This window comes from Oryzias latipes, chromosome 19 (genome assembly GCF_002234675.1).
Source record: "Oryzias latipes chromosome 19, ASM223467v1".
Classification (NCBI taxonomy): domain Eukaryota; kingdom Metazoa; phylum Chordata; class Actinopteri; order Beloniformes; family Adrianichthyidae; genus Oryzias; species Oryzias latipes.
The window spans coordinates 10443895-11020610 of record NC_019877.2 but is presented as its reverse complement, the minus strand read 5'-3'; the positions used below and the strand labels follow the sequence as shown (position 1 = coordinate 11020610).

Below are 576716 nucleotides of genomic sequence, written 5' to 3'. Positions count from 1 at the left end.
GACCAAACAGCAGCTATTTTAAATCATATTTTTAAACATATTGCTGCTTAATATGTTATTGCATCATTATTTCCCAGAATATGCTGTCAAAGATAACAAAAAATTAGTTTTGAGGCAAAGTTTAAAATCTGAATAAGGAAAAACTACATAAAAATTTCAAAAACATTTTACTGAATATGTTGGGGCACAAAGATTTTAGAAGCTATAAGTGAATTCCAACAGCAAGTGAACGACCTCTAGCCCTAAAGTGTGTCAAACACATTAGCCAAAGAAATGAATTTTGTGTAACTAATAATCGTTTGACAGTTTTGGTTTCCAAAATAACAATTCACAGAGAGTTTCAAATTATGAAGATTGGTGCCAGGCCAGACCTCAGAGCCAACATTCTTCATTGACCTGTGTCAACCAAACAGGATTTATTTGATTTGGATATGAACCAGTTTCTTACCACGCAAAGGGAAAGTGCCAGTAAATGAGCAGACTGTAGGTGAATCATCACCTTTCAACCTTTTAGGCATAAAATTCAGCTTTACTTTGTGCAATGGAATATAGATGGAGGGTGAATAAGTCATGTGGGGTCCCCCGATTCATGATGTCATCTAGAAGATTGTAGAGATGTGAGAAAACTCTGGTTATGCCTGTTGTGTCTGCACTACTTATTAACATTGCTTTAACTGAAACCAACATGAAAAGAGCTCCAGTGAATCATTCTGGTGCATAAACAGAATGTGTCACGTCGAAACGTAGAAAGACTGATCAAATTTTGATTTGATGATACATTTACTAAATTTGGGAGTTCCAATCCTCATGAAATAACATTTAAATGTTAGTCACTATATCAAAAAAGCTGCATAAAATGTTTAGAAAGCAGCTGCTTCAAAAGTTTGAAACTGTTTAAATGCAGGAATCAGTTCTTGAGAAAATTAGAAAAGCTAATACTGCATGAGGCTAGGCTCAGAATATTTTACATTCAACTCAAAGAAAAATGTGAAAGACCTTTTTTTGGGAAAAAACAAGATGATTTCGACATATTTTAGACACCGACTGATGGCAGAAATAAAGAGGAACAGGCGCTGATAGAATTGCAGGTATACTAAAAATATTGTGAATTTTATTTGAGAATAGGACACAATTGAAATTCAAAACATTCAGACCGAAAACCCTTTGACCCCTGGCTTTATAAATCCTACACAGATTATGGTGCTGCTTTCTTGGCTCGTAGTTCTTCTTTTATCCAACTTTGGATTCCATTAGGCAAAAAAATTGGCAGGTATTTCTTTCTTTTTTCCACAAAATTCAAATTTTTACTAGCTCAGAATTGCTTTGTGGCACTCGGCTTAAACTGTGAAGGAATGCAAGTCATAAGGCGTTACGTCATATCCTGATCCAACAAATCTGATCTTATTTTACACAAATATGCAAGGTTGTCTGCCACAGTTTGGTATTCTGGAGTATTACGATCAAACAATTTATTTCAGAAAAACAAAAAAATAAATACATTTTAAAAAAAAAGCATTCCACAAACCAGAAAATAAACACACACACAAACAGGAACACTGATGCTCATGAAATTTCAAAAGGAGATTCACCTTTGGACGATATCAAAGGGGAAGCCAGACCCTGTCTAGGAAATCACCACGGCAACAGCTCTGATGACCCAAAAGCTAAAAGAAAAAACAAATGCAGCTCTGCTACAATTCACTCACTACACCCACTACAGTACATCACCATGCATGGGTGGCATGTTGTGTGTTTTGCCCAACATGGCCTCAACTGGAGTTATTGGTAGAAAAAATTATAGAGGGAGGGAAACTGTTGGGAAGAAAAAACCCACTGGTGATATAAAAATTCAAGAAAAGCCAAAATGGTGTGAAATGTAGAGGCAATAATGACATTTTCTATAACTTCAAGCTTCAAACAATTTTGGCACCTTTTGTTAAAAAACCCCATCAAGTCCAATGAAATTTAGCAAATTCAGATCTAACAGTTTAAATCTGGTAACTTTGTTTATTAAGCAACAGTTAGAGAAAAACGCTTTGACTTTTCACCATATTTGTTGCAGAAAACAAGTCATGAAAGAGAAAAAAGAGAAAAAGGTCTGGCATCTCTCACTTTTCAGTCATGTGCTATTTCAGTAAAGCCAACAACTTTTGGAAAAAAAAGAGAATAAATGTACAGATCTATTTCTTTTTCCAATGCTCAGGTGCTTAAAGTACACCTTCTTGTTTTTTAAAGTATTAAAAACTCGATGTAAACTGTAATAAAGGCAGTAGTCCATCCTCTTTGCTGAAAACGTGGGTAGTCTACATCAGTCCTTCACTACGTGTTGTCTATTGTTAAGGACTGAGTAATACTTTAAAAAAGTGATGGGCTACATGACCAATCTTGCATGGAAAATGCACACCAAAGTGGCAAAACAGCAAGGAACAAAGCTGACTATCAAAATACATCTACTTCAAACCTGAAACATACATGCAAGACCTTGGCCTGGATGAACGGTGCACATCAAAGTCAAGAGCTTAGCAGAGCATGTTTTTTTTTTATATGTATATATATCTTGAACAATTTGTTTAGTTACAGCTACAAAGAAACCCCAAAACAAGCAAAATGTGGTCAAGGCCTTCGTGAAGCTGCTTGGTATCCTCAGATGAATAAACTCATAGCTGTCGAAGGACTATTTATTTCTCTTGGTTGTTCTGACTTGGACCTCGCATCTCGTCTGTAATCCTAGCCACTGCGGTGGCTCCCGTCTCCGGTGCGCTGAACGCGAGCCAGGACCAACTCGCGGGACACCCGCTTGCAGTCCTTGGCCAGGCCCAGGAAGCACATGAGGTCGATGAAGCATGTCGTGAGGTTCAGCTGGCAGCCAAACTCGCTGGTGGCATAGTCGTAGGGGAAGGTGTGGTGATAGTTGTGATATCCCTCACCTGTGAGGCACAGGAAACGGGGGGAAAAAACAGTCAATGGAACATCAACATATCTGTTCATATGACTGGTGTGCCTCATAAAGCCTGCTCATACAGCTGTCGTGGACTTACTGTCTTGTAACTGAACACATTGCTAGTCCGCCTCCAAGCCTCTCCCCACATGCAGGCTCCGCCCCGTCTGCCTCCCCCCTGCACTTACCTTCATCCAGCTCCTAACCAGCTCCCTGTAGGATATATGCTGCACTCCACGCACCCCTGAAGCCGAAAGCGCCTCATTTTTTTTAACCTCCGCACGTCCCCACACAAACTTGGAAAAATAACTGCCTCCAGGTTAGACTCGCCGCTTTGCTAGTGACGATACAAGCTCATTAACAGACATGCAAACAGGAGGACGGTGAATTTTTTTCCCACCTGAACTGGTTGCATAAAATATTGAATTGCTTTATTTTCCTTTAATTTTTTTTCTAGAACACAAACTGCATTTGTGTTTTACCAAACAACAAACACACAAGGAAAAGACAAGCAGATCCAACATATGCAAACAAACGGCTGCATGTAGAGTAACTAGGCAGGAACCATCAACCTTAAAGTAGGCAAACAACGGAAGAGAAAGAGGTTCATCTGAAACCAACTGCAAAGCTTGTGCTACAGTTTTTCATGGAACTATGGATTAAACGGCGACAAAACAATACATTTTGTAATAGAACCCCCCCCCCAAAAAAAAAAACAACAACCCACAATTTAAAATATAAAATGACAGGAAGGTTTAGCAGAAAAGGCAAGATTCTCAATGAAAATAGTTTAGAAAATCCTACTTAACACAAGTTATTCATGTTTCAATGGGCTGAACTATATTTCAACTAAATTTTTGACTAGTCGGCTTATTATAAAACCTTTTCCTGCTTAACCTTTAATAGTCTCTGAACTGGGTTTGGCAATCACATCAATTGGCAGCAATAAAGTAAGAGTGACGCAGACTCTATAACTTTTAATATTAGTATAGTTTCATTTAAAATTTAACACGAAGGTTTCAAATTAAAGTTTTAGTTTTGAAATTTTGAAATGCGATGCGATGAATGAAAAATATCCTGGAAGATTGTTTAGTGGAGGTTTGTCTGTTTTTTTTTTTTTTTTTTTTTTTAACATTTTATACATAGTTTTGTTTTTGGATTTATATATTTCTTTTTTGTCCCTACATTTTTCAACTTTGTCATGAAACCTTAAACAGTTTGGTGGGAATTTGTGAGTAAAAAAATGACAAAGTTTACTACTCAGAATTAAAAAAAATTGAATATAGAATCCCGATTGTTTTAGAATGATTGTGTAATATAGTATTGTTGTAATTAAAAATATTCAGATCAAACTCACAAAAAGGCCCCGGACTCCTAAGGTTTCAAAAATCGGACACATTCCCTGCACTTTGTGTGCGGCACCTGCTCCACATTCAAACTGGTCATGTTTTGGCTCGTGTGGCTGATTCCACTGAGATAATTCTTTATGTAAATGTGAGATCACCGCTATTCCAACGGACACGCTCAGATAACTCCAGGAGTTCTGTGGATAAACCTGCACCAACACGCAGGCGTGTTACCTCGAGCTATTCTCAAGTTTCCTTCCTTGTTCATTCTAATAACCTTGAAGTTTGAGAATTTTATCTTGTTAAAGCATCCCAAGTATTTCCAAATACGAGGTTGACTTATTTCACATCCATCCGTCGTTCTGTGCTACGCAGTTGTAGGTCAAACTGGATTATTATCATATTCAAATTTACCAGAAGCTTTGATGTGTTTGCCTATAAATAAATGAACATGGCAGACAAATAAAATCGTACATTCTGTTCTATCAAAGTTGGAGGTTGCGTTTGTTCTTCATACCTATGGCGCTGAAAGTGACAAACTTGTTCTCTCGGGGGTTGATGTTCTGGTCGTAGGGCTTGTTTCCCCACATGTGGGCTGCGCTGTTGACCAGCCAAGTGGCGTTGAGCACCATGGTGTACCTCAGCAGGACTGGGACGAAGTACGCCGCCCACAGGGACTCCCCCCACAGGTACCACGGTACGAACATCGGAATGAAGAAGCACACGAGCAGCACGGAGAGCTTATAATACCTGTTGAGGCGACAGAGAACAGCAATGGATAGAAATAGGAATTTAGTGTGTCATAAAAATCTGCTTTCCACATGAGAAAATGTTCTTCCTGCAACGTTCCTTTTCATGTAACACTTGTCAATGAGTCCCACCTATGTTAGTCTGAACACGCATATGACCTTGTTGAACCAGAATGACTAATATGAGCTGAACTGGAGACGCTGTGCTATTAGGTTTAAGTGTTTTTTCTTCCTTTGACCTTTCATTGTTCACTGTTTAAAACACTGGCACACCTTCCTGCAAGCTTCAACTCAGTTTATGTCAATCTTCACAAAACTAGGTTAAAAATTCAGAATTTAAAGGAAATGAGCTTCTTACCTCCTCTGAAACATTACCACTTTGTCAGACAGCAAGTCTCTGAGCTCCAGCTTCCTGCCTTTTTCTATGACATCTGGATGTTTGCGCACCAGCAGCCAGCCAATGTGGGCAAAGAAGAAGCCCCGTTTGGCGTTGTGGGGGTCGGCGTCTGTCTCTGAGTATTTGTGGTGAACTCTGTGGTCTCGAGCCCATTCAAAAATGTCATTCTGCAGGTGGAAGGGAAGACAAGCTCTTCAGACGAGATTGCGCTTCATTCAGGCCTGTCAACGAATTCACTTCCTGTCTGCGCTATTTCAGGCAAAGAGAACTACAGCAAACTGTGCCAAGCGTAATGACAAACGGGGCCTGCAAGTCAAAACTTTTACTTTCATGGTTAGTTAGTCATCACTTCAAATAAAGCAATCCTGTAACAAAAACATCCTTTATTTCCATTGTGTCATATTATAAAGCATATTAGGAAATGTAGATGCAATTTTGAATGGATTTTTGCATTATTGTCACAATTTCTTTTATTGAATCTGTTTGACTCATCGTCTTTGCATACCTGAAATGCCATGGAGTTTGCAAAACCCAGAAAGATCCTCAGGGGTAAGGAAGCCTTGTAGGATCTGTGACTCCACAGGCGGTGAGCCCCCGCCGTGATTCCCAGAGCACTTATGAAAAAACAAAGCACAGCTGTGGACAGAAATGAGTCCAACCATCAGCAAGAAATAATAATACAATGTTATGAAATGTGAACTAACTAGGTAAAAAATGAAGTAACTGTCACATCTAAGACTGCACAAAATTTTATAAAAAAAAACGTGCAATTATTCAAAAATGATCGTTTTGTCTTTTTACATAACTTGTGCATCATCATATATCTGTTTGCTCTCCTGTGTGCATGGTGCACAGAATAAAGATCAGTTTGGGTGATGTAACATCAAACCCTCTACTAGTGATCTATGAGAAAGCCCTCAGAGAAGTCTAGAAGGATCACGCCCACTCCACAAAAGCGAGCCTGATGTAACTGTTGATTCGATTTCCTCTCAAAGACAGCGCGTGTTTCAGGCGCGCGCCTGTTTTGTATTTTTCCACTTACACCAAAGCAAGGTCAGCGGGGAAACTGAGGGGATGAGGAGGATCCCGTACGTGGCTCCTATGTGCAACAGAGTCATCAGAATGACATTTCTCCACACGATCATCCTGCGAGGTTTGGGGCCCTCTTTCTCCTTGTAAGCGTTGTCAAACACGTCTTCTCTGGTCTGCTCTGAACAAACATCCCCGTTGCTCGAATTGTGCTGCTTTAGCTCCAATGCATCCGCCTCCGTCATTGTGTCTGTGGAACAGGCTCAGGAGATGCTTAAAAACAAAAATAAAAGAAAGAAAAATCAGTCCATTTCTAGAAAAAAGGCCCCGCGCGCAGCCAGTTATTATATGGTGGTCTAGCCCGGCGAATGCTAGTTAGCTAGGGCGTCAAAAATGATGGAAAAAAAGGATGTTAAAACAAGGATGTTTAACCGACATTCGTTGCGTTGCATAACGACTCGGTGGAGGAAACAAAAGATTTGTAAATTGCTCACCAAAGTCGAGGTTTTAAAAAGATTCTGGCTCCTCAACGAAGACGATGCCGGTGTTTTGACCTAAAATTACAGTAACCTAGAAATGGGCATCGATGGTTAGCAGTGCAGCGTACGCATCAATGAAAAACTGAGCTCGAGACGAGTCTGACCAATCAGCGCTCGGATGCCTCCTGAAACTCTGGCTCTGATTGGCTGGTTTTTCATCTGCTGTTCACCTTGTGTTCTCTCTGCCAGACAGATGTGGCTCTCTTAGGAAGTAGTTGTTATACATAAATATGTGTTGGTTAGAATCAGATCAAAAAATAAATGTGCAAATTTGATCACACACTCGTGGAATACTGCGTGCCAGCAGGGCAATGCAAAACGAACAGCGGAACTTGAATAGTTCCTTAAATCCATAGAGAATCCCCCACCCACAGAAAAAGTGGTTCATTCTGTTATGAAAAACACATTTAGGTTCAGGGTTTCAGCTTTTCTGATGACAGCCAAACTTGATTTTATATGTATTTGAAGTCTATTTTTTATTTTTTTAAATTACATGCAAATTTAATCAGTATTTTTTTCTGTTCTGAACTTTAAGTTTGCTTTAAAAAAAGTAATATCATAAAAGAGTTTAAAATTAAAAGGGTTAAATTGTAACACATGATCTTCTTTTTTTCTTTTTCAACTTATTTTAAAAAACATAGAGTTTTGGTGTTTTTAACATGTTCTTGTTACAGTTTTATCATGAAGGAGGACATACATAAAATAATTTGAGCGTAAAACTGTGTTTCTAAGTATTCCTTTATTCAAATCATGATGGATAAGAAGCAAGATACAAATACTCCATTTGAGAAAGCTCTCAGTTGTGATGCATCCACTTGCATACAAATAGATCAATGCACGTCTTTGTTTTTCTCGTTTGAGCAGGCGTGTGGTTCAAAACCGTGCAGCTCCAATATTGCTTGGCATGTTTTGTTGCATCACTACTGTTAGGCTGGTTTTGTGAGGAGGTGGAAAGTAGCGGGAGAGAGTGTTAACAGATAAATGATGGGATATCACCAGAGGGTTACTTCCATGCCAACAGACCAGCCCACAACTCAGAGCCAAATTTCTGATGAGTATGTCATGGAAAATGAAACCGATTTTTGGGAATTTGACTAAAGATTGCATTATCCTTATTAAAAGACCACTGGGAACACAATAGATCAAGGAATGATTGGAATTGGACTTTACACTCCATATGTAACAAACTCTTTAGCCCTTGTGCTATCTTAGATGACCCCACCCTTCCATTGACGTGTTCTCCCTACCATGACAAAGGTGGATAAAGGTGGAAAGATTTCATGTAATCCATGGACACCAGTGAAGATCACAAATCATTGAAGAAAAAAGGTTCAGCGCACTGTCTAGTGGGTCTAGATGACCCAACTCCCAATGTTAAAGTGCCTTGGATAGCACAAGGGTTACAGACCCAATTCAATCATCTTTTAATCTGTTGTAAAAGCGTTCCCAGTGGTCTTTTAATTATGTCTATGAAGTTTTTAGCCAAAATAAAAACTTGTGTCGTTTTCTGGAACATAGTTTCTGCAGATCGGCAGTAGTTTATTGAAAATTAATTCCTCTGAGTCGTCGACGTGGCTGTTGATGCAACGCAACTTTTGCCGAGAGCTCCAAACAGGGAACTAGTGGGCTGCCCAGCGTATTTTCGACATCACAAATACAAAATTTTTCAAGCAGCATTTTTCACCTGCTCCAGATTCACAATTTGAATAAAGAAATACTTGGAAATGTAATTTGGAGCTCAATTTTCTTTAAAAATGTCTTCTATTATAAGAAAAATAAAACTAGAACATGTTAAAAACACCAAAAACACTATTTTTATCGAAGTGGGTCTTTAATAGACGGAACAGCAATCATGCACAAAGTTTTAACTTCAACATTATAGCAGATGTCCCAGTGTTTTTGACCTTGTCTGTTTTCTCTCAGTTTTATGCAGGAACTGGCCTATCTGTTTTGTCCTAAAATAAATTTTAATGTGTGGCCATGTTTTCTCCTTGTCTGTTTCTTACCTGTCTCTTTGTCTTTTAACACATGTTCCAGTGATTTGACTCTTGTCAAACTTGTCTCTTATTGCTGCAGTTACTACTTCCTTTTTTTTTTTTTTTTTTTTTACTAATTACAGATGTTTGAATTTCTGTGTTTTCTTCTAAAGTTTTTTAAACTTTCCTTTATTGTCCTTTAAGTTATTTGCTTTATTGCAGCATTTTTTGTTAATTTCAATGTATTTGCTTTGTCACACACAAGTAACTGGTGGAACTAGACAGCCACTTTTATTGAATCTGGATTTTCAGGAGGTTTCTTTCTATTCTTTCATTCAGTTTTTATTTCTCAGTGTAATGATTTCTGGCTTTGAATTTAGGTGTGTTCTGTCAGGCACCTACATAGACTATTATTCTCTTACGAACAGGACAGGACAATTTTGTTGAATTGAGATCATTTTGGCTAAAATATATTTTTTAAATTATTTAATTGTGACAATGCTGGTTAGTATAGCTTAGACTTAATACTCGTTTTTTTTTTTTGTTAAAAATTAACTATATGTTGCATTTTCAGACACATCAGGTGATAAAATGGCGCTTTAGAAATAACTGAATTGAACACTATATCCAAAACAGCATATTTACTGCCATCTAGCGTAGACAGGGGGCATTATCCGGGGATGCCGTGGTCATGTTGTGCCGTCGGGGCAACGCTGCTTCCAAAGAAAAGGGAAAGGAGCTTCTAAACAGAAAGTCGTACTCTCAGATACTTTTAAACCTTTCAGATTGACGGATCAGCATCGACTGATAACTCCCGAGTCAGTTGCAGCTCTATGCTGCGATGGAAGTCAATAGGGATGAAGCGGAGCGCTGCATTGACATCGCGGCGGCGGCGTTAAAAAGCCAGCAGCCAGAAAAAGCGCAGAAGTACCTGGAAAAGGCTCAGAGACTCTTCCCGACCAAGACAGCCAAAAGTAAGTTGAAATAACCGCGCTGCAGGAAAAGCAGACTGCGGCTGCAGCATCATCATCATCATCATCATCACCCGCAGCATCACCTGCATCCCAGAGGAGCTGCGCACTTTGGCAGGGCCTCTGATAGCATGCCAGCTAGCTGGCTCAGTTTTAGGGCTTTCCTGCATTGTAAACGAAGCGCATTCATTGAATTATACATGGACTTCATTTTTTAGGCCATTTCATATGGAAAGATAAATATTTTAATGAGCCAACAACAAGATGAAGGGTTATCCTAAGCCCCAAAACTCTATCTTCTTCATTGAAAAACACACACACTACACAGCTTAAAAACAGAGAAAAATTAGCACACAAATACAATAAAAACTGACCTCTGTGTGCTGTCAAAGCCAATTAATGAAACACATCATGTAAGAGACACTAATTTAGCTGTGTACACTCACAGAAAAATCAATAAAATGCTCTGTATCAGATAAAATAAAGCTGTAGACAATAATCTTTATGCTTGTTTTTCCTTTGGAATGGTATTGTTAAATGGATTTTTGCTCAAGTATTGATGTTTGCATGCAATGTTTCACCAGTGAAAATCTGCATGCTCATACACTGGTGTGTTATTGCCAGTCTAGCATAAAAAAGCTTGTAAATACATCAAACAAAATATATAGAATAAAGTTTATACATATTAATTTATATTTTACATTCTTAAAATTACAATTAGACGTTCGTCTGTTAGAGATTTCATGCTGTTCCCACCATCAAACCCTATGAAATTTTAAATACATTGTAAGCTCATAACTGGAGTACAAAGAGGTTTTTAAAATATGAATCTTCCTCCTGTGCTTGTCTGGATTTGGGTGTCAGTTCTGGGATTGTGTTTTGTTCTGTGTTGTACGCTTTCGGCTTGCTCCGGGGATAATGAATATTTTTCAGATACTGATATTTTAGCAGGGAAATGTTTAAGACTGATTGTATTTTTAACATGTGAAAACTTGAGGATGAAAATATCTGAATTTCTATAAGTATTGCAATCTGGAAGCCAAACCAAGCAAAAACAACAATTGATTACAACCTTTTTAACCGTCTTTGCAAATTTTTCTCACTTGTGGACCCTATTCTAAATTAGTAATCTCTTTTTTTCATTTTTTTTTTCAAATCAGCACTGTTGGATTTGATAGCAAAGAATGGATTTAGTCCCAGACAAGCCAACCACTCAGATCTCAGAGAGGACTCAGATCCTCGATGTAGGCGGAGCTCTGCTGAAGATGCCAGACCCGAAGAAAAGCCTGCAGGAGCCTCACAAGCCTACACAGAAGATCAGCTGAATGCAGTGAGGAGGTAAGTAACATATTTTGACTGCTTTTAAACACCATTCAAAGCTTGACATACCATATTATTTCTCTCGCTTCCAGGATAAAACGATGCAGAGACTTTTATGAGATTCTCGGGGTCCAGAAAGATGCTACAGAGGACGAGCTCAAGAGATCCTACAGAAAACTTGCTCTGAGATTTCACCCAGATAAAAACTACGCCCCAGGAGCGACGGAGGCATTTAAAGGTAAAATGATGATAGATGTTCCAACTGAAGGGAAGTAGGTGTGGATCCTGACAATGACACCTTGGTTTTTAACTTCCCACAGCTATCGGGAATGCCTTTGCTGTCCTGAGTAACACTGAAAAAAGACGGCAGTACAACCAGTGTGGAGAAGAGGGGAAATTTCCTACCACCAATGGCCCAGGAAGTGGAAACTTTGAGCCTGACATTTCACCCGAGGACCTCTTCAACATGTTTTTTGGAGGAGGTTTTCCCTCAAGTGAGTGTGATAAAGTGTGTGCACAACCCACTGTGAGTTATGATTTATCTGTGAGATGATTCTATAACGATCCAGGTAATGCTCACGTGTACACTAACGGACGAATGCGCAGTCAAAGGCGGGAGAGAAGAGAGCGACCCCGAGATGTGAGTTGCAAGTGCAGTGGATGCAGTTTGTCTTTTGACCAGCAGGGTGCAGCACATGTGAATATTCACCAGCTGAGATTTTTGCTTGATTATTTTGTTTTGTTTACATGTTGCTTTCTTTGGCAGGGAGGTCTTGCACTGTTTGTTCAGGTTATGCCCATCCTCATCCTGGTCATTGTGTCAGCTCTGACTCAGATAATGGTCAGCAACCCCTCCTACAGCCTCAGCTTTAGGCCGTGAGTAAAGTTGTGAGCGTCCAGCAAATAACACAATAAACGGTTGTTCTGGAGAAAAGAGATTATCATCACATTACATAAACCTCAACATGCAACTTAAGTTTATGGCCAGCTGCGTTATTTTTTATGCAATTGATAATATAATAGAGACTGTGTTTGGGTAGATTAAGAGATAAACCGATATGAAACATTAGTTCTAAATAAGCACCAATCTTCCCTGTGATTGTTTCAAGTTTCTGACTGATCTACTTGTTAATTCTGAGTTCATTTCTAGTCCAACTGTGGGCAGCGAGTCACGTTACAGAGATAGGAGGTTGCAGAACTGTTATCACAGTGTTCAGTCTCATCTGTACACATTGTCTTATCTCAGGTCGGCGGGGTACACACACAAGAGATTAACCGAGAACCTCAAGGTGCCATACTATGTGGGAGACCAGTTTCCCAAAGAGTTTAGTGGTGCGAATCTGAAAAACCTGGAGCGGACAGTGGAGGATGAATTCATAGGAAACCTCCGCAACAACTGCTGGAAGGAGAAACAACAGAGTATGCCATGTCATGCCCCCCCACACACACACCTCCATCAGACAGCAAATTTGCTCATTTTAGAGTCAATCTCTCATCAGGGTATTTCTAACATATATTTTCATGAACTGTTTTTATTGCAGAAGAAAGTATGCTATACAGAGCGCGCTATTTTGGTGACACTGAGCTTTACCAAAGAGCGCAGAGGGCTCGAACCCCAAGCTGTGCCAAGCTGTCTGAGATCTCAGCCTCCATGCACTGACGGCAAGTTCTACACAACACAGTTACACACCGCAAAAACACACCCATTACAAAGAAGTCATTACATCTTTACACCTTGACATTTTTCTTTAAAACAGCTAAATAATTTGCCAAATGGTGGAAGGAAAAATGGCAAGAATTCTCATTTTAAGAAAACAATTCTAGTCAATTAGACATGTTTTCTGTTTCCTATTAAAAAACTTCTCATTATGATTTTTTTAGTTTGCAAGACCGAAGATAAGACGATTTTTCTTGCACAATTTTATTTTATTTCATTCAAACAATGTCTTTTTTCCCCCTTCAGGTTTGTAAAATAATCAGAAAAGGTAAACATTTGCAGTAAGTGCATCAGCTTTAACAAAACAGAGGCTGAAGACCACCAACCAAGAAACAAGCAACGCAATCCTCCATCTCTACAGATTTTTTCCCAAAATAACAAACTATGAAATAGACTTTGTTATAAAATAAAATTTGAAAAAGCCATTTCTTTGCAGGATGTGGGTATTGATAATCTGCAAGCATCAGTTTTACCATGAGAATAAAAAGACTCCTTGATGTATTTGCAGAAAACCCATGCAAACCCATAATGACGTTTTAAATATACTTAGCCATGCAGATAACACTGATGTAGCAGTTCTGTTAAGACAGAACACATCAACCGCTTCATCCATATATTCATGCAGTTAGACCAGCAGAGAAAAACCATCTCGCCTGACTCTAAATGCATTTTCTAACTATGCAGGAATATTGATCACTCATGTCTTGGCTTTGTTGCTTACTTGAACATGTGAGATGTGTCTTTTCCCCCAGTGTTTGTGACATAGACATAAAAAAAACCTCACTTTGCTTCCTTTAATAGTGTAACTTCACGTCACACTAGACACCAGGAAGGTGAGACGTACCTACCCACCAAGTGGGACAACAGCAGGGAGTGGCTTTGGTGCGTAATGACAGATAGATCTCATCTCAGCTGAAAGTTCTCTCTGATGAATAGATTTACCAAGCTCAAAAACACAATGATGTTTTCCACCATGACTGTTGACTTGTGTAAAATAAACGCTTGAACGTGTTGAATGTGGCTCATTGCTGTGAACAGAACAAGCACTCAAGCCGGGACAAAAGCTCAGTCAGCACATTTGGCACGCAGTGTGCAGAGAGGCTGAGGCCGGGAACCCAACACATGGCAGTGTGCACGTTCACATTTTGGGAGGAGGCGTGCAACATGTGCTGGGTAGCAAGCACGCCGTCACATTCTTTCACTATAAATATGCTCAGCTGTTCCTTTTTTTTTTTTTTATTCCTGCAGCTCGTTTTTTTTCTTTTTACTCTTTTATTGAACATTTTTGTCTTATTTGTTTAAATGAAACTATCTTAAAAGTTTCAAAATCTTGGTAAAACTTGCATTTACATTTACATTTGCATTGATCCCGCATTAAGTGGAGTTAAGTGAAGCACCCTAAAAAATTTCACATTTCACTGTCACCCTAACAGTGAAATGTTCTTTTAAATATAAAATCTGTTTTGTTTTGTAAAACTTTGCTAAAATGTAAACATTTTAAACTCACAAAGAAAAATTGACTGAACGTATTACCTTTAAGTTTCTAATCAGTGACTCTAAAACTAAAATATTGAGTTTTACATTTAACCCTTGTGCTATCTTAGATGACCCCGCCCTTACATTGAAGTGTTATTCCTACCATGACAAAGGTGGTTAAAGGTGGAAAGATTTCATGTAATCCGTGGACACCAGTGAAGATCACAAGTCATTGAAGAAAAAAGGTTCCCAACTCCCAAAGTTAAAGTGCCTAGGATAGCATAAGGGTTACAAGCACCATTTTTGTCTTAAAAGTCGTATGAAGTTTATTAAGATCACATATCCCCTTAATAGGATTTAAGTATTAAGCAAAATGCAACATTTTTTTTAGCTTCAAGTAGATTTTTAAATTATTTTAAGTTCTATGCTCTTTTTAAATTATTTAATAATATAAATAATGGATTGGATTTATCTCCGCTTTTCCAGACGCTCAAAGTGCTTTCATTGTGTCCACTATCCATTCACTCTTCATACTTGGTGATGGTAGAGGCGTGGCTGCCAGTTTGCACCTACGGTCCCTCTGACCATCACTGGGATCATTCACACACATTCATGCTGGTAGGCAGTAGCGTTAAGGGTATTGCCCAAAGGCCTTCACTGGGTGATGTTAATTGCTCGCCATTGATATGGCAACTGCCCCCAGTAGGATTGTTGATCAAACCCTGGATTCCTGCATGGCAGCCTTTCACCTTACCAAGCTAACTTTTATTTATCCATGCAAGACAAATTAGGTACAATATTCTTAACTGTGGCCTAGCCATAGGAAATACCTTCTGAGAAAGGGAGTCACATGAAACAGACAAAAAAAAAACTCAGAAATAGGCCTTAAAAAAAACTGCATTAAAGCAGAATTTTCTTTAAAATTATCAAAACAGCTTTTAAAAGGCTGCTTTTTAAGTTAAGTGTCCAACTGGAGCTTTTTTTTTGTTAAAGAGTCGTTTCTGGGTGCAGATTTAGAAAATATTACCACTTAGTTGTAGATAAAATGTAATTAAACAGAAATAGTATTGATCATTGATGTGATCTTAATGCCTTTTTCAAGGTTACAATTACGGCACAATTCTCAAAAGTTGTCTTTTTCACTTTTCAGTTCATGTAAAATGGCAGAGAAGCTATAAAAAATTAAAACCAGTCTTTAAAAAAAACCAAAATAATTTATTTGCAATAATGAACATACAAAACAGTGAAATGGTATGAATGTTTATATATCAAATAAAATTCAAAGAAGGATAGGTCCAAAGATAAAAAAGAAAAACAAAAAACTGACGATATCCAAGTGGAGGCTTACACGTTTGCAAGCTTTAGCTCAAATCTTCTCAAACTTCGGAAATATGTACATTTCATGAGTTGCGGTACAATTCGTCTTCAATGCTTAACACAATACAGCTAGCTGCCTTTTCTTTGTTTCAGTAGAAACGTAGATGCATTTATATAGTTCAAATGCTGATGTCCCAAATCTATTTTATGGTTACAGTTTTGAGCAAGTGCTGCACGAAGACATCCAAGTACCAGAAACTTCAGCTACTTTACAGCAGGAACAAAAGGCTACATCAGAACAAAGTGCGTCTTTATACTTCTGGAGGCATAATCTTAAAAAGGCCCTTCTTTGAGCTTTCATTGTAAGCTCGTATTATTATTTTTTTAATGAGTCTGTCATTTCTTAGCATTCCTCAATGAGCAGGTCTTCAGAACAGTACAGTTTCTTTTTGATCACGCGGAAACCAGTACCAAGTTTGAGTGCTTGCCGGACTGCTGGAGTGGAAGTAGATCTGGAGCTAAAAAGTCCTTGGATTTTTGGCCACAGGCCACCCGACTCCAGCCTCAACACCAAAGTCAGCTGAAAAGTGGGGACGAGGCAGGGGTCTACCGAAAGCTGCGCCATGCTCTCACAAACGTCCCCTTGCTCCACACAAAGGTCAATGAGAGCCCCTCTCAATCCGCAGGGCTCGCTGGCAGCCAGATGGAGGAGCTCCTGTCCGATGTGCTCCAGCAGCTTCTCAGGGATGAGCAGTTTGGTGCACCTCAGAGCACAATCCGAGTCTTTGGCTTCTCTGAGGCTCGATGCAATGAGGTCCACCACTTCCTTCAGGATGGTTTCCTCCAGTGGGTCAAAGAACAGGTCGTCGTTGTACGGACACAGGTCACTGGAGGTATCAGAGCCTGGAGAACAGGTGCAGAGGGTTAAAACCTGAAACGTGCACACAGATAAAAGCACCATCTGATATGAGGATTGCTCACCAGATTCTGAGAGGTCACTTCTGCTGCCATTGTTGGACCCTGACGTGATACTGCTGCTGTTTGCGTTGAAATCTGTTAACCTGTGGACCAGCTTGCCCCAGGAGAGTCTCCTCGGACTGCTGTCCACTGGGGACGGAGGGGAGCTGCCCATGTCTGTGGGTGCAAAGACTTCTGGCATGGTTGCAGTATTCAACAGCTGCTAAAGGGTCTGTTTTGTCCATGAGAGAAAAGGGGGAGGGGACAAAGAAGGGATATGTTAAAACCCTAAATCAACAACATACTACAATAAAACAAAAGAATATCATACATTTGAAGCAATGTTCTTAATGTCTAAACAGGTATTTAGGCAAATGCGAAAGTTTGCATAAACGAAGTCTTATATACTCAGCAACTATGAACTTGCTGCTGTTTTGCTAGTCAAATTAGCAAAAAAAAAAAAAAAGAACTACGACAAAAACACACATTTTCAATAATACTTACAATTTATGCGAATGTAAACGCGTCCAGCTTCGTTTTCCCGAGGTTTTAGATTACAAATCGGATGGTTATTGTCTGCAAAGAATCTCTGGAAACTTCTAGCGTCAACACCTCCGTCCTTGCTCTAACCAGCTGCCAATCGCCGCAGTCTGGCCCGCAACAATGTTTAAATACGGCTCAGAAAGCCACGCCTCTTGCTGTGCAGCCAGCCAATCAAAAAAGGAGGCACGGCATCTGAGACTGTATCTTGCCTGGTAACATGCCAGCAGAGAGGACAGACAAACAGGAGGGGGAGGAGGGATTTGGGCTGATGAATGGCAGAGCCCAATGTAATGGAAATGTACAGAGACTTATATAGGATTGCAAGCATCATATTATGTTTTTATTTTTATTTTTTCTCACACCTTCCATTTATATATTATATGATGTTGATCTGTTTTATGCGCATACTATTATAAAGGCAAAGAATAAAGTCCATCTAGGCTAGACTCAGCTGGTTTAGTGTTGCAGTGTACATTACGTCACCTGTTTTTGTCAACCATTACATCAGTTTTTTTTTTTTTGTCTGACTCACAGGGATGAAAAACACAGAAAAGCTGCATAATATACGTATAATGCTACAGCAAGCTTAAAAATCTCCAAAAATGGGTTGAATATATCACAAAAAATGAATGCATCTGGCAAAAAAACATCAGAAAAACATCATTTTCAGCTCCACAAAAAAATAGTTACTAAAATGTGCAGAGAAATGTAACTTTTTTTGTAAAGAATGATTAAATGTAAGGTTTTTATTACCCATAAGCTTTTGTGTTTTACAGTGAGAGCATGCACAATAGTCCAACAACAACAATTTTCAGAATTAAAATTGCAAACAGTGCAATAAAAAGGTTACTTGCTGTTGTATTATGGAATTTAGGAATATTGTAAAAATTAGAATTAAAATTAGAATTGAGGCCCAAATATCAACACTGTAAAAATAAAGGCAAGACATACAGAAGATACCACATTGAATTAAAATACAAGGATAACACAAATCATAAGTTTGAGTGACTGAAGTTTTTCTTTGGAGCCAGTGTTAAAGGCATTGAGTTAAAAAAACCAAAAACTTTTTTGAAAAGCTGCCAGACATACAGTATGGGACACAGCTGCACGTGTGTAGGCGTGAGATGTGATGCGCTTTGTCAAAGAGGAACAGAAAGTCAAAGCACACCAAAGTACAGTGTGTTCTGCGGGCTGTGTTTTTAATTTGTTCATACTATAAAATTTTGGATAAACAAACTTTTTAGCCATTAAGGACAAATAAGGATTAAAAAATAACAAAAACTTAAAGCAAGAACTTGCTACATGGATTCTTAGAAAGTATGCTCTGCAGGAATGTTTTGAAGCAAACTTTTGGCACAGGAAATTAAACTCCCTGCTGGAGGCGTGTCCTGCAAAGTCCTGGGCTGTCCTCAAACATCAGCACCCAGAACAGTACATTCTGTGCGTTCTCAACCTTCGTCGGATTGAAAACAACCCATTACTGAGGAAAACACTAATCTGCATGTTTCTCCAGCGCAGAAAGCAAGACACAAACAACTGCAATAAGAACGTCACATATCAGTGAAGCATGAAAATAAAATCAAGATAAAAACAAACACCAAGTGTTGCCAGGAAGGTCCAACTTTATTTAAATGTTCTCTTTTTTTTTTTTTTTTTTGCTAAAATGGAGATTGGGAGAAAAACATGACATGTGAATTGTATAGCAACTATAATGGTAAATTATATTTTATGATAGAATTTATGGGCGAACATATTACTCATTTTTAACAATGAAGGAAATAACAGATTGTAATTTTGATTCACATAGGTTTAACTGCTGTAAAATGTACAATGGCAAAAGTTAAAAAAAAAAAAATTATAATGAAACTTTTATTAAGTTTTACAGGGGAAAAACACAAACAAGGGATATATCCCGTACAAAGTGAAATATCAAACATCTTTATTGTAATTTATTTGGCTGATTTAATCGCCTCGTTTTCCTTAAGACGGCGTGAATCCAAGTAGCTGCTCTATTGGTTTGTACCGCCACTCGTCAGCTTCCAGCTCCTCCACCAAGCCTGCAAGTTTCTCCATTCTGGACACTTGTTGGTCTGAAAATACATTTACTAATTATTTAATTTGAATTCAGAAATGTAAATGGGAGCTAGCAAAAGAAAAAACAAAACTAAAGATGACAAAAAATAGAAATATATACCTCTAAACAGAGATATATGAAACGTAGGATAAGTTATGAACTGATTGGAAAATATAAACACATGTATGCATCCACATATTCATGTAAATAATTATAATTACTCCTAATCAGAAAGAGATACATTAGCACTTATACATACAGTACATGAAACATTTAAACCCCTAAATATTAAGTTTATCAAAAGGAGTTCAATAAATTGCTTGAAAAAGAGTGGGAGGAATTAAACCAATTCCTATCTCTTTTATCCTTTACTTCAGTTTTTATTTGTTATTTTAAAATTAATCATTATCCGGTTTATCTCTAATCTTTACCATCACAAATGCAGCTCATTAAATTAAATATTTTTTTAAAAAAATATGAATAAAATCAATTGAGAAAGATGCAGTGCACAATAATTACACAAGAATGTCAAGCATTATTTCAGAAATCATTATGATATATTACTAGAAATAATATATTACCTTGCTTATGTTGGGGGGGGGGGGGTCAAAATGTAATTTAACTTCTTACCATGTTTAACTTGTTTCAAAGTAGAGGCAACTTGGTAGCTGAATACAGACTCGCATAAAAATCTGTCAGAGCCATCTGAAAGAATCAACAGTAAATTATGGAGTATTAATGGATGGTTTGTCAGAAAGTGTGAGCAAAAGACATTAAAATTAGAAATGTACCAGTAAACCTTGATCCCTTTATTTTTTCTTCTTACCTTCCATCATTTCTCCTGCACCTTTGGGATATGTGTATAAGACTTTCCTCGGAGGGATGAGCTCTGATGCACTGAATCCAGAGCCAGTGACCGAGCTACCGCTAACACCACCCGCAGAAGACGATGAAGAGGACGCAGCCATGTATTCGAGGGGCTAATAAAGAACACAAATAACATTTTGTAGGTCATATTTTCAGCACAAAATACATTGCAAGTGCGGTTAAAGAGAATACAGTTTACAAATTTAAATACGTAGCATGTCTTGTCAAAATATATGTGCAAAAAAGGTCTTGTCAATAAAGTTTGTTGAGTTTTATTGATGTAAATTGACTGAACGCATCCTCTCTGATAAAACAAAATATGACTAGCTAAAGGCTAACATGCTAAATTTAGTGTAAATAATATTCACTCGGAATTACGATTGTTATAAACAAATTCGCACTAAATTAAACATTTATAAAAGTAGTTCTTACCGTCTAAATCCCAAATAACTCTCACAAGATGTTTTGTTTGAAGGTACTAGTTTACGACGAAAAACTGTTCTTTACAACAGAAAGGGGGAAAATGCACTAGCGTAAAGTTCACAGTAGCTGGAACAGATTGTGAATCTCAACTGTCAGCTGACCGTCGTTCCAGATGTGTTAGAAATCTAGTAAGAAAGTCCGTAAATTGCTCATAACTGTCGTAACCTGGTCGTAAAGCAATAGAAATGATACCACAGCGTTCACTGCCGTAAAAATAATCTTTAGTTATCCGCTTGCATAAAACTTTAGCACTTGCTAACCGAAATGTCCGTCATGGATGTTTTACGCCCAGCTCTTATTAATATAAATGGAAGAATATATCGTAGAAATACAGTAAAAGAAGAGCATTATGAGGAAGAAGAAGATTTCTCTTTCATTGAAACGCCAGGTATGCTTAGCTCTGTCAACAACAGACGTGATAAAAATCAGCTCTGTCAACAGACGTGATATATCAAAAATGAGCTAATATATATTTTAATAAACCTTTTCAGAGCGGGAGGAACTTCTTGATGATGAAACATGTGACAGCTATAACATTGAACAAACAGAGAAAGGATACCGCTGTGTTTTTGATGTCCCTAGTGCTCTTTATAAGTGAGTCAGTTACAAAATGCAGATGTACAGTAAATGTTTTTATTAATATTTTGGTAAACGACTCTTCAATGCACTTTTATTGCCTTTATCGTTTTTTTCCTTAATAGATACATCATTGGGAAAAAAGGAGAAACCCGCAGACGTCTGGAGTTTGACACTAAAACGTCCATAAGCATCCCTAAACAAGGAGTGGAAGGACAGATCGGTGAGGATTTAAATGAAAAAGTGTCTGTCTACTCTGATGTTTAAGGACCGCAGACATGACCTTACATAACCCTGATCTCCCTACAGTGATCACAGGGTCCCAAAAATCTGCAGTGTCATCAGCAGTTACTCGAGTCGAGCTTCTTGTGGAAAGTTTCCGGAAGAAACAACCTTTTACTCACTTTCTTTCGTTCCCTCTGAATGATCCTAAAATTCAAGAGGGATTTCTCAGATTTAAAGATGAGGTGCTGCTGCAGTGCTCTCAGGTATGTTTATAGACATGCACACATCCACCGTTTGGACATTATAACACATTACTTTCTGATTTACAGGATTATGGAGTTGAGGAAAGCATTTTTCAAAACCCTGCAAAGCTTCATCTAACTATTGGCACCCTGACTTTGCTAAATGACATGGAAGTGCAGAAAGCATGCGCATACCTGCAAGAGTGTGGAAGTTTTATCAGGTATGGGTCAAAATTTTGTTGTCTGGTGATGTGTGATGAGATTGTTTTAAATTGTGTACCTTGCATGCCGTGATTCCCATTCCCGGCTAATTTTCAGGAAATATCTGGGAAATGTATTTTTCTTCAAAAGTTAAGGGTGTGTGTTGTTTCTTTTCTTTAGGGACATCGCAGAAGGAAAGCCTCTGTTGCTGGAAGTGACTGGTATAGAGTATATGAATGATGATCCAGCCATGGTGGACGTTTTGTATGCCAAAGTCAATGTGAAAGGTGGATCTGACAGGTAAAGAGATCTGAGAACAGAGTGCAAATTTCTAGGCCGGGGATTTTAAATATTATTGTTTTTATTTATTTACTTTTTCTCCCTGTAGGTTGCAAACGATCGCAGACCGGCTTGTGGAGCATTTCGCCTCTTCGGGGCTGATGGTGCGAGAGTGGGACAGAGTGAAGCTGCACGGCACTGTGATGAACACCCTGTTTAGAAAAGACTCCGCAGGTCAGCCAATCAAGTCACCTCACTTGACAGTGTGAACAGTGCAGCTGCATATAGGAGACCTGCTGTTACCACGGTGTCAGCTGCTTGGCCTACTTTTGCTCACAAATAAGTTCTTATTACCTTTTGACTTGGATTAGCACTGCAGTGACCATAAAACTAAAAGGGAAACAATGTAAACAACTGGTTTTGGCAGAGTGGAATCAGGGAGGCGGCCTTCTGCTTGGCCTCAGTGTTGTTGACACGAACAAGTACAAGTTGTGTGTTTTCTAAATACCCTGACAATGGCTTTATTCATTTTGGTAATGGCTGCCGTCCAGCTGCATTGCTCAAATTGTCATCGGTTTGACCAGCAACACAGTACAAGTGTGGTTGTGGTCACTGTTGAAAAAAGTCTCACTCCGATCATATTTTGGGTTAGCTCCTGATTGCATTTGATTTGGCGGTGAGAATTATGGCGCAGATCAACCCCACCCCATCTTTCCGTCACCCATAACTGAGCTATTTGTTTACGCTCTCTCTCTCCTGCTAGCTTAAGGCCCCTCACAGCCCACAACATATAGTGGAGGCATCCAAATGGAGCGAAGCGGGGCGTTTTGGCCCGTTTTTTATTATCTGTGTAACAAATCTGCTCTTTTTCAAACAGGATTTGAATAAAGAAATACTCAGAAATGTATATTTATGCTTAATTTTCTTTATATTTGTCCTACATCTTCAGAAAAATGCAACAAGAACATGTTAAAAACACTATTTTCATCAAAGTCTTGTTTTTCATGCACCTGTTTCAGTAGATCAGTTAATGTGCTAATTAACCTTGACTCATAGTACTTTTGTCTTTGAACTGAAGCTGCTTTATTGGCTCGTAAAGATATCACCTTTTTTGTGCCACAATGTTCAGTATTTCTGTTGTTTTTCCAGTCAAAGGAACGGGAGGAGCAGGAAGACTGACCACGACTGAAAGAGAGGCTTTCGATGCGAGAAACATACTAAAGGTTAGAGGAAGCTCAATTTTAATACCAGGAATTTACATTTTTCTCATCGCATCCAAAAATGTGCCTAAAAAAAATGACATTTGGGACATAAAGTTTTATTGTAAGGATACAATTAGGAGATAATCTAGATTTATATGACTTTATGTTTGTGCAGTCAAGGACAGAATGTTCCAAGGAACTTCTAAAACACTCACCAGTTAGTTTATTATTCAATAAAACTTTACAAGGCCCCACTTTCATGCAACAGCAATAAAAAATGTTGAGTCTTTTTGGGAAAAATATATTTGAAAATTGTAGGAGCATGATTCTTTTCAAGACCTGCTGAAGTCCAAAGATCACATAAACTTAATGCTTTTCTAAAACTCTCATAAGGAAGTAATATTACAACAATAAGACACGTCTTGACTTGAAATGAAAGGCTGTACTGCCACGGTGCACAATTGTATCTATCAACTGTATACTTCAATACTATGTTATATAAAGTTGAGTATTTTGTTAAAAATTCTAGTCAAAAGTGCAGGTTTTTTAAAACTTTACGGTGAAAGAAGAAAGAATAATACAGTGTTTGCATAGAAGGCAATTCTGCTTTTGTTCTTTTGTGTCCCAAACGGCTATTGTGACTGAATTTTCTTTTTTTAAAGTTATCTTCTTGAAGGTCTATTCTCATAAAAGAAATACTGCTGCAAACAGAAGTGGGCCTGTGAATTCTTGAGGGATCTTTTCAAAATAAGAGAGCAACATTCTAAAACGCTTTTAAGAGTAAAAGGTGAAGATGGAACCATCATGCTTTAGAGTTGTCTGAGTTTTACACTGCTGTGGTACAGGAAATTATTTGTTTGTATGTTAGGAAATATTGCAAAGAAATGTGTAGTTTAGTTTTGCTGGGAATTTCTAACAGACACAAGACTAAATTGATCTTAAACCTTTTAAAATACACAAAATCCTCCTCAGATTATTTAACAATCTGGGTAAATGATCAAGCTTTGATTCCAACATGCAAAATATTATTGAGGTGGAGGAATTTGCTGTAAATTTACTGATCAAAGTGGGATTTTGGGCTGACTGACTGCAATGTTTTTTTGTTTTTATTTCATTTAACAAATCTGTTAAATCTTTCATTCAAAGTTTTGCAAAGGATTATTATTATTTAATGTCACTTTTTGTTTGATCGTCTCTACATATACAAGTACATGCACAGTAACACATTTATATTGATTTCATTTAACTGTATTTGACACTTTTTTGTTGTTGCAAACTTTGACCATCTTTCCGATTCACATCATAAACTCTGTTTCCAAATCAGTTCTAAAATCACTGTTAAATGTTAAAATCCTTACGATCTGCCTGTGAGCCACAGCACCTTATTGATGAGGACGTAATCATGAATTTGCTTGTTTTAGTGTTTTGTTGTACTCAGCTGTTCTGGTTATTTATGAATCGTCTTTTACCTAATTAATGCTGACATTTTAATTCTTTAATAAAAAAAAACATGGTAGTAATTTTAGAAATTGTTATACTAGTTTAAAAATATGCCAGTATTGACAGCTATAAAAGGAAAAATAGTGAAATTACCGTAGATGTTTTGACTGTTTTATTGTTGCTTCTACATTTTGATAGTAAACATAGAAAAAAGTCTGCCTATTTTTACCCGGTTTTATGATATCTGTGAGAAAGTTTTATAGAATCAAGCAGACCTCCTGACCCTTTAAATGATCTTTTTTCTGTTTTTCTCCCCAGAAATATGGTGCTTATAGTTTTGGACAGTTTGAGCTGAACACCGTCCAACTGTCGCAGAGATATTCAACAGACTGCACGGGATACTACACAGCTGCAGGGAGCATCAGCTTCTCTTGAAGCGCAGTCTGACTGAACATATTTAAGAGAAAAAGATGCCTTTGTGGAAAGGACCCAGCTGGAAATCATTTTTCGAGGAATCCGCTGTTGAATCTCTGGAAAGTTTGTCCTGTAGATGGCAGTAAAGAGTTTGGTTTCTTCTCATGGAAATGACTTTTCTTCTATAAAGGTTTCAATCACATTTGTTCCCTTTGAGAGTTTGATGCAAAGAACTTTTGATTTTTAACAATAAAAATTCACTGGAAAAACCGTCTGAACTTTTGATTGAAGATGCTTTGAGCCTTGAGGGCTTTTTTGTTTGCTAACGTAGTCTTCAGGGAGTTGACTCGCTTGAAGTTGTGCGACTAAAACTGAGTTAAAGCAAATATCAAAAAGCGCACGCAGAAAATAAATTCAAAAGAAAAGCAAATAAAAAGATGGAAAATGCATTGAAGGCCTTCATGCTGTCAAACTCATAAATACTGTTGTCTTTTTTTGGAGGGAAAAAGGAATTTTATTAGGGTTTTCTCTTATTTTTACTTCAAACTTACCTTTCGATGTGTTTTTTAAATTAACTTTATATTGAATGACAATGGAAATGTGTGCCCTACTATAAACAATATTTATTTTTTGTCAAATACTACACTCTTTTTAAAGCAAGGAGATAAACTTTTAAAGGAAAACGACTTTCTCTCAGTAATTATTAACTGTAAATGCACAAAAACCCAACAAATTGTTTAAAAAAATGAATTTTTGAAGAAACCTGGTCTGGAAGTCAGAACTGATTGAAGGATCCATCTCCCACCTCGTCATGGAAGAAGTCAGTGCTGAAGAGTGTGTTTAATAATTTAGTCCTCCCTGCACCACCTCACCTGACAGATTTAGCAGCAGAAAAAGCTGTCGGCCTTTAACCTTTTTAAACATTTGTTAAGCAGCATTTTACAACAAAGCTGAAACACGGCGAGGTCACACAAATTTAATGACGTTCTTGCATCACCAGATCCTGAAAACCTTTATTTTACATTTCTGTCTGGTGAACGGTTTAACACGTCACTGACACTTTTGATCCCCGTCTTTTATTCCCAGTGCTCCTAAAATATAAACAGCAATGCGGCGGATGTAAAGACAGAGCCCAGATGTTGACGCTTTGTTGTTGGACTTTATCTCCCCGTCACTGGGGAAGCTTTTGCAGAAGGTGGATCCTGCAGCCTAAAGGTTACACAGATAAGAAGTGATTTTCTGGGCTGTGCTGCTGACCATCGTAGAAGTGATGTGATTTGCGCTCATTTTTAATTTACCAGGTATCATTAATCCTGAAAAACTGGTTTTGTTTTACATGCATCAATATTTAGCAGAGTTTTTTAGTATGCAGACCAACAGCTCAAGCTAACAGATGCTTTATGTCATAACATCCCTAAATGCAGAAGCCCTCCTTAGTACTGATAACAGCTGGAAGATCACACATCCTCATCAGAAACACAAGACCGCTGCTATCAGGAAATGGTTTCATGATTGATTGTTATGCTGCATTACAGATGCATTTTCATTTGATATAAAAAGCCCATTTAGCCTTTTTTCAAGTCATTTTTACTTATAAAGCAGGGCTTTATCCCTGTACTCTTGAGATAAAAGGCAAAGAAAATACAAATCATCCTTTGGATTGTTAAAGTTCAGAGTTTTAACTCAGATGAGTATGAAGTCATTGTGATTTGGGTGGCATTCAGTAGGCATCCAAACAGAGTGGTCTGTCTTTACACCAAAACAAAAATGTTAAATTGCAGGTAAATGAGTTTAAACAGTTTTCAAACTTTGTAGAATAGTTTTTTTTCCATATATAAGTCAAGAGCAACTGTATAAAAAATTGCAATTAAGAAGAGGCGGGAGAGACTGAAGAGCAAAATGCACAAACATCAGATTGCACGTCTAAAAAAACAGCGATACAGTATGTCCTAAGGACTGACTGACATAAGCTGTTCTATTTCCACTGAGAAATAAAGATGAAAACCAAAAAAATGAAATTTCAAACTTTTATTGTGAAGTGCTGAGTCAAGCAGGATTTCTGTGTAACATGTCCAAATGCACAAACTTTGCTTTACACTTGTCATCTTGTCAGTTTGAAAAAAAACCTAAAAAAAGTCACACAATTCCCATTTTCAATAGTTTGCAGCAGAAACCCTTTACAAGTTATTTAAAACAGACCTATTACCTACTTAACTAAACAATAGATTTCAAATGTTTTTATTCTTGTTTTTTTTCAAATTGAACCATGAAAATGAAGAAGATGTTGTTTATCAGAATGTATTCCCCTGTTTGTTAATAAATAGTTCAATGTGCAACACTTTTAATTCCTTCCACTAAGCTGCTATAGCTCCTTAAATTGCTTCATTTAAGTTGGTAATTAATTGAAATTGATTGTTTGAGTCGAACACTTGACTGCATTTTCCCGTGGACCAAAACTTCCATTCATCCATCTTCCAAACCCACTTCATCTCTTTCAGGGTTTCTGGAGCCCATCCTATACTGTCAAGCAAAAGTGAGGTACATTGAATCGTAGGACCAAAACCTGAAAAGGTTTATATTCTTTTTTCAATAAATTGGTGCTATTGTTTTTGTCTCAAGACAAATTTGTGTTTAGATTTACCTTGTGAGGGGGTATAATAATGAAAAGAGTAAGTATTTAGGTTTAAAAGAACAAGTAATTCTTTGACTCTTTTCCTGCAAACAACAAAATTATGAAATGCTTTCTGAAAGGGTTTTGCATATTTGGCCTTGGTTAGCAAGAAAGGAAGTGGCTACAAATCCTGTTCATTTTTTAGTCTGGTTAGTTGCCATGTTTTTAAGGTTAACTCTTTCAACAAAGCTCCCTGTTTCACCAAACCAGTTGTCTCTTCAGTTATTTATTTTCGGCCTTTCTGAACCTGAAATCTACATGTTATTAGGTCATATTAAAGCCTTGAAATGTACATTAATCCCGTTATTTCCAGTGTTAACCTCCTCATCTCTTAACAGAAAATATTTGGTCTTGTTTGTGTGGATTTGCTTGCGCTCTGTCTTTTCCTTCGTGATGCATCTCTCCTCTAATTAGTCATCTCTGTGCTTCCTGCAGTGTGAAACTCCAAACTAGACTCCTGAGGATTGAAAGTAAATTTGCACAACTTTTCAAGCAGTTTGAAAATAAAACAAATCTCTGCTTACCATGGATGTGAATTCTGATTTCTTAATTCAACGACAGCAGAGGAGCTTAAATCGTTTTTTTTTATCTGCATGGGGTTTTTGTCTTGCATCACTGTCCACACAAAAGTGACCTAAACTTTACATTGAAATAATGTGCAACATTAAAAACACCTGTTTTCTTCCTATTTTTGCTTGATATTATTCCAATGTCTGCGCTTTTAGATGCAGGTTTTTGTCCTAAAACTATTTCAGTCAAGTACTTCTCTCTTTTTCGTAGGTTTGTTGCTTTTTTGCAAACTTTTGTGGACCACAGTGACAAAAACAATCATTCAGGGATAGCAAAAAAAAAGCCCTTGAATAGATAAACCAGCATGGTTTTTACACATAAGAGGGCAAAACAAGGTTTTATGATTTATCACCTGCAGCTGCACCACAGAGACACTTTATTCTCATCTAAAAGGAATGGAAAAGTGTGAGTAACTCAGCTTCAAATGTATAGTATATCCAATAAATTGATTTTCAAAAAGCTATTATTTTTGGCATTGGTTGTAATGGTGTGCATTGTCCTTGTAAAGACAGTGGATGTTTGAATATTCATGAGATATGTGTAAAAATATATCAGGACTTATTTATCATAAAAATAGGTTTTATCAGCCACAAGCCAAACAAATATAATTGAACCTCCTCTTTTGTACCATAATGTACATTTTAAAATTGGAAACAGATAAACAGATACTGTTATATAATTAGCAGAGTTTATAAAAGCCCCTTAGCTTACACAATCAGTAAATGAAGCTTGAATTTATGCCAATCTTTCAGAAAAAAGTATTGTTTTACACTTACTTGTGACATTCTCTCTTATGGGTCACATTGTCAGAGTAATAACTGTTTTGAAACGTTTCAAAATTAAAGCTTTTTAGTGGAAAATAATCTTTGATGTCTGCTCTTTTAATGTGGTGAACATGATTGATTTGCATGCTGAATGTATTAAATAACATGCATAAAATCTATTTGAAACCCTAATTACTTTTAAAGGTCACCTCAAATCATGAAAAAAAAGGGAGGGGGGGGCTCAACACACCTATGAAATATGTAAGACAATATGTAATATGTAAGACAAAAAAAGTGTTTAATTTGTTTCAATTTTCTTTCTCAAAAGGGTTCTTTCAGCACGTTGTTTGTGTGTGTGTGTGTGTGTGTGTGTGTGTGGTGGGGGTGGGGGGGGCATAAAAAGCAGCAGTTGTTGAGGATTCACCCAGGCGCTTGTCCCCGCTCTGATCTGTCACATGTAGTTTTAAAATCAGCCTTGATTAGCAACAAAGGGAGAGGATTTAAAATGTCTTGTGTTTGTTTTCAGCACAAAGACAGGTGATCCCTTCAGGAGCTTTTTAAATATTCAGCGTGCTGAGTGAGGAGGCTTCCTGCATCTGCCCTCACCTGCAGAAGCAAACACACAGACGTGTTTGGACAGCAAGATGAGACTGGAAACTCAAAGTTTACCTCGTTTGATTCATCTTTGCTTGTTTACATGTTTTACTATTATGTGTGATTGTAAAATTCCCTCCACACATGAAAAAAAATATTATTTGTAGATTTTCAAAATTTGATAGGAATTTATGTTTGGGGAAATCACAGTGTGGCCATGATTGATGTGTAGATGAACAGATTCAACCCAATGAGTGTCTTCATTTCCTGGGGCAAATCTTTGAAAAATATTTGCGAGTTGAATATGTGTCAGATGTCAGAACTCTGTCTCCCCCTCTGGTCACCAGTGGGAACCATCTCCAGAGTTCTAAACACACTACATCTCCCAGCAACCCCAGCACACACTTCCTGGATGCCACACACATGACTCTCATTTCACCCCATCAGTCACAGCATTCCTAAACACTGTACTGAGCCTCACTCTGTGCGAAGTATGGTTTGTGCCACTCTGTTTTCATTACCGAGTGTTGAGTTGGATCTGATGTTCTGCTTTCCTGACCCTGTTTCTGACTTAGTTTGCCCTGACTCTTGCCTGGATCCTGACTACCCCAGTCTCTTCTCTGATGCTCCCATGCTTGTTATTGACCCTTGCTGCTGGATGAAAGCTCCAAAATAGATCAGAAAATGTGTCTTCTTCATACTTCTTTCATTTTAGGAGGAAAGAATAGCCAAAAAGTTAGTTGGGTGCAAAACTGAGAATGTAATGTGTGTCATCTCCCTCTACATTGGCAATTTACATTCAAAAATACATTAACAGTGGGGTAAAAAAAATGTTTTGTTTTTTAATTTTGTTTAATGGTTAAAAAAAAGGCTTTAAGCTCCTACAAACAAATTCTGTCCCTCACTGACCTGTTTCAAAGAGCTGCCGAATGACACCAGGAACAAGATTGTACACCTGAACAAGACTGGGATGAACCAATCTACGATAAGCAAATACAGTAGCTTGGTTAGAAAAAAGTCAGCCGTTGGAGCAATTATTACAATATGGAAGACATTCAAGATCACTGACAATCTTCCACCTGAGGCTCCAACCAAGATCTCAACTGGTGGACCATAAATGATCTTCAATATGGTGAGGAAACAGCCCAGAACCACATGGGGGAATTGGTCGATGACCTGATAAGAGTTGGGACCTGTCAGAACAAGTGATCTGAATTAAGGAAAAGATAAATGGGGCCACGTATGGTGGGATTTTAGACAAAAACCTCCTTCCAGCTTGACGATCATCCCAAACATATTGCCAGAACAACAAAAGAGAAGCAAATATCATTTGAAGGTTCTGGAGTGGGCTGGCCAGTCACTTGACTTCAATCCAATGGAGATTCTGTGAAAGGAGCTGAAAGTCTGTGTTCTCCAGCAAGGGGCCCAAAACATTACAGCTCTTGAGAAGATCTAGATGGAAGAATGGACCAAAATAGCAGCTACAGGGTGTGCAAACCTGGTAAGGACAAACAGGAAACATTTCCCCCTAAGACATTGCCAGTTATATTACAAATTATGGTGAACTTTTATTATTTACGAAATGCCTACTTTTTTTTGCCTCATTATGCAAAATAATCATACAGTAAAATTTCTTGGATTCTGTTTTTCTTTTTTTTTACATTCTCTCTCAATTGAAGTTTATAAAGAATCGATAAACTTTAAAGTGAAAATACTTGCAAAATTAGTAAATACTTTTCTAGATAGGATATTAAGGAGAACTTTTACAAATGTCATTCTTCAATTGAAATTAAATATTTAGGTTTACATTTAGAATTTAAACCAGCATCCTAACCACTTTTATTTTATGTTTTGTCTAATAAAAATGAAAAAGTGTGCTTAATAAAGTATCAAATAAAATAATAACCCAATAACTGGCTGAACTTTTACATTCAGCCAGTTACAGCCAGTTTACATCCTCCTCTTTTTGTGCATCTGCCTGCAGTGCAGCACAGTAGCTTCCCTGTTGGCCAAGCAGCAGCAAAGAGCTGTCACACCACTCTCCACTAACTTTACACTCATAATTGTGGTTTGACCCAGTTTGAATCCCTATGAATCAAATCTGTACACATTTACGGTCAATTCTTCTTTCAGCTGCATTTCACAAGAGAAACCATATTAAATGTCTCCCAGTATGGTTTGTTTACTGCTGCACTTTCAGATGTACTACAGATGGGGTTTTGCATCTAGAAATATGCTTACAGGCTTTGCAGAGTGTCATTCATGGACTCTTCACAGTGTTCTAATCCAAATAGGATTTTATTGCAAAGAAAAAGGAGGGGGGCTTGTCTTTGATATCTGCGCATTCACAATTTCTTTTGATAGTTATTTTGATCGGAACATGAAGTATTTTTAATTTAAAATAGACAAAACACTTTTTTTTTCTTTTTTCTACTCTTAAATTTAATCAAAATTATTTGTCTTTGTTTGAAAGAAAGTAAATTATCTTTATTTGTAATGTGTATTTAAATAAAAATGGTTTCATCAGTAATGGCCTTCAAAGTTCCAGTTCTACCTATTGATTAACTTAAAGATCACTATTGAACAAACCTTTATGAAAGGATTTCTTTGTCAGTTTGTTTAAATGAGGAAAAAGGCCAATATTTTCATGTTTATATAGTTAAGATGAGCCTTCACATGTTCAACATTGTCTAAAATTCACATAATTCTTCCCCCGCCACCACTCCTGTCTTGTAAACTGATTATACACGCTGAGCGACTGATGTGTTTTATCAATATGTGTGAAAGAGGAGGCAGAGGATCAGACGCGAGGTAATCGCTTTACTTTAAAGCCACTCTTCCACAGCTTTGAGCTGATCCATCAGGGATAAGAAGTGCTATTAAAAAATAAAAGCGGCTGTGTATTTGTATGCACAGAATAACAAACTTTTCTCTGTCGGCCAAGTCTGTGATAATTAATTTTATGGCGTGCGCGCAGGAGAACAAAGGCTTGCCTTACAGGAACTGTGTTCAAAGAGGCCTATAATGGTTGATCAATAAAAGCATTGCATGTTTCAGACTACTGATAAAAATATGTTAAGGAAACAAAACCATTGCTTTGTTGAAGACAGGATTGAGAATTTCTTTTCTAAAGTTTTTAAGACAGAACAGGAAAACTAAAGTTAATTAAAGCTGTGAGCGGCGTTGTATGGCAGGCGCTACTCATGACAAATTCATGAAAATAATACGTTTTACAAAATGATGGTTATCTCCATAGTAACTATTTTATTTTTTGGTCACCTGTGGGTGATGAACACATCGGTGCAATTTTAAAAAATATCTGCCAAATTAAACCTTTGAATTTCCTTAGCAACAGAGGTTTTCTATTAACCACGTCCACATTCCCAATACGTTCATATTGTATGTCATCGTTCTGTTTAGCTTGAACCAACGACTAATTTATTAATATCCTGGAAAAAATGTGCAAGCTACAAGTAGAAAGCAACTTTTGCGAGTTTGCCATGCTAAAGCCGTTTAAAACCTACAAACTTTAAAACCATTTTTTTTTTCAAACTGGGTTCCAAATGCTGCTTGAGAAGTCATGAGGCAATACATCAAAAGCCCCTAGAGAGATTTAAAATTTGTAGCTGGTACTAAAGGTAATATTTTTTGGATTATCCAAAATGGCGTCCTCTTCCTGAGGTCAAAGGTCAACAAAACTTTGATTATGATTTGGTTGTAGACTTAGGCTGTGGGCATATACATATACATATGTATTTAAAATTTTGAAAAGATCGTTCAAGAAAAGGTGTTTTTATTTTTTTTCTTCTCATATGATGCAAAAATTGCAAAAATGTAAAAACTGCCAAATTTCACACGTTGCCACAAAATGGCCAACAAGCCGTAGGTCCTTTGGCCATCCCATAAAAGGTTCAAAACCTCCTTTGAATATTCCCGAGACATTTGTTTTGATTTTTCAATAGAACTTTTTTTTTTAAAAGCCTGACAATGATTGGAACATTTTTAGTGTTGACGTCACAAAAAGCTCCAGTGTGGCCGTGGCTCTGCCTAGAAACAAATCTACCCATTTTTGAGAGACTGGACATTTTGTCCGGCATGGTGAGCTACTTTTTTTTTGCTCCATTAAGTTTAAAAAAAGAAAACCCTTATGTTTTAAAGGCGTTACTGTCAGGCAGCATTCTGTTTCTGCTTCATCTACACCTCAGCAGGATATTTTTCCTTTTTTTCTCTGCTTCTCTAATATTCGTACAGAGTGTTGTTTTGTCCCAAGTTGTTCCCAGTGTTTTGGAACTTTTACGGAATGATCAATTACTTTAAATATAAACTACTTTGTAATTATATGCCGTCTAAATGCACAGTTTTTTTTATGGTGAAAAATAAAAATCTGATATTCTGCCTGCAGTCGGATACAGAACGATTCAAAATCACAGCCATTGCTCTGCAGTTCATTCGTGAACGTGGCTTCATTGTTATTCCCCACCACGAAGGCTGAGCAGCAAAATGATCACAGCTGCTGACGGAGCTGTCTCATCCAGCATTTATAATCCTGAGTGTTTAGTATTAATTTTTAAAAAAAGGCAAAGCTTTCACAGAGTGCTGCTGCAGTCATAAGGTAGTTCCAAAAATTTTAGAGTTATTGGTAAAGTAATAAACCAATAATATACAGAAGCAGAACAATTCACAAGCTTTAGTCCTTATGATTGATTTTGAAGGCATGCAACAACTTCAGATTTCTAGTTTTAGTTCTAAAGGCAATGTCACACAGCCATTCCGTACATTTTGCGCATAAATTGGTCATACATGAATATACATGTGAAAATTGAGACACGTTGTTGCCTTTGAGTGAAATTTTTACAGATGCATCTTCATCACTTTATCACTTTAAAACCATGGAAGATGAATAAACCACGCAAAGAACATGTAAATCAACGTAGAACGTGAACCGTGCGTGATTATTGCCCTTTTTATGTGCAATTCATTAGTGATTTGTGTGACAGTTGCATAATTTGAACGTGATATGATCACCGATATGAGACTTAACCATTGGTGGTACATGTCTGTGAAACTACATGGAACAGTAGTGGAAAGTCTCAATTATGCAGATGCATCTCGCAAGAGTCACGCACAATGAACTGTTTGAATCCCAACCAACCAAAAATTTAGAACAGCTCAAAACCGAATTCACCTACAGACCTGTCAGTCAAAACCCTCGACGGAGATCCCCGCACATCGACAAACGCAAGAAAAATTTAAGAGTCATGTATGCCACCTATCACAAAGGATGAAAATTTCATATGCGAAAAAGCTGCAAAATGTATGTAGCAGCTGTGTGAAACGGTCTTAATATTTTATATTTTAACCTCTTCAATGTGAGCCGACGCCGTATTTTTTTTTTCCACCTTGTCCTTGCCCCTTCTTTCTGCAGCTCTCAGGAAAAACCTACAACTGCTACATCGAGGGTTTCTGATGTTGGTGTCAGGGTAAGTTTGGCCAACAAAGCAGCCTCATGAAATGTGATCCTGGCCCAGACTGCTCAGGCCGGTCGGTATCGACAACCTTCTACTTAAATGAATCTGAGCAGGCTGTAGGATGAGGTTTGTCTTTAATGGGGATGAAGGGTACGGTGTAGCTAGGATAACACACGTACGGACATAAAATGATGTGCTGCTGCAGAAAAAGAATTGGCTATAAATTCAGCGAATAAAAGTCAGCTCATCATGAATTTTTAATGTGTTCATTCATATTATGCATCCTTATATCTTATTTTTTATGCAATAAATGTTCAGAGAAATGAAACATTGTTCTCTATTGTCATCAAAGACTTGAAATTCACCAGGCTTTTGTCCTGCTGGTGGAAAAAGTGGAGGAGAAAAGTTACACTTTCCAAAATCTCACCTGTTCTCATGCTTGTGTGACTCCACCACTACATAAACTATTGGCTTTCAGGAAATGATGGAATTACAAGAAATAACAGCTTGAAAGAAGCATATTTATTTCCAGTGGTCTTTTAGTTATAACTATGCCATTTTAGGGCAAGATAAGAAAAACTGTTGTTTTCTAGGACATCTGCAGAGCGGCAGTAGTTCATACAAAATTCACCTCTGAGCTATGGACCGCTGGTACGGATTTAGTCCACCCTCACTTCCCGACATCCATCTCGTAGCTATCCAACCAGAAAGTTTTGAGCCAGATGTTAGCTCAGACCAGAAAAACAAAGGTGCACATGGATCTAGTCTTTAAGTGGATGCATCAATATGGTGCAGAGCTTGTGGCCTGCCGTAGTAGCTTTTTCAAACAACACTTTGCTCCTGATTCACCATGATTTAAATAAAGAAATACTCAGAAACACAATTTTAAGTTGTTTTTTTTTTTAATATATGTCATCCATCATCAGAAAAATGCCCCAAGAGCATGTTAAAAACACCAAAAACATAATTTCTGTAATCCTTTTCAAATACTACATGTAAATGAGAGAAATTTAAGATAAATGCGGCAAAAAAGTTACCAAAGGACCAACAGCTAAGCCAAGTTGAGGATTGGGTTTTCTACTCTATTGTATCTTTTATACCCACTATTTCCCTTTTGGGCTCACAGAGTTGCTGGAGCCTGACCTGGCTACTGTTGGACGAAGGCGTGGTACACCCTGGATAGGTCTGTTCAAGATCTCCTTATGCACTTTAATATTATGACCTGCAGAAACCATATAAAAAATTATTTGTAAAAATAAAATAAAAAGATGATTATTCTCAATTCACATGAAAATGTGTTTTTTTCACATTTAAGTTGGGCATAAAATGTAATATGGAAAAAGAAATGGATCAATACATTTTTAAATATTTGGCAGCTAAAATAATAGCTTTGTAATACTTACATTCATTTATTTGTATTTTTCTGTTTATTTCATAAAGATAAATGAGATGTTCCTATTGCCTTTTGTTTTGAAGTTAAAATACTTTTAAAATGAGCTTTTTCCCTCCAGTTTTAATAACTGACAGCTGCATGAAGCAAAGTGAAAACCTGCAATGATGAGGATTAGTTTGACACCTCGGATGAGCTGCTCTCACATCCCTCCTCTCCCTGTGTCCCTAATGAAGAAATTAAGAATGAGTTTGAGCTCATTTTAAGCTAAATTAAATTCCATTTGCCTCTTGGGAGTCTTACCAGTTGCAAGAGCACTTTGTGCATCATTTCTTTATGGAATGAATTGAGCTGCAGGATTTTTCCTGACTTGGTTTGGTCTCTGGTTTGAGCTGTGTTGCACACATCAGCCCCTAGGTCTAAATATTTGCCAGAAAATGTGATTTCTCCTAAAATCTCTTACTACAATGAATAAAATCTGACTAATCAGAAGTCTATTGACAAAAATCTGTTCCACTTGGATGATTTATCTGCAGTGTGAAAGGACTTTTAATGAGTAGTGGTGGTGGGACTGAAATAAATCTAACGGATTAGTGTAGGATCTAATCTCTCCTTTAACTTTCCCTCCTCTCTGCCTCTCCTCCCTCCCTCCCAGACTCTTTCTCTCCTCCTCCTCCTCCTCTCTCCGTGCTTGTCCTCCTCCTCTGCCTCTCCTTCCATTCAGTCCGTGGAGGCAGCAGCAACCGTATTGCATGTGGATCAGTGGCTGGAGGAGGACAGAAGGCATCCCAAACCATACCCGGTCCCCCCCCTCCACCTCCTGAGCAGCATGGTCGGCTTGAGAACAGCAGCTTGCCTTTCTCTGCTGCTGAGCGTCTCTCTCCAGGTGGACGTCAAAAGTGGGAAAGAGGCAGGACGAGCCGGGAATTTTATGGAAGACGAGCAATGGCTGTCAACCGTCTCCCGGTACAGCCGTAAGAACAAACACTGGAACCGTTTCAGAGACGTGAGTGCAGCTTTTTCTCCTTTTTTTTATTCCTATCCTGTGGAGAAAACTGCTGTTTTTGCACAGGTATTTATCCAAGATATGTTTAGTTCTAATGAATTTCATTACTCTGTGAATTTATTAACTTATAAAACAACACTTTTTTGTTCATGCAATTTGCTTGAATTATTAAAAAAAATAGATAAAGGACACATTGAAAACACATGAAGACCCCCGTTTGGGACATAAACACAGTAAGATGAGTACTACATTGTTTTTATAACCCAAAGTGTCATTTTTGATGTTATTTTGTCACTATAGCCTGATTATTTTTAGTTTTATTACACCATAAAATGCTGAAAATTTCATCCAGTCAATCCATTTACTCTCCAATAAGTGGCTGATAAAGATTACAATTCTATAAAACAATTTAAGGAAATGTTTCTTAAGTCCCACAAACAATGTCCTCAAACCTTTTCTCTAGGCATGCAGATCACCTTATGACTGCGTTTTACAGAATCAGCTCAACTAGAGATTAATTTCATTTAGCTGTGGTGCGTAATGGCTGTCTTGTTTTGGCTGTCTGGGACTGAGGTGTCACTTATTGTTTTTTTCTTTTTTTTGCTTGTGTGTGTTTTATTGAGTGTCTGGTTTGGACCTGGCCAAAATAAATAAAAGTAGGATCTGAGCTTAATGAATCTCAAAGGGCCCCTGCTTCTCCTTCTACCAATCTTAAATATGGCAATAAAAGAACTATAACTACTCCTAAAAATTGAACATTCAGTTGATGCCATTGGGCTGAGAGATTTAAGTGTCTGCACATGATGATCTGGAGGAAGAGCAGAGGACTTTTCTCCTGCTGCTAAAGGACAGAAGATGGTGTGAATCTGGATGTTAAAGATCTATCCAGAGGAGTTGTCCAACGAGGTTCAGATCCAAATTTCTACTTTGACAACTGTTGGATCCCACTGCTGGGGAAAATATCACCCCAGTGAAATGGTATTTATCAGTGTCAGCCACAGAGAAGCTTCAGTGCCTTTTCTGATCTTTGTCTTTATGCAGGGGTTTGCACGATAGCCCTGGCTGGACCCCAGGAGAATTTGTAATAGAATCACAAATTTGTGCTGTCATGTCATTTTAAATATTCTCCACCGTGGTGTTTGCGGCTGTTTTCCTCACCTGTCTGTTTGGATCAGAGTTTGACTGACAGACAGGTTGAACGGAGTGGCATGAGGGCTCTTTGTGGGACTTAATGGGACATTTTATCCTACAGTGCACTAGGCTTGTTTATAGTTTGGATTTTATGGCTTAGAGAATTGTAACCCTACTTTTACTATTAAGATCAAGACTCAACACATTTTGCTAGTTTTTTAGGATCATTTAAATGAATTTATTTATTTGGCCATGTGACCAAATGTCTTCAGCTAGAGTTGGTGTTGAATAGAAAAAAACTCAGTTTGTGAAAAACAAATTCCTGCAGCATTTCCTGTAAATTTTATTTCGAAAAGAATAGTTATTTTTGTCTGAATCTCATCATTTTCAGACCTTGACTTTGACATCTTGAGAGGTTTGGCTGTTTACCGACATGAATAAATAATTGCATGTTTTACACATTTGCATGTGTTGAACCTCTGCTGAGGCTAAATGCTGATGTATAATCAATGACAGGCCCCATAGTACACTGGAGGGCCTGGGTTGAGGAAGCTGGTAGAATGACATCATCTGAGATTCTGAAACCAGACTCTCCACTGGTCTCTTGCTGCTACTACAACTTCTGTCCATATAAATTCTGAACAGAATTGCTGGCAAAGAGTATCCCTGCTGGAGTCCAACATAAACTGGGAACATAATTGATTTACTGCCAGTGAAGCAAACCTTGATCCTGCTCTGCTTGCACAAAGAGGTCCCAAAGGCCCTGAACCCTAAATTCCCAGAGCAACTTCCAGAACATAACAAAGGACATGATCAAAACATGTTTTCCAAAAATCAAATCTTAGCTTTTGCAGAAAGGTTGCCGTTGTGGGGTTTGATAGTTATAAGGACCAGAATGAAATGCCATTTTTTTTGCTCATTTCATTTAACCCTATCCTCCATCTAACCCTATCATCTAACTCTATCCTCTACATCTTTCTTGTGAACCTTTGAACCATGAACCTTCTCTTTGGTCTTCCTCTAGACTTCTGGCAGCTTCAACCACAGCATCCTTTTACCAACATCCTCAGTATCCCTCCTCTAAATGAGTCAAAATCATTTCAGTCTGCCTCCTTGTATTTATCTCCAAATACCTAACATGAAATGTTCCTCTAATAGACTCAATTCTGATCATCTTCGCTCCCAAAGAGAACCTCAACATCTAAATCTCTACCACCTCCAGCTCTGCCTCCTGTCCCGTTCTCAGAACAGGGCTGCTCTCACCATAGTCTTCTACACCTTTCCTTTCGTTCTTGCAGATGACAATCTTTAATCACACCTGAAAGCTTCCCTCAGATGTTCATACCTGCTTGCACACATCTCTTAACCAACTCTCTGTTGCCCTGGACTGTTGAGCCTAAGTACTTAGAGGACCATTCCGATGAAAATCATGTTTTTGGTGTTTCCTGTGGCATTTTTCTCATGATGGAGGACATATATAAAGAAAATTACGCTTAGAATTGCATTACTGAATGTTATTTTAGTCAAATCGTTGTGAATCCGGAGCAGGCGAAAAAATACTGTTGGTGCTAAAGCTAGCGAGTCATAAGCTCCCTTTCTCCACTCCGTTCTGATGGATCCACTTGTCTAGATCCATGTACCTCTTCATTGTCCTTGTCCGAGCTGGCCTCTAACTCAAAACTGTATGGCTGGATAGCTCCAATGTTGCATTTCTGTTGCACTGGAAATGTTAGGTTGAGGCCGTTAGAGGCTGTAATTTTTACATAGCGTGTAAGCAATGGGATGAAGGGAAGTGTGGGCAGGCTCACACCGTGCCAACGGGCCCACCCACAACTCAGAAGTGATTTTCTCATGAACTCCTGCCGCTCTGCGGAAACGAAGTCCTAGAAAACAACAAAGGTTTTTTTTATTTTGGCTGAAAACGGTTATGGTTAAAATGGTTAAAAAGACCCCTGGGAAGGTTTTGAAAATAGATCAAAAGGTGGTTGCAGTGGGACTTTAAGTTCTAAGTTTTAAACCTTTAGGGGACACGGGGTTACCACTGTTAGGTAAAGGTGGGCTACACCCTGAATGGTTCACAATGTGTCTGTAATCAGTTGATGTAAACACAAGTTTTTTTATTTTCAAGAAATTTGACAAATGTAGTATTTGGTTAAAATTTAATCAAATATTTACAAACAGACGAAGGTCACATTTAAACCCCAGTTCCTGCAGCTACTTATTACTGAAAACCCACAGGTTAGCTCGAAATAGAACAATTCTCTGGGATACACCAGCTGAAAAAAACATTGATTTTGCTTTTATGAACTGTGTTTTCAGTTTGAAACTAAGATTTAAAAAGAAAAGGGAGTGGAATAAAGGAATGCTAAGGGAATGCTGAAAGGAAGAACAAAGACGTGTCAATAACAACCCAGACAGCTAACAAGCTCCAATTTGACAGACGTCAGCACTGAAGCGTCAATCACCACACCTTTAAAAATGTCCAGATGTCACTGTTTGCACTTGTTTTTGCATGCCACCACAAAGCACGACAGCATGCTCAAAAGATGAAGCAGATGAACCAATTGCATCGCGGGAAAGCAACTCAACATCATTTTCTCCTCAATGTGAATTCTGCTTTGCATCATGGTGGCTGGGTGGGTGCGCTCAGCGGGAGTGCAGGCCATCACTTTGTGTGAACAACACTACGCTGTTCATTGGCAGCCAGAGACTCTTACCTCTCTGAACACTGCAGATAGGGACCTCATTAAGAAGCCTTGCAGCCTTTATGCCAACCACAGAGGATTGGTGAAGGATCACACCTGCTCTACTTCAGTAGTGTTTCTAATGAAGCACAGTTGCTATGAGAGCTATTTTCTAGGTGATTTTTTTTATGTTAAAATCAGGTTTTTGTTAGTGTCATTAATTACTAAGACAATCGGAAACATTTCCTTAAACTTTACCCAGGATGCTTAAGAATCTGATCAATCAAAGCAGTTTTTTTTTCAAGTTTTCAAGAAGTTCTTCAGAAGTGCATCAAAAAATATTTAATTAAACAAGCTTAAGTTTTTTTTCTAAGAGTAATCAAAATAAGGCACTTTCACCATGTTGTTTTCAACTTGTCTTTACTCTTGAGTCAGGGCCAGATCTACAGTCCCCCATTTGCCATTGTTGAATAACATTTTTGTGAGTCTGATGTTTATGGTTTTCGTCATGGGCTTTCTCCTCTTTGTGATGTAACACATTTTCCTCAGAAGACAAATCAAGACCTTTCAATAATGCAAATTCAGTGTTTTAAAGCTAATCTGTGGAGCAGAAGGAGTCTGGTGTCCTTGCAAAACACTGCATCACTAAAAGCTCACACTTGTGTGACAGCACACATATGCTCAGTATGGTCACGCATGACCTTATGTGTATTTTTAAATAATTACAGCCGTTTTTATTGCAACATTTTATCTGTTTTTGCCTTCAAAGCAGTCAATAATAAACGAAAATAACCATAAACCACCTCTTCACAGTGAATATGCAATTTCAATCTTTCATAATTTTAGGTTTCATATCAGGATGCGGCAAATAACTGAGCTGAGAAAAGGTGATTCTCCAAGAAAAAAACTGTGGATGTGTATTGATTACTGTAGTGCAGCAATTTTTTCATGCAGTGCTGCCTGAAGTTTGGGAAAGCTGAATGAGATGTTTTACATTCTTATAAAAAAATAATATGTTTGAACTTTCAAAAAGACTCCTTGTGTATGTCACCTTATTGTGAAAGCATATTTTTGTCTTGTGCTTCTCTGTGGATTGATTTTGTCTTATATAATTGAATTCAATCAAGCAGAAATTTAGTTCAAATAACTGACAATACACTGAAGAGTGGGTAAACAAGAATTTACATGAAAGCAGTGCAAACCAGAAAAGTGTAAATTATATTTGAACTGAAGTCAGTTTCAATCGCCGCTGATCAAAAAATTTGTATTGATTTACAATTTGCTTTTCTTACAACACTGACAACAAACAATTATTTGCTTTTTGTCTTGCAATTAGTAAATATAAAATAGTTCAGATATTTCAAGTCATGCTTTGCTTTTAACAATTTTTAGTAAAGTTGTCAGTTGATTTTCTTAAATTCACCTTCAGTTTTCTATTAAGGTTCAGTTTTAGAGCTTGATTTGTCTAAAATTAATTACAAAAGAGGCATCAGATGAAAAAAATTTGTTATTTTTAATGAGGCATCTTAAACACTCTACACAGCCAGTGCCTCAAATCTAAAAAGTTTCTATTTATTTTGTGAGTGTATAACAAACAATGCACATTTAGAAATAAATATACTTTTTAAAGTTTGTGTTTGGATGCAATAAAGATTGTAGCTTTTTAGCCAAAAAGAATGTTTTTGACAGCTCCTGACTACAAGAAAAAAATATCCAGGTAAAAACTGTTTTAAAACCACCAAAGACTACATTCCCAGAGCCCACCCTTTCCCATTTATGTCCTCTGTAGATGCAAAAAGGAGTTAATTCCGTTGTCTGCAGTGGTTGGGAGATGTTCAGTTTTAGAAATGTCCTCTACAGAGGACAAATTTGCATTAGTGGTAGTCAGGAGATTAGATGAAATCATCACACAAAAAGCTGCCTTGCAGAAGCTATTTTCCGGACTTCTGTGTCTGTATACCTGCAGTTCCACTCTAACAAACAAATACATTTTTAATTTGCAGTCTCTAACTGTGAATGGCTTATGAGGGCTATTGACCCTTACAGCCACATTCCTACTAAGTGAAAGCTTGACAAATGCCAAAATAGGGTTCATTCCACATTTCAGGGAAAGTGATGCTGCTGCATCCTGACATTGAGCTATTTTAACTCACAGAAACACTGCCAGCAGTGCATTTTTCTGCTCCCATCATCAGCTTCAGCCATTCATTATGCTCCCACAGGATTTATGTTCAGGTGCTAACTGCCAGTGTAATAACCTATATGAGAAGTTACAGTAAGAAAGCAGAGTGCGACTGCAGAAATCTGATAATGAGGCTTTTCACCAGTTCACTGCCTCAATGAAATCCTTCTGGAAAACAGTCACCGCTAAATGAGACAGTTCTTACTTTGACTGTGAATTCAAAGGATGAAAAAAAAATGCATTTTGGGGGAATTTTTGCATGCTTGCTAATGATGTTGAAATAGAATTGTTGACTGTAGGTGAACAATGGGGATGTTTGCTTCACAGCAGGCTGCCCATATGTGATTCACAGCAGAGAGGAAAAGCTGTCCAACATAACGGTGATGGGTGCTTTATTGAAATTTAGTGTCGTTCCGCCTATAAAAAAAACATTTAATCGATTTCCTGTGAAAAATACAGTCAAAACGTCCACATGTGATTCACTATTTCGCTCCACACACTCATTACCCAAACGAGTAAAACCTCAAACCTTGTTTCATCTTCCCAGGGAACAAGGAAACTGCTTCCTACGTTATAAGACAGCAGATTTAGATTAATAGATTTCCTAATAGAGTGTCTCCTCCATTAGTGTACTGGTAACGCACACACAACCCAAGCAGTGAGGGCCTGAATTCCATCTTTTTCACTTGTTAACTTCTCTATGAGTTGCTGAAATGTCGAATCGAATAATTAGCTATTCAGAGGTTCTTCTCTTGGCTGTATTGTTCATGCATTATTTATAGTGGCATCTGCCTGAGAGGCTTCAGTTACTGATGAAGCTGCTCTGTGCCTTACTGGAGGCAATTTTGCCTTCATATCCGTTTTGACTATTTGACAGCAACTGAAACAAAAACAAAAAGTGCATCTATTACCAAACAATTATTTTTATTTGGTGCCCCTATTGGTAGATAAAACAAAAAAAATCTACAGACAGAAGGTCACTAAAGACACTAATAACTGAAATAAGTAATAAATTAAAATTGACTCAAAAAAAGCTATCAGATAGTCAGATGAAACTCTTGAGTTGCTGTCCAATCGGATATAAAAGAAAACAATCAAAAGAAACTAGATCAAAACTATGCTACTATTTACTCATTTAATTACTTTAAAGTATCACTCCGATCAGCTTTTGAGATATATTAAAGGTGTTCCCAGTGGTCTTTTAATTATGATAGTGCAGTTTTTAGCCCAAATCAAAAAATCTGTCTGTCACAAAACGGGCAGACGGCTGGTTCTAATTGCAGCAGGTTGTATTAGCACAGCCAAAAGTCCACAAAGCTAAATCAGGGTCAGCCAGGCAGAGGTAAAAAACGAGCATCAGATCATCAGAGATCCAGGCGGTAGGAAAACAGAGTCAGAGACAAAACGGGGTCAGGAATTCAGAAGATCAGGTCAGGATGTAATGGAGGCAGAGAGGCACAAACAAGACTTCGCACTGAGTGAGACTCAGTACAGAGCTTTAGTAGATTGTGATTGATTTGGCAAATGAGAGACAGGTGTACAGCGCTGGGGTTGCTGGAAAATGTAGTGCATCTAGTACTCTGGAGAAGGCTCCCGCCGGTGACCTGAGTGGGAGACAAAGCTCTGGATTTTGTAGAACATATTGTTTCTGCAGAACGGTGGTAGTTAATTAATTGGCGGTGGAATGCGTTGGTGCGGAGCAGGAAGCTTGTGCCCTGGCCAGCATATTTTTTTATTTTCATTTTTTCAACAAATACAATCTTTTTCAAACTGCACTTCTTCGTCTGCTCCCAATTCCCAATGATTTGAATTAAAAACAAAAACAGAAATGCAAATTTGAGCTTAATTTCTTTATTGTATGTCCCCCATCATCAGAAGAACATCAAGAATATAATTTTTATCACAAGGGGACTTTAATTGAAAGAAAGAACTGAATGAAAAGCAGTGAAGGGACATTATATTACATTTCCTTTTGCCGTATATCAAAATAAAACTGAATGTAAAGCTAAAATCTTTTAGCCTAAACAATATTTAATAAAATTACTTGTAAAGAGTTAAAATCATGAGTAAAGCTTTTTTTTAAAAAAAAGGTTTTATTAATATTTTGCTGTACAATAATTATATGGAATATCTATTTAAGTGTAATGAATCTGCTTTGACCTTACAGTCTGGTTGAACATTTTTTTTTTTTTTTTTTAGCAGAATTGTTTCTAAATATACAGTATATTGAGTTCTGTCTCAGGTGGTATATTTTTTAAATGTGCGGCCAGGGTCATCAAAATTACTTTAGCTGGTCTTGCAGCTGCATTCCTTCTTCTGAGCAACAAGAGAAATAGTTCAGAGAAAAAAAGTCAGCTTCAAGCAGGGGCTGATAAATGATTTGCTGGAGGCCACAATTTACTTACTGTTATAACAGCAAGACAGGTAGGTACTCCACAATTAGGTCAGGCAGCTACAAAAACGACGGACGTGCTCCTGCCTGAGGAGAAACAGCCTCGTTTTACCGTCATCTGTATGTTTTATATTCCCATTCTGCCCTGGAGTTATATTTGAAGAACCAGGATGAGCTGAGCTTTTTTTTTTTTTCCACGAGGAAGGTGTCAGGGTCGTGTATGGAAAAGACTCTTGTCCCATTTATGTGAAGCTATGTGTGGTATGTCACCATTACATTTGCCTTTTATGTTTCATGTGTTGAAAATAGTTTTTTTTGTGGAGCTGGCAGGACTTTACACACCACAAAGCCACATTGAAACGACCTTAATCAGGCAGACCTCATCACAGAAAAGACACCGTAAAGCTAAACTGCTAAATAGCAATTTTCTCAGCTGAAAGAACTTGCCAGAATCTCATTTAAACATTATGTCCTTCCTAAACTGTGCTGCTGCTGTAAAAAAAAAGAAAAGAAAAAAAGGCTCCCTTCATTGCAGATTAGCATTATCAGCTGCCACAACAACTCAATTTGTCGTTGATGCCTTGTTGGACATGAGGAATTATGATTAAATAAGCCTGCCAGGGTGTTTACCTTATGTGTCATTTGGATCCCTAGGATGGTTACGTTCTATCACCATCTCACAGTTGTTGAAAGCATTCGGTGGACGTACCATTGGAGCAAAATTGCATTATATAATACAGTTATGTGATAGGGGACCACACTCTCGTGAGAAAACAGATTCTTTAAACAATTGCACATTTTCTCAATTAAAGAAGAGCTTTTGTGTATTTGGAGCTAATTTCAAGAGTTGACAATCTGCCTGTCACCATTCGTTTTTGCAAAATAAAACATTTCTCTTTGATAAATAGCAAAGATGGAAGCTTTTTATCTGTAAAGAAGCATATTCCAAAATGTGTACTCAAGTCAATGCATTTTACTTTAAGATAGTAGAGAGGAAGTAGAAAATGGTCATCCAAATATATTATTTGAGTTGGAGATAAAAAATAGCAAGTGCTACTGAAGTACAAAGACAGTTAAATTATCTGCTACATTGACTTGAGGTTTAGAAATAAGGCGAATAAAAACATTTCAGTTATTGCACAAATTCTGGTATTTTCAGATATGGTGAAAAAAAAATGTAAATGAAAATAAAGTTTTTTTATAGTACTTTTGGCAGCAATTATCTAAAACAAAAAGGGGATAGAAAATCTTAGATATTTGAAGTAATTTACTAAGATTTAAATCTTTTTTTTTTAAAATAGCTCAAAATTTCTTCTCTTTACATTTAATGAGGATTTTTTAAATAAGTAAATTTTTCACTCTGCCAAATGTTACCGTTGCTCTAAAACCATTAAAGACTGCTAAATTATTTTTTGTTGCTGAGATTTTAAAACTCCTTCACTCAGCAACATCTTGAAATTTTGCATGTTAGACAATAAGAAATCTTCTTACTGCAGATTCATTTAATTCATTTTCATTGCAGGACTGATATGCACCAACCTTACTGTGCAAAGGTGCAGTAAAACCACTCTAATGGGTCCAATTTGTACAAAAAGTTTCTAAAGTAAATATATATTTGACCGACAAAGCAAAAACTCACTGTGGCTTGGAGGGACAAGGAACGAGGAACGAGGACGCTAAGACATGAGGATGTGAACACCATGACACAAGCTAATGGACCAGCACAAGAGGAAGGGAGAGACAAGACTCAAATTCAGGCAGGGGAGACAAGACACAGGTGAACATGAACAGGACAGATTGGGACAAAGGAAGTAAAACTCAAAAAACATGACAAGACAGGAAACCTTTCAAAATAAAACAGGAAACAGAACCAAACACTGGCAGAAGTCACAGAAGTTACAGTTGTTATTTGTAGAATATTATAACCCTGTTATAATTCAATTACTATAAATATTTCACAGCTACTCTTATAAATTAATATTTGAACGTCCACAAAAACATAAAGTGTCTTTTTCTAAACATGAAATTGGACGATAAGTTTTGGAAAGAATCTTTTAATGTTGAAGACTCTTGTTTTAAGAGATCAATTCTCCATTTAAAAAGTGTTTCTTGACTCTGTTTTGATATGGAATTTTACCCCGAGTATTTTGGTTGTATCAGCACCAAAAATACACAGAGAAAGACACGCTTTCTTCTATTTACAGAAGCTTATAGCTTTTTTTGTTTGTGTTTGCAGATCAATACTGATGATTCTAGTTCTTACAAAAAGAAAACTGCAGGCTGGCCATATGCTTCTGCTCGTCTCATTATAGGATTTTCTGAAATCATATGCCGAAGCAGCATTGCTCAGCACTGCAAAGATAGCCCAGCAAAAGCTCCGAGCTCCCTCGGGGCATCTGTGTGGATCTCAGCCTAAAGGTTTGCCTCTTTGTTTTGCAAACAGGGTGAGGGAGTGATAAGATGCTGCAGACACTCGGCCGTTCCATAGTTCTGCTTGGCTCAGCCATGGGGATCTAGCAGCCTTCATTTTATGCACTTGCTCCAGCTTCCTCCTCTCCAATTACTGCATCTTTCGGAGCATGGAATGCCTTCATTTAGCAATAGACTCCAAAGTTTGGATAAATGAGCCTGGTCCTCCTTTGATGGATTACTTCTTGATTTGAGATCATAGCTAATAGCTTCCAAGGATTTTACCATCCAACAAAGAAACAAACAGAATCCTGGACGTGACATTAGAAAAAAAATAAAAATAAATAAGAGTTCCATCTGACTAATAATTTGTGGCTCCAAATGAGTATTATGTTTAAACTAATTAGCATGTCTTATTCACGAATTAGCATTTTGTCAGCATTATTTGGATACAAAATAGTGTTTCGTGGGCACAAATGTGCAATTTGGGAGCACAAATTTGAATTTTGTGTGCACAGTAGTGTTATAGTCTTATCAATTCCTACAAATAATTTTTGACAACAATACACTAATTTGTGCTCAAAAGAAACTAATTTGTGTGCAAAAAAAAAAGCTCATTTGTGCCCATGCAATACTTATTCATGCCCACAAAATCCTAATCTGTGTGCACAAAATGACATTGTGTGTGGAGCATGCTAATTTGTGTGCGCTAAATGCAAATTTTTGTGCAAAAAAGCCAATTGGTGCACACAAAATGCTAAATTGTGAGCACAAAATACTAATTTTTGAATAATCTGTGTGTAAATACAATTTTATTTGTGCGGTATGCTAATTTGTGTGCGTGAAATGCTAATTTGTGTGTACAAAATGCTATTGTGTAAGTATAGCATGCTAATTTGTGTGCTTGAAAAACTCATTTGTGTGCACAAAAGGCTAATTTATGTGCACAAAATCCTAATTTGTTTTGCACAGAGCGTTGAATTGTGCACACATAATCAAAATCTTTACCAACAAAATATTACATTTAAAATGTGAAATGTTTATTTGTGAAATTGTTAATTTGAGAAAACATTTTTTTTATGTCATGTCCAGAGCTCTGTCCAAACTAATGAAAAAAAATATGTCAACTTTTATGTAATGAAATTTCAAGTTGGAAGTCTATTTCATATAACCTTGAGCTTGTTTTTTAACAAAGAAAATGTCACCTCAAATTGCTTTAATTGAGTACTTTTGTCTGCAAAAGCTGAACTCCTCAGTCAGCTTGATTGCTTCTGCATTTCAGCAGTGTGCAAGTGTTTCAGATGGATGCACAATTCACAGCTGGCTACTTCATGGTTTAGAAGAAGAGATGTGTCGCCTAATGCACAGATTGCACTCCTTCCTGTGCTGCAGTGCGGGCAGGCGTCTTACCTTGTGAAACATAATGCGTTCTCTGCTTCTAGGCCCTCCAGCACTCGAGCTCAGATGATCAATTGGATCCAGCTCCATGTTGCTCAGCTGCAACTTAATCCCGTAATGCTGTGGTATTTGTTGCAATCGAAAAAAAGCACATTACTCTTTTCGGATTTCTTGTTTTTCCTTTTTGTGTGTTGAAAAACCCAATTTTGCCATGCTTCAGTCACAGTGTCTTTTATAATATGAAGAAAACTGCTGGTGCAGATGTGACATAGCTGTAGACAGGCAGATATTAGGTGTTGTGCTGGAACATTGTAGGTGTCCCTCTGTCATTTTCAGGAACAGCATGATACAAACAGAACGGGACATTACTTCCACCACTTAAGCCCCGGCACGCCAAATCAAGCCTCCATAATGACGGAGCAAAAGCAAGACGCACCCCTGCTGCTCCATGGTGACTACAGAGAGTCAGAGGGTGGCATGTAGATTAAAGACGGCCCCTTCCTGTGTGCCCTTTCACAGTAATTTGAAATATACAAGGATGTGTAGCTAAATCAGTTTCATTAATCAGGAAAAGCACATTACTGTGCACACGATGGGCGAGGCAGTGAAGAAATGCCCTGCAAGTCAGATAGGCAGACACACATCAGTGATATGCTAGGCCAACACTGCCCAAGCAGTGGAGCAAAGCAGTTCTTTCATTAAAGACGTGACCCAGATCACCAGCACATCCATCACCATGTGTTTATCTAGTCACCGGCTGAGTGAATGATTTCATGAAGCTGGATAAATGACAAGTGGAGGAGATGCAAAACGTTCTGATCGCCATTTGACCTAAACAGAAACCCTGCCGCTTATGTTCTCACTGCAAATATCATCTTCGGAAAATCAATAAGGAATATTGCAGAGGCTGAAGAAAGCTGTTATTGCCCAGAGAGTGAGGGATTTCATCAGACAGGTTTCTCCAACCTAAATTCTTGTGTGGTATGTTTTACATCATGATGCGTCTGTTGATGGTAGTTCATGACATGCCTTTTTAATTTTTATTTTATTTATTTATTTACTTTTTGAGCAGAAAAGTGGAACTTTGCAATAAAATAGATTAAAAAAGGATTTTGTGACAAAATTCCCATTGTAAAAAGTTATAACAGATGCCACTAAACACACAAAAAATTGATTTTATAGCACCTAATAATTAAACAATATATATTATATTTTGTTTAAATCCTTGAACAAATTATTAACATTTTTCAAGATCTCAATACATTTTGTTTTAAATCACTGCATAGCATTTAGTGTCACTTATAATTCTTAACTTTGATAGAAATTGCTGATTCTTTTTTTAAGAAACCAAATGTCAAAACTTTGTTGCCAAAAAATAACACTGGAACGTGACACATTACAGCTGCGATCCACAATAAGGACATATTGTTAATGGCACAGCATCCAAATCTGAACAGTAAGTTCATGTCATGTCTAAATGTTGACAATAGCTTAAGAATAGTTTAAGGCTGTATTCACCTACTATTCTTTGACATGCTTTGACATATCGAAACTCTTTACGTGAGTTAAGGATCTTTACGATCAACGTGAATTAGCTGATTAGCAGAGAAAAGAGGCTTTGCGCTGGTATGCAACACATTAAAGCAGGTTATTACAGATATGCAACACATTACTGATATAAAGTGCTGTATACCGGCACAAAGCTGCATTTTCTCAGCAACAGCTGATTAGCGTTGATTGCATTAAGGGTTGAAAAGTGACAGAAGTCAAAGGAATGTAAACATTGGAGCTGCAACTCTGGTGTAAAAGAGTTAACAGTGTTACAAATCTGAATACTTCTGTTAATATCAACTTTGAAAGAAACAAAATGATTATTGGTGACTGTGTTATGTTAAGCTCATCTTGGATACCACAACTTTCTTTTTTACCAGAGGCTGTAACAGTTACCACATTAAAAAGTTTTAATGAGCTGCTATTCTGATAACTTGTGGAATTTCCACTTCTGATTTATGATATCTGGGTGCCAACTTGTCTGCAGCCAGATCCCCCTCAATTATTTTTCCCTAGATTAGTCTTATGGTGGTTTTAAGTGCCCACCTGACCCTTGATCTGCTTGAAAACAAGGTTTTTGAATATCTCCCAGATAAATGATACGTTATATTAAACCAGGGATCTATTGTACATTATTTGTCCAGGGGGAGAAAAAACAGCTCACAAGGTGAAGCTGATTTAACAACAATGTCACTCCTGGTTTGTTCCTCCTACACCCTCATCAACACCTTCAGTATGCAAAATTTCCCATGGATTTTATCAACTTTTTCACACATCTTCCCTCAGTAAGGTGGTAGATCGCTGCCTTGCGCATCAAAAAACAATTATGTTCTTACGTTTTTAATGGCATTTGATCAAACTACTTTTTGCAACATTACTGGCTAAATGGCATCCCAACAGTGCACATATTTCAAAGAAAACGACAAGCTTTAAGTGGTTTAGGAGCCCCCCTGCTGTTGTCATGCTGAGCTGGAAATTCTGCTATAAACCCTGGAGATGGCGCGTGGGACCCTGGGTGGCAGTATACATGTCTTCTTTGGGGCTTACAGCTTTCGTGGCCTCCTGCAGACTAAGTCCAAGCGAAGGGAGGTAGATCCATCTCAGAAGTGGGGAACCTGGCTCTGTGACAAACGATGTCAGCCTGATGCTACAATCTGGGCATATTTGTGTTTGTGAACGTGCTTTTAGTGTTTACCCTGCACTGTTGCTATCAGATACTGGCACATGTACCTACAGTTGGAAGATGCTTGGTGCAAAATGTCAAGTGTTACAAATCTTGCTCTGGGCTTTTTCTTTCTCTGTTCTATTCCGATATAAGGAAGACTTGGTGTCATATAATTTCGGTGTAGGTACCAAAACTGTTTGGCCTGCAGTAAGTGTTTGGGGGCCTGACACTAATGATGACGTCACACTCCGGTAACCCCACTTGGACAAACTACGTAGCGTCAAGATCTGCTCGGGTGCTACATATTTTCATTTCACATTTCCTTATGTAAACTAAAGTTCTTTTCCTTATAAGTTGTGTCTGTCATTATTCTTTGTAATGTTTATAGAGAGATTTTGTCACAACCCACTTTGTAAAAACATCTGTGGCTGTTAGAATGAACCAGCGGCTCCAGACAACAGAATCATATCTCTGAGCAAAGCAGCCGGACTCGTACCTTCGTGTTGCAGGCAGGGGAGGGTACTCTGTTACGCTCTGCAAACACGAAGGGTGCTCTGTTAATCTGCGTGAGTGAGCTGCCAGACTCAGGAGAACCGTGTCTCCCGGGAGATTTGTATCTCCAAGCAGAGAAGCGGCTTTGGGATGGTGTGTGCGCTAGTAGAGGCAGCTTTTGAATGAACAGTCCTGAGAAACCGTGCAAACAATCATGGGAATTTGTGTTTCCAGTCGTGTCCAGAAAAAATAAAGGCTGATGTTATTCCAGTTTAAGTTAAACTGCGGCTAAATGTTGTTAGCACGTATAAACCTAAGCTTTACCCTTCTTCCAGGACAGTTCGGCCAATAATAAAGCACTGGCCGCAAGGATTTAAAAAAGTATAAGTAAACATGCACTTAATAATAATAATAATGATAATAAAACTCCATTTAGAAGATCATTTCACTCTATGTTGGAGCTTGTTTTTTATACAGCGGAACTCTCAATTTCTTTTTCTATGGTCGTATCGTAATTTATCCAGACCAATCACTATCTTTCACATCATCAGACCAACGTACAACCAATCAAATAGTGTGAGGTCATCATTAGTCGAAGGGGCCTCGAACACTTATTGCAGGCCGAACAGTTTGGGTACCTTCACCGGGCAGCAACAAACAGTAATTATTATTATCTTCCATGAATTAAAAACCCATACATCACCACCAAATCAGAGTCCCTGACTGGTCAAAGTTCAACTGGTTTAACTTTCAACATGCATTCAATGGCCTCGAGTTTTGTACGAAGAGCCCAATATTGGAAGTGGTTACTTTTCGTGTGTTTCCTTGCCCAGGGTGAACACAGCATAACACAGAGGAGCAGCGTGGGGGAAAACAGTCAAAGCATCTGCATAGCTCGATTAGCCTACCAGCTTTATTTTACACTGGCTACCCTTGCGCCCTCATTGACAAATGGCAGAAGAGGTCCAGAGGACCACCAGTATAAATATTCAATCCCTGATCCTTTGCTTAGCTCTCCTCTACGACGTGCTACAAACTCTTGCAGCCTCACGAGGAGTCAGAGGGAAAGCATTGATTCTTGACCTTGTTGAAGGACTGAATGCCGCCTCAGCTCAGTGTCCTTCATGCTATACAGCTGCTGGGAGCAGATTAGCGGTCTGGCATTTAGGATGTCCTGCTGGGCTCCTGTTGTTCTTGGCAACATTCCGGGTAATTCCTAGATATCCAGTATACAAGTGATGAAGGACGAAGGATGACGATCTTTAATGATGAGCAAATATTTTCAGGTGCAGAGCAAACCCAAAGGTTCAATTATTCAGCTTTCAATTGAAAGTTCAGGCAAACAGCAGGATTTTGCTTCACGAGGACATTTCCACAACTCTAGGGAAAAATGTTTACTGCAACGGGAAAGCTGAAGTGACTCCATTATAAATTCTTTCCAGAGCTTTTTCGGCTCCGTCTTTAGACAGATTTATTTATTATTTGCTCATAAAGATGCTGGCACCGCACTGTTAAGTACGCAGGTGTGGCTGTTTGTAAAAGTATATTTTCGTGTGTATAGATGTTGAAATAAACCATGCAGCGCCATAATTCTCTCAAACACACCGGGGCCACTAAATATCCAAACACAAAGGGAGAGGCTGAGGTGGGTATTGATGTGCACGGCCTTTGGACAAAAGCCAGGACGATGAAATGGAATGAAAGGGATGCAGTCATCCCCTTGTTAACTCAAGGTTGCTCTTTACAGACGCTATATCTTTCAGTGTTGTCGATACGCCGCTTAGTAAATGTTATTTGTGCAGCAGTTGAAATAAAAACATCCAGATCACATCTGCCTGCTGACTTTTGAGGACTGCCAACGTTCTTCCCTTTGTTCCTCCAAGAGGGATGCGGCACGTCATGGCTCATTCGCCGCCTCTGAATTGGCAGGAGACTGTTGTTTGGCATGTAAACACAGCCAAGAGAATTGGCCTTTGGTGTTTAGGGAGCCTTGCCAGCTCGCAGAAGCTGTAGCTGATCATCCTCTGTTAATAGGCGGTCATAATCAACTGTGAATGTCTGGCGTTGTCCCTCAAGGTGAGCGACACTTCGGCGTATCTTTTAAGGGCTGACAGTTTCACTGCAATAAGTGCAATAAGCCAGTTCCCTTTGTGCATGCTGGACTGTAGCACTAATAAATCTGTTTCTGTTGTACCTAACTGCTAGTTTCTCTCTTTCTTTTCAATGCTGCTTGTCTTTGCCACAGGAAGTTGAGGTTAGTGTTGCCCTTGTGATTTTGTACATTTTTGTCACCTGTCTAAAGAAGCAGTGTTTAACACAAAAAACTGTACACATTACAGAGCCACTGCTGTGTAACTGCACTGAGAAACAAAGAAAGATATGATGAAATAGTAAGAAATATGACTTTTAATTAAAAGGGTTTTTAAGCCGAAACTCCTAAAGCCATTGTAGAAAAAGGAGGGTAAAGGCATCTTCTTACTCCGAACAGTATGTAAGCTGCCTGCGGCGGAACTTGTTCGGCTTGACTTGAGAGCTCAGTCTTCGTATCCCCTCGGCAGAAAAAAATTCTGAGCTTAGCTGATCAAACCTTATCCTACGGCTGCTCGCTGCCGAGCAGCAACTGCTCTTTAGTTGATTCTTTCTGATACCGAAACCGAGAGAAGTGGGTCAGAGCCTATATGGCTTTTTATTGTTTCACTGCCACACCTCTAGAAATGCTAATAAAAAGTCAGTGTTAGTGTGCAAACATGCCCTCTGGATCAGAGCAAAAGTGAAGATGAATGCAAACTCATGCACTTTTGCTTGTTGCTTTATGTAAGAAGCATCTTCACTAACAGCAAAGAAGAGTTTGACAGTTCATATTTGCAAAACAATCATAAATCAATGTCTTTATGGTTTCTTGCTGGTAGATATTTCCATTTTTGGGGCATTTGAGATTTGCACAAAAACGTCACCTCATATTTGAGTGTATTAGTGCTTAGATAAAGTACTACAAAACGACAGCAGCCATTTCTCTGCAGTGTTTTCAGCTGTCTGCATTCACGTGCACAAAGCAATATCATTTATGCCACAGTCCGGGGACTCTGAAGCCAAAGTCACCTCCAAAACAAATCCTTTAGTGGGGAGCAGATGATTTCTAAACTGTCCTCTGGCTGATGGATGACTGTGACTTTCACTGTGGGAGTTCATTTAGTGGCTGCGAGTTCAATTCAAAATAGAAAAACAAATACCCGATGTGACTAGAAAAGGGGGAAAGTATGAAACAGTTGCTAATCACAGCTAAAAAAAAAAAAAAAAAGAAGGAAAAATAGGTTTCTGTGATCCTCAGCAGAAGAGAATGAGTCATCTAGAGTTCTGATTAAATATGGGAAATTCTCAGAAATACAGTTTTAAGCATAAGTTTCTTAACATGTCCTCTGTGATCAGAAAAATTCCACAAAAACATGTTAAAAAACAAACTACCAAAATAAAAATAAAAATAATACTAATAATATAAAAAAACAATATTTTTCAATGGATGCAAATAAGTCATTGTAAGCTGTAAATGGCTTAAGCCCCGCCCACAACCACTACTAAAATTCAGTCAAAAACGGTCGGGGTGTGAAAAGATGAGGAAGAATAGCGTCAACCTTAGATTTCAAACTAAGATAATTATGTGTTTTTAATAATTTCTCAAATTCTACCAATATGGAGATTAAAAAAAGTAAGTGTCTACATACATTGCAGCTACTTAATATAATTTCTGAATGACTGCATTTTTGAGACATAACTGCGACAACATACAGTAAAAAGAAATTACATTAGTCATATTGAAATCAGCCTTTGTCTACTTTTTAAAGGGCTGTATAGAAATAGTTTGGGTCTTACATCAATGTGAGAACAGAATATTTGTATCTATTGTCGGAATATGTATAATAAACATTTGTGTTTAAATTTTACTTTTGCCTTTTTTGATTATGTTAATTGTAAATTTAAATGTTTGTGAAAATGCATCATTTTTGTTTTTTTCTGTATGTGAATTAATCAAATCAATGAAAATATTTTATTTTCCAGGATGACTACATCAGAACTACAGAGGAAAGCTTGGGCTTTGATGAAAGTAAGTCCTCGGATTTTGCTGTGTTTGAGGGGTGGGAACTTTTAGATAAATGCAAGCACAATGTTACAAAGTCGAACAAAAAAAGCATCCAACATGTAACAGAAATCCTAAGAATGGTTTTGCTGTCCGAGGTCCTTCAGCCTGTGTTGAAGGACCTCGGACACTGTTGTCTGAGGTGTCAGAGCTCGTGAAGGGTGAGAACACAACTGTGAATCAGGGAAATTGGGTGAACCTTCACAAAGATTCATTAGTTTGAAAAGCCTGCAACTGTAATTGCCTTTGTTGCTGAGAGCTTAACCCAGCACTCGTGCTAGGCGTCATTTTCCTCCACAGGGGTTCGATTCCATACCTGAGGGAAAAAAAATCATTTGCAAAAAGAAGCATTGAGACTTATTTCATAATATTTCAGGTAAATGCCTTTTTTAGTGTTTTTTAAAGTGCAGATCAGATAGATACCCAAAGATGGCTAACATAAAATTTGCAAGATACATGGTTTTTTTTTTAAAGAAACTTGTACAAGCACGCAAACTGAATCTGTTATGCCTAACTGCTGATTTCTACAAGCATATTTGGTGTAGATTACCACTTAAATACATTTTATTCACCACTCACATGTGGGTTTTTGTTTTTTACATGGTTTCTCCAAGTTATTTTGCTGACAAAAGAGAAAATGTCTTTTTTTTTCTATCAAGAAAAAAGGTAAATATCCCTTATAAAAAATTCCTATATGGGTCATTCCATGAAAGTGTGCCCACTTGGACATGATAAATTTGTCATTTTTTATCAAAATGTTTCCCATCTCAGGCATTATTTTGATTTTGTAAATTTTCATTATTTCTAGTTGTGGTTGAAGTAAATTTTCAACCCTGTTATGTACACTATGGAATGTCCATGATTATAATTAAATTTATTTATTAAATAAATTATTTTTAAATAATTCACATGTCCCCTGTTCTAATTAAATCATTTAAAAAATGAAAATGTTTCTCTAAAATCTTAAAATGTAACTAACAGGCGAAATTCACTGTGGTCATTTTCATGAAATAACCAATTTATTGGAAGGTTTGCAATCCAAAATACAGACTTTATGATAGTTCTCATAGTTTTAGAAAAAGTCAACAAACAATTATGTATTATTATTATTTTTCTTAATAAATATTATCTGACAATTGTTGTGTTACAGGGTGAAAACAGGCATAAACATTGAACATGGTTGAACATGGTGATGGGGTTGAAGGGACAAAGACAGATTTTCTTGTAATTCCATACTCTAAAATTCAATGCTAGGACTTTCTAGGAGCATTTTCATTTCATAACCACAGCAACATTATGTAAATTGAAGTTTAATGGAGTTCATAAAAATAATAATCGAGAACAACTAAAACAGCATATGAACATAAGGAAGTACCTTTTCTGCACTTTTTATTTTTTTTCCTCATTAGTGTTTGTTTGGTTCCTGTGGTCATTCTACTCCCATCCTCTCTTAGATGCATATCCATTGATTTTTCTTTTACCGATTCAGAAAAACCTGCTGGATCTCTTCCTTTCAAAAAGAAGACTGTCATGACTTTTAATTTTATTGCTTGAGAATCCAAGTGAGTCACTTGTAAATTTCTGCAAAATGTATTTTTTTAAATTATTTTTCCTGTTATGACTTTGGCAATCAGCTGCTATTCTTTGTCTTTGGTAGCTTTTTTGTATTTATTTCTAATTTCTTGAGTAACTCATGTTAAAGTAAGGTTTTTTTTGTTTGGGGATTGATGATGCAATTTGAAGTTAGCCTTTTTACTTTTGAATGTGGTGAATTAGAATACATTAAACATTGGCATATTTTTTGTATTTCTCTTTAGATTTTCTTTCTTTTTCAAGTCTATCTTGTAGTTCAGCTACATTTCAGCTATTTCAGTTTTTTATTTGATAAAAAGTTTGAAATATCCAATTAATTTCATTCCACTTCATGATTGCGTTGCACTTGTTGATTCTTCACAAAAAATTAGTTTTACATCTTTATGTTTGCAGCCTGAAATGTGGCACAAGGTTGAAAAGTTCAAGGGGGCAGCATACTTTCGCAAGTCACTGTATTTGCCTCTTGAGTTTATGTTTTGTATTAAATTTCTAACAACACACATATTAAAATCTCAACCCTGTAACATTAAAAAGTTACGAGGTTGAGAGTAATGGGGTTGAGAATTGTGAGCAAAATGGCCACTGTTTCATATATTAAGCGCTAAGAAGAGGGCGCATAACATCCATAAAGTTCAGAATTCAATCGTTTATTTAAATAACAAAAAACATTTTTAGCAAGTATTCTATAATTTACGGAGATGAGTCACTGCGCTTGACCATATCAACCTCACCAAATAAATGATGGAAAATACAAAAAGGCTGGAACTTCCCTGCTTCCTCTGGGGCTCCAAGTTCCAAAAGTCTCCACTGTTGTCACTTCCTGGTGTATATGCAATCATGGATCATATAATTTTTTATATAAGAGGTGGAATGGTTGTGTGTTAAGGAGTTACTCAGGGACAAAACTAAAACTACTTTAAGTAACAACTTAATATTAATATTGAACAATAAAATCTTTGCTATAAAAGGGTAACAAAAAAATTTAGATTTATATAAAAATTGACTTTTTATTATAAAATTGGTTGCTATTTGCAATATAAACTTTCATTGAGGTCAAGAGGGACATGACAAAATTAATGGTGTATGTTGGAAAACAAATATTTCTAATTAAAAGACATAATTTAATTATTTTTTAAAGAAGTATAACAATTTGTATTTCATTCTATATATTAAGCTTTTTGAATATAAAGCTTGACGACCAATTATATTAAATACAGTTGAAGTAAGAGAGGGACACATATTGTTACATTTTCGTGGAATGACTCATATAACTCAGGAAAATGGTGCATGTTTTCTATTTGCACGGTTTTTATGATTAAATATGAACATGTATGCTGAGGGTTTCTTTGTGGTAACCTGGTTCCGCCTCCGCCATCTCATTCATGATGTCAGAGTTTTCAGAACAGCTGCTCTGTTTGGCTTGGACACCTTCTGCCCGTCAGTCAGCCCGGTGATAATTTACCAGCTGTTTCTCTTTAGTTTTTGACCTGTGCAGCTTTCCAAAAGGGTTTGAAAAATCCCCGAGCTGGGGGTGAAATGGCATCAATGAAGCCTGTTAAATAGCATTACTCTGAGAAACACAATACAAGCTTATTTTTAAGACAACAAATAGCTGAGACAGCAACAAAAAGAAAATGAACATTTGAAAAGCAAATCAGGAGACACAAAAAGTTTAAGGTGTACAATAGAAAATCCATTATAAAGTGAATATAAGGTTTAAAATAAAATAAAAAACATTTTACTTTTTAACATTCTTTTTTTTTATTCAAAATTGTGCATTGAAACCAGACCATCTGTTACACAATTGAAATGAATCATAAAGTGTATCGTGAAGTTCCTACTGCATACCCTTAAGTCTACATTTAAAGAGTCATACTGTTCTAAATTTAAGAAGGATTCATATTAATTTTTTTAAATACACGAATCGTAAATGGAACCATCTTAAAGCCGTTCCATAGTGGATCCTCTTATACTATACTTAGATTGTTTTCATGGTTATCTCGATTAAAGAATTGTGCTTTAGCTGCAGCTATTAGCACACTTTTTGAAACATGGGGCTAATCAAGTGCAGGTTCGTTCATTTGTTTTCCGGATCCATCTAAACCTGTGCTATTCAAACATATTGTAGCCAATTAGAGAGTTTTTGTGAAGGTATCCTGGCTTCACAGGGGGCGTGCCTGAGGTCGAGTGTTACCACACATTCCTACTGCTTTAGAGCAGAACACAAGAAAAGAAGTGATCTGTGCTCACAGCTGCAGGAATCACTAATGAAATCTCCTTAAAAATGCCTGGCTTGCCGCAGTGTGGGCGACGTTCATTTGAGCTGCATTGATTTCATCCCCAACACAAAAAAAAAAAATCCCTCTGGGGCTAATTGTGCAGACTTGATCGGAAATTTGACAAGACAGCAAAGAGTCCAGATAAACGGAGCTTTTAACTGTAGTTAGAACAAAAGACCCAACAGCAGACTACAAACACTTCATGTGAGTTTTTAACAAGATGAGTGAGACATCAGCTCATTTCTGCAGTTTGAAAACCCCTCCTGACTTGACTCAGAGCAGACGGCAGCCCACCTCTGTTTTTATGGACCCATTCAATTGTATTAGTCATTTAGATACCTTCTCTTTTGGTTTAATTTAGTCAATATGATTTTTAAGACAGTGATTAAACTTTCATGTGCACGGCTTTCAGAAATCCTATATGACAAGTGTTGCTTTAAAGATCCAGTCTGAACCATTTTTTGAGATGTTTTTAAATAGTTTCCAGTGATCTTTTAATTAAGATTACGTGGTTTTTAGTTAAAATGGAAAAAAAAAAAACTGTGCCGCTTTTTGACACATAGTTTCTGCAAAGCAGCAAGAGTTTATTCAAAACTCACCTCTGAGTTGTAGATGGGACTGATGGCGCAGAGTAAGCCTGCCTCCATATGCCAACATCCATCTGTTTACATGCTCTCCTGCTAGCTTACAGCCCCTCACACATCCAACCTAACATTACTGGCGCAACAAAAATGGTGAGCAATATTGGAGCTATTCAGCCGGACAGTTTTGAGCCGGATGCAAACTCTAACAAGGACAACAAAGACGTGCAATGATCTAGTCATTTACAAGCACAATTTTAAGGGTAAATTTAGTTATTTATGTCCTCCATCATCAGAAAAAAGCCACAAGATGATATTAATAACACCAAAAACATTGAAGTTCAATGAAAACTTTGCACGCTTTATCTATGATTTTTTTTTTTTTTTTGGTCATACATAACAGTTTATGTTTAAAAATGCGCCATGAGGTGATTCTTTTGTCAAACGCCAAAAAAAATCTTAGCTGGTCGTTTGCAGAAGTGTACACCCACCTTATCTTAAAAGAATTAAACTCTGACTCTACATAAGAAACCATGTTTCCATGGTAATCTGAAGCACAGAGAAGTAAAATTGTTTGACTTAAGAAAGCAAACAAGAATGTCTGCAGGATCAAGAAAAACATCTCATTATTTTGTTTTGTTAGATTAAGCAGATGATTATCACCCTTTTTTTTATCACCAGTCGACCTTTTATGTTTTCTAATTTCTTCAAACCAACACTTTAAAGCTTTTTTCTTCAAACTGCTAAAAGCACAGCAGATTTGGAAAACCCAAAACACTTCAGGCAACGTGAAAATGACCTATCTCTTCATCATATCTAAAATTTGAAGCAAAAATCTACTCTGTGCACACAAGTACAAGCATCACAGCGGCTGTCTGCAAATTGGAAAGTTGATTGTTGTTAGTTAAAATCTCCTCAGGTAAGACACTGAGCTTTCCTTGTTTTGATAACCGTTAGTTTGTAAAAAAAGGATAAATTAACCCTTGCTATCTTAGATGACCCCACCCTCACATTGACGTGTTCTCCCTACCATGACAAAGGTGGATAAAGGTGGAAAGAGTTCATGTAATCCATGGACACCAGTGAAGATCACAAATCATTGAAGAAAAATTGTTCAGAGCTCTGTCCAGTGGGTCTAGATGACCCAACTCCCAATGTTAAAGTGCCTAGGATAGCACAAGGGTTAAAAGAGTGCTGCATTGAAAGAAAAAGAGCTGTTAAAATGAGGGAAATAAATGGTCAAAGACTCACAAATGGACATTTGCAAAAAGTCCAAATAGTTGGGACACACCTTAATAGGAGAAAGTAATTCTCCATCTGTGATCTGCAGTGACAGTCATGTCTGGGTCCCTTTGAAGACCCACCTGGATGATAATCGCGTTTTTAACATTTTTCTTGTGCCATTTTTTCTGATGATTGAGGACAGATATAATGAAAATTAAGATTAAAATTGTATTTCTGAGCATTTCTTTATTCAAGCCATCGTGAATCAGGAGCAGATGAAAAAATGCTGTTTGAAAAAGATCATATTTGGGGCGTAGAAAATGCAAACTCCCCGCTCTGCTCCATTCTGATGCATCTACTTGTAGAGGAGTAGATCCACATACGTCTTTGTTTTCCTCGTCTGACACTGATAGCTCCAATTATGCTCACCATAGTCCTTATTTAAATTAGAAAACATTTTGACCAGCTGAACCATTTGATGCTGAGAAAAATAATTCAATCAATAAATAATATTAAATGTAAATTGATCTGAAACATAAACACAGCAGCACCAATATAGTTAACGTTTTTAGTCTGAAGAAATAGGTAAAAAACATTTTGCTGATTTCTTTTCTAAATGATTGATTATTTATTTATGATCTCAAAAAGTGCAGCTGTTTTCTGCATTACCTGCTGTTTTTATGTCAAATACTGACACCAACTAAACGACAGGCAGACAGAGAATACATTTATGGAAAATAAAGACACGTCATCAAAATGTCTACAATAGTTCATAGAAAATGACATTTTTAGCATGAGCCGAGTCATCTAAAGGCACGTGATGATCCTGGTGTTGCGCAATCTAGCGCTCCCCGTTCGCTGTTCCACGTCGCAGCCCGAGCCCACTAGCCCTCCCCTTTCCCACTCACACACGCAGCTGCGTGTAACAAGAGACGGGAGCAGCTGCAGCGATGGCAGTTCACAGTTTCAGGCTGTTATAAACTCTGTGATAGAACAGATAATAAGAAATCAATAGTGGCGCAAATTTATTTTCCAAGCACTGAGCCGCTGTCACCACCGCCCCCCCCGCTAAATTTGCGCCCCGGGCAATTGCCCGTATTACCTGTGCCTAAAACCGCTACTACTGCACGCCCCCCTGGCATCGCATCGCTCCCCCCCTATTTGAGAAGCACTGCATTAGATCAAGATATAGTCTTTGCTACTAAAGTAATAAAATACACAGACCAATTGCAAAACAACCCAAAAAACAAAAGGTTTACCCCAAAACAAAACGAATTACAGTAACAAAAAAAAGTTTGTCAAACATGACAAAGTTGATCATTTCATTTTTTTCTATCTTTCTTTTTCCAGATTAGTCTGTTTTTATAACTAATCATCAACAGTATTTTTCTGGACACAATAAGAAAAAACAAAGTACCGTAATTTCCGGACTATAAGTCGCTACTTTTTTCCTGCGATTACAGCCCTGCGGCTCATTCAGTGACGCGGCTAATTTACGGATTTAATTGGCGGCCGCCATGTACGTACTTTCGGACTCAGTGAATGGTTTGTATTTTTTATCTAATACCAAGCACAAGTTATTTGTTTTTCAACACACTAAACAGCCAAACAGCATGGACCTCACTTCAGGTCTTAGACACTTCACTCATGGTTCAACAAAACGAAACACGCATGCCCGGCCGCATCCCAGAATCCTTTGGTGCCATTAGACCCAATGTGCACGTGATCGCCGCTACAATATTATGAAGCTTTCAAGTTAAAAGCAATCGTTAAAAGCAGCGTGAAAAAATCCACCATCACCAACGGGTTTGGAAAAGCCAGTCAGCTGCGTGACAGAGAGAACAGCGCATGCTCAGGAGTGAATTTACCTCTGAGTCATAGTGACTCGGCTGGCTGCACGTAAATATGTGGGAATAACATCAGCTTTTTTTTGTCGGGACACGACTGGAAACACAAATTGACGTGGTCGTGTTAACGGTTTCTAAGGACTGAGCGGAATTTTGCATTGAGAAGCTCACAGCCTCCGTGTGAGCTGGAGACATGTTCTCCTGCTGCTCATCACATAGAGCTGCGGGGCCGATGGCAGTCTGATGGCTCCCACATGTAACAACGCATCCGCCCCTCATCCACAAAACGTATAGTATTAAGTCCGATTGCTCTGCACAGACACGATTTGCTCCTCCCTGGAGCCGCCCTGGCCAGAGGTGTCGGAGAAGCGTCCGCGGCGCAACAGTGTTTGTTATGTGGACGCACGCGCCGCGCTGAGGCGCTGGTATCGCGCTGAGGCGCGGTTTTCAGTCGCCGCTGCTTTATTTTACCGGTGTGTTTTTTTAACCAGCCCTGTTACTCCCATAACGCTGCCGCGACACAAGCGGAAGGAGAGCTGTTCCCGTTCACCCCTCCATGCACTGCTGATACTTGCTCATTCTTAAACACGTACAACAGTGTGGCGAGCCGGACGTTGGCCCTGCCTTTAGCCCCTAAGACTCATGGGAAATGGGGGATCGCGGATGTAAATTTCCTCATCATAACTGAGGGATGTAATGTTGAATATATGGTTACTGTTTGTAATTTTATGTATGATACTTAGATTGTCAATAAGTAAAAAATAAATAAAAAATAAGATAAAAATAAAAAATAAAAACCATAACTGAGGAACTTGTGAACAGAATAGAGGTCCATGCTGTTTGGCAGATGTAGGTGTACTCAAATACATGATCTTGAGGCAAGGCTAACTCCTCCCACAATGTGGTAATAAGTCACATTTACTTTAGCAGTCAGGATTTAATAGGTCAGGCTTACCATGTTGCCTAATACATGCGGCTTTTACTCTGACGTGACTTGTGTATTTGTAAAAGCAGTTAAACACGTGAAAATGGGTAGGTGCGGCTTGTAATTGTGTGCGCTTTGTAGTCTGGAATTTACGGTAGTTTTCTTTAAGTAATTATTCAAGAATGTCATACTGAACTTCAATGTCTTGAAAGGATCATAAGGAAGTCCAAAAAGTAGAAAACTGTTGGGCAGTAACCTTAGATAATTGACAGTTTAGATAATCTAAATGGTCGATTATAGTTAGTTCGTAAAAAAAAGCTCTTTTAAATGGCATTTTTTCATCTGCTCCTGATTCACTACGATTTGAACCAAGATTAACTCAGAAATACAATTTTAATTTTCTTTATATATGTCCTCCATCTTGAGAAAAATGCTACAAAAATGTGTTAAAAACACTATTGCTCTTTAATAAATAAACAGAATTTTCACAAAAATCGCTTTTGACCTGAACAGGCCAAAACTTGCAGCATGAAGGTATAAAATGGTGACAGAATTCACCAGAAACTATGACCCCAGACACTGACTGGGACTAATTACCTGAAACAGGAGCAGCTGTGCTGATTACTTATTGAAACCTGGTGTGCACAGGAAGCTGAAGAACAGGAGCAATGGAGCAAAACCTAATATACTTTCAAAATATCAAAACAATTCAGGAAAATCAAACATAATATGCCTATCCTCACATTTAAATCATGTTTGACGTTTTTCAAACATAGCAACTAAAGAAGTTTAGAGGTTACAAATTAATTTATATCAAATAGTAAGAAATGTATCTGTATTTTCTGTGTTTTTTCTGTGCACAAACATGTCAATTTGTGTGAGTTAATGCTCATAAGGCAGATAAACGGGTCTGTTATTCAAGGCACGCAGACGGCAGAGAACCTCTCCTGTTGCAGCTAAATTATAAAATATATATATGTTTAAATTGCTGTAATTATTTAGTGTTTCAATATTTTATACAAGTGTCTGCAAGTTCCTAGCTTCACTTCTACTTTCACTGCTGTAGAATGTGACAACACAATTTCATCAGCCTACAGCCAAAAGGCTTGCATTGCTACTTGCTGTTCAGAAATGGGGTACATCCTGCAGGATTACCTCATGAGACTTACGGTGAACAGAAAGGAAGTTTCATTAAAGTACATTTGAGAAAATCCATCATTGTTTTCTGCAAAACTCTTGGCCTAAGTCTAGATCTCAGCACTCCTGACTTACCTGCAAATTTTAAAATGTTTCCTATTTTTAGAAAACTTTATTTTTTTAGTAAATTTGAGAAGACCTTGATCATTGTTGTAACTGAAGAAGTCCTGACAAAAAATGGGAATAATTGAAACATTTTTCTTCAAGAAGCAAATGATCCATCTGCACCAGCAGTCACCATATAGTAAATGAAACATTATGATACCAGGACTCATAAATGATCCACTGTCTCCTTGAAAGTCTACTATCCCTTCCTGAAGTTTTCAGGCTGCAGGGTTTGCTTGATCTTGTTGTCGGCCACCGCCATGTTTGACTCCAAAGCAGCTGTTTGGAGCTGACTCGGGATTTCACGGCTTAAATTTCTGCCGCCGCCTGCCACTCACTCTTAAAATTATCTCGAGCCTTGGAGTTTTCTCCAGCGAGCCGGCAAATAGACTGGCGAGGTGCAACATCCTCTCTTCGATTGACTGCATTGACCGTTGGCTATAGAGGGTGGAGGACAGCAAGCTATTTCCATCTCAGTTCGTCAGTGAGAATAGAGCCCGGTATTGAACCGTTCAGCTGGGGATGCAGCTGAAGGAGGGAACGCAGGAGACAAAGATGGAGAGTGTCTCTGTGTGTGAAAGAAGCGGGGTGCTGGGGAAAGAGTGAGAAGTTGACATGAAGGAAGTGAGACGAAAAGGAGATGCTCAGTCAGTGCTGTCAGGTTCTCTCGCAGTCAGAGACAGCCGTTGAAGGCTGCAGGCAGTGCTGTAGATGATGGGCTGCCTCATTCATGACAGCTATGTGTCAAAGTTGTTTTTTTTTTTGGTTTTTTTTGCATTGCAGACAACAAAATCAATTTATCAATTTTCGCACCCTGTCAAGGTTATTTCTCTCACTGTGAAGCTTATGAGGCCTTTCCATCTACTCGCTTAGAAGATTATTCTGTTGCATTGTGGTCATCAGTGCAAAGAATGTACGACAAAAAAGGCAGATTTTCTGTTTCTATGTAATCACCATCCATCTGTAGAGCATGTCTTCTCAAAGTTGCCAGAATGTCTGTTTGTCTGCTGACATAGAGATTTAAGGCTAAAACATGTATGTCCCAGTCAGATTGACAAATCTGCATTTCTGCCCTTGTCCTTTTGTGTTCACAGGCGTCGACACCACCAAAGACCCGTGCCAGAATGTGAAATGCAGCCAGCACAAGGTGTGCGTCGCCCAGGGCTACCAGAGGGCCATGTGTGTCAGTCGGAAAAAACTGGAGCACAGGTCGGAGAGGCTTTATTCCTACAATCGGAGTGTGGTTTACGTTAAGTTTGTGGAGGAGGATTTCAGATTGGACTTTTTTGTAATGATTTGAGAAGAAAAGATGTGTCAAGGATGACAACACATAACTTTATGATGTATTTATGAAGCTCTGGAATAGGGCAGTTTACTTGGTCTATTTACTAAATTTGGAAACACTCAAAGATTCAAATTAAAAACAAAAAAGTGTTTTACTTTATTTTGCCATGAGATCGAAACTTCTGGAGGGCAGCATTTGGATCGCATCATGCAGCAAAAGAAGGAATGCTACTGGCAAACAATAATCCATCAAATTTATGGGGCTTTTTAATGGTGGAACAATGTCTGCTCTGGAAAAAAGTCAAAAGATGCATAGAAATGCATCTTGTTTGACACTGTCATGTCTAAAGTGACTCGGGAATGAGCTAAAGATGTGTCAAAGAGGCTTTTAGTTTAGTTTTATATCGAATATGTTTTAATTCTGCATGGAAAACGAAAATGTAATTACTATTACATTTATTGCCTCACCAAACAAGCTATTGCGTCTTAAAGACTCAGTCCCATCATCTTTTGATCAATGCTAAAAGTGATCCCATGATCATGCTGTTTTAGCCAAAAGAAATAACCTGTTGGTGCAGAGCAACTCCGCCCTCATTTCACGTCACTTATCTGTTTACGTGTTCTCCTGAGGCTTATGACCCCTCACACCCCCCAAACTAATATTATTGGTGCAATACATGCAATTTTAAGCTTATTTTCCTATATAAACTCCCTCTATCAACAGAAAAATACCCAAGAACATGTTAAAAACACAAAAAAAATCAATTTTCTGGGTCTTTAAACCTTCCAAATGATCATGTTATAAACATCATTCTGAACATGTTGAAAATACATTATTTTCTCAACAATTAAGAAAACAACTGAGACCTCCATATTTTGGCAAATTTGAGGTACCACAAACACTGGAATCTAATGCTTCACTTTAAATAAATAAAAAGTTCTTTACTTTTATTTTGCGATTCATAATGAAAAGCATTTATCTACCCCTGTACTCGTTTATTCCACTTTGACAGAAAAGCAAATGAGCACGGTTGCGGTCTGAAAAGAATTAATGGAGTGAATTATTACTACCTGCAAAGTCTATCTGTGGCGACAGGCGTTTATCTTTCCCTATAAAGTGCCTCATTTACAGAGTCACTCCAAATAGATGAGAGAAACCACGTCCAGCGGCGGGGTAATAAGCAGCCACGCTAAGCCACCTTTGAATCATTAAACAGTCTGTTTGCAAAAAAGAAAAAGAATAGTTATGAGCATCAAAATATGGAAGCATTGGGTGTCTCAGACAGTTGAGCTAAAAAAAAAACAACAGTTTTCAGCTACTGCCTAAAGCTTGTAAACTTTGTATTTGACCCCAGAAAGCTGGATAATATTTGCCAAATTTTTCATAAACCTTAGATTTCAGAAGCTTCGAATATTGCTTTGCAGTGTACTAAAAGACAATTGGGTTTTAAGTCTGTGCCTACATCTCATTCTGATTCTATTACATAAATACATAGGGTTTCTAAGGCATCAGTGTTTCTGGTTAATCCCTTCTTTTTTTTTTGGCAAAGAGGGACCTGTCGGATCTATTTTTACGTTTAATGCCCAAGAACTCCTGAGAGACGTGCCCAGGAACACAAATTAATGAAGTGTATTTGCTGAAGTTTCAGGCTCAGCTGTGAAATTACAGAGCAGCGTAAATTCATTTTGGTCATCCAATCCCCCAGCTGCGGGAAAGTGGTGGAAATGGAGGAAGATTGGGAGCAATTAGTGGATTTACAAGCCCACACACTAAATTCTTACGTGCCTAGAAATGATTTTCATAGCAAAAAATTCAAAATGATAAGTCATCCTGGTTAGCCATGTTTAGGTGCCATGTCAGCACTTAAATGTGCACTATCAGAAGCATTTGTGGAGGAAAAAGTAATCTATAGCAGTTTTATCCATGGTACAATATTTCAGAGAGCTATTTTTCTTTGTTTTTCTTCTTAAATTTAACTTTTTTTTTCATCTTGTGCAGAATCAAACAATCAGAGCAGCTGGAACGGCATGAAAGCAACTGTGCGCCTTGTGCTGAGGCTGCTTCCTCTCCTGTATGTGGCTCTGATGGACACAACTATGCTTCACAGGTAACCAAAGAAAAAACTTCTTTCATCTTCTTTCGTCAGGTTACTGAAATGTTTCACCTCAAAACGAAAACCAAAAAAAAAAACCCAACAGAGTGGACAAGTCATTTCAAATAATGAGAGGGGGCCAATCAAGTACTGTTTCATGCTGCGTTGACACGGATGCAGGCGCAGCAGGGCGGCGCAGTTCATCACCGCTCACTGGAGGACAAGTGCCACTGCTTGGAGCAGCGCTGTGATTAATGACGAACGTTGTTTCCAACTGCATCACTGTTGACCAATCCATATTCAGGGTTCTTATTGATTTATATACAGTTTTTAATTTTGACCTTGCACGAGGAGACAGTGGGATATGACAGCTCAGTCTGGCTGCCTTTCTCTAAGTGCACTGTTTCATCTGAATGGGTAATCTTTCTCCCACGGTCACCCTCATAAATACTTTAGCTGCCTTGCTTGTCCTCTCTTACAGTGCAAGTTGGAGCTGCAAGCTTGCCTCACGGGCAAAGACCTGAGCATCATGTGCACCGGATTCTGCCCCTGCGTGACGTCCTCCCTTTCAAATTCTGACACGAAACGAGGCAAGTTTAGGTTTTGGTAGTCAACCTATCCGTTATCATATCATCATCCCTTTAATGAGTCCAGCTTTTCCAAAAAAACAAACAAAAGAAAAGCTGCAGGACATGATTCCGGTTTAGAACTAATCCAGTCAATGCCTGTTGGGATCAATGCTGACCTTTTGCAGAGATTATTGTTGGCTGAATGTCCCTATGTGGTTAACTGCTCTTTCAATCGTGTAGTAATTAATTATTTAAAGTGTACACCATCTATCAATGGAGCAAAACACTATTGATTGTTTGTGCTTTTGGGAATACAAAAATGTCAACTGACAAAATATTTCTCTTGTTTTTCATCTGCAGTTGTTATTTAATTTATTTGGAGCTTTTTTAATTCCTTAAAGTCCCATTCTGATCGTTGTTTGATCTATTTTTAATGCATTCCCAGTGATTTTTTCATTATGATTTTTTTTCGTTTTTAGCCCCCAAAAAAGTGTTGTTTTCTAGAACATAGTTTCTAGAGAGCCACAACCTCGCCCCTATTCCCCTCCCCATTGCTGAGAGCTCTCTGTTTACGTGCTCTCCTGCTAGTTTACAACACCTCACACTCCCAACCTGACATTACCGGTGCAACAAAAATGGTGAGTAATATTGGAGCTTCCAAGGCGTACAGTTTAGAGCCAGATACCAGCTCAGGCGGGTAAAACAAAGACGTACATGGATGTAGTCGTCTACAAGTGGATGCATCAGAATGGAGTAGAGCAGAGAGCTTGTGCCCCACCCACCATATTTTCTATGTCACAAATTTAATCTTTTTCAAACTGCATTTTTTCATCTGCTCCCAATTCACAATAATTTGAATACAGAAAAATTCTAGAAATGCAATTTTAGCTTAACTTTCTTTGTATATGTTGTCCATCATCAGAAAAACGCCACAAAAACACACAAAAAACATAATTTTCACTGGCGTGGTTCTTTAAATTTAAAATTGATCTAATCCTTTCTTTAATTTTCCTAAATGAGTCAGGACTTCTTCATGAAAAAGTAGGTCTGAAACTGAAATTAGCAGTGAGTTGTTTTCTGCCTTTAGTGGAATAGAGTCATGTTTGTGTCAAGTGTCCAGTGGCAGAATTGTTCAGCCGTGGAATCTCCTGTTCCAGCTGAGAGCTGCACCGGCCAGGACCTGGCAGACCTGGGTGACCGCCTGAGAGACTGGTTCCAACTCCTTCATGGAAACGCAAAGCAGAATAAGTCTGGCCAACCCGGAACCGGCACTGTTTCTGGTGGGAAAACAAGTCTCTGCACTTTTTGACCTCACAACAATCTCTTTATATCAGCTGTTTACATAAGAAATACTGGACAGATAATAATTGTGTGACTTTTACTGATAGTGCTGGAGAGGAGCCTCATCGCGAGCTGCAAGGACTCCATTGGCTGGATGTTTTCAAAGCTGGACACCAACAGTGACCTGTATCTAGACCAAGCCGAGCTGGCTGCTATTAACCTGGAAAAATACGAAGTCTGCATCCGACCCTTCTTCCACTCGTGTGACAGCTACAAGGACGGAAAGGTCTCCACAGCCGAGTGGTGCCTCTGCTTCTGGAGAGAAAGTGAGTGAAGGGATTTCCACTGAAAGTGCAGCATCTATTTTGAGTTAGAAGTCTTAATGGATGAGATAAAAGCACGACTACATCAGAAAGAATTGCAAAGGGGGATGCACTGGCATTAACCTCCTCCACTTGCTACTCCAAGAGCAGAACAAAATAATTTTATATTCAGCAAATACGAACATACATTTTTTTTTAAGTAGCAAAAACTGCTTTATGTAGTTGAGATTCAAACAAAATGTGACCATATAATGGACCCAGCTGAATTAAGATGTAAATTATTTATGTTCTTGAAAGCAAAATTGGCCAAAAAATAGTTTACTTTTACTCCTCCTGAAACTGTATTTGTATGTCCCTGATAGTAAACGTTATGTAAATCAAGTACTTTTTATCCATCACATTCTGATTTTGCAGGTTTATATAGTTAAAGTCTTGTATTTGCAAAAGACTACAAAATAAAGCAGATCTTATCTCTTCAGCTCTTACATGTCTTTGCAAATGAAAACAACTTCCTCCTACAATGCAGGCTTTGACTAAACTCATTTTATGTCCTTGACTTGAATGTAGGACGGGTTTGCAAATCAATTTCTGTCTACTAATTCTCCAAGGAAGAAGCCACGAATTGATTTGTGCAGCTGTCAAAACAGCTTTCTCCGGGTGTTTTTTGCGGCTCCAGAGCACCGCTGGAGGATCTTTTCTCCCTCTGCTAGGATTTTGTTTTTTTATAGCTGAATATTTAAAACAAAATTTATAACAGGTTGATTATTATTTAACAAAGACTGAAATAAACGTCAATGAATTGATCCCAAATGCGGAGAGAAATAGCTTATTTGTGGATCTACAATCTTCATTTTCTGTTTCATTATTTATTGTAATTAAGCGTTTCCATGGAAACACCTACATATGTGCTGTATCTGCACCATTTGACCTTTACCAAATAAATACAGGATGAGTTTGTAGGTAACCCCATTTGATCACTGCATTGATCCAGAGTTTAACCTGCACACAATAGATCAAAGTGACTAGTTCATCAATGCTTTGTCAAATGAGGAAGAAGTAAACAAAACTGCTTATTTCTGCTAATTTTGTTTATGTCTCAAGATATGTCTATGAAGATCCACAATTCATTTGAAAAGATATATTACCTTTAGGTTCAATAAAAAGTCTTTTGTTTTTATTCTGTGTTCTCCAAAGATGCTTCTCATTTCCTTCTCAGACTTCCTCCATGTCCTTTCATCTCAGCTCTCAATCAATCACACACCATGGCGATGAAACAGAAGACTTTTTAAACAGATCAATATGAGCAAAAAGTATAATTATGACGAGTACTGATTGAGATAAAGTTTGAGGGAGCACTTTTGTCCGTCATCACTTTTTTTTTTTTTGCTTTGATTCCCGCAGAGCCGCCGTGCCTCGCTGAGCTGGAGAGGATCCAAGTGCAGGAGGCGGCCAAGAAGAAGCCCGGTGAATACTCTTTTTTATTTATTTTTTTGTTTTTGTTTACATCGCCTGACGTTTGCAATGCATTTATAAATGCTACACGTACCAATCAAAAGCTCTTTCAGAGCATAACTCATCTCTTTTTTGTAGCTCTGATTCTTTTCAAAGCCGTGTCAGGCTGTATATACGGGTGTGTCAACCTTTTACTCCCTTTCCAGGTTGATCTTTTCCAACAAAGTCCCTGGAAATTCAGAGAAGAAACCTGGGGGGGCTCATTAAAGAAATCAGACTCAAAGTGAGGGGTTAAAGAGGGCTTTTCTTCCATCCCTGAGGCTCACTAATCTGACCTCTTGTGTTTTCTCTGTGGGTGGGTGTGAGGGTTATTGAAGTTCTGAAGTTTTTGACAAAAGTGTCCTTGAGGAAGGAACGTGTTATTTTTGCACCGCTGGGAAATCCTCCGCATTAACTTCCTGTATGAAAACACATCCCCCAACAGGATTTCAAATTCACAATGTTTTTTATGCCCAAAAGTTATGAAATTCTTGCTTATCTCAGGCCTCAGCATGAGGCACAACCACACCGTGTTGGTGAAAGAAGCATATTTGAGTCTGAGCGTTTTTGCAGGGATCTACATCCCCAGCTGCGATGAGGACGGCTACTATAGAAAAGTGCAGTGCGACCAGAGCCGAGGGGAGTGCTGGTGTGTCGACCAGCACGGTGGAGAGATTATGGGCTCTAGAATCCACGGCAACCCCGACTGTGGTAAGAAGATGGCCTTGCGGCGCTCAAAATGGCTTGCATCGAAGAGCTGAGCAGCAAAAAAAAAAAAATGCAAGACGCTGCTCCATTTTCCTCTCAAACTGTTTAGAAAAAAGACCTTCACTTGGTGTTTCAGTCTTTATTCGTTAAATAAATAAGTCGTCTTTTATCCTCTTTTAATGTTCGTGTTTGTAAAAAAAAAAGGACCCAAGGCTTCAACAAAAGAGGCAATCATTCTCCCACAATGCACTTACTTAATGTGCCGGTGGTGTCAAATTTGCAGTCTGGCCCTTTGCTCCGTTACTTAAAGACTTCAGTGGGAAGTAAATTTGCATAATGAAAGATTAGTGGCCAGTTTGACAGGCCAGAAAGAAGGAATGACACTCTGCCTGAACTCCAGCAGTATCGACCAATCAGTGCATACTGAAAAAGAAAAACATTTTGAATAAAAAGTGACAAGAATTGCTTTGGAAAAGCTTTTTATGCTAAAATGTCACTGGTCTACCTTCGTTTATTTATTAATCTATGACTCATTTTTAAGAAAGAACTATAAAACCTGATATTTCTAAAGGTGATTTGACATTTACATTCTATTTATCTCATGGGTTTGAATGAATAATTTAAAAACGTGTGTCTGCTCTAAGTATTGTGAGCCTCATCCAACAAGTCTTTACACTTTAACATTTACAAACTTGTAAATCATTTAACTATGTATTTTTGAAGCTCACTGCTTTCTGTCTCGCAGCAGAAAATTCTCAAAAAAATTGTTTATTTTCCAAAGTCTGTTTGTCAGAATAGGGACTTTTTTTTCTTTACACCTTTGAGTCAGCTATTTTTTGTAAAAATCACAAGTAAGAAAAATAGAAAGAAAGATTTATTTAGCTTTTTCTTGGTGATAATATGTTTATTTGTACCTTCAGATGAAGTGGCTGGATATTCTGGGGATTTTGGGAGCGGAGTCGGATGGGAGGATGAAGAGGAGAAGGAGGCAGAAGACATTGGGGAGGAGGCCGAGGAGGAAGAGGAGGAGGAAGTTGATGCAGACGATGGAGGATACATCTGGTAGAACTAGTATGAGAGCAAGCTGCCTTGGAAATTATTGGCTCTTTTCATAAGGAAAAAACCGTTTTAGGAGTCAGATTGCGACAGGATCAGGAGCTCCTGTGGTCTCGGCATTGAGATGATGCCCTTATTTTGTTTGTTTCTTACTTTCTTTGTCGGCTGTTTATCGCTTTATTTAATTGTCTGTTTCTAAAGGAATAAAATGTGTGTTTTTATGCGAAGAAAAGACAAAAACATCCGAGGTTTGCACCAAGATAGCTTCAATTCATTCAAATTTCTACCTTGTCTTTTCACAATTCATCCATATGGAGATTACGAGTAATTTTGTGTTTTACCATGATGCTTTGTAGTGGGATTTCCATTCAAATGAACAGTTTGACACTTTTCCTGATGGGATTATAATTTATTTTAGGGGCGACAGATTCAGCCCCGTTTGGGGTTAAATATGGGATGAAGACATTCAGATTAAAAACAGATGTTGAAATGCTGTGAATGATGCTTCAACCTGGATGGTTCAACTCTTTGAACCGTTTGAAACCTGAATTTTCTGCTTTCTTCAAAGTCTTTGCTGCCTCTCTGTGGCCGCTGGGGTCAACACTCTTTGATAAGTTACAAATATTCTAATTGATTTGAGCAAATAAGCATTTTGGCTAAAATGTCAAACTGTTTTTAAAGCAAATCAGTGCATTTCACACCATGTATGTAAATATCATTTGGTGTAAAAAGAACTGCAAAGTCAGCAAAGGTTATTTTAAAAAGTTCAAAGTTCTGCTTTTAGGGTCCAGGTTCACCACAGCTCACAGCAGATTGGTTTCTGGTAACTTAAGAGGAAGTGCGTGCAAACTCTGTCCTTTCACATTAAAAGTCGCAACCCGTTGCTTATTCTGAAACCTTATCAAGAATGTGCCACAAGTTTTCATTTTTGAGTTAGAAACTGTAACTGTACTATGTGTTTATTATTACTTGAAGTTTTGTGTACTTGAATTTACTGGGGATTTTATTTTCCAAAAAAATATTGTTTCCAAGTCTTTACTCATGCTATTGATAGGCCAAATGTTTGTTTCTAGTATTGCATGTTAGTAAGAATGTACTTCTATGCTGAGCACTTTACTAATAAAGGCGTTGCAGCCAAATTACATGTTTATTCATTCAATTTTTGTTATATTTTGATAACATTTGCAGAGTTTTGGAGATAAAAGAAAGCAGGTCTGAGCATTCCTGTTCCTTATGCTAAAGACATTTAGAATCCATAATATATATTTATATGATGTATTTGCCAAAATAATGAAAAATTAGGATTCAATTGTAGAAGCTTTTCTTAGCAGTGCATTAAAAAAGCGTACTTGTTGTTGAGCATCTCAAAAGACTAAAATTAGATGTTATCATACTAAATCACGTTTTTTTTCTTGCCTCAGACTTATCAATTACTTTACAAAAAATACTTTTTGGATATTTGTAGCTTGAGATAAAACATCAAAACTGAATATTTTATTTTCTAAACTCTTGTTTCATTTTTACAAAAAGACTTCAAATTAATGTCCCATTAAAAAAACGTTTTTATTTATTTATTTTTGACTGAAATGAATGAAACACAGCAACTACATTACAGACAGGTTTTATTAGACTTGCTTTGTTTTAGCTGCACCAAACTTGATCAATCCTTTATACACAATAAAATATATACTACTTTAGCAAATATTGCAGAAAACTTGAACGAAAAAGGAACATCAAATACTACAGTGCATCTTAATAAATATACTCTCGTATAAAAACAGCACAATAAGCTTCTCTCTGATATAAATATAACCCTGCACATAAACCTACAAACAAATGGTACCCTGTTAATACAAAAGTAAAAAAAAAACACAAAAGAAATATACAAATGTTGCATATTTTTCTTGTATTTCTTTCCATTGCAAGTTATAATTTAAGCAGGTTATCTTAAATATGTGTATATTTTTATGCATAAACCCTGAAAAAAAACACTTAGTCCATTTATTTTGAACTTCTGCTTATGTTTAAAAGTGCACTCTCCCATCTCTTTAGATGATCAAAAAGTACATTAGCAGCTTGAACATCTTGTTTGTGCTGGAAAGCAGACCTACTAAAAGAGTATTCCTGTGTTATATCTACTCACATCTCCTGTTTAAAAAGAGATGTTCAAATATGCAACGAGATGTGACAGGTTCTTGTTTTGGAAAAGTCTAACGAGACGGATTGAATAAGAATGACATATATTTTTATGGTTCTCACAACAGTGGAGATGTCTGTTACAGCACAGCTGGCCATTCTAGTTTATTGCTTCCTGACATTTTAAATGCCAGTCATAATTTCAGCTTTTATGATTGGGTGAAACGGGGACGCTCGCACAGACAGCAGAATCGGCAGGAACGACTCATCCTTCAAATCCGCAATGAACACCTCAAAGTCAAAAATAATTAGGACGTGTTCCAAATGCATTTGAAGGTAGCTGCCTGCATCAAAGGAGCTCCGCATGTTCCGAACACAATGGGGCCAAAGATTTCATACCTCAAGACACATAAATCAATGTACCTGTGCTTTTGTTTGAAATTTAGATATTTTTAATGAGAATTAAATTTGATGTCAATTTGGCTTTTTCCTCACTAAGTGTTATTTCAATTTCTTATCGAGTAAATAACAAACATGTTTGGCTTGTTTGCCTAAAAGGCAGTCTGTTTATTAATCATTTGAATCAACTAAAGTTAGTTCATCATCATCGCTAGTTATTCGACATTCGTATTTTATTTATTTATAACATAGCAGTCTTAATTAGAAGTTAAATTAACATTAATTCACTCAGTCCTTACATGTCAGCTCTAATTAGCTAATAAATCTATACTTTTCTGCAACAAAGCCCAGTTCCTCATTCATCCAAAAAGCGTTTATGATTAGCTAAAAATACGCCGTTCTTTTTTGTTGTTTTTTTCACTTTAATAACACTTTTAGGTAACTGTTTTCACAATTTGCAACAATTGTCCCTAAAACCTGCTCAGGTTTACAATCTTTGTTGTGGTTCTTTGTAAAGCTCTTTAGCTGAGCGTCTCCGTGTCAGTCAATGTACTGCGATAACCACCTGAACCCTTCCCCGTAGCCCTGCCTTTTCAGCACGCTGCACATGAACACCTCCAGCGGGCGAGCATTCAGATCCTTCCTGGGGATGTTTCCCTGTTGATAAAAAAGAGAAGATTTAAGAAGAAAAAAACTACGTATCCTGCCATATGTCTGTGATCCTGACATGCTGACCTTTCCAGTGACTTGACCATCCAGAGCAAATGCTCCTCTCAGTCCTCCCTCACTGATGGCCTCTGGACGGTCAATTTTATTGCCCAACACTAGGACAGGAACATCCTCGATGGTCTCATCTCCAAGAAGAGCCTAAAAAATAAACACATTTTAGGTCTATTTAATAGTTCAGACATTTGAATGTTATATTTCATCTTACATCTAGCTCAACTTTTGATTCTGGAAGTCGATCGTGATCCGCACAATCCACAAGAAAGACCACTCCATTCACTGCAGGCAGGTAGTTTTTCCAAACTCTCCGAGCTGCAAACAAATAAAAATGAAACAGTTTTTTGGGTCACAGCTTAAGAATAAATGATCAGTTTTTCATTAGATGTCACTTCCAACTTAATTAAAGCCAAATAACATAAATGTGTTGGGTTCTGCATGATAGGTTTGGGGCTTTTTGCATCTTTAGCAACCTCACCATGTTTTCAATATTACATATCCAAATCCACAATCCTAAAAGAATACATTTTTTACTCTGTAGTTATCATTTTAAGGAAATGTTTAGAGTAAAATTAAAAGCAGAACGGCATGAAAACTACACCTCAATGAGTTCACCTACAGCAATTCCTTCTGCCATTAAAAATATGGAGCAATGACGGAGCATATAACATGTTTTTCTCACATTGTGCTACCCCACTCAGCTCACGTTCACTACTCTCAAGGTCGACCTGCGTTTCAAATCTCAGTATGAAAGGTTTTGATCTCTCAGCAGCCATCACCTGTAATTTATGTGAAAAAAGCATAAAGGGGCCTTTAGAGACACCTTGTGGCAGCATCAGATCTTTGATCTCAAGATTTGTTTGCTGTCAAGATGTCAGAACGCCTGCACAAAGACTACTAAATCAGCTATGAAGTTTGAATTGTTATGCTTTAATGCCCTACATTTGACAATTAGTGTATAAAAATACATGAACACTTTTTTTATGTTGAGACTGAAAGAATTTGGCTCAAAATGAAGTAAGGAGGTGGGTTCAAAACATTTAGTCTTGTCATTTCTGTTCTAAATAACATTTTTTAAAATTTCAGTTGTGTAAGTTGCTTAAAGTTAAAGTTTTTTCTGGAGCGTATAATTTTGTCTTCACCTGTGAAGACAAATCTCACCTTGTACATGTCCACCCAGGTCAAACGTGGTAAATGTCATTCCACCGATTGTCAATTCCTCAGACGCTTTGAGAAAAGAAAAATAAATCATAGAAGACTTTTAAATGCCTCTCAAGTGCGAGAAAGGCTAGGAACATGGGATTTAGCAAAAAATAACATGATCCCTACTATACTATCCCCTAACAGGTTGGACTAACACCTACAGGTTGGACAAACATAATGCTAGAGACAAAATAATCTAAAATTTAGCACCAACAAAAGAAGACATTTGTTACAAAAACCTGTTACCAGTCTAAGCAAAATATATTTTTAGGAGTGTGTGAGCAGTGTGTGTGATTTTTCTTTATAAAAGTGTTATGACAAAAATGGGAACCCTGATATACAACAGGGGGGGATCACAGATAATTCAAAGTTATTACTTGGATGCAGAGTTGGAACATGCTGGCCAAGTCGGTCATCTTTGAGCATGTGCAATAGAGTTGTTTTACCCGCATTGTCCAGACCAAGAAACACCAGCTTCCCGCTCTTTTTGTAGAGCCCTGAAGGAAGTCAGAAAAGAGAAAAGTCTACTTTTAAAAATATATGTGATTTGTGTTTTTTTTTGTATTTTCTTCCCACTTGAACATTGTTTATTTGATTGTTTTATTTAGCTCAAAAATTACTCACCTAAGAATTGTAAAACACTACTAAATCCCCTGTAGATCCAGTCAAAAATAAATGACATGTTGTCAGTTTCTGCCTGAAACAAGACAAGCAGCTCATCACAACTCATACTATTATAATAAAACATAATTTATTCACAGAAAAACATCCTAGGAAATCCTTTGATTGATTTCATTCACAGTTAGTAAGTACATATTCAAAATATAAGATCTTTAAGGATTATTCTGTAACTTTTGTAGACTATTTAAAATACAAAAGTGTCTTAATTAAATATTCAGCTACAATAACAGCAGTCCCTTCCTTTTTTTCCTTCCAGTTTCCATTAGCTCAGCTGGTTCAGGTATTGGGAAGGTCGGATTAATTTCCTTTTCCTGGCACATCTGAGAAATAATTCACTATGTTTGCTAGTTTGAAAAGTTCAAAACACTGACATTAAAACAGGTAAAATAACAGAGTGTTAACTTTACATCCTGTGTGCAGCTTTTTCCTTTAGATGTTTATAAGACTAACCAGCTATATTAATAAGCAGACGCGTCTGCAGGCTATATGCGAGAAAGCAATGGCTATATGGCAAGCTAGCATTGGCATTTTAGCTTGTGTTAAACATCTAACCTCGTTAAGAAATCATTCCAGAGTGAGACAACATACTGGTTGATAACCAGTCTGTTTACTCGGTAATATGAGGTGTTAGTAGTGGAAAATGTCGTTAGAAGAATTCCTCCTGTTTCGCTCACTTACCTACAGCCTTCTCGGTGGTGTCAATGATCTCCTAGGAAACACACGTCTTCTTCTTCTTTGTGCTTCAAACTGGAGCGTCTTTCGGGTGACCAGTGAGTAGCAGCGCCCCCCTCCGGTAAACTCCGGTAAAGTTTAAGCGCCTTAATCATTTCATCCTTCTCAGACATTTTGAGTTTTATCCTATGATTTAAAAAAGCAAAAACGAATTTTTAACAACTAAATTTTAAGAATTTTCTGATTTTTTTTGTTTTTAGCTTTGAATTATTATACACTTGACAGAAATAATTATCCCCATCTTTTGCAGTAAACACGTTTGTCATGAAAAATTAGTGATTCAACCAGAAATTTAAACTACAAGTAATGTAATATCGAGGCTACTGCAGCTAATAAGGAAATTCAAACCTACAGAAACACGTTGTAGAATAGACTGTTTTTTTTCTGTAAGGATTTTGTTGCTTTCAGTTAACAATGATTGACCTTTTGACCCTTCCCTAATGCTTTTCTGCATCAACCTGCAGACACACCCCTGTAGCTCACATTGTACTTCAGAAAAAAACAATTACAAGCAGATCCTGCTTCTGCAGCAGGGTTCGAACACAATTGATCCACAAAGGGAGAAGTCCTAAGAGTCGTAGTTAGCCCCTTGAGAGAACAAAAAGGAGATTTGTATCACTCGGGGCCACTCTGTGTCTTTTTCTTAAGAGGTCCAGTGACTAATGGAAAGCTAATTCTCTGTATAACCAAAACTGCTGAGTTTGAAGCTTTCATAAAATACTGTTAATCTTTGAAATTGTTGTTTCTTTTTTTTTAGCTTAATCTTCTTCTGAATAAAAGACTTCTGCACGAGAGACATTGTGGGCTTCTTCTTTGGCTATTTTATATTTAAATTAAATAAATCTCATAAGAAATGAAAACGGTCAAAAGTTCTAATTTATTGATTTAATTCAAGCAACAAAAATGAAGCAAAGAATTAATGAAAAAAGTACATGGATGTATACAATCTATTTAAGATGTAACCATATTAGTAGTTTTTAAATAGCAGTTAATTTATAAATGATTGATCTTTTTAATGGCCAAAAGCTAACTGTGTAATCTATAAAACATCTTTGGGGTTAATTATATATTTATTTTATTTGAACAAAGCTAGAAATGTGCAATAATGCCACTTTTTTTAATTTTTTAAGTTGGTTTGGAATCCTTTGATGGAATATATGGAAATGCATTTTACAAATGTAAATTCACTATGAATTTCACATTTCAGGCTTGCAATTTGAAAATGATTTTTGCAATTTTGAATTCAATAGAAAAATATATGTTAAACTTAGATTTAAAAAAAAGTAACATTTCTAATAAAAACTAAATCAATTGTATGAAATTGCCATGGGCTTTTGTTACCACAATTTTAATGAAAATACACTTTGCAATTTATAATTCATCGTTAAAAAAATTGACATTTCATTTATTTGTTTGTTTTAAATTCAACCTAAAGTTCCCCCCATCTGTAAAGCATTTTCATTTACAGTTAGAAACTGTGTAGAAAATAACTTAACAAAGGTTTGTATAAAATAAAGACAACAGACAGCTCAGACGTGTGTCATTCGTTTTTAATGCTGTATTTGCTATGCTTGTTAACAAGTCCAATAAGAAGCCATAATGCAGACGACTGCTATCCCGTGATCTTCATGTTTCATCATGAGTGAGTGTTTGGAACCTTACTATTCATAGTAAAACCATTTGTCAACTGGGGAAAAAAAAGAAAAATCATTCATGAAGGATTTGGAATAAAAACATTGCAGGTATAGACATTAGTTTGATTAAATTTCAAAAACACTCACCTGAACTTGGAACAGGATCTTCAGGTCCAGAATCACATGTCTGTGGAAATCACATCAACGATTGCTGTGTCACTATTTTTAAACTGATCAAATGAATCAGAAAATCCAATGGACTTACAGATTTAACTACAGACTCTGCTTCCTCAGAAGAGCAGCGAAATGGGCTGTTTGAGACTCCAGTGTTCATGCTGATTGGACACAATGACAAAAAAAGGCTATCACACATCCTCTTCTTATATGAATAAATGACTGTCTACCAAACTTTGATCAATCTTTGCAGAACATTGTAGTTGTAAAAACCACTTTTAAAAACATTCATTAAATGCGCTACAGCAGGACTGGTTTTCCTGCTGCTCACCAGTTTAACTCGCCAGCGCTGGTTTGCTTAGAAATCAGTGCTTTCCAAAACTCATGTGTACTCTTCACTGTATTTATGGCAAAATCCTGTGAAAAAAAAAGGTTTTTGTACATTATATTTACAAAGAATTACAATTTTGTGTTAATAAAAGACTAAAAAATATATTTTGAGCTTTTATTTTGGTACTGCTTTACAATACCCTGTCTTTGAACTCCCCATTAAAAGCAAACTGGTTTTCAGGTTTTCCATCTGGAACTTTGTATCTTCTGAACCAATCAACAGTTGCCTCCAGATACCCCGGCTTCAGTCGCCTCACATCATCAATATCTGCAAACAAACGTCATCGAGAAAATCTGCATTTCAGATCGTTTGGGTAACCATGACATCACAAGCAAATGCGTATTTCAGGCTGCACCTACTGTGAAACTCTCCGGCTTCAGGGTCCTCAGTATTGATCACAATGACCTTCCAGTCTGTTTCCCCCTCATCAATGAGAGCCAGAGTCCCCAACACTTTCACCTTGATGATTTCTCCTCGAGAGCACACCTGAAAATAGCATTCTGGACTCTAAAAACAGACTCCAGCTGCGCGATCTGAAGATCCTCGTGTTTTCACACCTTGTTTCCTATGTCACAAATATCAATGGGATCATTGTCTCCAACACATCCTGTATCACTGTCCTGGTGGTGGGGGTCCTCCCACGTCTGTTTTAAAAGAAAATAACAAAAGGTTTCATCAAAAAGATGAACCAGACAGGTCTTCTGTTGTCACAACTTTTATTGGAAACGAGGCTTCCCTGTGGAATCGCTCCATAATTCCAAATATAACCTTTATGGGGAAACACATTGGCCACATAACGAAGGTTTTCCTTCTTCACATCTTGTTTCAGTGGATTGAGAGGGTCTTTGGTGCCAATCTGTGAGATTTGAACACACAAAAGCTGCTAACAGTTACCTGGATTTAAGCTACATTTTGTTGAAAAGTACATGTCATGCAAACTGTAATAAAGTCATAAGCTATAACAAAAGTAAATATGTAAAAGTGTACCTCCATCTTTGCATTTGTCCATCTCGGAACTTCCACAACAGCGTGGAAAATATTCTGCGAAAAAATAGAGTTGGTAAACTTTTTGAATTGTGGTTTTGAAGCCATCTGAACTATTTATTCAATTTTTCTAGTAAAATGATCTGATTCATTTTACAAAATTATACATAGAAAAACAATATTGAAAAAAACAGAAAATGATACAGATAAATAGAATATTATTAATTGACAACTAGTAAGTTTAGATGATGAGATTGTTTTTCATAGTCTGTGTTTTAAAGTTTTGTTTCATTTTTTTTTTTTTTATTATAAGTGATGGAGTTAATGTTCCAATTTCAGCCTAATTATGCTTCATAGTGGGAGTACATGGGATAAAATAATAACCACGACTGATTTTTGACAATAAAAAGCCAAACACAGAAGAAGAAAAAAAGGATGCTTCATGCTTATAAAGGGAAATTGGAAATCAACTAAAGATCTCCAATTGATACAAAATAGTTGAAAAGTACCTCAAGGGGAAATTAAATTAAACCTGTAATGCAATCATGTTTAAAAGAAGATGCTCACCTCTGATTCATTTGCATAGATGGGTATGTCATGAAAAGGTGAGATGTATTTTCCCTCTGAGTTTTCTATAACAAAAGTTGACACTTAAGCCCTTTTTACTAATAAAAAGTATGACATTTTCTTAATAAAGCTCTGACTCTTGTCTACACAGAACTGAGAACCTACAAGTCTTTCAAACAACTATAATAAAATGCGCATTTCAATAAAATCAAAATTTTTTGCATTAAAAAAACAGTTGATTCAAAATTGTGTGCTTACTGAAAAACACCCTGTACTCCTTGGTGTTCGGCCTGCCCCTCTCCTCAACGGAAAAGCTCATGTTGATTTGAGTCTCTGCCTCTGTAGTGTGAGCACGATTTCACCAAGAATAAGAGCCTCTGGGGCCGGGCGGGGGGATAAGACGCCACTGAGGCAGATGAGCAGTCATGCGCAGTGTTCAAGCAGAGGGTGACAGCCTGACTGTGCCAGCAGGGCTGCAGAAGCCGAGGTGCTGGATTGCAGGGCCAAACTGACAGCAATCCCTCCTGTTTGGTTTCTGAACTCAGATCTCATCTTTATGTCGGCCTCTGGAGCCCACCACCCTTTTGCAGTGCAAGACAAGGAATAGTAATCAGTGTCTGATCCATGAATGCTGCAGTGGTCCTACGTTTCTGACACCTTCTGTCCTGTAAGCTGCGACTCTGGGGAGACAGATGGAGCAGGCTGGAGGCAGCTGTAAACCAATTAACAAGGCAGGATTAGCAGGATTAGAAGACGTGACTTCTAACTCCTTTAGGGTCACCGCAACAGTACAACTTTGATTTTTAAATCTCTTTTTGACTACTTCTATTTTTTTTTTAAAAAGGCCAATTATTTTGCATTTATACATTTTTGTTGTCTCATAATTTGGATTATTTGTGCACTTTTTGGGGTGTCTGATACTACACCTACACACACACACACACACAAGTTTAGCTATTTCACTTGTATAAATCAAACATGATGCAATCCAGGAATTTTGAGTGTTAAACCAACTAATAAATAAAATATTACTTTTTTTTATTGTGGGAATACTGCACCAATTTAATGACACTATGCTTAGGATTTTAATTGTGCCAAAATGCTGTATCAGTCAGAATAAAATGTGATTTGAAAAAGCTCCTTATAAATCAAATCCAAATGTGTTTAAGGAGTTTTGGATGGTTTGTAGAAAAACAGAAAGGCTAAAGGAATTCAATTTTCTACAAAGTTCTGTTTTTAGGCGCGTTTTATGCATATGCACAGATTATGGTGCAAGAATTAGGATTACGGAACATTTCAGATATCCTATAGAACATAAATACTCATGCTGGACTGCCATAATGTAGCTGACAAGTGTAATCCGTGAAAGTATTTCTTTTTTGAGATTGAGATTTTTGCTTTTGTTGCTCTGAAAATGCTTTTAACCCTTTAATACAAAATGTGTTTTTAAAGACAAAAAAATTTACAAACCATGTGCTTTATGAATCATATTATCACTGTAAAGGGGCAATCTCAATTTTCTATAATTGCCTTTAGCCTCAGCTATTGCTTTTTGAGGTAATAAAAACCCCAAGTAAGATCCTGATTTGATCATCTGCTTCATAATTTTCATAACTATGAACTGTCTAAATAAATTCTTATTCTCTGTTTCTTTGTACTACGGTACATTTGAATGTTAAATACATTATTTTTGTGTCTTCGCAGTAAAAACTTCACCAGCTAAACGGCTTCCTCTTCTACTTTCCTGAGATCTTTTTCAACCCTGATACAGAGGCTAAATAAGACAAAAGGTTAAAAAAAAAGAAAGAAAGTCTGGAAAAATTTCAAAACTGTTTATTTGTGATGTGAAAAATCAAAGTAATAAATAAGGCAGGAAAACTCAAAGCATTTGAAAGCCCGGTTATGAACACAGAGAGAAATTGTATCCTAAATGATAAAAAAAAGGCATCTGGATGGAGTTTTTCCATCATCAGAAATTCCTGTTTCTCCCCATTCAAGTTTGTATCCCATCACCGAGCCGCCACTTTAAAGTTTACAGCTTCAGTAGTTAAAGCCACAACCAGTTCAGAATAATATATTGATCACACTTGCATAGAGTCTAAGGCTCATTTGCTGACAAAACATCAAATTTGTGGGGAGACTGCAGAGCAGTTTGAGTGCTGGAGCTCAGAGGGTTTGACCTCACGTTCAGCCACTTCAGCGCCGCCATGTCGGACAGTTTCTCCACGGGTATCTCTGTTGAGAAAAGCAAGAGAAAAGAGAAAAACTGGTTATTTTGGGAACGTCACTGTTCACAACAGGACAGATTAAGGCGTTTTTACCGGCGATGCGGTTTCCCTCCAGGTTGATCCTCTCCAGGGTGGCTATTTCTGTAAGCTTATCAGGGAAGGCTGAGAAGCTGTTATTAGCCAGATTGACGGCAGTCAAATGCTGCAGTTCTGCAATGTTGTCGGGGAGCTTGGTGAGGACATTTCCTTGTAGATCAACCTCTTGAAAGCAAATAAAACCCGAGAGAAGTGAACATCTTTGTCAACAACATACATAAGTTTGCTTTAAGTCAACTATTTGGCATATTTTTCTACCTTTGAGCTGAGTGAAAGTTGAGAAAAACTTGCTGGAAATGGCCTTCATCTCATTGTTAGCCAATGAAATGACGTGAATGTTGTCACTGACTCCCCTCAGGAGCTGGAACACACCCTCAGGGAAAGAAGTGAGCTGGCAGTTCGACAGGTCTGCACAGAAGAATTGCACAAATTTGACATTATAAAAGCATTAATGCAGCGGGAAAATGATGAAAACCCAAAAGTAATACAGGCTGGGGAATTACAGCAGCACAGATTTCTTTTGTCCCTCTGTCGCCATCTGCTGGTACAGTTTTAGATAACGTCAGATTATCTATCAAGATGCTCTAAAACAGTAAAAATAGCAAACCTTTCTTTTTTTACTTACCCAGACTATCTTTGTCCCCCTCCATCACTGCATAAATTCTTTGGACCACATTTGCTACTGCCTCTGCCATCTTTGATCAGTGTTTGTTTCTATATTGGAAGAAGCAAACCACTGCATGTCAACAGTAAACACGTACATGATCAAATCTGTAGTTGCATGCAATCTCTTTGTTTTTTATAGCTTTTCAGTATAAACCACACAGTCCATGACTGTATCTGTGTTTTGAATCATGACTTAAAACATAATTAAGACTCAGGGGAGGAGAGTACCTGGTGGGTCATCTCGAATAAGGAAACAGCTGAAGACACTTGGAATGAAGAATTTCAGGCCAGAACTAATTGAAAGTGAAAGTGAAGGTGGCAAAGGCCAAAAAAAGACCACCGTAGAAACAAAGAAGGTAAATGAGGATCTGTACAGGTTGGCAAAGCAGATGGGAGGATGTGCAGCAGGTTAGAGTGATCAAGAACAGAGATGAAAAAGTGTGGACAAGTTTCACAAGTGTGATGGACAGATGGAAGCAGAATTTGAAGAGCAGATAAAGGACAAAAAATGTTAGAAAGCACAGAGGACAAGAGGTAGCTGTTGTACAGCGGGAAGTAACAAAGATCAGTGAAGATGAAGTGAGGAAGACAGAAGAAGATGAAGAGTGGAAAGGGAATTTGTCCTGATAACACACTGTGGAGGGATGGAAGTGTTTAGGAGAGGTAGCAGTAGAGGTTTGGACTCAGAGGATTGAGTGTCTGTCTGAGGATGACAGAGAAATGAGGGAGAAGCATTCTGGTTCTCATTTTTGGGAAAAAGACATGAAGAGTTATGTAAACTACAGATGAATAAGCTGATTAATAACTCAATGAAGTTTTGGGGAAAAGTACTGGAAGCCAGGTTGAAGACAGAAGTGAACATTTGTGAGCAGCAGTAGGGTTGAACCACAGATCCAAAATTTGCTTTGATGATGCTGGAAAGGACAGAAAACCCCAGAAGGAGCTGCATTGTGTCTTTATAGAACCAGAGAATGTAAGACAGGATACAGAGAGGAGAGCTGTGGTTTGGATGAGCAAGTCTGGAGTAGCAGAGAAGTAGATTAGAGTTGTTGAGGACATGTATGGGAGCTGGAAGATAGTGGTGAGATGTTATGTAGGTGTGACTGAGGATTTTAAGGTGGAGATGGGACTGCACAAAAAATCAACATTGAGGCTCTTTTTGTGAGGCTAGACAGTTATCTCAGACCAGGTGTCTCCAACCATGTTCATCGAGAACTACTGCCGTGCTTGTTTTGCAGCTAACCTCGCTTTAGTTCAATTCCTGTTTAGCTGGATTGAGAGAGCCTAGTTTTGGATTAACTGCACACACTTCATCCTGATGACTAATTACTGAACTGAGAACTGTTATAAGATAAAAAAAAGTCTACATATTGTTTCATTTTTCATACCTAAATTTATGATTTAAAAAGTCGTAATTTTACATGGAGAAATACAGGATTTTTTTTAAATAAAGTTGTACATTTACAAAAAAAGTCGATTCAGCGAGATTCTTGAGGAGTGTAATGTCCATCTGGTTTTTCAGAATTGTCTGCAACGTAAGTGAAACAGGTAAAGTTTGCTGTCTTTGTTGAAATATTTCACAAGCTAAATGTAACATTTTATTTTCAAAAATGGACAACTTTTTCTTGTAAAATTGTGACATTCTGAAGCCTAGGATAACACTTTTTTCTTGCAAATTGTTGATTTTTTCCCCCCATAACTGTAGGTCAAATTTCTTATAAAACTTTCAACTATTTCTTATAATTTTAGAACTCTATTCTCATATATTGATTGTTTTTTTTTTTTTTGTCTTTTAAGGGTGGCCCTTATACCCTGTGGTAAGAACTAGAGACAGGTGTGCCTTAGAAGAACTAAAGGTGCAGGTTAAATTTACCCAACCAAGCTACAACAGAACAGAAAGACATTGGCTCTGTGAGGAAAGAAAGAAAAATGACCAACCACACTTATTAAGAAAGCAAAAATTAAAACTGAAGTGTTTGGATGTAAAGCCTAAAAAGGAAATTTGGCTCCTTAATTTAAGTTTAAATGGGTTTGCTGCTTTTAAGACATTTACTATTTCAATGATTAATCAACTGTAATGCATACGTTACTATCATTGTAACTACAGTAATGTATAAAAGTGACGTATTGAGTAGTAATTAAGTTGCTAAAGTGTTGTAACTAGAAGCTTTCGGTTTTTTGAATGGTTAAACATGCTTAAAAGTATGTTAATGATTTTTAAAACAGTATAAAAAAAGGGCGATGAGCTGTCGTACAACCAATAAAAATCGTATAATCATTTATATTTAAAAAAAAAAAAAAAAAAAAAAAAAAAGTTCAAGTTTTCATTAAGCCACGTGAAGCAGAAACTTACCCCAACCGGTGCCTCGCAGCTGTCAGGGTTAGCTTCACCGGTATGGGATCTTACAAGCTAGCATTACACGGCTGTGTTTTTTTCTCCCTTTGTATAACTTTATTGCAACATGACAAAAATCAAAACAGGAAAGTCTATAGTAATTTAAAACATTGCCATTTTAAGCGAAATTAAAACTTGTAGCATGTAAGGCAAATATGAATATGGTTATAAAAATATAAAATAAAAAGGAAAAACTTTGCAGTGCTCATTGTTCGAGTATAAACTAAATTTAGCCTTATGCAGCACGTGCTAACAGTTGCTAGCCGGCTAATAGAAGTAGATGAATGGATGATGTCACTTATGTGCTGACGCGGTGCGCAGTGGGAGTTTATAAATGGCTATGGTTTTAACAGGATAAAAATAACTTTTAAAAAAAAGTTGTACGTGAATCTAAAACACTACATAAGGCAAGAATTAACATTACCCAATTTCCAACAATTTATTTGTATTTTTATTCATCTCAAACATCAGTTGTTTTTTATTTTATATTTTTCTACTGAATTTGAACTGAATGTTTTTCATTTATACAGACACATCACAAACATCCCAGATGAAATGAAGGATAACTATTTTTTCTTTGCAAAATATGCAACTTAAAAGTTAAAAGCGATCCAAATAATCTCTGAAAATATTTGATTTACTCATTTACCCCACTGCATATAATTTTGAATAAATTAAAACAAATAATGTGTTGATTTGTAGCTACAATCTAATGTTTATTTTGTTTAACTCTGGAATAAGAAGGTAAATATTGTCTTACCTTTGAATTAGATTTGTATCCAGTTCGCTCACTGTGAAATTTCTGTAAAATTCCTGTGTAGTCTGTTTTTTCAAAAGACTAGAATACAATAAACTCACTGGCCTCAAAAGACTAGAGTTTAGTTTGCCATTGTTACACCTGCCACTTTACAGTAAGTGCTGGATCCCTACTTCTATTCAGTGGTGTAATTTCAATGTGGAAGCTGTGAGCAACTGCAACACTGGAAAAATCTCTTTTGGTATTCAGCTACTTTGTAAATCACAGTTTTAGAAATACCAGCTAAGCATCGGTTTAGTTAAAACATATATTGTTTGTGAATATGAAATATAAAATTTAACAGCCAAATATGAAGTGTGACAAAAACAAGTATTTGGCTGATTGTACTTTTTTCCACTTAAAAATGTTCTAAAATGGTAATCATAGTTAGACCTTCACTGTGAAGGAGAATGCAAAAAAAGAATTCAGGAAAGCACATTTTATGATTTTTAAATAAATATTTGTAAAATGGTGCAGAAAATTGGTATTTGGTCAACAATAAATGTTAAATCATGCATTGTGAATTCTTGCTTTCAGTTATATCTATGATGAACGTTACAGACTTCTCTCATCTTTTCATACACACACACACACACACACTCTGAGAATGTGTTACCAATAGATCGTGTGGCATAAGAAAACCACACATTCAAATAGACATAAATAATTTTTTATTTACAATAAATACACATTAGTTCCCAGTGACAAATTTTGCATTACACAATAGAATAGTGCTGAAATATTCAAGAACATTGCAATTTCCTTTGTACCTATATCTTGGTGAGGGACAGCAAACTAACCCTGCATTTATTGTGACAGTAGCTAAATTTTAGATTGTATTTCAGCAAATCTCATACCAACATTGGTCTTCCTATTAACCAGAACCAATAATAAAGTGTCTGCATGTGGATCAGATGCAAATTAATAGTGCACACTGACAAACATCAAAGAGCTTTTTTTTTCTGGTTAAGTGTCTTTTTTTTTGGCCCTGTTATTCCGAAATCGTTTATCTTCTTTCAGTATGGCTACCTGCCTGTGCCTAAATGGTGCTCCATAACACCGACATTTGTCGCTGTGGTCACTGGCAGCCACATTCGTCCACGATCATGTCTTCATGATGACGAAGAAGCATTTCTCCATTCTCATAGTACAGCATACTGAGGGGGCTCATTTTGGTGGGGGCGCAGCATGCCGCTGCCACGCGCTCTGGATGATAATGCTTCAAAAGACTCTGGAAAGAGACAAAAAAAGATATAGTTACTTTAGAATTTCATACACACATTTAATAAAGATAATTTCTTTGTAAAATATTTAATTCGATTTTTTTTTTAGCAACCAATGATATTTATTACATTTTAGAGACCAACATAAAAAAAACAATGTGAAAGTTGTTAGTGTAAGTTTACTTTGTGCTTTTTATTCTTACAAGAAGTGTAGCGTTAATGCTAAAAGAGCCATTTGGTCCTGTGTTTTACTTACCAAAATATATATATTTTACTAATTTTTCTGGCCACAAAGCACATTTATTTGTAAAGTTAAAAAAAAATACACAAATTGAAGTATAACAGTCTTATATTACTAATTTGACAACAGCACATTCTAGTTCCTTTCAAAATAAAATGCATCCTGTGTCAAATAAAATCCTGCTGCAGTAGATTTGCAAGTATACTTTAAGAATTTTGTCTCTGAACAGCAGTATGGTAAGAATATAATTTTAAACGTATTCTAATAATAAACTACCCTGAGAATAGATCAAACCTTTGACCATCATTTTGCGTAGTTGCCTGACACTTTTTTTTGAGGAATGGTAAAGCTCTCAATGTCTCTTGATTAATTGTTATGTCAGCAGTTGTTAAAAAAAACATAAATCAAATTAGTTTAAAAAACTAAAAAGAAAAAAACGTAACTATCAAATTTATTATTTATTCAAATCCTTAGCATTTTTCTTCAAAGTCAAAGAGCCACAATGAAGGTATAGAAGAGCTACAGGTTGCAGACCCCGGGGTTTGGGTAAAGTAATACTAAAAAAATTTCTAAGGTTTTTGGCAATTTTTTATTTTCATTTGACCAAGTCCTCATCTCTCTCTTTGAGAATTACTATTATGTTGTAGTTTTTGGTTCATTTTCTTATTTTTTAGTGTCTAATATAAGTCATAATATTTAAACTGCATTTGGATTTCTAAAATTTCCTGAAAATGCATTTTTATTTTATTACAGTTAATTTTGGAAATATGTTCTGCCTGTTAATAGCAAGTCACTGAGAGTGTTTTCCATCTGATGTAAGTTCTGAAAAAAAGTAAGATGGATCCACAAACGTTTACCTGCATGTAAGCATGATTGGTTGGATTTAGGTCTTCTCCTAATGGACCAGGGCAGGAGCCTTCACAGCGGAAGGCGTTGTATTTTTTAGGAAAGATGATCCAAGAACCCCATCCAATTTGAATAAAGTCGACGTACAGGTCCACTCTGCGACAGAGAGATTTTTCTCCCCCTCTCCTGAACACATGCGAGATTGCTGTTTGTTCTCTGTGTCCTCGCTTGCTCCGACGCCTCTTCAGGCCTTGGACCCTTTTGATTTCAGCGGGGGACAAAAACTTGGATTGTTCAGCTGTGTGGAGCAGGCTCGCTTTGGCCTTTGAGTTCCCATCAGACCCCGTGTGTGAGAAGACAACCAGCAAGGCCTGGTCACTCTTGAGGAGCTCCTTTCTTGCGCTTGCAACATAAACCGGCCGATCCAGAACAGGCGATCCTCTTTTTTTCTTCTCCTCCTTCCTCCGTCTGGAGACACGTTTGGGTCGGTCACCAGTTCTGGAATTCCCCCTGAGCCAGCCCAGCAGAGGATTGGTGATGTTGAACACCTTCCAGCTGTGTGATGAAGTAACTAGGGACGATTGAGAGAGCACCCCCACCAGCTGCTTCCTCTGGTGATGCACCTCCACTGTGATGTTGGAGGCATTCATGGCCAGAGGAACTTTGATTCTCAGCTCCGCTGCCTGGATGTGGATGTCAGTGAGCAAGGCACGAAGGTCAAAAGTTGCCACCCAGCGTCCACGTCTGTATTTCAGATCTGATGTGTGAAAACAGAAGTATTTGATCAGCTGAAATTGCTGGACATTACATTATTATGAAATGTGTATATGTACACATATTGACCAAAATAGAGAGGGGAAAAAAAATAGATATTATTCTAAATGACTAACTTGCTTTTTTGTGGTTTTCCTTACCAAATCTGGTTACTTCCTGCTTTTCCATTTAGGAAAAGTCCTTTTCACAGTCAGAACAGCACATTCAAGAAGGACAAAGTTTTGAAACAGTTTCTATGTAATCTGTTGCTCACTTATGTTGGCAATAATTAAAATACCCTGAATATTAGGGTTATAACAATTAATCAACTTAATAATTGACTGACATTCCTATGTTGTTAATCGGAAGGACCTATTCTATTATAAAAATGCTTCAAAATGAAAAAGGAAACCTAGTATGCCAACATTGGAACATCTTGGATTGAGACATAGTAGGCTTATTTTACTATGGTGTAAAAACGACCAAATGCCATCACAGAGGACAACACACATGTGATGGCAGCAAAAAATGATCAATCCATCATTACAGTCCTATGTGTGTAAACAATTAAGATTTTCAAAGATCCCGTGACCCCTAAAGGGACAAAACGGCTTAGAAGATGAATGAATGAGACCATGCAGTTTGGTTCCACAGTGACAACAGTGAGATTAACTTTATGAAACTAAAATGTGAATGGATTTGACATGAAATCTTGTTTTTTTTGTACACATATTTGATTTTTACTTGATTATTTTACCAGAAATTCAAGGAATATATAAACTTCACCTGAACTTTTCAGCACCCAGATATTAATCTCTAAATCACACTATTTTGGCTAAAGATGTCCTGGATTAATATTTGGTCAAAAAATTCAAAATAAACCAATATCAAGTATGAATCGTATCTGATATAAATTAAATCATTAAAATGAACTGTTACATCCCTACTTAATATAATTTGGTTTTAGTGGAATGTTACAATCTCGAATATTTGTTTGTCTTTTTTATTGCATTTCTATAGTGCCTTATCAAACAACATTGGTGGGGAGTTGGGCCTGTTTAAATAAATCAACTTTAATCCGGTCAGGTCATGCAACCTGATGCTCACCCTAAATAATGAGGTGTGGCTCAAATTAATCTGCGGGATTAAAGTGCTTGCAGCATCTAAACTTTGTGTTGGATAATTGAGTTTGGCTCTTGATTAAAAGTGCAAACCGCCACCATCATTAATCCACTCAGGTAAAAAAAAAATCCCGAAACTAATCATCATTCATGCATCCACGCAGGTCCTGGCTCCTGCATATCCTTGCTCCAAACAAATAACACTTTGCAGAGATGTGAAATGAGCACGCCTGCCTGCGCACTCCACTTGTGCCACCTTTCAATCCCGAGCTCTAATCTAATCAGACCAAGTGTGAAAAAAGAACTAAGGAGAAGTTGTTGATTTGACCCAAGAGATTTGTATAAGGGATGTCTGGCGAGGTACCTAATCAACATCACCCATTGGGGGGGTTGCTTTGAGAATTAGAAAGAAACCCGTCCTTTTCACACGCTGATCCTTGCATGGTTATTGGCTCTTGTGCGGGATGTGGATTGAACGTCTCTGAGGTCGTCTGGCGCGCAGTGACAGGGCGACACTTGAGCAACAAGGACAACAACATACCAGAAGAGCTGACTCCGATTCTAGCTTCACTTAAAATGAAATCCTGCTTGGTTGACACCAAAATATATGTATATAAGTAGAAACCCAGATCTTACTTTTTGCCACCAGGCTCTTCACTGTGTCTGCGCGCTTGCGCTCCAAATTATCCAAAGGCCTGGATAGATTTGACTTGAAGTTCCTGTAGAGATTGATCATGTACGTTGGCAGGTGATATCCCACCGATCTGTCCAGGGCTAAGGAGCGTTCCGCCGACTTCATGAAAAATCCACTGGAGTCCGGAGTCCCGTGAGCCAGCAGCGCCAGCAGCGACGCAATGGCCAGCGCTCTCAGTGCGCGCATCATCTCAGCCCGTTCATGGCAAATTCTTCTCCCCGTGAGATTAGGGCTGTCTTATATAGCCTCACCCACCCACCTTTATGTTTAACGGGTGGTTGAGAACATTAAAGGAAATTGACGTACGTCTTCAAGAGCTGCAACATGACAGCTCATCGTCTATTCGGGTGCTAATGGGGAGGGCTGGATGCGTGTTTGCGCCAGGCGCAACGTTGTGTTTGCACAATGTTTCTGTCGCTTCTGCAGCTATGGTCCCCATCAGAACATGAAAAGTGGTTTCTTAATAGTCTGATTTACCAGTACTGAAATGCTAAAATGGAGAAAGAGGACGAAAATCCACCAATTGGCCCCTAATGAAGCAGACAGTTACCAAAACAAAACAGATGTCTAAACTAATAAATTTAAAGCAAAATACCTATTAACACAGCATCCGTTAGTTTAGCTCAGGACAAAAAAATAAATAAAAAAAAGATGAACATTCACAATTCAAACATTTATCACACGTTTAAATAAGCTTTTCAGCGGTAATTGGCTTTTATAAGAAAGGCTGTAATGGATGAGCACTCAAGCCCCAATAGCTGACTAATTTTCTTTACAACTGCTGTTCATCAATTTACTTTCCATTTGCCATCACATTGGAGGGATAATTGTTTTTGAGTCAAAATAATTAAAAAAATAATAATTTAATAAAAATACTAACATACTAACAAATCTGCAAATACAGCAATGTCACTCGCGTCATTACTCACTTACAAATCAATTAAAGATTATTTTTTTCTCAAAATGGAATGAATAACAAACATATTCATTTTTGACACCTCTAAACATGAAAGGATAGAAGATTTTTCTTTCTTTTTTATATATATAAATATCTTTTATATATTTTTTACACACACACACACACACATATATATATATATATATATATATATATATATAATGTACGGGCTTCCATTAGATGAATCTACGATCGTTTTTATTTATACTACTAATAAAACATCTGACATTATTTTTATACACTGATGGGGAAAAGTTATTATTGATACTTATTTTTAGTGAAAAACTAGTTCTAAAGTGTCTCACTACAAAAGGGGTTTTAAAACGATTTGTTGTATTTTGATGGGTACTAGCATCTATTGAGGCGAATGCGTGCGCATGCGCCGTTGTCCACACTGAGCTAAACCGTTTTCCTCGTAAATTTCAGGAGAAAATTTCAGGAGATACATTTTCAGGAGGGATACATCCGCGCCGGGGACTGTACCACACACCTACTCAAACCAAAAGCTCGGCGCATCAGCTGTATCTGTCGATTTAGTCTGTTTGAGCCTCGGAAAACAACATGCTTCCTCAAGACTTCTTTTCGTCAAGCGTCTGCTGAATGGTGAGTCGTTTCAAAGTTTACAGCTCTTGGTAAACGAATCACTCTAGCAGACAACCTAGCGCTTTCTGACCCCAAGAAAATGTCCTTTTTTAGCGTCATAGCTTTTATCTATCTTGGGGTTTTCTTTCCCCCACGGGGGAAACGTTTTCTGTTAAACATTTAGAGTATTTTAGGGGCTGATGGGAGTTTAGCATGTGCTCGCCACATTGACTGCATCTTTTGCTGTAGCGCCCACCAGAATCCAGCTATAAATCAAGTTAGCTTTAGCCAAAACTTCACATGTTAATTAGCAAATGTGGGAAAATCAACGTGAATAATATGTTTTATCCCCCCCACCTTTTTACCACCACAGCTTGTAATCTCATAGTCATCTAAAGTCTGAAATTTATCTTAAAAAAAAAAGTACAAACAAACAGTCAAACAAATCATTCGATAAACCTGCACGCATCCAAAATAACCTAAAATGAATCAGATTGCAGCTAAACAGTTTTTTTTGTCTTGTCATTAGGTTAAATCACTTGCAGGAGTATTTGGGGGCCATTAAAAAAAAAGAGACTGCTTTAATGAAATGTGACACTTCAAGTGTGAGAGGTCTCTGGGCATGTAAGTCAAAAGCAAAAGACACTCTTTGATGTATTGTTCTGGAGCTCTGGCTTTTTTGTCTCATTTGGGTCCGTCCAGCTGGGACCGGCCTCCTCTGGGCAGATCAGTTTACCTAGAAACCAGCTCTCGTCAAATGGGGGTCTAGATCACACTTAGGGGTATTATCACAATTAATCAGGAGCAAGGACACAAAACACCTCTTGTGAATAAGTAACCAGATTAAAAAAATAATAATAATTAAGTGAAAGAGTTGAAAAGAAGTGCATTTCGAAATCATTTGTCATGAGATGCTGTCTAAGTCCCATGTTTATGATGGGATGCTTGAGACGTGCAGAGGTATTTGTTAAAACTGCTGACAATGATCCTGTTTTCATTAAGAAATTTGGAAGAAAATGTAAAAATTGCTGAAAGTCATCACATTTGACCATGTTGGGGTGCAAATGCCTATATTAAATAGACATATATAGTTGAATGCAAGGTGAAGTTGAGGTCAATCCAAAATCCTTTCAGCAAGGTTACTGCTTTAAATTTCAGTTATTTAGTTAAATTTGTTTGTTCTTGGTAAAACTTTGATCAATTTTCTTTCTCTTTTTTTAATGAAAGAGAGGGAAGTTGTAACTGTTATAGCTATAACTTCAGGGTTTATTCTTCCCTTTTGAAGGATGAAATGACAAATAAAAAAAAAACAATCGTTCAAAAGTTCTGATCTGCTCTCCCAAAGTGCAGTAACTCATTTCTACCACTAGGTGTCTCATTTGACCATTTAACATTAGATCAAATGCCAAATATTTTGAAAAAATATCTTTTTTTCGCTTTTGGATTAGCATTCGTTGCCATTTTTGCATAAAGGATTATTAACAGACGACAACTTTTAAATATGCGGTCATAGTTAAAGATTGCAAGATAACAGTTTTGGCACTCTTCTGTTTCTAGACGTTTAACAAACTGGCTTTCATGGGTAAGACAGATGTCAGACCCTAGAGAGGATTTGGACAAGATAAGTGATATGAACCACATGCTTTTTTTTCCCACTCGGATGTGAGGCAGGGTAGGATGTTTTACCTAATGTGTGTCAGAACTTCCTCTTCTTCAATTTCTTCCGCAGAATTAAGTGAAGCCGTCAGGATGTGTATTAAATATTATGTCTTTTAAAGAGGCTATACTTCACCTAAATTCCTCATCCTTGAAGCAGACCTGCACGTCTTGATATCGTTCGGTTTCCTGTAAATCTTCTTGATCCCCGACTGAGTCGTTTATGTTTGGAGGTTTTCAGGCCGCGGGAGGGTTTCAGTCCCACGCCTGTGATGTTGCAATAGCTTCAGTCTTGGCCTGCGCCGCTGCAGGAAGGAACAGGTGTGGCAGCTGCAGATTATTATTTTTTTCATCCATATCTTGAAAATTGCTCTCGCCAACAAGCTCCATGTGAACAGAGATGGTTGATTACGCATTCTTATGTGGAAGAAATTTCCCCTCGACCAGCCAGCGTGTTGGAGAACTACCCTATACGTTTGTTTAGCCACCTGCAGTCCTCGCTTTAACTTAAGCGTGGTTACAGGAATCATGTTTGTTTGGTGGAATTGTCTTTTTTTTTTTTTTCTGGTCAAGCCTTCTGCCGCTCAACCCCAAGCCTAAATCCAAGTATTTGCCCAGCTGTAAGCCTGTTTGCCTTCAACATGGCATGTGTTAACTGCTAATGAATGGACTAATTAAAGCATTGTGGTTAATTAGGCCTGCGTGATGCCTCCTGGCAGGCTCACATGTCGGTGAGTGCTGCAGCTGAGACACCAAATCCTTTAAAATCCAAATTTTCTGATGTGTTTCATGCAGCTGCTAAAAGGTTTGCTGTACGGGTAAAAGGTGCTGCCAGGAGGCTCCGATTAGCGATTGGATCCTCTTGATGATGAGTATGCCTCTCAGGGTCCGCCTCCACATCCTTTTTACACACACGTACATTCACATGCATTTCTGAGCAGCTTTGTACCTCACGCATTCAAAAAAAAAAAAAGTAAGAAAGCCGTCAAGGGAAGATGCCTTCAGACTCTCTGCATCTCTGACGGAGAGCCTTCTGAGTGTCTGCCTTTCTCAGCGAAGGACGCTGCCGCTGAGCTGCTTTCTCAGGACGTGCTGGTCCGGACTGCCGCCTGCGGTCGTTCGATCAACAGTCTGCGACAGATCGCCTCACAGATCAGACAGGCATCCCAGGGAGGATGTGTGCCTGACACCGTTTGGCTGCAGCAGGGATGCCGCTTTAGTGGTTTCTTCCACACGTGTGCATCCTTCAGAAGGGGGGCTGGAAACTGAATGCCAGGTACCGGAGTTACTCTCCTCTTCTTCTGTGGTGTGATACTTTAGCAATTACATTTTGCTATTTTAGACCAAATCCTAAACAAATTAATACATTTTTGTTCAATATTTGCATAGAAACATGCAGCCTTTTAGATTCTTCTGTCTTGAAAGGGGTGTTTACTTGGCCGGAATATTACCAACTACAAAAAAACGTGGCTAAGTTTGAATTTGTTTGAACTCACAAAAGTTTAAAAGAAGTGGACGGTGATTAAAATCTTGTAAAAAAAACAAAACAAATCAGGGTGTAATCTGTTAAAGGAGGAGGATTTTTGATGGGTGTAACCGATCAAAGACCTGTCAGTTGGCTTGGTGGAGCTGACTGTGGTTGCATGTTGCGGTTTAAAAAAAAATAAAAATAAAAAAACAGAAAAAATCCTGAATGTCTCATTGCAGACACAAAATCATAGAGGCATTCAAGTTCTGTAGATCTGGGTTGAACTAAATTACAGGCAGAGTTTCCAAAATAGACTTGCGTAGGGCTTTTTGCAGCTTAGTGTCAGGCTGCAGTGAAACCAAGAATGCAGGATGAAGGGTATGCATGTATGTTGTGTAGTTGTACTGACATACTTTGGTTTTTTTAATGTCTCAAGCAGGATGCTTTGCACTCACTTAAGGTTTGCTGTGCAAGATTATAGTTGCGCAAGATTATAGTTGCATGTTTGCAGGTTTAAATACTGTGTTTTGAGGGGGGGAAAAAAACTCCCCTTTTCTCCTGAAGAATTTCTTTGAGAAGAAACTTACAATGTAGCACAATATTACAATGAATGATACGGTACAGTTTGAAAGAAAACAAAATGAAAAAAAAATAATAATAACAAGGAAGCGGTGAGCTCATTTCCATTCAGAACTTGACTTTTAGTGCAGGAACTAACAATGTCCTGTGGAATCACGGCTGTTTGCAACCTTTGACCTCATTGATGAGATATGTGTTCAGCTGCAGGGCGGAAACTTCAGAACTTCAGAGAGAACATCTGAGCACTTCCTGTTTAGGTGTTTCCTCTTGCTTGTTGCAGGGTTATAAATGTTTGGTTTATTTGGGCTTTTATTGTGAAATCAGGTTTACATTTGGTTGTAAATAAAAGCAGTCCAGTGCAGATTAATCTAGTGATTGAAAAATGCATAACACAACCTGAAGATTTGGGAAAATTGTGCAAACATTGTCAGACAGAATGAGTTGCCGCCATGGCGACCATTGAAGTCCTTGAATTGGTTAGGCAGAGTAAACAAAACGAGCGGAATGCAGAACCATTTGCGGGTTCTGCAGCCACGCTTTGTGGCGCTCCTCACCACCGTGATGGAGGAAGTTGTGTTGAAAGATCCCCCTCTGTGCTCTCCACCGATGCCCACCTCGCTGGAACCCCTGCACCTCTTGTGAATGAAGAGCGCTCCGCATCCTTCCTCGGGCCACCAACAGACGCATCCTGCAGCTGCGAGCTCCTTCCTTCCTGCTCGCAGACGCTTTTGTCTGAAGGACGCCGCTGCTGCAAAGTCGGGACACCGGCAGAATTTAAATGGGGCAGGCCTGAATGGAGCAATCGCTGGTTGGCTGGCACGAGGGTTTGGTTTCCATGGTTTTACTCCTGACTGAGCTGTCTCTGAATTTAAGTATTTGTGCCATTTTGGAGAAACTTTCCTTACCTGTTCTCAGACTTGTAAACAAAGGTAATAATAAAGGCGATGTTTGAGTTCCTGGATGGAATCTTGGAGTTTACTGTCTGCTAAACAGCCACTGTGATGCCCAGATTGGCTCTTGTGGAGGATGTTTGTGACCCAGAGCTATTTCTACTTAGGCCCCCGCCTTGCTGCCTGCCCGCTAGACCAGGTTTGTCCATTGGTGAGTGTTTGTTGATGAGGGCCATGCTCTGGGTGTAGCTCGGCCCCGCAGCACAGCTGACAAGATGCAAGGTAGGGAAGAGGGACCTCTGGGGCTCCAGTTTAAGGCTTCTGTACATTCTTCAGGGGGTTAACAATGTCACATTTTCTCAGGAGGCCTATAAAACGGAAGCTTCAGGAAGTATCAAGCTGCCTGTTTTCTAAATAGCTACAAGCGATAACTTACAGGAAGCTCTTGTGGATGACGGTCATATTTAGATTGTCCTGATGATGTTTTGGTATCTTCTGCTCAACTCTTTAATTTCCTTTAAAAAAGGAGAGGATAATAAAGTTTTATTTTGTAAAAATAAATGGGAAGAAAGTTAAAAGATGGGCATTTTTTTCATACTTAAGTTTGTTTGTAGTTCAGAAATTTCATTTTTCTTTTAATTAAATCTTTTTAATTATAGAGATATTTAAAAACTTGCTTTTTTGAATGTTTTTTTTTGTAAAATGTTGCCAGATTTAGAGACTTAATCTGCATCTTTGCGTGGAAAAATGTCTTTATCACTAAATGTGATGACATTTTTTGCTGCTTAGTTAATTATTATTACACTTTAGCATCTCTTGGACCGCCCTAACTGTCATCTGTGTCAAAAAGTTGTCCCTGTGAAAAAGAGCTGAAGTGTAGCCATCTGGATAGCAGATGTACTCCTGCTTCCCCCCTCGGTTTCAGTTGATTCTCTGCACGAATCCACTTCCTAACGGCGAGAGAGCAAAGCGGAGGTGATCCCCGCTGGAAAAAAAAGTCAGTGCCAAACTGCCGGGCTCTCCCAGCTACCGAGAGGGGGCGTTCCCTGTCGTTTGGGGGCGGGTAACGACATTTCCAGAGGGGGCAATTTCTCTTTGGATTGTGATACCAAATTCTCACACTTTCTGTCGGGAGCATGGCAGAAAAGAAGCAGCAAAGGAAAGGATCTGGACATGCAGATCACTCCCTGTTTCATTCGTAAGACTGCACTTTTTAGTGGATTATTCCTTTTTTTTGGAAGGGTTTTGTTGTTTTTCTTCTTGTGGTGGCCTGGTGATGACAGAAATAGGTTTAGGCGACTGGAGGAAAGTATTATTAAACTTCCTTTTATGGACATTTGGTAGAGATTGGATTTTATTGTGTATTTTTTCCCTCTCTATTACAACAATGTCTGCTATCTAGGCTCCGAAACTATTTTAAAGAAAACTTAACTTTTTTCTAATTTAATGGAGACAAAACAACAGTTCTGGGTGCTATCATTTTTACCGTCTAAAGTAGAAAGTTTTTCAGAGTACGAGGTTTTATCTTCCCACTCACCTCTAGACGCAACAACAGGGAGAGTGTCTGTGACTCATCCGCCACTTCTCTCCGCACAATGAGAGTCCAATCTGTTCAAGGCTGCGGATCACATGGAGGGGCTTTGAGCTGAGATGGAAAAAAAAAAAAGGGTGCTGCCATTCGACTGAGCTTCTTGACACCAAGTGGAACCTCATAACGGATTAATCCTTTCATCCTCGCACGGATGTCACTTTGGAATTGTGGACCCGAGTCTTCAGATTGCCCTTCACAGTGCAGTAGTTTCCAAAGCAACGACATGTTGGAATTCTGCAGAGCTTTTAATGGACGCTTCATGTTTTTAAAGGGTTACTCTAGACCAGGGGTGTCAAACATCGGCATAGCAGCTGTCCTCAAAGGGCCAGATATTACCAATACATGTGACTAAATGTAATGAAAACAAATTTAACTACTCCTTAATTTTAAATAACTCATTATTTATCTACTTAACTTTCTTTATAACTTTCTAAAGTGACAATTACAGTTGCATAGAAAACAAATGTTTGCTTGTTACTTTAGCATAAAGCCTTTTAAATTTGATTCAGTCAGGTTAGGTTATAGGGACAGTGTTTAAGTCCTAATGTATAGTCGCCCAATCCGATATTTCAAGTCTGATACCCCCTAGATATGAATAAATACACACCAATTTTTATTTTTTATTCTAAGAAATGAAAAACTTTTATGCTCTCGCGGGCCACAAAAAATGACACGGAGTCTTGAGTTTGACACATGTGATGTAGACCTTCTATTCGCTCTTTTTTTTTTTTTTTTTAAATGATTCAATAAAACAACACGGCCAAATTAATCTATAATCTTTAAGCAATGCATTAACAACTCAACATACATAAGAAAAAATAACTGATGCTTATAGTTTGAGAAAAAGCTTGAGTCAACAGGAAAAACCTGTTCTGTTGGGGTCACAAACATTTACAGCATAACAGTAGCACGCAAAAAGAAAGAATCAGCACTATTTATTCAAAATAACAATTTCCACTTAGTTTCATGAAAGATATTGATCATGCTTTTTAGGTATAAAAATCGTATAAGCCGTTAGTTAACTCCTTATTAGAGTATTCCTGTTTCCAAAAAGTGCTCAAATGATTACAGAAATAAAATTTCAAAAACACATGTGCTCCCCTTTGGGTTTAACTTTAACAAAGTTGTAATTTATTGATATTTCTATCTAAATTAACCCCAAAAGGGAATAAAAAAAATGGTAGAAGATGAGTAAATGAATAATTTAAGCTTAAAACTGTATTTCTGGTCTTTCTTTATTTAAATTGAGATGAACCGAGAGAAGATGAAAAAATGCCATTTGATAAAAGCTCTCAGTTGTGACGTAGAAAGCTAAATGGGCGGGCCGATGACTTCCTGCTCCGCTCCATTCTGATGCATCTACTTGCAGATAAACAGATTCATGTTTCTTTGTTTTCTGGCTCCAAACCTTTACGGTTGGATAGCTAGGATATTTCGCCATTTTTGTTTCACCGCTACTGTTAGCTTTTAGGTTATAAGGCGCTGTGGGTTAGCAGGAGAGAGTGTAAACAAATAGATGATGGGAATCGAGCGCAGTCTTAATTCCACCTAACAGTCCATCCCCTAAACTCAGACGGAAATTTCTGATAATCTCCTGTCGCGCTCTAGAAACGTGATCCTAGAAAACAACAAATGTTTTGATTTTGGCTTAAAACAGCATCATCTTAATTAAAAGACCACTAGGAATGCTTTAACAATTGATCAAATTATTATTGGATTGGGACTTTAAAGACTAAACAAACATAAATGAAAAAATGAGGAGAAAAGTCAGGCTTCAAGGTACTTTTTTATTGTTAAAATGTTTTTTTGTGGTGTAATTTTTGGGGTAAACAACATCAAAGAAGATTACAATGTTATAAAAATGTTTTTTATAATAACTTTTAAGGTTTTTAGTACAGAATTTCTAGAATCTTGGATGCAGTTTGGCAAAAATATTCTTTTTACTTAAAGCCTTCACATTGTTTTAAATAATTGCAAACAAACTTCTCATTTTTTTTAGTCTTCCAAGGAAAAAAAAAGAAGTGAAATCAGTGTTTTTTAGCAGTTTAAAAGGCTTTTTTAAATCTGGCCTGTTCTAGGTGTTTGTGTTGACCGTATTTGCGGCCTGTTGGGTGTCATTCACAGCAGCTTGTGGAGCATGGGTACAACTGCGAGTGCCGCACAACAGCCCGTTTCTGTAGCGTCGCCCATCGAGAGAGTTCACGGTAACGGCATGGCCGACATCAAGCAGTCCGTCGGCACGAGCCCCTTCCAGACGGTCAGCATCCACAACAGCAAGGCCAAGTCTATTATCACCAACAAGGTTGCACCCGTCGTCATCACGTAAGTCCCTCCTTGAATCCGCGTCCTCACGGTTGGGTGTTAACCCCCCCACAGGCTCCTGCTGGACTTCTGGATTCTGTTATCGCCCCGTTAGCTAATCTTGCCTAAATGAGTAAATGAATGGTTAACCTGCCTGTATTTCGTCTGGTTTTCAGATACAACTGCAGGCAGGAATTTCAGATTCACGATGAAATCCTCAAGGCTAACTACAAAGTGGGACGGATATCAGACTCTATGCCCGAGCACTACCTAGTGCAGGTAAGGCACCAGCCCCCTTTTACGCCTTAACCTTTCCCGGGACATGTTAAATGGCAGAGTGGCGTATTGGAGCATTGTCATGCGGCGTTTTCTGGTTAGAGCCAGCCATTGAAGCAGGACTGTTGTCACCCTCCCACGACCCCTTTGATCTGCCGTCACCTCAGTTCTGGTAGTTCAAGCACGCCGTATTTGTCAGGGTTAACCCACAGCTTCTGTTGACACACAAGGGCCGGTGCAGCTCGCGTTACACAGGGGCACGCTGGTGGCCGTTTTTTCTTTTTGTTTTGGCCACAACTGTTTTCACAAAGATAAGTCAAGCTGGTTTGTTGGGTCTTATGAAAAAATGGATTTTTACTTACCAAGGGATTTTGCTGTCCTGAGTTTGTTCAGTAAAAAAATCCCTAATTAGTCAGTTGAATGGTTTCTTCCTTTAATGTCATGCTACTTCAATTAAAGGTGGCCTATTAGCTTTTGGAACTCCATTCATTGACTAAAACCTTATAATTTGGGATTTTTGTGACTTGAGTGGCCTAATCCACCTTCCAAATCCCTCTCAAATCCTAGTTTTTACCAGTTAGCTGTGGTCCTGTGTTCATCAAACTGATTTATCCAAGTGATCACTGGAACTATACAGACTTTTTAGTGGAAAATGCACAAATAAGGCCTAAAGGGCCATAATAACAAACCGTATTTTCTTGTTGCCTGTCACAAGCTACTTGAAAAAGGTGGGAAGATTTGTAAGCGAGGAGTTAAGTCTGCTTTTGACCCTTTTTTAAAAATATATAATAATTAGCAGCAAATTAGAATAAACAAGCAAGGAAAGATTTGTTAAATGTTTGTATTTTAGCAGTTTTAAGTTTAACAGTAAGAAAAAAACATTTTCTGTGCTTCAAGTCTTGTTTTTCAGGTCAGTTAGCATATATATATTTTTTTTTCTTTTTGTGCATTTGTTTTTCTGTCTATCCTCAGTTTCTAAAGCAGCTCTGCTTCTCAGAGCAAGTTCTCAGGGTCACAGTTGAAAACATGGGAGATAGAGGCGGCACAGCAGAGATTGAAGCTGTTGAGACAACAGAATAACCAGACTGTAGTTGTGATGTTTGCAAACAGGGAGAGGAGAATCAGGTTAAAGGTGCGGAAGTACAAAACTAAATAAAGGATAAGAAGAAAAAACAATAAAATGTGTTTAAAAAGAGGCAGTTCCAGTGTGAAGATGTTTTTTTTTTCCTTGGCAAAGTTTAAAAACAGCTTCAATTTTGCACGTTGTCTTTGTTGTTTGGATTAATTTATAGAATACATTATATGTGTGACTAATTTAAATAATTGAAATTAATTCGAAAAAAAACCCAGAAGTGCTGACGATTCCAAGTAGATCAATGACGACGTTTGATAAATACTGTACTTGCCCAGATAACGTCCAGCTCCCGCCTTTTCCATTTTTGGACTTCACGTTTGCCATCCACAGACGATTTACATTTTTGTTCTCTGCATTTGTAAATGTCGGAATAAACCCAAGCTCAAACCTAACAAACCTGCGCTCGCAGGGGGAGTTCTTCTTGGTCCTGGATGTGTACAAAAAGGCAGATGTTCTAAACACAACTGAGAGCTGTGGGGCGCCCAACTTCCGCCAAGCCAAGGGGTCATACCCGCTGTACGGGATGGGTCAGCCCAGCCAAAACGGATTCAAGCAAGTTCTCCAGAGGCTGCAGGCACAAGGACAAGAGGTTCTTTTTTTTCCTCTTTTTTTATACATTTCAGGCTGCTAGAATTATTTTCTATTTTTTGTTGTCCGGTTAGGAAAATCTGCATGCTAAGGGTTGTCAGTAAATATTTAAATGGTCAGATTTTCTGTTGCCGTGTGGCTGGAACAGGTCAAGCAAATGGATGGTTATATGTACCAGTGGAAAATGCATGTCTAAAAAAATATCTCACTGTAATTGAAATAAAATTGGCAAAAATTATAGCTCAGCCTTCCTTAACCTCATGCATCATGTTTCCGATGATGGATTGTTTCCAGTTAGACTTGAAAGTGGTGCAACTGTGAACTCCTCTGCAAATCTTTGATTCGATGCCCGTCTTGCTGTGCAAACAGGAGATTATCTTCATCTGTGTAAGAGAGGAGCCAGTGGTGTTCCTCCACAAAGACAGCGACTTTGTGCCGTACACTCCCCGGAGGAAGGAAAATCTGCACGAGAACCTTCACGGGCTCGAACGGGAGGAGATGGTCGAACACCTGGAGCTCAAAATTAGAAACGAGGTGTCAAAGCACAGTCTGAAAGCGATGTCTTCCAACCACAAATCAGCTTTTTAGCCTGTCGTTTATGACACTTCATTCCACAGCTCCATGACTTTGCCAAGCTCAACGACAACGTCTTCTACATCTACAACGACATTGAGTTTTTTAGCGACGAGCCGCAGAAGATATCCATCACGTGTGAGGAGGACATCCACGTGACGGAGGAGGTCTACAAGAGGCCGATGTTCACCATGCCGGCCTACAGGTTGTTTGCTCTTGTTAGCTCCACAGCTCACACTTCAGCTCAGACGAAGCAGCATGTGGGCTGTCTGTCGCAGAGCATGCAGGGAGGGTTATAAATAGTGTTAGTTGTTTGCAAAGAGGCTAAATACCCTGCCGTTCCCCCCCCACCCCTTTTTTTTTTTAAAGCAGTCTGTAAAAACCTGCATCCCGCTGATTCATTGACATATTTTCCCCACGAGTCTCTGAGAAGAATATTGAATCTTGATGTTTTACACTAAAAAAAAAGGGTTTAGTCGTTGAGACAACATAGGTGACAAGTTGAATTCTGGGTAACAGTCTGATGTATTGCAGATACTACAGACTACCATTACCAACGGAAGGAGCACCTTTAGAAGAAGACTTTGATGCGTTTGTGAACATACTCAGGGTAAGAGCACGTAAAAATACCACGCCTGACATTTACCTGTTAAATCTTCTTTTATTTTTTTTTTAGAGATGCAGTTTCCTTGTAAGGATTTAGAAAACCCTGTAGGACAGAAACATTGCAGACCTTCTGGACTTTCTCAGTGAGGTAGCGAGAAGGTCAAACCCGCTTTTGTTTAATCCAGCTTTAAATCCGTCTTCCCTTTGCCATCAATCTCTAATAAAAATGATGTTTAGAGAAAAGAGAGATCTCGGAGACACTTTATGTCCGCTCCTCAGTCATCTGCCTTTGTCTGTTTTCCATCCTGCCCTTCACTCACACAGGATGTTCCCCTTCATCTTGTTTTGTCCTTTTTTGGACTGACTCGGAGCAGCCGGTCCAGTTCCCTGTGGTCGGAAAGTGGTTCAAGTTTTTTCTTTTGATTTTTTTTCTTTTTTTTTTAAACCAGTGTATCATAGTCTCAGTGCCATGCTCTTTTTTTGTGTCTTAGTTTTTGTAAATCTTACCAAGACAATTAAGTCATCTCCACATATTTGTCACACTGTCGCAATAAAAACTGATTTAAAGTTGTATCTTTTGTCTAACTGAAAATACGTGATCAGAGATCCTGGGATGCGTTGTGCTTCTCAGGAGAGCCCCAGCTTGGGTTTGGGCCACAACGGATCCCAGAAGCTGCCTGCCCTGCTGTTCAGCTGCCAGGTGGGGGTCGGCCGCACCAACCTGGCCCTGATCCTGGGCACACTAGTCATGAACCGCCTCAAGAGAGATTCCCAGCGATCACAGTACGACACCAGCATCCAAATGTCTGAATAGGTAGTACACTTTCTTTCATTTTTAACACAATTTTTGTGTGTGTTTAGGGTGGAAGAAACAGCTGCTGTAGAGCCCAGGCCGATGTTTCATGTCATCCAGTCTCTGATCAACAAGTTGCCTAATGGGCAGCAGGTTATGGAAGAGGTAAAGCAGTTTCTGTCGAATGAACACTAAATCTACAACAGTTAGTCAATACGACATTAAAGAACCGCTGTATTTGTTTTTCATTTCTGCAAAAATACAGAATTATACCAAAGAAGAGGATTTCTCCTTCCCTTTGTGAAATGTAACAGTTGACAAATATTTTTTCCTGTCAGAAAAAGATATTGTGTTTTTAATGCATTGCAACATGGTCAAAGAGTAAACCACGCTGAACCAATTTTGTCATTAAAAACTGTAAAAACGGGAAATTTAATCTTATAAAAACTCTCAACAACATTTGTTTTGATTTCCTTTTGGGTTCTGAATAAGTAAACTCAAAATAATTTGATGAAAGGATATTCTTTTCAGATAATATAAATTAGGTTCTAATTGTTGTCACTGTTTACTAAGTTGAGCTTTTTGTTTTTTACTTTCATTTTTATCAGGTCGATCATGCAATTAGCCTGTGTTCTGAAATGCACAACATAAAAGAAGCAATATATGAGAACAAGAGTAAGCTGGAAGGAATCAAAGATCAAATTCAGGTCAGAAATGTTTTTATTCTTTCTGTTTTGAACTTATTAAAATTTGTTTTAGCTTCATTTCTCAGACAGCAGCTTAGACCACAAACATCTAATAAACTCCAGTAGTCTTTTTGTTTCTTGATGTATTTATGCTTCACAGATGTTTTTAATAGACTTGTAGTGTATTTTTTCTTTCCTCACAGGGAAACCGTACCAAAGACTATTTTCTCAGCAGAACCATGCAGAGCTTGGAGCGTTACTTCTATCTAATTGTGTTCAATGCATACCTTCACGAACAGGTGAAGCTCTTTTTTTGTTTTTGAAATGTGAGACGTGACGTCTGAGTGTGACCCGGTGGCGTTGTGTTTTGCAGTATCCCCTCGCCTTCGTGTCCAACTTCAGTCAGTGGATGTGCTGCCACCCGTGGCTGTACAGGCTGCTGGCCTGCATGGATCTGTCCGAGCTGTCGGCTCCTGCTGAGCTGGTCACCAGCGGAGCCCGTGTCCTGGTGAGGCAATCTGCATTTACCTTTGTGTTTTATCTTTTTACCTACGATTTTCCTTAAAATTTAAAAACTTGCCCCCAAACCAGCTTTGGACTGGTCATTTTGTACCAGGCTGTTGAGGAAAACAAAATACAAAAATCTCTTATTATTATTATTATTTAAGTCTTCAAGCACTTTTTTTTGGACGCCTTTTGGTTTCATTAGTCACTGGGCTTTTCTTCCGGGCCATGGTTGGCTCGCCTTTTGCAAAAAACGTGTGAAGGATTATGTTTTTAGAGGAGGGGTACAAACATGGGAGGCGAAGTGAGTTTTGACATTTTATAAATGTGGTTTTATAGAAAGGTCTTATAATTAATGTAATTTTAAAATGCATAGTGTTACTTATAGTTACTGAGCCAATTTGGTTACATGTTTGAAGCTTAGAGAACTTGAATTCCATTGATTTTTGTCACATTCCTGCCAGTAACCCAAACTTCACAGCAATCATGAGTTTTCATTTCGTCCATTACCTCAATGTCTCCTGTTATGCTCACAGCAAGAAGGCCCCCGGTTCAAGTCCTGGCTGGGGACCTGAAGCGGGGGAGGTCAGAACACTGTTCTGAAACAGAACACCAATAGGGGACCTTATTCTAATTGTCCCTAGGTGTGACTGTGAGTGTGCATGGGTGTGTGATTTGTGGCCCTGAGACAGACCGGCGACCTGTCCAGGATGTCCCCTGCCGTCGCCCACGAGTGGCCGGGATAGTCTCTGGCCAGCCCCGCGACCCCGAAATGGACAAAACGGGGTTTAGAAGATGAATGAAAAAAACAAAGACGAATAAGTTTATTGTTGAGTTTTGAAAAAAGGTTTGGAGATTTTCATGCAAAAGACAACAAATATGGAAATCTATTACTTTTAGGTGCTTTTACAAATGAAAAAGCTTCTGTGAGAGTTTTATTTGGACTTTTAAAGATTGTGACTACATGTATAAGATAATCATTGAGGCTTATATGTTTTGAGATTTTTAACAGTGTGTTCTGACCTCCGTTTTCATTTTATTTTCATTCCAGCTTGATGATAACACTGCATAAGCTCGGCTATTTTTTGAAAAAATTCTAAATACCTTCTTATTTATTCCTGTCAGTCATGTACTTGTTCATAGTTTGTCTTTTTACCTTTGTCGATTTTTCTGCATCAGAATGCATACGTGTTGAAATATGTGTAGATGTCAAGACTAAACACTTTCTTGAGTGTTAATTGTAGAAAATGTTGCACATAATTGTTTTGCCTAGGTGATTTTCAGTCTCAGGTTTACATATCACTCCATAACACCTCAGTCATTTGCATTTCTATTTAAGCTCGACTTGCTCGTCACTCCAACCCACAGCACCTCTTGAACGCGCATCTGTTTCCTAACATATCTGCCATGTGACCTGATGAATTTCTGACGAACTGCTTCGTCTGAGCAGGTCGCTGATGAGTACCTGGCTCCTGACGTGCTCAGCACGGTCAAAGAGATGAAGGCGGTCAACTTCAGACGAGTTCCCAAGATGCCTGTTTATGGAGTGGCTCAGCCGACATCAGAGGTGGAGCACGCTCATATCCTTCTAATCAGCACTGATCCTCCTACCTATCTGTGGGGCTTAAATCCCTGCATGATTTAATTTCCATCACTAAAATGCAGAGAATAGGATTATTTAGCAGCACGTTTCACATTAATCACTGTTTTGGCCTCCGTGTGGACTTGCTGCTTTTTGATTTGATCACCTTTATAGGCAACTGGAGCGGTTCTGGCTCATCTGACAGATGGAAAGAGGAAGCACAGTCACATTTTGTGGGTTAACCTGCAGAATGAGTTGGTGTTGGAAGGCAATGGACAGATATTTGTTCCAAGGGAACCTTCATCTCTGGATCAGCATATCTCCATCCCAACCTGTGACCCGCAGTTGCTTAGGGTAAAGAAATTCTGCTGTTTTTAGCTTGTTAAGGTTGTAAGATATTGTACACACAGTGCATATTTAAAGTCTAAAGTCCACGTGAATCCCCTCCTGGCTGGCAGAAATTGGAAACATCGTTGAAGGAGGAGATTTTGAAGGCTCAGAAGTGGCTGGAAGTGGTGCTGGAGCAGGAGAAGCAGATGAAGATGTTGAAGAGCTGCCAGACAGTTCAAGAGATTTTCAACCAGCACAAAAGCTCCCACCAGGGCCTCGTATACAGACGCATCCCTCTACCTGACTGCAGTGCACCCACAGAGGAGGTAATGACTGAAGGGAGGAGAAAACTCCTTTCTCAACATTGGACCATGAGCCCTCCCTAGTGGTGAAGACAGTTACTGCTATTCTTTTGGTTATTAGCTTTACAGTTTGTAGTATTTTTTTTCTATTATTATTTATTTGTTTCTTTACATGCATTTTATTTTTATTTTAAAAAAATGTTATATTTTGTATATATGTTCTAAATTTAGTTTTTGTTTATTTAAATGTGTTTGCTATAATATTCCTACAGCCCTGATGTCAGCTGTTATTCAGTAAAATGATTGATTATAATTAGGCATAAATGTTCATTTGATTGTAATGTTTAAGAAATTATATTTAACTCCTTCCTGTCTATGTTTTTTATTCTCAGGATTTTGATAAGCTCCTGGACGCCATGAAGAGTGCTTTGGCCGAGGACTCACACTCGGCTTTTGTTTTCAGCTGCTCCAATGGCAAAGGGAGAACCACCACTGCTATGGTCGTTGCTGTTTTGACTCTCTGGCACTTTAATGTAAGCTACTTTCTTAAGTATTCTTAGATAAAGTCAGAAGATGACTTGCTGAAAGGTTTTTTTTTTTGGTTTCGTTTTAAAGGGCTTTCCGGAATTTCCAGAGGACGAGATTGTGAGTGTCCCTGATGCCAAATACACAAAAGGAGAGTTTGAGGTTTGTGCACCCAAGTAATGTCTTTTCCAAACTTTAATATATGTGAAAACACAATAAAGCATTAAACATTTATAAATAGGATTTTGACAATCCTGGGAGTCTTTTGTTTTGTTTTTTTAATTAATTTATTCTTGACTTTTAAACCTGCAGTTTATGAGTGTTTTGTGGAGTAAAGGTTGATATGGAGCAATGTGACTGTTGCTTGTCTGATTGGGTGACTTCCTTCCTGTGAAGTTTCATTATGAGTGATACAGTTCAGTCACATTCAGTGTGGGTACAGGATTCACCTACTGTGTCAATAAATATTAGGATTTAGACATTATACATGTTTCTGGGAATGGAAACTGTAAACATATCTGGCATGTGAAGTGATTCTTATCTGGTTCTCTTTTTTTTTTTTTTCCGTTCCACGATCTGCTTTCATCTTTTATCAATACTTCTCTTCCTATCATTTATGTTTTTCCGTCATTTCAAGATAGGGAGGCGGCTTTTCTTCAAAACAAATTGGAAATAATTTGGTGATATTTACTAATTTCACTTTGACATGATCAACCAAAAAATGGTGAGGGGGGGGGGGGTGTCTTCTATTGATTGTTCTTCTAAGCATAGACCTGATTGTCTTCCTTTTGGAGTATCTGCTGTAAAGGAAAGTAGACTGACAGGAACATCTACAGATAGCAGTAGTTGGTTTCAATCAATGATGGGTTTTTTTTGCGGTTTGTAAGGTAAAAGATGAAGCAACGAGTCACAAGATATACAAACCCTTACTTAACCAGAGTGGTTGAAAACCCACCAGAAAGTGTAGGATGCAGCATTTGAGGCCAGTAATCAAACTAAGGCTAAATCTGAAACTAGCAGAAGCAAAGGGATGGTCTGTGCCCTGCTGTTGGCTGTCATGAGCATTGAAAAGAACAAAACTACAACCAGGAGTTCATGGCTTGTAGCTAAGTAGTTAAAAAAAAAGTGAATGGGCTGTTCAGGCTTTTTAAAGATTTTCAATCAGTCAGAAAACTACAATCAATGCTCCCCAGCCTTTTACACAAAAAGCAATAAATGCACTTAAGCTGCTATTTTGAAATAAAATGATAAAATTGTAACTTAACTCTATTAAAAACATTTTAGACACAACATTTTGGTATTAGCATAAGTTATATATCTGGTTTGAACATAGACTTAAGGTATTTGCGTATATTTTCTTATTTTATTTAAGAGTGTGTGACCGCCGCCTTTTTAAGCTTTATATAAATGCCAGAACAGTATATTGACTGATGCACTTTAGCTCAAGCTTCAATCATCACAAGGAAAAACACATCACATTACACCTTCTGTGTCCGTTTATAAAGAAAAGAAACACACGTTGTAATTTTAAAGTAGTAAACGCACATCTCTTCTGAAGACAAACATCTTGTGTTTTTCTCTGAGAGCAGAAAATTAAGATAAATACTTTTTTTTTGTGCCAATTTCTTTTCTTTTGTCCTCACAGTAGCCTGACATGTTTGGAAAGGAATTTTTCAGAGGCAGTCCTTTATTCGCAAAGTATTTCTTTTCTAACTACACAGTCACAGCTTGTGATAGAAAAGCCCAGGCGTGCTCAGTCAGACTGTTGCAGTTATGTTTTTGTGAGTCCGAGTTGTGACTGCGTCCTCAGCAGTACAATGCCGCTGTTGGAGTTTCTGGGCTGGTCGCCACGGAAACCTTGTTAGCCTTCAGTTCACGTTTTCATCCTCAGTGGTTTACCTGCTGGTAAAAACAGTTTTGACGGAGAGTTTTGAGGCATTCCTGTGGAGGAAAAATCTGGTCAGATTTTTTTCAAGAGATGTTAGAGGTGTTAAATGGAGCTTAAAGTTGATGTTATAAAAAAAAAAAAAATAAGGATATTTTTTTCCTGTGTCGTGCAGTTTAAAACGCAGCCAAACGGAAACAGACTCAGGGGAATGACAGTGTTCTGAGATAAAGACTCAAAGTCTTAATAACTTAGTACCATAAAGTTAAATTAAATCAGATCAAGCAGGCATTGGTGTCCTAATTCCGCATTAGATAAATCAGTCACATTATAGCTACGAGCTGACTGTATAAACTGGATTAACGTCATCTGCACTGGCCGATAGATACATCTTCTAATTGTGGTAGGTCAGCTCTGCAGAACGTGCAAGCTGAGCTGACACAGATTTGCACCAACCATTTAATTAGGTCAGAATAGACAGGCGGAAGGAAGTGAGGTTAAGGGAATTCTGCAAACAGGAAGTTGTCAGACTGCAGATCTGGGGAAAGATACAACAACAGTTTTGGAGTGATTGCAACTTCATATTCTGGAGCAGAAGAAATTTGGAGCCAACTCTATGCATCTAGTTGCTAAACTAAACCACTGTTAGGATAAAAGGTCAACGTGAAAACTTTAAAAGCTAATGATCACTGTGGATTAGACCAAAAAAAAAAAACAAAGTTCGAGAAGGCAACATTTCACCTTTTACTTTTGCCTAATCGTTTCAAGAGTAGTTGTGAGTCCTCTCTGCCCCCCTTTCCCCTCCCTGTTGCCGAGAGCTCTTTATTTACATGCTCTCCTGCTAGCTTATAGCCCCTCTCACCCCCAACCTAACATTAGCGGTGCAACAAAAATGGTGAGCAATTTTGGAGCTATCCAGACGTACGTGGATCTAGTGGTCTACAAGTGGATTCATCAGAATGGAGCAGAGCAGGGAGCTTGTGGCACGCCCATTGCCTTTTCTATATCATAATTATGGACCAACTCCATATTTCAGTCTAAGAACACACAATTTGACTATTAAAGTAGAGTAACTAGTGGACAGTTGGTGTAACTTATCAAATTTAGTTTTTCAAATAATAAAAAAAAAAAAGGCTTCCCATTTAGATTTGAATCCTGTATTTATAACCAGAGCGTGTGGTTTCTGCTGCTTCCACCTTGCAGGTTGTGATGCAGTTGGTCCGCCTGTTACCTGATGGGTACAGGATGAAGAGAGAAGTGGACTTGGCCCTGGATTCTGTCAGTGAGACCATGACACCCATGCACTACCATCTGCGAGAGATCATTATCTGCACCTACAGACAGGTACCTACCGCACACGTCCCTTCACTGCTCATTAGTCTCTAGACGGAGGACATCATTTTCAATAAAATCTCTCCTAACAAGTGAGAGGTGGGTTGTAATATAGATTTCAACTCACTCTAACATAAAATGTGGAGATGAGAAATGGGTCAAGGGAAAGCATCTAGACGATACGTGTTGAGAAAACTAACTCTGAGTGATTAATTAAGTTGAACGAGGTGACATTGAGATGAATGTTTTGAGTACATAGTTTATAAAATGGTTACGAAAAAGCGGCTTTATGTTGAGCTGCATCATATTTTGTTTATTTCTGAAGGTCACAGTATGCCAGAAAATGCTGTATTTACTATTGAATACGTTTATTTAATGAAAAGATAGACATTAAGGGGATTTAGGTGCAATTTCACACAAAGCCTATAGAGGGCCTCAAGAGCCAGTTTTTGTTACAGCTAGAGAAGTTATGTTGAAGAAAAACATCTAAAGGGATCCACTGTTTGGTGGCTTTACATCAAAGTGTCAAGAAAAGTAATTTTTTGAAGCTGTGACCTCTAAATAAACAATTATTTTTCAAAAATAGAGAAGAAAAATTCTAAACAAAAAAAAGTAATTTTTTTACATTTTCACAAATATCTTTAAATAAAGACTTTTTTAGTCCAAAGCAGCCCAATACGGTTACTACAGCAGGACAGCTTGGGTATAAAAATGAGTTCCCGCCTCTCTTTTTAAAAGGTCTTCCAGCTGCTTTGGGTATGTATGTGATTTAAAATGCATCAAGAGAACAAAAGCAGATTGTGGTGGGTTTTTAAGGCTGTGCGCTCGGCCTTCGTTGGACTACAACTCTGTTTTAGTCATTTGTAATGCAGACTAATCGGGGTGCCTCTGTGCACCGTCAGCTGTTCCCAGCACACTGGAGGCACCCGGTCCTTTCTCCACTGGATCAATGGGTCTCATTGTCTCACAAACTGTGTTTTTTTTCTTAAAGTATAGTCTCTCTCTGGCTGTCACTCTGTGATGACAGGTTTAACGCAAACTCAATCAGCTGGGTACTTTGAAAGATAATTGGATTTAAGCTTTAAATACTGATGGTTTGATGTAAACAGAAAGGAAAATGCTAAGTTTAACAAATTAACTTGCTTACATTTCTAGCACTGCAGGGAAAAGATGACCTAATAGTAACTGCTGCTCCAACCTGCTGGTTTCTAAACCAAAACATATAAAGACTAAGACTGGCAAAAAAAAAAAAAAGTTGGCCCGCTATAAATGGTTCCTCACTGGAAAATATGTTTTAAGTTGCAACTTCCTGCTAGCAAACATGGGTTTGCTTTAAAAAAAATCAAATTGTGCCATTAATTCATATCATTTTGCTTATCATTCTTGCTGTATTTAGTGGAAATGACAGCCAAAAGTAAAGAAGTGTTCCCCCGACCCACTTTAAATCTGGCTGATGTGTTTGATCTGTTGCATAGAAGTCAGTTCTGGCCCACTGGATGTGCTGTCTGAACCAGCAGACCAGGTGATAAACAGTGTCAGATGTTTGGAGAACTGGCAAGCAGCAACCGACTAAAGAAATGGGGAAAAATGTTATCCTCCACTTCTCATGTGGTTGGAAAATATGTGTATGTTTTTGGGAAGGGGTGGGGGGGCGTCTTGCCTGTTACCAAATAGCCATGACCCATCGCTGCTGATATCCAACATTTGCTTCAGTCTGATTTCAAATTTTCCTTTTTTTCTGTCTAGCTGTTTCTTGTTTCCCCCCTTCACTTCCTTCAAAATCACTGGAGGCTTCGAAGTAGAAAATGGCTTTGAGCCACCTTCACCTGAATGTTTTATGCTCAACTTCACGTCTCAGATGAGCACAACAGAACTAGAAATGCTTGACAGTTAAGTAGATAATCTGAGTTCCCATATCTGATATTGTACGTCCCACGTCTTCAGAGTGATTTGGTTTCCAGTCCATCTTCTACCTTGAAATTTGCAGCTTTTTTTGTTCAGTCTTTCACCTTCTGTACCCAGCATGCTTGCTGGTTCCTTTCCATTAAAGAGGCTTCAAAGTGCACAAAGTTAGTTGGAGATGAATGGGGATCAGAGGCTTCAACCAAGAGGCTGAAAACCAAACCATAATCCAGTGGTTCATCGAGTAGTTTCTGAAAAAATAGGGATGCTTTTCCACTCAGGTGATGAGAAACCCAAACATTGACTGTGAGAGAGCCACAAATCCTTCCCTCCTGTGTGTGTGTGTGTGTGTGCGCCCAGAGAAAGGCGCTCATGGTTTGGACGGGGCAGTGGAAAAATATTTCCAGAGAGTGAAGAATGCTGCGAGCAGGTTTTCTTGAGAAAAGCTGGAGAAAGTCTATCAGAATGAAGACGGGAAAAAAAACAAATGAAGTTCTGCTCTCCTGGGTTCATTGAGGTTAAGGAGACAACTGCCGTACTGACAGCAGGATTCATTTTTACTAAGGAGCTTGAACAGGGAATTAGAAAAAAAAAAACACAATTGGGGGGAAAAAAAGTGGCGGAATGGGAAAGTTTGGCGTATTTTCCTGTATATTTCTTACTTATTTGCAAAACGTTTTGTCTAGTTATGGAAAGTTATCTGCTTGCTAACAGTCACCACTTGGATAAAGAATGATCTCACCTTAGCTATTGAATCATCAACTTGTTTGTCCTTTTTAAAAGCCCTTTTTAAAGGAGCTCTTTCTTTTTTGTAGTGTTTTTTTAGTGGACAACCTTGTATTTCTCTGCTCTCAGTGGGTGTAAACAGAGATGCTATGTTTTTGTGCAACCCTGTGTACATAAATAAAACATTTAGTTTCAGTTTTTCTTCGTCTTTTGCATTGATGGAGGGTTTTGTTGTTGTTGGGCTTTTGTTAGTGCAGTTAATTGAAATAGGAAGACAAAAAATTGAAATAGAATAAGGGTTTGGGGAAGCAAGGTGGACATCAGGATTCAGATTGGTGCAAAACTAATTAGGCAACAAATGAAGGATAAAATTCCTTTTTCACATTTATTCTACATAACCATGGTAACAAGTACCCTCAATGTAAATTCAGAACAAACAGATTATTTTTATTAATTTTTTACAGCATAATTAGCTGGAGATTTTCCATTAATTTTGTCCCTCCTGGAAATGTAATCATCGCTTAATTTTTTTCTTAATAATGAATGAGTGTAAGTAAAAGTTGGATTGATGAATAAAATGAAAATAAAGTACCGTACTTGATTGCCTGGCTTGATCAGTGCTGGTCAATGTCAGATATGGTTAACCTTTTAACACCGGAATAGTTGTAGGTGACACCTAAATAACACACGCTCTATGACATACCAGAAATCTTTGACCATTTACGCGATCATCGTAAATCAGCTGATTCTGACTTGGAGAAAAGCGGCTTTTCATGTTGGGTTTTGCACCGATATGCAACACATTACTAAGGTAAAGTGCCTTACTTCCGACTTCAACAAAATTTAGTCAATTCAGTCGCAATTTTTCCCGCAATATGCAGGCCGCCATGGTGAAGCCAGATGTTGTCAGTAAGCACGGATTTGTCCAAGTTGATCTGAGTCAACATTTATATGGTAACCACTCTCGCCAATCAGGAGTGAGCCTGTTGAAAGGCCACACCCCTACCACCAGAAAGCGGGCTTGAAAGAATCTGTCAATCAGTTTGGAAGAATCTGATTTGATAGTTCATTGTGAGACCACAGACTTTTATTGAGTCGTCTGATTGGCCAATTTATACTTTGAGTAACTCGCACTACAGTAAAAATATGAAAAAACATTAGGATCAGCAAGAACATGTTAAAAAATGCTGTAGAGTAAGAATGTTTACGCTGACAATTAGAATGACTCAATAATAGCTTTTAATTTCCCAATAGAAAGCTATGGTATTTTGGCTTCTTGTAGTCAACGGGTACTTCCTGTTTGGAACGCCAGGGGAGAGGGGTCACCCAGTTCAGTTCTCAACAGTTTCATGTTGGCGCATGGCTGTTTTTCTCTGCTTCAGAATCCACTGGAATTACTATAAACTGTAAAACAATGGATGGATCGAGGTGTGACGTCACCCATAGAAAATGCCTGAACTCCGGCTCTTGCCAAATGAGGCAAAATTCCTCACCATTGCTTTCTGATATGGTCGCTGGGCAATGATGCTTCCTACTTGGGAACACGAGAAAGGAGGGGTTGAGCTGTCCATTGTTTTTACAGTCAATGAAAATTACGTTAATGAAGTACGTTAGTGAACGCTAAAGCTTTGGTGTAAAAGGGTTCATTACAATATTTACACAATTTTTTGTATTGTTTTGCCAGATCTTTAAGTGTGTGTGTGCTTCATACATTATAGTTCTTTAAATGTATCCACTCTATACCTCTGAGGCCATCAACCAGCTTTATCTTCTTTTCAATGTGGTGTTTTCTCTTTAAAGTTTATGGTGTTGAACTGATTTCATTCTTTCACACACCACTGAACTTGTCTTTTTTTGTGTTTGGCTGCTGAAGAAGTTCAAAGTACCATTGATCCGACCCTTATACTTTTCCCTTATAGAGGGATATTTTTATGTATTTTAAAGTTTGATCATTTTTACTTCTTAGAATTTTTTTATCAAAAAATTGGTTTAAAGAGCAAGTCTGTGAACTGGAAAAGTTTGACTTATTTGTTTTTTGATACATCTGATATTTGACTAAACTGAATCTAAATCTAAACTAAATCTCTTAAAATCATCTTTAGTGTTGACACATTTTGATTTTTTGTTATAAAAATCTTATGCTTACAAAATCCTACAAGCTATTCTATTTCATATGCATTTTTTGAAGTACCCTCTTAAAAATATCAGATGTCTAATCTCTAATAATCATGTGGTGTTTCATGGTTGTAGGAGGTGTGTTAGATGTTGGAGCAGCTGGCCTTTTGATTAAACCCAAATGTGTTGTATTCAAGGGATGAAAGAACATGTACCGTAGTTAAATTTTAGTGACGATAAAAGCAACATTATTATATAAAATAAGTCAATTTCTTCCAGATGTATTTAGAACATTTTTTGACACGAAAAAGCCGTCAAGGTTGCGATATAATAATGGTTTTCAACTAAAGGTGGTATGTACACATTTTAAAGAGTTGTTTTCCCCCCCAGTTCATTAAAGTGCAGTTTTATGGAACACCTCATGAAATGCACATCATTGAACTGTAATATATATAAAAAAAAAAAATAGAAAAAAACAAAACATTTTTAGATATTTGTTAAAGAGCAACTGTAAAACTTAGACAATTGTGTAATAGCTACATGCTTAGACTAAAACATGTGTCTAACACAACAGATCTCATTTAAAACTAGAGATTAAAACTAAAACTAGAGATTATTAAATGAAGTTGCTGTGTCAAATACAGTGTGATAATTGGTTAATTTCATTGAAATTGGTTCAAATCACAACATCCTGAAATATTTGTTTAAACTCTCAAAGTTCAAACCTTTGCATAAAAATGAGTCTAGTATTACAGAATGAAAACAAAAATCTGATGGCAATCAAATATTAATGTAGATTTTGTACATTGAACGCATTCTGTGCAGGAGACATGGCACGGAGGAGGAGGTTGATTGACAATGATCTTCAGCCAATCAGGACGCAGAACACAAACCAGCATAGATTACTGCCAGGAGAAGTCTTTTCAAAGCTAAACACACATTTCATACTCATTATTTGCTGTTTTAAACTGCTGTTTTTTTTACATATTTGGTATTGTCGTACATTTCATGGAAGAGTTCATCTTCATAAAGATTCTTTTATTTTGTAGTGGAATTTTAATAGTGTTTTAGGTTATTATTACAGTTCTCATTATGCTCAAAACAAGCAGCAGCTTGTTAAAACCAGAATCCTATAATGCAAATTGGTTGAACCTATTTAGCTTTCCCCCATCTATTATTAAGCATAATTAAAGATCTCAAATGCACAATAAGTTCGTTAAAACGGTTTTTGAAAATCCTGTCATTTTGCACCACTCTGTTGGATTGTACCAGCACAGTCCCTTCAAAAAGCTTCTTTAAAGGATAAAGGAGGATAACTAGTATGTTTTTAGTCATTATCATGTCCAGTTCAGTCCATTTATTTTTCTTGGTGAACTGAAGCAGACTGCCCTTTACCTACAGCCTCTATCATATCCATGTGAGATAACTTCCTGCTCTATGCAAAAACACCAAAAATAGCAGCTTCCAAATCCATGAGGAACTTCAGAAGTCATTTTCCCAGTAGCATGGTATCTTTTAGGTGCTGTTAAGCCCCAGATCACTTCCCAGGCTTTCTGCTCTCACTCAATAAATCCAGAACCCAATCACGTCCCTGACGTGTCTCTCCAATGCCAACTATGTGGGTTATGTAGAATCCGTGACATGGTTGGAGTTGCTTTAGTGTTTGCGCATACACAATGCCACTTTTGGGAAACCATTTATCATTTGTAAAGGCAGTTGTAGAACAGGTGATGGTGCTAATAATAGGTTTGCTTAAATTCATTCTTAAGTTTGGTGTCATTTAAAAACTTACCAGTACTTTCTCTCAACAGTAGCAGTTCTCAACTGTTAAAATCTTTCTCTTGCTGTTCCTGGAAATCCTTTTAAAATTTTCTGGTTTTTGATGCGAGATCTTCTTTTCATTCTAGGCATCATCAATTATTTCCTGGATTTGACATAAATCCTACCAAAAAACTCCCTTTTTCTTTCCTAAAAAAACATTTTTTAACTCCTTTTTTTTCCATTAAAGTTTGTCTATAAATACTTTTATAGTACTACAAAAACACTTGATTTCATTGCAGCAGCTTCTGAAACTTTTGAATTACACAAATTCTAATCAACACGACACATTTTGCGAAAGATTTGCATTTTAAAGATGATTATTGAATAGAAATTGAAAGGAAAAAAGCGTAAAATTCGTAAGATCTCTGTCTAAGCACGCAACTCAGTCTTGCAGCCTGGTAGTATATCTCCAAGTCATCAATTATAAGCCAAAATATCAATTTCTTGGTCAAACAATGAGCATCATAATGCATTATAGGATTCTGGTATCACGTTAACTACCCATGGTGGTCTGGGAATGATTTTCCTTCCAGATACTGTAGAAATCCTTCCTAAGAAGACATATTAAGAGGATGTGACACCAGCTGAGATGTTAACCACATGGAAAATATAAGATCTTTAGGAACCACACGGTCAAAGAACTCCAAATTAAGAACATTTACAAAAGAAAAAAAAAGTATCCCAACTTTTTTGGTCATCAGATGACTTCCCAGCCGTTTTGGAGCCACATCTGTTTTAACTTCTCGCTGCCTTCTGGACAGACGACTGTCCAAGTAAGTGGTGTTGGTTCATGTCCGACATGGCTTGTAGCTCTGAGTGAAAACACTTAGTTTTTGCCATTGTGGTTGGTGAAAATGTTTCCCAGAGCCAAAGTGCTTGACCATGCTTTACTGTGGTTAGCGAACGACCCGACCTTGACAGCTTTGTGGCTCCCTAGAAATAACGACCGCTGCCGTTGACATTCACTGTTTGTTGTCAGCCAGGATTTACACACACTGTTCTGCGTGGTCCAGACTACAAATTTCCAAAGAAGAAGTTATTGAAATATTAAATGTCTGGTTGCTTTCTGCTTACCAAGTGTTTTACTACCTTGGGATGGCATGCACTTCATATTAAAGTTTGCTCGCTAAATAATTGATTCTGAGTCTTTTTATGCCCTCTTGCCATGCTTGTACATACTAATGATAGTTGATGATAATCTACAAAGTCCTCTGGTTTTTTTAAAGAAGAAAAGGGATTCACTCTTTCGTTTTTGAAATTAAAGGCAAGCAAACAATGCAATGCATTTGGATATATGACCGCATAAGAGACACTTTTGTTTTTGTATTTCATGCTTAAGGGAATAAACATGTACATAAGTTATTTTTTTCAACATATGTGATGCATAGGGCTTCATTTTCCAATTTAAAATCAAAAGCATAAAAGGCTCATATTTAATGTTGAAATCTCTTTCGAAGTGTTTTGGATTTAGAAACCTCAAATCAAATTATTGCTCCAAATTATAAAGTGCTATATATAATTGTCTTTTATTTTGACGTTCGAGTTATTCAAAGGGCAAATTTTGTGTCATTCACAATAACATAGTGTAGGTGGAAAAACATGACATAGTTATTAGCATGTACAAAGCAAGCATAGAAGCAGAAGTCTTTTGATCTGACAAATCACAAGCCAGGGGAAAGAAAATCATTATTTTCCCCTCATAACTACAATGTTCAGCTAAAACTATTCTGTGGGGATGAATGTTTTCGGAATAAATGCTTATTTTTTTTGTAACTTATATGGGGAATAATTCAAATCTGACAGTATGGTATAGTAACTTATTTATTAATTGGTTAATCAGATGTTTGTTTTCTTTAAATCCAGTATTTTGTTTCATATACGTAACATTTTTGCTGCCATTATTTGCTATATTAGCTAAAGTAGGAACATAATATGAAATATCCAAAGAGAAGGCAGAACTTCTTCTGTTTCCTGTAAACAGACATAACATTTTTACATTACCTCCACTTCTACTTCTGTGTCTTTATGACTAGAAAAAAAGGCATTTGAACACAAACTTGTGTCTTGAAAAAGACAAAACAAAAACATCAATGATATATGATATTTCTTTCTTTTTAGTTTACTGGAACACCTAATTTCTTTGTTTTCCTGGATTATAGGTACTTTTGTTTAAGCTTTTACTGCTTTATGTTTATTGTAGAAAGCAGCAGATTGTGTTAATGGGTTGTCTGAAATATAATTGCGTAGTTTTAAACTGCACATAAATGAAGTTTACTTTGTCACACAAGCATATATTTTTAATTTATAATTCAAAATTGATTTCAGAAACAATCCTTTAGATACTTTTTCAGACTGAAGAAAATAGCTCGAAAGAATTGAAAATGCATTGAAATCTAGGTGAGATAATTGTCTAACAATGAGGTATTTGTGGGTCGCCTGTTCACCTTAGACGAGCTGAAGTTTGGTTTAGGATTTTAGTGGGAGGTGTTTGTGCAGTTTGGAATGAATAGCTGCTTGTGAGAACTCCTGTGGGCAGGCCACTATAGGCTGGCCTTTTTACCTTTACCACCCCATCAACTTGTAATTGGCCCCATATGTCAAACAGACGGACCTTTCCTTAGTGTGTTCTCCTCGCTTTAACACCCACCTCACATGATCTATCCAATAGTTTGACCTAATTAACTTTGGTTTGTTTTAAACCATTTCACATCACGTTTGTGCTCCCATCACCATCATTTTTTTCTTTTATTCTCCAATTCCTCCAATAAAAAGTTGTTTTTCACTGAAATAAGAGATAAAAACGTTTTCAGAGATTTTGTCATATTTGTCATGTTATTCGCAGACTATTTGAAGAAGTCTTTAAGGGAATTTTGACAGCAGAAGGTCCTTTTTTAATACCACCATCTGGTTGAATGGCTGTCATTTAGACTGAATGGATGTCAGTATCACAGGACCTTTTGTTAAATTTCAGGGTAATGCAGTTCCAGGTACTACTCTAAGAAAGCATGTCAAAGTATACATAAGCTCTACATTTCACTCCTGCTTTTAAAAAGGCAAAAGATTGAAGTAAACCTCTGCTGGAGTTCCTATTTATTAGTTTTAGCTCTGTGCTGACGCACAAAATGCAGCTGCTGTATAATCGGAACTAACAAATCCTTGTAAAAAATTTTAGGATTCTATGAACGAGCTTAAAGAAATATTACGCTAATTGTTGGCTGCTTTTTATATTTAATGACCCAAATGTGGAGGAACTGGAGTGGTGTCAAGTGTTTGTGCTCATTTCCTGTGTGCATGTTATTTATTTATTTTTTGGCATGTTTTCTGCCTGACAGCATTTTTAATACTTATTTGCGACGTATTTAGATGTGGTAACAGATGATGCGTAGCTGTATTTAAGTGAGTTTAATGACTGCGTAACCACATGCTGTCATGCTCAGTGTCCTTGCGGTGTTTTAAGGGGAACCATCTGTTTTTTGCCGCTCTGGTTTTCTTACGTTTAATCACAAACAAGAGAAACTCGCCTTAACTTGCACAGGAAAAAACAAAAAAGAAAACAATAAAAGTCTTAAAATCCAATATGCTGGAAGACATCATCATAAATTTAGTTCCTGCTTCACATCACAATCTAGACTTAACATCACTAAGGTATGGAATTAAATTTAAAAATGACCTTAATGTTTAACAATTTGTTAAATCAAGTTGCATTTTTTATTTTATTTCTTACAACAAAAATGTCCTTTAATTCTGTTTTATGGACCCACTTTAATTATCTTTTGATTTATTGTTTAAGCGTTCCCAGTGGTCTTTTAATTTTGATTATGCCATTTTGAGCTGAAATTTAAAAAAAAAAAAATACCTTTGTCGTTTTCTACGGCATAGTTTCTGCAAAACGGCAGCAGGTCATGACAGATTGGCCTCTGACTTGTGGGGAGGACTGTTGATGCAGTGTAAGCCTGACCACACTTCCCATCATCACTCTCTCCCACTAGCTTACAGCCCCTCACAACCCCAACCTAACATTAATGCAACAAAGATGGCGTGAAATATTGGAGCTATCCAGCCGTACAGTTTCAAAACAGATGCCAACTGGGACGAGGAATACAAAGACGTACGTGGATATAGGCATCTACAAGTTGATTGTAGTTTGATTAAAGTTGATTGTAGTTTCGACGTCACATCTCCAAGCTTTTTCAAATGACATTTTTTTTGTCGGCTTCTGATTAACAACCATTTGAAAAAAATATACACAGAAATACAATTTTCCTTCTATATGTTCTCCATCGTGATAAAAATGCCACAAGATTATGTTAAACACATAAAAAACACAATATTAATTGAAGTGGGCCCTTAAATAATATTTGGAGCTTCAGATTTACCTTTTCCTTTAAAGACGACATTTCTTTTACTTTAAATACAAGTTCCCATGCAAATCCTAGCTTTTATTGACCATTAAGGTTTCACAGATGGTGTTTGAGTGGTCAAAAAATGCCAAAAATGGGGTTTTCTTTTTCATATAATAGTAAAAAATACAGACATATTATATAATGTAATAATTACATTCATTTGGGAAAAACACAAACAAAATTATCCCTGCGTTAAATAATTTTTAGTTCTGTTGCTGTTTGTATTTTGCAAGGTTTAATAGTAAAATTACCCCAGTCTACATAGAACATCCTAATGTTTATGGAGTTATTAAAAAGTATTTTGTCAAATCTGAAAAAATCTGGCAGAAATCTTATTTTTATTGGGTTTGAAGAGAATAATCATTTAATCAACATCAATCAATTTTTTATCAATATCTGATGCAATTTGTGAATATAAATACACTTTTTTCTTTCTCTTTTTTTGTGACTTTAACATACTGACACATGTATGACACAATTTGTTTCAAACAAATTGTTCCAACTCGAACTCTGGCATTATAATAAGTAGTAAATACTTTTCTGAGAGGCCGGGGAAGCCTTTTCCAGTCACCCATTTAACAGGAAACCGTGTCTGCTTTCATGAGCATTTGTGCAGTGATAAAATTTCTTAACCACTGTCACATTGTCCTTGCATAAAGGTCTGCTCTACCAATTCCTACCATTCCTGAGCTCCCAAAAAATAGTATCTGTGAGGCCAGTCTCCCCTCTTGGTCGATGCTGAGAGGAACATGGGGGTTCATTAGCTCAGCAGCAGGCCGAGCTACAGTTTCTTATTCATAAAGGAAAAGTGAAATGATTCATGTATTGCATTTTTTTCCTTTTTTTTTTTTTTTTGCTTGCAAGTAAAAAACAACAACATTTTTTCATTGTTCAAGTTGAGTCATTGAGCTCCCTGTTTTCAGTAAAGTAAAAGTGTAGTTTTTCTTTTCGATAGAGCGTTCATAACTATGTGGAGAATTCTCTGAAGCTTAAAGAAGAGTAATCCATCTCACTGACATTTTCCAGAGGAATGTCCAAAAGTGCACACGAGGTTGCCTAACTTTACAGATGGTTCACGCCACGCATATGGCAGCAGACAGGCAGATGGGAGCCACTGATTTAGAGCCCAAAAGATCGCCAAGGTGTGAATTATGTCATCTTTTGCTCTCTTTCATGTGTTACTGAGTACACTTTAGCTAGGTTAGTGGCTTTGCGTACATAGCTGCCAAGTTTACGACAGAAGTTAAGGTGGAGACTTGTGGGGGTGTAGGGTACACAGGGTGAACAGGGTGCCCACTAGTACCTGTCTTTCTAATGTTTTCTCCCTGGAAGGACTAAATAGAAGCACATTTTTGTTTAGCCCACATACAAATGAGGACACAATTGTGCATATTATATATGTATATATATATATATATATATATATATATATATATATACATACACACACAACATCCTCTGGGTTTTTACTACAGTAGCCATAATGCTCTGATAAGCCATCAAACAGACTTAGTGATATTCGTAGTTAACCAAAGTTATGCTAAAACATTTTGAAAGATGTTGGAATGCAATGTTTCACATGAATTCAGTTTGACATCACACATGACACGCACCGGATTATAGGTTGATTCTTGAGAAACATTAAAGGGTTTGAGGCCCATTTAAATTATGGTAATTTTAAAATCATTTTACGAGAAGAGGTCTTTAGTAGTACTGTCTGTTTTACTGTGCTTGACATGCCAACGAATTATTGGAAATGGTTTAGTCCAATGCAAAACATTTTTTTAATAAAGTTAATTCATCTATGATAATCTTATGATTTCTTTTATCTTTTATTTAATTTCCTCCTCTTTGGAGATGACACTGTGTTATTCCTGTAAGATCACTGTTTTTATGTTATGGATGAATAACAACAGAATTATAGGAGTACCTCTGGTACTTACACTGTTATTCTGTTTTGTTTTTTTTTAAACTAAAAAAAGGATTTTCACAGAAACAAACGTGTATGCAGTGTGTTAATTTAATACTAGGGTGTTTAACGTCTTAGACAAGATAAAGAACTATTGTGGTTACTATTGTAGGTTAGATGACAGTTTTGCTTGTATTAGACGGAGACATAAACTCAAAGGCAAAGCAAACGTTTAGTGACAAATCAAATGTGTAAAATATCCAAGAGTTAACACGTTGATATTTATTATGTTTAAAGAAAAGTGAGACTTTAGCTCCAAAATAGAATTTGCCTCAATCTGAAATGCTGAAATGGTCCGTTCTCACTCAACAAATACGACAAAATAGACAAAAACATTTTTTTAATGAAAATCTCACTCCAGCATGTTAAAGTAAGTCTTCTATACAAAGATCTGATTAATAAAATGCTACGTAGTCCTGAGAAGCTGTGTAAAATCATCAGAAGTTCAAAACCATCACAAAGCCCTCTTCTCTTTCGCTAACACAAAGCTCCACTGCTCCTAGCGTGTCTGTGCCTCTTAGCAGCCGGACTCACGGAGAAAGCACTGACGTCATCGCCCCGCCTCCTCGCTGGAAATGCTTATTCGAATTGAATAATGCGACAATGTTTGCAGGGCGGATGTTAAAATGAAAATACAATCCCTTCTTTTCATTTTTGTTTTAATTATGACACAGAATAAGCAGTGTTGGAAAAAGAAAATGAAAAAGCATTTTGGTGGATTGCTTTTTCATTTTAATTTTGAGTCAAAAAATGCAGCTTCATTTTGAAAATGAAAAATCATTTCTGGTTTTGACTTTTATTTGTAATTATGCTACAGAATCGCTTCCATATTTATATACTAAGCTTTTTATTCTCTTTTTTTTACTTTGAGAAGAATAGTGGCAAAGTTCCCTAATGAATTTGATGTTTTGTGCTCTGTATCATTTTCTCCCTTGATTATCATCAGTTAAATCTGTTTTTTAAATTTATTTTAGAAAAACTATTCATGTGGATTTTGAAGAGCATACTTTGTACTAAATATAATTGACCAACAATGCACGCTGAATAACGTTATAGTTTCTTAATGTAAACAAGTTTATTCTGCAGCTAGTAAATTGAAATAACATTATTTATCCTTTTTTTTTTCTCTCTCTTCAGATCAAGAATGAGAAGGCAGAGAAAGAGTGTCAGCAGCTGTTGCTGAAAAGCCTGCAGTACCTGGAGCGCTACATTTACCTCATCCTCTACAACACATACCTGCATTTAGAGAAGAAGAACTCGTGGCAGCGCTCCTTCACTGCCTGGATGGAACAGGTACAGCAGGGGTGTCAAACTCAATTTCTCAGGGGGCCAAAACAGGCTAAAGGTCATGGGCCGAACAGGAAAAATTTTATTGAACACACTAAAACTAAACATTTAACACTTAACTTTTTTTTTTTACATAATGAATTAAAATTAGACTGAAAATATTATTCCAGAAAAAATCAACTTAAACCTTAAATAACTTTTCTCTCCATAAAAATATATCCTGTCAAAAATATACAAGTTAGAAATAAAGTGAACGTTAAAAGAAGCAAACATTGACATTTCTTTATTATTGTCATTTAATAAAAAAAAATTAACTTCAAATTAAAATATACCCAAAGATTTTTTTCCCACAAAAAATATATTCTGTCAAAATTGCACAAATTAAAAATATAAATGCGCTGCATAAAAAAACAAACAAAACCTGGATATATGAATAAAATTTGTGCTTTTCAGCAGTAAATCAAATTCTGTTTTCTTTGCTTTTGTGTCATTTTATCAGAGCTGGACGCAGGCATCATTTTTTGTCAACAACTTGGTTTGTGTTTGATGTGAGGTCCTGTGTTGTGGAAATTCTCAGGATGGACTGCAAGTGCTCATCAGTGAGACAACACCTGTCTGCTGTTTTGTTAGTCCTCATCACTGAGAAGAGCTTCATACACAGAAATGTGTGACCAAACATGCACAAAGTTGGAGCCGCGTGTAGACGGAGCCGGGGCATTTCTGCAGGAATGGAGTGAATAAACTGTGCGGCCCTGCAGTGTCGTACTTTGCCTCTAGTATGCCAAAACACTGCAGCTCCATCAATCAGCTCCATCTGAATCTGCACAGGTGCAGTTTCCACATCGACAGTAAATGGGTTACAAAGCAACTAAAAATTCATTATTTGTTCTTCAAAGTTACCAAAGCGGCGTGCAAACTCAGCTTCTCAGCAAAGTGCCGACAGGTTGATGTTCGTCTCATAGTGCCGTCTTAGAGTATATTCTTTAATTAAAGCCACATTCGCTCCACAAATGGGACATGCGGGTTTACCTGTAATATTCTTGTTCCAATCGGTTTTGAAAGGCTCCGTTTTCAGAATCAACTTTTTCTCTTGGGCATCATCCTGGGGGCTAGTGGAAATGTTTACCAGGGCAGCTGAAGCGCTGCATTATGGGATCTGTAAGGTGATTCACTAGATTACCAGGGCCATTAATTACAATAATGTAAAATGATCTCGTGGACCGGATAAAATTACCCAGCAGGCCTTAACTTTTACACTTTTGCGGTACAGGAACACAACCCACATTCAATCCGATTCATCTCCCCTATAGTGTTTATGAGCACTAAAAGTTTATTTCGAGCAGATTTCTGAAAAAAAAAATATCAATATCAACAGTAATTACTATCATGCGTTTTTGTTTTTAACTTTGGGATTCATTCATAAACCATCTTAAGCATCTGTACTTTATTTGGAAATATCTGAAACATGAAGAGTACACCAAAAATCAGTTTGGTTACGAATCTGTAAAAAAACAAAACAAAAAAAACCTGTCTGCTTTTTGCTTCGTTTACATTTTTCAGTTATTGCTGGAGAAGTGCAACCTTCCTGCATAGAATGTTTGGAGAAAAATATCTGCCCTCTTTGTTCTTATTGAAGTGGATTAAACTCTGAATTCCAAATTCTAAAGGAACAATTGCTATGAAAACAATTGTCACAGAAGTATGTGCAGTCATTCAGGACACATTCCCTCCGTTATGAATACCAAATAAATGTGGTGCATCAGAGTGACTCTAATGGCCCAGTTATGCCGTGAGAAAATAGACTCGGGCACCAGCGACAAGAACACACAGCTGTAAACAATGCAAACAGACTGGTGGTAAAGGAGGAGAAAAAAAGACAGAATTAAGACACACAAGCAAATGTTTCTACTTATTTAAATAGTGTTTGATTTGGCCTTTAAATGATATGTCATTTTCTTTTAGCACATTTCCATAACACAGCTGCAACTGCAGTCCTTTTCTCCTGAACTTTCTTTTTGGAAAAAAGGCCACATCGTGATTTTTTAAACCATATCCAGTTCTGTTAACCCCTAACTTATAGCACTATGAACTCACAATACGGATGCATGTACCACCTTCAGTGGTTCCATATGATTCAAACGTATATTTTTAGCCAACAGGTTTATTTCTTTTTTTTTTACATTTTGTGGCATTAATTTATTCAAATATATGTAGACAGTTGACAGCAGAATTATTAGTTAGAAGCTTTAAATTTAGTGTAAGGCCAAGCAGGCAGGAGTTTGAACTTGCTGAAGTGATGTTTGGAATTCCTTTTTTCCTTGATCGCTTTGCAGAATACATTACCACTACATGGTTCACTGTGAGAATTGAAATGTACTGAACTAAATCCTTAGAGCTTCTTTTTGATTAGTGGCTGTGTGTTGTGGTTGGATTACACAGACAAATAAGCTCTGTTTGTTTATGTAGAAACAATTGCAAGACTTTCAGCGGTTCTTTAATCAGAGGATGAGTTAAAAATTGGATGATTTAATTCTTAAAACTACTTCAAAATTAAAAATTTAAGAGTGGGATCTTGTCTTCCACCAAAGGAAACACAGCAGTAAAGATGCGGCCTCTGACCAAGGCTTTTGTGTTTTTTGTACCCTATTTGGAAAGAAAATAAAGGTTTCCTCAAATTAGCTAAAATGAAACTAGATTTAACTACATTAGCTTATTATGAATAACATAATTTGTTCTTGGCACTTGTTAAGCTACGTTCACACCAACCCAATTCGTCTGTCGTTCAGGTTCAATGTGAAATCGATTATAGTAGGAGGCAGATGTCCTTAAAGTGGAGGAGCAGAAGTTTTCATTCACAGCAAATCCACATTGGCACCTCCGGTTTTCCTGCCTCCCTTCACACTGAGCTCCTTCCCTTTTTTGGGCTCAACTTAATTGGCTGACCACGCCCAGGAAGGAAGGAAACCACTTTAACCAAACAATAAAAACAGACAACTAAAGATAGAAATGTCTTGGAAACTATAAATTTAAAGTCCTGTAAACAAAGACAGACATGAATAAACAACTGCGTATCAATAAAATTGGACGTTCATCCAAATTTTTGCCATTCAGCAAGTTGTTTCCACTTTGTTTCCAAATACCAAAACTTTGGCGAAGCTTTGGATTGTCAATTAATCAGAAAATCAATGTTGGTGAGTGACGTGACGATGAACAGTGGTTAGAGTCTAAAAATGCAGGACAGGCTGATTGTTACCTTGCACTTATCCTGCATTTTTTTATGGTTTTCGTATCCCTGTGCTCTGAAAATACATAGTTGTGTGGGGAAGGGCATCCGGCTGTCAAACCACCCGTGTGAATCAGTAAAAGCTGATTTGCTGTGGCGACCCCTAACGGGATAAACCGAAAGGTGAACAACTACAACAAGAATTAAAAGGTCCCCTACTTTTAATTTTGTATTTTGCTTTTTGTTCATATTCGGGACAGGAAGTTTCAAACAGAGAGATGCAAGTACTCTGAATGATCTTGTGAACCCAGATATGGCGACATGCTTGCCAGTGTCTTTGTGAAGATCTTCAAAATAAATAAACATAGTTTATCAGTGTAATCCATAATTTAGCAATGAGCCTGTTAGCAGTAGCTCCTCCCACTCGCGTCTGGAGCGTCAGATTTATGAACACAGTTTTGGGCAAGTGTCTTGCAGCGTATTTGATGGTTGAATCACGTTTGTTGTGAATGCAGATTTTATGTTAGTGGTTTACTTTGTCCAGCATTAAAACAGCTAGATTTTATGAGCTCCACTCTATTTATAAGTAGGCAAAGTTACTTAAGTGGCCATTAACCTCAGGATTACATTCCAGAAATATCTAATCTCAAATATTCTGTTACTGATAAATATCTGAGCTTATGGAGAGATGAAGCCGCAGTATCTGTTGTCATGTGTACTCTGTTTAAAGAAAAGAGAAATATTTAAATGACCTGAAAGACCATACCAGCATGTGATGTTTTAAGTGGCCCACTTGCAGCATGAAATGGCTTAGGCTCATTGTTCAAGCCAAGCCACCCCGAGGGCCCAATCACTAGCATATCACCAGTGACCGTGGAGGGATCGTTAATGACAAACTACGGCGCCACAGGCAGCATTTTGGGGTCATCCCCACCACTGCTTATGTTATTATGGCCACAGTTACACAACCTGTCAGTTGTGAGTGGTACAGTCTGTCCTGCATTCTACATGGTCTGTTTGGATGTGTCTGTAGATCAGTTTGGTTAGTATTGCCACTAGGAGCTGGAGCACACTGTTCCTCGTCCTGCTGGGATGCAGCTTTTGCCAGCTGGTATGCATTTAGGCACAGTGTGTGATCCTCATGTTGAAGCTACTGCATGTTTTCAATTTTCAAGCATTCCAAGAACTACACTGTGATATCTCTTTAATGAAAGTTATGAGCTTTTCGTGGAACATGTACCATGTTCCATGCATGTAACATATAGTCGGCGGTGTCATTGGTCTGAGGTACACAGAAGCGTGAGATCAGAGCAGGAACATCAGAAGAGCCACTGGAAGTGAAATCTGTGTTTGCTAATCCAAAATGCTTGGCTTTTGCACAATGGAAGGATTTGTGTACAGTGCATGCCACGGATGCCTGCAGGAGAGAACCCCTATCAGTCACTCCAGCTGTTTTGATGTGTGCTACAGAGGCCTTCCTGTGCCCCTCTAATGGTATGGTATGTTCAGCCCTTGAAATAGTCTATTAAGGGAAAAAAAAACCACTAACAACCAAATGGGTAGGAGCTGTTGGGCAATTCCAACATCGTTTCAGCAACTTTGCCAACAGCCAGAAACATACAGACCACAAGGCAGAAACTTCAAGGCCAAATTTTTTAATACACTTTGTCAAAGATTGATTTTTTTTTAAGTCTTTGATCAAATCAGGTTGCAGAAAAAGTTAACGCATCCATGGCATTTCATGGCTGCGATTAATTGAACGAGCGCAAAGATAACCGAGTTTATTCAGGAACTGAGTGAGCAAACCTTAATACTACGCAAGCGCAATGCTGTTGTTGATCTAATGTTGATCTATTTTGCTTCATTACGTGAGCTTTACCTCCTTTGGGTCTGTCATTTGGAGACCTGGGAAGATGATGGGGGGTGGGGGCAGAAATCAAAAGTTAAGTAAGACACCTATGTAACTAACAAACAAACAGATATAACTATGTATAAATATACAAACATTAAAAAATAATGACAAACGAAACAAAATGGAAAAAAACAAAAATTTGAAAATTAAGCAGTAAAGCGAAGATCCATTTTAAACGACATGGGTGAGATGCTGCTCCATTGTTAGCATTTGTTAACCATGCTAATACAGGCTTCCTGTACTTTGAGTTGCGTAGTAGCTTATCTTTGCACTCGTTCAATTAATGGCAGCCATGAAATGCCACACGTTTCAATAGTATTCCAAATAAATGCAGATTTTCTTTTTCTTTGCTTTTGGTCCCATTTCTAATCCGCAATTTAGAAGAAAAATAAAAAAAAACTTTCAATTCAAAAAGGTTTTTTTTGCCTGTAAAAATACAAGAAATCAGTTCATTGACTGAATGAATTATCACTACATTGTCTTACTGAAGATTCATTTGATTTTCACTATTTGGTTATTTTTAAACCATCCCTATTATTGGGTTAATTAAAAGTAACTGTCTTGTTCACATATAGTTTTCCAGTGATTTTTCTGTAACTCATAAATTAGGTGAAGAACATCTTCCATGGGAGGAAGTGCTTCTACGTAGCACCGTTGTCATAATAACACCTGAGCTATTGGGACTTTATGAAAAATAATTATCACTTTGCCCTTGGATGCTGGGAAATGGCAGCCCATGTTACTTTCTTCAAATATAGAAGTACTTAGTAATTAACAAGAGAACAAAGATGTGTACGCAGTCATTTTACACCTACACAGGGCCATTGTGTCAGCACTGGATGATGGGAGTTTGTGACAGTTCCAGTTGACATCTTTGTTTGGAAGCGTAGCTTCTTTGTCTATTTTTGAAGAATTGAAACTCATGTTTCGAGAAGTTGTTTTTTTTAAATCACCTGAAATCAATCCTAACTAATTTTTTCGTCATTTTGGTAAAGACGGCAAACAAAAGCATTTATTCAACATTTCTCTATCACTAGCGTTCCCTATCACGATAACATTCCCTATCACTAGCGCTTTGTAAAATAAACTTTAAAAACTGTACAGTGTTTACAAAGTGTATCTATTTTAAGTCCAAAAATTATTTTTTCACATTCTAACAAAAGTTCACAAATCCTGCTTGCATATGGTAACGTAAAAGTTAACTAACTTTAAATATTTAAAATAAATATATTGTTTTGTTTACAAAGCTTGTATAGCCTCCTTAGGGTGAATAATAATGTCAAAGTCATTGATGGAAAACAAATTAAAAGCATCAAAAACACTTTTCTTTGTACATTAGTAAGTTCATCATACATGGTGGAAACTTTCTGGAAAAATAGGTTTTATACTTGATCGAGAAAAAAAAAGTTTACACGCTTTATTTGAATAAAAAGGTGTTAGTTTCACCTATCGATGATCACTGGCGTGGATACTGGATACTACCTGGACATCCACTGCCCCTCATGGCGGTGTTCAGCGTTATTAATGTTTATTGCAGCATACACACATATCATAAGTAAGTTTGGGATGCAGTAGGTGAAAATCTCTTGCATTTATGCTCTGCACAGAACACATTGTCAAAGGCCAATTTTTTGATACTTGATATGCAAAAAGGTTTTGTATAAAGATGGAATTTAAACCCCCTGCATGCATCCGAACTTGAACACTCTTGTTCAGGTCTCTCAAACATAAATCTGTCTGTTACTTAGACAGCTGCAGTGTTGGAAGGAACTCATTACAAAAATAAAAGTGTCTACTTTTTTCAAAGCCTGACTCATTTTAATGGACTAAACTGATGATTTGTGCTCATTTTTGCTTTAACTCTACCAAGAAGAAGCATTTATAGTTGATAGTATAGTAGATATTGTTACTCTATATTTACTCTCTTTCATACGCGCATGTCTCAGAGGAGGCACAATCACTGAATAATGCTACTGCACCATCAGTTAATCTGTTTCCATGAAAAAGCGTAGAAGTGAGGCATGCATTCAGGCTTTCCAGGAACATATATTCAAAAGTACATCCTGACTGGTTGTAATGAGCTGCTGTTGAACAGAAAGCAGACGTTTCTACATTAATAATTCCTTCAGCTAACTGGAAGGAATAAAGATTTAGAAAATATTCAACGAAGCCACAACTTCCACGCTACCTGATACCCCATTAAAATGTATGATTTTCCATTGTCAGCAAGTAGATAATCCAGACCACATCTGCGGGGGCTGTTTATTTCCGTGCAGTGCTGGCCATCTAGGCTATAATCACTGTCAGTGAAAGGAATATCTCGATATCATTGCCCCGGTTCATTGTTTTTTTCCTGCACGGCCTCCTCAACTTGTAACCTGACAGCTCATTCTTTAATGTGTTCGGGGTTCACTCTTTAAGGATTTTCTCACATCGCACACAACTCTTCATTTGTACCTTTCACACATTAGCATGCAGAGGTGGGTCCCTGCTAATGAAGATGTCTTCAAGCCTATCTATCGACTTCCAATGAAGGCCTGCTGGGTGAAGAGCGGTTACATTGGCAGTGTCCTACTCTTCGTTACCTTCATGAAGTCATTAGCCGGCCGTCCCTGGCTGGACTCATTTCTTTGGTGATTACAAATGCCCCTCTGTTTCACTTGCTTGGTGACTTGTCCTTCATGCAGTGGTTGAACATTGAACCTTCATCCACAGGATTAATTGCGCACGCCGTGGCTTTTCTAACGAGCCGATCATTTTTTTCTCTTCAGTGGAAGTCTGTGTCAGTCGGTTTAGCCTGGATTTGTTTGTAGTACTTGGCTTAATGCCAGATGTTTCTGGTTCTCCATGAGGTTTCCCAAATACTTTTTAAGGGTGGACGGTGTTTAACTTTCACGGTAGATCATGACTCAGCACAACCTCTATGTTCATATGAACACTAAAGCAGAAAAAGTGGGGATCATCACCAATTGGTTATAATAGTTAAGTTGTTCGTACTTTTAGTCATTCCCTTGAAATGTGTTGCATGGAATAAGCAATAGAGTATGAATCAATTATGCTTATATAGAAAGAGAGGCTGGAAAGGTGGTCCGAAAGGAGCGTTTGATCATTCCCAACTCCTTGCCAACCTGCGATTAATCGTTGCACCCCTATTTTATAGTCTCGTGTTAGCTCCCTCTCCACCTTAACCATCAACCAAGAGAACTTCTTTCTATTGTGGGGTTTTGCATTAATCTTCATTGTAGCCCTGCTCATGGAATATATGAAATGTATTTAAACTATAAAACCATTCATCCACTTTCTGAACCGGTGGTTAGTGTTCTTGCCTCACCGAGAAAAGGCTCTGGCTCAAATCCCGGCTAGTACCTTTCTGTCCGGAGCTTTCTCCCAAAGTCCAAAAACATGCTTCATAAATTAGTTACTCTAAATTTCCCCTAGGTGTGACCCTGGAACAGAATGGTGACCTGTTCAGGGTGTACCCCGCCTTCACCCATTAGTAGCTGGGTTGCCTCCAACAGCTCTGTGACCCCAAAGGGGATTCAATGGGTTCTGAAGATTGATGAATGGAGGAGCTTTGATCCCTTATGGGGTTACTGGGTGGCTGGAGCCTATCCCGACTATGAGCTAAGATAGCTGTTATTATATGCCATGCCATTGAAGATCTAAATACATTTTGCCGTTGTCCACTTAATGTCATGGTCTCACAAGTAAGACAAATTGGACTTTTGAGATAACCTTCATACGAACAGCATTAGACCATAATGTGAAAACTAGGGATGCAACAATACACTTTCTTCATGATTCTGTTAAAATCCCAATTTTTGAACGCTTTTGTTTGTGATGATTTTTTATTTGTATATTGCAAAATGATGACAAAAAGGGCAAATAAGTTGATATTTATTTGCCAATAAGGGAGTAACATGACAAAAAACCTTTCAATTGGCTTATACTAAGCCTGCTGTAATAAAATAAAACAATTAATTATAATTTCTTCTTAAATTTAACCCAACATGTGTTTGAAACTTTCATCATAAACATACTGAAGCAGTAGGGATGCAATGATTTACTTTTCTCATGAATAATTCAACGGCATAGCGAACGTTTTGGATTTAAGCCAAGAATTGTAGCATCCCTTTGAAAATGCACTAAAGTTGTTCAGTAAAAATGAATTTCCATCATGGATCGGAAATATCAAACCAGTGTGGACTGAAGCTAAAAAAAAAGGATAGATTTTATTGCTTAATAGCAGTAAAATAAAATGTGATTTTTCTCATGGAAAAACAGATTCCATATGAATGTAATTCAATCTGGTTGGTATAAGTTACTGAAGAAACAAGAGTTCAGTGAAAAATGGTGGCTGAGACCTGCTTTATGGCTTCAATGTGGCACATTTGCATCACTTCCACGCATTGCTGTATGTAATAAAAACAAATTTTAGATCAAAAATCTAAATTTGAAATAAAAATAGATTCATCAACATCTTAAAATATAAGTATTCAGCCCAAGATTACAGCGAATTACACATTTTATATATGCTTTTTTTTTCTTTATTTTTGCGTTGGTCGCCTTATTGATACAAAAAAGAGCTTTTGAAAATGTGTTTGGAAAAAGAAAGGGTTATTTATTTGACTCTTCTGCGGCCTGCTTTCACCCGAAAACTCCGCCCCTCTTCCATGTCTGTTTTCTTAAACTTTTAAAGTTTGGCATAATAACCCACTTTTACAAATAACAAGTGGTTTCTCTAAAACTACTTGAAAATGAGCAGTCAAGCCTCAACAGCTTAATGGGATCCCTGCAGGGGATGAAAATGGAAATGCACGCGGCTATTTTATTTAATGAGCTTCACGTTATTTCAGAGACGAAGAAAGGGAAGGAGTTATGTGAAGAGTTTTTATGCCAATGCTTTAGTGAAGTTCCAATAGTGGAATTTCATACAAGCCCCAATACAAAACTGATTATTGCTTTTGGATGCTTTGATTGGCTGTCTCTTAATTCTGTTACTAAGGTGAAAACCAGCTAACTTATCTTTAAACCTTCACAATAAAACACGCCTGCTCCTTAAGTTTTTGTGCGTTTTCTCTAAAACAACTCCAGATATTTTATTATTTTTCAATTCAGAATTGAAACACTTTCCTGAACATGGAAATCAGATTTTTTTTCACAGTAATTTCCAACTCCATATTGTTCCTCAGAAGCATGTGAGAAAGCATTGGATTTCTGCAGAGTATGTGTGGTCATCGCAAAGAGAAGGAGAAAAGGCCCGGCTGGCTATGCTGCCCTGTCATTAACATTGTGTTTGTGTTTTCTGTGGTAGGTGGCTGCCAGAGCGGGAGTTTATGACATCCTCAACCAGCTGGGCTTCTCTGAGTTTGAAGACCCCAGGGACTCGCCACTGGCCCGGCTGCGCTGCCGCTGGCAACAGCAAAACGTTCACTCACTTCCTTTTCGGGGGGAGTTTGTCTGAAACGAGGATCGCTGCCGTTCCGCTGACACAGTACTGTGCTGTTCAGAAGAAAAGAAATGTCAATAGCCTTAACATTCTGTTTATGTTTACCCCCTCTGTGTCCTAACATCTGTGTTTTCTAACTCTCACCTTCTGCCAGACTCAGGGGTCATGCTGTTTTCACATCTTTGCGATAACATTTTTCGCCTTTTCTACAACTTCAGTCTTTTTTTTTTTGTAAATCCCGCTTTCTTATTGGTGAAAAAACCTTTGTTATTCTAAGTTTGAAGGTAAAAACTTCCAGCTTTTGCAACCCCAAAGCTGATCTTTTACCTCGTAGCTGTTGAAAAGTTCCCATGTACAAAGCTTTTATTTAAGTATTAATGCATCCATGAGGTTTGTAAAGCTTAAGGATGCTTTTCTGAGCAGTGTTTCAGGAGACGCTGTTACATTTGGCTTTATTTCGTTTCCAGCACACTTCCATTCCCCGTCTGTTCTCCTACAATTAATGATACGTGCAGGGACGTAGGTACTAACGTGTCCAGAATTTTTGTTGTTGAATTTTGTCTCTTTTGTTTCTTCTTGAGATTGAAGTGTTAATTTTAGCAGTTTTTGTATTATTCAAATAAAAAAAAGGAAAAAATCAAGGCAATGCTAAATATGCATCGTGATTCTACCTGATGCTCATTTGTCGTTCGATCTTTTAAAAAAAAAAAAAAAAACTCTTATTTCTGTTGGGTCAGCTCTCAGAGGCCTTTTCTATCCCTAAGTGTTTCTGTTGGAACATTTCCAATGCTCTAATTTTTGTTAGATTATAAAAAAAAAAAGCAGGATTAGCATGTTATGGAAGTACTTTTCAGAGAGTTTTGCTCTCCGGAAATAAATGTCCCACAATTTTTCAGGCTTTACTTATATTCTTTCAGAAAAGTCACTAAAAGGGAGCAAAAGCAAAGTCTATTCGCTTGATTATACTGTAAAATAAATTCTAAGATCTCCTCTCAAACAGTTATACATAAACCCTTGGTAGAAAAAGTAAAGGGATTATTTCATATTTTGATGATTTTGAAGAGAAAAACATGTCCGCCTGTACATCTATCAGTTATTGTTAGATATGTAAAGACTTTTTACTTTTCAGTATTTTGAAAGCCCAAGCTTGTTTTGTTACTTACCTGCATTTATTGGAATGTAACTTGACTTGAATGTGCATTTTAGGAACAATCCTGCCTTTAAAGTGACAAGAAGAGGTGAGCTATATTTGTATGACTTGAGTGTATTTTTTAACTATGCTCTTTTTAGTTCAAAACTCTTGAGGCATTTTGTTGTATTCACTCCCATGTGCCTTTTTTTTATTAATTTGAGACAAAAATACCTGATTTAACCAACTTTCTACCTTTGCTATCAGCACTTTTTTTATTTCACAAAGAGGAAAAAATAAAACATCTTTGTTGAGGACTTGGTGTGTTTAAAGGGTTCACTTACTGAAGAATTTCTGCCGTTTTATTGAAGTTTCCGATTCTGCTGCGGAGCCAAGTGATTGTCTCTTCCCTCCTCTGCTTCCTTTCTTGTCCCGCCTTATCTCGGCATCATCTCCGTGCGGCAGATACGCCCCGCTAACATCCCTCTCGTGTTTCACCGCGGCCTCTTTTGTCTGGTGTCGGCGTGGACCTCGGAGTGGAGCGGGTTATGAGCATCGAGCAGCATACATTTACACAACACAGATGATTCATTGTTGGGCTTAAAACTGAACATATTCCATACACGGTAATAAAGAGCTTAGGCAGATCAAAAGACTAATCTGAGTTGCCTTTTGATGTGGACAGGTAAGGTCTTAATTAAAAAAAAAAAAAGAGGAATTATCTCCACACTCAAGAATGGAGAACTATGCGAGGATTAAAAGGCACCGGCCGGCACATCTCTGAAGCTCTCTTGGCTTCCCCGGCCTGCTTTGAAAGTCTCATATCGCAGATCACTTCCCGTCTTGTAAGTGCATAGCAGGCTTATCTTTGGGAGCACGGAAGTTGTTAGGAGTTTTATCACACCACAGCCTGTCCTGGATTATTGTAACCAAGTGAGTCAGTTGCCAGCGGTTCGTTTCTCCCACTCCTTTCCAGTTTTCATCTTCCAGTTGTATGATTTCATTTTCCTGCTTTGGATCCAAATTGGATCAGTTCACATTAACACTTTTCCACTGCGCTGTCTCCTCACAGGCAGACAGTAATTGGTTAAAACAACATGCGGATATGGAGAGGGGCTATTCAGTTGCAGCATGTGGCCAACTTGACTCCGGGTCAAGATAAGCCCAGGACATGAGGACCATGCTTGGATGATATAGCGGCTCCTTGCCTTTGAAATCCCTTCCGAATTCATTGAGATACTCCCCAATGTGAAACTCAAGCTAGTGGTTCTGAAGGATCCAGAGATTATGGCGCACAAAGAGCCGCATTGAGAGGTGAGCGGCAAGAGAGGATGTAATGAACTTCATGTGGAAAGCTTCCCGCCGCAGATGAGAGAGCTGCTCTGAACAGGATGCATGGTACCGGAGCGCCGTCCTCTTTGATTGTTCTTGTGTGGATGAAGGCGGCATGACAAACACCTCATAGTCTCAAGTGGGTTGTCAGCCCCCTGTGGTGGTGGTGGTGGTGGGGGGGGGGGGGGGGTTGATTAGTGACCAAATTTAGGTTTGCAAGTCCGGTTTGCCACAGTAATGTTCAAACATCAGTTTTTTGTCCGTTCTTGGATTAAACTTATGAACAAAACTGCACCTTTTACTTTCAAGTTGGAAAAAAAATGGTCTAAAAAATCACGAATTTCTCAACTTGTAGGATATTTTTCAAAGCATTATAACCCAAATGTATTTAAAGAACAGAAAAATAAAAAAAAAGAAGTGAAGGCATTAAGTGCAAAATGTAAAATCTATTTATTAAAAGAAACTCAGTAAGCTTTTAAGGGACTATATCATGAAATGTCCACTTTTTGAGCTTTTAAGTGTATTATATTAAGTGGGGCCATGAATCAACATACATGTTTTTAAAAAATTGACAGATATTTTGTTTTGAAAGATTTGCAGGCCCAGGATTTCAAACTAAGAGCATTGTTTAGACACACATAAACACTGCATGAGCTGCTCAAGTGGACTCTATCTAAGCAAGTCAAGTAAAACGGATCCGCTTCTACTAAAGCCTCAGATCCTTTTCATCCTAGAGCTCTTCTTCCTTTAAGCGGCCAAGCAGACCGACAGCTGCTTTGCATCTTCCTGCCTTCAAATATGTAAAGTCACATGTTTTTCCTCAGCATATTGGTTCGGCGAAACCACATTACAGCACACGCTGAGGCATCCGTGCTTTACTGTAACTGAAAAAAAGGAATCAGTTTGAATCTGTACGGTATTTCAACAGATCTTTTTAGACAAAAGCATGCACACTTAACTCATCACATATCTAAAGAGGGTTTCTTTAGATGGGATTATTTTGTTGTTGCAGAACTTCAGGTCTGGTGTGTTCTAGTGCTGGAAATTGTTCTTGTCTTTAGATGTAACCACAGACTGAGTGCAGCTATTCATTGCTAAAGGAGAAAAAAAACTCTTTCTTAAATCCTGTGCCATATTGTGGAATGTCTTCCTGGCTTTAGGAGGCATACAGAAACTCCGAACAGTATGGATGGAAAAACAGAATAAAGTTTCTCACAAGGCAGTTAATGGTTTCCATCTCTTAATGCTGTGGTTAGTTTCCACTGCCTATTAATGCACGGCTGTGGATCACCATCCAGTCCTCTCAACGCTGCCCTGGGGGGATGACTCCACAAAAACCCACACCTGCTGTAGATTCTGCATCCTGGGAACCTTGAGCTAATTAGCCACACAGACCAGCACAGCACTCTTATTGGGGGCCCCAGACCCACACAGCCCAGACACACTCTAGGAACTGAAGAAGGGAAAATATAGCCACCTTCTTTCTCAGAAAGCACCTGAACGTCAAAACTCATTTTAACTCCTTCTCTAACATTGCGAAAGAATCCAAAGAGGTTCAGTCTCAGCCTGGTCATGGTTGACTAAATCTGGACTCCAGCAGTGCCCGAAAAAACCACGGCTGTCCGATCAGACATCCAAAATTGTAACAGGCTGTTTCTCCTCTAAAGAAATCTACAATAGAGTTTTTCCTCAACTTCCACTGATGGTTTGTTTTCTTTCTGCATTGAACACATGCTCACAGTGACATCTGCAGGATTACCCCAGATTGTAAAAACCTTGAATGCAAAAAATAAATTGGGTCATTACATAATTAATTATTGTCTTTATTTACACAAGACAACTATGCAATTAGATCAAATTTGATAGTTTTTACTTTGAATTAAATTAGTGTTTAAAGACACACCAACACTTTACAGTTTACACCATAACTAAAATATGAGGTGACCAAAAAATGTGTCTTCATGTGACAAAAAATGCTATTCTAAAATATTACAACTCTTAATTTAATGCAAGAAAGAAAAGTTTTGATATTTTTATTTTGAATCAGACAAAAGAAATCTGATACAAATCTATAATTTTGATGCATTTTCCTCAATTCTTCTTGTGTTTTGACAGGGGATAGCAGTATAACATTGTCCCAGGGTTCATTGTTTTTTTTTCCTGATTTATGGCCATGTGATCACTAACATGTGTTCAGGGGTTAATGTAAACAAGCTGCTAACCGCTTTAGGAGTTTTTTCTCTTTTTCTTTTCTGGGTTTGTTCCTTTTTTACGCACCGCAAATGTAAATTTAAATAATTTTAAGTAGTAAAATACTTATATTTTATTTAGCTCAAAACTCTTTGATTTAAAGGGATACGTTTAAAAAATAAAAAATTAAGGAGGTTGCCTGTGGTTGTTTTAGCAGTTGAGCGTTCCGCAGCCAGCGGTGCGTAATTGTGCGTGAATGGCAGATGTTCCAACACCGGGACACTCTGTCTCCACACACTTTATCTGCACCTTTAGGGATTTGATTTCTTCCCCCAGAGAAGGCGCGCGTCAACTTGGTCCCTTGCTTTACTACTGCAAGTTATTTGAGGAAGGAAACAAGAAAAAGGGGAGGAAAAAAAGGCGCAACTACTCCAAACCGTCTTTTTTTTTCTTTTTTTTTTTACCGTGGAGTTGTCGTCATCCGCACCCCAGATACCCCCACCCCCTCCCCACCACCCTCCCACTTAGCTCCCTAAATGGATGGGGCAGTCTTGGTTTGTGCAGTTCAGCGCAGGCCAAACGACTGGAGGAACTTGTGAACGTCCGTCACTTTTCTGGCGTTCACCGCGCAGAAATGCCGGGCTGCTTCGCTGCTGAGGCTCAGCTTTAAGGACTTTTCTCCTGCTTTTGTGCACTCCCACCCCCTTCTTTTCTTTTCTTTCTTTTTCTTTTTCTTTTCTTTTCTTTTCTTTTCAGGAGGACCGACTCTTAGCTATTGAAAAAAAAGGAGAACTTAAACGCATTTGCAGCTGTCACGCTCAACTTTTTCCACTATGGATTGTATGTATTTACTGATGTACTTTTCAGTCAGTCAAGTACTTTTGGAGCATATTTCTGCTGCAGAAACACAAGGTGAGTAATGCATATATGCATTTTTTTATATAAACATTTTCTGTGAATTTTGTAGAAAAAGACTCCAGAAGTGACTACAAACAGATTTGACCATTTAAATTAATTTAGATTAATCTGCTGTTTTATTATCAAATCTTTTCTTAATGAATAGATTTTATTTGAGCATCTTGTCTTAGAAGTTTTCGGCTTTAAAACCTAGTTTGACGTGGGCTTGTGAATGCTTTTCTCACTTTGTCCCCTCAGAAAAAGTCTCTGGAAAGTTAAGAGAGTATGGTCTTATTGTGCCGTTCAGCACAGACTCCCACGGCCGGTACATTTCTCACGTGGTCTCTGCTGGAAGTGGAAGTAAAAGTTCCGATGCTGCCTCTAGCCTTGGCAGCATCAGCAGCAGCAGCAGAAGAAGAAGAAGGGTGGCTCGTGGTGCCCCTGAGATGCCCTCGGCCACCTCTCCTGCAGCTCAGCACCTGTTTTTCAATGTCACAGTTTTTGGGAAGGAGCTTCACCTTCGCCTCAAAGCCAACAGGAGGCTGGTGGCCCCGGGGGCTTTTGTGGAGTGGCAAGAAGACTTTAAGGAGAAAAGCAAGGAGCATATCAGTGGAGACTGTGTCTTCACTGGAGATGTGACAGACATGCCGGAGGCCTCTGTGGCCATCAGCAATTGTGATGGGCTGGTAAGTCACACATAAAAAAGAAAGGAGAAGCATAAACATTCATTGATCGTATTGCTGTTCCTTCACATTCAGAACATCTCTGCAAATTTTTGGTCTTAACATCTTCTTAAGATTTCAAATACATCATAAGATAACAAAAAACTCAGCCAGGTGCTAAAACACAAACTGAGATTGAACTCTGTCAAATCTGAAACTTTAAAAAACTTCTTCATTTTTATTTTGAATTTGCTTTTTTTGGAACTTTTTTATTTCTGGACACAGGTCACAGCAGCTTCATCTGAAATTGACACATTGCTGCTGCTTAAGAATTAGTCAGATGCAAGCACCAGCATCCTTATTGGAATCCAACTTGGGTCTTGCAGCTGGTACTGCAGTCTTTCTCATTCTTAACTCGCTATATATCAGACTTTGAGACATAATGTCAAAGAGAAGCTGCATGACTGACCTCCTGTGGATAGCATAATCGATGACATTTTTAGAGCCGGTAGACAAAATAAAACAGCATTTTCAGCAGTCGATGTCTGAACCACAACAACATCCAGGCCGCAGTATTATCCATCACAGCTGCAGATGTGTGTGCAATCTGCTGCCGCGTGCTGAACAATCAATAGAGATCACCGAGTGTCCTGATTCACAATGGGAATGGCACCGTTCCTCCTCTTCTTGTTAGTAAATCTGTGGGTTCAACACGGACAAAACAGCCACTGTCCTTTGAATTCAGATATTCCAAAGCAAAACTACTTCACTTTGAGATTGTGTTTTTTAATAGAAACTTGTTTCGTTCTAATAATAATTAAGGAACCAAATAAAATTAAAGACAGAAAATAATTAAAAAACTAAAGTTAAAAAAGTTAAAGCTAAAATTCTACAAATAAATATAAGATAGAGCTCAAAGACAAAAAAAAATGCTTGCTTTAATTTGAATAAGAAGTCTAATCTTTATTTCCACTTCAGTGCTTACAATTTGCATATTTTTGGAGCTCAATCGAGCAGCAGAGCTATATTACTCATCTAATTTTTAAACTCATTTTGTCTGTAATCTTTGTAAGTTTCCGCTTCATTGAACCAATGTGCTTCAGTCAAACCACCCGGATAATGTAGGTTCCATATGCTGGGTTGTTGTTGAGCCATTTATTCTGTCTCTTCCTCGCTGCAGTATCAGCTGGTGATTATTGCATGAGATGGGTAAATATCAGCAGAGCAGATACAGCTCTGGGTTTACTTTCTCTGGACCTTTTGTTAGAAGATTGCACCGCTCTCTGAGAGGTTCGGTCTTTGTTTACCATAGTTTAGTTTTAAAGGCCTTTATTTAGTTGTTTGTGACTTTAAAAACTGCATAAAGACAAACAAAGATGATTAAATCAACTAAATTTCAACTAAATAGTCTAGATTTTGATGTTGAAATCTAGATATTGATATGTTTATATTGAAACATTTTAGAAATTAACCTTAAGGGCACCTTGGGACTCACAATTTTGAATAATGTGATTCGTGTCACCATCCAGTCAGCTTTACTGTTCAGTAAGAAATAGGAGTTCAGGAAGCACCAATCAGCACGATGAAAAGCAGCTTTACTTTTTGTCTGGCTGCATTGTGTTCCTGCCTGATCACCACCAATCAATAGGCCCTTCTGCTGCGATACCCTCATGCTTTGTCGTCATGACACCTGCTGTTCAGCTGTGATTGGGCAGAAGAAAGAGAGTGGAACTGCTGATGGTAGTCTGCAGTTTTTCCAAAGCACTTTTGAGTTGTTTTGGAATGACGTCATAACCTGCCCGGATCTGGAGGATATTCTCCGATAGTTATGTACAATATTGACCAAAATTGCTATTTCCAGCGGTTGAATTCAGGTGTTTTTTATCCCTACTAAAGCCAAATGTTTGTGAAGATCCTGTGAGTGGGTCTATGAACACTTGTGAAAAAATAGATTGCATCCAGGAGCTCACTGAGGTCCAATTTGGTGTCATATTAAAAGGCTACCAGTGCAGCAAGGCGAGGTTTTAAAATGTTTCCACTATAAAATATTTCACACACAACTGTGAGTGGATGCTGAGGCTCAAAGCGTGTGAGGTTACCAAATTTCTCCAGTCCATTAATAGGCAAGGCAAGGCAAGGCAAGTTTATTTGTATAGCACAATTCGTACACAAAGTAATTCAAGGTGCTTCACAAAACAGAAAAGTGCATTAAAATCACAATACATCATAGAAATAATCAACATAAAATTTACTTTAAAAGAAAAGGAAGAAAAAAAAAAGATTTAAAAAGAAAGGAAGGAAAGAAAGGTGCAGATAGGACCTTTCAGTCATATACACGGCTAAACAGAAATGTTTTAAGTCTAGATTTGAACATGAACACAGAAGAGGCCTGTCTTACGCCTTCAGGGAGGCTGTTCCAGATTTTAGCTGCAGAATATTGAAACGCTGATTCCCCTTGTTTAGTTCTGACTCTGGGAATCAACAGGAGGCCGGTCCCTGAGGTCCTCAGAGTACGAGATGGTTCATATGGCACTAACATGTCAGAGATGTACTTTGGTGCGTGGCCATGGAGAGACTTGTACACAAGCAGAGCTGCTTTGAAGTCTATTCTTTGAGGTACAGGGAGCCAGTGCAAAGACCTGAGCACAGGACTAATGTGATCATACTTCCTGGTTTTGGTCAGGACTCGAGCAGCAGCATTCTGGATGTACTGAAGCTGTTTTACAGCTCGTTTGGACAGGCCGGTGAGCAGGCCGTTACAGTAGTCTAACCTACTGGAGACAAATGCATGGATAAGTATCTCCAGGTCTCGCTTTGAGATTATGTTTTTGATTTTGGCAATGTTTTTCAGGTGGTAAAATGCCGCTGATGTTACTGACTTGATATGGCTGTTAAAGTTCAGGTCAGAGTCCATGATTACCCCTAGATTTCTGACTTGATTTGAGGGTTTGAGAGACAGAGAATGAAGGTAGCTGCTGACAATTTCTCTTTGTTTCTGTGGGCCAAAAACAATAACTTCGGTCTTGTCTGAGTTTAGCTGGAGAAAGTTGTTCTGCATCCACGCGCTGATCTGTTGGAGGCAGTGGTTGAGAGAATCCACTGGCCCATATTCACCTGTTGTCAGTGACACATAGATCTGAGTATCATCTGCATAGTTGTGATAAGATATGTTATTACTGCGTATTAACTGCCCTAGTGGCAGCATGTAGAGGTTGAACAGAAGGGGTCCCAGGATCGATCCCTGGGGCACACCACAATTCAAGCCCATGTAGTCTGAGACACAACTCCCAATTTCAACAAAATATTTCCTGTCTTCCAGATAAGACTTGAGCCAACTTAGGGCAGATCCAGAGATGCCAACCCAGTCTTGGAGTCTGTGCAAAAGGATCCCATGATCAACAGTATCAAAGGCAGCGCTCAGGTCTAGCAGGATTAAGACAGAGACTTTTCCATCATCAGTGTTCAGGCGGATGTCATTGGTTACCTTGATAAGAGCAGTTTCTGTGCTATGATGGGGTCTAAAACCTGACTGGAAAACATCAAACGAATTGTTTAATAAGAGAAAGTCAGTGAGCTGTTAGTAGACAACTTTTTCAAGGACTTTTCCTAAAAATGGCAGATTAGAGATAGGTCTGTAATTATTCAGTACAGTGGGATCAAGACCGCTCTTTTTCAGGAGGGGTTTAATGACTGCAGTTTTTAAGGCCTCTGGAAATATTCCAGATTGAAGAGACATGTTAACTATTTGAATAATTGATGGCAACACACTGTTTAAGACAGACTTTAGAAATCTAGTGGGTAACACATCAAGGCAGCATGTAGACGAGCTCAGACGGGTGATGGTCTCTTGGACAGTTTGGTCAGTGACAGGTATAAAGTGAGTCAGCTTAGAGTGAGTAGGTGGCCGTTCGATAGTTATATGTGTTGTGGAGTTGATGGCTTTTTTAATGCCCTGAACCTTGTCATTGAAAAATACAGCAAACTCATTACATTTAGGTGTACAAACCAATTCTATTGGTAGCTGGGTTGGGGGGTTAGTTAATCTGTTAACTGTTGTGAACAGGATACGAGAGTTGCTGCTGCAACTTCCAATTATTTCAGAGAAGTACCTTTCCCTTGTTCTGCATAAGATCTGGTTATAAGCGTACAACTCCGCCTTATATATTCCATAATGAACCTGGAGTTTTGACTTGCGCCACTTTCGCTCGGCTCTGCGGCACTGTTGTTTCTGTGCCCTGACTAGATCATCATTCCTCCAGGGAGCTTTCTGTCTATGTTTTCTCAGTTGAACTTTCATAGGGGCAATGGCATCCAGAACATTCAAGATGCTAGAAGTAACAGAATTCAGCATTTCATCAACATTGGCACCAGAGACGTTTTCAGGGTTTATCATTTCTACAAACTGTGCCCTAGTGCTCTCATTTATTTGTCTCCTTTGGACAACTGCAGGGCCAGGCGGTGGTTTGGGAGCAACAGACAGGTCAAAGAATACACAGAAATGATCAGAGAGGGCGACATCAACCACACTGACATTGTAAATAGTAACCCCCCTTGTGATGAGCAGGTCCAGAGTGTGCCCTCTGCTGTGGGTGGGGCAACTCACATGCTGAATTAGACCAAAGGTTTCAAGGACAGCATTGAGCTCTTTTGCATTTCTGTCATTGACATTATCAACATGAACATTAAAATCACCTGTAATGACTAGACCATCAAAGTCTGTGCACACAACTGAGAGCATTTCAGTGAAATCATCAATAAAACTTTGGCTGTGCTGAGGAGGTTTGTACATAACTATGCAGAGTAAGGGAGGAGTTTGTTTTAACTCAATCTTAAAGGACACATACTCAAATGATGAAAACACACCAAATGATAGTCTGCGGGTTGCAATATTATCTCTAAACAGTGCAGAAACGCCTCCACCCTTTTTATTTTCTCGTATTTCCGATTCATGTTTGTAGTTGGGGGGAGTTGATTCGACTAGAACTATGTTTCCTGTGTTTTTGTCAAGCCATGTTTCAGTTAAAAACATAAAATCAAGATTAAAAGAAGAGATAAGATTATTGATTAAAAATGATTTGTTGCATAAAGATCTGACATTGAGTGCAGCAAGTTTGAGATTAGTTTCCTTGGGACTGGTCAAAACCTTCTTGCAAGGGATGTGAACTAGATTTCTTTGATTGGACAGTCTAACTGCCCTTTTTTGCATTCTACGTGGTGCAACTACAGGTATATCACCAGAAGGAAGCTGTTCATCACAGGGCCCCAGTTTGACATAACCTTTCCTAGGACACTGGGGGCCCGTTTCATCCTAGCTCCGGGGAATAGCACGTCTAGAGGCGCGCAGGAGAGGTTGAGTTGAGGGTAGTTTGGGTGATGGACCGGGAGGAGTGGGAGCTGGACGGGATTTGGGTGAACGACGGAGGGGGCGTGTTGGAGGGGGTTTGGATGAAGGCCGTGTTGGAGGGACTTTGGGTGAAGGATGAGGAGGGGGCGCTGGAGGGGTAGGAGAGCTCCTGTGTGGTGTGAGGCTCACAGGTGTTAGGGGAGCCATCTTAATTCCTGACTTGATGAGGCTATCAAAATGGCTAGGTAGGGCCATGGGTGAAAGTGGGGGGGACGAAAAGGAAAGTGAGTCTTCACTGGGAGTAGACGTAGCAGGGGGCGCCCACAGCTGGTCAGATGGTGGAATTTCTGGGGCCAAATCTGGTGGTTGTTGTTGTGGTTCTGCAGCTGGGTCCTTAGCTGGCGGTAGTTGTTGTGGTGCTGGTGCAGGTGAGTCCTTAGATGGAGGTGGTTGCTGTAATGCTGGTGGAGCTGAGTCCTTAGGTGGAGGTGGTTGTGGTGCTGGTGCTGCCGGATCCAAGTCATTGACCGGTGTTGGTGGAGGTAGTTGTTGTTGCCGTTGTGCTGTGGTTCCTGGGACACTGGCTCGGTCCTTCCTTACTGCCTTTTCAGGGCCTTGGCCTCTATGCCCCAGAGCGTGGAGGAGGTTCTTCACTAACTCTCTTGCTCCACCTCTGTTCAGGTGTGGGCCTCTTCCCATGAAAAGGTCCTTTCGCTTCCAGAATGTATTGAAGTTCTCAATGTAATGCAATCCTCTGGAAGCACACTCTCTGGAGAGCCAATTGTTCAGCTGAAACAGACGGCTGAACTTGAGTGACACCCCATCGATGTTAGGAAGAGGTCCGCTGATGAATGCTTCAACCTCTACTTTGTCAATCTCTTCAAATAACTTGATGAAGTCTTTTTTCAAACGTTCGGACTGTTCTTTTCTGATATCGACAGCACCTACATGGATGATTATTCGTTTAACTCCTTGGTACAAGACTTTAGATAAGAGTCCTGTAATCACTGGAACAGTAGAACTTGGGCAACATAAAGTTTGCATTCTTCTGTGGCTGACTCCACTGATAGCGCCATCTCCAAGCAGCAGCGTATCTCTGACCTTGACGTTTGGCACAGATTTTCTTTCTGCCTGAGCTTTGTTTCCAACATTATGACTCCTTCTCTGTGGTCCAATTTCACTGTGTTCTTCAATATCACATTGTGTTAGGGGTAAAAATCTGTTTGTGAGCTTTATTTCGGATGTTCTGTCATCTTTACGCTTTGGCTTAACACAGAGTTCCTCCGCACAAAGTTTTGGAAAGGACACAACATCACTCAGGTCTATGTCACTGTTATTCTTCTCGTTTGTGGTAAGAGTGGGCTTCTTACCACCCGATGTTACTGGAAGGGTCTTGTGAAGTCCATTTTCAGTTTCCAAAGTAAATATCCGTGTTTGTAGCTCTTTTATTTCTTGTTGGTAGATCCGACAGCGTTCACAGTGGGAGTTTGTTTTTCTTCCTCTTCCGGACATGTCGCTGGCTTGTCAAAAATATTGATTTGTATAGGTAGAAGTCACAAAAAAGGATGACCAGTCTGATATTCCAGGATGTGTGGAAGAAGTAAAATGATTAAAAATGATTAATTAAATGATTAAAAAGCAAATAAAGCAGGAAGCAGCAGGAGCAGGGAAAAAAGCGTCTGCACTCTTTTGCAGGGGGAGGAGCAATACAGACCTTCAACTTCATGTGACCTTCAGATTAAGTGGAGAACAGTATGTGGAGAGCTTCATGGTACAGGATTCCATCGTCAAGCAGCTGCTTTTGAGCCGTGCATCACCAAATGGTGCAAAGTTCTGGGAAGCACGTCTGCACTAGAAGTGACCAATCACAAGTCTCCATTTGGCAATTTGATAGACAAAAGAAAGGAACACCTGCCTGACTGCATTGTGCCAAGTTTGAAGTTTGGTAGAGGGAGGATTATGGTGTGGGGTTGTTGGTGAACGTATTTCAGCATAACAAGATTTTTAATTATTCCATACTCCCAACTTCCTCCAAACAGTTTGACGATAGCTCCTTCTTGTTCCAATATGATGGCACACCGGAACGCAAAGCTCAGTCCACAAAGACCCCTTTCAACTTTCATTTAATAGAACAGCTTTGAGATTGAATTTCATTCAAAATCAATGTCTGAACTCACAAATGCTCCCCTTAAACAACACTGAAGCTCCATTCACATCCTCATCGACTAGTATTTAGGTAGCCACTTTCAATGAAAAGTCTATGTAAACGCATATCAACCCAAATTTCAGGCTTCCGCATTCAGAACGCTCGCGTTCACACATCAAGTGTTTAAGTTCGATTGTGGGCTCTATATACAATATAGGCGTTCACTGATCATGCATTCTACCGGTTGAATGTTGCTGCTACTTAGGGACTCAGATTTGGTAGTGGCATGCAGGTGGCATCCTTCTTAAAACACAAAACTACAACCATTGTAAGAATTATCATGAAGGACAAATCAATTCTTGTACTTTTTCGCATCAAGCCTCATTCCACTGTAGGTGGCCGACGACATGCGCTTTTAAACAGAAGATAAAGCCTCCCTCCGTCCCGCAAGCTGGTTGTCCGCTGTGTGAACATCACTGGCTCGATGCACGTTCATGTAACCACGTAAAGCGCGTTCTTGAACGAGCCACATGCGGCTGGTGTGTAGGCACCTTAAGCTTTGTGATAAAACTGCAAGAGCTGAAGCTGTCCTAGTTGTAAAGGGGGTGAGGAGGTCATATAACAAAAGGGCTTCCACTCATATTCCCCTTCTTACTCCCCTTTTAATCTGTCTTTTTGATGTTGCTCAAACTAAAATTGCATCTTTGCTCTCTTTCATTGTGCACTCGCACTGACGCAAAAACCGCATAATAACTGGGAAAATGAGCTAGGGTTGTCTGGTTTTTGTTGTTGCTGTTGCAGCAACCGTAAATGCTGTGGGGACAATGCTTTGCTGTGTTCTTCGATAACAGTATAATTTTCTGACAGACGCCTGTGTGCTCTTCAGTAAGTCAAGACTACAGATGACGCACTGACCTCATAGCACAGTGGTGCATTCACCTGCAGACATGATCCGAGAAAAGGTTTTTATGCCTCTGTGTGAGCGGCTGTGAGCTCCTGTAACCGTAACAAGTGAGAGATGACTGACAGAAAATTCTCCTGCTGGGGGAAAAAAAAATGCAGTATTTTATGCCTGCAAAGTCAAAAATCTGCTTTCTTTTGTGAAGAAACGAATCCTATAAGTCGTGCAATTAAAGGATTGTGGTGGAAGCTCAGTCATTATCCATAATGGGACTCACGGTTGTCCCAAAATGATTTAATGAAGCTAATTTTTCATAGGATTTATGGCACAGTTTAATTCCTGTTGGAAAGCTATAAGTTGTATTTAGCGAAAAAGGCTGTGCTCAAACCTGATAATGTTTGGCAGTGGTAATCATTGTCTCTCCTTGAGTTGCAGCATTTCTGCAGAAAGTCCCTACAGATGACACATTGAGGGATTTTCATATAATTTGCAGTGTGCAGCCTCCCTTAACTTTAGCGGGACATAAGTAAAGCCCTATATTCCAATCATTCAGAGAAAATCAAATTAATTTGGTTTGCATGCCTTTAATTTGAGTGGATGTTTTAAGACGGGGATGATCAAAACTGGTGCGGTGAAAATATTTTAGGGGCCAACTTTTCTGACTGACAAGCTTTGAACTTTTTTAAAAACATTAAATAAAAATGATCTAATATTCATGTTATTGCAATGGCATGCTTTTCATTTCTTCACATGGAAAACAAGTCTAACTACGTTTTTACCAAAATTACTGTCAAATTGTCAGTTTGTTGCACCATTTCTCAGTTAGTCTGTCGTAGCTGGCATGTCTTGTCTTGAATTGAACTCTTTGAAAACAGCCACAGTCTCTTGGCATATTATGCAGACACAGCGGTTTTGAATTTGACAGGAAAAAAAAGCGGTGACACTCACTGTCAACTTTTCTTTTTCACAGAAGGGTCGCACAACAGTGTTGCCACAGCTTAAAACGTAATCGCAAACGCAGTTTTTGGAAGATTCTGGGGGCCACATATTATTGATTTGATGAAAGGAGCCTGCGGGGCTGTGGAAATTTGGTCCATGGGCCGGACTTTGGACATGCATGTTTTGGGACAATTTTATTTTCTAAAATAAAAACAATAAAAAAATCAATTTTTTGTAAGTTTCCACTATGTGATATAGTGTAACAACCAAAGAGGAAATGTTGGTATCAACTGCAGATGTCTTTGTTGAGCCTCTGTTTTTAGTCATTTAAGCTTTTGATGACAGTTTTGATATTTATTGATGTTACGGAAAAGCACTTTGGAGAAGTAGACAACATTTCAAGCCTCAAGGTTACAGAAGCAGAGAAGTATTTCAATTGTGTCTGTCTTTTGAGGTATCCTCTTAAAGATTTTTCACATTAGCTCATTTTTTGGCACAGTTATTCGTCTTTATTTCCTGCCAGTTTTCCTTTTGTTTGTGGTGATTCTCCTGGATTTGGTCCAGGAGATTTCAGGTGACTTCACCCTTCAAGGTTGCAGTCAGACTGTCAGAAATATCACCGATGTGTTTCCTTCCTTCCACGCCAACATAAACATTATCCTGTCTGTGCATGCAGGACTGTTCGGGGAGCTTCTGAATGTGCACAGGCAGGCTATCATATCTGCTTGATGTGGAGGACACAGAGATGATCGTGTCTGATGAAAGCAGCAAGACAAAATGATAAAAAAAAAAAAATTACGAGACAGGAGCATCCAGGTCCCAAAGTGAGGGTTGGATCTTTGAAGTGCACAACTTCAGAAGTGTCTTAATGAGATCTGATACAAAATAAAAGCTCAAAAGATTGGGAAGATGTAGGATGAAAGTTCCTTTTTTGTATTGAAATGCTACGTGATAAGCGTGCCCTCCACCTCCGAAGATGATTTATAATGAAAGATCTTGCAAACTTGCTCCCCTCAAATGTGCCCGAAGCAGCAATATGTCATTTATATGTCATGACATGTTTTCCATGCTTTCTGTAAAACTGAATTTTTTCCAGACCTGTGTGATCAGCTGAAGCTTCAAAGAAAGTGAGAGCAGATCAACACAAGCCCTCAGATCATCTTTGATTGCTTCATAATTAGCATCAGTGATTTCCTCCTCTGATTGTGACCCCTTCTAGATGACAGCAGCTGTGAGCTCTTGACAATCTTGAGCTATTGTTGTGGAGCAATGAGTGATAGCTAGGATTACACCGCTGCTCATGTGTTGGGAATTAGCCCAGATGACTGGCCGATTGAATTACACGTCCAATGGAAACACAAATGCCAGATAACCGCAGCGCTGTAGAGCGCGCAACTATTTCTGTGTCCAGGGCTTAAAGCGGAATGGAGACACCTAGCAACTGTCAAAAGTTGGCTTGCTGGCTTAATTCATTTATGGAGGGAGAGGAGTTGGAAAACATAAATTGTTCTATTCATAAATGTTTGCAGGATGGAGTTAATCCCAGTCCAGTATCCTTGGGGTTTCAGTTGTTTGCTTGCACAGCAGTGAAAACATTAAGTTATGTTAGTGGAGGGCTTTTGTCGTAGCCAGTAAAGTGATTTATTTTCGTCCTTTTTGTAGCTTGTGCAGTAAATCTGTCAGAAGATGAAGTTACTTACATGCACCCTGAACCTGCATCTTCTAACCACTATTTTGTACTTGCATGGATGTGCCTATCTCTGTTTTATCTACATTCACACCTTACCTTTGCATTGACAGTTTTTTAAAAGTCACTTCTATACATATAACCCTCTTGACACAAAGGTGAGGGATGGTCATAGCTTCTTGAGCGTATTTTCTGTCATGTTTGGTAGTCGGTGATAGTTAAAGGATCATCAAAAAGTTTTTTAGCAATTATAGAAATATAAAAGCGTGATTTGTTTAGACACTATAAAGTATTGTAGACCGCTTAAATGAAATACCTTTGGTTTTTGACTAAAGAATTGTGTTTTTGTTCTCATTAGAACTGACGTCCACAAACTTTTAGCTCTTGTAAACAAAAATATTTGATTATTGGTTGATTGATTGTTTGATTGATTGATTTCACTTGAAAAGGCGAGAAAAAGCATGTGGGCTCTGCAGCACAGAAAACTGGCAGTGTTTCTAACGAGATGACTTTTATGTTCCAGCATGCAAATCAGCAGAGTACAAAAAAAAAAAGATGTATGATAAATGTAACAGTTTACTTAATTTTACAAAGGATGTTTTAACATTTAGTTGTTGAAAACATATTTATATGTCATAGTTTGTTTAGTGTCATCTTTTTTATTTCATAAGTCCATGTTTTAATTTTCTTCTGTTAAGTGTTTAGTTTTTATTGCCAGATTCTGTTACTATGTAGTCTAGTAAATGTACTTCCTGTACATCTTGCTTTACATTAATTTGCACACCAGAGTCTCTATAATTTGGGCTTGTAACAATACATCACCTTGTTTTTTGTTGTTGTTTTTTTTTTTTTTATTCTTTAAACTCTTTCTGGCCCCTGATGTCAATCTTTTTTAACAGCTACATGTTTTGAACTTTCTGTAAAAAAAAAAGTTTTGTTTTTTTTATTTAGATTTTGCTATATCATGTAGTGAAGTTGAAATTGAAGTTTACTTTTTTCTTAAGTATATTTGAGTACAAGTAAAGCAAGCCTGCTACAGACCATGTACATGTAATGTAGGAAGAATGCTGTACGGTATGCTGAGTAAATATTTTTTTCAGACTATATTGGAACATTGTTCACACTTGTTTACACTAGTACATGTACATAAAAAGTAAATTTCAAGTATGTTGCCTCATTTTTAGTAAAGACCAAAGACTTTTTTTTTCACTGAACGGTACAGGCTGATTGGTTTGGAATGGTCTGGGTACCTCATATGAGCGTTTCCACTCTAAGTTGGACCTAACAAGAGCAACAATGGCGGTCGTCCAGCAGGTTGTTTTTTTTACGTTTGGGTTTTGCTACTTTACTTTACAAAGAATTTAATTTTGTTTGAGAGAAGGGGACGGGCAGTGAGGACGAATGCAGCTGCTTTTTGGAGCTTTCTTTTGTCGTAATGACCTTCAGCCAATCAATGGGTTTCAACATTAGCTACCTCCTAACCAGTCCATTCCATTTTTTTATGGACCTACAACCAACGGGGAACCAAAAATGGTATGGTTCAGTCTGGCTTAATGGGTGTGTTTTAGAATGGAAAAGCTCAAAATGCCGGACTGGATCAGACCACACCGCTTAGTGGTAACGAGGCTTATGTATACTTCTAGTACACTTAAACAGACTCATTTTTTCCAATAGACTTGTGCATTAGCTCCCTGTAAATAGCGTTAGCTTCCCGCTAATATGTGCGCCTAGTGTCATTATCATCATGTTAGCCAACTTCTTTACAATTTTCGAAAAGTCTTTAGGAAAGTACATGCACCGTTACTATTACTCTGAGCCCAACCATAAGTCAAGGACGGATATTAATACACCATTATGATGCCAATATACAGAAAGCTAATTAGTCTTTTTGTTATCTTTTGAGATGAGGCTCATTACTTTCTTCTACATTCACCCAAAACATGGAATGAAAAGTTGAATGTCTTTATGTCAAAGTTGGTGTAGTTAGTTTCTGGATAAAAAAAAATACCTTTGTCTAGTGGTGAGCAGCAGCAAGTCAGTGATTTCATGTGCATTTGATTTGTATGGCGTTTCATCTCTGCCATAAAATGAAAGGGCGTAAAGACAACTGAGCGGGCGTATTCAGGAACTGAGTGAGCGAACCTTACAACCGCGCAGGCGCAATTCTAACCGAGCGACCCCGCGTTTTACAAATGCACGCCTGCAATCCTAACTGAGCCGTGATCCCGCGCTGTAGATTCTCCTTCTATAAAAGTATAAAAGTCTTACATTTTCTCCAAAACGTACAGTGCGGCCCTAATGTGTTGTTGTGTGACTTTGGTAAAGAGGACCTAGGAGAGAACAGGATGAGAATGTTAAGGAGAGGTGAGGACGTGAAAGGACCCCCCCCCCTCTAGTACAAAGGTGCAGATATGTGCTTAATGCAGAACAACTTTGGAAACCCTGGAAATGCAAAGAGACACTATTACGAAGTTAAGTTAGAAAGTTAGAAAGATCTTCACAGATTCGAACTTCCCCCCTCAATAACTCTTCTGATAAACGGTCAAATGTGTCAGCAAGAATCTCAATCATTTTGTATTAACACAGAGAGTGAACTATAAATGCATTTCTAAAGAAAAAAGATATTTTTTTTCTCCTTTTCATCAGAATTGTTCGCTTCAAGCTGTGAATGCAGACATGCAGTGAGCTGGCTGCAATGAAAAGCTGTCCATTCTCCGCTCCTTTTACTGGGACGCAGCGCCGGGCGAGTTACGCCACACTTTTGGACTGTAGGACTTTAAGCTGGGGCTGACGCGTCTGCTTTCACTGTTCTTTAGAGCCGCACGGCAACCAGACGGACTCTGACGATGACGAAAGGGAAGCCGGTCGTGTTTGATAGAAATGTAGCCCGGCTTCATTTCAGATACAGAAGATAAGGACTTTGATGGATTTTTGGATGCTGATTGATGACTGAATAAAATAAAAAATAAATCACAACCAACTCAGTTTTGCGCTCGCTGCCTTTTTAAAACGCATAGCAGAATGCATGTTTTACAGGTATGTTTTAACGTTAAATACAGAAAAAAACCCACCCATAACTGAAACTGTGCCGTTTAATCCAGTGCTGTTGTGTTGTAAGGAGCGGAGTGTGTTATTGGAAATAATATGGCTTTGATTGCGTGTTTGTGTGTGTATGTCATGGCAGGTCAGTGCGTGGTGTGGCTCTTTGACCATCACAGTTAGAAATTTCGGCTCTTTGTGTCAAACTTGTTCGCCATCCCTGTTTGTGTCAGAGGCTTTAATAGAAAAAAAAAACGTTGGATGTAACATGGATTAAACCGTTAACCAACAACCCAAGACCAAAGTAAGAAAGTGCAGCGGGTTTTTCTTGCTGTAAGTTTATCACATGTGAAAATCACTGCATTTGTTACCGTTTTAATCCACGTTACAGCCGTTCTTTTGTATTAAAGCCTCTAAATGAAAGTCCCGCCCCGCTGCTTCGCCGGATAAGACATGCAAATTTCAGCCAATCAGATCCACCAGAAAGGTTATTGCCCCCAAGTGACAAAATGCTCCCTTAACACTTAGTGCAAATCCTGGTGAGGGCGCGAAGGAGAATTGACCGGCGGGATCATGGCTCATTTAGGATTGCAGGCGTGCAGTTGTAAAATACGGGGTCGCTCAGTTAGAATTGCGCCTGCGCGGTTGTAAGGTACGCTCGCTCAGTTCCTGAATACGCCCGCTCAGTTGTCTTAATTTAGATTTGTTGTTTCCCTTTTTTACAAAGACATTCTTTAGCTGTTAAAATCAGGAAGTCCAATGAAAAATCTCCAGTGAAGGGAATCCATAACATGGTCCTTGACTGATGTGCTGTGATTTAAGGAGTTTTGTTGTTTCCATTTGCAAATTTTCCTACAAATGTGTATTACCTGTAAAGACAACTTATCTCTTCTTTACTATCCAACATATTATAACCATACTTCAAGACTTTATCAATTCTGTAAGGTCAGCATTTTGTGGATCTCATTCATAATCTTTTTTTTATTATGCACACGTAGAAGTGTGTCAGTAAAGCAGAATTTTCTGTTTATGGTCCTCATCTTGATCTACAGCTACGCATGATCTTTGAGGCTTGGTATAGTGAGATGTGGAAGCTGATGAAAAGGAATCAAGTCGTAATCCCCAACTCCCATAACCTGCCTCCTACAATTATTCTGCGATGGCTGCACCACTGAGCCATGCCGCAATATCTTGCCCACCGAGCTATTTGTTTTGTCAACTTCAGATTCCGCCTGTATTTCACTTCATTTCTCTCATCGCTCGAAGGTTGACATTTATGAAAGTAACATCAGTAACGTCGTGGAAAGAGTACACACTATGACCTCACTTGTGATTGTGGATTTCCAACTCTTTGGGTGTCCTCTTTAAATCAACAAAGTTTGTTTCTGGAGCCAAATTATGTGTTTGTAAAAAATCTTTCACAAATTATAGGCTGAGCTGCAGGAATGAAGGAAAGACTCTTTGATTTTTTTCTGCATTTGTCTTAGCCTGCAGCAGTTTTTCCACTTTTTGATTGTGTGTGTGTGTGTGTCATGCACTATAAAGGATGTCTCCATCAGATTATCTCAGCAGCTGATGTAAGAAGACCACCATGAATGCATCTGTTCCCATAGATTGTACAGTGAATGTTATTTATGAAAGAGGCATTTTCAGAAGGGGGTATTAGTGGGCTCAGGCAGGGTGGTCTCACTCTAATTGATCTGATCAATGTCCACACACCTTGCGGTTGTGAACATTCATGGAATAAACCTGATGAGAAACCCCCTCCATTCTTATCTAGACCTGGTTCTCTGTTATATAAAAAAAGGGCCCCCACATCCTGGCTTTTCACTTCAGACTATTTTCTTTATCAAGTTTGTTGAGAAAATTTAATGTCTTTTTTTTTTTACTTTCTGTTTGGATTTAACTTGTGTCTGTAATAACGGCACAGCATAGCAAAAGTAAAACAAAGGAAATGCATCTTTTTAAAGTATTTTATAAAGTTTAGTCAATTGTATTATGGTGCATGACAGAAAACTATGAGTTCTTCTACTGACCCACTTTGCTGTGGTCCAGATTTTGCAGCACTGTTTACATATATGTTAACTCTATATTTATGGACGTTTCAGATGCTGCTCCTCTTAGCCCTTCTAGCTCCACTCTGCACCCTCTGCTGAAGTCGGCGAATGCTTTGGAGCATGTCTTACTTGGCATTTCCTGTACAAATTCTTTCACTTTACTTTGCCCCTACTATAACATGGCCAGCTGTGAGTTCATGGGGTTTGTGTTGTTAAAGTAGAAAGGGGGTCTCAGCATGACGAGGCATTTTATTTTCTGTTATGCAATACGCTCTATTTTCTGCTCCGTATTGAGATTTCATGAGCAGATGTAAGTGCCTCCATCCTTGCCAAAAATGTGCTGCCTTTGTCATGAAAATAGACTGGATTGTTACCTTTTCCTTCACCCTTGCACCCACTTTTAGGATGTGAATGAAGAGGCAGGTTGGAGCCCCAAGCCAAGAACGTGTTAGAAAACGATGCAGAAAGAGCTGCTGAGTGGTAAATATTCAATGCCAGAAGAAGAGAAAGGTTCTATTCTCCAGCAAAAAGCTGTGTTGTTCCCACTGAATCGATTGTCATGTCATGTGCGCTGCATCTGTGTTGGGCTGAAAGCATTTGCTGCCAAATTGTGACTCAATACTGTCCCAGAACACATTCTGTGCAGACAGTGATGCAGCACTGAAGCTAACATGATAACATGGGATCAATAGTGTTGCATAAACGTTGGATCACGTGACGACTTTTCTGCTCCATGTGACTCTTTGTGTAGAGGTCACAAACAATGTCTAATTAGTCCAAATTGTTTTACTTCCTCTCCTCCACAACCCTCTTTTGTGCAGCCAAACCAAAATTGTTTAATCTTTTCAGTTTTCCCACAAAACTAAGTGAATAAAATACATCAGTTTAAACTAGTTGTGTGTGTTTGATCCAGGAAAGTGACTGATTGCTTTTATAAAGTCCCACTCTTATCGTTATTTTAAAAGTGCTTCCAGTGGTCTTTTAATTATGATTATGCCGTTTCTAGTATATCCAGAAAAACTGTTGTTTTACATGGATCTATTTGTATGCAAGTGGATTCATTAGGATAGAGTGGGGCAGGGAGCTTGTGACCCACCAATTGTACAACTCAAGCTTTTTTAAATGCCATTTTCTTCATCTGCTCCCGATTTAAAACAATATGAAAGAAGAAATACTCAGAATTTTTGTGCTTAATTTTGTCTATATATGTGTCCTCCATCATAAAAGAAAAATGCCACTAGAACACTTTAAAAACACAAAAAATATATTTTTTTTTAATTGGACTGGGGGCTCTCTCTGGCCCCCTAGGGGCTAAACAATCTGTTGGGGAATAAAGCAAATGGATGATAAGACACAGATCGAGATAGTTTTCTTATACAGCTCAGGCAAAATCCACTAGATTTTATTAATTAAGTGTAATGCAGTCAAAGAAAAAGTCGCTCTTTTGCTGATTTTGTTCTTTCACAACTGAGCTTGTTACTGACAATCAACCATCAAGGAAAAATCCTTGCAACTTAATCCTGTATGTCAAAATAAAGTCGACCTCTCCTCCACAGATAGCACAAATGTACTGCCTTTTGTGACTTTTCTCTGGTATATATAGTTTTCATATAATGAAAGGAGCCCAATACCATCTGCTGTCTGTAAATGGGTGGAAGTGGGCATCAAAAATGTTGTGATTGCTGAGAGAACTACAAAAAAAACAAAAAAAAGTGTGCACTTTACAAAAATAACAAGCAAACTTCAACGCTGATCCAAGCTTCCGTACCATTTGCTGACTTTCATTACAGCCCAAGTGTTTTTTTTGGAATTTATACTAAGATTCAGATAGATAAGAACAGAAAATATTTTTTCGTGTGCAATGTTTGCAGCTTCAAAGCAACTTAAGAGAAAGTTAAAAGGGTCTCAAAATGAGTCTGCCTGCCTCCTCACACACATCCTGCTCTGTACTGAACCATCCGACTGATCAGATGCTCCATAATTACAGACTGTGTAGGAATGACCTTCATTCGAAGGCTGACTTTAATGCTTTTTCTTGTTTTTTGGTCACAGGCAGGCCTGATTCGGACTGATAAAGGGGAGTTTTTCATTGAACCCCTTGAGAAGGGCCAACAGGATGTGGAATCGAAGGGGCGAGTTCATGTGGTTTACCGCAGGTCGGCCATCAAGGCCGGCCAGCAGAAGAGCGACTTCCACAACGAAGGTGGGCAGGTGACGTCAGCAGGAACAAAAAAGGTTTTAGTGCTGTAATTACATGCAGGCTGGAGGACGGAAAACATGAGCGAGTGTGCAGCTGTGCGACAGAGAAGCAACAGCGGGGACTGAGGTGGTGCTCACAGATCACACAAAACATAAGAGAACAAAACTGCTAAGAAAGTTTAATTTAAAAGCAAACTGTTTAGCAGTGACAGACTCAAAATTTGACGATTGTCTTCACAACAACACAAAACAGTTAAGTTGAGGAGCTCAGACATTTTAGGTTGGGGGGCATGGAAACAAGTCTAACTAATAAACACCACAATATAACAAATTTATTTAAAAATTAATAAATAACAAACAACAATAACTTACCCTGCGACAGACTGGCGACCTGTCCAGGGTGCCCCCTGCTTTCACCCACAAGTGGCCGGGATAGGCTCCAGCAGCCCCACGACTCCGAAAGGGAATAAATGGAAGAAGATGAATGAATGAACAATAACTTAAGGTGAAGCTAAAAGGCTTCAGGGTGAACCAAGGCCAAAATGACAAACAAAACCCCACCTAACTGAAATCTGTTTTCTTACTTGTACTAAAAGAAAAGGGCAAACAAAGACAAACACTAACCTCCCTGGACTAACATAAACGAAAAAGAAAATGGCAGTTCACCCCTACAGCTTCACTTAAATAAAACTACACTTAACAAAAGACTAAACAGAGTGGGCATGGACACAAAACGTAAAAAAGTACAACTAAGTGCAACACACAACAAAACAGGCGGAGAACTACAAAACAAAATGAAGAAGCGGGCCAAGCTGCATTGGAGACCGGTTGCAGCAAAGCTGCCTTCTCACAGGCTGGAGGTCCAAATGGTGTTTTTGAGGGCTGCCTCCATCAGCTCTGGTTCAATGGGAGCCACACCTTTAACACCACACCTGCAAACAATCAGAGACAAGCAGACAGAAAGATCTTCAAAAACACAGAGCTCCCACTCTGATATAGAAAATACACCACACACAGAACAAACAAAACCAAATACGGATACAGCTGTGACATAGATGAACAACACAAACAAGACCCTCTGGCTGTCCTGCATCAAATTGGAGAAACATAAAGAAAAATTTCAAAAGAAAAGAAAATAACAATCAAAATGTATCTAAAGAAGCGAATAAACCAATAATATGATTGCTATAATGAAGAGCGTAGCTCATGGTTAAATGTAATCTAAGGAAGTGGGTCCAAACCCATACCATGTTGTGGTTCTGTTCTGCCTATGCAGCTACTGCCTCTTCAGTCACACACCACTGAGCACATTATAAGCCATGAAGACATCAACTTGTTGAAGGACTCTTAAAAATGTGGGGGATCCAAGTAACTTGAAAGGCCACCCCCTCCATCAATGGAGTCTCAGTCCCTCTTATAACAAAGTGTGATTTGATAAATCCTGAAATCACACCAAGCTAAAAGCCCTTATCAACTGAGGAGGCTTATCTTCATCTTTGGACCGTGAAGAGTTATTTTCAGTTGTTTGACGGTGAAAACACTTTTAAAAAGGGATTTGTTTAAGTTAGAGGAATATATTTTTATCACTTATTGCTGAGATTTTTTCCTTGAACTGTTTCCTGTTTTAAAAAAATAAAAGCCCACCGTTAATGTAAATTACAAACAAGGAGTGTTTTATTGTTTTAAAATATTCTGTTTGACTTAAACATTTGTACAGAATCTTAAAGCAATGATGACAATTGATTGATTGATTGATTGATTGATTGATTGATTGATTCATTGATTCATTGATTGGTTGATTTATTGATTGATTTCAAGCATTGAAGTCAGAGGACTAAAGAATTCACACAGATTTATCAAACTCATTACAGAAATGACGAAATGCATAGAAAAAAAATAACTGAATCACATTTGCTTCATTAAATATAGTGATCATTAACTAAAGACATGCTGAGCTTGTTTTATTCCTTTAAAAAGAGGGGGAAGATGCGAGCTTATATATTCCCACCCCTACTGAGTTCATTCATTCTATTGTTTTACATAGTTTTCATAATCCGGTTTTGATCAGTTACAAAATCCAGTTGTTATTAATGATTTATTATCTTTAGAAAACATTGGTGACAAGTGGCTTGATTTGTTTAGTTAGTTCTTGGTGGTTGGTGGGGGTCTTCTTGTGGGGTTGAGGTCCGGCGTTTGAGGCCAAGTGTTCCCATTGTGGCCCTGGTTGCTCTGGTTGGGGAACCCTGCTTTTCACCCTCGGGGGGGCATGTCATGCTTGCCCCCCTACAGCCTGGCGCCTCTAGCTCGGGGAGGGTTTGGAGGACAGGGTTTTGACGTGTTATTATTCCTCTTTACTCTAACATCTCACAGTAGGGAAGAGGGGAAGAGGAGGAGGGGGGAAGGCAAGAATTGAAAGAAAGCATATGAGTAGCAAATTAATTAATATTCAATCAATATTAACTAATGTGAATAAACAATTGAATTTAAAGGGGAAAAGGAAAAACAAGAAACAACCCCCTCCCCTGCATTTTATTTGTCTAAAAACATATATGGACCATTGGTGAAAGTAATCACCAATTTTAAAAGGACCTCTTTTTAACACATACACCACAGATTTTTCACCGTCATGCACATTTCACACATGAAGGGCCTTTTGGAGAGAGTGTTTGGGTGATCGGATGCCGCTGTTGGAGGACGGAAGCGTCTGCTTTGCTCCATTCCACCAATTTTAACTGCACCCCTTAGAACACACTCGGACACATCAAGACCTGGGTTGGCCAGTGCGGGGGGTGGCTAGGGTGTCTGGGGGCACTCTATACTGCAGAGCTGGCGGCTCACTTAGACCCTAAGGTCTAAGGTGGGAGGACCGTGTTCTCAAGGTGTGGGCGGGGTTCCCTGCATCAGCGCACCAGGCTACCCCAAACATTTTTCATCACTGCTTATAGCAACTGGAGCCCTGTCCTCTTGTTTGCCATCCTCGGGCTCTGTCGGGGGTTCCCCCCCGGTCATTGGTGTCCCGACCTCTTCCCCCTGTCGGTCGGGTAGTTGGGGGTGCAGTGTGGGCCGGTCATGGGTGGCTGTAGCCCGCTCCTGAGGGTGGGGGTTGCGGGAATCAGGACCGCCAGGCAGTCTCTTGCCTCTCGTGAGCTTGGGTCTGAGCCTGGGACACCTGTGGGGTTCCCATGGGGGGGGGGGTCTAGTACGCTAAAAGGAGTTTATATTAATGTACTCAAAGAGTAACAAATGAACCTGATTGTAAAAGCAAAACATGTCCATCATATAGGCACTCAGCTGCAATCTGTGTGGTCATTTTAGGACAATAAAAAAGAAATTCCGTGTAGTGCCCCATCACGTTCCCAAATATCTGCTGTCACAATCAATAGCAGTGAACACAATAACAGTAAATATAACAAGAACCCAACAGATGGGATTAACCCAGCTTTATTGTAACTTAAATAAAAGGAAACCCAGATCCTAAAAAAAATTGTTGTATTGAAACCACACAAAACTAAGAAGAAAAGGAAAAAAATGGTGGTGCCACAAGCAACACACTAACTAGCAGGCAACAAAGCAAAAGCAAAGACTGTAAATACAACGTGGACGAAACAAAACACGGGGGCAAAGAACAAGAATTGGACGTATCTGGAAAAAAAGAGTGACTAAACACAACAGACATAGACTAATAAATAATAATAATAATGATCTATCCTGTAGTTACTTTTTCTTAAGCAGGACCACAGACCTTCAAAATGAAACAAAACAAAATGAAAACCCAGGAAACCTGCCACAATGCATAACAAAAAAAATAAAAAAATTTGAAACTAAATCAGGAAACCAAAGCACCAAAGATAAATTTTCTTCAATCATAACTTATGTCAGTTCTGTTCCACCCATTACATCAGCGCATGTTCATGATTATGAACCTGTATATGCCCTTTGATCACACAGGCATTATCCAATTGTCTGCATTGTATTGTTGATATGCTTTGTAAATGATAAAAATTATGTTTGCAAAACTAGAATTGAAATTAGAAATCAAACACATTTAAAAATTCTGACAAAAGTTAACCGAGAAACCTGATTCCTAAAAAAAATACCATGCATTTTTTGTCAAGTTTAGCACAAATACATCCCTTTTTTGGAAACTCTAAAAAGAAGGTACACACTCCTGCAGCAGATAAACTGGTGCTCTTCATGTCTTGCAGTGGCAGACGTTGGAATCGCAGATCTTCCCGCCGCTCTAGATCTTGTGGAACACAAACTATCTGAGTCAGAGCGGAAGAGGAGACACGCAAAGAAAGACGACTACAACATCGAAGTGCTGCTGGCTGTGGATGACTCCGTTGTGCGCTTTCATGGAAAGGAGCATGTGCAAAATTACGTTCTCACCCTTATGAACATAGTAAGTGGATTTTGTTTTGGATTATATGCCAAGTTATTTCAGTGTCCCCTCTTTTCAATATTTTTGTAATTTAAAAAATGTAGATTAAATTACTTTTGTTATGGAAATTTTGTCTAAGGGGAGAATCCAGGATTTAGATAATGAACAATTGTGCAAAACTTTTAAGTCAGAACATGTTTGGTATTGGAATGATTGCATCATTATTGAGTCATCGTAAAAGCAAAGGGGTTGGGAGTGTGATGATAAGAGCTTGTTGGTGCACAAAACAAAAAGAGGTGCTGAGGTGAAATATAGAGGATAAGGTTTACAAATAGGATCGTGAATAATTGAGAGCTGTTACAAAGCACTCACAGAAAGTGACTCGGAGCCAGAGAAAATTTGGCGAAGATGAAAGAATCCCTCAAGAGAATAGTCCCATACAAAACCAAACAAGAGTTTCTAAGGAACAAAAAGAGGAAGACTTTGCTTGCTTTGCTGCATGACCCAATCTCCCAGCAATAATCTGATGAGAGGATTGCTTTAAAAGGATGACAGAAGAAGAAACACATCCAATACCGGTATATTCCTCAGAGGGGAGACATATAATATGCTTTATTTGAAATCTAAAAAAAAAATGCTTCTTATTGTAACATATTTAAATATTTGTTTTTTCAGTCTGGCATACCTGCATTTCTTAAAACCTTTTGCAATCTGGTTTGTTTTCCCCTTTCAGATTAGGTAAATTTGTGCATAGAAGCTATTTTGTGTGCACTTTTTGGCATTAGATGATCTAAATCTGTGGTTCAAGATCAAAATGTACAAGCTTATTTTGAACATTTCCATTTCCATTTTTCTATGGTATTTGTGGTAAGAAATGCTTTGATGGCAGAAACTTGGTTTAGCAATAAAACTTAAGGCAAGAAGAAAAACATGAACTAAAACGGGACAAACGAAGAGTCTGCACAAGCTTTGAAAAACAAAAGGAAGAAGTGGATCTTGAAATGACTCACTAAAAAACCCAGAACTTGAACTAAACTTGAACCTGATGTGTCAATGACTGAATGGAACTTAAATCTGAAAACATAACATGACTGAACAACTAAGGACTAATCCAAGAAATTTAAAGTTATAAGTTTTACAGTTTTACTTCAAAGTTAATAGTTAATGCTTCTGGAGCATAAAACGAAAATCTTTTCTTCAGAAACTCAGGTTAATCTGACCTTCTTAAAGTGATTTTTGAACTTCTTGTTGCTAGTTTGGTCACCAAAAAATTAAATTATTTGTAGTGTCACTGTCTGTATTGTATTCTTGCAGATGGTCCCAGGCTGCAGAAGGCCTACGTGAATTTTATTTTGAAAAGACAAATAAAAATGAAATTCACAGATGTGCACTCATTTAAGTAAACATGGCAACAACATGAAAACCATAACATGCCACATTAATAAACCAAATTTTCATGTTTGATCACTAATGAGGCTAATTGAGCACAATTATGGGGGAACACAGTGTCATCATTTTGACATAAAATAAAAAAAAAAAAAGAACAAGCAGATCAGTCATGATCACCTCATTCAGATGAAAGCTTAGATCAGCTCGTGTCACAAAACAGGCAGATGGCTGGTTCTAATTGCAGCAGGTTTTATTAGCTCTGCTTGTCCACAAAGCTTAATCAGAGTCAGGCATGCAGGTGTCAATACCGAGCATGGGAGCACCAGAGAAGAGACCGGGATAGTCAAGATCCAGACGAGATTCAGGGCAGGCAAACAGAGTCAGAACAGGGTCAGGAAATCAGAAGATCTGGTCTGGATCATATGCTCAATAATGCAGGCAGCATGGCACAAACAATACTTTGCACTGAGTGAGGTTCAGTGCAAGGTGTACTGGAAGTGATTGCAAATAGAAGTCAGGTGTGTGGCTTCTAGGAAGGGTTGCTGGGAGATGTGGTGTATTTAGAACTCTTCCTGTCGATGACCGGAGGTGGAGACAGAGCTCTGACTTCTGACAACAGAGTGTATTAAAAAACAGAGACAAAAGTTAAACTTCCTTATTTAGTTTACATTTTTTTAAAAAATTCACAGAATATTCAAGTTAAATTCGTGTTTTTATTGGAACTTATGGACTTCTGTTACTGTTTTTCTTTCTGGTACCAATAATCACGTACAAAAACCCACAAATTTTGCTGTTTATCTTACACATGAAGCAAACATTTTAGAAATTTAAAAGAAAAAATTCCACGAACAAGTTTCACTTTGAGGTCAAAATATCACAACAAATGATCACCGTTTTACTGAAGAGCCCCACTTTATTTTTAAGGAGCTGGCCACTAGGAGAAACACAAAAGCTAGACTGTGCCTAATTATGACACTCCCTCCTCATTACAGCAGATCATAAGAGAAAACAATCAGGATCTGCTTTGTCTAATTTTCTGTCTTGGGGCTCAAAAAAATGCCAGTGTTGATGCACAACAGAAGTATTTATTTTTCTCTTTTGTTGCTATTTGACATCAGCCCTTGTTGCAGTTTCTTTTGCAGAAAAAACAATCTCAGCTCATTCATTATGGGTTCCACCAGCTCCTACCACCATAATCTACTTATTGGAAGCAAATCCCTCCAAGTCAGATTTTCAGAGGGAGCTGGTTTCACTCTGTAACAGTTACCATTTGGACCCTTCATGACAGCCTGATAAGCTCCACTAGACCAAGTTAAAAGTTGACTGGAAGCTGTGTTGGGCAGTCATTGCCAAGCTTTTGCAAACACCTTACAGCATGTGTGTGTTTATATTTTATTTTTTTGCAGAAAAAAATGAGAGAGTTTCTTCACATTTTAATTGTTCTCCGATAGATTTTTCCTATGGTTTGAAAACCGAACTCTCTGGAAAGACCTAAAAATCCTTAAAAAGTTGTGTTCACAAACTCCTGTAGATACTTGATACAATCTTAGGAGAAACGTTTAAACAAATGAGGTTCAAAACTCTTTAGCTGCACTCGTAAGCCAAAGGCTTGCTGTGTCTGGAAGAGCCCTGCCCGCTTAAATCCCTCTGAATCCCTGCTCTGTGGCTGCAGAATGCGTAGTACCACCTGGAGAAATTCTCCCTGAGGGATTGATTACTGTCTGCTCAAAGCCAAGGTGACTGACTGCTTAGGACCCGGCTGCACAATGACGTTGTTGTTTGACCGTGGATCAGGTTTGGTCCCTGTTGATGTGACACTGGGCACATGCCAAGGACACCAAGTGCCTCAAGGCCTCAGCTGTTAGTCTCATTTTCAACCACAATTGAAATGCTCTATGTGCTCCTCCTGGTTTTGTATTCATCCCAGAGTGTCTAAACTCTCCAGAAACATTTTTTTGGTCAAAACCCAAAAGCATGTGAACTCTAAACCCCATCACTGCTCATTGATTCACAATTTTATATTAATGTTTGATGGAAATCCTGAATTTTTGACAGGTTTTCTAGTATGGACTCATGGATAAGGATCAACTTTCCTTGGAGAAATTCAATTAAAATATGTTGATCTTAGAATTATGCAGGTTTTTAAAATGTTTTTATTGACGTGAGTAGTTGATTTAAATATTAATTTAAATACCTTGGTGGGTCAGAAAGTAAATGTTTTGTTCAAGAATCCTTTTTACATGCACATGACTGTTTTTGTCTTACATTTTTGGCTTAAGTGTTCATTTGTTTGTTCTTGGCCTAACGTTTGTTGTACTTTATTTTGTGAACACGTTGATATTAATTGAGGACACACGAAAACTAAGTTAAGATTGTTTAATTTCAGAACTAACAGCTGTAGCAAAACAAATATATGGCTGCTTGACTTTAAGCCAAGATCAAAACAAGACACATTTTCATCAGAAAACACGAGTTACAGACATTTCACTTAATGATAAACCACAAAGTTCGACCCTTTTAAGGTCACATAAACTCTATGTTATACTTTGGTACAATTCTGAAGACTTGCATTTTTTTCCCTTTTTTGTCAATGTTATCTTGAATTTTTAAATGATCAAATCATCTAGAAATCGGTTTTTCTTTTGGTGCAAAAAGGAGTTCACAAGTAGTTTGATGACAGAGTTGGAAGAATTGGCAGCTCAAGCTTCACTGATCATCAAATCTCTTTAATCTCGCTATTCATAGTCTTAAAAAAATATAGAAGAAAAAAGTCTGTCTTATGTTTTGACATTTTTGTTGAAAACACAACATATTTCTTTTAAAAACTACATTTTACAAATATGTATATTGTTTAATTAAATCTCTTCAAAGATCAAGTTTTAATGGTCAGAAATCTATTAAATTTTTTGTCTTACATGTAAGACAAATTAAATGCCTACTATTTAAACCTTACACAAACATATTTAAATGCTTAGAATGAAATGATAAATTAAAAAGAAAATTCAGGACCAGAGCTAAGATTTTTTTTAAATAAACCTTTAAATAGTTTTTAAAAATATTAAGAATGGACCTGTTCTCTTTCACAAAAACAAGTATTTACTTGAAAGATGACTCAATAACCCCAGAGATTTTGTTTTCTATGCAAACTGACTGGCGCTCACTGTAATAGAATCTCTTTTTGAGAAAATCTGTGACTCAAAAAGTGGAAAGACATGTTTTCCTTCTATTAAATCACATATGTTTATTTATCTCTTTACAGTTAATTATTACCGGTAATTTATAATTCCCAAAAAATGTGATTTTACAGACTTTAAGATCTTTTCACCACAGAATGTTTCTTTTAAATCAATTACAGTTGTTGTTCTTACTGTCCTTCAAATTTAAAATAAAGAGAAAAAAAAATTAATCAAAAGGCTTTGATTTTTTCTCTCTCTTTATTTTAAAAAGTATTTTAATGTATTTACTGTCTGGTATTTAGTCAGTTCTCAGCAAGACCAGAGAACAACCTGTACTAGATGTTTGATCTATTGATTACCAAATACCACCTTAAATTATTTTGGTGAAAGCAAAAATCTAAATTCTTGTTAAAATTCTTGTCCAGGTTCTACTCAAGCTAGTACGGACTCCAGTGACCCCAGTGACCCTGTACAGGAAAATAATGAAAATTATTGTGGATGGATATTTGAACAGATGGCATCCTTAAATGCTGTTAAAAAGCCAAAATAATATTGTATAATGGATTAACAGGGATATGAGTTGTAAGTTTCTCATCTCTCCTTGCTTATTGGCTTGTTTTTGTTGGTGTGACACACCACCATGCAAGACTTACAAAAATGGAAACAAAAAGAGATTCTATTTATGCATTTGATTCCAGCTGTCAGTAGGTAAAACATTTGCTCCTAAAGGATTACAGTTGACTGTGAATCTACCTCTTCAAGCTGTGAGCTTAGTGGTATTAAAATGCCTTTTGAAGGATGTAGTTGCTCTGACAAACTGATATAATAGGATTTGTTGAAAGCTCATTTTTGCTCATTTTTATGTCAGCTCAGCAGAGACCACATAAGAAAAAGTGCAGATTCATTTGCTCTAATTTGACTAGATAAAAATGGAAAAAGTTGATGATTTTTCTGCTTTTTCTATTCCATCCACAAGCAATTATCAAATGCAAGGTTTAGTGTCTGTTCGGCTCTTAAGTACTAACTTGCTGCCAGCAGATGAAAATAAGAAAATACTCATGTGGAAATTGAGCTTGAGGCTTGTACATGATCCTAGCTTGGGCAGGTGTTATGTTTCCACACACCACCGCTGTCAAAGAAACTCGAATAGCTATGAAATCATTTCTGGGTCAGGCTTGATGCCATTACATAACACCTTTGGTTTCATTGGCTGATTTCCAATCTGTTAAGAGATTTCAAGTTCCCTTCCAGAAATAGGGGGAAAATTTTTACCCGCTAAAGGCAGCTTGATCATTAAAATGAGAAACTGACCTCAACAAAATGCATTTATGATGACTTTTACTTTTAGAAATGATGGAAATAGATTGACTTTAGATTACATTTATAGTCAAAAGTAACATTTGTATAGTTTAGTGACATTTATTGAGTCAAACTTAAACAAACTTCCTGTCTCGGACCTAGTCTAAAATTTAAACATCCTAAATTGTTAAAGCTGATGCAACAGTTTCTGCAAATTTTATTATGTGCATCTATTGGCGCTCAATGTTCAGTCCTTCTAATTGGATTTAAGATTTTTTTTAAAAACAACGTTTTTTGGGGTGTCATTCTTTCAGTCATTGGCAGGGTATTTAGAAGAAAAAAACGTTTTTTCCAAACAAAAGACCATTGCATTTTTATTTGTTGATCAGAAAACTCAAATACAATATGAATTTTTAAAAAAAGCTTAAAAATGTTGTTTTTTTCAAATGTTAAGCCAAAACAAGGACATCAAAACATTTAAAATCATGTTGGGATAAAATTCTTCAGATTGTGGTTTTATTGAAGTATTTAAACTTCTATGATCACTAAAAAAATAACTATTTTAGTGTTTCTTTTTGGCTTAGTAAGTTGCTTAGCAAAAAAAATAATTTCTGGAAATAAAAAAAATTCCGTCTAGGCAGAAAAACACCTCTTTCTTATTAAATTTAGAAGACAAAAAGCAGCTGATGACAGATGAGCTTAATCCAAACCCTATAGAATGACAGAACACACCACGAATGTTAAAATTTCAAAAGAATAATTGTAAAAGAAAAAATACTTCACATTACAGTATAACGATTTATTTAGTGTTTATTGGTATAATCATGCCTTTCATCACTTTCTGAGTATTTTTTAGCGTACAGTGAACAAGAATGCAAAGACCTCTTTTTTTTACAGAACTGAATAGTCATGAAGGGTTTGTGTTCAGTGTGTTTTAGTCTTTTCTGACAAAAAAACAAGCTTTTAGTCTCAAAGTAGAGATTACTAGATAGAAAAACATTCATTTTTTATGTCTTTCCATGTGAGGCTTTATTTTTTTTTATAAAAGCCACAATTTAGTTAATTTTAATCATTGTATGTCAGTCCTCATTTACCTGTGAACGGTCTTTTATCAATTGCCTTGGAAACCACAAAGCTGCGAGAGAACTTTTTCAACCTCTGATATTATTTTGTAACCCTGTGTGTTCAATTTCCTGCCCACACTCATTTAGATTGTGGCTTAAGTATAAAAAAACTGTTTGCTTTTCCCTTCCACAACTGTCGGCCAGTGTGAATTAACATTCTCTCATAGAACAGCTCTGTGCTCTGCTCAAAACTAAATTTAAATTAAAAAATTAGTTTTACGTTTTCAAAATTGTAATTTCTTTCTTTCAGGTTGATGAAATTTACCACGACGAATCCTTGGGAACCAACATTAACATCGTTCTTGTTCGTATGATAATGGTTGGGTACAGGCAGGTGAGTTGATTCCATCAACAGCGTTTAATCTTTTTGATATTCAAAAAAATAAATGTGGGTTGTAAGGATTTTAAGTTGAAATAAGTATTCTTTTTTATTTTATTTGGTGCTCTGAAATTCAGAAATTAGATTATTTTCATGCACAAACTCTGTTTACCTAAACAGATTCTGCTAATGTTTTTGAGTTCATGCATCATATCCAAAAGATAAACTATTACACGATGTATCACTTCCTGTTCTGAGTTATTATAGAAATGTATGAGGGAAAAATGTATGAATTTATTGTAATTTATGTTCATGGAATCGGGTTTATAGAAGTTAAATTGTCAAATTAACTAACTAAATTTACCAACATGACTGAAATCTGAAGATCACAACTAGTTAGAAACACATATTTGACAAAAACATGTGCAAAAATGTAAATTATGGGATTGTAACTCCTAAAATATAAGTAAGGCTATGTCCGAATTCCCTCCCTGACTAACTGAGAAAAGAAAATCAGAAAATTACATTGTCTGATTTTTACAGGATTTATTTGTAGATTATGTTGGAAACTAAGTATCCAAAGAACAGCATACTTACTGTAAAGCATGGTGGTGGATACATCATGCTTTGGGGTTATTTATCAGCAAAAGGACCAAAATGACTAATCTGTGTAAAGGAAAGAACGAATGGGACCATGTATTATCAGATTTTGAGTGAAGACCTTCCATCAGCAAGGGCATTGATGATGAAACATAGGTGGTTCTTTCAGCATGACAACAATCCCAAACACACTGCCCCGGTAACCAAGGAGTGGCTTTGTGAGGAACATTTCAAGCTTCTGGAGTGGCCTCGGCAGTCTCCAGATCTCAATCCCATAGAAAATCTTAGGAGGGAGTTGAAAGTCTGTGTTGCCCAGCAACAGCCCTAAAACATCACCTCTCTAGAGGAGATCTGCATGGAGGAATGGGCCAAAATGCCAGTAACAGTTTGTGAAAACCTTGTGAAGACTTACAGAAAAGGTTTGACTGCTGTCATTGCCAACAAAGTATTGAGTTGAACTTTTGTTATTGACCAAATACTTATTTTCCACCATAATTTACAATTAAACTCTTTAAAATCAGACAATGTGATTCTCTGGATTTTTTTGTCATTCTTTTGTTTTATAGTCAAGGTATGTCAATGAAGAAAATTACAGGCCTCTCTCGTCCTTTTAAGTGGAAAACTTGCACAATTGGTTGCCGACTAAATACGTTTTTGCCCCACTGTATGAATCCATATTGTTCTAATGATGAAAATGTTTGGTTCTCTCAAACTTTTTCAAAAACCTTAAAAATAATGTTGTTGTTTTTTGTCAGTGGAGGTTCAAAAAAAACTGAAATAAGATTATAAATAATGCAAGGGATTAAGTGAGGCAGGAGTATTATTTTGTTTTTGCAGTACCAGTCAGACAAGCCGAAATGGGTTTTTATGTGTCATCATCCTCACACGCTCGGAGGAAATAGAGAGATAGATTTCAAGCCCCCGCTGTTTTTTTTCTGCGGGGCTCACACATGCTGAATGGAAGGAAGTAGGGCTGTTTCTTTTCCCACACGACTTTACTGTCCTCTGGGCTTTCAAGACAAGCTGGATGCATCTTTTTATCCAGAAACTGAGGAGATAGTTTCACTGTTTCAAGATGTGATCTGTAACCATTTTCCACTTAAATACCTTCTTGCAAGGAGGAAAGAGATTTTAGCTTTTCTTTTGGCTAAAACATAATTTTTACTCACAACAGTGGTCAAAGTAAAAAATACCTACATGTCAGGAAGGAACATAATTCAGCACAAGAGTCAGACATGCTAATTTATTTATGAAAAGGACTTTATTCAAACAGAAATGTCCACTCTTAAATTTGGTCTACCTCTGTGTGTTTTACCTGAAGTTTTGGAGTTTTTGTCTTCTGCTTTCCATAAAAACATGGAAACATTTCACCAAAATGTGAACAAAAAGCAAGCTGGTGGCAAACAATCGTGAAAAAAAAACACTTAGTAGATGATGATAAATAAATAGTTATACGTTTTATTAAATAATTTTGTTTAGGAAATGATTTGCTAATAGAAAATAAAAAAAAGTAGGTATAACCTTATTTTAGGTTTTCTACCGTTACCTAAACTTTACACACGAAAAACTTCTTAGTAAAAAAATAACCCAAGTGGGTTTTCTTTTACCCAATTCCAAGTTTAAAAAGATACTAATTTATTCCTGGTTTATTTTGATTATGGACAGAAAAAAACATACATTGGGTTGAAATTGACCCAAAAAAAGGATTGCTCCAAAAAGTAACCCAAAAATATATTGAATAGCCCATAAATAACCCAAGTGTTTTAGAAGTGTAGGTTTTTTATTGAATGTCTCTTTTTCGTGCACCTAATTAAAATAATATTTTTTTGTTACCAAATTTGGTTTAGCACCAGGGAACTTTCAAAAATAAGAGATTAAAAAAGACTCAAAAATTATGCTTTAAGTCTATTTGTTTCTTTATTTACATTTCCTACAACGGATGTGACCGTATCTATATGTTTTATAAATACAAATTTCTGCTCAGAGTTTTTGATCTTGTATTGTCGCGTAGTCGATCAGCCTGATTGAGCGTGGCAACCCATCTCGCAGCCTGGAGCAGGTGTGTCGTTGGGCCAACACACAGCAGCGCCACAACCCCGATCACGCCGAGTACCACGACCACGCCATCTTCCTCACAAGGCAAGATTTTGGTCCCGCAGGTATGCAAGGTACTGTATTCTTCTCGATCGAGGCCTGTGCAGACTGAATGCTGATAACTGCTTCCATTCACAAAGGGGGTTTGGCTTTAAGTCTTCCTCAGGTAAGGTTGATGGAAACTTTCAAAATGGGGGCTGCAACCGAGAACGTGGTTTTATTGAACGCAGCCCCTCTTTGAAATGATCAATGCTTTCCAAAACCTTATTAACTTAATGCCACCCTACAAAAATATGAAAGATTAGACAAATTGATGAAGCTGAGGATAGTTTTTGGCATGTAGAAAAAAGCAAAAAAACATTTTCACCGATTAAAGCATATAAAAAGTCAGTATTTCATGTTGGACATATATCTGTCCTTAAAGTCCCACTTCAATTATCTTTTGATCTATTGTAAAAGCAAATAAATGGCGAGCAATATTGGAGCTATCAAAAAAAAAGATGTACATAGATCTAGTCGTCTGCAATTGGATGCATCAGAATGGACCGGAGAAGGGAGCTTGTGGCCCGCTGATAGCAGCTTCTACGTCACCATTACTACGTTTTTGTCTGTTTCAGATTCACAACAGTTTGAATAAACAAATACTAAAAAATAACATTTTAAGCTTAATTTTCTTCATATACATCTTCCATCATGACAATAATGTCTCAACATGTTAAAACAGCAAAAACACTATTTTCATTATAATGGGTCTTGAATGTTTTTATGTGCTTCTCAGCTGTCTCTTTCCTGTTCATTCCAGCACTAGAAGTGCACAGTCAAACTCCCAGACAGACTGAGTCCAGAAATGAACAAACCCTCTTTGTTCTCAGACTCCATATCTTGCATTTACCTGTGTATATTTTTAGCTTTTTAAAGCACACGTGCAATGTTTAAACGAAAGCCCGGGGGCTACCTGCTTTGCTTGTCCCACCCACAGGGTGTTACCATAGCTGCATACGTGTTGTGTTCATAACAAGCCTTGTCTCTATGGCACTTTGCACTTTGTCGGTCTAAACCCTGCTCTCTGTTTCAAGGTCATGGAAAGACATCACACTTTCACGTTAGCTTTTAGCTGTGAGATGATAGATTCTAAATCCAAACATAGGTTTGGTGATGATATTAGTTTATAGTGGAAAGATTTCAGGGCCAAAATCTTTTAGCCCTCAGCAGTAAACTGTACTGCCGCTGTTTACATGTGCTTGAATGTGCAGAAACATCAAACAAGGCTTCCTGGGAATCTGCATTCACAGGAATTCCTCTTATTGACTTGTCGGATAAGGGGAATGCTCCACTGTCGCTGTTGTGTTTTGCTATTCCACCTGCAGTTATCAACACTCATCTAGATGAAAAAAAAGTGTTTTTTTTTTAAACTCAGGTACATACAAAGTAGTAAACATACAAAAACACTAAAGTAAATAATTTTTTCAGCACTAGCTAAATAACCGCCCGTGCACACACTCTATTTGAGCTGTCTGTCTGCTGCATTCTCTGCTATTTACCTGCATGCCAAAAAAGGTCTTCTAATGATCAAAAAGCATGAAAGTAATCTGGAAAAAAAACAAAAAAACAAATGACACATAGCTAAATGGCTGCACACCTCTTGATCGAGTTAAGTGTTTAGTTTGTGCTTGGCATAAAAGTTTGTTTCCTTGACGCACTGTTATGCCAGCTGGGGGTCTGCTGAGTAAAAACGAGGATGAAAAGGCTTTGAAACTGCTTTCAGACTCTTTCTGATGTGCCTGAACTGAAGCCTCTGGGTCCTTCACTTTTAACTAATAAAACCTTGTTTGCTGCTAATGAGTGTTAAAGTTTTGCTTACAAAAAAATGTCTGATATAGATCTGAGAAGTTCAGAAAAAAACTGAATTCAGATGGAAAAAAAACAACTTTACCAATAAAAGTAATTACAGCACTTATTACCTATTCCTATTTAATCTTTCCAGGGACCTTAAGAGTGATGCTGTCTGACTATAAACTAATCAGACAGAGCAATAAAAGTGCCTAAATAGTCTTCACAGTGAAATTTTCAGCCATACTCCAGAAATAGTCTGATAAGCAGTGATCAGCATATGAAAAGGCCCATAAGGAAGTCATGTTGGCGTCTTGTGGATTTCCTTTTATAGCATTGGCTTTGCACCTTATTAGAAAGTCCTCACTCTGTGTCCTGATTGTAAGGGCTGTATGCTCTTTTTCTGTTGCCCAGGTTACGCTCCAGTGACGGGGATGTGCCACCCGCTGCGGAGCTGTACCTTAAACCACGAGGACGGCTTTTCTTCTGCCTTCGTTGTCGCACATGAAACTGGCCATGTGTGAGTAACACTAAGTCTTACAAGCCCTTATTTAATGAGATGGTAAGCTCACGTAAGTGAGCATTTTATTGATTTATATTTTCTTCATCGGTTTAAAGCTTCATTTTTGACCCAAATGTAGGGGGGGGAGGTAAAAAGCTTATATTATATATAAAGGTCTGTTGGTTATATAAAAATCTGTTGATTTCTGCTGAGACAAAACTATTTATATAAAAAAGCAACAAGGTTGTAAACTATTAAGTCACTGTATCTGATCTATAGGCTTTTTTGGTCAACCTTTTTATCAATATATTCCAAAAATATTCAGATCAGAATTATTAAAAACCCACTCCAATCATCTCTGTTTAATGTAAAAGCGTTCCCAGTGGCCTTTTCATTTTGACTATGCAGATTTATAGTGTTGCTTTATAGAACAAAGTTTCTGCAGAGCAGAAGTAGTTATAAAAAATTTGCCTCTGAACTCTGGGTGGGACCGTTGGCGGAGAGCAACCCCGCTCCCCTTCCCCTCGCCGAAGTGTGTGGGGCCATCCAGTGTATTTTCTGCATCACATGTGCGCTCATTTTCCAACAGCATTTTTTCATCTGCTCCTAATTCACCACAATTTGATAGAAATACTCACAAATGTAATAAGTTTATGATGAATGTTTTTAATATATGACCTCCCTCACCATAAAAATGCCACAACAACATATTAAAAACATCTAAAACACAATTTCTATCGGAATGGGTCTAATATAATTTAACAGAACAACTTGCCATGTTCACCCCCAGAGGTTTTAAATATTCCTCCACAGAACCTCACTATTTTGCTTAATTAACATACATTTTAAGGGAAAAAAAATTACATTCTTGCACAGTTTTTTATTTTTAAAACAAGCCTGCTCAGTGATCTTTTTACCACTTTGACAAAATACTTGTGGATAAACTGACTGAGGTGTCCAAGGATGCTCAATTTCCATTCTCATTACATTTTAATTGACAGGTAGCTTTCTAACTCTGATCCCAACTCTCTGACTGGGCACTTTGTGAATCTGAAGCAGCCGGTTGTCTCACAATAATAAATGCTGTAATGTTTGTCTGCCCCATTACTATTCCAACAGGTTGATTTAATAACGCTGATTTCTTTCCAAGTAGTGTTTTTGCTCTGTAATTATTTCCCACTAGCCTCTGAACATCCGGGCAGTCAGTTTTAATTCATAAGGTATATTTCTTGTTCTGAGCCAAACCTGGTTTCCCAGTCCTCTAAGATGTTGTTTTGAGCCCCCTGTAGTTAGCATTTCAGCCACATTGTTGTAATAATTGCAAACCTGCAGGAGCAGATCATTTCTTTTCCATATCTGCAATCAGCTTCTATTAACAGCCGAGGTCTGCGCTGGAGCATTTTGTCCACACAGTTGCATAAATTCCTCTCGCCACAAAGGCCAGAAAGATTTAAATACTTAATTATTACAACAAAAAGAAGTGATTGGGTGTTTTATAACTAGTGCTGATGAACTTCAGTGCTATGCAGAGAAAGAGATATAAACAAACAGGTTTTGAATAGTATTATATCAACTAAAAAAGCTCAATAATCTGTATTTTGCATAAAAAATTATCACCCAGAACCTAAAATGGTTTCCGTTTTTTTACCTGGTGCATAGGTGGATTTGTTGTAGCTGGTACTACACTAACACTCTAACACTAATGTTTTTTTTTCTGTATCTGCACAAGCTTTTGCGTCTTATTGAATCCCTTTTGATGTTGCCTTTCACTTCTACTTTTTTTTTATATTTTTAGCCTGGGAATGGAGCATGATGGGCAAGGGAACCGTTGTGCAGATGAGACCAGCATGGGCAGCATCATGGCCCCCCTGGTACAGGCAGCCTTCCACCGCTACCACTGGTCGCGCTGCAGTAAGCAGGAGCTCAACAGATACATCCAGTAGGTTTCCGCCTAGAAACCTTTCTCAGTTCGTGAAAGTTGTTTCTATATAAAGAGAAAAGATGTTTGCTGAGATTTTTCCCACTTATTCCTCCATGTTTCCTCAGTTCTTACGACTGCCTGCTGGACGATCCATTTGAACACAAGTGGCCCAAGCTTCCTGAGCTCCCTGGAATCAATTACTCTATGGATGAGCAGTGCCGCTTTGATTTTGGGGTCGGTTATAAAATGTGCACTGCTGTAAGTCCAACACAAATTAAAAACATGGTCCCAGCATTGATGAATTTGTTTATATATTTGCTGCCAGCCCAAAATAATTACCCACGAATGACAGGATTCTCTAGTGTGAAGGAAATTCACACTGATTTTATTATGGCCCGCAGCAGTCATAGACTGCAAGGACCATATTGTAACTGGTACGAGGGTCGAACACTCAAAAAGTCCAAAACGTCAAAAAAACGCGTCAAAACGCCAAAAAATGGGGTCAAAAGTCGCCCAAAGCACAAAACGACACGACAATTGTGTAACACAATAAAAATACACACACACACGCACAACACCAACGCACAAACGTCAAAATTGTAGTCGCAAAAATGACGACAAAAAACCAAAAAAGCCCCAAAAAGCCCTCAAAGAACGGGTTTAAAGCCAAAAAGACATGCCCAGCCTATAGTAAAAGACAGGCCGCATTGAAATACATAGGCCAGCTGACTGCAAAAACTTCTATATTGTTTCTGCTTCGTTTCATTATTATTATTATTATTATTATTATTCTTCTTGCACACTAACGGCGTCTTTGAGCTTAATTTTGACCCCCGCCACATACCCGAAAACTCACCAAAATTGGCACACATCTGGGATAAATTGAAAATGAATTTTCGGCAAAGAGAACGTCACCCCCCCGAAGTCGATGACATCACGGCGAGCGATCCCGTAAAAAAAATGAATGGGCCGAAAATCGCTTATGGGGCCAAAAAAAAATATTTTGAAATACAGTTACGAAACCAAAACACGCGTGTTGGAGATATCCCAAAGAAGTTATGAAATCATTATGGGATGGCCACACGACCTACGGCTTGGCGGCCATTTTGTGGCGAACTCAGAGAAATGGCGATTTTCGTGTTTTTTCACAATATGGGAAAACGACACTTTTGTTCAAGCGATTTTCACGAAATTGCACACACATGCCACAATCACGATTCTACAACTACCAAAGAAGTTTTGTTGACCTTTGACCTTGGCAAGGGGCGGCCATCTTGAATTTTCATAAAAAAGCACCTTTAGTAACGGATACAAACGAAAACTCGTCCTAGGGATTTTTATCAATCTTTTTGAAACTTCTCGGGCATCAATGGCAAGCTACTGTGGACAAAATGTTGGAATAAGAAGTTGTAGAATTTGAAACGCGTGCGCGTGGCGAATTCGCAACCGTCGCCATTTTAGCTAGCTCGCACATATTTTATCGGAATAGCCTGAAACTGAAATATGCGATACCCTGGCCCACACTGAACAAAATGATGTCACATACGACAAAATCCATAAAGGAATGCGGCCGTGGTAAACAAAAAACGATCGCAAAAAAAAGTGCTGACTCGGCAAAAAAAATTTATTTCGGATTTTATTTTTAAGAATCGGCTAACGAAACCCAGATAACTTTGTCGGGTATATCCAAAGAAAGTTTTGAAATCATTACGTGATGGCGTCACGACCTACGGTTTGGCGGCCATTTTGTGCCAAAATATGCCATTTTGAGTTTTTCGCGTTTTTACACAATATGGAAAAATGAACTTTTTTTCGAGCGATTTTCACGAAATTTGACGCGCATGTCCCTAGCGTAAGTCTACAATCACCTCTGGAGTTTCGTCGACCTTTGACCTCGGGAAAAGGCGGCCATCTTGAATTATCTATAAAAAACACCTTTACCACCAGATTCAAACGTAAACTTGTCGTTGGAATTTTCAGCGATCGTCTCGAAACTTTTTGGGCATCAATGGCAAGCTACTGTGGAAAAAATGTTGGAATTAGAAGTTGTAGATTTTGAACGGCGTACGCGTAGCAAGCTAGCAAAGTGGCGCACTGTTATAACTCCCATGCATTTCAATACTAAACAGTGAAAATTTAATGCATGCATTAATGCCTGAAACAGAATACATTGAAAAACACTGGATATGGACATATAAGGAATGTGGGCGTGGTTAGCATAAAACCACTGTTGCTAAGGACAAAAAAAAATTTACTTTTACGGATTTGTCCAAAACTGACGTCAATCTGTTCGTCCTCTCGAGGGGACCAAAACATAAAATGGTTGCTATGGAGATAAAATTAACAAAAAAGCCGCCATTTTGGAAAAAGGTTTTTTTTTTACCAACATATGACATATAGCTCTCATCAATGGAGGAATGTGTTTTTCTGAGTCAGTTGATGATGCTGATCGCTATGCTAGCACTTTTAGCTATGTTAGCATAGCTAGCATAGTTAGCATAATTAGCATTTCAGGTAATGTGTTTTTCTGAGTCAGTTAATGATGCTGATCGCTATGCTAGCACTTTTAGCCACATTAGCATAGCTAGCATAGTTAGCATAATTAGCATTTTAGGTAATGTATTTTTCTGAGTCAGTTGATGGTGCTGATCACAATGCTAGCACTTTTAGCCACATTAGCATAGCTAGCATAGTTAGCATAATTAGCATTTTAAGTAATGTGTTTTTCTGAGTCAGTTGATGATGCTGATCGCAATGCTAGCACTTTTAGCCAAATTAGCATAGCTAGCATAGTTAGCATAATTAGCATATGCCGTTTTGACTAACCATTATCAAAAGTGGGCAGTGAGGGCGGTGAGGGCGGTGGTGCGTAGAGTTGGGCGTGGAAGGCGGGTTGCGTCTGCGGGCCATACAACGCCGCTTGCGGCTTTAATATTTAAATGCTTCTTGTTGAAACCAAAAAGATGAATTCTGCTTTCTCCTCAGTTTCGAACATATGACCCTTGTAAGCAGTTGTGGTGCAGCCACCCGGACAACCAGTATTTCTGCAAAACCAAAAAAGGTCCACCTGTAGACGGGACGGACTGTGCACCTGGGAAGGTAGAATTTATGAACACAGAATTCCCACACCACTTCGACCACTAGTACTTTTCTTCTAGTTGTTCAATGCTGACGTTTCTGTCCCTTTGTATTTGCAGTGGTGTTTTAAAGGTCATTGCATCTGGAGGTCCAGCCAAGAGCCTCAGGGTCACGATGGGAGCTGGAGCTCATGGTCCAAGTTTGGGTCGTGCTCCAGGACGTGTGGGGGTGGGATCCGGTCCCGCAGCAGACAATGCAACAATCCTCCGTGAGTGTTTTCTCACCAGAAAGACTCACTTCAAAGAAAACCAACCTTATTTCTTTGGCAGCAAATTATGAATCAAAATTCCCACTGAAGACAGTAAGAATTCTTAAAAAGGTATAGCAAAACCTTGATTTGAAACAACTGTAGACTTCGTTTTGACTAAAACAACCTCAGTGTAGTTGTGTATTGTGAAAAGTGCCACTGGACATAAAACTTGTTTTTTTCCAGTTTTTTGATCCCTTTATAGCTGCTGCTAATCTATCCCATTTGTTCATCAGTAAAATAGTCCATAATTTCAACAAATTAGGATTAAATAAATTTATAAAAGAAATTCAAGACAGTTTGTTCAGCATCGTCATAAAAATCAGAGTGAATCTTCTTATCTTTTCTTAACAGACGGTTAGATTTCTTGTTCCCTGAGAACAATATGTTTTATATGGAATATAAAACATATTGTATATTATATGTTTTACAGGAATAGCAAATTTAAATCATTTTTTAGATTCGTGCACACTATTTAAAGAAGACATTGTGTGTCATACTCAAACCTGTGACAGAAAACTAAGACCCTCTAATTAAAGTTAAGAGATCTTGCTGTGATTACTCAAGCACTTTTGATATTTTGGCTATTTATTTAAATTAGGAACAAACACGTTTTTTATGTTAGTGCCTTTATTTGTCTTAATTTATCTTAATTTACGTAAGATTGTCATCTATAAGGCGTTTCTCTTTGTTTTTTTTGATTGATTATAAACAAAACAGAGAAGGAGAAAATTTGTCATTTGTCACTTTTGTGATTAACAGTTTTCATGCATTTAATGACAGAAGATTAATATTTAGATGCATACAGTACAGACCAAATGTTTGGACACACCTTCTAATTAGTTTGAATGAGTATACTCATGTCGTATACTGTACTGTACATGACATATTTTTGATTAAACTATTACTATTTATTATTTGTATCAAATATAAAGAGCTTGAAAAACTGAAAACAATTCTCTTTCTAAATTCTGATGTACTCATTTATTTGATGTCACTCTTAAATGTGTCATAGCTCCACCATTTGTGCAATATTTAAATGTTGTTTCCTTTTCTCTAAACTTTTTTGGAAAGATAATTTTTTGCTTGTGACAATACAGCATATGCACTTATCTGTCTTTTTGTAATTCCTCAGGCCGGCCTATGGGGGCCGAGACTGCCCCGGCTCTGCTTTTGACTACCAGATGTGCAACACAGAAGAGTGCGCTGGCGCTTACGAGGACTTCCGTGCTCAACAGTGCATCCAGAGAAGCAACAAATACCACAAAAATATGAAGCACACCTGGCTGCCGTATGAGGACCCAGATGGTAAGTCGGCTCTCTGACTTTCATTCATTGCAATAAAAGCAATAGTTTTAGCAGGAGATACTGTTTTCCATGAACATTTAAATTTAGGTAGGTGCTCATCTGGACGCTGAAACTTAAATGTTTTTTACAGACCTAAATATGTGTTGTTTTTCTGCTTTCTCAGACTCCCGTAAATGCGAGTTGAGCTGCATTTCTAAAGAAACAGAAGAAATCGTATTCATGAACCAGGTTGTGCATGATGGGACACGGTGCAGCTACTCTGACCCATACAGTGTGTGCGCTCGAGGGGAGTGTCTGGTTAGTCATTTCTGAAGTCTCCCACACATAAACTACTCATAACAACATACATATTATTTTCTATCAGTTGTTGTTGCCTTGGACATAAGGTTTTGTCATCACTTGTTGCTGGACGGGCTATTGATGTTTTGATTGTGCTGTTATGTCTCTGTGCCGCACTGACGCGTATCATCTGTGAAACTGTGTCGCTGTCCGTGGATGTTCTGTCCCCAGCCCTGACATCACTCTCTCCTCTCCACAATCTTAGTCTGCGTAGAAGTCGCGTGATGCTTCGCTGGGATCTGACTGTCTGCCTGTGTTCTTCCCCCTCTGCAGCATGTAGGCTGCGATAAGGAGGTGGGCTCCTACAAAGAAGAGGACAAATGCGGGGTGTGTGAAGGGGACAACTCCCACTGCCGCACTGTGAAGCTGACGCTGACCAAAACTCCCAAAAAAAATGGTAAATGTCGCCCTGAAACAGCCGAAATCAGTTGCGTCTTTTGAAACTCATAAAAGATGTCTGCGGTGTCCTGCTGTGTTGGACCTGAACCTTTCTGTGTTTTTATAGGAATGCTGAAAATGTTTGACATCCCAATAGGAGCCCGGCACATTGTCATTGAGGAAAATGAGACTTCCTCTCATATTATTGGTGAGAGTTTTTAACATTCTTTGCCTGTTTTTGAAAAAATGTCATACTTTCTGAAGAATTTATGCGTATTCTAATTCCTCTAATTATCAAAGGGGTTATAAAAAAGCAATTTAAAGTAGGTTAACCCTCTGACACCCATTGATCCAAATATGTATCAAACCACTTTGTCTCTAAAATTACCTTTTTTTAGCATCTACATGAAAGTTAAACACAAATGAATTTTTTTCATAGCTAGAAATAATTTCAAGCGTCAAGGGGTAAAATATGTTTTGAGTGCATTTCGTCCTTAAAGCTGCAAGCAATAAGATCTGTATCAGTCTATACATTTAAGATAAAATAATTATTCATCTTACTAAAAGGAGTGATGAAAAACATTAAGATATGCCACAGTAGTTTGCTAAGATTGGAAACGCATAATGAGTTATTTGCTGGGAATTTTAATGTTAAAAATTCAGGATTATTTTTTGTTTTTTTTAAAAACCACAGACTGATTTTATCTAGTATAAAGTCAATTTTTAAGCCTTTCTTGATTAAACATGTTACTTAAATTAAATTAAATTAAATTAAATTAAATTAAATTAAATTAAATTAAATTAAATTAAATTAAATTAAATTAAATTAAATTAAATTAAATTAAATTAAATTAAATGTATGGTTATTTGTGAAGTGACAAACTAAAACCAAGATTGTTTCAAGTAAATAAAAAATCCCTTAATTTGAGTTTCAGATGAATAAAAATAACCTCTTATTTTCATCTATTTACTCCTTTTTTCTCATTATTGACAGCTGTGAAGAACCAAGTCAGCGGCAACTTCATACTGAATGAAAAAAGCGAAGATGCAAAGTTAAAGACGTTCATCAAAAATGGTTTACAGTGGGAGTATTCCAGCGATGGCGACAGGGAAACACTGAAAACAAGCGGTCCTCTGCATGACGGCATCGTGGTGCTGGTATGTTAAAGGTCGCAGCAGTACAGAAGCCTTTCATGAGTCCCCTCAAACCTTTTCACGAATTTGTCTAATTGCAGGTTATTCCAATGGAAGAAGAAGTGAAAATTAGCTTGACCTATAAGTACATAATACACGAAGACCTGCTGCCTCTTATTACCAACAACAATGTTCTTCTTTCTGAACTGGACACGTATGAATGGGCCCTGAAGAGCTGGTCTCAGTGCTCCAAACCATGTGGGGGAGGTCAGTGTGGAAAGGAAGCAATCCCCCTTTTTGTCTCTTGTTTGACCCAGTTAATACAAATATATATTTTTTATTTTGCTTCACAGTGTTCCCCCGCCTATTCGTGTTTCAATATTTGCGGTTTCACATATTCTCAGGTTGTTGTTTTTTTCGCGTGACTCCTCCGGTTCATATTTCAAAAGCTCAGACAACTCAAAGCGCTTGTATGAGACTTTTGGGTTCGAGGAAGGTACTGCGGGAATTTCTAAAAAACCGGGGCAGAGATGAAGAGCACGCTGGTGTTCTACTGGGAGAAGCGTTGATCAAATCGCGCTGCAGGACCTTTCGGTACAGTCTGTTACTCTAAATTGAAAAAAAAACCTTTGTGCTGAGCAATGTTCTTTAATACATGTTTTACAAAGCATCTGAAATATTTCAGAAGGGTTTTTGATGAGTAAGGATCGGTGATGGACATTCTTCGGCTGCGGGGGGTGGTAGGTGGTTCTTTGTATACACGGATTCTTCGTATTCGCGCGGGGGGGTACTGTATTTGTTGACATATTCCTACAATTGTGAGGTTTAAATCAAAATGACTTATATTAGGTTTAGTTTCTTTGATTTCCAAAAACATCAAACAGAATCCATGTTCTGAGAACTTGAGAACTTGAGACATTAATTAAATGGCTTGTTCACATTTTAACAGCATTACAAATGACAAAGAAATGACAATTAATGTGAATGGGCTCTCAATCATTATCATGACTTTATGAATAGGATGATTTTTGTTCTTATTTGCTTTAGTGGCAGAAGCTTTTGATTCTTGATTAGTCTTTGTCATCAACCAAATAAGGAACAATCCTTATTTTATTTTGAAGTACAATTTTTTTTGCAGATAAATTGAATTCATTATCCTGCTAATAGGAATTTCTCCACAAATATCAAATAATTTCTTTGAGTTTGTCAAGTTAGTGGAGGCTATTATTGTAACTTTTGATGCATCACTTTCATTTTTCTGTGTCTCTTTTGTGACTGACATTGAATAAAATCAGTACCAGCATCAGTTCTGAGACTGTAGAGGTGTTCAGTTTAGCACCACAAAGTTTCTCTGTGACCAGAAAGTAAAAAATTTCTAAAAATGTTCCAGTCCCTTAGATATTTTTTTCACCATCAATTTCAACCTTTTGCTTCTACTATCCAAACAAAATTTAATCAACCACAACTGAGAGTCAATGAGCATCCGCCTCTGTGAAAACTGTTGCCATGGTCACCTGAAAGTATCTCAAAAGTTGAAAGAGTGCTTTATCCATTTTGGTTTTTGTCAGAAAATTGAAATTTGCTACAAAATGCTTCAGCTTTTTTCATACAAGAAAACTTTTTTAATCTAAAAAAACATGTCTGTTTAGCTAAAAGGTAAAATAACTTTTGTAAAAATGTCTTTTTCAGGAATACAGTATACAAAGTATGGATGCAGGAGGAAGAGTGACGGCCGTTTGGTGCATCGCAACTTTTGTGAAAGCAGCAAAAAGCCTAAACCAATCCGCAAACGGTGTAACATGCTGGAGTGCAGTCAGCCAAAGTAAGGGAGTTCTAGCCCTGGACTAGCCGAGATAGATTTTTTGCCATTTTAAGGTACTCGGCAGTGTAGGTGTGCCAGTGAAGTCACAATAAAGAGCTGAATGTGCTGACAGGTGGGTGATGGAGGACTGGAGCCCCTGCAGTAAGAGCTGCGGGAAACTTGGCTACCAGACCAGAGTGGTGCAGTGCATGCAGGCTCTCCACAACGGCACCAGCAGGCCAATCCACAGCAAACACTGTCCCACCAATCGACCTGAAACGAGGCGAGTCTGCAACCACACCGCATGCCCTGCGCAGTGGCGGACGGGGGCGTGGTCTCAGGTAAACTAGAAGCTGCATGTTTCTTTTCTTTATTACCTTACATCACTTTTATCCTTTGAAATTAAATCTGCCAGGTTGCGTTACAGATTATTTTAAAAGGCAACTCTGCCTTTAAACTAATGATCTCATAATGTGGATCATCCTCATTTTATATTCTGGTAGGAAATTTTAAAATAACTATTTCATATTTAGACTATATGTATTAAACTAGGTTTCTGTGGGAATAAACAGAGTTCAATATCTATGAAATGATATATGCCTAGTAACAGAGCGGGCAATTAATACATCGAAACGTTGGCTTTGTTGTTCCTAAAGTTTTTTGGTTTTATGTTTTTAAGTGTTTCTTTAAACAAATATATGAAAAGCAAAATGTAAATAAAAACAACATATTGAATTTATTTAATCTTTGTTAAAACATGTTTTTGTTTTTTATTCACATCTCGAGTTTTTTTAAGGTAAAAGTGCACTTTTAACAGGAAATAGAATTATCGGATTCGAAATTGGTTAATTATCAGGTTAAAAAATACACCTGGAATTATTATTTTTTCTTTATCAATGCCAGAATTTTTTTGTTCTGTTTTTGTTCAGATTTATAATTTTTTTAAGTTGAAGCCTAATTTTTGTTTAATATTTTATTAGTGTACCTGAAACAGGAAGTAGAATTATGGGATTTAATATTGGTTAATTATCAGGTTAAAAAAGTACAAAACTGATTTGATAGAAAGCTTTGAATTTCAGGCTCGTTCAGATTTAAACTTCTTGAAATGGCAGGATATCTGTTAGCCAAATGAGAAGATTATTATTCTGACGTTCAAAGTCATTAGGCAGTCTGTGCCGGTCATAATAATGTTAAATTATATGAACATTTTCTGGCATTTAATCAAATTATTTAAACTGGAACTAAACTTCACTGATACACCCCTTGAGTTTATGGCACCAGTACTAGTCTACATCAAGATCCTGGAAGTGGTAAAAGCTGAAGGTGTAACCTGTGTGTGTCTTTGGTGGCAGTGCTCAGTGAGCTGCGGTGAGGGGATTCAGCAAAGGCAGGTGGTGTGCAAAACCAGCGACAACACCGTGGGGGAATGTGAAGGCGAGAAGCCGGAAACTGTCCTTATTTGCAAACTGAGTCCCTGTCCAGGTGAGACTTAAAAAAAAGAAAAGAAAAAAGAAACCTGTAGGCCACATATCATCAAAGTTTGGGGAAAATTGCTCTTACACAGAAACAAAAAAATGAACACAATGTTTTGTGCAGAGATAAAAGTCGTTCCAACTGTGTTCCTCACATCAGGACTTTGCTATTATTTTTGGACTTTGTATTTTTATCAAAGAGTCAAACACGACATGTTGTTTTGAACTCAAGATGGACAAACAACAAGATATACTTAATTGGTTAGAGGGATGTGCAGTGACAGTGGGCGCAGAAGTTCCTATCTAAGGGTAAAGACTCCATTCTTTGAAACATAAAGAAGTTTTTAAAAGGTAAAATACTTTGAAAGTGTGTCTAAAAGCATCGTTTGACTTTTCAGATCTAGAATATACATTTATTTTAATGTGCTTTTTTATACTTTTTTTAAGATTACATAGAGAGCAACAACAAAAGTGACTAACATCTAAAAGTTGAGGACGTTTTAGTTGAATAGCACAGGTAAATAACATTACTGCTTGGATTTACAGCCGATAAAAAGTACACAGAAAGGTGATTGTAGTCTGTTGTCCTTTCATCTGTGCTCATCCGGAGCTACAATTATTCAAAGTGGTTGACTGAGTCACAAGGTAAAATGGGCCCTGAGTGGCATGCGTGGAAATATCTGCTGCAATCACTGCAGATGAGCTGATTACTCAGGGAAATTTAACAAATGCTAGTCATTTTTATTTGCTCTGACCCTTCTTTTTTAATATTTTTTTTTGAAAACTCGAAGTTAAGCTGCAACTACCCGAGCTGCTCGTTTCTGTATTTCTCAGTATTTTGGGTAGATTTCATACCTTAAGCTGATTTTTATATCCTGGGGCATTGTGTAAATAAAAACATGGCCTTCGACATGGCTGTGAATGCATAGACAACACAAAGACGAAGTTTTTGCTTCACAGTCTGTATGCTCTGCTCTCTTCAGCTGGAAACAGATCTATTCTCTGTGGAGAAAAACATTTCTGCTCCTGTTTGCTTTCATGGAAACCCAACCAGTCATGTTCCTCAGCACTGATCAGAACTTTTTCATGTAGAACTTCTTTAAGGAAGCTCTTTTATTTTTTTTTCATTTCCAAATCATGTCTATTTGGGTTGTTATTCCAAGAATTACTCAAACTTTGGAGGGTCTGGTCAGTTGTTTGCACACTCCTCTTCTCATGGTTTAGTGACCTGGAACATCCATCAGCAAACATCCAGTGAAGGTTCTGTGTCCAAATGGTGTTTTGTCTGCAGTTTTTGAAATTATTCTTCTCTAAGATCCTCCTGAATGCTGTTGTGTAAAATAAACAACCCCAAAATAATCCTAATGAATAGTTTTCTAAAAAGTGATGGATATATATTCATTTATTTAGAGGGTTGATAGAGTAGAGCTGTGCTATTGATTGAAATATTAACAATTTTACAAACAAATATCTATGTTTCATCATGGGTTAGAGTGAAACGTGTCCGCCATGTTTTTAAACTTAAACTTAACGATTGGTTCAACCACAAAATGCATATTTTCTCTCGGTTAATAGCTCTTTTTTATTCATTTTTTTGTATTTTTTTGCTTTATGTGTCTTGAAGAAGCTTTTGACATAAACAATGTTGGACATTCATAGATATCTGAATAGACCACTAAAACACACGCCAAAGATGCATGATGTGAGACGCTAGATGGCCCATGGTTTGAATTTGGTGATGATGAATTTAGTGGCAGATTATTCATTCTAACCTTTATTGTTATCCTTTTTTCACTAATTTGCAGAAGCAAGTGAGTAAATTTAGTTCCAGTGTTTTGGCAAATATAAAAAATTGTAATAATTTCTCCAATATTTTTTCTTGTTAAATTTGCTGAAAGTTCCAAGTTCCTCTGTTGAATTGATCACCTAAAACATTTCAAGTCCATCATTTCAGGATTTGTAGGGACTGTTTTAGGTCAACTGCCAATGCTTGACTCAGCTCTAGGCTCTGATGAGGACATAAAAAAGCACAAAAAACAAGAATTTTCACTGAAGGATTTACCACTTTCCTGTTTGAGTAGTATAGATGTGGCTTTTAGGGTTTTTGGCCTCACCGTTCTGATGTAAAACCTTGAAATATGTGGGATTAGTATTTTTAATTTTTCCTACTCCCAATGTCGCGTCCATAAATTGAAGAGCCACGTGGTTCCGATTTAATTTTGTGTTCTGACTCATTCTTTTTCTTCAAATTGCCCTTAATTTTCAATAGGATCTGGAAGTGAAAATCTTTTTTTGTTTGTTTTTTTTGCATCGATGACTTCCTGCAGATTTGGTTATGCTGCCTCCTGTGCAAACAGATGAATAAAAACAATTTTAGCTGTTTTCTTGTACAGCCAATTAGTAGAAATTGATTTTTTTCCTGAAAGAAAATCAGAATGTTGCTCTGGTCATACATGAATTTGTGAGGTTTTTTTGTTGTTTTTTGCCAGTGCCTGACTTTGGATTATTTTTCCGCCTAATTTATTGTTTTCTATTTAGGGTTACCCCTCTCATCTCCCTCATCCCAAATGACAGAAAATGCTACGATGAATGGGGAAGCTGTATACCAAATGGTTCCCAAAAATCCAGTTGACAAAATGTCTAGTAAGCTGATCTTTTTTTTTTGTAAATCAATTTATTGAATCAATACTCTGGTTCTAAAAGTGTTTGATCTCCTCCTCTCTGTGACCTCCAGATGAGCCTTGTCTAGGAGACAAATCCATTTTCTGTCAGATGGAAGTTCTTGCTCGCTACTGCTCCATCCCTGGATATTACAAACTTTGCTGTGAGTCGTGCAGTCGGAAGGAAGGTCTCCCCACAAATGCACTCGACCTCCATAAACCTGAGGTTTTCCCAACCCAGAACCCTTCTAAAACCGCAGACGCTGCTGCTCGGACCTCACCACCAACAGATGCTGCTTTGCTCCAGACTCCTGCAGACGTCTCTGACAGGGAGCCTCCACTACCTCCAGGCCCGCCACTTCCCACAGCAGATGCCAGTGGAGGTCAAAATAGCACTTTAAGCCCAGATGCTGTCAGGTCAAGAAGGGACAACTTAGGATCTGAGAGGGATTCAGGTCACAGAACCCTGTCGGCTCGGAAATGAGCAGCGAGCAATTTTTGAACAAACCTTCTGCTCAGTTTCAGATTCACTCAAAGTTTTGCTGCGATGTTTTGTTTTTCATGTCAGTGAATTCAAACCAGCCCTGCAATGGTTACCTCATAAAAAAAACACACAAACCGCAGAGTGAGGTTTGTGTGCTTCACCTGCACACCGGTCCTCACACACAACATGAGTGGAATAAAAAGTTGTCATAACAAGGTGCTGTAAACTTAACCGACTACAAGAAGTGCTCAAAATGTGATGACTGCATTAGTATATTCATTTTTTTCTCTGTGTACAGTTGTGTAAACCTTTTTTTCCAAGTGCATTAGAACTACTATGAATGGTTTGCGTACAGAGGTGCATGTGCCAGCTATGGACTCTAAAGTGTGCCTCCAGTCTGATTATGAGAACAGGAAAGAAATGGCTGCATATTTGTGTTCAATTAAAATGCAATAACTTAATTAAAATTAGTTCTAAAATAAGATCCTCTTCATATAGGCACTTTTTGATATTAGAAACAAATTAACTAACAAGATAAAAAAGGGATGTTTTACATTTTAATTGCTCACAGCTCTGTTTTTCATTATAATTTTAAAGTTGTTTTCAAAATAAAGTGTCTCTAACCACAATGAATCATTCAAATTAAAGTGTCTCTAACCACAGTGAATCGTTTAAAAATATATTTGCATTTGCAATAGAGCGATTGAAGTCTGAACAAAATTAAATGTTATTTTTTCACAATTTTCCCCTCTGATTATGACTTTTTTAAACACCATATGCAGCTTTTTAGATTAATTCCTTCTTTGTGCATGTGGGCGATGTAGAAACAAGGGAATCACAGTGAAGCTGCTTCTAAAATGTTTGCCCTGTTGGACTTAAAACCAGCAGATGCCTGTTATTTCTCAGCAATTAATTGCAGAAGAAAAGATGCCTGGAAACGACATAATGTAAATTTATTACAAAAACGTCACTTTTTTGGCCTCACTCGCTGAAACAAAGAAAAAAGCGTCTGATGAGTCATCGATTCATTTTAGGATTATCAGACATTTCTGTCTGTGTAGCTGAAGCCTTTTTCGGAAAGCAGCTAGTTTTCTGCGTCCTTTTATTTAAAAAAAAAATAAAAGGAGATCACCAAAACTGCTTTTATCGTTTAAAATAATTCACTTGAATGAAGTGTGTTTGTTAAAAATGTTTCTGGTGGCACACTCCAGACTTCATGGCTATCACTCCCGACTGGAAGCTTTGTAGCTTCTCAGTCTCCGGTGCTCTTGTTTTTTTTTTGTTTTGTTTTTTGGTTCAGATTGACCACACATGATTATCCTCATTAATGTTTAAAAAAAAGAAAAAAAGAAAATAGGTTATAATTTTTTACAGTACTGTAGTACAAACTCTGCCAGTTGTTGTCAAAGTCTGTAACTTAGTGCTTTAAAGACCCACTCCGATCATCTTTTGATCTATTTTGAAAGCATTCCCAGCGGTCTTTTTATTATGATTATGCCAATTTTTAGCACCAAAAAAAAGTTGTTTTTATGGAACATAGTTTTTGCAGAGTGGCAGAGGTTCATCAGAAAGTTGTCTCTGAGTCATGGGAACCCCTTTTCCCTCCCTGTTGATGAGAGCTCTCTGTTTACACCCTCTCCCCCAACGTAACATTACATGTGCAACAAAAATGGCGAGCAATACTGGAACGATGCAACCGTACAGTTTTAAGCCAGATGCCAGCTCAGACGAGGAATTTAAAGACGTACATGGATATTTTTCCAACATCATTTTTTTTTTATCTGCACCTGATTTGAATAAAGATAAACTCAGAAATGCAAGTTTAATCTTAATTTTCTATACATTTGTCCTCTGTCAGCAGAAAATTCTACAAGAACATGTTCAAAACACAATTTTCACCGGAGTGGGTCTTTTAGGGCTAAGATTTCAGAGAGAATACTTATATTAGTACAGTTTTCAGGTAGGAATGTATATAGTGTAAATTTCAGTTCATAAACGTTTCGCGAATTGGAAAATCGGAGCAATGCTGTAAGTCTGCAGGTTGTCTACATCTGTTTCTGCTTTTTGCAGATTATACCACCATGTTCATTGTATAGATCTTGTACATACATACCTAAATGAAAGCTTTAAATGTTAATATTTATTGAATTTTTAAGTGAACAACGTAAAAAAAAAATCTAAAAGAACAAAAGTTTTTGCTATTTCACTAAATTTTTCTTTGTTTTTTTTTTGTTTTGTTTTTTCAATGGACTTCTTAGAAGAAGGAGAGGAACATATTGTTGTAAAGTCATAACTACTTTCCTAAATAAAAATCACAAATTTACCTTTTGACATAAAATTTCAGATTTTTTAATTTATTTTTAACTGTTGTATCCTGTTGTGTGAAGTGGAAATAAATTAGTCAGGAGAAGCACATTCAAACAATTTATTAATTCTTTAAAGTGTTTTGGAGGTCGCTATTTGTCAAGAGACAAGCGTTCACTTTTGAGCAGGATGTATGGATGAGGTTTAAGTGGCACATTGTGTTTTTTATTCCTATTGTAAACCAGCTTCCTTTTGCCAGGCTGGGACTGGTGTCTGCCAATAACCCTAGGCTGCGTGTTTTCTTTTTTCCTCAGCAGAGTTTTGTCTTGTAGAGCAGTTAGTCTGTCACCGTTCCCTCGTCTCCGTCTTGAGAAGCGACGAGGGAGCTGTTGGGTGAAGGCTGTCATGCAGACTCATGCATCTCCCACCGAGGCGTCTGCGGAGATGTCTCGTGAAATCCAGCTGTGCTCGGGGCAAAGCCTGATTGACAATGGACTTAGGCAGCCAGCCCTGAAAACAATGGTAGTTTTGTTAGACCTGAAATTTTTTTTTAGCAAAAGTAGTGCTACACCGTAATATAGCTGCACAGATTTTCTTTAGATACTTCAACATGCAAACTTATAGTCTCCACTAAGTTAAAAAAAATAAAATGAAGTCACTTATACAGATAAAAGTTAAGTTTTTGCTCCTTGGGGGTTTAATAAACCTATTTATATACCTGATGTCATTATATACTATGATGATCTATCAATGATATATATTTTTTTTTTAATTGTAAGAGTTTAGTTCACAGACAACAGTCCTTTTTTTGTTTTTTTTAAGAAGAAATAAAAAAACTGTGAAGTCAAAAAGCTTAACATGTACCCAGAATGCATTGTGGTTTTATTCACAGATACATATTCAAAACCCACAGTGACCTTGATTTTTGTCACTTCTGATTCCTTATCCCACTTGGATTAGCATTATTGTCTGTGATAACTCATTTGTATCTTGTTCCCTATCCCTAAAGATGAGCTTTTAACATAATTATGAGGTTGGGGAATCTAGCACTTGGTTATTATTTAAAAAAAAAAAAAGGCTGAATAAAAGCATGCATTTACCTTTACGTCCATGTTAAGAAGCCACGTGAAGCGGCTTTTTGTCTTGTCCTCATCAAGAGCTTGAAGGACGATGCATGTTGGGCCATCCTCAGCTCTGCGGACAAAGACACCTTTGTTGTGAAATGTTCTGCAGAATTTAAAACTATATGAAAATTATACTATTGTATGTTCACATTTACATTTTTCCCTCTCAAATTTAAATATATTTCATTAAAAGTGATTTAAAAAATGTATACCAGTAATTTGTTTTGTAATAGTTCTTTTTTTTTTTCTTTTACAAAAAATTAATTTTTTTTTATTACTTATCTTTTTGTCAGTTTTGGTTTGACTTTTTTTTGTCATATTTTGTCATCATTTTTTTTTTTATCAGCAATTAACCACCAGGCTGATTAATTTAAGTAAAATCCATAAATCGAAATAAAATAAATACTTCAAAACTTTCTTTCTTTCTGTACTTTCTAGCAAACAGTGCCTACTCTCCAATATTATCCATTATTATTATTATTAAATATCCGGTCAAAACAAAGTCACAGAAGGTTGGTTTTGTTTTGTTGTCATGTCTTCACCTGCTTGACTGAGATTAACTTTCTGCTCAATCGCGTGATGACTATAACGAGTCAGCTCCGGCTATTTAAGCACTTGAAGATTAATGACTTGTGCAGTTCGCCTCTCCAGAGCTGCCAGCTCAGCCCGTGATGCTCACCTCACAAAGCCCGCCTGCGGTGGGAATGACTCCAGCTGAATGGCTGCTCCTCCAAGATAAACACGGGATTTTTGTTTACAGCTGTGCCTGACACTCACAAAATCCCTCTGTCCAATTAGATTTCCAGCTGACCCAGCTGAAACCTCGTGGGTCACGATTGTTTCTGGTCCAACGTGTTTTAGGACCTGTATACCACCAAAAAAAAGAAAAACCAGAGGACACAGTTTTATTTTCAAAAACGCAGAATAAAACTGAAAAAAGTAAAAAAAAGGCAGTTTTGAAGGGACTTCAATCAGTCAATACTTTACATCTGCATCTTTAAAAATACTTTACGCTTATTTGTAAAGATGCAGAAGGGCATCGAAAGGCTGTAAATAAATTGTAAAATCAGCTATACTGACTAAGGATCTAATAAATTTGTTGAAAGGTAATCTCCTCACCTCAATGTGCTGTATACTTGGGTTCCACTGGGGCATTTCCTGAACCCTAGCGTACAGAATATCATAGAGTTCATCCACAGTGGCCTCCAAGACTGCCTCCATCCTGAAGACCTTTCCAGCTCCTGGAATCACTTTGCTGTAGATCACATCTCCGTTGCTCTGAAGAAACAAACTCATTCTATTATAGTGTTAATTCAGAGGACACAGTGTGGGGCAGAGATGGTACCTCTGTCATCTCGACCTTCCATCCGTCTTTGTCCTCCAACATGCTGAGAGCTTTTCTCATGGCCTCTCGTCCGTGTTGTTCATAATACAGCTGGTTTCCAGACTTGGCTGCAGGCTGCACGTCTTCTTGTTCCACTTCTGCAATCAAGTCATGCTAGTGAAAACTCATGCAATGTAAACGCAATTAATGCATCACATTTGAGTTTTTTACCATTATAATTTAGAGCAACATGCGTTCTTAAGTGTTGTTGGATTTGTCCCCACTGCTGCAGCTGTGTGATCTCCTGGCCTATCACTGCCACAGCTCTGCGTTGGAGTCCTGCAGTCGCAGAAGAAAAAGAAAAATCTCAGCATTCCGTCCCTGCTTTAAATACCAAGCGAGGTCCATTCTAGGATGAAGGCTTTACCTGCCATGCTCCTCATGTGAGGGTAGGAGATCCCGCAGCAAAGCTTCACAACAGCGCGCAGCATGTCGTCTCTGGCAGTCACAGCAAAGAATCAGAGGTTGTTTCAGTCTTTATACGCCTCCTCAAGGATACCGCAGAAAGATAAGAGTCAGAGGAGAAGATAGGATTCGCTCCGACTTCTGTCTGAAGGACAATTTTGACAAGATCTTTATGAAGTGAAATGACAATTTTTAATTCAAGGCAAATCTTTACAAAAGAACGGCGGCAGCTGAACGTCAAGTCAGTTCAAATCAACACTCTGATGTTGCTCAGCTGGTAGACAGTTTGGACCGTGTACAAAGGTCCAGGCCTTGATGCTGCAGCATCGCGTCCATCTGTTGCCTCTTGCAGGATATCACTTCTTTCTCTGTGCACCAATTTCACACACACTGTTATCATGTAAGGGCAAAAAAAATCTCTAATAACCTTGAGTTTCAAAGAACGTTCTGGAGACCAGAATAAGATTTGACAAATCTCAGCAGGGTTTTTTTTTTTTTGGTTTATTTTGAAAACGGTGATTTTTTAGTTTGAACATTTTAAACTGTTTCAGAAATTGTAAAAGTATATTTCCACAAATGTTAAAAATGTTGGATTTAAAAATATTCAATGCATATTTTGTGTGATATGGAGGAATATTGAATGTTCTTTCACTTTGAAAACAAACTAAAGTTTCTGTGTTGCTGCAGAAAGAAGTTTGTGCTGTTATAAGTACTCAAACTGGATTGAAAATAGTTCTTAGGAAAAATAAAAAAATGCACTTGTTTAGACATAAACCCCTCAAAGAAACTTGTTGACTGTTCAAACATTACAAAACGTTTTGTTAAATACCTTTCTTTTTTTGATTTTAGATTTGTTTACAGGATGAAGTGAAATTGCAGTCTCAGGGTAAAAAAATAAAGAAAGGAGCTGAATGATCTTCTTAGGTTCAATTAATTTTTTTAAATAAAAAGTTTACAAGGCTAAATCTCAATGTTTTGTCAACCTAAGCAAGTCAAATAGGATAAATACAGACAATGATGTCAGGAGCTGATGGGGTAGAACCCAAAAAGGAGTTGACCTTCCTTGATGGCATGAACTAATATTTTAATAAACAACTCAAAAAGGGACAAAATCATAAAAACTATTTTAGGAACAAAAGGGGTCACAACGTGATCCTGATTAACTTAATTGATGGCACTGTGGATAATTATCCACCTGAACTTTGTGTGGCTGATTAAGAGAAAAACAAAAACCTAGAAATTAACTTTAGATCCAAGAAATTGTGAATGAAATGAAGAAAACAAAGGCCACCATCCTCACATGTGACCCAGACAACTAAAAGAGGAGTTGGAAGCTAAAAGGACATGAAGAATAACATAAGCTATTATTATTTTTATTTAGAAGGTGTATTTGTGCCTCTATTCCGACTTAACATGTCACACTTTAAGGATGTCTTTTTCAAACATAGTAATTCATAGTATTAGTCATTTATTTGTTGTCTGTAATAAATCTCTAATTTGCCTGAAAAATAGTTGTAAAGGTTTCTCATTGGTTCACACATACACATGATGAAATCTACTATGAAAAAAAAACTTTTTTTGCCCTGTACATATTAGCAAATGAGCTATAAATGGGTGGTTGTGGTACTTTAAGCAAACCACTTTGCTCCATTTTATTAATGTAATAAAAAATTGAGTATTTGCTCTTTTAAAAATGACAAATAAAACTGTTCATTCATGTGAGCACTAAATACTAAATTTAGTTTTATTAAATATACGTTTCTTCACATTGGACACACTGTTTCACCCCTATCTTGTCTGAAAACAGCTTCATTCTTGGATTTTTCTTTCTGTTTCTTTTTATATACATACATATCCATTCAATCCTTGACACCCTGCTGTTGGTTAAACTAACTTTTTTGACAACCTTGCCAAAAAAAAGAAGTGAATCTTTGTCTTCTTGTTGGTTTCGGTGTTAGCTCTGTTGTCTCATCGCCAAACGTGTCTGGCTGGCTGTTTGACTGGCTATCCCAAATCCAAGGGTGAGTTGAGCGTGTGAGGTTGTACAATCCATGCACATGGCCCGGTGTTGGACATGCCATCCCTTTGCCCAGGGACAGCTGGGATAGATTACAGCAACTCCACTGTCCCTGGCTGGGAATATCAAGTGTAGAAAGTGAACTACAAAGTGTAAATTATTGAGTGTGATTATAGCATAATAAATTGTAAACTTCACACAAGATGCTTGTTTTTTTTTAACATTTATTTTATTGAAGTCTTATAACTGAACAAACGTTTTTGGATGTTTGCTAATAGAGAAAGCTGTCATTCAACCTGTTGCTATTGGTGCTATTCACATTATTGGATTAGAAAAGTGACACTTTGTTGTTTCATATAATAATGGGCAGAATTTGTCCGATTCTGATCTTCATACTAAATAAGCATGAGTTCCTCTTATTTACTTCTGAAATTTACCCAAAACTGTTTTTTTAATAGAATAAACTATCAGTCTATCCATCCTCAAAGTCCCTTTCAAAGCCGAAGGGCTGCTGGAGCCCATCCCAGCTACTGTTGGGCGAGGGCAGGGTACACCCTAGTTTTTGGCGGGTCCAAACGCTCACACAGAGGCAATTTAAGATATGAATTAAGCTATGAAGTATGTTTTTAGTGTGTGGCAGGAATCTGGATTGAAGAAAACCCACGTATGCAGGGGGAGAACATGCAAACTCCACAAAGAAAGATCTATGCCGGGACTCAAACCTTCTCACAATGAGGCAAAAGGCGAACCACTCCACCCCTGTGCTGCCCTGAATAAAGCATATTGTACATCATCTGCTTTCTTGGAAGGGATCATATTTGAAATGATGCTTCCTGTGCAATAATCCATGTTTATTTCACCTGTGGAATGCCGGACTTTGGATGATGTAACATGTCTTTCTTATTATATCCACCACACATTTGTGATGGTTTTCTATCTTGAATATTCCAGTTTGGATGAGAAGGGTTCTGTTTCTCCATCTTGTGTTTTTTCTTTAGATCAAAGGTTGTAGATCCTATTCTTGTAGAGGCGTTGACAAAATGGTCAATGACTGTGCGGAAAAGTGTAGGATCAAGGTGCTCCCCTCCATCTTCTCTTAAAAAACCTTTAAATAAAGTTCTGAACTTTATCATTTTACCATCCAAGGTGGTTTGGATGATATTTTCTCAGTTAGATGTCATGAGCTTGTCCAAAAGGGTTGAAGCTGTTCTGGCAAACCTTGGAATTGAAAGTAAGACTTTTCTCAGCTGGAATAGATGTCTGAATGAAAGAGTTTGATGGTCTCTAAAGACTGAGATGACTTTTCCGACTAACAGAAATTAAATGTCATTTTAGTTGAATCCCTGATACGTGAACCTGGGAGACTGAAAAACCCCTTTGAGGACAAATGTCACCTTGACAATACGCAGTGGACAATAGAGAAAGGCCAAACATGTTTCTTTAAACATTGTCTGAGCTCAGTCAAATGGACGCATAAAGGAACTGAAGAAATGTAATCTTATTCTGTTTTGACGTGAAATAATGTTGAGTTTCATGACATCTATGTACATGATACTGAAAGTTTTATGCATGAAAATTCATCTAAACCAAAATGGACAAAGGAATAGGCTTCACTTATGCTCTTAAATCTAGCTCTTAAGTGTGGAGGGCTGGACATGCACTCCGTAAACAGGAGACTAGTTATCCTGCAGTGTAAAATAAGCACATACTGTAAGTCAAAAGCCTTTGAAAATGTTTTCTACACACTTGATTTTAAACAAGCAGCACAGGGAGAAATTGCTCATCACAAACATTTTTAAGACAGGTTTTCCACTGTTATTGTAGTGGCAGAGGAATTGCTGATTCTAGCAGTGACGGCCAACACCGATCTCTTGTTTTGTTTTTATCTGGCTGCAAACAATAAAAAGGATAAGAAGTTCAATGAAAGCTCAGACTGTACGTATTTTGTTTTGACTTTATCCTGGAACAGTGAGCCAATGACTTGGGCGGCACATCAAGAAACTGGAACTGCTGAGCTGCATTCCATTCATTTCTCTGAATTCAGTTCGACCCATATTTAGAATCTGTGTATTCTTTTTCCCCTTTTTTTATTGCACTTATCCAGTGTTTATATGAAATTTGCTTCCTGTCATCCTGCCATTACAGGTACTTAAACCTGTGTTTGTATTTAGTTATGTCCTCTGTAATTATTTGTTCAGATTGTCTAATTTATATTAGAAGTAAATTATAGTTTATATTATAGTTATGTTATTAATTATTATTACAGTATGTCCATAATTATAGAAGTCAATTACATATAAATATGTATATAAAAGAAGTTAGACAATAGACAATCCACACTAATACACCCGCAGTATACATATAGATTACTAGATCATTATGGATTACTACATCTCCTGAGGTGGCGTAGTTACAAACTGGGAGGTAAAGAAATTACTTTATGCAGGATTTTTTTCAACAAAAAAGTCAGGGACAGCGTTTCAAACACCTTTTACCAAGGACTCCAATCTATCCATTGCACAGGTCCTTGCCACAAGCCATTAATGCCCTCCCAACTGACTCATTCTAAACCATTTCCAAGGGATACTGTTTTCACTTTCACCTTGTTGATGGATCTACAAAAAGCCAGTCGGCAGTGGGGAAAATAAGGGAAAAAATGAAGATGTTTTTTCCCAAGGTTTACTTTGAAAACACATTTAAGTTCTTCAGGTTCACTACTGTACATTTAAGGGGAAAGGATTTGCTGTTTTTCTTCTCAAAGTGTGATCTCAAGTTTTGTGAGGCTCCACCTGACTCTTTTGTGTTGCATGTATAGCCTGTGTGGGTGTGTAGGGGAGGTATACAAGTGGAGATGATAAAAACATTTGGTAAAATGCCCAGTGCCGCCCAAAGGAGCAGTGCTGATAGAGCACAAGGAAACGGCTGCCTCTTATCACCCGCAGTCAACAGGTGTCCTTGCCAGAAAGATTCGTGACGTCAATGATGAACTTCACCTGCCGAACTCCAAACTGTCAGGGAACAGACTCAGTTCTTAAAAAGCAAGATGACCCCTGACCTCTTGGTAATGCTCACTGACCTTCATTGTGACTTGTGTTATCTGTCTGGCTTTTTTTCTTCTAATGCTTTGCATTTTCCATCCCCAATGAATCAAGCAAATCAGATTTTTTCTCAGAAAATCAAAAAAACAAAACTAAGTTTCATGTCCATGATAATATAACTTTGTACTATACATTTTACATTAAAATCCAGAGCCTAACTTCAAATAAAAAATTTAAAAAGAGGTTGAGGAAATAGCACTTTTAAAACTATTGTGGGGGAATTTACAGCGATGGTCATCCTGCTCTCATTTTTTTGCAGGCTTTGGTACACGTGTGCAGTCAGGATGACTCAAAAGTAACCCCATGCTTTTAGGTCAGATGAGTCATCCTGACTTTTTTTCCTGCTCTGAAGTAATTGGTGACGCAACACCGTTGTACTGTATTTAGGTAACCACCAGCAGCCAGAACCATATCCACAAAATGTGTGGGCAATTTCCATTAATTCACCAAACCATCCTTTAACATATCGATCATTTCCAGGGTAGTGGGGTTATGGAAGACAAGAAGAAACGTATTTAGCTCATTTTTTTTATTTCTCTTTTTTTTAAATCCTCACTTTGTTTAAATCAAAAAAACATGTTTTTGATTTTTGTCAGATTTTGTTTAAATAGGCAGTTTGAGTCTTTTGGATGTTAAAGACAAATATCTGAATAGTCAGGGTTCAGAATTGAAATCCTCTTTTTATCTATTTCTCATGAAAACCAGAAAAACATGTGTTTTGTTGTAAAGGAAGAACACACTCTGGAGGGATGATGTGTCAGCATAAAATAAAATCTCACTTTTTAAATATTTCTTACAACAGTTTTAGAAGATTATTTTTTATACAATGTAATGGTATAGTCCCCATATCCACCATGCTGGTATCATGTGTGGAGTCGCCCACACTAACATGGGTTTCAATGTTGTTGCTCCTGGCAATGGATGGTGCAGGCTGGAGTAATTCCTTCACTTTAAAGTCCATGTGGATTCACACAGCATTAATCGTAGCCTGGATGCTATTGGAGGACTGTTTTATCTGGTCTGGGACTCTGATTCTTTGCTATCTGAGTCCGGCTGCAGCTTTCCACTGATGACAACATGAGCAAGCAATGGAGGCTGAAGAACTCTGAGTACAGTATGTTGAATCTTGGCTCATCTGTTGACAGCTCTGTCTGTCTCTCAGGTTTACACACACTAAGCACATCCAAGAAAAACAATTGCATCCTGTGCCAGTTACAGTACAGTAGCATCTATCAGCATAAGATCAGTCAGTTTTCTGTAGGTTCTATATCAAGTATTGTTATATAATGTCTTGTAAGGGCAAGATTAGCCTTATGACTCCTGTCTGCTGTCATCAACTCTTATCATAATATGAATTTATCTTCCTGAGGACCACAAACTCTGCTTCTCATTAATCCCTATTTAGCCCTACAGATCTAAACTGCAAGCTTTCCTCTCCCAATTCCAGTTTATTTATGATTCAAACAGGACCTCAGGGTAGTTTTTTTTGTATTTTTTCATCTTTAAAGAGATTTTGCACCACAAATTTAACTTACACTTACAACATAGCTAAAAATGATCAAATTAGCAAATAATGATTTCGCTGATCACTCCTTTTTTCGCCCAGAATGATAAGATGATATTTAATTTATATTGTAGTACTCTACAAAAATTACACAACAAGATGTTGCACCTTGTTGTGTAATTTTTGACTCACGTGTCCGATTTGGAAAAATGTAAGCTTAGTTATCTCAAAAACCATCTATCTTATAATGCCCTCCAAGGTTAATTTTTTATAGTTAAAGTCCCATCAGTTATCTCTGCATTTGATCCATCTTCTGGGGGAATGGTGAGCTGCGGTCAGGATCTATGTTGACTATTGAGCAAGAAGGCATTGAATTCTATTTGTAACCCTTGTGCTATCCTAGGAACTTTAACATTGGGAGTTGGGTCATCTAGACCCACTAGACAGTGCGCTAAACCTTTTTTCTTCAATGATTTGTGATCTTCACTGGTGTCCATGGATTACATGAAATCTTTCCACCTTTATCCACCTTTGTCATGGTAGGAATAACACCTCAATGTAAGGGTGGGGTCATCTAAGATAGCACAAGGATTAAAGTCTTTCAAATGACTGAAATATGGCTTTGGACCTGCAACAGAGAATCCATCACAGAGTCACTGATATGGTTTTTATCTGGATCTGGAAATTATATAGTTTTACCATTAACAGAAAATTAGGAAAGCACTTTTGTTTTGTGGTGAATGATAAACTAAATGTGCTGATAAACAGGATTTAAATAAATTGGCTGAGTGCATGTGTTGAATGGATTGAATAAAATAAAAACAATCAGGGCGATGCTCTTTTATTATTAAATGCACACAAAAAATTAAAACCCAGTTTCTCTGGAGAAAGAGACTGACCCAATTTCCTCAGAGGGGTTTGTTTGCTGCTGTTGGATCCAAAGTAGTTTCTGTTTCTGTGCTGCTCCCATACAAGACACATCAGAACGCTTGAGGATGCCCTATTGAAAAAAGCTCTAATAAAATATTCCCATTTGCTGCTGCTCTGTCATCTCAGTGCAACAAACATCTCTTTGTAGGCAGACCTGTGATGTATAGAAACTGGACTGTTCTCCACAACAATATTCAGTTGCATTTGAAGCAGTTGTTACCTATGGTGTTCAATTCAATTGTGTCAGCTTGCTTTCATTTATTTATGAACACATCATCTCGCAGAACACATTTTGACCCTGAAGTAGCGGTCTTTTATTAACTGTGGTCGCTATGGTGCCGTCCCTTTGCGGGCCCACGCACTGCAAAAACAGCCCCCTTAAAAGAAATTGACAATTCTTAAAATACAAAATTTAAAAAATAAGAAAACAAATCTGCCAATGGGGTAAGAAAATAAAATGGTCTTGCCAAGATAGTATTTTAAAAAGGGACATATTTACTTAAACTGAGATAATTTTGCTATTGAAAAACTTTCATAATGAGAACATTTTTCTTTCAAAACAAGAAAATTAAAAAACTTTTCTTGAAACAAGGGTCTTCTTCCTTTCTTAAGAAGTACTGGTGAGGGTGTGAATCATGCTTGGGCACTAATGGTAAAAAGAGGTTTATGAGTGGAGCCTTCGATAAGACGACCAATTACCCCCGTGATTGGACCAGCACAACCCAGTGTTGTGCTGAGAGTAGGCTCTAATTAGCACAAAAGTCATTTATAAGTCACGTGACACGTAATGAGATGCAACCACCAATTGTGCAAGTTCTCCCAATTAAAAAGATGATAGAGGCCTGTAATTTTCTTCATAGGTAAACCCCAACTCTGAGATACAAAATGAGAAAAAAATATCCAGTGAATTACATTGTGTGATTTTTAAAGAGTTCATTTGTAAATAATGGTGGAAAATATGTATTTGGTCAATAACAAAAGTTCAACTCAATACTTTATTATAAACCCTTTGTCGGCAATGACAGCAGTCAAACGTGTTCTGTAAGTCTTCACAAGGTTTTCACAAACTGTTGCTAGTATTTTGGCCCATTCCTCAATGCAGATCTCCTCTAGAGCAGTGATGTTTTAGGGCTGTTACTGGGCAACACAGACTTTCAACTCCCTCCAAAGATTTTATTTTTTTTTTCTATTCAATTTTAAAAGAATTGTTTACTTATTTCGTTAATTTCTATTCTGCTACATAATGAGATTTAAATATTACGCCGAATTTCTGACCATGACCACCCGCTCCCGCAACGTCTGTGTTACACTCCCGCCCGCTCCCGCAATATGTATGTCCACTCTCGCCCGAACCCGCAAAACTTTAAAGAATTTATTCCTGCACAATAATAGAGATGGATTGATTTGTGTCTTCTTCCGTCCCGCAGGAAAAAAAACACACATATTTGAGATTCATGGGGTGGTTTGTTTCTTTTCCCTGGGCTGCATGTGAAAAAAAAAAAAAAAAAAAAGACAAAATATACAATACATTAAAATAAAATTTCGTTTTTATCAAAAACTTTGCACATAAAAATAGACTGCTTTGCAAAAAAAATATACATAATATGATAAACTAGGCTACATGAAAAACAGCAGTTTTACAATTTATAATTATTAGCCAAATGTCACAGTTATTCTGTTTGAAAAATACAAATAAGAATAAAAACATTCAAACTTAGGCAGCCTGCTCCATAACACTGGCATCATCACGCCTCTTGACCTAATTAACAAATGGCAACGAGGGGCTATGCTCAAAAAACAACACTAATAAATAACATAAAATAAATGAATTTAACTAATGAATCGTTTTGCAATATGGCTGTGGAGGAAGAGAATTCTGCTGATCGACTGCGGTCCCAATCCCGTTCGTCTCTCTTCCAAAATGCGCCCACAGACACTAAAGGTCCGCTCTGAAGGCGCACTGGATGCTGGGATACTATAGATGAAACGTGCAAACTTTGATAGCGCTGGGAAGCGCTCTTTGTTGAACTTCCACCATTGAAGCACACTGTCTGGGTCTGGGTTATCAGAGAGCCTGGAGCTGAGATATTCAGCCATTTCATCATCGATCGGCTTTGGCACTGAAGCAACGGACGCATCGTCTTCCCAGTCTGCGAATCGGTCTGTTCTTTACTTTTTGGCTGGTGGCTCATCCTCTGCTGTGGCTGGGCCCAGGTGAAACTGCATCTTCTGAATAATTTTTTGCGCCTTTGGATAGGATTTGATTTACAGTATATAAAAATTAATATTGATATATTAAAAAATTTTAAATGGCTCATTAGATTTTTTATTTATTCATTGTCCTTTATCTCTGTTTCTTTTTTTTTGTTACTGCTTTTCACTTATTCTTTTGTAATTGCACTGTGTTTTGTTTATGTCTGTAATAGGTTACATATAGTCTACCTTTAACCACTTCATCTTTTTCATCTGGGGGCAGAATCCGTGGCAATCGCATTTTAGGAGTCAGGAGCATTGAAATTCAGTACATCTTGTGGAGAGGTAATGCAGATGTGTCACTGGTACCCATAAGTTCTTCCAGATGTGAGGTACACACATTGGCGACTCCAGAGAGCAAGGGCTCAAGCATTGCTGCTTAGCAGTGTTCGATGAGTTTCACGGACCACGGCAGTGGAAGTGATGCGCTGGGAGTGGAGTTGTCGGACTCTATTCGCAGCTTCCTTGAACAACTTAGGGCAGTGTTTTTCAACCAGTGTGCCGCTGGGAGATGGTCAGGTGTGCTGTGGGAAATTGCCCTCATTAGCTGATGTAAAAACGGATATCAGCTCTTTGTTCATCAGAACAGGCCCTGATAAAACACAGATTAGTTACGAATATGAAAGATCGTAAAATACTTTTTTCTTTTTGTTTATTTGATTTTGTTAGAGACATTTTGATAAGAATGACGGTACCGCGATTTAACCATACCTTCAGCCGTTTTCGGAAAAGTCCAGGCCCTTTAATTGTCTCCACCAATCATTCTTGGACACTTAATCATACGTCATCAGTCTGACCAATCAGAAGTGGTTAAAGTCTTCACATCCTTGTTCTGATTCTGTTCATAAAGTCGCTCAGTTCTAACAAAAATACCAGCTAAAGCCCGTCTTTAGTGGTGAAGCTTTCTGCGGGATCCAGTGTCAGACCGTGGAACAAGTGAACAAAACCGTGAAGCTCAGAGAATCGAGTCTATCTGCGTTTGGCGGCCGTTTGCACTACATCTCCCATGATGCATTGGGTTAAAGTGACAGTGTCTCAGTGCACAATGAATCTTCGTTGTTAAACGTCTTGAAACCACAACGAACACACATCAAACATTTTTCAAATCTTCTAACTTAACTTTTATTACATCTTTTACAAAAAACAGCTGCAACTTCCAGCTTTTTCTGCCACAATTATCAGAAAAATGCATGTGAGATTGCGGAGGGGCTGTAGATCAATACAGACTATGAGTTTCTTTTCTTTTTTTTTTTTTTTTTTGGATGCTGGTGAGCAGTTTGTCAAAGTTAAAGTGTGCCGTGACTCAAAAAATATTTAAAAACACTGACTTAAGGAACGCAACTACTGTTTTTAAAGTGTTTGCATTGATCTGCGCAATTCTTTCACACTGGTTATTTCTAAGCAGTATTTTGGAGATCTCCTCATGCTGTTGCATGGAATCTAGCATTTCATAATTTGAATTCCATCTTGTCTCGATGGATTGCTTGAGGGATGTTTTTAAGCTGTTTTGAAGACCTGAATGTTTGAAATACTTCACCAGTTTTTTTGCACTGGTCAACAGTTCAGACTGCTCAGTACTTTCAGCCAACACGTCTGGTGCAAATGCACTTGATAGGGTGACGTTCAGGATGTGCGCGTTGCAGTTCAGCCTGGTGTATCCACGCAGGGCAGCGACTATGTTGGCTCCACGGTCAGTGACAAACACAACATGGCCAGATACAAGTGATGCATCTATTCCACATTCACAGAGTTTCTGGAACAGCAGGCTCCTGATATTCTCGCCAGTCTTTGACACACCACTCTCAAAGGGAGCAGCGAATAACATCCTGGAAACAAGGTCAAAGTTGTTATTTGTATAATGGATGGTGCCGGATATGAAGGAAGTTTTATGATAATCCTCCATCCATATATTAGTTGTGATGGCACATCCATATGTATCAATGACAGGCTTTATCTCCTCTGCCACTGACGCCTGCAATACTTGGGCTCGCCCCTCGACATGTCTGGATACAGTGGTTGGATGAGGTAAAACATCTTTAACATCAAATTTACCATATTTGGTGGCGACATAAACAAAGTTTTGCGATATAACAACAAAACCTTTCCCGGGGACTAAGTCATATGGCCTTGTGTCTAGACAGCACATTTCCACACATTTATCTGTAGTTTCTTGTTTAATGTGTGTAGGGAGAGGTTTATCCTTGAAAAGCAGCTTACTTTGACCAGGTAGAACAGAGCAGGTGTGTCGCCTCAACCCAGACCTGCCGGATTTGTGCCCATTGTAGATGAGTATTTTTGCACATTTGTCACAATGAACAAAGTCCAGCTCCTTTCCATCTTTTTATCACAAACAATTGAGAAACTTCTCCAAATGTCAGACTTTCCTTGCTTAGCTTTTGTGCAGTAAATACCCTCGTTTGAGGTTCTTTTCTACATCATCTATTGACATCTTCTCCATCATGTCGCTGGGCATCGTCCCTATCCCGCTGTGTTTTTTTAAGCCGCCCATTCCCGCCTGCAGCAAAATTCAAACCGCCCGCTCCCGCGAGATTTGCGTTGGGTCCCGTGGGACCCGGCGGGACTCAATCCCAATGCAGCCCTTTACACAGTGTTCAAACGGATGCTGTTCTGATCAAAACCTTTATACTTTGTATGAACACTAGAGGGCGCAAAGTTGTTGTTCCATGGTGTTGTCATTCATAGATGTTTTGTTGTTTTAGGGCTGTTGCCAATAAAGTTAGACAGAGGAGCATCGCGGTTATTTTACCGTGTGCTGCAACTTTGATAGATGTCCACACTCATCAAAATTTGTGTCGTACATACTTTACAAATAGGTTAAAACCCAGAAGAAGGAAAAAGAAGAAGAAGAACCGAGAAGGAAGAAATGGAACAAAGATTAACCTTACAGTGGCGTAGTGTGTTACTGATGGTAGCCTTTGTTACTACTTTGGTCCCAGCTCTTTGCAGGTCATTCACTAGGTCCCTCGGGTGGTTCTGAGATTTTTGCTCACCGTTCTTGGGATCATTATGACCCCACAGGCTGAGATCTTGCGGGGAGCCCCAGATTGAGGGAGATTATAAGTGAATTTATATGTCTTACAATTTCTAATAATTGCTGCCACAGTTGATTTCTTCGCACCAAGCTGCTTACCTATTGCAGATTCAGTCTTCCCAGCAGATCCACAATTATGTTTCTGGTGTCCTTAGACCGCTCTTTGGTCTTGGATGTAGTGGAGTTTGAAGTGTGACTGTTTGAGGCTGTGGACAGGTGTCTCTTACATAGATAATCAATTCAAACAGGTGCCATTAATACAGTTTTAAGTTACAGGTCAGTGAACCAGAAATCTCATTTGTTTGTCGGGGACCAAATACTTCCACCATAATTTTCAAATAAATTCTTTAAAAAACCAGACGATGTGGTTTTCTGGTTTTTTTTTCTCATTTTGTCTCTCATAGTTGAGGTATACTTATGATGAAAATTACAGGCCTCTCTCATCTCTTTAAGTGGAAGAACGTGCACAATTGGTGGCTGACAAAATACCTTTTAATAACACTCTGTGTTCCTTTGACAAAATGTCACTGTTCTTCCTCTATCTTAACAATGGGAAGGCATTCTTAGGCCAGTTAATAGAGATGAGTGCTCTGGCATTTAGGTTGCCTGATAACACACTGCTTATGACGCACATCTGTGATTTCAAGGCTTATTGTAACTCCACAGTTTTTGTTTTTATTTTACATTTTTTTTACCACTAATATTGGTTTCATTCCTGTTTGCATTTGTGCTCTTTGTGAGACAGCAGGTCCACTTTAATTTATTCTTCTTTCTGTTCATCAGGTGGCTAAGTGGTGGGCAGCTGACATTGCCTCACTTAGCATTTTGTGTCTCAGTCATTTCAAATAAAATAGACATGACAAAACATCTGCCTGCCAACTAAAGCATGTGTAAGTGCAATTATTCGAAAAGCAAAAAAAGTCTTAGACTGAATTCTTTTTCAAATTACAAATGTTTAACATTTTTCAAACAATTTTTCTGAAACACACTTCAGTCAAAAGAAACATGTGAATTTAATACCTACATCTCTAAGCTTGCCTAAAGACTAAAGGTTTATTTAGATGAAATACTGAAAAGGTTTTTAAAACGCAAGATCAACTGTATAACAAAGTCAAACAATTTAATTATTGTCCTGTGGAAAACGTGTTGGATAGTTTAGAAATTAAAAATTTATATCTCTGCAACAAAATGAGACAAATAGCATTATTAACTATGTGCTTATACATAAATCTTTATTAAGTCATGATAGTATTTAGGCTTCAGTAAGTTTACTACACCTATTCACAAATGTTTGTACTTAATGTTTTTATTTTATTTATTATTCTCTGGTTTTCATGTTTTTTCAAGGTCACACCTGAATGGCTGTCTTCAGAGTGACACTTTTAGTTGCATCCTGATTTAAAAAAACATATAAATTAAAAAAAATGCTTAAATGTGGGGTTGTTGTAAACTTTAATGTTTTTGTTTTCCATCCATGTAGGACACGTTTCTCCATCTACTGGTCTTTGTTCCTTTTCATCACTGTCTCACCTGTCTGTAGTACGTTCTTGCACCATTTGTTTTTATGATGTTTTTCTTTAAGAACAAATAAGTAAGCTGGTTGTGGCAGACAATACGTCAAAATATTAAAAACTGCTGCCCTCTCGAAGGCAACAAAATTTCTCACATCTTCAAACCGCAGGGTAAACCCCAGGAAGCGGCAGGACCTGATGGAGTTCCTGGGAAGGTTCTGCTGGCCTGCGCCGTCCAGCTCTCCCAGGTCTTCACAAAGATTTTTAACCTGTCGCTAGCTCAGGCTTTCATCCCTGCTTGCCTGAAGTCATCCATCATCATTACAATACCCAAAAAGTCATCCACAGCCTGCCTCACGGACTACCATCCAGTTGCACTCACCCCTGTCATCACCAAGTTCTGGAACGGCTGCTCCTAGGACACATCAAAGACTGCCTTCTTCCAACCTTCGCCCCCCACCAGTTTGCTTACAAAGCGAACAGATCAACGGAGGATGCCATATCCATCACCCTCCACACTGCGCTGAGCCACCTGGAACACAGAGACACCCACGCCAGGGTGCTCTTTGTGGACTATAGCTCAGCCTTTAACACAATCATTCCTGACTTTCTGGTCAGTAAACTGTCTGACCTAGGACTCCACCCACTCACCTGTTCCTGGATCAAAGACTTCCTCACAAACAGGCCACAGACAGTCAAACTAGGACCCTACTTCTCCTCCACCTGGATGCTGAGCACAGGCTCCCCACAGGGATGTGTGCTGAGTCCTCTGCTGTACACACTGTACACAGCAGACTGCAGACCAGCCCACACCAGCAACACCATAGTGAAGTTTGCAGACAACACTACTGCAGTGGGGCTGATTTCTGGGGGTGGTGAGACGGCCTACAGAGATGAAGTCCTTAAACTGGTGGTGTCAGGCTAATAACCTCCTCCTGAACACCACCAAGACCAAGGAGATCATCCTGGACTTCAAGAAGAACAGAGCAGATCCACCCCACACTCTACATCAACGAGAACTGAGTGGAGAGGGTCCACAGCGTCACCCCCTCTGAGCACCACCATCTCGGCTGACCTCACATGGTCTAACAACACCATGGCTGTCATCAGGAAGGCACAGCAGCGCCTGTACTTCCTGAGAAGGCTCAGGAAGAACAAGGTGAGCCAGGAGCTGCTGGTAACCTTCTACCGCTCAACCATCCAGAGCATCCTGTCCTACTGCATCACAGTGTGGTTCTCCCACTGCGCTGACGCAGAACAGCAGAGCACTCTCCCCTCACTGAAGGACATCTAGCAGTCACGCTGCCTCAGCAGGGTGACCAACATCCCCACTGACTCCACCCATCCTGCTTTCCCTCTGTTTGATTTGCTGCCCTCTGGAAGGAGGTACAGGTCCATCAGAACCAGGACGAACAGACTAAGGAACAGCTTTTTTCCACAGGCAATCACCACACAGAATACACACACTTCCACCAACTACACCCCACTCTGACTTTTTACAAATTCTAAATTACTGACTACTACACGTGTGCTGTAACTGACTTCTGTGCAATAACCGGGTCTCTGTGCAATAACACACAGTAGCTACTATGCTGCGCTCATGGCAACCCAACTCATTCCATTCTATTTTTTCATACGTATTTAATATTCAATTGTTTCTGTACATATTGTACATTTTTGTTTAGACATGTGAGTTACAGTATTTTCATTTTTTATTTTATTTTATTTTATTCACCACTCCTGCTGCAATTTCATTGTATCACCATGTACAATGACAATAAAAAGGATTCTGATTTTTCAATGTAGTGAGTGATTACTTTTTCTTTGCCTCAGTTGTCTTGCCTTTGCCAACTTTGCAGAGACAAGAAAGAAAAATGTGTTGGTACAATTAAAAGTTAAAAGGGCCAGCGGCCTCAGAAGACAATGTTTTTCTTACTTAATAGGCCTTCCTTCCATGTACTGCTCATGCTTTCTGGAGCTCATTATCTTAAACGTGGTTTTGTTTCATCATAACCTACTTTTCTTTGATCTTTTAGACACTTTATCTCTGTGAAGTCAAACGCAGTCGCTGCATTATTTAACCCTTGTGCTATCCTCTGCACTTTAACGTTGGGAGTTGGGTCATCTAGACCCACTAGACAGTGCTCTGAACCTTTTTTCTTCAATGATTTGTGAACCTCACTGGTGTCCATGGATTACACGAAATCTTTCCACCTTTATCCACCTTTGTCATGGTAGGAATGTAACCGGGACAGCCTTTATCTTATTTTATAATAGCACAAAATCTGTTCAAGGGTTACCATACCTGAGGGATCTCCAACAAACTACTGCATTACACTACTAGTCATAGCCCCTCCTTCCTTTCTTCTTCTTCTTCTACTTCTTTTGACTCCCCTATATATTCCAAAGGCTACTGTTCCCCACCCCCTTTTGTATGACCTCCTGTCAGAGAGGTGGGTGCCATCATCCTAAAATCATTTTATAATCCCAATACATCCTATTGTTTATTGCCCTTTTGGGTTTAATTTTTATTTGTATAACTACAGCAATGTTTGTTTCTAACTTGTGATGTGATGATTAAAAGGGATTGATGGTTCAGGAGAGATATTTTGGGGATTCACTGTTAAAGCTTAAATGTCGATTTGTTTTGTTTGTATAGGAACTGGAGTGGGCAGGATCACACAGTGTATTGTTTTCTGTTTGTTTTATTACCAGGTATGTATGAGAAAAATGTGAGTGTAAAATGTGTTACAGAGCCTGTATAAGGTTTTAAGCTAGCATGCCGCGTGCGGCATAGCCCCCTTTTGTATGACCTCCTGTCAGAGAGGAACTGGAGTGGGCAGGATCACACAGTGTATTGTTTTCTGTTTGTTTTATTACCAGAATAAAGGGAGGCTTCTCTCCAAGAGGTAACACTGTGTCACACCATATATTAACCAGCACAACGCAGAAAGCGACCGGTTACAGGAATAACACGTCAATGTAAGGGTGGGGTCATCTAAGATAGTACAAGGGTTAAACTTTGCTTTGTGCTAGTCTAAACTAGGACAAGTACTGTCCTACTCCTACAAAGACATAAACATGTGCCCTTGTTTATTTACATCTAAACCAAACCATATAAGGTGCATCTTGCATTAGTGAAGAACTTGACACGGGGGGAGTACAAACAACACAGACTGATAGTCTCAGAAACTGTGAAAATTGTTGAATTTACTTGCACAGCAAATTAAGTGAAATGCCAGAAAGAAAGTGGCTAGGCACATGTACTAGCCAGTACATAGTCATGTAGTCGCATACTTTTCAAAATATGTGCAGCCAGTGCTAAACTTTTTTTCGGACCCAGAGGAAGAGTTAAGTTTAAGATTACAGGTTACGGTTAAGCTGCGTTCACACCGAACGCGACTGCAAGCCTTCAAACTTAGTCAGAGTGAGAACACAATTGCGGAGAACACATTTAGGACTTTAACTATAATTTTAATTTTAAACGCGTGGGACCAACAACAAAATCCAGCCTTGGACACACTTTGAATACTTGAGGAATACAATCGAGCAATGTGCCATCTTCTCTTCTCCCACACCTGAACTTGTGCACGCTGAATGGGGCAGATCTGGGAGCTTGTGCAACGCGCATGAGTTACTGGACCGTTGTGACATCACAACAGCTCAATACATACAATTGAATTTGACTGACAGCGACTTAAAAAGAGAAATACTCATAAATGCAAAAATGAAATTACTTTTTCATTACATTTATTCTCTTTAATGAGAAAAATGCCACAAGTAAATGTCAAAAACTCAAAAAACATGATTTTCATCGGAGGGGGACTTGTACTTTCAAGTCGAGCAGTGCTAAATCTTTTCCACAATGTCAACCCACACTGAAAGGAATAAAAAACACAGGATGGGTTGTGAGAAAGTCGAGTAAGCACATCGTAAAAATAACTGACATTTCAAAATAAAGCACATTATATGTGGATGTGCACAAGGATTGACATCTGCTGTCTGAAATCTCTGTTTGGCTGCATATTGTTTCTCAAAAACATTACAGAAGCTGCTTTTGAATGTTGCAAAAGTTGCCTGACTAGGTTCCTTACATTAATTTGACTGTAATGTCATCAATACATGAAAATTATTAAACAAAAAAGAAAGGAAATGTCATGATTTTCAGGCGAGACAGACCCAGACGCTGGAACTCAGAATGATCAGACAGGTAAGTGACTTGGTAAGTGAGTTTTAATCACAGGAGGGGTTGATGAGAGTAATCCATTGACAGGAGGGAATCCAGACGTGGCTCGTGGCCAGGCTGGAGGGATCACTGCGGCTGGAGTGCTCCGAGCTCGGTTCAGGACGGCAGGTGAGTGACGGCAGACTTCCACACAGGTGACCTTCGTTGGGTAAATCCGTTAGGAGTTAACGAACTGGCGTCGATGAATGGGCTGGATCTCCTTAAGTGTAGGCAGGTTGATGAGATGAAGTGGTCACAGCTGGTGGAAGTCAGGAGCAGAGCTGAGGGGGCGGGGCTGACCGAGGCACCGTGACAGTACCCCCCCCCCTAACGACCGCCTCTGGGCGGTCGAGGCCGACGGTCCGGGTGGGCGCGGTAGAAATCGGAAATGAGGGAATGGTCCAAAATGAGGGAACGGGAGATCCAAGACCGTTCCTCAGGACCATAACCCTCCCAATCCACCAAGAACTGATAGCCGCGCCCCCGGCGCCGGACGTCCAAAACGCGGCTGACGGTATACGCCGGAGCGTCGTCGATGAGCCGGGCGGGTGGTGGGGAAGCGGAAGGCGGGCACAAATCACTGTCCACAACAGGCTTGATCTGGTAAACGTGAAAGGATGGATGAACCTTGAGAGCTGCCGGAAGATGAAGACGGACACATGAGGGATTGACGATGCGATCAATGGTGAATGGTCCAATGTAACGGGGAGCCAGCTTGCGTGACGTGGCCTGGATCGGGATGTTTTTAGACGACAACCATACTCTCTGGCCTGGTTGGTAAGCGGGACCAGCCACCCTGTGGCGGTTGGCAGTACGGCAGTTATTGTCCTTGGAGCGACGGAGAGCCTCTTGGGTTTGGCGCCATATGCGCTGGCAACGTTGGAGGTGGTCTTGAACAGATGGCACGGTGAGGTCTAATTCATGGGATGGAAACAGAGGAGGCAGATAACCAAGTGACGCTTCAAAGGGGGACACACCTGTGGCAGAGGAGGGATGCGTGTTGTGGGCGTACTCGATCCAGACCAAGTATGTAGACCAGTCAGAGGTGTTCTGGGCGGCTAGGCAGCGGAGGGCAGCTTCCAGCTCCTGATTGGCCCGTTCTGCTTGACCGTTCGATTGGGGATGGTACCCAGATGTTAGGCTGACGGTGGCACCTAGGGCAGAACAAAAGGCCTTCCAGACTTGTGAGATAAATTGGGGTCCGCGGTCGGACACAATGTCAGCTGGGATGCCGTGATGTCTGAAGACGTGGTTTACCAGAACCTCTGCTGTTTCAGAGGCTGTGGGCAACTGAGGGAGAGGTATGAAATGGACAAACTTGGAGAATCGGTCAATTACGGTGAGGATGATAGAGTTACCCTGAGACATGGGAAGGCCCGTGACGAAATCGATGGAGATATGAGACCAGGGACGGTTAGGCGTGGGAAGAGGCTGCAATAACCCCGCAGGTGGAGAGTTAGAGGTTTTGGAGCGTGCGCAGGTGGTACAGGCGGCGATGTACTCTCTGACGTCCTTGTTCATGGAGGGCCAGAAAAAGCGCCTCCGTATAAGATGGAGAGTACGGGTGACTCCTCCATGACAGGCGATGCGAGAGGTATGGGCCCAGGTGATTACTGCAGATCTGACAGATGTGGGGACATAAAGAGTGCCGTTAGGAGGAGTGGGGTGATCAGGTTCCTCACCTTGCGCCTGAATAACTCTGGTTTCGATGTCCCAGGTCAGATTGCCAATGATGCAGGTATCAGGGAGAATGCTGGTGGTCGTCTTGGACTGTTCAGTGTCACAGAATTGGCGTGAGAGGGCGTCCGGTTTGATATTTCTGCTGCCGGGTCTGTAAGTGATGGAGAAGTTAAACCGGTCAAAAAACAAACACCAGCGGGCTTGGCGGGAGTTGAGTCGTTTGGCAGAGCGCAGGTATTCCAGATTTTTATGGTCAGTCCAGACTATGAAAGGTTGAGCCGCTCCCTCCAGCCAATGACGCCACTCTTCGAGAGCCAGTTTTATTGCCAGGAGCTCCCGGTTGCCCACATCATAGTTGCGTTCTGCGGGTGATAATTTTTTTGAAAAAAAGGCACAAGGTTTAAGCTTTCCTGATGACTCCTCTCGTTGGGACAAAACGGCCCCTACACCGGAGTCGGAGGCGTCAACCTCCACCACAAATTGCCTGGAAACGTCCGGTTGAATGAGGATTGGGGCTGAGACAAACAGTTTCTTCAGGGTGCTGAAAGTAGCTTGAGCCGTGGTATCCCAGAGAAACGGTTTTGAAGTTGATGTGAGACGAGTGAGGGGCGCAGCAATTGAACTGTAATTCCTAATAAATCGACGGTAGAAATTGGCGAAGCCAAGGAATTGCTGGAGCTTTTTGCGTGACGAGGGAGGTTCCCATTGGGAAACGGCAGTTATCTTGGCAGGGTCTGGACGAATACTGCCAGCTTCAAAAATGTACCCGAGGAAAGGAATGCTGGTAGAGTGGAACTGGCATTTTTCGGCCTTTACGAATAGCTGATTTTCGGCTAACCTCTGAAGGACTAGACGCACATGGTTCTGATGGTTCTTGGGATCTTTGGAGTAAATCAAGATGTCATCCAGGTACACGAATACAAACTGATTCAAAAAATCTCTGAGTACGTCGTTGACCAAGCGTTGAAAGGTGGCAGGTGCGTTGGTTAGACCAAACGGCATAACCTGATATTCGAAGTGTCCTAACGGAGTGTTAAACGCGGTTTTCTATTCATCTCCTTCTCTCATTCGCACGAGGTGGTAGGCATTACGAAGGTCGAGTTTTGAGAATATGCGTGCTTCCTGAATGGAATCAAAAACCGAGCTGATGAGAGGGAGAGAATATTTATCTTTAATTGTTATCTGGTTCAGTTCACGGAAATCTATACAGGGTCTGAGTGATTTGTCTTTCTTCTCGACGAAGAAAAACCCGGCCCCGGCTGGGGAAGAGGAAGGACGAATGTGACCCCGAGCTAGGGCTTCCTGAATGTAAAGCTCCATAGCTTTCTTTTCGGGGCCCGAAAGGTTAAACAATCTTCCCTTGGGAAGGGTGGCGCCCTCGAGAAGATTGATGGCACAATCATAAGGTCTGTGAGGTGGTAAGGAGGAAGCCTTCGATTTACTGAACACGACTTTTAAATCATGGTAACAATCCGGAATATTAGAAAGATCAATATTTTCGGGTTCACAGCTCAAGGGCGTGGAAACGGAGGATAACGCAGATTGGAGACAGTGACCCATGCAAAAGTCACTCCACCCCATGATATTACCACGGCTCCAATCAAGATGGGGATTATGGAGTCTAAGCCACGAGAACCCCAAAACGACAGGAGTCTGGGGTGTGCGAGTGACAAAAAACTGAATGAACTCGCGGTGGTTCCCGGAGGTAACAAGCAAAACAGGTTTGGTACGGTGTGAAATAACGGACAAATGCTGTCCCCCTAAACCAGCAGCATGGACAGGAGATGGGAGTTGTTCGGTGGGTAAAGTTAAACGATCAACGATACTCTGATCGATTAGACTCTGTTCAGCGCCAGAGTCGACCAGCGCCTGAAAGTCCAAAATTCTGGATTGATGACATAACTTGACCGGGACAAACAAAAAATCCTTAAGCGAAGCGGAACGGTCCCCCCGCGGCCGGTCTCTTAGCGGAGGGGTTCTGGAGTCTAAACGACGGGAGCATCGGTTAATCTGATGGTCTGTTTCACCACAATAGAAACACGCACCTTCGTTGCGACGTCTTAGCCACTCCTCGGCTGTGATTTTTGAATGCCCGATATCACATTACGTTCCTGTAGCCTGATATCGGAACGTAAGGCGGCAGCAGCTAATTCCTCAAAAGTGTTAGCTTCCGGCTGGGTACATAGATGATCTTTGATGGCTTCATTGAGGGACTGGTAAAAAACCCCTCGGAGCGCTGGGTCAGACCACCCAGCCTCCACAGCCAGGATGCGGAAGTCAATGATATGCTCGCTAACGGAGCGGTTACGTTGTCGGAGTGTAAGAAGTTTGCGTGCTGCTTCGTCTTGCTTACGGGGCTGATCAAACACCAATTTGAATTCATCTATGAATCGTTCAAAAGGTAGGTGGGATATAGGATTGGCGGATAGGAAAGCCTGAGCCCATTTGGCGCTTTACTGCGAAGTGAATTGATGATTAGCGTGATCTTACTGTGATCGGAAAGGTAGTATCGTGGTGCTTGCTGAAAAAGTAACTGGCATTGAAGGAGAAACCCTCCGCAGGCTTCCGTGTCGCCGTGGAAAGGTTCCGGTTGGAGACGGAAGTTCTCAGGTGTCATGACGGCAGCGGAAGAAAGGTTGTTGCCGGATGTTGCGGCCGGAACTGTAGGAGCAGGAATGGAAGCTTGACTGGTGATTTCTGATAATGTTTGCGACATACCATACAGACGCCGAAAAAAGTCTTGTTGAGCCGAAGCGATTTGGGATAGAGCGTCAGCTTGGCGTCCCAGGAAGATTCCTTGTTGGCTCACGGCGTGGCGCAGATCATCTGAGTCAGCTGGGTCTGGATTTTGGCCAGTTCGTTCTGTCATGATTTTCAGGCGAGACAGACCCAGACGCTGGAACTCAGAATGATCAGACAGGTAAGTGACTTGGTAAGTGAGTTTTAATCACAGGAGGGGTTGATGAGAGTAATTCATTGACAGGAGGGAATCCAGACGTGGCTCGTGGCCAGGCTGGAGGGATCACTGCGGCTGGAGTGCTCCGAGCTCGGTTCAGGACGGCAGGTGAGTGACGGCAGACTTCCACACAGGTGACCTTCGTTGGGTAAATCCGTTAGGAGTTAACGAACTGGCGTCGATGAATGGGCTGGATCTCCTTAAGTGTAGGCAGGTTGATGAGATGAAGTGGTCACAGCTGGTGGAAGTCAGGAGCAGAGCTGAGGGGGCGGGGCTGACCGAGGCACCGTGACAGGAAAGAGTCATGCCCTAGACAGAATAACCACACTAAAATAATCCATTAAAGCAGCTAACGCTATTAAAATAAAATGATATAGAAATATGTTATATATAACATAATATATTATATTATATTATAATTTATATATTTATATAAATTATATAGAAATATAAATAGAACAAAAAATAATAAAATATTTAATTCATTGTGGAAAATGTTTGTTTTCTGTGTTTTGATATTTGTGTTTTTATGACTTTTTCTTTAAATCTACGATGAAGATTCAAGTCAGCTGTAAAGAAACGTGTTTAATATTTCTCATAAACGAAATCCTGAAAATTTTTCATCCACCCAGTTGAATCTGTTAAAAGAAACTGCCGTTGAAGAATAAACCAATGAGGACAAATTTACAGAGGGAAAAACAGATTTCACAAAAGACCTTAGAACTCGTGATTCTTTCCTGTGTCTGAATCAATTGAATCTTTGTTAGAATGGACCATCTGAAGGGCAGAGCTGCCAGTCATTTCACAGACACGCGTGTGAGAGTTAATGGAAAAAAAATACCATAATAAAAGGGTCAAAAGATCTTCTACAGTGATTAGATCTGATACTTTATCTGGATCCTCAATGCCGACAGATTACCTTAAATTCTTAACACATGCACAAGTTTGTAATGCTTTTAACAGAAAAAGCCCCACTGGTCCCTGTAACACCTTAAAAGTGACAAAATAAATACAAATTTGCTTGAAATTAAATCAACATTTTTATCAATAAAAAAAAAAATTAAATGAAACACTAGCCTTAATAATGGATTTATATTTAAACAAACCTAGAAACCGTCCTTCATAATGGAATCATGCATCATATAAATACAGAGAAAACAAACAGGCAGTGTAATTTTTACACTTCTTTATAAATGAGCTTCAAGCACATTACATCATTAATTGTTATCACAGAGAGAGTGCGAGCGAGAGCAAGAGCGAGAAAATAGTAAACTAATGAAAACAAATTAACAAAATCATTTGACTTTGCCAAATTAAAAAGACACCAAACTGAAATACAATGATGCCAATGTTGAAATTTCTGTGTTTAATTGGGACCAAAGACTTTAGTTTGAGTGTCATGATTTGCAAGAACCGAGACAGACCCAAAGGCTGGAACCCGGAAGGAAACACAGGAGATTGAAAGGTAAATTAGAAGATTTATTTTCCAGGACGCAGATCCAATGACAAAGATGACGGCTGGAGCAGCAGGTGATATTAACCAGGTTGTGAATATTTCCTTTAAGCAAGGCATAGGAAAAATTAGCGAGAAGCAAAACTTCATGAGCGAGACCATGAGCGACCAGACTATGCACCATAGAGGAGCATCAAACTGGCGATGAATGCTAGGACTGGATCTCCCCATGAAGGCTGAAGGGTTGATGAGTTGAGTGATCACAGCTGGGAATCCTCAGGAGCAGAACAGAGAGGGGAGGAGGAGAAGAGCTGCCAGAGGTACCATTAAGTTCTGATTGAAAATGTTGCAGTTAGATACCTTTTTGTTGGAGTACATGAAGTGCTTTTGTAGCTCTTTTTTTATATCCTAAGGCTTTTTAGTAATAAAGCCATCAATTAAGTCAGGGCGATTAAAGCCCAGGGTCAGAAAAGTAATGAGAACACTTCTGTGTGTCATCGTCAGCCTGCTCTGACGTGTCTGCTAAATTTGTGATGATTTTGAGCAAATTAAAGGTGTCTTTGAAAAGAAAGATGATGTGAAGAACCAGCATGTAATAGATTCTGACAGAAGAACAATGAATGGTTTTCATTTTGTATTCAGCTTTTGTGTAACATCTGACCAATTTGAGGTTTAATCTCCTTGTGTTGTGGCTCTTATGTGATTTTAAGATTGTGCTCAAAGCTAAAATTAGAACTATGATTGACAGTTGTGTTTCAAAACCTTTGAGTTATGAAGCCCAAAAGTCATTACATCATATAAATAAATATAATCAAATTGAAACATATCTAATAGGTAAGATTAGAACAAATACATTTTCTTAAAAAAGGATAAAACATTTTTTACAGTGCCTGTTGTATTTAGAAACATTTTTGTGCAAAAATTCACATTAACAACCAAAAAAAAAACCTGCTTTCATTCAATGTTCTCACCACATGCAGCTCCGTGAGGGAGGAAATGGATTCTCATGACCCTTTTATTGTGGGCCAAAATGAGTAAAACATTATTTTAATCCAAATGAAAGACGGCAGTGTGAGAACAGAGTGGATGCAGCCACCAGAAAAACTGACTACCCAGCTGTTAGTTACACTCTAAAAGTCTCTACTTCTCTGCTCACCTTGAACATGACTCATTCTTCAGTGGTGGGCTAAGGAAGAACGGGTCCCACCAAAAAATGAACTTTCTTTTGTTGATATCTTGCTAAATTGACTGAATGGTATAGTTATTTGACAGTGGATTCTTCTTACTCTGCCTATTAATCTTAAATGTTTCAGTTTTAAATTTTTCCAACTAAGTAATAGGAATTTGTCCGTCCTGTAGGTCCAACAGAGTTCCACCTATGTTTTCTGATGGTCAAATGTTGTTGCATGACAGAAATTCTCCAAAAAAAGAAAACCAGAAAGCTCTTCTTGGCTTGTTCTTTCTGAGATCACTGAAACAGAGCTCTTTGAAGCAGCACAATATATAATTTGGCTCAAATCTTGTGGCGTCAAAACCTTTGTGGTTTGTGTTGCTAAGAAACTTGATGACGACATCTGTAGAGGGACAAAATATGTTACCGGTTCCTTTTCTTCTGGATTTGTTTAATACAAAAGAACTACCGTTTACAGAGTTTTGTGCTGTAAAGAAGCAATTTCCTAAAAGCTAAAAAAATACATTTATTTACTCTAACCAGTGCATGTAAATTAGCAACATATCATGTAAAAGTAGAAATGTGCAAACAAAATGTAAACTTGATTATTTATAATGATTTAATAATAATAATAATAACAATACATTTTATTTATTAGGCGCCTTTCTGAGCACTCAAGTTTGACGTTCAACATATACCTGTATACAGTATATAAAATCCAATAAGCAGTTAAAAGAACAATAATTTAAATACATACACATTAAAATAAATATAAATAAAACATGAAAAAGTTATTGTTACAAAAGGCCATTTGGAAGAGCTGAGTTTTTATTTTTTGATTTGAAATGTGGGAGTATGTCAGTGTTACGAAGGTCAGGGGGGAGTGAGTTCCAAAAGCCGAGGAGCAGAGCAACTGAATACCCTGCTCCCCATAGTGACAAGGCGGGCAGAGGGGACAGAAAACTGGATAGAGGAGGTGGAGCAGAGAGAGCGAGCAGGTGTGGCAATATGAAGGAGGTCAGAGAGAGAAAGGCTTTGAATGTGTAGAGCAAGATTTTGTATTGAACGCAATATAAGATGGGGAGCCAGTGAAGCTGTTGAAGGATAGGTGTGATGTGGTTGATGGAGGGTGTGAGTGTAATGATACAAGCAGCTGAATTCTAAACCAGTTGAAGTTTATGGAGAGCTTTTTTGTGGGAGACCAAACAGAAGAGAGCGACAGTAGTCCAGGCAGGAAGTGGACTGAGGAGTGAGGGAGGGTAGGAGACATTGTATGTTGCGTAGATGGAAGTGGGCAGAGCAGGTGATGTTGTTTACGTGAGAAGTAAAAGAGAGACTACTGTCGAAGATGACACCCAAACTCTTTACCTGAGGGGAGGGAGAGATGGTGGAGCCGTCAATGGAGAGAGAGAAGTGATTGATCTTGCTCAGGGTGGATTTGGTGCCTATCAGAAAAGTTCAGTGTTATTGCTATTGAGTTTTCAAAAGTTTGAGGTGAACCAGGATTTGACTTCATTGATGCAGTCAACCAGCGCTAATGTGTGTGGAGTGTGGAGTTGGGTTGGCTGGAGAGATAGAGCTAGGGCTTTTTAGATCTTTTTAGAGCCTTATAGAGCTTTTTTTAAAGATGGGAGTGACAGCAGCAGTTTTCAGAACAGAGGGAACAATTCCAGAGGTGAGGGAAGCATGGTGTAAGAGACGGAATGGAAGGTAGAAATGGAGCACAGCAGGGGGTAAGTTGCTAATAGATAAGGTGGCTTTTGGGGTGAAAATGAAGCCAAGGTGTTGCAGAAATCAGTTGAATAGAGATGTGATGGAAGGGATTCAGGAGGTTTGCTGATGTTAAAGAGAAGAGAGAAACGAAAAGACAGAAAAGAATTTTCTTTATTTGAATTGATTAGATTGGAGTAGTAGGGGGATTTTGTTTTGCAGTGGAGAATGTGCTGTGTGCACATATCTTTGTTAATAGTTAGTCTGGTTTTGGTGTAGAGTCTTTCAAGTTGGCAATCTTTTGCTTTTAACCCTTGTGCCATCCCATGACCCCACCCTTACATTGACGTATTATCCTTACCATGACAAAGCTGGATAAAGGTAAAGAGGATTTTATGTAATCTATAGACACCAGTGAAGATCACAAATCAGTGAAGAAAAAAGTTTCAGTTGTGGAGTCTGGCTGACCCAACTCCCAATGTTAGAGTACCTAGGATAGCACAAGGGTTACCTGTCTCAGAGTGGAGGTGTACAAGGGTGCAGTATAGGTGAATGAGACAGATCTGGATTTGAGTGGAGCAAGTGTGTTGAGGATGTGGTGCAGGTGTGTGTTGTAGTGTGAAACAAGCTGATCAGGAGATGTAAAACTGTTTGAATTTGGAAGTTTACTTATCTGGGTAGATAAAATCTCCAGGTTGATATCCTTAACTTTACGGAAAGTAATATTCCTTGAAGGGTTGTGTTTGGAAAGAAATAAATTAACATTAAATGTAACAAGCATATGGTCAGAAAACAGGATAAAGTTTGATTTAAAGTCCACTTACTTCTCCACTTACTTGAGCAACAAATTAAGTCTAGATTGGAGCTTAAAGTTTATCCTTGCTGCGGTCCAACCTCCACCTTGAACTCCTCTGTAACACCTGCAGCACATTTCACCACTGTTTTCCCTCTCATACAAGTACTGAAGAAGTCCAATGTTCCATTGCAGACTTCCTCATGCAAACCACAGCTCCTGTCTGTATCCTGTCAGACTTTGTCTAGATCTACAAAAACACAAAGCAGCTCCTTCTGACCTCCTAAGTTCTCCCCAGAAGCATCATCAAAGCAAATGTTACATGTGGGGTTTTTTTTCTTTTAGCATGAAACTATACTTCTGCTCACAAACGCTCACTTCTCAACTTCCACTACTCTTTAACCATAACTTCATTGTGTGACTCATAAGATTTATTCGCTTTAGTTTCCACCTGTAACCTAAAAAGGGAGCAGCTGGAAGATGGAGAAGACCATCCTTTGAATGTGTCTGTTTACAAAAATTGTTTATGTTTATGATGAGACTAATTAAAAAGGACTGAGCTGAGCCCTGTAATTATTGTGAGTTTATTACAAATGAAAACATTCTTATTTCCAAAAACTAAAAAGGCATAATTTTATAATTTTTATTTAATATATCAACATACAAGAAAAAAGAAAAAAACAGAAGTGTGACAGAAACCAGCAAACAAGCATTTTCTTTGCTGTGAACACACACATCTGTTCCATTATGTCTCAATTGAATTCCTGTTTGTGGGTTATAGTGAAAAATAACCCTCAGCAACACAAAGTTGTCTCACAGCAGTGTGAAATGAAAGGAGGCGGAGAAAAAGGATGTGGAGGAAATCCGGCACCCAAATTCAGAAAACAAATTTGGCTAATCCGATTTTCTTTCAGCCACTTTTAAAATTATACATAATTTCATTTTCATATTGAGCTCTGTACAAACAGGCACACATGTGTGCACTGTACAAATAGCAATAGATGTTTTAAATTTTGAGGAGCCTTACCAACGGAAAATTTTATATATAAAGTGCAAAAAGACAATTTATACAGACGTATCAGATACTCGAGTAAAGACAATACAACAAGGACATTGTGAATTACTTGTGTCTGCTTTCTTTAAGGTCACCTTCCATTCTATAACGTTCTGCTTAAAGGCAAGGCAAGTACCATGTTTTTCCATTTTTGAATTCATTCATTTTACTGAAGGTTTACTTACATAAACTGGAATAATTATTATCTAACATAATGTGTTTGCAAAGGCTAATATCCTCATCCCATTTTGGTTGTTCTTTTCTCTGCAAAAATAGTTCACTGCTGTCTCTCTAGAAAAAATGAAAGGCATATTATATTGAAAACCGATTCATAAAAAGAGCACTTTCTCATTATAAAATAAAAAGCTTTAGAGGATTCTTTTGGTAATCGGACAGAAATGTGGCATGCTACTCTAGACCTTTTACACGAAAGGTGGTTGTTGAATTACTTTTTGCCAACCGTGTGTGTGTTTTAAAATTTAAGATATTTTATATGGCATTTTATTGCTGCCATTAATTGAATGAGCGCAAAGACAACTGAGCGGGTGTATTCAGGAACTGAGTGAGCGAACCTTACAACCAACCCCACAGGCACAATTCTAACTGAGCGAACCCGTATTTTACTACTGCACGGCAGCAAGCTAAGCGGTGATCCTGCGCGCTCACTTCCCCTTTGCGGCCAGTGTTAAGGGGGCGTTTTTGTCACTTGGGGGGCGGAAACCTTTCTGGTTGATCTGATTGGCCAAAATTTGCATGTCAAATCCGGCGGGGCGGGACTTTCATTTTTTAGAGCAGGGGGTTAACAGGCGGCTCTTGAGCTGCATGCAGTGCTGATTGATGACTGAAAAAATGAATCACAACCAACTCAGTTTTGCTCCCGCTGCCTTTTCAAAGCACACACCAGAATGCATGTTTTAAAGGTATGTTTTAACGTTAAATACAGAAAAAAAACACACCCATGAAACTGAAACTGTGCCTTTTAATCCAGTCATGTTGTATTGTAAGGAGAGGAGTGTGTTATGGGAAATAATATGGCTTTGATTGCGTGTTTGTGTGTGTATGTCTTGGCAGGTCAGTGCGTGGTGTGGTTCTTTGTGTCAAACTTGTTCGCCACCCCTGTTTGTGTCAGAGGCTTTAATAGAAAAAAAAACGTTGGATGTAACATGGATTAAAACGTTAACCAACGACCCAAGACCAAAGTAAGAAAGTGCAGGGGTTTTTTCTTGCTGTAAGTTTTTCTCGTGAAAATCACTGCATTTTTTACCATTTTAATCCACATTACATCCGGTGTTCTTTTCTATTAAAGCCTCTAAAAGGAAGTCCCGCCCCGCTGCCTCGCCGGATTTGACATGCAAATTTCGGCCAATCAGGTCAATCAGAACGGTTACCGCCCCCAAGTGACAAACACACCCCTGTACACCGCCCCCCAAGTAACAAAAACGCCCTCTTAACGTGGTGGGCAATTCCAGCGAGCGTGCAAAAGGGGAAGTGAGCGCGCAGGATCACCACTCAGCTAGGATTGCAGGCTTGCAGTTGTAAAATACGGGGTCGCTCAGTTAGAATTGTGCCTGTGCGGTTGTAAGGTTCGCTCACTCAGTTGCTGAATACGCCCGCCCATTTGCCTTTGCGCTTGTTCAATTTACGGCAGCGATGAAACGCCATAATTTTATATTTGCCTGTTTAACATTAATTTTGTTCCAGTAAAAGAGACTGCCATCAACATTTTTCTTCTATTTTATCTTTTTTTTTTTCTATGTCTACGATACTACCCAACCTCCCCTCCAACCACAGATACGTACATACCTCAATTGAAGGAAACCTGGTTTAAAAATATTCTTTTCAGTATAATGGTAAATATGTTTGCTTTTTTTCTCTTTAATCCATTCTAAAGTTTTAATGGGCATTACAAAAACGTGTTAACTGACATTTTTTTTGCATAAAAACTCGTGCCCTAGGCCTGCAAGTTGCTGTAGTGGTTAGCACTCCCACCTCAAGCTATGAACACACCAGGCATCAAGAACGCGCTAAATGAGGATTCTTGAACACACATTTAGCCCATGGTATGCACATTAAACAAGCAGGGAGAGGCTTTTTTTTCATTTTCTACTGTTTATTAGCGCATGTTCACCACCTATAGACTGAAGAGGCTTGTGAAATGTCAAAGCGGTGCAAATCTCTTTGATCTTGCTCCAGGCTTATTCCATCACAGCTTCTGTTATGATGTATGAAAGACTTGGTGTGATACAAATCCTGCCGGGCACAAACTACAATTATTAAATTTGTCCTCCATGGTCAATTTTCAAACAGGTCCAGTAACCTGTTCAGCCTTTGCCCTACAGCAGTTGGGACAGGCTCCAGCAACCTTGTGACCCCCAAAAGTGAGTAAACAGATTTGGAAGATGGACGGATGGAATATCAGACCTCACAATTTCACAAATTAATTCTGTTTATAATTCATTTTGTTATCAGTTTTTATGGTTTCTATATATTGGAATCAGCCCTTGAAAAATCACGTAAGCTATAATATTGATGCTTTGTATCAAAGATCATTGAATGGTGTAAACTTATACTAAATCCTAGTGTCAATACTAATATTCCTATTACTGAAACAATTTAATAAATTTTGAAATCCAATAGCTCAAAGCCAAATTATCCTTCTGATTTGTGTGAGACGTTTGTGAACATGCTTTTTTTTCTACAGATAGTCTATAGATTTCTAAGTAGCTTCGTCGTGAAGGCATTTATCTGTGAATGCCTCCTTTCACAGCTCTGAGAGCTCTTTATGATGAATCTGCTTTTTCAAAATTAAAGTGACTGCAAAAAAACACGGTTTCCCACTCAGTGTCACCTCATTTGTGCTGCTGCTTCCATTTTCCACAGTGGTCTTTGCCTTAGTTTGTTCATTTTCAACGAATTTATTTCATTCAATCTATTCATATTTCTTGAATCACCTGAAACTTTTATGGTAATAAATCACACATGTCTAATGGAACTCTAGATTTTTCTCAGTAAGGAAAAATAAATATGGTTTGAGTTGAGTGTTATCATTTCCAAAAGAAGCTCAGTACAGGTTCGGGGGTGAGGACTCAGTGGTATTGTGTCAAGTAAATTGCTAATTTACAGTTTCCAACTCTGCGCTCACCCCCATCAATTTTAGATTTACAATGGAAATGTGACGGGATTTCAGAAATATCTTGTTGTCATCACATCTTCCCATCAGTATGCCCAAAAGAGGAAAAAAAAGACAAGTTATAGTCTACCAGAAAGAGCTTTAATTGACTTTTTTCAGTGAAAACAAAAAGCATAAAGGAGGGATGATGGGTAGTAGAGTTGAACTTACTCCGTTCTAACAGTCCCCACAACTTTGAGGCAAATTTCTAATGAACTACTACCTCTCTGCTAAAGCTATGTATGTTAGAAAATAACAAAGGTTTTTTTTTTTTTTTCATTGTTTTGGCTAAAAACGGCATAGTCATTCATTACATGGAAGATTTCTAAAATATATCAAAATCGTAATGGGACTCTAAACACAGTTTTATTACCAACTGTTACGTTCACAAACGTACAGGTCTAGGGCGGAGGTGTACGTAACATAAACACACACAATGAGGAACTTTTAAAGATTTTATTGAACTTGGAGAAGGGGAGGTAGGGACTAAGGTTGGGCCAAAGGAATGAAATTAATAGAACAAAATCCAGCCTGGCTATCAAAGCGCTAAAACTAAAACAGGAAAACAAAAGACTCTCTGCCTTATCTATAAAGTGGTGATAAAACATACAAGGGGTGGCACCAACCAACTTACCTAGTGTGTCTAACAGAAAGCAAGCTGCATGAGGTGTACAGGGTACCCCGTCTTACCTGTCCACAAACCTCCCACAATCTCCAACACAGCAAACTCAAAACATTCATCTGGTTGTGATCCAGAAAGAGCTTCCTTCTCCAGTGATTCACAGGAGCTTGTATGCAGGGCTGGTGGCTCTCTGGGCCTGATTGTGCAGCTGGTCAGGTCTCCACCAGGTGTCTTCACTCAGCTCTTTAAGCACATGCAGAGGAAGGAAACAATAGAAAGACATGAAAAACCCCTGCATGTAACATCAACAGATGTTTGTTCTTAGTTCTTTATTTACGTATTTGGAGAATAAAATGCATTGACGTAAGATCTGACAACTGCATTTAGTCATGTTTTTCTGATACAGCAAATACTGCAGGGCCTAATGCTCAATTCCAATTTCTTTTTAAATTCAATTTTTTTGCTGTTCACATTTCCAATTAAATGCAAACTTTTGTGATCTCCTGTGTGAAATGACCCAGAAGTGACCCGCAAGCAGATAATAGCACTCAACGGTGAACGACGTAACTCGTTGTTTGCGGAAGTAGCTAACGTTAACAATGGATGTCAACAACAGTGTTGTCAACAGCGGAGCTCTTTTGGCATTATTACATTTATTTTCTCAAAGGAGCCAGCACAATTACAATTTTCTCATTTTAAGAAGGCATTGGAGCCAGGATCGTCTGTACCCACAGGGGATGTGGATGTGCTGGGGCCGCGCGAGAGTGTGTAAGAGAGAGGAGTGAGCGCATGAGGGAGTGAGAGGGGGCAGCGGAAGTGTGTTTGGGGCACACCTTCATGTTGTGTGTTATGGAGGAAGGAGAACGATAATAAAAGAAGGCTTCCCCCAGAAGAACTGCTAATGAAACTTTATTAACCTGCCCTGGAGAATCTGAAGGTACGAATGTGGAAGTGAACCCGAAGGAAGTTCCGCCTTCAGCCCTGAAGAAGGTCTCCCCGGCGCTTCTGACCACAATCGGAAAGGAAAAAAAGTAATCGCGGGAAAGGTTCAACACCACGCTTGTCCATTTCACTGGAAATTTTTTAAAATACCAACCGGTTGCAATAAGAGCACTCGAGTTTGGCCTGAATGGAGCTGTCACCCCAAATATGAATCAAATCGGTGACCTCGCTTCCTATCCACTGACTGGTCTCAGAGTCATCAACTGCCATGGTTGATGTTAATGTTTTCGTTCCCGCCTACTTCAACGCAGAATTATGACGTTGTAGTGTATCAATACTCGGGTCGGATACACGTTGCCTGGCTGTTCAGAAGGAGGTCGCATTTGAAAAGATCGGATACGTATCGGATTCAGGACCACATACCCAAGTGGCCTGGGTCGCATTTGAAAAGATCGGATCTGTGTCGTTCAGACAGGCATGAAAGGATCAGATACAGGTCGCATAGGGGCAAAAAAGTCAGAATTGGGTCGTTTCAGCCTACAGTGTGAACATAGCCTAAGCAACTTCTTTCAGCATTTCTCTTTTTTCTCACAAGGTTGGTGAAGAATCAGATGGAGTTGTTGTGTCTTTGGAGTGTCAATGAGCAGTTCTGACCTCGGAAGTGCCTTGTTTCATGTGCGAGAGTTGAGCTCCAGATCTCTTCTTAACTATTAAATTCAAGTCTTTGATCTCCTTCGTCGACTGCAGATGTATTTGTTCTCACCCCAACACAGACACATGCCTGTTGTGACTTTTATTCATAGAAGTGCTTCATAACCCAAAAAATGTGTTAGCATGTTTAATAAAAGATTCAACTTTTAAGCTGATGTACTTACTAAATTTGAATGAATAAAAAAAGATCAGCAGAAAAATTGCACTATTATTAATCAAGTATTGTTTGATTTTGCAGTTTCCAGCCAAATGTTAAAAAACCTCCATTGTTTTATGGAACATAGTTTCAGCAGAGAGGCAGTAGTTCATTAGAAATTCACCTCTGAGATGTGTTGTGCATGCAATGCCTCTACACCTGCAATTCCACACATGGCCAAAAACGAAACACATTTTCTCACATGAAAAAATCAACTACATTCAAACTAACAATAAAACTATTTTGCCGTTCACTAAATTAATCTTAAATATCCAGATGAAAAGCCTCTGGGCTGCCATTTTTGGAAGTGACACCCTGCCCTGTGGCTAAATGCAGCTTCAGCTGGAGTATAACCCTTGTGCTATCACTTTAACATTTGGAGTTGGGTCATCTAGACCCACTAGACAGTGCTCTGAACCTTTTTTCTTCAATGATTTGTGATCTTCACTGGTGTCCTTAGATTACATGAAATCTTTCCACCTTTATCCACCTTTGTCATGGTAGGAATAACACGTCAAGGTAAGGGTGGGGTCATCTAAGATAGCACAATGGTTAAACAGCTGCCTGCTTCCTGAATATCAATTTCTCCCAGCAAAGAATACATGGTCTGCAAGTGTTTACAGGAAAGACAGGCATGTGCAGAAACTTATTTCAACACCTTCTCAACAATAAAATAAAACTTATAATGTAGGATAATGTCCCAAATGGCACATTTTTGCTTGAGGAATATTAGTTTTCTGGCAAAAATGCAGTAGCCTCTAAAAGTCCCTGTAGTAAATTCTCTGAAAACAGCATAAATTTAGTCAACAACATTTAACCACACAGTTCTTTATAGCCACAAAAATCCTGGACTCTACAGTCAACACAAACAGGATAAAAAGATGTAACACATTACAGTACTCCATTTGTCTTACTTTAACATCAATATTGTGCTTTCAACCGTATTTTTTGGCTATTTCTTTTTTCTTGCTTTGATTTTTCTTTACAGGAAAAAAGAAGAACGAATTTTATAACCATGTACTGTTCAACAAAGCCCAAACGTGTCTTGATTTTTCCATGTAACTTATAACATAAAAACAGAAAGACACCCATATCGATTTCACACAATATTAAATCTGGCATCTGGCTTTTGTCACAACCCAACATCCTTGCAGCTTGTTGGCTTCCAAAAATGACTGATACTGTGCAAAAGTGACTATTATTTCTGCTGGAAGTAAATGATGATTTGCCTGCATTGTTTGGCAACTCAAAGCCTTTTTTCTTTGTGTCCGTTGAGCTGTTTTTTTTTCCCATTACAATGATTACTAATTAAAAGTAGGGACACTCAAGATCATGTGCTCCCAGCATTTACACTCTTCCATTGAGGCTCTTTATCTATAAAATTAGAGTCTTATCTATCAAATCTGAAACCAAGCCAGTCTTTTGAAAATACAAACTAATTCTCTTTCTTCTCCTTCAATGCAAAAGTCATTCTGACTGGAAAGGGCAAGGGGCTTAAATAAAAAAAATGTAAACAGCAAATGCTAAAATCTAAAAAACAATTTTACAATTCAACGTTTTACTTTATAAATGTTCGATTTTTCCTTTGAAACAAAGTTAAAGTTAAACAACACAAAATATATATGACAGTGTACACACACAAAAAAACTAACAACAATGTTTAACTTAATCATAGTAAATGTTTGAAAATACTAAGTCTCTCAGCTTTTTGAAGCTGTTCAGGTTTCTTCAATTAGTAATGATCTGCCATGTTTTGGAGAAGATTCTCTTAGTTCTCAGTTTGGTTCTTGAGCCGATTCTAAATCAAATAAAAGTGAAATGGTTTAGATTTTGCTTCTTTTCCTGCTGTCATTTATTTCACACTTTTGTGTGGATCCCCCCAGCAGAGCGCAAACTCATTAACGTCTAGCTAATAGAAAAAAAAGTAAGAGTGAATAAATTTAGAAAAAGAAACCACTGCGTCAGGTGTACCATTGACTTAATATTGAAATCGGACGCCTCTGCCACAAAGGGCGTTCGGTGTGAACGCAGCTTAACCTTAACCTGTAATCCTAAACTTAACCCTTCCGCTGGGTTGGTGCAGCCAAAAAAAGCTCAGCACTGGCCGCACCCATTAAGAAAATTATGCCCGAATAGTCCCTTTCTTTATGACAGAGACGAGGTCCTCAGCCAAGGACTGGATCATGGACAAGCCAACTGGAATCTGGAATCACTCCTGCTTCCCGGAAACAATCTTGCTGCTGCATTCTGAACAAGCTGAAGACTTTTAAATGAACTTTTAGGGCACGCTGTTGAAAAAAAGAGTTACCGTAATCCAGCCTAGACGTAACAAATAAATGGATGAGTTTTTCAGCATCACTAAACTATGAAGACAGCTCTGCCTTAGCGTAGTTGGACAGCCCAGCACAGTTAGCCCTAGTAATATGCCAGTCTTTCTTTATTCTTTCATCATGGATGCTTGAATGTCAGACTAAGGGTCCTCAAGATTCTTTCCACTCCTGGACACTTGTTGAGATTAGCTGCACCTCCTACAGCATATCTGCTAAAGTAACATTTTATAGTCAACTTGGTCATTTCAGTAGCTGTAGACTCTCACTGTTCTGCTTGTGTTACACACTTTTTATGTAAACCAGTACTTCTTTTGATGGGTATCAAATTAAAATGTTAGAAATTGATTGAATAAATAAATATTGCAATAGCATGCCTTATTTTAGCCTTTGAAATTGGAATAAATATATCTCAAGAAAAAGTAAATGGTTGAAAAAATGAAAGATTTAATCATAAACAAACAAAATTTTCACATATGTTTGATTTTGCTGCTCAGACAAATAAGGAGCCGCACAGTGACGCCCTCTGGTCACAAATAAAACAGCTTGACTCAGTCTTTGTCACAGCTTTAAGAATGTTTCTTGTGTCTTTGCTTTTGAGGGGGAAAAAATTTGCGAAATGTTAATTATTTCGCCCAAAAGCTCATTTTAGATTGCTATATTTTTTACAATACATGTCATTACAAAACAAAAAATGCATGGTTTTATAAAAATGTTTTGTTTGCATGTGAAGCAAAATATTACACAGACACAGCATGGTCCACTGTTTACTGTGTGCTAGTACATTAATCCAAAGACAGAAACTTGTTTTTAGAGTGTAGGTTATTGACGGTTCATACCTCCAGGCCATTTTACTTATTTAAAACTCTTTATGCAAAATTATTTATTCAAACTGTTTTCCCCCCAAAGTCAAACAAAAGTCAAAATTTTATGTTTTCTTCCAAAAAAGACTGACTTTATGTTTAAAATGACGTAAATGTAAAAAAATACATTGCTACAAATGAATGCACTGTTTGACACTATAGCAAAATGATCACACACATTATGAGATATTTATTTGATCACTCTGTAAGGAGATTTTACGTGGTTTACATTAGTTTTTAAATGTCTTAAAGGTCTGAGCCATCTCCATCTTTCAGATGTTCTTTTCATTTGCAGACCCCAAAAAACTCTCAGGTTCTCAAGTGCTGGTTTACTTACAAATCCCACTGAAAGAACCAGAACCCATTAGGGCTGCATTTCAGTCTATGTTCCTCAGCTGTTGATGGACACCAGAGCACCTGAGAGCTCTTTTCACCCTTGTGCTATCTTAGATGACCCCATCCTTGAATCGATGTGTTCTCCCTACCATGACAAAGGTGGATAAAGGTGGAAAGATTTCTTGTAATCCATGGACACCAGTGAAGAACACAAATCATTGAAGAAAAAAGGTTTAGCGCACTCTTTAGTGGGTCTAGATGACCCAACTCCCAATGTTAAAGTGCCTAGGATAGCACAAGGGTTACATGTCTTTCTTATATAGCTTTTCACCAATTTTGAAAGAAGTTTTATTTATTATTAAAAATGTTAATCTTTTGTCTTAGTGGTATTTTTAAGCTTGAATATCTTCCTTTAGGTTTTTGTTGTTAAGTTCTATCTCGTTTAGTATTTATTTATTATTTTTTCATTATGTATTACAATTTTGATTGTTCATATAACCCAGTAACTGTGTGTTTTTCTTACAAAATATTTTAATTTAAGAAATTTTAAATTATTAAGACTCGTTTTTACCATATGAAGTATTTCTGTAGATTTTTAGCATCTCTTGAATTGTTTTTATTTATTTTTAAACTTTATTTCCAGTGTTTCCTTGCTCTCTGTTAGTTTGAATGAAATCTGCAGGACATCATTTCAATTCATTAAACTTAATTTCAACTGTTTGTCTTTCAAATTAAATGCTAGGTTTTATTTTCACTTTGTGTGTCTGTTTTTTAAGCCCATCCAGCACTATGTGTTGCAAATGCTCTCATAAAACTCACAATTTAATCTTTTTGTTAAACATATTGAAACTAAAAGTGAACCTTCCTTTTGTTATACACATTCCTCCTCCTCTCCAGCATTTTTTTTTCACAAAAAAAGGTTTCTATGGAAACAAAACTAGAATAGACACTGATGCCAACACGGTCAATGAAAAAAGGAACATAGTGATTTATTTAAAGAGACTGAATAAGTACCATTATCAGGAGGTAGATTAATTTAGATTTGTCTATTATGGATCTTTGCTCAATTTGACTTTTACTTTCTTGTTTTTCTATTGTCTTTTCATTCATTCATGAAATGTATGTAATGTCACATAAATTCAATTGAGCAAAGTATTATGGAGGGAATTCTAACCCACTAATTCTGTGTTTTTACCTTTTTTCAGCCAAATTTCAAGGCACGCCGCAAACTGAATTAAAATTAAATGAAAAAAACAAAACAACTCTTCCGTCTAAACAGTCATTCTTATCAATATTTTGAATAAGAATCAAATGAACACAAAAAAATGTATTTTGTGATCTTTCTTTTTCTAAATCTGGGACTGTTTGGTTGAACTGATAGTCTGGAAATGGCAAATGTTTTTCAAAGCAATTAGGTGAAATTGATTAATTTCCCACGGCACATCTAACGATCTCTCAGGGCACGCTAGTGTACCGCGACACCCTAGTGCACTACTGCACTAACTACTACATTAAACAAACAAACTATGAATCAGAGCAATCTAGTCTCACCCTATTAGTCATGCCATTAAGTGAACTTTTATGAAGCATGGAGGTTCAGTCTTGCAGCTTTGGCACCTTTTTTTTCACATTTTATCTTGTGATGTTTAAGTTGAAGATTCATGTTTTATAAACATTAATATGAAAAAAACGTATTTTCTGCTCAATACCATTTGAGCTGCAGAATACTCATATTGCAATAATAAAAACTATTAACCATCATGCTTTAGGGTTATTGTGTCGTGGTGCCTCTGGCAGCTCTCCTCCCTCTCCCCTCTCTGCTCTGTTCCTGAGGACTCCCAGCTAGAGGGCTGCATTGGGATTGGGTCCCGCCGGGTCCCGCGGGACCCAACCCAAATCTCGCGGGATTGGGCGGTTTGAATTGTGCTGCGGGCGGGAGCGGGCGGCAACAAAAAAACCCGCGGGATCAGTGCTGCCATGAATATCTCATGAATATATATTAGTGGACTACGTTAGGCTGTGCGGCTGTTGGATTCGTATGTACTGAAGCTCCGTGAAGGCACCATGTAAAGACGCCCAATGGCCTCTGTCATTTAACCTGTTGTTGGGGGTGCGCCCCGCCTCTTACTAAAAGCGCGCTTCAGGCCGTCTGTCTGCGCGCACACACGTACACTTTTAACCGAACAGGATTTGTAAAAATATATTTAATAATTAAGTTGCACATTACACAAAAGAGGAATGCATGAAAAGATGAGGCTGGAGGAGGGACATGAATCTCTTTAATAATATCAAAATACGTGTTTTTTTCCTGCGGGACGGGAGACGACACAAAATCAATGTATCTCTATGACTGTGCGGGAATAAATTCTATGAGTTTTGCGGGTGCGGGCGGGAGTAGACATACATATTGCGGGAGCGGGCGGGAGTGTAACGCATACGTTGCGGGAGCGGGCGGGATTGGTCAGAAATTCAGAGGGGCGCAGGCGGGAGCGGGATGAAGAAAATAGTCCCGCGCAGGGCTCTACTCCCAGCTGTTTCCACTCAACTCATCTACCTGCAGCATTCTTAAGGAGATCCACATCCAGCATTCAACGCCAGTTCGTTGCTCCTCCATGGTGCTTAGTCTGGTCCCTCATGTTCTCGCTGTTGAAATATTACCCTCAAGTAATTATTTTTCAACGCCTTGTTTTCAGGAGGAAACCTCCACGAGTGTTAACCTGGGATTGCCTCCTGAACTATCGGTCCTCCTCAAGCTCACCACGTTTCCCGTTCACGCCAGCTCACCACGTTTCCCGTTCACGCCAGCTCACCACGTTTCCCGTTCACGCCAGCTCACCACGTTTCCCGTTCACGCCAGCTCACCACGTTTCCTGTTCACACCAACCCTCCTACTCAGCCACCACAGAATACCTCCAGCCACGCCACGACTTCAAGCCAAGATTCCCGTTACTCATCCTACTACTCACCTGCTGTCCACGGCTGAGATCCTCATCATCAGATAAACATACTGCAAAAAAAATTATCTAACTTACCTCAAACTCTCCTGTTTTATTTCCGGGTTCCAGAACCTGGGTGTGCCTCGAGTCCTCAAAATCATGAGATATTGGTTAAATTTGCATGGTCATTTTGAACTGCTTCAAATATTTAAAGCTTTTTTTATCAGAAAAGCTAAACACTGGCTTGGCCATCTTAGCTTTGCCATTTAGTTTTATTTGTGGATTATTATTTTTTTTTCCAGTGATCTGAATTTGTGTTGGTAAAGTATAAATAACTAATCTTAAGTAAAGAACCAGAGGATATATGTATAACATAAAAAATGAATAGTTAAATACAGCAAAATAGAGTTGGGTTTATCATCTCTCTCCCTTTAGAGCAATTAATTCAACTCCTTTAGACAAATTTAATATTTAATGGTTTCAATGTGTCGTGTTCTGTGTGCATAAGAACTTTAGTAAGTGTTGTTGAATTATTCACATGTGTATGTTGTTGTATGTATAAATATTTTATAATCAATTCTTATTATTCTTAGTTTGGTAAAAATATATTTCTGGTTTTTTTGTTTTTGTTTTGATTGCTTGAAATAAAGCATTTGCAAATACAAATCCAGAAGATGGAAAATGTTAATCTACACAAAAGTTGACAGTTTTATGTTGACTTTAACATAAACATGTTTCCTAATATACATTCACGCCACCCTCCTACTCAGCCACCACAGAATACCTCTAGCCAACAGTTTTATGTTGACTTTAACATAAACATGTTTCCTAATATACATTTAAAAATGTAGATGGTTTCAAACATGACTTTCTGGCACATGAGGTTCACCCGCTGAATGACATGCAGACTTTCAAGTGTTTATAACAGAGAAGGAAACTACTGTTTTTACAAAGCACCCTGGTGCAGCTGCAGATCTGGTGTGGAGCTATGAGGGTGATAAAATGCTGCTTTGACCTTAAGACAGGGGCTGTTGTGCACATCCACTCAGATAAAAGGCTAGAAAGTTTCAGAAGTGAACACACGGCTGTGCTAAGAAACAAGGTGTGCATGAAGCATGGCAGTTTTCTACCCTGGAAAGGAAGATTGAATCAACAAGCAATTATTAGTGCGTCCTTTTTCATAAAGTAATTGAATGTGAGTAGTCAGAATGTATAGGTGGAAGTGCTCTCGCACACACACTGAAATGCTCACAGGGCTGACTCATCCAGCTGAACAAAAAAAAACAACATTTTCACATCTCAAAAGAGAAGAGTGCTTTATAACGACGTTGTCAAGCAGAAAATAAGCAAATACATCACTTTGCAGTCGTTTGCAATGTACATATTACAGTCCTGGTACATCATATGTATTTAGAAATATTGCTTTTTACGCACATTTTAAGGGGTTTCCATTGTTTTACGCATTTTTTACAACTAAAATCTGGATGGAAGTAGGCTGTGCTGGATTCTCACCAAGCCTCCCCAGCCCCTGACCCTCCAAACGCATCCTCACTCACTCACTCACTCACTCACTCACTCACTCACTCACTCACTCACTCACTCACTCACTCACTCACTCACTCACTCACTCACTCACTCACTCACTCACTCACTCACTCACTCACTCACTCACTCAGAAGCAACAGAGGTTTTGCAGGAAGAAGCTGCAACAGTCGTCGCGGAGTCTCCAAGGACGCAGCGCAACATCCAGATTTTCCGCGCAACTCACCGGGAGTGTGTGAACACATGTAGACGGCGGGGAGGATGGCAGCCGCCTCCACCGACTCGGGACAGGGCTCCTCCAAAATCACCCCCGAAGTGCTCCAGGAGATGCTCCAGTACTACAACCTGAGCCGTCAGGAGTTCATCAATACCTACAACATCCAGCCGCTCGTCTACGTCCCCGAGCTGCCGCGCAGCGCCAAGATCACCTTCGTGATCATGTACGTGCTGATCTTCGTCCTGGCTCTGGCTGGAAACACTTTGGTCATCTATATAGTAGTGAAAAAACGCGCCATCCAGACAGCAACGGATATTTTCATCTGCTCTCTGGCAGTCAGCGACCTGCTCATCACTTTCTTCTGCATCCCTTTCACTTTGTTGCAGAATATCTCTTCAGAGTGGTTTGGAGGTGAGTTTGACTGTAAACAGAAAACTGCTCACTTTTTATTGTGTCACTTCTAAACATCTTGTGAATTAAAAATAACATTCATGTATGCCTGTAAAAAATAAACAAATAAAAATTCCAGCTCACTTTTTCAGGATGATGTGACGACCAAACAGAACATCAATGAGGGTTTTATTCCAGCTGGAGGATGAATCAGGCGCTCGAAGGTGCTGAAAGCACACTCGCAGCCCTGACGTACAATTTCATATGAGAAAAAAAAAAAACATCTGTAACACCTGTGACTTTTTAAACAACCAAGTCCTGGAGACTTCAATGTAAAACACATGTAGGGAGGTTTAAAAGGGGCAAAAAAAAATAATAGTTAAGTAACCTGATGCACTGTGTTTAACAATAATTTAATTTTCACACTTTTACATAATTATTCCCCCAAAAACCACATTAAAGTTAAATTGAAGTTCAAGAATTTCTGAGTTAGAATAACTCATGAAATAAAAGTCAGTTTTTAACCTCATAGTTCGGTTAAAAACATTCCAAACTATTGCTGAAAATAAGGAGATCAAAAGCTGTGGACCTTTAGGAATGTGAGCATTTGAATATTATTGGATGTTTTATGTAGTATTATTTATGCCACCACGTTGGACGTTTGGGTTAAAAATATGATATGCAGTCAGCTGAAGTATAAATTTAGAAATTTAAAGTACCATCAAAGAAAAATTCTAGACTATTATGAATGTAACTGACCATGTCAAACACACAGTGTGATCTTGAATTATTTCCCTTCATAATGGAGGCTTTGGCAGTTAGTGGACCCACAGCTCTCACACACCTGAAGAGCAGCAGCCCTCAGCTCTCATTGAGATCATAACGACTCCATCACATGCAGCTCGAGCTGCTATGACGCTTCTGCTTCATTATGCTAACTACGTGGAGTTACCGGGCCGTGTAATCACAGAGGGTTGCTCTGTCACTTCAGTTATTTCCCCTCTGAAAAGTCCTAAAGAGCTTGCCCTTGATTTGTTGCTTTGATCTAAATATAGCAGGAGAATGAACCTGAACGCTCACGCACACCTTGCTCCCTGTGAGAAGTCCATTGAAGAAGCTTTGCTTTCCTTCCAGGGGTTCTTGTTTGCAAGACTGTGCCCTTCGTGCAGACGACAGCCATCGTGACCGGCATCCTCACTATGACCTGCATTGCTATTGAGAGATACCAGGGCATTGTTTTCCCACTGAAAATGAGGCGACAGTACTCTTCCAAAAGAGCATACAAGGTTCTAGGTATGCTGTGCTTAAACATGCATGTTTTTGATACTTGAATACAACACAAAAATTAAAGTGTTTGGTAAAGTCTAGTAAACATACATTTTGGTCAAAGAAATGTGAGGAAGGTAATGAACAACATGTAAATATACAATAGCTGTATGTACGTAATGCCATTGTATCTATGAAAGGTATTGAAATTGTTTTGTGTCGTTTTAAATAACTTGCTATTTTTTGATACACTACAAGCATCATACTAGCTGTCCAACATAGTGGCGTTAGTGTGATGGTGCAGAACCTGAATGATTTTAGATAATGACAATGGGTTGTTTCATAAATGTGTACCATGTCAGTGAGTCCTAAGGAAAAATGTCCATCCATTTGTTTATGACCACAAACCCCAGCACACTTTGGTAAAAGTTTACCTCTGAAGGGCTTAACCCTTATGCTATCTTATGGGGTCCAGATGACCCTTGCATTGATGTGTTATCCCTACCATGACAAAGGTGGATAAAGGTGTAAAAAAAAAGATTCAGCGCACTGTCTTTTGGGGTCCAGATGACCCCACTCCCAATGTTAGAGTGCCTTGGATAGCACAAGGGATCAAAAGAATCAGGAAATAGGAAAAACTTGGAGTTTTTAAGAAGGTTTGTTGAAGTTTGGTCTTAAATGTGTCCAAACCTCGGTGGGATGACCCAAAAGTGTCCTTAAATTTAAAATGAAAACGCCAAAGATAATTATCCAGTTTCAAATATTCACATCCAAAATATTACATTATGTGGGGCCAGGCAGATCTGAACACAATTGTTTTCTTTATTTTTTGCTAATAACTTATAAACAACACTTCATTTAGTCACAGGGTGTCAATATTAAAATTTGCTTGACAAATGTATAATTATACTACAACAGCACTTTAGGGATTAATCTATGGGCTGGATTCAGAGCAGAAGTTTTACACTGAAAAGGCTTTTGTATGATCCGTCTGCCTGTGTCTCACAGGACTTGTATGGATCGCCTCTGTGGTTGTGGGTTCTCCAATGCTTTTTGTGCAGCAGCTGCAGGTAAGACACATGTTAATTACACAACCACTGTCTATTATTTCTTCTTTATTGTTGTTTGCAAAACTTAATAGAAAGCGTCACTGTAAATGTCAAGACCAATCACTGCTCACATTTGGTTCAAGACCAGATTTGTCAAAATGCATGAGAACTGGTGTGTTTTAAAAGTAGTTAAATGTAGAGAGAGGCATCTATTGATTTAGCCTGGCACTTCGACTTGACAGGAGTTGAAGATACAAATGTTCACAGTGCTTCAGCTGGACTCTCCAGAGATGTTTGAGCTCTCAGTAATAAGCTGATATTTTCACCGTATTGAAAATATGTCCCTAAAGGGCCTCACTTTATTACCAATAACTACTCTGAGCCACTGAGGGATGAGATTGGAGCAAATATAACCGTCAAAATATATTTTACTAAAAAGAAAATGGTTTTCGCTATTTCACTTACTTAAATAGTTTAGTACTTTTCTGGGTATGTACAGTCTAGTCTAAGGTTTATTTCTTTTCTTGCTGGGTTCTACGTTATGCAGCTTGGTGTTGGTTTAATGTTTCCACATATCGTCCCACTGACCAGCAAACATAAAATTATAGCGTAATAAGTCTGTAATCAGTAGTGCAGCAGATGACAATTAAGTCTTTCAGAGAGTTGGCTCCGATTTAGAAACTGTGTTACACTGTAAAAACGAATCTAAAAAACATAGAAAGACCTTTAGTTCAATAAAAATTGTCTTATTTTCTGTTCTACAAGAAACATAATCTTAGTTTGAGAAAACATGTCTTGGCATCTAGATTTTTTCTTTTCTTTTTTATTTTTTTACTTGAAAAAAATCTGCCAATGGGATACAAATTTTTTACTTATTTTTAATGGGCCTGTTTTTGCAGTGCAAAGATCCTCTAAGATTTTAAATCAAAAGCAGAATTGTTGGAATTAGATCTTTATACTTAAAGAAAAAATTGCAGATGAGAGATACCAGACAGGTAATAAAGACTTTCATTTTAGGATTATATATATATATTAGGCCTGCACAATATACCGCAAATGTATCGTTATCGCGACATCAAGCTGTGCAATATGCATACCGCAAAAGACGGCGAAAATCGCAATAAATGGTTACCTTAAATGTGCTAAAACAAACCCATGGCAGCTTGAAATATTGAACAAATGAAATAAATCCCTTTATGCATTTAACCAATCGGAAGGACCCGTTTACGTTGTTGATCAATCAGATAAGCCCTTTTATGTTTGTTGTTTGCCTCCTACGTCGACAAGGGTCATTTGGAGTATAATTTTTAAACTGTTGCAATGAAATGAGAATGATGTTTTTGGTTGTTTTGCTATTTGTTTATAAACCGCAACTTACACCGTTATCGCATTATTAATCAACAATATCGCATATCGCGAGTTTTCCTCATATCGTGCAGCCCTAATATATATATATATATATATATATATATATATATATATATATATATATATATATATATAAACCCTCCAAAAATCTAATCTTAGGTTTTATTATTGTTGAAAAGTTTGACAACTGGCTTGATTTATAAGATTGATTTTGTTAATTTTGCTGGCCATAGCTCACAAAAGTAAAGAGTCACTATTTGAACAAAAAAGTAAAAATTAAGAAGCATAAAAAACAATTTTTAAGCAATCTGAGACAGATAAAAATTAGATAATTGATGCTGTTTTGCTAAATTTCATATTCGTCTATTTTTACTGGTTATATTACACATATAAATATATGGATTAGGGGCAATTGAAAATAGCAACATCTCAGTTAAAGTCAGTGTTGTTATCATATGATTAATCTTTGGTTTCACAGTTGGAACTCAAAAGTTGCTTGAAAAAAAGAGCAATATAAATGAAAATACAAAAACAAATGACTTTTTCTTTTTACCACAATGGTGCTTTAATGGAGTTACTAACTTAATTCTCCATTTCTATTAGAACGGAAACCAAAAGGTGAAAAATAGTTTACAAGGTTCAAAAATAACTGTGAGGGAATTTGATGCACAGATGACATTTTTTTAATAAGCAGTTGCCAAGGTAAATTAATTTCATCCCTCAGATTTCATACATCCTTTCTGCCAATAATATAAATGTCTTCCTTCTAATCTGATGCCCCCCCAGCTATATTAACCCTTGTGCTATCTTAGATGAACCCACCCTTACATTGACGTGTTCTTCCTACCATGAAAAAAGTGGATAAAGGTGGAAAGATTTCATGTAATCCATGGACAACAGTGAAGATCACAAATCACTGAAGAAAAAAGGTTCAGCGCACTGTCTTTAACTCCCAATGTTAAAGTGCCTAGGACAGCACAAGGGTTACAGCTTATAGAAATCCACCTTTGGGCTGACAATTTTTTTATTTTTACCAGACCCATTTGCAATTTTTAAACAATTGATGTGCTTCTTTGGTTCCTGCAAACCAAAAATCCTTTTTTTCTCCCTCCCTGCAGGTCAAGTATGACTTCCTGTACGATCACTACCACGTGTGCTGTCAGGAGAGCTGGAGCTCGTTGACCTACAGGCAGGCGTACACCACCTTCATCATGGTGGCACTTTTCCTGCTCCCTTTGACAGCAATGCTCTTCCTCTACACCCGCATTGGAATCGAGCTGTGGATCCGCAAGAGGGTTGGTGACGCTTCGGTTCTCAATACCATGAACCACAGGGAGATCGGCAAAATTTCAAGGTGGGTATGACTGCAGGAACACACTCTTGTCAATCATGATCAAAATGGAATTATTATTGGCCACAAAAAACACAAATATGCAGAAAATTTATTTAAAAAAAGGAACAATCTGATATTTATTTAATAAATGGTTTACTTTTGTTTAACACAGACCAGAATATGGTTATTAGTTTGTTCGCTGATCAGCATTAGTCCATTTTGAAAACTAGTCAAGAACTTAAGAAAATAAAAGTGTATAACAGAAGATAGATTTTGATAAATCAGAATGTTCTTTGAGTTCATACTGCGTTTGCCTGCAGAGGGAATGATTGCTCAACATGTGCAGGGCGTCACATTGTTAAAATATGGAGTCTGGGGTGAGTCCGTGTACTGTAAATATCATTGCTGGATCAGTTGGAAACAGAATTGGGTGGAAAAACTGTAATGTCCCTGATCAATACAGCCTCAACCATCGTTTGTCTGCTGCTTCCTCAAGATTTAGGGAAGCCATTTTCCCCTCAGGGATAAAATACGTCCTCGATTTACATTTAGAAGGAATTACATCTTTTTGAATAGTTTCGGTTCCTTGTCCTGGAATAGAAAGATTTATTATTTTCATTTCCATGAGAGAAATAAGTACTTGAACCCTCTTGTCAGAAAGACTTAGTACTTTGTGGAAAAACCCTTACTATCAAGCACAGAGGTCAGATGTCTCTTGTAGTTGATGATCAGGTTTCTGCACATATCAGGAGGAATTTTGGTCCACTCTTCTTTCCATATGACTTCTAAATTATTCAGATTTGGTGGCTGTCACTTGGCAACTCTCAGCTTCAGTTCTCCCTATAGGTTTTCTATAAGATTGAGGTCCAAAAACTGGCTGCTTCTTCTTCAGTCAGTCCTTGGTTGTCTTGGCTGTATGTTTTGGGTCCTTATTCTGTTAGAAGACCCATCCACCACCCATTTTAAGCCTCCTGATGGAGGGAAAGAGGTTCCCTTTCAGGATTTGATGGTACACGACTCCACCGAAACAAAAACAAAAGAAAAACAAAGCACAATGCATCCACCTCCATGCTTGACAGCGAGGACGGTGCTCGTCATAGGCAGCATTTTTCGGTCACAAAACATGACGGGTTGAGTTGATGCCAAAGAGCTCAATGTTGATCTCATCTGACCACAACTCCTTCTCCCAATCCCTCTCTACATCATGAAGGAGTTCAATGGCAAACGTTAGGCAGTCCTAAGCAGTGGTTCTTTGCGAGCTCTGGAAGATGTTGAACCATTACGGCATAATGTATCACCAATGGCTTTCTTGGTGACTGTGGTCCCAGTTGCTTACACATCATCAACTAACTCTTAGGGCCTATACCTCACTGTTCCCATGATGATGGAAACCCCATCAGGTGAGACCTTTTTTGGAGCCCCAGACCTATGGGTGGAAATAATTCTTGTATTTTGGCGTTAACATTTGTCACCTTAACCCCCAGCTTCTTGCTGATGCTTTTGTAGTACGTTCCTGTCTCATGCAGGTCTACAATCTTCTCCCTTAAATCCACTGAAAGCTCTTTAGTCTTTCCCATGTTGGAGAGTCTGACGGATTCTGTGGACAGGTGTCTTTTCTATGGATGATCAGTCCAAACAGGTGGCAGGTTAATTCAGAGAGTCTGACTGATCTGTGTGAACCAGAGCTCTTAATAGTTACAAAGGGATCACATTATTTTTTCATTCTGTGAAATTCGAATAAATTTCTACGATTATTTGTAATCAATGTCAGGATTTCCTTTGTGATTTTCTCACTGTTCAAATAAACGTACCATTGGAATGACAGACTGTCAATTTATATTTAGGTGGAAAAACCAACAAAATCAGCATGGAATCCAATACTTATCTCTTCCATTGTATCCATACAATCAGCACTTACCTGAAAATCTTGACTCTCTGGCATCTAACTAATCTATTTGTCTTTTAAGATTTTATTTTATTTTTTAAAGATGACTTTCTTTTCAGAATAATAGATGTTTAGTTCTGAAGATTCTGTAAGAAAGTACAGATCATGAATTATTTCATTTAGTGTTCAAGCAAATCAAATCAGTTTTATATCATCATACCCAAAGAACAATGTAGCGTCTTAATAAAAATGATTTTTTGTTTTTAAGTTTGCTACCATATATCACTATAACTGGAGCATATGAAAAAAACAGTTTCCAATCAATGTTAGCTGATGATTTAAAAAAGTGTTTTCTTTCAGACTGACATATTTTGTCTGTTTGTGTTTTGACCTGACCAGTGGCAGAACTAGAACTAGAAGGGGTGGGAGGGGGGCAGAAGACTTTGGAAGAGTGGCAAATGAGCAGCAGAGTGGAAGGCCATTACAAATGAAAGGATCAAAAATGTGTGTTTCAAACAGTTTTACCATTGTTATTAATACTAAAACAATTGTTCTTTTAGCTGATGTGCTATTACTAATGTGAAAGAATATTTAAAAAAAAATGTGTACAAATTCTTTAAAAATATTCAAATATTTAATTTCGAAATATTATTTTCTTGTTTTTGCAATGCCTAAAGAAGCTTGTAGTAATGATTTATTAATATTTTTCAATAATTATGGGGGGGGTAATCTTAATGACCTGACCCCTCATTTGATGTGTTTTGGTCAGTAACAGCTGAGACAAGCAAAAGAAAGGAAGCTTCTATCCTCACTTTTTATTTACTTTACTGTTCAGATTTCTGCGCTATATTTTTTTTTTTCTGAGAAAAAAAGAGTGGAAATTTGCCCCACATATTGCCTCAGCATCTGTTTGTAGTATGCAGTAGCAACACCGTTTTTAAGTGGTGATTGAGAGTGTGGTTGCTAAGGCCTTCACTCGCTGCTGCAGCTCTCACCCAGTCTTAAAAGAAAAGTGTCGTCCTTTGGGAGATCTGCTGCGACTTTTTTTTCTGTTGCCGAGACTGATATGCATCCCATCAGTCACTTTATGATGGTGACTCATTTTTCTTGTTTTTCTCCAAAAGGAAAAAGAAAAGAGCCGTTAAAATGATGGTGACCATTGTTCTGCTTTTCACCATCTGCTGGGCACCATTCCACACGGTTCACATGCTGTTTGAGTACAGTAGGTGCTTCTTTTTGTTTTCCACTCATGTTCTTAGGAGGTGTATCTGTGGAAGTTTAACTCCCTTCTTTTGGTGTGGAAATGTCCAGATGACTTGGAGAAGAAATACGACGGAGTCACTCTCAACATGATCATTGCCATCGTTCAGGCGGTGGGGTTTTTCAACAGCTTCAACAACCCCATTGTGTACGCCTTCATGAACGAGAACTTTAAGAAGACCTGCGTCTCCACTCTCTCCCGCTGCATCCGAAAATCCAACCAGCAGAGAGGCGCGACAGTGGCGCCGCGGCTGAGCGTGCAGTTCATCAAACCCCAGAGCAGAGAGGCCTTCCTGAACCCAGATGAGGGGAACTCCTCGGAGCAGGCCTCTGCGGAGAAAGGCGCCTCCAGCTCGCTGCACAGAGAACGCTCCCTGGAAGTGATCGGAGAGAAGATCTCCACCGTCCAAACGGAAATCCCTGCCAACAGCTCGTCTCAAGTCAAATGAGAGATGACCAGATCTGAGGCTTTGGAACCCTCACCTCCTGCTGTTTCCTGTTGCCTGCTGGGATATGAAGCCAGCAGCTGCAAGTCTTATAAATGGGACTGAAGGAAAAGGAGAAATAAAAAAATAAAAATCAATCTGACAGGATTTCTTCGTGGATGTTTTTGCATGACAGTGTGGAGCTTGTGAAGGAATATTGTACGGAGGCGTTCTTACCGTCAACACTTTGGAAACTAACAAGAAAGTGGGGGAAAAAGACAACAATTTTTTGCGGTATACTTGACATTTGGAAAACAGACATTTTTTGCTTTTGACTGTTTTTAAATTTATTCAATCCTGAATTCAATAAAACTCATTTTTATTTTTGATCAACAAACTTTTTTGCACTAAAGATTGCGGAAAAGTTGATTTAAAAAAATCTCTTTAGTAATGAAATAGTGTTCTCTGACTAAAGAGCATGCGTTTATGTTTACAAAGTAAAAAAAAACAAGATTTCTGTATTTTGGATTGCATGTAGTCTTGTTTCTGCAAACGGGTGCTTATCAGTCATTTTCCGACCAAGCATAATATTTCCTCCCTCCCCCCCAGGCTTTAAAAACTCCTCAAACTGTGAGGTGCATCAGCTGCATGTGAACATACAATGTGTTTTCACAGCGAAAAATTGGATTTCATTTGTGACTTGAGCTATCATTGCAATTATTTTATCTGGTTTGACTGTGAGGAATGTATTTATTTTGTGATTTTTGGTTTGGCTGCTCTCTGTTTACACCAGCTGCCCTTGACTCCTTGCTTGTGATCCATTCAAGCTGCTGTAATCGATCAAAGGATGCACCAACTTTCCATCTACCCCTCTAGAATCCAAAAAAAAAACAACTACTGACTTCTCATCTCAGCAAGCCTGTGGATGGAAAAAGGTTTTGGGACACCTGGGATTGGTACTTACAGAGGCTAAAATTGGACCCAGCATGTGGTTGGAGTTTAAATCTGCCTTCAATTATCTGCTTCTGAATCAAATCAGTGCAAATGTCTGTAATTTGTCACCGTTCTGCTGTGTGGAGATGGAATCTGCATAAAATTTGCATACATACCGAGTCATGATGAATGTATTTGTCACAACATTGAATCGGGGCGAGACGGTTTCACATCAGAAGTGAAGCAACGTGAGCAAACAGGATTAAAAGAAGACCAAAAAACATTTTTAGATTGTAAAGGTGTTAACAACAAAAAATTGGAGAAACATATTTTTGTAATGTCTAAAAAAGATTTGCGTAATTTCACTTTTTACTTTTAATAATGTGTTGAACTTCAATCTGGTAAATACGTCATCCTGGTTTTTCTTTTTATCTTGTAATAAAGTGGTGGCTCCTTTTTTCGGCTGCTTTAGCTGAGTAATTTTCTTTTAAATCAGTGTTTTACCTCAAATGTATTCATTCTCTGATGAAAGAAAAGAGTAAAATAGTAGCTAGCATTCCTAAGATAGTTATACATTAAAAATCAAACAAATTAAAAAAGCATTTTTCATGAAGCTTAAAACCATGAAATGTGATTTTTTTTAATCTACTTAAAATATGGATGTTTAAAAGCAAATAGTGAGTTTTCTAAGTTATCTGAGAAATACTTTAAACTTTGTTTTCTGAGATAAAAGAGGGAGTCTAAAACATTTCAATTTTTAAAATGACCAAAAGTAAAAAAATCTTACATACATAGAAAAGCTTTGACCTTAAAGTTCACAACAGAAGTGATATCAAGACCAAAAACAATTGTTTCTCCATAGAAAACTGTTTTTTTCCTGCAACATACATAACTGATTTTAGTTCCATCACCTACTGTACTTGATTTTGTTAGATTGCCTCTATCGGGTGACACCAAGATGTATTCTTAGATTATATCTACTGGATTTTTGCTACAAAGCAATTTTTTTCTAGAAAGCGTTCACAAAAAAAAGACACATGTTGTCTTTTAGTTGTGTGAGCTCATCTCATTTTTAAAAATACTTTCTGTTTACAATTTCTAAAAGATTCAACATATATTTGAATATTATTGAAAATTGATTAAACTTTTTTTCTTTCTTGAAAAAGGCAGATCATAAAAAATTGATCAGCAAAGGTTTTAAGCAGTTCTTGGATTTACTTAGTGTCAAGTAACAGGAAATGTCACTTTTGAAATAATTATATATTTTAGACAAATTCGGTAAAGCAGATCAATCTGAAAACTGCACAACATTATGCTTCAGCTTAATTAAACAGAGTATTTAGGAAATAAACTTTAATCTCAATTTATGTTTTCCAAAAAGAACAGTAAACAACAGTTTTAACATTTATTGGTGTTCACTTTATTAATAACAATATGTACATTAGATTATTAAATGAAATTCTGAAAGACAAACTTCAATGAAAAACTTCAAGGTTTTGACAAACTGATCCTCAAGATGCTGGAAAACTGTAGAGAAACAAACAAAAGCATCAAAAACTGAGCTCCAAACAGGAGCTCCACTGTCTTCATGATGATCATGCCAACTCGGAGTTTCGTAGCGTTACACTTCCGTTTATCTGATGTTCTAAAAGCTAATGGAAGAAACTGTCAAGTTAAAAGCAAAACAAAGATGAGGCGAATAAACCTACAATTTCCAAATTCTCTTATTTTGAAACTAAATGATAACAAACATGCTTTGATAAATAAAAAGAAGTCATCTCGCTAAAAAAAAAAAAGATTCAAAGCAGGCACTTCATGGGACACTCAGACAAACTAAACTCTTCAGACATCAGCTTTTTTTCCCATGATGCTATGTGAACAGAGGTATATGGAAGTCCTTATGGTCAAACAGAAGTGGCCTTGTGACTGGAGTGGGATCCTTGTCAGCTTTGTGCAGCAGCTTGAAGAGTCCTGTTCCAATGTTCATTGGGATTCCCATGATGATGCACTCAGACACTCCTGAAGATCAACAACATACAGGTCATAAAGTGGTAGGTTTGCAAGGTTTTAACCAGAAGAAGCAGAACTTTACCGCAGACAGAGTCCTTCTGTCCAAAGTAGGCAGCATCAAACAGATGGTCGGCGGTTTTCTCAAAGGAGGCCAGCATGAGGACGCTCTCCTTCATCTTAGCCAATCCAAATCTGGTAATTCCTAAAATTTCCCCCTTTATGGACAAGGAAATACAGTGTTTACATATATCCAAACACAACACAAGGAAATTCAAGCATGTAATGGGGATAATAATAAGGATCTCATTAAGGATTGTACCTTATAAGACATCAAATCTGCGAGAAGCATGACGTGCCGCCGGTCGATGCTCATTCCATGGTTTACCATGGTATACTGAATCTCATTGATGATAGTGGATCGCGCAGCCTCAATGCCTAAAGTCTTCTCCACCTGGTTTATTTCACAGAGAAATTGTGATCAACTCCAACAGCTTAAGTTTTCCAAGTTCTGTTTCTAGGCTGAAGACCCACTCGGATCATCTTTTGAGCTGGTTTCAAAGCGTTCCCTGTGCTCTTTTCATTATGATTATGCAGTTTTTAGCCAAAATAATGAAAAACTTGTGTCGTTTTACAGGATATAATTTCTGCAGAGCATCAGTCGTTCATTAGAAATTTGCTTCTGGGTTGTTCTGTTGGCATGAAGCGACCCCATCCCCCATCAACTCCAATTTGCTGAGAGCTCTGTGTTTACAGGCTCTCCTGCTAGTTTACATGGAGCTCATGGCCTGCCCAGCGTATTTTCTACATCACAATAAAGCTCTTTTCCAATTTTCACAATTAAATAAAAAAAAAAATTAAAAAAATGCAGAAATGCCATTTTGAGTCTAATTTTCTACACATGTCATCAGAAAAATGCCACTAAAACACGTTAAAAACTACATTTTCATCAAACTGGGTCTTTAAACTAAAAGTGAGCTTCTGATGTTTTTTTGAGGCTTTATGAGAGTGAAAAAATGTCTTTAAATAATAATAGAGCTTATTGTTTTGGCCTTTATAAAGACATTACCCTGTGACACCGTGAAGCATGTCACTTCGATTTAAAAATGTTAGGTCAAGCACCGGACATTCAGCTTTTAAAATGCAGATCAGAAACCTTTGTTTTAACATATAACCAAAGCAAAGACTCATTACCTCGTATGTGTTGTTTGAAGTAGTCCTGCTTCCATTCACTCCATGAGTGGCCATGACAGCTCTCATGTTGTCCCCTTCTACCAGGAGTTTGTATTTGTTCTTTCCACTCTGTTCGTCGATGTGAATGACCGCTCGGGCGACCTCGGGTATTCCTTGAACCACAACCTTCGCCGCAGGAGGAAGAAACAACCAAACTTACACACAAGGACACTAATGAGCAGTTCAATTAAAGTTGAGCTATGATCCCGCTCTAGTCAGGTCATTTATCAGAGATCGCTCAACACTCCTCCTCTCTCTGGAAGAAAAGCAGCCCATAGTTCATCCATGTTTACTGATCCCATGAGGATTTCTAATATTGTCTTGATTAAAAATATTCTGAAAAAGCTGTTTTGATCCATTCGTTCCAATTTTACTGAAGAAAATCTCAGTCAGGCTTCAGACAACATCACAGCACTAATGAGATGGCACTTTATAGTGCTGAACTCAGGAAAAATATGGAGGAAAAAAGCTGGAAGTCTTAAGTATAGCCCACAGTTGGGTCAGATCTTATTTTGAAGGAGATCGTACATCTGATAGAACCTCAACGTCATGTGGAGCTCCTCAGGGTTTGATTCTTCAACCTCTGATTTTAACCCTCTGGGTCAGATTATGGTTTGGACTACAGCAACAGACATTAGTTTACTTAAAAAAAAAACTGTTAGAAAGCTGCAGCTCATTTATTCTGAACACTGCTGTCAATTTTAACCAGAATCAGGAGAGTTCAAATCACTTCTTAGAATTGTGGAAAGGTCTTGGACCAAGAGAAAAAAACAAAAAAAAACAGCTTTCCCTATAATCTTGCAGCCTCAAAACATTACATTTGTCTGTGAACAACCTTCTGGCAGCAGTAGGTGCCTCTTCTGAGGAAAGCAAAGCTCTTCAAATTCCACTGAACACCAGCCACTTATCTCTACAGGTCAGATAGGCGAGATGTTAAAATAAGTCCAGCTTCTGAGAACAGATGGACAAAACCCAGGATATATCGATTGCTCTCCTTTATTTACATTTTCCAAAGGTCAGCTGGCCTTTGCACAGACTCATTACTCTGAGAATCGCGAGTTCTTACAAGAAAAGCTAATAAAGTCAGTGGCTGAACAGACGAGTGAAGTTCCCCCTCACCTTAGGAAGATCTTCTTTTAACGACTGCAGCACATAGTACATGGAGCTTTTGTTGTTTTCCCGTGGCGAGACGCAAACCACCGCCTCGCCGTGCACAGCAATGTCTCCGGGCTTGACGCGCAGCTTGGACATGCAGATGGAATAACGCACCGTTTCGGCATTCACCTGGAAGACATGAGCTCTGATCAATAACCCAGCGGTGAAGATGATAAGCATTAGGTGTGTGCTGCACTGTGCTGAAACACAAATGACTAAAGATGAATAATGGAAGAACAAAATCGATAATATGTGTTGTCTTAGGCTTTGGCAAATAAAGTGATTTTTACTCCCATTATAAACAAAATCTGTGACACCTCCATCTATTTAGTAGATCGTTATATCTATAAGTTAGTGGTATTTTCTTTTTTTTTTTGTGAACAAGCCGTTGGGGTTAAAAAGGGGTTATACCTCCAATCTTAGCAGTCGTATCCTCTCTAGAGACAATTTCACCAGGATGAAGCAGTCATCTGGAAGGAAAACTTCTTCAATGTATTCGGAAATCTGTAAAGGGCAAATTCTAAAATTAGTTTTCCACTTGTTCACAACCTTCCGTCTTTTTCTTAAATGAAAATCACATTTTTTATTTTTTTTTAAAGGGACAAAGAACGTTTGGACTACTTCTCCGAGAAGAGTTTTCTCAATCCTCCCTTTCACCAGCCTTGCAAAGTCAGCGTCGTCTTCAACATCCAATTGAGCAGTGATTATAGGGGTGCTACGTGGGGGGAGCAGAGGAAAAAGATTGAAAACAAACTTGTCACTCTGACCCCATCGGTCAAGCAAAGCTCATTCAGATAAATGCTCCCGTTTGTCTTCTGGACCCCAAACTCTATAAAAAGGTCATTGAGGAAAACGTTATAGGTCGTATCAGAAATATCCAGGAGAAAATGTTTTAGAGAAAATATATTTCAGATGTAAGAATTTAAATCTAGCTCCTCCTGGATGAATTCATTTATAAAGTTTATGCAAAACTGTTTGGTCAGATCTGTTTGCAGATGAAGGAAACAAACATTACAAACCTGATGTTCTTGGAAGCGTTGATGATCTCTTTGATGCGAGGCACCCCCAGAGTGATGTTCATCGACGCCACGCCGGCAAAGTGAAAGGTTTTCAGGGTCATCTGAGTGCCGGGCTCCCCGATGCTCTGAGCACACAGAGCCCCCACTGCTGAGCCCGGCTCCATCTGGGCTCTACGAGACCAGATGACACGTAAACCAAGTCATCTTCGGGTTCAACAGAATGTCACATTGAAGCAGAAAAACAAAAAAAAAAATCAGCCAGGGATTAAAGATTGTAGAAAAAAAGTATAAATCCATTAAGAAGGATTTGATTTACTGTCATAAAAAAAATAATATTTTCATAAAAACAACCTTTACAGCATCATTAAAGATAATATTGAAACAATAAATACTGGAATTTGCATCAAAGAAAACAACAGATGTAAATAAGATACAGAAAAGTATTCATTCAAACACGAATTGTGTAAGTTCTGTTACTGATTATAGACTTTGGTCCCAGCTCTCTGCAGGACATTCACTAGGTCCCCACACATGTGGTTCTGGGATCGCTTGCTGTTCTTGTGATCATTTTGTCCCTCACAGAGCTGATCTTCAATTCTCCAGGGTGAGATCCTGCATGGAGCCCCAGGTGGAGGGAGATTATCAGTGGTCTTGGAAGTATTTTTTCCCCCTAATAATTGCTCCCACAGTTTATTTCTTCACACAACGCTGTCTTCCCAGCCTGGTGCAGGTCTGGTGTCCTTTGACAGCTCGTTCGACGTGGCCATGCTGGGTGTGGACAGCAGGATTTTATACAGATAACCAGTTCAAATAGAAGCCATTAATACTGGTAATAAGTGGAGAATTGAAGATCAGCTCTGTGAGGGACAAAATTCTTGTTGTAGATGGCCAAATACTTACTTTATTTCAATGAAAATCAAACAATGTGATCTGCTGGATTATTTCCCCCCATTCTGTCTCTCACAGTTGAAGCGTATCTACACCTCCATCATCTTTTTAGTGCACAAATTTGCGGCTGACTAAAACTTTTTGCCCATCTGTATTTAGAGTCCACATAAGATGTTTGTCTTACACTAAAACTAAGTAGTTCTAGGAAAAAAACTCCATATTGATACAGTAAAAACATCACTGAAAGCATAGTTTAAGTTTCTGAAAAGTTTTACAGGCTTCCTCTGATGCGACAGCTCCACAGGGAGAAGATAAATGCACGAGTTTGTGTGTTAAACATTCACAGCACCTCATGTACTTGTCTCTGCAGGTTTCAAGAAACTTCTCCAGCTGTGTCGGTGTGATCCGGTCCAGCTGATACAGAACCTTAGGCTGCGATTCAAAGCACAAAAAAGAACAGCATAATTTCAGCCGCGATTTCTCCATAATCATCAAAGGCTCTAAAAATAAAATATAGCTTTACCTCGCTTGTTCCATTATCGTTGATGCCGTACTTGTCTCTGGTCTTCTTGATTCTTTCTGACATGCTCCTAATGAATTTTTTGATCTCCTACAATTAAAGGAAGAGAATAAATCTGAGTTCAGAACAAAAATAAGTGACTGCACACTGTTTGAGCTCAATACACGACCATGCAATGCAAAAAAAGGAGGGGGGGGGGGCAAATCAGCTATTTTTTTTTGGCTTCAAAGTGCATTGGTATTAGCCGCAGTCTTTAATAAAACAGATGTTATGGGGTTCATCACAACCAGTTGCTTTCTGATCAACTGTTTGTCTATTTAAACGGTTGCTGGCACGCCATTCGGGGTTCTGTGGGCATGCTCACTCGGTCACCGTACCTCCAGGTACTTCTCTGAGCCAGTTTCTGTTAACTCCTTCCCAGCAGAGGAGAAAATCACATGTTTGATTTAGAAAAAGAAGAAGAAAAAAAAGCACCCAATACCTGCAAGACAATATCTACTATACATTTACAACAAGCTACCTTCTGAAGGACAGATACTAACCAGCAGCTGTTTATGAGTTCATAAAAAAACGTTTTATTCATTCCCCCACAATCACGGTTTTAAAAAATCCCTGTTTTTTTCAAAGCATGAATCAAAAAGAGGAGGAGCGGGCTTCCTTTGTGTCAGATCAGAGGCAAATTTCTAATAAACTGCTGCTCCGCAGAAACAATCTTCTATAAAATGACACAGTTTTTTTTTATTTTGGCTAGAAGTGGCATAATGATAATTCAAAGACCACTAGAACCACTTTAAAAATAGATCAATAGATGATCGGAGTCAGACTTTTTCAGTTTTCTAGCATTAAAAAAAAAAAAAACTGAATTCTCAATAATTTTCAATCAAATGGGCAAAACTGTTTTTAGGGAATACATTACATTTACATTCCTTCTTTCCAAAACTGGAGTTAAAATACCGGTAGAAGAATTCTAGAAAGGAATGGTCTCAGTTTAAAATAAAAATGTAATGATGTGCAGGGAGGTAATTCAAATTTAAAGATAAAAAAAATTACATTTCTGTTAAACAAAGCTGCAAAAACACACAAAAAATTTACATTTCTGTTAAACAAAGCTACAAAAACACACAAAAAATTTACATTTTAAATGTATATATATACACATATATATATTTACAAAAGCATAAAATAAACACATTTGTTCAACTTAAATAAAAAAAATAGCTACATCTGTATTAATAAAACGCTGAAGCAAGACAGAGAAATAAGAATGCAAAATCAAAGCTTTACAACAGAAGACAGACTCCTGCAGGGATTTTAAAACAATTACAACAATTTAAAAAATTGAAGAAACCAACAAAGGTTTGATCTCCTCACAGAGTTTCTACTGTTGCTTTCACCAATAAAGTCATTTATCCTGTTTTTCAAAGTGAATTTTTTCCTAAAACAGTTAAAAGTAGCAGAATTATTTCCAAGGCGCTTATAAAAAGTTCTGGAATAAAACAAACAATGGCGTGAACCCTGACGATTGTGGTCACATAAAGTAAATCAGAAAACTGGAAATCTTCCTCAAACTGAATCCAAATGTAGATTAAAGACTGTCAGATGTGAACATCCCAGCAGGACGAGTGATGGAAGTTACCTCCAAGAAGCTGTCTCTGCAGCACATGAAGTCGGCTCTTTTCATGATGGCGTCTGAGGTGAGGACCAGCTTGTTTTGACTGAGCGCGGGCTCATCCGGGCACGTGTAGACCGCCTGGAAGAGCCAGACACAAACAATTTAATGCAGAGCTAAAGGAAAGCTAACCATGAAAAAAAATCAACATCCTTTTGAAATTTACGAAAGGAAGGTCAGAACTGGTAAGTATTAGTGTCCATTCATTTTCTATTAAATAATCCTCCTGCTGTATTGAGCTGCCTTGTCTTTTTTTTGATGATTCATTCCCTTTCTGCAATGCAATCACATCCAATGGAAACACTTGTCAATCACAGCCTGTTTACTTTTGAGTACTGTAATAAAGAGGCTGTTATTAAGCCTCTGGATGTATAATTAGCTCTTAGCTCACAACCTCACAAGATACTTGTACATTTTTCTCAGACAATTGAAATGTCTTTTTCACAACTTTGGGAAAATCATCCAACAGAAAAAAAAGAAAGAAAAGGGTTTGCTTTTTTATGTTAAAAAAAGCCCAATGAAGGCAAAAATTAAGATTACCGGTAGATAGAAAAACCTTTTTGGGCCTCAATGCATCTCGTAATGCATTTAAAATAAACACAACAAATCAGCAGCTAGAGTTTGGTTAAATGTTGTAATACAGAGATGAGCGTTTCTTGAGATAATGTTGCCCAGGATGTGACCAAGTGGCCAAACAGACCGTCAAATGCAATCATTTCCTCTCCACTAGTTCTGAGGAAAGAATGGAGGATTTACTTTTATTGTGACTTGAATCCTAAAACTTTTGTGGAAAAAAAGGGTGAATATTAACCAGTTCACAGTCTCAACAGGGAAGGGCTTGCAGTCTAGCCGTGTTACTAGTTACTGCATCATGTTTCAGTTGGCCATCTGATTTGACTTCCATTACAGATGGAGATTTAATAGAAGAGAAGCACAGGTATTCATCTCACTGCTTCAATTTAAGTTTTCATATTCCACTCTGTGAAGATAACAAAGGGGTCAAACATGACGGAAAAACTAAGAAAAGGGCAAAAGTGAAACAAAAACAGGGAGAGAGAAGATTAAAAGCTGCATTTTTCACAATATAAAGTTCCAAAAAATGTCTATTTTTTTCTAAATATTGTGGCTGGAAGGTTACTTTTAATATCAAAATATAGTTCTTCCTTTTAACTTTGCTGAGTAATTAAAGTTGTAATTTAAACAACCTAAGTCGGAACTAGGGCTGCACGATGTGATGAAAACTTGCGATATTAATGATCAATATTGCGATGACGACAGACCTTGCCATACATGAACAAATAGCGAAACAACCAAAAACCTCATTTCCATTTCACTGCAACAGTTTAATTCAAATAAGAGTCACCATAACTTAAATTATACTCCACATGACCTTCGTCTACATAGGAGGCGAACATCTAACATCAAAAGGCTCCATCCGATTGGTCAAATCCATAAATGGATTTATTTGATTCATTAACTACTTCAAGCTGCCATCAGATTGTTTTAGCCCATTAAAAGTGATCATTTTTGCCGTCTTTTGCACTATGCGTATTGCACAGCCGGATATCGCGATAACGATAAATTTGCGATTGTTTTGTGTATTGTGCATGCCTAGTCGGAACTGATAAAACGGAAAAAAAAATGTTTAAAAAATGGCAGCTTCAGGTCCAACTCACCCGAATGTTGTCCAGTACTCTCTTGAACTCCAGCGGCTCGTCTTTTCCCTCCATGGCAGCCGGGTCGAGACCATCGCCGCCGTATATGAACTGGATGATGTCACCCATTGAGCTGCGCACCGTCAGGTCATACTGCGAGCACAAATCTTCTAGGGACTTCACCAGACGCCTCTGTCCAAAGATACAAAGGGATACAACAGGAAAACACAATAAATGCCTCCATTTCAGACAGGAATCCCAATTTGGGATTTTATTCACAAGAAGCCCCAAAATGTTTCTTTGTGTTGCTGGTAAAGACGCTCCAACAGATAATTAAAAAAAACGCTCATTATCTCACATATTTACTGAAAGGAGCAACATCCAGCACTACATGGGATTTGTTTTTCACTTTTACTGTGCCACAAATACCGGTACATTTTTGTTTTGCTGAAGCTTCTTCGTTCTGTTTTGACTCATGCAGCTGTTTGTCTGCAGTGCGATGGACTGATGCCATGACTGCAGTGCTGGCTGTAATACTGTGGCAGCTGGAAGGTCTGTCCAGCAATAAAGCAGATACAAGACAAGAGACATTATTGCCTCACATTGTTTAAATTTTACAGTTAAAAATCTTGACATTACCCAGCCCTCTTGTCCTGCTGTTTTAAATATACCCCCAAGAGCTTTTAAATGCTCTTTTCATCCAGCAGTGATGTGCAAAATGACCTTCAAGATGCTGCAGAGACATATGGAGTATGTTCTTTCTAGCAGTTTGACATCTGCATAGCAACAGGGGTAGATTGTGGGGAGAGGGGCATTACCTGCATGTATCCGGTCTCTGCCGTTTTCACAGCAGTATCCACCAGACCCTCTCGGCCCGCCATGGTGTGGAAGAAGAACTCAGTGGGAGTCAGACCGGAATAGAAACTATCAGCCACAAAGCCTTTGGCAGCAGGCAGCTGGTGAGAAATTATAATTGAGATAACTATGCATTCAATTCAGTTTGAAAAGTGTTTTAGGCCATTTCTGCTCTGCAGTTTAGCCTAATTTCCCTTTTATTGGAGTTGAAGAAACTGCATTATAAATAGAGGCAAGATGGAGGCAGAAAAGCATCACTCACTAATGAAAATAATGGGGTACCAACGCTCTGAGAAACATTTCCTTTAACCATCATAAAAGGCTAATTCAGTGCCAGCAATCAATAAAAAAAAAAAACGATACATTCCCACTTTGTACCGTAGTTAGAAGAGATTAAAATGGATTTTGTTCTTACTTTGGAGTGTTTCTCAAAGTGAGGCAGAGAACGGTTCTCAAAGCCGTCGGGGACTCGAGAGCCACTTATGGCCTGCTGGCCCACACAGGCAATCATCTGAGAAATGTTAATAAAGGAACCTGAAAGTAAACAGACAAAGATAGAGAACACATGCAAATGATGCAAACATGGAAAAGCAATTATTGATAAGAGAGTGCAGGTTAAACTATAAAGTAGTATAGTATAGCTATATGAACATTCGTGTAAATGGAGCATCACTCACTCTTTTAAATTTGGACTGACTTTCCTTTTATTGATGCCTTAAAGCATCAACAGTGGAACTTCATAAGTTTCTCTTTGGAAAATCCTTTATGCAGGTAATTTACATAGTTTAGACAAATTGGTTCTACTTCAGATCAAGGTTCACCCCAGCTTTAACTTAAGGTTAAGCAATTATAAAACAAATTAGAGCGGGTTGAAGTTCCAGCCTTTCAGATTCATGCTATCCTTCTAAAAAATGGAAAATCCGCCATTTTTAGTTCAGGATGGAAAAAAGTACTTTTCTTTTTTTTCCCAGCAATGCTGTTGTTGATTCAGACTTACCTTTGGATCCACAAAGAGCCATAATAAGTGGACTGTTGCTCTTGTCAAGCTCCCTGAGGCAGGCACTGCCTGCTCGGTCTCTGATGACGGAAAGCTCCCTCAAGATGAGAGCCTGTCAAAAGACAAATGCAGACCAAGACACAAACATCAAGTTCTGCTCTGCAGGGGTAAAGCACCCTAAGAAGAAAAACTGCAGTAGAAAACCATTGTAATTCAGTCTGATTTCTTTCCAATAACTCTAAAAAGATGCACAGTTAAAAAAAGGTACATAAATGAATAAAAAAGGTGAAGACACAATGCTTTCTCATCAAAGGTTTTGCAAAGTAATAATGAGCAATTATGAGTGAGTTGTCAAAGTCAAATAAAGAGTTGGCAAAACATTTATAAATTGCGCAAGCCGAGGGCCAGTCTGGTTAAATGTTTATCAAACCGGCAAACAAAAATAAATTCTGAAAATCTCGAGTTTTCACTTTTTATCCAAAACTTTTGATAGTGCTTTCTAATGACAACCTTTCCCAACAGATGACAACAACATAAAAAAAGAAAGGAAAAAAGTGATAAATTCATTATTATTATTGTTAGTATTAGGCTATGTTTGCCATTTTAATACACTAGTTGAAACTGGAATTGACAAGACAGTTTGTCACTAAAAACAACATTACACATTAAAAAGCATTTATTTTGCTTAAGCTCTTTCTAAAGTTTTTCAGGATTTGCTTTTAACAAAAAGCATTTTATACAGGACAACAACAGCAAAAGTTTAATCTCTTGTAGGAAAAATCTAAATAACCTGTAGCAGCAAAAAAGATTTTTCTGCTCTGATAGATGCCCTCTTGCCTGAGAAACTTGATGTCTCATTTTGGATTCAAACTCATTAAAATTTGGCTTTTAGCTGAGGGGAATCCTCAAGACTGAATGAAGATGTTCATTATTCAGAACAACTCCTGTGTGATCGTTTGTTTATGTACATTTAAGAGGCGAGGACTCCTGCTTGCGGTCTCTCAAACGGCTTTTAATGGCCAAACACATTAGCAGGGCATTGTGGGATTTGTAGTGAATTAGCAGCTCACATGGGGCAGCTCAAAGGCCTGATTGGCAGAGAGTGGAAAAAGCTGCAACACCAACCTCCAGCGTCTCCTCTGCTGAGCAGCCTGGCTGCTGCTGTAATTTGCCCGTCTGCAAAGCTTCGATGTATTCATCACACTTCTTGTAGCCGTCATCGAGCAGGTCCTGTTTGGCCTTCAGCAGACCGTGGCCTGGAGTCACATCGCCGATTCCAATGGAGAATCCTCTGTTTGCTGAGAGTTAGGAGTTTAACAAAATAAAATAAAGAAAGATTACCTAGTGTATTATACATTTCTATTTTATTTCTAGTAATAATAATAAAGATGATTTTTGTTTTGATTGAATGTTACAAAAATGAATCCTAGAATCCAATGTTCTTTACCAGTTTTCTCATTTTAACACACAAAATAACATTCAAAACTCTGTTAACATGCAATCTTGTCTTTTTTTTACCAACCAGTTCGTTTTATAACAAGGAAATGACTGAATCTGCAGTTACTATTGTGTCAAAACGTTTATTTAAACCACATGGCTGGAAAACTGTCCCAAAAGTTCTCAAACAAAGAGATTGATGAAATGTTTTAAACCTAATTTTTTTAAAGAAACTTTGCATTCCAAAGTACCTACAGAGATACACTGGAGCAAGCCTCGCCAGGCGCGACATGGCGTTTGCGGCCTCCAGCTGTCCCCAGTCCCTCAGCAAGATGTAGAAAATGTTGTTCTTGGAGCCTGAACCCAAGGTGCCTTTGTCCATGCTGCCACACATCAGCTCACTGTTGTGAATCACCACAACTGAGAAAACAAGGACACTGTTAGAATGCAAAGCCCAGGAAGAATCAATAAACTATACCGAGTCATCCTTCACCTCTGGAACCCCAATAAACACAAAAAGAATCAATGTGGAATTAGGATCTGGAAAAATCTTCTTTTCTTTTCTATGTATTGGAGAAGACGTATACAGAAACTAAGATAAATGAAGAATCTGTGAAAACTTTTATTTTAGGATAATAAACCCATTTTTTGTCATTTCTGCAAATATGCCTCCTTTTATATTGTAAAGGTAAAAAAATTACAGCAAAAATCGACAAGATGACAGTTCCCACCAAGTCTTTGTACTAACCTGAATGCTAGCTGCATGAAATTGTACTTTTCTAAATATCTTCTGTCAAAAACTGGTCCATTAGTAGAGATTCTCAGTTTGAACCTACTATAGGTCGTGTCCCAACCTGACAGAACAGTTTTTGTGTTGAACTGTCCCCCCATTGGAAAGGTCTTTTCTTAGGATGAACCTGGTGGGATGTCTGCCTCAAAAAAGATTGGCAGTTGGTTCTAATGCTTAAAGACGAATATCCAAAGGTTATTTATTAAAAGAGAGGAAAAACACAATTGTAGGGAGGACAAAAAATTCTCACACATAAAGCACGTAGAAAGAAAATAAGATTTTGTGTTTCAATTTGTGGAGTAAAATTGTGGAACAGAACCAGTAAATGCTTGAATCAATGTCCAAAGATAAAAGAATTTCAGTATAAATACAGAAATATGATCATTTGGTGGGTGTACTGGGTTTAGTTAAGAAAGTAAGGACTTAAGGTAAAGGGGGTGAGAGTTTATAAGATTTTTCTTCTTCTTCTCACCCCCTTTTGGACTTTTGTTGTTTATATAACTCTGTCTTGTCTTGTTGTATATAATTTTCTTCTTTTATTTTGTTATTCTACACTTGTTTTCACTTGAACATGCTTCCTCACTGCAGAGTAATGACTCCTTTCCATCTGTTTGTGTGCTCGTGAGATTCATTTTTCTTCTTAAACCTAAGAAAAGACATGCCTGAATGCCTCACACGTTCAAAAACGAATTGTTTAGATGAGAATCAACTGTAGTTTAGGCAAAATGAAGTATTCGTTGCTTTTTTGTTGTACTTTTAAAGTATATTAATAAGAACTGTTTCTGTCATCATTTATTAGAATTCCTGAAGTCACTTTACAGATACATTTTCTATTCAATCTCTCTATTTCTTCAAACCATCTGCATGATGGTCTCCTAGCTATGATCTCTTTCAGCTTTTGAATGTACCCACATGTAAACATCTTCACAGTTGCCATGGTTACCAATCAAAAGCAAAGCTGGAAAAAAATCCTAAATTACAGCCAAACCACTTTTAGCCGACCATCAATAAGAACCAGCACAGAAATGTGTCCTAAATTAGGAGTTTTAACGGCAACGGGAGAAAACATAAAAGGTAAGAACACTAGAGGTATTGCAGAAGCTGCAGCTCAAGCATCCATTAAATATATTATACTAAAAATATAATGACTTCTTTCAGTTTTTACAAAAACAAATTGTCCAGTTTCCCTTTTATTCTTTACTTTTTATGTTAAAAGCTTGCAAAAAAACACCCATTAAGCATGATGGAACATTTTCAGCATTTCTTGTGTCCAAAATGGTATAAAACTGTCAACACAGACACTTTTTAAGTTGCAAAGATAACTTTTAATAGATAAATCATCAATTCATTTGTGTGAGAAGCTTTATTTTTAACAAAGCAAAAAAGATGTCAATTAGTTAAACTAAAGGCACCCTTTTGTTGAAAACTACAGAGATTTTATGACTAAAGCAGATGTGAATTAAATAACATTTAATTCAATGGATGAAATTGTGTTGTAGAGAACAGTTTGAACCACCAGAATCCTCTTTTCAAAGTTGCTTTCAAAGATGACCCCTTAATTAAGATTGGACGATCAAATGAGATTATGCATTTAAAGGATTTAGGCTAACCTGCATCCCAAACAGACTAATGAGAATATCGTGGAAGTGTATTTACTTCTAGAAATCCTCTTTTTGTGATATTTCTGTGTTGAAATCCCAATTTATGTCAAACTAAACAGATAAATACATGAAATAAATTAAAGAGTAAGTCTATATTCTATAAAGGATCATTTTTGAATGGAAATCTGGAACTGAATACACTTTTCCATGGTATTGTAATTTTTTGGAAAGGCGATCCCTTCACAGCAGAGACTTACATGAGTCGTTGTAACACAGATCCTCTCCCTTCCCACAGTACTGTTTGCCTTTTGTCCGCAGGTTGGCCTTCACTGGACAATCCTTACTTGGCCTCAGGATCATACTGAAGATCTGTTTGCCCGTCCACAGAGCCATCGGCTGTTGGATTCATAGCACAACATAAGCTTCACCTTGATTTGAATTTTTCCTACATGAATAATAGGGCTAAGTTTAAATAATGACTACCTTTAGAATCGCTGGGTGAGGTAAAGAGATTCTGACTTTTTCATCTTTGCCCACAAGGATTGATGCCACAATCTGGCAGGCTTTTGATCGATCAAAGAAGGTGTCCTTCAACGTCAACAGGTAAGCACCTTAAGGAATGAAACATGCAGTTTAGAAAAGGACCTCCCTTCATGCAAAGGTTGCTAAAGGGCTCCATCATCAGGTGGAACATTTGAACTTAGAAAAAACGTGAAAATAAATATTATTTAAAAGATTGTTCTCATTTTAGATAATTAAAAACATGGAAGAAAATATGGCCTCACTAACCTGTCAAAAAGTCCTGAATAGCAGCAATGAGAGGTTCGCCGTTTCTGGGAGTGACAAGATTAGCTTTGGTCTAAAAGACATAAGAACTACTTTAAGTGAAACTGTAACAACAGCTTTTAATTTGGTTTTTGATCCGACATTTGTGGAGCAAAAAGCTTGGAACTGGTGATGATACAAACCCCCATCAGGATCAGGGCCTCTGCTTTGGCTTCTTCCGTTTGAGGAAGATGGAGATTCATTTCATCTCCGTCAAAATCAGCATTGTAGGGAGTACAAACGCACTCGTTGAAGCGAAACGTTCTGTGTGGTTTGACTCTGGCCTGTGACATGGAAAAGAAACCCACTTTAAATAGTTGGGGAAATGAGACTAAAAGATTAGCAATAATAGAATTTAGAGAGTTGCTTTTTTAGATTCTATGTATAATTAAAAGTAAGATAAATATAGTATTTATGTAGTCAAGAAGCAAACTTACTATGTGGGCCATGATGCTAAGTTTGTGCAAAGATGGCTGCCGATTGAAGAGGACGACGTCTCCATCTATCATGTGTCTCTCCACAATGTCACCAAACCTCAACTCCTGAGCTATTTTTTCCCGGTTTCCATATTTCAAGAACCTAGAGAACCGATTTGTCTTCAAACTGTAACACTGACAATAGTTTGGCTATAAATGAGGAGCAGCAAACCTCACCGTTTAATCTGATTGCGGCGGTTCTGGATAAAGTTGGCTCCGGGGTGAACATCGGGGCCGTTCCGCACCAGCTTTCTCATCAGTTCCAGGTTGGCTTTGTTTACCTGAAGACAGCGTTGACATGAAACACCGTCTGCAGCAGAAGAAAGTCTGCCGGATTCTCTGTGCAAGTCTGCTTTACCATCTCTGGATACGTCAGGATTTTAGCCACGTGGACGGGAACGGCCACTTCATCGATCCTCAGGTTGGGGTCCGGAGAAATAACCGTTCTTCCTGAGAAGTCCACTCTTTTCCCTGAGAGGTTTCCTCTGAATCGGCCTGAGTCGTCACAATTTTAAAAAATGGTCAGTTTCAAACTCTTTCAGTATATTAACAAGACATGCAAAGTTTTTTTTTCATACAGTTAACTTTTAGTTCTAGATTTTGATACTTCAACAAAAAAATGAATATTAATCAAGGATTGAACTTTTTTTTATAAAATGTTTCACACAGTGATAATATGTCCATATAAATCACCATAAACCAACTTTACAAAAGTGTTTAGTCAGTAACTAAATAAAATAGAGGCTTGTTTATGTCTATTGCTTATTTAAACCAATAAAAACTGAAAAAAAGAGAAGAAAAAAAACAAAAAAAAGGGGAAATTCTATTCTAATTTCCCCAAAAATATGTCATTAAAAATAAATAATTCTTAAATATTCAAAGCTAAATCAACTAAAACAAACAAAAAAAAAGTCTAAAAATATATTGTTTGACTTGATCACTGATCCAATTCACCTTGCTTTCCCTTGAGTCTTTGCACAAAACCTCTTGTCCATTTTTTCGGTGCCATATTGAGCGGGATGCCGGAAAGTTCACTGTTTATGTAAAGTGCACATTGCAGCTGGAGGAAGTCCCAGTCCTCCATGATCATCTGGGTTTTTGCTCCACTCATGCGATGCTAAATGACAAAAGGTGTTAAAGTAAATAGAAAAACGGTTTTACGATCATTTAAATATTGCCATTTCAGTTTAAGGTCATTGAAAAAAAACGTTATAAAATATAACATTAGCGAGTTTGAAAAACACCAACCTTTTTGATGACATCGTTGAGGAAGATGATCTCCGTCAGCTTCATGGTGAGGTCATCTTCATTGGTGCCCGACTTCAGGTCGCTGACCACAGACGGTCGGATGCAGAGAGGAGGAACGAGGAGGCGGGTGATGATGAGGTCTGCGGGTTTGCCTGCTTCCGGGTTCATCAGCAGCAGAGGGATGTCTTCATCCGGAATCCTCCTGAACAGGTTCAGGACCACCAGGGGATTCAGGTTTTCCTGGAAGAAGATTTTATATATATTATTAAAAGAGGCAAAACGCTGAGCTGTGAATCAGAAAAATCCGCTTACCTGTGCTCGGTTCAACAGCGGTTCGATCAGTTTGTTGTGTTCGATGGCTGTATCGAAGGACTGCATGAACTCTGACACAAATGGATCCACCACTTTCTTGGTCGTTTTATATTTTTCGTGAATGATCTTTAACAGGCCACACTTTTTTACAGTTCCTTTAAAAAAAAAATGTAAAAAGACATTTTCTTTTTTTTTTTGTTTTCAGGAAAAACCTGAACTTGAAGTGAATATCTGTTTACCATTAAAAGCAGAACAATTCAGACAAACTGTCCTTTTGCGGCATTTTTCGGAAATCTTCTTTTTCAAGCCTCGCTTCTGGAGATAAGCCAGGTTGGGCCGTTTCAAGAGATCCAGAAACTGGAGTTTTTCCTCTTTGGTCAGCATTATGCTGGAGCAGGTTTTGCAAATCATCTAAAAAGAAACATCAAAGCAATAAGGAAATCACATCCAAAATACCTAGAATAGTAAGGACCATAAAGGGTATAGCTATGATAGGAAATTATCACAACTGTGTAAGAAAAGCTACTAAAAAGGCGTGCAAAAATTAAAGTCTCCTTAACAATATTTGTTTGTGAAAGCATACTTGCCTGTAGTATTCCTATAACAGCTTTGAAGTAGCCAACATGAAAACAAGGCAGTTCTAGGTCCAAATACCCATAATGCCCCAAACAATCTGCCAGATTCTTCCCACAAGTCAAACATGGTCGGTCTTTCTCACTTGTTCCCTGCAGGAAACAGGAAGTAAAAGGTATGTTAACACGGAAATCATGTTTCTTCTGAACGTTTTTGTTTTTCCTAAAACTTTATTGTAAATACCAGGAACAGTAAAAAAGTATTACTATATTTTATTGTATTAACATACAGTTTGATGTTAGGAACAAATTTCAAGACATTTTAAACGTTGATGTTTTTTATAAAACTTATGACTCAATATAAAGTCTGATCTCCGCTAAAAATAAAGACAAATTTGGGATTTTGATTAAAAAAAATTACATTTATAAGTGTAAAATGTTGCATTATGTTGACAAAAGCCAGAACATGTATGCTTCCAGTGTAAAGAATAGGAAAGTGTCAATTTGTAACAAAAGAAATCACAGAAAACTTGGCCAAAAGATTGAGAAAAGAGGCAAAGCCTAAACAAATGATGAACTTTTTCTGGTGAAAATTGACAAAAGGTGCACATTTTGTTAATATTGGGTTTATATATTCTTAAATACGTTTCGAAATTTATGTACATTTTAGTGTATTTCAACCTATTGGAAATAAAATAGCAATTAGGTAAAAGCCAGATTGCTTCTCAAGATCTACATATTGTTTTCAGTAATGAATAAAATGTGGCAAAGTTGCAATCTTTTTCTGGAAAAGTGCTCTTTAAACCAGGCTTTTACTACAGTGAAGGAGAAAGTGTAAAAGTGGAAAGAGGGTCTAAGGGCTGGGTGTTTTGCTCAGCTTAGTCTGTTTAGTTTAGTTTAACTAATTAACCTTAACCTTAATAGCTATTGTATTTTACACCTGCTTTTATGTTTTGCACAATTAGTGAAGCCTGTTGAGGCAAATGTGTTGGAATATTGGGTTATATAAATACTTGAATTGAAATTGTTCTTCTGAACCTGAACTGTATATTTCTGAAATGAATGGCTGTGATGTTTTTCCTTTTGTCCTACCATGCGGTGATCCAGTACTCCATGGGGCAGTGGGGTGTGTTTGGTGTCCTGGCTGTACAGATTCTTGCTGACCACCTGGATGTGGGCCTGCTGCCGCATCTGCTCAGCAGATTTCATCCCAAAGCAGATGTGGCTTCTGCAAAGGAGAAGGAATACGCATATGCTTCAACCCAACTCTTTATTAAAATTAAATAAATATAGTATGTGGACTATCACCACAAAGCAAATGGATCACAGAATACACACGGATGTCACCATCATGGGTTCTTAAGGGTAACAAACCTCAACAACATTGCTGTAGGTTATTTGTTAATTTTATAAAAGCCTTCTTCTGCCTATTGATTTTTATCCACAAGCAAATTAAATGATTAACACAAGCTGAATTTGGTGAAATCATGTGACAACTCTACTTTAAACTTCAACGACTTCTATTGACAATATCTAAAAGAAATAAAACATTAAAATACTGCAGATCAATGACATACTAGTAGTCTGGTAACAAGGCGGCACATAAAAACCTTTTTAATAAATAACTACCTCATTGTAATTTAGCAATAATTGCAGCTAAAAGAAGAAAACATGGAAGCTAACAAACTCGCAAAAATACTCACATTTTTTTAGCCACGTCTGTCTCTCGGAATTGCTCCTTCACCATTTTTGCAGCGTTTACACAATCAAACAAGTGTATACAACTATTATTAATTATTGTGATTTCTTCGGAACAGCTAACTGTCACTTTACTCTTCCATGTTGTGGAAATGCCATCAGATCCAACATGCAACCATCATGCAAAGCGTCGGCAGCGTGTTGGTTCCGGTTGGTTCCTGCCGCTGCTTTCAAGGATCAAATATAAAATCAGGAATTTAGGATGCAACTCTCTGTCCAACTGAATTTCTTGTACCATATTGGGGTATGTTTCGTATAAATTTAACTTTATAATATAATCTATAAAATACGCAAATAGAAAAACACCAAGTAGCAATACGTACAAACGAAAAAAACCTCCAAGTATATTATAAAATCAACAAAAAAATTTGTTGATGATCTTTCGTATTATAGCACGCTGCAATAAAGTTTTAGCCTCGTTAAATTTGAATACAAGTTAAATATTTTTCAGCTTTGCCCTATATATATGTCTATCACCCCGTGACCCAGAAAGGGGATCAGAAAATGTATGGATGATATACGTCATATATATTTCTGTTGTTTTGCCGTGAATTGTTTTATTCAAATAAAAAAAAGCTGATTTTTCATATAGTCCTTGAAAGCACCGTAGCTACCAGCTCAGCCAAAGAGAGCAAAATTGAAGCTCAGACTCTGGCCAACTAAAGTGAGTGCTGACACCTAGCGGCTAAAATATCACATTGCAGCTGAGGTATGAACGGTTTATATGGGATGATGTCCCTATTTTCTCATCTTAACAGAAGAATTTTTCAAATATCAGGAGTGAATCTTGCCTTTGCAATTGAGGTGAACACCCAGGTACTTGAAACTTTCAACCATGTGGATGTCAGTTCCCTGGGTGTTCACCAGTATGAGGGCCACCGTTCTTCGTCTTCGGAGGTCTGTCACCATCTCTTTGGTCTTGCTAATATTTAAGCACAGGTGACTGCTCTCACACCAGCTCATAAAGGTTCTGATGGTTGACCGGTACTCCACATCATCTCCTTCAGACACACGCAGACCACAATGGCTAAGTCATCTGAGTACTTCTAAAGTTGACAGCTGGTGGTTTTATGTGAAAATCTGACATGCTGAGAGTGAAGAAAAAACGGTGAGAGCACAGTTCTGTGGCGGGTCCAGTGCTGCAGAATACCACCTCAGACACACAGTTGTGCAGACGCATGTACTGTGGACGGTTAGTGGACCATCCACTCCTGCTCCCTCCAGATTCCCCCGCAGCAGTCCTGGCCGGATGGTGTTGAAGATGCTGGAGAAGTCAAAAAACACATCTCTTGTCCTGCTGGTATCCATGTGAGTCAGTGTCCAGTGCAGCAGATAGATGTCAGCGTCACCCACCCGGATGTTTGCCTTGTAGGTGAACTTCAGCAGGTCAGTCGCCCTTCATCACAGAGTGGAGGTGCATGAGGATGGGCCTGTCCATGGTCCTCATCAGGTGGGAGGTCAAGGCGACGGGTCTGTTATGGTTCTGTTGCTTTGTTTGTGTGATCTTGGGGTTCTGAACCACACAGGAGGTCTTCCACAGGACTGCGACTTACTCTTGGCTGAGGCCCAAGTTAAAGAAGTGCCTCAGGACATGACAGAGCTGGTCTGCATAAATAAAATCAGTATAATTAATTGCATATGTGTATATACATAATAATGTAAAAATACGTTTTCTTTTTAAAGTTTCTCCATTTGATATGTATCATTTTCATCTAAAGAGAATAATTACATGCGTTAGTTGTTGCTTACTTGTTGTTTTGCATATTAACCACTAGATGGCGGCAAATGCATTTCCTAAGCTGAGAAAGCCGGGGTGGGAGAGACCAAACAAACCTGCAGTTCTGAACTACCTGCATTGTTTCATTCATAGGCATTAAAGCGCTGATGGGGACTGATGATGACTTCCTGAGGTGATCCTTCTTCATGCTTGCACTGATTAATTCTCCCATCAGGTAATAACCGCTGAGTGTGAAAGTTGCCCAAATAAGCCGACTTTTCATTAAAAATTCTGCAACCACTATAATTGAGCTTTAATTGAACCTCTAATATGATATGTAGCATGTAAAATGAATCTGAAGAGACTACTGTTCCACCAAAGTCCTCTGCTTTTGTGTAGACACCATGACTTAATGATAAAGGCCACTGATGTTTCCATCTGTACAAACAAATGTAAAGGGCCTGTGGAGAGATCCTCAATGCCTCTCCAGGGACCTCTGTGCGCAGTGCCTTTGAGCATGAGGTGCTGCTTAGAGATCCCCTTTCAAAGTGCCTCCTGAGCATATCTGTGTACTAAATTGTTTGTAAAATTGTTTTTCAAGTACAGTATTAAAATATTATGAGCAGAAATACTGTGTTCCCAAGGGAGGAATTGATTATGTCTACTAAAAAATGTATCTCAGTGTAGTACTGAATATATTATGCTGTACTTCCTCAACTATATAGTCATAGAAAAAAAAATATGGCCGGCAAGGCAAGATTTTTCTCTTTTGCTACCAATTGTTTTTATTCAGTAAGACATAATAATAAAGGCAAATATTAGATCATTAGTGTGGAATCTCACAGGTTTTTAATGCGTACAACGGACTGGCTCTTAATACTTCATCTGCAGCCCTCTGTAAGATCAATCATTCTGTCCCCACAGGATAAATCTAGTGCACATCACTTTGTGTAACCAACGCAAGATTGGAAACAAACTATTCAGTTGGTAAGTGGAAACAGATTCCTCAGCATTTTGCATTGAAATAGTTTTCTTGACCCTATATAACCGTTTGCATTGTATCTGATACGCGCATTTCTGAGACCCCTATCCCATTAGCATGATCCAAAATTTCCTCAAAAACCAATTAAATTTAACTTGGTCTGTGTTTTCTGCCCTGTTGTTCATCATTATTCCACTAGAGGCAGTAGAAGGGCATTTCCACCTCATCTCAAAATCTTTAAAAAAAAAACAAAACTTTTTGACGGAAGATTTTTCTAATTTTCAGAATTTTATGTTTAGAATAACCCAACTATTGTTATGCATTTTTTAGTGGCTATTTGCTGTATTTAAACAATGCAACATTTGTTGATAATTAATAAAATATAATACAGTCACACCATGTTAAAATATGTATTCAGACTGGAAAAATCAGATGGTCTAGACCCAGGACCCTTAATTTGGTCTGGATTGAGTCCTGAACGTTTCGTTCCAGTCTAAAGCTTGTACACAAGATCTCTTCATTCATTGGTCAGGAATTATGAGGGCGGGGCAAAGCAACTAGAGGCAGAAATTATGGAAGTTTATTCAAACTTTATATTTAGCTCACAAGTTTTGAAAGTCTGTATCAACGTCAGGCTCAACTCTTTACTCGCTTCTTTTTGTCCAGTGGAGTCATGCTGCTGGGCGGTTACTGGCAAGAAGACGGCCAAGAAGGTATGCTGCTAAATGTTTATGACATATGGGTATGGGTTGCCAGGAAAACAGTGAGAAGCAATGTTTACCATGTTAAAAATTGTTTTGATGAGTCAGAATTCATCTGATCACATTTCACTGAGCTGCAGTGTCTCATGGTTGTGGTCTTACGGCATTGTTTTAAGAGAATTCTGTTAAGGAAGCTGCAAGGTAGCTTTTAGGATGGCGTCACAGCAGCACCTGTCAGGCACAGAAAAGCGTGTAAGCTATGGAAGCATATCTGTCTCATAATTCAACACCGCTCATTCTATGACTTGATTAAAATGATAAATAAAATGGCATTTGATATTTCATTTTCATAAAGTTCTCTAGTAAATGTGTACCAAAATTCAATTAGAAATATCTAATAAGACAATTAAAATCAGAAATGCCTTTTCATTTTCACAGTGAAACTCCCTCAATTGACTCAAGAACAAAATTAAAACTCAATCCTCCAAAATGCTTTTTAATTTTTTTTATTTTCGAGTCAATGAACCCTGTTTTATTGTGAAAATGAAAAAGCCCTTGCAGTATTAACTTTAATTTTGAATCATGATACAGATATGCTTCCATAGTAAGAAGCGTTTTCAGTAGTGTTAAAATAAAAGTCCTAACAAATAAACAGCTGGACCCCTTTGTCTGTTTGACAGCACGACAACTGTTGCTTTATATTTGTGCGCGGCTCATCTGTATTCCTACTCTGTTTACGTCGCCTTTGGTTCAGTTGCTTCGCTCCGAGGACGGATTGTATTTAGACTGAGGAATCTCAGAGCGAACCGAAGCTCAGTCCGACTGGAAACTAACCGAGACCACCTCAAAAGGTTGGTCCGAGAGCGGTTCCTGGTCCCTGAGTGTATATAGACTGAAAATCATTGCAAGAACGCACTAAATCACCAAATTACCCCCAATAGATCATTATTGATACTATCTATATTTCATTAGTGAATGATATTGAAAAACTTTTTTGTAGATTTTATCAAATGGTTTAAAAAGATCTTAATTTACAAAAAAAATTGAATTTGAGGTCAATTTTTGGATGCAGTGGCCTTTTCGGGGTTACCCCCATGACGCTTATTGATGCACATTTTTATTAAACACTTCTGTTCTAAATTAACTTTAATCAAGCATGTACATAAAGCCATTAAGCAAAGACATCAGTGAATTTCTTTTACACAACTGGAAAATATTCAAGGGGTTAAAATTATTATAGTTATTTGGTTCGCCATCCCTCCAGGAAGTTGGAATAAATATTAAGTTATAATTTTGAATAATTTATCTTTTTTTCCTGTTTGTATTTAGCTGCAATGACACATAATATGGAAAAAAAAATTGAAATAACTTTTTGTATTTTTTTTAATAAACAATAGCTACAAATGTAATGTAAACCTGTTTGTTTGACATTTGACCAGTTCAAGGGGTCTGTTTACCCATCATGCACTTGGCGGCATGCAAAACCCGCTTGTAGATCAATGTAGACACCGTCTTTGCGTAATTTGCACGAGTAATTACTGTTCTTCATTTACAAAGCCACCCAGGGTTCATAATGGGGCTGCAAAACATTGACCCGGGACAATTGATTGATCCCTTCCTCCTTCAAAACATTGCCCCCGCTAATGACCGCGTAATGAAAAAAGTCGCCTTCAGTCTCCTTATCCAGTTTGGCTGATCTTTCCCCACCACCACCTCCACCATGCTTTCTGCAATAGTGTCAAGTCCTTGCTTAGAGCCCCTAAACTTCCCCACCCACAGCTCATCCTGTGTGTGCCTGCATGCATGTTGTGTGTGCTCTTCAGTAATCAGCCACACAGACTCGCCTTTGGTGGCTGGAGAATGATTCCATATTCCACTGGGTAATTTATGCAGAACTAATTCTCTACAGGAATGGAAGGGCTGGGAGGGAGGCACAACCAAGGGAGCAAAACAGAAATGCAGGGAAGGAAGAAATCTGTGGTGAAATAATTATCCCTGGTGTCACTGTAGCAACATTCTGCGAAGCCGCTGTCAATAAAATATTGAGCTACACAATCTATTTCAATTTTGCCTCAAAAAGATGCTGCAAAAGGGTCAGGCGGCAGCAGCAGGAAGGAGGAGACCCGTGCACGCACACACAGACTCATTTCTGTCGAACTCCCCACTCAGAGGTAGCTGGCGACGTGTGCTGCTTACAGACTGACTGGGAAGCACAACGTTGCCTGTAGTCATTTAACTTGTCAAAACAGCATGGCTCCATGTCTCCTCGCATTTGAATTAAGCAGGTTTGAATGAATGAAAATAAAATGAAAGAGGATGAGAGGAAAAACTGAAACGAGGGGGGGGGGGGCTTCCCCGGAGAACCATTGGTATCACAGTATAGATTATGATAGTTTATGATAGACGGCTCTGTAATAAGAGCCCTGTGTCAGGGTGCATTTCTGACAGTTTCTATAAATATGTAATTATTGCTGGGGACTGGGATGCAGATGGGCTTCATTGTGTTTGTCCCACAGCATGTATTGATCAACATAATGTACACACAACTGTGTACTGTTGGATTTACAAGCTGGTCCTGACTGATCAGTACACTGCTCTGTCACCATCATTGGTGATTGGTTACCCTGTCAGCACCTGGAATAATTTGTCATGGTCTAGTTCAGCTGGTTAAGCAGGTTGGCCAATGCTCGAAGGATCAGCGGTTTGATCCCCTCTCCCTTCAGCCAACTGTCGTGTCCATGGGCAAGACACTTCACACTCCCTGCCACTCGTGCGTGAACGCGAATGAATTTCCTAGTGATGGTCATTGGGGTGCTTACTGGCAGCCCCGCCTCTGTCAGAATGCCCCACGCCACATCAGTAACTTACCATCACCATCAGTATGAATGAGGAGTGAATGAATAATGGATACACATTGTAAGCACTCAGAGATAAATCCAATCTGTGATCATTAAATGTTTACGTTTCTGCCATCACGACCAGTCTCCTGGATCTAGCAGGAGCAATTTGCTGCAGCGGCTGGATTTTTTTGCTACATCATCCACATCGTGCTATGCCATGTCAGATGGGGTTTTCCTGCAGACATTTTCAAGTCACATCACGGCAGATCAATGGTTCTGTCTTCTAGAGAGGAATTACCCGTGCCAGACCATGTGTCCTTTTCCTGAGGAGGGTCGCCAGGGCCGCTCTTCTTCATATTTTCTCTTCCCATAGATGTTTACCGGTCCTTCCCCTTGGTCGTGTACCCTGTCCTGAGGAGGATCACCAGGACAGCTCTTCTTCATGTTTCCTGTTCCCGTGGATGGTTGTTGGTCCTTCCCGTTGGTTGTGTTCCCTGTCATGAGGAGGCTCGCTGAGACTCCTCCCCTTCAAGTTTCTGGTCTCTGGAGAGAGTCATCAGGACGATCTTCCTTCCACCTGTTTCTGAGGAGGGGCTCGCCACTTTAACCCCTCATCTCCTTTGGGCTGCAGGAACCTGAGCATTTGTCTGGTTTTACTTCTGTTCTATTGCTCCTCTGCGTCTCCTCCTCCCAAGTGAGGTATTCTGTTAGAGCATCTGTAATCTGCCCTTTTGGGGAGGGGCACTGTGAGAATTGTGCACTTTGATTTGAAGTTTTGGAGACATTGACTCGGTTTGTGTAATGTTCATTTTAAGTTTTTCCTCCTGTCAGTCACTCCAGGTTCAGGTTGATAAACTACTGCTTTCTTAACTTAGTTAACTATCCTCAGGTAATCTAAGTTTGAACTTTTTCTTTCTCCCTGGGTTTTGTCATGTTCAGGTTTATTAAACATTTAAGTTTCTGCCACCATGCCTGGTCTCCTTCATTTTGAGTTCTACACCTCCAATTCCTGAAACACTTCATGGCTGTTTGCAGATATGTAAAACAAAGAGGGTTTAACAAGGCGGCCTGAAGAAAAAGTAAAAGAGTGACAGAGTTAGAGACCGAGAGTGGAAGTTTCATCTCACATCTTGATGAGTTTGCTCCGACTACAGACCCCAGATGGGGCCTGATGATGGGAGAGATAAAGGAAAGAGAACAAGGTAAGGATGGACGAGAAAAAGCAAAAATGATAGGATGAAGGAGTGGAAAATATATTAATGAAGGATGAACAGATGAAGAAGGCAAACACAAGTTAAAAGGACGTTTGGCTGAAGAGTATGGGTATAGGATTAAGTGAAGGGAGATGATGAGGAAATCAGGAGAGCATGTGCAGAAATTAATGAGGTAAGGATGACATATTTGAAGACGGATTTAAAGGAAAACTGAGGGCATGTGGGTGGGGTCAAAGGTCAGTGTTTTATTGTTTTACAGAGTTTAAATAGTCCAGTTTGGTGTTTAAAGATTTTAATCTCATAATGAGGGATGCCCCCCTCAAACTTTAATTTTTACACTATGGATATCCATAAAAAACATTCAAAGAAAACACTTTAACCGGTTTTAAAGAGTCTTTATTGTTTCAGGCACATATTTGTCCTCTTTATAAAAGTTGAAGCCCTGTCTGTGTTTGTGAATCCAAATGTTCTGTTGGGAAACATTGATGCAAAGAAGCGTCAGTCAAGCAGCTTCAGTAACAGTTTTGCCTGAATGCAAGAGCTTCTGTTAGACCTGCACTAGACATTTGTGTGAGGTAGGATGAAATGTCCTTGATGCAACATTCTGTCCAGACGCACCAACCTCAGTGAACTCAAGCTTCAGCCTGAAACTTTATCTTTGACGTTTATCACTCGGTTGTCACCACATTAATCACCTTCACAGCCTTTGTTGCAAAAATGGAGAAGTACTCAGAACATTTGGGATGTCCTCAAGGTTTCCTATCATGCATACGCGAATGAATTTCCTAGTGATGGTCATAGGGGTGCTTACTGGCAGCCACGCCTCTGTCAGAATGCCCCACGCCACATCAGTAACGTACCATCACCATCAGTATGAATGAGGAGTGAATGAATAATGGATACACATTGTAAGCACTCAGAGATAAATCCAATTTGTAATTATTAAATGTTTACGTTTCTGTCATCACGACTGGTCTTCTGGATCTAGCAGGAGCAATTTGGTGCAGCGGCTGGATTTTTTTTTGCCACATCATCCACATCATGCCATGCCATGTCAGATGGGGTTTTCCTGCAGACATTTTCAAGTCACGTCACGCCAGATCTATGGTTCTGTCTTCTGGAGAGGGATTACCGGTGCCACACCATGTGTCCTGAGGACAGGTTACACGTCAATCATGCAGATTTATGATTGAGTCATGATTTATATAATGCCATATAAAAAGAGATAAATAAAACATGAAAAATTGTATTATATGTTGTAATGATGAGATAGAACATGCTATGGAGGAAAATCCTGGATTCAAATCACACCATGTAACTGAGATTTTATTTAGAGTCTTAGATTTTTCCCATTTACAAGTTTAGTTTTCTGTTTGTAAGCCCCATAGCCTCTTTAAATCAAGAGTAAATTTGCTTTTTTAACGTTCTATACGTGTTTTAGGTTTTCATTTTCTGTTTCATTTTTATATTTTTCTGCATTCTGCTTGATTTTCTTTTTAACCAATGTCTAAAATTTAAGGAGATAAAAAATAGTCACTGAGATTAATGATTTAAATAGTTAAACCAATCATATACCATCTGACAAATCTGTTTAATTATACATACTGTATTCTGTTAGGGGTCTTTTGTGTGTGTTCTGCAACAGAATCTTTAACCTTGATGTTCTTTGACAGTCAATAATGGTAATGACTGAAAACAAACATGAGGAAGCTTCAAAAACCTCAGCCTGACAGGCTGAGATGTTGGTCCAGATGTTTCTTTTTGAATCTGTTCTAAAACTGAATTTGCGACCACAGGTGACCATCCAATCAGGCTTAGTATTGTTAACAACAAAAGCACTGTTGGCTTGAGCTATTTCCTATAAACTCTGCTAAAAGCAGAATTGTAGCAGAATACTGGTTTACAAGTTGGTTCACAGTTTCTGTGAAAGTTTAAAAATGCATCAGGATTCACTGCATCAGGCACAAGTCCAGACAGCAGAGGATGATAGCTTCTCCCTCTGGACATCCCTGAGCTCTGCTCACAGACATCTCATTATTTTGCATCTTCGTCACTCTTATTAAAGCCATACATCTCAACTCGAGGCCAAAGCCCATTGACGTGGTGGAATACATGCATGTCAAAGCATTATACATGTGAGGAAAGTGCTCTGTCCTCCATTCGGGAGAGCCATGTGTAAAATGAATAATTTATCCAAATGAATTATAATACCTGTATCTTCTCACAGGGTTTGCTTTGAGTGACATACCTGCTCACATTTTACTTTTTCACAGGGATCCTTGCACAAACTACAGACCTCTGCAGCTGGATTTGCATAGAAGTACCTTGCAATGTGGTTAAATTGGAGCAATTAGGATTCTTGACAGAGCCTCCCCTCTAGATGCTCCGACTGCGTCTGCAGCGGAGTTGAATGAAGGAGCGTGGCCTTGTTCTGTCTTGCTGCTGTCTTCTTGGCCCGCCTGAAGGGGAAACAGCGCAGACTTGAGCCTCCAGAAACAGTCTGGTCTTCCCTTCTCCACCAAACCTTTCATGCTGTCATCCACCTCACAATCGGTTGCAACTTTAGCTAAAAACCCGAGAGCGCCGAGCTCTCTAGGAGTAGGTTAACAACATAATCAAACACTGTGTGATTAGTGGTTAACAAATGCGTGGGGTCACATTGTGCAGTTGTTTGAAACAGGTGATGGAGTCCTTTCTGTTGAAATCTGGCTCGCTGGTGCATGTGGGAGGTGTTTGACACAAACAAGGCTTCCAGCTTGCAGAAACAGGAACAGATGGCGCTGGAAAATGAGGCACCTCTCAGAAGCATTGAAACCTCCTCAAACGACCCTCCCCACACTTCTCCCTTTTCTCTTCTACATGTACTCTTTTTTTTTTCTTTCTTTTTTTACCCCTTCTGTTCTCTCTGTAAGCGATTTTTTTTTTTAGCCGAGTTTACTCACATTTACATTTAGCAGACATTTTTCTGCATAGCAGCTTACAAAACATAAGAAAGCTCTGCGGGGGCAAGTTATAGAAAACAATATAAAAAAGTCAGACGAATCCCTCCTGTTAGAACATTTGTCAACAAATCTTTAACAGCGTTCTTTTAACTCGTACAAAAAAAAACGAAGAACGATGAGATGTGGAATAAACCTTATTCTGGGAACATTTCCTACATTTGGTCATCTGCCAATTTGAGTTTTTCTTCACCTGGACGGAGCCAGCAGATGGCAAGGCTGGGCCTGGAAAAAAGAAAAAGACACATTTCTTCACCTGGATTCACAAGCTGTTAACTGCAACGCTATAATCCAACACATGTGACGAGTGGAAATGAAGGAATGTCAGGAGATATGTTTGTTGTTATGGCAATAGTCCAGTAATGCTGCAAGTCTTAGGAAAAGAGCTTAAGCCCTATGTATCTAGATTTACAACTATAATAAATGTACGTTTTGGCATTTAAAGAAAACCCCAAAGTATGATTGTGTTCTATTGATAGTCTTTTAGCTTTATGTTGTCCATCAACTGATAACCTTCACAGGTTGATATTTTACACCTATCATTTATGCATAAGGATCTTCCTTTTTTCCAAGATTTTCCTGTCTCCCCATTGCCACCCCAAATATAACTTCCTTGATCCTCCTTAGATATGTTGGAGGATTAGTCAGTAATGAAGTAATGAAGTCAGAACTTGTTGTTTGTGCTCTTTATCCTATTTGTGGAAGATGTTGTCGTGTCGAGATTTTTCAAGTCTAGAATCACAGTCTATTCATTCAAGTTCCACTCTGATCATCTTTTGATCTGTTTTAAAAGCGTTCCCAGTGGTTTTTAATATGATTATGCTGCTTTAGCTATATATATATGTATATGTATATAAATAAAACTATTGTTTGACAGTTTCTGGAGAGTGGCAAAAGTTTCTACATCACAAAGTAGCTCTTAAATCACAACGATTCGAATAAAGAAATACACAGAATTGCTAAATTTCCTTAATAAATTTTTTCCATTATCCGAAAAATGTCACAACATTGTAAAAACACCCAAAACACAATTTTCATCGGGCTGAGTCTTTAAATCAGATGTACAAAAGCACCACTTACAAATTTTCATATCAAAGATAAGATGTGCTCTTATGCAATTTCCTTACTAATTTGCCATCTCAAGGTTTGTTCCAGTTCTGTCTCTTTTTTTTAAACTGTAGCCTTAATTTTTACAAGACATTGTTTAAAAATGGCACTTTCTACTCTTAAACACATATATAAAGATCCAGAAGGATTATAGTAACAAGCTAATATAAATAAAGAAAATTCACCAATATAGTGTAAAAGTGTAATAGTGTGTTGATGAAGGACAGTGTATCGCTCATTATAAATTATTTGCTGTAATCAATTGGAGTCAAACATTATGGATCCAAAACAAATAACAACAAGTGAACAAAAGCTGCATGGTATGCTAAAGAAATGTTAGGTAAAACAGAGTTTTAAAAGGTGGAAGGATCATTCAGCAGAAGAAAATATGAGACAAAAGCAGTTTTCTTCATGGCCTGCCCTGTTTTTGGCTTTGTTCGGCAGACAGGGGTTGTATTTAATTCCAGTCGTGTTTTCTGCACCTCCTGAGCTCCTGTCTCCTGGAGCAATCTTTCTGAAAAATGCATGCATAACATCCTGTGAAAATAGCTTTCTGCAGGGACTCCTCTATAAAGCGCCTCTGTATCAAATGTTACTGTCATTCTCCACCAGGTCGGGCTGATAGCAAAACCTTTGCACGATGCAGAATTTTAGATTTCAGCATTGAGTGAGCGTTTGCATATGTCAATGTGCATAAATGCAAAAATATCTTCTTCATTCCTTTATTGTATGCATTTCTATTTGCTGTTATGATGTAATTAGTTGATTAACATTACATTAAACCTCATTTTAAATTATAAATATTTTATGACTAAAGTAAGTGGATTAATTAGCTGACAATGAGCTTCAATGTCAAAAAATGTTTTTCGTTTTAGTCAAAATTTGTTTAATTTCTTTTAGGAAGTATTGCAAAAAAGTAATATTTTACCAACCTTCCTTGTTTTGATCTCATGTCACCACATGTTTTTCTGATGAACTGAGGTCTTCATTGTTTGCATCTGGTTTGCATTCTATTCTTGTGAGTTTTTTGCCTTTAAAAATGTTGTACTATCCCATGCTTTAATTAAATCATTTAATATTTTTAATAATATATTGTTATAAAATATATGGAAACGTTTTTTGACTGCTCAAAAAGACAATTAAAGCCATAGAGGAAGGTTATTTTTTTGGAAGTCATTCCCCGTTTCAGGCAGGAGTGTGAGATTCCATTGTCTAGCTGTGATTACCTAGCCCTCAGCCATGAGGTTCATGATTTGAATCATTTGTGTTCAAGAGGAAACACAATGGGCCTCTGTACCAAAGAAAGAAGCAATTCTCAAAAGAGCATCCAGCCATGGTTAAACATTCTATCAGGTAGTCTCCATGCTACATTCTAAATATTTAAATATGTTTGAGAGGAACCAGCTAATGCAGGAATTTAACTGTGGTTAAACGAGCAGTTGTTTTGACAGGATGGGAAGTGTTTCGTCTTGCTCTGTGTCATCCAATCAAAGGGTTTTTAGGAGCCAGAGTTAACATTAATCACGTCAGGCTGCTCCACTTTCCAGATTTCCATAAAGTCTGTAAATAAAAACTCCCACCTGTTTTGATGATGAAGACTGGAGGAAAACATACAGCCTCACATCTATATGAGTAAATGTGTCTGCTGATTGTGGGATAGAGGGAGCAACAGCTAAACGGTGCTCTTCTTTCCCTTGTAATGGGAAGCTTTAAATGCATTTTTTAAAAGGTGTTTAAGAGTTTTTCACACTCCAAGCTTCTATTCATCCGCCGAAGCTTTATGGATCGGATGCCACCACTTGACTCAGTTGTAGTCTTCCTGTCTCCCGCCTACCCAGCGGGCCCTTTTTGTCACTGTAGTCTCAGAAAAGATCTGCTCAACTAGACAAGGCCTGCATCTCGTCCTTTCTGCTTCCTCCTACTCAGCCCCCTGAATGGAGTTCTCCTCACTCCTTCACTACAGCCAAAACTATTGACCTGATGAAAACGGCAGTGGTGATACCGTTACTCAAAAAAACTAATTTAGACCCTTCAGTTTTTAATAACTACAGACCTGTGTCCAACTTGCCATTTTTAAGTAAGGTTTTATAAACTTGTTTTTATTCAGCTAAATGAGTTTCTCTTACAAAACAACATTTTTGAGATAAACCAGTCTGGTTTTAGAACGAACCACAGCACAGAGACAGCCTTGTTAAAAATCGTTAATGATGTTAGATGTGCCTTGGATTCAGGTCAGATCTCAGTACTAGTTCTGTTAGATCTAAGTGCAGCTTTTGATACTGTTGATCACCTGATCCTTGTAAACAGACTTAAAAGTCTTGGTCTTTCAGGGACTGTTCTCAAGTGGTTCGATTCTTATTTAATGGAGAGAAACTTTATGGTAAGCATGGACACACACTTTTCTGGGGTCCATGAAATTAATTGTGGTGTGCCTCAAGGTTCCATCCTTGGCCCTTTGCTTTTTAACATTTACATGCTTCCTCTGGGGAATGTCATCAGGAGCCACAACATCAGTTTTCATAGCTATGCTGATGATACCCAGCTGTACATAGCTATGTCTCCTGATGACACAAGACCAATAGAAGCACTTTTTAACTGTATATTAGATGTGAAATTATGGATGGCAAATAAGTTTCTGCAGCTCAACCAGGAGAAAACTGAAATTTTAGTTATTGGTCCTGAAGCCAAGAGGGAGAAACAGTTTCTGAAGCTGCAGCAACTTTCATTAAGTCATTCAGAAACAGTCAGAAACCTGGGTGTTATTTTTGACTCTAAGCTAACTTTTATCCCCCATATAAAACAGGTGGTTAAAACTGGTTTTTATCATCTCAAAAATCTGGCTAGAGTCCGCCCACTGCTCTCTCTTGCGAATATGGAGATGCTAATGCATGCTTTTATCATGAGTAAAGTTGATTATTGTAACGCCCTGCTCGCCGGTCTTCCAAAAACCAACATTAGGAACCTTCAGCTTCTCCAGAACTCTGCTGCACGAGTTCTTACAAAGACCAGGAGGCGAGCTCACATCACCCCAATTTTGAAATCCCTGCATTGGCTCCCCATATGCTTCAGGATTGATTTTAAGATACTTTTAACAGTTTTTAAATGTCTTAACGGTCTTGCGCCTTCTTATTTATCAGATATTTTAGTAAGATATGAACCCTCGCGGAGCCTGAGATCCTCTGGCACTGGTCTGTTGACCATTCCAACTGTAAAAACTAAAACCTATGGAGAGGCTGCATTTCAGCACTATGGCCCCCGTTTGTGGAACAGTCTGCCGGAGTACCTGAGAGCTGCAGAGAGCATTAATGCTTTTAAGAAAAGGCTTAAGACCCATCTTTTTAACCTGGCTTTTAGCTAATTTTTTACTACTTTTATTTATTTATTTATTCAGTTATTTATTTATATGTACTTTTTATTTTTATTTTATTTATTTATCTATCCATTTTATCTTGTTTTATGAACTTGAACCTGATTTTTAACGCAGTATTTTAATTAACTTTTTTTTAATGTTTTATTGTTTTTATCAATATGTTTACTTGTTTATTCTCATTTTTATTCATTTTTATTTCCGGTGCTTCCTCAGCTGGAACCTCTCCCTCTGGGTCGGCTGCTGTTCAGCCACTGCGGCTCTAGATGGGGACCTGCATCACCGCTTAGCTGTGGTGGAGCGGTCCCCGCCTGTGATGCTGTATTTGGCTGTCTATGCGGCTGTTCACGGAGGGGGAGGTTCCAATTATTAGCGTTTCCAGCATCCTGTTTTTGTGCTCAGCCTATTTCTCATTGTCCTTGCCATCACTTAAGGGGTGGGAGGTGTGAAAGGAGTGGGGGGCTAGGTACGGGGAGGGGGGCCCTATTTATTTATTTTTATTTTATTTATTTTTTACGGAGCCCGTGTCCTGACATTAAGATATAAAAATATATCTTGTTCCCACAGATTAATATCTTGTTCCCACAGGTTATTATGTCGTTCCCACAAGATACTATTCCGTTCCCACAAGATACTATTGCGTTCCCTCAAAATACTATTCCGTTCCCTCAAAATGATTAACTCGTGCGAACTCAATAATTATGTCGTTCGAACGCAATAATCAATCCGAACGCAGTAATTATTCACGTCATAAGTCATACACGCTGATATGCTCTCTGTACGCCGGCAAAACTAAGCCGCTTTCAGCGGTAACTTCCCTGTCTCTGTGACCCATATTCGTTCAAAAAAGGAACATGAAAAACAAAAATGATCACTTTAATACTGTCTCAATGAATATAAGAAAAATATCAAAAGAATTATGATAACTAGGCTGCTTTGTCATACGATAGCTCCTGCTAGGCTACTACTAGCGCCACCGCAGAGCTCTTTGATGTATTCCGGCATTTGGGCAACTGGCTGGTCTGTTGTCAGACAGCTGATATTGTAGTTTAGGGTGGAATACGAATAATAATATTCAGGACTTGTCTTTTATTAACTTTAGCAGTCAGTTGCTTTACATTCGAATGCTATAAGGATACATGCTAACTGACTAGCCGATCATTGATCCTGTTATTAATTTACGTCATAGATTTACAGCAGATACCTTCACATTTCTGTCTGTGTGTGTCTCATTACATTGCATTGAAGACACGGAGGATGTTTAGAGAACAGATTTATTTATTTTTAAAAGCACAGAGGCATCCATCGTATTCACGTTCACATCATGATCATCTGGTACGCCCTCCGGTCATGTTGCTGCAAAAGCCGCTTCCTGCCTCTACTTCCGTGTCTCTGTGAGCATTCAATAGGGGTAAAAATAAAAGCAAGAATGGTCGATCTGTTAATTGTCTCGATGAAAATCTGAAAAATATCATATTAAGCTGGCTGCTTCGCCTAAAGCACTTACCTTTAGCTTGTAGCATAACAACAAAAGCAGTGCGTCACGTTTCCCAGAATGCTTTGCTGCCAATCACTGGCCAATCATTGGTCTTGTTGTTAGACCTTGGTCACAGGGACACGGTGATTGGCCAATGATCATAATTCTTTTGATATTTTTCTTATATTCATTGAGACAGTGTTAAAGTTATCATTTTTGTTTTTCATGTTCCTTTTTTGAATATGTGTCACAGAGACACGGAAGTTACCGCTGAAAGCGGCTTAGTTTTGCCGGCGTACAGAGAGCATATCCGCGTGTATGATTTATGACGTGAATAATTACTGCGTTCGAACGGATTAATTATTGCGTTCGAACGACATAATTATTGCGTTCGCACGAGTTAATCATTTCGAGGGAACGGAATAGTATTTTGAGGGAACGCAATAGTATCTTGTGGGAACGGAATAGTATCTTGTGGGAACGGAATAGTATTTCATGCGAACGACATAATAACCTGTGGGAACAAGATATTAATCTGTGGGAACAAGATATATTTTTATATCTTAATGTCAGGACACGGGCTCCGTAATTTTTAATTCGTCAATACTTGTTTTTATATTTTGTTGTGTTTTAATGTAAAGCACTTTGTGTTATATTTTATATGAAAAGTGCTTTATAAATAAAGTTTGATTTGATTTGATTTGATTTGATGTAAAGGAGCCTGACTGCAAAGAGGCTGCTGTGCAGAATGTTGACTGTGATCAAAGACCCACTCCAATGGAAATCGTGTTGTGGGTGTTTTTGACATGTACTTCTGGCATTTTTTTCATGATGGAGGGCATGTATAAAGAAAATTAAGATTAAAATAGTGTTTCTGAGAATTTATTTATTCAAATCGTTGGGGCAGATGAAAAAAATGCAGTTGTCGCAGTCACGTAGGAGCTACCATCGGTGGGGCACAAGCTTCCTGCTCAGCTCCATTCCGATATATCCACCTGCAGACAAAGAGATCCATGAAAGTCTTTGTTTCCCTTGTCTGTACGGCAGGATAGCTCCGATATGGCTCTCCATTTTTGTTGCACTGGTTTGTTGGGTTGTAAGGGGCTGTAAGCTAGTGGGAGAGACTGTAAACAGATGGGTGATGGGAAATGGGAGCAGACTTATTTAATCTCTTACTTAAATGAACCATACCCCCCCCCCTCCACACACACACACACACATATTTGTAGATGCACCCGCGACCACCAATCCCATCATGCTATTTCCCACCCCCATCCCCCTGAGGAATAAGAAGGGATTATGTCAAAGCAATTCAATTGTATGAGTGGTGGTAATGAACTGCTCCTTTTATCTATTCAGTTATGTTTTAAGTGCTATTTTGATGCTGTTATCTGTTAATATTAATCAAATGTGCAAGAAATCCAGGGGTAATTTTCTTTTATGACAGCCTAATTAGTGAAAGTTTTGGATTTTTCAGTTTAATTATTGTCACATCTTGTCCATATACATATATCTTTAGTCTGAAAGTAACAAAGTCAACCTTTATTTAAAGTTTTTTGTTCTTTTTAGGTCAGTGGTTCACAGTCCATTTCATGATCTGTTGCCTCTGCTGTGGCTAAATTGCCCAGAAGGCAGGTGCCATTAGAGCAGTTTGTTTGCAAGGTAAGCAGCTATGAGAAGTGACAGCAGTAGAATTACTAATGCACTTTGGCTGTCATTTCTCTCCGAAAACCCCTGCAGGGAGGGACTGATTAAACTGATATTCAACCCTCTGCATGTTGTGGGCCCAAGCTTCATTAGCATCGGGTTTAAATGACACACAGAGAGGGCTGGCATTAGTTTTGTAGTCAGCAGTTAGACACTATGCTGTAACTAATTTTCTAATTATAATGGGTGGCTATTACAATGTAGCATATTTATGACTCAAAGCGCAATATTAATAGAGCATGCGTGCCTGGAAATTAGGGGGAAATGTGTGAGAAAAGAGGTTGCATTTCACACAGTGGTGGTTCACAGGAAGTGTCATTCCCCATTAAGAGGGATCCAAGTTACAGGAAGCCTTGAGCTCTGATGCACAAATAAAAATAGGATTCTGTCAGAGCGGACTAATTTCCATTCAGTCTAGGTGAAAGAAAGGTCAAAATAAGCTCCTGTCACACCAGGGAAGTCAGCTAGCATCTCAAAAAATCATGTTTGCCTTTATGTCAAAGAACTTCACGGGAATTAGCAGTGAGAGTTTCACTTGGTAATTTTCAGATTTACATCTGCAAGTAAAAATCTACAACAGTTCAACATTTTATACAGTAGCCTACAGGGGAAAAAATGCTGTTTTGCTAATGAAAAAAATCAGCGCGCTTGTTGCGAACATTTTTTATTTTGGACACAATAGCAATTTTAAAATGCAGAACCTTTACTTCATAAACTAGAGATATTTCATATTGTTGCTAAAACGCAACAATAAATGTGCCTTCTGGGGGAAACACTGTAACCCTACATAACCATTTGTATCACAATTGATACACACATTTCTGAGACTTCCATCTCATTAACATATTCCAAATTTTCTTGAAAGGCCAGTGCAGTGCTTGGACATAAAGGCAAGCATGATTTTTTGAGATGCTAGCTACCTTTCTTTCACCTAGACTGAACTAGTTTTCTGCCCTGTAGTGCATCATCTTTCCACTAGGAGCAGTATATGGTCTTTTTCTGCTTATTTTAAATTGGCTGCCCCATTTCAAAATCTTAATTCCAAAAAATGTGAATATTTTGTAATTTCTTTGATTTTTCTGGCCTTTAAAGCGTTGAATCCTACATTCATACACCAATGTTATTTGCATCATCACTGTGATTAAGACATTTTTTACACTGTACAGGCGATCAATAGAGATTCACAAAGAACAAGATTAATATGTATGCTTTTGTATGCAGTATAGTGGAATCCATTTGCTTGATTGTTATAATCTTATTTTATTTTAGGAAAAAAATGTATTTTCCATGACTCTTATTAGTGAATTCCAGCTTCACAAAATGAGTGTATTATAAAAAATGTAATATTGATACAAATTTGCCCCCCAACTTGAACCATGTTACATAGAGTAATCATTACAAACAAAAATCATTCCTTACAAATCCCATTTTGATCCAAATACCTTTTATTCTGGAGACACAGTGGTACATGCCAGCTGTCCATCAAAAATTCCTCGATTGACCACAAATATGGCTTGACCCACCTCATTCCCTTGTCCTTACAATGAAAAAATGATATTTCAGAGGGATTTATTAAAGATTTACCTTACTTATTCCATAAGAGCTTCCTCCATGATTTTAAATTTTAAACATACATGAAAAAAATCAATTTCTAAACGGTAATTTGCACCTTTCATCATATTGCAAGGAAGCAAGGTTTATTCATTTTAAGAAAATGGTTCACAGTGTTTTATTTATAAAGAAACTTCTCCTGCAACAGCATCCATAAAAAAAGGGAAATAAAACACATTTATTGCTCCCACCTGCATTAACCATGTATTAATATCACAAAACCGTGGTAAAGGCAGCAGTTAGCGCTGTGCAAATATTTAAAGTCACTGCTAAAGACATCATCACTTCTGCAAATAAATGAATTGAATTCTGCTTATAGCCTCCCCCCTGCTTCCATCTTACCTAAATGGATATTTGATCCCCTGGGAACACCTAGCGCTTTGCAGCCTGTGCCGGCTTCCTGGTGGCGCTTCCCCATCTCTCTAAGAAACAAGCACTGACTTTGAAGTCTGTGGAGCTGATGATAAATATGCTAATGTGTCTGGAGGTGACTCGACGTAGCAGATAACGCTGTGAGGGGAAAGTGCCACCCATCGTTTAATATATGGAGAGAAGGAGCATGAGGCAGACAGAATAGATGAGGAGGGAGTGTATTCTGCTGTTAAACCTTAACAAGGATAAACAATGAAAGGAAAACTGTTTGTTTGTGTACGATTCTAGAAATTGATCCATTGATATACAATTGTCATGAGCAAAAACAGGAAAAAAAACATCTTCTTCTGTTTGTGATATATTAGCCACTCTTGTTTTTATAAATCTATGATTTCCTTACACACCATACATGAGATGAAGGGATTTTATTCATTTAGCTTTAATCAGCAACATCTCCATTAAATGTTACATATTGTTACATAAATAAGATTCTCTTTGTTTGATCAAATCAACCAGCTTGGAACTAATGTTGGTTCTCAACCGTTTGAGATAAAACTAATTGTTTACTTTCTGACAGTAAACTTTTACACCTTTAAAGACCCACTCCTATGAAAATCGTGTTTTTGGTGTGTTTTTTTGTCTCACAATGGAGGAGGACATTAACTTAAAAACAGCATTTCTGATTGTTTCTTCATTCAAATCGCTGTGCATCAGGAGCAGTCCCAAAACTGTACAAATCACAATCGGCAGTCCACGAGGTCCCTGGTGCACTCCATTCTGATGCATCTTGTAGACCACTAGATCCATGTACGTGCTCATTTTTAGAGCTTCGTCAGACCTGGCATCTGGATCAAAACTGTACGGCTGGCTAGCTCCAATATTGCTCGCCACTTTTCTTGCACTGGTGATGTTTGATGGGGGGTGTGAGGGGCTGTAAGCAGGCAGGAGAGCACGCAAACAGATGGATGATGGGAAGAGGACGGACTTACTCTGCGCCAATGGTCCCGCCCATAACTCAGAGGTCAATTTCTGCCACTCTATGGAAACTATGCAGAAAACAACCGTTTTTTTTGTTTTTTACAAATGGCATATTCATAATTTAAAGACCACTGGGAACACTTACAATCGATCAGAAGATGATCGGATTGGAACTTTAATAAATAATTATCAAACTTATCAAAATTAATTAATAGGAAACCAAATGCTTGACTTGATAAAAACAAAATTTTAAAGGGAAGGAAAAGGAATACATATTTGACTTGTATTGCATCTAAAGTCACGAAAGTGTGTCATCAGTTCTCAAATTGCCATTAAATATTTATGAGTGTGTGTGAACTGGATTGAAAAGGATGCATATTTTAAAATAGACAACTCTCTCCAGAACCGGAAGCTTAAAAAAGGAACAAGTGCCTGTTAATGGAATTCTGCGGTTTCTGGATTGTATGCCTCTGGCCCTTTTTTTGCTATGCTGTGTGCTCTTACTGCTGTTTACCTCTTTGACGGAGGCTTTCGACTGCAAATAAATGCAAACCGCCTCTCTGTGACTGTAAAGCAGAGCACGGCAAGCTGCTGTCTCTCAGTCAGAACGCACATTTGATACCCTGAAGGTGACAGCAGCAGATTTTTTTTGAAGGTCTCAACAGCAGCAACAAGGATTGTCAGCATTTCTGCTCATGACTCAGATATCAGAGCAACTGATGTATACTTTAAAGACCCACTTTGAATGATGAAAATCATGTTCTTGGTGTTTTTAACCTGCTTTTGTGGAATTTTTCTGATGATGGAGGAGATTTTTAAAGAAAATTAAGCTCAGAATTGTATTTCCGAGTGTTTTTTTATTCAGATTGTTGTGAATCGTGGCAGAGTCGAAAATGCTATTGGAAAAAGCTTGTAAGTGCGACGTAGTAGCTACAACGGCAAGCGACAAGCTCCCTGCACCACTCCATTGTAATGCATCTACTTGTGTCTTTTTTTTCCTCGTCTGAGCTGGTATCTGTCTCAAAACTGTACAGCTGGATAGCTCCAATATTGATTGTCATATTTGTTGCACTAGTAGTGTTAGGTTGTGGTTTTAAGGGGCCATAAGCTAGCAAGAGAGAGAGTAAACAGATTGGATGAAGAGAAGGGGGAGGTACCATCCAAAACTAAGTTGAATTCTAATGAACTATTGCTGTTCTGCAGAAACTATGTCTTAGAAAACGACATAGGTTCTTCATGATTGGAGTGAAACTTTAAATATGGAAAAATGGATGAATACTCAACGTTAGGTGCCTATTTATATTTTGTGATAATCAAATAAAAGTTTGTGCTAGATCGGATATCTTAAACTTTATTTTATTTGCTTTAGATCTCATCTGCTTGTACCCTAAGGTGTTTGATTTTCATCCCTCAAGGACAGCCTCCACTCTAGTGTATGTGGACGATCTGTAGGTGTCACTGTGGACGTATAGCTTCGAGGTGTAGCACTCACACTTATAGAAATCCCCGTCTTCACCCAGCCCCCTTGTAGAAACCGGCGTAAGTCAGATGTTCAGAATGCACGGAGCATTGTCTGCTTGGATGTTCGATGGGCTGGCAGCAAAAGGTGACATCTGGTGACTAATGTGCTCAGATGTGAATGCTGGTCCCTCCGTTTTCTGGGCAGCAGCTGCTCTGCAAAGGCATAAATGAGACAGGGGGAGCGCGACAGAGACAGCCAGGGAGAGACTGGGGGAGAGGAGGTGGTCGCCGCACCGAGGTGGGGGGCAGGGGCTAGGGTTTGAGCAGGGTGTTTGGAGATGGTGCGCGCCTTCCCCCTGCCAGCCGTCTCACTCTGAAGGGGGTGCATTTCGGGGGTATGTCATGGGAAAATCAATGACTTTCTGTCTGATTTTCCAGGACATGAAACACGTCCCCCCCAATCACTCCCTGCTGCCTTCCGAGTCTGTCACAAGGAGACCACACAGATCAGAAAAGGGGCTTGTTTTCATCGGCTTTGTTTGCTTTAGTCAGGTGCCTCATAGATGGTGTCAGTGGACAGTGGAGTCACAGCTTCCCTCTGAATGCAGCGTATCCTAAGTCTTGCTTTGCAGACGCCGTGGCTGGTGGGCAGGCCCTCAATGACTAGTCCAAACAAAAAGCCAGATTACTTGCACCTGTTCTCTACCTGCAGTCTCCAGCCACGGGACATGGTGGGCTTCCAAGTTTATTGAGGACCATCTGTCACTATTCTGCTGCCAAATAATTCAATTAAATGGAATGGAATTCTCCATGAGCATTTTCCTTAAATTTTGAGAAAATCTGCACTGAAAGAAGTTTGATTACGGTAATTGTAAAATCTGACAACTTGTAGTAAAACAAATGTAACGTTTCGATGTGTGCAGCTCATAATGCAGACATATATTTGCATGAATATTAATTCAAAGGGGTTTATTGTCATATGCACAGCAAGGAAACAGGTTTTCCTGCACAATGAGATGCTTAATATATTAGTTCCTGTGAATTAACATTAATTCTTTGTTTTGAACAATACAATTTATTTTGCTTTTTCAGAAAGCGGTAGTTTATGTTTCTTTTATGCTGTGATAGTAGTGATGCTCTAACAGTGCAATGATATTGATCTGGATAAAATATAACAACAAGTGGTGGTTTGACTACCTATTTTATCCAGTTTCAATCATTTTTTGGTTTTATGTCCTTTTTGCAAAATAACATATTATTAAGGGGTCTCCTTGAGATCCAATTTCTTTATGAGACTCAAAATCCAACATTAAAACATTAAAAACAGGAATGAACACAACAATGACTTGTTGAGATTTGCATCAACATCAAGTATACCCCTCCAGGGACATCACTGTGAGTAATCAGGAGATGTCCCCTTAGTGCCCTACTCGCCAATTTTAACTGCACCCCCCTTAGTACACACACCCCTCCCCCTTCAATATATACATTCAAACATAAACACACACACATGCACACAAACACCCTCTCAAGCACCCATACACGCACACACATTTTACAAGGAAGGTGGGACCTGGGTCCATCTGTCCCCTACCCCTTCCCTGGTGGGGGGTGTGGGCCCCTTGGCGATGGCGGCCGTGTCCCTTGGGTGCCGGCTCCCTGGGCCCGGCGGTGCTCTCTCCGTGCGGTGGGGGGGTTCATATTACACCAGAGCCGGGGGTGTTCGTGTCCCTGGGGGGTGGGTCCTGGTCCTTGCCCCTGTGCGCTGGGCCCCGCCAAACTTCCAACATGGCCGAGCCTGGTCGGGCCATATTTATAACACCCCTTGTGGGCCGCCCTTTTTTCCCCGGGGTTCCCCCCTCCTGGGCGGGGGCGGCGGGCCCCTGCCTTGCTCCTACCTGGACCAACCGTGGGCCGGGTGGGTGGCTGCCTGGAGTGCGGAGCGGGTCTCCCTTGGGGGGTCCTGGCTCGTACCTGGGGTCGGGGCGGGGGGATGCCCGGAACTCCTGGGTGGTGGTGGGGTGCTCGTCTGGGGCTGTGGGCGTCCCTCTCCGGTGGGGCCCTGCGTTGGGCTCTTCCGGCGCGGCGGGGGGCTGCTTTCCTGGCTGGGCTGGGGCGGCGCTCTCTTTCCCTCTGCGCCTCCCTGCTCTCTGGCTCTGGGGGCCTCGCGGCGGTCCTGCTGGCCCTGGCCTGGGTGGCGGTCTTGGTCGCCCGGGGGGCGGTTGTTCCCTGCCTGTTCCCATGTGGCGTTGGGGGAATTCCGGCTGCCGCTGCTGCTGCGGCGGGGGTGTGGGTGTGGGGGTGGCTGGGCGCTCCTCCTCCTTCTTTCCACATTCCACCACCCATTTTAGAAGAACATAAACACTCACCTGAGCACAGGTGTTGGCTCACCTTTGCACTAATAGTTTGCATGATTGAATGAATGAAAGATTTCACACTAGTTGGTTTAAAGGCATAGGTATGCGTTCGTGAACACTATCTGTTTTGTGTGCATGTTGACATGTGGACATTTTTGCGGCTAGCAGGTGTGTTGATATTATTTTAGTGTGTGTGAACAGGCCCCGCCCTTTTTGTACTACATTTGAACCGTACCGTAACGATAAACAACCAGTAAGTCTGTCTGCTCTATACTGCTTCATGGTCTTACCCCCTTTCCCCTCCGATTATCACCCTCCTACCCCCCCCCCCTCTCTCTAACGTCCCTCTCTCTTCTTCCCCTCTTTCCTTTTCCGTCCGGTCCAACACCAAAGATTTTCAAACATGATTGAAATTAATAAAGTTTGGCCTCAATTACAAAAGGGGTTTATTCAGACATACCTTTGGTTTGTCTGAAGATGAATAACCCCTCTTGTTAAAATAAAATATGTCCAACACAAGAGGCCCTCAGCTCTCATCTGTTTGCCTAGCTGTTGGACAGGACAAGTTAAAAAAAAAAAAAAAAAAAAAAGTATACCCCTCCATACTCACAGACACACTCAGTTGTCATAAACGATAAAAAAAGAAAAAAAAGCTACTTTTAAAAGTACTAAGTTAATTAATTTTACTGAAACTGGCAGTCATGATGTGAATAACTGAAACAGACACAATCAGTTTAAATTGTGTGTTGCTTTCAGCTCTTTTTGTTTGTTTGTTTTGTGCTTCACCTGTTTTAGAGGACAGGTTGCCATGGAGTTGCAATAACTGACTCTTAACACTGAAAGCCTTCTACAGGCAGTGGGTGTTTGGTCAATTTTGCCAGGATTTCAACCCTAAAAATGTGCAGCACTGAAAGGAGCTTTTGTCCAAACTCACCTTGATGTGTTTAGCTACTCAGGGGCAAGGCAGGCTGCATACGGGGAAGAAAACTGTTGTAAATACAAACCAGAAAATTAGTGAAAAACAAACTTTTTAAAAATCTGCAAAGATTTAATACATTTCTACAATCCTGTTTGTGCAACTTTGTTAACCCAGAGGCCACCTCTTAACCCCTAAACTCTAAAAGTCCTTAAGAGTATTCAACCTTATAGAAAATGTCCATATAGCTATAAAATGGTCAAGATGGACCATAGCAGTCCCACTTTTTAATGTGGCCAATTAATAATTGTAACCATAATCCATAATTCCATAATCTCACCAGACTGGTTTGTACCCTGTACAGTTAGCAGAAGATCACACAGAATCTGGGTGAATCAACACCAGCAAACATGTGTTCATTTGTTCATAAGGGCTCGCTCCTTCTTAGCTGACACTTGAGCTGCACTTAAAGGCGATGTGGGCTGCTTGTGATTAGGGCTGCTTAAGGTTTGATGAACAAGAAGTGCATATGCATCCCAGAATGAATGCTAATGAACCGCATTCCTCTGAGTTTCTGGTGGAAACCAACCATGGCTTTTGGGAGAAGGTGGGGAGAAATGTCAGGGATTCAAATATTCTTAGGAACTCTTCCATTTACGCTTAACTCAAATTGAGCTATGTGTATGTGTGTATATATATATATATATATATATATATATATATATATATATAATCAAGTGTTCCTACACCCCTTAGCAAAAAAATCAGAGAAACAACAAGAATTGTGTAAAGTTGCTCATTTAACTTAAATTAAAATATATATTCATTTTTTAAAGGAAGTGACTACTCACATGTAATTACTAAAATAAGTGCGACCAGTGCCAAATTTTTTTCTTGGCCGCACTTATTTTGAAAGCTGAAAAGTATGCAGCTGAAATAACCGCACCTAAACTATTTGCTGTGGCACTTGGTAACCATTCCTGCTTTTGCAACTACCACTTCAAATACGATTAACAACATTTAGCCTTGAATGCACTTAAAAAGTCAATGCAGCAATGTGCTCCAACATGAATTTCCATCAGTTTTTGTGCTTGGTTGCACTGAAATGTGTGCCAATAACATCAGGAGTTTTTCAAATCTGAACATTTTCATGTCCTACAATGTTTTTCACAATAGTTTGACCCATGTTTATTCACAAATGCTGTGTCAATAGTTGGTGAGATATCACATTTGAACAATTTGTGTTCAACAGTGATAGTATGGTTTTGTTGGTTACAGATGAAGAGTTTGCGTTACAGGCAAATAACCCTTATCAATCTAAATGAACCACTTTTCCAATGACTCATAATGAATTAAAACAGGTTTATTATCACCACTGAAAAATACATTGTTACACTACAACTACTGTAGTTATTGTAATAATTAATTGGTCAGACTGCATTTTTTTCCACTCTCAGAGGACATTTTATAATGCCCTACTCAAGTATAAAAGCACTCTAAGAACCTGATCTTTTACAAAATGCCCATATCATCATTCTATTCAGTAGAAAAAGCGGTAAGCATGTACTGATTGCGAAGTCACTAACATTTATGTTGCTAACAAAAATGGTAAAAGGTTGTTCCTTTGCGCTCTGCCTCACTCGTTTTTGAAAATTCCTTTTTTTCCTTTTGGTGCAGAAGAGGGAAGAGACCAGCCAAATCTCTATTAGCGGATTGGGATTTTCTCCCATGTGTCACGGTGAGTGTAATTGCAATGTCACACTTCAAGGGCTTCATGTGGGTGGATGGGAGGTCTACCAAAAGAAAAAAGACTGTAGTCAAAATACCAATTAATGAAGGCCCAAAGAAATATGACCTGAGCTGCTTCAAGTCTGTACCTGCCACTGACCCGGGCTGTAGATTGAAATTGTATCCCATCATCCCTTGGTTGTGGGTCAGTGCTCAGTGTCAGAGCGTGTAGATTATGCCTCCCTCTCCCTGATCCTGGCACCTGCCCTTAAGCTCACACCCTGGAGTTCATCCTGTTCTTGCTATGTGATGAGAAACTCTTTCACATCAGAAATTCCTTATAACATCATCATTTTCATCTGAGCAGACGTTAAGCAAACCACTAATCCTGAGGCTGCTATATTAGGTCAGTCTTCCTGTTGTTGTGGGTGAAGGTGGAGCAAGCACTTGGGCTGCTTTAGTTTTCAAGTATTGGACTATCAAACCACACAAATAAGCACTAAGGGACAATTTTTCCAAAATTTTAGTTGACATCAAAATACTTATGCCAGAATGTTATCAAAAAAAATTGCATGTGTTTCTTGTTTGTCAAATGTTTATGGACCAAATGAAGTGGATTGGATGTACTTTTATTGAAAAGAAAGCTACAATAAACAACAGTGCAACAAATCTTGGTAAATATTCTGTTTTTGGTAAGAAATTGTGCAAAGAAAACCCCAAAGCAGCTTAGTTGGCTTACAAGCCAGTATGATCACACCTTTCATACTGACTTTAGTGGAGAGCTTCCAGTTGATAGATATTACTGAATTAACATATGTGTGGGCTTTACACCATAAAAAATGAATATTGCTAGATTTCTGTACTCCACTGTTGTGTGACTGCACAAAGCTCTTTCTTTTAAAAACAAGTTGCTGCATATTCTCAATTATATCCAGAGACGGGGCAACTTTGTTGTAGCATCTTTCAAGCTGACCTCAGGTCAGTTTATAGGCCAAGATACTCATACAGATAAATAATGTATTGTCTACAGTAGAGTGGGATAGGCACAGAGGTAAAAACATAAGGAACACCCTCTGTCTTATACATAGTTCATGGATCAACAGTGGGTTTTCCTCAACTAATTCAACAACAACTTTACTTACAAAACGAGTTTAGAGTGTTTTTTGTGACCAAAAATTGCTTTTTAACAGAAAACTTCACAATCATAGTCATTTTGTTTTTTTAACTTTGAAGTGAAAGAATTCCCAGAAGGCTTAGGGGCCTACTCAAAGCAAATCTGTACTGAACTGTTAAAAAACTGGGTTGAGGATTGATAGCTTGTGCTATAGTTGCCTTAAAAATACTTTTTTATCGGTATCTAAACAGTGGTTGGCACTATACCTTTTGTCAGCTCCAAGACATAGCGGCTCGCCTATGTCATCATCAAGCGACTGTTTTGTTTGCGGTCTTTTTCACAACGATTTCAGTAGATGCTCAACTCAAGCTTGAGATCAGAAAGACCTCTTTGTCATCATCTTTGTTTGTTTTGTTGATGCAGTGTAAAAGCTGCTACAGCCATGCCTGTGCATAGGAATAACAGATCGGAGAATAAAAGTCTGAATGTAATTTGTTTTTAGTCATGTCATAAGAACTCTGTCATGTACCGTGATCACTCCACTACTGTAACGTCTCCAGGTCCGAGGAATGGAGCAACTGCAGACCTCTGCTTGCAAGTCAAGCTTCCACTCTTGAGAACGCAGACAGATGAGAACATGGAACCAGAGAGAAGAAGAATCAAATCTAAAGAGAAGAGGAGTCACAGAAATCTGATCATACTCTAATCTTTCCACAGTGCAATAATGACCCACTTTATGATTTTAATCAGTAAAATGCTTTTACACTGACTTTTTTTTTTTAATATTTTGGGTTTTAATGAGTAGATTCAGTTTTGACATAATGCCAAAGTTACCTTAGGGTCTTCGATGTGGACTCACACACTCTCCTGTTATCAAAAGGCTGTACGAAAACCATTTAAGTCTCTTTAAATTGGCAGATGTCGAAAAAAGAGACTGACACTATAGGAGCAGGGGTGGGTGGTAAAACTTCCACTGTAGCTCAGAACATCTGTTAAAGTTTAAGACATGAGATGGGTGGCAAAACGGTTCTGCGGAGTAACATTCTGGGCTGAGGGTGCTCTAAATTCACTCACTGACAGCACATCCTGAAAATTCTGTTTAACACTGTTAACACAAGCTCTAAATTTTCATTATCTTTGATTTTATGTTAAATGCAAATAGTTTTTGCATGTAGCAACATGCAACAGACAAGCAGAATATGCTTACACAGGTTCATAGAAATATTTTCATTTCCATTTTTTCCCAAAATTAAAAAAGCCTGCCTTGGCTTTGAGATGAGTTAAATATTTCATAGCACCACCGGCTGACCTCAGGTCATTTGTAGTCAAGGCCAAGATACTCAGACAAGATAAACGAGGCATTGTCATCAGCCACATCTGCACACAACACAAAGAGACCTCTGAATTACTGTGAGGAGCCTTTGTGAAGAACAGACTTTTCATTGTAGGCAAACGATGAAGATTACCCTTGATTGAATGATTCACTGTGGCTGCAGACTGTCCAAGTGTGTGGGATGAGAACCGGCGCTATCTTTGCTCTTCTCTTCACCTCTGCCCATTTCTCACTTTTCACTATTTATGAAGCACTGCAGTGTCTGTGGCAGTTCAGGGCTGTGCTGCAGCCTATGGGGAGCCTTCCTCAATCCCAACAAAACCATACCTTTCCTACACAAAGGCGGCTGAAATGACTTATGCAGAAAGAGATTAGGCAGAACGGGATACATTTTACCAACCTCTCCTCCGAAGACAAATGACTACAAACACTCAACCCGTGCGTGCAGCATACATTCAGACATGAATACAGAGCACAGCGACTCCCAGAGTCTTTGTTTTCTCACCAGTCAGTAAAGCTCTGCAGCCAAGAGACAAATCGCTGCGCTGCGATAGAACTACAGTGAAGGATGAAAGTGCATCGAGAAAGGCAAACAAGCATCCTATTACAACCGCCACTTAGCAGCAAACACATCTATTAAAGCAAGTGAGCAAAGCTTGAGGTGAGCCGGCACACACAAGCTGCTTTTCAGGGCTACGAGATTAAGAACGGAGTGTGCCGGGAATTTTGACAAGAAAGAGGAAGGAGAAAACAGAAGGGCCTCCTTCTTTCCACATGAGAAGGGGGTCAGTGGTGAAGCAAAGGGAAGTAGTGAACCTCTTGTAGCTGAGACGAGAAACAGAATCTTTTTTACTACACACATTGAGATGACATCACCTCCACAAAGCAAGGCTGTTTAGCTCATCAGTTGCAATGCAGAACAGTGATTAATGGAGATTTAACTCACTGACCTCATAATAGCATCTTCTTGCTTCTCTGTTTGTGTGCCACTGCAACTCCGTTTCCACCCACTGCTTCATCCCCAGGGTTGCACCTTACTGTAGTCATGAGTGATATGATGGTTCACAGACAAAAACTCATAATTCCCACTGTTTCTTACCCACAATAATTACCGTGGTGCAAACTCTGACTGCCGTTGTCATGGTAATTCCCTTTCAGGGGTTATAGTGTCACTTGGGCTCCAGCAACTGAGAGAATGAGGTGATGAGAGGAAGTTTGGATTAAAAAGAAAGGTTGAAATAGACAGGCATGCACAACTCATTATGCGCCAACATATTTTTTGTCTCATCGTGTTGCGTGGCATGTACTATTGGCAGTTTACCTTGACTTGAAATGATCTGACCACAGTGCTGCTTCACGTCAATGCCAGAAAATGAATTTGATGTGGGCGAGCGGGGATAAGTGATCATTTAGAGCAGAGCTGAGCGCCAAGAGGTCCCAGAGCAGAAACCTGCTCCCTGCCATTTATCCACTGCATTCAATGGATATGTTGGGTTCAAGGAAGGGTCAGGGAAACATGGGAGACACACATGTCAAACAATACATAATGGAAGAGAAAAAGAGGATGATAAAACGTGTTTCATCATTTGGCAAACAGATATCCCTGAAATAGAAAAAAAAGAAAAGCTTTGTGGATTGAAGCATTCGATCATCATTACGGAACAACAAGAGGCCCCTCTGACAGTTGGAACAGACTTAATGCTGAAATGAGGATGGCTCAGTTTCTCCAGGGTCCTCAGTTTTGGCAAATCCTTGTTTGAGTGCGTATGCATGTGTGTTGTGGTTGTCACAGTGCCCTTCAGAAACCAAGACACCAAAGCTAACATGACTTTCTTTGTTCTTTCAGAAATTTCCTTGCAACATTTTATCTACTCATCTCAAACTCATTTTTCGTCAAAGATCCACTCCAATAAAAATTGTGTTTTGGGTGTTTTTAACATGTTCTTGTGGCATTTTTCTCATGATGGAGTAGAAAATGTAAAAGAAAATTAAGCTTTAAAATTGCATTTCTGAATATTTCTTTGTTCAAATCGTTGTGAACCAGGAAAAGACTGAGCAATCCACAAGCTTCCTGCTGCACTCCATTCTGGAGCATCCTCTTGCAGATGATTGGACCCATGTACGTCTTTGTTCTTTTCATCTGAGCTGACATCTGGCTCCATAGCTCCAATGTTGCTCGCTTTAACCAGTAATGTTATGTCGAGGGTGTGAGGCGCTTTAAGCTGGGGGAGAGCATGTAAACAGATAGGTGACAGGAAGTGTGGACGGGCTTATTCCGTGCCAATAAAGGTCAATAACTCAGAGGTGAATTTTGATGAACTACTGCTGTTCTGCAGAAACGATGTCCTAGAAAAAACAACTGTTTAAAAGAAAAAAATTTACTTAAAAACAGCATAATCATACTTAAAAGACCACTGGAAACCCTTTTGAAAATAGATCAAAAGGTTTTCGGAATGAAACTTCCAACTTGCTATGGTTTTATTTTAAATTTTCCTTGTTAGCCATATCCAACCGTCCAAGTCTTTCAACTAGATCTTGAAAAAGCGTTGTTAAAATAAAAGCCCTGCAACAACAATAAACTACATCTCACGTCATTCCAACTGGTTTTTGAACCAATTAGGCAGCAAAAACGTTTTAGAAATTCAATGAAAATACACTGCTCATTCAGCTCATTCATGTTGAACATGTGAACATTCAAAGAGCTACAGTTTGACAAAGAAAGTGTGTTATTTAGATGTCCCCAGCGACAGCTCAGGTGATAACAGGTTAAAAGAGAACTGAAGCCAAGTCAGTTCACCAAGTGACCACTAAGGACGTTGTCACACAGCTAGTCAATCCCTGTTTAGTCAAAAATAAATGTCTTAATTTGTCAGCAGAAAATAATGTTCTTAGCATTGAGTTTCAAAATTATCAAAATTGATCAAAACGTATTTTATCTCTGCAACCCCAGAGTAGTACAAAAAAATCCAGATGTTAAGTTTTGCAACAGCATTTGACTCCTGCTCCTCTTGCTGCCTTTATAATTTTCAGGTTAACTCCAAGCAGTATGAGAAACGGCAACACCGAGGAGCAAACATCCTTAAGTTACACTTTGATGGACATAGTGGTCCATTTCTGCCATTGACTTAAAATGTGACCCCATGCTCATTTTTTGCACGTCTTATTAGCACTCACCAAACACTACACTGCGCAGGTTGCACAGTTGCTGCATACTGTCCATACTGTGCCTACAGACAATTTAATGGAAATAGGATGAACTGCTCCTTCAATTTGTTTAGATCAAAGCTAAAAGCATGGAAGGAGAGCAACATTTAGCATTCGCTTTAAACAAACCCAGTCCTTTTTAAAGCATTTTATTGTTGGGAAACCTTATTTCAGGCATGTGATTCCAAAAGCAACGGCAACCATTGGAAGCCAGGTATCCTCAGTCCCTATACCTGACTCCAACCTTCAGTGGCAGAAAATCCATACACTCTTAAAAAGGAGGACTCACATCAGATTATAGATATATGAAATCCATCTTGTTTCTGAACTCTGTCCTTTGTAGGAAGCAGATCAATGGAAAAGCTACTGTTTAAGCTGTCTATAGCGACAAGCAAAAATCATTATTAAAAAAAAAGCCTCTTGGAGATACTTGTAAGGCTAAACATGGTGCTGCAAAACAGGAGGAAGTCAACAAAGAGAGTTTTAGCTCATAAACACATCCTCAAACAAACCACACAACTACTGAAATGTTGCAAAACTCCACATCTGTTCTATCAAAGCAACAAAAAGAAGTTAATTTTTTTTGCATTGCTATCTATAATTATGGAAGCATATCTCTGTTTTTTATAAGAATTCATAGATCATCATAAACTTAATATTCTTCTTTACATTTTCTCTAAATAGTATTATTGTTAAAGAAAATGAATTATTGTTAAAACTTGACATAATTTAACAACTTATGGCTAAAATAATTAAATTAACCTTGTCAAAATATATGTTGCAAAAATGTTTTACAAAAAATGATGAATAACCTCATCCGTTTAGATTAGCAAGTGTTAACAGATGGTAAAAAAAATAAAATAAAGTAAAGCTGTGGATCATTATAAGCTGGAAAATCAGAATAAAAAATCATGTTAAGTAATTCAGGTTGCTTGTGCTGGAATGCCTTTCCATTTTTCTTGTGAATATTTTTTTTTTTTTTAACTTGTCCTGTCCAACAGCTAGGCAGGCAGATGAGAGCTGAGGGCCTCTTGTGTTGGACATATTTTACTTTAACAAGAGGGGTTATTAATCTTCAGACAAACCAAAGGTATGACTGAATAAACCCCTTTTGTAATTGAGGCCAAACTTTATTAATTTCAACCATGTTTGAAAATCTTTGGTGTTGGACCGGACGGAAAAGGAAAGAAAGAAAGAAGAGAGAGGGATGTTAGAGAGGGGGGGGGGTGATAGTGAGAGGGGGGGTAAGACCATGAAGCAGCATAGAGCAGACAGGTTTACTGGTTGTTTATCGTTACGGTACAGTTCAAATGTAGTACAAAAAGGGCGGGGCCTGTCCACACACACTCAAATGTTATCAACACACCTGCTAGCTGCAAAAATGTCCACCTGTCAACATGCACACAAAACAGATAGTGTTCACAAACGCATACCTATGCCTTTAAACCAACTAGTGTGAAATCTTTCATTCATTCAATCATACAAACTATTAGTGCAAAGGTGAGCTAACACCTGTGTTCAGGTGAGTGTTTATGTTCTTCTAAAATGTGTAACACTCTTCAATTTCTCAAATGGATGGATGGTGGAATGTGAAAAGAAGGAGGAGGAGCGCCTAGCCACCCCCACACCCAGACCCCCGCCGCAGCAACAGCGGCAGCCGGAATCCCCCCAACGCCACACGGGAACAGGCAGGGAACAACCGCCCCCCGGGCGACCAAGACCGCCACCCAGGCCAGGGCCAGCAGGACCGCCGCGAGGCCCCCAGAGCCAGAGAGCAGGGAGGCGCGGAGGGAAAGAGAGCGCCGCCCCAGCCCAACCAGGAAAGCAGCCCCCCCCGCCGCGCCGGGAGAGCCCAACGCAGGGCCCCACCGGAGAAGGATGCCCACAGCCCCAGACGAGCACCCAACCACCACCCAGGAGTTCCGGGCATCCCCCCGCCCCAACCCCAGGTACGAGCCAGGACCCCCCAAGGGAGACCCGCTCCGCACTCCAGGCAGCCACCCACCCGGCCCACAGTTGGTCCAGGGAGGAGCAAGGCAGGGGCCCGCCGCCCCCGCCCAGGAGGGGGGAACCCCGGGGAAAAAAGGGGGCCCACAAGGGGTGTTGTAAATATGGCCCGACCAGGCTCGGCCACTGTTGGAAGTTTGGCGGGGCCCAGCGCTCAGGGGCAAGGACCAGGACCCACCCCCCAGGGACACGAACACCCCCGGCTCAGGTGTAATGTGAACCCCCCACCGTGCGGAGAGAGCACCGTCGTGAATCTTGTGAATATTTTCAATTGTTTTGCTTACAGGTGGTGCTGGGTGCATTAAAACCCTATGTTTTGGTGAATAAACTGAACATTTCTATGAACATTTTTACCTGTTAAGAATGTCGGTATGAATAAACGCAGCGCTCCATTTCATCCTCCTGACGGGGACATTTTTACTCCTGTTGCAAATGGCAAATTCTTAGCTGCAGATGCCACATCGCTATATATTTATAAGTTGAGCAAACCTATTTTTAAGTAAGGTTTCCAACTTTTACACATCACAAAACCCTATTTTACTTTCATCTCTTTTGTAGTTTCTTTGATTTATACAGAAGGTTTTAGTTCTTGTTCAAATTATACACAGTTACTTTTTAAAATTTTGTTTAGGCTTAGAGTTTATTTACCAGCCTTTACATAATCAGGTTGTTTTTCTATATTCCATAGAAGCTTTTCTTTTGAGTACATTTGCTTTAAAGTTTTTTTCAGACTGTACAGGCTTGCAAAGAGTAATAAAATGGCTCTTTTTAAGTGCCTCTGATTATCAAGTCATCTGAATAGGAAGTGTTTAGTGAACTATCTTGTAAATAGGAGAGATAACCCAGCTCTCAGCAACATGACACAGCTGTTTTTTTCTCTCCTTTTGTCTCTAATTTTTGTCCACAATCCCAAAAAAGTAGAAAAAGTATTGGTAAAGCTGATCAACAAAACATGTCAACTCTTCTATAGGTCAAAGTGGTTCTCACAGTGACACTAGGGCAGGAGGTGGCATATTTCATTGACTTACAACTAATTTTTATCCTATTAGATTATGTTTAAACACTATAATTTTAGTAGACCTCTAGGAATCCAGGACTCTACAAATTGTCAGTAAAACCAAAATATTCACAAAGTAAAGTTTCTGTTTAAAAAAACAATAAAAAGTGGTAAAACAGTTTCATGTGTGGCAGCGCAGATGTTGAGAAATGGTTAGAAGTATCAGGAAATGCTTATTAGCCTATAAACCTTAAATATTTTTATTTAATTATTTTTAAAAATGCTTTAGCACTTAGGCAATGCATGTTACATCAGATATGGCTCCTTATCTGATGATACATAATTGTGGAACATCAAATCCCTATAATTACCGAACCAAGCAGTAATGTTAGCTGTCATATTATCGCTTTCTATATAAACTGTCCAGACGATATATTTTTAAAGATAATATCAAATCCACAAATTGTACTGTTTTTATAGAAATCTACCATCTTGGGAGGCCATTAAAGCATTTTCCTCCTCCGTTCTGTACTGTTTACCTGATAGTGAAGCTGCCCTTGACCTTGATGCTGAAAGCCTGATAAGAAAAAAAAAAAGGAAGAAATTGTGTTTTTGTTTCAGTGCTGGCTGAAAGTATGAATGTCTAGCAAAAAAAAAAAAAAAAGCCAATTAATGGAAAAATTTAACATTTTTGCGGACGTTTGGATATTACATATTTTTATTGTTATCATAAAAATAAAGCCAGACACTTTCCTTCCAGGCACTTTGTCCATATCTTCTGCATGAAAGTGTGCGGTATGGTCTTCCGTGGTTTTCTCTTTTAACTTGTCCAGTACCCTGTTTGTGTGACTTGTTGCCCAGCAACCCCTGCCAAACACACCTGTAGATCAAGGAAGCTGTAAAGCAACAGAAGTAGATGTTATCATAAAAAGGATGTCCATACAAGCGTAAGTGGCGTTTGCACAGATTCTACTGAGGCCTAACAGCTCGTTGCAGCCTTCCTGTCATAAATCTCTCAATCTTTTTAGCTTGATCTGTGCAGCGCTGTCATCCTGCAACAGATGCAATCCATTTCTGCAATGATTTCCAACAAATGTACAAATTGATGTATTTAGTTTGAAACAAACCACTTTGTCTTCTGAACTTCAGTTACTGCTCCTCACAGAAGCAGCAGCTTTTAGGGTCAGCTGAAACAGACAGGACCATCTATCTCTCAGCAAAAAAGGGGAGATCTCCACTTTAGACAAGGCAAATTGTTTTTCTTTTCAACTTAATGCGTTAAAGGACCAAATAATTTTTCAGAGGAGGTTCACATCATTGTTATGAGGCTAATGGAAAAGGTCTTGTTCCACTATTAATCGTGAAGAAGGCCTGCAGTGAGTTTACAGGCCAGGCACAAAATGAGACACAAAGAAGCGCATGGAGGATAAAGAACATCAAAAATAGAGCATTTGTATCTTTTGCAGCTTAGTGACTCGTGTCAGAACATGACTGCAACATTTTACTTTGAATTATTTCAAACTTTCAATCAGGTGTATCCGTAGCATTGAGGAAATTATTGTACAAGGAATTTACTAAGCTCCTCTGAGGAAAAAGATCTTCTAAAAATCAACCTGACCTTAGGAAACAGGTGACATTTTGCAGTTTGGAAGCTGAAACCTATCCTCAATGATAAAGACAGGCTCATACTTAAATGTCACAGAGCCCGACAGACTTGCTTTTATATTATTTAGAAACTACTATCACACTGACATGCAGTTTTTCACTACTGCTTCCAAAAATGTGCCATCAAATTTTGGCTAAGCCTCATGATGTCTTGGTAACATTTTAATTTAATAGTAAGTAAATAGTTACCACAGTATGTATTTATGATAAGAGGCTTTTCAATTTGACTTCAAGTTATGGGAGAACAATGAGGCCAGAAACACTGAGTTTACCTCCTGCCAGCTTATTTCTCAAAGGGAAAAAATTAAGTTTTAAAACCTTTAAATTGTGCCCATACATTTTCCTTTGAGAATAAAAATGTCAAGGTGGGATATATCTCTAATTTACTGCTGTGAGCTCAGCCTGCTAAACAGAGATTGAATAAATTAGACATAATCCACACAAACAATTAAAATGCAAGACTGACATAATGGAGGCTCAGTGTTGCAGAGACAAAAAATGATCAATAGTGTCTCATAATCACAACATATCGGTTTGTAATTAAGGAAAAGAAAAAGCAATATGTCTAACTCTTTTTAAAGATCCTCTATGTTCAAATTACAACATCAGATCATTTTATTGATCAAAAGAGGGAGCAACAAGTCAATTCAGTATAAAGGTCCAATTTACAAATAAGTCCTGCACAAAGATTGCAGGAAAAACCTTCACATCAGAAAAATCTACATATCTGGAATGATTACAACATAACAGATCTTTCTGATATCTTATATGTTTTGCCAATAATAGTTAGGCAACCAACAAGTTCCGCTAAGACCCAAAACCCTGAAAACCATAGAAGCATAGAAGCAAAAATAACGTGTGTGTCAACGGCTGACTTCACAAAAATTATATTTAAGGTAAATTAATAATTTCCCAATTGACATAATGATGAACAGAGATGTTGGGAATCCAAGCCAGGGAAGGAATGGGAGAATGCAGGAGTATTAACATAAAACAAAGGAGTTATTTGTGTCCTGACTTAAAATTATTGTAAAAATCCAGTTAAAAATAACAGAAACAATGATTTCTAAAAGCTTAATGATTAAGAGGGTGATGCTTATCGATGTCTCACTCTGATTCTTTTTCTAAAGAAGCGATAAACTGTTAGGGTGGTATTAATTTCACACCAGTGTCGCAGGGATTTTGTTATTCCTCTCACTGCACAGAAGCAAAGGAAACATGTTGTCAACCCTTCGCCTCTTTCTCTCCGTGCACTGTGAGCTGCTGTCTCTCCCACTTCTTCGTTGCCCATGGCCTGAGGGAACAGTTGGCTTTCTGAATACTCTTCCCCTCCTTTGTGAGCTCACATTGATTGGCTCCCTGCTCCCCCAAAAGCAAAGCAGCATGGGGCGCCAGCAGTCAGCTTTCTGCTGGTGCTGCTAAACATAAAGTCTGAGGGAAAAAATAGTAATTTAGCATATTTTTGGCATCATTACGACCTATTAATGTGCATTTCTTCTATTCTGGTCTGTTTTTTATGCTGTAATGAGTATCAAATGTGTTGAGCTCCTCTCCCTCATGTCTCCCAGTCAGAAGCAGTGGAATCATCAAATTGCAGAGACCTGTATTTTTGTCCTATAATTGGCCCGCTGTTCACCTCCATTAATTGTATGCCTGTTTTTTTTTTAAACCAGACTCCACCACACCCCCAAGAACTTGTTTTGTTTTTTGCTCAAAGATGATGAAGGACCGAGTTCACGTGGCAACTTTGTTGAAATGAATTTCCCAATTCAAGTTTAGCAAAAGAAACAAACGTGCCAACACATTTTTTGGAATTAGTGATACAAAGATAAATCACTCAGCATTAGCTGTCAAACCCAGGCGAGGATGTGGACTTGGAGCCTACTTTGACTGGAGGAAAGCCAGTGGATGGTTGGCTGCGGAGGATGTGGGCTGGTCTCTGGAGCATAGCGGTTGTTCATTCATAAACCAGGTGGGAACTTTAAATTAAAACAGACGTCTCCTTGCTCCTCACTCCTGCAAAGTTCACACTGTGCCTCTTTCCCCCTCTTAAGCTGTCAAAGAATGCGAGTAAAAAAATTCAAATTCTTTCAGAAAAGACCAAGGACAGACAGAGAGTAGCACTAATGAGGAGAAATCAACAGTTATAGTTGATCAAAACAAAAAAAATAATTAAAACACAAAAAAAAGTTAACAATTTGTTATTTTTTAATTTACATTCAAGTATAAAAATCTTTGTTAGCAAGGTTGTTTTAAGCTATGAACACATGACATGAGACGTTAAGCATTTAGTGTTCACACTGGACTGTCGCTACCAGATACTAGCGCTTGTCTGCCACCTACAGTTGGAAGCAGTGGCGGTTCTACACTAACTTACTCCCTGGGCGAGTAACCCCACCAGCGCCCCCCCCCCCTCCCCCCCCGCACACATACAAAATTTGACAACATCCTGCTGTGTTCCCTATCTTCTATTTAGCCATTTTACACAAAAAATGCATGAATTTTCTAGACTCGTATTACAGGGGGGTCAAACTCAGTCACACAGGGGCCTAAGTTAAAAACACGCTTAAGGTTTTGGGCCGAAGAAGATAAATGTTTACTGAACACACTAAAGCTAAACTTTTAAACCTTTTAAACTGAACTTTTTGAACATAAATATGAATAAAAACAGGAACACAAGTTAAACCTTAAATAACTTGTAATATTTTGTTCTCCATATAAATATATTCTGTCAAAATTATACAAATATGAACATGCTGCAGGACAAAAAACAAAGAAAGCCTGGAAATATTAATAAGAAATTATATATCAAATAATTCCATTTTTTTTGCTCTTTCATCATTTTTTAGAGCATTTTTTTTAGAGCTGGACTCCTGCTTCATTTTTAGCAATAATTTCTTAATGTGTGACGTCCTGTGTGTCTTTGTGAAACATATCAGAGGGATTAGATCTAAAAAATAAAACTTATTGTGATTAATATGTTTAGGTCTTATAAAACATTAAAGACTAAATCTTAGAACTCATCAGTGGGATTACTCCAAAAATATTTGGCATTTCCCTAAATTTGTGCAACACCAACAGCAGAAATCCTCCAAAAAAACTCAATCCTAAAAAAATGGTCTGATCTCATCCCCCCCCTCCCCCTCCCCTTCCCTCTGACACACGCGGCTCCGTCTCTATGACGGGAGGCGCAGCTGCGGCCCAGAGTTGATTGTCAGATAGAAAAAGACTCCCAATCACCTGTTAGTGTGATTCAGCCACCGGCGAGTTGCGCTCCCCTCTCGAGTTTTTTGACTTATGTTCCAAAGACTACCGCAAAGAGGTGTGGCCGCAAGCGTCTTGCAGCAGAGGGCGGTGGTCACGTGCGCATCGGGTATGCTGTGTCGGAGCAAAGAATTGTGGGAAATAATCTCCATTGCCTGCTTTTTTCGAAATTGGGTTGAGCACGGGTGTTTGTTCTGCCTAATTCCTTTTCATGTGCCTGTTTTACGTTGTTTCACTCTGAGGTATTCTTTTTTTTTTTTTTTTTTTGCACCATAAGTGTGAAGAGCAAATAGGAGGAAGACATTCTTAAGAGTCTGATGTGTCAAACTAAATGCACTAAGTGTCGGCTGCTGAAACAATTTCAAATTAAAAGCTCCAAGCTTCCTCTTTGAATATAGTATGTAGCACATTATGTGTAACGCCTCAGGCACTGCAAATGCCGCCCCCTATTAAGTGCCGCCCTGGGCGACCGCCCACATCGCCCATATCAAAAACCGCCACTGGTTGGAAGAGGCCTGGTGCGAGATGTCGAAGCTGCGCAAATCTTTCTCCAGGCTTTTTCTTTCACAGCTCTATTCCGATACACGAAAGACTTGGGCCATGTCTGAATTCCTCTCAATCCCTAACTACAGAAAACGATATAGTGCGGGACTATTTAGTACTCACTACTGTTATTTTTTTAATGTCCAGTATGACGACTTATTGATATGAGTGTTTTATGACTTCTATTTACGGGTACACAGTGTTCAAATGATGGAAACATTGATGGTTTATAAAAAAATAAATTTAAATTCATTAGTTCGCAAAAAATGTTCAAACGCAATTCATTGTGGTCTATATTTGCCAATCTAGTGCTCATCTATAAACCTTGTTTTTTCGCAGAGATTTCTGGAAAATTTCTAGGGCTCAATTTTGGAATTGTAGATTTGGACAGCACTACAAAATATCGAACTCAATATATAGTGCACTATGTAGTGAGTAGTAAAGAAAGTTGGATACACCCTCTATGTCATATAATTCTGACCTGGCACAAACCACAACTGTTAATCTCTCCTCCATGATCAAATTTCCAACCAGTTTCAAACCGTGAATTAAAGCGCACACCATCCACACGTCAATACCAAGACTGAGGCTCCTTCAATAGTCACTACATAGTGCACTATTTAGTGCGTTCACCATTTTGTAGTGCTGTCCGAATCTACGATTCCAGATTCAAGTGCCCAAGAAATTTCCCAGAAGTCTCTGCGAAAAACCAGTGTGCATCAATGCTCACTAGATTGGCGAATATAGTTGCATTTGGAGAATTTTTGCAAAGAAAATGTATTTTTTAAATAAAATATCAATATTTTTATTTTCAGAACACAGTGGATTCATAAATGGTCGTTGCAAAACGCTCATATCAATGAGATTTTAACTTTATGAAATCGATGATGTCATATTCGCCGTATTAAAAAAAAAAAAAAGTATTAAGCATGGTGTCCGAATTGCTTTTAAAATCCAGGGCACTAGATAGTCCCGCACCATATAGTTTTTTAGTCGTTAGGGAGTAGGGTGGGAATTCGGATATAATGTACGTCTTTGATTGGTCAAAGTACCACCTGGTTTGACTTTCAAAGTGTGTTCAATGGCCGTTGTTCTTTGTATATAGAGCCAGAAAACGGTCGTAGAAACGCTTTTCATTGAAAGTGGTTTCTTGAGGATGCGTTGCAGAGGGCAGTGTGAACGTAGCTTCGGAGAAAACCACTTGAAATGAGGGAATGGTAAACATATGTGGACTAAAATAAACTTGACTTTCCGGAAGAAGTGCAGTCTCACTGCATTTCAAAAACATTACAAGAATGAAGTGATAATAGACTGACAAAACACATTTTCCTTTTACTTTAATTTGTCATGCTTTCCAAACTCAGATCAGCTTTGACCTGATTAAGCCCAAACCTGTATAACACATAAAAACAAATGTGAGGAGGCAAAGAATAAGTAAATAAACGAAGATCATTTGCAGCTGACTTTCACACATTTTCATTCATTAGCTGTGTTTACTACATAATTAAACACAATTAAAGCATGTTGGGCTGCTTGAAGTTATCGCTTTTCCCTAATAAGTCCTTTTTGCCATGGTAAAATAAAAAAATTAGACAGTTTACACAAGCTTTTCTCTGATCCAATCTTCACTTAAAGACATAATAGTGCTTTCATACAGTAGCTGTTAACTATTAAATTAAACAAAGCTGAAGAAGGCTGAACTGAGACACAAACAAATTTCCTCCCTTAAAAATAAGGATGATAAAATAGACAAGATATCTTTTAAAAATCCCTAGTGAATTTGTATTTGTCTAGGAGCTTTAATTCACACAAGTTAATTGTGAAGATGTTAGCAAACAGACTCACAACATCCGGTGGTTAGTCATAAAGAAGGTTACTTCCTTTGCAAATAATTGTTAAACATATCTCTTGACACCGTGTTTGACTGGGTCTTCTTGACCCACTCGTCATACAGAAAATTCCACCTTTTTGTCAGTGGATCATCATTTCTGTCCACAGCAGGGGTGCATCACAGAAACCCAGCCTCAGGAAGAAAGGCTATTTGATTTTTGAGTTACGGGTCCGATGGGCCTTTTTTTATTTAAAAAACTGCCAAAAACGGCTCATAAATAAGTTTAAATGACCAACACCGTGAGTTTTTATCAGTATGTATGTAGTCAAAGTTTCCGACTTTCATGAGAGATTTCAAATGAATGAACCTTCAAGTTAACAGCACACATGAAGCCTCACGTTGCAGCACTCTTGCAATTTGACATTTGACAAGTTATTTTTAAAGACCCCTCCAAGTAAAAAATAAAATCCGTTAGTATGATTAAAGAAGTGCGGTATGGCTGAAGAACCCATCCAGCTTAAAGGAAATGGAGAAGTTTGGCCTTTAGGAATAGGTCAAAATTCCAGAGGCCAGAAGTGACAAGCTCAAAAAGACATACTCCTTATACTTACATGGAAAAAAAAAGATTATTCTTTAGTTTTAGTAAATTTGAAATTTATTTTTGTTACATTTTTTTACCTTATTGTTTCAAAAGGTGATCAGTTAAAATCAAAAAGTTGCTTTTAAATTAGATGTATGTAGAAAACAGGGTAAAACGGCTTGTTGGCATAAAATCCATTTTAGATTATTTGATCAGAAACAATCAGGTGTGAAAAATCCAACTCTGTGGTCAATGTTTAATTAATAGCAGCATTTAAAGACCCACTCCATGGAAAATTGTGTTTAGGGTGTTTTTAACATGTTCTTGTAGTGTTTTTCTCATGATGGAGGACATTTATAAAGAAAATTAAGATTAAACTCTGTATCTGAGTATTTCTTTATTCAAATCGCGGTGAATCAGGAGCAGTTGTTACGTACAAACTACAATTGGGGGGCTATAAGCCCTCTCCTCCGCTCCATTCTGATGCATCCACTTGCAGACAAACACATCCATGTCCGTCTTCGTTTTCCTCGTCCGAGCTGGTATCTGGCTCAAAACTATATGGCTAAATAGCTTTGATACTGCTCGCCATATTTGTTGTACCGCTAACGACAGGTTGGGGTTATGAGGGGTTGTAAAGTAGCGCCAGAGAGTGTAAACAAAGAGATGGTGGGCTTACTCCACGCCAACAGTCCTGTCTGACTCAGAGGCGAATTTCTGTTGAATTACTGCCATTCTGCAGGAACTATGTCCTAAAATTATTGCTTTTTACCCCCATTTTGCATAAAAATCGTAATCATTATTTAAGGATCACTGGGAGCACTTTTACAATAGATTAAAAAATGATTGGAGTGGGACTTTAAACTAATCTGGCACGCTTTAAAAAAAAAAGTAATTTTCACAACAGTTCCACATGTTTTTGGTGCTGACATCAGAAGAGTAATGCATAATTTTCCAAACCTTTAATCATTAATAGCTTCAAAGATGTGGAGGCACTTTGTGTTCATCAGAAGAACATCTGTTCCTGTCATTCCTGTGCTTTCTGAGTGCAGACTGTCATCACACATTTTTTTTTTTTTGAGTTGGTGGAATGATCCACTAAAGTCATCGGAGCCTAAAACAACTTGCACAATCCCCCCACTTTGTCCCATTTACAGAATGCTCTTCAGAACACTTGTGCGTCTTGATTCTTGTAATCTATTAACTGCAAGCCTCCACTGTTTTGTGTCTCTTTCTTAACACTTGTAATATTTTCACCCTATAAAATCAATGATGGCACATTTAAACTACAGTGAAAATGATTGTTTGTGGTAAAATGCTTGTCCAGTTTTACAGTTTCCTTTTTGTAAACAACACTACAATTAGTACTAATGCTTGTTGGTAATCTTTCAATGTAGGAAAGCTCAGATGCAACTGCAACAAGTTTTTGCACTTTTATTGCCATTGACTCTGGCTTTGGTCTACCAGGTTTTGCAAACTAGGTGCATTATGTGGTACCTTTAAGAGCTGGGCTCTGCAACAGTCTTTGGGTATCTGCTCCAAAACAGTCCCTTGGGATGTTTGACTGATCTGAATAGGGTCTGTATGATGACACAACTTCAACCGAGTGTTTGCAAACGGTTAGTAGTTTGGGGAGTAAGCTGAATGCCAAATTCCATATAACTGATGACGTCAAAGTATGGAAATCCCAAGAAGGCGACACCCTGAGGAGGCCAGACCCTTTTAGCACTTAAGTCCCATTCTTTTACCTAATCCATTAACACCAGAGATGTCGCTGGCAATACCTAAGAAACCCCTCACTCTTTGACATATACCGTAATTTTTCAATCATTTATGCGATCAACTTGAATCAGCTGATTCTGACTCAGATAAAAGCGACTTTTCATATTAGCGGCATATTACTAATGTAAAGTGTTGCGTGATGACGCAAAGTCGCTTTTCTCCGCGACAGCATCCGATTTGGATTGATTGCCTAAGCACTTCACTACTGTTAAGTGTTGCATAAATTGACTTTATATGAGAAACGTACTGAGTGAACGTGAAACCACCACAAGACTTCTGATTCTGTTAGACATTTTTTCACGATACAGAAACCGGCATGTTGGAACCAGACGACGCCAGTAAGCAGTGCTTGGTCTAAGTCCGTTTGAGTCAACACTTGAGTCAACGTTTCAAATGTTCGACCCGAGACAACTTTTAATGAGGCACCTGGCTGCCCAGTTTATAACTTGAGTAACTTGCAATAAAGAAAAAAGAAAAAAAATAGCATTGGCAAGAACTTGTTTATAAAAAGGTAGCAAAGCAAGAATGTTTTTTTATTTTTAATTAATGACAGAGTAATAGCTGTTTATCTCAATAGTATATGGGAAAGTATATGGGATTTGGTTAATTGGAGCCAGCAGATATTTAGAACGTGAGACGGAGGAGTCATTCTTTCCAGTTCTCATACAATGGTTACATTTTACTGCAAGGCTACTTTTCTCCGCTTCAGAATCTGCTGTAATTATGTTAATTGCATAAACCAGGGGTCCCCAAATCCAGGCTTCGAGGGCCGGTATCCTGCTGGTTTTTCAGAAACCCTACCTTATTTGCTGCTGATTCCTTTGATCAGGTGTGTTTAGCCAAAAAGGAGCTTCAATGGCAAGTTGGTTGCAAACATGAAGGACATTGGCCCCCGAGGCCTGGATTTGGGGACCCCTGGCATAAACAGTTATTTTCATCAGAGGAGTTAAAGCTCACAAGTTAAAGATTTAAGCTGATTTAAAGTCAAAATTTGCTGTACAAGTCCCCAATTTTCTATTTCTGAGTGTTAGCAAATCCACAAAAAAACCCAATGTTGCAGTTCTTCAAAAGGCCATTGGAGGCAGATTACACAATCCAGATTGATTCCAATGTTAAAGAGGCCAATTTACACCAAAAAAACCATTTAAAGTCAATGTGATTTATTTTCTATTAACAACAGCTGTGTGCGTTCGTTTGTGTTAGTGTGTATGTGTGTACGTGTGTGTGGGGTGGGGGGGGGTGTTAATCAATTTCTGCTGTTTGACAATGGCAGAAAAGAATTGGATAATTGTTCAGGGGTGTAACCCACATACTTAACTTTGCTGCTCATTTCTCAAATGCTCGTTCCTTACAAATGCGGAACCACTGGAAATTGGAAATAATTCTTTATAATTTTCTACATTAAAATGGTTGAAATGTAAAAAATTTAAACACAATTTTTTTTTGTAAACTGGAAAAGCTTTGCAAAATAGTTTGTTAAATTTCATTCAATGACTCTTTAATAATTAAACTACATCAAATTATCACTTTGGTTTTGTTGCCAAAGGTATTTGAAAACTGTCTCTTTCCCTGCTAATGTGTTCCTTTCATGCTGCACCTCGCAACACTCACATACTTAACAGGAGGAACTTTTATTGCAATTAACAGCTCAATAAAAGTTTATGGGGCTCTGGCATCATGGAATCAACTCTCCTTTTGTATCCTGTTGTGAATCAATTTCCAAAAAATTTTCTAATCTCTGCTAGAGGGAATCATTTGCATTGGCTAATTTGCAGAGCTTGGGACAGTCGGTTCTTCCTGCCACCTTTTAGCAGGACAAATGGCGTCTATTGTCCCGGTCCATCCCTCCCTCTAAGTTTAGACAGCTGGGGTGGGTGTACAGGGAGGGGGAGGACTCCAGACACACTGACATGCGTGTATCGTGTGATCACTTCTAATAAAAGCGCCTCTGAGTGGGTTAACTCCACGCTGACCCCAATACCAACTTCGAAAGAGTCGATCGAGGCAGAAACAGACCGACGGGTTTCTAACTTCTGACATGACTGCTTACAAGCAGGTCATGGAGAGCAGAGGCTGCAGGTCAGCGCGCGCGCGAGTGAGCGCGTGGAGTCTGGATGCTGCTTGGCACAGTCTTGGCTTCTTGACGTCAGCGCTCAGCCCAGCCTGCTGCTGCTGCTGCTGCTGCCGCTGCTCTCAAACATGTCTTTGTTATTCAGAGCTCTCCATCAGAGAGCGGCGAGCCGCAAAACACGGAGGGTGGAGTCGGGCGCGAGGAGGAGCGCGCGAGTGCGCTCATAGGAATACGTCATTACACTCCCAACAGTTATTATTACACCTTTAACCTAATTTTTTGAGTAAAAAATGCTGACAGTAGTTTAAGGCACCAAGTAATTATATTGTTTATTAATTTATTATGCAAGCTAATATATAAAATATTACATTACCTTTAATTTTTTCGTTTTATTTTGTGTTTATCTCATAAAACGTGAACTTAATGCGGTCACTTTGACTCCAGATGCAGATAGCAGTTAAGCTAAGCGGCACAACTTGAGCGCGCGGGAGACGCTACAGAAAATAAAAAACGTGGAATCCGCGACACATTTTGTCGGCAGCCACCAAGCAACGGGTCCCTTCGGCAGTAGAATAGCCAATGTAATTTGACACTTCAACTTACTGCGCTCTCTCTGAGTCTATTCAGTTACTCACCCGCTGACGCTGAAGCCATTCTCAGTGAGAGGGGGGACGGTATTCGGGACCGACTATTACCGAGGACTTTCTCCGCTTGCTTACCCGGTGAGTAGCTGCAAACTTAGCCTTGCTTGGTGTCTCCCTCGGCTGTCGCGGCTTCGCCAGCCCAGGCTGCCGTTTGGGGAAGGTTTTGTTTCCACTCTGGCTCAGATTGTTACTCAACAATAGAAGGACCGCTTGAAGTGACACCGCGGAGCACGGCGATAGTAAGCCGTTTTAGTGACCAGTCCGCCGTCGGGGCTGTGGAGCCGGCTTGCGCGTGTCGGTGGAGGAGCAGGTGCTGCGGTGATCTCCATAACGCGTCGGGGGGCTCGGTCGGAGGCGACATTGTTGCAGCCTTGCTTGCATCTGTGAATGAACCGTGCACGCGTGTGCGTGGAAAGCTCTTCACCTTTTTGGTGGTGCGAGAAGAAAAGCACATGGCTTTGCTGTTAAAACCAAGTGCTGCTGCTGCTGCTGCTGCAGGGAGAACGATGGAGAAGACAGCGGTCACTGCAGTGCAAGGAGCATTTTCTAGATGTCACAAGCAGGACTCCAAACTTTGACAGAAAAATGCACCAACTGCTGTCAGATTGCAAAAGCCTTCATCTCAGTGGCTGGTGTTATCTTGCTGCTGGAGTGGAGGTCATTGCTGTTTCACAGATTTTCAAAAAAGTATTTTACAAGTTGACTCCTTAAATTCCTGCTGTCTGGAAATGGAAGCAGTTGGATCACTGTTTGATGGGCTCTTAAATGAAAGTGTAATCACTTTTTTTTGCTGTTCAGGAAGCTTACAAAGCTAATATAAATTATTCTACCTCATAATTAAAAATATGTGTAAAAACGAGGTGGGGAAAGTGTTTTCCTTTTTGTTTTTTAGAGATCAGGAGAGGTCTTTGTGTTCAAAAAAGTTCCCTCTCCTTTAAGATGCTGCAGCTTGTCCTCTATTCCATCCAGCTGTTTGGATCTCATGTAAAACAGCTGTGGCAAAATCAGCTGCACTGGTTTGTTTTTATCCCTGTTTCCCTGTTGTTTTAAAAAAAACCATCCTGGTGTCTTGACGGTTTTCTGCTCCAAGCTCAAAAGCATTTAATGACAGATGATTAAATAAAGTGCAATGGCAACGTAAACTGTGCCTCTGATGGGATTTATTAAGGATTCAGTGTAGTGTTGTGGGGGCTGAGGAGAGGGGATTCTCTGCCCCCCCCCTGTCTCCCCACCTCTGTGGGGCCCCAGGTTGGGCTCCTGAATAAGCATGGGACAGACCCCACCAGGCTGACCTTCTTCTATTCAAGTTGAGGATGTCGAAACACCAGCCGGCAAACAAAAGACACATTGAAACGGCGATCCGCATCCCAACACGTGTGTCTGGGTTGCTGCAAAGTAGACCATTGATTAACTCCCACTTTCCCACCAAAAAGCAACAGCACCCGACACAGTGTGAGCATGGACAAAACAGTGGCTTTTGACACCACGTTAGTTAAGAAACAAAAATAATTAATAGATAAATACTTAAAATGAAAAAGCAAATCTTTTGCTTGTTTTCCTCCTAAAGAAAACTTCCTTCTCTCCTTCTGTCTGTGTGTGGTTCTGCGGACTGATGATGGCAACACGTTGTCGCTGCAAGGGTGGAGATTTTCTGCCTTCTCTGTTCCGCCTACCTGATGTGGGGGGAGAAAGTACAGGCGGAAGCTGGAAATGGCTGTGCCACATGGGAAATTATTCAACTCTCAGATCAGAGAGGACACACAAGAGGCCTCATTACCTCCTGAAGCACTGCTGGCCAGCCTGCGAGGAAACCCAGAGCTGGTGTGTCCAAAGTATCTGCTGGAAATATCGTCTACTTGACGCCGCTTTGTCTCAAAATACTACACGGCACAAGTTTACACTCTGGAAGTTTACAGATAAACAGTTTTTGTGAATCACAAGGACTATGCTGTAAATGCACATGTGTTGAAGTGAGCAGGGCTTGGAGATGTTTTCTAATGGTTCTAATTCAGCTGGAGAATTCCACTTTTGGTGAGCAGCTCCTGAGGTTCTGTTAGGGGCTCTAACAGGAAAAAAAAATGCCCTTCCTTCTTGGTCAGAGGCTGTGGGAGGTTGTGTGTAGGTTTTACTCAAGGTCCTTTTTGTGTTGTCTTTGCCTCATGGAATAAATTCTTGGAATGAATCACTCTGCTGGTGCGGCTATTTTGAATGCGCACAGGGCGAACTCGCAGAAAGTGTGTCAATGTGCAACTGGAGCAGTCAAATCACAAGAAATCCTATAACATTCGGCTTTAAAACAATCTGCATTTGATGTTACTTTCAAGAAACTGCGTGAAGGGTTATTAAACAAGCTAGGCTGTCTGCAGTTCGATTGATTGCTTATTTGTGTGATGTACAACTTATTTGGGAGATGGTGGACTTCAAATATTTTCTCAGACTATACCAACATATCAACCAATGGAACAAAAAGGGGAATAAAGTTTTGTATTGAAGTGCAGTTAGTAAATTAATCAAATTGAAATCATTAATTGTGATCAGACCTGCAGGCAAAAAAAGGCTTAAATCCCTTCTTTAATCTTTACGTTTATTCAATCTGGAAGCATATTATATTATTGTGTAGTAAAAGTTATTAAAAAAAGAGCAAATTAACAATTAAAAACCAAATTTTAGTTAAATTCAGGGACCAGTTCTCATTTTATTTTGAGTTTTATTTACATACTAGCATAAACCTTGTTTAAATAAGGAACGTGGGAAAAATACAGTGTGAAAAAAGTTTATTTTTAAGAAAAGTTAAGCTTCACCACAGAAACAAAATCCTCATGTAAAGTTTTGATGGAAAATTGAAATCAAATGCTAATGCTATGAAGTCTAGTGAGTTTGGACTTATTTTTTTATTTTTTATCTCTGACTCGTCATTACTGAAAAAAATGATTAAAATAAGCATTTTAATTCATTCATTCATCTTCTTCTTCCGTTTGTCCCTTCCGGGGTCACGGGGCTGCTGGAGCCTATCCTGGCCACTTAGGGGGGAAGGCATGGGACACCCTGGACAGGTCGCCAGTCTGTCACAGGGTCACACATATCACACACCCATGCACTCTCACATTCACACCTATGGCATTTTGGAGTGACCAATTAACCTATGAAGCATGTTTTTGGACGGTGGGAGGAAGCATTTTAATTAATTAATTTATTTTTAATTATACCTTCCAACATAAATAGAGCATAATATTGGGAATTTATATTGAACTTGAGAAGCCATAATGTCAAACATTTAGCAAAAAATGTTTTCAATCAAATTTTTTTGTAGCTCTTCATCATTTTATTTGGAATGCTTAGCTTATCTCTCCTCATCTACAGTACGTTTCTCTGTATTCCTCATGAGTGTGTCTGGAATCATTTGTGACCCCCCCGTGTCACTGAGCGGCACTAACGTGTATGGAGCAGACGTCCACCAAGTGGAATTTTTACAGTGGAGAGAATGGTCAGATTGTACCTGTAAGCCTCGCTGTTGACTGTTAACACGAGGCGTCTATTTTCAAAACACAGCTCAGGGAAAGGGAATCTGAGTGTGTTTGCTTTCCTGCAGGAGGGAGATTCAGATCCGAGCGAGGGATGGGAGAGGTGCTGGGAGTGACGCCAGACCACACATCATTTAATCATGTTAGAGTGTGCAACCACTTTGTGCATATTTCTGGTTGCATTGGTGATCAGAGTTGTTGTTGTACAGCCTGTACTCGCAGACAGAGAGAGCGCCGAGCTGTGCGGGGTTAGGAGAGGAAACGTCTTTGGGATTTGTGAAATTCTTTCGTGCTTCATGAGCAAAATATGTTGCTTGAAGTTTGATATTTGTTGCTGATCAACATTTAAGACCACTTAAATGCTGAGCCACAGGATTAAATGACCATTGTGAATATTGGTATTGGATTTCAGCATGTTCGTTTGGCTTAATCCCATGGTTGAGTCGCCTGCTAAATACCCAGCGTGTTATTTTTGCTCTTTTTAGGGAGTCCCTGTCTGCATAATCTCACTTAATCTAATCTATCCCTCTTTATAATAGACTGGGAATTTCATTTCTATACCAAACAGAGCAGTGTGCCGGTTGCGTTCCAAAAGCACTCTGGTAAAGCTCTTGTGAAAACGCAAGTGACCTCTGCGCCCCTTGTTAGCCTGAACAATGGGCCTGCCTCCACTCACAGCTGCAGGCGTGCTGGAGGGAAGCTTTTTTTAAGAATATAAGCATGCATTTCTTTATTGAAAAGGTTAAATGCTGCACATTTGTTTTTACTGTAAGCACAGCAAGTAGAGCAAAATGTAGGAGATGTGTGTGTTATTAATAACTGTGTTATAATCCTGGATTTTTAAAGGGGTTTTCTGAATGAACTAAACCGTCATATTTCAGAAAGGAAGCTAACTAACTGTTTTTCCGCGGTGACAGGGACGCATTTTAACGAAATGGTGCAGGACAGTAGAACTGCAGATGTGTTAACAGTTGAGTTGAGGGGTGTGCAGACTTCACACTAGTGGACTGGCTCTTATAGTGCATGCTGGTTATATTGGCTGCACTTCAGAGGTTTTAGATAGTTAGGGGTCTTGTAACTTATCTACAATGTGATAGTTATGGCTACAGGAAATCTCCATTTTAAAGTTTAGGTTGCAGGATTTAACATGACATAATGCTTTGGTTGTGTGCTTTTTGTATGTATAGTTTGTTTCTCTTTAAACCTACGCTCATATTCTTGTGGCCGTTACACTCAAACATTTTTTGGCTTAGTGGTTAGACCACATTTTTCTCACAGAGTCAGAAAGCTTTTTCACTTCAGCTTTATTTAAAACTGTAAAGAGGGTTTTTAAAACTCGAAGGCTTTCAGTGTTGTTAGTTGTGGAATCAGCGGTTACGCTTACATACTTCAGTTTTGCTTCGTTTTAGCTGGAAGTGGTGGATCTTTTAGGTTTTCATAGCTGATTAAAAATAAGAGATGATGAGATGTTTAGAGAAGTAGATAATGTGGCTTGAAAGGATTTCTAATGGTTAAGAAAGATAAGGAGGTAAAGAGTCAAAAAGGAACTTTTGACCATAAATCCTACTTCAGAAATCATCAGTTGATAGATTTGTTAGAAAAAGGGGAGTTGGTATTCTTTTCTTTCAAGTATTGAAGCAAAAGAGTAAAGCGTTCAGTGATTCTGCAGTGTTTATGTTTGCAAATTACTTCCATTTACACAGAATTTAAATCAGAGTGCAGCATAGTGAAACTAAAAAGGTGACACATGCATTTACCAGCTGAGAGACTTCAACATGCAGGAAAAAAATAACCAAAAGCAAAAAAAAAATACAACAACAATAAAATAACAAGCTGCAGTACTAATTGTGAATAAAAAATGTCTAATTCATCAAGTTTTTAGAATTGTAGATGATTTTATTGTGGTTTTAGCCTGATTATAACTGGAGACGCATCTCCCTGTCGCAATTCAAAATAATCGAAAGGATAAAGATTGTCTTAGAAAAACCAAATGGGATGTTCTGTAGGATATGAGGGTCCATATGTCATGGTTCTGAGGTTTTACTTAGTCAAATTCTGCATAATTCCCCCTCCCTAATGTCTCAAAGAAAAAAAGGAGACTTTATTCCACCTTTACTTTTCCATTCCATGCCAGCAGCTTGAAAGTGTTCCATCAATATGTGAAATACAAGAAAAGGAAATTCCCAACCTACTTTTGACATTTCCTCACCTGTAATACAAGAGATGGAGACTTTCCAAGACCTTTCCTCTTCTTTTGCTTTTGTACTTTTATTCAAAAAAGTCTATGCTTTACAAAAGTCTTTTTTCATGAAAGCGTTGGAGGAAAATGATGCCTAAAGACACCTTCAATGCAGTAAGGTCACGAACTTGTGGTGACCTTCAGATTGATAGACTTCCGCCCTTGAGCAACAGCGGCCCCTGTTCCGCTTTGCATAGTCATGTTGTAGTTTTGGATCAAACGCTTGTTGTTGCTTCTTGTGGCTAAATACTAACTGTTGAAGTTTCCCAGGAACTGAACACCTTCAGGGGCCCTTTTCTTGTCAGCTCTCACACCGCCAAAACTGTTGCAACACCTGATATGGTGGATGCTTCAGTGTCTGTTGACCTTGCATGAAATAAAGGTTGGACATTGATCCTGGGTGCATTAGCTCGAAATTCCAAAACCATTTTTATTTTACAAGTTTCTTCTCCCCAACAATTGAGCGTCGTTTTAAAAATTGGTTAAATCGATGAATTCCTTTGGCATCTGTTTGGTGAAGTTCACGCGCCCCTATTATCTACCTGGGCGGATTGGCTGGTAATTTGACCAAATTTCACAACTTCTCTGACCTTTCTCTCCCACCACTTGTGTTTTAAAAGTCTTTACCAGTGATAGAGCAGCCAGTTCTCACCAATACCTTGTGTGTCGGCTTACGCTGCACCCTCATTCTAACACAGTGGCCTTGTGTGGTCAGTTACCCAGGTGCAAGGCGTGCATCACACACCAGTGCTGATGCACGGACGTGACAGCTGCTGAGAGTGAAGGACGACCATAAGAGAAAGTCTCTGCCCTGGATGAGGTGGGAAACATTAACCCTTTCACTCCAAAGTGATGTATTTTGGGTCAGAGATGGCATGCGCTTTGTGGCTGTCCCTCCATAATAGCTGTCAGTCTTGCATGAAAGCACATAAATCTTTTGGTTAGGAAATGACTGACTGAAGGACTGGAACTGAGTTATTTTGGACAAGTTTTTTGGATTGTATAACCCCTTTCATTAACCTAACAAGATAACGCCAATTAATGGGTTAAGTATGTAAAGCACTTAAACAACACATAAGGGTAAGTAAGGGTGAGGTAAGGGTGAAGTAGTTAAGATGCAGGGGTGCGATATGGATTTTTCATCTTTTTCCAGCCCCCCGAAACCTGCGCAAGGATCTATCTGTTAATGCTGTTCAAGTGATAAGTGTGCACTCCATGCTTGGAAATTAGCAAATTAGACAATCAGTGTAGTTTGTGTGGGTATCCTACAGGCATCCAATGGGGACTGTTGTATCACCTTCACAATAAGTGACCATTACGCACACCCTAATGGCTGGAGTGTGGCAAAAGGGCATCGCACAACAGCATCTCTCGTAAGTCGTAAGTGCATGTAACTTAGATTATCTTTACAAATACTTGACAATACACTTACCGCATGCTTGACACTCGTACAATCCATTTTCATGATGTCCCTAAAGGTGGCAGCATAAGCCGCAAGGGAACTGCAAGACTCAACTGGGCTCACCTAAAGATGTGGGCACACCTGTCTATGACCCTCCACAGGCCCAAACAACCCAAAAACCCGCAGCATCTGTATGGGTCAACCCGTGTACGAGTGCATGTGACTAAGGCATTACCCGTCATTTCTGAATATTTGCTGCTTTAGGTTTTCTAGCAAAACTTTTAACTCTGTTGCTGTCGATATGATAGTGTCACCTGATCTACACCATTTTTGGAGCTGAGTTTGGGATGTCTGCTTGAATGACCACCATGTACTCGGAAAAACAAGGTCGGGAAGCCCGTCCGTTGTGGCTAAAATGTGGCAGGAAGCAATCCTCACAACTCATGGGTTAGGGCAGGGGTCGGGAACCTATGGCTCGCGAGCCATATATGGCTCTTTTGATGGTCACATGTGGCTCGCAGACAAATCTTTAATTATACTTTTTTTTTTTTCATTAGACCAGTCCTTCTCGGGCGCGATGCGATGCCAGAGGCGCGCAGTAGTAGCAGTGCTTAGACAGAAAAATCTGCGCCAGCGCTATCAGTTACTATTATCTATTATTTCACAGAGTTTGTACCAGCTGGAAACCTGTGAATTGCCATGCCTAAAACTACGCGCTCCCGTCTCTGAGAAAGAGCGCGCAGATGCGGGGACGGGATGTGTGAGGGAGAAAGCAGAGGGTGGGGGGTTGTGGGGACAGGCAGCATGTGAACCGCGCAGGGATTGTAAAAACGTAAAACCCGCTGCCCGTCACTCACTGCAGCGTGTGAGTGTGTGTTTGGCTCCCCGTCTGCATGTGAGCAGTCTTTGTCACATCTACAGAACATTCAGACCTAAGATCACGTTTAAAGTCTCAACGCCTGCGTGAAGCAGAATCTCACCACGTATCAACCAGACTCGACCATCAGCAAAACTACCACGAAAAATACTCATCATTTATTAGCAATAGCATAACAATGTTATTAAAAAGAATCCACAGACTTATTGTACTTTAAAAATGTTGAAATTACATCAAATGCACACATTCATTTGTATATTTAGTTTTAAACAAATTGTCGCGGACTGAGTTGGATGGCTGTTGGGCCGCGTTAAAAGTTCTGGAGTTCATTGAACGCGTCAAGCAGAGATCTGATTGGCCCTCAGTTCTGTCGCTCAGCCTGTTGTTAGGTAGTTTGGACCAATGGGGTTCAGCTATGGGCCGAATAAGGGAAATGGGAGGGCTGGAGCGGGAGCAGGTGAATATAAAGTTGGGAGACGCGCTCTCGTCTCGGCGGGAGAGATTCAGGAGTTGCTGAATTAATTGAAGGGCGTTTGTTGCGGTCTGCAGTAATCGGAATAAAGAACTTTAAAAGAGGTTAAGTCTCCATGCCTCAGTGTGGGGAAGGGACACTACATTATTGTATGGCTCTTTCGAAATTACATTTCAAAATATGTGGCATTTATGGCTCTCTTGGCCAAAAAGGTTCCCGACCCCTGGGTTAGGGGATCCTATGTAATTTACATGCACCGTAAAACTGATGAAATTAAAAACTCGACTTGAAATAACTCATCTGTAAACATGTCCAGTATGTTTCATCGTGTCGCTCTTCCGGTGGCCCGCAGGCCATCCTGCTCTTCGGGACACGACTAGTTACCCCGCCAAGACTCAAAAAAAACCCCGCCAATGATAATCATGGAATTCACAAAAGCAAAAAGTGATGATAATCTTCTTCTAGTGCCGTGTAGATGCAAGCACTCATTTGGACACGGAGAAACTCACTTCTATTTATAGGTGTGGATTGCATAAGCTTTTTTCTAACAGCAAGGTGTTCTTCACTTTCTCAGTATCAAACAGAGAAAAGCTGTAACTGACCGGATTAGTTTTATACGCATGTTGCACCCCTGCTTTTTTCTTGGCATGGGTGTGTGGCCCAACGAGTCTGGAGCTTACAAAAATGTTGACTGCAGACGCTATTTTTGACCATCTGCTCTAAAAGGAGGGCATGTTTGAGTCACAGACGCTGTGGTGTGAGGCTGTGCCTGGCATGTGGTGGGGGGAAGATGGCTCACCCGAGGGCCCTGCATCCTCTGTGTCACCATGGGTGTGCACTGTTTTTTTTAACTAATGCAGTTACATTAATAAGGATCACAAAGGAAGAAAAGGAAAGCTGTGAGAAGATATTGACTTCAGGTGCAAAGATTGTCAAGGACACTACATTTGAATATAACAATAAGAAAATTCATTGGATGTTATACCTTCCGGAATATGAAAAAGTGAAATTTTCAGAATTTCTACAATTTTGTCTTTTGAAATCTTTTTATATCATAACTCAAAGAGAGGTTACACTTTAAGATAACACCTTTGTGTCTCTTCTTTGTTGCATGTGTGTGAGACTGTGTGTATCTTATTTGTGAGTTAGGAATGTGAAACCTAATCTGGGGTGACTACAAGTTAAGGAGGAGGGGGCAAACGGAGGTCCTTTTGAAGAATTAGTCTTATGTGGAGCCAATTCTCACAGAATTTACAACTCCCTTTCTTGGGCTCTGAACGCGGCAGTAACACTTCTCTGAGAAATACCTTTCTGACTGTTTAAGCATGGTGTCGTTGTTGTTTTATTGTTTGTTTCCTTTATTCTTTCAATTCAACTTTTTCACAGTCTCTGTACTCATAAATCTTTATAACTCCTTTGTTCTTTATTCTTAACACATAAAAAAGTCAATTTAGTCAAACCATTTCATCTCCTTCAGTCATATAAATATAGCTCATGGACTATTCGCCCACCACTGGTGACAGTAGGGAATAAAAATTCCTATAAACTTTTTTTCTTCAAATTTAGTTTTCCCTTTAAAGACCCACTCAAATCATCTTTTGATCTATTTCAAAAGCGATCACAATGGCCCTTTAACTACGATTGTGCTGTTTTTAATCAAAATTTAAAAAAAAACCTGTGTCATCTTCTAGGACATAGTTTCTCCAGATCATCAGTAGTTCATTAGAAATTGAGATGTGGGCGGGACAGCTGGAGCGGAGCAGCCCCGCCCCACCATCTCCTCCTCGTTGCTGAAAGCTCTCTGTTTACACACTCTCCCACTACCTTGAAGGCCCTCACACCCCCAAACTAACATTACCGGTTCAAGAAAAAATGCGAGCAATATTTGAGTTATCCAGCCGTACAGTTTCAGGCCAGGTGCCGACTCGGACGAGGACAACAAAGACGTACAAGCATGCATCAGAATGGAGCGGAGCTGGGAGCTTTGTGGCTCGCCCCATGTATTTTCTATATCACACTATTATTCTCAATCGGAATTTTTTTGTCTGCTCCTGAGTCACAGTGATTTGAATAAATACAAACTTAGAAAGAATATTTTAAGCTTAAGCTTATACGTCCGCCAACTTGACAAAAATGCCACAAGACCATGTTAAAAACACTGATTCATATTAAAAAACAGGAACATTTTGAATGTCTTACACTATGTTTCTAGGTTTACATATTATTTTATAAAATGTTAATTTATTCTCAAATATGAATCAGTAGCCCACAATTCTTCATTATGTATGAATTTCACAGCATGTCAGTTATTATTTATAGTTGTGGAGCTCACAGGGGGTTGTTAACACCAGGAAGGTTGCTGTTGTTTTTTTTAACCAAAAAAGAAACATTGTAGATTTGTTAGCAGTGTAAAAACGTGTGTTTTTGCAAATAAAAACACATTTTCTACGGTTACAACACTGTTCATGTTGAAAGTGAAGCTCAAAACAGATGAAGGGACAGTTCAGGGAAGATCAGGGATGTTTCTTTTTGTTCATTTATTTCTGAAGTATTCTGGAACTTTTAAGCTCAAAAAATGGGAGCTATATATTTAGGTTTACTTGACTTTCTTCTTAATAACTTTTGATTTTTCTTTTCCAGTAACTGTAAAAAACAAACTTACTCTCCTCAATAATAAACATTTTGAAATTAAGGCCATAATTAGATCAAACTGATGTTAAAAATCAAATCAGAAAAAGTTCACCCCTTTAGGCTACATATCCTGTTTTGCATTTGTGTCCACTTCCTTTGGATAAAAAAGACGGAGACAATCATGGAAAATCAATTTATATTATGTCTCTTTCAATCTGTCAAAGGGAATTTGTTCAATAATTTGAATAGATTGAAAGATATGGAAGTATATTTTTATAGTTTTTGAGTTAAATATGTATGTCTTCTTTTTGTTGTTATATTTTCTATGGGAGGAGAAGGAAAAATGTCACCGATGTTGGATTATTTCTTTTGAAAGAGCGTTCCTTTGTGCCTTCAAAGCGCTTATTCAGGTTTTGTTTTCCTGTTTGTCTGAGATTCAAATGCAGAGTTGAGAGTTGACGAAAAGTCCTTTTTTTAAGCAGAAAAAAGGAGGGAAGGAGCCTCTATCAGCTGCTCGGTGCTGAAGCAGGAAACACCGGCGAGCATGATGAAAGACTAATTACTTCTGCGTGCTTCTCATACACTGGATGTCCAAACTCGGATCGTGATGGACTGCACACTTTGCTTCAAGCAGCACTTTGGCGACACAATATTTTTCATAAATAGCCTAATGATTAATTCAGACCCCTATTCATTAGTGAGTGGCACGAATCGTTACTCCCAAATCACTAAAAAGATTAGTTCAGAATGAATGAACGTTTCCATGCCGATTGCTCTGCTCTCGCACAACAACCGTTCTTGGTTTCATCTGCATTTCCTCCTCTTGTGAGTTTCCAGCAGTTAAATCAACTCCTGCTGCCTTGTTGTTGTGCATGCCGCTTAGAGCGCTGCGGCTGCATGCAGGGTCACATGTCTGAGGCTCATTTGTCTAAGAAATTGCTTGTTTGGAGAGGCCCTGAATGTTGCATCCCTTGATTTGTATGTGAATAACATCTACTCAAATATAGCCTCACAAATTTTCCTAATGGTCCCTGCAGCAAAATCTTGTTGAAGTGGTGTTCATGCAGCTCTCTCTTTACCTAAAGACCTAAATGTTTGATTTTATAGATGCTTAAACTTGTCTTGTATTTTTATTTGACACGTCAGGAGTTTTGGAAAGGAAAGTATGAATTATTTGTAGTATTATTTTTGGCTTCGATTGTGCCTCAGAGGGATTCTGAGCCATCAGTTTTTTTAATATTTTAATCCGCTTCCACTGTTTGCATTGTCATGTTAATGCATCAATGTGAAAAACAAGGGTGTAGAGGAGGTGAGCCTGATAGCAGCTGTGGATTTTTCTACACTTTGCTGAACTCCCAAAGCTTCTGTTTTAATATTTAGCTGCTGTCAGTTAAAATCAAAAAGTTCCTCACTTTCTCTAAAGCTCTCAGAAAGAGAACGGGAAGCTGCTTCATGGGTGAAAGCCCTTGCACATGAATATTTAATGGTTGCATTTTAAACAGAGTCATAAAATCCAAGAGGATGTGGCTGAAAGGAGAGCGGCGAGGAGTGTGCAAATTCGGCTACATTGTTTCTTCATAGTCTGAGACCGGTGCCTGAAAGTCGTGTAACTCTTGTCTGGCTGTACAGTGCATCAAGTATGTGTCGGCTAATTTAAAGCCCCGGCCGCGTCTGGCGGCTTGTTGCGGCCTGTTTTTTGCTGGGTAAGCTCCTTGTTCTACAGCGGGATGAAGAAATCTTGGACCTGCAGGGGCCAAATTGGGAGTGTTTCATTCTGACACTTCTTCAATGCACTCAGGAAAATGGGTTTGAAACCCCTTAATCCATTTGGCCACTTGACCAGATCCAGAGGTAGTAACATCTCTTCAACACCCATCGCTTTCAGTTTAATAAACTGGAGCCAGAAAGAAAAAAAAAAAAGATCCAATTTTCAGGTCCTTAATATGTTGCCTTTCTCTCATTCTTATGCATTTTTAAAATTCTGAGCCGAGACAGACCCACAGCAGACAGACAGCGAGCTGATTGTTGAGTTTGATAAAGCTCAGAGTTTCTGCACAGCCCTGTTATTTTCTTGCTTGTAAGCTGTACTTCACAGATGTAATCATTCGTCATCCGATATTGAATCAAGTTAAATGGACTCATGAATGGCAATCACTTAACTCAGCTCTGCCATAATGTTTAATATAGCTTTGTGGAAAAGGTCAGATGGAGTCCCAGCTGCAAAGATAATTCAGCTGTCTTTTTAGAACTTTTTAAAGCTCCAGCAAAGAAAAAAATGAATCAGCATGTGGGCAAACTGGGTGTACAGTTCCTAATAGCGCTAGCAGCTACTGTTTATGTTTCCTGTGCTTTGGAAATCTTTAATGCAGTGTTTGAAAGTGTGTTTGTGGTTGGCAGCTTGCAGATAATCCACAGTGGATGCCCTTAAGGGAAACACAATAAAAGGTTTTCCCCTTGGAAAGGTCCAAAGGGCAGTTGTCCACTCCGCACAGTAACAATGGAGTGCTTGTGCAAACAGAGCCCAAGCAAGTTTGGTGAACTGGCTTATCAGGAGCCGGTGTTCACTGAGCAGTGGCAGTCGTTAAAAAAAAAGAAATGGGGTGGGTGGTAATAAGTGGTCGTAATAGTTGGTTGCATGTTCATGCTTGTTTTTGTGTGCCATCAAGCTGGATGTGCTCAAGCTTTTACAATAATTTGCTCATCGTAGCATTTTCCAGTAACATTATTTAACAGTAATGTGATGTTAAATCTTAAATAACCAACAGTGGCATTGCCAAATAAGGAGTTTACTGGGAGAGTTGATCAGAATCCTATAAGATTATAAAAATGTTCTTCAATAAGAGACATTTGCTGCTTTTTCAATTTATTCCCTTAAAGACTGGTTATTGCTGCCAAATGATCTAAATTCAATATAAAGCCAATGTTTTTGGTCAGGAAACAGTTATCACCTTTAAATTGAAATATTACAAATTATAAATCAATATTATAATATTATAAATCAAAGGCATGAATTCTGAAGAAAAAAAAGCCACATTTGGGATAGAAGAGTAAATAAATGAATGTAGTTGGTGAATTGGTATTTATTAATTAAAGGAAGTTCGATTTTTTCAATTGTAGGTCATGGTGTGTCATAAGGGGTTTCACATTTTGGGATAAAAAAGCTTTGCCAATGCATCTTCTTGTCTCATTTGCTACAGTCAACCACCAATGAGAAAATGAAGATCTGGCATCACCGACAACCAACAGCTGGGGTTATGTAAAAAAACTGCAGTGCTTTCATATTTTTTACCAAAAACAGACAATTGGAGGAAAAAAAAGGTTTTTTGACCAAACAGTTGCATTTATCCAAGGTTGAAATAATTTACCAATGTTGTCGTGCACTTAAAAAAAGTAAAGCATTGTTGTTGCGTCATGCTGAAAACTCATGTATGAAAAACCATTTTTAAAGAAACCATTTTTCAAATGTCTGCCTGCTAATTAGAGGAGCTTTGGGGGTTGTTTTCTACTGAAATATTTTGATTTTTAATTAAGTCTAAAGGCTTCGGAAATGGCTTTAGGTTATTTAAAATTCCCTGTCATTCTCCAAGAAGGGTGATACAAGTCTTTGACAAGTTTTTGAGTCACCTTGTACATTTGAATGATCCTGAAAAGCAAGCCAGTGGAAATTTCCTTTCGCTCCTTTGCCTGGAATAATCCAGAAAGGATGTTAAATGGCTCTAACCAGTCAGGCCTACAGGATAAGACCGGTGACAACTATCGCTGTGTCAATATTTACATTACTTTGCCTATCATAGTAATACATTTACTAATGTCTTGTGTTTTGGTGCATGTGACACAGAATGGATGTCGCGCAGAGACACAACAGTGATTTTTCAGATGCTGTTTGTGGGAGTCAGATGTTTTATTTGCGTCTGTTGGAGGCGCAGGAGGAATGCTCACAGAGTTTATTCTCTTGCAAGATAGTCTGGAGCACTTACGTTGCATTTCCTTTGGGATGCAACACTTTGGGGGGGGGGGGGAGGAAGTCTCAAGGTGCCTGCGCTAAAGCTTTAGATGTGACTGAGTTTGGTAAATATTTAGAGAGCAAACATTTTGATACCAGCAGGGATTATAGTTGGGGGAAACATGTTTTTTTTTTTTTTCTTAGAAAGGAAAAATCAGCTAAATTCAAGGCAGGATACTATTAATATAGATGTTTGTTTGTTTATTTTCCATCTGATTTTGGAGGTTGCTTTTACACTACGCTCCATTCTCATTGTTCGGAAAGCATCCGCTTCATCAGTGGGATATGTTCCCGCCCACAAACAGCCAGCATATTTGCTCTGCTGCTTCACCTTGTTGGCTTTATAGCGAGAAGGTGCCAAGGGTGGATGTAGAACATGTCAAGTGCTATCTGGCTCATTTACTTGGCCGCTGAATATTCATGGGCCTTTATGCTGATGACACCCTTCAGGCAGCTGTGCAGACAGCAAGCAGCAGTCATCGGACAAGCTTCAACATTTGACATGCAACCCCGTCCTCCCAGAAATCTCCATCATGTTACATATTTAGAGGATTCAAAGTAAGTTGGCCATTTTTCCTTGTAGTTGGCCACCTCTTTCTGTTTGCGCTGCATGCATGAGGAGCTGCGCTCTTTCCGGCTTTGGGGTGCACTGGGATGAGTCTTCGTAGACTCCCCGCGAAGAGGAGGAAGGAGGAGACAGCTCCGGCCCCTGTGTGTGTGTGTTGCAGTCATGCCCATTTACTCTCCCCGACACCTTCGGGGGACGTGGTCTGACCTCTGCCGGGATCTCGCCCCCTCTTTGCTCTCACTCATGCGTTTCCTCTCCGCTCCGAGAAAACCGCACTAAATTGTTTGTGCTCCACCAGAACTTGCAGGTGGGTCCTGTTGCAGCGTTGCAGCTTGTCTGTGCTGCTGCGAGGGCAAGGTCTGCCTCTGCATGGCAGCAGAGAATAAACCTGTTGTATCATAAAAAATGCAAAAAATTACCAATGGATCCATTCCAGACTAAAACGCACTATAAAGTTAGCTCCAATGAAAATTGTTTTTAACATGTTCTTGTGGCATTTTTCCCATGATGGACATATAAAAAGAAACTTAAGCTCAGAATTGTGTTTCTGAGTATTTCATTTTTTTCAAATCGTTGTGAATCAGGAGCAGACGAAAAAATGCCTGTGGAAAAAGCTCGTGGGTGTGGCATCTAACTGACAACGGCAGGCCACAAGCTTAGTGCTTCACTCCATTCTGATGCATCCGCTTGCAGAAAAATAGATCCACGTACACCATCTGGCTCAAAACTGTACGGCTGGATAGCTCCGGAATTGCTCCCCAGTTCTGTTGCACTGCTAATGATAGGTTGGGGCTGTGAGGGGCTGTAAACTAGTGGGAGAGCGGATAAACAAATGAACTATGGGAAACTGAGGCAGGCTAACTCCGCAGCAACTGTCCCGCCCACACAGAGATGAAATTCAAATGAACTAACCAGTGTACGGAAACAATGTCCCTGAAACAACAGTTTTTCTGATTTTGCCTAAAAATGGCATAATTATAAGTAAAAGACCTCTGGGAACCCTTTGAAAAAAAGATCAAAAGATAATTGGAGTGGGACTTTAATATTTCCGAATCGTTAAAATGAGCTTTGAGCAAAGTTTTTAGGAAATATGAAGGCCTTTTTTTAATAAATAAATAACAGTAATTCCATTAAGCAGTCTTGCACTCATATTTCTAAGAAAACAAACAAACATGTTTTTACTAAGTTTAATTCAAAAAGAAAATTCTTTCAAGCTGGTCATGTCAGAAAAGACTTCATGAGTCTTCAGAATGCAGCCTAAACACTTCCAACTCTGAGGGTGGGAAATTTCAAAAGTACTTCTAGGTTTATTGTACACTTTGGCACCAAGTTCTTAAGAGCTTGCCTAGTGAATTGTAGATGTTTCATCACACCTGTCAGACACTCCATCAGTCTGGGCTTTTGTATCTTTAGAGTTCAGGTTGATGCATTTTTCTTTTTCTCATTAGCAGTTTGGTGTGTTGTCATGCTTTGGTTGTGGGCTGTCTTTAATGAGAACAATTCTCTTACTTGAGGCTTAAGAATGTTGGGGTTGGTGGTAATTGAAAGTAAATGTACTCAAGTACTTTGCAGATTAAAATTAAAGTGAGGAAACAGCCTGCAGGCGATTGATACACAAGCATCTGGCTTCAGTGCAGCAGATTTCATCTCCTGTCATCTCACCGTTGATTAGTATTGATTGAACAGACGGAATTGGCCTCTTGAGTGGAAGTTGCATCAAATAATCCCTTTTTCTTCCCTCCAAATCCATTGTAAGGGCTGGAGGATTATTGCATCAGTGGCTTTCTAGGCACAAAACTGTAAGTTGAAACATTTCCTGCAGGCATTAAAAGAGAAGGCTTTTTTTTGTTTCAGTGTTTTGCCTGTTAATGAGAGCAGGGGGGAGCTGGACTACTAAATGTATGTGTGTGACAAACATGGCCAAGGGGGTGCCAAGTGTTGGCCTACCTCCTTTTCAGAGTGAAGTGTTCAAAAGGGAGGGAAAAAAAGGCGCTGTACCTGTGGTTTGTATAGACATGACTCTTTTCCCCAGACAAAACGTGGAAATCTTGGAAGGTTCCCCCTGCTGTGCGCGGATGACACGGTCTGCTGTGCTTCTGCTGCAGCCGTTGCCGTTTGGCTTTCGATGTTGGGCAGCTTGAGAGCAATGATGAAATGGAAAAGTTCCAGCACAGTGAACACTTGCACACATACAGTAATTGAACGCCGCCACTGCAGAACTCTGCACATTATGCTTTGATTTTCATTCCACAAAGACATTAACGCGAAAGTTTGATTATGTTTGCTGATGTTTGTGCGGCAGCACAGCAAAATGAGATCTTGTTCAGTCAGAGTGCGAGGTGGGAAAGGACGAGACAGCTTTTTTCTGTCCCTTACATTCCTAATGGAACGAACTCTGTAGCATTTTCTCAATCAAAAACATTGTTATTGTTTATAAAACAGAGGCACTCATGGACCAGTCATTAAATATAGACGCTGGTGTGCTGTTGGTAATTTATAAGAGTGTAGTGTCATGATTGAAAGATTCCAGATCGCTTGAATCCCCCACATGCGCGCTCGTTTTGGGAGCTGCTGTTTCCGGGTCATGGTTGCCGTGTTTAATTAAAGTAAGACCTTAGCTTGGCGGGCCTTTAGCCTCTTTAAATCTGATTTGACACCAGAGAATGGAACGGTGTTCAATGCAGAAAAAAAAAAGAAAGAGATGAATGATTGATAAGAGAGGCAAAGCTGCTACAAATCCCTGTCTGAGGACATTAATAATACAGAGAACTTTAAGTGCCTTTGTTGTGTGGGCAGTGCTTTTTAGTCCTTTTTATTATTTTTGAAATATGACTGCTTTAAATTTGTCATTACTGTCTATTTACAAATGCATTTTTTCCTCCAGTAATTTTAGGATGATGGACAAACCTACACTATAAAAACCTCAAAGCATCCATACCTTTTCTAAATACTATTCTTGGAAGACTTACAGTATTCTTCTGCAGTCTATCACTGCAACGTGAAATAAAGTATTAGCAGCTTGTTATGTAGTTTTTAACCTGGTCAAGATTACAACAGCTGCAAAGCAACTCTGCAAGATCTGACTACTGATCTGCCCTGACCGTGGATCACTATAGAGACTCAAAGATTCAAAGTACTCCCTATATGTTAAACAGCGAGTTTGTTGGGATAGCCTGAAACTGCGCGTTGTGGCGGGACGACTGTAACTTCAAATGGGCTTAGTGTTGCGCAGCTGCGCTGCTTCTGCGATGACGACAGAGATCAGATTTCTCTGTAGTTAATGATTACTCTGTGACTGTAGTGCAGTGAAAGCCAAAGCTGGTAAAACAGTTACATGGGCTGCAGGAACTGCATTTTCAGCTGCTTCCCTAGACTCTTGTTATATTTTAAACAACTCAAGCACATTTACTGCTTTAAGAAAACTTGCTGTATGAAGACTAGGTGTGTGAATATTTCACTCTCATATGATTCAAAAGGCATCTCACTACATGCTTCCATACATAAAGATTCAACTAACTTTGTGGTGATACTGTCCAATTCTTTTACCTAAATGGATACAATCTTGATATTTATTATTCATTTGCCATATAAAGCTATAATTTCAAATGCCTTTAATGAGATAAACTTTTTTTTTTCTTACTGGCACTTTTTATTTTAAGCAACAAAAGCAAAAACGTCTTTGAGGTAACAACTTCAAACATAAAAACGTGGCATTTTGGGTCTTTTAGACAGTTTTTTTCTTTGCGGTTAAAAAAAGTGTGTCGTATTACAACACACATCCCTCGCAGTGGTTAACTTTCAGCTACTTGTACTGTGTACTACTACCGCTTTTTTTTTGCATAAGTTAACCATACTCAGATACGAAACACAGAAGAAGTGGCACCACACCAGACTTGGCAATATTGTTCCAAAGCGACACAGAGGATGAAGAATTCAACAGATTTGGTGATCTATAGTGCTACAAAGAGTTTAGTTGACTTGTTAGCATGTTCTTTCTATGAGACACTTATGCAATACTCCAATATTTCATGAAGTTGAAAAAGCATCAATGTTTTAGGTTAGCAAAGCGTCCTGTCTATTATTGTTATTTATTTCAGTAATATGATTTGCCTTTCAAGATTAGTCGTCTGTTCTTGGTCCCATATTTTGTTAAATAAATTTTTCCCAAAACTCCGATTTATACTCTAGTGCAACTTTTATATGATTTTTTTTTTTCTTTATTATAGTGGGGTTTTTTTGGCGTCCATAGCGACTTGTAGTCAGTAAATTTGGTAAGTAACCAGTCTTGGTTGAAGTAACGTTGTGATTAGACGTCTTTTTGTTTGCATCGAATATACATAAAAATGCAAAGGCAGCAGAGGACTGACAACAGGACTGACAATGTTTTCTAGAAATCAATTATTTACTTGACACTCAATTTTATATTTTTTTGCAAATACAATCCCCCCAGTGCTCAATTGATTTTTTGATATATATCGGTATGTTTTACATCCCTAATGAAGATCGTACTTGAAATCTTCAGCTTTACAGTTTTATATTTCATTGGCATCCAAGTGGATTTTCAACATGAATACTTGCTTTTGTTTGCATCCATTTTAAAAGGTGTGTCCTTTTCTTTTGTTTGGGGTCATGGAAATGTTTCGATGGAAAGTGCTGACACGTCCTTGTGAAGATTTATTTTGCCCACACTCTTCTGTTGAGTTGGTTCTTTTTAACTCTTGTGCTCAGCGTGGTGATCAAAGTTTGACTGCTCACTTTTGACTCATGAGTGCCAGAGGTGTCACGACACATGAAAGATGTTAGAAGAGGAAAAGGAAGGAGGAGAGGCTTTTTGGCAGCGTTGTTGCGGTGTAAAAATGCAACAAAGATCCTGCTGCTATGTGTCTCTCTGTCAGGCTCCATGTCATCCTGCCATTGTTCGGGCCAGGAGTTAGCACAGACGTCCATTGTTTCACGCTGAAATCCGCAGTTACAGCCTGTTCTGCCCAATATCTCTGCCCCTCATGTTTGAAAAATAGTGTCATCTTTTTGCAGTGATAAGAGCTTCTGCTGTCTCCCAGTGAGGTGGAGCTTTTACAGCATCCAATTCTTTTAAACCCGGTGTGCTGTCATTTCTAAGGAGGAGTAGAAGATGCCTGCCTCTACATTGGAGGTGTCTCCCCTCCCACTCCAAATGTTACCAGCTCTTGATAGTAAAGGAAGACGTGCCTCAAAGTGGATTAAAGCAATGCCTCTCTGCTCCCCCTCTAAACAGAGCAACATGGTGACAAGGTCCCAGTCACAAGGGTGGTTGTCTTTGAAGGAGTAAAGTGGTGGAGGAGGTTCCTGGCTCGTTGGAAAGCATTTTTTCCTTTAAACTCATCCTGACATTTGTTTTCAAAACACCTATTATCTGGCTTTATGTTAAAGGGCAGAGAAAATCTGTGCAGTGGGATTTCTATTGTGCCGGTGCGTTGGTGCAGGGTGACTCCACTCATATATTTCTGCCTGTTTCTTTCATGCGGTTTTACTTTGTAAGGTCTAACTTGACACTTTCCCTGCCTGCTCCGTCTCCTCAGCCTGCCAAGGCTTTACCTCCAATTCAATGACATCTCAGCAAGACTCCCAAGCAGGTACAGAAAGTAACCTTTAGGTTAGGCATTAAAGGAATAGGTTTTCTTAGTAAGACATCATGGTTATTTTCTAGAATGCTGAGTGAAATAAATGTGTTTGACTGTTAACAAAAACTGACATCATCCATAGAAATGCATTACTTCCAGCTCGAACGTAATTAAGTCAATTCTGTGGCCGTTGTTTTGCAATATGGATGCCGCCATGTTGGAACCAGATGACATCAGTGAGCAGTGATGTGTCAAAGTTGGTCTGAGTCATCATTTCTATGGCAACCACCCTCACCAATCAAGAGGGAGATTGTTGAAAGTCCACTCCCCTTCCACTCGAAAACTGGTTCACGAGAATCTGTCAATCAGACGTTCGACATGAGACCACATACTTTCATTGATGCGTCTCATTGGTCGGTATATAACTGGAGAAACTGGCTCTACAGAAAAAAATAATAAAAAAGTTAGGATTGGTAAGAACATGTTTTTTTTGACAAATACAATGAGTAATAGCTGTTTATTTCTCAGTAGAAGTTTATGAGATTTTAGTTTCTTGGAGTCAGCGAGTACTTCCTATTTAGAATGGGTGTGAGTGGGTTAGGGTTAGGGTTAGGGTTAGTCCAGTTCTCATACACAGTCAATGCTCAATCCACAACAGAGTTTGGGCTTTCACACCTGTCAAAAAGGGGAGCAACTAAGGAGTAACGCATCCTTTTATTTAAAAAAAAAGCTATGTAAAAAGACTTATGTGGTCAGTTTGACTCTACAAAACTTTTAGTGGAAAATTTGAACCTGACACAGTTGAAGTTTTTGTTCTCAACTTTCAGCTTTTGCTGTGCTTGTGCTGATTCCTGGAGGTTTTGAACTCTAAATTCCATACACCGTTGGCTTCACTATGACTCACAAAAGGCGTCAAATGAGAGTCACCTGTCTGTGGTGAGCCCCAGAAAACAAAATCTGTCTTTTCCTTAGGCGGACAGTCACTTGAGCTATTAGGACTAATGGTAGCAGCCTGCGATAAGCACAGTTAGCTGATTTCATGACCCAAGCGGCCTGAGTGGAGCGATCATTTCCACTTGTGTGTTTTTCTGCTGATGCGTTTAATTTTCATCCTGTCCAGTGCTGTGACAAGAGAGAAACCAAAGAGTGTCAGCAGTAGAGCAAGATAGAAATAAAGTGATGGAGCCTTGAGTGAAGTATCGATCAGTTCAGCCCAGTGGGGGTAAGCAGTACAGCTGCTGGGTGTAATTTGTGTCATATCACTCAAAAAATAGCCTTGAAGGGTTAATTCATTGGACAAAAACTAATTTCTGTTGACTCAAAGTGCTGTTTTTCATCGATAGCTATATGAAAAATCAGAAGGAATCCAGACACGCATAGCTTAGATATAAATAAAAAGACTGATTAATTTTATTTTGTACATTTAAGGGAACTTAGCGTTTTCTTTTCAAAGATCTGGTAACAGTGAAATCTTATTGTGGACTTCCTGTTGAAAAGAACACTCCTTAATAACTAAAGTGTTTCAAGGAATTCACAAGTTTCATCCTTTTCATCCTTTTCTGGGTCTTCCTGTTATGATCAGAACTCTGACTCATCAAGCCTCATGCTCCCCCAGAGGACTTTTGGACTTACATTGTCACCTTAGTTCCATTTTCTGTGACCACAACACAAGGCCCCATTTACACTGCATGGTTCAAGTGACCCAATTCCAATTTTTTTCGTCTCATGTTGCACAGATCGGATATGACCGGTGAACGTGTAAGCAGGAAAAAAGCGTATGGTTTCCGATTTTCTCAGATCGGATACAGGCCTCATTCATATGTGGAAATAAATCGGATACGAATCGGATACGTGCATTTGCGTGTGCCATGTAAGCAGACAAATCGTATATTCCCCAGTAAATGCGAGTCGAATGTCAGTGAGGTCAACTCAGGACACCACCGACTGAGATCGCATGACTTATTATTTGCTGTTCAAGGACAGCCTCAGGCTTCAGACCGTAGTCAGAAACTGCTGTTATTTCCGGTCCGGTCCCGGTCGGGACGCAAACGGTAACTAATCAAGCGGGACACCGTTGCTCTGGAACAGGCTAGAAGCCATTTATTTCTTTGCTTGGATCAAACTGTTAGTACAGCACAATGTCTGCAAACACTTCAAAACTCAGAAAAGAGCCCATAATTCATGCTTAACGTTTGCCGTTTGGACAATCTTTTAAATGTGCTTTTATTACTGTTATGATTATTATTAAGGGCCTGCTCGCTCATAATTTTTTAAATCCGTACGGTCAGTGTTCAGGTCCCCGGAAGGCGGAAATGCTGCTACGTAGTCCTCACAACGTCTACGTTTGATAGTTTCAGCATTGTATAGTGTAAATGCAAAAATCGGATACGGGTCACTTTTAAAAGATGATGTAAGCGGGTCCTCAAAAAAATCAGATATAGTCAGACCTGCAGTGCAAATGCAGCCATGGTTGTCATAACAAAAGGTGATAGGAAAAGAACATTTTAAGTAATGGTTGTCTCTGTTTTTTAACTGTTATGGTATTAATAGCTTAAATGTACAGTTTTAAGAGCTTGAAATTTGTCCAAAATTAAAATGTGTTCTGAATCTGATCATAACACAAATTTTAACTGAAATTGTCCCCCCCCCCCCCCCCCCCTATATTATTGGCTAAGAGAATTAACGTAAAGGGTTCTGATCATCCTACCTTTTCAACACTGCTTTTTCTCAAGCCACACTACCTTTCAGCTCCCAATTTCTTGGAGATCACTGGAGAATACCATTGCAGCACATGTGCTCGTCTTTCCCCATCTCAGTCTCTGTATTCCGAGTGGCCCACCTAATGCCTCGTAATGGTTGACCATTATTTACGCAGGGAATAAACAAAGAGAAGCAAGGAATTGATGCATTAAGAGTGTCGAGCCGGAGGAGCTGCTGGAAGTGGCCTCCTCTTCATGCCTCTCCAGAAGAGCACGGCTAATGGAAATGGGGCTCATTAAGACACCTTATACTGCGACGCGCCCGAGATCATGACGAATTGCTAATTGATTGTCGTTACCATTCTCGCAATGAGATGCTCTGCCTGTTTCACATTTGTTATGAACAGCTTTGTTTTCTTCCACCGTCGTCTTCGCCTCATTATTGATCATTTTCTTTCTATTTGCCTGTTTTGCCTTGAGACTCCGCCAGAGCTGAGTCATCATAATGCTGTTATACCTGCTCAGCAGCAGCAATCATAACCATGTGTACAATTTAGCTTAAAATCTGTAATTTGTGCTCTTATTGGGCGATGGAGGGATTTTTAATATCAGTTTCCCCAGCTCTCAAATGAAGTACCGGTATGTGAAGTGCCAGAGAAAGTACAGGGCACATGGAGAAGATGTGCTGCAACCACCATGGTCATGGTTGGCTGGCATGAGGAGGCTGGAAAATCCTTCCGCTTTCCTCTGGAACAAGCAGACTCTGGCCTTTAATCATTTTCCCCCTCCCAGGAGTAATGCACTCTCTTTATACTGCCTGGAATCCACTGTGTATACTTCTGAAACCACCCTCTCTGCTTGAACATTTCTCTTTTTTTTTTGTTAATCTGAACCAGAGGAGGAAATAATAATGGAAGGAGATGAAGAACTGTTCTGAAAATGCAAATGTGGGGCAGTGTCTTTGGACTTATTGGCTCATTACGCCACACTTCTCTGTTAGAGGCTGAAGAAACTGCCTTCTCTATCATTTAGGTAACACCCAGGCTGGTGAAACAAACAGCCAGATGACCAAACACGAAGCCCCTATGCTGCACAATTCAGAACCAGCTTTGCAGATGAAGCCGGACGGCGGTCTGTGGTCTGTGCTTTGGCGCTCTGCCAGCCTACACCTCTGTCTCCATCTCCCATGTGGGAGTCGCGGGCACTTTCTCGTTCTGATGGGGAAATACTAGAAACAAACAGAGAAAAAAAAAACACAAGCACCCTCTTGGGCGGCACTTGCTCTTCTAAAACAAATTATGCTATAGAGAGAGGAGTGGAAGGAGAAGCAATATTGAAACCATCAATTCAAGCAGCACTCATGAGCATGGGCTCCCCTGTTGGAGCAGGAAGACTGAGTAATTTAAAACAAGACCCCAGTTTTATGTAATTTGGGTTTTCTCTTTGTGATTTGGGCCACCATTTAGTAAGAGTAAATTAAATAACCATCACTTCCAGCATGAGTTATTATTACCAAATTGGGGGGGAAAAAAAGTACTAAGGTTTGGTTACATTTTTGTGCTCGATTCAACTGCCTGCAGTACAAACAAGGAGTACATGAGGAAAAGTTACCCACTGAATTATATGAATTTGCATGATTGAAAATCCATAATTGGTGGGCGCTGTGATGCTGATCTGGCAGCTTTCTGCTTGTGTTCAACTGTATGTCTGTGCGCTGGCATGCCTTCCTGTGGTGCGTGTGTGACGCTCAATATACTGTAATTACAACAGCAGTGGTTAACTAGGTGCCTGCATTGGTGTTAATCAGTGCAGACGGAAGATTGGAAGAGCTAACTGAGCTGCTGTCTCATGTCCTCTAAGTGCAGCACGGTGAAAACAATTCTCTGTAAACCCATAATAACCTCCACAGCACTGCAGTGATGTGCTTGAAGTGACAGCGTGCGACTGTCTAATGCATTTTCTCCATACGGACATCCGCATCTGCAGACATGAAGTGATTTTCGCTGCACAACTGTTGTATTATTTACTATGAGCCTGGAGTGTTTTATCGCTGTTGGAATTCACTGCAATAAGCTTTCTCCATTTCTACTGTTAAGACTTCATCTCAGTCATTTTTTCCTGATGCCTTTTTGTGAAGCACGTGTGTGTTTAAAGTCTGTCAACGCCAGGAAGCAGTCATAAGTAAGTTTAATTTTACAGTAGTGACAGGTAAATTAAAAAATCCTTCTATTAGGTGAATGGGAGATGACACATTTATTCAAAGACCCACTGTGATGAAAATGGTTTTCTCTTTACATGTTCGTCCTATAGTCGAGCCTCAGATACAACAGTGCGCTTTACATCCTTGTTGTGGAACAGTGGACCAGCTCTCCACCCTCTGTAGGGTGCTGGAGGGTCGTGGGAGTTCGCCCATCCAGTCCATATGTGTTTTGTGGATTTGGAGAAACCGCGTGTGTGTATTTTACTTTATGCTTCTAAATCCTATCAACACCCCGAAACAGTTCTAGCTAGGTTTGATCATAAAGTAGCACTCTTTGAACATAAAGAAACACAAAAAATGTGAACGGGAGGTAAAAAGAAAATGTTGTGTTAATTTTTAGCCTGTAGTTATTGCAAAATATTTTAAAACCTCACTTAATTTTTAAAGTATTTGAGTGTGAACTGTTAGTCGCAGGATGTTCAGTGTTAGGGGAAGGCTAGACCAGCTCCTTTGTCATTTCATTTAGTCTTAAACATGTTTCCATTAGCTTTTATGCATCCTTACATGCCTTAAAAACCAACCGTGGCGACCAGTTAGTATGCACTTCCTAATCAGTCGATGTAATAACCCTCTGGAGTTTTCCTGCTGGCACTCCAGAGAGTTCCCCACAGCACTGAGAGCAGATCCAGGTGAGGGTTTCTTCCCAAGGTTTCCCTCTCATTCCATTGTCCAGGCTTGGCGGGTGGCCTCAGGCTCTGCCCCCACACCTCCAGCTCACATGCAAGTTCCGTGGCCACTTTGTGCGGAGTAACATGTAGCTAGTAAAACCCGCTACTCGCCAGGGAGGTATGAGCCTGTCCAACGTTGGAGTTTGCAGCAACAGACGGGATTTGGACTCCATGAGGACCCAATTAAACTTGGGAGGGCCTCTCTCAAAGCGTAATAACAATGATAAATGCACCTCTGTGGTCAGCTTAAAAGAGGCACGGAGTAAAGGCCCTAATGTGGGAACATCTCCTGACAGAATTTACTCCGGAATATTGGTTTTTGCAGGATTAGGAAAAAGAAATGATCTATCAGTAGCTTAGTTTCATGTTTGTCAACCTTTATTCAGACTTTCTTTGTACTTTAAATTCAAAGTAGAATAAATAACTTTATGATATCTGTACATTTTTGTTTTTATGTATTAAAGGAAAGAGGCGGTTTAAAAAACCAATGAAAATGAAGAACATTTATCATTTTTAGGAGAAAACAGGAAATGGTGAACCAACATTTATATGGTATTTTTCTTTTTCTTTTAAGAGAAAGTAGTTTATTCCCATGCCCCCCCACTTAACAATCCAAACCTTGATTTTATTTGTAAGGTCAGCAAAAACTTTCTTGCTGTATATGCTCTTTAGTGCTTACAGGTGTAGCTTTAACACATCAGAGTGCAGGTCATGTGACTGAGTTGTTGTTTTTTGTTTGTTAGGTAGTCATTTAGGAAAAACTGGCCTCTGTATTTCTGAAGCCTGTTTTTGCACTTTGCCAGCAGTTTATCAATTACCGCTTGTGGTTTCATACTGCCAGTCTGTCTTTGTCTGAGCACTCGAGCTGCCTCCTCATTGCGCTGCAGAGCTGTGTTATTGTACTTAAACAAATCAATTCAGTTGCAGTTGGGTTTTTTTCCCCCTCCATCCCCCATCATTATGAACTGTTTGCAGTGCAGAGCACATTGATTTTTTTCACAGCCCAGGAAAAACTGTTGATGAATAGCACAGATGTATCTGGGGAGAATCTGGCTTAACAAAAAAAAAAAAAAAAAATGGAGGTACCCAGCGTCAGCCCCTCTCCTCCTCCTCCTCCTCCGCTCTGCCAACCCGTAGAGCCGCCAGCGCTCCTCTTCGTTCACTTTTCAGTGATCAACACTTCCAATAGGGGAGAAATGCAGAAGAAAAATCTCCAAGTCATGTAGAAAAAAAAAAGGATTTAAGAAAGCACAAGGCGCTGGGGACCACCCTCACCTGCTGAATGTGAAAATATGCCTTTTTGTTCACACAGTTTTTTATATTCGGAGCATTAGCCTTGTAATTTTAACCTGAGCATTAGGTCAGGAGAAACCAGAAGAGTTCTGGCTGGGGGTGAAATGGCTTACATACACACTGTGTATCACCAAAAGATGCCACTTGGAAATAATCTTCCAAAGCAATCCATAAGTAGAACAGAAGAAAGCAACATTTTAAGAGTCAAAATTACTTTTAGAAGCTTAGAAAATTGTTTGTTGATTTTTTTCCTGACAACAACATGTAGCTCCCTTTTCCTTAAAAATAGATTGAGAAAGGTTTGCTTGCTTTTTACCTTTAAAAACCCACTACAGTCATCTTTTGAGCTATTTTAGATGTGTTTCCAGTAGTCTATTAGTTACGTTTATGAAGAGTTTTTTTCCCAAATGAAAAAAGACTGTTTTTTTGGAACATAGATTCTGCAAAGCTTTTTGCCTACGTTCTCTCCCGCTAGCTTACAGCCCCTCACACTGCCAACGTAGCATTACCAGTGCGACAAAAATGGCGATCAATTTTGGAGCTATCCAGCCAGATTTTGACCCAGATTTAAGCTCAGACGACGAAAGCAAAGATGTACATGGATCTATTTGTCTGCAAGCAAATGGAGCTTGTGGCTTACCCAGCATTTTTTTTATTTTCTATGTCACAAATAAGCTCTTTTTTAAATGGCATTTCTTTCATTTGCTCTTGATTCACATTGATTTGAACAAAGAAAAACTTAGAAATGCAAGTAGAATATTAATTATCTTTATATATGTCCTTCATCATCAGAAGAATGCCACAAGAACAAGTTAAAAACACCAAAAACACAATTATCATCATTGTGGGTTTTAAGAGATTTAATCTAAATATAACCGTTTCTGCTTTTAAAGTTTTGTTAACAACTAAATTTAACCAAAGCACCAATCTGGTTTCCACATTTAAGTGCCTGCACTTTTTCAAGAGTTTACATCTCATTTACTTAAACCAGAAAGCTGTCTTTATTAGTAATTACTATTTTTTTAAATTAAAACTACCTCTGTTTCAATTTTGTTCAAACTCTGACCTATTTATCCTATAATTCAATTATTGCCGACCTATTCTTTGGCTTTGACACACTATCCCAACAACTAAAATAATGATTTTTAATGATCTGAGTGGCAGGATCCCTGCCGGCACGAATGTACAGGAATGTCTCATCTTTAAAGACTTTATTTGTGGACGTGGAGTGAAATGTGACTGTGGTACGGCAGCTAACCTACTCTGTGGCAGATGTTTATGATGCCACGCTGATCATGTGAAGCACTGGCCGCTCTTTAGATTCGTCCTTCATGGGCATACGAGCATGAAGGAGCTTATCCGTGCAAAGAGGGAAGAGTGTTGCAGACGCAGATGGAAGCCACTTAAAACCCAAAGAAATGTCTGAGAAGCAAAGTTACTGATTTTACCTCGGAAAAGAATATGCAAATGTGATAATTTGACATTTGGAGGTGGATGTTGCATTGATTGGTGATGTGTTTTGTTTTCCTCAGAGGCAGAAGACGTGAATTCCTGGAGTGTTTCCCCTCCTGGCGTGTGAATGGGTGGGGGGGTCCTTCGAGGTGGGAAATCAAGGCTCGAAGACAAAACAGGTGAGTGTTTGCTTGTTTTACTGTTTTTCCGTGCACTCCGGGGCTGGAGAGGCTAAGATTAGCACTGCTGAATAAGTTGAATGAACTTTAGTCAAAGTCTGCAAACAAATATTAAAATATATTGTGACAAATTTAGCTTCCATACACACCTAGATCCACCACTGATTTCCATTTACATATAGATATAGACTTACAACCTCTTCACATTGTCACAGAACTAGTTGCAAAGTAAAACGTCCTTTTTTTCTAAGGAAACATGTCCAGAACTTGAGATAGTGCTCACTAAGTAATTTAAATTTTTTTTTACAGTAATTGCTGGTTCTATAGTTAAGTTTTGAAAGGCCACATGAAATCTGTGGCTAAATAGGGATCATATAAGAATAATCAGGACAAGCTACAGGACAATATCCAGAGTTTGGCAGACATCTTTAAAAAAAATATGAATGTGTTTATGTTTATGTTTTTGGGGTCTTTACAATGGTTGTCACAATTTTTAGTTTAAACCCAACCATTTACCATTGTTCTAAATTTAAGAAGGATTTATTTTTTAAAGTTTTAACGAATGATAAAAGGTTTTTCATCATTGTTACTTTCTTGGTAGTTTAAAAAAAATATTTTTTTGAATTTTTTTTTCTTTGCTTCTTGTAATGCACAAGTTACGGCTTAAAGTGGCACAAACCTGTCACCCAAAAACTTAGGTTTAAATCAAATTGTGGGGAAAGTGAATCATTGCATCCCTAGTCTTTACCATCCAAAATGATCATCTGCAACCAAAACACTAGAAACATGCCAGCAACCTTATCGATGCTACATTGGAGTGCCCACTGAATATTGTTGTTTGTTTTTCTCTCTGAATTTTCCTAAAGTTCGTAGAGATCTTAGCGTCATCCTGCCAAAAAGTATGGAAGGACATGAAAATGGGTATCCGCCGGCTTTGTCCGCCCTGACATGTGCTGTCCTCCACTGCGCTCAAATGTCTTGGGTAAACATGTGACGGCTGCAGTTTGTGTGTGGCCAGCTTCACAGAACATGTTGATTTCATCAGGAGCTCCCCGGGCCAGGAGGGGGGGGGGGGGGTGCTTGCTCTGAGTAACAAAGTGCTTATGTTCCACATTCAATCTGAGCACGCACGCACACGCAAGCGCCAACAGGGTCATGACTGTCCTTTTCATTAGCAAGCCACCATATGCAGTCTGTGACTCTTATGTACATTTCTGCTTCTACCGAGAATCATTTGGGTTGGAGAGGGAAATAATAATTGGTTTGCCGACTGTATTATACAATGCAGCCGTGGATTAGGAATTAGGACATCCAGGACACACGCATACACTCGCAGAATGGATAAGAGGGGTTAATCTTGATTAGAGCCGTGTGAAAGCTGCAAAATACGATGCCCTGACAAACATCTGCCCGCCACGCAGCTGAGTGGGATAAACCAAAGTGATTATTGTGGAAATGTCAGGCGAGGTAGACAGTGATAGCAAGTGAAATGGATGGGGATGTTACATGAGCGGGGCATGACAGAAATGCGGTCGCTTCTCTCACTTCAGTGACAGTTTTTCCTCACTCTGTTGCCTTTTGTGGAGGAAAGAATACAGCCTGGCTCAATGGAGAAGGGAATGGAAAAAATGAGTTTAACATGTAGTTTTCTGTAAAAAAAAAATAGTCTGTCAGCTTGTGCCTTATTAAAGTTAATGAACAATCTTTCTATGTTTTTTTTTCTGTTCTTTAAATTGATTATTAGGCTGGTTCTTTCAGTACAAAGGAGTTTTCACACTTAATTGATGTCTGAAGGTTGCCAGGTCGGTCTTTTTCTTTGTAGCCTCAGTGTAGGCCCTAATGAGTAACTGCTTTTTCTGTGAGATGTGAAGGTGCAGACATTCTGTTAACTTCTCTAAAGGAAAAAGGGGGGAGGCAAAAAAAAATCCCCTTCCTGTCAGTGGACTCTCTTTCTCTCTGTTCTTGTGAGATCTGGAACTGATAAGTGAGAGGCCTCTGGTAACTGAACAGGAAGGATAGAGGGCCTGGCCTCAGAGCCCCTGCCTCTGCACTCATGTCCCCCCCTGCTCACACAAACAAAGAGAGCAGAATCTGCCACTTAACTTCAAGTTACAAAGCATTCAACCCTGTTAGGAGGGTAATCATCACTTGCAGGGGTGATATTTGATACAAAATATATTTTTATTTAATCACTATCGGGGAGGATAGGTAAAATAAGCGAAATGGAGACCTTGCAGCAGTTTCATAACTACTACTACTTACACTTCCCTTGTTTCTCTGACCATTGTTAACTCAAGGTAAAGTGCCTTAAATAAGCATGCGATTTTTCAATTGGAACACCCCGAAGTTTCAACAGCAAGCTGTTAAACTGAGAGCTGAGAAAATTCTGCATTGTCTCTGCACACGTGTTTCCCTTGTGCTGCACTAAATAGACCGCGGCATCTTTGTTGAGATTAGCCGAAAAGGATGGGCGCCTCTGCTCGCAATCTTGACTAAAAGTGATCGTCTGAAAACAGAAATCTGAAAGAATTGTTGCATAAAGTTATCAAGGAATAAAAGAGCAGAAGATTATATTCAGTTTGGAACAAAAGTTCAATAGAAATTGGCAAAATGTTTGCATAAGACTAGTTTATGTCTATAATAACTATTATTGAATATGAAACGCAACATGCTTTACAGAAGAGACTTACAGATAAATGATTGACATTATAAGACCTTTCCTTCTGTTGATCCAGCGAAATCACAGTGTCATTTGATCCCAATAAGAGATCTCTGAATGAACGCAACAATGGGATCCCGGGATTGTGATGAGTTTAGTGTTCACGGTCGATGCGTATCAGATTCGTGAGTCGTCTGAGCGAAGCCGCGTAAGTAACTGGGCGTGAAGAGATAACACAAGGTTTCCCTCTTGCCGTGTTGGGGATCCATCTATCATCTTATCTTTTAAGGGTATTCCTCAGACTTTAACACTAATGTGCATTTTCCATACAGTTCCAATCTGTTTTCAAATCCGCATGCAATTTTTTCTCCTTCCTTTCCAAAGCAAAAATGGTTCTGGACGGTACTCCCTTGAGAAAGCACGAGATAACGTACCAAAGTGACAGCTGAATTATTAGCCTATTACTCACGTTAGAGGAAAAAAAAAGGCAGATGAACAAGGCATCTGTCAAGAAGAGCACCTTTATTTTAAGATAGTCCTCCCTAACTACCACCCAGGAATCTTGTAAGCCTCTCCCACTGATGTAGGAGCTGGAGGGTCAGGGTCAGAGAGCACAGCCGCCACTTTTGCCATGCTCTAGGTTACTGCAAATGACCTGGCTGCCTGTCCTCGGAACAGAGCATAATACAGCAGAACTCAGTGTACTGGACTAAAAATAGACGTGCTGTCTCGGCCATAGACAAATGCAAAAGTAGAGGCTCACCCTTACACATGCCAGCCAAACTGGTGCGAGTCCTCAGAGGTGACCGTAACCGCTGGCAACATGTCGGAGACGTGACAGAGCGCGTTTGATTGACGGCACAGAAGTGCGTGGGCATTCAGGACAGATGTTCTCTGCAGGTCGAGGAGGAGGCCAATACATAAAACCTGACTCCAGCATCCCTGTTGGCCTTTCACCCCGTCGAACTTCTACATTTCACATGGCTTTATGAAAGCCGCCTGCCTGGCTTTGTCCTAACAAAAGACACTGGAAAGAAAAGTAATTATTAAACAAATGAAGTAGTGCCTGCTTCCTTTGATGCAAAATTAAAGCTGATATCCCTCTGCCATATCATCCGGATATAACTTGTCAATTTCCTGCTCGTGATATATGACCTGACAAAGCTATGCTTCACCAGAATTAATAGAACATCTCTGATATGCTTAAGAAGACAGTGAGTGCACTACCTTCTTAAATTCTGCCCCTGTTTCTGCCTAACGCTGGAGTTCCACTGAGATGTTTTTCGTCAGCGATTCCAAATTCTAAAGTCTCATTTAAACAGATTTTTTCTTTTTAAGACTTTGCCCAAAACCTACAAGCTTGACTGCGACTCACACAGCTCACGATAAAAGCTGTGGCTTTAATGTGTCTGGGTCGAGCTAATGAAAAGATGATAGCGGCAGAGCTGCAGGGCCTCACATTAGTGCTTGAGCTAATTTGACTGCCGTTAAAGTGGCCCAAGTTGGAGGTGTCATTTACAGGAGAATAGCAGATTTAAAATCCTATTTGGTGAGGTTTTTAGAGAGCACTGCATAAATGAATACTTGCAGTGTACTAATGATATAGTACATAAACATTGGGTCAAACATTCTCTTTTTTTTTCCTTCAGAACAGTTCCCTAGCTTTAGACTAAGTAAAGTACCTGGCTTTTTTCTGCAAGTTTAAATGAGTAGTGGTCTTTCATATTGAAGTTTTTTATGGGCTCATGTTTGCATGGAAAGCATCTAACCAGGTGTTTTCCAGAAAATGCAGTTCCTTCTAATTCTAATAGTAGGAAGGCCTCAGTCCTTAGAGATAAGACAGACAGAGGTAGATACGGCCTGTCTCCGGGCAAAAAATGGTCAAACCTGCACAGGACAGGCAAGTGGCTCACATGAAATGTCCTAGTTGAAGACCGCTTGGTGAACCCATATAGCAAAGATTTTTATTCACATTTTTGCTATGGACATGCTGAGAGGGACAGGTCTTAGCAAACACTTAAGCAATGTGCAAATGAAAGTAAGGTTGGTGTGATGCAAGCACGTAGAATGAATTTAACATTTTTATAACCTCACCAAACCCTTCACGCTGCGCAAGGGGCCCATTAGTGCTGTTCAAGTCATAAGTGCATGCTTCTTATATGCAGCCTGACTGTTAGAATTTGTGAAATTAGGAAATCAAAGTGTAGTTTGCGTCACCTGCACTCCCAGTGCATGCAGCATTTGCACACGGTCAGTAAGGACAGTACGCAGACCTTACTAACGACTAGAGTGTGGCGAATGAGTGAGGCGAACGGGACCGTACGAGTACGTCACCTGTATGTCAAAAGTGCCTCCAACTTACATTGGCATATGAATACTTTGCGATGCATTTACCACATGTAAGACAATGGTACATTCCATTTTCATGACTTCCTTATGCTGGCTTAACCCTAAAACCCTCAGCACGCATACGGGTGTACCCCCCATTGATGTGGCTAAGGCTTAAAGGTAAACAGATTTTTTTGAGTGTTGCGCACTGACTGATTATGATTTAAGCAAAAGACATTTTAACAGAAATTTTTCCATCTGCCACTGGAAGGAAGGAAAAAAGTGAATCTGAGCAGAGGGAAGCAGACAGCAGGGTCGCCATGAAACATTCATGCACCTGGGGACTCTTTTTAAAAGGAGCACAAGCTGAGCCAGTTCTAAAGTAAAGGGCAGAAGACTTCTAATCGCTTTTTCGTCCGTTAGTCAAGCTACTTACTCATCCTGCATTAAAAATTCATGGATTGTTTATTTAATGGAAGAAAATAAATATTTACCTTTAACCTAATTGTCTTAGATTCACGACATTTAGGGGTACAGGTGTGAGCCTGGATATTGCTAAAAGCTAGAAAGCAGAAATTCAAACTTTTACTCTCTCCTAAACTCCTCTAGCAGCACCAACTGAGGGACAGAAGAGGCTGTAGGAAAGCTGCATGGCTAGATGAAGACGAGAAAGTAATATTTAAACAGCTGCACTTGTAGAGTCGTCTATTGCTGTCAGTGATCATAGGGGGGGGGGGTCTCGGTGAAGAGATATTTCGGTGTACTCAGCTAGGCCTCAGACAAGCTCCCGCTGCAGTATTGATGTCAGTGCAGCCTCCTGACAGCAGACTGTAAATCACAAGTCACAGTTATCTATAGATTTACAAACACCTGCTTCCTCAGTCTCTATATCGCGGCAGTATTTTATCTATGCGAGCTGAACAAACTGACAGAACCTGCCCAAACAGTTTTGAAAGTCATACATTAGAGAGCCCTATCTGAGAGCTCTTTGTGGACTTCTCAAGCTGAATGCTGCAACTGTGGTTGTGTGAGACAGCGGGTCACATGTCTGCAGTCCTGTGCTAGACTGGCCCTGTGCCTTGAGGTGGTGGATGGCAGCTGACTGCTCTGATTCACTGGGAACTCAACTTGTGAGCTGTGCGCCTCACAATGGATTGACTCATAGAGAGTCAGTGCAGGGCTTGTTCACTGTCCATCTCTGCCATTATACTGAAAACGTTTTGTTTGACTTCTTTGTTTCCCCTGCGTTTAGATGGAGACAGTGGGTTTTGGATGGGTTCTTTTAAAGCCTATGAGCCGTCAGTTGCTGTCGTCCCCTCAGGTTGTGAGTTTTTTGTCCAGGGGAGGATGTGGACAGCCTGTCAGCCCCCAGCAGCTTCTTTTCACCCACAGTGACACCCACTTCACCACAAACCCTCATGAAACCTGCTGGCTTTGCTAATGATCTCTCACTGGCTGCAGCTAACAGTACCAATGGTGTGAGTCAAGGCGTGCATTGATGCAGACAAGAGGTCCTCATCACCACATTCATCATATGTTAGATGCTTGATCAGATTGAGGTTTGGAGTTACTTTTACAATTTCACAGTAAAAACACCCATTAAATAACTTTTAACTTGGAATGACACCTCATGACAACCGAACGCTTTGACATTGAGCAGTGCTGCGACATAAAGCAACTTCTTTATTGTGGCATTAATCCTGTGGTAACCTAACAGCATATGATAGTTATCTGATTCATTGAGTTATCGGATTTTGCATGTAATCATGTAAACAGTATGATCTGACAACCTTTAATAGTGTAGATAATGGCAGGTATATATAATTTAAAGAAATCTGCAAACCATGCCTAGATTTCTCACCAATAGTCTGATACTAACTTCAACTTTCGATTAAAAAAAATCATAGCAGAAAGTTTGAGTCCCTAGTCTCTAAATTCTCTGAAACGCTTAAGCTGCGTTCATACCACCCTCGGCATCACACATTCAAACGACCACGTCTAATGAAAAGTCTATGTAAACACACATAAACGCACATTTCAGGCTTCTGCGTTAAAAAAAACTCTATGCAAGTTTTTACAACAGTTTTTAGGCTCTAACACCATGAACAATGGTTGCCAGCTAAACCCAATCAAACGTTGACCAATCAGGGACCTGAATTTGGTAGCGATGCGTGAAACTTACCAAACTCAGACAAACTCAGCTGGTTTATCTGGTGAACCCAAACACAACGACGAGCCTGACATTGTCTGCGTTGGCTTTTCAAATAAAGATCAATCAAGGCCACTCTTCTGACATGATGGTAATCCATATCTGCCATTGCAGTTGCACTAGCAATAAACCGAACTGTTTCTGCTTCGTGTCCAAATCACAAGATTTGCACCGCTTCGACATTTCGCACCAAGCCTCTTCCAATTGTGGGTGGCAGACATGCACTAGCGAATAGCAGAAAAAGATAAAGAAGAAGAAGCCCTTCCCTTCTTGTCCAGTGTGAAAACCATGGGTGAAATGCGCGTTCCAAAAGGCACCTCAAATGCCTGGTGTGTACATAGCTTTAAAGAAAAGTGACAGGTTGGGTTAAAACATGTAAATTAAGTGTTTTTAGATAATCTGATTTCTTAAGTGCTTATTTCTGTTTACGCCAAGTTATCAGATTTTTGCTGTCATGTAAGCAAGCTCACCTCTCACTTTCAAACCTGTGGAATTGTCTTGCATAACTGACACAAATCTCAACCCTTGTTGATTAGAGGAAGAACAGATGAATCATAACTTCCATTTACTTCTTTACAGTTGCTTTTAATTTCTTTTATTTAAAAAGTTTTGATGGGCTTATAGAATTCTGTTTGCTGGTTTGGGTTATACTGAGTGATAAGTAATAGCTTATTGTCAAACTATAAAACAAGGTTTCACCTCTCTTTCAGTAGTCGTGTAAAAGGTTTTTGGACAACCTAAAATATTATAGCAGTTAATCTGTACAGTGTGAATGACTTTGTTCTCATGCTATACAATTGCTTTTAAAGGGTCCTATTAAAAGAATTTGTTAAGGTTCTGATGTCAATGTTATTATGGCTAATTTTGAGATTAGAGAAGCCAATCTTACTTCAAATTTTGACAAATATTTAAGAGACGCAAGCCTGACAGAGCTACAAGGTTTTAGCTTTCACAGTCAGTTGCTGTTCAAAGGCAAACATAAAGATTTAAATGTTTTCAAAAAGGTTTTACATTAAAACAAACAAAACAACTTCCATTGATGCTGTGAATGATTTTAATTGTAAATTTACAAATGAAAAGACAATTTTTGGATCTAAGGAGATTCATTTTTAGTAACGTTGGACTATTTGGAGGCAAAGGTGCCTAACTTGACCTTATAGAAGGCTATAAAGTGGTAGTCAGTAAATTGACTTGGCTCCTGTTTGCTTTTTTTCAACATATCTTCAAAAAAAGATGTCTTAAAAGATGGAACAGAGTCATAAAATAAGTGAAAAAATGCTTTAACAATGAAAAAATTTAAAATCCAAAACCCAACTTAAATTAGTAAATTGTGTTTCTCCTTGATAAAGGAAAATCAGATAAAAATTTAAGACAGGCAGTTCTCAAGAATTACACCTTCCTATAAAAAAGCAACAAAAAACAATGTGAACATTTTTTGTAGAAATATTTGCCTCCTTACTTTCTTTCTAAGCTAAACTTATTTTTTTAAGAGAAAGTTAAAGGCATTTTGGTTTGTGATGTTCATTTTAAGCCACAAAATATATATCAGGAATGAAAGTTGTAGATGAGATTGAAGACAGGGATGAAGTTTGTGTTGGTTTTCTGACATTAGAGTTCTCTGTCTGTATGTAAAAATCTACATCCAATTTTTTTTTTTTTTACCACTGATGCTGTATCTAACAAGGGAAATTAAGGGGAATAAAAGCTTTTACATTAGTCAATCACTTTAGGAACTATATAGAATCACAAATTTTATGTTGAAGCTGTGAAACCCATTCAGAGAATAAAATCTAATTTAAAAAATCCTTGTTCCTCCAATGATCTGATTTTTAGCAGAGTTTTATATCCTTGCTGTCTTTTGAAACAGCTTTCTTTGTGTTCATGTGATCATCAGTGTTGTAATTTTGCCTGGCGACAGAACACAGAGGCCCAACATTAAATCTTTACCTGCGGTTACTCGTGTTCCCTTGTCGTATAATAATATGTGCAGCATCCGCACGGCAGCAGCCACTAATTGCTGTTGGCTATAACAGCAAAGTCTCTTAAGACAGTGACCTTGCTTTAGCCAATCGTAGCACGGCGTGTTACCAGGCTGAGCTGTGATCAGTGGTGTCTCCTCAGCATGAGCGGGAGGAATAATTATTCATAATGGCTCCTTGTACCTTTGCCGGACACCACATTTAATGACATGGATGTGAGAGATTAATTGTGATGTGAAACTATAAAAGCAGAAAATGCTCAAAAGATCATCCAGACGACTTAATGCAGCTATCAAACCAAATAGCAATTTCGATTTCGATTTTTATTCTGGATAATAAGGGATTTTTTTACAAGTTGCAATCATCCCATCGGTTTTTAAGGTAGAATTGTTTTCTAATTCTTCATCTCTCATAGCCTCTGCGTGTTAAACAGCTGTAAATGATTGTTAGCTGCAGTGACTTGTAGTTGCATCTGCATTATGCTTATGTGATGAGAGCAGGAAGCCAGTGGCGGACGCTTACACTGCCCTTCAGGGGAACACAAACTCAAGTGTCATTGCAGCGTCCGACTGCTCAAAAAACAAATGTTTAGAAACAGCATCAGCCGTTAAACTGGACCTCACCTCAAGTGGAACACTGCGTGGAGATGCTCTTTCTTTGATATCGCTCTGTTGACCCAAATGTTCTTATCATTCCCCCAAGCAAACACGCAAACAATCTGGCCTGTGTGTTTCCAGTCACATGGGCCGGAGTGCAGGAGAGTCAAGAGTGTCTGTGCTGGTATTTCCTGGTTCTTCGTAAACACACATACACAGCTTTTTTTTTTTTTACTTTTCACTTTCTCACGCAAATGCAGATACACTTAATTCAGAACAACAAGGCTAACAATGCAGTAACGGTGTAAATTGGTGTAACAAGGTAAGTGCTGCAGAGGACAGAAAACGAGGAAAAGCTAAAGCATGAAACAAGGCAGAACAAATTAGTTCAGAGGAGCCCATTAAAGTTTATTAGTTCAAGCTTGTATTCATTTGAAAGTGTTATCAAAAAGCAAATACTCATAAATCATTAGTTAGCTGTGTTTGACTGTTTGTTTTGCAGTCTCTTTAAACTATATTCTGTATTTTTTTTAATCATTTCGGAAGAAAACTGTAATGGAAAGCCCTAAAAACTGAAGGGTGTACAACCTTTTTATTTTTGAAAACATCTCCTTTTTTTGTTTATCATGTCAATCTTGTAATTTATTTATGACAAATAATCTAAAGGCAGGCTGAAACTTGAAAAAAGCATTACAGCTATAACGGCAGAAGAGTCACTATACAAAGCCTTAAATGAAGATCCTGCTATGACTGATACCACTAATGGATGCTGCTTGCGTGCAAATGCGATTATAGCACCAGTTTGCTTGTTAGCCACTAGATGTGCATTAAATCATTATGGAATTTACCCATTTCAAATGTGCATTGGAGTGCAAACAGTGGATTTTTCAAATTGCACCAAAGTGCAGAGTTTAGTGATGCTCCCATCAAAACCGTTGCTTTTGAATGGTAAAGAATAATTTTACGAGGCTTTAGTGCAAGTTCTTCTCCTCAGAGGATATGTTAATAATTCAAACATGAGATATTTCGATGCTAGTTTATTCCAGATTAAACAGAATGAAAGTGTGCGCCATCAGCTCATGTTTCAACCTCCAGATTGTCAATACATTCAACTGCTAATCTGTCTTTTTACGCATTCACTTACCATCTAGCGTGATTTCATGGTGATGATACAGAATCTACGAATTCAATAGTTGAATCATGCGAGCTTGGATTATCATTCGGAGCCTTTGTGGGGGGATGTAGGTCAAATGAAAGACTTATTTCCTCAAATATTGTAATCCCTATTTGTTCTGGTTTTTCACCAGAAACGCGGCTTTTGGTTCTTTGTGTGACTACAATGCCCTAAGCAGCACAGTGGCTTCTAAGACTGTTGTCTTGGGTTCGTCACTTCCTTGTTTTGCATGTTTAGCTTGCTCTCTTTACCACTTCAGATTCATCCTTTTGCTTTTGGTTGGAACTCAAGACGTGGTTCATGAGTTATATGCACCAAAAAGGGTCAAGTTTGCTGTGAAACTGAGGAAAGAGGTCAGCAGGATATACCCATTTAACCTTTCAGACTAGCAAAGAGCAAGGAAGTCATTAAGTTGGAGCCTGGATCCAATACTTAGCTTCTTTACTTGTCAAAAAAAAGCAGATTTAAAACTGACTAGGGCATTCCTCATTCCGTGTCCCACTCAGCCAAAACAAGTTTATGCCTGTTTGTCAGCCCAAAGATTGTAAACATCATAATTAAGGTTTGTCAGTGTTATTTTTTTGTCACGATTCAACGATAAACCCTGACGTAGACAAAAGAGTTGTGACTCGCTTTCATGTTTGCACCTTAGATAGCATTTATGCCTCAAACTGCTAAACCTATTGGAATATGTTTGTTGTTCCAGCCTTATGAAACTGTGTCAATTTAAAAAACAAATGGAAAAAAACAGCAGAAAGAAGTGATAGAACCTTATAGCAACAAAAAAAAAGAAATTTCAAAAAAATAAAAAACCTGTTTTCTTGATTGAATTCCCCTGTTTGTGTCAGGCTGCCATCATGCACTCCTTTGGAGTCTCATCTTTGCTGTTTTGATATGGAAACAAAAAACTCTTCAAGATGCATAAAATTGAAACTGTTCACTGAGGGAAAACACTTGAGAAAAGACAAGAAGGATCTGCTACTTTGTTGAAACCACTTTTTTTTTAGCGTTGTTCGAACATCAATGCCACCTGTAGCTCTTTATTTTCACACATTCGATACAAAAAGGAAATGTGTAATTTAATAAGATAGCAATTTAAGGATACATCAAATACTAAAGCATTGGCGGGGTAGTAGCCTCTTTTTTTGTTTTGAATCAGGCCATATCAGTCTGTTGCACATGACAGCAGCATGTGTGTATATGTGGACTGCTCATTTAGCCTGTCCGTCTTCTGCTCAGTGTTTACTCTCACATGTCAAAGAAGATCAAATTCGTTAGATGCAGGACAGATATATGTGGGTTTAGTTTCTGGAAATTGAGGACAGAGTTGGATGCTTGAGTCTTTTTCAGTCTACACACAGTGTTTTAAAGGGGTGGCTGTTTCTGTAAATAGCCCATCCTGCGTTAGGACCACACTGTGCCTTCGCTCCATGCAGTCCTGACCCCACCAACGAGGCTTAGTCACAACTGCTCACAGTGCGGGAGGCTGTGGATGGCTTTGTGTGTCGTATCCAAGTCAGACCCGGTCCACTTGTGCTGGTGACCTCAGCGGGCCCCCTAGCTTACCAGTCGGTGTCGAAAAACTACCTGGAGCTCGGCCGAGGCCCTCCGCTGCTCCGCCTGCTGTGAAGGAATTGTGCCGCCCTCGTTTGGGTCCACAAATATCTACACTCGGATGAATTTTCAGATCAAAACAAAAGCTTGATTTGATTTGTGGTCGTACTCCATATTAAGCTGTTAAAGGAGAGTTTGCCTTGCAGCGTATGTGCAGTGTGTGTGTGTATGCTTGGAAGTAGGTCATTGATATGAAACTTGGACACTGATTATGTGCTGGCCTAGAAATGGGCTATAATCGGTGTCTCTCATACCAAAACAGCTTTTCATAAGTAGCAGTCATTTCAAGGTCAGGAAACAGTAGCATCACACTGCTGCACACAGAGACAAAATCTGTTTACCTAATTCTCTGTTAAAACTGATTTTCACACATTCTTTAATCTTGAGAGATTGCTCTTATGAGCATCAACTGTCTGGAAGGAAAAAGTCTCACTTTTGCTTTGTTGCCCATTTTTTAAGCTGCTAGAATGAACCAAACTTGCAGGCATGCCCTGTTCTGTCCTGGATGAGGGTAGGATGTGCTCATTTTAGATGCCATTTGAGCCAATAATGTAAATATTCATGGTCTTTGAACAAGCCAAGACATGATTTCATCTGTCTCTGACATCAAGTCTCCATCACAACTCTCTTCTGGAATTCAGATTAAGCTTCCTTCATGAGCATGTTTGGATGAATTAAAGTGGAAATGAAATGCTGTGTGGCATTATCCCCTCTCCTTTTTTTTTTCGTTTTTGCACTCAGTTCCTACCTTGGTGTCCCTTTGTAAATTGAACTCTGTGAAACTCTGCTTGGTGCTGTTTTTCTTGGTTAACTAGCAATACTCTATGGATCTTGGAGGAGATCACGCTCCGTTAATGGAAACATACCTTCAAAAGGAAACAAGGAAGAGATTTGGGAGACAGAAGTCCGTTTTTACACTTGATCTCAGTTTTGCATGAAGCAGCCGAGGAATGACTCCACCTCCCCCCTGCATGTGTCCCACATGAAAGATCCTCATGTTCTCAGCATGCATCTGTTTAAATGAGCCCTCACCGTGTTTGCGTTTGCTTAGGCAGACAGCAACCAACAAGCAGGCACAGACAAAAATCCTATCTAAAAATGACATCAGGAGCAACAGCTGCAGGCTGTAGTGCTGTGCGGAGATGGAAGGAGAGAAGGAGGGAAAAACAGGGATGGGAACAATTGACCAGAAGCGACACGGGAAAGAGAGGTGACCTGATTGCTCAGCTGGCCAAGAGCACGGGAAGGAAGCGGCAGGAAAGGCTGGTCCCCTCAGTCTGGCTTGGCTTTTCACTGCCTCTGATGGGTCCCTCTGTGGCCTTCCTCTTTCGCCCCCCGCCCCCAACCTCCTTCCCGCACTGCTGCCTATCACGGCTCACTACATCGGAACAAAATGATCATCTCTCACCTCCTCGTGAACATGGGTCATCATGGTAGCCGGGCAAAGCCTGGGCCTCATGTATTAGATAGGGATCACTAATATGTGGGAAGGGAAGCGGCTGCAGAAGGCTTCAGGAGTCAATATTGTCTTTACACCAAACATATGGTAGGGTGTTGATTTTTTATGTAATTGCATTTGGTAGCCATGGCCTTGAAGCGGCAAAATTCATGGCACCTTAAATTGCATTCTGCTGCAATTCAGGATATGTCAGCCTGTAAGATTTCGCTTTCTACAAGGAAGGAGCTCTTTCACAGACTTGCCGGTAACAGAATTTATTCTAATCACAGTCATTGTAATAGCTTTTCAGATCAAATACCCAAGAGCAGTCCGAACAAAATAATCAATTCCTCTGCAAAATCAACGTCTTTGGCGAAAAGAGAGGAGCAGTCAGACAGATTTTGTGTGTGTGTGTGTGGGTGTGGGGGGGGGGGGGGGGGGGGGGGATAAGAGGAGAGGGGGCTCCAAATCAGAAAACAGAAGGATCTGCACAATTTGCATACCTTTTTAGCATGTGGCTGAGAGAGCTTTTATTAAATTCAGCCCCCCTCCTGTGGGGTTGGCCCTGCCATGGGGGGAAGGGGCACGAGAGCTTAGAGGAGGGGGGAAGAGGGTGGTCTCATCTTGGAGACAGGAGGCACCATCTGAGCCAGTAGATAAATAATGTTTCCCCAGACACAAGAAGAAGGTGGCAGCAACAGCCAAATGTTTGTGGGGCCAAAGCCCCCCCCCCCCCCCCCCCAAAAAAAAAAGAAGTCACCTCAGCCCCCAAAAAAAGGTACCTCGACAAAAAAATCAATTAGCAAAAGTCAACGAATTTATAAAAACTTAGTCAATTACTCCAGGAAGTCAAGTTTGCTTATTGACAAAAATCGTTTTTTACATACTGCAACTTTACTAAACTCAGGTTTATTTTAGGTTTAAATAAACTCAACTATATTCTGTATTATGATTGCTATCAAAGTTCTACTCAGTTTTAAAGTTGCTTCTGCCGAGACCTGTGTTTTAAATCCAACAAATAAAAGCATTTTACATCAAAATGTTTAACTGCTCAAAAGTAGGAAAATACACTTGTTTAGGACAAGACGATCCAAATGATGCTAAATTCTGCAATAAAAATTCAAACTGTCAAACTTTTTTTACTTAAAAATAATGTTAATCATATTTTTGTTAGCATTCTATGTTCACAACTGTACTTTAAAAAAAAAGGGATTTGCATGTTTAAAGGACTGTAGCAGCTGGAAACCATTTTTAGATTCTCCCTAATATTATTCAAAGAATTCTCATATGTAAACACGACTGTCAGTCACTGCTGGCTGGGTTTGGGCCATAAAATCTACAGTAAAACTCAGGTTTTAATGCATACTCGTGAATAACCCTAGTATCATGAAATGTCACAGATTTTCCTGTTTTGCATTTAGTAATAGCCACACCTTTCATTATTGTAAAACAATGTAATCGACATGTCAAGCACACATAATTCAGTCTAATCCTAAAATGAAGAATAACCTTACCATAGAGTAAAATGAATAAACATACCATTTTTTATTTTTTTGAGTTACGTATTTTGCATGCATTAAAACACAAACAATTAATTTGTCATGATGCTTTTGAATGACAGCTATTAGGGTAGGATATGTTTCATCCACTGTTGTGTTTGTTTATAAGATGCCTAATTAGGTTAATTTACTATTCCTAAGAAACTAAAGGTTTATACAAAGTTGGAAGGTTGCAAGGATTGAAGCAGCATTCAAAACACTTGTGCTCACCAGAAAATACCCTTATGCCTTGCTGTTTTTGCAAGCCCCGCCTCAGCATTTGGCACACCCAAAGCAAGGGGGAAGGGGAGAAAGAAAAAGTATGAAGAAATATCACAGATGTTTGTCCGCATGAACTCCTTCTCCTTTCCAGCCTTCCTGCTCAATCTGGCCTCATAAGCGTCCTTTTTTTTTCTTATTGTTGCCCTCCTTCCACAAAAGACTAATAACTTTTAGCCTAATTTCAGCAAATGTCTGATGACTGGCTGTCATCAAAGCTGTAGTTTCTGTGTAGAATCCAACCTCTATCTTGACATCTTGACTTTTTGGGAATTTTTAGCTAAAAAGTTAGTGTTAAAAAAAGATTTGCGCTCTTCTGCATAGAGAGCACGTTGTATGGTGTGTACTGGAGCCTGTAAGCCAAGTGTGGAAACAACAGGGTTAATCTTTCCAGCTCTGCTGGAACCGCACACTGTGTTTAGGTCGTGACAGTGATGCAGGGTCACAGTTGTGTGACATGCCAAACCTCAGTGTGGTGATGGCGCTGTCATTATTGTGACCTCTCACCGGCACGCTGCGTGCTGTCACTCAAGGTGTTAGCTTCCTCGGGCCGGTCTCGGTTAAACTGATCCAGCCCTGGTCCGGTTCAGATGCTCCGCACCGATATCGGGCAGGAAGAGGTGGATTGTCTTTGATTATTTGGCCTTTCTCAATTTCCCCGGGGAGATTTTGCAGCTTCGAGCCTGGCAGAATCTTTGCCACAACAAGGAGGGACGCTTGATTTGATCCTGATGTGTGCACGGGAGTTATATCTCAAAGGTTCAAAGCAATTTATCCCAAGGATATTAAATGACCTAATGGCCATATTATTGGCACACCATGAACAGGAGGGAATTTCAGAGCATTTGTCAGGTGTCCTACAGCTGTTTGTGTACCCATTTTTAAATTAAAGTAAGCTGGGTTTTTATTTTATTTTTTGCTAGAATGTAGAAGAAGTTATTGAAGCATCCAAGTAAAAACAGTGTTTTTAAACCCCTCTTTCTGTTCTGCAACAGGAACTGGCTAATTTCCTGAACTTGATATACCACTCGGTCAGCACAGAGGGACACATCTGAGAAAGAGGATCTCGTTGAATTTCTGGCTTCAAAAAGCTTAATGAGTGTTTAAGTCTATGGGTCAACGCTTTTTAACATTTCGCAGGTGGTGGAGGAGCTTTTTACTCTGACGTTGGAGGCGCTTCAAAAGAAAAAGTGAGCAGTCAGGAAATGAAAGAAGTCTTTTTTTTTTCCCCCTGCTGCCTTAGATTCCCCACATGTTTGGCTGTTGCCTCATTAGCTGTGTCGCGCACAGTGTTAAATGGCGCTGCGCAACCCTCGACGTCTCCTTTAAGGAATCTGTTTTTCCAAGAGACAGGGTCTATCCACCCCCCCCCCCCCCCCCATGTCTCGATAGTGCAAAGTGTCAAAGGTCAGGACTTCAGTGAGAAGTCACATCTTTGGTCAGCTGCTGGTCGGCTACATGACCCTTTCTCCTGATGGCCTGACCTCTTCCCCCACCTCCTTCGTCTCGGTTTCCTTCACCAACGATCCTACAAAGTGGCTAACACATGTAACTTCCTGCATCGATTTAGGGTGAAGCCTTCATTACACGACCTGCCCTGGTCTCTCTCAGAGTATCAGACCTATGGGTGTCATTGTGGTCAGTCCTTCAGCTTTAAACAGATGTGGGTGCTTTGAATTTGTTGTGCCCTTTGCAATTGAAAAAAAAGAAAAAAGAAGAGGAATAATTTCCAGACAAAGCACTTGTCTGCCTCTGCACAGTTCAGCCATTAAACTTGTGCAGAGTATTACTTGAGCCTATTGATTGGAATCCTCTGCTGTAGAGAGGGTTGTGTGCAAAATCAATGCTTTATTTTCTCTTAGGCTAGCCTTTCTCATGCTTGTTTATTTCTTTCTTTTTTTTGTCAGTGAGAATGAGAAGAAAGCAGGAGAGGAGCCAGGTACCACAGCTATAATCTTTTCCATTAAAATGTTTTTGGGGCGAAATTAGCTTTCTTACTCTGTTTTCTCTTGGTTTCCATTTTTTCAGCTTATTTTTTATAGTGTTTTTAGTAGCATTAGTCCATCTCTTTGCGTTAAGTTAACGTCAGGCTTGTTTGTGCCACTGTGGATGTATAAAGAAATGTTTGTTTGACTCCAGCTGTTGTCTGTTTGTCCATCATTACACAAAACAGACACATAACATATTTTAGAATAGTTAATTTTATCTTTTTTTTAAAGATTTTGATGCAATAAATAGTAGTAAACACATTTATTTCTAATAAAACTCAAAATTTGCACTTATGACTTTCAAACTAATCCAATTCTAGGAAGATCTTTTAAGCTGTGGATCTTATTTTTCTCATTCTCTGATTCATTGAAATGAAATGTTCCTATCATATATATTTTTCGAGAAGTAAGAAAAAACTTCAGTTTGAAGTTTTTGGATACATTTAAACAACGAGTAAGTTTGACCTCAAATAAACAACATTTACTAGCAAGAAATAAAACGCGGTGCTGACAGGGTGTGAGGTGATGCTGTAAGCCTCTACAACTGGAATTGGCAGAAGCTGCTGGAAGTTACCGTTTTCTTCATGATCTTATCACTTTCATATATTGTGGTGCAGGAAGTTGGTCTGGGGTTCCTTGCAATGTCATCTCACTTCATTTCTACGTATTTTTTTATCCAGCTTTGTCTTATCAACGCTTCCAAAGAAGACAATCTTGTTTCCCCCCCCCCTTTTTTTGAATGCACTACCTTCAATTGTCTTAATTTTAGTGACATTTTTGTTTTTTCCCCCCAAGTTTAATATGGATGTAAACAAACAAAAAATGTCCATTTTCAACCAGTTTTACTTTTAGAATACCGGTAGTTGACTCCAAAATATTTGGATATAACTTCAAACTCTTTCAAGATTTAAGTTCAGCAACAGTGCAGTAATGTTCACTAAAAACTTACTTGTGGATGACTAATCATTGAACAAGATTAACCGGATGAAAAGTAGATGTATATTTGTTTTCACGTGTCTCTGTACACCAATATAAAGGGCAAATCAAATGTGCATTTGTGGTTGGACATGAACCCATGAGAGGACAGAGAGAGAGACAACAAAGGGTCAGCGAACAGGAACACGGCTGGTGACAGGCTGCCTGCATCTGGGGTGGTTCGCTAACGAGAAGCCATTGTGCCCTCACTGAAGGTTAACTCTCTGATTCAGGCAGGCAGGAAGTGTTAGCTGCCTCCCCTGCACTTTTTCCCCCCTCCGATCCACACTTTGCCAAGCCTCAGCGGAACAAACCAGCCCCTGTGACTGAGATACAGGGGGTGTGGTGGGGGTCACAAAAGGAGATGCAAGGTCAAAGAGGCAGAAATGGAGAAAGAAGATAAGTTTGACCAAAAAAAACCAAAAACAAGTTTGGAAGTGCAATTCTGCAGTTGAAGCTCAAGTTCACTTTAAAACTGGAGCTGAAAAATGGACAGCTGTCACACGCTCACACACAAACACGTTCAGAAAAGAAAAAAAAAAGATATCTCGCACACACTCGTAAGTCCCAGCACTTCATACGGAATCAACAACTGCATCTTTGTTAAATTATCCAGGAAATTGTTTGCGGTGCTTGATAACGCAGGTGTTTATATGGTAATAGCTTCTGGAAGCTGGATAAGAATGAAACAATAAAGTCATTAGGGTGTTACGAGGGAAAAAAATGAAACCAGGCTTTTTCAGAAACTACAACCTATCACCCCCACACGCTTTCAAACACGCATACTGCCGTGATCTTATGCAAGATCTAATGAAAAGACAAAAACCCATTTTGTCAGCCACCTTAATAACCCTTGATGTGTGTGAAGCAGTGCCAAGCAGTCCATTTAAGGGCTATTTGTCTTTGCTTATGTTATTCCTATAATGAAGATGAAAGAAAACAGAACAGAACCGAGTTTACACGAGATCCAATAGATCATCCACAGGAGATGAGCCACTGAAATCGCTCCACTTGAGGGATTTTCCTTAGGTGGGGTGACAGGAAAGTGTACTAAGATCGTAAATTCCCAGGAATGCGTATTCCCCATAAGCAGTTGATGGTTTTAAAGCATAAAACCTCCCCAACTGAGTTTATCCTTTTGCCTTTAAAGATGTTTTTTTCCGCCAATTTTAACCGCACCCCCCTTAGTACACACACCCCTCCCCCCTCAATATATACATCCCAACATAAACACACACACATGCACACACACACTCTCTCAAACACACATACACGCACACACATTTTGCAAGGAAGGTGGGACCTAGGACCATCTGTCCCCTGCCTCTTCCCTGGTGGGGGGTACGGGCCCCTTTGCAACGGCGGCTGTGTCCCCGGGGTGCCGGCTTCCTGGGCCCGGCGGTGCTCTCTCCGCGCGGTGGGGGGGTTCACATTACATCTGAGCCGGGGGTGTTCGTGTCCCTGGGGGGTGGGTTCTGGTCCTTGCTCCTGAGTGCTGGGCCCCGCCAAATTTCCAACTGTGGCCGAGCCTGGTCGGGCCATATTTACAACACCCCTTGTGGGCCCTCTTTTTTCCCCGGGGTTCCCCCCTTCTGGGCGGGGGCGGCGGGCCCCTGCCTCGCTCCTCCCTGGACCAACCGTGGGCCGGGCGGATGGCTGCCTGGAGTGCGGAGTGGGTCTCCCTTGGGGGGTCCTGGCTCGTACCTGGGGTTGGGGCGGGGGGGAACTCCTGGGTGGTGGTGGGGTGCTCGTCTGGGGCTGTGGGCGTCCTTCTCCGGTGGGGCCCTGCGTTGGGTTCTCCCGGCGCGGCGGGGGGGCTGCTCTCCTGGTTGGGCTGGGGCGGCGCCCTCTTTCCCTCCGTGCCTCCCTGCTCTCTGGCTCTGGGGGCCTTGCGGCGGCCCTGCTGGCCCTGGCCTGGGTGGCGGGCTTGGTCGCCCGGGCGGCGGTTGTTCCCTGCCGGTTCCCGTGTGGCGTTGGGGGGATTCCGGCTGCCGCTGCTGGTGCGGTGGTGGTCTTGGGGTGGGGATGGCTGGGCACTCTCCCTCCTTCTTTTCACGTTCCACCATCCATTTTAGAAGAACATAAACACTCACCTGAGCACAGGTGTTAGCTCAACAGACTGAATGACTGAAATATTTCACACTAGTTGGTTTTAAGGCATAAGTATGCGTGTGAACACTATCTGTTTTGTGTACATGTCGACAGGTGGACATTTTTGCAACTAACAGGTGTGTTTATAACATTTGAGTGTGTGTGTGGACAGGCTCCGCCCTTTTTTTTTCGTTTTTTTTTTTTTTTCATTTGAACCTTACCATAATGATTAACAACCAGTAAACTTGCTGCTTTATGCTGCTTCATGGTCTTATCCCCCTTCCCCTCCTATTATCACCCCCTACCCCCCCTCTCTCTAACGTCCCTCTCTCTTCTTCCCCTCTTTCCTTTTCCGTCCGGTCCAACACCAAAGATTTTCAGACATGTTTGAAATTAATAAAGTTTGGCCTCAATTACAAAAGGGGTTTATTCAGACATACCTTTGGTTTGTCTGAAGATTAATAACCCCTCTTGTTAAAGTAAAATATGTCCAACCCAAGAGGCCCTCAGCTCTCATCTGTCTGCCTAGCTGTTGGACAGGACAAGTTAAAAAAAAAAATAAAAAAAAAAAAAAAATAAAGATGTTTTTTTCCTCAAATGCAAATAGAATAGCTAATCTTTTTAACTTCAACCACAAATTTGTGACTCAGTTTGAGTCTGTTCCCTAAAAACAGAAGTATTGGTGAACCGACAGGCACTGTGTGGACAAAGATGTCCATCCGCAAAGGTGCCCTCTTTCATTTGATCTCATCACATGCCTTCTACAAAAAGGACTGGATGTGCACAGCGTGCAGACGCTGCTCGGCTGCCTCTGTTTGTAAATAATGAATAGGTCACATCTGGTGGTCTCTTGGAAGCTGGCTGCGGACTCTTCCTCTGTGATGTGGCTCGAGAGTGTGTTTGTGTGCAACTTTAGGTGTGTAGCCAAAGCCGGACTCTCCTTTAGTTCTGCATTTTGCCGTGTTTTTTCTGTTTAACTTTAACCGTATTGTGTCCTCACAGTCACAGTCCATAAAGTGCTTTAGGGGCGTTTGGGCTTTTTCACGTGTGGCACTGAGAGACAATGGGAGGCATTAGGCGAGCTCTGAGCTCGGCCACATCAGGATGTTTGCAGCGCTGTTCCAAGGTGCCGAACGACTGAATCCCACCCCAACTGGGATCAAAGAGACTGCACTTAAAAGTGTCCAGCCATCCGGCAGCGTCCATCACAAAAACAAAAAACATTTCCGAGGAGATTTCCTAACTGCCTTTGTGACCGCAAAAGGCTAAAAGCTAATTCATTATTTGCGACCCCTTGAAAACACAAAGGGACCAGCAATGCATCATTAGGCAAGCCACTCACCTCTCAATCATGAAGGTTTGTCTCATAAAAAATGCGTTTTATATTAAGGGTCAAGTGCAACAATCATACAAACTTCCTAGTTCTGCTTTACGGGCTGGCAATTGAAGTGGATTGTTTTTTTGTATTTGTTGTAAATAATTGCAAATGTTGTTAACCCCTTTAACACCAAAGATGTCGCTGGTAATACATGCCTGTTTGACCTTCGTAAATCTTCAACCGTTTACATGATCAACGTGAATCTGCTAATTCTGATGCAGGGAAAAGCCGGCTTACATATCGCCTTGGCACCGATACTTTACGTACACTTTAGTAACATAAAGTGTAGTATCGCGTTACAAAGACACCTTTCTGTGCTACAGAATCAGCTGATTTACGTTGACTGCTTACTTTTTTCCTCTTCCACTGGAGTCCACTGGAATTACCTTAATTGTGTAAATGTTTGAAGAGTTACGGTAGTGAAAAGGATGTTAAAGGGTTCAATACAAAATAATAAATCTACATGTTGGACCAACACACACTAGATACCCTTAATTCTTGACATAAAAAACATATCAGAAGACATTATTATCAATATTTGTTCAATTAACATACAAACACGGTATTTTAGTCTCCAAAGCTGTCAGTGCCATTGCATATGGTGGAAAATATATAGTCTCGAAAGAACTAATTCATTTATTCTTGGTAAAGTGCCAGATATGACGGGCTCAACTCTGCTTATCAGCGGCGCAGGTAGTGTGCTGCAGAGATAGCATGTGTCAAGTGCGTCACAAAGAACGCACGATTGGAAGTGGACTCGGGAGTCAAACAGCGGTTTATCTCTTCTATATCAATTGCTGTGCATCTTGGCCTCCACACACACGAGCAGCAAAGCTGTGTTTGATGTCACTACAAACCTCCTCTGAAGCTGTGTTTTCTTTAATATTTCCCTTTCTCATAAAGATTGCTCTTTACATTGTCAGGGTAGAAGGAGAAAAGCAGTCCCCAGACTATAAGCGGGCAAAGCACATGAGAAAAAATGATAGGTTTATTGATAGCTGCTTCTCCAGTCAATAGATTTTTTTGCAGGGTTTTGTGTAAACACAAACATTAGGAATGCAGCCCACTCTACACGATAAACTCCTGTCATAAAGAAATTAGAATAACTGTCGACTTTGTGTTTGACATCTGCAAACAGCAAATCAAAAGTGTTCACTCTATAGCAGCAAAAAAAGAAGAGGTGGAAGTGGAGAACAACGGCACGTTTCCTCTCTAGTGATTTGTAAAAGTCTTGAATTAATTTTGGGCTGGAAAGCTGGCACAGCTTCCAGGGAGTTTTCTCTCTGAACAGGAGAACAGAGACTTCTGCAGCCATACATTTATGCCATTCCTTCCTGCACATTTGCTCGTGCAAGTACAAACACAAAGTAGATTTTTCTTTTTTTTTATGTAGAGGTTCTTTTTAGCATCTTTTCTTTAATTATAAGTTTTTAAAACACAGAAAAAGGGGGAAGTTAAAAATTTGCTTCTCATAATCACATTGGTATTATATTTTTTCTAAAGAACTTCACAAAACAAATTTTTTAGATGCAAAACTAAATATCAATAACCAAAACCAGTTTAACCCTTTGTTTAAGCTCTCTACTAATTTTAATTTTGGTGAGTAGGACATTGCTTTACAGCATGCAAATACAGCAAGCAAAGAGATCTAACCCTGGCTGAAACACTCTTAGTTCACTCCTAAATCCGGAATTTGTTTTTTTACAGGAGTGAATTCTTACTGAGAAGGAGGGTCTAAGGGCAGGAATTCCCAGTTTAGTGTGGTCTGTTTAGTTTCCTTTAGCAAGCAGCTATTGCAAAAGTAAACTAAATTGACTGACGATTATGTTTTTGTACAGTCACTGGGATGAAGCCCATCAAGCCAACTGTGTGTAATATTGGGTTACATGAATAAAATTGAATTGAATTGAATATTGCACAGCTAAAGATTAAAGTGAACTCTTTTTATTACCTGCAAACTAAAAGGGTATTTAAAATTTACTTTTAGCAGGTCCCCGGTGGTTACTTGATAATTTGCGCCTGGTTCCAGTTCAATTTTGTTTTTAAAAGAGTTTCAACCCGGAAGCTAAGGGTTAATATGTTTTAGTACTACTTACAAATTGAACTTTTTTTGGAAGCATCTTGTTATGGGTTAACTTTGGGAAAAAGTGTCTGGTTTTGTGAAGCTAGCTGGGCACCTATAAAATGCGTGGAAGCAAACATGATCAACGCAATTCCTACTGAAACCAAGACCTCTAGCTTTTTCTGTCCTCCTTTCTTGTGTTTCTAGTTTTGCTTTATCCATTTGGTGAGGTCTGAATGAAAAGCAACTTTTTCTGAGTGTAGCCATAGACCAGAGTTGACCACCTCCCAGCATCAATATTGAATGTTATCCCACCAGACCAATTTAACCTGAGATGAAGCTTGTACAGTGCATCCTGCACAAAGAGTCATGCTGTTAAGCCCTCTTAATGAAACAATAAGGATGGACTCTCCATATCTACTTGCACTAGAAAAAGCTCATCTAAATGGAAAACACATTGTCTTCATTATTGGCAAGTGTACAATGAAGGCAGTTGCCATGGCTACAGCCATTCGAGGCTGAAACCTGGTCTGAGGCCAGTCGGGCTACAAGAACAAAGTGGCTTCTAATGGGGAGATTGTACAAATGGCTCTCTGAAAGGGTTATATATCGCTGGTATTTCCATGTTGGCCAGCACAGTCACACCACCGCAAATGATCACTTTCAAATCATAGCCTCGCGTCAGCGCTGGCTCGAGTGAAATGAGATAAATCTCACCAAGTAGTCTTGCCATTCCACTCTACAGTCAGCAAAAATATTCTTAGGAATTCCCTTTCAAGTGTTCTCTCTGTATTCTTTTCCCGTAGATCAGCTTTTAAAAATGCCGTGCAGTAAACTTCCAGAGTGCACCCATCAAAATGCAGATTGTTTTCACAGCATGGTGTCCACCCAGGAGAATTACAGCCGAATACTAAGCAGGGGAAACGCTCTCAGTCGTGACCTCTGGTTATGCTGTAGCGATAGAAAAGGGTACAGTAAAAGAAGAGGAAGACGAGCAGGAGTGTCTAATTTGTTTTCTTGTTAAAGTGTAGGTTAAACGTCTTTAGATCCTGCACAGAGTCAGGTAAATGAGGGACGTCCCAGAATAGACATGCTGGGAATCGGGAGACATCGAGCTAATAGTGGAAGTAGTCATGTGGTTGCACTCTGATTCGTGTCAGATAATAATTGGTTTACTTGATGCAACACCCTGTGTTTGGGTGGTGATGGGGCCGCGGTAAAACAAATTACCCAGAGGGTTGACCTTTGGCTGTGCGGCGTTGACCTCAGCCAGGGAGGCTGCCAGACGAAGACAAACCGCAGTACCACACCAATCAGTGGGGGTGTTTTTCTGCACTAAAGGGGTCAATTATTGACACAGAAAGTCATCGGTGCAGATTTGACGATCTGGAATTTAGATATCTATCGTATTTACCGACGAGTCAGCACCGTATGTTTCCCAACAGGGAGTTGGGTTAGCTACAGATTCGGTTAAAGTTGACTACATTTTAGAGTTAATGCTTAAATACTGGAGTTGTAGCTCTGGCGTTGACAGTTTTTTTACTTCTGTAACTCTTCAACAGTTTGCGCATTTATTCCAGGGGATTCTGAAGCAGAGAAAGCAGCTTTGCGCTGATATGCAATATTGAAGCGATTAATGTAAATCAGCTAATTCTGTCGCAGAATGCACCATTTTGCAACACTTTACTATAGTAAAGTGAATAATAAACCAGATATGTTTTTTTTAATGTCCATTGAGAAGTTTATCGGCCGAGTATTGCTTCTTGTTTGCGCTGTGTTTGTGTGGCCTTAAAGCCTGTTTCATGTCTTTGTTTATTTAAGAGGAGAAGGATTCTCAACTCTCCAGACTTATTTGTCCTTTCTAGGTTCAAAAGATCTGGTAGTTGCACATCTAGTGTTTCCCACTATGGTCTACAAAGCTTCCATTCATTAAATGAAAAAAAGGGCCGGCGCAAGTAAAACACAATTTCATATGCTTTCAATGATGAAACCGACACCAAAAAGAATTGTTTGCACCCACCAGGCATGCAGGATTGTCCCTCAAAAAACAGTGGTATGTTAAAAAGCAGGGGGGAGCCCTGTCCTTTTGAATGTATCACTGAGCGTGTGTGTTCACGTGCATATCAACCAGTGGAGGATGTGTCGCTGACATGACACCCTTTCTGGCTATTGTGTCAGGGAGGGCAGGCTGATGCTTTCACTTCTTTATTTACTAAATTCATTAGCTGAGGATCCTGACTCTGAATGAGCGGCTCAACACTCCTCTCTCCCTCTCCACGAGAAGCGCATGTGCACTTACAAGTAACTGGTGAACCCACTTTTTTGTGCACACACTACCACAGATTAGAGGGAGTCACTCATAATTAAAGAAAGCCGTTCGGAAAGAAATATTTATCGTATTAATTAAGTGACTGCCTATCTGCGTTTCTGCTGGATTAGCTAATTAAACGTTATTTAACTTGTGTCTTATTTTTCTGTATGTGTTTTTTTTTTGTGTGCTTTTGATTGCACTGCTTTCCCGGGTCATTGTGGATCCTCGTCATCTGCTTTGCATCTCAGCTCGCTGCAACTGTGTAAACTCGCCAAAGTAGATGCAAAGTGTCGTTGGTGTTTGCACAGGTTTGCTCTTGATAGTCACGCCGTAGCATTTCGAGCGTGCGTTTGTTGCCGGCCAGGTGGGCGGGACCACACATCCCCGCAGCCCCCCCAGCAGAGAGCAAGCCAACCACTGCAGAGAGAGAGATTCACGACTCAGTCAGTCAGTAATTGCTGATGGTTCAGCAACTTTCAGGAGCTGAAACAGGAGGACGCTGAGTTTCTCAGCTTTTTTTCACCTCTTGCAGCGTTCATTTCCTGCACCTTTCTGATCCAGCGCGGGGAGGTGACAGTTGTGTGATGGCTTGTGTGCATGTTTGACTGTGTGCGAGCCCCAAACACACTGGAGGTGCTACCAGGGGCTGTTTTGTTTATGTTAACGTGTCAAGCTAGCCCCACTTCTGATGGCTGATGTGATTCCCTGTTGTTTCCTAACAGATAGAGAGGATTTGCTTGTGAAGCGCATACAGTGGCAGTCTGAGCACATGGATTATGTTTATGCTGAATTGTTGATAAATGAATCCATAGATAACAAGAGATGAATAAATTGTTTCCAAAAGTGCTAAGCATTTCTTGGTTCCTGCTTCTTATGTAAGGGTTTGTAAAAATCTGATTTATCAAAAAGAGCAGAGGAAAAAATAAACCATTGGGAAAGATTGTCTTGTATTTAAGGGTAAACTTTAAGATTTCAATGAAATTTTTAATTACAGCTCTTTGTCTAAAATAGGAATCTAATTCCAATTTTCTAAGCTACAAAAGTTCTTGATTTGAAGATTTCTTTTCTTTCAGCATCAAACATGATGGCCTCTTTTGTTGGATCAAAATGCACAAATGAAAAAAAAACTTTAGGATTTGACCATTTTCCAAAATAAAATGCTTTTTGTGACCAACTATTCTTCACAAAATCTCAATTTAAAAATCCATGTTTAAAAGCATTTGTAATGGTTTTTAATTAAGTTTCAATTGAAAAACCTGTGTCGTTTTTTAGGACATAGTTTCTGCAGAGCGGCTGTAATTCATTTGAAATCACCTCTGAGTTGTTGGCAGCGATGTAGGGATGAGCACCCCCCCCCCCCCCCTTTCCTGAGCACTTTGTATATATGCTCTCCCAATGGCTTACAGCCCCCAATCTCACACTAGCGGGGAAACAGAAACGGCGAGCAATGATGGGACTATCCAGCCGTAGAGTTTTGAGCCAGATGCTAGCGTTGACAAGAAAATGGATAGATCTAGTCCTCTACAAGTGAATCAGAATGGAGGAGAGCAGGGAGCTTGTGGCCCTCTCAGCGTATTTTCTGTATCACAAATATGATCTTTTTCAAATAGCTGCTCTTGATTCGCAACAATTTGAATAAAGAGATACTCAAAAGTTTAATTTTGAGCTTATTTTCTTCATATATGTCCATATGAGAAAAATGCCACAAAAACATCAAAAACGCAAAACATCAGAGTGGGTCTTTAAAGAGAAATTATTAAAAAAAGGAAGCATCTCTTTGATTAAGCCTTTTCTTTTCTAAACATATTTGAACCACAGCTGAAAGTTTTTTGCAGTTGACCTATATTTGGCTTGTTTTTAGGTCACTCACTTCATGCTTTAATTGTTTCATCTTTTGAGAATGAACATTAGACATTTATGTCCGAAAGGACCACGGCATCAAAAAACATTAGGTCTTGAGTTGCATAACTCGTGCAAAAGTGTTACCCATCCAGGCATTGCATATTCACTTGATGTTATTTTTAGCTTGCTCTAAGATTATATAAAAAGAGACATACTGTTCTGCAAACATGTGATCTGCACTATTGAGATTACTTTCGGGCTACTTCTGATATTTATATATTGTTGTAAAGGGACTACATAAAGAGACCTGCAACTTTGATTAGGTGAGATAAAGTACAGTGCATAAAAATGCTCCAGATATCTTAGTATGAAAAGGAAAATAATGTAAATATAAATAAAGGTTGTCAGTGTCAACTGAGGACTTTGCCGAGTCTGCTTCCTATTGGGAATCTTTTTTTCTCCCCTGACACGTTGGTACTCTTCACAGCTGCATGTGAGAGGAGAAGCTTTCCCATTCATTTACACAAAGGCAATCAAAACATGCCAGCCTGCGATATCTGTCAAATTACAGGCGTGCAAACGGCACAGTGCAAATGTAAGAGAAGGAAGAGGCGGAGCAGAACTGGTTTGCATGTTTGTGTTTGTCCCCCCTTTCGCTCTACGAGGAAGATTTGTGACACAGATTTATGGTGGCCCGTGCTGCGTAACCTCTAAATCAGCCCTCCTCCTACACGGCAAACCCCACTCCCCTTTTACAGGCGGACAAGCTTAGCCTGGTCACAGAGGGAGGTGGGGGCAGCACTGTTGAAGGGGAGGGAGAAGAGGTCGACCCGCTGCTGTAAAAAGCCTACTCGTTGCAGATAAACCTCTGTCTGCCTGGTAATGTGTTGTCATTGACCAATTAGGAAATCCAGATCAAACAGGCGAAGAGGATGGCCTCTTACTGCCCCTCTCCAAACGCTCTGCCTTTTAAATTGAGCACGTTTTTGGAACAAGAGCTTATTGAGGAGGATGGATGACTGTAAATACAGTGGAAGTTATCAATGTGTAGTAAAAAAAAGAAAAGAAAAAGGAGCCATGTGTTTAATTCTAGACTCTATATGAGAACTGGAGTGAGTGTGAAGTCATCCACAGAAAATAAATAGCTTTTGAAGTCAATTCAGTTGTTATTTTTTTCACCATTTTGGAACCAGAAATCAGAGGTAAGCTGGGATTGGTCCAAGTTGGTCTGAGTCATAATTTCTATGGCAACCACTCTCACCAATCAGGAGTGAGTTAGTAGGAATCCTACACCCCTACCACTTAAAAGTGAGCACATGAGAATTGATAGCGCATACTTTTATTGAAGCATCTGTTTGGCCAGTTTATAAAAAAGGTAGGATTAGCAAGAAAGTGTTAAAAAAGGAAACGGAGTAAGAATGGATACTCCAACAAATGTAATGACTGAGTAATAGCTGTTTATTTAATAGAGGTGTCTGGGTCCCTTCCTATTTGGAATGCGAGGGGGGAGGAGTCACTCAGTCCAGCTCTCATATACAGTCAATGGTTACATTTTTCCTAAATTGACATACTTCCCTAACTAAGTGTGGAGCAAAGATGCACGACAGGATCCCAATGTCATTTTCAAGGTGTTGTGGGGATGTTTATTGTTATTTGTAGTATTTTTTACTACCATGAGCTCATACACTACATCTTCTGCACCGTCTCAACTTGACCTAAAGCAGTTAACTGCCATTTCCTAATCACACAAATACTCAGGAAGCTGCAAAAACAATCTTCTGCAGCCGCCTCCTACTTTGTGAGCAGAATCTGTCTTTACTTTTGAGGGAGTTTGTCCACTTTTGTGGTGGCGTAGAGATTTGGGAATGCAAATATGCTTTTAGCTGTGCTTGGCTGCAAACCTAACATTGAATTAAAATATGTGACTTTAATGGATGCTAAAGGTTTTCTTGATTCTAATTTCCCTTACTGTCATTTTCTTCACTTTAAATGATTGTATATATATTTTCATGTTAAGAAGACAGAATAAAGCCATTCCAGTTCAGGCTAACCAAAACTATAAAATGTTACAGACAAACCAACCAAAACTAACTGTCGTGTTTGACATATTGCAACCCCATACCCATCGTTTGCTCCCATAAAACAAGAGAATAAAACAAAATAATCGCCTGAGTTCCTGCACGAGAAGTTACAGAGGTCATTATGAGGTCTGGCAGATTGATGGGATTTCTTTACAAGCTCCTTTGGTGAAACTGAAAGCTCATGTTGCCGCTGTCCATCAGTTCCTGGGCAGGTTGAGCTCATGCACTATTTAAATACCCCACTCTCCCTCGTTTCTCTCCTCCCACTCATTCAAAAGTCGCAAAAGGCCGAAGGTCACGGTTACAATAGAGACAGCGAGGTCTTCCACCGACAGCCACGTGCTCCATTCGAGGCACCAACGTCTTCCTGCTGCTTTCCCTCAGTATTTACTTGTAGAGCAGCAGACATGCTTGTGTTCTGCTCTCAGGCTTCTTTGAATTCCTTTCCATGTATCTTGCAGCTCGCCTGTCACTCCTCCCCCCCAGCACTATCACTCTTTCTCTCTCCCAGACCTCATAATGGCTCCTCTTGGGTAGCGTCTGTGGATCCTGCCATTTCAAAATTTTTGCTGGTTGGATTAAGCGTGGTATGTGGAAAATGAACAGCCACTCGCAGGAGGAACTCATGGGCTGAATGCATAATAAATCAAGATACTGTGAGGAAGAAGGCAGAGAAAGGCACCTCAACTGCAGCAGTATCAGTCACAGACGCAGAAAATGAAAAGTCTTTGTGACTTCTCGTCTTCTCTCACAATCGCAGGCGGCTTTTAGGGAACGCCGTTTGACAGGGCTGATGGTGGGAGCATGAGTTTTTAAGTGTAGCTACAGATTCCTTCTTTGATTTCATAAACATCATCGTGGAGATTTGGGGAAGGGAGCCTGGGGCGGCTCAGGGCAACTCCGGGGAAAGAGGTGCAGTGGATGGAACAGCAAGGACAGGGGTCATGATGTTGGCTTTATCATTGCTAGCTTTATGCTGCTCCGCTTGGTGGAGCTCATCTGACCTGCCTTCAGTGGCCTAGAGGAGATGAGTACCCCCCCTGATAACAAAGTGTGGGTGGGAGGAAATAAGAAAAAAGAAGTGTTTGTGATTCTTCTCTCCCTCACATGTGGCCAGGATCCTCTGTGTTTCCATCAGGAAGTTGGGTGGGGACTTGATGATGAAGAGGGAGACCAGCCCCCGTATGCCTTTGTCCCTTTTTTATTGCAGGGAGATCCTTTGAGACTAGGCAAACTGTTACACTTGGTTAGAGAGGAGATATTACTTAGGCCCCTCTGATCCCGACCCTCTGTTTTCTCTTTCTACGAGGAGAAGAAGAAGAAGAAGAAGTGGAATGAGGGGGAGGATGGCTTTTACCACCCTACGCTCCTGCTTCCACCACCATGCTCCCTTTTGCTTTTTTCTAATTATGCTGCAGATGTGCCCGATGGCTGAACAATCTCTGTGTGCTGAACGGCAGGCTCCCGCAGGAATCCAGGAGGCTCGCTGATGTGAGGTGTCGTGGAAAAAAAAAAAAAAAGGGCAGGAGGGAGGGAATGTAGGAGACGGAGACAGAGTGAAAGAAGCAGAGATCAGTGAACAGAGACCAACACAGCAGGGCTCCTTTAGATTGTGTGTCTGTGTGTGAGAGTGAGTGGCACAACTGCAAGCCCGCCCTCACTTATGGTTGCCTTTGGATCTGCAGACCAAACCACATTAAATAGAAAAAATCCATCCCAGAGCCTGTTAAGAAGCCATGTGGGGAGGTCGTGCGTGCACTGAAGTGGCTGCGCGTGTGCGCTGCAGAAAAATGAGGAGAGGTAGAGCAGGGAGGAGGCAGCTCGTATTATCCTCTGTGCCAGCTCTGGATGGAGCCTGCTGGGGATTAGGACACATTCTGTGGAGCAACAATGGAAGCTTCAGCGTTTCGTACACATTTCCATCTTATGTGCCTTTTTTTTTTCTCTCTCCCCCCGTCATCCAACAAACACAGCTTTGTCCTCGCCTGGACACTCACCAGGCAGACACCTGGAGTCTCAGAGGTGCCCTTTCCAAATAAACAGCCCTTCCCATAATGCCAAGAGAGCAGCGTCTTTGAGGGACGGAGCATAATTAAAGGAGGCGCTTTCACGCTGGCCTCGGCCCACAGATTGGGGAAAACAAGACATATCTGAGAATCAAAGCTCATTAAAATCACGAGGGTGAAGAGTTGTTTCCTGCCCTCCGCCTCTTTGCCTCCTCCCTCGTCTTTATCACCCTTAACCAAGAGGCTGCAAGCGGCACAAGTCAGTGATGGCACAGATTACAGCTTTATTGCCTAATTCACCTACTATACATGACTCACGGGGCGTGATCACCTTGAGCAGCATGTCCTCATAAGGTGTGAGAGTGATGCTGATTTCTTTACTCACACCACCTTGTTCTGTTTTAATAGTGTCAGCAGTGCTTGGCTTAGTAGCTTTCGATTAGTGTGTGTGTGTCAGCATCAGTGTGTGTGTTGGTTGGGGTTAGTGTTTCGCAGTGCTCTGCGGAGGTGTAACACCCTGCCTGTAGTGTTGTTGTAAAGCACATTAGGAGTGACTGAGGGTATTGTTATGGTATTATGATGCAGGTCCAGCACTCTAGGGGAAGGTGAGAAGATTTGTGTGTGTGTGTGTGTGTGTGTGGTCGGGATGGTGGCCAGCTTGTCGTCTTTCTGGCGCTGTAACAACGCGCGAGGTCCCCTCCATGCGTGCACAGATTGATGAATAAAAAAGAGGAAAACAGTCTGTGGATGTAAGAATTATCTAGACCAAAATATATTTTCGCAATTTTTTTTACAATACAAATTTTAAAGTAGGTTGAATCAAACTGAAGTGCTGGTTTATTTAAACATCTGTTTCAAGTGAAAAAATATATTGCTTTTTAAGAGCCCAGTGACCAGAAACTGAAAATATATATATTTAAATAAGAAAAGGTAAAATGGATGTAGTCAAGGAATCAAGGAAAGCCCTCCTGTTCACAGGAATATAAGGGTGCAGTTTGTTTTCAAAAACCATGAATACTCATCTGGTGCAAAAAATACAAGCAAACCCCTTTCCGGTATGAATGCAGCTGGATTTTGTTCTTGGTTTACTTATCCGAACAGCAAAACTGCCTAATATAAAAGTCTGGAAATATTTCAGAATGACTAAACTTTTGAGGAATGGGTGTCATCTTTGTTTTTTCTTTATCAATAACTGGGATTTGTTTGTTTGGGGAAGGGGGCATACTCCCCCCTAAAAAGCTGCTTTTGTAACTGCTTGATATCATTCACGATTGTTATAAAAATAGCATCATGAAAGTAAACCAAACCAATGACTATAAGACATTATTGTCATCCTCTGCCTGAGGAAACCCAACATAGGATTTACTTTTGTTTGCTTTGAACTCACTCTAAGATAACCACTTCCTCAGAATAGGAAACAAGTGTTCTTTTTTTCTTATGCAATAAAGTTCACGGATAGGTCAATTCTTCCTTTTCTCTTGATAGTTCTGCACAATAAAGCGCAAATTTATCGTTATTGTGATATCAAGCTGTCCAATATGCATATCGCAAAAGATGGCAAAAATTGCGCTAAATTGTAACCTTAAATGTGCTAAAACAATCCCTATGACAGCTTGAAGTATTTAACAAATCAAATAAATCCTTTTATGCATCTCACCAATCGGATGGACCCCTTCACCTTGTTGACCAATCGGATGGAGCCCTTTCATGTTAGATGTTCGCTTCCCATGTAGATGAGGGTCATTTGGAGTATAATTTAAGGATTTTTGACTCTTATTTAAAATTATACTGTTGCAGTGAAATGGAAATTATGTTTATGGCTGTTTTGCTATTTGTTTATGTATCACAAGTTATATCGTCATCTCAATATTGATCAGAAATGTCACAAATCGTGAATTTTTGATCATATCGTGAAGTCTTATCTCTTGAGTTGTTTTCCAACTAACACAGTCAAATGGACTCAGATAAAATTGTTAGATAATGGCCACCCAAGCATATTTTTTATTTACTTCCTCTCTCTGAGCACAGTTTATTCCTTCTGGCTTCACATTGTAGTGAACAGCACCAAGGTTCTCTTGCTATTGAGCTGAGATCAGTGGAAGGAAACCCTTATCCACTGTGTGGATACCAGTTCAGCCAATTTTTTTAATTAGCGAAAAGCGAGCTTTCACATCTCCCAAAAACACATGACTGGAGGAAATAAACTAGTGCAGACCAAACAGCCCAGTGTGAAAACATCCTTCCTCTGCCTTTGTTCTGAAAGGCACAGAAACACATCTCCTGACATAAAATTGGTAATAATCCATGTATTCCTGAACTGTGGCTTACTGTGGTTGAGTTATTGTTCAGCTTTGCTGTGTTCATTCAGCTTAACTTATCTTATAGTCCCTGCCTGGCCACAATTTTGTCATCAAATAAAACTTGTTTCCTGTTTCAAGGGACACTTATGTAACCCGATCGTGTAATGAGACAAACATGGACCCTGCCTGACAGGAGGCTCTGCGGGGTGCAGTGTGGAAACAAAGCTTTAAAGTGGTTGTGCCGAGGAGAAGAAAAACATTGTTTTACCCCAGAGGTGGGCTGATAGCGCAGGGAGGAGCCCGCTCGAAGCGGTGGGCCTCATCTGTCAGTGGGCAATGGAGGAGGCAGCCATGCAGAAGCCCCCTGATTATAAAGAGATAATTTCATCCAATCCTTCGGTGGTGCTCCAGCGCCTTGCTGCCATACTCCACTGCCTTTCATATTTGTTCCCAGCTCCGCATCTCCTCGCCCGTTCGTTTTATTACAGCTCCCACTCAATACATATATTTTAGCTTCATCCAACCCCCCCCCCCTGAACGGGAGAAAGAAAACGAGTCTCCCTCCTCCCCTCTCCATCTCCGCCACCATGTGTCTTTTGTTGTGCAGGAATCCACAGCTCTCAACTTGTTGTGTAACGCCTGCCGTGCAATTTGCAGTAAATTAAGCTCAAGTAAGGCACATAACAGCACCCATTTCCCCCTCGCACGCCCGGCAGCAGCAGACAGGATTTCTATCTAAAACAAGCCGAATAAGATCAAAGGGGAAACAACAAAAATTGATACCATTCTCAAAAGCGTATGTAAATAGAGCGAAGCTCTTAACTGCATCTTTTTGCAATTATCTCCACAGCATCACGGGTTTAATCTATAAATTGGCTCTCGTTAGTCTTGAAAGACATAACAAAGGACACCTTTTTAATTAGAACGAGAAAATATTAAATTACCTCTCAACCCCCGCCATGACATCTTTTTCGTCATTTGGAGGACTGGAAGGGAATTCATTTAAATGTGTGGATACAGTCTTAAGGGTAGGAGGATGAGACATGGTCTTACGATGAGTGTTTAACAGAAACATTAAAAAAAAAAAAACGTGAGGTGAATGACAGCTCAACCTTTCTTCTCCCTCGTTTTAACTCACTGCTGGAGGTGAAAGGGATGACACGGAGAGAAGGAGGAAAAAGGGGGGAGAAAAAGGCAGGAGGGAGGAGAGAGCAGGTTGACTCGCTCATCAATAACCACAAGGTCAGACAGGCAGCGCCGGGCTGAGTGGGCCCTGTTAGGAAGCAGCAGCTGAGGATTTGTAGAGCTTGTAAAGGCTTAAAGCAACACCGCTCCACCTTCTTTGTGCAGTCATCCAGGCCTTTGAAGGACCAGGGAGACACCTGCTGGTGGCTGAGGGGGACAATGGTCACTGAGGACAGCTCTGCTGTCAGCTGGCACGCCTCACAGCAAACCATTTCACGGAGACGTCAGAAAAAAGCAACAAAAAAACACAGGAAGACTGAAAGGGAAATCACATTTATAGTAATGAATGTAAATATTTCACCTATTGCCAAAATTTCCCTGCAACATGACAAAAACAAAACAGTATGCAAAACAAAACAATAAAGGGCATTTTAACACAAAAATCAACTTATAGCTTAACAACTAAGGAAAAAGGTGAGACTTTACTAAACACAAAATAAAGACAAAAATGTATAAAAAGGGAGTATGTTTCTCAAGTTTTTATTTATTTTCACTAAGTAGTTAAATTTTAATTTGTTAATTTATTACTTTTAATGACTGAACACTTATTAATATAATGTTTTCCTTAATACAGACACGGTTCTGACACCATCCGTCTGCCACGTTTTATAAATGAATTAAAAAGAAACAAACATAACTGGTCTTGTGATAAACCAGAAATGTCCGCAAGCAAATATTCCCATTCTGCCCAGACGGACTTGGAGCAACAAAAATCCTCAGATGTCTCTTTTTCTTTATGAGCTTTCTAATTTATGAAGAGGAATGCACTGGTGTGCCCTTCATTCCTCTGAAGTAGAGGTGTGAGCAGCTCCAATAGGTAGCATAAAAGCTCTTTAGCTGTCTAGTGGAGTAGATTACTGGCCTAGCTGTTAAATCCAGCTAGAGACCCCTAAGTGAGCATTATCGGTGTGGTGCAGCGTGCTGCCCCCACACACCCCCTTTCCTTTTTTTGCGCGTGCGCTCTCACCTCCCAGGTACTTTGAGCGGAGAAAATGTCTTGCTGCGAAATGGTAATGGAGAGGAAGGAAGTGTCACAGGAGGAGATGCCCCTCCAGGAGCAGGGTGGGGGTAGAATGATGGAGGGGACACGTTTCCCTCCCCATAAATGTGTTTTTTTCTATTTTTATTGTTTTGAGAAGTAGGTCACTGTAAATTATTATTTGTTTAACACTAAAAGCAGCTTAAAATCTGACCTCTACACGACTCCTGACCTTTACTAAAGGTGAAAGTACTTGTGAAGTTATGATAGTAGTATTTAGAAATATAACCTTAATATTTGGATTCTGTGAGAGAGTGAAGAAAGAATGAAGGTTGGAGGAGATGTGGAGCGATATGTAGAGCGTGTCTGGATGGAGATAATTGTCACCCAAAGATTGCATAATGCTTAGGTAACTGAAACAGAGGAGGACGTGGCGAGTTCATGCTCTCACAGGCTGGGATAAAGCGGCTTTACGCAGATTTCTGACAAGCTGTGAGGTTTTCCACATCATGTGCAAGTGTCCCCGCTCATCAGTTCATTGTCACCTTGAGGCACCTTAAACGCAGCCCGACACCCAGCCTGAAGTCCAGCGCGTCCTCTCCAAAGGTGCTGAGTGGCGTTCACGACTTGTTAAGGGTGTGACAGCAGCTGAGAGGATTGTCATCCTTTGGGTTCTCGGAGGTGCTTGTCACCTGCCAAATAAATATGTCCATGCGCCGCTCACAGCTTCCAACACACACACTGACGCGAAACAGCATGGAACAGGAACCTATCACAACCCTGATCTTTGTTTCTGTTGCAGGACTCTCCGGTTTAATGGCTGGCAGGTAGAGGCGAGAGAGAGACAATCAACATGAACTCGATTCCTTCAATGGACAGACACATACAGCAGACCAATGACCGTTTGCAGTGTATCAAACAGGTGGGGCAACGTTCTCTTTCAGCTTCTGGGATTTCTTCCATTAAAAACCCTGAGACTGAGAAAGTTTTGTGTTCAATGTTTGAATAATAGAAAAAAATGTTTTCAAGAGATGGAAAGATGCTGATTTTTGTTTTTTCTAATTATATTAAGAAATAAACTTAAATGCATTGATTTCTGATTAAGTTAGTTACAAAAATAGTCAAAAAAGCATGTAACTTTGCTGTCTATGACATTTAAAAGGTAATAAATTAATTCTGGCTGAACACAATTATCATCCCAGTTATAGTTTTGTTTCACAAAATGAATTTGGGAATATTATTTCAGACAGTGTCCCCTCGTTTTTTGTGGGGGATACAGTCCACAAATAACCCTTTGGTTATTTACATTTCAATCCGGGAAGTAGGATTACAGATGTTTTAAGGCTGCAAAAAGCTAAAGACCCACTCCAAAGAAAAAGGTGTTTTTGCCTTGTTCTTGTGGCATTTTTCTCATGACAGAGGACATATATAAGGAAAATTAACATTTGCCATTTTTGTTGCGCTGCTAATGTTAGGTTGGGGGTTTTGAGGGGCTGTAAACTATTGGGAGAAAGATTAAACAAAAGGATGATGGGAAATATAGGCAGACTTACTCTGCACCAACAGTTCGAGACACAACTCAGAGACAAATTTCTAACAAACTACTGCCGCTCTGCTGAAACTATGTCCTACAAAACGACACAGGTTTTCTTGATTTTGGCTAAAAACAGCACAATCGTAATTAAAAGACTACTGGGAATGCTTTGAAAATAGATCAAAAGATGACCTTTTCTCTCTTGTTCAATGTCTTAAAGTTCAAACCTTTGTAGAAAAATAATTCCAGTCTTATAGAAGGATTATTGGTCAATTAGCCAATTAGGATGGAGAACACAGTATGATGTGTAAAAAAAAGAACAAGAAAAAAAGCATGCGAAATTTACATAACACTAACACAAGGACCCCTGTATCTCTTTTATTTTATCAATTGAATTGTGTTTATTTGGTTTTATGACAATATCTTTTATGAACTATTACATTTCAGTTTAAATGAACTGTCTACAGGTAATCTTTTAGTGTGTTGTGATTGAAAGGTAAAAAAAATGTGAAATTCAGAGTAAATTTTTCTGTTTTAACAAATTAGAATTTCCTTGATTCGTGTGCACTTCAGAGGAAACTTCACTACATATTGAGAAAACTAGTCAGCTTTTCAGCTGTGTACCGACCCAACTTGAAGTTTAAATAAGGAAAGGAAAATGGATGATTTGGCTCTTTGCCTATGACAACAGATAGAAAAAGGGGAGAACATCGGAAAGCTTATCACTAGCAGTAAGAACTGAAGAAGCTGCACAAAAAGAGCAACAAAACTTTTAGATTGACCTTTAAAGCCCAGTTGCCCTGAAGAACAGCGCCCTGTGATAACGTGACCTGGATGACTGAGAATCTGCACCAACACAAGAGTCTCAGTTCATCTTTCAGAGCTGGGATTCCCCCCATCGGGGCAAAAAAAAGCCTGTCAGTCTTCCTGTTTGGCCATGGTAAAGTGACTAATCCGTTCAGTCCTATTATCAGGACTCTGGTGAGACTCGGGTTACAGGCTGAGGTCAAAGAGCAGATTCTCTCCTCCCTCCCCCATCATCCAGACCCCTCTTTCCCTCCTCCACTGCTGACTCCCAGTGTGTCCTTTTGTTCTCCTTTTTCCACCGTTTACGGCGGGACCAATCTCTGGCAGAATGAAACAGACAGACTTGCGTAACCCCGGGCTACGGTGCTCCTGCTTTGATGTCTCCTTAACTGACGGTACATTTTGTTTCTGGGCTCCGTGCTAGGCGCTACCTCCTTGAACAGTACATCAAGGAGGCCTGCGAAGCTGCATGCGGGGGCTCGCGCTGAAATGGGGAAGATAGTTTTAACCTCAGCTGGGAGCTCGAGTTGAGGCAGAGGGAGTGATGGGTCAGTGTTTGGGGAGCAGACAGGGCCCACGCCCCTACAGCACGTTTAATGACCGACTTTGATGTCCTTAAGTAATAAGGCGGAAAGCGATAAACACTCTGTCTTCCGCCTGGTTCAGTCTTCCTCACAGCAGGGTTTTAAATAATTCAATATCCACTCTTTTAGCTGTAATGAAGGTAAAGATGGTCTATTAAAGAGGGTTCACAGAGGTGGAAAATGGGTTTGCATGCGTCTAACAACAGTTTACACAGTTCTAATGTTGTGGGGTTAAATGTATTAACCCCACACTACAAAAATTTAAACAAATACATCCCAAAGTTAGCGCCTGGGGAAGCAGCACATGGGTAAACATGCCAATTAGAGAGATCTGTGGCATACAAGGCGGCCTCCAGACCATCTAATAAATGGTTAAGCACCGGGTCATTTCAAATCGACCAGTTAGAGCCAGCATCCTGCTAATAGAGGCAGCTTTGTGCTGCAGACAATCAGGGTTTGGAAAGGCCCGCATAATAAATACCATTTATGTCCTGCCAATTAGACGAGCAGCGAGCCCATTCAGCTGACCGTCTATTCTCCTCCCAGCTCACAAAGATGATCATCGGGGGAGATCAGAACAATTAACTCACTATCTTCTCCCCCTGCTCTCCATTGTCCAATATCCAAGCTATTAAAATAATTAAGAAAATATTGTAAAGCAATCCAGATGTTTGCTTTAATTGAAAGTGCGCGCGCGCGGAAATTTGGCGTCTCTGGGAGAAGTGAGGAGGAGGAGGCAGGAATACAAATGAAGGCGCCTCCTTTGTGTTGTTGTTTTCCGGGAGATGTGACATGTCTGTCTGACTACTCCCAGCCAATGCGGCGGACAGGGGAACAAATTGATTTTGTTGCTCAAATGATAAATTACCGCTGAGCGCTATGATAAAGTGGAGGAAATTGGAATCCGTCGACCTGATTGAATCATAGGATGAAATTTAAATCAGAAAATCATTACTGTGGTAATTCCAAAATTACTATGTTGTTGTAAAATCACATTAATTTTGAAACAGCAATTTTTTATATGATACTTGTTTTGTTCTCGATTTGTGTAATCAATTAGGGATAAAGTTGAAAGAAATTCGCTTATTATCTAGCGAAAAAAGACTAATTCTTTTGAGTTTCTTGAAGCAAAGGTCTAAAAAAGCTAATGTTTCATGAAGCTTGTGGTACTAAAAAGCACAGATGGAGGTGTTACCCTCAGCTTTGGAAACTTGAGAAGAAGTTTAGCCTGAGCTGGGATAGCAGAAAACACTACAAGAAGCGATGCAGGAAATCTGCTCCATGTTTATTCTCCAAACAGACAGGGATGCTCTGGAAGTAAATCTACTTTCCGCTAAATATAGGTCTTCTTACACTTCTGGGAACTAAACTACAGTGAAAACTGGGAGGGTATGCTGTTGGTATCTATTTAAGAGTCAGTGTTTTTCCTCTCCCTGTGGGTAAGCCGGTCTGCTGTCAGACTTTCCTCTTCGTGGAGCATACAGGAGCTTGGTGGAAACCAGGAACTGTCCTCCTCTCACCGCAGGAGCGCTTCCTCCAACTCTTAACAGTCGATATTTGATGATAAACTGGTGCTGCGCTGCACCGTCTGCTGATGTTTTCCTCTCTGGGTTAACTCACAGATATAATTTCTGGTGTTTGCACACCTTCAGCTTTGCTGCTGGTTCTCAAAAAAAAAAAAAAAAAGATGCCCCCATGAAAGTGGACCAAGCTTTGATTGGACTGGGACAGATCCAGGGGAGTGAGTCGGGACTCTTGCCCTCTAGTTTAGGTGTGATTGGTGGGTATTGGCCCGAGAGAGCTGAACATCTGTGGCTTGGCAGTGCCAGGCTCTCCATGTGACAGCCACACTGATGGGACCAATTGTTTTGAGTGCAGAGAACAGTAATCACTTCAAGCCCAAGTGGCGGTGGCAGTTTTTTTTTTTTCTCTACCCCGCCCTTCTGCAAAATCCACCTCCTTTTACCGCCTTCCATCCACACTGCTCTGATTGTATGTGTTAGATTCTAGACTTATCTAAATTTAGTTTTTGTGAATGGCTGCTTTTTCTCTAGGAAAATGTACCCTTTAGGAGGATTTACACGCTCTCCAACCGAGCCATGTCTTCTTTTAGCCCCCCCACCCCCCACCCCCTGCAGCAAGTGGAATAAACTGGACTAGTTTCATCCTCTCCATGTCAAACGGCAGCGCTGAAAAAAAGATATGAGAGCAGCTATAACCAGCTCTGACCTCTGCTGCCCCCTAAAGAACAAACAGGAAAAAAGCAGACAGCGGCCGCTCGGCTGCAGCTTCCTCCTCTGTCGCTCTCTGAAATCAAAGCACACTGAGGTATTAAGAAGGCAACCATCAATATAAGCTGACAAAACCACTCTATTTACCTTTGATGCCGTGGAGTGGGAGTCCATTTGTTCCTGTTTGCAGCGTGTGCACTACAAAGGCTTGCACGCATAATCTCTCCAAAGGCTGGAGATTACTGTGGAGTGGAGGTGGTTTGTGTGTGCTCCTCTTTCTCTAAAGTGATTTTTAGTGAGGTTTAAAAGCCTTTTCCCTCTTTTTTTTGGAGGGGGGGATAAAATCAGCATCTATGATATGGTTGGAAAGAATGACAACACAGTTCAGAAGTGAGCTGCTGGTTTCAGCAGGGCGATGACTGCCATGAAGGAGAACCTGCAGGTCAAGGAGCCCGTTGTCATCTAAAGTCACAGCACAGCCCAAGGCTAGCTGGTGAAATAAGGGCTCATCTATTCATGCAGGCACACAGGGAGATTTATCACATTCAGTAAAAAGGAGACTCTACATACACCTGAGGAGAGTAAAGAGCACCTTTGAGAGTTCAATGCCAGCTACTTTTAACAAATCTGAAATCTGCAAATGTGCTAAATAGTGTCAAGTGAAAATGAGAATTTAGATTCATATTTTGCAATGCCATGTTTTAATTTCACAAAATTTTGTTCGTTTTTTTTAAACTTTCAGGTCAGCGTTTCTGGTGCAGATTTGCACGCATGTGGAACCTTTTAAAAAGAAATAGATCTTGCATCATATAGTTGTATCCCAAGTTCTCAGCACTAACCCAATATAGAAGAAGTGATGATTTATCTTATATTGGTAATGATAAAGAAATTGTGTATATATATTCATACAAAAACATTTTTTAACTGATTAGTAAATGATATGACCGTTTTCTCCTAATACGCTCTTTACATTTCAGACACCTGCCTTCCCGCTTGTCATCCTGAAAGAATCAAATCCATACATTCTTTATTATTATTTTGATAATTTCATCTGTGTGGCTTTTCACCAAATGGACTCCTGTCCTTTTTCCTCTTTTCTTTTCAGCACTTACAAAACCCGGCAAACTTTCAAACGGCAGCAACAGAGCTGCTGGACTGGTGCGGGGATCCTCGAGCGTTTCAGCGCCCGTTTGAGCAAAGCCTGATGGGATGCCTAACGGTAAGTTGCCAGAGCTAACACCCACCCCCACCTTTTTGCAACCTCAGAGTTGCAGGTTCAAGGGCGGAAAACTGAGCCACTAAAGGAGCTGCTGCGTCGGCTCTTTCCATAACTCCCTTAGGGATGCGAAAGAGTGAATATCTGGCCGCCTGATCTTCAGTGAGGTCATGGCGAAAATGCAAAAGATTGAATCTTTGTTTGGAGAAAACAGGAAACAAATTCAGATTCATCCAAAATTCGACATTTTTTTTTTTTTAAATTATATTTTAATAATTTATTTTTGCTCTAAACTCAAAACAGACTAATAAAATATCAGTGCATGAGGACAGGTTCACCTTTTACCTGAGTTTTCATTATTTACTCACAGCAGCGTCTGGTATGGTTTTGCTCCCCTGCAGCAGTCGAGGAATGTGAGCAGATTCGTGTTGGTGCACCACAGTGAAACCACGGTGACACATCCCTGCACTGGAGCTCCTGCTACTGATTTAATGTGCAGCAGCAGGTGCTTTCCTTCTGTTTGGCCAGTTCAATGTGTTCCTGCTGTGAAAATCACAATGCTTCTTGATTTTTTCTTCACTGGCTCAGCAGACCTAATGCAGGTGTGGTGAAAATGAGGATAAACTAATGCAAATGTGAAATAACCCCGTATTTTATAGCAATTTTTCTATCATGCCTGTACCTCCGAAAGAGCATATTATCATCCTTAATAATAGTTCTTTAAGAATAAACAGAATGTGTTTTTAAATGGATATTAAAGCAGTTTTATTACAGAATGTTAGACCATTTTAAAAAGGAATACATTTTGGCATTTCTTTATTCTGACCTCAGTATGGAAATTATTTAAAGGCCTTTGGTTTAATTCGGAAATATTTTTTGAGAAATGTGTTCATATTCATCATAAAAGTTGAAACAAAATTCACTGACTAAAAATGCAAGAAAGATTTGTTTTATTTGTGTTTTTTTTGTCTTGTTATTTAGTTATTGACACGATTTGCTTGACCTTTATGTGTACTTGTGTCATATTGTTTTCTGCCAGTCCTCCCTTTCCTAAAATTCATTGAAAATATGAAAAGTTGAGTTTTTTAGCTATAATTTTAATAATAATAATACATTTTATTTAGAAAGAAATGCGCTTTACATTTAAACATTTTTTAAAGCATTACATTATAAAGCAGCAATAAAAACAGTTTACCAATAAGGAGGACAGAAAAAAGCATAATTTTCTCTAAAAAAGTACATATAAACTTATATTAGGTAAATAAAAATCTATGAACACTGTTCTTTGCTCACTGATTAGGGTTTTGTTTCTAGAAAATGCATATGTTGTAATCTTTAAAGCTGCTTCTCACACTCTCAGGAGCCTAAAGCAGTTTAATGTGTGCAAAATAAAGCACACACTTTCCTCTTGGAGGTCAAACATGTCATTTAAAGACCTGAACTTAAAATTACTTTAACTTTTTACACTAAAATTACCATCTTTGCTCACATAGATTTTAATTAAACAGCCTATTCTCATTTCTTTTATAGAGGGCTCCCATAAATAAAGACCAGATATAGTGTTTGGCCTTATGTCTAGACTATATTTACAAAGATAATGATATGGTGCGGGCAGCTGCGTTCAGCTGTGCTACCTCAGGACTTGTCTTGAAGTGTGACAGCAGCTCTGAAAAAAGCTGGAAAAAAAATTCCTCCGCAGTGGTGCCTGTTGGTCCTGAAGGTTTACATGATCAGAGCGGGTTCCTTTGAGCTGATAATGGAGCAGATAAATCAAAGTAATGTGCGGGACGCAACTGTGATTTACATCCCCTACTGTGACATGTTGATGTTGCTCTTAATGCTTCCTCTCAGTGGGTCATTGCTGCACTGGAGGCCACATTTTCTCCTTATCGTGCCGTCAGGCTGCTCATATGGAACTGATAAACCCGTAGTGAGTCTATCTTTGGGGTAGATCTGGGTCTGTGATGCTGCTGGGGGTCACTCTTGAGAAGAAAATGTGGCTCATAAAGATGAAAAACGTATTTTAAATGTTGTTCGGGGTAGATCATGAGGCATGTGTCGCTGTTTTCAGGTGGTCAGTCGAGTAGCAGCACAGCAGGGCTTCGATCTGGACCTTGGCTACCGGCTCCTGGCTGTTTGCGCTGCCAACAGGGACAAGTTCACTCCAAAATCAGCAGGTAAGCCTGGAGTTTTCTCAACCGCTACAGACCATCTGTCAATGCTGGTCAGCGTGAGCTCAAACTTTAAATCTGTCTTTTTAGCAAACAGCTTCTGGGACTCACCCACTATTTCTGGACAGCAGAAAGTACACAAAAAATGTTATACAGTAAATATTTTCCATCAAAAACATCTGAGTAGCTTAAACTTAGAAATATCTGTAGCTCAGTTTTCTGGATTTCTTTCTGGTTTTTGACAGTTCAGCAGAAAGCTGCATTTGTCACGCTGGACAAAGCCCCGCCGTCGGCACCGATGGCTTCCTGCATTTATGCGACTTCATCGTCTGAGCTCAGTGATGGATTGCTGGGACAGATGTAGATTGTTCAAAGTTGCTTTCAAAGCGGGGAAAAGGCGAGCTGAGACGAGACGGGAATGAAGACGTATGGGCTGTCAGCGGCTCAGATGATAGCAGGAATATTTCCTGCTCTTTTACAGCTGGTGATTTGTGCTTTCCACCTGTCTTGGTTTATGAGGAAAGCTCGTTTGCGCTTCTGCTTCAGTGTGCTCGGCCACTCCGCGGGGCCCTCTAAAGTCCTGAGTCAGGGCAACATATTGTTTGAGTTTCCACTCCCACTTGCCTTTTTGAACAGCTTCGCATAAACCTCCAAGTGTTGCTGATATGTCAGCTGTGGAGTGGGGGGAATCATTCTGCCTCCAATTAAGTAACACCACCAAATGTTCTAATTCTGCTTAATGCTAAATCAAATCTCATGGCCTACTTTAGGGGCTTAGATAAGATTGCCAATTGATTCTCTGTCTGAATAATTTCCTGCAACAGTAGTCATTTGGAAAGCTGAGAGTGCTTTAGTCTAGGCAGCATCCCAAAGTACATTTCATGGACAATTATGTATCTGAAAATGTAGGAATATTTAGAGAGGAGACTCCTGTAAAGAGACAGAGTGTGTGGATACAGTAGCACAAGGAGAGCTGACAGAACTTTTAGAGAGGAGGCCCGAGGCGAGGAGGCTGTTAAAGCGCAAAGAAAGCCCTCTCCGGCAGCCTGGGGAGATGGCTCTTAAAGGATACTCCCACTGGGCCCCAGAGGGAGGACCTGCTCTGCTGATATCCAGCAGGGCTGTTGCCGAGCGACGGAGGGAGGGAATGGATCACATGACAAGGTCCTTGTGGCATCAACTGCTCGGCCCTCTAACTTCGAAATATCATTTATGACTGAATCCAGAAGATTTAAAGTCTGGAAGGCTTTTGTAGTCTGCTCAAAAAAGTCTAATGCAGGCTGAGAAACTGCCATGTGGACAGTGGATCGGGTCAGTGGGAAAAAATCCCTGAGGAAGTCCGATTTGGTGTTGGATGCCTGTCTTTTCTCAGCTAACTGGTTGAAAATTGAGAGAAAAAGAGAAAAGAAATTGATATTCTCAGTCAGCTGACACCTACAATGGGTTTTGACATCTTCTTCACAAAGTGCCTCCAACAGTTTAAAGACCTTCTCCTATTATATTTTAGTTATTTTAAAAGACTTCCCACTGGTCTTTTATTTATGAGTGTGCTGTTTTTGCCCCAAATCATAAACCTGTGTTGTTTTCTGGGACATAGTTTCTGTAGAGCAGCAGGAGTTCTGTGGAAGGGGGGGGGGGGGGGGTGACTTGCTCAATGTGGGCAAACCTATCAAGCCCCCTCACCCACTCACCCTTTTTTGGCTACATTTCATTACAAGCCCACTTTCGCTCCTCAGCCCCACTATGCCACAGCGATTCATTCGGTTTGGGGGCGTCACCAAAATGCTCCGACACCAGTTTTTTCTTCTTTTTTTTTTCTTTTCTGCACAAGGGTCAGAGCGGCACATTCCCAATTGCTCGCGCCTCAGCGAACCCTCGGAATTCCTCGGCTCTAAAGAGCGTAAGGGCTCATGAAAGGGAGGAGCGGCTGAAGTTTCTCAGCTCCTCGGGCCATTCATTCTCACATGTAACAAACGCCTGGTAAACCAGCCATTCAGCAGATAATTAGTTCTCACTCTTGTCAGGCTGGGTTGTCCCCACACTTGTTGTACACATGCAGGGCTGTTTTCAAGTCTAGGCGGGAAGCATTGTTGGTTAGAGTTAACAGTTTCCTCCTGATACAGATAGGAAACTGAAATCCTAAGCAAATTGCTTTGAAATCTTTTGTTTTTAATTTGTTTTTGTGCCTGTAGGCCAATAAAAGGCAATAAAAGTGAGTTTTCCAACTTCTCAAAGAATGAAAAAGAAGGAGCTGGTTGATTAGAGGAGGAATCCTTTTTTTCAATTAAAACAACATTCTTCCAATAAAGGCTAATAAACGTCCAACTCAAAAGGAAAATCAATAAAATGTAGAGTTTGATACCCCTCTGAACTATTTTTTAAAGCTTTCATGCAAAAAATTGTTGCTGATTTTCACTTACTTGCAGTTTCAAGGGGGATCTTGTTTTACAGTCTGCTTAAGAGGTCAGGAATGGAGTTGACAAGCCCTGAGAAGATCTCTGCCTATAAAGCCTATAAGATCAGAAACATCCACACAACACACTCCAGCCTAACGCTGACGGACTTTTCTAAAAGTTTTTTACTCCGTCTATTAGTTTTTGTTTCAAAAATCTGATTGTTTTTTATTTTTTTACATAGAGATTTTTTCCTATCAGAGTTTGTAAAGTTACAGCCTTTGAGCACACAACCATGTCTAATGTGCATTGAGGGGGCGGGGCTCTAAGTCAACCATCGCACACTTTGCTGATGTTAGCTGCTTGAAAAGCAGATACGGTCAATGAAAGCGGAGATCAAGGTTTTTCTGTTCTTCTGCAGGTGGAAACACTTCTAGGATTCATTAGGGGCAGATCTCCCAGCCTTCATTCAGGAGTTTTGGCTATAATAGTTTGTTCTGTGCTTCTCACATGACATGATTCAGACGGTATATTGTTTTTGAAAAAGTCAAAGCTCAAAGCAAATTTTTCTTTTTTTTGTGCCAAGTTACTTCCTTGAGTGTTGATGCTTCAGGCAGTAAAGTTCTAAATTCTTGGCTTAGTGTTAGTTTAAAAAAAAATTGTAAATAATTTATAAATGTTGGCAGTTCAGACTTGAAAACTAAAAATTGAACTTGTTGCGTTGTGTTGCTACATAGGTGGGTTGTGTGAAGTGCTTCTGGGAAACAAACTGAATCTTTAACCTGGTATGGGTGCGTTCAGGTGCCCGTTTCTGATGGAAACGCACTAGGATGAAACGTGGTCCGAACTGCCTCTGAAGCAGCAGCAGGCGGGGATCGGTGCCGTCTTTATCTGCACTAAAATTCCAGTAACGCTCCTGTAAACTAAACTCTCCTTTTTTTTTAATTGAAACCACAAATGAAAGAGTTGAATCAGCTGTTGTTGGGTGCTTGAGGATAAAAGATTGGCCTCTGGTTGTATGTCTTCCGACAGTGGGTTATAGTTGTGTAATTATTTATTCAAAAGATTAGCCGTGCTCTGGTGTGCTAAGACAAATGTGGTCTAATTAGCCCCTCCTTCTCTGATAGCAAACCTCTGAGCATCAGGAAGCCACAACACACAGCTTCCTCCTCCTCCTCCTCCTCTTCTTCTTTCATTCCCTTAATTACAGTCAGTGACTAGTTTGGGGGATTAACTTCCCTGAAGCTGTAGTTTTAAGGGGGTAAAGTCCTGCGCTTCACCTGAACCTGCTCTGTCGCCACTTTTGCACTGCAGCGCCCTCGCAGCGACTGCTGCTTTAAACGAATTGATTGAGGCTTCTTTTTTACTCGTCGCTCTGGAACCAGGCCAAGACACAGGCTGTCTAGCACATTAGGCACCACCCCCCTTTGCAAGTTTGAAATGTGAGCTGCCTTTTTTTTTTTTTTTTTCTTTCCCTCCTTCCCTCCCCTCCCTCCCGTTCTCCCTTCTGGCAAAGTGGCTGTGGCTGCTTCTGTGTGATGTGTGTATTGGGAGAGCAAGCAATGGATCACTAGACAGAAAGAGAAGATACATCAATAACAGCTGCATACATCCGAGGTGAGGAGATAAGCATTTGGTTCTCTTCCTTTCACTTTTTGCCTATCCTCCCACCCCCTCTGCCTCCCCCCCCCTCCTCCTCTTTGCGTTTAACCCTTTTCCTGCTGCATAGCCCGGCTCCAGGTTTAGGTGAATCCTTTGCCACATTACCTGCGTCCCTTCTTCTCCTCCAGGTTCTTAGTGCTACGTAAGGTTTCTTTTCTTTTTCAAACAGCTTATCCCTGTTTTTTTTCTTCTTCTCCCTCTCGTTGTCTCTGGGGTATTTGTTGCTTGAGTGCAAAGAAATCGGTGGCAAGTACAGCAGGAGCCCATTAGCAGTGACTCCATCTGTGATTGGTTTTTGCCTGCAAAACAGAGAGAGCAGCCATGAATAATTGATGCGTATTGTGCAGGCAGTCACTGGACACGCAGGGAGAGAAGAGAGGAAAACAGAGACAAGCTGCTGCCCTGAGACACTGAGGGAGATGAGGAGGAGGGAAGGGAGGGAGAGGAAGAGTGTTTTAAGGAAGAGAGGAAGGTAGGAGGGATGGAGAGAGGGAGCTTTAAAACAGCTGCTAGCTTCAGTCGTGCAGAGATTGCTGCATTGCCTTTGTTCTGCAGTTGCAGATGCACGATCAGAAGTCGTAGGTTGGGATAAATTGGCAAGGACATTGCTGGAGTTTGTGTGGTTGAAGTGTGGGTGGCATTTGAGGCATGGAGGGGTAAGGAGGGGTCTTTGCAACTGTCATTGGGACAAAGCTGCAGAGCTGTGGGCTGTCAGGTGTTTGAGGGGGGGTGGGGGTTCTCTGTGACCAGAAGAAAGGTGGATATAGCTGCTGAGAGGGAGATTTAAAACAAAGATTTCAAACCTCGTTTTTAGACATTCAAGATAGTTTACCAGGTTTAGAATAGTTTTAGCTGCTCTTTGCTCAACATTTCCAAGCTTTTCTTAAAATCAGCAAAGTCTAGACTTTTTTGTTACATTAAGAAAAATACAAAAACGTATATTAACACCAGTTAAAATCCTGTTGCTTCATACTCTACTTGACAGCAGAAAAACTCAATATAATTTTAAGAAAATCATTTTAAAGTTTAATTAATATTAACTAGTTAGACTGGCATTTATTGCCATTATTTTGGAAACAAAAAAATCAAATGTATGTTCAAAGATACTAACTAGTTTTAAATTGTACGAGGATTTATTAAAATGAGCCAACTTGTGCTAAGATTATATACTCATTTGGTTCACATTTTGCTCTAAAAAGATTAATTTCCACTTATTACTCTAGGTTTTTTTTTTGTCACCATAATCCAGGGGTGTCTAACTCATTTTCACTGAGGGCCACATCAGCATAGCAGCTGTCCTCAAAGGGCCAGATATAACTTATACATGCAACTAAATGTAATGAAAAATAAATATAACTACTCCTTAATGTTAAACAACTCATTATTTTTGTATTCTAACTTTTTAAAGTGACAATTACAGTTGCATAGAAAACATACGTTTGCTTGTTACTCTAGCATAAATCCTCTAACTTTTGTCCACTTATTAAAACCCACATAACTCCATTAATGAAGGATCAGACTGTCTAAATGAATAAAGAAAAATAACAAAACTGAGCTAAAAAGAACGTGTATTACACGTGTAACATTTGACAAAAAAAGGCTGCCCACAGCCTTGTATCCAACTGATGGTTTGATGACAACAATTTGTCTGCATACACACATAAGACCTGCAAACATTGAATAATTACAACTGCAGCTACACATAAATAATAAGTAATTAACTAAAAAAAAAATGTTTTAAGAAATTAAAAACTTTTATGCTCTTGCGGGCCACATAAAATGACACGGCAGGCCACATTTGGCCGCCGGGCCTTGAGTTTGACACATGTGCCGTAAATCAATTAAACTACAACTAGGTACATAGAATACTCAAAAAGTACAAACCATTTGCTTTGAACTAGCAAAAAACCCTTTATATGCTATTATGAATGGTAGATCAGTATTTTAAAATACTGTATATACTGTAAAACATTCAGTTTTAAGTCAATTCTAACAGTTAACTTTTTTAGTTAATTTTCCCTTTGTGTGGAACTCCTTGTTTCTATTATAAGATTTCTGGTTAAGTGGTTAGTGATTTTCTTTGTAAAATTACTTTTCAGATGAATGTTTTTTTTTTTGGGTAGGGCAAACTATTAAAGACTTAAAACAACAGAAAGGGGGTTGGCCATGTTCGCCTGACGGTGATGCAACAGCGGACTGCAGCCTTTGACCCACTTTGAGCTCACACGAAGGGTCGAAGTGGCCTTGATTATCTTTCGGAGTTGCTCCGACCTGCTTGAAATGGCGTTTTGCATTAGGTTTTCCCCAAAGCGCCAGACGGGCTGTACACAGACTTCCTCTCACCCAGGAATTCTCAGATATCAGATTAGCATCCCTCATGTTTAGAGTTCTGAACAGTAGAAACACAACATGCTTTTAAAATCAATCTTAAAGTGAGCTAATGGAAACTTTAAAGCCGTTTTTCCAATTTTTTTTTTTTTTTTGCAAGTTTGAAACTTTAAAGTTTGTGCTTTTTCAAAACTGTCTCACTTCAATAACCAAGCACTTTCTGTTCTACACTTTTAGGCATCTTTGTAATTTATGATAAAACTATTGTTTTGACTGTTTTTACTCCAAGGTTACCGAGGCAGCATTATTATCTGAGAGGCAATGTGCTGTTAGGAGTTCTTTTCTTTGAACCAAAAAAAGGATTTTTTTCTTGTTCATCTGCAAACTGAAATCTCGGTTTGGGCAATAACTCAAATCATTTTTCCTCCCTTTAATGTGTCTGTGGGACGATTCTCAACATGCACAAACAGAAGGAGTTTTGTAACAGGGAGTGTTTGTGAGGATTTGTCTGGCTAGCTCTGGAGCGACTGCCTACTTCCAACCAACTATTCATTACTGTTATTCTGTCAGCTTAAATGGATCTCGCGTGTTCCTCTTAGCACGTGTTGTTCCTACCAAGATGTACTGTCTGTTTAAAGAGTTTATTTTTTAAATAAAGTTTTCATTTGTATCACCAGTGTGATAAAGTTTACATGTAAGCTTTTGCAGAAACCTTTTTTCCATTTACAGGTATTGCTTCTTACGTCACTGTGTTTGTGCATCTCCAGTCTGTTTTTTTAGCTTCCCCGGTTGCCAGTTCTGCACAAAATTCACCCACATTTCTGGCCAAAAGGAATTTAAATCAAAAGTAGTTCTAAATCAGAAAAAGGACTGCAATTATTCATTGAAAAATGTCTTAGGTACATTTTTTTTCAACATATACAACAGAATAACATGCTTCATCTCGTGTGAAGAGATGTTTTCTAGAGATTTGGGAACTCCCTCTTGAACCCTGTTCACAGTCAGCTCCTACAGCCCAACTTGAAGCCACACATCCCAGCTTGGTTCAGCAAATCTTCTCCCCACTGAAATATATGAGTTTCGGACCCCCGAAAACATTAAAAGAAGTTGATTCTGTGCATCCGATTTCTTCAAAGTCCATGTCACTCTTCAGTGATCCCTATTGGACTTTTATTTTTATGGACTCTGACATCCCCAAAACAACTCAATTTTTTCCCTAGTCTTTTCTCTCTGTTTACTAACAGCCTGGTAGTAAAATGATGTCTGTTAATTTAGGAAGAATAACCTGTTGTGACCTTTTAGAAAATGCCCATATTTTGTAATAAATCTACCAAAAGTACCACATAAATAACTGTAATATATAAAAGTAAAAAAGAACATAAAACTCACAAACTAAACACGCATAAATTACACAAACAGACAAAAAATGGTTTAAATAATAGTTATTTTAAGCTACCATTAAGATACTTAACTATTTGAACTAAGGACCACACTTGGCAAAAAAATTGTCAATTTTTGTAGAAATCCTAAACAGTTGCACATATGGGTGTATCTAATGAGCCCTGAAGGGGGCCAGAACCAGCCTCTGATTCTGCCTATCTCTGTTCCACCATGGGAAGGTCACAGGTGAATCAGCCGTGACACTGGCCAGCACCCTGAGGTGGGATCTTGGGATGCATCTGCTCTGTGCCTAATTAGTATGATGGCAGACAGGAGCTTAAGGCTAGGCCTTTGTTAATACTGGCCTGTTGCTTTGGGAGACAGTCCTAACCCTGGAAATTGTTTCTTTGCCCATCTGATAATCTGTGTAGAAGTAGTTGCAAACTCCTTAAAAATAGACTCTGAAAATATTACTGAACATATATGAGCTTTGTTAGCTTCTTTTCAATTTGAACAAATATCTAAATATAACAAAGTCCCCAACTATTAGCTATGCTGTGACAAATTAGTCATTGATTTTATGTATTTGTTTTTTTGATAAAGGCTAAGCCGGGACGCAGAGTGCAACAGAAAAGTTAATGAAACATAGCTGATAAACATTGAAATATTGACCTTTACCGACTGTTGTCATCTTTTAGCTCATTAATAAATGAAGCTTTGGAAGCAGTTTCCATCCTATCAGATTCACGGAGCCAGAACAGAGACACAGTGACAGACTAATGACCGAATGTAAGTCTGCTGAGAAGTTTGGCTTTAAAACCTCAGCAGGGGGGAGAAAACTCAACAGATTTCACCCTTTTTTAGCCCCTACAGACTGAATAGCTGGCTGGTTTAATATGGAATTGTTGCCTATGCTAAAGGAGATCCAGTTTTTTGTTCTTAAAAAGATGTTTCTATGATTAGATCCGCCCAATCAGTGTGAAATTTTGACCTGTATTTTATTTTTTTTATTCTGTATTGTATTTTCATTTTTTTTCACTTTTTCAGTTGTTAAAAAATGGAAGGCTGGATATTTTACAATTAACCTATGGTCTAAAGAAGAAATAAACTTTAATGTATTTAATGCTTGCATTCTCTTCTTGATCTGGTTGCTTCCACATGGCCACATGTGCTTTGTAGCTACAGTAAAACCTTTCTTGGCACAAATCCAGTCTCCCCCTTCTTCTCCCAGGATGGACATGGCAAGGCATTGTGGCCAGCAGGAGGCTGTATTTAAGCTGGAGCTACACTGAAATGGGCCATAAAACCTAGCCAGCAAGTCTGGCTCCCTGTGAGGCATCAGGCCTGAGCAGTCTCTAAACGGACCTCAGGATCATCAACTTTCCAGAGAGAGCCAGAAGTGATAATGCGGGAGAGAAGTGTCTCTGAACGATAACAAAGAGATGAGTCCTCTGAACTTGTGTCTGTGCCAAGTCACAGTTTTTCAAAAACTTCACATTCCTGGGAAGTCTGTCTTGAAAATGAAGAATTCTTTGACTTAAGCTTAAGCTAAGTTGCTTATTTGTGCCTCATAAGGGGTCCCAGTATCCAGGAACACCCAAGCTTCCTAGACACTCTTATATTAGACTTTGGCCTGCAGCAGACTTGTGTCCATTCAGAGCTCTCTGGGCAGACAGAGCAGAGGGAGGCAGTGAAGGGCAGATTGTGAAAAGAGCCCCCTCAGAAAGTAAGGAGTGGAACTCACTGGAGCTGTGGTTGTTAGTTTTCTCGTGCTCTTTGTTCTCCTTTCAGCGCTCCTGGCTGAATGTCTTCAAACAAGCTGTTTGGAGGTCGTGATTTTTGACGAAGGGGGGATTAGAGAGAAAAAAATGTAACTGCAATGTTACAGTTGGTCTGGGAATAAAGCGAGGAGGTACCACCGCTGATTTCAACCTGATGTGATGTGCGCTGTGGTTTTTTTACGTGAACGCTGACGGCCAAGCTATGTGGGAAGGAGGTCAGGGTTGACTGGAGCAGGTGTCTGTCAGAGCACAAGAAAGGATGGGGGGGGTGAACAACCATTGTAAGCATCTTCCTGTTCTTCAGGAAACTGCCTCGGAAAAAAGAGGAAAACGAAAAAATAGAAAAGTAGACGAGTGTTCAATTGTGACACAAAAAGTTAATAATTGATTCCATTTTTATCGGCAAGTCTCGACAATATTGTTCTGCTTTCAATTTACAGCCAAAATAACAGTAAACACATCAGCAACAGACACGTTGGCTGAGCTGTGACAGTTACCGTATTTTTTGGACTATAAGTCGGCAAATAAGTCGTAGACCGCAAAAAAATAGCATAACGAACGAGACAATCAAATATAAGTCGCATTAGAGTAGAAGTCACACTTTTGGGAGAAATTAATTTAGCAAAATATGAGAACAAGAACGAACATTTCATCTTGTTGTCTGTTGAATCTGTTGAATTTTTCATCGTCTGTGTAGATTTGGATCAACTCTGCTGAGGTCAGTGCTTTTTTTTCTGTTTTGCTTTTAGAAGCAAATACACACACTCTAGTGATTGTTAGTGGGAAAACAGTGACCGTATAAGCCTATTTATCTACAAGAAATGTCACTTTAAAGTCGTAGCTGAGTATAAGTTGCACCTCTGGCCAAACTATGCAAAAAATACAACTTATATTTCGAAAGACGCGGTAGTTTGTCTGTTTGTAACTTCTAAATCACATCTACTTTCACTATTTTTGCCACCTCTGAGAGCTTAGTCATTGCATTAACATTGGATCTTTTTCCAGCAAATAGCTTCTAAGGAAGAACCCATCCACAACCAACGGACAGCGTGAAAACAGGAGTAACACGTTGGGGTCAGAGCAGCTCAGCTGTACGAATAAAACTTGTAAAAGAAAGTTTTCTTGAGCTAGAAAACCTCAAAACATCATTCAGTTTACTTTTGATTATTTACTTGTTTTTCCTTTGTGGTTTGCGTTGGTTGCTTGCCCTCAACTTTTTTTTCATTGCTTAAAGTGAACTTTAAACTTTATTTTGAAATGAACAGCACTCTTGTGTTACTCAGTTTTCATGTAGTTTTTGTCAAATCTCAGTTTCTTTTTAGGTAGTTTTTATCACTCGCAGTGGGATATCCGTAATAAATGGTTAAATATACAGACAGGAATGTTTAAAAACAATCAGGATATCAAATATCTGCAAAATAATCATATTTTATTGAAAATATTATTTAGATCAAGGCAAGTGTAAAATACCAAATAAGTGTTTTCAGTTTCAGTATCTTTGTTAGATCTTCTAAGTTGATCAAGTCGGGCAAATTTAACAACTAATACTTTGTAAATAGAAAGGACATTAACCTAAATGTGAAATTATAATCCATAATTGTGACTTTGGCCATTATGATACATGCTTTTGTCTGTAGATGACAAGACTGAAATCAAATCTCCCAGCAAATTTCTTCTAATAATTTTACTACCCTTTTTTTTATTAATTAGCACACGGTTTAAATAGCTTAGTCTGAGGATTATAACTCTGCATATTATAGCATATGGTCACAAATAAAATCTCTGTAAAATTAGCCAAAAAACTATTGTTTTCGTCCAAAGAAATGAGTCTACATTTGATTTTGCAGATTTCTCTGTGACTCTGGGGATGTGAGTTTTTTATAATAATTAGAACCAAACAGATTATCTCTCTGCCCCCTGCAGAAGTGAGGCGGGTGGAGGTATCATCACTGGACGGAGCATTGAACAACTGTCAGGGATGCAGTCCGTGTCATTTGTCATGTCTCCCTGGGGCTTTATGAGCGCATGTGAGGCTGCAACTGACGGACCCAGCTACTGACCCACCCATCTAGTCCCAGTAGATGTGTTTACCCCCCATTCACCATGGTTGACCATCAGGCCAGGCAGCTGAGCACCAGAATATCAATACGGCTCAGACTCAGCCGTGCCCTTGGGGGTATCCACCAGGCAGGCACAATAGCCCCCTCTTCTTGTGGAAGAAAAAGACACTGCCAGGGAATCCAGTGTAAACATGGCAAAAAGATGCTCCATAGCCTCAAACGCCAATTTTTGCTCCAGAGAACTTGAGACAATTATCTGGAGTTTTGGCTCCACCCAGGAGGACAGATGAGTCATTTGGAGGAGAAACATTTGTTTAGTGCTCATCATCTGTCCTCAGTGGGTGAAGTTGGAGGCGAAAAACTGGATGCTGTCCTCCTGCTTTCACATATCCTGCGAGGGCCTCACCTTCAAACAGGCTGCTTAGCTCTTTATTTAATATCAGGGTGGAGTAATTACTCTTAAGGCTGTGGCGCTGCTTCTCCTCTTGTTTTTCTTCATATGTTCGATGTATTGACATTTTTAGGCTCTATTTGTTTTTCCTCCTGCGGCTGTGGATGCGGAGGATGGCGCCTGCTTCGCCAGAGGGCCTCGCCATGGCGTAGCAAGGGGATAAATTGCAGAGACATGTTTATCAACATGACAAAGTGCAGGTTACCCCTTGTTGGAGGAGAATAATGGGACCTAATTGAGCTGTAACATGCTGGCTGGTTGCCAGGGTCTTCAATTGAAAACTCTCCATCAGAAGGGGTCTGAGGAGAAGGAGGGCGCTTTTAAAACACTGCGGGCCATTTGAACACAGACCTCATAAACCTTTTATCCATGCTCTGATACGGTCAAGTTTAATTGAAAGCAACATCTAAATCTCAGCATTCACCTCCAAGTGTTTTTTAGTGGGAATGCACCTGAGCAGCCTCTCCTGACGCGTTAAAGTCAGATCACTTCTCTGGAGCAGCAGTGCGGCCCGTTTTCTGGCACCTGCCTTGCCGAGAGCAGGCAGGAGGAAGGGAGGGATGAAGAGGAGGGCGGAAAGAAAGGGAGGAAGAATGAGCTGGCGGGAAGGAGAAAAAAAAAACCCAGCTGCCTCTGTGCCTGAGCCCCGTGCTGCTTTTAAAGGAGTGAGGGGAGGGAGACGCTGGGAGACTGCTGGCACCATCTGTACACGTCTTTTGTATTCCAGCCCTCATCTTTTCACAGAGCGAGGCTGGTGTGCTCACTGTTCAAATGTGGGGAAAGGAGGTGCCTGTTGGGGTGCGCGGCTGCTTGTGTGTCCGTAAAAATCTGCATCCTCTTTATAAATCTGGGTCGTGTTTCCTCGTGTCCGTCAACAAGTCAGTGCGGCGTTTGTGAGCATCCGCGTGTGACCAGATCTGCGAGATTCCATGTTTGTGCTGGCAGGCAGCTTCTGTTTGTGCCTCCCTCCCATCAGCCACATTAGCCGGGAGTCTCCTCCGTCACACATTCACTCAGCCTTTATTGTGGCAGCAGGGTGGATCTGCCCGCACTGTTTTCTGTCACACTGACATTTTTTTTTTTTTTTGCACAAACTGCAGCTGAAATCACCAAGCCCCCTGTCTCTCCCACCCTCCCCTCCAGCTCCTATCTCAGCCTAAAAGTGCTGTGAATCATAAGAGGAGGCGGCTGCTCTCCTCATTGATTGAATCCACACCATCTTTCTCCCGACGCCGCAGAGAAAGGCTTGGGAGGTGAGAGGCATAGAAAAGGCAAAAGTGAGTCTTTTGTTGTTTGCATAGTGCAAACACGCGCACTGCAGATGAAAAGCGCAGGATTTGATCAAACACACTTGGCAGCAGCTGTCTAACCAAGTTGGATGGATGCACAGCAAGATGCGGAGGAGTTCACCTGTGGGCCCAGAGTGAACCCTAGTGGTGATGAGCAGCCATTACAAGCACAGTATTCATAAGCAGAGAAACAAGATTCCTTTTGTGCCCAACTGGAAAAGACATATATGCAACATGTTCATGGTCTCTTTGAAAACGTGGAAAAAATCTGATGACTTGTCATCTGGGGTTTCATCTGTTGTCTGTTGCACATGCTTCATGAAAAAGAGTGTCTGGATTTGCATCTTTTTTCTTTGGGATGTCCGTTTCTGTGTCAGGTCTGTAATCTGTGAGGTTTTCAATACTTTGTATTTCTAATTTAAAAAATACACTCTTGTTTTATCTGCATTCCTTCTTACTTCCATTGCAACATTTTTGAGTGGTTGTAACGATCAATATATGAACCCCTAACTTATTGCATCCCTATGTTGTCTTCCTCTCCCTTTTCTCCAGCCCTCCTGTCCTCGTGGTGTGAGGAGCTGGGACGCCTCCTTCTGCTCCGTCACCAGAAGAACAGGCAGAACGAGCCTCCTGGAAAAGTGCCCATGCAGCCTCCTATGAGCTCCATGAAGCCCGGCCTTTCACATGGGTCAGTGCTCACAATGTGGTGCCCGTTTTTATGTCCTAGGGGGTGTTGATAGACAAATAAAGGAGAAAAAACCCTTTCTTCTTGTGTGCCCCCAATGAAATCTAGATCAGCAGCCACAGCATCCCCCTGTACAATTCCTACATTGGTTCTAACAGTAAAAATCTATCTAAAGCTTTTGTTGATGAAATGTAAGCAGGTTTTATCAAAAGAAATTGTGCTGCATCAGGTCATGTTACCATTCCCATGGCATGTATTTGTATCTCTCCCCTGCAGGGATGGCTCATTTCCCTACGACTCCGTTCCCTGGCAACAAAACACCAATCAGCCTCCGGGATCTGTGTCTGTGGTCACCACTGTCTGGGGTGTGACCAACACTTCACAGAGCCAGGTGAGTGTGTGCCTGTTTGAGGTAGCAAATCTTCAGTATAAATCCACTGTAGAACAATAGTCTAATTTAGTTAGGGGATATTTGCACATGAAATTTGACTCAATGATCATTTGTTCTCAGAAGGGGATCTAAGATTATCCTAACGCTTGCCCTTGTTTGTGTGTCTGTGTGTAACAGGTGTTAGGGAATCCCATGGCGAACAACAACAACCCCATGAACCCTGGTGGTAACCCAATGGGATCGGGCATGTCTGGGAACAACCCGGGTCTGAACTCTCCTCAGTTTCCTGGTCCTCAACAACAGTTTCCCAGCAAGGGCAACTCAAACCAGAGCTACATGCAGCCAGGCATGTATGGACGACCCAGCTACCCTGGAGGGGGAGGAGGCTTCGGTGGCAAGTAAGTAACCAGCAGACACTTCCTTCTATTTAAAGCAACAGCGTGCAGAACTTTATTCTACTATGTTGCTTGATGTTGAAGTTACCCTGGAGGGCCTAATGCTGGACCCGGGGGCATGGGGATCCCTCCACACACTCGTCCTCCGTCAGATTTTACCCAACCTGCCGCTGCTGCTGCAGCCGCTGCAGTTGCTGCTGCTGCTGCCACTGCAACTGCCACTGCAACAGCAACTGTTGCTGCGCTGCAGGAAACCCAGAACAAGGACATGAACCAATATGGACCGGTAAGATGAAGCTTCACTAAGATTGTCTGATGCTGAGGCTACATTTAAATTTCTAAGACTGTGCTGTTAAACTTTGAAGGGAAGTTTCTTTTTAGCTTAAACGCCCTTCTACTCTTTACCCCATTGCTTGCATGTGTCTGAGGTACTTTCTAATTTTTTTACAGATGAGTTCGTCTTTCCAGATGGGACCGAACCAACCATACAACAGCCAGTTCATGAACCAGCCAGGACCCCGCGGCCCTCCATCCCTCCCTGGAAACATGGGTGCAGGAATGAATCCATCCAGCATGAGCGGTCCCCCAATGGGGATGAACCAACCCAGGGGTCAAGCCATGGGACCTTTTGGGGCCCATGGCCAGAGAATGCCCCAGCAGGGCTTTGCAGGACCTAGGCCCCAGGGCATGCCCATGCAGGGCATGAAAAGGCCGTACCCGGGAGAGGTGGGCAGACAGTTCCAGATTCTTTAGCACCAATCAGATTCTATATTTAGAATGCATTATTTGCGTCCTCCAGCCAAACTATGGTGGGCAGCAGTATGGACCAAACAACCAGTTCCCAAACCAGCAGGGGCAGTACCCCACTTCCAATGCGTCCAGGGCGCTGGCGTCCCCCAACTATGCTGGACAGAGGATGCCAGGGCAGCAGATACAGGGCCAGTACCCACCCGGCGGTCACATGAGCCAGTACTATAAGGTACAGAGAGAAGGCATTTGACTAAACACCTCAAGCACTTTAACAAAACGTTCTTATAGCAAATTATACATTTTCTAATCCCTTTGCAGCAGGAGCCACCTTTCAACGGCCAAACTAATAACTTCTCTGGAAGTGGATATCAATACAACCAGGGAAATATCAATGGGGTAGGTACCTTTATGGTTTTTCACAATTTTTTCTTGTCAAGCATTGTTTTCATCTTTTTGAAAATGTTATTAATGCTTCGTTTATTATCTGTTTAGCCTCCAAGACCAGTGGGTAACTACCCCCACTCCCCAGTGCCAGGCAACCCCACCCCTCCAATGACACCAGGAAGTAACATCCCCTCATACCTGTCGCCAAACCAAGATGTAAAACCCCCCTTCCCCCCTGACATCAAACCAAATATCACAGCTCTTCCTCCTCCTCCTCCAGGTCAGAAGCTGCTGCACCTTACAGAACAGAAAATAACAAAAATGTTTAGCATTTAAAACATATTGTGTCCACAAACACAGCCAGCCACAACGAGGAGCTGCGCTTGACGTTCCCGGTTCGGGATGGAGTGGTCTTAGAGCCCTTCAGGCTGGAGCATAACTTGGCGGTCAGCAACCACGTCTTCCACTTACGGCCTTCGGTGCACCAAACACTCATGTGGAGGTGAGACCCAGTGCATGCTCAACTTTTCGGACAGATTACACTTCAATTCCCCTCTTTCATAGTCAAATTTCTCTAAGGAAATGCTGCAGTCACTTTAAGAGGACCAGAAATTGATTTGTTTTTGGATTTTAGATTGTTGTTTCAGGTCAAGAGTTTCTTGAGGGGAAAAAAAAGGTTTGCTATTTCTCTTTCCTCTCCAAATAACCCTTCGTAATGTTCTTTGCTCATCTGTGCAGATCGGACCTGGAGCTGCAGTTCAAGTGCTACCACCACGAGGACCGCCAAATGAACACCAACTGGCCAGCATCAGTCCAAGTCAGCGTCAATGCCACACCACTCACAATTGAGCGGGGCGACAACAAGACTTCCCACAAACCCTTGCACTTGAAACACGTCTGCCAACCGGGAAGGAACACAATTCAGATCACAGTCACTGCCTGCTGTTGTGTGAGTAAATAGAGCAACCGTAAATTATTTTTCTTTTTAAAATTAAAATGTCTTCCCCTTAAGGTCAGCTGCTTTTGTGATAATTTTGGAAGTGACCATTATGTTTTTTCCCCCCACAGTCGCACTTGTTTGTGCTGCAGCTGGTCCACAGGCCCTCGGTGCGCTCCGTCCTGCAGGGCCTCCTGAAGAAGCGGCTACTTCCTGCAGAGCACTGTATCACCAAAGGTACACCCACACTCACAGGTGGCACCAGAGGGTCCTGGCTAAAATGAGAACCTCTCGTTGACACGCTGTCCCTTTCCTTCACGGTCCGTACAGTTAAGAGGAACTTCAGTAGCGTAGCAGCATCGTCAGGCAGCGCCACGCTCAACGGAGAGGACGGCGTAGAACAGACGGCCATCAAGGTTTCCCTCAAATGTCCGATCACCTTCAGACGAATACAGCTGCCTGCAAGAGGTCACGACTGCAAGCACGTTCAGGTGACACTGCAAATGATTAGCAGATACTGGACTATTGTTTAAGTCCTTTTTGTAAAAAGAGGCCTGATTTTGTTGTTTTTTTTACGCACAGTGTTTTGATTTGGAGTCATATTTACAACTGAACTGCGAGCGGGGAACATGGCGATGTCCTGTGTGCAAGTACGTTTCTTCTGTTCACAACAGTTTTCTGTTTCTATCAGTAGTTATTAAGATTTGTCTTTTCTTCTGCTCAGTAAAACAGCGTTACTAGAAGGACTTGAGGTGGACCAGTACATGTGGGGAATCCTGAACGCCATTCAGAAGTAGGACCTCTTGAACAAATGTGGTTTCTCGGCTCACTGTGATTAGATACTAACAAGCCGACTTTGTTCCTGCAGCTCTGAGTTTGAGGAGGTCACGATCGACCCCACGTGTAGTTGGCGGCCGGTTGCTGTAAAATCTGAAATCCACATCAAAGAAGATCCGGACGGACCGCTGTCCAAGAGGTTTAAAACCATGAGTCCCAGTCAGATGATCATGCCCAATGTGATGGAGATGATCGCTCAGCTAGGCCCCGGGCCATCGCCATACCCGTCTATGCCGTCAGGACAGGGAGGCAACAACAGTGAATACAACAGCCAAGGTAGCATTCACAATAAATATTCCTCCTTTTTCGGTTCAGCTTAAAAATGATCAGAAGTCTAAACACATCTTTTTTTTTGTTTTTGTTTTTTTTTTTGTTTTTTGCACCCTAGGCAACAGTTACCAAGGACACGGGAACTTTGACTTCCCCCACGGCGGCCCGGGTGGTACGTCAGTGACTGACTTCATGCACGCCCCCCAGCTGTCCCACCCACCTGACATGCCCAACAGCCTCATGACACAAGACAAGCCGCTGTCCCACAACATGCCCGACTCAGTGAGTGCAAAATACTTTTTTTGTGTTTTTTACTTTTATTGATGCTTCCTTAGAAAGTCTGGATGAGAATTTTGAAAGTAAATTTTGCTTCATTGCAAATTTTGTTGTAGAATCACCAAAAAATTAATATTTTACATTTTTAAAATAACAGAAGGAGCCACATAACAGTAGTAAGAAGGAAGTGTTGCCATTAGACAGATGCAAGACAGTTTTTACCCAACTGCAATAAATATTTTAAACATTGCATAGAAAAATTTAAATCTGCACCTTCTGGTTCAGTAAATGTTTGTTTTAATGAATGAAGGACACGCTGACCAAAGAGCACTTTTTAAAGTTTATTGTGCCAGTGACAATGACAAGTAAAGTACTTTCTATCTATCTTTTTCTGAATCACATCTAAAATTCATGATAAGTAGGGTACTAGCTAATCTACTTTAAACAGAATTGTAATCATATTAGTCTTTAAAGAAGGAGTAATAGTCATTGGAATTTCTTTGTCATTAGAAAAAGGGTAACCATTTTATGATGTTTTTGGATGAATAACATTAATTCCACTATGAATTATAAACTGCATCTTCATTATTGATCAACAATAATGTGTTTAATAGAGAAGTTGCTACTTACTTTTACCTTTTTTCTTGGTGTATTATGTCATCGTTACATGAAGCTGTTGGAGGGAAAAGTCTGTTTAATCCCCTTAATTTTGTTTTACAATGTCACGAAATCAGGACGTGATTTATATAATAAGGATTTTTATGTTGCTCAAAAAGTCCCACTTTAATCATTGTTTAATCTAATATAAAACTGGTCTTTTAATGATTCCGTTTTCAGCCATGAAATCAAAAAACTTGTGTTGTTTTCTAGGACATAGTTTCTGCATAGCAGCAGTAGTTACTGGCATGGAGCAACCCCACACCCCCTTCCATTGGCCATTGCAGAGCGGAGCAGGGCTCTTGTGACCCACCCATCGTATTTTCCACATAACAATAAAGCTCTTTTTCAAGCTGCATTTTTGTGTCCTCCTGATTCACAACAACTTGAATTAAAAAATTTCATCTTAAATTTCTTTTTATATGTAAAATACCACCAGAACGTGTTCAAAACAAAACAAAATGCAATTTTCATTGGATTTCCATTCTTCCTACAGATACCTCATTCTGCTGGCCCTGACCAGTCACACAACCCCCTGCAGCAGAGCTTACACGGCTCCACCCAGCAGCAGCAGCAGCTTCACCACAGCGGACCTCCTCAGCCATCGCGGCAAGTTCTGCCCCCTCAACAACCACTGCAACAGCACCAGCCGGGCCCCACCAACCACCCCCACAACGAGCTCGCCTTCAACACCTCCAGCAACTTGGACACGCAGGCGGGGTCTGACATGCCCGAGCCGTCGTTAGACGTGAGTCCCGGGATTTAAAAAAACCACTCAAAGCGGTTGGCCCGTTTGTCATTTGAGCTAACATTTGCTTCTCTCTTCCAGCTACTTCCTGAGCTGGCAAACCCAGATGAACTGTTGTCATACCTGGATCCCCCGGACCTCCCAAGCAATAGCAACGACGACCTCCTATCACTTTTTGAAAACAACTGAGGCGTTTCGGACACATGAACTCTTCTGAACGCCCACAGCTTCCCTCAGACACAATGGGGGTCACTCAGTACTTGATAAACGCAAAGATGCACTCCCTTTCTCTTCTTCCTCTTGTACAGCTTCCCTCCGTCAGCGCAGATTGACTGAAAACAGTTTGAACTGAAAAGACTTACCCCCTCCGCCCTGCTGTGGCCCCTTTGACCGTGCAGCTATAACCATTTTCATTTTTGTTCGGGTTTTCTTTTGACACCACACAGGATTTTGTGCTCGTTAGAAACATATTGTAGCATTTTATAACCACCTTTTTTCCCTTTTGAAAAAAAATTGAACCCACTGTAAAAAATGGGAAAAATAACAACCAAAAAAAAAAGCTGCGCTATCTGGCCAGTGTTTATGTTTTTTTTCACAACTCCCACTTTCTGAGTGATCTGGTTAGAAGCACTGTTTTTGTCCGCCACACATTATTTAAGAGCACAAGAGATTCTGGCAATGCAAAGAAAACAAAACACGTCTTTTAAAGTTCAATCTTTCCAAAAAAGGAACACATTTTGTAGTTGTTTTTTTTTTCATTTTTGGGCAATTTTTTAGAGATTTCCTTCCACTTTGTAAACATCTGAACATCTTTTATTCTGTCAGAGGTTGACTGTTGATACAGGATAGATTTTTAGCCCCAGTACAAAAAAAAATAGAATTTATATGCATATCTGTTCCTTCAACAATGGTTTTATTTTTGTTCTTAAATGGAAAAACACAGATTGCTTCCCTCAACATGTCCTTCCGGCTGTCCTGCTGAGCATGAACCCTGACATCAGCTTGTTTGCATCTCTTCCCTGTTCAAACAATGTTTTTGTTGTCTTCTGAAAGTGCATGTATGCCAAGCCCGTGTCTAGTGCTGTTCTAAGTCGTGAAAACAACAACAAAAGAAGTGTGGTTTTGATCAGTTTCCACAGGTTTATGATTTCTGCCATATTTAAGTTGACACTGCAATCGAAAGGATATGCTTCACTTCAGCAGTGCAGGAATCATGCATCTGCTGACATTTTTTTTTTCGTTTTACTTGTTGCTGCATTATGAAATTTTCCCATAATTCCTTTGAGGAGTGGCTCTAAATCACCAAAGCTGTAGAGGGTTCGCAGGTGTTACTTTTCACGTGGGAGGCTAACTTTTCAGTCATTGCGGGAGGTGATGGTGGCACACGGTTGATCCATCACTGCTGTTTAAGAAATCTTTTTCAAAGCAGTATTGACGTTTGTTTATTTGCCACGCCTGTTTTTAATTTGACCTTTTTTTGTTTTTGTTCTTTTCGAGATCTGTGCTGTTCAGTATGCAAATGTATTATTTTTTAAGAAATGCTATTGTAATGTAAATATCTTTGTGAATATTTTTGTATCATCTCGATAAATGTTTGTGCTTTTATCATTAGTCGTCCGAGCTCACCCGAAACGCTCCCTGAATTCACCCTGAGGAAGTGATTTCAAGTGATTTATTTCCTGTTATGTGTGTCTGTGTCACTCTCACACCTGTCCTTGCATCACTGCAGTCCTCAGATATTAAGCAATATTTTTCTCCCCGTCATGTTTTAATGTGGATCCGCTGATTTTAAGTGACCTCCACTGTTGAGCATATGTGTGAATATCCTACTTTTTTGCTAATTGTGGTATTTTAAAAAAATATATCACAACCATATTTTAAAGAAATTCCTGATATTGTTTATATTTTTGTTATAGAAAATGTGGCTTTTTAAAAAAAAAAAAAAAGCATGAGACCATATACATTTTTATCCCTTCCCCTCTTTTTTTCCTTTAATAAATTATTTTTTACTCTTTTTGTTATGAATCTGTAAGGCTAGAAATCCAATTTCTTTCATCTGTGGCATTTTGCTGAATCAACCACCTTAACTTTAAGTTAATAGTTCCAGCATGTGTGAACATGTTTCACATCTTGCTCACATCGAAGCTTCAAATCACTCAAAAAAAGTTTCATTTTTTAAACCTTTAATCCCTTCAGTCTTTTCCAGGCTTGTTCTAACCTGCAAGCGAGGCTAATTCGGTTTCACTGTTGCACCCAAAACTGTACTTCCAACTGCCAATTTTCTAGGAGAAAAAATAAAAGAAACCTAAAGTCAAAAAAAGGAAAGGGCACGGTCATCATTCTGGCCTGGAGAGGTGGAAAGGGTGGCAGGGCTAGTCGAACTTCCCAAGGATGGCTGTAAATATGTAAATGAACATGTGAACAGAAATGTATTCATTTTCCTGGGAATGTGCATTGTTTCTTGAGAATAATAATAATAAAAAAAAGCTTGTAACCCCTCTCCTGGATGTGGCTGAACACGGAAAATGAAACATGTTAGTTAGTGTCTGTGGGTGTCTCTCTCTCAGCATTATCTTCCACCATCTGTAATATAATTTCACCTTTTTTATTTTCTTTTTTTTTTCTTTTCTTAGAGAAACTGGGAAAATTATGTTTTACTAATTAGCAAAAATGTTCTCTTCACACCGGCATACTTGAAGCACTAAACCCTCAAAAGAAAAAAAATGATAAACTGGTTACAAAAATAAATAAAAACACTCTGAAGTGATGAGGATTGCTGGTGGAAAGGACAGGTCCTGAAGATTGTAACCAAATCTCAAGTTTGTACAATTTTTTGATATCATGAACAGCAGAAAAAAAAGGTAAAGTAAGGTGGTTCATGCAATTGTGGCTATTGTCTCTATGTTTGTACATTGTATGTACAACCATTTCACACTCAAAACTGGTCAGAAAATAAAGAAACTAATTGTGATTTTTAGTCTTGCAGAACTGTATGTAGTTAGATGATGTGACAACCTAATATTTATCTAATAAATATGTATTCAGATGATACCTGCATTTCATTCTGGCTGTGTGTGTGGGTTTATATCTATTAGAAAAAAGTAAATTACAGTCTCTTTACTACACTTCACAGCTGAAAAATTCCTGGTTTAAATCTTCTGGTTTCCTCCTAACAGTCTAAAAACATGCTTCATAATTTGGTTGGTGACTCTAAAGTTTCCCTTTGGCTGCAGGGGGGCGCTGCACTCAATGAGTCCAATTTTTAAGTCAATCTAACTATCATTATTGACAGACATTAAATCATTATAACAAGCTTCTTTAAGTTTTGCAAAAATTGCAAGAGTAATATTTTGCAATGATATCTTGAGCCCCTCAAATGAATGTTTTCTATAAAAAAATAATAATGAAACTTTCCATTTGGAATGGCCTGCCACTCTGACCACCTCCTGCCCCCTCATTTAAAATGTTCACGCTCCGTCACTGCCCCTAGGGATTGCATTGAACCAGTAATCTGTTCAGGGTGGACCCAGCCTTTGACCAACAGTAACTGGGTTGTCTCCAGCAACATCCTGACCCCAAAAGAGATACAGCAAGTTCCAGTCTGTCTCCAACCCAGCCTAATAAAACTTTATTATTCAACTGTTTTCTGACGCAAAGGGTACAATTTTTCCTTATATCCTTTAAGCCCCAAGGCAAAGGAATACATTTCAAAGTTCTTACCGATATGATCAAGATTCACTCTGGTGATTTAAGCCGAAACGGCTCTGAGACAGACTGACGACCTGTCCAGGATGGCCCCTGCCTTCGCCCTTGAGTGGCGGGGATAGGCTCCAGTGACCCCCAAAAAAAAAAAAAAAACGGGTTTAGAAAATGAATGAATGAATCAATCAATCAATCAATCAATCAATCAATCAATCAATCAATGATATTGAAACGACAGATCACTGATTCTTTTATCATGCTTATTCTAAAACCTTTTGGAAAGATCTACAAAATTGGTTATCAACCAAATCTTTTTACCCCACATCTTAAAAAAATAAGACATAATGTTATATTTGGAATGACCCTCGTGGACAAAAAAACATCATCATCAATAACCTCCTGGTTTTTGCTAAATTCTTTCCTAATACATGTAAATGGAGCAGCAGAAAGCCCAAATTTTAAGCTTTTAAAATATATTTACAATCGCTTAATAACAAAAATGGCACAAAACTTCTTGAGGTGTATGATTTTTTATATTAGATTTTTATTTTGTTTTTCATTTTGGTTTATTTTGCCTATGTTATTCTTATCATTATCATTACTAATTTTTTTTATTTTCTTTATCAGTTTTTATGAGCCTTTCAACCAGTGGTTGTGTGCCATTTGTTTGTTCGTGTTGTTGAAGGATTGTATGATTTGTTGTTTGTTGACATTAATAAAGTTTAACCATTGGGTTTAACAGGTAGAGAATTTTTTTACATATAAATATCTTCAGTTTTAACTATTTAATTGTTAAATATAATTTTTACAGTCTTGGAACAAAAAAACGTACAAAAATACACGAATTACTGGAGCTTCCCTATCGCAATGTTGGGCCCAATGAGTTATATCATAATGAGTTATATGATATAACTCATTGGTTGGCCCACAAAGAGGAAGTGACGTAACTTTCGCGCATGCGGGGTCCGATCGGGTAGCTCGATTTTGCATTGCTTCCCGGATTTGAGCGTGACTTTCAATCCGTTGCTGTCGTAAGTTGACTATCCGAGTAGCGGTACATAGGAACTTTAAAATGTTAAGTTTTTCCAACAAAATAAAGTTCTACTCGCTGGCGTTCACGGTCGCGCGCATGTGCAGCAGCGGCCCCGGAGCTGCTAACAAAAACCCGACGGTTTACTTTGACATTGCTGCAGGCAGCGAGCCGCTGGGGAGAGTAACCTTTGAGGTGAGACCCAACCACCGAAGGAGCGTCTCTCCGCTCGGGTTCCTCAGCTGTTCAGTAACTTTATCGTTTCTCTTGTGTAGCTGAGCGCCGACGTAGTGCCCAAAACAGCAGGTGCGCTGGCTCAGTTTTTCACCGCTACAGTACAGAAGCTAGCCTGAACAAAACCGAATTATTGTACAGTATTTTTGAATGACACGTGCACGGAATAACAAGGTTTTGTTGTCCTTCAGAAAATTTCCGAGCACTCTGCACGGGGGAGCATGGCTTTGGCTACAAGGGCTCAATCTTCCACAGGGTGATCCCTAAGTTCATGTGTCAGGTGAGCTGAAGAAGAAAAACAACAATATTTAATTTATAATTTTAATCCAAAAGCTAAATAATTGTGGCATTAAAAATTAATGTTATTGTTTATATTTTAGTTACAGGAAAATGTCGTTAAAAGAAGCTTTCCCAATTAAATGAAAAATAAGTTTACATCCCTGAGGCGTACATTTCTTCCTCATGCTTAGACATGTTTCAAATTTTGCTGACAAAGCATCAAATCGCTCAATACCACAAAGTTTCAGTTTCCCTTTTTATGCCTCAAACCGAATAACTATGAAACCAGCTCATGTCGTTGTTGCTTAACTTTGCCACCTCAAATTGTAGTTGCACAATTAAAAACAAATGGGCTTTTTTTTTCCTTCTACTGCTCATCGAAGCATTTTCCCCCATGGACAGACAAAGCTTTCACTATTCCTGTTCCTAATCAGAAGGGTGGTAGAAAAGTTAATTGGGAAAGACAAACTGTCTTTAAACCCGCAAAATTAGTTGTACATATGTTGGAAATTAAAAACTGCATTTTTTAATCAATCTAAAAAACCATGAATGCATCATTTTTGAATTTGTATTTGCACTAAATGCTATTATTGAAGATTGTAACCATTTTTTCTAGTCATAAAGCTACAGTTATCAGGAAATAGGTTGACTTCTGACACCAGCCTTCAAAATCATTCATTTCTGGATTTGTCACAAACATATTTAAAATATTTATATCTGTTTTTTCCCTCTGTCTCATAGCAGCGATGTTTTCTTTTGTTTGATATTGGGGATTTCAGGGAGGGGATTTCACCAACCATAATGGAACAGGAGGGAAGTCTATCTATGGGTTGAAGTTTCCTGATGAGAACTTTGTCTTGAAGCACACTGGACCAGGTAAGGATGCAGCTCCGTTAGAGATGCTGGAAGGACTGGAAAATGAGGTCATGTTATCTGGACCGGGTTTTAAGAATTCATTTGAATTAATGAAAGATTTTGCTGCTTTTAAGGCATCTTATCTATGGCCAACGCCGGGCCGAACACCAATGGATCCCAGTTCTTCATCTGCACCTCTAAAACAGAGTGGTAAGTTCTGGAAAAGTGGAGGTGAAGTTTGATTTATGTCATTTGTTTTCTTGGAGTTTATCATTTTTTTCCTGCAAAGTGTTGAAAGTTTAAACGACCAAACAAAGTAGAATGACTGCAAAAACAACATTTTCTCACATAAAATGTTAAGATGAAGGCTGAAAAAAATAACTAAACCTCTTCGTCTGCTTGGTTTAGGCTGGATGGCAGGCACGTCGTCTTCGGCAGAGTGAAAGACGGAATGAGCGTCGTAAAAAAAGTGGAATCTTTCGGGTCACAGTCCGGCAGAACCTCCCAAAAAATCACCATCACAGATTGTGGAGAGCTGTAGATGGCTGAGTCAGCAGGACACGCATCTGATAAAGTTACGGCCGTCTGTCGTAGCACAAAGTGCAGCACATCTGGCATAAAACTGCATAGCATTTGTTTTTGTTGGTACTGGGTCTCAGGTTGAAATGGACAAAGTGTCATGTTTGAAACTGTGAATTTTTAGGATAATTAAAGTGGTTTTAATATAACAGATTTAAGGGGAAATTAATTTTCTGTGTACCTTCTCCTCATTTGTATTTGTAAATTTACCATCATAATAGTAATAATGATGCTTCAAGGGTCCGAGTTGAAAAACTGACAATAAAAGTACCTTTTTTTTTTTTTTTTGTCAACTACTTTATTTTTGGCGGAAGTTCTTTGGAATGAATTAATTCTGATAGTTTTTGTTCAATTTTTAGAGAAAAAAAAGTAACATCTGGATCAGTTTGTTTGAAACACATCAGGGGTTATTCAACTGCAGAATGTGCAACATGTTTACCAGTCACAAAAATGAAAAACTACACAGTTTATATCAAATAATTAAAATTTAAAAAAATAGTTTGTTGTGTAGGCTTTGGCTTAACAAAAGAATTTTATGAAAAAATTTACTGTAACGCCTTACAATCAAGCTTACTGAACTAAAGTCTGGTTTATACATACATAAAAGAATATATATTGTATCATGAAAGATTAGTCTTCATTTGAGTCGAGTATAATTTCAATAATGGATAAACAGTTTGAACCCAATAATGCATTACATTTTTTATTAAAATGATACAGAAAATGAAAAAGTGGCACTTTGGATAATTTGAGATATTTGCTGCTTGGTCACAAAAAAAAAACAAAACACAACTATGTCCACACACTAAACAAATACTGTTAGTCGGCTAAAACATTCCCAAAATACTACACAATAGTATGGCTTTCAAATATATTAAATATGATGTACCTATAGGAATGCAGATACATATCATTGGTGTGGACTTGCATATTTTATACAGATTCAACTGTTCAAGCTATAAAAAAAAAGTATAAAAAATTTGAATGGGTTAGAATGTAGAAGGTTCTTAATTCACAGTTGGTGGGATTTTTTTTTATTTTTTATAAAAGATTAGAGATTAATTTTTCACATAAATTGAGTAATCCATCAAACTCTGAGGTTGTCTCCATTCTAGAAGAGTCACAGTGTCAGGAGGAAAGTTTCACCGTCATGATCTGCATCCCAGTGGAATCATGTTATTGCACACGGCGGCAGTAGTAGCCGAGGACTTTGCATTTCTCACACAGATGTTGAGGATGTTCTTTGCTCTGGTCAGACACATCAAGGCCGTCCGGTTTCTCCAGAGGTCTCTGAAACCAACCGCAGATTAAAGAACTGGAAAGCTTAACGGTGCTCACGGTTACAAATGCCATATTTATGAGCTCCTGCAGCTTTTTCCACCCTTATTTTCTTTGCTCTGTTGTGAAACCTCTCATCAGCAGCTTCCCTGTCAAACCTCCACTTTCTGCCTCCAGAGGGCGACACTGAGCTCCTTCTAGCTTCCACTTTACGCTTCTCCTTCCTCCCACTTCTAGTGTCAGAGGCCATCTCCAATTTTTAAATCACTTTTAAGCAAACATTCTAATAAAATAGATAATACGCCTGCATTCGGGGGGGGGGGGGGGGTGTAATCCCTCAAAGTTACAAAAGCTCAAATCAGTTTGTTTAAAAAAGAGGATTTAACTTATTTTTTTTAAATGATTTGATAGATTTTTCCCAACTTTACCTGCTTGTGTGGATAAACGTTGATGTGGCACTTGATGCACTCTTGACCCATGTTGGACCAAGAGTTGCCGCTCATCCACTTCCTCTTGCACTTAGGGCATTTATATTCACCAAAACATCTCTTTTTGCCCTGGTATGGGGTCAGACCTTCACCTTTGGGTCGAGCCTAAAAAAGGAAAGGAATTTAAATACACACTTTTAGCATCTCTGATCTTTTAGATCTTTAAAAAAAATTGTCTGACACATTTTCCAAGGAAGGTCTTTGGTTTCTGTAGTCTTTTATACAAAAAAATATAGATTTTTAAATATGAAGCATTTGTGCAGGGATGGTACAGATTTATTTTATTTCTAAAAAAAAAAGAACTAAACTTATTCTTATTCTCTATTGGAAAGTATTCCCTCCTACTCGTTGTTTGCCTCTGTCTGTGGGGGAACCGATGGCTAAAGAGGACCGCTTGAGGACAAATATTTCAAGGTTTCCGTCATCTCCTCCAGGACCTCACTGATCATAATGCAAAGATCTGAGCAGGAAAGAAATCAAACCCAGATGAACTTTGTAAAGAGAAAAATCCTTAATGGAGCAAAAGAAAAGTTTGTTCGGAATTAGAAACACCTTGACTCAAAAAGTTTTTACGATTTCTCCCAAATTTGCTCGCCAGGTTTAAGACCCAGCAGATATTTTCCTTTATTTTTGAGGAAATCTGATGGGACGCTCACACTTTTGCAGGCGCCTACAGCGCCGGTGGACAGAACATCTTCCTGAGGGAGGAAGCAGCTTTCACTCTCTTCAGGAAAAGAAAAACAAACCCTACATAAAAGCTCGACGACCCGCCAGAGCATCCAGGGGCACAAAGCTAGAGTTTCCATTCAGATGTGGCACACAGAGTGGACACTTTTCTTTCTTCCATATCAGAGTCAAACATCTCTGGAAGGGAGAGACAGTCTGCATTAATGCAGGATTTCAACCACTGAGCATCAAAACAGTATTTTCCAATATGGTTTTCAATATTTTTTAAAAGTATTTTTAATTATTTAAACGGAATTTAAAAACAAAGAGAGAATAAAATGGTAATTATCAGTATGGATATCCATTAACATGCAGTTTTGTGCCTCATTATTTAGTTTGTAATAGATGCTGGAAGGAGGTTTTTGGAGGAGATGGACCATCAGCTTTGTGGCTTTTTCCTTCATTCTTTTGCCCTCTGAAGCAGTTCTTTCTCTCTGCCGTGTGTCCCTCTGAGGTCATTGTTTTCTGTGCTTTCTTTTATTTGACTTACTGACTAAATTGAAAAACCAAAAGTTAAACATTCAGGATTGGGAAATTCTTCTTTCTACCATCAGCCTATTCCCAGTGAGGCAACGCTGATGACTTTCCTGCAAGCTGGAAGGAAGGCCAACTGACGGATTTTAAAGGGCTGTCACTTTGCCAGAGAGATAAAGTCAGGATGACTGTTGTCAGCGGCCTGAGGAGACGCTTCCCTGATACATTTCCATTAGATTCTGATAAACTGATGCAGGACAGTTGCCTTTTGCTCTTCTAGCTTGTGTCTCTTTTGTGTAGATATACTGTCTATCTGCAGTCCAAGAACATGTTCATACAAAAACAAAATTTTGCAAGAAATATGCAGGCTTTCCTTGGATTCATGTTCATGGGTGTTAAAGTCCCACTCCGATCATCTTTTGATTTAGTGAAAAAGTGTTTCAACTGGTCTTTTAATTATAGAGATGCCATTTTTAGCCAAAATTAAAAAAAAAACATTGTTTTCTAAGACATAGTTTGTGCAAAGCGGCAGTTGTTCATTAGAAATTGGCCTCTGAGTTGTGGGCTGGGCTGTTGGTGCTGAGTAAGGCCGACCCCATTTCCCATCATCTATCTGTTTACACGCTCCCCCTCTATTTTACAGCCCCTCGCACCCCCAACCTCACGTCAGCAATGCAACAAAGATTGCGTGCAATATAGAAGCAATCCAGCCATGCATCAGAAGAGAGCGGATCATGGAGCTTATGACCCGCCTAGTATTTGTTCTACGTCACTGCTACAAGCTTTTTCCAACTGTATTTTTTCATCTGCTGCTAATTAACAACAATTTGAATTTAAAAATGCTCAGAAAAGCGATATTAAGCTTAATTTTCTTTATATATATGTCCTCCATCATCAGAAACACGCCACAAGAACACGTTAAAAACACCATTAACACATGTTTCATCCGAGTGGATCTTATGGAAAATCGGCCTCAGCATTTACACCAACCTGAAAAAGGGGGGAATGTGTCAAATATGACACAATGAGGCATTTTTGGTTGCAAAAGTAATACAATTTTACAGTTTCCTTGTCTAGAAATGCTAACTCACCAAAGATTCATGCATGCTTAAAATTTACAAACATTACATTACAAAAAAATTAGATTTTGGGCAAAATCACAAGAATAATTTGGAGTGAAATGTCAGCCTCAATTTTCTTCACTCCAAATATCAATAATATTGAGCAATCCTCCAACAGATAAAACCTGTAATGCTGCGTTTACCAGTCCATTTACATTTAAATGTCTTGAAAAAGGATCAGAAATCCTTAATTAAGCTTCCTACTGCCTGAAATGAAAACTAATAAGGTTTTTTTATGTTAACTTAAAACTATTTACTTTAATCCCTTAAATATGGTTAATATTTAAGAGTTATAACTAAAACGATGCATCTGAGACCAGCAAGAAACTGCAGCAGATGACCTCGGCCAAGATGTTTCCACTCTGGGGAAAGAGGTTCAAGAGGTGACTGCCATCATCTGGAAAGCATCAGGACAAACAATGGACGGCTCCAAATCCTCACCCCCCCCCCCCCCCTTCTCAATCTCTACTCCCCCTCTTCCACTTTCTCCCCCCACTCCCATGAGACATGCAAAATAGACAGCTCAAGGACATTTGATAGCGTGTGGTCAATTACTCCACACTAACAAACCTGCACTTTCCCTCACTGAGCTGAATCTGTCTGAGACCGTGGCAGTGCAGGGCAGGCAGCTGTTACCAAACATGTGAAATCAATGATCTAAAAGAAGTCAGGGATTAAATCAAATATTTAAAAAAAAATGTAGACAGAGCTTTTTAAAGACCCACTCTGATGAAAATTATGTTTTTAACATGCTCTTGTAGGACATTTTCTTATGATGGGGGACCTATATAAAGACGATTTTACTGAAAATTCCATTTCTGGGCATTTCTTTATTCAAATTGTTGTAAATCAGGAGCAGACAAAAAAATACAGTTTGAAAAAGGTTGTATTTGTGACGTAGAAAATACACTGGGCGGGCCACAAGCTCCCTGCCCTGAGCTCTCAGCAGCAGGGAGGGGAAGGGGGGTCGGGCTTACTTAGAGCCAACAATCCCTCCTAAAACTCAGAGGCGAATTTTGAATGAACTTCTGCCCCTCTGCAGAAACTATGTTCTAGAAAAACTTCATAATTAAAAGACCGCTGGGAACACTTTAATAAATAGACTAAACGATGAACGGAGTAGGAGTAGGAGACACTTTTTCTGCCTTTTTTTAAATCAAAATGTAGAATTTTACAATTTTTTTTCAATTTAATTAAAAACATTACAACAGTTTCTTTAGAGGATGGGCTAATTAGGATTTTCCACTTTAATTTGAGTGATTTTTTTTTCATAAAGGGAGAATATGTACAACTTTTGAAGTGAATCAAAAGGCAGCAGGAACACATTTTCTGCTAAAATAGCTAAATAATAAAATATTTAGAAATATATACAAAATATATACATTTATGTATTATTGCATTATTCTTTGAGTCCTTTTAAAACAGAAAAACTATCACAAACAGGTCATTTATACATCCACATTATGGCTGCACGATATGAGGAAAACTCGCAATATGCGATATTGGTGATTAATATTGCGATAACGATATAATTCCCGGTATATAAACAAATAGCAAAACAACCAAAAACATAATTTCCATTTCACTGCAACAGTTTAAAAATTATACTCCAAATGACCCTTGTCGACGTAGGAGGCAAACATCAAACATAAAAGGGCTCATCTGATTGATCAACAACGTAAACGGGTCCTTCCGATTGGTTAAATGCATAAAGGGATTTATTTCATTTGTTCAATATTTCAAGCTGCCATGAGTTTGTTTTAGCACATTTAAGGTAACCATTTATTGCGATTTTCGTCGTCTTTTGCGGTATGCATATTGCACAGCTTAATGTCGCGATAACGATAAATTTGTGTATTGTGCAGGCCTAAGTACACATATATCTATTGCCTTGTTGTTTAACAGCTGCTCAAACAGACTAAACAGATAAAGGAGCAGGTTCTGTGCTTTTAAACAGCACAGTTGCAATATAAAAAAAAACGATCAGTGTGAACTTTTAAGGAGATGAAATGTGAAGTACTGCTAATTAAAACTTTTTGGAAACAAATTACACCTAAATGTTCACCATTAAGACACCAAAATGTCAAATTCTCTGCACACCGAAACTAAATCAGCAAAATTGTGTGCAAATATGTTCAAAATCTAGAGATCTTTCAGTTCCACGTTTGCAAACTTTACTCTTCTCAGCTTTTTTCTACAGTTCTATCGCGGGGACGACACGCTGCCAAAAAGCCCTCTGCTCCTTCTGGATTCTCATTAAGCTGCAGTCCTGTTGATGACAAACACAGCTGGAAACCAGCATTGTGTTTCTAAAAGAGTGAATGGCAGGGGCAGGTGGGCAAAAAAAAAAAAAAAGGAAAAGACAACACCAAGAATTTCCCAACTCCTGCTGGAAACACAAGACGTTTGAAACAGGTAGACGGTTTTACAGCAAATTGGATAGAAGTATCTTTATTCGTCTTAAATCACCAAATCCTGTGTGAAAATGACCTCATATGTGAAGGATACAAATGCTGAGATGACAAATGCTGTTTATTAAAGGAATTCTATCTCTCCTAACATTCCAGGCTCTCCTCTATCTGGCCCATCCTCCTCGGCACATGTTCAAGCCAAAAGAAACAGACAACATATATAGGAATGAGATAAGCCACTTATCAGCCGTGAAAACAAACAGCCCAAAGCAACAGTAAGAAGTCAGTGCTGCCAAGGATTCTTCACTTACAAGCTCCCGCATGGTTTAAGACCTGAGTGCAGCAGCGTTCGGTTAAAAAAAAGCGTGACAGATGTCATCGCGCCAGCTTTGAATGAACGCCATCATCTCTATGCAGTTGTATGCATCACTGCAGAAGCTACATAAACACTTAGAACGGCTTTTGTCGACAGGGGAAGACCCAAGAGTTGTGCAGAACAAAAAAAGAAATCAACTTTAGAGATTCTACGTTCCACCGGAAGAGTGATTTATTGGAGCCTGAAGGCTGGAGTAGAGATAGATACAGCCTCAATTTAAAAAAAAACATGCATTAATTGTGCAGAACAAGACATCATCGTCATTTATTTGAAGTTCAAACTAAATGAGAAAAGAACATTTGAGGGTCAAAGAGTGAAAAACTACTAGTCTCCAGGATTTTTGTTAAATCGATTGATCTCATTTCAATGGCAAGGTTGAAACAGAGGGACAGAAAATAAAGATAAAGCTAAATTTATTATTTTTAGATGGCAGTTTGATTTCAACCCAATAAACTGGAACTTTTAAGCTAAAAATATCCCCATTTCCTCTTAGAGAGAAAGTATAAATCAAGGAATTCCTGATATAATCCCTGCAATAATCAAAAATTCCTCATGTGAGGAGATTATTGAAGCAGGCTTTTCCCCTTCTATTCAAAAAATGATTCAAAGACATACACCCACTTCCTGTCCCGTTTCCAAAAACATAATGTGGAGGCTGTCATGTCTGTGTAGGGATTTTAAATGAATTTTTTTTCCCCCGACAGAAATTACTCCAGCCAAGACGAACAATACAGCAAGGCTTCCTGACCTTTGCCTCCACAGCCCCTCCGAGGAAACAATGCTCTCCTTTTTCAACCCGAGCCCTTCCCACTGTGCAATTGTCCGTCACCACTCTGTCACTTATGGATTCTCTGTACAGTAACTGGATTTTGCTTCCTAATTAGTGAAAGGTCCCTTAAAACTTCAAAGCACATTGTTTTTTTGGTTTGCAAAAAAAAAGTTGAGAGTCTGCAGCCAGACTGATGCAGTGGGGCATCAAAGGCGCACCCTATATATGAACTTCAGCTGTCTCAAGCTAAAGATGCCTCAAATTCCAGCCGTTCATTAGTTAAAGCTTCAAAAGACGCTGCTTCGACAGCAAAAGGCTGCCTTTCAACTTGATCGTTGCTTTGGATCTTAAATATCAGCTACATGTGACAAAACATGACATCATCTTTTTGAGATGAATGTTTCGAAGCAGCAGAGACCAGAAGGAAGCCAAATGACTTCCAGATTTTGAGCTTTGTCACTGAAGAAGGAAAAAAAATGTATAAACCTCCTTTGAGAAAATGTCCCTTCACTTTTCCAGGCTGACCTGCGGGGATGAAAAGCATAAAACATGCCTTTAAAGCAGAATCAAGCATTTTTCATTTTATTTTGACAGTCCCTGAAGAACAGCTGGATACCCTTCAAATGGTTTTCAATGTTAAATAATTAGCTAATTCTGGCTCTTGGCCCAGTTGTATAAACTCAGTCATACAGGCTCATTCCTCACCACTGCACTGCTCTGATCAACATCTGGGACTGGAGGCTGAAAAATGGCCACTAAACTTTAAATTTCTAAACTTCAAAAATAACTTAATCTGTCATTTTTTTCATTCCTTCCACCAATTCACCTTTTAATTTTGCAACTAATAGTTTTTTTTTTGTTTGTTAGGCAAAAATGTTAGTATGTTCAACACCAATGCTTATAATCTGGGAAATTGAAAAATACAATAGTGCACTTTATTTTGAAGTGCAAAATGAACATCTACTTTAGTCATATTTGCCAGCTCTTTGCCTACTTGTTTTTTCCTGCGATTCATTGTAGCATCGCGTCCACCAGATATTCAACTCCCTCCATTACACCCGACAAATTTCCGACATTTCCCTCTGAGCGCGATCAGTGAGGAAACACAGCTGCACCGAAAGCAGCACTCGTGTTTCTTTCATGCTTGCAGAGGAGTAATCATTTTTCATCGAGGCAAAGTTCTGAGACCAAAAACCTGGCATCTGCTGCTTATCACCAACCGGCTGGAGAACATCCAACTCAAAAATGTGCTGAGGAATCGGCTTTACGCTGTAAAATATAACGCAAACATCACAGATTATGCATTTCAGAGAGGAATAAAATCTAGAAGAAATTCCCTAAATAAATATGAAAAAAATTGGCCTAAATTAGATCCATTATACAACCTCCTCACCTGGGGGCAGTCTTTGATGTAGTGTCCCTTGTTGAAGCAAAGGTGGCACAGGTAGTTGGGTGGGGGCCTTTTGCTGGGTTTTCGGGTCTCGGGGAACAGAGAGAGGTCTGAGAAGTGCTGTGCTAGAGAACTGAGGCCATCCATGATGTTGCTGAAAGATCCCTCAGATGAGGGCCTTTTGTAGAACTTATTATTCAGACCCTGTCAGAGAAAAATGCATACAAAAATATTAGGTTTTGCAGCAGTGTTTGACCACTACCTATGTTTTAAGGTCGGTGAAATGCCAAATATGGACATGTTTGATGTAAGGTATTGAAGAAAAATAATGATTATTGTCAATCAGCAGCACCAACTGATTTTTCTGCAGTCTTTTTCCCCTTTACTGTTTTTCTGCATGATGAGAATGTCCCAAACCTAAAAAATATCTTGCTGTGACCCTGCCCGAACTGTTAGGCATGCATTGCTATAGTCCAGGGTTCTGCAACCTTTTATGCTGAAAGACCCATTTGGGTCTTATTGACTTTATGTTGATGAAAATACACTTTCTTCATGTTTTTGTAGCCATTTGAATCCATTCATTTACAAAATAAATCTTATAAATATTCTCTACAGTTAAATTATAATAGTATTTTATTTACATAACAGTTTTTACTTTTGACAGCAGCAGATCCTGGTTCCTTTCTAAATAAAATAAACTTTTTTTTTTAAATAAGATCCTCCTGCTGCAGCAGATTTACTTGAATAAAAAAGCGCAAGAAAACCAACTAACATGGTATTTTCTGATGTTATTGAATATAAACATGTAAACATTGTTGTAGAATCCATTCTTTTCGATCTATTCATGCAACTGCAAAGTTATTCTAATACTAAACCTCTCTCACAGTAGATCAACCCATAAAACATCTAAATACAAATGACAAACTTTAATTCTAAAACAGATCAACCCATTATCTATTCAAATTATTAGTATTTTTTTAAGCCAAAGAGCTGCAACGGAGGGATAAAAGAGTTTCATGTGGCTCTGGAGCCTCAGGTTGCAGACCCCCTGCTATAGTCCATCACCCTGATGGATTCTACTGTTTTGCTCCTCTGGAAGTTCAGTCGACGCCATTGTAATTCTCCAGATGTGCGGACTCCCCTCTGTTCACTGTGTGTCCTGATTGTGTCCATTTCCGCAACCGAACAAAATGCCTGTGTCACAGATTCCTTCAATCCTGATCCTGCTGGCAGGCCATGTAAAGCAGCATCTTTGTGTCTGTGGAGGAGACGGGTGCTATCCACTACAGGGAAAAACAAGAGGAGCAGCCGGATGATGCTGTTTTACAAGGCATCGTGGACAAGATCAAGGTCCTGCTGACAGTTCTGTGTGTGGATTTACACTTTATCCCAAATTTAAGGGAAGTGGAAGAGCAACAGAAGATATTGTATAGAGTTTTCATGCTCTATGCTTGTGTTTTTTGTGCAGAATGAGGCTAAAGTGACTTAACTTCAAAGTCCCACTCGCACTATCGTTTTCTAGGACATCGTTTCTGCAGAGCGGCAGGAGTTCATTAGACATTCACCTCTGAGTTGTGGGCAGGACAGTTGGCACGGAGTAAGCCTTTCCTCATTTCCCATCATCTCTTTGTTTGCAATCTCTATCAAATTGCATTTTTTGTCTGCTCCTGATTTACAACAATTTGAATGAAGAAATACTCAGAAATGTAATTTTGAGCTTAATTTTATATGAGAAAAGTGCCACAAGAGCATGTCAAAAACACCATAAACACAATTTTCATGGGAGAGGGTTTTTAAACCACTGAGCATGTCAGAGCTGTGACACTTCAAAACTTTGTAAGATGTCTTTCTCTGGTTCCTCTTCTGCGCAGAAACCAGAGGATCAGGATCTGGACCAGCATGGAAAACACATTTGCCTATACCACCCTCCACCCTGCAGCCTTCTAAAGGCAGCGGGTAGCAGGACAATATTTGGGGCAAAAGATGGGAGCTTAAAATATGGATTTCTGCAAAAAATAAAAACACAAAGTGTTTCCATTAATCATGCAAAGGGTTTTTCTACCTCACTGTTCAGATGGAAGAAGTTGCTCAGATAGTTGGAGGTCATTTCTGAAGCGCTGCGCTTGCTCTGTGCAGAAATGTCCTTTTCATCTTTGAAGCCATCAACCGAGCTGTCCGGCGTGTCTTCTAAGGACATGTAGACCCAGCTGAGGAGCTGCGCTGGTTGGTACACGCTGGTCTCCACAGCAGACATCATCTTGTCCCTGAGCGGGGGACCGCGCCTTTTTTTCTTCTTGGAACTGCACCGTCAGAACCACCGGGTTTTCTGGTTCATCCAACTTGTCTGAGTAGTACCTTTGCCTCAGCTGAATGCAAGTTTGGGTGTTTCCAGCATACAGACCGCGCGGCTGTGGAGGGTAAAGGAGTCAAAGCCGGAGAGAACAGTGAAAGTTGGAGGAGTGAAGACGCGCCAGGACTCCGCTGCGACGCGTCACAGTGAGGAGGTCCTGCTGAGCGGAGCCACGAAAAAGATGCCTTTAATCTCATCTTCTTAACGAAAAATCATTACATTTACACCGGTAGATATTTAAACTTTATTTGCTTTTCATGTCTTTTAGTATGTGATTCATCATTCACTAAAAACACTTTATCATAAAAACACAACAAAAAATGTTTTAGACTTAAATTTTAATGTGCAAAAATAATAACCACTAAAAAATAAGGTTTTTACTATCAGTAAAATTTCATTATAAACTTTTTTTCAGCAAAGGGGAACTCTTACCACAGTGAAAAGTCGCTCCTGGAGTCACTGTTGTCTTGTTTGAATTAAGTGCTGCCATCTAGTGGTATAGCAAGGTGGTGCCTCAGATTTGTTCAACAACACTAACGTCATGTCATTACAGGGTTCCAGTTTTGCTCCACACAATCTTTGTTGATTTATTTAAAAAAAATACAGATGTGAAATAGCTAGAAAAAAGTAATTATTTTCATTATAGTTTTGTTTTAAGCTCTGTTGTTGAGGTTTTGTCTTTTATCTTCACTTTTGTCATTTGTGTGTTGCAAATAAATGTATTTTTTTTCAAGTTCATTTTTTTTATTAGACATATCTATCAGCTGAATACAAAAAAATAGCATTTTAATAATCTTTTATTATTTTTTACTTTGTTTTGGACCCAACGAATATTTTACTGTCTAATAAATTTAACAAATTATTTAGAATAGAATAATAGATATATAATAATAGAATATTTCCGTATACTTTATATTGCCTTAATCATTCTTCTTTAATTGATTGATACATTAAATTATGTTTTACTATATTGTAACGTTTAGTGTTCTTCTCTGTCCACGTCATTTAACGCATCATGGAAAAGTGTGCAGTCTCCTTGTAATGTGGAGTCATGAGGAGAAAAGTCTTATTGCTGTGTTGATAGAAGCAGATAAGCCCGTGAGGAACATCTGACTCCATGCTAAACAGAGCAAAGGTTGGTTGAGAGGGAAAACACAGTTTATAGACCGCGCGGTCTGTATGTTGGAAACGCGGAATGTACAAAAGCCCCACCCACGTCTAGGCTGCGCGCGCCCTCTACTAGTCTGCTCTTCCTGGATCTGACGTTCGCATCCACCCAGTGAGTTCCCTGTTTTGAGTTTTCTTCTTCTTCAATATTTCTGGTCTAACAGGAACAACACTCGGTGGAGTTGGTAGCAGAACCTGCTAAAATATTAAGAAAAGCAAACAAGTCTGACCCTTAAAGGTAACGGCGACTCTTCGTCCCTGCTTTGGTGGAATGAGTCAACTATCCGCTCTCGAGTGTGAATGTTTACTGCGGTTTTTGGACGGTCAGTACGGAAATCGGTGTCGTCGGGGTTTGTTCTGTCAACAGCGGTTCTATACCGCGTTTATGAACGTGTGTTATCATTGAATGATTGCAGTTTGTGAGCCTTTCCTTCCTTCTTCAGACTTGATGCTAAATGCTATGATTATGTACTGTTTTAGCCACTTTAGAATATAGGAAAAATGTCGATGTGAATTTTCACGTTGGTTACTCGAGTTATAAAAAACACACGTCGTGAGTTATCGTCACTATTGTTGTTATTAATGAGTTTTGTCAAAACTACAGCAGTTTTTGGAGTTTGGAAATCACAGGCCCGTGATGCGCTGTGAATGAAGCTAAAATGCTGCTTTCGCGTGCACTTCGTAAACTTCAGGCTTTTCCGAGATTCCACGAGTGCACGTATGCTTTTGCATAACTACTGTGGTTTGAGCTGCAGGGATTCCCTTCCCTAAATATATATTTAGACCGACGTAGTATTAACCTTTTCATTACTTTACTGCTGTTTATCGCCACTCCTTGTTCGCCTTGCGACTTACTTTTTTTTGTCAAGTGCCAGTTTTACGACATCACCTAAATGCCTCTTTTGTGGGTTTGGTCATTGTTAAAAAGCAGTTGAGAAATCAGGCGTAGTTCTGGAATTCCTATTGTTTTCTGTCCATTACCCAGAATTCACGCCTTTCCACTTTCGAAGAATTTAGAATTCATACATACAATGAATTTTATACATTACAGCCCCTTTGTCTTCTTAAAAACAGAAATATTTTTTTTCTCTTAACAGATAATAGATTCTGTTATTTTTAAAGAAAAAAAGCTATTTGAAACTATATGATTTTTTTTCTTCAATGATTGGTGATCAAAGTATCCAGTATCTATGTTTATATTTAAATATGACTCCAGTTTGTTCTTTTTTTTGTACTAATTTAGATGCTGAAGCAGCATTTTATCTAAAGATTTATCAGTTATTATTTATGGCACTGGGATGTTTTAGGAAGTGTTTTTTATTCCTGGTAAATGGGAATGGCAAATATGTTATCCTACCTGTTGTACAGTCCCTGACAAAAGTCTTGTTGCTTATCCATTTTGTAGAAACAAAAGCACATAACCTCACTTTTAATGAATCCATTGGTTTTAGAAATGTCTCATATGAAAGCTAAAACCCTCCCAAATTATATTCAATATACTAAAATAAAATTGCTTCACTGAAGAAAGATTGATCATTTAATGAACACAGGTCACATTTTGGCAAGACAAAAGTTTTGTCGCCTACAGAGAGTAATGTGAAAATTCAACAAATAATTTACTTCAAAAACAAAAATATGTTGCATAACATCAGTGAATTAAGTAGTGCTACTGTGAGATCCATATTTAATATTTTGTATGACGTCCATCAGCTTGAAGGACAGCATCCATGCGGTTTGACAATGATTCATACAATTTATCGATGAAGTCAACAGGAATAGCAAAGAAAGCAGTCTTCCATGCCTCCCAGAGTTCATCAAGATTCTTTGGTTTGGTCTTCCATGCTTCCTCTTTCATTCTACCCCAGACATGCTCAATGATGTTCATGTCTGGTGACTGGGCTGGCCAGTCCTGGAGCACCTTGATCTCCTTCGCCTTGAGGAACTTTGATGTAGAGATGGAAGTATGCGATGGAGCACCATCCTGCTGCAGAATTTGACCCCTTTTATGGTTGGGAATGTAAGAGGTAGCTAATACTTCTTGATATTTTAGGCTATTGATATTGCCTTCCACCCTGAAAATGTTTTGCACACCCCCATACTGGATGTAATCCCAGACCGTGATTTTTCTGCCACCAAACTGAACTGTTTTCTGGGTGAATCTTGGGTCCATGCGGGCTCCAGTTGGTCTCCTGCAACATTTGGGCTGTGATGTGATTCAACTGAAGACTCATCTGAGAAATCCACCTTCTGCCACTTTTCCAGCGTCCATCCTTTTAGCAGGCTGCAGGCCTTGGCAAATGCCACACGTTTTTTCAATTGCCTTTTGTTTAGTACTGGTTTCTGGGCACTGATTCGACCATGGAGGCCATTTTGAGACAGAATTCTACAAACTGTTCTGGTTGACACAGGGACTTGAGGTGACCAGGCCTGGTGGAGCTCTGCTGCAGTGGAAAAGGGGCTGGCCTTGGATTTTCGAACCAACAAACAGTCCTCCTGAGCAGTTGTCTTGCGGGGTCTGCCAGACCTGGGCTTGTCAAAAACATCTCCAGTCTCTTCAAATCTTTTTCTTATTCTTTGTACTTGACGCTGAGACACAGATTGATCAGTAATTGATCACAGGTGAGGCTGTAATCTAGGATTGGGTGCATCATATGACAAGGTGACAAAACTTTTGTCTTGCCAAAATGTGACCTGTGTTCATTAAATGATCAATCTTTCTTCAGTGAGGCAATTTCATTTTAGTGTATTGAACATAATTTGGGAGGGTTTTAGCTTTCATATGAGACATTTCTTAAACCAATGGATTCATTAAAAGTGAGGTTATATGCTTTTGTTTCTACAAAATGGATAAGCGACAAGACTTTTGTCAGGGACTGTACTCTATCCAAAAGGGGACCACATTTAGTCCAGCAGCTTTGTTGACACTTGTATGCTGACATATCTTACAGACATCTATGGTGTTACATCTTACAGACATCTACATCTATGTGCTATCTTAGATGACCCCACCCTTACATTGACGTGTTCTCCCTACCATGACAAAGGTGGATAAAGGTGGAAAGATTTCATGTAATCCATGGACACCAGTGAAGATCACAAATCATTGAAGAAAAAATGTTCAGCGCACTGTCTAGTGGGTCTAGATGACCCAACTCTCAATGGTAAAGTGCCTAGGATAGCACAAGGGTTATTACTGTCTTGTGTTTTCAGAAATAACCTTGACAGACAGCAAGGGAAAAAAACCCAAAACATCTTAAAACCTCATCATGTGTCAGCTTTATCATCGCTTGCAGGGACAACAAACTGTTCACAGACTCATCCATTGTGTTATGAAACATGGGATATATAGAGGACGATTCAGGGTTCAGACACTAGTTCTTGGTGATTCATCACCATGTGGGAGAACTGCATTGAAAGGCTGGACACATGCATTTAAACAGTTAAGTGAAAGTCAAAAAAATCTTCTGTAAATATTTAATTAAATATGAACTGGGATATTTTTATTAAAAAGATCTGCTGTTTTCGTGACAACTATAAATATTGTCACCGTGTCTTCTCAAGGCACACTGTCCAACCAGTTGTATTTAACTTCAGGCTCACATTTTACTCTTCTTACCTCTGCTCGGTGCATGTACAGCTTTCCCTCTGCTAAGATATCAAGCGACGACTTGCATCAAGACTTTTATTTTGTTATTTGTTCCAGATCTCTGAAGATGAGTTACCCAGGCTACCCCCCACAATCTGGCGGATACCCACCTCAAGCAGGCGGCTATCCACCCCAAGCAGGAGGCTACCCACCCCAGGCAGGAGGCTACCCACCCCAGGCAGGAGGCTACCCACCCCAAGCAGGAGGCTACCCACCCCAAGCAGGAGGCTACCCACCCCAAGCAGGCGGCTACCCACCGGCGGCTGGTGGCTACCCTCCGGCAGCAGGAGGCTACCCTTCGGCAGGAGGTTACCCCCCGCAGGCAGGAGGATACCCTCCCGCTGCAGGTGGTTACCCTCCAGCAGCAGGGGGCTTCCCACCCCAAGCAGGCGGCTACCCTGCGCCATCAGGAGGCTTCCCTCCCCAAGCAGGAGGATTCCCTCAGCCTGGTGCTGGAGGCTATCCCTCCATGCCCCCAGCAGGTGAGGCCACAAAAACTAAAGCATGTGTAAACACTGTGAATGGAGAGACATGTGGTGTAGATACCAATATTTGCTTTCCAGGTGGAGGCTGGGGTGCAGCACCAGGTGGCTCTGGCATGGTAAATAGATTCCTCTTAACATGCTAAGTAAAGACTCAATACAGACATATGGACCTCCTCAAACTAAATATCTTGTTTGTGGAAAATCTTCTTATCTACACCAGCTTTACCTCATTTATTCCACAGGAAGTTCACCACCTTGTATCAAGTGCTAACGGCTGTCTTTTGTCTGTAGCCAGGAGGACCTCAGCAGGGATATCCAGGGGGCCCTCCCCCAGGCAAGCCCATGCCAGGTTATCCTGGGCCCTCACCAGGTGGAGTTCCAGCCAACCCTCAGGCACCAGCCATTCCTGTAAGATACTTTTCTTTTTTTTGTTAAAGTTTGTTTCAAATTGGTCATCCAACAATAAGATGAAAAAAGAAAATGTTTAATTTCAAATAGAAAGGATACAGGGGCTCCATCAAAGATTTTCCAGGCGCTGACCCACTGAGGGATGTGGAGGTACTCAGAAAGGCGATGAAGGGTTTTGGTGAGTGAAATGTTGTCATATGACCACAGTTATAATTTACTCTGACAATCAGTTCAACTTTTTTTTAATAAAACACTATGATTTTGAAAACGGAACAGGAACTGATGAAAAAGCAATCATTGAACTTTTGGGAAATCGTACCAACAAGCAGAGGGTTCCGCTGGTAGCAGCCTACAAAACCACCTACGGGAAGGTGAGCACAATACTCTTGATTTGTTTTGTGTTTTTTACAGTTTCAGTTGTATTTGATTTTTTTTTTCCGTGCTGCACTTTACATGGAATTGTTTGTTTTTTCCTAGGATTTATTCCGTGATCTGAAGTCTGAGCTCACTGGAAACTTTGAGGACTTGGTTGTTGCCATGCTTAAGACTCCCACTCAGTTTGATGCATCTGAACTCAGAGAAGCTATAAAGGTTTGGAAATTGGAATGAATTGGCGTTAACTCACATTTGTCAGAGTCAAAGCCAAACAAAGTATAAATATGTACATTACAAATTGACTTGAATGCCTTTAAATGCCTTTATTTCTTTATTTTCAGGGTGCAGGAACTGATGAAGCTTGTTTGATTGAGATTTTGTCCTCACGTTCCAATGCGGAAATTATTGAGATCAACAAAGTCTACAAAGCTGGTAAGTCTTTTCAGTTGCCTCTTTAACAAGCATTAATTCAAGAATTAATTTAATTTAAAGAATTAATCAAAGAAGCTTTTATTTTGAAAGACATGTCTTCAATTGCTTACTTCTGTCAGAAAACCCTGTATTATCATATATGACAGGGGTGTCAAACTCATTTTCACGAGGACCACATCAGCATAGCGGCTGTCCTCAAAGGGCCAGATATAATTTATTCATGTAACTAAATGTAATGAAAAATAAATGTAACTACTTCTTAATGTGTAAACAACTCATTATTTATTTATTATAACTTTTTAAAGTAACAATTATAGTTGGATAGAAAACAAATGTTTGCTTGTTACTCTAGCTTAAATCCTTTCTATGATTGATTCTGACAGGTTGGATCATAGTGACAGTATTTAATTCCTAATGTATAGTTGCCCAATCCGATATTTCAAGGATGATTCCTCCTAGATATGAATAAATACACAATTTTTTTATTTTTTACTCCAAGAAATTAAAAACTTTTATGCTCTTGCGGGCCACAAAAAATGCCATGGCGGGCCACATTTGGCCCGTGGGCCTTGAGTTTGACACATGTGTTCTATAGCTTTGTGTAGAATAGTACTGACAGAGAAAATTTGGGAAGAAACCAGCTAAAACAAATGCAAATATCATGCAAACTAGTTTGAATTCATCCATCACTTTGGCAGAATATGGAAAGACCCTGGAGGACTCCATCAGCAGCGACACCTCTGGTCACTTCCGTAGACTCCTGGTTTCTCTTTGTCAGGTATTCCTTCTAAATCTTCTGGATCATTTGTAGCATGCATTGTTGATTAAATCCTTCTCTGACATGTTTGCATTTTTTTATTTGATCATTTCAGGGAAACCGCGACGAACGCGAGACCGTTGACATTTCTTTAGCCAAGCAGGACGCTCAGGTACTCATTTGAATCTGCCCCCGTGTCAAATGTCCATGTCAAAAACAGAAGGGAAATGTTTCAGCCTGTTGCTTAAAAACTCCCATTTGTTCTGTCTCAGAAACTGTACGCGGCTGGGGAAAATAAAGTGGGAACTGATGAGTCCCAGTTTAATGCCATCCTGTGCGCCCGCAGCAAGCCGCACCTGCGGGCAGGTGTGTCATTTCTACACACCGTTGCTAAATATGTTGATTTACTCATTTAAGAACAGGGATTGTAAACACCTGGTTTGTGGGTTTTTGTTTTTGTTTTCTGCATCAGTTTTTCATGAATACCAGCAGATGTGTGGGAAGGAAATTGAGAAAAGTATCTGCAGAGAAACATCTGGAAATCTGGAGGACGGCATGGTGGCTGTTGGTAAGTCATCAAAGAACTCTTTCTAAAGCTCAGACTATTTCGATGAGTAAAGTTAACTTTAAATTTGTTGAATGTAAAACTTATGCTTTTAAAAGTTCTGCTTTAAATGATTTTTCTCCATTTTTTGCCCATCTTTTTCCCCAAAGAGAATAGAATAAAACTTTATTGATCCCACAAAGAGGCAATTGTCTTGGTACCAAAGCTCGATTTAGCTTTATTGAATTCTAGTTATCTATTGTTATAGATTGAACCTTTCTCAACTCTTTTAGTGAAATGCATCAAGAACACACCAGCCTACTTTGCTGAAAGGCTCCGCAAGGCCATGAAGGTACAAAGGAAATGTTCTGAAGCGTCTTTCCTGATTGGCAATTTTCAATGTTTGCTGCTCGGCATCATGAATGGGTTCGATTGTATTTGTAGGGCGCAGGGACCAAGGACAGAACCCTGATCCGCGTGATGGTATCCCGCTCTGAGGTGGACATGCTAGACATCCGGCAGGAATACCTGAAGGCATACGGAAAGTCGCTGTACACCGACATCTCTGTAAGTCGTTTTGTTCATATGCAGATACGAAATGGAGCAAACAAATTGGAAATTCTAAAAAAAAAGTTTTGAGTTTTATTTTCAGAAATAAAACTTCCACATTAGCATAAGCTTTTATTTCTTGCAGTTTTGATGATAATCCTCTTAAGATGATGAAAACCTAAAATCTTCTGCATCTGAAAATCATTATCCTACCCTAAATTAATAAAAATATATATAATTTTTCAGCACAAATCTCAAAAACTATGTTCATTTCTTTGCATTGAATACTTGGTTGAGCTTCCTTTTGCATGAATCTAATGCATGGAGGCTATTAGGCTGTGGCACTGCATAGGTGTAGTGCAAGCCCAGGTTCTTTTCTTAGCGACCTTCAGGTCATCTGGATTGTTGGATCTGGAATTGCTCATCTTTTTCTTTACAGCAGATGAAATATTTTCTGTTGGGTTCAGTCAGGCACGTTTGCTGACCATTTAAGCAAAGTCACTCATTGATTTTCAAATAGAAAGAATTAAAATTGCTCTCCTAAAGCAAGGAAGAAAACTGAAAGGAACAAATGTTTACATGAATGAACATCTAACCAAGAAAAATACTGACATCTTGGGGAAAGCACAGTTTCTCAGAAAAGAAAAAAAATACAATCGACGTGGACAACAAACTGCAAAATTTTTAATCAGACTAAATGGCCCACCTGAGCAGGCAAGTCATCGCAATCAGAGAAATGGAAGAACTGGATCAATTTTGATAGAAAATGTACAGACCTCTCTAACAAGAAAAAAAACTATACACAATCATGGACGTAGACATTGACCCAGATACCTATTTCTTTGACTTTGTGAATAACCACTGCAGTTATTACACAGTAGAAGAATCCAATAGAAACACAAATCCTAATCACTAACTCTCAATCATACATTTGAACAGCAGAAGCTTATACGCGAATCACCAAACCATTGAAGAATACCTTTCAAAATAATTGCAAGATAAGAAACCTGGTTAAAGGCAGAAAAGGGCTTACACTTCCAGCTTGAGAGCTATGACTTTCACTATGTGAACAGGAGAAATAAGCAAGGCGGGGTGGCTCTTTACATACACAACAGTCTTAAACACAAAGTTGCTGAAACAATGTCTGGCTGTATTGATGATGTCATGGAATATATATACGTAGGGATTAGTACCGGTATGGAGAAACAGGGAAACATCATAGTCAGCTGCGTGTATAGAGCCCCTGCATCAGACATGGAAACCTTCACAAGTGCCATTGAAAACATGTTTGCTAATATTTCCAAAAAGGTAATATTTCTTTATGGCGATTTTAACATAGATTTGTTGAACCCAAACAATCCCACCAAAACAGAAGATTTCAGGCATACAATGTACAGTTTCCCATTATTTAACAAACCCAGCAGAATAACCACAAACAGTGCAACCTTGATAGATAATATTTTCACCAACTGCCTAGAAAACAGAATAAAAAGCGGACTACTAATGACAGACATCAGCGACCACCTCCCAGTATTTTCAAACTAAGAATGCGTTTGCAGAGAAATAAAACAGAAAAAGAAAATAGTTTATAGAAGGAAACTAACAGAGGAGTGAATAAACGGATTTAAATCAGAACTACAAGCACAAACCTGGAAAACTCTGGATGAAAGCAATGATGTCAACGCACCTTATGAAATATTTATACAGGAGTTTACATCCATATAGGAAAAAAAACTGCCCACTTACAAAATCCTGTAATGGAAAACAACATAACAAAACCCATGGATGACAACTGGACTGAGAAACGCATGCAAAAAAAAAGAACAGTTTATACAAACAATTCTTAAAAAACAGAACTGTGGAAGTGGAGCAGCGATACAAAAAATATAAATAAATATCAGTATTAGGTCCCACACTGTTCATCTTGTACATTAATGACATGTATCAAATACACTTTCTATATGCAGACGACACAATTATAGTCTGTACAGGGGAGAACCTCAGGGAAACTGTAAAAATAGTAAATACAAAATTAGGGAAACTAAAACAATGGTTCAATAGAAATAAACCTTCACTCAGTGTTACCAAAACTAAATTCATGATTTTCGGAAATCGCCACATTCCTGCAGATTTAGAAATAAAAGTTGCTGTTGATAACCATGTTCTGGAAAGAGTGACTGAAATCAAGTTCCTTGGAGTAATTATAGACGACAAAATAAGCTGGAAACCACAGGTAAAGCACGTCAGAGCTAAACTTACAAAAAGCATAGCAGTGTTGGGAAAACCGCGACATACTCTCACTCACAAAGCACACTTACTATTATATTCATCCATAATACTACCATATTTACAGTACAGTGTAAAAGTTGGGGGGAAATGGTTATAAAACAAACCTACAGTGTTTATATATCTTACAGAAAAAGCTGTTCATGGAGTGGATTATGGGACACATACAAATACTCTATTTTTAAAGTCAGGTTTATTGAAACTATGGGATCTAGTGAAACTGAAGACGGCTCTCATCATGTAATAAGCCAGATACAACTCACTTTCAATAAACTTTTAGCAAATGTTCAAAGACAGAGACGGGAGTTACAATCTAAGAAAACAACTGAATTTCAAAAAGCAGTGCATTCGCACAACAAAAAAGAAAATGTGTGTATCTAATTGTGCTGTGGATTTATGGATTGGATGAAGGTTTAAAACAAAGCAAAGGTTTACATCTATTCAAAAAAACCTACAAGAAGTAACTAATAAATATAGTATAGGGCCAGAAACGATTGATTAAACAAAAAATGTCACTTTTGCACAGTTGCTATACAGAATTGTAATGGGAAATTTTTTGTACATATCTGTAAATAGAAATACGCACATCATCAAGTTCTGTAAAAAGGGGTGTGATCAGACAAGAGTTCTCTTTAACCCACTCCTTTTTCAAGCACACTGTATTGTCTTGACTTTTAAACCATTGTGTTGAGTTTCCATTTGTGTTTGAAATAGAAAACTGAAACTGAACCAATTTTTAGTACTTCTGGCAGAGTTGGGGCTGGAAAATAAAAACTGCATCTCCGCACAGCATGTTAGCAGAGGAGGGTAGGATGTGTTCTAGAGTTGACTGGGGACATTAGAGAACACGATTGACCAACAGCAGCAGGTGATGCATCATCACTGATCATTAAAAAAATGACTTGGGGACCAATGAGCAACAGTCCACTTCCCTTTCTCCTTGGCATCTTTGTCTTTGACACTTACAAATACAACATTCATGTCTAGTTTTCATGCGTGTGTTGGCTCTTGAGGCATCACTCCTCTGGCTGCTCCACTAAATTCTTGAATGGATTTTGTTCGACAATCCTGCAGGTATCCATGTTTTTGGTTCAACTATTTTACTACACTTTTTTTTCCTTCCACTTAACTGTGCTTGAATACAGCACTCTCTGAACAACCAGCTTGTGTAGCAAAGACACTTTTATGGGTTGCGGGTCCGTAGATTCCATTTGATTGTGTAACCTACTAACCCAGACTAAAACACCATTTGAACATTAGGAAACCTTTACAGGTAATTAACTGATAGGAGAGATAAGAACGCAATTCCACTAGTTAATAAACATTTATACTTGTTTCACTTTTTGAATTGATTGATAAATATTATGAACCTTTTCCAAGATATTTTTATGTGTCTGCTTATACAGATATCAACATTTTTATTTATATACATATAATTGTGGTGTTTTTTTTTTTTTTTTTTCTCAGGGTGACACATCTGGAGATTACAAGAATCTGCTGCTGAAGCTGTGCGGTAGTAGTGACTAGACCGGAGCTGCAACTGTTGTCGTCAGGACATTGTATATGTCCAGACACACACAAAAAAAGTAAAACTAGGAGGGTTTAACACAACATATGAAGCATGCAACTAATTTTAGTGGCACCTAATCATTGAAAATGAGATATATTAAAAGATGCATTTAATGCTTGTCAAGTAATCCTGTATGTGCCTAAACATTTTATTATTTCAAAAATTACCATATTACTGTTCTAACTACATCGTACTTTAGTAGTTGAGAGGTTACAAAAAATTCAAGGTAATGTTATAACTTTAAATCCTTGATTTAGATTAGTTTCCGTTGCTAATAAAGAAAACTTTATTTGAAAAAACAGAAATTTTGTTTAAAAATGTATGGAACTTTTATTCCTATATTACAGATATAGTTAAAGTCACTGCATTTGTCTATGTTTTCATCCATCCATCTTCAAATCCTGCATCCTGTGTACAATCACAGGGTCATGGGGTCACTTACCTCAACTTCTCCAAGGGGAAGGAAAGGGCCAATCTAAGGCCCATTCTGTTAAGGCGCACTATAATTATATTTCAGGTCAATCAGACATTTAAAACCCCCTTTTTTTCTTTCAATTAAAACGTTAATAAATGCACATTTATTTGCACTTGTAATTCTATGCATTAATGCCAATACTACGTTTTGCCTTTTGCTCAGTGCAGAGAAGCCAAAGTCTAAACACAGTTCATTATGATGCCTCAAAACAGCAGATGCAGCTGCATATTTTATACTTTTTTTCTTTTCTTGCAAAAAACAATCTGTAGTGGTTTTGAAATTTCTATCATAACTATTTTTGTTCATATGATGTTGCTGTCTGTTCTGTCCTTTGCTGGTCTGCTGTTCTGCCAGTAGAGGGCTCTTGGTTCACATCAAACGTCAGTCTGTACTGACTGTGCTGCAATTTGACATCCACTTTAAACTAAGTTTAAATTCTACTTTTACCTTCAATAAAAGTCACTTTGTTGTGTTTGAGTTTGTCCTGGACTTTGTCGTGTTTTTGCATGAAAAACAGAGTCAAGCTTTGTCGCTTTGGGTCGACGTAGGCGGATTATTTGCCTTGTAAAACTGGACTGTTTTGCATCATTTTGGTTTAGAGCAATGCTGCATCTATTGAGATGAAGAGGCTGCAAAAATAAAAGATCCCTTTGGTCCTTCAGAGGAGGTGAAACAATGTTCAGGTAGACTTTCCAGCACAGAATACATAAGCTTTTTCGCAAAAATATTAATAGTAATGGAAATACTAAAGGATCCTTTTCGATTCTACTTACCTCAAAGTGCATTTAAGTTTAGAGTTCACTGCTGAGTGAAAAAGTCGCCTCCAACTTCACCATTATTCAAATGTGCTCAAAGTACATGAGCCTCATGACAAAGATGAATAAATATTTAATATTGATATTTTTGTGTTCCCTCTCAAGCCACAACTGCACTGATGCATTTAGATATTTAGGTCAAAAGGAACCCAGGCAAAACCTTTCGTTCTGTGGATTTCTAGACAAAGTGCTTTAAAAAATCAGTTGATTTATTGATGGGGACCCCCTTTTCTGCCCACTTGTCAGTAAATGTTATCTTGCAGTAGATTTTTTTTTTCTAGTTGTCCAATAGGAGCCGTGCAAATAGGTGACATTTGGTTGCCTGGGGAAATAATCCTGCTTTAAACTTCATATAAGCAAAACCAGAGGATTAAATGAATGGCACATAATGAGAGATAGCAGCAGAAATCACTGTGGAGCTGAGATCCTCAAGCATATCCATTTCTGTGTCACATTTGCCCACATAAGAAGGTAGGGCAGGAGTACGGCAGCTTAAAGAATTTATAGTGGGGGGAAAAAAGATTCCTGACCTCTGCAGCTGGGTTTCTTTGTAAGCACTGACTCCCAAATGACTTTTCCCCACAGGGAGAAGAAATCAGTGGAGCTGTTGCATAACCATTTATATTGTTAAATCTGTTTTGAACTTAAAGGGGGGAGCGTATAGGCACACTGTGTGCCATGCTAAGCTCTAAAGCCAGCCCTGCTATGGTCTTTCGAGCACCAACGGTAATCATAATCCATGTAAATGGCATATACTGTAGATTCTTCGGTAAGCTGAATACTGTCAGCTAGTAAATAGCTTTTACTAATCATAGCAGCTTTAGTAACTTTTATTTTAAAGCTGCTAAAGATTTTTCTCATTTGGAATGTTTGCCTCGTCTACCATATGATGGAGTATGATCAAGCTTGGACAGTGGGTCAGGGAACAATCCTGAGAAACGGTCAATCTGATCTGAAGATTTATAAGAAAAAGGGTCTTAAAATAAATCACTCCATAAAAAAAAGGCTAGATTTCTCTCATAATGTATAATCAGATTATATCAAAGTGCAGAATAAATACAAATTTTGATGTACTTGATTTATTCAGAGGAGGAAGCTTTAGGAAAAAAAGACATGAATGCATAGTTTAAGTAAATTGTATTTGTTCACATGTGTGAATTAAAAATATGAATAAATAACTATTTTTATATAATATAGATACCAGCAGAAGGTATTTGTGATTAATGAAGAAAGCTTACCACAAAATTAAAATATTATCAGATGATTTTAGTGATATCAGAATGTAATTTCAAAAGTAGTAATTAATTTTTATTTTTGTTCAATTACATGCTCAGGGTCACAGATACTGTATTTAAAAATATATATATTTAGTAGATTACATTTTATTTCTGTTAGAGTTAATCCTGCTGAAGATCAAGTAAATACATCAATTAATATAACAGAAATAAATTAAACAACAAACATTTACCATCAATATAGCTTTTTTAGTGCGATGTTTAAAACTGAATAAACTGAATTAACTAAAAACTTAAATCTTCAAGATTTATAAATATTTGTAATTATTTTGAGCGACTTTTAATCTAATTTTAATACTCAAACGTCCTTGAAAACATCACCTAACATTTAATTATAGCGGCTCGGAGCCAGGTGCGCTTAAATTGGAAGCCCCGCCCACTTTTACCTTAAATGTCCATCGTACGGAAACATGACTGGCACACAGCTTCAGCTACTCTCTCCGTCAACATGGTGGACTTTGCAGTTTCACTAACAAAGCTTCTCAAGACTTTTGACTAAGTTTACAACTTAAGGAAGGAAAGTCTTTTTGTTGAGCTAAGAAAAAGCAGAGATTTTTGTTTTTTCTTTTTTTTTCCTGTCGCGAGGGACGAAGTGGCGGCTGGGAAAATGTGTTGTCATCTTCGTGCAGTCAACTTGAGCAACAAATATGGCTTCTTCTTGGGTACCCTTCTCTACAAGTTGCAAACTGTCCCAAATGGGTCGAGCGGGACCGTTTCCGAGAGTCCCACTAGCAGTAGTCGTGAAGCGAAGCTAGCTTAAGAGAGCCCGCTGGATCTGCTTCGCTTAAACCCACAGTGGAGGAAGAGGAGGAGGCGGAGGAGGAGGAGATGGAACCCCAGCATAAAGTGTTGTTGGAGAAACGCTACCAGGACTTGGCGGAGACTTTAACAGATGTCGAACGGCTTGTGGAAGTTTTAACCCAGAGCGGGACTCTCAGTCAGGCCGACTGTTACGAGTTGGGGCACAACTGCTCCTCCAACTGTGACAAAGTCTCCCTACTTTTAAAGATCCTGATGAGCAAAGACAGAGACCATTTCGCAGAGTTTTGCTCGGCGGTGGAGACCACTCACCCTCACCTGCACCCCGCTCTGCTGGATGGTGGTCTCGGACCGGTGGATCACACATCTGGTGAGAAGTCAAAACTTCAATGTGTTAGTTTCTCAAAACTCTTTTATTCATTTATTGGATTTTATTGTGGCACGATGAAGGGCATGACTTTCCTTTGGGCAAGTTATTTTGAATATGGAAAGTCACGTGACCCGCTCTCGTTTCATTTGTCATGGCCCTAAAAGCACCATCCGGCTGCGGCTGCACGTTGAACGCATTAATGGGTCTAAAGATTTAAACAATCGATATAGACTCACTGTTGTCTGATCTGTGTTGGACTGCAATCAATGCCTGCCTGACAGTCAACCGAATAGATAGATAGATATATATACACACACACACACATCACTACTCTATTTAAAGAACAATATATGTGAGGATGTTTAATCAAAACCTTAATCTTTTTTTTTTATTTGTAAAATAAAGAAAATCAGTATTTTGTGCACCTAAATGCATGCATAGAGTGAAATAACTCATTTACTACTACGTTTTGGTAATGTTTTAAACTTCTATCAATCACATACCTAGTAGTGGTCTAATTAAATTCAAAACTTTTGTTTTTGCATCAAACTCATCATATTTGGGGGGAGAATCAACTTAATTGACGGATGGTAGATCTTTTGGGGTTTAAACTACTGCTTTTTAACAGCCCTATTCCTACATTTGTTTAGTTGTTTTTCCCTCTAAAGCCATAAATATTATTTTTTCTTTGAATTATTGGAAAGCTCCCACCGTCCTTTGTTTTTTTTTAAGTGCTTCTAATAAATCTAACGGTAAAGTCTTTGTAAGCTAAATTGGTTTTGATTTACACCCCCCACCCCCCTTTGTGTTCAGCAGTGTAACATACAATGGTCGGTACCACTTGCTCAGCATCTCTGTGTTTTCAGGAAGATGCAGAATTTCCACGCCTGGTTGCTTAATTTACATCCTGCCGCTATGGATTTATTTATTTATTTTTCAGTGAGCCACAGTGTTAATTATGGACATGGCTGGTAAATATTTATAACCCAACAAGCTGCTAACCTAAATTTTGCAGGCTTTTATTTTCATGCTCTTGGGTTCCAAGGTTTTTCATCAATAGGCCTCGGTGAGCGTCAGGATGCTTGGATGTGGTTGGGTGTAGTTGTGGTTGCATGGCAAAGTGCACGACTCCCTGTTGGAATATGCAAAGGAGTTGAGTTAGGGTTTTCTCTGGGAGGATATTTTCTTAACCTGAAGTAACTCCAGTTCTTTATACTTTTTGGAAGAGTTGCTCTGCATAAGTGTCTGCTATAAACACATGCTCTGGTATTTATCATCAAAAGTCTCTGTAATGTGATAATGATGGATGAAGGTGTATATTCCCTTAGCAAAACCTTAAAGCTTGTGAGGAGAAGCTCGCCTCATTATTTACTACTACTACTAAAAGCAACAAAACCATTAGGAGTTTTTCCCCCATTAGTTTAAATGTGTATTTCTAATCATGCAGAAGTCTTAAGAATTCAATGTATTTGCTACCTAGTAGTGACGGTTTCTTTTTCATAAATTAATATTAAATTGTAAAACTGACCAATTTGTTGCTTCTGTCACATGGTTGGATATGAAACCTAATCATTATCATGTAATAATACCTAAAATTAAAGCGTTCGGGACATTTTAGTTGATGACACCTCAAGCCTTCCTAGGCACCGATTAGGGATTCATAATATGTTCTGTTTTATTTGCTCAGCTGGAACTATGTTAGTAAACTGCCGCTATAGTTTAATCAATCATTCATAAATGCATTCATAATCATTTTAGTACTTGGCTTTTTACAAATTGATAGCTTTACCAGTTTAATTTAGAGCTGAGTAGCTAAATGTGTCTTTCAGTTGCTGGGATGAATGCATGAGCAATGCGTCATAATGGTTTAACATAACTGACCTCTACTCAGGGATGGTCTGTTTGGCCTTCAAGACCTTCTCTAAAGGCCTGAAAATTTTTTGAATCATGTGTTAATTATATTTTGTCCATGCAAACTCATTAAATCATTCCAAATGGTCTGTCTATTCTCTTTTGTGTTTATGTTGGTTATGCTGCTTCCAGAACTACATATTTTCACATTTAACCAATCACATTTGAGCTGTCCTTTGTTACCATGCAGGTTCACAGCTAAAGAGGCCTTCAAAATGAGTTCTGAAGGTCTTGTAATGCAAAATCAATATCTGCTATTTATGTCTTTCAACCAATCAGATTTTGAGTTGGTGTCAGCAGGGCCTTCTAGCAGGCTTAGGCAACATCACAGTATTCAGACCTTTTGATTGGACAGAAGTTTCAGGAAGTTGCATGCAGCCTTGTCTAGTTTGACACAGACCCATGGAGCACTTTTTGATCCATCTTGGTTAAAAACAGAGCTGACTAATATACGCCATGGAGGATTTGCAGGAAAATCTCCCACTCATCTCCTTGACTTCCTTCATCAGAAAAATCTAAACGTGAGCATGAAGCAGGTGTACAGATTGGTGTGTTTGGCACTCACCATCCCTGTGTCCGCTGCGTCTGTCGAGCGGACATTTTCGGCTGTAAGCGAATTAAAACCTACGCAGAAACACAACAGGACACATACTCGGCACTCGTCACTGACCGTGATGGCAATAGAACTGAAGCGCGATAATCTACATGACCGGGTGATCAAACTGTTTTTGTGGAAGCAAACGGAGGAAGATGGATTTTGTCTTCAAATAATCCCATTTTTTTGATGAGTGAAATGATAAATATAATAATTAATATTCCAAATGTATGTGGGGTTTTTTCAGTGTTTTTTGCTGGCTGTAGTTCCATAACGAATTTATTTTACTGTTTTGTTTGTTCAGTTTATTTAGAGGCATTTATTGTGGCTATACAAGCATCGTAAAACGGTTCATGAACGGTTGAGGGATTCAGACGTAGCACTACTGAAGGCTCAGGTGTGTAATGCACGGGCCGCCACTGCGTCTACTTTGTATTTAACTTGTTTTTAAATGGCAGAAAATCCTTATGTTCATGGGTATGTTTGAATTAAGATTGAATAAATACTTTTAAAAAACTGTCTGCATGACTTGACACTTAAATTAATTGATCGCTATTGTGGATCTCTTGTTTTTAAAAAGGGCTTAAGTGCATTATCATGGTATTGAATATTTATTAATAAACGACACAATGCAGCAACTTGTGCGACTTTATAACATTAAAAAAACCTTTCAGCTTTAATCAAATGAAAGAGCCATCACCCTCTATTTATGTTTTTCTGCATGACCTAGTTAGTAACCATTCCAGGTTTCTGCTTCAAAATGCTTCCCAAATACAAAAGGGTCAAACTTTTTCTTTTTAAGAATTATAAAACAACCTGGATGTTCTTCATATAGAGCAGTGGTCTTCAACCCAGAACTTGTTTTCTAGCTTTACCTGCTCCTCTGAATGCTGATCACCTGGATTAGTTGTATTTTATTTATTTTTTTTGGTCTGAAAACATCTGATCCAGGTGATGAGCAGCAAAGGTCATGGATGTTTTGAAAACAAACCAGTTCTCAAGGACCAATATGGAAGACCGCTGATGCACAGACAAGTTTCTGTCCCTCTGGGCTTGTATAGGTTTAAGGGGAACCAGGACAGTGAAAGTTTACTCTGCATTTAAAAGCTTTTGTAACAGATCACCAGATTTTTGTGAAGAATTAAATGCTAATAAATAAGGCCCTAGATCTGTACTTGTGATTACCATCAGGATCTTAATTGGCCAAAAGCGTGTGACCTCAGCGTTCCTTCTTTTCTGCAATTGAGTGTAGCTTTTTCATTTTTTCTACAGGCAAGGACGCCTCTTAGGCCTTATGGTCAAATGATATTGTCATATCACAGTTTTGTAAATCCCCATCGGAACATGAACATACGGAGAACCCCAAGAGGCTGTGAACGTGCTTCAGTACTAAACCCAAGTGAGACACTTGAGCGAGGACAGTGAGGTCCAGGTCACATGACCTTTACAGTGTTGGATAGTAAGTGAGCTGTGACTCAGTGCACCTCGTCCATTGATGCACTCTGTGCTCGGAGTCATGGGAAACTTAAGCAAGAACAAAGAGAGCTTGATCCATGGGATGCCACAAACTCCTGAGGCACATAAGTCTCTTTCTCTTTCTCTTTCTTCTCTCTTCTATTAGTCCTTTGCTGGGAAAAGGAGGGGCGAGCCACATCCTCTCAACTGCTCTGGCCTCTTTAGCTAGTGGTAACTCAGCCAGAGAAGAATTGATTCAGAGTGCTGTGACGTGGGTAAATAGACACATTTGTCATGCTCCTGCCCGCACCAAGTCTCTGCTACTTTACATCAGTGACGGAAGATGCCGATTTGACTGTAAGCTGCTGCATCTGCATCCAAGAAAGAGCTCAGAGAGCTTTAAAACCTCTCTTTTTATTTATTTAATTTTTTAATTTATTTTTGAAGATTTTTTTAAATTTGACAGTTTATCGATTTTTAAAAACAGTTGGGTTTAAAATAACAAAGCATGTATTTTCTGTGGGGCTACCATACAATCATCATCATCACCACCACCTTTATTAATAAAGCACTGTAACTCAAATCAAGCATTTATCAGTGTTGTTCATTAAAAGCTTAAGATAATAACACTTTTAAAAAAAAAATAATAAATACGGGAATACAATAAAAGAAAAAAACACTTGAAGGTGAAGGCAGAGCAGGATCTCATGTTGGGCTTTAAATGATAGAAGATTCTTGTCTAATGTTTGGAGGCAAAGTTTTGGAGCAGAGATAGAAAAGCACTTCCTTTTTTTTCTCCAATAGATTGATGGAACAAAACAAACCCAAACTTAAAATATTTTTTTCTGTTGAAACAAATCACCAACTTAATATTTAAAACTCTACTTTTATTTTTAAGCTCCATCTCTTTATCCTTAATTGTATAAGTCTATAAGAACGACGGGCTTTCAAAGAGTCGACTGTTAAAAAAAGAAAAGGAACAATCTGAGGTTTTAGCCTTTGAGGCCTTGGCTAGTCTGCATTCAGACTCTCCGCCTAAGTAATGATTAGCTTCTCTGTTGCCAGCCCACAGGCTGGTCATCACACTTTGGGAAAGTCCCACATCATTATTCCTCCAACTGGTGTTTTTCTTTTTTCTTTCTTTCTTTCTTTCTTTCTAACAAAACGATCCTGAATGTAACTGGAGCTGCAGAGCTTTGATGTGCCACACAATGTGGGCGACAAGCATCCGACTATAATGCTGACATGATCAAACATTCCCACTGCTGACTTTCTTTTTTTTTTTTTTGTGTGTGTGTATGTTTTTGTCCCCCTCATAGGGTCCACTTACAGCGTCTTGTCCACCATGCCTTCAGACTCGGAGAGCAGCAGCTCTCTCAGCAGCTTAGGTGAGTCCAACCCTCACTACATTCATGTAAAAGGAGCTTTTCCTAAAAAAAAAATAAAAACAAGTTGATGCTTAAAGGATGTGAAGTGACCACACTGACGTGAGAGGATACGTTTTTCCAAGTGCTGACACCTTTGTGACCACACACCTACAGGTTTCTAGATGATTTAGCATATCTCTGAGGTAGATGGGCGGTTATTCAAATGTGCTTTGTTGCGGCAAACACTGACTTTCCAGGTTTATTTGGTTGGTGGTATATTAAAGAGTTTTGACACTTTCTGGAAAATAAGGGACAAAGTTTACCTGCTTTTTTACTCTGGAGAAAAAAAAGAATAAAGCGTAAACAAAGAAAAAACAAAAGGAAACACTTGAAGCTGTGTTTCCGGCCGTGCGTGCTTTACTTGTTTCACTGCTTCAACTCGCCTCGTTCAGTTGACTTTTATTATCAGACTTCTGCCGAGCTGGGTGAAGAGCTCAGACTTGAAACCAGTAAAACGTGCAGAACAGGGAGACTCTACGACCAGAATGGGAAATGTTTAACTTAAAAGCGTGTAATTTTAGGGCTGTTGGCCACCAAGCTCTTGAATATGTGTTTGGAGCATCAGGACTGTAAACAAACATCTGAGTTTACTGAGTGTATGGAATTTTGTTTGGTTTGTTAAGTGAGAAAAGTTCCCTCTGGATGTTGGGACGGGTGATTTATGGAGGCCTGGGGCCTCATTTATAAACGTTGCGTACGCACAAAAGAAGGCGTACGCCACTCTCTACGCAATAATTGAGATTTATAAAAAACAAACTTGACGGGAAAATGTGCGGTCCTTCACGCAAGCTCTGACCCAGGCGTACGCACAAAAACGGGTGAAATGAGAAACGGCGACACCGTCTGCAGATGGAAGAAACACGTGAAAGTGAAAATGACAATACTGCCTCTCATAAATAACATGAAGACTTCACAAAGCAAGTCTTACAATTAACAGCTACACGAAGACCCGTTTGATCGATCAGCAGTGAAACAAACAAAAAAATCAGACGAAAATTACAACAGAAATTCAAATGAACACTTATTTGCAGAAAGAAAAGTGAAATATGTTCTGCAATATTGGCATGTTGTGCAATTCATCCTCATAAATAATAGTTAACAGAACGAAATAATGTACAAAACTGATTCTCGTCAGTGTGTCCGTCTGGCGGAGCAGATATAGGTGCGGGCGTGCGGACGGACGGACAGACGCACTAATTGTCCACTGGGGAAAGTTGTTTTCATAGTAAAACATTTCTTCATAAGCTATGGAAGTATGGTATTCATGCATATGCCTTTAGTTTGTTTTATTTTTGATAAAACAATGTATGGCATATGTCTCAACCATTCAGAAAGCAACAAGAAATTACATTTGCGCTGAACAATTTCCCATTTCCACGTCGATTATTGCCGACATCTGTAGCTTGTCAGATGCAATTGAATGGATGGAAATAAAATGCCCCATCACTATGCGTAATGACGCACAATGGCTGATCTTGCGCTCTTAGAAGATGTGGCAAATGGAAGAATTCGGAGAGAACGCATCTTTAGACAGCAAGATGACTTGCTGGCAAACGAGGACAAGTGGCTTATGAGCCGGTTCCGACTTCCTCGAGCCGTCCTCTTCGACCTCTGCGGGCTTTTGGGCCCGGCTTTACAGAAGAACACTCGGAGGAACCACGCGTGTCACCCGGTGCATCTGGCGCTCCGGTGGCAGAGACACTCTGGCGATGGAGCGCTAGACGTCTTTTCGCCTCGACTTTGATGTCCGACCATTTCTTTTTTATTTCGGCCACGGTCCGAGGTTGTGAGGCTACAGCATGATTTACGGCGTCTGCCAACGTTTGCCACTCACGTGCCTTTTTTGCATTAGTAATGCCCAAACTGTGCCCTCCAAACAACATTTTCTCCTCTTTTCCACCTCGTCAACGATAACTTCTACTTCACATTGAGTGAAGTTCCGTTTTTTTTGATTTCCTCTCTGTGTTTGCCATGATTTCGCAAGCCATGAATATTAATTTGTGGGCGTTTCACGGACTATTTATGGGCAACTATGGGTGTGTCATGAAGCCGCAAAAGCTGCGCTGCATTTAGAATTGGTTGTGATTTATTAAGGGAAAGATGCGTAGGATGTGTGTGCGCACGGTTTTATAAATCTGAATATTTCTGTGCGTACGCACGTCCTATATTTCACCCGTACGCCACTTCTGACGCAAATCCTACGCAAAGTTTTATAAATGAGGCCCCTGGTCGTTACACATGTGGAGCAGCAAAGAAAACTTCAATTCCCACTTTAAAATAATTCTACAACAGCTAAGCTGAGTCCAAACTTTTGATCTACTTTGGCTTTAGGACGATCATTATTGTAAGAATTCCCAGGCTTTTCAGCAGTTATGTTGTGTTTGGATGTTGTTGCTTTCATTCCTATAAATTTCAGCCGGCATGTGGGACACTTAAAAAAATAAAATAAAAAATAGATTAACATTTTTTTGTGGAAGTAGTCTACAGTTGTTGTTCTTTTAAAACTTCTTCCTTACCTGAGACTTGGGTTAAGGCATGAACTTCCTTAAAGTCGCACTTCTGATGCCATTTAGAGACTTTTCCAGCCCTGATCTCTCCAGCGAGTCCTGGCAGTGCAGGGATCCTCCTCCAGGTTAAACTTGCTCTCAAGACTTGACCTAGAAGACGTTCACGCCGAATTCCTCTCAGTTTCTCCTAAAGCTACGTTCATGCAACAGGTGTTCAAGAGCCCACTTCCAATATAAAGTCAGTCTAAACGTGCGTTTCGAGCTTCCACGTTCTAAACTCTCACGTGTCCATACGCAAGTTTCTTTGGCACCTTTTGGACTCTACGTACAAAATGTGTGACTATTGAACACAAGTTGTAAGTTAACCAACCCAAGGACTTAGATTTGGTAAGGATGAATGGATTTGGCTTATCTGGTGATGAGCCTGATGTCGTCTGCTTTTGTTTTTCAAATAAAGATAAATAAAGGCCACTCTCCTGACATGATGCTAATCCATATCTGCTGTTGCAAGGAGCTATCAACGAACCAAAGCATTTCCGTTTGGTGCCAGAATTGCCGTATTTGCACCACTTTGACATTTCGCATTTGGCTTTTTCCAAGTGTTTGTGGCAGACATGCAATGGTAAACAGTAGAAAAAGAAGAAGCCCCTCCCTCCTTGTCCAGTGTGAACACCATGGGCTAAATGTGCGTCAAATGCCCGGTGTGTATGAAGGTTTTATCGTTCACCCCGACAACTCTAGATTTGAAATCTAATGAGGGATGATGAATGCATCTGAATTTGCAAAAGTTGGTTTGCACTTTGGGAATGGCACAAAGCCATCAGTGACCTGCTGACTCACACAGGTACTCCTGGTCAAGCTTCCTCTCCTCCACCTGCCATAGATGACCAGCAGACGAATGAGAAGGTGGAAACGCTGCTGTTCCAGCTGAGACATGTGACTCGGGAAAGGGATGAGCTGCGCAAACGTCTGGCCCTGGCTTCACCTGGAACCACCTTTGATGATTGGAGGTACCAATGTTATTGTCTTTACTTCAAACAAATGTCTCAGAAGATGTTAAAGACCCACTCTGAGGAAAATTGTGCTTTTGAGTGTTCTTGTGGGATTTTTCTGCTGATGGCGGACATGTATAAAGAAAGTTAAACTTAAAGTAGAATTTCTGAGCGTTTCTTTATTCAGATCGTTGCAAATCGGGAGCAGATGATAAAATTCCGTTTGAAATGGATTTGTGGTGTAAAACAGTGGTCCCCAATCCCCGAGCTGTGGACCGGTACCGGTCCGAAGGCCATTTGGTACTGGGCCGCAGACAGAAAAAAGAATGCACACGCTAACTTCGATTATTTGTGTTTTGTTTATTTTCTGATACTTAAGTAAGTTTCTGTTAAACACATCCGCATGTCTTGATGCGTGACTTTAAGCAGCTGCTTGGACCGGTAAGTTAGTAGCCCAAAGCTAATAAAAAAAAAAAAACAATATAACATATTTAGACAGTTTGTTCTGGAGAAAAGAGTCAACGATGAAACCAAAAAAGAGCCTTCGACTTCAAAGAAAAATAAAGCTGCTATTTACAGACAAATCCAGGAGTTTTCCTCGATACATGAATTCATTGAGACAGTTTTTCTCATGTACCAGAAGCTGCTTTCTCTACCTATTACTAGGCGGGAATGACATTTGAATATTTCACACACGCAGATAATAAAGAAGCAGACACTGGATTCACGTTCATGTTTATATTTAGAAAATCCCAGTTTTCTGATGGTTGTGTCTTTTTATTTTTGATTTATTCATCCATCACACCTTAAAAGACACGGCTGAAGTTGGCATCCACTTTGTCGTAAAAGCGGAAATCTTCATCACAAAGTCAAAGCTTACTCCAGTCGAAACATTTGACAGAGAATGAAAATATAACCACATAAAATATGTAGAAGTTATTTCTGATTTGTATAAACCTATGAAAAGGACATTTATGAATTTTCCTTTAGCAAGGGTGAATTCGGCAGGTATCTGTTAAGAAACTTTAGCACAAAAGATGTTCCCACAATGAATCAGAATTTATGTAAAAACAAAACTAAAGGGAAGGCAAATCCTTTTGCCCTGAAAGATGATCTGAGGCGTGAGTTTGTTTCAGTTTGTGTTATAAGGGTGTTCTATGAAAAAGAAAATGAAACCCTGTAATGTTGCTTTTATCACATTTTTTACAAATCAGAAGCAACTTCTACAAATCAACGACTTTTTTTAATTGAATCTGTCATCTGTAAAAAAAAATTGTAGTAATCTAATGTTTTCAGATTTTTTTCAAACAAAATTACTCTCTAGTAGCACTTTAATTAAATTTTTTTTTTCCGTATTTTTTTAAATTTTTTTTTTAAACCGGAGGCTAAAAAATATTGAACGCAAACGTCAGCCCTTTTCAGAACGGTCCGTGAAAATATTGTCTGTCATTAAATCTGTCTGTGGCCTGAAAAAGATTGGAGACCACTGGCGTAGAAGACACTCTGGACGGGTCACCAGCTTCCTGCTCCGCTCCATTATGATGCATTCACTTAAAAAATAGATCCACGTACGTCTTCAACTGAGCTGGCATGTGGCTCAAAACTGTACACTGGATTGCTCCGGTATTGATGGCCATTTTTGTTGCACTGCTAGTGTTCGGTTGGGGCTGTAAGCTAGTGCGAGAGCGTGTAATAGAGCTCTCAGTAGAGAGGAGTGGAAGGGGTGGGGTTGCTCTGTGCCAACTGTCTAGCCCACAACTCTGAGGCAAATTCTAAGGAACTACTGCCGCTCGGCAGAAACTGTCCTAGAAAACGACACAGGTTTTTAAAATTTTGGATAAAAGCGGGTTAGAACGTCAGCTGGGAAGACTTTTATAATAGATCAAAAGATGGTTGGAGTGGGACTTTGTAATACGAAAAAAGCCTTTCATTGAGCTCTCAAAAGACATCTATTTGGTGTCTACTGATGCTTTTGGTATTCTCTTGTGAGACTTCATCAGACTTGGTATCAATGTCACACCGTTTTTTTCCTCTTTGCACAATAGACCAAACTCAAAATCAGGTCATGACTACGAGCGTCTGAAGCTGCAGTGCATGAAAGCAATGGCCGACCTGCAGTCCCTGCAGAACCAGCATAGCACCACCTTAAAGAGGTGCGAGGAGGCTGTGAAGAAGGCCGACTTCTACCAGTAAGTGAACGCTCATGACAGGAACTCTGTGAATTTTTTATCAGCTAACGCATTTGCCCTGTATGTATTCTTGCTCAGCCCTCGGGGTTTTGGCTGGTGTTGAGCTATTCTCCAGAATATTCGAAGCAGAGTACACAGAACAGATTTTATTTTGGGAAGAGTGATGGGCGGGGGGCGTGTGTGTGTCTGAATCCTTTATACTGGTCCCCAAGCTGATGGGTTAAGCCATAATAACAAGCTGTAAATCCCTTCTGGAGTTTCATTTTATTCTTAGATTTTTTTTTCTCCGCAAAAATATATATATATTTTTGGTGTTTGAATTAAGAAAAAAATGTATAAAAATGCACTATTTCTTGTTCAGTAGGACTCTGAATTCATTGTGTGAATCCTCTTTCTATGACATCTGTGTCATGAGGATAAGACGGCAAACGGAGCATTTTGTTTTCTGGTGAAATAAGCTGTGCGAAGTTGACATGAAGGGAAGGCTGGTCCATTTATGTGATTTAATGACGCCGCGCTCTCTCATAAAGTGTATGGAACCAACATCTGGTCCCTAACGCAAACCAACAGACGACGGATTATTGCTGCGTTTAAGCCCCTCCATCTGGGCCCTGTTTACACATCACCGAAAGTGTTTATTTATCATTGTCCCGTCTGCCTCTGCACTTATCCACCCAGCACTGCACTGGATCTGTAAGAAATCCCAATCATGAAAGACCGGTGTGCTGTGCTTTCATCAATAACTACAGTGGTTCAGAGATTGTAGTGATTGTGGGGGATTTTATTGGACATCTTTGTATTATTACTGTTTCCACAGATGTTTGGTAAATCAGTAGTAAAGTAGTTTTTACTTTTATTGGTATAAAAGGATTTTATTAACACTTAAAAGAACTTATAGGGAAATTTTGCAATTCATCATTTTTAAAAACCTGCATGATTTTTATACTAAGATTGCTTTGCAGACTGCAACAATTTAGTCTTAAGAGTGCAATGTTTAATTTATTTTTCACTTTAAGAAAAATAATATTAAATATATTAAACCGAGAATGGGCGGGGGATTACTGTACTTAGTTTTATTTATTTACAGTTTAAGTATTAAAAGCAAAGTGGAAATACTCGAACACATTTGATCCGTCTGATCTCCAAATGGGTCTGAAAATCCTCGTTTTTGAAGATTTTTCTTCTTTAAAAGAATCTTAATGGAGGCAAATATTTGCCAATTATCTGGATGAAAAGATATTCCTAAAAAATAAGCTGAAGATGGTATAAGGGTTTATAAAAGTAATGCAATGTGAAAATGATCTGTGGATATTACTGTGGACCTAACGGTCTTTTTTTGTTTTGTTTTGTTTTTTTACTAGATTGGCTCTTCTTGTAATCAGATGATGTTCACAGCTTCTTTAGACTTTAAATGAAGTTTGGATCATTCCTAAAATATAACATGTGAAAGCACATCCCATCAAATCCTTTACCTTCCACACTGCTGGTGAGGTTCCACAAAGAAAGTGGGTAGTTTGGTGATTCATTTATATATATTTTATAATACCCAGAATAACCTCTCCAAAGTGCCAGTATGTTTTCCAGAGTTGTTGTGTACATGCGTTTTCTTTTAACTGCATGGTTCTACATTTAGGACCATAATCTAAATGAAAAATGTGACGTCTTTGGCTTGCGTTTCTTTTCGCTCCCCAGTACTCTACACGGCCGTGTGTTGGGCGAGCACAGCCAGCTGAAAGAGGAGCTGGAGGCAGTGAGAGGGCACAACACGCAGCTGATCAGAGAGCACAACCATGTGAAGCAGGCCTGCGAGGAGCTGAGGAGGCTACACGAGGAAGATCAGAGGGAGGTGACGGATATGAGGATCTTGCACCAGCAGGTACCTGTGCATCCCATAAACATTCATTCAAATCGTCTCAGCCGTGCAGGTTTTATGCAACAATGAATTTTTATTGTCCTTACTTTTCAAAGTCATACAAAACATATTTAACCTCAATTCTCCTTTATCTCTCTCTATGCCCTTTAAATATAATTATCTGCTTATTGACATTTGAGGCAGAATTTAAATTGGTCATTACTTCCAAAAGTACAAAAGGGTTCTGACAAATGAGGTTAGACGGTCTTGAGCTTCTCGTTTCCACAGATCAAAACATTCTTTTGAATTAAGAAAACGGCCATATCCTGTCATTTATCCATACTCCAGCTTCCACACAGTGAAGGCCTCCCTCTTATGCAATCCATCTGGCTTCTACAGCAGCTTCATTGTTTTGGAGGAGAGCTCAGAACTTTGCATTAGGTTAATGGCATTCATGCAGATTCTTTAACAATCAAAGTAGATTAAGCGCGGTTTCTTCAAACTCATTGATTTATTAGCTATTATTTTCAAATACAAAATCAAATGGTTAAATATCAGGATAAACAAAAAGTGAAAAACTGCTCAAAGATGGAGTGGATAGAAGAAAAATCTTAATTCCTACTCCTAATCTAATTATATTTTATACATAAAAAAGTAATTATTCACAGCATTATTGCATAGCAACATGGGACAAATTAATCGGTAAATAATTATTCTAACTGAAAGTTGAAGGAGTAAAAAACTCTGAACTAAAATCCTTTTTAAAACAAAAAGTCACAGGTACTTTGCTTAACATACCTGAAGCTGGAAACAATTTCAAACAAATTTCACTGGTTTTCAAAAACTTTGGAATCAGTTTTCTTTTAAATAAAATTTTTTAAATGGAAATTTTGCTTCCAGCATTTTCCATAGCATTTTTACAAACCATTTCAGTCTCTTTAACTTTCTGCAAATGGTTATTTGGTGTGTACTTCTTACTTATCCTTTATTTTAGATTTAGCACAAGCAAAGACCTTTTTTTTAGGGTTTATTTTTTTTATTTTTATAAGTGAAAGTATTCTGGACAAATCCCAATATCAGACACTTCTATCATAGCAAAAGGGGTTTAGACATCAATTACATTAAAGATAAAGTGACCTTTCCGTGCCAAGAGCCTTAATTTAGCTCTTGACTTTTTAGTAATATGGAGCTAACCAGAATAGAGACTGAAAAAAGACTTGAGCCGCACATTACTTTGTTGTCAGAGCTGTTCATTTTAACAGCGGGCTGCACTGTTTTATAGCACTGCTTTTTATGCTCATTCGTGCACATAAATTGAATAAAATAAGCAAACGTATTCTTATGAGCATTTGCGCTCTAAATGTGGTTGTCAGGTGATGAGCGACAGCTCATCTGATGTCCTTAACAAGTTGTATGACACCGCTGTGGAGAAGTTGGAGGCCATGAAGAGAGACTACGATGCTCTGAGGAAGCGCTACAATGAAAAGACGGCGAGCCACAACGCAGACTTGAGTCGTCTGGACCATTCGGAGGAGGAGAACCATCGCTTACAGAAAAAACTGGACATTCTGCTGAAGCAGAGAGATGCTGCCATTCACTATCAACAGCACTGCCCGTCATCTTACAGAGGGTAAAGATGGTGGTTGTGAATATCATCTAGAATTTTAGATTTTTCTCTTGTTAGCTCCCCAGAGCTCCCTTTAGTGCAGTTTAGCTGATAAATGTATATTTGAAATATCCTTTTCTGTCACAGGTTTGACAACTTGCCTCAAGAATTTTCCAAGATGACAGCTCACAATAAAGAGCTCCAGAGGGAGATTGAGCGGCTGCAGTCCGAGGCGACCCGACTCAAGACGCAGCAGCTGAAGGCCGTGAAGGACTGTGAGAAGTACAAGGCGGAGCGGGACTCGGTCATCAGCGAATATCGCTTAATCATGAGCGAGAGGGACCAGGTGATCAAGGAGGTGGATCGACTTCAAACGGGGCTCGAAGTGGCAGAGGCGAAGCTGAAGAACAACTTCTCAGAAAGGAGAGTGGCTAGTGATGAGCTGGAGGCTCTCCGGCAGGTAAAAGCTGAAATGATTATTTTAACTGTGAACATTCTGACGATATGGGACTTTTATTTGGTTAATGTCTCCCGGAAGGAGCTGTCCTCATCGCTGGTGGACAGAGACAGAGCAATCTGTGACAAGAATGAACTTCTGGAGAAATACTGCCATGAGGTGAAGGACAAGGCTGAGGCCCAGAAGGAGTTGAGTCAGGCCTGTAAGGATATTGAGATGGTCCGCGAAGAAAGGGATGTGGCCCGCAAAGAGAGGACAGAAGCAATCATTCAGAGGGACCAGCTGCTGCGAGAATACTACCAGGCCAGACAGGTATTCAGGCAACTACTGACATTTTTTAATGTTTGAACTTATTTATTCCAGTAAAATACTCCCTTTTCTTGCTTTTGGTTAAAAGTAGTTCTAAATTTTTGAATTCAGAGGTCGTTGTTCGTCAGCGAACTGTAAAGAAAACTAGCACTGCCAGGGCTCCAGACTGCGACCATTTGGTCGCATTTTGCGACCAAAATTTGAGAGTGTGCGACTGAATTTTACATCCAGTCGCACATGCGCGACCAGTAAATTTGCCTCCCCCACCCTTTGTATTTTTTTATACATCAAACGTTGAAGGGGCACGTCAATGATCAATGAAATAATCAATGAGACGCGAGCGCACACGCACGCAGGCAGACACACACACTCGCGCACATATTCATTAAACACGAGCACACACTCGCGTGATACCTGTCTGTGAGGCGGCCACTGCGTGTGAGAAGAAAAGGGAAAGCCACTGTGAGTGGCTAAATGCGTGGAGGGGGAGGGGCCTAGAGATAATCGAGTGCGCGTAAACATCTGTGGGAAGGAATCATCACAACCTGATATGTGTGTGTCTGAGCTATGAATAAGCGAACTATTGATTCGTTCTTCCCACCTGCGGCTAGTGTATGCAGTCCGTGCTGAACTTTTCTCTGGGCCGCACAGTCCCGGAGGAAGGTTTAGGTTTTGGTGACGGTTACGGCGGCGCATCAAACGGGTTACGGCAGCACACCGACCGCTCCCGTCGCGCGGGAGTCGGGTAAGCTGAGGAGAATAAATGTCCCACACCTACATGCGTGACAGCTAACGGGGCTTGAACTTTAAACACGCTCGAGCAAAAACAACATTCGTTTTAGACACACTGAAAATACGTGGGGAAAATCAAACGATAGACGTGGGCTGTGAGATGAAGGCGAATCTGCAGCGAGACTAAAGGAGGACAGGAAGATGGAGTTGTCCTTAACATTCAATTTAGTTTTAATATTCTTCTCCCCCTTAGTATGATCTGTGTTATTATATATTTTATGATTATTCTAATGTTTTGATGTATGTAGCCTTTTTTAATGAATTGGTATTTTAAATTATTTTAATTAATCACTCCACTACAAAAACCATCAGGACACATGTCCCATAATGCATCGTTTTGTAGTCTGTAGGGCAGCTTTCAGTCAGTTCAGTTTCCAGCTGTGTCCGGGTAGGTTTGCCCCTTGCTCCCACCCCTTTCTCCCGATATTTTTGTGATGATTGACAGGTGATGTTGGAGCAAAAACAAAAATATATGTCACCCACCAGGTGATCTGCGCAGCGTTGAGTTCACCTGGGTGATCTCAAACACGCTTGTTGTGCACCCTGGCTGCACCTATTTGGTGTCACAAAGATAAATTTCCATCCGTTTTCTTTACTTATTTGTACTGTCATGACAGCGATGCTTTTGTCAGTTTACCTGCATCTTCAAAAGTGCAGAATAAAATGTGACACTGAATTTGAAACAGCACATTGTAATTTCTGCATCTATTATTAAAGTATTTATTAGTAATACAGTGGAAATTAGTAGATTTGGTTAGCATGTTGATTTACGGTATGCGCCCCTAAATTTTCTGGTTGTGCCCCTAAAATTTTCAGTTAGGGGCCACTGTGCTCCTAGTGAAAAAAGTTAGTCTGGAGCCCTGACTGCCTCTGTGGAAAATGATGCAATGCATGTGATTTTTTTTTTTTTTTATATTTTATTTTTTGCTCTCATTTCTCCTCACTGTGTCTCTGCTCTTTAACTCTTTAGAATCTAGCAGGTTGACCACATTCAGCAAATAACCTGAAAGCTTTATATTCACGCTTTCGTTGACCTATATCTGTATAAGGCTACATCATTCCCTTTGAGTCGCCTATTTACAAAGCACGAGTGGATTTTGATTTAGTGTTTTTAGCTGCAGTGTAATTATACTAAATCCTCATTGAGGTCTACCTTTCTCTTGCTGGGTGCAGTCTCTCCAAATGCCAGCAGTTTCATGTGGACTGCACCTTAAACAATATGGCTGAGATCCATTTAATGATTGGATCTTCAACAGGCAACATTTATATTTTGATATCATAAAGTTAATTCTGTTTAGAGAATTACCGTAATGAAAATCCTGTTTTTTTTTCTCTCCTTTTTTTTAGAAGCTGAGAGCTATAATCTTTGAACGAGGCTTCTTTATTTTATTTTTTTTTGATGATTCATTTGCACATTTTTATAAATGTGTATAGAGCTTGGAGCTGTAGAAAATGTATTTTGATTTTTTTTTTTTTTTTTCTCTGTTGCCGTCCCTAGATGTGGCCCAAACCCACCTTAATTTTTGTCAGACTGTACTTTAAAATAAAATAAAAAAATACAAGTTTCTATATTTTCACAAGTCCTAATTTTTCATCAAAATAAATGTTAATATAATGTTTTAAAGCTGTGTACTACTTCTGTGTAAGACTAACTCTTGGTTCCTAGAGGAACCAAGAGTTTTTACTTCTGGACTTTAAAGTTAATTTGACAGCCTTATTTTTTTCATTTTGAGCAGCAGCAATTAACAGCCAAAAGGAAAACATATATTTAAAAAAGTATTTTTAAAAATGTGAAAACGTATTTAAAAAAGACAAAGGAAAACAGTGACCAAATGTAACCCCATGAGTTCTCCGGGGCTAATTTCTAAACTGCATCATCACTCTTTCTGTAAACAGAAACAAGACTCTGCCAGTCTGGACATGGTAAGAGCCAACAAAGAGATCGAGATGTTGAGGAAGCAGTATGAGGCCATCTCTCAGGAGCTGAAGGAAGCTCTTCAAGAGGCTGAAGTGGCCAAGTGTCGACGGGACTGGGCCTTTCAGGAGAGGGACAAGATCGTAGCAGAGAGGGAGAGCATACGGTAAGGAGTGCATTTACATCTGTCCAGCATGGAGATGCGTTACCTTGACTCTTCTGCTCACTACAATGTTGTTAGCACGCTGTGTGACAACCTCAGACGAGAGCGCGACAGGGCTGTGAGTGATCTGGCTGATGCTCTGAGGAACCTGGACGATACAAGGAAGCAGAAGAACGATGCAGTGCGGGAGCTCAAAGAACTAAAGTGAGTATCGCCTCCACATATAGATTTTTACTGACTGTCTGATACAACATGTGCTTTTTTTTTTGCTCTATTTTAAGCAAAACAAACTATTTGCTGAATTGTTTCAATAAATTTTATTTTTTTGTTTGGAATCTTTTTGGCTACAGAGTGCAGAATCTGTCAATAACTGGTTATAGGTGACATCCACAGCATTTAGTAATGCCATCAAAAACATGCTTTGTAAAAAAAAACCAAAAAAACCACATACTTTGTATATTTTATTCTGTGCGCAGAGAGAAGTTGGATGAGCAGTTGGACAAAGAAGCGCGGTATCATCAGCTGATGGCTCACAGTTCACATGATTCTGCCATCGACACAGACTCGATGGAGTGGGAGACAGAAGTAGTAGAACTACAGAAACACAGGGTGAGAACCTCTAAATAATCTTTAAATGTACTTTAAATCTAAATTACAACAGTAATGCATTTATTTGCTTTGTCCAGGATATGGATTTAAAAGCACTTGGTTTTGATGTTACTGAAGGAGTCAATGATTCTCGCTTATCAGGAGATAGTGGTATTTTTGTCTCTAAGGTGGATAAAGGAAGTATAGCTGAAGGAAGATTAAGGTAAACGCTATTCCCACTTTTTATCTGCAGTACAGACCAAAAGTTTGGACACGCCTTCTCATTCAAATGAATGGGAAGGTGTTTCCAATCTTTTGGTCTGTACTGTACACATTTTTTACTTCCTTTTTTTGCATCAAACTGTATTTTAGTTGTTTTTAATTTGAAAAAACTCAGTTTTTAGTTGTGTGCTTTTTAATCAGAAGTTTTGTTTTGTTTTTTGTACTCTGAGTTCAATTGTTTTGAAGACGTCTTAATAACCCAAGTAATCGCTTTGTCGTTTCTCTGCAGGGTGAATGACTGGTTGTTGAAAATTAATGATGTTGACCTGACCAATAAGGACAAAAAGCAGGTCATAAAAGCTGTGATGAGTGGGGAGGGGGTCATCAACATGGTGGTTCGACGAAGGAAGTCGCTCGGAGGGCGCATCGTTACTCCAGTCCAGATAAATCTGGATGGACATAAAGGTCAAACTTTTACTTGTAGCTGACACTTGAACTTTAAAAGTACATTAATATCTAACAATAGGGTTTAAAGTTACTAATTACTCCTTTTGTTTACTTGTATTTGGATGGAATTTGAAGTTTGAGGCTACATTGCAGTTTATGTGAATTGGCCCTTTTGTTTTGTACTTGTTTTCAGACAGTGGCATCAGTTTGGAAAGCGGAGTGTTTGTTGCCTCTGTGGCAGCAGGAAGTCCAGCCGCCCGGGACTGTAATCTTACAGTTGGTGACAGGCTCTTAGCTGTGAGTATGCTGGCTCAAAAAAAAAAAACCCAGTTACAATAAAAGCAGTTTTCGTGCCAATATGGCTGCAGGACACTGCCCTCTGCTGACCACTTTGGAAAACTTTTAAACTAAAACTTGATAGATTTGATTAGTAACTTTTTCCCCCTGAAAATTAACTAAAACTTTGGTTTTGTTTAGATAGTGTCAGCCTATAAATGTCATTGTTTTTATTTGTGGTAAAGTCTTTCTCTTCAATGTTTTGTAATTAAATTGAATTAGTAATGAACAGATTATAATGAATACAAGTCTATACACATGAGCAAATGGTGCTCAAATTTCCATTTTTACTTCTTTTAAAGGGTTTATTTATATATACATAAATTCATTCATTCATCGTCTAAACCCGTTTGTCCCTTTCGGGGTCACGGGGCTGCCGGAGCCTTTCCCGGCCACTCATGTGCAAAGGCAAGGGACACCCGGACAGGTCACCAGTCTGTCGCAGGGCCCATACACACTCCCATTCACACCGTGGGACAAGTTAAAGTAACCAATTAACCTACGAAGATTTATTAATAAGTTGTTCCTTTTATTTTTATCCAGATTAATGGGATGGAAATTGATGACAAGTCTCTCTCGGAATGCGAGTCTCTGTTGAGGAGTTGCAGCACTCTCAGCCTTTCCCTTATGAAGGTGAACATTTCAGACACATCTATCATTAGGTTGTCTTTGCAAGGAAAAAGTCCCACTCTGATCATCTTTTGTTCTAATTTAAAAACGTTTGCAGTGGGGTTTTTTTAAATTAAGATTGAGCTATTTTTACCCTAAAATAAAAATTTTGGTCATTTTCTTGGAAATAGTTTTTGCAGAGTGGCGGTAGTTAATTAGAAATTCACCTCTGAGTTGTGGGGGGGAACTGTTAGCATGGAGCAACCCCACTCCTCTTCCCCTCCCCGTTGCTTGAAGCGCAGAGGCCCGCCCATCGTATTTTCCATGTCCATGAGATCTTTTTGAAATGGCTTTTTTGTTTTGTCTGCTGCTGATGCACAACAATTTGCATGAAGAAATACTCAGAAATTTTGATCTACATTTTATTTATGTCCTCAATCAGAAAAATGCCACAAGAACATGATTAAAAACACCAAAAACACAATTGTCATTAAAGTGGGTCTTTTTACGGTAAATGGTAAATGGGGGGGGGGGGGGGGGGGGGGACTTTTTAAAAAATCCTGAAAATGTGTCAATGTTTTATTTTTTCTTCATTCTTTAACAGTTTCTCCCACAAAGCTGCTGTGGACAGACCTGCTTCGAGTCTTTGAGGGACTCTGAAAAAGCCCTGCGTCTTCAGCCTTATGATTCTCACAATAGAAGCTGCAGGAACTCCAAGCACAACTGCTCCACTCAGACGGACATCTGCAGCTGCAGCTACTGCCACAGTGGGGATGAAGCATGTCGGGACACCTGCGACTCCCTGCCCAACAGCAACTCGAGCACCCACTTCCATCCAAACGCCATTTCCCACATCTCTCAGCATTCTCGCTCTCTTTCAACTCCCCGCAGTCCTTCAGAGCCCCAGTCGGAGTTCTGCTTTAGGGGGCAGGACTTCCGTCGTCCCCACACTCTTACCCCGGTGTTCTCCAGCTGCAGCTCACCGCAGGCAGCAGTGGAGGGAGGGCAGAACCTGCCAGTGAAGCCAAGTGGAGGCACTTGGCCGAAAGTCCTAGGCGGCGCTCTGGTTCCAGAGGGCACCCAGCTGTCCATATACAAGAAGCCCAAACAGAGGAAGTCCATCTTTGATGTGAGTGCTTTCAGGAGGCCTGAGACAACCCCCAAACTGGACTTCACGTCTCTGTCCCAGGTATCCAAACACTCTCCACAGAGCTCAATGTGTGAACCCACTCAGAACCCTCCCACACCACCAGCGAGGAGCGACTCCTTCAGGTTCAGGCATCGACAACAGAACAGCTCTGCGTCAGACTCCACCATCACTACCGGCACACCTCCACCTTCCCCGGCCCAACCTGTGCAGCCCCAGGACAACGGGGAGGCGGGAAATCAGCTTTGTCACACCAGCGCTCCAGCTGGTGAGACCAAGAGCTGCCGGAAAAACACAGCGGAGGCTGAGGGAAGTGGACGCTGGAGAGAAGTGCAGCAAAAGAGGAGATACCGACCAAAATCTGCACCAGCACTACGGCGAAATGTCACGCCATTACACATCCCTTCACCTATGCAGGTAACTAACAAACTTTCAAGATTTCTAACTTTAAAACTCTTCTTCTTATCCTCCTTTTCTTGCATAAGAAGAAAAAAGCCATTGAAATTGTTCTCATTAGCTGCTTGGGTCTTGCAGACACAAAGTTTCTCTAATGATGAACACTCCCCAGAGCCCATGGACTTGTTACGCTTCTCTCCTCTGAGATCAAACCGGTACAGCATGCCATTTGTTCCCCCAGGCTACATTAGCACCTCAGCACGTAAGTCCTCTCAACATCCCTGCTGCTTTGTATTTACGGAGCAGCATCTAAATACAGCGTTCTCTATAGACCTCCAGACCCATGTTGTTTTTCCAGACCCCCACCACAATGAAATTTATCCCCATGTCCTGTTGTGACAGATGTCATGAGGAATCCAGTCTACACCACTTGGAGCCACGAGATCCAGCCAAGCAGCTGTCCTCCAGCTCCCAGTTCTGGCATTTGTGTGCACTCACAAAGGTGTTTGTTGTTTTTGTTTTTTTCTAAGAGCCTCTGATCCACTGTAATAGAAGTCCTGCTCTGCAGCCATTAAATGAAAATGAAATCCTCTTTAATTGAAATTTCATCTGTTTTCTTGGTAGAACATGGTTATCTTCTGAAAAGGGCTCTAATCTTTCATGTGTACACAACAACACTGAGCGGCGTGCCCTACATCCCGTGAACAGATGGGATGGGCTAAATTCATTCTTGCTTTGGGTTTGAATAATTGACCGCCTTGGGACTTACGCAGCCATTTTCTGTCCTCTGTTAGCCCCCAGCATCAAGGTCACCTCAGTCTGGACCTCAGCCACAAGCGTAACGCAGAGTTGTGTGAGACGAACAGCCAACCGCCTCACCATAATGCCTCCTTACCCTCCAGAACTCGACAGGGTATGCATTGTGTGCCACTTTTTGATTCTTCACAACTTCTGAAATCCTTTCAGTGTTTTTGTCTCAAAAAAATCAATTGTTTTTGTTTTTGTCTTTTTTAAAACACAGTTGGATTTCTGCTGTTTACTCATGAAAAGGTCTCAAAAGCCTCTTTATATTTAAATTAATTTGATTCCTTTTTACATTTTTTAAATACTTTAAAGTCCCACTCCGATCATCTTTTGATCTATTGTGAAAGCGTCTTTTAATTCTGATTATGCCGTTTTTAGCCAAAATCGTTTTCTAGGACATAGTTTCTGCAGAGCAGCAGGAGTTGATCAGAAACTTGCCTCTGAGTTGTGGGCAGGACTTCCCATCTCCCATCTATTTTCACGCTCTCCCACTAGCTTACAGCCCCTCACACCCCCAACCTTACGGGTGAAACGAAAGTGGCAAGCGATTTTTGGTCTCTCCAGCTGTACAGTCTTGACCAGCTCAGACGAGCGAAATGAAGACGTAAGTGGATGCAACGGAATTGAACGGAGCAGGGAGGTTGTGACTTACCAGTTGTAGCTTCTATGTCGCAACAAAAACTTTTTCCAACTGCATTTTTTTTCATCTGCTCCCATTTTACAATTCGAATAAAGAAATGGCAAGAACTGCAGTTTTAAGCTTAATTAACTTTACATATGTCCTCTATTAATGAGAAAATGCCACAAGAACGTGATTAAAAACAGCAAAAACACAATTTTACTCAGTGGGTCTTCAAATACTTAAGTTAAAACTGGGAAAAAATAATTCAGTTTTATTATAAGTTTTGGAAAAACAAATCAAAGTAATTTCACATATTTCAACTTTAATTTGGTATATCATTTAACTAGTAACCTTAAACAAAAGTGTAAAATATTTACATGAGTAGAGCTGTTTGACTCTCAAACTAAAATGTTATCACATCTGTTTGTTTTTTTTTTTTTTAAGAGATGTTTTAATTGTTTTGCTGCAAAAGCAAAAAACTATATTTTCCTTCCAGAAAACATCTGTTAACTGGCCAACATGTTATTAATACTTAAAGAAGCTCCACACTTTGCCTGTTGTCTTTCTTTGTTTAAAGAACTGACTGATATTTATTCCGATTAGCTTTTGAAAACCACAAGCTAATAGTTGTTGGTTGCAGAGTGACTTAAATTGAGAACACATTGAAACAAAAACATGATCACTTGCTGATGTGGGTGAAAGGGCTCTGAAATGACTGGTTGTTTTCTTTAGCCTCCCCTGGTGCTTTACAGTTTCGGGCAGAACGCATCAAGATTCCTCCGACTCGTTACTCTCGCTCCTCCGGATCAGACAAAGGTACTGTTCAGTATAGGGAGATGCATCCCCCAACTCGTCACTTCTGTGCCAGTAAACAACCTGCATTCTTGTCTCCTCTCCTTCAGGCTCTCTTTCACATTCAGAGTGTAGCAGCCCAACTCCTCCAATGTCCCCTGTCAATCTGGACTTATCGGCTTTCTCCAGCAGCCAATCGGATGGCTCCTTTTCCACACAGCCCAGGACATCAGTCAGCCCCGCGCCAGTTGGTGACAGGCGGAGGGATGGGTAAGCCGGGCCGGGCCCTCCTCTGCATCTTATCCTCTCATCATTCAGCGGGGCTCGACATGTTTTCCAGCATTTGTCTGCTTCATTGTAATTAAATGGAGTAAACAAATCTGCCAGGCTTCATCTTGCACTGTTCGAACACTAAAGATTTATCAGTGCTCCTGTCTTCTGTGCTAATCATCAGTGTAACTCCTAATGTCTCTGGGCAGCTTTGCTCATTATTTTGTCTTTTTTTTTTTTTTTTTCCTCTCCTCATCTGCTTCTCAGATTTGTGTCTTTCCACACTTCCTCTGTTAGACTTCCACAGGCAGTAAAGTCTAGGTTCCTGTCTCTGAGAAGCTTTAGGTTCGTCTTTGACTATTTTGCACAAAAACTTTCTGCAAAATGGATGCATTCACAATACAAAATAAGTCAGTGATTTTATACACAGATTTATTTTCAAAGTTATCCTTGCAATGTTTTTTTTCCATCTTTTTTTTTCTATTAAATTGTTCTTTGCATGGAATTTTAGTTTGCCACATTTTCAGCAGCACTTGCATGACTGAACCTTGAAAATACTGAAAACTGAGAAATAGCTTTTAGCCTTTAGCTTTTATTTCCAAATTCATCTCAGTTCTCTTTATAAGAGTTCGCTCTAGAGCAGCGGTGAGCACCATGAGCTCAATTTTTCCAACGTACTATTTCGATAATCTGGACCTCACCCTTTGATGCAGGTCATCAGAAGAAGGAAGGAGCAGGGATTTCTGGAAACCTTAAAAGGCCATCGAGGCCTGAAAATGGCCTGACAGCCACCCCTGCTCTAAAGGCACATTCATCAGCACAAATGTGAAGGTTGCTGTAAATTGATTTCGAAGTAACAATGACCAGAATTTGGTCGCCCGTGGGGCGGTTGTCCCCTGCCTGCTGCCGTGTGGCGTTGGAGGGTTCCGGCTGCCGCTGCTGCTGCGGCGGGGGTCTGGGTGTGGGGGTGGCTGGGCGCTCCTCCTTCTTTTCACATTCCACCATCCATTTTAGAAGAACATAAACACTCACCTGAGCACAGGTGTTAGCTCACCTTTGTACTAATAGTTTGCATGATTGAATGAATGAAAGATCTCACACTAGTTGGTTTAAAGGCATAGGTATGCGTGTGTGAACACTGTTTTGTGTACATGTTGACATGTGGACATTTTTGCAGCTAGCAGGTGTGTTGATAACATTTCAGTGTGTGTGTGAACAGGCCCCGCCCTTTTTGTACTACATTTGAACCTTACCGTAATGATAAACAACCAGTAAACTTGTCTGCTCTATGCTGCTTCATGGTTTTATCCCCCCCCTCTCCCACTATCACCTCCCCCCCCCTCTCTCTCTAACATCCCTCTCTCTTCTTCCCTCCTTTCCTTTTCTGTCCGGTCCAACACCAAAGATTTTCAAACATGATTGAAATTAATAAAGTTTGGCCTCAATTACAAAAGGGGTTTATTCAGTCATGCCTTTGGTTTGTCTGAAGATTAATAACCCCTCTTGTTAAAGTATAATATGTCCAACACAAGAGGCCCTCAGCTCTCATCTGTCTGCCCAGCTGTTGGACAGGACAAGTTTAAAAAAAAAAAAAAAAAAAAAAAATGACCAGCAGTCTCACCTTTTTTTGCACAGTGACTAACTTTCTGATATGTTCGGGTTTTTTTTTTTGGTACGTAAACATATTTTAGGCACTAATTGTTTGCTGCGTTTACTAATCAGTTGCAAGCAGATACAAAAGTTAAATATTTACATTTTAATATGCTTGAACTTTCAAGATTATTATAATTTATTTTTTTACATGTAGGCCATATCTGGGAGAACCACGCAGCGTGACTGTCCAGAAGGGAGCAGAACCTCTGGGCATGTCCATAGTAAGCGGCGAGAACGGTGGCGTGTTTGTGTCCAAAGTGACCGCAGGCAGCATTGCTCATCAAGCTCATTTAGAGTACGGAGACCAGCTTTTGGAGGTAACACCACTGCAAAGCAGTAAACCCAGCTTTACTGTGTTTCTCTATTTTTGTCTTGTTCCTAATGAATCGATCCCATTTCCAGTTCAATGGAATCAACCTTCGGAACGCCAACGAGCAGCAGGCGCGGCTGGTGATCGGGCAACAATGCGACACAGTCACCATTCTGGCTCAATATAATCCCCACATGTTTCATCTGGGAAATCACTCCCGCTCAGGGTGAGAAGACCGCAAGATTGAATTATGAGTTTTTTTTAAAATAAATACTACAAGACCTGTAAAATAAATCGCAAAGGTATCGTTATCGCGATGTCAAGCTATGCAATACGCAAATTGCAGAAGTCCTACATACTACCCATAATGCCATGTGACCTAATGCACCCTCTAGTTAGAATTTTTTTTTAATAAATTCCTGCTGTTTTTCTCAGATCCCTGATGGAGGCGCTTAGCAACCAGCTGGTCCTTAAAGACGGGAGAGTGTCTTCCCCTGACAACCACTCCACTGTTGACACACTGAGTGAGCAGGATGAAGGCACAATAACGCCTCCATCCAAACGGACCACTCCTGCCAACAGTCCTCACAACTCCTTCAGGTATTTTTGAGGTCTTTAGAGTTTTGCTGTTAGTCCAGAGCCAGACATTTAAACTGCCGGTTCTCTCCAGGCTCGCGGGCTCAATCATTCCCATTTTTTCCGAGTCTCGTCTGGTGAGGTTTAAACGGAGTCATGCGGAGCTGGGAGTTCAGATCTGTGGGGGAAACCTGTGTGGCATCTTTGTGGAGACTCTGGACGATGACAGCCCTGCTAAGGGTCCCGACGGATTGTCACCTGGAGACCTGATCCTGGAGGTACACCGGTGTCTACCTGTGGCTTTAGCTTGTCAAAGTTATGATGTCTAACAATAAAAAAGACTTGAATTGCTCGTGTTTACATTCAATCTTAAAAGATGTATGAGTGGATGAACAAAAACATGCTACAGCTCAAGGTCTCTCTCTGCATTGTTTTATTTTCTTTATTACAAGAAATGAGTTGCTCTGGAGGATATGTGTAGTTTTGTCAACTGAATACCCTTTTTTTTTAAATCTTCATTCAGTACAATGGCGTCAGCATGCTGAATAAAACTAAAGAAGACGCTTACCTGGAAATGCTGAAACCAGTTGAAACGATAACCTTCAAGGTGCAGAATTGCGCAGACAGCCTTGCTGACATCAGAGAGACTCATGGAGATGGATTTTTTGTGAGGTAAGCACAGAGATTTTCAAGGTCCTGAGAGCAAAGGCAAAGTATACTCTACAGAAGGGGTTTTTGTGAATTTAGCAGAACACTAAAGTAACTCTGAGACAGACAAATAAAGTGATGACGAGTATATTTTAAAAGCCCTGAGGATACTTTGCAATGAGGACTGTTCACTAAAGCATTAAAATGATTGTAACATCCTGTAAAGTTGGTGTTTTTTAATCAAAGCTTTCATCTGGTGTCCTGCTCTTCATCAGAGCACTTTATGAACGGGTGGCAGAGGCAGAGCAGGAGCTAAGCTTTAAGAAAGACGACATCCTGTATGTTGAAGACACGTTGCCTAACGGTAACTTTGGCTTCTGGATGGCCTGGCAGCTTGATGAAAATGCCCAGAGACTACTGAAAGGGCAGATTCCAAGTAAATACATGTAAGTTCAGCAAAGACTTAATTACCAGTCACCTCCATACGATCAGATGTACATTTGAACTCTTGGTTCTGATTCTACATTAGGATGGACCAGGAGTTCTACAGGAGACACGGCATGACGGACGGAAAAGAGGATGGTGGCGCCGGCAAGACTCTGTCTGCTGCCGCTCGGAGGTCGTTCTTCCGCCGGAGACTAAAGCACAAACGCAGCGGCTCTAAAGACGGGAAAGACCCGCTTGATTCCATAAGCATGGATGCTTTACCGCTGACAGAGGGTGAGAAATCTTTTTTTATAGAGAAAAATGTATCACAAATCCACTACCTGGAGCTAATGGATGACAACAGACTCAAAGGTTTGCTTTGTTCCTTTGGAGCTCATCGTAAAAGGTGAAGTCTGTGAAAAATGTGTCCTCAAAAGCAGCACTCTGTTGTGTGAAAACAAAGACTTTACAGAACATTTCACACACTCTTTCCAAGAGCTGTCAACTGCCTTCCTCACAGAAATGTACAGTTTCTTTAAAGTCACCTTGTTTTGTGACTAAATTCGCAGGTTTGGGAAAAACAAAGTAAATAATTTATTTGCAGAAATTCCCTGTAAATAACTGTAGTTTGGGGTATTTTGATGATTTCGCTATTGTTTACAACTTGGTTGGTTCATCAAAGTGTCACTGCTTAAGGTGACCCCTAAAAAAACTCAATTACAAACAAGACTTCATTGAAATTTCAACACAAAAGTTTAAATGTGTTTAAATGTATTAAAAACATGTCAAATGTACAGATCCCACATTATTTTTGGTGCCTTTAGAAAGCCTGTTTTGTAAAATTCATGTCAAAGGTGTGCTGTGAGCTGCAGCGATTGTCATCTGTGTTTTCTTCTCAGATGGTCTGAGCCTGATGTACCAGCGGGTCCAGAAGGTGGACTGCTTGTCCCCCAGACCAGTGCTGATCTTGGGTCCTTTAGTAGAGACGGTTAAGGACATGCTGGTGAAGGAGACTCCTGCTAAATTTTGTCGCTGTCTGCCTGGTGAGCCATGTTTACATGATTGCTGATTTATCAAACCGCTTTTAGACTGTTTCAAAAGGACAAAAATAACAAATGTAAATAAGTGACTTGGTCTGTTTTAACCATTGATTCGTTTAGAGATAATGAAGGCGTCCCAGCAGGCAATCGAGCGAGGTGTGAAGGACTGTGTGTTCATTGACTTCAAACGAAGAAGTGGCCATTTTGATGTGACAACAGTGGCATCAATAAAAGAGATTACAGAGAAGGTAAATCAATGTTAATGTCCTTTGAATTTCACACACCATAGCACAATCTTCAAATCCAATAGTCACTTTAAGTTTACTTTAAGAAAAGAAAACACGTTTTTTGTGTTTGAACTCTTGAACATTTAGCTTCAAGAATTGATCTTTTTTTAATCTCACCCCACATAATCTCTTATAATCCAGCCTTTACATTTATACCCCATTTCTAAAGCTGACATTTTTCTTTGTCAGGACTCTCACTGTTTGCTCGACATCGCTCCTCATGCCATTGAGCGTCTTCACAGCGTTCACATCTATCCAGTCGTCCTTTTCATTCGCTACAAAAATGCCAAACAGATAAAGTGAGTATTTTTACACCCTGAATAGTTTTCATTGTCTCACTTTTCAAGCCAGTAACAAAATTAGGTCTGTAGAAGCTTAAAATGTCATTTCAATAACTTTTGGATTTAATAAATTTATTATTTTCTATGCTGTAGAGACATTTTTTTAACTAAAAATAAAAGATGCTTTATATTTTAACAAGAGGATGGAAAGTAAAATGACTCAATTCTAGTCTAATTTAGAAATTATCAGTCTAATTTAATTTTTCAGACATCCAGAAAATTAAGTTCTGCAGAAATCCCGCCACATTGTTATCCTATTACTCTGTACATTGATCTAAAAATGAACCTAATTTAATGAAATAATTATTTTGTAGACGCGTCATGCCTTTTCCAACTGCTGGGGGGTTGATGGTCTGATTTTCAAATATTTGCGTCATTTTTACTTTACACGTCGTGTGGATTAGCTCTCACAAATGAGGACACTGTGGTCTGGCAGCTACAGGCTTTCCCATCAACACGCTGCAGGAACGGTGCAGCCGGCAGACGCAGCAGGGATTGATTCCTGCTAAACCTTCACTTTCATCAGTTGAGTACCAGCTGTCCTGGGAGGGGCTCCTCGAGCCTGTGGCGTGGTTGGCCAACACTCCCAGCAGTGTGCCCCCACCCCCACACACACCCACCCCACCATACCTAATACTACTCCATGTGCTCACAAATGCACACCTCCCACCGCTGCAGCCTCTGGCAAAAGCTCAATGTTTTTATGGATCCTCCTCCTCTGAGGTCCAGAACATGCTGACCGCATACTGAGCACCATGGAGAGACCATTCATGTGTTGATTGATTGATTGAAACGTAAAGATTTACAGTTAGAAAATAGAAACCTCAAAAATTGGAATCTGTAGTTCTTCTTTATATTTCACAACAATCTAAAAATAATCAAATATTTTTCAGACTCAGGAATTTTAGGAAACCATTTGTGGGTTTCCATTTTGTTTTGTTTTAGTTTTCTATGAATGAGTAGAAGTTGCTGATGCACTCTTCCTTTTTTTTTCCTTTAGAGAACAGAAGGACCCTCTGTACCTGCGGGAGAAACTCTCCCAGAAACATTCCAAGGAGCAGTTTGAGCTTTCTCAGAAGATAGAACAGGACTACAGCCGCTTCTTCACAGGTATCCAAAGAGAACATATACACACTTTAGTTGAATTCTTTATGGAAAGAAAGAATACTCACTGATAATTTATCAAATTTATCTTAAAGATTGACTAAAATAATAATCTTTGCTATCAATTTCAACACTTTAAGAAGTAAATTCACTTCTGAAGTGACCCGACCACAAAAAATAAATGACATGTACGACTGGCTTTTTTTTTTTTTTATGTTATGAGATTATTGTTATGGATGCAGACTCCTCCCTTCCATCCATAAAATAAAAATACAATGTGTTTCCAAAGGCAGTAGCACATGCAGCTCTCCTAAAAAAAGAAATTAAAATTGTCACTGGAGCATTTTTAACTTTAACGTTTTAACCTCCACCCCCACTGAATTTTATTGAATTTGAGCCATTTACACACTGAACATCTCAAAGCATTGAACAACACAAAGTTGGAGTTTCTCAAAAGAAGACCAACTATCCTGTATCCCGTAAGGATGAAGGGGATTGAAGGACGGTGCCAATCCCTCAACCCAACTACTGGTAGTGGAGTTTCTTGTACACCCCACAACACCCCTGACAAAAACATAACCGTACACGCTCACAAGACATTATTAAACTAAATAAACTATTTTTAGCCTGAAACACAGATTTGCAAACGGACAACATCCTGTTGGAACATTTGATAAGTCTATTCACAAGTTTTACCAAATGGTCAAATCTAGAACACACTTTTGATTGGACAACAGAACATCCCATGTAGAAACAGTCTGGTCAACAGTAAGTTGGTCACTGATAGGCTGACGAACATGATCAAAAATACATTCAGATCATCTGGTTCCACTGTCTGAAGGTAGTCCGGTCGTCAGTCTAGAGTCACATGGAGCAGGTTGGACAGAACTTGCTTGTTGGGGTCAATACACTTCCAGGGAGAGCAGAAGCTGTCAGGTCAGAAGCGTCATCTTGTGTTGAATTCAACTCTGTCAGTTATGAAATCCAACGATGCTCCTGAGTCTGCAGGCTCAGAAGAATCCAATGATCTTACTGCTAAAGCAGACATGGTTGGTACCGACTCCTGCTCACTTTTGTAATCCGATCCAGTCACTTGCGCACTTGGAATGGAGCAGCCACTGAGTGCTGAATTGTTATTTTCTTCACATAACTCTGAACTGAGGTGAGACTGTGCATCACCCTTTTGACCCCAGAGGAGGCCTTCCTATCATCCAATGGCTGTAAACACCCATCTCCAGCAGATCTGAAGCTTCATGTTTCCATCAGAAACTAGAAAACTCTTGTTTCTGAAGTTATTTCTCTTAGATGTTCTGAGCATCGTATTAAAACAACTACATGCAGTTTAAGTTTTTCTAAATGTCAGAGGATTAAATCAAACCTGGAATTCAATTCAACACAATTCTTAACATGCAGTTTATCAATATATGATTAAATTTTTTAATTTGTGGTCAAATATGTAATCAAATCAGAAAGATTATGATGGAAACTTCACATGCTCTCATTTAACATGAGCTGTCAGCTCAGTTAGGTGTCGATCAGCTTGGCTTTCCTGTTCCTTTTGATTTTTTTTTTTTTTTTTTTTTTTAAGCTGGAGTTTCAAGAAGATTTTTGATCTTCTGCAAACATGATTTGGGGTTTCCTTCAATTTGATTCAACAAAAGAAGTTTCCCTCTCAAAAATTACTTCCTTTGGGGCTGAATCAATCGAACATTTCTGTTAGCACTAGGTTTCTCAAAGTTGTGTATTTTATATGCTTCCGTTGCCAGGTCTTTGTGAATTGTCTCCATCGCTGCAATCTTAAGACTCTAGATGGGCCTTAAGCTTGAATGGACTTGCCAGTCAACGCATATCCAAGATGACCAAAAAAGTCAACATTGTTAGAAGCTTTGAAATGTTGAGGGTTAGTCAGTGCCCAAAGATTCACCGTATCTTTTGATCCATTGTAAAAGCGTTCCCAGTGGTCTTTTAATGATTTTCTACGTAACAAAAAGCTCTTATTCAAACGGCATTTCTTTGTCTGCTCAATATTCACAACAATTTGAATAAAGAAATACTCAGAAATGCAGTTTTAAGTTAAATTTTCTTTACACATGTCCATTTGGTTGCAGGCGTCATCCAAGGCGGCAGCGTCTCCTACATGTGCACTCAGATCACGACCATGGTGGAGCAGGAACAAAGCAAAGTCCTATGGATTCCTGATGGAGCACCATAATCATTTCACATCCGGGACTTTGTGTCCAGCATTCATAGTGACTTTATTCACCATTTTTTCAAATTACAAACTGGTACAGGCATGATGCACAGCTGACACAATGGTTTACATGAAAAACTTTCATTAAATGTGTAGCAATACTAGTGATGAATCAGTTGTCCCACTACATTAGTGAAGTGCAGTTCTTGATAGATGAACTTTACATTTGATACTTGAACGCTTTATTCTCCTTTTTTATTAACAGTCTTTTTGTCAGATAAATGCATCTAGACATTAAAGAAAAACACAATTATAAACAACAAACCACAACAAGAATCAAGTTTCTCCTGCACGAGGGAGAGGAGCAAGAGTGACAGAAAACATCTACCACGCTTCTCTTCTCAAAGCATCTGCCTCTCCCCGTGCTGCTTTTATTAAGAACACAAGACAAAGAGAAAAAGTTCATTAAGGGGTGTCGTCAAATGACCCCTTTGGTTGGATTCCAAGTTCAAACAGTATCCCTTATCAGCTCAGGACAGTGTCTTAAAACCCCCTCATCCTTGCTGGGATGAGAAGCAGATGAACAGACACACAAAGGTTTCTAAAAAGGTAAAAAGGTCAATCTGAGTAAACATTTAAACAAGAACATTTAACCAAATGCATTTAAACAATGATAATAATAAAACAATTTCCTTCACACGTTTTTAAACCTCATGAACATGTTTGCCCACAGAAATCTTCATAAATCTAAACAGAGATTTTTTTTTCATTTTTGTGACATTTTGTGCTATTTAATTTATCTAAATGGATAAGAGGATATTGTTATAAACATGTAGCTGTAGAGTTAATAAGAATATCTTCCTAATAAACTCCTTATTTATAAAGAATAATTTCCTCTATCTCAAGTTATGGTGATATTTTACTCTAATGACTTTTGTTTCATTTAATTTCTGTCATATTGTGCCAAGCTATGATAATTTACTTTTTTTTTATTTTAGTAATGACTGTGATGTAAAATCATTCAAAAAAATTTTGCTTCCTCCAAATTCCCAAATTTGACTGTTGCTACAAATACATTTTACACATTTTGGCAAATATATGGTGTTAAAGATTGAATTTCTGGCGTATAGCTGGATCTACACATTCTTACATTCTTGTTGAATCACAAGGACACATTTCATTATTAAAATCCGATTAAACACCTTGGTTCTGCGGTCAATGATGTTTATTTTGTAGTTTTTTTATATTAAAAAGAACTGACTTGATTTGATGTTTGTTTTTATTTTATTTTTGTTTATAAAAATGATTTTTATTAAATCCTTCCGGATTAAACAAAACTTGCTCCACTAGAGGGAGCAATTGACTTTTTCAGGGAGTTTCAACGCCTTTTACCAGGATTGTCCAAAATTATGGGTTGAAAAAACTAAAATCGCTTACTTTTTATTGAATTTTTAACTTGGTGTCGCATTTTAAAAACTGTTATTTGAAAAAGGAAAAGCCTAACATTTTGCACTGGTTGACTTTAAACATTTTGGTAATGTAGCTGTATTTTAGGAAACGTCATTATAAACCTCTTTATATAAGTTTGCATTTAAAACCCAAATTTACATGATTCTTTTTATGGACGTCTATAAAACATATGTAAATCTAATTATTTAGGCCTAACATTTTTCTTTTAGTTTTGTATAATTCCCCTTGATTTTTCAAAATAAGACTGGATTAAAATAATTTATATATTTTTTTGGCATATGAAGGTGTCTCATTCAACACGAGGGTGTTTGTAACCAGAAAGTTAGTCATCAAACATTGATGAAGCTTCCCTATAAATAACCAGGAGCATCTGCGTCTGCCGCTGGTGGCTCCTCCCCCGCCCGGCACCTGTAAATCTGCGATGCCATCTTCTAACAAATGGATGAGATAGGCGCCCGCTGGAGCCGAAAAACCTCCGCCGTTCGTAATGTCAGAGCGTTTGTCTAGTAGAGGATGACTATGACTTTCCCAGCTTCATAGGGCTGTGGAGCGCATTCAACAGTGCGGAGCTCCACAGGAACCTGAGGATCCATAGATAGCAGCAGGACGCGCACCTGGACTGCCAGAGAAAGCTGGGAAGTCTCCGTGATCAGAACTGGTATTTGATGTTTCTCCGTTAGAGGCATCCATTTACGCAGGCGCATTCGTGATCGTGAACGCGCATGATGATGAAGCGCGCCGCTGACGCCTTGATTTGAAAAGAAGTTTCCATTCCTGCCTGGCTTCGACTCTAACTTCCCCATCCTCCCCTGCGGTGAAGCCGCACGAGCCGATCCGGAGATGCGTGAGCCGCTGAGGGGTCGCGGGGCGCTGGCTGGTTCTCCCCGACGCGCCTGAAAAACCCACCTGACTGCCGGTTCGGGACGGGGGGGCAGCCTGTTGAGCAGAGATCGATCATGTCGAAGAACACTATGGATAAATTCAGCCCCTCGGTGCACATGTCCAAGATTGACGTGGTCATCCCGTATTCAGCAGATAATATGTTGTGTGACAACAACGGCCAGCGGATGTGGTGGGCTTTCTTGGCCTCGTCCATGGTCACTTTCTTCGGGGGACTCTTCATAATCCTCCTGTGGAGAACTCTGAAGTATCTGTGGACCGTGTGCTGCCACTGTAAAGCCAAAAAGAAGGTATGTGTTGTTGTGCAGCTCCTCCGTGGAAATTCAACCCACAGCTTTTATTGTTTTTGTGCGACAGCAGTGCGTAACGACGGCCAGTTTGATCTGGGAAAGGGGCTTATAATTAAATCAGCGCAGAGGCTCCATCAACAGAGAACACAGGGCATGACTCTGAATGATGAACTCTGCTATTTTGGGCGTCAGAGCTGTAAGGCACAGTTATATTTCACTAAAAGTTCTCCAACACTTTCTAAGCCAGCTTCTATTTGGAGCATTTTGGAAAATGAACCACAGAAGTCATCAAGGATTTATATCTGTTGCCCCAATGAGGAAGAGTATAACACCCCCACCCCCAAAGAAACAAAACCCTCTTCGATTTGGATTACAATGAGACACTTAAGTCTGTTCTGATGCAAATATGAATCATTTAGTTCAAATATTTTTACCTTGAAATGTCCTCATCCAATCAAACACGCCTGCTCTTTCTGTCTATTTATTTTTCCCAAACATGACCTGGTTCAAGTGTTGCCAGGAAACATATATGGAGACAAAACTCTCATTTAGATCAAAGCTTTGTGGAATTAAGGACATTTTGAAGATTATTTTGTTCACTGAACATAAGCAATGACCTCATTTCATTATTTTACAGTAAAAATATAGGGGTTTTGTGTACATTTTTAAATTCAAATTGACTATTTTTCTTTATAGCGCTTTCAGTCAAACAAGTTATGAAACATTTTGTTTAATGATACACTCTTTTAAAATCATGCCTCAGCACAATAGTTAGTTTTTTTTTTAACATGAGACATCATGACTCTTGATTAAATTAATATTTGTGTTGATGCTCTGCAAATGTCTGTGTATAACCGATCATATTTCCCTGAATAGGAGCAGCGTACCACAGATTACTTAGAAATAGCTGTTCAGATTTTAAGCAACAGTTTGTCATGGATTGTTATTTGCCATTGATTTTGGCATACTTTTAGAAAAGCTAGAAAGAAATGGGATCAGATTTAGCTGTAAACTATGTAAAAAAAAAAAAAAAAAAATCATTAAAGCAATAGGATTAGTGGAATTACATGGGGTGTACCTCAAGGCTTAGTGTTTGGGGCCCAAACATTTAAACCTGAACCTCAGTGACGTCAACATCCATAGTTGTTTAGTAGTCCTCAAATGACCAAAGATGGATTGAATACTGAAAAGTTACACTAAAATATGACTAGAAATCGAGCATAAAGCATACAGAAGCAAAAACATAGAAGATCGTTGCAACACAAAATAGAACTCGGTGTAGGACTGAAATCACTCCCTTTGTGCTGTTGTTCGTACTCCTTCACATGTCAAGGTGAGTGAAGTGATTGCAGTTTTACATTCTAGTCAATAATGACTAAAAAAAATCCATAGCATCCTTTATGATTCAAGGGTGAAGGTGCCTCATTCAGTTTACTCATATTTTCATTTTGTTACACTTAGAAGCTTTAAAATTCAGGAACCTGGTGAAATGTCTGACAGCTTAAGACCATTCTACAGGGGCTCATTATCTAGATCAGTAAATTCTGACCTTTTGCAAAAGCCTTTGACATATTTTGGAGATAGATTTTAAATCTTTAAATTTCTACATTTAGAAATAAGTTGTCCCCTGTGGAGATGGATGTTTTACCCATACAGTATGTTGAAAAGAGTCTGTTTTATGTTTAACTTGTGTTTGAATTGGCAAAAAAGTGGAATTTCTCAGGTATTCTGCTAAAGTATAGAAACCGTCCAAACGGCTATCAGCCTCATGTAATACTAGCTGCTTGTTTTTCTGATGAAACGAAATGTTCTGGTGAACTATCTGAAGATCATTAGTTGCATATTTTGTTAATAATGTCATTTTGTTGAAGATATTTACAGTCTCCTTAGATTCATTAATACTTGATTTATTTTGAAGGCCAGTTTTGCTAGAGTTCGTCATCTTTTTGTGTACAGAAACACCCTTGCAATGATACTATAATAGAGACAAGAATCAGTGCATTCTATTTGGATATTTTTGGTTTCTTTTCTTATTAAAATTTACAATAGTAAAAGTTTAAAGATTTTTAAGAAATGTCATAAGCTGCTTTTGGAAGCATGACAATAGTTTTGTAGCAAATAGATCTTTAAAGCCTTCCCATGACTCTATAATTTGTATTTTTTTGGCAACATTTCCGTTGTGATGACAATCCTTCTTCACAAGGTGAAGAATAAAGACTCATCTCAGTTCAAAAAGTTATTATATTGTTTGATTTTATGGTTTTATTTATCGGAAAAGCGAGATGGAGCAGGCAAAGGTTTAATGCGGGGCGGGTCTGACCTTTATCACCAATTCTCTGTGTCACTCGGTGTGCTTTGAAAGTGGCAGCAGAGTTGAAAATGATTCCTATAACTAAATCATTTGGTTTGAATTTGTGTGAAGTAAAAACTCCCACCCACAAATATTTAGAATCTGCCATCATTTGTGCTCTAGAAATTCAAATATTAGATTTGCTTTTTGGTATTTTGTTTAAAAAATTACAATAATTTGTATTTTTTAGCTTGACAAACGTTTACAATATTTCATTTTTTTAACGAGTATGTAAAAAATATTATAGAGATGTTAAAAATGAGGTTTATGCTTAAAAAAACAGATTTGGGGGCAAGTGGAGCTGCTGAGCTCCACCAACCTGTTGCTGAGAGGCGGGGGTTCCTACCACTTCCAATCTTTTCCTCCTTCCCATCTTTCCTTGTCTCATCCTGTGTCTTTTTCCTCCAAGAATTGCCTTGCAGAGTCAGAAATGCAGTGTCAGGTGCATACAGTGTGTGGCATATGAATCAGTGTTTTTGTTGCTAAGCAACAAGAAAGCAAAGGATTTCATTATAAGAGGAAATCTCTCTCTCTCTTCCTTTCCTTTTTTTTTTGAAATAGTTAGAGCTGGGAGATTTGGCTGGTTTGTTGGAGGGGACTCCCCCCCCCCCCCCCCAACCCCACCTCCCAGCCTGAGCATAAAGCTTTTAGTGTTTTGTTTATAGACTTCTTCTTTTTTCTTTTGTTTTTTCTCTCTTCTTATCTTCCATCCAAATTGAGCCTCTCCATCTCTGCTGCTCCGTTTTCCCTGGATCATTACTAATCAATAAAACTTTTAATTTCAGGGGTTCTGATAAATGACTGCCATTATGGGGCTGGGAGGAAGCAGCAAATTGGCTTCATTGTAAATGGCAGCCTTCTCACTATGGAAGGAGTTATCAGGCCCTCATGTTTCACACTAAGGGTGAAAGCCTCAGTGAAGAAGGCCTTTATTTCATTCTGCTCAGGAGAGCTGCAGACAACAGCAAAGACCTGATGAAGAGATGTAAAATCAGCGATTAGTCATTTACCACAGACAGTCTGTTCCTTCACGGCGAGCCAGACTGATGACCGATTCCTGCTCTCTGACATGTTGTAATGCGATTTGTATCGGCTGTTCATGGTTGGCCTCTGATGAATTTTTGAAAACTTTGACTGCCGTGACATCTTCTGCTCCAGCGCTCATTAAATTGCCATTTTTGTTTTATTGTAATTCATGTTAGGAACTGTTGAATGGATGCATGTTTAATTCAGTGCATCAACAATTGACAAGCAGCCATGAATTTGGAGAAAGACGGGTCACTTCTGCAACTACAATCAATTCATCTGGTTACTGTTCTAAATAGAAAAGCATTTTTCTCTTGTGTAGGGTTACATTTGAAAATCTATAGACATGCTGGAGGAATTTATTTTTTCTTTTTTGCATAATATAAGCATCATGCAGCAGCTTGGCTGTCATCGCTCCATCTGGGAACCAACAGGTCTCTGATTAACACAAATGTGGGAGATCTCATCTGCACTATTTTTTATCAGGGGTTGATGCACATTGTGGTGCTGTTACTTTTGTTTTATGTTTTGTGCTTCGAAAAGAGAAAAATCTGTTTATCCCGCTGTAATAAACAATTGTGTTTTTGGTGTTTTCAATGTGTTTTTGTGGCATGTTTTTGACGATGGAGGCCACATATTAAGAAAGTAAGCTAGTATTTCTTGATTTAAATCGCTGTGAATCAGGAGCAGACGGAAAAACGCTGTTTGAAAGAGCTTATTTGCATAGTAGAAAAGCTCCCGGCTCCGCTCCATTCTGATGCATCCACTTGCAGACAAATAGATGTGTGCACGTCTTTCTATACAGCTGGATAGCTCCAATATTGCTCACCATTTATGCTGCACTGGTAATGTTAAGTTGGGGTTGTGAGAAGCTGAAAGTCAGTCTAATGCCACTCTGCAGAAACTATGTCCTAGAAAAGACAGTTTTTTTTCCATTTACCTAAAATCATAATTAAAAGACCACTGCAACCCCTATTAAAATAGATTAAAAGATGATCGGAGTGGGAATTTAAGATGTTTTTTCTGCTGTTTCTCAGTGTTTAACAGTGGCAGAAAAACAGAGTGCGCTGGATTTAAGTTGGTATCTGTGAAGTGGTGCCCCCTAAAGCTCATATCTTCACTTTGACCTTCACTCTTAATTTAATTCTCTGCATTCATCCAGTGACAGTATTTGGCACAACTTGAGTCCCAGTATTTTATGGGGTTTAAATGAACATAGATGAAGCTCGTTATGAGACAGCTATTTCAGGAAGATCTTCCTCCAACAAGTTGGTCTCAGTTCATTATTCATCTGATTTATGTTAAAAGAGTTTTCAATAATTGACTCGTTTTCAGAGAAATCCTGTCAGGAGCCACACGTTAAATGCAGTTTTAATGCGCTCTGCCTTTTTTCTTTTTTTCTTTTTTGGAGCCGCAGCGTTGTAGCTCGAGCATATAGGCTCACAGTGTTGATCGATGACCTTTACTGTCAGGAGGATGTGATTTAGGTGAGATTCTGAGACCTAAATTTGGAGGCGCAGACTCCTGATTAAAGTGACCTAAAGGAGATATGTGGGCCTGTAATGACGACATGTTCATTTTGGCGCCTGCCCCTATTAAAAATACATTTTTTTTGCACGTTCTCATTTCATTAAGAGAAGTTCAGTGGAAGAATTCTTAACCATCTCCATGATAAGTTGTCTCGGTAAAATTAACGGTGCAGCAACAGGTCCACGTTTAAAGGTTAGAACTCCATACATTTGAAAAACGGCGTGTTTGAAGGTGTTATTCTGCATGTGTGAAATCCGATATTCATGGAGAATAATTGAAACGTCATGTGTCACAAATCATTAAATTGTAAACTCAGATTTTAACAGTATCATGGACTGTTTTTTTTGTGTTTACATTTGAAAACTTGGCCATTAAATCGTCAATGACAGCGGTATGCTAATTAATCCTTTTATTCACGGACACTTGCCTCTGAGGTGCCAATTCATTCATTAAAACTGAACGATTGCATCACCAGGTAGACGGGTGAGAGCAAATGACTCAGAGTTGATCAAGTCGAAAGAATTGGGACATGGTTCCAAGCCTGTCACAATAAATTGCCTCCTGTGTTTCTGCTGGGGTGTTCCGTCTAACCTGTTGGTCACTTCTAAAGGCCTCTATTCAGATGAAGGTCTCTCTATCAGACTAAAAGCAACACTTTCCTTAATGTAAGTCTGTAAGCTTTCAGCACTAACATCCCCTTTTATCTGCACCTAGAGTGACAGAAGCATTGAGTGTTGTTTTGCAACAGCACAGAGGAAAATGTCTTGGAAAGCAAAAGATAAAACAAAACAAATAAAAAAATCAGATTTTAGATTTTTATGCCACCTTTAAACATGGCTGTGCTTGAAATATGTCTATATCTTTCAAACAAACCTTTATTTATAACTATAAACTATAAATAATGTTGAGGTAGCTACCAACAAGCTTTCTCTTTTATTTATTTTGGCCTAACCTTTTCCCTTTTTTTGCACATTTACAATGATCGTTTTACAGAATTGATTTACCATCGGGAGTGTCAAGGAGACTTTCATCTCTTTTGCTAAACGCCACACAGTGCAGTCGTGTGTCGGCCTTCTGCAGCCCACACTCACCACGTCATTTTCAAGACGTCCTCAGATAACCGAGGCATACATCACTGCTACTGCCAACCTGCTGCAAAGGGTGGTGTGTCCGAATGAGAACACAACATCCTGTTATTTCAATTTGTGCAAGAATTTATCAAAAAAATGTAAGAATTCTATAAACCTATAGAGTATTAATGGTGTAAATAAAACATTAAGACTGCATTTTAGTGATAAACATCTCATTCTTCTCAAACTTTCTCTACAAACAGAACATGGAAAGAGTCTTGATATTTCAAGCTGCTAAAGACCACAATTGGCCTCCCTGGGTTTTGTTGGCTGTATTAGCTGATAAGTGGACTAGACATGTTATTATACTGTTATGAGGTTATAGCTGCAGAGCTCTGGACAGGCTGCAGGACCAGGAACATGCTAAGATGCTAAGGTGCAATTCCCTGACTAATGGCTCCAAACAAACAGTTACCTGTTTAGTAATACAGATGTCAGATCACGTGAAACCATTAGATCTATATTTGCTTAAATATTTGCAAGATTTAGTGTTTTGTTTACCTTTGCATGAATTCGCCATCCCTTTAATCTGTTGCTGGTGGATCTTAAGCCTGTTACAGCTAAGTCTGACAGTTTTTCCTCCCCAAGAAATCTCACCAAAAAACAAACTAGTGACGTCTTTGATGTGCAACACCGCTACTCTTCTTGTGGCACTCAGCCTCTCCAACTATTGATTTGCTTAGTCTTAAATCTTCACAACAGCTCACGAAATTTACAGTTTAATTTGTTGGAAAGGGCTTTCCTGTTCTCTAAAGCAGCTGGGTAGTTTTTGTCAGCCATCATTTCTCAAATAGAAATAACATAAGTGCAGATGTGGATCATTTCCAGAAATGCACACATGTACATTTGCTGCAGAAGTGGCGCTAGAGATCCCTATCAGAATAAAATTGGTTCTTTAACTTTTTTATAGTAATAAGTTTTAATTTTGAAGAGATGTGATTTAAAAAAAAAGCTGCAACATTTAAATTTCTTTTTGAGTTAAAAACCAACCATTTAGCAGTAAAAAGGTAATTTATACAAAAAAAAAATACTTTTGAAACTATAAATCATTACTTGGTTTTCCTCCAAAATAAAATGCACCTCTCCTCCAAATCATTTCTCTGCATGTTAGATTCCAGCACAAATCTTTCCTTTGAACTTTGCAAAGACTTACTGTACGCTGGGAGCACCCCGTTACAGAGTGCTGCAAATTCTTGGAAGCTGTTACAGGGACACATTCTGCATCTGAAGAATGCAGCTTGCTGAGCTCATGTCCATAAACACCACAACAAAAAAGACAGCTGTAATTGCCTAGAAGGCACACATAGTGGTAGTAACCATGTGAACGGTCATCTTCCCTCACATGTGCGCAAGGAGGGCAGTCATGGAAAACCTGGAGGCACGTTAACCTCCTGGCTGTTGCGTATTTTTTTTCCTTTTATCGGGGAGCATCGTTAACCTCTGCATCCTGTTGAGATTTCCTACTCTATGAATCACGCCAATCCCACCAAAGAGATGGAAATACAGGAAGAAAGACAGTCAGACAGGCAGGCAAGGAGGCAGGCAGCCCACTCAGTGAAGCAGAAAAACTAAGAGCTCGGTAGCTACCATGGATACACTCCTGGAGTCTTTTTGCTGCTCTCTCGCTGTACGTTTCCCGTATGCATGTGTGCAAGCACAAGCGTAGGTTTGTTTTCTTGTTGTCATTTTTTTGTTCTTTTCCAAGGCCTTTTCTCTAACGTTAGAATCAATGCTTTCCAGTTTTTTTTGGCCTGCAGGATAGGTCATCTTTTCTTCAACCAGATTTAGTTTCTCTTTTAGTGTTATTGTTTCTATTTCTAAACCTAATCAGAAATCGATGCTGCATTTAAACTACCCTTATCTGTTTTTCTGTACCAACTGGCAAACAGGTGGTGAGCAGCTGTAAAAGTTGCAGAGCGGAACGCTTTTCCAGGTGTCTTTAGACTTGAAATAGGCCTAAAAGACGAGTAAATATTGGATTTACATTTGCTGCATGGCCAGATGGATCACAACATGAAAATGTTGTTTCATTTCTGCAAACAATTTTTTACACCCCCTTCTATTATGTCAGATTATAATGGATATACACAGTACTTATCTTATCCGTGTACAGCCTGTAAAAGATTATTACCAGAAAAAGCTGCATGTTGCAGTACACAGGAGGTGGTGGTGTGATCTCAGTGGAGGTTAAAGTGGTCAGGTGGAGCCTTGGGGTTATATTTTTTCTGAATCAATTTCTTTAGGACAAAATATTGATGAACATTTGGAATGTTTTCAACTTAGAGACTTGCTTCTTACTCACTCATGTCACAGAAAAAGATTTTGCTCTCATATTTGGCTTTATTGATCAAACTCCCTAAAATAATAGCCAACAAACTGTTTCTATCTATGACTGTATAAAGTTAGTGGAACATGAAGTTAAGAGGCAGTTGGCAAAGATGTCAAAGAAAGTACTGGAGGAACTCCTAAGGATTTGTAGTTTGCAACTTCTCATGGATACTACGGCCGTTTCTCACACAAAATCCTAAATAAATGTGGGGCGGATTCAAGATGGGTGCCATAAACACAAGTGAAACCATTAAGAACATTTTTCTAAATACAGAGTAACGATTCCTGCCAACATTTACCATCTGAGCAGCTTTTTTTTCTTTCTAGCACATAAAATACCTCACGTTTTTATGATGTGATGCTAAGGGTGTAACGATGAATCGATTTACATTTCTACAATGCAATCAGATTGATCTTTCTTAGGCAAGTTGCTAATTGAGTCGACCTATACCATCATAGAATCGTTTCAAAATGGAATAAATCGATTATATCGATATTGGAAAATTCCATTTGGATTGAGGCACGGTAGGTTTTTTGTACTATAACATAATAACAACCGGACATTGTGGACAACATACATGTGATGTCAGCAAAAAATGATCATGCCATCATTCCAGTCCAATGTGTGGAAACACTTTGAATTTTGCAAAGACATCTGACCAAACAGTCTGGTAGAATTTTCTAATAATGTTCCCTTTGGAACTTTAATTTACCATCAATTCTTGGTACTTGTTTGTTTGTACACATGTTTAATTTACACTTGATTATCTTGCATGAACTCCAAGGAATCTGGAAAACTTCCCCTGCACTGTTGAACCCAGATATTTATCTCTGAGTCACACTGATTGCATTTTTGGCTAAATATGTCCTGAATCAATTTTAAGTCAGTCAATTTGATCAAATCGGATTGTTTAGAATCAACCAATATCAATTATGAATCGGATCATCAACCACAAATTATGATACACCCCTACAAGATGCACTTGATTTTCGATGCATCCAAGAGAATTCGTTCCAACAAAAAAAAAAAAAAAGGATTTCCTGCTAATTTTAGCTTGCACATTGTTCTAACTGCTGCCTTTGAATCTGTTTGAATTTTTTTTCAGGAGGTCCATCGGATCACCACAGGGGAACACATTAAGCGTGTGGACAAGGGTGACAGCGCAGCCAGCGAGGTGGGCTGGATGACCTCGGTCAAAGACTGGGCTGGAGTCATGATATCCGCTCAGACGCTGACGGGAAGAGTCCTGGTGGGTTCGCCTCCTTTCATGCTTGAAACTGAAAGTTGTTGCTTGGTTTCTGAGGCTCACTGTCACAGCCAAATGTGGTCACGACAGCAGATTACTCAAGTGCCTCTTTTTACTTTTGCCACGTTTCTATTAATGAAAGTTGCTCAGGTGAAGCCTGCATCTTTAAGTCCACAAATGAATCACATTCAATTGATTATTTTGCCCCTCCAACACGTAAATACATCCATTGGACTTGCACATGTCGGTCTTTTATGTCTCAACAAAGCCCGGGCAACAAAGAGGATAGATTAAGAGAGTGTATTAAGGTCATGATCCATAAAGTCTCCACACGATGGAGAGAAACAGATGCAGTGGGAGGGGTGTTCCGCTCAGCAACTGCATCTGGTCAACTCTAATGGTTGCTATAGTGACTGATGTGACTGTCAGAAGCCACATGTCTGTTTGATCATTTCATGTTGTAATTTTTGTTTTGTGACCTTTCTGACCCTGTCTACCAATTTAGTCAAGGTTTCTTTAAATGTATTCCGGATTTTATTTAGGAATCAGTCTGGCAGTTAGGGCTTGGCATGCAATAAGATGGGAGAGATGATGAAATGAAATGCACGAGTGGGAGCGCCATCCTAAAGCGTGCTGCATTGCCAGCGCTCGGGGCGTGATCCCTCTCCGGCCCACCCCTTTAAATGTGGTGTCACATCTCTGGTTGGCTCAGTATGCCTCCTGTTGATTTAAAGCTGGGTAAGCGCCTCACTAACACTGTCTGCTGGTGAATATTCATGCCTGCATCATGTCTGCATTATTTTGTGAGGATCAGAATGACAACTGTCCTTGCATTTAGTAGTTCACGTCGTTGCAGACAAGCTGGTGATTAACAATAATAAATTTCGCCTTAAGAAAGACAGGCTTTGCCTTGATTTTTCCCCTCTCAGACACTAAAGCCTGTCTCAGCACGTGTTGTGTATATGAAGCTCAAGTGCTCTGTCTCAATGAGGGCCTGGAACACAACTGTTTAGCGGGTGCTCGTCTGTAACCATGGCAACTGCAGCTTACCTAAACACAGCAGATGTGTGTTTTCTCTTCAGCCTTTTTAGGACACACATTAAAGCCTATTTCGAGGCCATCTGAGGGAGAGTTATACTGGGAAGTATGAGCTTAAATAAAACACTAATGGTATTTATATTCATGAACTTGTGTGCATGTTTGCTGCTGACCTACTATTCCTGCATCGCCATCTCCATTCTTCTATAACATTGTTTCAAAGCAAAGGTTTCTATGTCTATCTGTTTATCGATCCATCATCTTCCGTTTTTTTGTAATCCAGTGGTGGTGGTGGTGGGGGGGGGGTCCCTTTCTCTGACCCTGTTCGATACCATGAACATCTTTGTATTTATGAAGCAGGTCTAGATTCTTTTGTTCACCTTTGTAGGGTTAAGTTGAAACTAATAGTTTAACATGTTCATGTACAAATATAATACCTAATTCATAAAATCCTAAGCTATTTCTTCTCTTTTCAGGCACAACAACATTTTTCTGTTAGTTTTTCAATGTAACACTTCACAATATTGTGAGGATTAGTCTAATGTTGTGGTCCCCTCTTCACAATTTAACCAGGTTTCGTTTTTATTTCTCCTCTGCTTTTAGATCATCTTTAGGTTTAGTAGCTTTTATTATGTTTAAGTTTATTTGTTAAAGTTTTATTTCCATTCCTGGCCTTGTCTCCAAGACTTTTGGTTGTCCACCACCTTTCCTGACAAATTTATTCCTAAAAGTCTCACCTTTATTGAGTTAAACCACCAGTTGATTGAAATTGGGTTTTAAACTAATAAAACTAATTTTGGAGTTTAAATTGACAATTAAACTATGTTGTCAGAAAAAGGACGGCATTGGGAAATGGAAAACTGGCATTGGGAAATGGAAACTGAACAGATTCAGTACTTTGGCAAATAATAACCAGAATAAAAAAAAAACGATAATTATAGTAACACACACTAAAAACAACTAAACAAAAAGCATCATTCATGTTCTGCAGTCATTAACTGTCCTGCTAACAGACACAAACACAATATGGGACATAGTACAAAGGTCATAGTCCTAGTTAATATTTAACTTTAACAACTTTGTTTTTTTTATTCTCCAATGCATTTATTTCTATTTCTATTGATCCTATTAAAGGCAAATAGGAAAATAATAATTCAAAAGCGATGTAGTCTTGTTTGATACCCCTTTACCTCCTTTTCCTGGTGAACAGAAAGATGGGATGATGGTTCCTCTTTACTAAACGTGGTATAGCTATAGTGAGCGTAGTGAGCATTTACAACTGACATGGTGAGTAAAATGCAGGTACGAGCTTCATCTGGTCAAGAGATTTTAAGTTAATTTGCTGAATTGAACTGTTTGGCAGATTTTTAAAGATAAGACCATGTACTCTGGACTATTGCTTGGGAGGATCCCTGATGAGTTAGGTGACGTTCATCTGCAGGAAATCAGCGCTCTGCTGATCAGGCACTCCCGTAGAATAAAAAAAAAAAAGAAAAAGCTGGAGAATTTCAGATCAGCTGTGTCCTGCGTGTAAGGATAGGGTTTACCCCAGATCGGGATGTAGAAGGATCCCATCTGTCAGTTTATGCAATATTGCGTTTGCCCTCCCCACTCTTTGATGTATACATCATGAAAAACCTACCTCCCTATTCATCACAAATGTCATCAAGATGCTGTTTGCTTAGATCAAAACAAACACAACTTGCGCTGTAGCTGTGCCAACCTACTTATCAGTTTTCCGGGGAGATCAGGCACATATTCGGTGTGCCGCTTTGCTTAAAACAGTTGCTAAAATACAACAACAAAAAAGTATGTGATTGTTTTATGTAATACGCAATACATTTTTGGCTTCTCCTGTCTGTTAAAGTGACAGCAATTAGTTAATAACTTATGTGATGAAAATTGTGGGTTCTTTTTTTGGTTTTAATATGCCCTTGTAGCATTTTTCTGATGATGGAGGACATATATGGATTTCTGAGGATTTCCTTATTCAAATTGTGGTGAATCAGGAGCAGACAAAAAAATGTTTGGTGGGCCACAAGCTCCCTGCTCCACTCCATTTCAGTTGCATACAAATAGATCCATGTGTTTCTTGGTTTTCTATGTCTGAGCTGGCATCTGGCTCATAACTGTACAGCTGGATAGCTGAGATATTCCTCACAACTTTTTTTTTTTGCACATGTAATGTTAGGTTGGGAGTGTGAGGGGCTGTAATACTAGTGGGAAGAAGTGTAAACAAAGGGATGATGGGAAATGAAGGCAGGTTTTCTCCATGCCAACAGTCACGCCCACAACTTAGATGTGAAATTCTGATGAACTACTGCCGCTCCGCAGAAAATATGTCCTAGAAAACAACACAGGTTTTCTGATTTCATCTAAAAACAGAATAATCATAATTAAAAGACCACTGGGAAAATTGTTAGATAATTTAGTGACAACTATACTCTTTGTAAAAACACCCAACATGCTGAATTCAATCAACTGCAGTGCGTTGAAAGTGAAGAGTATTTATCTCAAATTGTGACCAAGAAAGATTTCAATCTTCAAATTTTCTGGAAGGGCACCCTGTGTGATTCCCATGACTCCAGCCCAGCAGCCAGCAGATGAATGGAAAACAGGATGTGCTGTATTCCCCTGAAAATGTGATTTCTCTTAAATGGTGGGGCCCCGCAGAGTGACATTTAGCCCACGTGTGCTTGGATATAGAGGTCCATGGGGGAGCTGGGATGTCATAGAGCTACACTTCTGGCCAAAGAAAAGGTTGCTATAAATGGAAGAAGAGACAGATGCCCTCTGGCACAACTGACTTTGCAGTCTTTGCCCATTAAACTCACAGGTCATATGAGACCTGGTCAATGAGTCAGAATGTGCTTACAGGTGTGGAGGAAAATATTTCAAATCAAGCAGGAGAAAGTGGAAATAATCCATGTTTTAGGGCAGAAAGGACAGTTTCTATTTTTGTTTAGTTTTTTTTAATATTTTTTTTTAGTTTACCCCACCTTTAGAAAAAAGGGTGTCTGGTTCAGAGAACTGCTGTGGGATGTGGATATTTTATTGGATGCTAGGGAGAACGAGTCGTTATTTAGGCGTCACAAAGATTTGATGTAGCTTCACTGCAGCCACAGGGGAGAAAAATGAGCAGGCTAAGAAAGGTGTTTTCATAAGAAGGATAAATCCAGCCCCCGCCCTTCTCTTGTGAAGTGCAACATGGAAAAGCTTTTTGTTTGATGAAAAAATGAAAGTCTAAGAGTAAATACTTTTTCTTGGACTTACTTTCTGTTCTTACTGCACAGTGGCCTTTAGTGGCCTTCTGCAGGGGGATGGAAGCAGTTCTCCTTCATGACTGAGATACTTTATTTTTTTGCATATTTTCCACAGTGTGCAGCTCAGCGTGAAACATCATTCAGTGTGTCCCCTTTGTGGGGTTCTCAGATGCCCCTTGGCTTCGGATAAAGGAGTCAATGTTTGTATACGCAGTGTATTTTTTTGCAATGACAGACTGTTGTTTCCTACCTGTGGATTTTGTGTGACACTGCCCCAACATTGTGGAAGTGTCATTGGGCTCTCTGCTTGCTTGTAACTCTGTCGCTATTTTTGGATGATAGCAGCTGTCGGGCCTTTTTTGTTAGGCTTGAGCAGAAGGAAACAATGCCATGTGATGCTAAAGTTATTTTGTGGTGTTTGCTGCTCTTGGTGCAGCCAGAAGCAGTAACATCTGTGTGAGGCACCTGTGTCTACAAAGTAGGTCTTTCAAACCATCTGCCACTGCAAAAAAATGATAACCAAACTGCAAAAATAGTTAATTTTATTACTATTTTTTGACATGCTCTTTAGGTCTGAGGGAAGCCCTGGTCCCACCAAACATAGGGCAGCTTATAATCAAATGGCTTGAGTTAGAAACCTTTGAAATTAGTGTGTTGTCCCACAAAATTGATTGCCCCAGATGCAGAGTTCTGAACAAACAACCCAGCCTAATTTCTATTGTTTAATGTGGTTGAACCTTTCTCTTAAACTTTATTTAATATAGGTCACACATGAGATAGACTAGTATTGCTTTTGTTCTATAAGAAACTACCACAAATTGTTTTTTTATGTCCAAATTTAATAAACCTTAAATTTATTTAGATCTAAAATTGTTTAGATCTAAATATTTAGCTACACACAAAAATAGTTTTTGACTGTCTGTGGATGACTGAAGAAAATGTAGTTACAAAATCCAGGGAAGATATATTTTTAGATTTTTGTTCTTATTTATTATTTTGCACAATTAAAATACACAAAAACTCTTGTGAAAAGATAATACAATACAGTGCAGGACGAGGCAAAAAAACATCCACCTAATAAAGCAAGTACAATGATGATAGAGAATTCAGATGTAAAAAAATACAAAATAAAATAATACCAGTGATGGTGAATCACAGGGTTATTACTAAATTTATCACACAGAATAAACAAATTCAGTATAAACAAAGTACATGAGGAATATCTTTGATAAAACAGAAGTTAAATGTTTTTTTTTTGTGGCATATTTTGTAGCATTTAATAGAAGTGCAGGTTTTTCACGGCCTGCTTTCACTTTTGGGGATACCTAGTCTTCAGTCTTCATGCATTAAATCAAAGACAGTCAACACTTTCTTTGTCTTGTGTTACAGCCAGTGGAAAATAAAAAAAACATCACCGTTATATTTGGGGTTTCCATTCTCTTCTAAAAACTTCACTTTATAGAATAATCATATTATAATTCTACATAACATTCAATTTGTAGTATTAGAATAGTGTATATTTGCAACTTTGACTAATACATGAAAATGTACCTTTTTAAATCTGCTGTTTTTTGTCAAAATAACATAAGTTAAGAGTTCGATATTTCTCATATCTTACTGAGAAATTATCCAAATCGAATTGCATAAATAACTAGTGTCAATACTTTCATTTACAACATTCCTAGTCTGACCTGTTAAGGCCACAAGAACATATTATTTACTGTTAACTGTGCAGCACAGCAATCTGATAGCAGGCGTGATAACCTTAAGCGTCAGATTGGGTGTCTCTGTCTGCCTTACAGTAATTAACTGTCAAAAAAACCAAATGAAGCAAAAACATCATGAATGCATACAGCGTTCACCACTTTTACACAGGTCTTTTGAGATATTTTTAGCTTTGAGTGTGTGTGTGTGTGTGTGTGGCTTATATTTATTATTTGCCCTCGGTGCATCACAGAGACAAATTTGAGTGATTCTTTGACGCAATTATTAGATGTGGAGTTGTAACCATCTGTGCCTGGAGAGTCTGCAGACTGAGTGCTGCTTGATTCTTGACTTTGCACACTTAGGGGCCAAATTCTAGGAGCCAGCACGTTTTTGTTTTGTTTTTTTGGAAAGCAGAAAGACAGAATCAGGTGTGAATATTACCCTTCTTCAGGAGCAATGTTGAGGTGAATTTCTTACCTGGAAGACTTCTATTTTTGGCACTCAAACATGACAGGACTGTAGTTGGAACAAACATGTGAGTATATATAGTTTAATGGAGTTACGTTGTCATAACTTTAAACAGTTGGTCCCAAACAGATTTTTTTTTCATCCCCCAAATCAATTTTTGTTAGCAGCATTAAAAGACATTCTTAGCTTTGATGAGATTCTCCAGACTTTATTGGAAAATAATCTGCTACACATGACCTGCTATGAATGAAAGCTTTCAGACTATTTCCAACTAATCAAACAAATCTTTTCCCTCTCAGAGATAAGTTGAAGTAATGCTTTAGTCACGGTGATGAAGATTTCCCTTTGCCTGATTAGGTGGTAAAGCCTGTGAGAGAAAATTAATATATGGGGGGGGTTGACCAGATTTATGAAATACGCTTCAACGTGAAAGTTCATTTCAAGTTTAGCCCGAGCTTTGCATACTTTAAATGTATCTGACCTCACAGAAGCATGACATGTCCAGACCATTCAGTGGCTGGTTTTTTATTGATGCTTCTTTATACCTCATCCATCTTGAATGTCTCCAATCCTTAAAAATACATGCAGCTGTGACATATATAGCATGCCCAGCTTCTGAAAACATGATTTACATTTTAACCTTTGACATGCATGTCCATTGTTAGCCCCTCCTCTACATTTCTCAGAAAGATCTCAGCCCCTTCTCATGGAACTCTGACAGAGCTGAAGAACTACTGTTAATAAAATACTTTTCTTTCTGCTCCTCTTGTTTTGAAGTACGTTGAGGCTTCATGTTCCAGCTGGTCCTGAGAGCAAAGGCGGGAGCTGGGAGGCATTCGAATTGTGCCAGTCTAAGCGCTTTACTGTGAGAGTCTTTGTGCCGCATCCAGGGTGGCTTAAATCACAGCTAAGCCACTGTGTGATTTGGAGTTCCATCCTGCATGTTGTCCTGGTGGATGTTTTACCTTAGTGCAAACTGTTGAAATGTTCAAAAGGGTTATTTAGACCCAGGCAGAATCAGGTCCGAAGAGGGCGGACCATCAGAGGGTTAATTAATCGCACACAGAAGTTGAAACAAGCCAAAAGCAGGAGGTTGGGGGGCCAGACCTCAGGAGTTTTTACACTTGAACAAGGACATTGTTGATTCCCATAGGTCAGATCGTTTGCTATGTACAGAGACCAGTGTCAGAAAAACAAAAGGATCTAGTTTCAGGCTGCGTGTAGTTACAGAGCAACCTATACATTTTGAAACTCTAACTGAGCACCTGTGTGAAGCTGCCGAGGCTTTAAGGGTGGATCCAGTTTCTGGCTGCTTCAAACTCCATGATTATTTTAATATCTGAGGAATATGGCTATTGCCTGGAGGACAAACGCAGAGCTACCGTTTTAAAGCTGCAAGGGGGGAATTTCTATATGGAATACTGCTTTCTGCAGCACAAATATGTAAAAGTATGCCACCATCACTGCTGCTGTGACTACTGATTATGAATATTTCTGCAAATAGAACAGAAATACGATAAGAAAAGTGATTCAACAACAGAAAATCAGTTTAAAATCAATGTAAATTGTAAAAACACATTGGGAAAAATAAAAACAAAGAAGAAAAATGAAATAAAGACAGGAAAGTGAAATATAAAGCCTATGGATCATAACCAGGTTCTTTGATAAAATTGTTTGACATGATTTATCTGGTATTAGAAAAAAATTATGTTGCATTTTTGCAAAAATAATCTTAGGTGGTGGTAATCTTCAGACTCTTATTCCAAATTCCTTCCTTTCACATGATGATGCTTTGTCAGCAAACAGATCTGTCAGGTCTCCAAAAAAAACATTTATTTAAAATGTATAATGTCTGTTTTGTTAATACAATGTTTAATATTTTTGTCCTTTGGCTTAAAAGAGGAAAATTGAACTCTGATGTGGATCTGTGATGTTACACAATTCTGTAAATTCCAACCATCCTGCTGATGATTTGGCTTTTAAATTTTATGGTGGTCCCAAAAATTAGAGGTTGGTGTTGCTTACAGTTTGTTTATGACCATGCAGGCTGGTCAAACACATGACATTTTGTCAATAAGGCACACATGTGGGAATTTTAAATGTCCCTTTCAGTTACAGCTTGAAATAGCTACTTAAGAAAAGAAAGTTCATAGGGAATAAAAAAAAAAGGGAACAGATTTAGTTGGACAAAAAGGGTCTGTTTCTATTGATAACCAAACTACAACACTGAAGTAGGTCTCACAAACACAATGATAGCAAATGCTAAATGGCCTATACTTATGTGTATACCAGGCTGGAATCGAACCTGCAATCTGCTGAGCAGAGGTCATCGCCTCTACTAGTAAGGGAACTAAAACCTTATTGATAGGGCTCTCAATTGGTGTCAGGAGCGATGAGGTGGGAACAAGAATGCTTTGAAATGTCCTGCAATTAACTTATTGATCCATCTGGTAGTTGTTAATCCTTCAGCAAAGCTTTGGACTGCAGGATGAAGGCAAAGTAGTTGGAGAAAAAAAAGGCACACGGGCGTACAAAATGGTCACAGATTGGCTCTGTTCTACCTAAACAGCCTTGCTGCAAATGTGTGGCTGGGAGCCCCAGCAGAAGCCTGGTACCCCATGCAGTGTGCTCTGAAGTTCAGTGAGCTGCACAGATTAAAGCGCAGTGTGTTGATGTTTGGTTACGCAGTCAGTGAGGGAGCATGAGTGGCCATAAAGACCCTGCAGGCAATTCTACAGACAAGCTTCAATTCTCAGGAGAAACCTGGTGATTACTGACAACAGCTACCATTTTCCTCTGTTAGTGTACTTTACTTCCCTCTGTGTAAAGAAAGACAAACAGTTTCATTTCCAGAAAGGCTAATGTGTTTTTCACAGCATTGAAACTGTTTGCATTAAGTGAAAAAAATTCAAGCAGCTCTTTGAAAAAGTGATTATTTTTCATTATTAATTTGCACCAAAAAATGTGTTTTAGAGCAAATGCAAAATAACAAACAAATCCAAATTTTAGTTTTGGTTTATTATTTGGGCTATAACCAACTCCCTGTCATGCTGCGGCTTCCTACCAGACCTTTTTTTTCTTTCTATTCTTGGTCTTCCTGCAAATTGCTCCTTGAATACAGTGACGCGGGAATACATTTCCGCTGCGCCACACGCTGTGCCAACCCCAGACAAGTAGAAATTTTAATGAGTAGCAGGACTTTTCTTCTGTGCCTCCCATTAATTAACAAAACCGTTTCTTTCTGTGTATAGTGGAATGAAATGTTTACAGCAGCTGCATAAATCACAGGGTAAAGCATAAGTACAGCCCAAAAAAAAGCAACACACAATTTCATTTTAGGAGTTTTATCAAAAAGCTTGCTGCGTATTCAGTGTAACTCCTAACTCCTAAACTGTTTTAATTTTGAAAAAGTACCCTTTTTATAAAATAGTTTAATCTTCCTGGAAATATTTGAGGAAGTGAGACAGCTGAGATATGTGCTTGACTGAATTCACAACTACATACAAGCCTCATCTTTAGAAAAAGTAGTTTCCCACAGCTCTAGTTCAGCTACAGAAACGTGATGAAATGGTATTCAAGCGGTCATTAAGGAGCTTTCTCTTATGGAGAACAGCACACTTCCCACACTTTTTCACTCAAAACACTTCTGCTCAACAGGAGGATATAGGTGGTTGCCAGGGACAACGACCATGTAATAATGGTACTGAAACAGGTGAAAAATGGTAAAAATGTCCCCCTGCGTTTGAGTTTTTTTTATCACAAAATACTCCAAATGAAAGGTTAATTTGGCATTCATGATTTTTTGGTCCTACATAAACATTTCAGCTGCTGTTTCATGTTTTTTCTCCAAAAAAACAACAGTTTCATGTTTTTTTCTCCAAGATAAATCAGAAAACAAAACTTAAGCTGCAAAATAATGTCATTAAGGTAAATGTACTGGTGGGTGAGTTGTGTTTAAAACAGGTTAACCAGAAAATAAACACGACGGACTTGATATGAACTGAAAAATGACAACAAAACCCTGAAGGAAATGTGGGGAGAACCCTGAGAACTGAAACTATGGAGCTTCACGTATAGAGGAAGTAATAATTAGCTGTGGTGATTATAAAATTAAATCAAACTGCAAAAATAAACCCTTAGAAATAAGTCAAAATACTTAAAATTAGAAAGAAAAAAATTTAAATAAGCAAAAAGAATTTGCCCATGGACTGAGGAAAATAGTTTTACCAAAAAACGTTATTTTAAGAATAAAATTCAAATTACTAAGACATGTTTGTTTTTTAAACTAAGATTATTTTGCTGCTGAAAAGCTGTCTTGATAAGATTACTTTAATTGCAAACATATTTTCTTGAATTAAGGGTCTTTTTAACTTTCAGTTTTTGCAGTGCAGTTGGTACGAGGAACAAATCAAATCAAATCAAATCAAACTTTATTTATAAAGCACTTTTCATATATAAATATAACACAAAGTGCTTTACATTAAAACACAACAAAATATAAAAACAAGCATTGACGATTTAAAAATAAATAAAATAAAAATAAATAAATAAATGGGGCCCCCCTCCCCGTACCTAGCCCCCCACTCCTTTCACACCTCCCACCCCCTAAGTGATGGCAAAGGACAATGAGAAATAGGCTGAGCACAAAAAGAGGATGCTGGAAACGCTAATAATTGGAACCTCCCCCTCCGGGAACAGCCGCATAGACAGCCAAATGCAGCTTCACAGGCGGGGACCGCTCCACCACAGCTAAGTGGTGATGCAGGTCCCCATCTAGAGCTGCAGTGGCTGAACAGCAGCCGACCCAGAAGGAGGGGTTCCAGCTGAGGAAGCACCGGAAATAAAAATGAATAAAAATGAGAATAAACAAGTAAAAATATTGATAAAAACAATAAAACATTAAAATAAGGTAAATTAAAATAACGCGTTAAAATCAGATTCAAGTTCATAAAACAAGATAAAATGGATAGATAAATAAATAAAATAAAAAGTACATATAAATAAATAACTGAATAAATACATAAAAGTAGTAAAAAAAAAATTAGCTAAAAGCCAGGTTAAAGAGATGGGTCTTTAGCCTTTTCTTAAAAGTATCAATGCTCTCTGCGGCTCTCAGGCTCTCTGGCAGACTGTTCCATAAGCGGGGACCATAGTGCTGAAATGCAGCCTCTCCATAGGTTTTAGTTTTTACAGTTGGAATGGTTAACAGACCAGTGCCAGAGGATCTCAGGGTCCGCGAGGGTTCATACTTTACTAAAAGATCTGATAAATAAGAAGGCGCAAGACCGTTAAGACATTTAAAAACTGTTAAAAGTATCTTAAAATCAATCCTGAAGCATATGGGGAGCCAATGCAGGGATTTCAAAATTGGGGTGATGTGAGCTCGCCTCCTGGTCTTTGTAAGAACTCGTGCAGCAGAGTTCTGGAGAAGCTGAAGGTTCCTAATGTTGGTTTTTGGAAGACCAGAAAGCAGGGCGTTACAGTAATCAACTTTACTCATGATAAAAGCATGCATTAGCATCTCCATATTAGCAAGAGAGAGTAGTGGGCGGACTCTAGCCAGATTTTTGAGATGATAAAAACCAGTTTTAACCACCTGTTTTATATGGGGGATAAAAGTTAGCTTAGAGTCAAAAATAACACCCAGGTTTCTGACTGTTTCTGAATGACTTAATGAAAGTTGCTGCAGCTTCAGAAACTGTTTCTCCCTCTTGGCTTCAGGACCGATAACTAAAATTTCCGTTTTGTCCTGGTTGAGCTGCAGAAAATTATTTGCCATCCATAATTTCACATCTAATATACAGTTAAAAAGTGCTTCTATTGGTCTTGTGTCATCAGGAGACATAGCTATATACAGCTGGGTATCATCAGCATAGCTATGAAAGCTGATGTTGTGGCTCCTGATGACATTCCCCAGAGGAAGCATGTAAATGTTAAAAAGCAAGGGGCCAAGGATGGAACCTTGAGGCACACCACAATTAATTTCATGGACCCCAGAGAAGTGCGTGTCCATGCTTACCATAAAGTTTCTCTTCATGAGATAAGAATCGAACCACTTGAGAACAGTCCCTGAAAGGCCAAGACTTTTAAGTCTGTTTACAAGGATCAGGTGATCAACAGTATCAAAAGCTGCACTTAGATCTAGTAGAACTAGTACTGAGATCTGACCTGAATCCAAGGCACATCTAACATCATTAACGATTTTTAACAAGGCTGTCTCTGTGCTGTGGTTCGTCCTAAAGCCAGACTGGTTTATCTCAAAAATGTTGTTTTGAGAGAGAAACTCATTTAGCTGAATAAAAACAAGTTTATAAAACCTTACTTAAAAATGGCAAGTTGGACACAGGTCTGTAGTTATTAAAAATTGAAGGGTCTGAATTAGTTTTCTTGAGTAACGGTTTCACCACTGCCGTTTTAAAGGCAGCAGGAAAAATACCCGTCTGTAGAGAGGAGTTCATGATATTTAAAATCTCACTCTCAAAAGACCCGTAAAAGGATTTAAAAAGTGATGTAGGGATGGGATCTAAAAAACAAGTTGTTGGATTAACTTGGGAGAAAACTCGACCAAGTGTTGCAGCTTCAACCAGGTCAAAACTGTCCAGTGCTTCCTCAGGTAAGATCAAGCCAACATAACCAATAGAGAGGGTTTTCTGTTCTTTTATGATGTTAGATCTGACAGAATCGATCTTGCTCCTGAAGTGGTCTGCAAAGTCCTCACACAATGAGGCGGAGGCTGGCATTGTGTTTTTGTTTGCATTTGAGTTGATCAGGGACTCAATTGTGGTGAAAAGGACTCTGGGGTTATTCTTATTTACAGAAATGATGTTAGCAAAATATGAATTTCTGGTCTGTTTTACGGTTTGATTATATAGTTTTAGTTGGTTTTGGTATAATTGATAGTTTGTTTCAAGTTTGTTTATTCTCCAAAGTCTTTCGGCAGATCTACAACGTCTCTTCAATTGTTTAATTTCTTCAGTTCTCCAAGGGGGTGTGGCTTTGGTTCTTATCTTTTTAGACGTTAGTGGAGCTACTGAGTCGAGACTGGATTTTAATTTACTGTTAAAATTTTCAACGAGTAGATCACAGGGGGCCGGCAAGACAAGCGGAGAGTAGGAGCGAACAGATGTAATAAACTTTTCGACCACTTCAGGAGTCAAGTAGCGTTTCTTCACCGTTCTCACAGAGGTCTCTTGCTTTATAAAACCAGTGATGTTAAAAAGCACACAGTAATGGTCAGATACAGCCAGATCCACAACAGCGGACACACTGGTAGGTAAACCATGACTGATGACGAGGTCAAGAGTGTGCCCCCTGTTGTGAGTCGGCTGCATGACGTGTTGTTTAAAATCAAGAGAGGAGAGCAAGTCCAAGAACTGAGTAGTGCAATAGTCCGACTTCCCGTCTATATGCAAGTTAAAATCACCTGTTATTAAAATCATGTTAAAAGAAGTGTGGACAGATGCTAAAAACTCAGAAAACTCCTCAATAAAAACAGAGCTTGGTTTGGGTGGTCTGTATACTGTGATGCATAAAACTGGAGGGCTGTTAAAAACAAAGGCGTGATGTTCAAAGCTGGGGTACTCATCTAATGCAATCTGCTTTACTGCAAAGGAGTTGGACATAATAGATGCAGTACCCCCACCCTTTTTGCCCTCCCTGGTTGAAAAAACAAAGCTAAAATTGGGTGGAGAGGCCTCTGTGAGAACAGTAGATGCATCCGTGCTCAGCCATGTTTCAGTTAAAGAGTCCATCAATTTTATAATCATGGATAAAATCATTTATGATAAATGTTTTGTTGGACAAAGATCGAATATTAAAAAGTGCCAAGTTAAGAGAGGGGGGTGGAGTGGTTGTGGAAGCTGCTTCCTCAGGTTTTGGTGATTCCTTTAGTGGACGAAGCCAGTTAGTGTTTGCTTTTCTCCCAGCACTTCCCCTCATGGAAGACCTGTCTGTAATAATGGTCTTAATGGGATAGACTGGGGGGGCTGGAGGTCGTGGCAAGGAAGCACTGTCAATCGAAGCAGTTTTTTGGGGAATGTGGGGGGGTGATACCATATCCAGTCAGTCACTTCCACAGACCGATGTCTGCACGGATGAGGAGGAGGTCTGGACTGGTGTGGGCATGATGGGGGCCGGTGATGTCTGGACAGAGTGTCTGATGTTGGCAGCTAAAATATTGCTGCCCAGTGGACTGGGGTGAATCCCGTTAGTTTTATAGAATGAAGTTCTGTTCCAGAAAAGATTAAAATTGTCAATAAAAACAAATCTGTTCCTACTGGAAGCAGAGTGGAGCCAGGTGCTCAGACTCAGCAGCCTGCTGAAGCGGCCCTGGCCGCGAGAGAGGGAGGGGAGGGGTCCCGAGATAAAAACAGTCAATGGACAAGAGTTTAAAAAATTAAAAAGTCTGATGAACGCCTTTTTAGTCGTTTCAGACTCTTGATAAGATGTGTCATTAAAACCGACATGTAAAATCAGCCTCCTGACTGTCGAAGGGAAAGATCGCAGCAGGTCTGGGAGTTTCTCCAGAATATCCAGAACTGTGGCTCCTGGAAAGCAGTGTGTGACCGCGTTAAAGAAGCGGACCTTCCGTATTATGGAGTTCCCGATTATCGCCGTTGTCGGGGTGAACAGTGGAGGAGGAGACGCGGGCGCAGGTGCAGAGCCGACAGGTACCTGCGTGACGACAGCGGCAGCGGCGGCCTCACCTTGCGGCCGGTGGTTCATCTGCGGCGGCGAGGTCCGAGCCTTGCTGGAATGGAAGCGGACGGCTTCCTTCAGGATCCGACGGCGGGAGGAAGAAGCTGGAGCCCGCGAGGACGCGGGGAGATCCAGACGCTCGTCTGATCCTGATGGGGCTTTAGCGGTGATCCCCGAGGCCCGGTCCGGGTTGCTGCATACCGCGATGCGTCCGTCCTCCTTCGGGATCACAGTGGCGTCTCTCCGTAGAGCGGGGAAATCCATGGTGGAGCCCAGGTCTGGTGGAGTCTGTGCCGCTGTGATCGCTGCGGAAGGAGCGGGAGAATCCGTAGCCAGACCGGAGAAGCGGTTGGAGAGACTCAGGACAGGAGCCTTCCGGGTCTCGTCAGATCTCCTCCTTCTGGGCCTTCGGACAACCACTTCTTCATCCAGGGATCTTTGCTTGGGTGTTGAGAATGAAGAAGGCCGTGGGCAGGTGGACGGGTCCCATGGAGCTGTGTCCTGGAGTGCGGCGCTAAGCGAGGTTAGCCGCTTAGACTGAGCGAAGGAGACGTCCATGAATCTGGACAGGAGAGCGTCCTTCATTTCCAGCTCAGCTTTCAGACGACGGATGTCTTCCTTGAGGTCAGTGATCATTCCAGTAGCTTTACTCAGAGACTGTGAGACCAGATCATTGGTTGGATTTGGGTTTTTTCCCAAGTTTTGGTCTGGACTCACCACTGCTGTTTCTCCGTCCGCCATTTTGTCCGCCATGTCCATGGATTACATGACATCACCTCAAGGCAACAAGGCAAATCACAGAAGTTAAAGCTGAACAGAACAAAGCACCAAGAAGTTTAATAAAGTAAATTTAAAAAAGGCCTAAGAAAATACACAAAACCAGAAAAACCAAACAACAAAAGCATTAAAAAAGAATTGATAGTTTTCCTGTCAGTTTTCATTTAAAAGGGATGCATTACGGTTTTGATGAGATTGCTGTATGGCGGGTGTATCCGGGAATAATGCAGGTGGTGATCCCTGATGATGTAGAAGCCCCTGCATGGAAGACAAAGAAGTAATCGGCTTTTATTGAATGGATGAGTGAGAAATCCTTTAAAGCTGTCGCTTTTTACCCGGGAAGGTGAAACTCACACACACACCCACACACACACACCCACACACACACACACACACACACTCAGAGGATGATAAAACTTTGGTCCAGAGACTGTCTGTAAAATGTGTTTCCCTGGGAAAGGTTTTTGAAATGATGCAACACAAGTCTGACTGTTACATTCGGCCTCTCCAGACACCCACTGAGTCTGTGAGGGTTTCCAGGGATTCCCAGTATAGTTAAACTGTGCAATTTCTGTTGAATGAGAGTTTCAAATAAGTGTACTTTTGGCTGTAGTCTAAAATACCAGCGTTTACAACAAGCTCATCAGAAATTACGTTTTAAACTTTATCTTTTGGCTGAAAACTACAATTAATTATGAACTAGCAAGATCATTTAACAAGATCAACCTACCAGGAATCAGATTTCGGTCATTTTTTCCAAACTTTTATTATTTTTCTCATTTTATTCTTTGCCATAGCAATTGAGTTTAATTCAAATTCAAATGTAAGTATTTTACTGTCATTGTGCAAAAAACCATAGAATTATCTTCAACTCCTGTATGGTAAAAAATGGAAGCTGTGAGGCTCAGTCTGCTGTTGTGTGGAATCATTCAGAGTCCAGAACCCATTTTATTGAAGGTGTCTTTTCGGATGAACCTGTACCCCTCTGGATGGCTGATAAAAAGCAGATTTTGTGGAAGTGTTACAGGATGTTTCTCCGGTGAAAAAAGATGAGATCTCTGGGAGTGTGCACCCGGTGGTTCTTCCTGCTGTTTTTATCAATAACTTCATGCATGTTGTTTAGTTTGAGTGCCACTGGAAAGCAACACTAGTAGGTCAAGTTATCTTTCAGTGGGAGAGAAGTAGAAATTTACCATTAATTTAGAGGAAATATGAGCTTCCCTCAGTTTTCTCAGATCAAAGAGATGCCTCTGGTCACTCCCAGCCGCTGAGGTGATGCTATTGTCCCAGGTCAGATTGCTTTCAAGGATTACACCTAAAAATGTGAAGCTTTAACCTTCAATTTCGCCTTAAAATGTACAGCACATTTCCTCTTTTTCCGAATGGATATTTTATATGTTTTATTTATAACACTTAGAAAGCCGTTGCAGGATACTCACCTACTTCCGCCATGATTTCGACTAATAATGGTGGCCATTAGGGGTGCACGATATGAGGAAAAGTCGCGATATGCGATATTGGTGATTAATATTGCGATAATGATATAATTTGCGGTATATAAACAAATATCAAACCAACCAAAAACATAATTTACATTTCAAAGCAACAGTATAAAAATTATCCTCAAAATGATTCTTGTCGACATAGGAGGCAAACATCAAACATAAAAAAGCTCATCTGATTGATCAACAACGTAAACGGGTCCTTCTGATTGGTTAAATGCATAAAGGGATTTATTTCATTTATTCAATATTTCAAGCTGCAAGTTTTAGCACATTTAACCCTTGTGCTATCTTAGATGACCCCCCCCCTTAGAACAGAGCCTATCTGTGACCCCCTGCATCAATCTGCTTTGTTTTGGTCTGTATAACTGTTGTAAAGCTTCACTATATTACCTAACTATACGTTTATATTGACACTTATTGATGGAGCTAAATCTAATTAAGTAATTGTCTTTTTTTCAAAGAATCTTTCTCTTCCTTTTGTGTTTTGTGTGCATTCACTTTATGTTCATGATGATTTTTTCATTAAGTATTGTATAAAGTATTTACCAATAGTGTAGGGGCGGCTGTGGTGCAGTGGCGGTAGGGTGGTCGACATCCGATCGGAAAATCACAGGGCTCAACTCCCGCCTTGCTTGGCACCAGTGTTCATCAGTGGGTGAACGGGACTGTGACTATACAAGTATACATTTAGTGTAGAAAGTGTACTAACTGAATAACTTTTCAGAACATTTTAAGTTTACAATATAGATGGTAAAAAAGTATAAAAAGTCAACTTCAAGTACATTGCCTCACTTTTAGTACAGACTAATTGTTCTGTTTTGGTGTATGGTTTGCTTCCACTTTATTAATTGCTACTTTTACTATAATGCCTAAAATGCAGATTGTGGTAGGTAAAGAAAAATATATACATTTTTGCTGCTTTTTATCTTAATCTTATTGTTATTTTTCTCCCTTGAGCTGAAGTTGACCACAAACTCAGGTTCCCATCATTCTGTGCCGTGTGGTGAACATCCTTGTGCATTCCTGATAAATCATTTTGATAGAGCCACTGATGCTGGCGCATTAACCACTGTCCACGTCTCCATTTTTAAGCATCACCTCATTCATGAGTCAGTGGGCTCTCACAGCAGCTCTTCATGACCAGAATGACACGGCACAGCTGCATTTTCCCCCACACACTCACAGCCGCTGTGGGATTGCCTGAACGGTTCTTCTGCTGCTGTGTTCAGAGACGGCTGCCTGTCATGTGATTAGATTGTTGCTTTTCCTCATGTTCAGCAAAGTTGGATCAAGGATAAGGCTCACAATACAGAACTAAGTGCATGTCTTCCATAGATGTTAGCAGCAAAGCCAGATTTTACTTAGTCTTGAAGTTGAATCGATATAAAAACTGCAAAACACACCTGAGAAACCCAAACAACAAAACGCTTCCTCTTCTTCACGCGCAAAAAGCAACAGTTCTGAATGTTTAAACAGCAAACTTTAAAGCAAAGAAGCTCTGCTTAAGCTTCTACCCCCTTAAGAGTGCTCGCAGTTTCGCAGGGGATTTTCCACCGCTGCAGTTGTCTTGCTGTTGCTAGGAAACACGTCACTCCCCTCCGTAACTTGTGCAAGTCATCTGCACTAAATCATCATAAAAGCAGCTAGAGCCTCTGTTCAAAGACGACTGTGGCGTATCAGCTCAGAAGAAACAAACACTAAACCTGTGTTCATTAATTTATAGATATTTATTGTTACGGCCAAACAGATGTTCCTGTTTTGTGTCCTTTAGAGATTCTGAAATTCAGAACATAATTATTTACGTAACAAAGGTTGCAAGTTATTTGGAGGTTTTGCCAGAGGATTGTGTGTAAATTCAACAGATCCTGTAAAAAAAAAAAAAAAAAAAGATCTCAGTTTATCAGAATTTTAACACTTAACATTGCATAATCAATCTAATTAGTTGTTGATAAAATAAAATTCTTAAAATATATGACAAAAATGTTTAAAATCACTAATCAAAGTAAGTGGATGGAGCAAATGGTCATACTAAGAACCTCTTCCAGTGAAAATGATTTTATGATACAACAAGTACAGAAACTAGAGAAAAGGAAAATTGTATTGACATAATAGCATTTTTCTTGAATTTTCATATAAATAGGCTGAAAATATTGACATTTTATTTAATTTTAACCTAGTAATGCAATGTTTGTAGAAGTTTGAACAAAGAATTACATTTTTTCGGGGCATAGGTATTTATAAAATTTTGACGCTTTGAGCTTAAAAAAGGCTAACCATATTAAATTATTGAAGATTATTGCGTAGAATAGATGTTTGTGAAATTATGGCACTTTTTGCCCCTCTAACATCAGCGTCACAAAACAAAGCATTTGAAATAACTTTCTAAATATTAATAATGTCACGGTGCAGGGGGGCTCGAGAGCCGGTAGGACCCAGAATGCAGAGGCAGGGGCACGTGGTTCAAGGGCAAGGGGTTTAATTATAACAAAAAACGCTGCCGAGCAGGATGACAAAACCAAAAACTCACTGTGACGTGACGTGGCATGAAACAAAGGACAAGGTACATGGCATGACAAGACATGAACACCAGAGCAGGAATACTAATGGACCAACACAGGAGGAAGGCAGAGACAAGACTTAAATACAGACAGGGCAGACAAGACACAGGTGGACACGATCAGGGCTGATGGGGACCAAAGGAAGTAAAACTCAAGAAAACAGACAAGACAGGAGACTTTCAAAATAAAACAGGAAACAGAAACAAGACAGAACAAGGACCAAAAACAAGACAAGTTCAAATCATGACAAATAATTAAGTAAAACAGGAGAAACACAAGTTTTATGTCTTAAGTAAAATACAAACCTTTTGTAACTTATTTGAAAAGGTCTGGTTTAATTTGTATTTTCTCTGTGAGTTTACATGAGATAAATTTAAACAAAAGAGCAATTTTTCCACTGAGGAGGCCATTACCGCCCTATTTTTTTCCAAATGAAAAAGGAGAACACCTCCCGCTTCTCTCCGAGGGCTCATTTGGAGAAGGTGTCAGATTTTAGGATTCTTCTTTAAAATCCTTGTTAGAATTCGTGCTGGGTTTTTGCCCATCACCTCAAGTTCCTTTGTACGCAGACACAGTCAGTGAATTCAGGCCTCAACTCAGGATGGGAACAACTGTCTCTAAAAGAATCGATCTGATACCTTTTCTAAAAGCTGGTTTCCTGAAAATATAGAATCACATTTTTCATTTTTAGTTAAAAACATTGATAATTTTTCAATCATAGACTCTATCTTAAATTTTTTTTTTTTTTTTTTTTTAGATTTAGAAACAAAAGATTACCAGCTTGAAATGACAAAGATGGAATAAGATTTGTGGTTCTGCCAGCTGTGAAGGAGCAGAAGCTCAGCAGTAATGAGGCTGTGAGTGTCTCAGATATTCATTCATCCTGCGTGTTGGTCAAGGTTGCAGTCAATCCTCTTCAGGGTTGTTGTCCTGAACATGCTAATTGACTCTTCCCAGATGAAGGGTAACCTCTATGAGTAGTTAAAGGAGACGCTAAAACAAGATTTTGGAACAGACATTTTTAAGGGGAGTAAATTGGTGTAAAGTAATTTGGAAGAGATTAATATAATTTTAGTTTGTGAGAAAAGCTGAATTTTTTTTTCTAATATAAATCTGAAGAGGAGATGCAGAACTACCCTTAAAATTCTGCCTAAATGACGAATTTGGCAGCTAAGGTGTGACAGAAGGGCCAGCTGGGATTGAGTTGGGCAGTCCTGAGGTGATTCTAGTTTGGGAAGCAAATCCACGTTGCAGGCAAAAATATTATGGAAGTGTCGACCGTAAGGAATAGTAGGTCAGAAATTTGTGCTCCCATGATTGTCACTGGTTCATGGACCGGACAGATTTGGCATGCATCCTCAGCTTTCGGCGATGCAGGAAAAGGGATTCATCCTGGGGTAGACAGCTTATATTGATTAAATTGTTTACTTATGTTATGGGATGAAGAGAGCTGCACGGTGGCGTGGTGGATGGCACTCTTGCCTCATACCAAGAAGTCCCCTGGCCCAAGTCCCGGCTGGGGGACCCGAAACAGAACACCAGTGGGGGACCTTTCTGTGTGGAGTTTGCATGTTCTCACCGTGCATGCGTAGGTTTTCTCCGGGGACTCCGGCTTCTTCTCAGGAAGGTTAATTGGTTACTCTAAATTGTTCGTAGGTGTGAATGCGGGTGTGTGATTGTGGCCCTGTGACAGACTGGCGACCTGTCCTAGATGTCCCTAGCCTTCGCAGTGGCTGGGATAGGCTCTGGCAGCCCCGTGACCCCTGAAGGGATAAAATGAATTCGTTTTTTTAAGGTTTTATTTGCTTTCCTATTTCTGATCCTCTGTTTATCTGACTTGAAAAAGCTTTTTTGCATTTTTGCATTTGACAGTGAATCTGTCAACATGAAGCATGTTGGGTTCTTTCTAATCTTGACAATGAAGACCAGTTCAGAGACTTTGTCATTATTTCCCCCCAAAATGATTTAACACTCAACAATAATTAGTAAAGATAAAATGAAATGCAGATATATCTGTTTCAATATTTCAGAATATCTTCAAATAAATGAAGGAATTTTGAAAGCACAGATCCTGTTTATACATCTATACACATTAAAAATGCTAAATAGTTGTTAAAAGATTTTTAAAAGATTGCAAAGTGAATGTGAGGAAAACAGACTGTATGAGTTTGCATTAAAACCTGTTGCTCCATTTGATCCAAAATGATCCAAAATGCTTTTTTGATCTCTCTTCTATTATTATTTCACTACAATCTAATTAAGTTTCATCCCCACTTTCAAATTAAGACAAAAATTATAAATGCAATCAAATCTAAGGACGTGTTTTTTCTCCTTTTGCTCTTCTTTTTTCGCATCAACTCCTGGATGTTTGCAGTGCAGCTTTGTCTCTCCAGCAGGCTTTTCCTACCAGCTGATGATGAGTCACTCCTCAGGAAGAGGAGAGGAGCAAGAGTGACTTCTTTGATGTTTGCAGGCTGATTCCTCAGGGCTTGAGACATGCTGGGGCCCTCCTGGTGCAGCCCTGTGCATTATAGACACAGGCATTGGAGTGATTATGGTCTGTTGTTTGATCAACAGGCAGGTAGACACACCAAGTGTTTCCAGAAAGTCAATAGAAAATAAAGTTTTCCCATCATTATTCTAATAAACATTTTTTATGAATTTTTTTTTCTTACACCAATTTCAACATTGAGTTGACATCAAACTTCAATAATTGTACAATTTGTAAAACGTTTTCAACATAATGCTTTTGCAGATGAGGACTTTCGGTAAATATGGCTCAAACATATTAAAAATGCTGATTTATTTGTACAGATTTTTGATAAAGTGAACTGATATCGACCTTCTGACCCATTCCAGCGTGATGGAAAATTCCTGCAATGAGAATTCAATTTCAAAATGTTTTTTTTTGTTTTTATTTTCCCCTCATGTTATTGTGTTATTGCATTACATGATTGTTTTTGAGTGTTTTTGCTAATCGAGTATTCTTGACATGTCAAGAAGAGAGAATTATAATGACGTTAGAACGATCATTCATTTGCATGAGGCACTGAGTGCAGAGTGCACCGACAGAGTTGAGAGCAAATTTGGCCGAGTGCGACTTCGTTGGCATGCGTCGGTCGTCACTCCTGACTGAGCTCTCTGAGCTCCCCGGTGGGCGGAGCCATTGCAAGCAACTGGTGGTGGGTGGTTGGAGATACAGATGTGATGCATCATTATCCGCTCGCTCAGATGAATGATGCATGGCGGCACCGTCTGCCAGCACCTGATTGACGAACCCTGTCATGAATCCTTGTTTGAGGCGCAGCTGAATCTTCCACCTCCCGTGACATTAACATTTCCAGCCCCGACATTGTTTCCAGTTTCTGAACTGGGACAGTTGGAGGCATAAAGAGATTTTCTGTCTGCTTTCAAAGAGCTTATTAAAAATGCATGTGGGTGCTTTTTGTCATTACGGGGGCCATCACTGGCTGAAGGTTGACAAGACAATTTCACATCATGGAAATGAATTAGGCTGAGCGTATTCATTATGCATGCCCATTGGTTTCTCGTTCCAGTTGGCCATTGTGTCATTTAGATGAAAGCCAGGCGGGGTCACAGATAACCTGGGACTGTATTTCTGAATGTAAAACATTTGTTCTCCAGTGGCGGAGATACCTTTCCATTCATCTTTCTCTGGGTCGGGCTGTCGTCTGCTCCACGTCTGACCTCAAAGAAGAAAATGGGGACACTTTTTTTTTTTCAGTAAAGCATTGAAGATCTGATGTGCTTTGTTACTGCTGTACAATTGAAGTAACATTTATAGGATTAGGAAAGTGTTTCTTTCCAGCCCGAATGCAAAACAGCTGCTTTTATAACATTTAAAAATGTATATGATCTATGCTCTGGTTTAGTTGCTTTTTAGCCTAGTTAAGTGTGCTCTAGTTAGATAACATAGATTTGATCCTCTTTCCAGCATTTTGATAATCTTTCAGCCTCCTCCCTGCTCAGACTAATCCATCATGACAGCAGTCTGAGCAGCAAAAACAGCATAAACTCTCCATTCTGTATCTTCAGTTTATTCTGACTTTCCTGTGGCTTCAGCACCAGCAAAGACCTCGCTTTGTCGGTGTCAGAGCTGTCACCTGGCAACTCCGTTTTGTTCGCTAACACTCCCGGGCTTCATCTTAATCACCCCACAACCTGCCTCCAAGCCTGCTCTGAAAACCTCTTCATGAGCCCCTTTGCTCTCATCAACATTCCCTCCATCAGGAGGAGGCAGAGGGGCAGAGGAGGAACGGTGCCCTGGTTTGTGTTATCAGCCTGCTCCTCTGTGACTCCTGAAGCTTCCGGCTCAGCTGTTATCCTTCCTCAATTGCGTCTCCTGAAAGGCAAAGCCCCATTCTGTCACCTCGCTCACTCTTTCTTTGACAATCTGCCTGACAAGCTGATTTCTTCTTTATTTATTCATCAAATCATTCATGCAACCCAAATAAACGGCTTCTGTTTGTGAATAAAAATGGTGACTCCAATTTTAGACATAATAGGTGTAAAAGACGTAGGCACCAACATCTTCTCTAAACCTGGAGAAAAACATCAGGTATTCTGTCACGTTTCCCCCGCTCACATTTACAGTAGAAAAGGTCTTAAAGATGCCAATGTTAAAATTAAGGAAAAATGTGAAAATGACCACAGTCTTTAGTAAACTGTTCAAATGTACTTTGAAACCGTTATGAACCAACTGAGGCAAAAGTTCTTTTACTTTTTTTATCATTAAAACTTTATGAAAATATCACATCCAATACCCTAGAATGGGATAAATGCCCACAACGAACATCCAAATAAAGATGTTTTTGAGAAATAATGTTGAAAGAATACTGATTTACAATATATAATTTCTAACATCTAAGTCAGAGCTTTTTGTGCTTTTTTTTATTTTACATTTAGAGATTTTTTTTTTTTACTTTGTGAAAATGTTTTTAGTTACCTAAAGATAAATGTCATAAATAACAATACCCATAGGGTACATTGAGTGTGTACAAACAGCTGTAATAACAGATTTCAGGAATCCAATTGTTCGTATCCTGCAAAATTTCTTTGTTTATTCTTTTAAAGCATCTATGCAGGCATAAACCATGTTTCATCAAAATATATTTTTTAAATCCTTTAAAACATCCCCACATATTGTAGCTTCCTGACAAATAAAATGTTTTTTTTAATATTTAAATCAAGGAAGAAAAAAGCGTTTTTTTGCACAAACCCAAATAATTTGTATGTTTTTTACTTGAGTCCTCTGCAGAAGAGCTGCACTAACTTCTAGAATATGAATCAGATCACATAAGTATGGCGATTTAAAACCCATTATTTGACGTCACTGAAGCGTCCTTTGCATCCCCTCTTCTTTGTCTGACACCATCAGAGAAAACTAGGTCAGAGCAGCTCTCTGTAGAATAGACCTGTGGAATTTACAACAATGACCACTAAATTAACGTTACGACAAATTGGTCTTATTTTTAAAAGATAAGGACCAGGTATATTTTTAGGTGAGGTTGCAAACAGGCTTTATGCAGATGTGACCCTTAAAAATGCAAGCATTTAAAACCTGATTACCTGTTTGTCTTTTAGCCAAAGAGAAGCATTTTTGTAGGCTTTCTTAGAGACTGTAACTACTACAGTTCCACACTGGAAAAGAAATTGCTATTTTCAACCACAAGCACCCTCTGGTCCTTTTATGTGAAGGGAGGATCAGACAAAAACTTGTACTGATTATTAGGAAAGATGAATTGTATGTATTTAGTAATTTACACATGCAGGATTAACAGTTAAGCTGTATTTACCAAGTAACGTCTCCAGTATTGGACATTTTTAAGTGGATTCACTGGAACTCATGTGACATCAGAGAAAACGGGTGGGAACTTCTAAAAGTAAAAAACTTTGCTGGATTTATTGTGAAACCAAGACCTCTAAATAGAAACTACCATAATTAAACTTGTTTTTTTTTTCATTCTAGGTGGTGCTTGTGTTTGCTCTCAGCATTGGAGCCCTTGTAATATACTTCATAGATTCCTCAGAGTGAGTATTTTCTTTCCTTTTAATATCAAATTTTCCCACCTATTTTGATGCAGAAAATTTATAAGGCCTCTTGCACACTTTCCAGCATCTTGGGAATATAGAAAGTACTTGCATTAATGCAGTCAGAAAAGAAATTTGTTTTTGAGATGTCAGCACTCAAAGTTATTTGCTTAAAAGCTCACAGTGACGTTACTCAAGTTTTGTCTTAATGACAGAAGCATCAAATTTAAATTAAACATCATGGCTGGATTATATTTAAGTATCCGAATCACCAAAATCCCACTGTTGGTGTTTTTTTCATTGTAAAAAAGTCTGTAAATACTTCTGACTTATCGGGTCTGTAGTTTTTTTTAAATGTTTTTATTAATACTTTTTGCTGTTGTAGTCTTCTGACAATCTGCCAGAGTTAAAGAGCTGCCCTAGTTCTTGTCATGCACAAATATGAATTTTAAGGGACTGGGTATGTATACCCAGTTTGAAACAATCGCCATCGCTCATCACCACAAAAGAAGCGGAAGCCTGTTTGAGCTCCGTGTGCAACAGTGCTCTGTTCCTGCAGCCCGGTGTTTGGACAGGAAGTGCCATTAAGAATGACTGTAAAATAAACAAAGATAAAAGCTTCCATCCCCGCTGGGAGCAATGTGAAGGCTGAAAGGAGAAAATAGGCTTTAACTCTTGTAATCAGGCTGGAGGTCCTAGAGGCAGGCGTCCAGGTTATTAGTTATTTCATAAGACCAACCTGCAGCTCGGGGTTGGGCTTCGGTCTGACAAGGTTTGTGGGTATGATCTCATTTCATTATGTGGACTAGCACAGGTAGAGTTACATTCTGAAGCCATCTGTGGCCTTCTGTTAGCAGCCTAAAGCGGTGCTTGTAGCCTTTCACCTGATGGAGAATAACCTTGAACCTCTGTCTGGTATCAGCAAAGACCTTGGAAACTGTACAAAGCTGCAGCATCCTTTCATTAAAAAAAAAGTGTTGACTGATAATCCAGGCGAGTCCAGGTTTTTCTGTCTTTGTCTCCACAAAAGAGCTGCATGGGAACAGTTCGCTGGCAGCAGACTGGAACAGATGAAGCCCTTCCTGTAATTAGTCGTGTCGGCTTTTAAATGATAGATGGACTCAATGGGACAGAAGTGACACAAGAAAAAGATGAGATTAAAATCAAACTGAGTGTTAGACTATATAAAAGGAAGCAACTCATATTTTTTTGTTTTTTACATGATGATTTAAGTTGATTAAAACCTTTTCTTTTTGTTTATTTTGATTTTTAAAATAAGGATGCAGCAGAAAGTGTCTTGGTTTTGTGGCCCAATAAATGAACTCTGCATTTTTAAACTGAACTTCCATAGCCTGAATTAATATTTCTTTCTTTACAGTTTATTATATTTTTTCATTTTTTGTTGAATTAAGTGTGGATGAATTTGTCTATTAATTTTTTTTAAGGAAACACCTCAGGTTTTTTTTATTTGGCAGCAGCTAATTTTTTTGAACATATGTAAATATGGGTTTTATTAAACTGACGCACCAGTAGATGGTTTTCTGATTTTTTTCCATGACATTGTGATGAAGATTTTGGCTGAAAATGTAGATCTTTAGAAAAACTGCTACAGCTATAGTTGGCCACCAGATGTCACTGTTGTGACTAGACTGAAATAGCCAATCTAGCCTAATAAATCAAATATTTGTTTTGGATTATGCTTTTATATGCTCTGTTGTTGTCAACATTTCACTTTGACAAACTGTTATTGTTTTTTTGTAGTTTATTCCCCCCCCCCAATTTATTTTGTTTTACACTCTGTAGACTTTGTAAAAAAAAAAAAATCTATATATAAAGTAATATCTTCACCTTTGAGGATGTCCTGTCTGGTGTTGCATTCGTCTGTTTTTGCATCAAAGCAGAATCCCAGCAGCACAAGTGCTGACTGATTTTGACCGATACCAGGTTAAAGGGATTTATGGGACCTTTCACCATTAGCAGATTAATTTTTTGCTTAGCATTTGTTCAAAGCTGAAAACCCTTAAATAAATCACGTGCAGTGTCATGAAGATCAATTGAAACATCACATGTACGAGCTGGTCTGTTCTGTGTAACCCTTGTGCTATCCTAGGCACTTTAACGTTGGGAGTTGGGTCTTCTAGACCCACTAGACAGTGTGCTGAACTTTTTTTCTTCAATGATTTGTGATCTTCACTGGTGTCCATGGATAACATGAAATCTTTCCACCTTTATCCACCTTTGTCATGGTAGGGAGAACACGTCAATGTAAGGGTGGGGTCATCTAAGATAGCACAAGGGTTAATCGGAGCCACGGACTCACAGAAAGGAGAACGAGGTTCTGCAGGCCGGCCAAATTCCTGATCTATTTACAGGCGTAGTTCTGATTCAAAGGCTAGAACCAAAGTATTTATTAGATCAGTTATTTAGCTTCAAAGCATCTTTTTTTTTAGATCCCATAGATTTATCCATGCAATTTTTGGAAATGTTCATGAAATCTCTTGATTCATCCTCCGAGTCCGAATAATTGAAAACCTGTCTTTTGTTTTTTTTTCAAGCATAGTGTAATAAAAAAATTATGTTTATAATTGTAAACTTTACATATTTATATTAGTTTTTAGAGTTTATTTGGGTTAAAAGAGACATTGCAAAGTCTGTATAAAATTTTGTCTAGTTTTTATGTTTAATTGTAGCATCAGCACTAATGTTTAAATTAGAGAAGTTTTATGACGACAGAAATAACATTTTATATCTCGTCATAGTCTGCAGTTGAGAGTAAAAACATATTTTTGCGTGCACTCTGCATGACTTAGTTGGAAAAGGAAGATCGTTTTAGAAGAGTCTTTGCATTGTTTGCTTGAATCTTACATTGGTGTATGTGGTGAGTCCATCCTGGTGTTTAGTTTTGTAAGGCAAAATCATATAAATAATTTGCCTATAAATTAAATTAAAAAAAAAAAGTTAAAAACAACTTAAGAAAATTTGACTTAAAGATATCATGGAAAAAAATAAAAAAATTAAAAGCATTTCATCGAAATATTTATGGCTTTGAAATGTGTCTCCTCGCAGGATGTACTTTAACTAAGAACGCCAGATAATTTGACCGAGAAAGTTTTTTTTTTTTTTTTTTTTTAAGTCTGATGAGAAAAAAAGTATCATTTTAATTGACCAGAAGACCAGTTTGCTGAAGCAGATTAGCTGAAATATTTACTCTCGTGTTTCCAATTCCATGAGGACATTGTTTCATCACAGCAAATCTATTTATACTTTTTACACAACAAACGCCATTTTTCATAATCCAACGGGTATTAACCAGCAAAGAGGAGATTGCACCGAGACAGTGCAACAGCCAAACAAGGAAATTATGTTTAGAAAATAGTTTTAAAGCAAGCTAAATATCAGAGTTTGACGGAAAAAGTCTCCTTCACCCTCAGCCTAGACTCTACAGAAAATGATGGAAATTTAGAGATAAAATCTCAACATTTATCAACTAATACAAAGTCAGACTAAAATAGATACATTTGGGGGGTAAAAAAAGTACACAAAAATGTTTTTCTAACAAAAAAATCCAGTTTGTCTTCATCTTAATGTCCTTTTATATGAGCCACTGTGGTAAAAATGAAGGATATAATTGTGACATCCTCATAAATGTGGACAATTTGGACTACTCTCCATATCAGACAAATAAAGAAAAAACAACTTCCAAGGATTAACAATCTTTTTTTGTAGCAAAAACCCCATAAAACCCTTAAAATGAACAGTTTTGGTTAAAAAAAAAAAAAAAAAAAAGGCCTTTAAAACAAGGAAACATTTGTTTTCTTTAGGGGGAATTTGACTGTCTGGCTGTTTTACAGGTTTAACACGTCATCCTTCCGTTTTTAACACCACTAACCATCATTGTGCCTGTCGTAAATAATCCTGTTTTGTTTCAATGCAGCTATTTATTAAAAGGATTTAGTGTTTTTCTCCACGGTCTTGTCAAATCCTGAGTGTGCTGTTGGCGTGTATTTTCATCTCAGGCGTGAGTTATAATTCCAGAAGATATTTTTAACTTCCAGGTCATTAATATTCATACACTATACTAACATTCTCATATTACCTGGTTAATTATGTCTCTTTATTTGAATTCTCCGGGCCACACACAAGCTTTTGGAGGGTGAGCCTTCACTACATTGCTAGCACTTGCTATGGCTGCCTGAACTCATGAAAGAAGACATGAACCCTTGCATGCATTTAACCCTTAAACTACTGCTTTGGCTCTGCATTTCCATCACTCTCTAAGATGGGTAATGCAAGACTGAGAGGAAAGCAGCACCATTTCTTTGTCCCATCAAGCATTGCACTTGGAACAGATCACAGTCATCGGACAAACTGTTTTGCAGTTATTTAAGGGTTAATAAGGTATTACCACAAGTTGTTGCGTGTGCTACAGCAACAGTGCATGCTCCTTATCATCAGAAAAATAGATCTACATTGAAATGGAAAATACAAATGTTTGCACTGTTTTGAAATAGTTGTGTTTCTCTTCTTTTGGAAATCTTAAAAATGCATTTTCAGGAGAAGAACAATGCATCTTTTACGATTTTTGTAATATTGTAAAGCATTTTATGTTTTTTTTCCAACTCTGAATGTGGAAATAAACATATTTTTTTGTGTCTTTCTCACAGCCCCATTGAATTCTGCAAGCACTTCTATTCAAATTACACGCTGCAGATAGACATGGCGTTCAACATCTTCTTCCTGCTGTACTTTGGCCTCCGTGTAAGCAGACTTTCTGGTTCACCTGGGATCTACAGGTGTCGATTTGCTGTATAAGGTGTGATTTTTTTTTTTCCGTATTCACAGTTCATTGCTGCCAATGATAAGCTGTGGTTCTGGCTGGAGGTCAACTCAGTGGTGGACTTCTTCACGGTTCCGCCCGTGTTTGTATCAGTGTACCTGAACAGGAGTTGGCTTGGTAAGGCAGTTTGCTTTCAATCTTGAAGCTTTTATTTTTAAAACCCCACAGCCTGTGGCGCCATCCAGTGGGCTTAGTGGATCTCACAGATAAGTCCTTCAGTATAATTATCTTGTTACTTAATTTTTTTTTGCATAAAATGAAGGACACTTGTTGATATTACCCATTATGTAACATTTATTATAATGCAAATGTTTATCAGTTTTGTCAGGAAATACAGTTTGGGTTGGCTTGGTTGTAAAATTTTAAACAAATGGATCAAATTTAGATAAAAACTGCTTTCTCACAATATGGAAACTTTCCGAGGCGATGGTTTGGAAGCTTAACTAGGTGTATTTATTTGAATGATGCTGTTTTACAGAATCAAATGTCTCGCAATGCAAAGTTTGTGCAGCTTTTATTTTAAGATATGCTGCTTGATGTCTTTTTTCACACACTCACCTTTCCAGTTCAGATTGTCACACCTAAATGTGTATAAATAAATAAATAAAAAAAACTTTTTAGGATTTATCTATAATAGAAGTCAATCTGCTAAATGTGCGAAGCTCATCACTTGGAGAGGTTTATGAGGAATTAAAGGATTAGAAGGGATAATTTCTTCTTTTTTTTTGCTGGATTTTCAGTTCTTAATGGGACATTCTTATCTCTTCAGGAACATCTCATAAGCAGTTCCCTTTGTAGTAGTTTAAGCCACATCATTTACAGATAGTGAACAATAATGACATGTTTAGGTACTCACTGTTTTTTCTTCTGTTTAACAAGCTAACAAATGGAGAAGCAGCTGGTGTCTACTCCCATCTAGTGGAGATTTAGGAGTATTGCTGATTTTCAAATCTGAACTTTTTAGCACCAACACTTTTATGTTGCTGGCTTTCCTAATAGAATTGGATCAGTCTTTAAAACTGATTTATTGAAATCCTGTTCAATTTTCTTATGAAACCAAGCTTTGATAATCATGATGACATTTATATGGTTTCTGTTGGCAATATCAGGCTTGTTAATTTTAGTGCTCTATTTAAATATTTAAAACATAATTATAAACAGAGCTGAATCTGAAATTAAATATTACGAATTTATCATAATAAAAACTATAACTTCTTGTATTTTAAGTGATATATACTAAAATTTGACAGACATTTTTCTTTTCATATTTCTATTTACTCAATGAATTTTACATTTATTTACCCTAAAGTTGTTTTACATTTTTCTCTTAAGGAGATTACTAATATGTAAGATTTAATATTTTATTTTGAAATTCCAGCCCAGTTCCAATCCAGTTTTTTCCCACACAGAAAAGTCAAAATGAGAACACAAAGGCTGTATATTTTTAATAAATAGAGATTCTAACGGTGTTGATGTTTTGCCAGAGTCTGCCAGTAAGAAGAAGATTTATTAATTATTGGGGGATAATCAGGTCAAACAGACGATGAGGTCATTATCAGCTAAGCAGTCCATATTTCAGGAGGCGTTAAGCCAATCTGTCCATCCTGCTGTGGAAACATTTTAACAGAGAAACAGCAGCAACGTTTGCTTCTCCACGTGCATAATTGTGCAGTGCAGGGTTCTAAGTGGATGCATGACACACTCAAGCAACAATTTGTTTAGAAATATGCATGAATGATCCAGTATTATGTTATGGAAGTACACAAAACCAAATAAAAAAGTCTTTATTAATTAAAGACATGTTTGGCTTTTACAGAAATCTGCTATTTTACTTTCACCTTTCTAAAAAAAAGACTTCTGAGAGGGAAAAGGCATTTACTACCTTTGGTAAATGTTTATAATTACTGAATGGAAATAAGGGCCGTAATTTAAATGTGGGGAGCTTTTGGACATCAAATAAACAGAATTTTACCACATATAGTGTTGATTTCATGTCTATATATATCTAGAATATGTCAGTAGATATATTCAGAGCATGACAACTTTAAAAATGTTGTAATTTTGAAATAATAAAGGATTTAGTGTACTGATTTAAAAATAGTCACATTTAAAAATACCTAATTGATCCTTAACTAGATTAAATCACAGTATCCAAAATGCTTACATTTGAAGTATTTATGCAACTAAGCCTTGAAAATAAAATTACATTGAAGTTAATAATGTTGCAAACGTAATGGAGCTTTTACTTAAAATTTCTAAATGTATAGTAATGCATCAACTCCCGGCTCCACTAAATCAAGGGCAAAACAGCTTTGACTCATGAAATTTAATGATATATTTTTTTTATTTGACCACTCTTGTTGCGCGTTTATCTGCAAAATTATTTGCAGAACTGTTATTGCATCAGCTGTGATTCATTTTAGGATTAAACAGGAATCGTTGAATCCATAAATCTCCCTGAGCTTCCCCCCCTGGTCCATGCACAGATTTACTGGTCCTGCTCTCGGCTCAATGTGCAAAAAGATACACGCTGTTCTTGGTCAAGATTAAAGAATGAGATGTGGATTGTTGGCAGCAGTTTGTGTTGATAGTGATGAGCCGCTGATGGACAGACTGACAGACTGGTCTCTTCCTTTCCCTGGATGAATTCTAAAGGAGCTTACACTGTAATATCCTGATGGGGAAAAAAAGGGGTTTGCTGTAAGCTCGCCGAACGCACCGAATCTCTGCGAGAGTGCAGTTGAAGGTCTGAGTTAATTCAAATTATGACGCTTCTTCCAAACAGATCTGCTTTTGACACCAGCCTGTTAGCGCTGATACCTTAAAGCTCATCTAGGTTTTTAGTCCTTTTTTCGTGGATGGAAATACTTTTTTTTCTCCGTGATGTCTCACTTGGTGGATGAAGAGCAGTGAAGAACAGAAGCAGATTTTGGGACGTATAGCTGGACTCTGTACTATAGGTCGTAGAAATGATTCCCACTAAGATGTTAGTGTACCGGGGGCCTGAGGTGGTCACAGATCCACAACAAAATTCGAACCCAACAAGACGCAAGAAATCAACGGGAGAACTGTTCCAGAATGGCTACAGGGTCCGGATGGGCCACGGGCAAGTCACTGACAAAGATGACCAGGACAGCATCTGCTTTAGCTTGGGAGCATGCTTCCACGTGATCGCTTACTGGGGTAAGACCTGCAGGATATGGAAACCTTAGGGAATCTCGTTAAAGCTTGAGGTTAGCATGTCCAGAACTCTGTGGACTCTGTGTCAGCTGGAGCCGGTTCAGGCTTTGCCGTGAATTATGCTCCCCATCTTGCGGGCGCTTATTTAAAATGAAAAATGAGATCGGCACACCAATCTGCAGTTTTTTATTATGGTTATTTATTTTATTATATTACTTTACAGTGAGTGTTCAGCTTTTAGGTCTTTTATTTGATTCGGCAGATCATGCGGGAGGTGCATTCCATCAGTGAAAAACAAACTGTTTTTATGTCTTTCCTATTGCTAAAGCCAACTAAGGTTGCACTGGATGCAGATTTGTAAAGGAAAAATAAACGAAAAAAAAGATCCTTTTATAACTTTTAACTGATCATTTAATCTTTCTGCGATACGTGATGCAAAAAAACAAACAACTGCGTGTAGAAATGAGGTTCTGATTGTGTGACGGAGAAGCTTAGACTGACAGAGGATTTTGATGCTCATGTCGTCCTTGAACTCCTGGCAACAAAATCAGTTTTTCTCCTTCCATTAATACCCACAAATTTGGGATTTGACGTCACAACTGTTTACTCACTCATTCAGTGTCCACCTGCATCCAAATCTGGGTTGTCATTATTTCTGTGTTCCAAGTTTTTTCTTAGCAGGAATGACGATCAAATAAACTGATGTTGCATTGCCGGGGATTTAACAGATACTGACATGTTGGCGAGATGATGAGAATGCTTTTATTCTACAGTTGCTTAATTTATTCTAACAATATGAACCCTTTAAAGTTTTTAAAAATGGGACAACATTTCAAAGGTATCACGTCATTGATTCTCAGTCGAATCTTTCTGAATGGATCCAAAAACCTAACAACTTCTCCTTATTGTTTTTCTCACAGGTTTGAGGTTTTTAAGGGCCTTGAGGTTGATACAGTTCTCAGAAATTTTACAGTTTTTAAATATACTCAAGACAAGGTAGGTGTTCTTTATTATTCAGTTTTTTATTTGTGTCTGTATTGTATTTTTTCTTTTCTTTTAATAACATATAGCTTGAAGCAGCTAAAGGGTGAGAGAAAACATCGATTCAAATGGATTTTTGTCTGTAATGTGCCCACTTCACACATTTAATGCTTTATAATACCACATTTTTCTTTTTGTCCTCGATTCTTAGAATTAAAGCTTTTTGCACAGATGTTGTCAGAGAGAGCTTAAAGCATTTTCAAATGCTTAAAAATAATCTCCTTACTTTTCTCTCACACGAAGAATTGGACTGAGGTCTTTCAGGGACTTTATATAGATTTGGAATAGTAAATAGAAAAAAAAAATGTAAATAAACCTAACTTAAACTTATTTTTATTCACTGTCATCTACAGTAGTCCTGGAACTCATATATTTTGTCATTTATGCACACAATCTGAATTCAAAATGAATGCATTTGGTTGTACACATATATATAATAAATGCACATATATATAAATGATCTCTTTGTCCTTTTTTATCTGATCCTTTTTAAACCAGCAACTCGATAAAGCTGGTAAACTTGTGTTCCATCTTCATAAGCACATGGCTGACGGCAGCGGGCTTCATTCATTTGGTAAATTTGCACAAACTCTTCCAGTTTGAGAAAAAAAGTTCATAATTCAGTTGTTTTAAAGAAATACTCGAATTAGTATTATCCTTAAATTGACGCAAACAGTGGCAGCTGAAAAACAAATAAAAGCAAAATATGGTAAAAACGAGTATATATTTTTGAAATCTCCAACTCTCTTCCAGGTGGAAAACTCTGGGGATCCTTGGGAGAACTTCCAAAATTCCCAGGCACTTTCCTACTGGGAATGTGTCTACTTACTCATGGTTACAATGTCCACTGTTGGCTATGGAGATGTTTACGCAAAAACCACCCTTGGCCGCCTGTTTATGGTGTTCTTCATCCTTGGTGGTTTGGTAAAAGAACCTTTTCATTACTTTGTATTTGTAAAACCTGTGAGGAAGCGGCTCTCACAGATATGGGGGGGGGGGGGGGGGGGGGGGGGGGGGGGGTCTGTGTGTTTTCATGCTGTTGTGGCCCACCACCATTCCACCATATTATGCAGCAATTATCCAGACGTGGTGCTTATGTTTGTGTCTGTGTAATTTCTAGATGTTTTTTTTCTAGTTCCTGTATTTACAGTAAATTTAAAAGTGATTTGTTCACCTGCCCCCCACCCCCCTACCCCAACCTCCTTTTCCAACAAACACAGTAAGATGGGGATGATTTGCTGAAGGTCAGCCATATGAATGCACCAACATGATCTTACTTTATGCCTACCATTTCTCAGACCTAATTCTGACTTGAGTATATTTTAAACGTTATTTTAGTATTAGAAATTAGAATCTCATTATTATAGAAGTTTGACTAAAAGGCTAAAGCTGTGTGGCATGGAATGGAAAATTCACGTGGATGCACAAAGTGGAAACTACATTTATAAAACTTTATTGATTATTTGTGCCCATTATTTCATAGATCTGTTCAATTTAGCACCTAAATGCAGCGTGCAAATAAGTGTATAATATAGTTTCACAATCGGTAACGGAACTTTACATGGTTAATCAGTTACATGTTGTTTATGCTCATTTAAAATAATGTAAAGATAAATGACTGCCATGGTTTTGGAGAACTCTATAATAAAACAAAAAAGGACAGATTTTTAAAAAATTACTGTATTATCCGGAGTACAAGTCGCACCTGAGTATAAGATTCAGGAGCCAAAAAATGCCTAACATAGAAGAAAGAACCATTTAAGTTGCTCCAGAGTGTACGTTGGACTTGCCAAAACCAGAGAATGCTTCGTTCACACTGAACGGAATTCACGCATCAATTTTCGCATCCGCTGCCTCTTCCTTGACGCAGAAATTTTGCATTTGTTTCCTCTTTTAGCGTGCGTCAAAACAGACAGCGGGCATCACTCTGACCTACCATGGTAGCATCTTTCTGTGGAAGAAGCTACTTTCAAGTTTTTAGCCTAATTGGCCACTTTATTACTTTATTTTGAAGACTTATACTCTGAAAAATACTGTTTTGTTGCTAATTTGCAACACAAATTTTAAACCTTGACATAATAGAATTATTTCACTATTTTTATAGGGGTACATATGAATATCGTATTTATTTTTGCTGGATGTTAATACGAAACCGCATAAAATGGCTTAGGGTATAATTGTCAAATCTTACTATCGATCAAGCAGCATATGCTCCTACTCAGAAAAACTATTTTAAAATAAAAGAAGCACGGATCTGATGCAGATTGACTGACCTCTACTAGAGTGGCATGTAAGCCTAAAGCTTAAGTGTTTCCTTTAAACCGGCCTCCCCAATGAAAATACAGCTAAATCGCCTCTTTAAAGGGTAACCTCTAACCCTCACACATTTTATGTATTTTCATCATCGATTAGTGTTTACAGTTTCAAAGGAGGATGCACTGAGGTTTGAATGTTTGTCACTCATTTGGCTCTGCTTTCAAAATCACCCCAGCATGTGTGTTTGTTGGACAAAACATGGCACATAAGGTTTTTTTCTGGATAACGATAACTTTGATTTTTCTACCACAGATCGGCTTACCGCTCATCAGCTGTCATTTTTCTCCTTTATTCTTCACTTATCTGTAAATATTAGCCTTTTGGTTTCCTTTTTCATTCACATACTTTTTCCTCAACACTTGGAATGTAACTGGGACATAACTTTAAGTTACATTCGTTATTTTGGAATGATTTGACATAATCTTTTTTCCTTTGATTTCTTTTAATAAGTTAATATAACTAAAACTCAACCACATACATTTATGCTTCTTTTTGAGACTAAAGTTTCTTAAAACCAAAATGAGAGGACCTGCAATTCTTCTCTTGTCTTCTTTTTTAGTCTCTTCTTCTGTCTCCTATCTTCTCCTTAGGCCATGTTTGCAAGCTACGTCCCTGAAATCATAGAGTTAATAGGAAACCGCAAGAAATATGGTGGTTCCTATAGTGCAGTTAATGGGAGAAAGTAAGTATTCAAGGAGGCTCTGCTGCCTCCACAGCAGTAGAACCTTCTCTGCATGCCCTTTTCTTTTTCTTTTTCATGCATGTAGGCCATGTTTGCTCGCTACGTGCCAGAAATTGCTGCTCTCATCCTTAATCGGAAGAAATATGGCGGGAGTTATAACTCGACCAGAGGCAGAAAGTAAGTCAAACAGATGAAAGAAATAGCAAACTACTACTGGTGTGGTTTTGTGTGACTTGAGTAGCCCCTTTCATAAAGGCACTCACTTTTCATTTGAGATGTAATGAATCTCAACCAGCAGTAAAGTCACACTGTGACTGAAGAAGTTGGCCATGATCAATGTGCAGATTAATGTATTGCTGCTGCTTTAATGTATGTAATGTCTGCTTTAACTATTGCAAAGAGGTTGCCATTTTAACAAGTTTGTTTTGATGTCTTTTAATGGTTTTATCTTGAAATGTAATAGCTACATTTTTAAAAATAAAGTTAAAGTTTTTGCTTCTTTTTTCATGAAAAAATGTCTTGTCAAGATGGCATCTATTCAGTGTTGGATTATAATCATGGATGGACATGTTGGATTTTCTCACAGATTTATAAACTACGTTTAATCACCTGCTGCAGAAAATAATCCTTAAATCTGATCCAAATGAGCATTTTCTATTGGTTTTTCAAAAATAAAATCATGTATCACACTTTCATGTGATCCTAACAAGTATAAAAAGATCAAATATTTTACAGACTGGTTATAATTTAAGTTTTATTATTAAGGAACTTGAGAATTTCCTTACAAAATAAAATGCATAATATATAGTTGTTTGCTAAATGTTGAGGTCTAACACAAGTTTGGCTAAACATTTTGTACTTTAACAAGAATTAAAGTCTATTTAACCCCGTGAAATGCCTTATACTATTTAAAAATATATATTTTTGGAAGCAAAAACCAAGTTTTTCTCCCCTCAAACTTGCAGGTGTCTCCTAGTTTTACATTAGATGAGAAAATCTTACATTTATGTTTCATTGGTAATTATTGTCTGTTTGTGTGCCCAGTCGGTGTTTGTTAACCATTTGTGTCATTGTCTTTTTGTTGTCCTCTTGTCACGGCCAGCCAAAATCCAATTAGTAGATCAAACACTTACAAAAATAACCCATGACATACAGCCAGTCATAATTGGAACTTCTACATGTAAATAAACTTTGGTTCAAAATAGTTAAAGGTTATATAAGAAGATGATTATTCTTGAAAAGATAATTTAATTAATACCCTAAGCTTTTTTTTTTTTTATAGCTCCTGCATTTGTGTGCCCTCGCCTAATATGCTGCTAGTTTTTTAAAGCTGCTTTTTTTTCCTGCTTGAGATGCTGTCAATTGCTTTGCTTTGTGCTTTGCTTTGGCTGAATTGTGGCCTTTATCTTCAGTCTGACCTACACCCTGGGAAATGAGAGAGAGAATTGAAACGAAGTTTTTAAAATACTTGAAAGGATCTTTTTCTGCTACGCATTCAAATAAGTTTACTGTCTTTTTAAAACATAATTTAAAGGAGAATGTGGTGGTAAAGACATAAAAATTGGGGCTATTTTTGCTTCTTATAAATATGCAATTTTGGTTTTCATGCATTTCTGGTTGATAACCATGAAAGCTAAATTTGTATTTTGAGAAAAGTGAAAATCGTATCAGCTGATCTTTATCATTTATCTGTCACCTTTGCTTCACACACTCTTGTATTAGAGCCTTTACACTTTCTGCATTACTCCTAAAAGAGGTTGATTGCTGTTGTTTTTCTTGATTGCACTTAGTTACAACTTAGTTACCGTACTTTAGTTACTCATTAGTCTTAAATGCGTTCTGTGTCAAAGAATGTGTGTATTTTTTTTTTTTTTTGCTCATATGCAGACTAACCATTTTCTTCTATTCTCTCTTGTTACACTCAGCCATGCTTATCCTCTTGAGGCAGCTTTCTGCAACAAAGCAAATAAAGCACTTTTTTTTATGCCCAAAAATCAATTTATTTCTTTTATTAAACGTTTTCAAGTGAGATTCTGCAGGTTACTTCATCCTTATAAATTAAATTTGTAATATGATATTTTTTATTTAATACAAAAGCTATTGTAGTTTTTGCAGGGAATTTTAAAAAGAAGAAAAAAAATCCTTGATTACAAAAATGAAACAAAACTAAATAAAAAAAAAATGGGTGTTTATTCCAAAAATGTTATCACTAATAAAAAAACAGACTTTGATTACCTATTGAAAATTCAACAAACGTTTTATTTTTTATTTATTTATTCTTTTAATGTATAACTCTACGGGAGAGGATTAGGGCCACAGAGAATTCAGAGAAAAATGTCCGAATTTTTTAATGCACTTTTTTTATTCTTTCTCCATGGCTCTAATCCTCCACCGTAGAACTCCATCTATGCTTTTATTTGTTTTTTTAAATAAAGAAATGTATCTGGTTTATATGATACAACTGACTAATAATTGAATTACAAAAGTCAGAAAAAAAAAACCCAGCACAAACTTACAATACCAGAAAAGTCTACAAAGTGAGTTATCAACTTCAGAAAATTATGTAACAGCAGTTTTAGTTTTAGCAGAAGATTTTAAGAAGACAAATCCTTAAAAAAAAAAAAAAAATGTCTCAATGTTTGTTCCAAAATTTATGTATTTTACTCATAAAAAACAAACTTTTTCACATTATTTAAAAGTTCAAAAGTAGAAATCCTAAAATTCCTTCTATATCTTAATTTCTAATTATTGAAATTGTTAGCCTGTTTTTCTTTCTTTTACTTTCTTTTTTTTAAAAAGATATCCAGTTTACATGATACAACAGACAAACAAAAGGAATTACAAATGTCTGAATTACAAACACTACCCAAAATTACAAAAATAGGAAAGTAAATAATTTGACTGTATGGCAAGTGTCAATCCACAATTTATGAAGATTTTGATTAAAAAAAAAATAAAGATAGATAAATTCAGACTCCATACAAGATATTTTGAAGCACGTTTTTTCCATTTTACACCACAGTTTCTCTTTTGTTTCCCTTGCAATGTTTATACAAACCAGGAACTCTGATGTACACAACACGTTTAGTAACTGCTGTATTCATACACAAAAACTCCTTCACCATTACAAATGTGTAAAACAGTCATTAGCATTTTTATAAAGAATATATCTATGTAATTGTTTTTTACAATAGGAGAAGGCTGTCAAATGTAGGAACTGAAACAGACTGTGTGCTGATTTCATAATCTCCATCCGAGTAAACTGATCCTTTATAATCTGATACTGAAATCCACTCTGCCCTCTGGCCTCCATCAGTCCCAAATCATGACAATGATCATCCGTCCTCTATCAGTTATTACTTTCATGCAGATTTACAACCTGAATATCAAACTACAAGTTAACCCTTTCATTCCAGGTAGAAGATGAAAGGTCGTTTTTGTGTCCGCCGTAACATGTTGGCTCACGTTCACTGCGGTTGGATGTCATAATTTGTTTGCATCTCATTTCTTTTCGCAGGCACATCGTGGTCTGTGGTCATATAACACTGGAGAGTGTGTCCAACTTTCTAAAAGACTTCCTACACAAGGACAGGGATGATGTCAATGTAGAAATCGTTTTTCTCCATAAGTAAGTACAATTAAAAAAATGGAATTCTTCATATAAAATTAGCAGAACTAATAAAAATGAACAATATCAGGGCATTTACAATTTCTTTTCTTAATTTTTTATCTCAGTATTTCCCCTAATCTTGAGCTGGAAGCCTTGTTTAAGCGCCATTTCACCCAGGTAGAGTTTTACCAAGGTTCTGTCCTAAACCCACACGACCTGGCTAGAGTCAAGGTAACACAATTGTTCCACCAACTCACAATGTCCCTTTACTGAATCTTTTTGTGAGATTATAACAGGATAATTGCATTTTTCTCAATCCAGATCGAGTCCGCGGATGCCTGCCTAATCTTAGCCAACAAATACTGCGCTGACCCTGACGCCGAGGACGCGTCCAACATCATGAGGTCTGGACACCAATGCTGCAAATCCACATTTGTTTCTGTGCTTCTTTTAAAAAAAATATATTTGTTTGCTAGTGTCACGGATTGCATCAATTTAAATTGAAACAAAATCACATCTTTGGTCTAAAAAAAAAATCTGTTTTTAAGAACCATTGAATTCAGGAAGTTAAAAGGTTTAAAATGATTCTGTTTTTTTATTGTGAAAACAAAATCTTTCTTGTATAGTTAAAAAAACCAACTACCGGTACCTATTTTTAATGAAACATGCAAAGGTTTCAGTAAAAAGTATAATTTTGAAAATTGTTGGAACTAAATGGGAACTAAGTACATTTTTCAAGCTTAAATCTGAATCATAGTAAAATATGACACAGATTAGAAATATTTAACAATAGATTTATCGAACCAAATGAAACGAACGTCATTTTGCTTTTCTAAAGGGTTATTAGGCTTTTGAAAAATCACATCAATGAATAATGCTCCACTAGATACTGTCTTTATAGGAAAAAGCACATTTTTGAACTGAAAACATGATTTTGGAAATCATAGTCTAGTGTTTTTCAACCTTTTTTGAGTTATTAGTACTTTCCTTGATAAAAGCCACCAACCAAAAGACAAAAATCCGTACTCTATTAATAAAACACACTCATTCTTACCAAAGTGTCTTGACTAACATTAAACAAACATAAAGAATAAACTTTTTTATGGTCTGTCATATAAGATGTGAACCATTGACAACACAGAGGCTACCATTTAAAAAGCAAGGTAGATGCTAAGCTAAGATCAAGACTACAGCAGCAGTGACTGTGACTGTGAGCACCACCTTGTATGAAGAACACAGTCCTCTGCAATCAGGACTACAATCACCTTAAAGCAAAAGCAGTTCCTTCTACATGCACTTGTTTGCATTTTTCAGAATTGTTGCCTTCTAAAAGTAAACTGCACTTAAAAAACAGCAACAACTATATGCTCAACGAAAAGGAAACTGAGATAAAACAGAATGAACCTACTTTTGTGGCTCCACTGTACAAAAATCAAATCAAGTCATCAAAGTGATGACTTTCTGCAAAGAAAAAGCTGACTGTTAAAGCTTTTGAAAAGGTTGTAATTGTAATTTCTCTGCTCTGCATCAGAGTCATATCCATCAAGAACTACCACCCAAAGATCAGAATAATAACTCAGATGTTGCAGTACCACAATAAGGTTGGTTGAAATCCACTTTCATGGCTTTTATTAAAACAAGAGAGACTCTGTAATCTTATGTGCTGAAGATTGCTTTTGTTTTTCCACCCTACAGGCTCACCTGCTCAACATTCCAAGCTGGAACTGGAAAGAGGGAGATGACGCAATTTGCCTTGCAGAGCTGAAGCTGGGGTTTATTGCCCAGAGCTGCCTTGCTCAAGGCCTGTCCACCATGCTGGCAAACCTTTTCTCCATGAGGTCTTTCATCAAGGTAATCACTCTTCCATGCATAGATTAAAAACAGAATCGATCATAAGCAAAGGAATGGGCTGAATTACTCATTTTGTAATTATTGCAACAACGCAATTTTGCCTTCTCATTCTAGATTGAGGAGGACACGTGGCAAAAGTATTACCTGGAAGGAGTCTCCAATGAAATGTACACAGAGTACCTGTCGAGTGCCTTTGTGGGTTTGTCCTTCCCAGTGATTTGCGAGTACGAACATTTAAATATTTCATACTTTTTCCAAAATCTTTTTTATTCTTTCATTCGTTAACATCTTTGACAAATACAAAGATTATCAATTTTGAAGTTTGTAGTGTTAGTATTTTTGAATAGCTTTATTTTAGTTTAAAAAAAATCCTAGATAACTTCAGAAAAGATGAAACAACTAATGAGAAGTTATTACATTTTGAAATTATTTGGGTTATTGTTATGAAAAAGTACAGTAATCATCTTTGAATTAATTTTCTTATTTTTAATGAACACATAAAAAGGTATTGACCGAACAGGATCATTTTCATGTGTAATGTAATTTACTGTTTGAAATAAGTAGAAAATCCTCTATTTACTTCTACATGTTTAAATTTTTTTTTTCACCAAGAACCTTTCTTTTTTGTTTTTCCAGACTGTGCTATGTGAAGCTAAAACTGCTCCTCATAGCTATAGAGTACAAGTCTGACCAAAGGGAAAGCAGGTATGTGAAGGAGATAACAGCTGAGCAAGCAATTAATGTAGACTATGTCAAAAACATTTTTCGAAATATCTTTTGAAAGTCTTCCCTTACACACTTTAAGCTCTTTTTAAATGTAAAAATGCCTAAAACAAACAAAAAGCAGTATTAACATTAATATCCTAACTTTCTCTGAACAAACAAAAATATGACTTAACTCCTGATGTTTTTAAAAAAGTATGAATTTAAAAGAAGCTTGATTTTAATGTTTTTTTTAATATGCTTTTCTACTGCCAACTTCTTTCTCCAACCAAATCTAATAAACTTCTGCAGTTTTGCCACATGAGCTTTGACCGCATGCATCACGGCATAAGTCGATCACATACCTTGTTGGTTTGACGTGTTTGATTTATGATTCCTCCCAGCACCCTGATCAACCCTGGAAATCATGTTAAAATGCAAGAAGGTACTTTGGGATTCTTCATTGCCAGTGATGCCAAAGAAGTAAAAAGGTAAACAATCTGTGTGATTAAAGTATTTTTGATTTTCTTGGATTGATTTGCAATTCACTGATTAAAGATGTTTTAAATATTTTTACAAGATAATATCTTTCAGCCAATTAACAAGACATAGGTATGTTTTTGTAGATATAAATGAAAAAAATGAAGGTAAGAGCTTTATTTTAAAGATAAAGTTTGGAAAACACTACAAGAATTTTTTCAGATTTATCTCACAACTTCCATTCAGACACTGTATGCACCGGCTGGACCGAGTTATTCAGTCCTTTACTTCCTTAATTAATAACATAATTTCAATTTAGCAGAAATCTGAACAAACTCTAAATTTGAAGAAATGTCACAAGATCTCCTGGATCAATGCCGACTTTTTTAAAATCAATTTTTTCATGCCTGTGGTCGATGCAATTTGGGAAGAATGTGATGTGATGTCATCAACCCAACCTTTTAAAAAAACAAGTTTCTAATTTCTCCCCCTGCAGAGCACTGTTTTACTGTAAGGCATGTCACGATGACATAAGTGATCCGAAAAGGATAAAGAAATGTGGATGCAAGAAATGTAAGGAAACACACAAAAACACACTGTTTTCTCTTTGTTTCGCCACATGATTATCCATACAAAAATACATTATTGTCAAACATTGTTAATTCCAGCAAAAATTTAAGAAACATCAACATATATTACAATGCAGCTCAAACCAATCCATGTCTTATGACTTGGCTTATGACATGACTTATTTGTAATTTCTTATTTTACATTTAATTTGGGTTTTACATCATTAAAATGTAAGAAATTAAAGCTCTTAAAAATATTTGACATATATTTTAGGATTATTAAGAGTTTTTATTTGATTAAAAAAAAGGGTAAAATTGAAAATGTATTTGTTTTGTTATTTTGTTATTTTTCTTTGTCTGGTACTTAATTTTATGTGATAATATACAATGTAAACAGGTCAAAATGTACAGGTATCGGGATGAATCATGATTGTAAACTTTAAGACAAAATTTACCTTTTTCGTTTTTATTTTTAACTTTGATCTTATAACTTGTCTTGTTATAAATGCAGTCCGTCTAACACATAATCTTCCCATATGATGTATTTTTTTCCTGCTGCTTGGGAACTCCTTTCTTAAAAAACAAATTATATATTTATATCACATAACAGTGATGTATTGTGAGTAATTTGAATTTGTTCCCCCTCCAAACACACACAGCCTGCTGCTTGTATCCCCTGCCCCGACTGAAGAGGCCTGTCTGAATGTTGCATGTATTGCCTGGGTTTCTCCTCGTTACCATGTGCATGTTGCTTTTTAAATTCATCCATTTAAAATCAGTAATTTAGTGAAACAACAAAATTAAATATAGTTTAAATTGTAAGTCCGAATGGTTTTTTAGGCCACAATTGAAAATGTATTTGCGTGTATAAAGTATTTGTGGTTGTAATTCCATAAGCTGCCACTAGATGTCCTCGCTGCTACACAGTGAATATCTTTATTGAGAGAAACAGCCGGAAAACCAGTTAGAAATATTTATTTAATTATTATTGGGTTGAGGGAAAAAATAATACATCATATTCCATAGAAGCTGTATGAAAAAATAATGTTATGGATTTGAAATATAATAAATCGCAAACTCTTTTTGCAGTTTGTGTTGTGTTAAATAGATTTATATTCACATCCAGCTTTTATTTGCTCTCATTTTAGTGTTCTTTTTGAGTTTTGGAGACCATTTTTGCAAAAGATCTTGAATGGTTTAGTAAAAAAAAAGAGACAAATTAAAGCACTTCGAGTTGAAAAATGATAGTACATATAAGTCAGGAGTCTTCAGGTCATGTGGTTTTCTTGTTTCTTCAGCTCGTGACACAATGATGATATGGCATTTCCTACACTATTCCCTAAATGAAAGTTTGTCTACATTAAAAATAAATTTCAATTGAACATTTCCCTGCTGCCACAACAAAGTTTGTTTTGTGCAGCATTCCTCTATGCCCTGTTTGTCCATTCTTCCTCCAGAACGACCCTCCACATTAACCTGCTTTTCCTCTCCTCTCGTCTGAACCCGTGACTGTAGCCAAGACGGCTGCCCACAAGAAAATGAGACTGGCATGTTGTTTTGGTTGCGGCCGCTCTGCGTGGGGCTGCTGTTGCATGCCAGTTAATGTGCATTGTAACTTGGACTCCCCTCGACGGGACATCCCCCTCTCTGCTGTCTCTGTTAATGAATGCTCGGCCACTTTACGTGCCTGTAAGTTGTCGCCATGACGTTTGCTCGTCGGTGTCTGTAACATGCACTGTTTTAAAACTATGCAGTGTGGCTTTACCCTGTGTGCTGCTAAGCTCTAGCAACCATGTGCTCACCGTGGTGGAGACACATACTGCTTGAGCTTTGTGACTTTCTCTTCCGTGAGCTGGTACTCTTCGATGTGTGCTTCTACTTCTGGACGTGACTTTCTAGCTGTTGTGATGCATGCTGGGTTATTGTTTCTGCTGGCGTTTTCTTTGGAGACTGACAATTCCATCAAAAATACAAAATAAATTAAGTGTTTGCTGTTTCAAAGCCAGTTCCTCCTCCAATTTCTGTTGCAAGACGTTTACAGTGTACTTAAGATGAAAGCTTAAAAGGTTACATACTTGCTGCAAAAAAACAAAAACAAAAAAAAAAATGTGAATGAAAATGCAGAAGTTATGCATGTATGTGAAAAACTGTATGAGTTAAGAAACTGGGTTCAGGAAATGTGTAGCAGCATTTCTGAAGGGGATCCATTTATTCCAAATGTCTCAAATGCAGTACTTTTTAAAAATGGATGGACATGACGGCTTGAAAAATTTTCCAGTAGTTTGAGAAAACGGTTTGGAAAGCAGGTAAAAAGACTGGAGCTTCTAATGATTATAAAAGAGAATACACTTTAACATGAGCTCTTACTAAATTCTGCTGAAAAATCCCATTTGATGGCGAAATTCTGGGATGTGACATTAAAGCTTCGACTTTTTACCCTAACAGATTGGTATCTTTAAGAGGATGGTAATATAGAAATGGTTTTAGAAAACATAAACAACAGTTATGGTTTTGTTTTGGATTCTTAACTTGAAGTAAACTGGGTTGAGCAGAAATCTTAGTGCAGGCTTGATTTCCTTTTAAAGCCAAAGGGTTCTGCACTGATGTATCGCAGCAGGCATGAAAAATGTGTCTGAGCTTGCAGAGCGTTGATACAATTTGCTGGAAAACATTGCAGACTGTCATACACTTTTAGAGAATATCTCTGGATCAAAGAGCATTCTGTCTTGTGAAGCTAAGCGTCTTTGGGCGCTCACACCCCTCAACACGTCCTCCAGGGTGGGGTGCTGCAAGGTTTGCCAGGCTAGCTAAGCTTGAGCGTAGCTCCAGACTTGCTGTCAACACGGTGCATGAGATGCACAGAGCGAGGCCTTATAAGGCCTGACGTGGAAATTATGTTTGCATTTTCATTTTTGGAGTGCTACCGGTTGTCATGAAACTCAGCCTGACAGTTCCTAACCACCAGGCAGTAGAGTCCCCCCACCCCTCTGCTTTCCTCTTGTTGTGGGACAGATGCTTGCCTGTTAGTCCTGTGACTCTGCTCGCGCCCTGCGATTGCAGGCGACAGATGCCAGGACCAGCGAGGTCCCCGTTTGAACATCGCTGTCACTGTTCTGCCTTAAGCACAATGCATGACCTTTATTGGGAGTAAAGGGTTGAAATAAGTCACTAATGAGCAAGTGCAGGACCCAAAAAGTGACTCACAGAAAGTTCCACCACACAGGGAGTACCAAAAGAAAAATGGGGTTTACATTTTTAGGGGAAGACGGAAGGATACAGGCAAATACCAGTTTTACTTTTCTTTTGTGCTTTATATAGTAAAACAACATAAATGTCTAAAATAGACTTCATTATAGCAGAAAAAGGCTCATCTTCTCCTTCTTTACAAGTCAGGGTTGCAAATACAACAAGGCTTCTCACTTTTTAGCTGCTTGAATCAAGAATAGGCCATCTAACCGACCTGTCTCTGAGAGCCGTAACCAGTTTTTTTTTTTTCAAGACACCTTGATTGTTCACCGCCTTAAAAAATACAAACCCTTCAGCCTCAAGTTCCCCGTTGTCATTTATGATTTGCTTTCATTATAACTTCTTCTGCCTGTAACCTGTCATTCATCTTTGCATTTTTCCCAGCTAAAAATAGCTATAATGGATATATCAAATCAAGTAAGTTCACATTTCCACTCTCCCCCTCAGTCACCAGTTTCTAACACTTCATTTTTTGCATTCCTGACCACCTGACCCGCCTCTAACCTTTTCACTGTCCAGTCTGTCATCATCCATCTCCGCCCTGCAGTTGCAGAGCAGGAGGACAACATTTCTTTGTGCTGGTGATCAGTTACAGCTCAACAGCAGATGGTGCTACAGTTACATTGACAGAGTTGATACTTGAGAGTAGCTCCAACTGCACAATAGACGTTCAGAGAAGCGATCTTCTACTTCAGACGGCACATCTGCCACTTTCAGAAGTGCTGTGGATGTTTGACAGTAAAGAGACGAACAGAAAATCTGCTGGACAGCTGACTGCTAAAATAATAATCTGGTCTGTCTCCTAATTTCCCAAGAAGTGTGCTTCTTCCTTTATTATGGTCACCGAATTTTCCCCTCTATTCTAACACAAGCAGATATTGATTCATTCCTCCTCCATCAGCCATAATCTGCACGCTGTAGCTCGTGGCATTTAATTTACCATGTCACTTCCTTGTTCTTAAGCCTCAACAATGGCTGAAACACCTGAAAGCATGTTTATTAATTCATGTTTTTTTTTTTTTATAAATAAAAAAGTAAACGTCAGATCAAACATTTCTTTAGTGGCTATAGATGGTGCTTAAGTGGCAGTTAAATAAGAATGAGATTTTATTTAATTATTCAGCCATTAGCATTCTTGTGCCACAGTGGATTATCCTCCAAAACCAGCGATTGTTCTTTAATTATGATAAGAGTCACAAAATGTTTTATTAACATACTCAGCAGGTCTTATTGAAGTCGTTTTAAATCAAATCCTATCTTGTGTTTCGCTGGAAGATTTAAGGGGTTAGTTTCCTCACATTGTTTCCTTTTCATTATTTATTATATTTTTATCTGTTTGTTGAAGCAGTTTTCACTAGTTCATATAAAGATTGTAGTACATCTCTTTGTTTAGACTTTATTAAGGTTTATTAAACTAAAAATATCCAATCAAAAAAATGGAAAACGATGGTTTTTTTGTGCTTTGATCATGCTGACCGCATGTTTCCAGTTGATTAGCTGCTGATTTTGACTCCTCTTCATTTAGCAGCAAACAACAGGCCCCAAATCCAGCTGTCAGCAGATCAGTACAAGTCAGCTAAACTGAACCACAATTCAGCAACCCAGGTCTGTAGGGGGGCCCACAGTGGAGCTGCTGCTGTGTCGATCCCTTTGGTCAACAACCGTAAGGGCAGCTTGTGGCCTCTCAAGAAGCCCCCTGCTCTGAAACTGAGTCTCATTTGCCCTGGAGACCTGACCCAGGTTGGCCGGATACCCGGGGTGTCCGAGGAGGCCATCCGGCTCCAACGGGCGCGCAGCCTGCCAGTGAAATACAGATACCACCCTGGTTTCTCCACTAATGCCACAGTCAGTCAGAGGCAGTGTAAGGGATCACTCCCCCCTCGCCTCCTCAGAGTGTTTGCAGGGCCTGTTCTCAACGGCACAACCAAAGCATGTGCTTGGCAGCCTGGAGTGCTTGCATGTGTAGCATTCTTTACTAATGACCCAGTGTGTGCAGCTGTCAGCTGTGAAACATTAAATATTGAACAGGCTGAGCAAGATGTTAGGGGTTGGAGCATCCTTCTTCATGGAAGGCCCTGTGCGCTTCAACACTTTCCATTATGGCCTCAGTCTCTGACAGGCTAACGGCGCTGCAGCTGCCGGAACGCCGCTTTGTCCGGGTGACAAAATGACCTTAATTATCCAGCTGACTTTCATAAACACACTGAACTATTATGTCACTCAAAAAGGTCAATAAAAGCCTTATAGAAAGAGGAAAGTTGTAGTTAGACGACTTATTTATTGTGTTAGCCACAGAGGTACGGGAGCTGTTAGTGGTCCTTTATTTCCCACAGTCCTTTGGAATGATTCAGGTTTGTTATCACGTCATAGACAACTTTTGACTCCTAATATCTTGAAATGGAAATTGAGAAGTTGGCAATAAATGGATCGACTTAGGACACCATCTAAGAAACATTAGGAAATATCTCCCCCATTGTGGAAACAAACTGGAAACATCAATTAGCATTTTTTCCCAACCTTCAAAAAACTAAGACATTTCTAATCAAAATATTTTAATTTTTGTTTAAACCCCCCCCCCCCCCCCCCCCCCCCCCAAAAAAAAAAACTTTCACTGTAGCGATGGTACAGCCCGACCCTTCACCTTTCGTATGAAGAGCTCTGCACACTTTGGTGAAATGATAACGACAGCATCTGAGGGGCTCTACATAAATCATGCTTAACCTAATTACATGAGACCAGCAATAAAGACAAGGTTCAATGTCAGCCTAGAATTTCTGCTATTTACATGTCACCCCATTAACTTATTGAAAAAGATATTCTTAATATGGAAGAGGCGTGAGTGAACTCATACTAACAAAGGGTTTAAAGAATGACCTCATCCTAGTGATTAACGTCTATGGGAAAGTAGCTTTGGTTTTTGTGAAAAATATTGCAGAAAAAACAGTAAAGCATGAAGGTTAATTATATGAAGATTGCATGTTTGTGTCTTTCAATATATCTACTTAAAACACTTGCTATTGTTACTTGTCTGCCTTCTCTAAATGTGTGCTCTACACTGCAGAGTCCTGTCGACTCATCGTGTCCCCACATCCTCCTCCTCTGTCTTTGTATGCATCTTTGTCCTCGGATTGTGCTGTGCTGTCCGTCCACTGTCTTTGCTGAAAGCACTGTGCTTCATTTCTGTTCACCGCCCCCCTTTAAAACTCCTATGTTTGTGTTGCAGTTGAAGAGGACCGACACTCAGCTCTGTCGCCCAAAAAGAAGCAACGCAACGGAGGCATGAGGAATTCTCCAAACTCCTCACCCAAAATAATGAGGTAGGACACTCGTGGACGAGGGAGGACATCTGAAAGAACATTTTCCGCGTTTCAATTTTTATGGAAAACGTGTCAGACTACCGAGGTGCTCTCTGCCACAAGGTTTCATGTGACAGCGAGAGACTGCAGCTCTTAAACAGGCCTGGCACTAATGAAAGCACCAAGCAGTGAGAAAGGCTCTAAAGGATAGGCAGCCCAAGGCTATTCAGCTATTGTCGGATCCCTCTGAGGTCTTTTAAGCGCGTAGGGCCACAGATGATATGTATCATCACAATGCAAGGCGAATTCAAAAGCTACCTTGCTTTTATCTTGTCTCGTGAAATTATATCACTGTTTATTAATCTTGACTGGAGGTAATGCTGTTATTCAACAGGAGCCATTATAGAAATGATCAGAGTAATAGTCACTGTCATTAAGTGCCATGTTAAAAGGAAGCCATGCAACAAGCAGGACCAGCATTTTGATGTTTACAAAGTGGGGCAGTACAGATATAGGATAATTGAAACTGACAAATGACTTTATGCTCCCCTTGCTAATATGGCTGGTATTTGGCCTTTAGAAATCCACATGTCAGCATGGTTTAAATTGACTCAGCGCAGATCTGCAGTGTAAAGTGATTCTAAACATTACATTTTCTCATGTAATCAATAAATGTTTATATGTATTAGTTAGCATTTGTATTGATCTGCAGCCCCTGTTTGAGTTGCTTCAAAGTTCTGGTTGAATCACAACAGATTTCCACACTCCTGGGCAGTAGAATCAAGCTTTTCCAGGGCTCTAGCCATCAGCTAAATATCAACCCAGCAACCTGATTGGCACGCTAATAAACTTCAATCCAGGTGGATGTTATTCTATTCAGCACTTGCTGGCTACATGTAAGGGAGTCGCCGGGTTAGCCTGAGGGGTACTTCAATGCAACAAACACAGGGGGAAAAAAAACCTCTGGGTGTATACTATATCAAATGTGTTTTTATAGGACCTGCGGCCTCAAGGCCTTTGTAAATAAGTAATGACCAACAGATTGGCTGTGGGTTTTGAAGTGCAAGCCTTTGTCAGCATGCTTGATGGTAGGATTTTTAGACTTTCGTAAGCTTGTGCAGCGATGCTATATAATTATCTCTGCTTTGTACTTTTAGCCTCTCCCAGCTGTCTTTTCTGTGACGGACATCTACAGTAGCTTTGTGTTTTGCAGCGACAATGTTCTTAGTTTTATTTCTAACTTTGTTTGGTGTTTCACTGTGGGAATCGCCTTGGGTGTGACCTACTACAGAAGCTCTAATGGCACCACGTCTGTCTCTGACAGACCAGTTGAGTCTTACTAGCGGCTCGTCCATGACATTTATGCAGTCAACTACTTGATTCTGTCTTTCTTCCCCTAAAAAGCTATGCTTGCTTCTTCAGCATGTTCAGTCTAACTTCAAGGTGAGCCAAATTGTGATCAGCTTGGCTAACATCTTGTTAACAAAGGCAAAAAATAAGGTCTCAATCAGCTTATCCTATCTCAAATGTTTTTTTCCTTGTTTAATTTAGACTACAATTGTTACTAGGTTTCCATGTTTTAGTTTAGAATGTCCCTTTTCAATATCACAACACCATCCACTACCCTGAATAAAGGGGCAGAATTCAAGAAAGAGGCTGTATCCTGCCCCTCCAAAGCATCATGTGGGGTTTAGCATCTCGGACAAGTCCCCCCCACCCTATAGGGATGTGTGTATAGTATTATGGAACTGTCAGTTTCATGTTAAAGAGCCTTATAGCTGAATTTGTCTGGTCTGAGCAAAGCCCAAAAAGCTGAGTCAGGTGTATGATGCTTTAAATTTTTAGATCTGATCTCTTTGGGAGCCAATGCAATCTGAGTCAGGGTTATATTTCCATAGTAAACTTGCATAATCCTTAGTACTTTGAAAACAGAGTGAGATGTTTAATTAGTACCTCCATCTTTGTGTGGCATAGAAAAGACATCTGACAAGAAGGAAGTACAGGAGAAGTTGAACATATTATTGTAAGGAGCATGGCCAAATAGTACAACTCAACTGGTCTGTCAGAGACAGACGTGATACCATTGGAGCTTCCACTGATAGCCACTAATAAAAATACTGGGTTTCATGCAAGTAACCCAGCGTTTTGTAATAGATAAAGTAATAAATTGCACTGTTATGGTTTTAAAGTTAACCCACCCCCACAAAACAAGGAAGTGTGTGACTCTTTTAGTTCCAGCAAACTAACTCGTCCTTTTAAGAGTTTGCGACAATGGCCTCACCGAAATTAACACAATTTCCAGGGGCTCCTTGATAGGTTATAAGAAACATCTAACTGTGGGATGTCAAAACGTATTTGGTCACATCAAAATGCCTTGACACACATGTCATGTCTGCTATAGCAGCACTCAGGCAATTGGCTGTGTGGTATAGTGACAGGCAGTCATGGCTGACAGTGAGCGATAGCTATCCTGGCAGAGCTCTGCCGTGCCAGTCATCTCCACAAGGACAAACTGAAGTGACAGCGGCTCAAATGAGAACGTGAAACATTTGACTTTTGATAAAATATTTAGCCAAGATGTAAAACCTTTAAATGCCACCACTTATATTAGAACTTAAATTTCAGGGTCTACAGAAAATACTGTAGTAGATCGGTTTTAATGATTGGGTCATCCGAAATGTCATGTCACTTTAAAAAAAAAAATATATATATAAGTAAGTAAGTAAATCTTTATTTATATAACACTTTTCTCAGAGAGCGACTCACAAACTGCTTATACAAACAATATAAAATCAGTAGTGAGACTCAAATAAACACACACAGGCATATCAGTAAAGAAACTAACACGCAGAACTGAACACAAGGAAAAGTCAGCTAAAAGCTCTCCTAAATAAAAGCGTCTTAACTTGAGCTTTAAAACACTCGACTGAGTCAATCTGGCGCTGAATTTGTTTTAGTTCTGACTGTGTCTAGATCAAACAATACATGTGCGATCATATATATATATTCATATATTATAATTATTATAATTATTATTATTATATATATATTTGAAGGTGCTTGGAGATCTTACATTGTCATCCTTTCATTCATGTGCTCATGATGCAGAACATATTTTCACAATGTGGCAGGAAGTTAAACTATTGCCATCATTTTTGGTGCCAATACCATAGAATCTCACAAAATATTCACTTAGGAGGTAATAATTCCACTTCCTAGAAGTGTCGCATTTCCGCCATGGATGCTGTCTTGTCAAATTAGAACCACAAAGACAGATTCAAGTCTGAAAGGTAGAAAGGCATTTCCTTCTCCAGCTACGTCTCTTTTTGAAAGGACATCCAGGTCTTGCCTCAGGGTATGAACCCAAAGGCATTTTCCTTCTCTTTTTTCCATACCAGCCTCATTCCCCTGCAGCCTGAGGGATGATAGTTTCAGCTGACACTTTCATGCATACTTAACATGTTACTTAAGGTGCCATTCTTTTTAAGTATTCACTTGGAATAAAGTTATGAACTTAATGGAGAAAGATGGCTTTTCTTGATATTTAAAGATTTTTTTGAATCCATTAGAACTAAATGGAGGAAGCATCTAAGAATCCATAACAACTTAAAAAAAACATTTCTTTTTGCACATTTATTATTATTTTTATTTTTAGCCTCATTGATACATGGAGGCATTGACAGTACGTATATCTCATTTACAATGTGTGGAATAGACCAATGACATTGAGAGATCGGGTTTATTTATTTTGAGTAGTTTTACAAAAGCATCGGGAAACATTTAACCATCTCTGGGTTCATGAGATCGTTCAGTCTTTTTTGTCCGTCAGGTTTACCTTCTACTGCAGGAGTTGCGTCTGAATGACTTCCCTGTTTCCGTAACCCAGTTTCATGACTTGCTGTCCCGCAATAGTCCACGGAAGGAAAAACAAGAATCATATCGTCTCGAATCAAATAAGCAAATATTATACAGTTCAAGAGGAGAACAATCCTCCATGTTTGTTTGCTCGCTGTCAGTATCACCGACACACCGACAGTATCAGTGGTTGTTGAGGGAAACGACCACTTGTTATTGGAAAAATAACAAAAATATGAGCCAATGTTTTTTTTAAATCGCATACAAGTTGTGCCTCAGTAAAAGTCGTCGTCCCCCTAGCCGCGACTTATACTCTGAAAAATATGGTAATTAATAAAATTACTGACCTTTTAATTTGCACTATGCACAACAGAATTTTACAGGCAAAACAAAATGAATGTTTCAGAAAATGTCTTGTTTTCTTTCCAGATAGCTGAATAAGAATGAACTCATTTGCACTGACTAATAATCACAGCTATTTCTCATGGCTGTATTTGTGAACAATTTACAGAACTGTGATTTATTCTCTCTCAAATAATTAGTTATAATGGTGAGTGTAACACTAACAGAGAGCTTGATGTTGGCAAAAATATCCATCAACAGAAGGGCTTCTTATTTCTTTCCTAAATCAAATAATATTCAATGTAGGACATAGGCATTCATCTCAACTTTTGCTTTGTCAGGCCAGTGTCCTGAGTATCTATTAAGTCAACCAACTTCAAACTGGTCAGTTTGTTTTCAATTCTATTGGTAAACTTCTTTCCCAACATTTCACCAACATTTTCAATTTTAATAATGAATTTCATGAATATCACACTCGGGGTGGCTGTCTCATCAGAGCACCTTTCTCTCGCATAACTCAGTCACAGTTTAGTGACCTATACAGAGGATGTAAAATTTGGAACAGTCTTCCTTCCTCTTTCAAAGTACTTTCACAAACTCAGTTTAAAAAAGGTCTAAAAAGCTTTCTTCTTAACAATGGTACTTTTCCATATGCCATGTAGTTTTAGTTTGATAAAAGAATGTAAGTGCATTAATTGAATATGTATTGGTTTTTTATGTATTGTATTTACTGAACGGTATTGTTTTTTAGCTTATAGACTCATTATGTTGGTTGCCACATGTTAAGCCCCTTGTGGGTTTTTGGCAACCATCCATCACATCCGCATTGTTGTATATTCTGTTTTTATTTACTTTTTTGATATGTGATAAATGAAATAAATAAAAAATGAAATGACGCAGGTATCCATGTTGCAAGACAGGTTTTAGTGGTCAGGGTGGGTTAGACTTACTCCAACCATAGTAAAATCCGTTTCTACAGGTCTGATGGTATGTTTAAACATTAATACCGTTCATGTTAGGAAGAAAATATGGTTGGCCAAATTGCTGAAATATTTAAAGTCTGGTCTGTTAAAGCTTTTACCACGCAGCACACCACATCAAAAGCTGTATGTGGTAAGGGGGCGTAATTACATCTCCTTGCTTGTGCCAGTCAACGCAGTGTGCTGCTGCCATCTCCTTCCGCCTGGCTGCTGCCGCTGATGTCACTGCTTGATGAAATGGCGATTTTTTTGACATTTTTGCCGATGGACAATGACAGCAATGTGCAAAGAGGGGGAAAACTGAGAATATTTCTCACATTTTTATTTATTAATAAATACATTTGTAGAAATGGAGGTAAATCCTTCTTACGCCTGAGCACAGAATGCAATTCATATTTTTCATTCCTTCTTTTTCTTCAATTAGACACGACCCGCTCTTCATCCCAGGGAGCGAGCAGATTGAGAGCATGGATGAGAATGTAAAGAAATATGACTCCACTGGGATGTTTCACTGGTGCCCATCCAGAGACATCGAGAAGGTCATCCTGGTGGGTACTGCTGCTTTGCTTGGCACACATAATTTGTCCTTGACACTCTTCTCTCCACTGACAGATGTGTCATGTCACATAGCGCCATCAAAGGTTGACAGGGCACTTAAACACTCTTTAATGAGGTGTTTGACACGTCATTTGCTACAGAGAGGCCCGGCACTCTGAACATTTCATGTCCTAATACGTATGCCATTTTTCAAATGACTCTCATAGTCCGTTTCTGTCATGAGCCCTGTGATATAATATTTTGCAGCATGCATTAAAAAGGAGAAAGTAGTAACAAGAATTTATGCTAAATTCATGTAATAAAAGTCAGGTTTTTTTTTGCTTTCCTCCCCTCTCAGACCCGGAGTGAGGCCGCCATGACGGTTCTGAGTGGTCACGTGGTCGTGTGCATATTTGGAGACGTGAAATCCGCTTTGATCGGACTTCGAAACTTCGTCATGCCCCTGAGAGCCAGCAACTTTCACTACCACGAGCTGAAGCACATTGTGTTCGTCGGGTCCCTCGAGTATCTGAAGCGGGAGTGGGAAACTTTGCATAATTTTCCAAAAGTCTCAATTCTACCAGTGAGTACAAAAGGACCATTAAGCTATAGTTTGGACAACAACATGGAAAAAATAAATATTTTGATGCTAAATGTTCATGATGCTTAAACCTTGAGTTCTTTAATGGCTCTGTCCTTGTCTTTAGGACACAATAACCATTTGCTTAAAAGTTATAAGTTTTAGGAAAATGATTGCTAAAGCTGGACTTAACTTTTTAAATATACATAGATAGTCTTCTGCATGTTTTCCAAGTTGTGTTGGACGTCTTGTAGCCCCCAGAGTACAGTTACGAGACATGAGACAGCTGCAGGGTATCTAAGGTAGTTCAGTTGTGGTCATTGTGGACATCTTTTCATCCTCAAGTTTCAACTCCTCTCAGACTTTGTTTACGCTGACGTCATCTATCCTTACAGTACAACTTAGCTCCTGAAGCAGACCGAGATCTCTGCACAGCAGATGCAGAAATATGGGAGTAGCATATGGGGGTTATAAAGTCAAGTGCAGGGAGACAATCTGATGTTTGGGCTTCATACCAATCAGAAAGAGCTGTTTTCATATTACACTTTTTTTATAAAATAAATCCTCATTCCTTACAGATTTGTCCATGACTGCCTGACATGATATTTTTAGAAGAGAAGATTTTACAATGACCCCACACACACTTTGATGCACATTTGAAACTCAAAAACAAGAAAAAAAAAGTCTGTAATGCACCTGGGCCACTGAATGTCCACTGTTGGTGGGGTCATTACATTCTTTGTGTAAACTTTGTTTTATATGAAAGCGGTGTAGATCTGAAAAATGCTGAGGAGAAATCAAGACTGATTAGGTTGTGATTACATGCTGCCTTTATCGTTTCAAATCAGGACAATCAGTTTCCAAACAGCCTAAATGTACACACTGTGTTTATGTAGTAGAAAATAAAACGAGTAAAACAACAAACATAATGCTCTTAATATTTGGATAATTCATCAAAAGTTATGTTTAATGTAATATGTAGTTTATTTAATGTAATAAATAATTTAAACAAGTTTTATATTTAATATAAATATTTTTTAATAGTTACAATTGACATACATTTTCTCCACTTGTTTTAAATCTCCAGAAAAACCACCTTGTCTGATGATTCAGTTTTCTGATGTCCAAGTGAAATCATAGTTAGAAGTCTAGCAGACCGAGTTTAAACGTCATGTTCAAAAGCTATGATCTGTACGTCTATTAGACATTATTAGTACTAGCATTACTAGTATTAGTATTACTATGAGATGTTAGATTAAAAAAAAAGCAAAATGTCTATTTCACTTTAATATTTTTTTACGCATATGTCCTTTTTAAACAGTAAGGAAGAAATATTGGAAAATCTTGTATTCTTTCCATTTCAAATATTTTAAACTACATTTTTAAAAAATCTAACAACATTTTCTTGTTTTCATTTAGGCTGTTGAAAATCTTAGTGTGGATTTCTGCTTGAGAACTTCATCTTTTTGATCATGGAGATAACAAGTTCTCTCCTTCACTCGTCTTTAAAGGGCACGCCGTTGAGTCGGGCAGATCTGAGGGCTGTCAACATCAACCTGTGCGACATGTGTGTCATTCTGTCAGCCAATCAAAACAATATCGATGATGCATCACTACAGGACAAAGAGTGCATTTTGGCCTCACTTAACATCAAATCCATGCTATTTGATGACAGCATCAGAGTCCTGCAGGCCAATTCCCAAGGTAAGGAGCGCCGTGTTCACAGCACTGCCTAGAAGGAATGAATCTATGGCGCTGAGCTTATTGAGTGAGCTTCTTGTCATTTTGTTACATAGAAAAAGTTAAATCACCATACGCGTGTGTCCTCTTCTGCCTGACTGACCTTTTGTTTCTGCACCTAACTGTGAAAACTGTTAGCTGGTCCTCAGTTTCAAACCTCATGGATGACCTTAAGGTTTTCCTGAGACTTTCGTTTTCCGGTACACATTTTCAAATGAGGGCGTTATCAATGTGTTCATGTTATCATGTTATAGCTTTTAAATGGAAACCATAGTTAAAGTCAGATTGTCAATATAATTGGTATTTAGAAAGAAAAACTAAAGCTTTTGAAAACCTTTTGACCCGAGAAAAAAAAACAAAATAACTTGTTGCATATTTCCTTGTTCCTCTGACACAAGTGTGACCCCGCTTTTGCCTTAGTCAGCCCCATGTGACGGATGTCAAAACATGCTCAATGTATAATACATACAGCATCTCTGATTTAATGTGCCCACTTGACAGTTTAAAGATAGCAAGGACCGTCAAGTCAGTTTAAATCCCATCTTGCATCATTTATTTTCGCTTTTATGGCTCCACCCCGCAGTAAATGCCCACTTTCATGAACTCATAATCAAAAGAAAACAAAACCAGTCCTGTCACTTCTATCAATATTTCCTTACAGGAATATTGAAGAGACAGATATTTCTATCTCTGCTGAAATGTGTAAAGACCCACTCAGATGAAACTCTGTGTTTTTAACATGTTCTTGTGGCTGATGGAACTCCTGCCACTTTGCAGGATCTATGTCCTAGAGAACAACAACTTTTAAAAAACTTTGGCTGAAAATAATAATAATAATAACCATTATTAAAAGACCACTGGGAGCACTTTTGAAATAGATCAAAAGATAATCGGATTGAGACTTTAAATGCCTTTTTGCTGTTTCAATTACATATTTGCCTAATGTGTCTTTTAAGGTTTCACTCCACCAGGGATGGACAGATCTTCTCCGGAGAACAGCCCAGTTCACGGTTTAGTTAGGCAGACGTCTGTCACAACTGGAGCAAATATTCCCATCATAACAGAACTAGGTATGAATGCCAGTAATCTTTCTAAATGTTTTTTTTTTCCAAAAAGGTCATATCCGAAAGTAGAGGCTGTCAGTGCTTGATAAATAACATTAAAAGTGAAGTTTTTGATGTGTTTGCCCCTCTGTTAACACATTCCTATAACTGTTTTTCTCAACACTTGTCTAGCACCGTTAGCAAAACAAGGCAAAAAACTGCCTGTCATTTCATTCAGTCAGGATAAAAGCAGTGGGACCAGCATTCAAATGATAACTGAGCTGGGTAAGAATTGCTGCTGTCCTGTGCTGCAGTCTTGTAACTACTGCTGCTGCCTCCATATCAGCTTTCTTTTGATTTTCTCTTTCCGCAAAAGGCTCGGTTCATTCCCATGGCATCACTCTGAGCACATTTTACCCTTGGTTCTGGTTGAAATTGCCTGTCCTGTTTTGGCCCCCTTATCTCAAAGCAAAATTTCTCTCTTTTATTTTTCTAAGGATTATAATGCCTTTGATCCCTCAGAAGTCCTTGTGGCTGTTTTCACAGCATCTTCAGTCGGATCAAACTCTCTGGCCCATGCTCTTCTTTCATCTCAGCCCTGTCAACATGACTGGCGCTTTTCTCTTCTGTACTCTTAAAAAGAAGTGGTTGTCCGACGTAATTTTTTGTCATTATTCCTCCAACTCCTGCATGCGTTTTTGCGCTCTTCTTTAAAGAACACTGGGGCTGCAAGGGCGTTTGAGCAGGCATGAAAGGACAAGCCACTGGAGGTTCTGTATTGGATTTTAAGGAAAAATATTAGCAACTTAAAGTAATGGATACTGCACCTGGGTTGAAACTTTGACAGTATGCATGGTTTCATTTGTGCATGAATGGCCTGGATACGGAATTGGACAGGTTTGCTGCATGGCTTACATGCTGAATTAATTGTCTAAAGTCAACAGTGAGACAACTTTTCTGCATATTAATGCCAGAAAATTAGTGAATGTGGCAAACCCACTCCTAATACAGTCCATATCTGCTGCTGCCGCCTGCTCCGCCCACCCACTGTATGCTTCTGTCCTCCTGCGCACTTGAATAAAGCATTTGCCTGATCCATGCTTCTCCAGGTCAAAAGCGAGTTCATGAGGTTCGAATACAAGCTGAGTTTGAATTATTCATGAAATGTTTGTTTGCCCTCACAGTTAACGACTCCAACGTTCAGTTCCTGGACCAAGATGACGACGACGATCCAGACACAGAGTTGTACCTCACTCAGCCTTTCGCCTGCGGGACGGCCTTCGCAGTCAGCGTGCTGGACTCGTTAATGAGCGCTGTGAGTCAAAAGGAATTTAGTTAACATGTCAATTTGATGATCAAAAACATGTAGCGGAGCCCCGACACCACGCCTAACAAAGGTATTCCTGTTGAAACAATGAATGACATGGCTTGCACTTGTAGTGGATTTGATGACTTAATTTGTCTGGCTTTCTGTGTGAGTAAGGTTAGAACAAAGCTGCCTTCAAGTGTGCTTCAGTGCAGACAAAGGTAATGCTACCTAATGGACAGCCTCTCATCCATCATCTCAGTCAATAGTGCTGTCAGCAGCCAAGGGAGATGTCACTTTGCTGTACAAGCAGAGGGAGACAAGAGACTGCAGTGCAAGGAAAAGGGCAGACATTTCTCTTTTGTTAAAATCAGCAAGGCACAAACTACAGTGCACAGCACCGGACAGAAGGGCTGATTTGTGAATGAGCTCCTTATCATTCCTCACCTAGACATAGTAGAGTTGAACTATGGCCTTCCCCTTAGCCAGACTGACGGTTAAAAAAGGTTCAGTTGTAATTTGAGTGACATTTTCTTATAGATTTACCCTTTCTGCTTTACAGACATACTTCAATGATAATATCCTCACCTTGATCCGGACCCTGGTTACGGGTGGTGCAACGCCAGAGCTGGAAGGGTTACTGGCAGAGGAGAATGCATTGAAGGGAGGCTACAGCACGCCCCAGACGCTGGCGAACAGGGACAGGTGTCGTGTGGCACAGCTGGCCTTGTACGACGGGCCCTTTGCTGACCTTGGGGTAAGTGAGTGGCCTTTTCACCCAAGGGATGAGGCCTTTAGTGGAAGGACAGATGGAAACAAGGTTACGGCTGCAGTATCTCATCTAGAAGAAGCGGGTTTTTCTTAACAAGCAGACAAATTCTTTGACATTCTGTCAATATTTTGTGACAAACACATTCAAGTACCAATACCACAAATGTAAGCTAAAAATGACAAAATCTTAAAGAAAAAACGACAGCAAATGTCAGTACATAGTGATAGTAAATAGTTGGCACAAGGACTGCAAGGGCACCTGTATTCCAAGTCCTTTTTACCAAACAAAACAATCTGCAACAAAAACTCTTCAGAATGAGGAAAATGCTGAACCGCTATGGTTCTTTCTGTTTTATAATATATTTAACATTTTTTCTTTTTGCAATCTATTCTAAAACCCAGTTAGATCTTTCTACAACATTTAGTGCTGCATAAAGTGCTAAAATTCTAAATGGACAGAAATGCATTAGTCACAGTTGCTGTCTCTTAACTTAAAACATCAGCCTTTTGTTCTGAATTTTCAGTCATTTCTTTATAACAAAAAGGGTTCTCAGCTCGCTACTTTATGTTCAAGACCAGTGATAAAGATTAGGCAACCCAAAAAATGCCAACCTCTATTCCATCTATTTAATGGATACTTTGGAAGTAAAAAAAAAAAAGGATATTTCAAACAAATTTGAATAAGATAAAATAAACAGACTCGGTGACTCACCATTATTCCCTCAAAGGCCAGTTCTGTCTAGATGTTTCTTCCTTGGGTTCAGATCTTTAAGTACATTTTCACCGAGAGACATTTCCCTACCACTGATATCAGATCTGACCTCATTGTATATTTAGGCCAAACTGTCTGCATCACACCATGGAAGATTTTGAAACAGACATGTCTATTATATTCTTATCATTTATTTACAGCTAAAAAAAAAACAAAAAACTAGAGACTAAAAAGAGCATTATTAAAATGGTTTGTTTGTTCTGCACTTGAGTTTGTGAGCAAGTCTCCCTTCACTTTAAAGTGCCCCCTGGTGTGGATCAGCAACACTGAAAACACAAATGGACTATTCTAGACAAATGAAAAATGCAGAAGACAGATTTAGTGGTATTTGTGCCTTTTGAGTGTAAAAACTAAAATAATTTAGCCCCTTGACACCTACATTTTTTTTGAGCTATAAAACAATCAGACATGTTTTTGCTTTCAAGTAGATCTCAAATTAAAGTAAATTTGGACCCAAAGTGGTTTGGTGCATATTTGCACTAAAAGGTGTTAATGGGTTTAACGTAGACAAACCATTTAATGAATTGAATGAAAATAAATTCATATCTCTTTACCTTATTTCAAATAATTTCTTCACCTTTTAAACAACTTTATTTGGTGTTTTTATAAAAAGAATGCAAAGCTCTAAGGATATTGAATTTGTTTTTAAGAAGTGAATAAAGGGCCTAAGATATTATAAAAAAACCACAAATCCTTTAAAGGTTTTTACATGTCTAATCAGTAAAGATGGTGCTAATCAGCATAAAATAGTGAGAGAACTAGCTGGATAGTTTTATTCTTACTATCACTTTCTAGTTAAAGCTTATTTTAGGCAATCTTGTCTCCAAATAAGTATCTGTTGTATTTGTATATCTTTTTTTGCCTCCTTGTTTAGTCAAATTGAGTCTTTGGTTTGCTCTTGGGTGAACAGTGTGTGAAAGAAAATCAAACTAAATAAAGTGTGAACCCTTTTTAACATTCTCTTCACAGGTGAACAGAGTTCCCTTGACTACCAAAATGATACACCTGTATTAACTTCTGGACCCATCTGAGTCAGATCTTTTTGATGGTTTTGGATGTCATTTTTTGTCATCCAACTATGTTGCTGTCTCTGTTGCTGTTTTGCAGGATGGTGGTTGTTATGGTGACCTGTTTTGTAAAGCCCTTAAAACCTACAATATGCTTTGTTTCGGCATTTACCGACTCCGAGATGCACATCTAAACGCACAGAGCCAATGTACGAAACGGTGAGTATGTTTTCTGAGATGCTCAAACTGAAGATGACAGGAAAAATGAGCAAACCAAAAGAGAAGCGAATAATAGAATATTGATTTACAGCCTCACTGGTTTGTCTCTCCTTCAGGTATGTCATAACTAATCCGCCGTATGCATTCGAGCTGGTACCCTCGGACCTGATATTCTGCCTGATGCAGTTTGATCACAACGCCGGCCAATCTCGAACCAGCCTTTCCCACTCTTCTCATTCTTCACATTCTTCAAGCAAAAAAAGCTCCTCCGTACACTCTATCCCAACCACCAACCGCACCAGCCGGATCAAAAACAGGGACTCAAGAGACAAACAAAAGTATGTGCCCCTCTAAAGTTTTCTGACTGTCTGTGAGCAGCGCCTGTCTTGTGTTTTTTTTTTTTTTAGCAGAATCCAGAATGAATAGGATGTTTTGTATTTCCTAAAAGAAAGGGTGAAGCCTTCATTTACCTAAACTGACTTAAACTTTCCAGGAGTTTATCAAAGCCAGGTTTTTATTTATAATTTCTGCTGTCACCATAGAAACCAATGCCTTGAACTTCAACCTGAAACACCTAAACAGCATGCATGCCTTTCCATATGAATACAGGAAGTCCCTTAATCACTTGGACGGTTGATTGCAATAAGCGTTGCAAAGTTTGTCTAATTTTTGTCTGCAGCTGCAATAAACAGTGTTGGCTTTTCCAGAGGATGCCAGTGAGAGTCCACAGTGTGCCATGAAGGTTGACAGTACTATTGGAGATGTTTTAGTGAAGGCTTTGTTAGAGCCAGGATAACTGCATGAAAATTCATATTCCTTTTAAATAAAATAAAAGAACTGGCCACCTAAGAAAAAAAGATGCACACATTGCAACAAATATACATTTTTTGTTTCCTTTTCTCTACTTCTATGTCGATTTTTTTTTTTTTTGGGGTCTATAATTTTGGAACACACCATTTTCTATTATAGGGGTCTGCTTTTGGATAAATCCTGTTTTTTATTGGAGGAAATACAGTATATGTGTTTGTCTGAATGTGTTTGTCACTTCGATTGTGGTTTAAAGAATGCAGCTGTTTTTTCTGTTTTTCCTGTTGAGGTGAACTGATCGTTGAACAGGTCAGAATAAGAAAACCACCGCAGCTTCCTGCTCACCCTGGCTTCCTTGCTCCTAACTTTAATTTGGTTCTTTACACTTTCCAGCTGATATTGCACTATTTCATCCATTATTGATCACCTTCATTGCAAGAATCACATTATTAAAGCATAGAATTTTGCATTCCTGATTTGCAAAAAAATATATATTTTTTATTTTATCAGTTAAAATAAATGTTTGTTGAATGTATATCCTGTGCATTAAAAAAAAAAAAAAGACTGTTAATAAAGTGAGAGTTCCAATTTCACAGTATTATTTCGGGAAGATTTACTGAGGGGTAGTCAAAAAATTTAAAATTGAGTAATAACTCATTTTGTAAAAGCACAGATATAAGATCATATACCTGTAATACAGACAAAAATAATGCATTCTTTAAAAATAAGTTTTAATAGTTGCTGGAAAATGTTTGATTCATTTTTGGCAGGTATTTCTAAATATTGCTGCAATTAGTAAATGTTTAGCAAAAAATGAGGGAACATTATCTACAAAAATGTTGACTTATAAAGCCACGTACTATAAATGCAAGGGGACCAGATATTAAAAGAAATGCATGTATACATCCTGTATTGGCTGCAGCTGTACCTCTTTATCTTAAAAAAATGATATCAAAACAAAGTAAATCCATCCAATAGAATACTTTACAGCTCTAGTTGAAGGAAATTTACAGCAGAGGTTGAAAACATCAACAGATGTTCTAAAGGTCTAGGATTGATTTATAGATTTGACACAGTCGTACACCAAATAACCCAACAGGTTCTAATATAAATCCCCTTTGGGGCAACAAACAGCTAAGGCCCTAACTTTGCTGCATTTTTTGTCTTTAAAAATAGATTTTGATTATTTTAAAGTCTCTACATTCCTCATTGTGCTCTGTTAAAACTTCTAATTCTTAGACTCTTTTAAAAGTGAATCTTGGTGTATTTGATCTGCAACTTTTAAAGTACAATTTTTAGAAGTTTACATTTTAATGTGAGTAAAAAAAAAGCCTACGTAAACATGTCACCTTTAAAAAAGAATTCTAATAAAATTATCAAATCGAATCAAAAACCATCAAAACGCGTTCCTTATGTAAATAAAACGACTTAGTGTTTAATAAATCTGCATTTTTTTCTATGTTGTTGTTACTTTTGGTCTTTTTTTGTAACATCTGGTTGAAATCCTCCATCAGTGAACACATAGTTGTAACAGTCGGTTGATTTGATGATTCCCTGTGCAAACAGGGACTCCATCAGCAAATAGTTAACCAGCTTAGTGGCTTTGTGGTAGAGTGTCCACCCAGAGACAGGAAGGTCTCAAATAGCAAAAGTTCTTGGATTGTTCAAAAACATAAAAACATGTGATTTCAAACAAAAAAGAGAATGAACAAGATTAAACATCTGGAAGTTGGTTTGGAAATCAGCAGGTTGCAGCTCCAGATACTTTGATCTAGAAGTTGACTTCTGTTTTTCTTCCAATTATCTTTAAATTGATTTTTTTATGATTCCAGGGGGCATCCAAAAATTCTGACTACTGTAAATAGCACCCCTAATAATTTAAGTGTTTTACTTATTAGCCACATTTGGATCTTCACATTACCACAGGGTTAATTTAATAGTTTCATAGAGGTTTAATATTAAGTAAATGCACACTCTTTGTTGGTTAGATTCCTCATCTCTTTCTGAGTTCATCTAAAATGGAAATATTTTTATGTATCTTTTTCTATGTTTAAATGATTTGTTTGACAATAAAAAAGTCTGCTGCTATATTTTAACATGTCATGAAATACCAAAGCAGCGTTGGTCATCTTAGCTCATCGTCTGTTGGTTGAGTCATGAATATGTGTTGTCTAAAACCCATCTGGCTGCTTGCTGCATGATGTTCTTTGGGTTTTGACTTTCTTTTTTAACCTGCTTTAGCTGTAGGCATGAAAACAGAATGGCGGCCTTACAAGAGCAAGTGGAGCTAGTTGCATAACAACATTATGAGAACTTTCCGACATAATTCATTTTTCCTTACTCCACATTCATCCATTTAGACGATGCACCTTCATTTAGAGCTTCTGACCATCATTCTTTGCAGTTTTTTTTGTTATTAACTGTCCCACTTCCCAATTAGCTTACATATAGTGTACTGCTGTTTTTTTTTCCAAAGTGCAACAAGGATGAATAGAATAAGCCAAGGTATGGAAGTGAATGAGCCTGCATGATGTGAACTAATGCACTGATCTCAACCATTTGAATGAGAACGTAGCTGTTTCACCTGCATCAGGACCGCATGGTCGTACAGCACACCTCACTTTGGGTCTAAACGTACGACGTATGTTTGCAACTGAATGATTTGATGCTTCTTTACTCTGTATCACATAATGTGCGGCGTTTTCTAATGCCAATTTGAAGTTATTCAAAATAATTTCCTTATTTTGAAGTTAAGTGGATGAAAATGCATGATCATTGGACATTAACAAGTGAACGTTTCACCAGTAGTATTCAAAGTATTCATTTTCTTCTTCACAGCTCGGCATAAAAGCAAGGAAAAGATAAGGGGATCATTGTTTAGCCCTTGTGCTATCCTAGGCACTTTACCATTGGGAGTTGGGTCATCTAGACCCACTAGACAGTGCTCTGAACCTTTTTTCTTCAAGGATTTGTGATCTTCACTGGTGTCCATGGATTTCATGAAATCTTTCCACCTTTATCCACCTTTGTCATGGTAGGGAGAACACGTCAATGTAAAGGTGGGGTCATCTAAGATAGCACAAGGGTTAAAGAGTTTTATCAGTTTCTCATGTTAGTTTTAGTGTTGGAATGCATGCTGACACAACAGCACAGCATGATTAAACAGGATATTTATAGAAATGAATCTAAAAGTTGACATCCATGAAGTATTCCCTGTCTGATGGCCCCTCCTCTTTGTCTCTGCATGATTGTGGCTCTTTCTCAGAAAAGACATGGTTTACAGATGAGCCAGACGATACCCACCTGAGGACCATGCAGCTGAAGCCCGTGAACACTCTCGCCGTCAACCAAAAAAGTCACAATAAATCCACAAGCAGCTTGATTCCACCCATCAGAGAAGCAGAGGACGAGTGTTGACGTCTCACAGCCCACCGTAACGGGACAAATCCCCAACTCAACGTCACATTTTACCAACTTGTTCACTTCTTCAACCTATGCGTCTATTCAGTGTCTCCAAATCAAAGACAATCCAGTTTGTACTGCTACGCTATTAGTTTAATCTACTTCTCTTTGGCAGTGACCAGACTCCATAATTTTTTCTGTTTCCTTTTGGGGAATGAGGGTCACTTGAGTTGGGAAGCATTTACTGCTGTTATTATTCAAAGGGGAGACTCGCAAATGTAAAAGTTGCCTTTTTAGCTGTCTGCGAACAACAAATTCAACTGTATAATATTTACCCTGCACTGCAGAGTTAATCTGTACAGTTTAATGTAAATTCTGCATCCAGCTGCAACCCCACCCCAACCACAATGGCATTGTTGCTGATTTCTTTGCCATTTTGAGCTAATTCACAACATTTGTGATAGTTATGACGGCCAGTGCCCATGTTTGAACGGCATTTGGTTCCAGCCTTATCTCTATCTTTCTTTGTCTTATGTAAGTAAGCCTTTGCTATTTTATATCTTTTTTGTTGCAATATCTAAGATCCCAAAAAAATCTTTCAGTTAAAAGAATTGTACTGCTTTTTCTCTCTCACTTTTAATTTGTAGCCAAATATGATAGAGCTGTTTTGAGAAGTTATTTAAATAAGGCACCATTCAGCAAAGCAAAATAGTGTGAAACATGCACCATCTTTTAAGTCTGTAAGCAATTGAATGTGAAAGCCACATATCGCATGAGGTGGGCACCTTAAAGTCCTCCTTTGGCTATAAGCACTGCCTGACACAGGATTGTCTTGGAGGTCATGAGGCAACTTGAATGTACTCCATGACCAATCTTAATGCCATATTCACTAATTGTTATTATTTTTTTGGAGATGCTAAAAAAACAGCTCTATCATAAATTTTGTTGTTCGTGCGTAATCAACTGCTTTGTGTTTGTAAACCATCTGCAATTTTGTGTTTCAGTGTACATGCAATGTATGCAAAGGGTGGTTCATATAGATCATGTCTTATTTTAATAATGGAACATAGCTATATTGGCACTTTTGTCACTTTATTTCAGGATTCGGGTTGGAGAAAAGAGAAGAAACAAAAAAAAAAGTAGTCATGCATTAAAACTTAGGTCTTGTAAAGGAAAAAAAATGGTTGCGACATTTTTACTGGCACAGAAAACATCAATGCTCATCTCTCAGTGCCAGTAATGTGCCAGGCAGTGCTGAAGCCGCTGGAGGACTCCACCAAGACCCACTGCTGCGAAAAGAGGCTTCTTGTTTTGATTTTTCTCGACAAAAAGCTATTTTTATTGTTTTGTTTTTTTCCTGGAAGTAACCACACGTGGTAATTCATCCGAAAGTCTTAATACTATCTTTGAAACATCCACCAAAATTAAATCAAGCAATGCATTCTTATGTAAATCTGTAGAGGTTTATGTAAAGTATCTCTGTTGTGTGTTCTTGTTGGATGGGGGTCAAGAGACATTAAGCTTTGCAGATGACTATAAACTATTTTGTGCATTTCTTTTTTCTAAACACGGTGACTTCTCAATACCTTGATTGTCCTAAGCTAATATTTATGTTGTAATACACAATAATTGCAGTTTATCATCTTGTACAAATGGGCTTGTACATAAATTTTACATGATTTTGTTTTGTATTTTCACAAGTTAAAAGCAGATGTATCGTGTTCTACAGAATGTCTCCTGGCTCTTTATTAATGTGTAAAAATAAGAAGATAGTAGGTTATACTTATATTTTGAGAGTTTTTTTTTTTTTTTTTTTTTTTTTTTATAAAGAGAAACTATATACACACCACACCAAGCAGTTTCTGATTGCCAGACAGATCAAATGACACAGGACACCTCCTGCTACCCTCTGGATAATGGCTGATAAAAACACTCCACATTCTCACCTTGGGGACAGAGAGAGCCCATCATGTTGCTTGTTAACGATTTTACACACAGCAGCTCTGTGGGAGACTGTCAGCATGCCAATAATATTTACAGTCTAACACCTTACAGAGAGGATGTGATTTTCCTGATCGTCCTGCCAGCGGCTGTGTCACCTTTTCTTAGCAGACAAGCACATGTTGCCTTCACATTATAGAAGAAATAACTTTGTTTCTTCTGTTTATGCACATTCATGTAATGACTCATTAGTGGCCAAAATGCATTTTTCATGTCTGAAAAGTAATGCTACAGTCACACAGGCATGTGAGGCACGTTCAAGAACGTAACGTTTAGCTTGTGGTGTTCACACTGGACTGTTGTTACCCAACATTAGCACAAGTCTGTCATCACCAGCTTGGTGTGAAATGTTGAAGCGGTGCAAATCTCAAGACTATTGCTCCAGGCTTTTTCTTTCACAGCTCTATTCCGATATATGAAAGACTTTGTCATGGTTGGAGTTTCTTTTGTATTGGTTTTTGCTTTCCGTTTTGGTCTGTCATGTTTGAGTTCTGTTTCCTGTTTTATTTTGAAAGGTTTCCTGTCTTGTCATGTTTTTGAGTTTTACTTCCTTGAGTTTCTCTCCCTTCCTCTTGTGCTGGTCCATTAACGTCGTAACGTCTCGTCCATGTAACGTCTTCATGCCTCTTCGTCCCAGACTGTCATTTCCATGTTTCATGCCACGCCACAGTGAGTTTTGTTTTGTTTGGTTATCCTGTTTGTTTAACCGTTTGCCTCCCGTCTCTGCATCTGGGTCCTACCTGCTCTCGAGCCCCCCTCCCCGTGACAGACTTAGTGCCATTGAATTCCGTCCCGGCACAAACCACAATTATTAATTTCTCCTTCATGGTCAAGTTTCAAAGGGTTTGCACTTCCATAAATTAAAAGGACATGACATTTTCAACACGCGTTCAATGGCCACATGTTTGTACAGAGAGCCTGAAACAGTCTTGTGTATGGATGGCGAACGTGAGGGTTTTTTCACGCGGAAGCCCAAACCTTGCATTACTTGCCTTTTAAACTTTTCTTTGAAAGTGGTTGCTTGAACGTGTGTTGTTGAGGCCCGTGCAAACATAGCACAAGACCAATCAAAAGTGTCTCACAAGTTCATTGTTTTTGTGGCCAACAGGGGGCGACACCTCTAAACTGGTCATTGGAAGGTTTATAAAAATTCTATGACAGTGTAGTTAAAAGAAAAAGAACAACATTTTATTTCATTCCGAAATTAGCTTTAGACTTTAGCCTAAATCTTTGAGTGCCCCAAGACAAAACTTCCCTCACAATGTGTTCTCTTTGATGGGTGTTTTGGTTATAAAGCCACTATCACATGATGCTGTGTTCAAGTGTCAATCTGAACACTAATCAGGTGTGACATGTTTGGTGACATGCCTGCAAAGTCAGTCAGTGTGTTTTTGTTAATTTGTGATCAAGCTCATTCAACATTCCATTAATATTAAACTGGTATATTTACACTAAGAGCATGAACTACAACTGCCACTTTTTATCTTTTGTATTTGAGATATGCAGCAATTTTTTTATTTCTAACCAAAAAAACGTACAAAGGAAATCATAGATGAACAAATTCTGTTAGAAAAAACATGTTCAGCTAAGAATGTAGTGATATTTAGATTTTATATCCTAAATGTAAGAAAATAAACCATTTGCAGTCTGATGTTAATCACAGACTACAGCTCCATAGAGCCCGCCTGCACATAGAAACGGAGTCTTGCTGTTACATACATTTGATCTTTGCTGCCCTGACACTGAAATAATAGAAGGTAGTGGATTTCACTCCACATCTTGAAAATTGTTCAAATGGTTTTATATCCACTGTGGCCTCTGAGGACCGCTCTCGCCCAGGCGCACCAGTGATAATAGTTTCCATGACAATGCAGCACTCCCAGTGCACGAGTGCCAGCCTGGATAAACTGTGATCCTTTACCAAAACAAGGGGTCATTATAGCAGCTTGTCAAATCAATGTTGAGAGTGTCCTGGCTGATTAAGGCGTCCCCTCTCCGTCCTGACAAAGTGTCAATACTTGCTGGCCTGTGGCAGCACACTCCCATGATTGGACTGAAATGCCTATCAGTCAGGCAGCTGAGCTGGACTAATGATTCCCTGTGCTGCCTATTAGAGGGACATGACAATTTAATCCTGTGGGCCAGGCAAGGAAAAAAGTGACCTTGGTGCTTTATATTAAGGCTGAGGTAAATTGACAAGAGCAGATAAATCTTTACCTTGGGCTATTAACAGAATTAAAGAACAACAAAGGGGGACAGTTCTCTCTTGGTTGTCTCCCACTCTTTTCAAAACTTTAAACAAACAAATTCGATTTCAACACAACATGAAAGAAAGAAAATGATGATACCTTTGCATCATGAATATCTAAAGACTGAGAAGATCCTTGGGCCTTATGTTATAATTGTTCAAAAGATTTCCGCCTTGTTGCCCTGAAATCGATGCAAAGCCAGGAAAAGCAAATAAAAGTCATTTGTTGAATTCTTCGGACAGAATATTGAGAGTGGATATTGCTTGAAGCTCAGTGTTTTCAGATGTTCAAAGCCATTCCAGCGTTGCCCCAGGGCTAGATAAATTTCCTAGGACATCTATCTTAAGGCTATGAGAACATTGTCTACATGGCTGGAAAAAAGCCATGTGTTTACACAGATGTTTCAAGCTTTTAGCGCACTTCTTTCTGTAGTGAGCCACACAACCCTCCTCTGTGCCAAGGGCCATATACATTTTGCATTAGTTTACCCTTTGATACAGAAATGAAGGAGTGCAGGAGAGCAGAGATGTGAACCAAAATTGAAAACAAAGCTAAAGATTCTCCAGGCTTCACATTTCACAAACTACAATATCATTTGCCTCTTTTTTAAATACAGTTGGTTCAATGTGACCTGTTTGCGAAGTGGAGGGTATGTGTCTTCAAAACTTCAACCATAGAACGTAAAAGTCAAATGGCAAAAAAAGATAAGAATTTCATGTCTGCTGCAGTGATAGATCACTACAACTGGGAGGCAATTTGCCTGAAAGGCACAGTTACCACACTGACCCTTTATGTTGACTGTAAAGGTCAACATTGGCCTGCTTTTGTATCTTTTCATGCATGCATAAATCATTGCTCTCGGCTATTTTTATGTTAAAAGTAAGAAATATCTTTCTTCAAAAAGTAGAATCCTTGCTTTGATGCAACAAAGTTGAATTAAAAATTGTCAGGCACATGTTAGGAAATAAGTATTTTGATATTCTATTGTGTTTGCAGCTTTTTAAAAAATTAGTTTTTTTCATTTTTGACATTTTTAATTTTTCAATTCTAAAATATTCTTTCAGCATTTTCCATTTTATTTGATAAAATATTTCCAGTATTTTTCTTCTGATTTTCAGGGTTTACTGTGGTGGTTCTGAAGTGCAAGTCACACAAATCATTTGATGCAATATACATATAAAGATTCACAATAAAAATAACTCCAGAAACCAAATCAAAATTCCCAAAAAATGAAACAAAATGAAAATGAAACAACTCAGAAAACAAAAGAAATTTCCAGAAATCAAAATGAAATGTTAAAAAAAATGAAATACAATAAGAAACCAGAAAAACGTTCTGTGGGACATCACTGATTCGATGATGATGTTTGACATTAAGGTTTTTTTCATACGCATCTTCAATGTCCACATAATAAGTTTTATGATTAATCAGAAGCATATCCAGTATCGCTTCATGCCAAGCAACTTTAGTATGAAATTATAAAAAAATGTCATCATCCAATCACCGATGTCCTGTAGTACCTACCTTTCCTGGTTTTCATAAATAAGAGGAAAAACCATTTCCGAAAAACAAAAGTAATTTCTAAATATTAAAATATCTATAAAAATTTAAAAAAATTGCCATGAAGCGATCATTATCATCATCCTTTAAAGTGATGTGCTTTCCGGTTTTCCTTTTTTACCATTTCCTTTTGATTTCTGGAAATTATCTTTGTTTTCCAAAATGTTTCAGTTTTATTGCGTTTCATTTTTTTGGAATTACGTTTTCGTTTATGTATGTCATGCATGCAATGTAGTATTCTTATTTGTTTTGCTTTTTTACTTCTTTGGATTTTTTTGCATCAAGTCATTTGTTGATGTGATTTGCACTTCAGGGCCACCAGTTTAGAGGCTACCATATGTTTTTAGTGCAGGACAATCCTCCACCCTTTTTCTTTAGATCCTATACTACCCTACTGAGGAGTAGCAACTTGCACACAGACGGCTGCATCCCATAGCATCCCAGCCACAGTTGTAAACATGATTTACAATTTGCAACACAATATTTACTGTGATTCATGTTTCTGTCAGCCCCTCACTGCAGGTTAATAGAAATGCCAACATGCTCACTGATTTACTTAGTAAAATTTTCATCTCAAGGTTCAGGTTCAGAAGATTGGAGTCAGACAGAATTACAAGATTCATGCATTATGCAGAAGAAGCTGACTGACCTTCAGCCATCACAGCCTTCTCTATATATCAGGGTGGAGCCTGACCCTTCCGAGGCCAAAA

The 576716-nt window shown here is 39.0% G+C and overlaps 21 protein-coding genes and 3 long non-coding RNA genes across 69 annotated transcripts; 12 read left to right on the top strand and 12 right to left on the bottom strand.

Annotated features, from left to right (window-relative positions):
• Window positions 1-1077: 1077 nt before the first annotated feature.
• On the bottom strand, window positions 1078-7090 carry LOC101160599 (acyl-CoA desaturase). Its single transcript, XM_004080425.4, has 6 exons — window positions 6954-7090; window positions 6473-6732; window positions 5936-6066; window positions 5392-5597; window positions 4802-5034; window positions 1078-2927 (listed from the first exon to the last, which is right to left on the bottom strand). Exons 2-6 carry the CDS (start codon window positions 6702-6704, stop codon window positions 2728-2730), a joined length of 1002 nt encoding a protein of 333 aa, XP_004080473.1. The 5' UTR covers window positions 6705-6732; window positions 6954-7090; the 3' UTR covers window positions 1078-2727.
• Window positions 7091-9535: 2445 nt separating this feature from the next.
• Window positions 9536-13998, top strand: dnajb12 (DnaJ heat shock protein family (Hsp40) member B12). Of its 2 annotated transcripts, none has more exons than XM_011488238.3 (9): window positions 9536-9948; window positions 11106-11283; window positions 11358-11503; window positions 11586-11759; window positions 11835-11905; window positions 12032-12141; window positions 12512-12684; window positions 12807-12927; window positions 13784-13998. In XM_011488238.3, exons 1-8 carry the CDS (start codon window positions 9816-9818, stop codon window positions 12923-12925), a joined length of 1104 nt encoding a protein of 367 aa, XP_011486540.1. In that variant the 5' UTR covers window positions 9536-9815; the 3' UTR covers window positions 12926-12927; window positions 13784-13998. The 2 variants fall into 2 exon arrangements, with proteins under 2 accessions (XP_011486540.1, XP_004080472.1); XM_004080424.4 differs by having other exon boundaries at window positions 9539-9948; window positions 13229-13998.
• Window positions 13999-15652: 1654 nt separating this feature from the next.
• On the bottom strand, window positions 15653-17386 carry ddit4 (DNA damage inducible transcript 4). Its single transcript, XM_004080423.4, has 3 exons — window positions 17237-17386; window positions 16757-16964; window positions 15653-16678 (listed from the first exon to the last, which is right to left on the bottom strand). Exons 2-3 carry the CDS (start codon window positions 16932-16934, stop codon window positions 16179-16181), a joined length of 678 nt encoding a protein of 225 aa, XP_004080471.1. The 5' UTR covers window positions 16935-16964; window positions 17237-17386; the 3' UTR covers window positions 15653-16178.
• Window positions 17387-18878: 1492 nt separating this feature from the next.
• On the bottom strand, window positions 18879-21091 carry anapc16 (anaphase promoting complex subunit 16). Its single transcript, XM_004080421.2, has 4 exons — window positions 20649-21091; window positions 20176-20329; window positions 19980-20054; window positions 18879-19365 (listed from the first exon to the last, which is right to left on the bottom strand). Exons 2-4 carry the CDS (start codon window positions 20315-20317, stop codon window positions 19256-19258), a joined length of 327 nt encoding a protein of 108 aa, XP_004080469.1. The 5' UTR covers window positions 20318-20329; window positions 20649-21091; the 3' UTR covers window positions 18879-19255.
• Window positions 20894-25549, top strand: ascc1 (activating signal cointegrator 1 complex subunit 1). Its single transcript, XM_004080420.2, has 9 exons — window positions 20894-21087; window positions 21191-21293; window positions 21401-21498; window positions 21585-21763; window positions 21830-21963; window positions 22124-22243; window positions 22332-22456; window positions 23372-23445; window positions 25183-25549. Exons 1-9 carry the CDS (start codon window positions 20964-20966, stop codon window positions 25297-25299), a joined length of 1074 nt encoding a protein of 357 aa, XP_004080468.1. The 5' UTR covers window positions 20894-20963; the 3' UTR covers window positions 25300-25549.
• Window positions 25550-37421: 11872 nt separating this feature from the next.
• Window positions 37422-76983, top strand: spock2 (SPARC/osteonectin, cwcv and kazal like domains proteoglycan 2). Of its 2 annotated transcripts, XM_011488236.2 has the most exons (11): window positions 37422-37741; window positions 55391-55399; window positions 57199-57244; window positions 68123-68237; window positions 70312-70420; window positions 70887-70995; window positions 72132-72254; window positions 72363-72581; window positions 73980-74042; window positions 74643-74780; window positions 75698-76983. In XM_011488236.2, the coding sequence occupies exons 1-11, from the start codon at window positions 37565-37567 to the stop codon at window positions 75841-75843; spliced, it is 1254 nt and encodes a 417-aa protein (XP_011486538.1). In that variant the 5' UTR covers window positions 37422-37564; the 3' UTR covers window positions 75844-76983. The 2 variants fall into 2 exon arrangements, with proteins under 2 accessions (XP_011486538.1, XP_011486539.1); XM_011488237.3 differs by lacking the exon at window positions 55391-55399 and having other exon boundaries at window positions 37442-37741.
• A 399-nt stretch (window positions 76984-77382) lies between these two features.
• sar1a (secretion associated Ras related GTPase 1A) lies at window positions 77383-81743 on the bottom strand. The gene is made up of 7 exons (XM_004080416.4): window positions 81654-81743; window positions 80919-80991; window positions 80672-80791; window positions 80253-80318; window positions 79303-79406; window positions 79104-79235; window positions 77383-79025 (listed from the first exon to the last, which is right to left on the bottom strand). The coding sequence occupies exons 2-7, from the start codon at window positions 80974-80976 to the stop codon at window positions 78909-78911; spliced, it is 597 nt and encodes a 198-aa protein (XP_004080464.1). The 5' UTR covers window positions 80977-80991; window positions 81654-81743; the 3' UTR covers window positions 77383-78908.
• A 1496-nt stretch (window positions 81744-83239) lies between these two features.
• Window positions 83240-86124, bottom strand: LOC101158392 (inorganic pyrophosphatase-like). The gene is made up of 11 exons (XM_011488235.3): window positions 85716-86124; window positions 85458-85522; window positions 84894-84947; window positions 84643-84762; window positions 84464-84550; window positions 84266-84392; window positions 84046-84173; window positions 83847-83932; window positions 83607-83676; window positions 83489-83528; window positions 83240-83394 (listed from the first exon to the last, which is right to left on the bottom strand). Exons 1-11 carry the CDS (start codon window positions 85774-85776, stop codon window positions 83369-83371), a joined length of 864 nt encoding a protein of 287 aa, XP_011486537.1. The 5' UTR covers window positions 85777-86124; the 3' UTR covers window positions 83240-83368.
• A 1150-nt stretch (window positions 86125-87274) lies between these two features.
• On the bottom strand, window positions 87275-91704 carry lrrc20 (leucine rich repeat containing 20). Of its 2 annotated transcripts, none has more exons than XM_011488234.3 (5): window positions 91603-91704; window positions 88407-88495; window positions 88040-88189; window positions 87779-87946; window positions 87275-87692 (listed from the first exon to the last, which is right to left on the bottom strand). In XM_011488234.3, the coding sequence occupies exons 2-5, from the start codon at window positions 88474-88476 to the stop codon at window positions 87556-87558; spliced, it is 525 nt and encodes a 174-aa protein (XP_011486536.1). In that variant the 5' UTR covers window positions 88477-88495; window positions 91603-91704; the 3' UTR covers window positions 87275-87555. The 2 variants fall into 2 exon arrangements, with proteins under 2 accessions (XP_011486536.1, XP_004080462.1); XM_004080414.3 differs by lacking the exon at window positions 91603-91704 and adding an exon at window positions 90801-91124.
• A 588-nt stretch (window positions 91705-92292) lies between these two features.
• nodal (nodal growth differentiation factor) lies at window positions 92293-97350 on the bottom strand. The gene is made up of 3 exons (XM_004080413.4): window positions 96459-97350; window positions 93960-94705; window positions 92293-92869 (listed from the first exon to the last, which is right to left on the bottom strand). Exons 1-3 carry the CDS (start codon window positions 96703-96705, stop codon window positions 92717-92719), a joined length of 1146 nt encoding a protein of 381 aa, XP_004080461.2. The 5' UTR covers window positions 96706-97350; the 3' UTR covers window positions 92293-92716.
• A 514-nt stretch (window positions 97351-97864) lies between these two features.
• Window positions 97865-143911, top strand: pald1 (phosphatase domain containing, paladin 1). Of its 6 annotated transcripts, none has more exons than XM_023949414.1 (20): window positions 97865-98077; window positions 106368-106562; window positions 106718-106820; window positions 108362-108541; window positions 108910-109074; window positions 109158-109318; window positions 109648-109723; window positions 110351-110502; window positions 110581-110677; window positions 111121-111219; window positions 111402-111497; window positions 111572-111706; window positions 113153-113269; window positions 113459-113638; window positions 113743-113940; window positions 114309-114449; window positions 114532-114603; window positions 117530-117670; window positions 131732-131887; window positions 142331-142525. In XM_023949414.1, exons 2-20 carry the CDS (start codon window positions 106378-106380, stop codon window positions 142478-142480), a joined length of 2604 nt encoding a protein of 867 aa, XP_023805182.1. In that variant the 5' UTR covers window positions 97865-98077; window positions 106368-106377; the 3' UTR covers window positions 142481-142525. The 6 variants fall into 6 exon arrangements, with proteins under 6 accessions (XP_023805182.1, XP_023805180.1, XP_023805183.1 ...); XM_023949412.1 differs by having other exon boundaries at window positions 106365-106562; XM_023949415.1 differs by lacking the exon at window positions 97865-98077 and adding an exon at window positions 99729-100988.
• Window positions 143912-147563: 3652 nt separating this feature from the next.
• On the top strand, window positions 147564-200916 carry LOC101172200 (A disintegrin and metalloproteinase with thrombospondin motifs 14). Of its 2 annotated transcripts, none has more exons than XM_011488228.3 (22): window positions 147564-148028; window positions 148272-148699; window positions 166841-166991; window positions 171193-171389; window positions 178607-178690; window positions 181287-181434; window positions 183614-183719; window positions 185497-185640; window positions 185748-185880; window positions 188608-188721; window positions 188820-188968; window positions 190143-190315; window positions 190479-190612; window positions 190928-191051; window positions 191160-191240; window positions 192027-192190; window positions 192268-192433; window positions 193856-193988; window positions 194101-194308; window positions 195320-195449; window positions 197978-198082; window positions 198174-200916. In XM_011488228.3, the coding sequence occupies exons 1-22, from the start codon at window positions 147950-147952 to the stop codon at window positions 198581-198583; spliced, it is 3561 nt and encodes a 1186-aa protein (XP_011486530.1). In that variant the 5' UTR covers window positions 147564-147949; the 3' UTR covers window positions 198584-200916. The 2 variants fall into 2 exon arrangements, with proteins under 2 accessions (XP_011486530.1, XP_004080602.2); XM_004080554.4 differs by having other exon boundaries at window positions 181287-181443.
• Window positions 200917-201096: 180 nt separating this feature from the next.
• Window positions 201097-203888, bottom strand: LOC101171949 (steroidogenic acute regulatory protein, mitochondrial). The gene is made up of 7 exons (XM_023949563.1): window positions 203763-203888; window positions 203567-203674; window positions 203357-203493; window positions 203131-203289; window positions 202691-202875; window positions 201988-202081; window positions 201097-201397 (listed from the first exon to the last, which is right to left on the bottom strand). The coding sequence occupies exons 1-7, from the start codon at window positions 203824-203826 to the stop codon at window positions 201233-201235; spliced, it is 912 nt and encodes a 303-aa protein (XP_023805331.1). The 5' UTR covers window positions 203827-203888; the 3' UTR covers window positions 201097-201232.
• A 43108-nt stretch (window positions 203889-246996) lies between these two features.
• LOC101157401 (pyroglutamylated RFamide peptide receptor) lies at window positions 246997-257413 on the top strand. Its single transcript, XM_004080411.4, has 6 exons — window positions 246997-247479; window positions 248593-248751; window positions 249733-249794; window positions 252260-252495; window positions 255484-255581; window positions 255671-257413. The coding sequence occupies exons 1-6, from the start codon at window positions 247113-247115 to the stop codon at window positions 256066-256068; spliced, it is 1320 nt and encodes a 439-aa protein (XP_004080459.2). The 5' UTR covers window positions 246997-247112; the 3' UTR covers window positions 256069-257413.
• A 955-nt stretch (window positions 257414-258368) lies between these two features.
• Window positions 258369-278146, bottom strand: polr3a (RNA polymerase III subunit A). Of its 4 annotated transcripts, XM_020712012.2 has the most exons (32): window positions 277940-278145; window positions 277329-277464; window positions 276252-276389; window positions 275904-276075; window positions 275665-275819; window positions 275353-275592; window positions 275059-275221; window positions 274463-274599; window positions 274282-274385; window positions 274066-274207; window positions 273772-273912; window positions 273593-273662; window positions 273287-273414; window positions 273061-273199; window positions 270668-270832; window positions 270101-270273; window positions 268976-269087; window positions 268394-268512; window positions 267942-268079; window positions 267145-267315; window positions 265436-265549; window positions 264177-264212; window positions 263803-263889; window positions 263629-263711; window positions 262392-262562; window positions 261994-262087; window positions 261784-261876; window positions 261337-261501; window positions 260179-260343; window positions 259307-259438; window positions 259070-259202; window positions 258369-258996 (listed from the first exon to the last, which is right to left on the bottom strand). In XM_020712012.2, exons 1-32 carry the CDS (start codon window positions 277981-277983, stop codon window positions 258848-258850), a joined length of 4209 nt encoding a protein of 1402 aa, XP_020567671.1. In that variant the 5' UTR covers window positions 277984-278145; the 3' UTR covers window positions 258369-258847. The 4 variants fall into 4 exon arrangements, with proteins under 4 accessions (XP_020567671.1, XP_023805326.1, XP_004080458.1 ...); XM_023949558.1 differs by having other exon boundaries at window positions 261784-262087; window positions 277940-278146; XM_004080410.4 differs by lacking the exon at window positions 264177-264212.
• Window positions 278147-285822: 7676 nt separating this feature from the next.
• On the bottom strand, window positions 285823-306990 carry LOC110017197. 5 transcript variants are annotated; one of them, XR_002872143.1, is made up of 8 exons: window positions 306909-306990; window positions 303819-303871; window positions 300559-300735; window positions 298059-299134; window positions 297548-297642; window positions 288584-288672; window positions 287773-287907; window positions 285823-286599 (listed from the first exon to the last, which is right to left on the bottom strand). It is a non-coding gene; the product is annotated as an uncharacterized LOC110017197 (long non-coding RNA). The 5 variants fall into 5 exon arrangements; XR_002872144.1 differs by having other exon boundaries at window positions 298059-298138; XR_002872145.1 differs by having other exon boundaries at window positions 297548-299134; window positions 300559-300740.
• A 47-nt stretch (window positions 306991-307037) lies between these two features.
• LOC110017200 lies at window positions 307038-318176 on the bottom strand. 3 transcript variants are annotated; one of them, XR_002292517.2, is made up of 5 exons: window positions 314723-318176; window positions 309297-309446; window positions 309088-309162; window positions 307172-309012; window positions 307038-307088 (listed from the first exon to the last, which is right to left on the bottom strand). It is a non-coding gene; the product is annotated as an uncharacterized LOC110017200 (long non-coding RNA). The 3 variants fall into 3 exon arrangements; XR_002292518.2 differs by lacking the exon at window positions 314723-318176 and having other exon boundaries at window positions 307172-308019; window positions 308109-309012; window positions 309297-310280; XR_002292516.2 differs by lacking the exon at window positions 314723-318176 and having other exon boundaries at window positions 309297-310281.
• An 8218-nt stretch (window positions 318177-326394) lies between these two features.
• On the top strand, window positions 326395-424778 carry zmiz1 (zinc finger MIZ-type containing 1). Of its 2 annotated transcripts, XM_004080409.4 has the most exons (23): window positions 326395-326641; window positions 356329-356427; window positions 394302-394421; window positions 399761-399874; window positions 401943-402048; window positions 415939-416074; window positions 416348-416462; window positions 416640-416860; window positions 416942-417143; window positions 417308-417583; window positions 417657-417836; window positions 417926-418003; window positions 418100-418271; window positions 418352-418493; window positions 418730-418940; window positions 419060-419165; window positions 419259-419419; window positions 419511-419578; window positions 419653-419721; window positions 419797-420041; window positions 420154-420317; window positions 421465-421716; window positions 421798-424778. In XM_004080409.4, exons 3-23 carry the CDS (start codon window positions 394353-394355, stop codon window positions 421903-421905), a joined length of 3195 nt encoding a protein of 1064 aa, XP_004080457.1. In that variant the 5' UTR covers window positions 326395-326641; window positions 356329-356427; window positions 394302-394352; the 3' UTR covers window positions 421906-424778. The 2 variants fall into 2 exon arrangements, with proteins under 2 accessions (XP_004080457.1, XP_023805613.1); XM_023949845.1 differs by lacking the exons at window positions 326395-326641; window positions 356329-356427; window positions 394302-394421; window positions 399761-399874; window positions 401943-402048 and adding an exon at window positions 405934-406052.
• Window positions 424779-426368: 1590 nt separating this feature from the next.
• On the top strand, window positions 426369-428679 carry ppif (peptidylprolyl isomerase F). Its single transcript, XM_004080407.4, has 6 exons — window positions 426369-426643; window positions 426724-426754; window positions 426874-426962; window positions 427741-427837; window positions 427951-428026; window positions 428225-428679. Exons 1-6 carry the CDS (start codon window positions 426491-426493, stop codon window positions 428355-428357), a joined length of 579 nt encoding a protein of 192 aa, XP_004080455.1. The 5' UTR covers window positions 426369-426490; the 3' UTR covers window positions 428358-428679.
• A 392-nt stretch (window positions 428680-429071) lies between these two features.
• zcchc24 (zinc finger CCHC-type containing 24) lies at window positions 429072-439888 on the bottom strand. Its single transcript, XM_004080406.4, has 4 exons — window positions 439491-439888; window positions 437432-437632; window positions 430102-430266; window positions 429072-429685 (listed from the first exon to the last, which is right to left on the bottom strand). The coding sequence occupies exons 1-4, from the start codon at window positions 439683-439685 to the stop codon at window positions 429572-429574; spliced, it is 675 nt and encodes a 224-aa protein (XP_004080454.1). The 5' UTR covers window positions 439686-439888; the 3' UTR covers window positions 429072-429571.
• On the top strand, window positions 438413-439478 carry LOC110017233. The gene is made up of 2 exons (XR_002292560.2): window positions 438413-439025; window positions 439300-439478. It is a non-coding gene; the product is annotated as an uncharacterized LOC110017233 (long non-coding RNA).
• A 1245-nt stretch (window positions 439889-441133) lies between the features above and the next one.
• anxa11 (annexin max4) lies at window positions 441134-452949 on the top strand (the record flags this gene model as incomplete). The annotated part of the gene is given in 15 exon segments (NM_001104826.1): window positions 441134-441183; window positions 444649-445073; window positions 445155-445192; window positions 445368-445484; window positions 445575-445662; window positions 445761-445855; window positions 445962-446075; window positions 446201-446291; window positions 446990-447069; window positions 447164-447220; window positions 447321-447414; window positions 447521-447616; window positions 447886-447944; window positions 448037-448159; window positions 451895-452949. Coding segments are annotated over 14 exon segments (1527 nt in total). The 3' UTR covers window positions 451955-452949.
• Window positions 452950-454974: 2025 nt separating this feature from the next.
• Window positions 454975-488851, top strand: dlg5 (discs large MAGUK scaffold protein 5). Of its 2 annotated transcripts, none has more exons than XM_020712011.2 (33): window positions 454975-455711; window positions 460992-461060; window positions 464490-464616; window positions 466644-466787; window positions 468480-468663; window positions 470013-470269; window positions 470393-470705; window positions 470784-471014; window positions 473700-473884; window positions 473960-474085; window positions 474358-474490; window positions 474568-474692; window positions 474981-475156; window positions 475332-475435; window positions 476018-476107; window positions 476688-477647; window positions 477765-477888; window positions 478029-478128; window positions 478421-478539; window positions 479785-479868; window positions 479955-480114; window positions 481922-482084; window positions 482170-482303; window positions 482513-482677; window positions 482748-482931; window positions 483177-483325; window positions 483577-483747; window positions 483831-484021; window positions 484627-484770; window positions 484888-485015; window positions 485244-485353; window positions 486396-486505; window positions 488608-488851. In XM_020712011.2, exons 1-33 carry the CDS (start codon window positions 455411-455413, stop codon window positions 488709-488711), a joined length of 5865 nt encoding a protein of 1954 aa, XP_020567670.1. In that variant the 5' UTR covers window positions 454975-455410; the 3' UTR covers window positions 488712-488851. The 2 variants fall into 2 exon arrangements, with proteins under 2 accessions (XP_020567670.1, XP_011486527.1); XM_011488225.3 differs by having other exon boundaries at window positions 464451-464616.
• A 1603-nt stretch (window positions 488852-490454) lies between these two features.
• kcnma1 (potassium calcium-activated channel subfamily M alpha 1) lies at window positions 490455-571976 on the top strand. Of its 26 annotated transcripts, none has more exons than XM_023949847.1 (33): window positions 490456-491350; window positions 500821-500964; window positions 526964-527025; window positions 531690-531783; window positions 531868-531979; window positions 535963-536038; window positions 536582-536657; window positions 536837-537007; window positions 539167-539258; window positions 542599-542709; window positions 542817-542922; window positions 543013-543095; window positions 544223-544292; window positions 544387-544542; window positions 544657-544766; window positions 545179-545247; window positions 545649-545735; window positions 546221-546297; window positions 546904-546912; window positions 547809-547982; window positions 549924-549956; window positions 552763-552856; window positions 558437-558560; window positions 558908-559132; window positions 560641-560833; window positions 561826-561939; window positions 562105-562197; window positions 563097-563227; window positions 563781-563975; window positions 565869-565987; window positions 566104-566325; window positions 569271-569299; window positions 570060-571976. In XM_023949847.1, exons 1-33 carry the CDS (start codon window positions 491117-491119, stop codon window positions 570209-570211), a joined length of 3837 nt encoding a protein of 1278 aa, XP_023805615.1. In that variant the 5' UTR covers window positions 490456-491116; the 3' UTR covers window positions 570212-571976. The 26 variants fall into 26 exon arrangements, with proteins under 26 accessions (XP_023805624.1, XP_023805615.1, XP_023805614.1 ...); XM_023949846.1 differs by lacking the exon at window positions 539167-539258 and adding an exon at window positions 538990-539081 and having other exon boundaries at window positions 490457-491350; XM_023949849.1 differs by lacking the exons at window positions 539167-539258; window positions 569271-569299 and adding exons at window positions 538990-539081; window positions 568094-568095 and having other exon boundaries at window positions 490457-491350.
• The last annotated feature ends 4740 nt before the right edge of the window (window positions 571977-576716 follow it).

What these genes read in the sequence shown, in the direction of transcription:
- LOC101171949 (XM_023949563.1), bottom strand. Translation starts at nt 203,826, where the DNA reads ATGCTGCGCGCTGTTGTGAAGCTTTGCTGCGGGATCTCCTACCCTCAC. An exon ending in TGTTGCTCTAAATTATAATG is followed by an intron (nt 203,494 to 203,566) that starts GTAAAAAACTCA and finishes ACTTGATTGCAG; the next exon opens with AAGTGGAACAAGAAGACGTG. An exon ending in CAAGTATACAGCACATTGAG is followed by an intron (nt 202,876 to 203,130) that starts GTGAGGAGATTA and finishes GGTGGTATACAG; the next exon opens with GTCCTAAAACACGTTGGACC.
- ddit4 (XM_004080423.4), bottom strand. Translation starts at nt 16,934, where the DNA reads ATGCCAGAAGTCTTTGCACCCACAGACATGGGCAGCTCCCCTCCGTCC. An exon ending in AAGTGACCTCTCAGAATCTG is followed by an intron (nt 16,679 to 16,756) that starts GTGAGCAATCCT and finishes CCTGTTCTCCAG; the next exon opens with GCTCTGATACCTCCAGTGAC.
- kcnma1 (XM_023949847.1), top strand. Translation starts at nt 491,117, where the DNA reads ATGTCGAAGAACACTATGGATAAATTCAGCCCCTCGGTGCACATGTCC. An exon ending in AACTCGACCAGAGGCAGAAA is followed by an intron (nt 539,259 to 542,598) that starts GTAAGTCAAACA and finishes TTCTTTTCGCAG; the next exon opens with GCACATCGTGGTCTGTGGTC. An exon ending in CAGAGCCAATGTACGAAACG is followed by an intron (nt 565,988 to 566,103) that starts GTGAGTATGTTT and finishes TCTCTCCTTCAG; the next exon opens with GTATGTCATAACTAATCCGC.
- sar1a (XM_004080416.4), bottom strand. Translation starts at nt 80,976, where the DNA reads ATGTCATTTATTTTTGACTGGATCTACAGGGGATTTAGTAGTGTTTTA. An exon ending in CCTGGGTGGACATGTACAAG is followed by an intron (nt 79,407 to 80,252) that starts GTGAGATTTGTC and finishes ATTTGTTTGCAG; the next exon opens with CTCGGAGAGTTTGGAAAAAC. An exon ending in AATCAAAAGTTGAGCTAGAT is followed by an intron (nt 79,236 to 79,302) that starts GTAAGATGAAAT and finishes TTTATTTTTTAG; the next exon opens with GCTCTTCTTGGAGATGAGAC.
- zcchc24 (XM_004080406.4), bottom strand. Translation starts at nt 439,685, where the DNA reads ATGATGTCTGCTGTGGAGACCAGCGTGTACCAACCAGCGCAGCTCCTC. An exon ending in TCTTCCATCTGAACAGTGAG is followed by an intron (nt 437,633 to 439,490) that starts GTAGAAAAACCC and finishes TTTCTCTGACAG; the next exon opens with GGTCTGAATAATAAGTTCTA. An exon ending in ACATCAAAGACTGCCCCCAG is followed by an intron (nt 430,267 to 437,431) that starts GTGAGGAGGTTG and finishes TTCCTTTTTTAG; the next exon opens with GCTCGACCCAAAGGTGAAGG.
- LOC101172200 (XM_004080554.4), top strand. Translation starts at nt 147,950, where the DNA reads ATGGATTGTATGTATTTACTGATGTACTTTTCAGTCAGTCAAGTACTT. An exon ending in GAGCTCAACAGATACATCCA is followed by an intron (nt 185,641 to 185,747) that starts GTAGGTTTCCGC and finishes ATGTTTCCTCAG; the next exon opens with TTCTTACGACTGCCTGCTGG. An exon ending in TCCAGTTGACAAAATGTCTA is followed by an intron (nt 198,083 to 198,173) that starts GTAAGCTGATCT and finishes TGTGACCTCCAG; the next exon opens with ATGAGCCTTGTCTAGGAGAC.
- zmiz1 (XM_004080409.4), top strand. Translation starts at nt 394,353, where the DNA reads ATGAACTCGATTCCTTCAATGGACAGACACATACAGCAGACCAATGAC. An exon ending in TGGCGATGTCCTGTGTGCAA is followed by an intron (nt 419,579 to 419,652) that starts GTACGTTTCTTC and finishes TCTTCTGCTCAG; the next exon opens with TAAAACAGCGTTACTAGAAG. An exon ending in TGCCCGAGCCGTCGTTAGAC is followed by an intron (nt 421,717 to 421,797) that starts GTGAGTCCCGGG and finishes TCTCTCTTCCAG; the next exon opens with CTACTTCCTGAGCTGGCAAA.
- ppif (XM_004080407.4), top strand. Translation starts at nt 426,491, where the DNA reads ATGTTAAGTTTTTCCAACAAAATAAAGTTCTACTCGCTGGCGTTCACG. An exon ending in TCCCTAAGTTCATGTGTCAG is followed by an intron (nt 426,963 to 427,740) that starts GTGAGCTGAAGA and finishes TGGGGATTTCAG; the next exon opens with GGAGGGGATTTCACCAACCA. An exon ending in TGCACCTCTAAAACAGAGTG is followed by an intron (nt 428,027 to 428,224) that starts GTAAGTTCTGGA and finishes TGCTTGGTTTAG; the next exon opens with GCTGGATGGCAGGCACGTCG.
- lrrc20 (XM_011488234.3), bottom strand. Translation starts at nt 88,476, where the DNA reads ATGGCAGAGGCAGTAGCAAATGTGGTCCAAAGAATTTATGCAGTGATG. An exon ending in AACTTTCACTCAGCTCAAAG is followed by an intron (nt 87,947 to 88,039) that starts GTAGAAAAATAT and finishes TTTGCTTTCAAG; the next exon opens with AGGTTGATCTACAAGGAAAT. An exon ending in GGAGGGAAACCGCATCGCCG is followed by an intron (nt 87,693 to 87,778) that starts GTAAAAACGCCT and finishes TTTTCTCAACAG; the next exon opens with AGATACCCGTGGAGAAACTG.
- LOC101158392 (XM_011488235.3), bottom strand. Translation starts at nt 85,776, where the DNA reads ATGAGCTTTTCCGTTGAGGAGAGGGGCAGGCCGAACACCAAGGAGTAC. An exon ending in GGACAAATGCAAAGATGGAG is followed by an intron (nt 84,763 to 84,893) that starts GTACACTTTTAC and finishes CAAATCTCACAG; the next exon opens with ATTGGCACCAAAGACCCTCT. An exon ending in ATGGGGAGTTCAAAGACAGG is followed by an intron (nt 83,933 to 84,045) that starts GTATTGTAAAGC and finishes TTTTTTTCACAG; the next exon opens with GATTTTGCCATAAATACAGT.
- dlg5 (XM_011488225.3), top strand. Translation starts at nt 455,411, where the DNA reads ATGGAACCCCAGCATAAAGTGTTGTTGGAGAAACGCTACCAGGACTTG. An exon ending in ACGGAGACCAGCTTTTGGAG is followed by an intron (nt 482,085 to 482,169) that starts GTAACACCACTG and finishes TCCCATTTCCAG; the next exon opens with TTCAATGGAATCAACCTTCG. An exon ending in CTGGAGACCTGATCCTGGAG is followed by an intron (nt 482,932 to 483,176) that starts GTACACCGGTGT and finishes ATCTTCATTCAG; the next exon opens with TACAATGGCGTCAGCATGCT.
- polr3a (XM_023949558.1), bottom strand. Translation starts at nt 277,983, where the DNA reads ATGGTGAAGGAGCAATTCCGAGAGACAGACGTGGCTAAAAAAAT. An exon ending in ACAGACGTGGCTAAAAAAAT is followed by an intron (nt 277,465 to 277,939) that starts GTGAGTATTTTT and finishes TCTCCTTTGCAG; the next exon opens with AAGCCACATCTGCTTTGGGA. An exon ending in AACGCTTCCAAGAACATCAG is followed by an intron (nt 262,088 to 262,391) that starts GTTTGTAATGTT and finishes CCCCCCACGTAG; the next exon opens with CACCCCTATAATCACTGCTC.
- dnajb12 (XM_011488238.3), top strand. Translation starts at nt 9,816, where the DNA reads ATGGAAGTCAATAGGGATGAAGCGGAGCGCTGCATTGACATCGCGGCG. An exon ending in CCCGACCAAGACAGCCAAAA is followed by an intron (nt 9,949 to 11,105) that starts GTAAGTTGAAAT and finishes TTTTCAAATCAG; the next exon opens with CACTGTTGGATTTGATAGCA. An exon ending in CAGCTGAATGCAGTGAGGAG is followed by an intron (nt 11,284 to 11,357) that starts GTAAGTAACATA and finishes TCTCGCTTCCAG; the next exon opens with GATAAAACGATGCAGAGACT.
- anapc16 (XM_004080421.2), bottom strand. Translation starts at nt 20,317, where the DNA reads ATGGCTGCGTCCTCTTCATCGTCTTCTGCGGGTGGTGTTAGCGGTAGC. An exon ending in TGCAGGAGAAATGATGGAAG is followed by an intron (nt 20,055 to 20,175) that starts GTAAGAAGAAAA and finishes TGATTCTTTCAG; the next exon opens with ATGGCTCTGACAGATTTTTA. An exon ending in TTTGAAACAAGTTAAACATG is followed by an intron (nt 19,366 to 19,979) that starts GTAAGAAGTTAA and finishes ATGTATTTTCAG; the next exon opens with ACCAACAAGTGTCCAGAATG.
- LOC101160599 (XM_004080425.4), bottom strand. Translation starts at nt 6,704, where the DNA reads ATGACGGAGGCGGATGCATTGGAGCTAAAGCAGCACAATTCGAGCAAC. An exon ending in CCCGCTGACCTTGCTTTGGT is followed by an intron (nt 6,067 to 6,472) that starts GTAAGTGGAAAA and finishes TTCTGTCCACAG; the next exon opens with CTGTGCTTTGTTTTTTCATA. An exon ending in TGTCACTTTCAGCGCCATAG is followed by an intron (nt 2,928 to 4,801) that starts GTATGAAGAACA and finishes TGTGCCTCACAG; the next exon opens with GTGAGGGATATCACAACTAT.
- ascc1 (XM_004080420.2), top strand. Translation starts at nt 20,964, where the DNA reads ATGTCCGTCATGGATGTTTTACGCCCAGCTCTTATTAATATAAATGGA. An exon ending in GTCCCTAGTGCTCTTTATAA is followed by an intron (nt 21,294 to 21,400) that starts GTGAGTCAGTTA and finishes TTTCCTTAATAG; the next exon opens with ATACATCATTGGGAAAAAAG. An exon ending in GAGTGTGGAAGTTTTATCAG is followed by an intron (nt 21,964 to 22,123) that starts GTATGGGTCAAA and finishes TCTTTTCTTTAG; the next exon opens with GGACATCGCAGAAGGAAAGC.
- LOC101157401 (XM_004080411.4), top strand. Translation starts at nt 247,113, where the DNA reads ATGGCAGCCGCCTCCACCGACTCGGGACAGGGCTCCTCCAAAATCACC. An exon ending in TTTTTGTGCAGCAGCTGCAG is followed by an intron (nt 249,795 to 252,259) that starts GTAAGACACATG and finishes CCCTCCCTGCAG; the next exon opens with GTCAAGTATGACTTCCTGTA. An exon ending in GAGATCGGCAAAATTTCAAG is followed by an intron (nt 252,496 to 255,483) that starts GTGGGTATGACT and finishes TTTCTCCAAAAG; the next exon opens with GAAAAAGAAAAGAGCCGTTA.
- spock2 (XM_011488236.2), top strand. Translation starts at nt 37,565, where the DNA reads ATGGTCGGCTTGAGAACAGCAGCTTGCCTTTCTCTGCTGCTGAGCGTC. An exon ending in AAATTCTGACACGAAACGAG is followed by an intron (nt 70,996 to 72,131) that starts GCAAGTTTAGGT and finishes CTCCTGTTCCAG; the next exon opens with CTGAGAGCTGCACCGGCCAG. An exon ending in GGCGGCCAAGAAGAAGCCCG is followed by an intron (nt 74,043 to 74,642) that starts GTGAATACTCTT and finishes GCGTTTTTGCAG; the next exon opens with GGATCTACATCCCCAGCTGC.
- nodal (XM_004080413.4), bottom strand. Translation starts at nt 96,705, where the DNA reads ATGATGCGCGCACTGAGAGCGCTGGCCATTGCGTCGCTGCTGGCGCTG. An exon ending in GAAGAGCCTGGTGGCAAAAA is followed by an intron (nt 94,706 to 96,458) that starts GTAAGATCTGGG and finishes TTCACACATCAG; the next exon opens with ATCTGAAATACAGACGTGGA. An exon ending in CCAATCATGCTTACATGCAG is followed by an intron (nt 92,870 to 93,959) that starts GTAAACGTTTGT and finishes GTCTCTTTCCAG; the next exon opens with AGTCTTTTGAAGCATTATCA.
- pald1 (XM_023949410.1), top strand. Translation starts at nt 103,786, where the DNA reads ATGGCAGAAAAGAAGCAGCAAAGGAAAGGATCTGGACATGCAGATCAC. An exon ending in TGCAGGCACAAGGACAAGAG is followed by an intron (nt 108,542 to 108,909) that starts GTTCTTTTTTTT and finishes CTGTGCAAACAG; the next exon opens with GAGATTATCTTCATCTGTGT. An exon ending in ATGCATACCTTCACGAACAG is followed by an intron (nt 111,498 to 111,571) that starts GTGAAGCTCTTT and finishes TGTGTTTTGCAG; the next exon opens with TATCCCCTCGCCTTCGTGTC.